Below are 576,716 nucleotides of genomic sequence, written 5' to 3'. Positions count from 1 at the left end.
TCTTTGTTTAACCCTCTTAAAACTTACCTGTAGAACGTATCATTAGCTGTCATTAAAACGGACCAAAATCATAATTTAATTAGTTTTCATAGGACAGATTTTTGAAGGGTCATCTTTCATTCTGGAATACATAATGTTTCTTCCTGTAATTATTTGTTCCTCTAAATTATTCCAATCGTACATTTAATAGCCGGTTTTAGAGGAAATTGTTCACTTGCCATTCGTTTGGATGGTTTGAAGAATTAAATGCCTATATTTGAGTATTTGTCCAGACATTGTCATGTGATCAGAAAACTTTTCATCTAATTTGACATGTTTTTGATTGACATTGTCAGGCAAAAGGCAGCATTGATTCCACTGAGTTTTCTGAAGAAAACATTCACAGCGTTAAGTGTTAAAAACTCAAGACGTTTTGACACTTCTAGAAGGTACAAATTCTCTGGGATAAAACAGGGAAGTTGGTTCCAGAATCAAGTCCAGAGTCATCTGACATTTGTAATTCGAACTGGGAGAGGTAGAGTAATTTATTCTCATAAACAAACTGCCAAGAAGATAGAAAGTCCTGAAAACCTTTCTCAAGCTGCTGTTGTGTGCGTGTTCTCCTGTGGTCCTCCTGGCGGTAAATGCTCCATCATCCCACTACCATCAAACTGTTTCTGTCTGTTGCTCCCTGCTGCAGCCTCTGCCTTCTCATGGGGTTCCATTTGTTTAAGTGGGAAGGGGCTCTATATATGAAATGACTGTCCCTGGAACCCATGGGAGGGGAGAGGCCATTGGCCGTTAGGCAGACTGATTTCCATTTTGAATGCATGCAGTCACTCACAGAGGATTCTCTTCTCATTGATCACAGGCTGCCGGATATATGTTTTTACCAAACATATTTCTGTGGAGAGGAGACGGCTGGAATTCTTTAGAATTATCCAAAAAAGGGCATTAGATAAGAGCAGACTTCTGCAAATTGACCAGTTTGGCAGAAAGAACAAAGCACATGCCAGAACGCTGTACAGCTAGAGATTCACGTGTCATTTTATGTCTGTAGCATGGTACATACTGGCAATACTTAATTGTCTATGGCCTCCTCTGCCACCGGGAGAGAAAAAACAAATGTTCCTATTTGTCTTTCGATGTGGCTTCTGATATTTACATTGACTTGTCTAAAATAACATCAGCCACCCTAGACAATTTTTGCCTAGTCCTCGAGTCTGTTGACTAATTGTTTCAGGTGGCTATTAAGAATGTTATTATCATCTCAAGGAAATGATCCACTGCCAACAAGTATTGCCCTGGCACAGGAGAACTAGAGAGAACATTGGAAAGAGAACATAAAGAAAATATATGTAGAATTTTATTTATTCAAAGAGAAGTAAGACCCCAGTAACTCTTTTCGGAATATGCCTAATAGTCATTTGGAGGTATTTCAATTCAAGACCAGGAGACCTTGATTCTCAGTATAGTAATTATGTACTAGCGTTATAGTTAGGAATACTAGGTAATTACAGTGTTATCAGCAGACTTGGGAGAGGTGATGAGTTAATTACTAAATAAAAGTAATTTACACTAAATTGAAAATGACAGCTGATGCCTTCTTAAAGCACAGCTTGATGGGAAAGAAAACATGTGGATGTGGACACAAGTAGGCAAAGGAGAAATTACAGTAGGTCTGGAAATCATAGAATGTATGCAGAAATGGGAAAAAGGAGGCTGGAGTTCTCCTTTTGCTTAGGCTGGTGAAGAGGGCTCACAGTAAGATGTATTCCTATTTGTGACATAAAGAGAATGATATAGGAAGCAACTATCTCAGACCATCAGTCAAAACATACAAACCAGACAAAGTCACAAAAGAGAAAAACAGAAAGCTAACCAGGAATTTCAGCGCGTAACATAACTTTATTTTAAAAATGACCACGTTACTTTTTTGAAAAGTCTTATACAAATTTTTCAAATATTATTTTAGAAGGATTTCTACTGGACTATTTTTCCTCTCCCTCTGCTTGGCTTCACTTCCTTCCTACTGAGACATCTCTACAACATATCTCACGGGCATCTTACATCAGCATGTTCCCCTTTGTTTCCCAGGTTCAGTAATAGCTCCCCAACCTCCAGTGTTCCCAGGCCATATGCTTGGGTGGGATTCCAGCATTAGAGTATCGTGATGAACAGATTTCACTTGGAAGCAGATGACCAAGGCTCAAATCCCGTTTCCATTCCCTACTAGCTGTAGAACCTTTGAAAGAGTTCTTTAAAATAACAAACATCATTTCCTCACCTATAAAATAGAATAGTTGTCACGTCTGTATCAGCAAGTTGTTATGAGTGTTAAATGGGATCATTTTGAGCTCTTAGAGTAGAGGCTGGAACCACTCTTCATCCTTCATGCCTCCAACTACTCCCCAAAGCCAGTTGATTCTACACTTGAATATCTCCTCATTCCATCCTGTTCTCTCTCTCTTCACCTGCCACCCCTTTATCTCAGATTTCTATCATCTCTTGTCCGGAGTATTTTAATCAATTCCATATGGGTCACTTATCTGGTCCTGCTACCCCCATCAATCCGTACTCCACAAAGCAGCCATGTGAGAGAGAACCCTTCCATGGCTCCCTAGTACCCTCCATGGAAGCATCTGCCTCCTTAGCAAAGGGTACAAAGCCCTTTGTAATAAGACCGCTAGTTCTTCCTCTGGCTTCTCTCCATGCTCCACTCCCCTTGATGACAGCGCTCCAGAAGCAACTCCCAGTCACGCATGTTCACTCTCACCTCTAGCCTTGTTCCCCACCTTGGAACACTCCCTCTCCATGTTAATTCCTCCTACTACATTTGCCTGCATAGCTCTCATTTAAGCCAAGCTTGTGGCCCTCACCATCTAAGCTTCAGCCCCATTGGCCACCCCACGTCTTCAAAGATGCCAGGGTCTTTCCCACATAAGGGCCTTTGAACATGCTCTTCACTCCACCTGGAACACTCATCCATCTCTCCCTTTTTTTTTTTTGTTTGTGGTACGCGGGCCTCTCAGTGCTGTGGCCTCTCCCGCTGCGGAGCACAGGCTCAGCGGCCATGGCTCACGGGCCCAGCCGCTCCGCGGCATGTGGGATCCTCCCGGACCGGGGCACGAACCCGTGTCCCCTGCATCGGCAGGCGGACCCTCAACCACTGCGCCACCAGGGAAGCCCCGATCTCTCCCTTTTTGCCTTATTCATTTCTACTGATTCATTTCACATAGTAAATGCCTTAACTTCTCAGCTCAAATGCCCTTTCCACAGGGAAGCCCTCTCTGATGACCTTAGAAGCCCTTGCCTCTACTAGCATTTATCATGATTAGGGACAATGTGTTTGTGTAATTATTTGATTTAAAAATGTCTTAGATCAGGTTCCCTAGAAGCCCACCCTAAGACAAGCATTCAAGGGCAAGCAGTTGATTTGGGGAGTGATTCCAGGAAGCACCAGGAGGGAAGTAGGGATATGAGACAGGGAAGGGAAGGAGAGAAATGCAGGGCTGGGTCCTGCAGTAGAACTCTGGGAGACCATGTGGGAGCCTCAGAGTTGTCCCACTCAGGGGGCATGAAAGCAGGTGTTAATTTCCTACTCCTGTCCGTCACTGGTTGAGGGCTGCTTCCAAATTGGCTGTTCGGAACAAGTATCCCATTGAGACTAGAAAAACCCCTATGGCGGAGTGTCACACGTGTTCACAGGGAGAAGCCACAGCCACGGGAGCTTGCGGAGATCAGAGGAGGGGCCCGAGGGACAACGGTGGGGATATGACAGCTTCTGCTTCAGTATCTGTCTTCTGCACTGTTCCACTCCTCACCAATTATCTCGAGAGTAGCACCATGCAAGAGAATTATAATGTGACCCATAAATGTATATATAATTTTTACCTTTTTTTACCTTTTTTAAATTTTGAGAATTTTTTTTAACATTGAGAAGCAATGTTTTTTCAAAAAGTAAGAGAAACAGGCAACGTTAATTGTAACTGTATTTTATTTATCCCAATATAACCAAACTATTGTCATTTCAACATGTAGTCAATATAAAAATTGTTAATATTTTATATTTTTTTGTGCTGTCTTCAAAACCAGATGTGTAGCTGTCATTTACAACACATGTCAACTTGGACGCACCAGATTTTTAGTGCCCAATAGCCATTAACTAGCTTAATATCTAGTAAGTAAATATTTGGTTAAAACCATTACTGGAAGTCCACCATTTTTAAAGAGAGATAAAATACATATATATAGCACTGTTGTTTTTTATTTTGGGGTTTTTTTTTGCGGTACACGGGCCTCTCACTGTCATGGCCTCTCCCATTGTGGAGCACAGGCTCCGGACGTGCAGGCTCAGCGGCCATGGCTCACGGGCCCAGCCGCTCCGCGGCATGTGGGATCTTCCCGGACCGGGGCACGAACCCGTGTCCCCTGCATCGACAGGCGGACTCTCAACCACTGCGCCACCAGGGAAGCCCAGCACTGTTGTTTTTATAGTTGCTAGTAAGCTTAGGAGTGGTTGTCAAGTTTTATCATCTATAGCATTATTTTTGAGTTAGGGCCCATGTTTATAAAAAGTTCATTTTGAATTGTGGAAAACCCATACATTGCTTTCACCCTAAAGCTCAAAATACCAAATCAGCGTCTTAAAGTTTTTATTTTCACCACTTAAAATAGCGTGTTTCAACACTGAAGGAGCAACTATTTTAAAGGGGGGAAAGGATAGAAACACGAAAATGGAGGTTTTAACTTCTCATTATAAGTGGACCTTGTGCAGCTTCACATATATGTGTATTGAATTGTCACCTCCGCAAGGGACACTTGCACTCAGCACATGTACATCTTCAATCAGTGATTTCCCAAAGAGCCACGTGGGCAAAGCAAAGTGGATAATCGAAGCACTTAGTCAGATATTTCTCATTTAATTCGGCTGAAATACCCAACGTTTATTGAGATCTACCTGTATGAGATAAAATTTTATGTTTATCTCTGGATTGCCTCAAGCTTTAATTTCACCTTCTGCGGGCAGGTGCCTCTCAGGAAACCACTCCATCCATCTTTCTTTTGTCAACTCCCAAAGGGAAAGTCTTTTGTCTTTCAAATAACCTAATTTATTCCCTCTCCGCCATCTTGAACTTGTAGGTACTCAACAAACATTAATTCATGACAAAGATGCCTAACAGCTTTTGAATTTATTCATGGGATGATTCTTCTTTTAGAGAACATCTTTATGTATTTTCTGTTCTTCGACAAAAAAGCAAAACAGTGTTTTGTCTTGCCAGTTCTGTATTTAACATCTGCAGAGCACAATGTGTGCCTGTTTTAAACAAAATGTGTAGGCACACCAGTTATCTCAATTCAGAAACATAAATGAAAATAGCAAGAAATATAATTTTTGGAAGGAAATTTAACCTGAGGGCTTAAAGTTAGCAAAAAAGTACAATTGTTTTGTTTGCGAGAGAGCAAAAGAAGCCCATTATTGTGCTAAGCTTTATTTTGGTCATAATTTTCCCAGTTATGATGTAGACACCAGGTTATGTTTTACTACCTGAAAACCAATGTAATTTATAACCACGAACACCAGCATAAGTTGATTTCTAACCCTAGTTGCACCATGAATTCATTGGAATACTTATAGAAAGTTGCTTAATTCCCCTTTGCTGGTTTCCTATTCTTTAAAAAAAAAAAACAAAACACATCAATATGTTTCTTTTTTTTTTTTTTTTTTTTTTTTTTTTTTTTTTTTTTTTTTTGCTGTACGCGGGCCTCTCACTGCTGCGGCCTCTCCCGTTGCGGAGCACAGGCTCTGGACGCGCAGGCTCAGCGACCATGGCTCACGGGCCCAGCCGCTCCGCGGCATGTGGGATCCTCCCGGACCGGGGCACGAACCCGCGTCCCCTGCATCGGCAGGCGGACTCCCAACCACTGCGCCACCAGGGAAGCCCCCAATATGTTTCTTATTATTGTCGTTCCTTAATGGTTATTGATTGTGTTTTGTATCTCTGTGAGGCGTTGCAACTTCCCCAGGGAAGACTGAGCTAATGAATAGTGTTTGTAAAGTACTTGGAAATCCTTGGATTAAAAACTAACCATATCAGAGTAAAAGTATTTGTTCTAATATGCCATATGGGAGAACTATATGTTATCTATTAAGAGGGGATGTGTGATATTGAAAATAGTTCTCTGGTGCATTGCCTTGTACTATTTTTATCCCAAGATATGCCACTGGCAAGTTTTGGTGTGCTGGGGTCATACCTTCCTCGTGGAAATGCTGTAAAGTTCAGTCCTGTGGCAGATACTTGCTGAGTTTCTTATTGTGTACTTGACACTCTACTTACCAACCTACAAAATATATGGAAGAGACAGTTGCATGCTACAGTCTCATGTGTTTCCTTTCCTTGAACTTGCATCACATTTAGGTCTCCCTTAACAGATACATATGCTTTAAAAATAACAGGTTTAATCAGCGGATCAGCGGTCCCCAGCCTTTTTGGCACCAGGGACCGGTTTCGTGGAAGACAATTTTTCCATGGACGGTGGGCCGGGGAGGATGGTTCATGCGGTAACGTGAGTGATGAGGAGCAATGGAGGGTGGCAGATGAAACCTCACTCGCTCGCCTGCCACTCACCTCCTGCTGTGCGGCCCAGTACCTAACAGGCTACAGACCGGTACTGGTCTGCGGTCCGCGGGTTGGGGACCCCTGGGTTTAATTATTTCCTCTTCTCCCTAAACACACAAATAGGCTGTTTTGGGACATTCTAGGAAAGAGGTAGGACCAGATGATGGTCTTCTCTGTCCTAAAATTGAAGACCAGCCGTGAGTCTTACACAGCCTCTGTGAATGGGGTGTTTTTGTAATACTATTTGAGTCTATTTTGAGTGAACTGCTACTAGCGACCAGGAGAGCACTGCTCAGCATCTCCCCAAATGGGCTCTGTGTGCCCCACTCCATTCCCAGGGGGTTCTAAGTCATCAATCTGCATAACTGCATTGTACCAAGTTCCACACATAACCTCCACTGGCCTGGGGAAGGGATTCCTCCTGTAAGGTAACTGCTCCAGTAAGAAGACAAAATGGTGACAAGTGTATTGTAACTAGAGCCTGGGCTCTGTGTCTAGGCTACCTTTCTTAAAAACTTCTGCCCCACGTGATGTAGGAACTTCATATTTCATAAGTAACCTGAGGAACATGGAACAGGAAGTAATTTTCTCCTTTTTCCCTGATTAATTTGTGAAGTAACCACGCAAGGCCAGGTAAAGGATGAGCATGTTCCATTAATACACAAATATTTATTGAACAGCGTATGTTCAGTCTAGGTTCTTAGGAGACAGCCGACAACGAAGCAAAGATCCCTGCCTTGGTGGAGCTTACACTCAATTAGGGGCAGATATGTGTAAACGATGAACATAACACCTATGTAAATTAAATACTAGAAGGTGATGGATGATTGAAAAAGACAAAAATAAAAAGCAGATCAGGGTGGGAATGGAGTGTGTGGGGATGGGGAAATGTTGCAATTTTAAGTGACATGTTGAGCACACTTTGAAAGGGGAATGTTTGAGCAAAGACTTGAAGAACGTGGGGGAAAAGCAGTCTAGGCAGAGGGGGTGGGACGGGCAGTACAAAGACCTGGGGAGAAGACACCCTCATGTGCCGGAGGAACAGCACAGAGCCCGGTGTGGCTGGAGCGAGTGAGTGGGGAGGAGATTAGAAAGAAGTCAGGGCAGGAAAACGGCAGGTTCTCCAGCACACAGGCCTTGCTGCCTTTGAGCGTTTTGGAACATGTGAGCAGAGGAATGGTGTGATCTGACTTAAGCATTTTAAAGCAAGCCATCTGGCTCCTAGGTTGAGAACAAGGGCCATTGCCCCAATCCAGGAGAGGGGGGATGGAGGCTGGACCAGGGCGGTGGTAAAAACAGATGAACTCTTAACTACTGCTGCTTCCTACATGGTACCACATTTGATTTTTAGGAGCCATTATTTGTGATCAAAGAGATGTGACTTTTTTTAATTAATTTATTTTTATTTTTGGCTGCATTTGGGTCTTTGTTGCTGCACACAGGCTTCTCTAGTCGTGGCGAGCAGGGGCTACTCTTCATTGCGGTGCACGGGCTTGTCATTGTGGTGGCTTCTCTTGTTGCAGAGCACAGGCTCTAGACACGCACACTTCAGTAGTTGTGACACGTGGGCTCAGTAGTTGTGGCTCGCGGGCCCTAGAGTGCAGGCTCAACAGTTGTGGCGCACGGGCTTAGTTGCTCTGCGGCATGTGGGATCTTCCTGGACCAGGGCTCGAACCCGTGTCCCCTGCATTGGCAGGTGGATGCTCAACCACTGCGCCGCCAGAGAAGCCCGAAATGTGACATTTTTTAACTGTCCACAATTTAATGAGGTTCAACCAGAGGCTCAGGTAAACACCATACCTTTTCTACATTGAGAGCTGAAACATGGTTTGAATGACAACAAAATTATTACTAGGGGAGAATGAAGTTTCCTTCTTAATCCCTTGACAAGTGTTTATGGAGCCCCTATGGGATTGTAGGCACTGTACTGGTTGCTGAGGACACCTTAGGAAAAAGAAGAGCATCTTTCTCAGCGGAAGACTTACAATTTAGCTCTCAAGGGTCAGAAGAGGTCACAAGGCAAGAAAGACCTCAGGCTTTGGCACAGTCTGGACCCGAGTTAAAGTCTCAGCTCTGCCACTAATTGTGGGACTTCAGGGAAGTTATCTGACCTCCCATAACCTTGAAATCTTCATCTGTAAAAATGTAGATAAAAGTCTAAGTAGGACTGTGGAGGGATTCACAGTAATGGGTCGGAGGTGCGTAAATGCCTGGTGCCTAGGAGGCAGCAGCTACCACTCCTGTCAGATGGTGACTGCCCAGCTGTACACCTCTTTCATCTGCACCGGAACAGCCGCATGCACGAGGCTTTTCATTAAAGTAGTGAGGCAGCCGATTCGGGAACTTACTTTTCTAAGCTCAATCTATTAAGATAGATCAGTTGGCTGATGACACCTCCAGAACAAAATGTTTAAATGTTTGGAACTAGCATCTCCTGCCCCCCACTTCTTTCACTCTTTGCTTTCTTTCTTCCTGAAACCACTAAGCAGGGCTGAGCAAGGTAGGTATTCACATTGAAGTGGTGGTGGTGAGGTGGTGAACCCGCCCCCGCCCCCCCCATCCCCACCCCGTGCGGAGTGCAGGCCAGGTCAGGAGGGCATCTCGGTCTCAGATTGAAGGACGCTAAAGAAACAGGACGACAAAAGGCAGTGTGTGATCCTAGATTGCCGTGAAAGGTATTCTTAGAAAATTGGCAAAACTTGACTGTGGTCTGTGGCTTCTATGGTAGGAATGTCATCACTGCTAATCTCCTGATCTTGGTGGTTGCATTGTGGTCATGAAGAAGAATGTCTTTGTAGAAATACAGACTAAAGTATTCAGGGCTGATGGGGGTAATAAGGGGGTGATTATGTCCCCAACTTCCTCTTACGTGGTTCAGGGCAAAAAAGAAAGTTTCTCGTACTGTTCTTGTAACTTTCCATTGTTTAAAATTGGTTCAGAATAAAAGTATCTTTAGTATTAAAAAACAAATTTAGAGTTGTAGCTTTGCACCCATCTGGCTTAAGTGTCAGAAGAGCTAGTTTCTCAATGTTCTTGGTGTTCTACATTAATTTGTATGAGATTATAGTTTAATTCTTCAGCCATTATATTAAGTATCATTTTCCCATGCTTTTACTGACCCATAATTTAACCAGCTTACCCAGCTAACAAATACTAGTTGCATTTCCAGGGAGACACTAGTGGGCACTGGTGTCAGCTGACTGGGTTGAAACCCTGCTGACATCACTGTGGGATCTCAGGGAAATGATTTAACATCTCTGTGTCTCAGTTTCCCCATCCACGAAATGTGGATAATAATAATGCCTACCTCATTGGGTTGTTATGAGAATTAAATTTGATAATGTATTCAGAGCGCTTAGACACTGAGCAGAACACAGCCAATATCCAATACATGTTAGCTGGCATTAACTATCAATAATATTATCCTGCTGCCCACATAACTCTGTTAAATAAAACGTAAACATTGATGGCAGTGCATACTCATTGAGAGCACTCCTTATATAAGCTAAATTTATTTTTTGAGGGTGTGTCTTCTAGAGAGGTTTGGAATGTGTAAGATGAGAATGTAGCCGGGTGGCAAAATACAAAATTTAAGACTGAATTCCTTATAAATGAAAAAGCGCTGAGTTGAAAAAAATAACTGAGTCTTCCTGGACTAAGAAAAATTAATATGCCATTTGTATTAATCAGCTATTGTCACAATCATACTGTGTAACAAGTCACCCCATAGTGCAGTGCCTTAACTAAAAGATTTACTCTCATGCTCACAAATTTGCAGGTTGACCGTGGTTCCACTGATGTAGGCTGGGCTCAGCTGGGCAGTTCTAATTCAAGCTGTGAGCTCTCTGGGCTTGCCTCCAGACTGTAACTTGGGCCAAGGCTGCTTCTGCTCATGTTTAATCCAGCAGCTGCAGAGGTATCTTCTTGTCATGGCCAATGTCAGAAGCACAGACACCAAGTCCAATTATGCAACACATTCAAGCTCTTTGCTCCTATCATGTCCGCTAACATTTCATTAGCCATATCGCTTGGTCAAGTCCAACAACAATGGAAGGACACTGAGATAAATAATCCATTACAGGGAACTGAAGAATTGGAATCCAATCTGCAAAGCACTGTATTTGAATTGCCTGCACCCTGTCCAGGTCCAGAAATCTTGGGCCTTTATAAGAAAAGGTAATAGTATACCAGCAGGCAGTACCCATCCGCTTGTTTCCCCAGTAGCAAGGATGGATTTGTTCTGATTTACCTCCCCTTGCTCTTCCCATCCCCACGCACAGTTCAAAAATGGAACTGCAGACATCAGGGTAGCAATTTGTAGCCACAACATTGAAATTTTGCCCTTATAAAGCTCGTCCGTATAAAATTAAACATGAACTACACAATTAAACGAATTCACTTTTTTATCTGATGCGGGGGGTCCTTCTGCTCACTGCTTACAAAATCAGTACTCACCAATGGTAGAAAGGAAAGGTACCTTTCGTCAGAATGCCAGCAATCTGGGGATATGGTGGACTCAGCGTCCCCCAAAAGCCACCTCCAAAGATTCCGCTCAGCCATGACAGTTTTAAAGGCAAGGAGGGGAGTGGTCTCAGTTAATCATTGAGATAGGGCGTCAGAGTGGCCACCATTCCCCACTGCATGCAGGCTCGTGGATTTCTTATTATCTTCCCCTACACGTTATCATGTTCACACAGTTTGGTCACAGAGTCTGTTCACGAGATTCTGAAGGGGAAGCTAGGGAAGAGATCTAGTCATCTGTTAATTACTTATTCTTCGTTCCTACTTCTTTGATCTACCAGAAGAACTGACAAATTATTGTGCGATTAAAAGATTTGAAAGGTGTTCTTGGGCCGGAGATGAGTAGAGCACGGGGGTGCCTTGTTTAAAATTAGTTACGGTATAGCTTTGGTAAAGTGACAAGAAAAGGGGCTTCCTGCTGAGGGCAGTTTCCTGCAAAGAACTGCTTACAAATCCCCACTTTTCAGACATCATTCCATTTCTATGGGATTAGGGGTGAAGGTCTGTCTTCTGTAACTTTTTCATACTGACATAGGCAACGTATTCTCAGACTGGAAGATGTCAACATGGGCCTGTAGCATCTCTTTGCTGACAATTTTAGTTGCCTGCTTACATGTATGGGCAGAACAAGCTACAGTTATTTTGACACCCACAAAGATATAGATTATTATGTGCAATAATGTTAATCCCATTCTCTTGAGGCCAGTCCTTAGAATTGTGGTAGCCATAGACACAAGTTGGAGCAGCTTATGTCATGGCTAGCATCTGTCTGGTCATCATGCAGTTAACTTTTTTTTCCTCTGGTGGCGGTTATGGTATCTGTTAAACAACTCAGGAATGAACATCAGACACTGAGTCTGTGACTCTATTTTCCTAATCATTAACTGCTTGGTTTTATACTTGGGGAAGGGCGGAGGGGAGGGGAACCTGCAGGGTTCTACTCGTTTCCAACTTCACAGCAGGAGTCTCTTATTTTTATTTCTATAAAATTCCTGAAATATCCTTGAATATAGTATGTGCTCCATAAGTATGGATTGAAAGAATAGAGGGCATGGTTTTAATACTAGAGAAGCAAAAATGATTCAACCATTAGAATTCACACAGGTCGCTGTGCTTTTTGGCGTGGGAAAGTAGTATTATGTGACATTCAATGCGAATGATATGGAAATTTATTATCGGAAGTAAATATGGGATCCTATAGGTATATCAACTAAGAGAATTTAGTTTCTGTGTGACATGTTTTAAGCTCACAAAATAGCCTGTCATTTCCCTATGCTTCTTCATGTTTATTGTAAGCCTTTTAAATCCCTTCTAAAAACCACAAGTTTACATTCCCCACTCTACTTAACTTTTTATTGTTTTTATGCTTTCTGTGAAGATAGCTAGACAGACAGGGCTGATAAAAGGAAAGCTTGTTCTTATCAAATACGGGTAAATGTGTAATGGGATTTTTTTCTTTCCTACCAGAGGAAGCCCACTGTTTCACTAAGAACTCACCCAATTGAGGTATTTTAAATGGATGCAATGTTAGAAGCCAGCCAAACTGTCCTTCTAAAAGTGACGTGAATGCTAACCTAATTGCCCGAGAATGTTATCAACTGGCCTTTGAAAGCCAGACTTCTACGCTGATTCCCCCTGCTGGCCTTGAGGTTGCACTGTCTTTGGAAATTGATGAAAGCAATATACCTGAGCCTTTTCATTTGAGGGCAAGTTACTCAAATGCCAAATACAGCATTCTTCTAGAAGGCATTTACTCCGTGATAAACATGCCAAGTGTTTCTTGAATTTGCTTCCCAAGGGCAGAAATCCTGCAACTAGACCACCCCACAGCCAAGACTCAAAGTCGAAAACAGAACATGCCGGACTGCGGTAGGGAGTGGGACCACGGGCACAGGGATTAAGGGTAAAACCCAGTAGCAGTAGGTTAGATAAAGAGCCAGACTGCTTTTTACTATTATAAAGTTGGACTTGGGGGTCTGACCATGAATTTCCTTTTCATGAATTTAGAACTGGTGGAAACAATTCTTTACCTTCCTAGGACTCAATTGTTTCTCTTTCCCTTCTTACCTTCCTCTCTTCATAAGATTTTTACCTCCCACTCCATAGGAGATGTAGTCACCAGACCAATTTTAAAAGCAGCCTGTCACTGCAGACTTCAAGCCTATTGTGGAATCTGTGTTAAAAGGTCTGTCTGAGACTTCCCTGGGGGTCCATTGGTTAAGACTCCATGCTTCCAAAAAAAACGATTCCACGCTTTCAATGCAGGGGATGCAGGTTCGATCCCTGGTGGGGGAACTAAGACCCCACGTGCTGCATGGCGTGGCTAAAAAAGAAGGGGGGTGGGGGGTGGTGTCTGTTGGGGGAGATGGGAAAACTGGTAGATCTCTCCTGCTTGAGTCTGAGTCCATTTGGTGGGAGAAAGGGGGAAACACTGACTTACGTTTCTGACACATGCTCCGGCACCAGCTTGGCCTTGTTAGGGCAGCAAGAGCGGCAGTGATGGCTATTTCCTTCCCACAGCAAAAGCCAGTGCCAGTGCCTCCGCGGAGAACCAGAACAGAGAAAGTATCAGAAATATCCTTGGAAATGTGTCACGCAGAACCTTGGGTTTACAGAGTTACAGAGCCATCCCAGGTTATACTGTGTCCCGCGTGACACATGGCACAGTGCTGGCCAGAGGGAATTATATACATACTGATATATTTATTCATTGATAACATCCCTTCCGCATGTCAGTGTCACTCTTATTTATCTATTTATTTATTTATCTTTGTCATTCTATTATAACATTTTTCTTTCAGGTCAATTCCAAATTTTTTTCCATTTGCAACTCTCCTCAGAAGCTTGTTTTTCAGAGCTGCTTGGTGAACTGTTTCCCCATTGCTTCTGAGGCTCTTGTTTCAGCTCCACTTGTTGAGTCCTCCTCTGGGGAGGATTCCCCATCCTCTTGCCTCTGGATTAAGAGTTGACAGTTGTAGCAGATGGTGGGTCAAAGCAGTCAAGTAAAACAAGTTTAAGTGATCTGAGCCTGGCTGTGGGCAGGAATTTTAAAAGGGCTCAGCTGGGTGATTGTTCTGCTCCTTGTGGCCTTGGCTGATGTCATCACTTGGGGGCATTCGGCTGGCAGCAGGGCTGGGTTGGAAGGTGGGAAGAGGCTTCACGCATATGTCTGGCCCCTCTGTGCTGCTCCATGTACCCCTCTCCACCTGGGAGGCTAATCTGAGTGTCTTCACAGCAGGGTGGCTGGATTCCCAGAGGGAGAAAGTGGAACCTGCTATAGTCCTCTGAGGCCTTGGCTTGGGGGGGCCCAGACATCACTTACACATTTCACTGGTCTAAACAAGTCACAGAACCGGCTCGAATTTAAGGAGACAAGAAATAGATTCCACTTCTTGAGAGACAAGGATCTGTGGCCATCTTTAACCCATAGTAATATGTGCTGATAACATCTGCTTCTCTGTTTTCTGTACTTTAACGACGTCTCTTACGTTTTATCATTTAAAAAGATTTTTCCAAACACAGAGACTTGGAAACCCTCCCAGCAATGAATTATAAAATGATGTCTTTATTTGCCTTTGAAGAGTTAATTTTTTTCTACACATAAATCCACAGACAGATATATATTATATATTTTAAGCCAAAGGGAAGTTTTTAGCTAGTTTCTAATATATAGCCACCATTATACCTGTCCAGTTATTAATTTTTCAAGGAGTTATGTACTACGGCATAAACTTGACCAGCATAATCTGTTCAACACAGAATATTTCAGAGCATAGATATGTTAGACTGTCATATGTAAAATGTAAGCAAATGCCTAAAAAATTAAGTGAAAATAGGGGTTCTTTTGCAACATACAACAAACAGGAAAATAAAGGGCATAGGAACGTAATCAACCAAGTTTCCTTACACAGTGCATATTGCTTGAGTCAAGGAAAAAAAGCAGATTGGAATTAAAATTTGTATTGCATTTTGGGAAATGTTGTGCAAGGAGAGGGATGTTACTGGAACTGCTGAGTGAATTTTGTTTACTGCAGTTCAACTTTCCACCAAGCAGATCCTGTGAGAAGGGACAAGGCTAAGTACACCTATTTATGTAGGTAATTTTTCTGTTTCACGCCTCTGATTCATCTCTCTGCCTCGCTTTATGGGGAGTCATGCTACACTGGTTACAATTAATTTCAGTACTGCATATTAGCCATAAAGAGATATTTCATAAACTGACTTGATGTATATTTTTTTTTTCCTCTGCGCTTTTCTTGAAAGATGAGAACGGTCCACAGGAAAAGCCAAGTGCCAAAGAAATGGAAGGGCAGGGCCAAGAAGCAGGTGAGCTCAGATTTCTTTTGAGGCGTCCCCTAGGCCTCATTCCCAGAGGTGAACATGGCTTTACTTAGTGCCCTTTTCTGAAAATATTTATACCGTTTCACCAGGTTAATATCAATATTCGTTCAGGTCTCCCTCGGGAAGCCACCAACCCTGTTAACTACAAGTGTCAGGCCCACCAATCAGAAGGGTACCCTCCCTCTCAGGTCTCGATCACCAGCCCCACTTTTCTCCCGTGTGATCGCAGTTTGCTCAGTGATGCTCTACGCGGGATGGGCAGAGGTTGGAAGGACAATGTCAGAGCTGGGCTGACTGAGGGCAGGTCAAACTCAGCAGATTTCGTTTGGAGGAAAAAATGAAATGAAAAACATTCACAGGGGGACTTCCCTGGTGGTCCGGTGGTTGGGACTCTGTGCTCCCAATGCAGGGGGCATGGGTTCCATCCCTGGTCGGGGAACTAAGATCCCGCATGCCACAGGGAGCAAACAAACAAACAAACAGAATTAATTTTTAAAAATTCACAGGAAATATATCAGAGGCTTTCCTTCCACAACGAATGGAGTATCCTTTACTGTTTTACATTAAATTTTGAAGAGCCACGCTTCTGGTCATTTCTCTGTATGTTGTAGATGATGGTGTGAGGAGTGACAGAGGCTTACTACCCCACACCCAGAGCTCAATGAGATCCAAAGCCTTCCTGACATCAACTCTGTTCACTGAAAAACAGATGAGCCAATGGAATGCTTAGAGATCTTCTGTAGATTATAAATTGAACTTTTTAAAATAAAATGGCACTTAAGACTCAAAAGAGATTGTCATCTCCTTAGGTTTATCTTTTCTTCCTCCCCACTTTTGTCCTCAGGCATGCTCTCCTTTAAAAGAATGATTCACAGGGATTCCCTGGTGGCGCAGTGGTCGAGAGTCCGCCTGCTGATGCAGGGGACACGGGTTCGTGCCCCGGTCCGGGAAGATCCCACATGCCGTGGAGCAGCTAGGCCCGTGAGCCGTGGCCTCTGAGCCTGTGCGTCCGGAGCCTGTGCTCCGCAACAGGAGAGGCCACAACAGTGAGAGGCCTGCGTACCGAAAAAAAAAAAAAAGAATGATTCACACAATTTTGCAGTTATCAACATAACCACCAAAATAAAAATTTCCTTCTTCTTTCTATTTTCCAAGTCATTCTTCTGGTTCTAATGAGCCCAACGGATGGGGCATCTTTGAAATAGTGGGCTCTGCTCATGTGCCAGCCGCATCCTAAACCGTATGCTGGGCTCTTAGAAATAAACCAGGTAGTGTGATAAGTTTTTCACTGCAAAGTTCCTGCATTAACCTTGGAACTTTTGCTAGAGAACTGAAAGCTTTTACTATTAACCTGGAAGATGGAACTGAAGAAGGCCAATCAGAGAAGGCACTGAAGCAAGGCAGCAAGGACCTCGTGTACCTGCCACTGGGTCAGTTGGCTCCCTTTGCTAAAGTGTAGTCCTTGCAATGGAATGAATTTCTAATACAGAAAACTGTTGTCATCTGCATCACCATCGCCCCCAGCTCCCGGCCACCACACCGTTATGCTCCGTGGAAGATGAGTCTTCTGTGAAAAGCTGTCACTGTTTTTACTGTTTGGGGCTGATGGGTATTAATCAACTAGCTGCTGACAGCTGAGGCCATTCTCTGAACATTGTGGTTTTACAGGTTTTATTCATTCACTGCTCTGTCCCAAACTGTCTTTATCGACATAGATTTCTGCCACCCCTGTTCTCACACACACACACACACACACACGTATACACATACACAGGCACACACATACAGGCATGCACACACACCTGCCTGCTTTTTATTTATTCATCTCTTTTCCCCTAATCAGTTGAGAACAGTTGCCTGTTAAGAGAGAGTGGTAGAATACAAGCTCTCTTCTCCACCTCTTGGATGGACAGCATCGCCGCCACAATATGGGTGCCTCTCATGGTAGAGAAGATTCCTAAATGCACCCCTGAGGGGCTCTTCTTGCTTTTTCTAAGTGGCCGGCACAGAGTCCAATGGCAGGATTCGTCTATGCTCTTGGCCAGCGTCAGCATACGTTGTTGTGTCTGCTCTGCGTCCCGAATCCAAGATCAGAGAAGTCAGAGATGCAGTTCTGGTCATTCAAGTCCTTCTGACCTACTGTTATTCTTCCAAAATAAAAGTAACTTCCTTTCATTCGATAGAATGTCCAGCTTCAATTCTAGCTACATGACTCTGCAGGCCTCTTCCATATCACGCAAAAAGCACAATCTCAAACCAGCATAATCCAGCAGTTCTGACTGCTGTCATGATCAAATCAAAGTGGTAGGTCCTAGTCCTCAAACAGCCATTTAACCAATACCTATCCGGGCTTTGCTGTGACCCAGGCACTGTTCTGGACACCGAAATAGGGCAGCAAGCAATAAAGACTTCTTTGCTTCCTTGAAACTTATATTCTGGTGGCAGTGATCCAAAAATAAACAATTTAAAAAAAAGTATGATAGTGACAAATGCATTGTGGAGAAATGAGGTAATGTAGAAGGAATCCTGAGAAGGCGCTGTCCATTGGCTGGACTCGGGGAGGACTCCCTGAGGGAGCAGTAATTAAAGTGAAATCTCAATGATGAAATGGCGGGAGAGCATTTCAGATGGAGGGTCCAGATAATGCAAATGATTTCAGGCCGATTTTAACAGGTTGGAGAAGGAAGTTCAGAGTGGCTGGAGCGTGATGGATGAGGGAGAACATGGTGCGAGGTTTGGGAAGACATCATAGGGCCAGGTTATGTCTGACTGCATAAGATTTGATTTTGTTAGAACTACAAGGAGAAGCCAATGGAAGGTTGTTAGTAGTAGAGGGACCTAATCTGTTTTAACAAGCTCACTCTGCCTGTGAGTGAAAACGCGTCAAAAGAACAAAAGTGAGACCAATTGAAAGGCTATAGCAGGAAAGCAGTGATGGAGGTTTCTGGAAATGGAGACAAAATGGCCTGATGTGTTTTGTTCTAGAGGTAGAAGTAACAAGATGTGCTGATGGATTGGATCTAGGGCGTAGGGAAAAGAAGAATCCAGGCTACATCCTAGGTTTTTAGCATCAGTAACTACATGGATGATGGTGCCACTTACCGATGTATGAAAGACTGGCCACAGGGCAGTTTTTATTAATAGAGTTAATAGTTCAGTTTTGGCCATGGTAAATTCAAGAGGACTCTTGGCCATGTGGGATGTCAAGAAGCCAGTTAGGTATCTGAGTCTGGATTTCTAGGGAGAGATGTGGACCAGAGATACAGGCTTGGGAGTCACTGTCAGAGAAATGATGACTTAAAACCATGTGACTGGGTGAGATTCACTAGAGAGAACATGTAAATAAGGAGAACAGTGAGGCCTGGGACACCATGGCCTCTAGACATGTGGCACCAGGGGAGAAGGAACAGCCACAGCAAGAAAGTGTTTCAGAAAGAACAGAGTAGACTCTGAAATGCTCCTGAGGCGTCCAGGAAGATAAGAAAGGAGAAATGACCATTGGATTTGGCAAAGTGAGGTCATTGACACCTTTGATAAGAGACTACTTCGAGGAGGATCGACGAAGCCAGTTGGAGTGCTTCATGGAGAGACCGTGAGATGAGGAAGTCCAGAGCAATAACATGGACTTCTCTTCTAGGGAGTTCTGCCGTGAAGGGAAGCAGAGAAATGGGGTGATGTGACATCAAGGCAAGGTTGCAAGTCTGTAGTTTGTTCTTTTGATGTTAATAGGAGTTCGTCATCTAACAGAAGGAAGTGATTCGTCTCCAGTTATCTCCCTACCAAAAATCTTACTCTCTGTTCTGATAGAGGCGTGACCTAAAAGTAACAGTCATATACCTTATGGACGAAGGATATACTAGAAGATATCCGATTAGCCTTTAAATGTGTGTTAGTCACCATGCGTGTATCAGTTATCTTTAGTTCCATAACCTTGTTACTGCATGAAAAAAATGTATATATTCCTTTTCCATTTGTCAAGTATTAACCATTCCAAATGATTTTGATAACCTTCCTGTCTTAAATATACTATTTTAGTGTTAGTAAGTTAGTTATTATCCTGGAGCCCAAATGCTAGTGGAGTCACTGGGGTGCTGATAATATTAAGAAGAAAGTCCAGCTCTGACGAGGTTAGTTGCTGCTGTGAGGCCCAGGCACGGACCTCCAAGTTCCTTAGTCGCCACTCTGTGCTTGGCTGACATGAAATCACCAAACGGCTTTTGGTGCTTTCCTACAAATGACCCCTTCTCCTGGACCTCTTCTCTGACAGCCATCAGATGTGCTCCCTACAGCTTGACAGCCTGGCGTAATGGAATAGAAGTGCTGTGCTAAGAAAAACCAAACTTTAAAAACACACACATAAAAGCACTTTGTAGAAACTTGCAAGGATATACTTTCCTTCACAGTCTTTTACTAAGAAAAATACTGTACCATTCTTCTAGAGGTAGGGGAGAAACAAAATGCCAAAGTATAATACTACCAAACAAACAGTCTTCTTCACCAAAAAGATAGTTTGTAGTTCATCAGGCTCTGTCTTAACTGAAGGGGTTTTGTTCCATTAATTGTAGAAGAGAGTTACAAACCCAAGCCCCTTCAAAGACCATTCAGTGTATTAGAGCATGAAACAGGCTCCTGCTTTCTTCGGTAGAGTAGGAGGTGAGGTGGGAAGGGAAGCTCCAACCTGACCGTATTTGGCTCTGAGACAGTGTTTCTCTTTCTGCCTTATAGATGGTGCCAGCGCTGCCACCGTGCCCAGCGCTTCTTCAGAAGAGGCAGCTGAAGTCTGTAAAGATGAAGGTATGAGGCCACTTACTACATCTAAAAATCACAGACTCTTAGAAAACCGTTTGGGTTTTATTTGTATGGGAAAATGAAGCAGTGTGCAAATCTATCCAATTCTCTTTAAGCACCTCTATTTCCAACACAGATATCCAACCCCCTCTGTTTTATTCTATACCTACCATTTTCAGAATTTATATCTCCATTTACATTTGTTCCTCTGTAAAGTAACTGTTCATGAAACAATAGAATGATTGGAGAAATTACGTTTAAAGATGTTTATTTGAAACACCAGAATTAGACTGTTTACAGCTACTTGTCAGGAACGGCTTCATCTGAGAACCGTCTACCAGAGAACTCCATTATCTAGACAGAATAAGAAAGAAATGTTTGAAAGGCATCCTTGAAAATAAATCTTTGGCAAGAACATCATTCCTCACTCTATGGACAGTTACTATGAGAAAATGTTGCTGACCCAAGTATCTTTAGAAGAATAAAAAAGTAAAAGAAAAATTTATGTAGGTTCTAGGAGAAAATGTGAGGGAGAAATAGTGGGGACATTCATGTGCAGATAATAGAGTTTTAAAGATATATATTATCTAAAGGAAAATGCAATCATCATTTATTTTCTTTCCCTCCTGATTAACTGTCCACACACACACACACACACACACACACACACACACACACACAAAAGTAACATTATTTTATATCTGTCATTGATAACTACTAAAAACCCTTCTGGAATGGTAGACGAGATTGTTAATTTGTACAAATGGACATCTGGTAAACCATGTGATACACTTGGAACTTTTAGATAAACACGCTGAATGCATTTCTTCAGTTGGGAGTGATATGAAAATATATCCATACTTAAGACTGATATTAGCTACTCCTGGAATCAATGTTTAGAAAATCAAAGTGGTTTTAAAAATAATAGTCAACTGTTCGCATCATTCATTTCATTTCATGTTGCCTGTAAACAGTTTTTCTAAGTGAGGTGTCCTGTGTAGGGAGGGTAGTTGCTGAGATTGTGAACTCTGGGACCAGATGGTTGAGGCTTAAATCCTGTCTCTACCACTGGAAATGTATGTAATTTTTGACAAGGAATTCAAGTACTTAACAAGGAATTAACAAGTAATGACAAGTAACTAACTCCTTTGTGCTTCACTTTTCTCCTCTGTAGAATGGGAATAGAAACTGTATTTGCCTCACAGAATACAATAATACACATCCATTGCTCAAACTGTTTACCTGGTACCTATGCAGACTGGGCTCCCCAGGAAACAGACTGTGATGGAGATTAGGGAGCTGACATTTATTAGGGGGAGCTCTTGGAATCAACACCTGTGAAAGGAAAGGGAAGAATGCAGAACTGGGTAAAGGGAGAAACTGAACTACAAGGCATTCTCAACAGAAGCCACAGATGGTCTGAAGCTGACATGACCATTCTGAGATGTCCAGTTGGGATGAGAGAGTCTGGCTATTAGAACCTCCCATTTGATAAGTCATCTGTCATTGGCTGCCTTGGGAAGGGGTGTGGCCTCGGATGAAGCAACTCTCTTCTGCTGGGGTGATCCTGGAAGCTTGAGAGGGATGAGGGATGCCTGCAACTGGGAGAGTGAGCTCTTCCTTCCTGAAGGAGGATGCGGGTGGCCCAACACAGCATCCACCATACTGTTGCTTTTGGTGGTCTTTCTCTAGTTCATTGTCACTTTTTTACTGAATCCCTTGGCACCTCGCTTCATACTCCTCAGATATGTGTTCTGACATCCCTGGTTTTAAAATTCTTTGGAATATCTAAAAATGTAAACCATGTTAGATCACCTAGGTTCTCATAATTAACTCTAGGTCATCTTAGAGAGAGAAATAAACCTGAGTGAAAAGGCAAAGAGTGGTGTTTATCCTAAGCAAATAAATTCGGACATCACAATCATTTAGGCTGTGATACAAATTTTTCAGTGTCCTGAAGTGGAATGGCAGAGTTTAGGAAACAGAAGAAATAATCTAATTTAAGTGCTTCAAACTGAGATTTTTCCTGCAGAGTTGTTTGGTTTGGAGATATCACACCCTTATAGAAACACACTGTGGTGTTTCTTCATGCTTTTAGGATCTCACACCATTAATTGCTCCTGCCAGGATCAATTTCTCGGAACACTTTTAGTTGTTTTGTTTTGTTTTTTTACATGAAACTTTTAATGGTGGTAACTCCAACGAGTTCTGTCACGTATCACAAATGCAATTTCCTAATAAGACTAAATGTGAAGTTTTTACCAAAATAAATTATTAATATCCATTAACCTCTGGATCTAAGGAAAAGAATCTTGAAATCCACATTAACAAGTGATCCAGTTTCCATTAAAAATAGAATATACAGGTTACGATTTTTGCCTTTTCCTTCTGAAACAGCATGTACAGAAGACCACTATTTTAACGGATTATCACTACAACGCTTAGGCCAAGCATCTATTGCTTACAGAACTGCAAGTGTGGAGATAGATACATAGCTTGATTGATAGATACATAGCTTAGAATGAAAAATAAGTGAATTTGCCATCGAGAGCCTCCGAGATTGAGGTCATGACGAGGTTAAAAGGCATTCATATATGTTGAGAATTCATTTCAAACATTCACCATTATAAGTTTCATGCAGAAATATATCTCCTTGGTGACAGCTGGGCTATTTATGAGCTCTGCAGCTATAAGGCTGCTTATAAAAATGCTTATTACACTCTCCAGTTTAAGTGCAGAATATTTTTGCTGACCAAAGTTCTTCAAGGGGCCCTTGCTCTCTTGTCTTTGTTTCCAGGCTTTGCTCCTGACCCAGCATCTTCTTCTTAAGTCTTGGAATCACGAATATTATGGACTGGCCTTTTTTTAGTATTCTTTCCAATATAATTCCCAAAGATTTTGAGCCCCATTATTTATTTTCAGCTTTGCTTGTTGGTTGGCTGGCTTTATATTTGTTATAATTTTGGCTCCCACAGGAAACTGGTGTCCTCTAGGGTACAAGGACTAAAAACAAAAGAAAAAATGAGCTGGCTAATGTCACTTGGTTTGGGAGATAAGATTTTTAAAAAATTAAAACAGATATGTGAAAGTTGAAGAATTTCAAGAGGAAGTGTCTTTGGGGGTGTCTCCTTAGGCCAGCGATTTTGTTCAAATGTTCTAGACATATTCCCCACTGGGTACCAAGAATGGATGTTTATTGCCCATTTACCCCACATAACAGCTAACAGTGCAAGCTGCTAACAGAAGGAGGTACAGCTGATTGGCTTATGGATCAAGAGCTAGATTGTGAGCTCCCGACGGAGGACACCTGTTCCCAATGACTCATCACAGCCTTCGGGTGGGCAGGAGTTGAGTTGGGTGGAGGAGATGTGAGAAGGAGGAATGCCGATGAATAATTCATCCACACAAGGGGTGCATGCCAGGGATGCAGCAGCCAGGACTGAATAGAAATGAACTCCAAGGTAAAGAAACCTGAGAAAATATCTGTTGGTTGATAGGAGCTCTGAGGTCCTTTATAAAATAGGGCATACACTTATCTATTGAGAGATTTCTTTCTCTACTGGTAAAAATATTCCAATTATTGATTTAATGGTAGTTTACACTTTAAATCCTTAAAAACAAACCCAGGAGTACAAATGTGAAGGCTATTTACGTTAACAAATATAGAGGCAATCAGATGGAGAGGCTATAAACCCAGGAGTAAAATTTGTATTAGGAATATCAAGTATTTTGGTTGAAACTGCTGCAGAGTTATTATTATTTTTTATTATCATCATCATCATTATTTAAGATATAGTCAGTCTGCTTAATTCAAGGAAAACTCTCTGTTCTGTTATCTCAACACTCTTAACAGCTCATCCTCACTCACACCCAAGACCAAGGCACCTTACTGGGGGGGCGGGGAGGGGGGAAGTGCTGTTTAAACACATCCTGATTCTGCTGCCTTATTATTTAATCAGTGCCTAATTTGTATTTAAAGGGCAACTAGACCAAATCATATGCTCATTAATATTAACAGAATCAACTAATGCTCAGGGCATGCACACTTGAGCTAGTATTCCTTTGGAGCTCGGCCTAAGTCATGGCATTGCTGTCTGCTGTTTACAAAGTGGGATGTCACTTGGCAAAGGACACATTAACCCTTAATCTAGTTTCAGGCCTCCTACAGGTCAAAATTTCTGTAGGATAGGGAGAAAGCTCCAGCAAGAGTCAGCCTTGCCAAAGAGGACAGCAAAGAAAGGATGGGGTTATATATGAGGTATCGGATTCAGGAACGTGCAAGAGATGAGCATAAATGCTCCCAACCACGGGTAGCTGTAGGCCTGGGCCAGTGGTGTCGACTCCAGAAGATTCTGTTCTATTCCTTGTCTAAATCGTTGGAGAGAAACAAAACATTGGGCCACCTATGAAATTCCCCTCAGGCTTCCCTAATAGGATTCTTTTTAGTCCTTTCCCTATTCTAGAAATCCATTATCACCCTATAAGCATCCTCCCCGCTACCCACCACCGTGGGACAGAGCTGTCCCCTGTCCTAGATCTTCATCGATGCAGTGTCTGGATACACCGTGACACCCAGGGCTATCACTCTTGGATGGTAAGAGTCTGAAAGGTGGAATGAGAGCCGCTGCCCTCTGGTAGTTCAGTGAAGGGGAAAGAACTAAGATATATGGAGTGTGTGCTCTACTCAGTGCTTTACATTTCTGTACAATCTATTTTTCATTTCACAAAAAGGTAACCTGAGAGTCAGGAAGGAGAGAGAGAAAGGTGTCCGCGGTGGGTGGGGAGAGGAGAACTGTTTTATCAGTGTTGATTCCCGTGGCTAATACTTGCATGATCTTACATAATCCTCAGAAACGATAGTATTTTATTCTATTTTAAAATAACATTTATTTTTCTACTTGTAAGATAATGCATATTTATTGTAAAGTATTTTTAAATGCAGAAAAGTATAAAATGTAAAAGCATATAATGATTTTCCCTTTAAGGTTTAAACTGTAAAAAAAAAAAAACCCAAGAAGTCCTATTTTTTCAGTTAGCAATATACCATGAATATTTTCCCAAGTCTTTAAAAATTTCTCAAAGGCATGCTTTTTATTGGAGGCATAATATTTCACCATATGGTTGTCCCACAATTTACATAACCAGTGTCCTAATGTTAGATTTAGTTATTTACAGTTTTTCTCTCTATTATAAATAATAGAGAAATGCAGTATATATATTTTAGGTAAATCTGGGTGTGTATCTATGATCAGTTCCTCAGGATGAGATCTTGATTTTTCGTTGATTTACTAGGGAAAATATTGAGATATTTTTTATTGCTTACATTTATTATTTTAGAAGTAATGTGTGTTTATTAAATGAAAAAATAAGCAAAAGAAGAAATGAAAAATATCACTCATAATCTCAACCCCCAGAAATAAGCATACGTAGTATGCTGGTATATAAACTTCCAGACGTTTTCTAAGCTACCACACATATATATATGAAGGTTTTTTAGGGTATTCTGCAGTGTATACTAGTTTGAAATTGTCTTTTGAATGTAGCAATAGATTGGGAAATTTTTTCCATGTCTTTTGATAGTCTAATGTTATTTAATTGTATATTCCGATAAGCAAAAGACCAAAATTTACTTACCCAATTTCCATTTTGAGTCGTTTCTTTGGTTTCAGTTTTAAATTCTATACTGGCCAGGAACACGCTTTTAACTTTGTAGATGTTCATGATCATTCCTGTAAGAAAACCCAAATAAATTAAAAAATGCATACAAATCTTTTTTTTTCTACAATGAATAGAGTTTATTCCCTTTTTTGATTCTTTAAATAATATATGTTCACTGTAGGAAATTCAAATAATTAAAGGGCATATAAGGAATAGAATAAAAACACATGTGCATTCACAGCTCCCTGAGATAACTACCATCTGCATTTTGGGGACCATTCCTTCATGCATCACTTTCTGAATATACACACCCACGTAAAATTGTATATAAATCCATCATATGATTTTAATGTAATTTCCCTTTTATCTTGTTTGTTCCCTTTTATTTTAGTGTAATTTCCCTTTTATCTTGTTTGTTCCCTTTTATTTTAATGTAATTTCCCTTTTATCTTGTTTGTTTACTTCCCACCTTCCAGTTATTCAGAGAGTAAAACACACTGATTAAGAATCTGGTCTCTGATTTTAACTTCCGGAGTCCAGATTCCAGCTCTCCTCTGACCTGTGTGACCTTGGGCAAATTACTTAGTCTCTGTGCACCTCAGTTTCCTCATATGTGAAATGGGGATGATAATAACACCTCCATCACAGGATACTGAACATTAAAACAAGTCAATCCCCTTAAACATGTCAAGGAGTATCTGATACACAGTAAGAGGCACAAAATTTTTAGCCATTGTTAAATGTATGTGTTTATTTTATAAAAACTGTATCATATTCTATGCACTTGTTGTTAACAGACAGAAAAACTTTGTGGCAATCCCTCCAAGTCATTTGTGTAGATCTAATTTATCCATTTTAAAGCTCAAGTGATATTCCATAGCTTGGATGCACTATAATTTATTCAACCATTATACTGTGATGAGCAAGCACTTTCTTCCCACTTTATTGCCGTACAAACAATGCTGCAATAGATGTCTTTTTCCCATATATCTTTACAAGCAGTGCTTTTTTTTGCATGGGAAAGATTCCAAAAGTGTGAGTTCTTTGAGGAGTGTGTGTTTTTAACAGATACTGCCAAACTGCTTTCCCAAAAGACTATAACAATTCGTATTTCCATCAGCAATCATTATTTTTATTTCTAATTTTTTACAGTTCAATGAGTATAAAGTAATAATATCTCATTACTTTTGAAAGCTCAGTATTATTATCCCAATTTTGCAGGTAATTGAGGCTCAGAAAGTTTGAGAAACTTGTCCAGTTATCCAAAAGGTAGAACCGGAATTTGGAAACAAAGTCTGCCTGAACTATGCTTTTTCCATCCTACCATACTGCTTCCCGTCATGCTCTTCCCATCATACTGCTCCCAACCATGCTCTTTCCATCCCACCAAATCATGCTTCTGGAGCAAGGGATATTCCTTGCCTGAGGGGGCTAGGACACAGTGAGAGGGCAGCATGGGAGAGCTGAGACCCAAGAGAAGCCAGCAGGGCAGTAAGACTGAGGCAACAGAACAGACCAGCCTACTTGGTCCACATTATAGCCTTGACTCTAACCCATAGTGAAAGTCTTACAAAGAAATGACTACACAGAAACCTCCAACTATATAACGCACCAGATATAAAGCCCAAACCCCTTTCTGTATGGTCTGGTTCCATACTTCCTCATACCCCACGTGTACCCTACTCTGTAGCCCAACTCACATGTTTGTCATCTCCCAAATACCACTGGCCTACAGTGTTCGGCCATCATTCTGCCACATCTGTTTATTCAAGATTCACTTCCAATATCTTACCTTTACATCAGTCTTTTACTTCATTTTTCCCTTCCTCTCTTCCTCCTCCCCTCCCTCCCTTTCTCCCTCCCCTCCTTCTATCAAATTAACTGAACCAACATTTCAAGTACAGGAATTACACTAGATAATGTGGGGTGGTTGGTGGGGGCATGCACATTTTCATCTTTCTTGATTTCTCCCCTCCTTATTACATTTCATCCCATACAATAGTGAACTGTCCTTTCTACTGTTTCTTATAAATTTGTTTTAAAATTATCATATGCCTTGTATCAATATTATATACATGACATATCCAACTCACTAGAATGTAAATATCTTGAAATCAGATACCAAATCTCATTCATTTTCATGTTTCAAGACCAACACAGTGACTTGTGCATAGTAAGTCCTCAGTATTGGATATAGAACCCATCATAAATAATGGGCCACTTATAATTCTCCTAATGTCGTGGCCACTGTCCCAAAATATTTATTACTATTTTTAAGGCTCATATTAGATGAAGTTCCGCTTTCAGAATTCTCCTATTTCAGAAGTGAATTTTCCCCAAAATGTTATGCTGTAAAAACACAAATGTAAATTTGAGCCAGAGACTTCCCTATTTGTTCACTTTCAGATTTGGATATTCTTACACTATAAGAGAACAAAATAAACTTCTTCTAAATGATGGATGTATATAGATTATTTCCAGTGGCTGAGGCTAGTTATTTACGCTTAATTTATGGTAAGACTTTTTGGATAAGCTTTTCAAATGCTTTGATTAAATATGTTTAAAATCGGATTAAATAGGTGGAAGTAGACAAAAATCATTTATCTACCTTTTAGTATTAAAATTATATTTATCTCCCATTTAGTATCGTTTAAAAATACATATATTTTAATAAACATATAGTTTAACATATAGCAATTGTAAGGCAAGTAGCAGTTGCTGTCCAATCACGTTTTCACATACATATTTTTTTCCTTACAAATTAAGTGTGACTGTAATTACATATTTGTAGCAGTCAATTCAGTTATATGATCTCTTGGGTGTATTTCTAAAGATCTGGTGAGTGAGGCTTGGAAAGAAAATCATCCCAGACTAGGTTATGGAAATCAACTGAGTGGAATAGTAACCCTTGTCCAGCACACAGTAGGATCGAACCGTTGGTCCTAATGGGTCTGAATTAAGACAAGGAGTCCTGTAATCTATTTTCAGATTCACTGGCCTAGTTTTTAAGTTCTTTGGGACAAGTCATGTCGCCTTTATGAGCCTCAGTTTATTCTGGATTCACATCACCACTGTGTGGCCAACTTTTTTAGGTTGTGCCTCGGTTTTCTCCTTTGTAAAGTGGGGATAATAATGATATTTATATCACAGGGTCGTGAAAAGTGAAAGTGCTTGTAACAGCTGCTCAAACATAGTAAACTTTCAGCAGGTGTTGACGACATTATTTTTTTACAATTATTGTTGTTAAATATATGTGTTGGCTTTAGAATTTTAACTACTCCAAACAGGACTCCTGTGTCTCATTGAATCGTCACCAAATCTATTGACATGTATAAAGTTAAAGAAGCTCGATCACAGGTGATATTCAAAACATTTAGCAACAGCTGTGGCCCAGTGGCTGCCCGTCAAGGTACATCATGCTCTGGTACATCATACTGGCAGAGACCAGCTGAATAGTGAAAACAACTGGAGTAAATGATACAGACAAGCAGGAGTACTTCAGAACTCGCTGTCTGGCCCCCATTCACCAAGGGTTTGATAGCTGCGTAGCCTGGCTTGAATACCATACATAGACTTTCCTTTTGTTCCTTCTATAGCTCCTTCTACCTGCTTTGCATTTTATTCTCTTATAGAAAAGACCTAGAATGGAAGGTCCATATATCCATATTTTAGGATGCTTTTGTCAGCGTGGCCTAAAAAGAGTAATCATACATCTTTAAAGCAAGCGCACTTTTGAGGGTGATGAGGGTGCTATTAATACTTATACCAGGGCAAGCAATCACACTGGGACCAGGGATAACAAGATGGGTACTCACCCCACCAAAAATACACGAAGTCTTTTCAGTCTACAAATCAAAATCATAATATCACTCACACATATTCAAGAATGTTTGTTGAACTTTGACTCCTAAAAATGTACTATTCTTAGAGTATAATTTTTTTCTATCTTGTTAATTAGTATAAAAAATAATGTTTGGAATAACTCTTTAAGATAGTCTCATAAAAGGTGTATTCCTAGCCAATCTGGATAAATCCAGAGCATCTGCTAAGAGCAGTCTAATTTTCTTTGATTTTTATTTGTTATTTAAGTATAGTTGATTTACAATGTTGTATTAATTTCTGCTGTACAGCAAAGTGATTCAGTTATACATATACATACATTCCTTTTTATATTCTTCTCTATTATGGTTTATCACAGGATATTGAATATAGTTCCCTGTGCTATATAGTAGGACCTTGTTGTGTATCCGTTCTCTATATACTAGTTTGCATCTGCTCTTGGCAACTGCAAGTCTGTTCTCTGTGTCTGTGAGTCTGTTTCTGTTCTGTAGATAAGTTCATTTGTGTCATATTTTAGATTCCACATATTAAATGATATCATATGGTATTTGCCTTTCTCTGACTTACTTCACTTAATATGATAATCTCTAAGTCTATCCATGTTGCTATAAATGGCATTATTTCATTATTATGGCTGAGTAGTATTCCATTGTGTGTGTATATATATATACCACATCTTCTTTATCTATTCATCTGTTGATGGACATTTAGGTTGTTTCCATGTCTTAGTTATTGTGAATAGTGCTGCTATGAACATAGGGGTGCATGTATCTTTTTAAATTACAGTTTTGTCTGGATATATGTCAGGAGTGGGATTGCTGGATTTGAGTGTTTAGTTTTAGTGTTTTGAGGAACTTCCATACTGTTTTCCATAGTGGCTGCACCAGCTTACATTCCCACCAACAGTGTAAGAGGGTTCCGTTTTCTCCACACCCTCTCCAGCATTTGTGGTTGTAGACTTTCTAATGATGGCTGTTCTGACTGATGTGAGGTGGTACTTTATTGTAGTTTTGATTAAACCAGCCTAATTTCCTATGAAATGACTTTCAGATTAACCCAGTGATTCTCAGACTTTAATGTGCATTGAAATCAAATATACATTAATATTTGAGTTAAGGGCTTCCCTGGTGGCGCAGTGGTTGAGAGTCTGCCTGCCTTTGCAGGGGACACAGGTTTGTGCCCTGGTCCAGGAAGATCCCACATGCCACGGAGCGGCTGGGCCCGTGAGTCATGGCCGCTGAGCTTGTGCGTCCGGAATCTGTGCTCCGCGATGGGAGAGGCCACAACAGTGAGAGGCCCGCGTACCACAAAAAAAAAAAAAAAAATTTTGAGTTAAGAGCTGAATACTCTAAAGGCATTTTAAAAGATTTCCAGTATTATTTTTGAAGATATGTACTTTTGCCACTGCTTAAGATCTGACTTCTCTGAAAAACAGACCATGACAGTGGTTCATGTAGGATGGCACAAGGTCATATTTGGACTGGGCAGAGACACTGGAGAAAGGCAGTGTAAAAGAATTCACTTCAGATCCATAACATGGTGGGGCTCTTGCTCAGATATTCCCATGTTTAAAGTTGTATAGCATCCATTAGGATGTTAATAAGTGTAAATGAATGATAAAAGAATTCAGCAGTCAAAACATTTTAGAAACTACAGGTTTAGACAGGTAGTTTCCACATTGCAGGACTTTTCAGAGCCTTCAACATGCTGACATGCATTAAGAAGTTCAGGGGAGATTGAAGCATGTGGCATTTCCGATTTTAATTGACCAAATCTTATTTTTAAAAATTGATTTGTTTGTCTTTTTTTTCATATATAAAACATTTTTTTTTTTTTTTTTTTTTATAAATTTATTTATTTATTTTTGGCTGTGTTGGGTCTTCGTTTCTGTGCTAGGGCTTTCTCTAGTTGTGGCGAGCGGGGGCCACTCTTCATCGCGGTGCACGGGCCTCTCACTGTCGCGGCCTCTCTTGTTGCGGAGTACAGGCTCCAGACGCGCAGGCTCAGTAGTCGTGGCTCACGGGCCTAGTTGCTCCACGGCATGTGGGATCTTCCCAGACCAGGGCTCGAACCCATGTCCCCTGCATTGGCAGGCAGATTCTCAACCACTGCGCCACCAGGGAAGCCCTAAAACATTTTTAATCCAACAAATTATAGTTTGGGAAACAATCTCACATCCTATCCAGAAGAATTTAAAAATATAGTTTAAAGTTCTGTTTTCGATAAATCATAATCACTGTTATAATAAAAATAAGCAATAGTAAAATAACTTTTAAAAAATGGAGACTGAGTTTCTTAAATCCATTGTGGCACAGTGTTTTTGAGGGAATATTCTCCCAAGTTTCAGAAAATGATGTAGCCTCTCAGTTTTTGACACTAGGTTTCCATGAGCAAAAATGTGTATCCTGCCTCATTCTTAATGATGTTTGTTGTCATCTGTTCTTCCCACCACTGTTCCCAGGGTGGGTATATTTATTGTGAGAGACAGAGAATGTTTCAGAACTGCAGCATTCCTTAACAAAAAGAAAAGAATGATTGGCTAGCTAGTGGCAAAGACAAACATTTTTTTAATCAAGTACAAAGACAAGGTTTCCTAACAAACACTGATAGCATTTAATGGAAAGTTTTCTATTTCGTTTAGAAATTAGCCTTCTTTCTCAGGCCAAAAGGACAGTAACCCTCACATATACACGTGTGCGTACACAAAACAACACACACACTTACATTTGGAATCTAAAAAAAGGGTATAAATGAACTTATCTACAAAACAGAAATAGAGTTACAGATGTAGAAAACAAACTTATGGTTACCAGGGTGTAAGGGGGGAGGGATAAACTGGAAGACTGGGGTTTTAGACACTGTTTTAGACCCAACATGAATCTGCAAGACAAGATTTCTCCCAGCTTGATCTTTGAGTTATGATGTTTTTGTGATACTGGGAGACTCATAAAGATCTAAGTCATTCAAAAGACATGTTTTTCAAAAGCCATTAAACTGTTACAGTTTACCTAAACCATCCATAAATGCTGTCTGTGCCAACCACGTTCTGAAGCAGAGTCATTACTAAATATTCACTCAGTAACTCTATCCTAACCATGTAATGAGACAAACATTTCTGTTGACCGTTAAGACCTTGAGACTACTCCAAGCACCAGGCACTGAACTTCTCTGAATCTTTCTTTTCAGTTATAGGAAAATAAGCAACCATCTTTTCTCATCGTACAGTTTTCTGCTTTCTGCTTGTCGGAGCTTCCTTCCAACTGGAAGTCCTGGTGTAGACTCATCCAGAGAACTTGGATCTGCAGCTACATATTTATTACCTAACACGGGTTTGCCAGGATCAGCAGGAGGAGCTCAGGTTACCCTTCCACACATACGCCCTCCTCTTCCTGACAACCTTCTTTGTCCAAGGTCAAAGCCCCTCCCAAACTCTTCCCACGTGCTTCCCCCAAGGTTGAGCTAACAGAGCACATCAGATTCTGCTCCCACTTCACTCCCAGAAAGAGTGTCTCCTGAGTTTACGAGCATCAGTTCTTCCATCTCCACTCATCCTTTCTCCTCCTCCTACTTAACTGTTCTCCTCTCTGAACCATGCTTCTTACCCAACAGTCTGCCTTTTTCATCAAGTATAAAGAAACCAGGAACTCACTATGCTTCATATGGTGACCATATGCCCTGAAATTTTTTTATTGAAGTATAGTTGTGTACAATGTTGTGTTAGTTTCAGGTGTACAGCAAAGTGAATCTGTTATACATATACATATATCCATTCTTTTATAGATCCTTTTCCCACATAGGCCATTACAGAGTACTGAGTAGAGTTCCCTGTGCTATACAGTATGGCTTTATTAGTTATCTATTTTTTATATAGTACTGTGTTTATGTCAATCCCAATCTTCCAGTTTATCCCTCCCCCCATTACACCCTGGTAACCATACGTTTGTTTTCTACATCTGTAACTCTGTTGCTGTTTTGCAGATAAGTTCATTTATACCCTCTTTTTAGATTCCAAATGTAAGTGATGTCGTACGGTATTTGTCTTTTTCTGTCTGACTTACTTCATTCAGTATGACAATCTCTAGGTCCATCCATGTTGCTGCAAATGGCATTATTTTGTTCTTTTTTATGGCTGAGTAGTATTCCATTGTATCTATGTACCACATCTTCTTTATCCATCCCTCTGTTGAGGGACACTTAGGTTGCTTCCATGTCCTGGCTATTGTAAATAATGCTGCAGTGAACATTGGGGTGCATTGCCCTGAATTTTTAAGTACAATTCTGACTGCAAAGATTCTTTCTTCTTATCAGATCACATAATATGATTTCTGGAAGGAAAAAAAATAAAAGAGAAAAATACCTTCCTCCTGGGCATGGACTATCACCTCCTGGGAACCTAGGTTTGAGTGCTGTTGTCACAAGTATTTTACTAGTTTTTCAGGAGGAAAAAGAAATGGAGGTGAGATTAAAAAATAAATATCTAAAAATATCTTTGCTGTCATGTTATGTCATCTTTGCTCATTTCTTCCTTTGAAAATCCTTTCAGTGGTCATGAAGAAATTGTGTCCAAAGAGCTTTGTGCACTGATCCTAATTGGTTGGGTTTTAATAATAATGACAATCGAAAAGGTTTTATAGTACCCAAGTACCATCTCACTTAATTCTTTCAATGACTATTTGAGATGGAATATGAATTAGGGAATGCTAGCTGCTGTAACAAAAATGTCAAATTGACCCAAGAGAAATTTATTTTCTCATTTATATAAAATCCACAGTGAGAGGTCATGTTCCCTACAGTCTTTCAGGGACTCAAGGTGATGGAGGCATGTGAATTTCAGCTGTGGTCCCTAAGGCTGCCTTGAGTCTTGACAGCAGATAGGAAGAAGAGAGAGAAAGGGTTGCACAGAAGGTTTTTACGACCAGGCCTAAAAGTGACACACACCACTTCTGCCCACTTTCCATTAGCCAGAACTCAGTTGCATGGTACCACCTGACTGCAAGAGAGGTCTCCTTAGTCCTGCAAGTTACTCCTTCTTGTGACTAGGATAAAGGAAGCAGATTTGTTGAATAGCAATCCTGTATTTTCCAAAGAGGGGTGGCATTATTATTATCACTATTTTTTCCCTGTTTTTACAAATGAAGCGACCAAGATTCAGGTTGGATAACTTGCCTTGGACTACACAAGTATTGAGGGCTAAAGAATAGACTTGAGCTTGAGACTTTTTGAAAAAACAAAAATCACCCATTTCTGTGTTTTTCTCCTCCTTATGCCATGAATCTTCTCTGTATTAAGAAACACACACTATTAAGTCTTTATGGGATGTCAGCTAATGCCATGAAAATGAGTGGTAAATACTTGATCTTTTCACACTTCTCTTTTGAAGGACAAGTCTATGTTTCAAGTTGCCTGCTGTTTTTTAAAATCAATAATGACTAGAACTAAATGATAATATGTTCAGATTTTTGCCTGCTGTGTTTTATAGCAGACTCTATAATTTTAAAATGTTTTAATTCTTCATATCATTCCTTATTTCAGATTCATATTTGAAGTGGTTCCCTCAAAAATGACATGAACAGCAGGGTCTCTACATAAGCTAATAAATGGGAATGTGTCACAATAGGGGCTCAAACAGAGCTCTGATTCACGAATCTGCTTACAGGTTTCCCTAGTGGCAGATATCTTATTATATTTGGTCTAGAGTTTCACACACTCATGTGTTATATAGATAGCTGGTTTTAATGAGTCCAAGGTCAAGGGTTTATATTTGGACCCTATATGAATCGGCTAACCTTATATAGGTCAAAGTTCATGGTCATATTAATATATCATACTTGAATGTGATCTCATTCTGTAAGTCAAGTAAAAGGTCCTAAGGCCGACTGACATTCCCAAGCAAAGCAAAATGAGCATATTCAGCCCACTGCTTCTTGAATTCCTCTAATACTTTAATCTTTCCCTCAAAGTAAAATGAAAACATGTAACTACAACATGTAAGACGTACCATCACAGACTGTACCTGCCCCTCCATTCTTATCTCACAGAACCCTCTTTCCCCTCACTATGCCTCCATCTCATCATAGCCTTTTCTGGCCATCTTTTTAGGTAGGGCCTCTCCTCCACTAAACGTCCATCCCAGCCCCCTGTTCATTTCTCCATAACACTTACAACTATCTGTAACCATGTAAACCTCGCTTTTCTTTTGCATACTTACCTTTTGCCCATCCCTCCACTATAACTTAATTTTCATTGGGGGAAGGATAGCATATGTGTTGTCCATCATTTTATCTTCTGGTGATTCGTACAAAGTCTGGCCTTCAGAAAATACCAATTAAAATGTATTTTGATTTAAAAATCTAAAAGCACCAATTAAAATGGTGTTAAGGCCATCAACAAATATTGACTGGATTTTAACTCTTTGTAAGACCTTCTGCAAGAGGAAGAAGAAAATATTGCTGTTGACCTTCAAGGAATTTACAGTCGAGATGGAAAAATGAGATATCCAGGCATGTGTTACATAGCTAAAATCAGCAACAACAATACTAATTGCAGCTAATATTTATTTAATCCTTATTATACATTAGATTCTGTTCTAAAAATTTTACATGTTTTCATTCATTCCACTCTCATCTATGAGACAAATGTAGTTATCACCCCAGTTTACAGACAAGGAAAGTGAAGCACAGAGCAATAAGGACATGGTCAGAGGCCACTTAACTAGGATGTGACACAGCTAACAAACCAGGCAGAGTGACAAGTACAAAGGAAAGATTTCACAGGAACATGTCAAAGGAGCTTGGGGGCAAGGAGCATCTCTGGCATGGGGTTATCTGTGAAGTGTGGGTAGAGAATAGGAGATTTGAGCTGGGATCTGAAAGATGCACAGATGTCGTAGATGGAAAGAAGCTATTCTAGTTGGGTAGAAGAGTAACCATGAAAGGTTGGAAGTAGGACATCAAAAAACCTATTTTTGGTTCGATGAACAGACTCACTTGGCCCCAATGATGGATCCATTCATCTACTTATTAATTAGTTACTAAGGTATAGCCCTGATGATAAAGAACTCTGAATGCCAAGATAAGAAATTTGGGTCAAATCAACATAAAGCAGAAATTTTCAAACGTTGGATATTGTTTGGGTATAAATAGTTTTTTAGTGCGGTAGTTGTTACAAATTTATCATTCTCTTTCTTCCTCTAATTCCTTCTCAGAGCATCCTCTCTGATTATACCTAATTAGACTCTTCTTTTTCCCGGCCATGCCTATTAGCATTTGTAGATGCTTCTCTATATGCCAAATTAGATTTTCTAGTTTCTGATGGACCATCCTTTGGCAAGCTGCAGTTTCCCACCTTCACAACTTTGGCCTTCAAATAAACATGTCTTTAATTATTTGTGTAAGTCAGGCTAATACAAAATTCTCTAGAACAGCACTGTCTGATAGAAATAAATGAGAGCCACATATGTAACTTTAAATTTTCTAATAGCCACATTAAGGAAGAGAAGGGTGAAAACAGTTTTAATAATATATTTAACCAGTACATCCAAAATATAATTTCAACATATAGTCAATAGTAAAATATTGATGAAGTATTGTATACTCTTTTTTAGAAACTTATCAGTATAGTTCTTTACTACAAACAGAACTGATATTCTGCTACTCACCCTAGTACCACTGCAGGAATGTTTAAAATACTGAAATACTTACATGGTGTTTGGCAAACAGTGACTTAACTCCCCTCCTTGCAAGTAACTCCCACCACCCCGGCACACCAGGGGTCTCCATGACCTTGCCCCAGGGCTGTAGGCATGTCCATCCTGATCAGAGACACCAATGCCAATTGTTAAGGGAATCTGGGGTGATATTCAAAACCCTTATCACTACTTTATCCATCCTATCCAAACACTGACTACTTGATATGGTTTAAGAATCAATGACAATTAACCCCAGAGAATTGGGATAGGGAAAGGGAACCTTGCATTTAGGGAAGATTCCATTTCCAAATCCATTTTGAGACTTTGTTCTGATGGGCAACAAGGGTACCAACTTGAATAGCTCACATTCAGAAGTCAAATAAATCATCCAAACAGCAGAAAGGCATATGTCAGTGTTAAGGACAGAATGTTTGTGTCCCCTCAAACACAAACAAATTTCATATGTTAATGCTGCTAGCTGATGTGATGGTGTTTGGAGATGGACTCTTTGGGAGGTCATTGGGGTTATATTAGGTCATGAGGGTGGGTCCCTTCATGATGGGATTAGCGGCCTTATTAAGAAAAGGAAGAGAGAAAGATCTCAAACTCTGTCTCTCTGCATACACACTGAGAAAAGGCCATGTGAAGACACAGCAAGAAGGCTTCTTTCTGCAAGCCAGGAGGAGGGTCCCACCAGAAACCGAATCAGACAATACCGTAATCCTGGACTGCTCACCTCCAGAGCTTTGAGAAAATAAATTTCTGTTGTTGAAGTCATTTAGTCTATGGTATTTTGTTATGGCAGCCCTAGCAGACTAATATAGTCAGTCATTGCATGAGGAAAATCTATTATAATGATTTCTAGAACTCATACTTAAACCTAGTCTAAAATATTTCAGTAGTAGATTAAGATAAAATCTTCCTGGAAATAGAAAATACCATTTTTACATTAATCCATAGTATATTTACCAAGGTTCTCATAAAACATCTTACAGTATTTTGTTTTAACACATTTTTCTCAGTTTATGAGTCAAAACATTGCCTTCATCATACAAATGCCTCTATACACCCCATTTCCTATAATACCAGATGTTGCCTGATTTTTCTTCCCACCAGGGTCAGTTATAAAAATGAAATTTACTGAACTTGTTTTGTTCTTCAAGACCAGGCTGTTCCCCTCTTTAACTTTTTCTAAGTTTCTTGGTCCAGTATCTTTCTTTTTTTTTTTTATTAAACATCTTTATTGGAGTATAATTTGCTTTACAACGGTGTGTTAGTTTCTGCTTTATAACACAGTGAATCAGTTACACATATACATATGTACCCATATGTCTTCCCTCTTGCATCTCCCTCCCTCCCACCCTCCCTATCCCACCCCTCTAGGTGGTCACAAAGCACTGAATGCTATGCGGCTGCTTCCCACTAGCTAGCTATTTTATGTTTGGTAGTGTATATATGTCCATGCCACTCTCTCAGTTTGTCCCAGCTTACCCTTCCCCCTCCCCGTATCCTCAGGTCCGTCCTCTAGTAGGTCTGTGTCTTTATTCCTGTCTTGCCCCTAGGTTCTTCATGACCTTTTTTTTATTTTATTTTTTTAGCTTCCAAATATATGTGTCAGTATATGGTATTTGTTTTTCTCTTTCTGACTTACTTCACTCTGTATGACAGACTCTATGTCCATCCACCTCACTACAAATAACTCAATTTCGTTTCTTTTTATGGCTGAGTAATATTCCATCGTATATATGTGCCACATCTTCTTTATCCATTCATCTGGTGATGGACACTTAGGTTGCTTCCATGTCCTGGCTATTGTAAATAGAGCTGCGATGAACATTTCGGTACATGACTCTTTTTGAATTATGGTTTTCTCAGGGTATATACCCAGTAGTGGGATTGCTGGGTCGTATGGTAGTTCTATTTGTAGTTTTTTAAAGGACCTCCATACCGTTCTCCATAGTGGCTGTATCAATTTACATTCCCATCAACAGTGCAAGAGGGTTCCCTTTTGTCCACACCCTCTCCAGCATTTATTGTTTCTAGATTTTTTGATCATGGCCATTCTGACTGGTGTGAGATGATATCTCATTGTAGTTTTGATTTGCATTTCTCTAAGGATTAATGATGTTGAGCATTCTTTCATGTGTTTTGATTTGCATTTCTCTAAGGATTAATGATATTGACCATTCTTTCATGTGTTTGTTGGCAATCTCTATATATTCTTTGGAGAAATGTCTATTTAGGTCTTCTGCCCATTTTTGGATTGGGTTGTTTGTTTTTTTGATATTGAGCTGAATGAGCTGCTTGTAAACCTTGGAGATTAATCCTTTGTCAGTTGCTTCATTTGCAAGTATTTTCTCCCATTCTGAGGGTTGTCTTTTCGTGTTGTTTATGGTTTCTTTGCTGTGCAAAAGCTTTTAGGTTTCATTACATCCCATTTGTTTATTTTTGTTTTTATTTCCATTTCTCTAAGAGGTGGGTCAAAAAGGATCTTGCTGTGATATATGTCATAGAGTGTTCTGCCTATGTTTTCCTCTAAGACTTTGATAGTGTCTGGCCTTACATTTAGGTCTTTAATCCATTCTGAGTCCATTTTTGTGTATGGTGTTAGGGAGTGTTCTAATTTCATTCCTTTACATGTAGCTGTCCAGCCTTCCCAGCACCACCCATTGAAGAGGCTGTCTTTTCTCCGCTGTATATTCTTGCCTCCTTTACCAAAGATAAGGTGTTGGTCCAGTATCTTTCAATCTGTATACAAGGCTCATGAGGATGCTATACATTGGAAATGACTAGAAAGGTGAATGTTTTAAAAAATAAATCTAAAAGAGTACCATACTTCTTAATAAAGCACTTTTGAAATGTTTAAAGTATATACACACCAAAATTAGAAAATGAACTCGCAATGTCCAGAATGTGAGTCAGACTCTTACCTTGGTCGGTCAGGAAGTCAGAGAGTGAGGAAAACATTTCATGAGCCTCAAGAACTGGGTCATTTGAGAGGCAATAGCCTCTCCACCAATTCTTCTAGAAACTCAACAGTCATGCACTAGGGAGCATCCCAGACTTTACCTTCTTCTCCTCTTTCTGCTCTCCTAATGTTGCCAAGTAACTCTTAATGCTTCTTCTACCCCATCCATGGCTTCTGTTTCCTCCCTTCTCCTTGAGTGAATCTCTGCCTTTAAGCCACTCTGTGCTTTGAAACTTTCTTTGTATGTTTTACTACCAAACACTCCAAGTCAAAGGAGCTGGTGGATTCCTTTCATCATCGTTCTAATATGAGTTCTCTCCTGGTAGGTGGAGGTCTCATGACAGGTTACCTTAAATTAATGTCTATTGGCCACCCTACAGGTGACTGATCTGTCACCTCACCAGTCACCTATGGTCCAGCGCTCAGGATTAGATGGTACAAAACACGGCAACCTCTTTTACCAACTTTCCCTAGTTAGGTGGCAGACACTTGCCTCAACATACCCTAATGAAAGACGTCATGGCATAAGAGAGCTGTAAATCGGGAGAATAGGGGGAACATTCACATTTTTGCTACTAAGTCATGAAAAAACAGGTTACTGACTGTCTTGGCTGTCTTAATTTGGGTTCTCCAAAAGCAAATTCTGAGACAAGGATGTGGGTACAAATGGTTTATTTGGGAGGTGGTCCCAGGAAGCATAGGTGAGGCTTGGGGAAGTACAGCAGGGTTGGGAGGACAGCCAATAGGGGGTACGTTAATGAACAGCTTACTGTTGGGGGAAACTGGGGCTCCATTCCTCTGAGAGCTGTATAGTGAACAGAATCGTCTCCCTGAGGGGTGGGCAAACTGGACTCTTACCTCCTGCATCCTTTGGGTGTCTGGAGTTGGGCATTAACTCCTGGGTGCTTCTGGCCCACCTGGGTCAAGCATGCCCTCAGTCAGTGTCTCAGAAAGCAGCTCATCTCCTGGAACCATTTGCTGCAATCTCAGGGGTAGTTCAATGAGATAAGGGATGGGGGCATGCCTGGCTGCTGTAAGGCTTAGCTGACCTGGGTTGTTTCTATTCCAGCTACTCTAAGAGATCAATCCTCTCTAAATGTTAGAGTTGAGTATGGGCTGAGAAGAAGTAAGAGAAAGAAGAGTGGAGTGAATCCAGCCTTGGGACACCCAATACAACAAAAGCATAGGGTTGTTTAGAATGGCTGAAGTTTGGATTCAGTTTGAATGTCCAATAATGGATGCAATAGTAAAATAACTTGAGGTAGATCCACATACTGAATCATTCTTCAGCCATCCAAATTATAGAATTATATTCAGTAGCATGTGGGAAAGTTGAAGAAAAAAAAAAAAACAGAAAAAAGTGAACACATCCATTTTCATTTGAATGGGTTTTTGGATCTTTCTGGATGTGAGGAACAAAGAGATGCTAAGGAGAAGTCATCTAGGTCTTTGAAACTCACGTAAAATAAGTAACTCCCACAAAGGGTCCAGGTGCTTATCTTAGTCTCCAAACATGTCCCTTTCCATCACTTTGGAAAAGAGACTTAAGTTGTATTCTGACAGGGTGGGTTACGACTGGGTCCTTGAGGACTGTAGGAATCCCTGGATCTTAGCCAGTATGTCCAAGCACCTGGCTGAAAACAGCCTGAGCCCAGAAGTTGAAGCAGCTATGAATCTGGAGATAGATTCTGCCTATTGCCTCAACTTCTCAATGAAATAAAATAATTGAGAAGTAGCGGCCAGCTGTTTGGCTCTGACCCTGCTCCAAGTAAGGGTCAAAAAAATCCTTCCTCCCTTCTCCTAAGGGGACAGTCCTCTCAGTAGTAGTTATCAGATCAAATTAAACCAAAGTGTAAATAAAATACTTGTCTTCTCCCTGATTTATAGATGAACATTTTAATAGAATTTCAAGTCGGTTTGTATTTAGAACCATAGCTACTTTTCATGCCTATGGCCTGGTCAGATTTTTTTCTAATGATTTCAAGAGAGCCTGCGGTGCAAGGCTCAGCAAGGGGGAGGGAGGCGAGAACAGAAAGGCATCAGAGAATGGAGGTCAAGGAGAGCAGGTCACAGACAACCCAACAAGAGCAGATTTGCCTTTGTTTACATCGCCAAAGGGGAAAAATTAACTTGATGGAAGGGGTAATTAAGCATTTCTTTTTCCATCATGGTCCAGCCCGGCTTCATACCCAACTGTTGCGTTTTGCATTGTGATGATTCTTCGTGGAGTTGCAGAGTTAAAGGCGGCCAGTGTGTCACTGATGTCACACAGCAACACTTCCCCCACTATTAACCTTTATTTTATAAATAGACAGTAAAAATCTCAGTGCAAGAACTGTCCAACACATGTAGGCAGATTTACAGAGAAGTGCTGTCGGGAAGGAAGAGATCATTTGAACAAGTCAGCAGATTAGAGTTATAAAGTGTATAAAAGGGATTATCTGCCTTGACACCCTCAGGTCCTAGATGCTGAAACTGCGAGCATGTAAAGTGAATGGATTTTCCTAGTTATGAAGCTTGTCGGTGTAAACCTAGAATCACACCTCCAACCTAGTGCCCATCCACTCATGATTGATTCTCTTGTTTGCTTATATTTTCAAAAACAACCTGCAGAAGAATACCACCTCCAGTGTTGGAATAAGCTGGTTTACCCAGGTATACTGTTCAGAATTTGGAATATGTTTTCTTATAGAAACAGTTAGTATACGTGATGGTAATTCTCGCAGGCATGTCTCAAAGACACTTAGCACACAGATTCCACAGCTCTGGGAATGATTCTCTGCCTTTTAATGGGGGTTAATGAGAGCATAGTGGAGGCAAATGACCAACCATAGTTCCATTCCCACTGCTCAGGGCCATGCCCTGTCCTGTGGACCCAGTTCCTTTTCAGGTAAACATAGTTCAGCCTGTGTATCCAGCATCACGGGGACCAAGCACAGTTCTGAGCTTTGCCATCTGTATCCTCTGGGAATGTATTGCAGGATATATTTTTCCTTTATGTATGGGGGCATCACTGCAAAGCTTCAAGGAGACCCTAATCGGCTGTAGAGACTCTAGTTTATAGTGAATTATCACACTGTTCGGCTGGAAGAAAAATTACTTTATTCTAATTGCTTCACACATTAAACCAGCTAAATGAACAGACCAGGATAAATGTTTTGCTTGGTTTAACTGTTTTATAAGAATCAAAGGCAATCCAGGTGATTGTGTTTCTGTGCAACTTTTGCATCAAGCTAAGGTGCTCACATGTGGACGTTGACACGTTACAGAGCAAGAATATTTTACACGTAGGCATTCACACATGGCATTTATTTCGTCCAGACCCATTAGAACTTTTACACCCAAATGACCTCTTGCCGCTACTCTGAATAATAGTCAGGGGCTACGTCTCTTATTAGATAGATTTTGTTCACCTCCTGGCTTGAAAATGTCCTCAAAGACAGTTAATCGGACTTCCCTGGTGAAGCGGTGGTTAAGAATCCACCTGCCAATGCAGGGGACATGGGTTCGAGTCCTGGTCCAGGAAGATTCCACTTGCCACGGAGCAACTATGCCCGTGCGCCACAACTACTGAGCCTGCGCTCTAGAGCCCGCGAGCCACAACTACCAAAGCCCGTGCACCTAGAGCCCATGCTCCGCAACAAGAGACGCCACCGCAATGAGAAGCACGCGTGCTGCAACTAGAGGAAGCCCGCACACAGCAACGAAGACCCAATGCAGCCAAAAATAAATAAATAAATTTATTTTTAAAATGGCAGTGTCACTGGCATTAGAGTATACGTTTCTGTAGTTATTTTTAACCTTGTTGGGGTCACGGATCCCTACAAGAATATGACAGAAGCTATCTCCTGCCAGAAAAATGAACATATGAAGATAAGCACACATTTGCATATCATTTCAAAAAGGTTTGTGGATACCTAGAGTATATTTAGTGGTGGTGCTCTAGGGTTAAGAACTTTTGTTCTAAGGGAACATTTTAAAAAGAGCATTTATTTTGATTTATAGTCTAGATATGTTTATTAAAAATTCAATAGTATCATCATTTATCATCACAGCTTAAATCTATACATGTACTATCCTGGGTAGACATGTGTAATTGACCTCATTAAAAATGACCTACTGTTTAGAATTTCTGTCTGTAGAACTTTGGCTTGGCTATTTGATTTAATATTTGCATGTGAAAAAATTCTCTAATAGGACATTGACCTTAAGGATTTTGAAAGTCAGGATCTACGTATAAATTTAATTCAAATTCTCTGCTACTAAAAGAACATTGACAGAATCCCAGAATTAGGTGATAACTCTTTCACACTTTTTGAACATTATCAAATGATAATTTTTAGAATTAAATAAAATGTGAATCCAAGGTGATTCAAGAATTTAGTATATAAAGCTATAGTTTTCATGGTAGTTTATGGAACTTACACAGAAAAAATACCCTCTTTTAATGACAATACATACTGGATATATTTTCTCTCTTTCTCATTATGAATAATGACTTTATATACATATATAGTGCAGCTTTCATCCTCTCCCAAGCAGAAAATCTCCAATCATTTCATACCCACGACTAAGTGTAATGTGATGGGATCCATGGTTTAAAACATTCAGGATCAAAACCAGTCCTGCTAAAGTTCATGAGACTGGAAATTCACATAGCCCTTTTAATAGAGACACTATAGTGGAAACAATCTTCTATAGCCACCTGGTTATTTGTGCATGCTATCATGAGCTTATACTGTTTATCTTGCTTTATTGCTGTACATACAATAGGTGTGTACACTTCTGGAGAAGAGGCTCACATACAAGACAAAGTGAACTTGTGGCTTTGGTGATGGGTCATACTGATGGGAAATCCTTGTCATCACATAAAGGCATATTTCTGTACACACATAATATACTGAAACATCATATTTCTTGGATGCATAGTCTTTTATATATTTTATTTCCAAAGCCAGGACACATTCTTAGAATTTATAGTGTGTTATAGTTCATTTGGTCTCATTTTTTAAATTCTACACAAAATAATAGTGCAAATAACAATTGATGGTATCTTGGATTCAGTGAAATACATTGTATATTTTAGAGCACAAAAGATCAGAAGGTACCTTAGCAATGTTACAACAACTCCTCAAGGAAATTGAAATTAAAGGGTCATTTAACTTGCCAAAGACACAGATGTTGGTGACAAACAGGTATAGACTAATGATTAATTTTTTAAGTACTTTCACCCATCTTACATGACTCATTGGACCATAAACTTGTAAACTCAGTGTAAATCACTTTTCAAAAGACATTTCTTAAGTCATATTTGGTACATGAAACATAATGTTTATGTAAGTTAGAAAATATAATGAATTATTATTAAGTGTAAATGAACAAATTTTAACTACATACAAAATCTTGGATAATCTTGAAAGAAATGAGTGTTGTACAAGGCTACATATCAAATGGTACCATTTTCTATAAACAAGTAGAACTAAAATACTTTCAAAATTAAAATTTAGCCTGGTTCATATAGTACCTTCTTTCAGTCATTGTTCATTTTCAGTGTTCATGTGGAAAAAAGTATTCAAATGATATTTTTTAATCCACATGTTAGATTTAAAATTAAAAAGGCGTATTTTAATGGGAGCTGATTTAAAACAATTTGACGTGAGTGAGTTAACAGTTTGGGAAATGTGTGCTCAAGTTTTGCTTCCAAATTTGGACTTTGAAACTTATTGTCAGTCTCAGAAAGAAATAAGAAACAGTGCAGGTAATTAAACAGTTGCCTTGGGGGAATTATTTGCAGTCAATTAAAACCATACACTTTGGGTGTATACTTGCTTCACTGGTTATTAAATTTGAATCTTATGTTAACTACCCAGTTTTCTCACTTGTCCATCAAACGTTGCTTGTGGCAAGTTGGAGAAACAGACTTTCTCATAATATTCTAAAACATATTGTTTAAAGCTATCTCCTAGTTTGGGGAGGGAGAGAGAAAAATGGCTAAGGGAAACAAAGCAAGAATGATTGATTTTAGATTCCATCTGATTCAGCTGTTAGGGAGTTAAAACACAACGGAGGAATATGAACTCAGTAGAGAACCCATTTGTATTAGACCACGTGCTGGTCTACCATCCCCAGCTCTCTCTGTGGCCACAAGATTAGCTCATGACTTTTAGATATCTTTGGATTACCACCCTTTTACTGCATGAAAAATATCCACTAGATTGTAACCCCTATGAGAGCAGAGATTTGTTTTTTCGTTTACTATTGACTCCCCAGTGTCAAGAACTGTGCCTGGCGTAGAGTTGGCCCTTCGTAAATATTTGTGGAATGAAAGATCTATTTTCTGTCTTTCTGCTGACCTACTCACATGCTCTTTCCGATGGATTTTGAAGAGCCTCCCTAGAGGTCTCCAACATCCAACAGGGGGCCCTTTGTAGCTTTGCAAGAGTCCATAAGTCACTGGAATCCTTTTAGCTACATATTTCCTGTAAAATACATCATACGATAAAAAAAAAAAAAAAGATGAACTTATGCTGATCCCACATTTAAATGTGCTACACAAGAGAAAGGGTGAAGTTGCACAAAACAGAAGGTTTGTGTTCTCCCTTTGCTATCTTTCTACTGGTATAGCTCCTGAGGAAGATGAACTTAATTACCACTGGATTTCAAAGCTCTACATCTGCCTTTTTCAAGGACTCAAGGCTCCCATATATGCACAAAAACAGTAATGGAAGCATTAAGAACATTAAAATTATATTCCTTTAATCTTCTCTATTTTGCCGTCCTTTCATATCCTTTTGCACAATTCTCCTAAGATTTTCACTGATGCATAAAGTCTGCTTATATTTTCTTCCTTGTTGTGAAAAAGATGTTCTAGCCGAATCTTTACCGTTTTTACCTTGTGAACTTTGTGCAGACATCTTATGCAGTACTTTAAGAAAAGCTTATTTATTGATGAAGATATTTAAGTATTTTAATGGCATTTTAAAAAAATAATAGATTTTTTTCCCCAAACATAGATCTATTCTTTTAGTGCTGGAGGCTGCTGTATTTCCTGGCTAAAAATGCTGACTAGGGATTTTGCTTGTTTGTGATGTCAGATTCTGCAAAGGATGACAATATTACAGAAGAAAATGAAGTAACAGATCATTCTGTATGTGGCCAAGATCATCCCAATGGTAAGTTGTGAGATTCTTTTCCAGTTGTTTTTTGTTTTTTTTTCTGCTTTGGAATATTGCGTTTTCTAAAACCCAGGTTTTACTTTTTCTGGAAAAATGGAATCTGGAATCTTGAACAACTCAGGAATTAGGGGCACCAGCCCTCCACACAGTCAAAAATCGGTGAACAACTTTATAGTCAGACCTCCGTATCTGTGGTTCCACATCCACGGATTCAACCAACCACAGACTATGTAGTACTATGTAGTACATATTTGTTGAAAAAACTTTATCTATAAGTGAACTGCACAGTTCAAACCCATGTTGTTCAAGAGTCAAGCGGGGCTTCCCTGGTGGCGCAGTGGTTGAGAGTCCGCCTGCCGATGCGGGGGACGTGGGTTCGTGCCCCGGTCCGGGAGGATCCAATGTGCCGCGGAGCGGCTGGGCCCGTGGACCATGGCCGCTGGGCCTGCGCGTCCGGAGCCTGTGCTCCGCAACAGGGAGAGGCTGCAGCGGTGGGGGGCCCGCGTACCGCAAAAAAGAAAAAAAAAAAAAAAAGGGAGACAACTGTATTTTACTAGAGCTAAATACCAGCTGATTGGTAGCTGCCGCTGCCACATTTAGAAGGGACGTTTGCTCTCCACAATCCTCATTACTCATTAATTTTGTACCTGGCTGGCTTCATTTATTTTTTTTACCTGACTGAACTCTGTAGGCATTGGATTTGCAACTACTGGAAGGAAGATATGATACCAATGAGAATAAACGTGAAACATGGAGACAGTGTATACAGGAGATTAAATCTACATCTCCTTGGAATACCAAGAAGAGATAATCGAACAAATAGAAATGAAGCAGTCTTTAGAAAAATAACAGAAAAAAATGTTTTCCAATGCAGACCAGTTCCTCTACCCAAAACACAAGAGTACATGTTGTATTTATAGGCAAAGATAATGAAAACAAATGAGAACAAAAACCTACAAATCCTCATGGAATTTCTGAAGATTGATAATAAAGGAGGGCTTTTAAAGCATCTAAGAAATTCAAAATCAGGTTATAAGCAAAATCACCAAAATCAGATTAGCCTTTGCCTTCTTCTTCCACAGCTCTAAATCCTCAAAAAAAAAAAAAAAAGAAAAATGGAGTAACATTTCCAGGGCTCTAAAGGACACCGTGTCTATATTTAGTGAAGTTATTATTCATGCATGAAGTCAAGAGTAATATTTTCTCAGGAATAGAAAGATTAAGAAAATATGCCACCCAAGTGTCCTTTCTGAAGAAACTAACAAAAGCCCTGTGCAGAAACAATAAATACAGAAAAGGAAACATTCAAGACTGAGAAGGGCACAGTTGGAAAGGACTACGTGATAAGAGACTCATTTAATTGTATGAAAACGTTGAAATAATTGTTTCAAAATTAGTATCAAAAGAGCTTACTTAAATGGTTGCTTTTACCTTTGAAAATTATAGTATATTATTTTAAATGAGAAAGAAAAAGAAGGAGACACTTTCACTTTCAGCAATGAGAATCTAAATAATTTAGACCATTACTCCCACTAGACAACCTGGACCAAAATATATATATATATATATATATATATATACACATATGTATGTAATGAATATATATGAAAACTGACATACAGAGACAGAATTTGAAACTGTTTTACCTTAGGGCATTTGCTGATTCTGCAAAAAGCATCTTAAGTCCCACTGCTCAAATGGGCAAAGGGCCCTGGTAAACCCCTGTTTCGGGTTGAAACCCCTAAGATGTATACCTTAGCAGGAAGAATGAAACAGCAGTAGATCAGCCTCTTGCGAGACTGCCGCTCAGCTTCGAATCGTCTCAATCCCCAAATTATATTAAGATCAACCTAGATTACCAGTCCCTCTAGGTACCTGAGAAAAACAAATGTAAATTACATACCAGATGGGGAAAAAAAAGTTTCTAAGTTTCAAACCATTTACATAAACAATTTGTTAAATATAATGTCCAGCTCACACAGACAAAAAATAGCGAGGAAAAAAAAAAAGAAAGGAGGTAACATGAAAAACAAACAGTTAAGGGTGGCAAGCCCACTTGGGCTGAAAATAGTAGTGTTACAAATTATAAAACACCAAGACTATAAGGGGGATAAAGACAAGAGTGAAAATCTTAGCTGAGAACTCAAAACAGAAAAAAAGCAAAAAAGAAAAAGTCTAGAAGTAAAAGATGCCACACTGAAATGAAGTAAAAGATGCCACACTGAAATAAAGAATTCAGTGAGCGGGTTTATGGTTTATTAGACACAGATGAAAGAGAATTTGTGAACTAGAAGTTAGGTCAGAAGAACATATCCAAAATAAAACCAGGAGAGAAGCATAGAATGGCAAACTAAAGAAAGGGAAAAGATATGGAGGATAAAATGACAAAGTCTATTACACATGTAATTGGAATCCCAGACGGAAAGGGGAGAGGGGATTGGGCAATACTTGAAGAAATTCTGGTAAGAAGGGATATTAAGCCACATGTTCCAAAAGTCCTTTGAACGCCAAGGAAAATAAATCTACAACCAGGCCTATATAGTAAAGTTCCTGAAAGCCAAAGATAAACAGCACATCCAAAAGCAATTATCAAACAACTGGACTGATATCTAACTTTGCAAAAGATAGGACGGAAATAAAAAGACAGTACAACAGAATAGCTGCCGACCACGGATTCTAAACACAGAGAAAATGTATGTTTCAAGAATAAAGGTTAGGGCTTCCCTGGTGGCGCAGTGGTTGGGAGTCCGCCTGCCGATGCAGGGGACACGGGTTCGTGCCCTGTTCCGGGAGGATCCCACATGCCGTGGAGTGGCTGGGCCCGTGAGCCATGGTCGCTGAGCCTGTGTGTCCGGAGCCTGCGCTCCGCCACGGGAGGGGAGAGGCCACAACAGTGAGAGGCCCACATACCGCAAAAAAAAAAAAAAAAAAAAAAAAAAAAAAAAAAAGAATAAAGGTTAATTAAGAACATTTTGGACCAAACAAAGCAAACTTCACCACCAAAAAATTCTGGTGTTCTTCAGGTGGGACATTGATCCCAGAAAGAAGATCAAAGATGAAGGAAAGAATTAAAAGGAAGGTAAATAGTAATTGTTGGATAAATGTAAATGAGTATTGATGGTACAAGTTAATAATGATGATTGTAATAATAATGTACTGTGGGAGTTAAGAGATGCTTAGAATTAAAATAGGGAACTCTGCTCAATATGATGTAACAAACTAAATGGGAAAAGAATTTGAAAAAGACTAGATACAGGTATATGTATAACTGAATGACTTTGCTGTACACCTAAAACTAACACAACATTGTTAATCAACTATACTACAATATAAACTAAAAAGTTTAAAACATAAATAAAAATCTCTGTAAAAAAATTAATAAAATGAAATACACCATAATAATGCTGTTTATTGGGATGAGTTAAAGTATGCTAATGATTTTCCATTGTCATGGAGAATAAAAGCACCAATTCGTATTAAAAGTTGGTAAGTCTCAGTGATGCCTGAGAGTCAGGAAGTGAGGTGAGGCCTGTGGTTGTCCCTGCTGACTGTCTGGAGAGACTTTCCAGGCCACAGTGCACAGCCCAGCAGACTCCCTGAGTTGAGGACACAGAGCTGAGAGTCCTGGAAGGCCAAGCATCTAGTGTTTCCAGGGCAGAGTCCTGGAGAGGAGAGAGCTCCACACAAGGGACGCTCTAGAGACCTACAGAGGGAATCCCTCAAGTCTTTAGCTGAGTATTGATCTGCGCATGCATAACAGGCTGTGTAAAGAACGTTAAAGGACTTGAGGGAATGATACCTGGAGCTTGCATGGGGCTGAGAGGAGTGCCCGTTCCCACCAGGCAGACTGGAAAACCTAAAAACTCAAGAGGGCTCAGAAAGGATTTACCTCAATAGTGGAGCAAAACTAGCAATTCACTAAATGCTGCTCTTGTCCTCTGCAAGCCAGCTTATAAACAAGACTTAAAAGGATCAAACTGTTTCTGAATAGTTTAACTGATCCTAGAATGAAACTCAAGAACATTTATAGAAATAGAAACATACCTCACATCCAACAGAGTAATCAACAAAATTACCGGACATGAAAAGAAGCATTGGAAGACAAATCATGCAGCTCTTGTGTTCCTGCATGTTTTATGAGCAGAGGCCCTTACTGCCTTTGTTTTGGCCAGTCTTTTCAAGGGTGTTTGTACAAGCACACCTTGGAGATATTGTGGGTTCTGTTCCAGACCACTGAAATAAAGCAAATATTGCAATAGAGCAAGTCACATGAATTTTTTGGTTTCCCAGTGCGTATAAAAGTTATGTTTACAATATACTGTGGTCTATTAAGTGTGCAATAGCATTATGTCTAAAAAAACAATACACACACCTAAATTTTAAAAAGATCTTATTGCTAGAAAATGCTAACTATCATCTGAATCTCCAGGGAGTGGTGATCTTTGTGCTGGTGGAGGGTCTTGCCTGTATGTTGATGGCTGCTGACTGACCAGGGTGGTGGTTGCTGAAGTTTGGGGCGGCTGTGGCAGTTTCTTAAAATAAGACAACAACGACGTTTTCCACATCATTGACTCTTCCTTCCATGAACGATTTCTCTGTAGCATACAATGCTGTTTGATAGCGTTTTACCCACAGTAGAACTTCTTTCAACATTGGAGTCGATCCTCTCAAACCCTGCCACTGCTTTCTTAACTAAGTTTATGTAATGTTCTAAACCCTTTGCTGTCATTTCAACAATCTTCACAGCATTCACCAGAATTAGATTCCGTCTCAAGAAACCACTTTCGAGCTTCCCTGGTGGCGCAGTGGTTGAGAGTCCGCCTCCTGATGCAGGGGACACGGGTTCGTGCCCCGGTCCGGGGGGATCCCACATGCCGCAGAGCGGCTGGGCCTGTAAGCCATGGCCGCTGAGCCTGCGCGTCTGGAGCCTGTGCTCCGCAACGGGAGAGGCCACAACAGTGAGAGGCCTGTGTACTGCAAAAAAAAAAAAGAAACCACTTTCTTTGCTTTTCCATAATAAGTAACTCCTCATCTGTGAAGGTTTGATCCTGAAATTGTTGCAATTCAATCACATCTTCAGCCTCCACTTCTAATTCTAGTTCCCTCGCTGTTTCTACCACATCTGCAGTTACTTCCTCCACTGAAGTCTTGAACCCCTCAAAGTCATCCATGAGGGTTAGAATCAACTTCTTCCAAATTCCTGTTAATGTTCACATTTTGACCACTTCCCATGAATCGTGAATGTCCCTAATGACTTCTCAAATGGTGAATCCTTTCCAGAAGGTTTTCAATTTATTTTGCCCAGATCCAACAGAGAACTAGCTATCTATGGCAGCTATAGCCTTATGAAATGTATTTCTTAAATAATGGGATTTGAAAGCTAAAATTGCTCCTTGACCCATGGGCTGCAGAATGGATATTTTGTTAGCAGGCATGAAAACAACATTAATCTCATTGCACATCTCCCTCAGAGCTCTTGGGTGACCAAATTCATTGTCAATGAGCAGTAATATTTTGAAAGGAATCTTTTTTTCTGAGCAGTAGGTCTCAACAGTGGGCTTGAAATATTCAGTAAAGCATGTTTAAATAGATGTGCTGTCATCCAGGCTTTGTTGTTCCATTTATAGAGCACAGGAAGAGTAGATCGAACATAATTCTGAAGGGTCCTAGGATTTGGGGGATGGCAAATGAGCATTGGCTTCAACTTAAAGTCACCATCTGCATTAGCCCCTAACAAGAGAGTCAGGCTGACCTTTGAAGCTTTGAAGCCAGGCATTGACTTCTCCTATCTAGCTATAAAAGTCCTAAATGGCATCTTCTTCCAATAGAAGGCTGTTTCTTCTGCATTGAAAAGCTGTTGTTTAGTGTAGCCACCTTCATTAATAATCTTAGCTAGATCTTCTGGGTAACTTACTGCAGCTTCTACATTAGCACTTGCTGCTTCACCTTGTACTTTTATGTTATGGAGGTGAATTTTTTTTTCTTAAACCTCATGAACCAACCTCCGCTAGCTTCAAACTTTTCTTCTGCAGCTTCCTCACCTCTCTCAGCCTTCATAGAATTGAAGAGAGTTAGGGCCTTGCCCTGGATTAGGCTTTGACATAAGGGAATGTCGTGGCTGGTTTGATCTTGTATCCAGACCACTAAAACTTTCTCCATATCAGCAACAAGGCTGTTCCACTTTCTTATTATTCATGTGTTTACTGGGGAATCACTTTTAATTTCCTTCAAGAACATTTCCTTTGCCTTCCTAACTTAGCTAACTGCTTAGAGCGAGAGGCCTAGCTTTCAGCCTGTCTTAGCTTTTGACACGCCTTCCTCACTAAGCTTAATCATTTCTAGTTTCTGATTTAAAGTGAGAGACGTGTGACTCTTCCTTTTACTTGAACACTCAGAGTCTGTTGTAGGGTTATTAATTGGCCTACTTGACAAGACACAGGAAAGTATGACCTATAGGAGAAGAGATATCAGTTAATAGAAATCAATCCAGAAGTGGCACAGATGGGGTAATAATATGAAAGGGCATGTTAAAAATTATTAATTGTGTTCCACATCTTCAAGAAGCTAAAAGAAGGATCACCATGTTCATTAGAAACATGGAAGATATAAAAAGACCCAAATTGAATTTCTAAAGATTCAATTCACTCTGTTGAGTGTCTGAGATGAAAATTATACTTGACAGGAATAATGGCATATTAGGCAGTGCAGAAGAAAAGATTAGTGAATTTGAAGATATAGCTATAGAAACTATCCAAATTCAAACACAGGGAGAATAAATGACTGAAGGAAATGAAAAGAGCATCAGTGAGCCATGGAACAACTTCAAGAGTGATTCCAAATACGATAATCATGAACTGGAATCTCTCAAGGAAGGCATGGGAAAGGGAGACAGAAAAAAAATATTTGAAGTAATAGTTGCTGAAATTTTTCAGAAACGTTATGAAAACTATGAACTCACATATGTAAGAAGTTCTATGACCCCAAAGCACAAGAAACATAAAGAAAATTATACTTAAGCAAATCACAATCAACTTGCTCAACACCAGTGATAAACAGAAAAATCTCAAAAACAATCAGATGAAAAAGACAAGTTACATACAGAGAAACAAATATAAGGATGAAGCAGACGTCTCATCAGAAATTACAAACTACAATTACAGGCAAAAACACGGATGAATCTCACAAGCTTTATATTAAACTAAAGAATGTACAAAAGCATGTATATTGTACAAGTTCATCTATGTCAACTTTGAAAAGCAGGAAAAATAACTAATATTTAGAAAGATGTGCTTAATCAGTGAAATGGTAAAGAGAATGTAGGTAGTGATTACTATGACAGTCAGGGTGTTGATTGAACTTGGGTGACTGGGGTGGAGATACTGATTGAGCTGTGAGCTGGGCTTCTGGGCTGGATGGTTATCATAAGAATGTATAGTTTTTCTACCTGCTTTTGGTTATTTAATTGAGCTCTGCATATCATTTGTGTACTTTCCTGTATGCATGTCATATTTTGATACAAGAGTTAAAAGAGGAAGAAAGAAAGGGAGGAAATAAGGAAGGAAATAAGGGAGAGAGTAAAGAAAGGAAATTTCAGTAGCAGAGGTTGTAAAACAAAGACTCTAGTGGGGAGCAGGGAGGGTTGCAGCCAATGCTGACTTCAATAAAGATAATAAAAAACTAAAAATCCTGCTGTGCTACGGGTTCTGACAATATAAGTTAGGTTTAAGAATAACTTTGAGGGACTTCCCTGGTGGCACAGTGGTTAAGAATCTGCCTGCCAACGCAGGAGACACTGGTTCAAGCCCTGGTCCGGGAAGATCCCACATACCGCGGAGCAACTAAGCCCGTGCGCCACAACTAGTGAGCCTGTGCTCTAGAGCCCACAAGCCACAACTACTGAAGCCCACGTGCCACAACCGCTGAAGCCCACACACGTAGAGCCCATGCTCCACAACAGGAAAAGCCACCGCAATTAGAACCTGGCGCACCGCAATGAAGATTAGCCCCTGCTCGCCGCAACTAGAGAAAGCCCGTGTGCGGCCATGAAGACCCAATGCAGCCAAAAATTTAAAAATAAATAAATGAATTAATTTCAATAAAATAGTAAAGCTTTAAAAATGCAAAGTTAGAAAAAAAAGTATATTTGGGAAATGAGCATCAAAAGAAAACATGGAAAACTACGTTAGAATCTCTCCAGTTAGAATTCTAGCAAAAAATCTCAAGTGAGAAAGAGTTGGTCATTTTATATCAATAAAAATTTAAATCTCCGATTAAATATAACAATGATGGGTTTTTATGTGTCAGATGATATAGAAAGATACAATATGAATAAAATCCAATTGGGAAGGAGATGGGGAATTCACAGATATGATATTATCAATGACAGAATCAATATACTAAAAATGACATGGAATCCTTGAAAAATGTGATTAACAGTGTAGTCCTACTGGAGGGATGGACAGGCTGATCAATGAAACAGAACAAAGAATTTGGAAATAGACCCCAGCAGATCTGAGATTTCAGTACATATTCAGGCTGACATTTTAAAGACAGATGACTCCGTAAATGTCATTAAGACAACTATTTGGCCATTTGGAAAAATAAACTGAATCCCAGTCTCATTCCTTATGCCAATTTAAATTCCAAAAGGAGCAAAGATGAAATGTAAAACTGAAACTATAAAAATACTAGACTAAAAGAACCAAAGGTATATTTTTTTATTTTGAAATAAGGACTGCTCTTTGAAATGTGAATATATACAGACACATGATTGTATGCTTATGTATTATAAAATCCATGCACATACATATATATCTGTACTATGTGTGTTCATATGTCCATATATGTCATAAAAGAGGAAAGTGGCTAAATCTGAATATATAAATTTTGACATGATAAATAAAGGTTGTAATCAAATTCTAAAGAAAAACTGTTAGGAAAAGTATTCTCAGCCTAAATGACAAAGAAGTAATTTTCTTATTACAAAAATAAAGACTTCATAAATCAATAAGAAAAAAAAATAACCCAAGAGGAAAATGGGCAAAGGGCTCACAATTCACAAAAGAACAAATACAGTCATTATAAACATGAAGAGATGACCTATCTCTTCATTTCTTGAAGAGACGCAAATAAAACATGATTTCAGTGTCTTCTCCTTTTGAATATCAGATGTTTAATAAGTAGGATTGAAAATACACAGAATTGGTATGAAGAGGGTTTCCAAACATGCTCACACACCATCGGTGGGTGATTAAAGGGCATAACCTCCTCATTAGCAATTTTGACAAAATGTAATAAAAGGGTAAAATGTTTACACTTTGATCCAAAAATTATGCTTTAAGAATTTATCTTAAAGTAACATCTACCAAAAGTAGAGAGGTATGTATTCACAAAAATGTTCATTGCAGTACTGTGTTCGTCGGCAAAAATTTTTTAAAAAAGGGAACATCCAAAAATATGCCCATAACATGGAATATAATGCATCTTATAAGATTTCTGAAGAAATTGTAATGACAGTGTAAGCTGCTTATAAAAATGTAAACTAGAAAAGCAAGAATCAAAGTGTAAATTCATTTCAATGCCAGGATACATTTATATATTTCTGTATATTGTGTATGTATGTGCGTATATAAGTGTGTGTGTATAGTTACATATTTTTTATATTCAGACATACACAAAGGCACACACTTATATACAGATAAATATATTTGTATACATATATATACACGCGTGCATATGTACATACACACGTACAAAAGAACGATAGCAGTTTACAGTATTAAGTGGCAATCCCTTAGTTGTAAAATTATTCATAATTCTCAATATTTGTAAGTATTTTTAAGTTTCTATAAGAAAACTGACTTTCTTTTGTAACTACAAAAAAGAATAATTGTAGAAATAATTTACATTAGGAAAGTAAATTTTATTGGCCCTAGGAGAACACTAAGGATAGCTTAGAAGATAATCAAATTCACACTAACCTAGGTTTAACTTTACTCTTAATCTGGGGTATTTTTAGACAAGCAGAATTTTGAATAATAGCAATCAAGTTGCAAGCTTAACAAAAGGACATAATTTCTATTATCTTTAAGAGAAGCACCAAAGAAACAAAGTCTTTGTTCTTAAGAAGATCTGAGCATCTAATAACCTATACACAACAAAACTATATTGTTGTTGCTGTTGTTCAAAACCAGTCCGTTTATGAAGTGAGTTTAAGTTTATCCTCCTCTAGAAATGTTTAATTCCAGACTGATGTTCCCAGACCGATTTTTATGCAAATTAATTAAAGCATTAGCTTGAGCCAAACTTAATTACCAGGCCTCCAAGAAACAATCATGTGATCTACTTCTAAAGAAAAGTGAAAGGATTTTTGGATTATCTATTCTAATGGTCCCCTCCCATTAGTATGGATGATTGAGTTCACTGTATAAAAAATATACATATAAACTGTGGGATCCTTTATGCTCTTTTGTTTCTTCTGCCAGGCGGGATTAGGGCAAAGGACAGTGGGTGGAATTCAACCAGACTGAATGTAGAGAGGCAAACATAAAGCGTGCCCCCATGGGGTCAATAAAGCAGGATGGAATGTGGTATTTCTGAGAGGCTGAAGAGAAAGGCAGATGGACTGAGTCATCATTAACACACAACAGGCCTGGGTGCGGGGCCCGGTGCTCACACATACCTCCTCCATACAATATGCCAAATCCTGGCGTGGCTCAGGCTTGAGCACGTATGAGCATTCTTGGATTTCAAAGCTGAGAACCTCATTGCTTTCCCTATTTTTCACTAACTTAATTTCAGGAAAATGAGGAAAAAAATATGCATTTTCGTTTCAAGAGAAGATTGCCAAAATATGTAGAGCACACAGGTAAAAACAGGTGAAGAGTGAAAAGGGCGGGGGGAGGAATATTCCAGAAGAGCTTTGCAGTGGCCTCTTATCCTCAAAGTGAAGTGCCAGACCTTACTGGGAGGCGAGAAAATCCCTAGTATTCATCAAAGCCTTAGGCTACCACCCCATGTGGTCCCACCCAATCTGCGGTGCCCCAGGCCCTGGTGAATTGCGATCTTCCTATTCCTGATGGAATTCCTCTGAGAATGTATGGAATGGAGCACTGAGACTGGAGACACGATGCAGTAAAGTGGCTGCTTCTACTCTCCGAATGCCCTGGTCTTCCCCGTCACTGTACAAAGCCAGATCACAGATAATGACTGGGAGGCGGTGCGATGGTCAGTTCCTCATCAACAGTGATAGAGAATGAGGCTCACTCAGAACAGTGAAGGTTCCCTCCATGTCATCCTCCCAGTAAACAAATGTCAGGGATGAGTAGAAACTTTACCAGGAGACATATCCTTATATAATGCCAAAGAATGAGGGAATCTAAGATAGTATCTAGTTTCTTGGCCTTTTTTTCTAAAGATAATAAAATTGAAGCCCAAAGAGGTTGTGATTTGCCTAAAACATTCAATTCTTCTTCCAAGGTTCTTTGCAATAAATATAGTATATGAAGCGTCTAGTAGCCTCAGTGCTTTGTTGCCAAAGGTACGATAGGAAGCAAGTTACAGACCCTAATTACTATTTAGAGACATTGATGAATACTATAACAGAGGGCCATTTAAAGGGACATTTTGGGATCACTCCTTATTAGTAGGTGCTAGGAAGAGGAATGTATAAAACAGTATTTATCTTCACAGTGCTCATACCCTGATAAGGGAAACAAACACAGATACAGCTACATTACAGTGTGATGAGGAGAATAATGAATAGGCGAATAGGCAAAGGGACTCAATATGCAAAGATGTGATCACTCTACATGGTACCCAGAGGTGAAAAGGATGGAAATGGGTTTTGGGGGGAAAATTTTGCATGGCTTTCTGCTCCATATAAAGACTTTTGTGACAAGTAGTATCACAACATAGTGTAAAGAATAAAGGGCACAAATGGAATTCTCATACATTTCTGGTGGCACTATAAAATGGAACAGACTCTTCAGAACACTGTTTTTTCAGGAACTAGTAAAGCTGAACATGTGTGTTGCCTGTTACTTAACAGTCTCACTCCCGTGTTTATACCCAAGTGATATGAGTACATATGTCCATCAAAAGACATGTACAAGAATGTTTTTAGCAGTGGTATTCATTTAGCCCCAAACTGAAACATATTCCTACAATGGAAGAATATACGTCAGTGAGAGAATGGACAATTGATGCATGCGGTGACTGGGATTAATCTTACAGAAAACAAGTATAAATAGTACGATACAAAAGAGCACACACTGTATATTCTGTTTATATGGGCTGGGTACATACGCTTGTCTCACAGGAGCCAGTGCAGGTCACATGGTCACAGGCAGGGAATGAGGACCCTCTTACAGAAGTAGAGACAACTTGGAACAATGATACATCTCCCCCAGGGACAGACCCAGACAAAGAGCCCAAACACGTCTGCTTCACCTTCGCACCTGTAACCTCTGGCTCTGGAATTTTTTTTTTTTTAATTCAACAGTTAAATATCCTTAGCATAAAATCTTTCATTAAAATGGTGCAAAGTGGACAGATTTCAATTTCTTCTCTTAGCACTTAAATGTTCTAGACACCACAGGGGAGAGGAGAAGAACCCAGGGGGTGCAAAAGTAAAACTATTCCTAGATAATCAGCCTTGGAGTAATCAACAGCTAGCTGAATTCTCTCCTGACTTTTGCTATATTTAGTAGGTGTTTTATGAGAATGGCTGAGCTGTTAGGTGACCCCCATCCCTGTGTGCTCACATTACTAAAGTTTTATTATGCTCTCTTGATAGAAGAATGAAAGTACAAGCAGTGTTTTAATTTTCTAGGAATCCTCAAGATGAGAAATATCTATATAATAAAGGGAAATTGGATGCAACCCCTGCAACCCAGAAATTATTTAAAATTTCAAAACAGCCAGGTTGTATCCATTGATGTTCAGTGTATTTATAAGCTAAATATTAATTCTACTAGTCAGTTCAAAGAAAAGTTTTTTGCCTACATTATCTGGATATTTCTCATAAAATAATTGATATAATTTTGATGGTTTGCAAAATGACATCTTCACCCTCCACTTTGGTTCAAAACTGTTGTCTACCTCTCCAGGCGTGATCAAAGCCTGGTTTCTGAAATGTTTGCCTTTTTAAACCAGGAATAAAGCTATGGTCATGTATATCACATTTATTTTTCAATCACTGTTCTTAACAGGACAAAAGAATGATTCAATGAAGAATGAAATAAAAATTGAGGCAGAGTCCCAGAGCTCATATATGGAAACAGAAGGTATTGAAACCAGAATATATTGTTATCTGAGAATGACGTGAAACTGTGGATCATGACTTCTATATATACTGGTGTGTATGAGTGGGGTGCGCGTATGCTTTCAGCAGTGATCACTAGACAGTGGCGGTAGTGTTCTGCTTGGTATGCCCGTTGAAACTTGGAGGGGAAAAAAGAACTTGGTACTTTAGTCACTGTTTTCTCAATGATTCCAACTAAAACATCCCTGAGTATCCTTCTGTCTCGTTCTATTTAGAGCTTTCATTGAACCAAGAAGATATCACGATCTTGGAGCAGCAAGAAGTGATTCCACTAACAGATGAGCAAGAAGGAAAAGAAGGTGAAAAAGGTAGGACTGCTCTTAAATTAACCCATCAAGTATAGAGAATTTCTTTCGATTCCTGCCTAGAATTCAACCATCAGGGTTATCCTCATGAAACTGCAGTCTGTCAAGGGGCAAAATGAACATTTCTTTAACTCTAAACCTACTTTTGAAAGTAGAATAAAATCCAGAAGTAGCAAAAGAAGATACTTGTAACAGTTTTTCATCCTTTCAAAGAATATGAAGATGTTTTTATTATTCATTTAGATTCGATTTTTAAAAATCACAGTTTTGAGAAAGCCTCTAAGAAATAGAAATTATGGACTAGACGGATAAAAGTCCTAGAAAATCTGAAATGGCTTTAAAACAAATAGATTAACCATTTTGTATTGATTTCATTCTGTCGTCCTTCATATGGTAGTGACGAAGGAAGCAATATTGTGTAAGATAAGCACATTATATGAACCTTCTAAATTATGTTTGTCCACTAATATTAGGGTACAATTATATTGAATACTGTTTAAAAAAATAAGTGAGCATTATAATGATTTCAGAGGACATAAGAAGAATGAACACTTGGTAAATTTTAAAGCAGCCTTTGGGGCAAGAAGTCAATATATTAAAGGTAAACATTTTTAAAAGTCTTTAAAAAATTATCAAAGAAATTTATTATTTATTAAAGAACTTAAAGAATTTCATTTTCCAATATAAAGCAATCTCTTAAAAGGAGGTAAAATGTGAAATAAAAAAGGAAATAATTTATCTCTTCTGCTGTATCATAAATCATACTGGTCTTAAATAAAAATGTGTTTGCAAAGTAGTTATAGAGTAATAACTTGACAGGCCTTGTTCACAGAACACAGTGATCAATTTTGTTTTCAAATGAAAACACAGACATGATCTCAATTGTAAAATCAGGTCAATAGTAAGTACAGCTTCCAAATTATGAACTCTTTTTGGCAGCTGCGTTGATACAGTTTAATTACTAAGTCATGTTAGTGATTTTGACATCCTGTTTTAATTTCCACTGCATTTAGAGCACAATATTCTTCTATATCTATGCCTCTGATGACCTTTCTCTAATTGTAAATCCTAGTTCAGCTTCATGACACCATGTTCCTGGCAAGTCAAGTAAATGGTATATTTGGAGAATTTTATGTCTGACGATGATAATAGAAAATTGATACAACCCTTACTTGAAATACAGATACATGGCCCTGCTCCTTTGTTACTGAACACCAGTTCATATTCCCCTCTCACAGTGAAGCCAAACAAACTGAAACATCAGAGTTTTGAGCAGAGAAAGGTTTATCAAGGGCCTTGAATGGGTGGCTCTTGTTCAAAACATTCCAAACTCCCTGAAGGGTTTCAGCAAAGCATTTTTAAAGGCCAGAGAGGGAGGGGCGTCCAAGGGTCTGTGATCAGCTGCTGTACAATTCTCTGATTGGTTGATGGTGAGGTAACAGGGCAGTGTGTCGCAGGAGTTAACATTATCAGTCCTTAGGCTCCAGAAGGTCTGGGGGCTACACGCTCATGATCAGCAAGTAGTTAATTTCTTCCCTTTGGTGGTGGTTTTTAGCATCTGAAAAAGTAAGGAAATATGCATGAGATAGGCTTATCTGGGTACTTCAGAGTTGAGCTACAGAGGAGGATATGGGGAGGGGTCTGTTCCAGGAAGTCCCCTTAGGGTCTTGCTTGGTTATACATTCAGTTGTACTTGTAAAATATAACATAGAGAATATTGCATCTGCCTGCTTAATTTCTCTATAGCAGAAATTATTTACTTTGTACGTTGTGCCTCAGGACATGCAAATGAGGAACATCAGACAACTGGTACATTGTCCTCTTTTTAACTTGACCTACAAGGGAAAAAGCTCGTGTTCAGCACACGTTGACTTGTCATCCTTCTCCCAGTGGCTTCTCCAGCATGTAGGACTCCTCTAGTTACTGAAGAGTTCAATTCTCCCTCGTAGGGATGCCAATCCTCTTCTGCAAATGGAGAAATGGCGTGTGGGAAAGAAGTAAGATCAAATTCCGCTACTTGTAGCAACTTTTTAAAAAATTAATTAATTTATTTATCTGTTTTATTGGCTGCGTTGGGTCTTCATTGCTGCGTGCAGGCCCTCTCTAGCTGCAGCCAGCGAGGGCTACTCTTCGTTGCGGTGCGCTGGCTTCCCATTGCGGTGGCTTCTCCCGCTGCGGGGCACGGGCTCCAGGCGCGTGGGCTTCAGTAGTTGTGGCTCGTGGGCTCCAGAGCACAGGCCCAGCAGCTGAGGTACACAAGCTCAGTTGCTCCGTGGTATGTGGGCTCCTCCCGGACCGGGGCTTGAGCCCGTGTGCCCCGCACTAGCAGGAGGACTCCTAACCACTGCACCACCAGGGAAGCCTCTTGCTTGTAGCAACTTCGAAGTTGAATTTCTTTGTTTAAAATTTGACTTTTCACTGTCAGAGAGTAATAATGCTTATGGGCTTGAATTAACTGAGTTTTCCCTTCTATACCAGAGATAATTAACTTGGCCCTGCCTTGAATATTTCTGTTTAAATTTGACATAACTTAAAATTAACCACCTTTATCATCTTATTCATTGCTTTAAAGTAAGAGTTAAAAGCTATTCTCTTACATAGAAAGTAACCAAAGAAAAAGGGAGCAATGGAGATTTGGGGTGCACTGCAGCAGCCCTGCCCCCCACTGACAAGCTGGATGACCTGGGGCAGATTATTTAATCTTTCAATGCCTCAGTCTCCTCATCTGTAAGAGGGTGATGACAGATATGCTTGTGATGAAACTTTAATGAGTAAAGTGATGTAAAGCAATTCCAACCATACCTGACACATAGAAAGCACACCTTAAGTGTTTAGTACTTATCATGATTGGATAAATTGATGACAAAATCAAAAGGATCCACATTTGGAGTTCCCCCAAGTCCATTCCTAACTATTTTGAAGCCATAAAAATTTCATATAGTCTACATTATCCTTCAGCAGCAAATTGTTCTGCCCATTTTATTTTCAGTACCATCTCCTGCAGCCTGTTTCAACATGTATATTTAACACAGAAGGATAGAGCAATTAATGAAAGGTGAGGTGGGAGACATTTCTGTATATTGAGAAAATTTTTTTTTTTTTTTTGGTTAAGATCTCAGTCTTCTGTTTGAGAAATGCTGATTCAACCATAATTTTTATTTTTAAAAGAAGATGCCATTGATTTATTGGTAGATCCACAGAATAAAAGTAGTCATTGAATGTTCTTTTCTTTTGTTTCCTATAGTTACTGAAGAGTTTTGTTTGAAAATATTTTGAGAACATAGCTCCAGGGTTTGTGTATATTCACAGTGTCTCTTAATGGAAAGTTGCATACACGCGTTAAGAGCTACTCTTATCTGCAAAAAAAAACCAAAAACAAATGAGTACTCTGTTAAATTTGTAGGGATATTCTTTACAGCCTTAGAAATATTGGTTCTCTTTTGAGAATCTTTCTAAGGAGACAGAAAGTGGTTCCTTTCAAAAAGTTCCAGACCAGGAAAAATGTATAACCTTTTTGTCTCGTTTCACAGCATTCTATATAAGATTAGAAAATGTAGATAATCTTTAGGATATGTCTTCGATGGCTCCCAGGTGTATGGGCACAGATGTTGTAACATTAAGTTTGGAAGTTAGCTCTACCAAAATATGGGTTTTGAAGAGAAGAGAAAATATTCAGCAGAAGTTCATGCTGATAAAATTACACAATAGCACGATGGACATTTCCCTAGGAGACGTGAAATACAGAAATTTCAACAGGCATAAAGTGCACATAGGGCAGCTTTTCTCATATAGCCACATTGCCTCTTCCTAAATGAGTCCGGTTTTATGCTTTCCCAGCAGGATCTGCAGCACATAGGAAACCCAGTAAAATAACATCATTTAGGTTAGTAACCAAATAGGAAAGTAATCTTATAGGTGATCTCCTCTAAAAAGATCTCATGTTTTAGCATAAAATATGACTTTAGCCAGCATTAAAATGTTTTTTCTGAAGATTTCTATTTCTAGTGGAATTTAGAAATAGTTCATATAAAATCTTAACTAGATCAACATTGTATCATTATTATATCACATAATTTTAACTTACGTTTCTTAGAAATATATTGGACTTCCCAAGTGTTATACGGAATGCATGCATTCCAATTATTTTTCTTGGATCCAGCAATAAGTATAATATGGAATAAAAATCCTTTATCTTGGGCTGATCAAAATGTTGATGGAGATTTAAAGTATATTATGGTATAAGGTCTTCTTGGAAACAGATGGGCATTGACAGGCATGCAAGTAGGAAGTGAAGTGTAAATCGGCAACAAGTATAAATTATCACGTCCTTTGGCTCATGTTTTGGCCTCTGACGAGCAGGACCATGAGACTAAGTGTGCAGAGAACCATGGCTTCTTGCTCTGGCTATGTGGTTTCTGGCAATTCTTTACCTTTTATAAAGCCCAGTTTCTGGGGTAGTAAAATGAGGAGCATGAACTCAATAATGCAGGGATGAGATTGTCCAATTTTATAAACTTTCTTGGAAGGCCAGCTCTGAAGAACCACATTCTTGATGAAACAAGGGATGATGAGATGGGAGCCAGTGGTCGTCAATACACTGAGAAAGCTGAAACTGTAGGTTTTACTCAGTTTTATTCATTGTATCCTATTGATAAAAATGCAGAGGGACTCTAGACCAGACAAAAAGATCAGCCAGACTAATCTCTTTTATTTCAGGACTTAACCAATAGTTGGACAGCTGATGATTCCCGGAAGATACTTTAAATGGGATAAACGTGCCCTTTAGCTCAATTAGGTTGACCCACAGACTCTGCTCAGAACCAGGCTAGATTTACATCACCCATCTTTTTTAGTCCACATGAGAAACTTCTTTTCTTGTAGTTCCTCTGGTCACTGTTTCATCTTTCAATGAACACAGAGTGAACCACTTTCTCTTCTGCTCCTACTAATCAAATCCCTTAGGGTTTTATTTTGTCTTCAAGACACCACTACACAGCCCTTGGTGTTTTCCATTATTGATGGGATTCTTACATCACTGACACAGCCCTTTCCCCTCTACTTGAAAATCAGCCTCCACACCAGCAATGCAGCAACAGCACAAACACACATTCAGGCTTTCGTGCTCCTCGTCTGTGTGCTTTGCTATGGAGAATCACGATTCAGGCACATTTTTGATTCATGCAAAATATTATATGAACTTTCATCTTGATTAATTAACTTACTGGAACTTTATATATTCTGAAATCTTGTATATCATATATTGTATGTGATATAATAATGATACAATGTTGATCTAGTTAAGATTTTATATGAACTATTTCTAAATTCCACTAGAAATAGAAATCTTCAGAGAAAACATTTTAATGCTGGCTAAAGTCATATTTTATGCTAAAACATGAGATCTTTTTAGAGGAGATCACCTATAAGATTACTTTCCTATTTGGTTGTTAACCTAAATGATGTTATTTTACTGGATTTCATATGTGTTTATCTTATCTTGTATCTTATCTTTTCAAATGAAGTCAACTTTAGTAATTCTGCATAATTCACATTGGCAGCACTATAATTTAGGTGTTTTAGGGCAGCTTCATTTTCCAATGATTTCTTCTGTTATCAGTCTTTTTTCCTAATCATATTTTATAGCTGGAATTTGTCAGCCAAAATTTTATTTTAGAATATAAGATAAATTAATAATGCTGGTGCCTGTTCAGCTTTTGTGAATATTTTTGTGTTTAATGAAATTCCTTGTATTTGTTAAATACACTGAATATAAAAACTATGAAGTTTTAAGCTAAATTATTTGTCTTCTGCATATCTCTGTGTATGCAATATATACATATAAAACCAGTTCATTCAAATTCCACTGTATAAGAAGTAAAGATAGAATGTTTCATTCACATTTAACATTTTTTAAAATTTATTTTTAAAGTATGAATTTTCTTCAGGTTTCTCCCTCAAATAAAAGTGTAACTGACCTATAATTTTAAAGTTAAAAAACAGAAAAGTAAAAAGCATATTCACTGCAACAATAACTTTCATTCCCATAATGCAATATTGTGTAAATTTAGATTAAACGTGTGTAAACCTCATATGTGGCTTCTCAAGAAAAAGTATACTTGGCCTCTTGAATGTGGCCAAGTCCCCAGCAGGCTATCATCATCTTGTTTTTTAAGATTTAGAAAAACTTTCCCTGAACCTCCATTTTACATGTCAGGGAGGAAGTACCACAAACCCAAGTAATATGTGTAGGCTCAAGTGGACATTAGGATCAAAATTTGTAATCCTTCGTCTATCCCTGTCTGGGGAATTTTGAGAGACCATCTCTACTAATTCTCTAGCATCCAGCTTTCTTTCTGGATCCCCCTTTTCTTTTCTTTTTTTATTTTTAATTTTGTATCAAGCCTAGGTTGTCTGGTTTTCCCCCAAGACCTATAACCTTGTGGCTTATCAAAGTAATTTCCAAAGATAAAACAGATCTCTTCCTTAAGTGGAGTTCTATCTCTAGGTGTTGAACTTTTTATTTCTCTCTGCTACATTAGAGTTCTGCAACTCTTTGTGCATGAAGTACCTTAATTCTTTTTTTTTTCTCTAAACAACGTTTTATTGAAGTATAGTTGATGTACAATGTTGTATAAGTTTCAGGTATACAGCTAAGTGATACAGATATATATGTATGTACTCTTTTTCAGATTCTTTTCCATTATAGGTTATTATAAGATATTGAATATAGTTCCCTGAACTATACAGTAGGACCTTGTTTTTTATTTTATATATAGTGGTGTGTATGTGTTAATACAAAACTCCTAATTTATCCCTCCCTCCCCTTTTCTCTTCCGTAAGCGTAAATTTGTTTTCTGTGTCTGTGAGTCTCTTTCTCTTTTGTAAATAAGTTCGTTTGTATCATTTTTTTAGATTCCACATATTAGTGATATCATTTGATATTTGTCTTTATCTGACTTACTTCACTTAGTAGGTCCATCCATGTTGCTGTAAATGGCATTATTTTATTCTTTTTTATGGCTGAGTAGTATTCCATTGTGCGTGTGTGTGTGTGTGTGTGTGTGTGTGTGTGTGTATAACAAATCTTCTTTATCCATTCATCTGTCAATGGATATTGGGGTTGTTTCCATGTCTTGGCTGTTGTAAATAGTGCTGCTATGAATGTGGGTGCATGTATCTTTTCATATTAGAGTTTTCGTCTTTTACAGATATATGCCCAGGAGTGGGATTGCTGGATCATATGGTAACTCTATTTTTAGTTTTTGAAGGAACCTCTACTATTCTCCATAGTGGCTGCATCAATTTACATTCCCACCAACAGTGTAGGAGTGTTCCCTTTTCTCCACACCCTCTCCAGCGTTTATTATCTGTAGACTTTTTGATGTTGGCCTGTCTGACAGGTGTGAGGTAATACCTCATTGTAGCTTTGATTTGCATTTCTCTAATAATTAGTGATGCTGAGCATCTTTTCATGTGCCTTTTGGCCATCTGTATGTCTTCTCTGGAGAAATGTCTATTTAGGTCTTCTGCCCATTTTTTGATTGGGTTGTTTGTTTGTTTTCTGTTGAGATGTATGAGCTATTTGCATATTTTGGAAATAAGTCCCTTACCAGTCGCATCATTTGCAAATATTTTCTCCCAGTCTGTACGTTGTCTTTTTGTTATGTTTATGGTTTCCTTTGCTGTGCAAAAGCTTTTAATTAGGTCCTTTTTGTTTATTTTTGTTTTTATTTCCATTACTCTAGGAGATGGATCCAAAAAAATATTGCTGTGATTTATGTCAAAGAGTGCTCTACCTATGTTTTCCTCTAGGAGTTTTATAACATCCAGTCTTACATTTAGGTCTTTAATCCATTTTGGGTTTATTTTCCTACATGGTATTAGAGAATGTTCTAATTTCATTCTTTTACATGTAGCTGTACAGTTTTCCCAACACCACTTATTGAAGAGACCATCTTTTACCCATTGTATATTCTTGCCTCCCTTGTCATAGATTAATTGACTGTAAGTTTATGGGTTTATTTCTAGGCTTTCTATCCTGTTCCATTGATCTATGTGTCTGTTTTTGTGCCATTATCATACTGTTTTGATGACTGTAGCTTTGTAGTATAGTCTGAAGTCAGGGAGCCTGATTCCTCCAGTTCCATTTTCTTTCTCAAGGTTGCTTTAGCTATTCAGGGTCTTTTGTGTTTCCATACAAATTTTTAAAATTTTTGTTCTGGTTCTGTGAAAAATGCCATTGGTATTTTGATACGGATTGCATTAAATCTGTAGATTGCCCTGGATAGTATGGTCATTTAAACAATATTGATTCTTCCAGTCCAAGAACTGGAAGTACCTTAATTCTTATCACAACTAATGAAAAGAGTAGTTTTTATTTGCATCTAAACATTATTTTACATATACTATCCTTAAATAGTCCAGAAAATTAGCCTCCTCGAAAAACAGTGAGTATAATTGTTAATGTTTGGTGACACATTCATTATATCTGCCCTCTTCTCCAAGATATTAAATAATGCTAAACTGTAATTTTCAGAAAGATGAAATCATGACTCATGATCTTCCATAAATACGTGTAAAAGATTTTATTTAAATCATTAATTAATAAGGGGACCAGTAAGTTGTAAAACTGGTTCAAAAAAGAATAATATATGTACGTATATCCAAATGTATATGTATATCTCCATAATACACATACAATCAGGAATACCAAATATATCCATACATGTGACACATACACCCACGATTCAAGAATACTGACATTTGAAAGACTGGTTAATATCATATAGGACAGTAAAATGTATTCTTTCTTCTCCACCAAACAGAATACATTTACATTGCTATGAAGAAGTCTCATTTTCATTATTATAAGTTTTCTACAAGGTAACTTCTACCCCTACAGATTTGTAAAACAGTATAGTTGTAGAAAGTCAAAGGAGTAACACCGTTATGGATTCAGATCATCTTCAATTCTCTGCCCTGTGAACACCAGATGCCTTTTCCTTCCAAGACTCTCAGCTCAGTCTCCTCCACTCAGGGAGTCTGCTGGGTTGTGCACTGTGGCCTGGAAAGTCTCTCCAGTCAGTGGGGACAACCACAAGACTCACCTCACTTCCTGACTCTCAGACATCACTGAGACTTACCAAATTTTAGTATGAATTGGTACTTTTATTCTCCATGACAATGGAAAAATATTAGCATACTTAAATTTAATTTGCCTCATCCCAATAAATGCCACTATTGCAATATATTTTAATTCTAAGTATATCTTAACTCCCATAATACATTATTCTTATTATAATCACAATTGATTTGTACCATCACTATTCATTTAGACTTATCCAATAATTACCATTTACCTCACTTATAATTCCTTCCTTCATTTTTGACCATCTGGGATCAATATCCTTCCACCTGAAGAACACAAAAAGGCCACTAGGTAACAGAACTAATAAATGCAGGTCTAATCTATAAATTGACTGGGGTGGATAGTTAGGGATTGTAATAATATGGATGTGTAAATATGTTCATTTACACATTTTGTTGTGAAGACCAAAATATTGTCAACCCAAATTTTAACACAGTACCTTAATGTCAGATATTATTTGGAGTATCTGCTTTCAAATACCACAGAAGTTCATCATCTACCTACATAAAGCATTTTTTAAAATAGCCACAAAATATTATGTCATATATATTGGATAAAATATTTACTGTACCTGGGTTTAGACTTAACCACTTCACTCAACTCATCAGATGAAGGAACTTCCAGACCCTATTGACTGTACAAAAGGTACATCCATTCTGATTTGAATTTCAAATATAAAGTGCTACTTTTCTTTCTGCTTTAGAAAGAAACTCAATTTCTTTTCATTACTCTTTATACATCGGGTGCCTTCATTTCAGCACAGTATGTAAAGAACAGGTGGTGTAAGGAGTACTTTGAATGTTAATTATTTTTTTCATTTATTTCACTGTGAGGATTAACCTTTCAATGTGTTTTTATAATCAAGATAGAAACAGGGAGCTTGCTGCTTGAAGGTTTCACTACATTCATTTTATGGCATCTGCTGCAATGATTTTACAAAAGAAAAAGGAGGTAGGCATTTTAACAATAGCAAGGGGTTTGGGTTGATTGTATGTGATCGCTTTATTTCATTATGAATCTTCAAAAGAGATGTCGAGGTGAATCAGTCATGTTTCTAACCAATAAATATCACTCATAGTTAGAGCTTACATTTTTGACATAGAAGCACGTCTGTTCACTTTTCAGAAATGTCATAATTTATTAGTCTCGGATTTTATTTGAAACTAATAGAAAAAAACTACAGAGAAATAGGAATGAAAGAGAAAAAACTGGATATTTCTTCTTAAACACATATTTCAAAGGAGAATGTTTACTTCCATGTATCGTATTTAGCTTATTTCTCAAATACACACAAAGTTTAGTTCACCCATCCTTCATTTTTCTTATAATATTGAGCATAATTCATAAAATAATATTTAGGATCAAGAGGTGTACAGTTCATAATATATTAAGACATGTAATTTCAACGGAAAGGAACACTTTTCAAAATTAACATAGTCATTTCATACTATTACATTACTCATTTTTCCCATTAACAAAATATATATTATAGACAACCTTAAGCAATCAGAAAGCAAAACTTGCACAAAATGTAGAAATTATATATAATTAATGGATAATAATAGACAAGATAAATACAGATATAATGTGTGTGTGTTTGTGTGTGTGTATAAGCGAGAGAGAGAGAGAGCCAGCAAGCACCTGAGATGTGAAGGTGCTAAGTTGCTGGCATTGAGGATGGAATAAGGAGGCCATGTGAGACAAGGAATACAGGCAGCCTCTAAAAACTGGAATATGTAAGGAAATGGATTCTTCCCAGATCCTCCAGAAGGAAGGTAATTCTGCTGACACCTTGATTTTAGCCCCATAAGACCCATTTCAGACTTCCGACCTCTAGAATTATAATAAATTTGTGTTATGTTAAGACACAGGCTATGGTAATTTGTTGCAACAGGAATAGGGAACTAATAAGTTAACCCTCAACATGGTTTCTCCAAACCATGTTGAAAATTTTAGGCTTTTCTTAAATAGATCCCCAGAGAAAGGAGAGACTCCAATATCTTCCCATGCTCGAGTTGGGAATTACCATAAAGTTGTCCCTCCTTCTATAATCTATGCTGCATTAGGCAGCATTTTTATTATCATGACCCATCCCTTTTTTTTAACTTTTAGAATTTTATTTATTTTTTTATACAGCACGTTCTTATTAGTTCTCTATTTTATACAAATTAGTATATACATGTCAATCCCAATCTCCCATTTCATCACGCCACCACCACCACCCCCTGCCACTTTCCCTGCTTTGTGTCCATACGTTTGTTCTCTATATCTGTGTCTCTATTTCTGCCCTGCAAACTGGTTCATCTGTATCATTTTTCTAGGGACCCATCCCTTTTTAATGTCAGTCTCTGTTGGTTGCACAACTGGAATTTAATTCTGGTAAATCTAATTACTGCATCCACAGTAAGTACCAGTAGAATAGTTATGGATCTCTAGGAGATTAAAAGAAAAGGAATTAAAGGCAGTAAGAAAATGAAGAAAGGAAGGAGAGGAAAGGAAGGAAGGAACGAGAGAAAAAGAAGTAAAAGAGATAGGAAGAAAGGAGGGAGAGAAGGAAAAAGGGTAGAAGGAAGAGAAAAGGCTGGTTTCTATTTTCTGGCCTGGGAAAAATAATAATTAAAGTAGATATCCAACCAATACTTTTTGGAAATGGAGGAGGAGATATAAAATTCATGTCCAACAAATGTTCCAACTGAGCTCTCCCTGACTAATATCACAAAATGTGAATAGAGAAATTCTTGACCCTAATCCTTGTTCAGCTGTTATTCTAGCACAATGGCTTTCAAACTTAGGTGTATATAATAATTAAAGTGTTTGTTAAAACACGGATTTCTGGACCCTACCCCCAGAGATTTGGATACAAGTAGGTCTTGGTGGGCTTGTGACCTGCACTTCCATCAAGCTCCTAGGTAATGGTGATGCTGCTGGTCTGTGGACCACATTTTGAATGACACCACCACTGTAGTATTTTGCATCCAAATTTAGACAATTCTTTTTGAAAAATCCCTTAGGCCTTTGCCTCTGCCTTATTTTTGTTGGAGGGTGGGATGTTTAAACATGGCAAAGATGATGGATGGATGGATGGATAGACAGACAGACAGGTGATACAGAACATACTCCTCAGTAGATCCGAATCACCTGGATGCCTTGTTAAAGGGTAGATTGCTGGACCCTATACCTCAAGTTCAGATTCAGTAGGTCTGTGGCGATGGGCAAGCAGGAGATTGCATTTTTAACAAGTTCCCAGATGACGTTGAGGCTGCTGGTCCAGGTACCATATTTTGAGAACCACTGGCAAAGCCCTTGTTCATTATCCACACTGGCTGTCTCACATCAGGCACTGAGAGAGGAAAGGGTCTCTTAGCATCATCCTGGACTCCCAGACCTGCAGCTGGGAGGCTGGACAGATGGAGACTTCTTCCCAACTCAGACCCCTGTTTGTCTGAGATCAGCTGCCTGTAAGCCGCTCTTCCCACCTGTGCCCTCCTTGTGGTCACCGATACAGTGCATCTTTCCCCCAGGGTGGGTCTAGGAGGCCATGTGGAAGAGGGAGCACAGAGACTGCATGCCCAGGTTAGGAAGGTGAGGGAGAGGACTCTGTCCATTGGGAAGCAGACCCGGGACACACCAAGAGCATCCAGAGAATACATTTGAATTGTGCATCTGAAAAATGTGTTCCTGGTTTTGATGAAAAGGGAATAATGAAGAAAATAAAAACATTTCGCCATTAGTTTAGTAGTTTTACCCACCTTCAGATACGGAATCAAGACAAAGAAACACGAAAGAAAATGGCATTCCATCTGTAAAGTTTGGGGAAAAAAATAGGACTGGGGGCAGAAACTGCTGCTCAACTTATAGGAGTTACTGTACACAAAGCAAAAATAAACTTTGATTTAGCGGTCCCCTTTCTGATTTGTCAGTTTGTCTTCCATAATCTAACATTTTCTCAGCTGAATTTGAGCGGATTCGTTGCTTTTTAAAAAATAAAAGGAGAAACTGAACAGGGCTTTTAGAGGAATGCACATAAGCTGTTTGCCATATTGAATCAACACCTGGGGCACTGATTTGGAAACTCAGTGCAGGCTGCTCACCTGGATTGCCAAGCATAACAGAACAACTGTCTGGCTGGCAGCATCGGAGAGAGCGCGCTTTGCCAGGGCTGCATCTTTGAGGACCACAGATAACCTGGAGAGAAGTCCAGAGGTTGGGCTGAAACCTACTTCCCATTTAGGAGCATCTCTTTTCTCTCCTTTCCACAAAGTACCTGTGATTTCTAATTAGAAACCCTTTGCTAAACCAAGCTGACCTAATTCCCCTTTCTCCCTCAAAAAATGCATCCCTTTTTTTGGTGTTGCTGTTTGGCTTTGTTTATTCGCTAAGCACTGCCTAGTTGCTTAGTCCTCTAAGCCTGTTTGGCCTTCCTTCCCCAACATTCCAAGCAGTAATAGCCTCATTGACCCAGTAATTAAAGAAATCCTGTACCTTTCCACTCTGGCTAGCTGCCCTCTTTCTTTTCGTCTATTGTTCTTTTAGCAACACCACCAGCAGATGGTTAGAGATTTTTTTCACCCTTTCAATAGCTTTATATTTTTCCCATCTCATCAGGCATATCTCAGCCAAATGTAATTAGCTTAAGGCTTTTGAGTCCTCATGGGAGATCAGTTAAAGACCTGAGCAATTTCTATAAGGAGCTTGAAAAGGAATCCTGGAAGGGGAGGCATAACCACAGGAGAGCCGTTATTCTTTAGAAGCAAAGACCTCTCCCCTCTTCCCCATCTCTCCTTCTTTTGGCATGTTAAGTTTCCAGAATATTCATGAGGCCTCCAGGACTTTGGAGCTCTGTTGGGACCATTATTGGGTGGGTGGTATATCTTAGCTGTCTTCCTCGAGGTCAGTGTTTTGTTCCTTTTAATGGATTTCAATCAAGGAGCGCTTTGGGGTAGCCCTTAAGTTACTCCTAAATGGCAAACAGTTTGTTTGCTAAATCTCTTAGCCTTTTCATTCAGTTTTTTATCCTGTGGTTGTTGGAAACTGGCTGGTAAGCCTTTGTAGTTCTGAGCATTTGATATGAAGGCTAAACTAATTAACCGCAATCCAGATTTGCACCCTGCCTTTGAGTGATACTGAACCCCCTTTATTTCTGAATGGCCACATGTACCACTGCAGTTGATCCCACAGCCCAAGCTCTTTCCCCCCCATACTTGGGAGAAAGCAAGTTTTGGGGACCAAATTAAATTCAGTTTTTACTTAAATGGAGTGAAGTAGCACTTAAGCTAAGCGTGTGAAGCACAGAATTTTCGTGGGCTGCTAGGAGAGGGGCATGGGCTCCTCCTTGAATTGTGTGATGTGTATTTTCCCCAAGCACTCAAGTGGGAGTCTCCAAGCCTCAGGTGTCGGGTGGTAGGGTGATTAACTGTGGTCTCATGACAGTTTCTCATTACCAAGATTTGGGTAAAAGGGAGTTATTCTTTGTAAATCCATTGCCATCTTTTTCACATAAAAAGAACTAATGCCAACATTTGATTAGAATGACTTTGTTTTTTAGTCTCAGTTGGACTAATTAGCTTTTTTTTTTTTTTTTTTTTTTTTTTTAGTGATGCATAGCTACGGACATGTGCCTATAAGGAAGATTTTATGTGTATGCCCCATCTGTAGAGGGCATGACAATCACGACTTAGGGGAAAATTCCTTTGAAAACATGGGAAGTGTGTTCTGAGCAGTGTTATACCATTGAGTAGGCTTACAAGGCAGACCCCAAACACTTATAAATGGACTTACTGTTGTCTCCAAAATAGGACATAACATTTAAAGTAAAAATGGACTTACAAAAAGGATGTAAGCGGGGGAGAGGTTTTCTGAAGGTAGACAAATAGGAACTTGGTCTTTTACAGAAGCTTTTCATAAATGTTAGTTTTGCATAGAAGAATGAAAATTACAGTAAAGCTGCACTGTCATTGCCTAGAATACAGTACGCCCAAGAAACTAGACTATCCCAGCCAGGGGCACAGTTCCGGTTCATGAAACTGATTGTACGGGTGAAAAATGAGTAAGAAAAAGAGAAAAGGAAAGGAAATTGCTGGCAAGACCTTCATTTTATAACAAGATACAGAGAGATACAAGGATGATCAGCAAACTTGACGTGCAGAAAATATGCAGAAGTGCTCTTCTGTAGCATCTTATACAACAGCGTGGCCATTAGCCAGAGTGCTGGGGGCGGGATAACTTTGGTCCATTCCATTTTCCAAATAGCTGATGCTTAATCAGAAAACTTTGAAGCCAGCCATTCTATTTTAGAAATTTCCAAAATGATGATATTCATTTTCCTCCATTTTGAAGTTATAGAAATTAAGGGTGTGCAGAGTTAGTGCCCCTGGGGGTCACGCACGCAGTTGGGGGTGCCAGGACCGATGTTTGTTGTCTAAGTTGTGGCCCAGCCTTCTCTCCACCTCACCTTTCCTCTATGAGCTGCTGTTGGGGAGGAGGAAATTCCCCCTCTAACCCTCTTGAGTTCTTGTGGCTGGACTAATAATAAAATTGACACAAGACACAGTAACAGGAAAAAAGAGACAAATCCTAATCTATGTGCTTGGAGATCTCATAGAAAGTACCTAAGACGTGGCCAAAACAGGCAGCTTTTATGTATATATGTGTGTGTGTATATATATATATATATATATATATATATTTATAAATTTATTTCTTTATTTATGTTTGGCTGCATTGGGTCTTCATTGGTGCGTGCGGGCTTTCTCTAGTTGTGGCGAGCGGGGGCTACTCTTTGTTGTGGTGCGCGGACTTCTCATTGCGATGGCTTCTCTGTTGCGGAGCACGGGCTCTAGGCACACAGGCTTCAGTAGTTATGGCTCGCGGGTTCTAGAACGCAGGCTCAGTAGCTGTGGCACACGGGCTTAGTTGCTCTGCGGCACGTGGGATCTTCCCAGACCAGGTATTGAACCCATGTCCCCTGCATTGGCAGGTGGATTCTTAACCACTGTGCTGCTGGGGAAGTCCCAGCTTTTATATTTTTTTAGACAAAGAAACAATACATTTGAGAGGAATTGACAGGACAAAGAAATTTAGGTTTGGGCGCTTAATTAGTAAGGAATTTAAGCAAAGTTTGGCCTTGAGGTAATAAATTAAAGAAGTAATTTATACAGGCTTCTCTGCCCGAAGTTCCCTATCTCTGGCAATAAGGGTGTCCTTCTACCTCCACATGCAGGGAATATACCTTTCATATGAGAGATTTATTTCCTGCTATCAGGGAGACAGAGAGGAGGGTCAAAGTGGCCCTCTTGGGGCTTCCCTGGTGGCGCAGTTGTTGAGAGTCTGCTTGCCGATGAAGGGGACACGGGTTCGTGCCCCTGTGCGGGAAGATCCCACATGCCGCGGAGCGGCTGGGCCCGTGAGCCATGGCCACTGAGCCTGCGCGTCCGGAGCCTGTGCTCCGCAACGGAAGAGGCCACAACAGTGAGAGGCCCGCGTACCGCAAAAAAAAAAAAAAAAAAAAAAAGTGGCCCTCTTGGACTGGCCATTTCTTAGTAAATTTAAATCAAAATAATCAATATGTCATTGAGGCATATTTGAGGGTGGCCTCTCCTGGGCCCCAACACCGCTCTACGGGGTTGTGGCTGATAGAGAATCATATTCCAGGGCGTGTCTGCTGCATTTCAACTTAACTCCTTTCTGAAACGGTAAAATAATCCTACTGTCAATCTCGCAGTTGGAATTGATCCTGGAGGTCACCCAGTTTAACCTCCTTTCCAGCAGACACTGTAGCCTCTGCTGCAGGACGCACCTGATGGGCTGCTCACGCCCTTTCATAGCAGTTCTTCCATCCCCAGGTGACTCTGAGTGTTCAGAAATGAATTTGATTTCCTCTTTGATTTCTTCATTGATCTCTTGGTTATTTAGTAGTGTATTGTTTAGCCTCCATGTGTTTGTATTTTTTACAGATTTTTTCCTGTAATTGATATCTAGTCTCATAGCGTTGTGGTCGAAAAAGATACTTGATATGGTTTCAATTTTCTTAAATTTACCAGGGCTTCATTTGTGACCCAAGATATGATCTATCCTGGAGAATGTTCCATGAGCCCTTGAGAACAAAGTTTATTCTGTTGTTTTGGGATGGAATGTCCTATAAATATCAATTAAGTCCATCTTGTTTAATGTATCATTTAAAGCTTGTGTTTCCTTATTTATTTTCATTTTGGATGATCTGTCCATTGGTGAAAGTGGGGATTTAAAGTCCCCTACTATGATTGTGTTACTGTCGATTTCTCCTTTTATGGCTATTAGCATTTGCCTTGTGTATTTAGGTGCTCCTATGTTGGGTGCACAAATATTTACAATTGTTATATCTTCTTCTTGGACTGATCCCTTGATCATTATGTAGTGTCCTTCTTTGTCTCCTGTAATAGTCTTTATTTTAAAGTCTATTTTGTCTGATATGAGTATTGCTACTCCAGCTTTCTTTTGATTTCCATTTGCATGGAATATCTTTTTCCATCCCCTCACTTTCAGTCTGTATGTGTCCCTAGTTCTGAAGTGGGTCTCTTGTAGACAGCATATATATGGGTCTTGTTCTTGTATCCATTCAGCCAGTCTATATCTTTTGGTTAGAGTGAGGTGGATGGACCTAGAGACTGTCATACAGAGTTAAGTAAGTCGGAAACAGAAAATCAAATGCCGTATGCTAACACATATATATGGAATCTAAAAAAAAAGAAAATGGTTCTGAAGAACCTCGGGGCAGGACAGGAATGAAGATGCAGATGTAGAGAATGGACTTGAGGACAGAGAGGGAGGAAGGATAAGCTGGTACAAAGTGAGAGAGTGGCATGGACATACATACACTACCAAATGTAAAATAGATAGCTAGTGGGAAGCAGCCGCATAGCACAGGGAGATCAGCTCGGTGCTTTGTGACCACCTAGAGGGGTGGGATAGGGAGGGTGGGAGGGAGACGCAAGAGGGAGGAGATGTGGGGATATATGTATACGTATAGCTGATTCACTTTGTTATACAGCAGAAACTAACACAGCATTGTAAAGCAATTATACTCCAATAAAGATGTTAGAAAGAAAGAAAAGGAAGGAAGGAAGGAAGGGGAAGGGAAGAGAAGAGAAGAGAAAAGAAAAGAAAAGAAAAAGAAAAGAAAGAAATGAACTTGGCTTTCCTGCGGCTTCTGTTCATTCCTCCCAGTTCTGCCCTGCACAGGGAACTAAAGTGAGTCTGGCCCATATGGCAAGAACCCCTTGAGTATTTGAAGGCATTTTGCAGACCGACCTCCTGTGTCTTTTGTTAGTCACTTAATTCATTCCATATTTATTCCAGATACCTCTTGTCTTACAAGTTCTTCAAACCCTTCGTCATCTTGGCTGTTGTCCCTCTAAGCAAGCTAGATTTTCCAACTTCTCTCTCAAAACATGGGTATAGGATTGCACACAGTGATCCCGACCTTCATTTGTCAAATCAAAAGCTAGAGATTTATTTTTAAAAGAAATTCCTTCAAGCCCTGGCAACTCTGCTATGAATATCTCCCTGGGTGATGAAATATCCCAGCCTGATTCTGCAGCCTGACTCTCTGTGCTTATAGGCAGGCTCTTCTCTGATGAGCCAGGAACAAGTTATCTATCCTAGACTTGGTTTCCCCATCTGCAAATGGAGCTAACAATAGCACCTACCTCAGAGGATAGTTTATAAGGATCATATGATTTCATATGTGTAAAGTTCTAGCAATAGTGCCAGGCACATAGTAAACTCTTAATAGTCTTAATATTATTATTGCTATCATTGTTCTGAACAGAAGCCCATACTCCAAGCCAAGGAGAATCCTCACATTTTTGTGATGAACAGTGAGAAATCTGAGAACTACAGGAATGCGGGATCAAATGTTACCATCCTCCTTATAATGACGTGGCTAATCTACTCCCTTGGTTGCTACAAGCATGATGTGGGACCACAAGGGCGCCCTGAGAGACGTGCAGCTACTTTCATCCTCCAAATGTACCCCAGCTAGAAGTCCAGTAGTTTTCCTGTAGCTGCTGACACCTTTGTTAGTAAGAGACCTAATGAAAGGGATGCAGCCGATCTAGAAATACACCCTGCAGCCCTTGGCTTCTGGCAGATGTGCTGTGTCATGAGAATACATCCGTCACAGCTGCTTCTGTCCCCAAGCAGAAATGAAGGGGCCATGCAAACAACTCCAAAAACTGGTAAAAATGGGCCAGCAAACTTAAGGAATAAAACATTCATGAAGGGAGATCTCTGTGCTCCCAGTGACATTATTTTTACTCAGCCACCAAAGAATAAACTCTGCAGCTTATATAACACAACTGTAGAGTCATGGTGGATGTTTGTATAGAAACATGGCAAAGTGGGGAAACAGGAGCATGGAAACCACGATCCCTCAGCTTGTAGCTTTAAAGTTTTAGAATGTATCTTGAATTCCACTTCCTTATTCATGTTCCTTTTTCGGGGGGTTTATATTTACCAGAACTTCTTCCAGCTGTTGCCATTGGAATTAGACATATTATCAAGCAGGAGACAGAAACATCCCCCACCTCACTCTGTTGTTCCCTCCAGCGCCCATCCTGTAAAGCCACATTCTCAGGAGTACTGAATTGAGGACAAACAGAAATGTGGACTCTGGCAAGTCAGTAACTGTAAGGAATTGCCGAGAGACACAGTGGTAACTTTTTTTTTTTTTTTTTTTTTTTTTTTTGCGGTACACGGGCCTCTCACTGCCGTGGCCTCTCCCGCTGCGGAGCACAGGCTCAGGACGCGCAGGCTCAGCGGCCATGGCTCACGGGCCCAGCCGCTCCGTGGCATGTGGGATCTTCCCGGACCGGGGCACGGACCCGCGTCCCCTGCATCGGCAGGCGGACTCCCAACCACTGCACCACCAGGGAAGCCCCCACAGTGGTAACTTTTTAATCCTTCCAGGTCATTCCTGATGGGTTCGATCTTAGACTATAATGGCAGAAGTCCAATTTTTCCCTCTGCTGTACTTGATTTTAAGTTGCCAGGGTTGAGGTCCTTGCTTAATATAAGCTACATTCTCATCTGTGTCTTTCTTAAGATTATTAATGATTAGGAAAGTCTCACCTTAGAAAAAGACAAGAGAGAGAGAGAGAAAGAGAACCAGATGAGCTTGTGATGTAGGTCCTGGTGCATTTGGGTCACCTAGGCAACACCACACAGCCTAACTGCAGAGAGCTGACCTTCACAGTTCCTTCTCTGAAGGGCTCCCACAGGACCAGCATCTCGTGACATTTGTGCTGGCTACAGAGTCCCACCGGCACTCACCTCTTATCTCAGCATATGCCAGTGATCACAGCCACCAAGACCAGGGGACAGAATATAAAAGAATCGTCCTTTGTCTTCTTACCATTTTATCTTATTTTCCCTTGAGAATTTATATTTTGTACCAACCATATTGTAACGATACAAGCAGTTCTACAAAATGGGAAAATATAGCACTATGATATCACGACCTTATTATATCAAACTGTTTTGGGCTTTAGTCTCTTTAAAGTGTGTATTCGGCTACCAGAAGGTTTCTGAAAGCTCTTGTGGGCAGCTCATCCGCATGTCCCCCAGGCGTGCTGCTCCTGGGTTATGGTCCTTGGGGTTTTTAAGAGCTTAGAGTATGAGAATCGTGTCAGGAGACTTAGCACCCCCTCCATCTTTCATAGGGATAGACCAGCAGCCCCTGGCCGTCACTCTTCCTCAATCACATTTTGGCCCCTGGGAATCCAGATTCCTCATGATTTAGATTCTGGTAAGTTAGTAACTGGAATAAAGACTGGGACTGTACCCTCTTAACACACAGCTGTATAGGCTCTTATCAAAACCAAGACCTTTTTCTCTAATTGTCAGTCTCTCTTTTCAAAACTAAGCCAGTCCTTTTCAAATGGCAGAAAGGCACTTCAAACATTCCCCGAGCTTCCCCAAACAAAATGAACCCATTAGGCTTGGCACTTTGAGTATCTTACCCTAAATGGGAAACAGGATGAGTTGGGTGGACGCGGGCTGGGGCTGTGTTGAGGGAGCAGAGATGTTTGGTGTCACTGAAAGTGCCATGAACTGGGACTCTGAAAGAAGTGTGTCTGAATCCGGATTCTGGCAGTCTGCTCCCTCTTGAGCAGGGAGGGTTGTGAGACCCAACACTGAGGATGTGACACCCGCTTATTGAAGGTCTGTCAGAATTTACCGACAGGATGAAATGGTACCCGCTGTGTATGATCAGAGTTTGCAAGGCCAAAACAATAACCACTGGCCTAGAATGAACCAGTTAGCCATACCATTTGGCAGAAACTGGCTTCTGCCTGACATTCTCTGATGTAGATACGAGGTCCTAATTGTCCAGAGTTGAACCATAAGTTGAAATACCAGCAGATTCCAGTGGTTCTGAGTGGTGCCAGTTGTTCCGAGGAGCAGACTATGAGTCTAGGTCTTCCTGGGAGCAGATGCTAAAATAAGATTTATTAAGGGAATTGCCTGTGTGAGAGCAAAGGAGGGGGGGGGGACTGCTGAAGGTGGGGAGAGCCCTGAGACCACATGTAAGGGTGACCCCCGAGAGAAGGACATACGGAAGGAAGGTTGGGGGGTGTGCAGTGGAAGAAAGTTTTGTCAAAGCATCTGGGATTCCCTGAGGCAAATTCAGCCAAGAATGACTTGCCTTAGCTCCCCTGGGTCATTGGCTGGGAACACAAGCCTGCAGGAAGCATGGCCTCAGGACAAATGCAATGATGGATTCCAGAGCCCAACAACTGGGGCCCCAGTCCATGGTCGGTTATTGCACTCCCTGTAACTTCAGGTTTGCAAGGTACATTCCCCTGGCTGCCACGTGGATTCCTAAAAACTCAGGACTAAATAAACTACCCAAAAAATTAGTTAAGCACACAATGTACGTGTACAGTTAATTCACAAAAACAAGCCCATTTGTCTCCTCAATTGATTATAAAATGTATGAAACAAGATTTCAGCATCCAAAATGACTGAAATGTCTTTCAAAACAATTGCCTTGGCCAGCGGTATGCTGTTATGGAGCGCTCTGAAGTCAACCCTAATTGTAGTCACGTGGGCAAGTTTACTCAATACTCACGGTCCCTACCCCACTCTGTATGACTGTGGCAAGAAAAGCAAGACCCAGGCTTTGCAGAGAATTCCTCCCTGAGACACCCCAGGGCAGCCCCACATACCAAACTTACCCCGCGTGGACGCGAAGGACCAAAGGTCAGAAGAGTCCTGGAGCAGCCCCTCACTTGACACCCTTCTTTTTCCCTCACTTTCCTCACACTCCACATAGAATGTGGGGAGCTTCTGTTCCCTCTTCTCTGACCCCAAGTTCCCAAAGGAGTTCTCAGCTTTGCTCAGGGCAGTTTCTCCTCTGTGTGTTCTGTCCCTCTGACATGGGGCTAGAAATGTTTGTGGGAACAGCAGCCCAATTCACCGCCCCTATAGTTATGAAGCACTTTGCTTACATTCCAGTGTTTTGATGCCAATGATCCCTCCCCTTTGGACACAAGAACATCAGAATTACTGGATTCTCTATGTTATTGTCTTGGTACCTCCTTCTGGAACATGCTCTCAGCAGCCCATGCTCTTAGTAGCCAAGTGACCTTTGACCATCAGAGATCTGGAGAGCATATTCATGTTCTCAGGTCACCAGAGGTCATGCTTAGAGTGTGCGAGAGAACTAGTGGTGCCTATGGAAATGCTCTCGGGAGCAAAACATGCCAGATACTTTGTATCACCTGCATGCTTTATCATCTTTGCACCTTTGGAGCATGTCATGCATGCCTGGTTGTATCAAAAGCGTAATAGTATCCACAGACTAGGAAATGAAAAGGGAGTATAAAAACTTTACTTCCAGATCATAACTGATACATTTTGAATTGAATGCAGTTATCTGTGCATGACCTTTTTTTAACGCCCGACCATATTTCTAACATAATTTAAATTTTAGCATTATGGGTTTTCCGCTGTATTGTCAAGTTGAGTTAAATGGGGAACAATAATGTTATTAATGGTTTTCACATGGACAGCGGTATAGTAAAATTCATCCCTGGTCATTCCTCTGCTCTGAAGACTATATTCATGGCTATTATATGCTTAAACTCCAGTTGTTCTAAGAAACATACATTTTACCATGAACATTAAACTGAGCTTGCTGGCTTCTGTGTTCTCTGCCTTTGGTGATGGTAGATGTCAATAATCTCAGATCATTGGTAGATGGTGTGCTTACTGGGTCAGTGATGATGTATTTTGAAAACTAATGTTGTCCTAAATATTGCAACATTGAACAGAGGCTGAGGGCTTCAAACTCTCATTTTCAGTGTGGTTTAAAACCAAACAGGATATCAAGATTTCAGGATGAACATATGTGTTCACTTCCATCCATCCGAAATACCCAATTGGGATAACAGTATAGAAACATAAATTTGTAGTGAGCTCCAACAGTAAAGAAATCAGGAGATAGACAATGGATTCCAGCAAATTTGTGAATATTGAAAAGCAAGTGGAAATCTGTGGAAGATGAAGCAGAGTCTAGAATAGACTGAGAGGCCAGGGCAGGAGGAACTAGGTCTTCCATTTTGGACCCACAGAGCTCAGGGTTGGTGGTCAGCAGTAGAATGACCATACAGTTTATTTTCTAAACTAGGACACTTCCGGAAGTAAAAGATGGGGCTACCAGTAATTTCACTCTGTAGGACAAGAGGTATAACCTGAGACTATGCTGGGAAACTAGGACATCTGGTCAGAAGGCAATATGGAGGTCAAGTCTAAGAAGAGGAGGTGCATAGAGCGGGTTAACTGAAGTTCTCTGTGGAACAGCCAAAGCAGTCAGCCTCCCCACCATGGCACCTAAGGAAGCAGGGAGCTCAATTCTAAAGAACTCAAGCAAATAAAATGAGGAGTGCTGGTCATGTGGATGCTACCATCTAAGATTAATGCCCCCTCATTCTGGCATTTAATGGGCCTGACGTCTATCTCCTTGTCATTTTACCCTAAGGTAAAACCTGTCCATCAACATGTACCACTCACTCACATGGAACCCCCAACCCCATGAGAAATCCTCCTTATGGGAGCAGTGGGCAGGGAGACAGACCCATGCCCTATCAGAGGAAACCTGTATCACCCTGGTTTCTCATTCCTGAATGTGAATGGCAACCTCGAATTGCAAATACAATAGGAAATCCAGCATTGTGGATGGGCAAAAGTAAGAGGCAAACTGAAACACAGAGGTAAGAGAAACAGATAATTCAGTGTAGTCGTTTTAAAAACAGCTATTTCAAGAAACAAAAAATCATAAAAATATAATTTGTAATCTCTTGGGGGCAAAAGCTCATCTTCAGAATAAGAGAATGTAATTTGAAAAGCAATGATTAGAAAGTAAAAAGTGTTTAAAATGTAAAATGAAATTGCCAAAATTAAACATAAAATCAATACCTAAGTTGAAAGATAAAGTTGAGCAAAAACTGGAAAATATGAGAGAAATGTAAAAGTCTAATTATCAATTAGAAAAAAGATTGAAAAAATTGAAAAAAAAATTCCCAGAGCTGAAATGTGCATGAAGGAGTCCAGTAAGTATTAAACGTATGAATGACAAAGGATATGCACTCTATATGCATCATCATGAAATTTCAGGTTAGAGAAACAGCGATTAAACAGGCCGCAGAAATCAGTCTCACACAAGATATTTTTTATCAGCAACTCTGAAGGTTAGAAGTCAGCAGAACATAGTCTTCAAAGTTCTGGGGAAAAAGATGATTTTGAACTTGAATATCCTTCTCTATTTAGGGTATAGCGAGAATAAATATATTTTAAGATACACAGAGCCTCAGCATTTTTACCTCTAAAACACTTTTTCTCAGGAAATTACTTGAGGAAGCACACCAACAAAATGAGTGAGAAAACCAAAATAGGAGAAAACAGGGGACCCAGTAAACACTATATTCAACCCAGAAGAGAAACAAAATACTGTCCAAAAAAATTGGCTATAATATGATGCAAACCAAAATTTGGTACCATTTTAATCAGTTTGACTTTGATGCCATGAACATTCCCTATTGAGTGACCCTAGTGCCATAACATTGATTCTGCAGAGAAGATCCACAACTACAGTACTCTTCTTGATCTACCTGGAAACAATATATGTATCATTTTGTAAGATGGCCAACAATTTACACTTACTGATTCAGAAATGCAAATAATAGCTAAATAATCTATTTGTAGATTGTATGATACTGGTAGATACATTAATCCTTAAAACTCTATCCCATTGTGTAACAAAGAAAGGAAATTAATTTTTTAATTTATTTTATTGAAGTATAGTTGATTTACAATGTTGTGTTAATTTCTGTTGCACAGCAAAGTGATTCAGTTATACATATATATACATTCTTTTTCATATTCTTTTCCATTATGGTTTATCTAAGGATACTGAATATAGTTCCCTGTGCTATACAGTAGGACCTGTGCTATACAGTAGGACCTTTATCCATTCTCCATATAATAGTTTGCATCTGCTAATCCCAAACCCCCAATCCATCCCTTCCCCACCCCCCACCCCCACTTGGCAAGCACAAGTCTGTTCTCTATGTCTGTGAGTCTGTTTTTGTTTCGTAGATAAGTTCATTTGTGTCATATTTTAGATTCCACATATAAGTGATACCATATGGTGTTCATATGGTATTCTTTCTCTTTCTGTCTTACTTCACTTAGTCTGATAATCTCCAGGTCCATCCATGTTGCTGAAAATGGCATTATTTCATTCTTTTTTATGGCTGAGGAGTATTCCATTGTATATATGTACCACATCTCCTTTATCCATTCATCTGTTGATGGACATTTAGGTTGTTTCCATGCCTTGGCTATTTTGAATAGTGCTGCTGTGAACATAGGAGTGCATGTATCTTTTTTTTTTTTATAAATTTATTTATTTTATTTATTTATTTTTGGCTGCGTTGGGTCTTTGTTGCTGCACACGGGCTTTCTCTAGTTGTGGCGAGTGAGGGCTACTCTTTGTTGCAGTGCACAGGCTTCTCATTGCATTGGCTTCTCTTGTTGTAGAGCACAGGCTCTAGGCATGTGGGCTCCAGCAGTTGTGGCACATTGGCTTCAGTAGTTGTGGCTCACGGGCTCTAGAGCACAGGTTCAGTAGTTGTGGTACACAGGCTTAGTTGCTCCGTGGCATGTGGGACCTTCCTGGACCAGGGCTTGAACCCATGTCCCATGAATTGGCAGGCGGATTCTTAACCACTGCACCATCAGGGAAGACCCACATATATCTTTTTGAATTATAGTTTTGTCCAGATATATGCCCAGAAGTGGAATTGCTGGATCATATGGCAACTCTATTTTTAGTGTTTATTTTTGGTTTTTTTTTTTTTTAGTTTTTTGAGGAACCTCCATACTGTTTTCCATAGTGGCTACACCAATTTACATTCCCACCAACAATGTAGGAGGGTCCCCTTTTCTCTGTACCCTCTCCAGCATCTGTTATTTGTAGACTTTTTTTTTTTTTTAATGTGGACCTTTTTTTTAAAAGTCTTTATTGAATTTGTTACCATATTGCTTCTGTTTTACCTTCTGGATTCTTGGCCATGAGGCATGTGGGATCTTAGATCCCCGACCAGGAATCGAACCCTCCCCACCCTGCACTGGAAAGTGAAGTCTTAACCACTGGACCACCAGGGAAGTCCCTGTAGACTTTTTAATGATGGCCATTCTGACTGGTGTGAGGTGATACCTCATTGTAGTTTTGTTTTGCATATCTCTAATAATTAGTGATGTTGAACATCTTTTCATGTGCCTGTCAGTCATCTGTATGTCTCCTTTGCAGAAATGCCTATTTAGGTCTTCTGCCCATTTTTCCATTGGGTAGTTTGTTTTTTTGTTATTGAGTTGTATGAACTGTTTGTATATTTTGGAAATTAAGCCCTTGTCGGTTGCATCATTTGCAAATATTTTCTCCCAGTCCGTAGGTTGTCTTTTTGTTTTGTGTATGGTTTCCTTTGCTGTACAAAATCTTGTAAGCTCAATTAGGTCCCATTTGTTTATTTTTTCTTTTATTTCTATTGCTTTGAGAGACTGACCTAAGAAAACATTGGTATGACTTAGGTCAGAGAATGTTTTGCCTATGTTCTCTTCTAGGAGTTTTAAGGTGTCATGTCTTATTTTTAAGTCTTTAAGCCATTTTGAGTTCATTTTTGTGTATGGTGTGAGCTTGTGTTCTAACGTCATTGATTTACATGCAGCTGTCCAACTTTCCCAACACCACTTGCTGAAGAGACTATCTTTTTTCCCATTGCATAGTCTTGCCTCCTTTGTTGAAGATTAATTGACCGTAGGTGTGTGGGTTTATTTCTGGGCTCTGTTTCATTGATCCATATGTCTGTTTTTGTGCCATTACCACACTGTTTTGATTACTGTAGCTTTGTAGTATTGTCTGAAGTCTGGGAGGGTTATGCCTCTTGCTTTGTTCCTTTTCCTCAGGATTACTTTGGCGATTCTGGGTCTTTTATGGTTCCATATAAATTTTAGGATTATTCGTTCTAGGTCTGTGAAAAATGTCATGCTAATTTGATAAAGATTGCATTAAATCTGTAGATTGCTTTGAGTAGTATGGCCACTTTAACAATATTAATCTTTCCAATCCAAGGGCATGGGATATCTTTCCATTTCTTTGAATCATCTTCAATTTCTAAAGGAAATTAAATTTGATCCAACCATTTAAAGTATCTTTGGGAATTGATCCCTTTCATGTATATTCTCAGTCTTTCATGTTCTCTCCCCTTTCATTGCCCCTTGGCTTCTTGGCAATGCCCCAGTGCACCCTACTGCCATCTAACACCAAAATCTGTGGTCTCTTCTCTCTAATATAATCAAGGCTTGGTGATTCTCTGATGACATCACCCCTGGACCTCAGTTGGCCCTTCAGTGTGACTCCTAGTCTTTTCCCACCCCTGGTGGTTCATCTTGCACTTGTCAGCGATAGGATCAAGGCTTCACATCTCACAACTCCCAGGGGCACAGTTGACATCAATGCCCCTTGTAAATGTACCAAAATGTGCCACATTACTCATCTTCACATGGTGGTCCTGCTCAGGGTGGCTTGCTCCCCACTATGGTGGCTGTCCACGTAAACTCACAGCATCATCAGCTACATCCTAGATACCCTACCCGTAGGGCATGCGGGGACTTATGGTTACAAGGCATGAAGAGATTCTGGAGAGCTAAACCTAATCACATTGAGGCACCATCTTTTCTCAGCTTATGCAGAAGGGTGGCAGGGGAGACCTCCCTAGGACAGATATTCTAAATCCCAAATGAGAAGTGGAGCAAAAGCCCCTCATCAGTTTTCCCCTTTCCCCTCAACCTACCTGCATGCCTCCTCTCTCTGAGTCTTTGGCCTTTCACCCATATTTGAAAGGGAGTGTCATAAGGGGTAGACTTCCCTTTACTTTCCTTTCTGACCAGTACTTCCTCTCAACTTTAATTGTAAATGAGAATTACCTTGGTGGCGGGAGCTTTCAAAACTCCCAATTCCCAGGCCATACTCCAGACCAATTATATGAGATGCTGTTGGGATGGCAACCAGGCATCAGTATTTTTTAAAGCTCTGTACGCGATTCCAGTGTGTCACCAAGGTTGAGAAACCCTGCTCTACATTCTGCCTCCTTCCAGGGGTGTGACTGGCCTTCCCACTTTCCAGTGGCCAAAATGGTCATTGGCTGCTAGAAAATGTGATGTGTAGGGAAGAGGAATGAAGCGTAATCAGAATAATATTTTCAATATATTATTTGCTTGCAGCCTTTCTCATAAAAATGTTACTTCTTGGTTTTAACATTTGTAATCAATTATTTTGGTTTATTATGGTTATAGAACAGAATATAAGTGTTATTCTTTCTTTTTTTTTTTTTTTTTTTTTTTTTGCGGTACGCGGGCCTCTCACTGTTGTGGCCTCTCCCGCTGCACAGGCCCAGCGGCCATGGCTCACGGGCCCAGCCGCTCCGCGGCATGTGGGATCTTCCCAGACCGGGGCACGAACCCGTGTCCCCTGCATCGGCAGGCGGACTCTCAACCGCTGCACCACCAGGGAAGCCCATAAGTGTTATTCTTGACAAAGTAAGAGAAAATATATGGCAGAGGTGGGAAGTGTAAAGAGAGTAAGGGAAACTAGAGGGAAGGGTTGTACATTTTAGGTGCATTAGTTAAAGATTCAAAACTAGCCAGTAGAAAAGCTAGAAAATTATTTTAGCCATCAAAATCCGGCAAGAGAGAGTGTGCCATAAGTGACATATCACCACTGGTCATTGTAAGAGTCGATAGCTATCACCTAATAAGGATAGATACAAATAGCAGCTTAATTCCATGTTATTAGAAGGTAAGAAGGTGACCACCCAGCGTAAAGGCTGTCTCTTAGGGGTGGGTCTGGAATAGAGAAGAGTTTAGTATTTCTGGAGTTTTACCTTGTACATACATCAAACAAAAATGACAGATTAAAAATAAATTAATAGGGCTTCCCTGGTGGCGCAGTGGTTGAGAGTCCGCCTGCCGATGCAGGGAACACGGGTTCGTGCCCCGGTACGGGAAGATCCCACGTGCCGCGGAGTGGCTGGGCCCGTGAGCCATGGCCGCTGAGCCTGTGCGTCCGGAGCCTGTGCTCCGCAACGGGCGAAGCCACAGCGGTGAGAGGCCTGTGTACCGCAAAAAAAAAAAAAAAAAAAAAAAAATAAATTAATAAATGAAATTGGGATTCCATACTGTGGTGTGTATCAAGGGATGGTTTGGGAATATATCCCCAGTCAAGGCCATTTTGTCGATGGTAGCCACAGCCCACCACCTGCATAGATGGAATGCTAGCGCCCCAGTCCTTGCTCACAGCAGTGCTATATGCCTGGGTGGTGGTGTGCTGATTCTCCGTGGCCAAGCCTTTTGAAGTTAGTTCAAAAGAACCACAGAGTTGTGACATTTATAGTCTTTTACATTTTATATACTCCCTAGAGAGATTTAGAGGAAGTGACATTTACAGAGAATCTGCAGAGCAACATTCCAATTTACCCCCTTGTGGATTCTCCTGACCATAACTATTGATATAAGTGACGGGCATTTTATTAGGACCAGAGGTTTTAGCAGATGGTTCTGGCCTATGTGTCACTTGGCTTTAGGTGCTGTTAGATGTTTGAGAAATATCTGTTGAGATAGACCACAGGTAAATAGAGCACTGAATTAAATAGAGCAGCTGTGAGGTCTCATCTGAGCTGTACCTGCCGCCAGCGGGTTCTGCATCCTCAAATGTGTCACTTAACTTCTGGAACGTCTGCAGAATGAGGGCCCCCGACTCAAGTTCTCAGTTCCCTTCCCACCTAATTCTTTGCACAACAAGGGTTTCTTCTAGAATAGGAAGTGTCAGTGTTTGTCTCTGGGCTGTCTTGGATTTTTCTCTACCACCTCTGTTGACCTTTAAAATATGAGCCTGCCTGTTATGAAGGACAGCAACTTGCTTAGTCTTCAAATAGAGAGGATTCAAATTCCAGCTCCATCACTTTTTTTGTATATGTTTATTTATTTATTCGTTTATTTTTGTCTGCGTTGGGTCTTCATTGCTGCACGTGGGCTTTCTCTAGTTGTGGCGAACAGGCTACTCTTAGTTGTGGTGCGCAGCTTCTCATTGCAGTGGCTTCTCTTGTTGCGGAGCACAGGCTCTAGGCTCACAGGCTTCAGTAGTTGTGGCACGCGGGCTTCAGTAGTTGTGGCACGTGGGCTCTAGAGCTCAAGCTTAGTAGTTGTGGTGCACGGGCTTAGTTGCTCCATGGTATGTGGGATCTTCCTGGACCAGGGCTCAAACCCGTGTCCTCTGCGTTGGCAGGTGGATTCTTAACCACTGCACCACCGGGGAAGTCCCTCCATCACTTTTTGGCTGGATGACCCTGAGCAAGTTTCTTAACTTCTTTAAGCCCCAGTTCCTCACCTATAATATGGAAATCAGATGTTTACTACTATTAGAATTTGATGTATATACTTTCTAGTCCAAAAAGATTCTCAGTAAATGCCAGCTTGTTATGCTGAAGAAGAAGATAGCACTAAAAGCCTAATGCATGCTCCCTAGATTGCAAGACGGGTTGCCATAAACTCACAAAGGGAAGGCCAGCATGAGTTTGCAAATAACTAGGTCAGATTTTCCCATTTTCCTCATTTGCAAAGCAGCAGCCTTCTATTCTTACACAGAGTCTGTGTGCTGGGGGAAAACCTGATAACCGTCTGGGTTCAATAGAAGACAAGAAAGATAAAAGGATAGCAGATTAGATACCCTCGGGCCATGTCCCTTTCCCATCCCTGGCTATTTTCCTTTTTTGGGGGGAGCGGGGCGGAGATACACATGTTAACATGATGTGATGTACAGAAGTTCAGGATGCTGAGAGAATATACAAAAGTTACAGTTATAGCTTTTTTTCCTTACTTGAAGTATAGTTGATTTACAGTGTTGGGTCAGTTTCAGGTATACAACAAAGTGATTCAGTTTTTTATATATAAATATATATTTTTTTCAGACTCTTTTTCATTATAGGTTATTACAAGATATTGAATATAGTTCCCTGTGCTATACAGTAGGTCCTTCTTGTTTTTCTGTTTTACATATAGTAGTGTGTATCTGTTAATCCCAAACTCCTAATTTATCCTTCCCCTGACCTCCTTTCCCCTTTGGTAACTGTAAGTTTGTTTTCTCTGACTCTGAGTCTATTTCTGTTTTGTAAATAAGTTCATTTGTATCATTTTTTCAGATTCCACATATAAGTGATATATGATATTTGTCTGATTTACTTCACTTAGTATAATCTCTAGGTCCATCCATGTTGCTACAAATGGCATTATTTCATTCTTTAGTATTTCATTGTATATGTACATCTTTTTTTTTAACGTCTTTATTGGAGTATAATTGCTTTACATTGTTGTGTTAGTTTCTGCTGTATAACAAAGTGAATCAGCTATACGTATACTTATATCCCTATATCTTCCCTCTTGCATCTCCCTCCCACCCCTCTAGGTGGTCACAAAGCACCGAGCTGATCTCCCTGTGCTATGCGGCTGCTTCCCACTAGCTATCTATTTTACATTTGGTAGTGTGTATATGTCAGTGCCACTCTCTCACTTCATCCCAGCTTACCCTTCCCACTCCCCGTGTCCTTAAGTTCATTCTCTACGTCTGTGTCTTTATTCCTGTCCTGCCCCTAAGTTCTTCAGAACCTTTTTTTTTTTTTAAGATTCCATATATGTGTGTTAGCATACGGTATTTGTTTTTCTCTTTCTGACTTACTTCACTCTGTATGACAGATTCTAGGTCCATCCACCTCACTACAAATAATTCAATTTCATTTCTTTTTATGGCTGAGTAATATTCCATTGTATATATGTGCCACATCTTCTATATACATTCATCTGCCCATGGACATTTAGGTTGCTTCCATGTCTTGGCTATTGTAAACAATGCTATGAACATTGGGGTGCATGCATGTTTTCAAATTATAGTTTTCTCCAGATCTGTGCCCACGAGTGGGATTGCTGGATCATATCATAACTATATTTTTAGTTTTTGAAGGAACCTCCATACTGTCTCCATAGTGGCTGCACCAATTTACATTCCCACCAACAATGTAGGAGGGTTCCCTTGTCTCCACACCCTCTCCAACATTTATTGTTTGTAGACTTTTTGATGATGGCCATTCTGACCTGTGTGAGGTGATACCTCATTGTAGTTTTGACTTGCATTTTTGACTTGCATATTATAATTATATAATAATTAGCAGTGTTGAGCATCTTTTCACGTACCTGTTGGTCATCTGTATGACTTCTTTGGAGAAATGTCTACTTAGGTCTTCTGCCCATTTTTTGATCCTGACCATTTTCACTAGCCTAAACATCTGCTGTAGTGTTCAATACACTTGACCTTCTTATGGGGACGGGTCTCCCTTTGGCCAGGTAAGGATCCCGCCTTTACCTCCCAAGGTAACAGTGGTCACCACTTAGAGTTCCTTGACTTGGGCATCTTCTGTCTTTGTTGGGGTTAGAACACTCTAATAATCCATTAAACTGAGTCCTATATTCTCATCTTTGGGCTATGGAAAGGTGAAGGACAGGCAGAAAAAGCAAGAAAGGAGGACTGTATCCAAATGGCATTGATTTATTTGCTGCTAGGCCTCACTTACTCTTCACAGTTTCCTGATTTTTAGTATGGAAACAATAGTTCTTCAGTCCTTCAAAGGGGATTTCTTTTTTAACTTATATGTTTTGGGGCCTTGAAAACTAAGAAGGAAGAACCTGTTTGTGTTTAGACAACTGGTTCTTTGTTTTCATTCAACTATTTTGTCACAAAGTTTCTTACTGGTGATTTAACCACTGAAATTAAGCAGACAATGTGGATCCAACTGAAATACCACGTATTGAGTATACACCAAGTGGAAACGCTAGGGAAGTCTTCTAGAAGTAAAGTTCTGAGTAGTTTAATATCAATGATGCCCACACAGGATTTTACTATTTTCGTCATCTCTGTAAAAAATAAAACAGTGGTGACCTGGGGAATTGGAAGAGGCTCCACATCCAATTGCTTATTACTGAACTAATTGATCTTAACTGAACTATCCCAGTCTTAGTTCATGTTATAGCTCTGACATCTGCTTTAAGCAAAAAGAACTATCTGTTGAATGAGCTCATTTAGAGAACTTTCCTACATGGAAAATAAATGTTGAATGTTCATCTTTCCATACAAATTTCATAATTAGTTTTTCTTATTCTACTCTGAGTACTTATATTGGGAGCAAGCTCAATTTAGGTTCATTCTTCACAGTGAGTCTTTATTACGACAGTAGCCTCTCTTATGAATCCTCCATAGCATTTAAAATTTTCCTTTATAGACATTTCTTGTTTTGAGTTTATTTTAAAATATATTTTATTGTTATTGTTCCTATCATATAGTTAGTTTTTTTAAAATTTAGTCTTACAATTGAATCTGAGTACCGGAACTTTTTGGGGTTACTTATTGCTATTTCTTTTGTTTCTAAGAATTGTATGTATCTTTTGTCCATATTTCTAACAGAATATTCATCTTTTTTTTCTTACTGATTTATAAGAGTCCTTTACATATTATGGCTATTGAGTTTTCATCTTTAGTTTAGACGTGTCAGGGAACTTAGAGGTTATCCTGTTCTACCCATTTGTTGACATTTCCCTTGAACTCTAGATTTAGCTAATAAACCTCTCCACTGGATTTGTCATTGGCCACTCCAACTTAAACTTTTCAAAACTGAGTTTTCAGTCTCTGCTTCCCCAGCTGCAGTTTTTACGGACTACCTCATCTGAGCATGGTTAGATATAAAATGGTGAAGTTATCTTTGACTCTCCTGTTTACATCAAGCTCCTAATCCAATTCATCGCCAAATCCTATCACTCTGTTTTCAAAATATACCCAGATATGGTCACATCTCCCGTCTCCCCATTTCCTCCCCAGTCAAAACTACACCTCACCTCAATTATCACCATAACTATTTGATTCCCTGTCTTCATCTTTGGCGCCTTATAGTTATTGTCTCCTTGGAGTGATCCTTTTACAAAATATGAATCTAATGTCCCACTTCTCCTCAAGATCCTCCAGTGACTCCCAGTATAACCCAGCATCCGTATAGTGACCCACGTGATCCTGATCCACTGCCACCACCTCCCTACCCCACCCCCAAGAGTTTTTTCTCTGCTGTCATTTTCTCTTCATTCACTCATGTCTTTTTTTTTCTTCACACATTATAACCATGCTCTTGCCTCAGGGCCTTTGCATTTACTTCTTCTTTACCTGAAATGTCCCCACACACTCAGATATAAGCATCATGACTGCAAGGACTTTTTCTACTTTGCAGCTGCTGATTCCTCAGCACCCAGAACAGTGTCTGATACTCAGCTGGTGCATAATAAATGATTATTGAATAATTGATGAACCATACTCACTAGCAATCATTTTTTGGTGGTTGTAAAGAATATTTTGAGGTATCAGGTGGCCCTTGCAGAAGTGGTTGAATTCCTAGAAATAAGATAATGCTGCTTAGGTACTGAATCCTTGAATTAGAAGAAAATGCAAACTCTTTGCCCCTGTCAGTCTCCCCAACAGCATCTCCTTCCTTTCTTTCCCTCTCATTACGTCCAGGCACACTAGCCTTCTCTCTGCTCCTTGAACACGCCAAGTATATCTGAGCCTTTGGGTCATTTTACTGGATGTGCTCTTTGGGGGGAAACATCTGTTCCTGCATCTTTGGGTGAATCCTCACTCAGGTGTCATTTTGAAATTCCCCCCTTGGTGAGACCTTCCCCAATCACGCAAACTAATGAACTCCCCTCTGCTGCATCTCTGTCACACCAAAATCTTTCGTTTTCCTCAAAATAAAAGAGAGCAAAGACCTTACCTATTTGCAGCACTATGTCACCAGAGGTTCCCATCACGTGACACATGTGGGCACTCACAAAATATTTAGAGAATGAATAAATGTCATTAGTCTAGTTGCTCAAGATCGTAAGATGTGTGCCTCCAAGACAGCACTGGCCACATGGTGCTGAAATGATATATCTGTGAGTCTGTCTCCCAGAGAGTCTGTGAGATCCTCCAGGACAGGTCCAATGTTTAATTTATAGTCACTTCCCCACCATTTCCCACAGCTCCTAGCACCTAGTGGTACTCCATACATGTTTGCCAAACCAACATGAAGCTGCAGAAAGGCAATACAGCCTCTTCGTCAAGTTCATTTCACTAGAAGGATAGAGAATATGAATCAGAGATGGTAAAATATTAAAAAGTGAATATTATAAGATGGCCAGGGGAGGCCACACCACGTGAGGAAGAGTACACAGAAGAGTTAAGAGGTGGAAAAATTAAATGCCTGGAATTAGCTCTTACGGGGAGAAGAAATACAACAGTGAGATCATCGGTTTAGGTGCTCATTTCAGAGCAATGCCAAGGCTTCCGGTAGTATCAATTTACATGGTCTTTTTTCTTGGCGAAAAACATTGTTATTGATGTGCTGCATTTAGTGGTTCCTGTGAGTAAGTCATCGTTTTGATTACCCAAGTGCACTCCTTGGGTAATCAAGTTCTAAACTTTCCCCATTCTTTTTTCTTTTCCTTTTTTTCCTCCAAATCCTTTCTTCTTACAGATGGTCCCATCTTCCACTTTGCTGAGAAAGTCACGGAAAGTTTGAAGGGGAAGTTCCCCAACCTTCTGTGTTCTCCACCAAAAATATCTTGGATCCAACACACACCCCCTTCTCATTCTCTTCTGTCTCAACATAATAGCTCCTTTTCTTCTTTCCAAAAATTAACCTCACCATTGCATCTGGATCCCTTTCCCTTTAATTTTGTCAAACAACACCTTGTCTCTTCAATTATTTCCAATTTCCTAGCATCATGCATACCTTTCTTTCCACTACTTCCTTTCCTTTGGACTTCAAACATACACAGGTCTTCCCTGTCTTAGAAAACCAGTGGTTGTTATTGTTGCCTCCATCACCCTCTTGTGCCGCCATATTTTCCTTCCTGACTAGGGGTCTTATACATGTGACACACCGTCTCCATTCTTTCACAATATAGTCCCTCTGTTATCACAGAGTTCTACTCATGCTTCCGGTCTCTCGTGTTTCAGCTTTGTTAAAATTGTACTCTCCTGCTACAAGCGTGAATACCAGCAGTGGCTTTCTACATTTCACACTCGTGACCTCCTCCCAGTGTTGGTTCTGCCTGGTTGTTATGCAGTGTTCATCCCATGAATTGCCCTTGAATTTGAAGCATGAGGCGTGCACGCCTACTTTTCCTCTGACTCCCTCTCTGAATTATTTTATTTCCTAATTGTGGATAACATCCCAAGGCCTTCTACTCTTTTTTATTTAAAAAAGTTTTCCTTGGAGAGTTTGTCCACTTTTATTGTTTCAATAAAACAGTAAATCAATTTCCAAGATTACTGAGCACATTCTAAGGGCCAGACAATATTTGGCCATCATTCATCAAATACTGGAATGATTCATAGAAATGGGATACTGGACTACTTGGATGACCCATTGAGTCAAACATAAATATGATTTTACAGGGGTGCAAAGAGATCCAAAATTTCTTTGCAGGGCGGCAAAAGAGCCAAAATTTGAGAAAAGTTTAAAAAGAATAAGCTTTCTTAGAAAAATAGGTTACAAAATAGTATGACACACGTATACACACATATTTTATATGCATATATTTTAAAAATTATAAGAGGAAAGTAAAGGGACATAAGGATAGGCAACTAGGCAGGATTTCATCTGAGTAGCCATGCTGGTGGAAGTGATGTCTCAACTGAGTAGGTAGCTACCTTGGGGAGGGGGCGGATGAATGTTACAGGGAAGGAGTAGCACGTGCAAAGGACTGTGGGAGGAGACAATATGGCGCACGCCTCCATCCATTCACATTCACTGGGCACTCGAGTGTCTACTGACACATCATCAAGATGACTACTAATTATTTCTTCAACACCTTATTGCACGTGAAGCTTCAGATCCTGTGAGGATATTAAGAAGATCTCCTGGCTGTCTTAAGAGCCCATGATCTAGTGGAGGAGAAGCCAAATGAGCAATCGAAGTATGTCCACTGTGAAAGGGAAGAGCAAGGGCTGAGTCCAACAAGGAGGGGAAGGGAAGCTGAGCCTCAGAACCACACTTGCACTGCATCCAGTTCTGATAGAAATGATCTCTCTGCCAGATGGACATGGGACCGGCAGCCACACGCACTATGACTTTGTCTTATATGTCCTTTCTACCAGTGCCTACGGATTCATCCCAGTAGGCTAATTGCCAAAACAGACAACTTCAAAATCTCCATAACTTCACATGAGAAAACTGTATTTCTTACCTTCCCTCACACTCCAAAGCAGTTCTGAGGAGGGACAGGACTGCCCCACACATTCAGGAAGCCAGGACACTTCCCTCTTGTACATCTTGGAGCTCTGCATCACTTAGGGCCTCAGGATGCAAAATGCGATTCCTGGCCCTGCAGCGTCAGCATCACCTGGTAACTTGTTAAAAGTGCAAATTCAGAACCTACTGAATCAGAGGTTCTGGCTCTAGGACCCAGAAATACATATTTAACAAGCTGTTCTCAAGTTTGAGGACTACCAAGGCGTGGCAGATGAGGGCAGGGAGCATGCAGGTCACACACGAGGGTGTTTAAGTTCCAGTCCCAGAAGTAGCACATCCTGCTTCTGCCCACAGTCCACTAGCTGTGACTCAGTCCTGAGGCCCTTTGAGAAGCTGGGACATATAGTCCAGCTCTGTGCCCAGGAAGGAAAGTTCTCCCGTCCTAAATGTTCTTCCTACTTCTAGGCTCTCCCTTAAATTCATTCTCCCCTCAGCAGTCAGTCGGATTAATATTCCTGAAAGCTGAATCAATTATCTCACCCCTTGTCTAAAAACCTCCACGGGTCTCACAGTCTTTTGAATGACACTTCTTAGCCCTCCAAGGACTGGTCCCCATTGCCTCTCTGGCCTCATGGTTTGCCATCCTCCCTTGAACTCTAGACCCCAGCCATCCTGAATAACAACCGCTGGTCCTTTACCGGCCACCTGCCCTCTTCTCTGGGCCTTTGCACTTGCTGCCCTTCCCATCCTCCTTTCCTCCTGGCCGCCCCCATTCATCCTTCAGGGCTCAGCTGGGCTGTGACTCTGTCCAGAAACATCTCCCTGAAGCCACTCCCTGTCCCTCCCTCAAGACTGGGTTAGATGCCCTCTCCTAACCCAGAATAATTCTTACTGCCTTGAATTTCAATCACGTTAAGTCACTGGAGAGCAGAGACTGTACGTTAACACGGTGTTGGTTTCTCGTTGCCCGTCAAGAGCCTGGCCCATAGTAGGTGCTCAAAGAATGTCTGCTAAGTAATTAATTCAGAGAGACTTAGTAGATGCTCAGTGGGTGCTTGTAGATGAGAATGTTGATTGGTTGTATCGTACTGTGGCCAGAACCTGTTATTCAGTTCAGTATGCTCAGTCTTTCTCAGATAAGCACTGCACCTGAACTGCAGCCAGGACCTTCCCATCACCAGAGAATCAACGTGAAGCCCCGCTCTGGTCACTGTCAGCCCATCCTTCTTACTGACAACAGTCTGCGTACCTTCATCCATGTGAATTTACATACGTAATTTACATAATAAATAGGAAAATATTCTATGACATAAATCACAGCAAGATCCTTTCTGACCCACCTCCTAGAGTAATGGAAATAAAAACAAAAATAAACAAATGGGACCTAATGAAACTTCAAAGCTTTTGCACAGCAAAGGAAACCATAAACAAGACCGAAAGACAACCCTCAGAATGGGAGAAAACATTTGCAAATGAAGCAACTGACAAAGGACTAATCTCCAAAATTTACAAGCAGCTCATGCAGCTCAATAACCAAAAAACAAACAACCCCATCCAAAAATGGGCAGAAGACCTAAATAGACATTTCTCCAAAGAAGATATACAGAATGCCAACAAGCACATGAAAGAATGCTCAACATCATTAATCATTAGAGAAATGCAAATCAAAACTACAATGAGGTATCATCTCACACCAGTCAGAATGGCCATCATCAAAAAATCTAGAAACAATAAATGCTGGAGAGGGTGTGGAGAAAAGGGGACACTCTTGCACTGCTGGTGGGAATGTGAATTGGTTCAGCCACTATGGAGAACAGTATGGAGGTTCCTTAAAAAGCTACAAATAGAATTACCATATGACCCAGCAATCCCACTACTGGGCATATACCCTGAGAAAACCAAAATTCAAAAAGAGTCATGCACCAAAATGTTCATTGCAGCTCTATTTACAATAGCCCGGAGATGGAAACAACCTAAGCGCCCATCATCGGATGAATGGATAAAGAAGATGTGGCACATATACACAATGGAATATTACTCAGCCTTAAAAAGAAATGAAATTGAGCTATTTGTAATGAGATGGATAGACCTAGAGGCTGTCATACAGAGTGAAGTAAGTCAGAAAGAAAAAGACAAATACCGTATGCTAACACATATATATGGAATTTAAGGGGGAAAAATGTCATGAAGAACCTAGGGGTAAGACAGGAATAAAGACGCAGACCTACTGGAGAACGGACTTAAGGATATGGGGAGGGGGAAGGGTGAGTTTTGACAGGGCGAGAGAGAGTCATGGACATATACACACTAACAAACGTAGTAAGGTAGATAGCTGGGGGGAAGCAGCCGCAAGGCACAGGGATATTAGCTCGGTGCTTTGTGACAGCCTGGAAGGGTGGGATGGGGAGAGTGGGAGGGAGGGAGACGCAAGAGGGAAGACATATGGGAACATATGTATATGTATAGCTGATTCACTTTGTTGTAAAGCAGAAACTAACACACCATTGTAAAGCAATTATACCCCAATAAAGATGTTTGAAAAAAAAATAAATTAAATAAATAGGAAAATAGGGAAGCTCATTTTTTGAAGTGTAATCAAATTACACTGTTTAGAAAACAGAGAAAATAAAGCTGACTGGTGCTGGTGGGACAGCAGAGATCTCTCGGCAGCTGAATTATTGGATGAATCAGTCCCCTGTTCTTGTCAATGCTTCGCCATGACTCATTCTGATGCACTCATTTTTGATTGAAAATGATAAAGTCAGAAGACATGCTCTTTTTAAAATTTTTTTTGAAGTATAGTGGATTTACAATGTTGTGTTAATTTCTGCTGTACAGAGTTATTCAGTTATACATGTACATACATTCTTTTTTATATTCTTTTCTATTATGGTTTATCATGGGATACTGAATATTGTTCCCTGTGCTATACTAGGACCTTGTTGTTTATCCATTCTCTATATACCAGTTTGCATCTGCTAATCCCAAACTCCCAGTCCATCCCTCCCGCACACCCCCTTCCCCTTGGCAACCAGAAATCTGGTCTCTATGTTTGTGAGTCTATTTCTGTTTTGTAGATAAGTTCATTTGTGGCATATTTTATATTCCACATGTAAGTGATATCATATGGTATTTGTCTTTCTCTTTCTGGCTTACTTCACTTAGTGTGGTAATCCCTAGGTCCATCCATGTTGCTGCAAATGGCATTATTTCATTCTTCTTATGGCTGAGTAGTAGTCCATTGTATTTATGTACCACATCTTCTTTCTCCATTCTTCTGTCAGGACATTTATGTTGTTTCCATGCCTTAGCTATGGTGAATAGTGCTGCTATGAACATAGGGGTGCATGTATCTTTTTGAATTATAGTTTTGTCTGGATATATGCCCAGGAGTAGGATTGCTGTATCATATGGCAACTCTTTTTTTAGTTTGTTGAGGAACCTCCGTACCATTTTCCCCAGTGGCTGTACCAATTTACATTCCCGCCAACAGTGCAAGAGTGTTCCCTCTTCTCCGCACCCTCTCCAGCATTTATTATTTATAGATTTTTAAATGATGGCCATTCTGACCTGTGTGAGGTGGTACCTCACTGTGGTTTTGATTTGCATTTCTCTAATAATTAGCAGCGTTGAGCATCTTTTCATGCGCCTGTTGGCCATCTGTATGAGACACCATTCTCTTAAAAACATACAGTAACACCCTTCACAGGAACGGGAAAATAAGCCATAGCAGCGTCCGTGAACAGCAATTGCTTCTGCTCCGAGTCCTCTCCTTGCCAATGCTCCCAATTATTTTTTTTGAAATGAAACCAGACACATGTCTATTCTATAGTCAGTTTGGAAAATATTGAACTGACGACAAACTGAAATGAGAAAGTAGAGTGAGAACCAAATTCATCCTCCAATTTGCCCAGTATTGCTTGGAATGCTCTCTGGCTGTGACTCTCAGGGCAGGAAGCAGGGGTTTTTTTGCTCTTTCTGTCTTCTGCACAGGGTTTATGGCCTGTTCAGGGCACACAGCCAGTGACTAGTACTTACTTGAGAGTCCCAGTGGAACTCTCTCCCCCTCTCAGTGCCACCTGGCAGAATCCCTGGGTGAGGGGCAAGGTTTCCGAGGTGTGCAGGGAGCTCTGGGCAGTAGAAAATTCTGCTCACTCAGCATAAGAAGCAGGAACAGGTTTCTTTAAAGCAGTGGGTAGGAGCTCCTCCCCACAGGACTTTGCCCCATCGGTTATTTCCATCTCTGTCTCTACTAACTGTCTGCTTACTCCATAAGCATGACTACTGCTCCCATCCCCCAAAGCACACCCAAAGACCAGCTGTGTCAGCTGCATCCTTCATGAAGTAGACACCTAGATGGAGTTAGGAGCAAAAGTTTATTGAGGAAGAAGGCATGAGAAAGTCAAAGAGACAAAGCAGAGTTGTGCAGGGGGAACAGAGGGGAAGAGGCATCACTTGCCCGGAGTCACTCAGCTAGGAAGTGGCAGAGCCGGGACTGAAACCCCACAAATTTGGCTCCAGAATCCAAGGCATGTAACCACTGTGCATATACTGCCTGTGTCTTCTCCTGCTCTGATAGATGGTACATTTTATTATCACTCAAATTAGAGCTTACATAATAATTTACTATGAGCCAAACACCCCACTAAGTGCTTTATAATATGCGTTACCTGTTTGTGAGGTAAGCGTTACTTTCTGTGTTTTACATATTTATTAGAAACCTGAGTCACAGTGAGGTTAAATAACATGCTCAGAATCATTCAGCAAATAAGTAGCAGAATCAGAATTCACACATGAAATTCATGCTTTCAACCCTGATGCCATGGTCCTTTACGCTGCCATTGCCTTTGAGTTAGAATAGAGTTTCATTCATCTTTGTAATCAAATAACCTAGCAAATTATAGGTATTGAATAAAAATTTGCTAAATGAATGAATAATGTGCTTTTCCAGAATTTCTGTCTGGAATTGTAGAATGTGGTCATTTTTTTAAAGGGTACATTATCAAGACAATGCTATTCCCAGTGCTCGTTTTCACTTTTTTAAAACATTAGCTATAGCTTTTATGCTGTGAATAAAATTTCTAGTAGTCAATGCATTAAACACACACACTAGAGGAAGTTCAGGAACCTTAAAGATGCTATTTTAGTGAAAAGTAGTCAAAAAGCAGATGATTCTCAAACTTCTGTGCACACAGAAGTCATCAAGGAAGCTTATTAAAATGTAGATTACCAGGCCCCACCAACCACAGATTGTTATTCAATGTATTTGATAAGAAGCCTAGAATCTGCATTTTGTAGTCATCTCCAGGTGAGTCCAGAGCAGATGGTCCATGGACAAACTCAAGTGGACCACTGGGGCTACTACCATCAGCTAATCAACCTCCATGTCACGTATGAGAAATCCTAAAAAACATAACAGTAAAATTACAGCTGGAATAAAACTGCTTGATATCCATTATTTCCTATAATGATTTTTTAGAACTATGTGATGAGGCCTGAGACCCATACCATGACCCATATAGGTGCCAACTTAGTTTAATTGGATCAGGGTGGACAGAACACTTTACAACTATTTAAAACTTTATACTGATTCTGGGGAGAAAAGCTAATGACTCATTTTTGTAATTTCAATGTGTTTATGTCATCCCAGCAGGGTTTTATTTTTCCATCAATTGTATGTCCTTGAAATTAAGATCCCTTCAATTATAAGAATTACTCTTCTATTCAGTCTCACCGAGAAAGAAAAAGTCCCCAGATGGAGAACTCAATATAGGGCAAAAAGAGCTACACCCTCCGATGAGGGTAAAGGAGAAATAGGGCACAGTGCTTTAGTCTATGCTCCTCCAAGAGCAGATCCTAAGTCACACCTTTCACGCAGGTGGCTTATTTGGGAAATGCCCCCAGGAAGCACTAGGGGAAATGAGGGAAGGGAAGGGAAGGGAAGGGAAGGGAAGGGAAGGGAACCAGTGAAGTATGGGTCATGAGCCAGTTACACTGTGAGCAAATGGACCCAGTCCCTCTGAAGATCAATTTGAAGACCAATGTAGAACACACCTCAGAATCAAGGGAAGCTGAGTGTTAGTCAATGACTCCCTTCCCTGGTTGGTTGAGGGCTGCCCTGGGGGGGCGTTAGATCCCCAGCATTTTTTTAGTGAAGAGCAATTAATAAGCAAATGTTCTCAGACTTTCGTTGGCAAAGGACGGCTGGGCTGTTCTGTCCCGAGGTGAACAAGCTACCCTGGCACTGCCATTGGAGAAGCAGAGAGATGCAGGCATTCAAGGGGACAAACTGTCGGAGGACACGGGGCTACTGTCTGGTGCAGCTGTAGGGGACTCAGAGGTGGCCCAGGGGTGGTGGCCCAGGCACCAACTATAGCTGCTCCAAAAAGCTAGGAGGCTTGGGTGTCTGACCTTTGGCATTTGATGGAAGAAGGGTTAAAAAACATGTCTTTCTTAAAAAGTTGAATCACATGCTGATGTTAATTATACAGGTTTGTGCCCTGAATTCATATCCCAGTGCGGTCCATGGAAATCTCAGCAGGATATTAAACTAATATGGGGTTGGTAACGCTGTCCAGTGACTAACAAGCAGATGCAAATCCTGTCTGAACCTGGCTTTAATCCAGGTTGATAGCAATTGTAGAGCCATTGATTATTCGATTCATCTCAACTTCTCTGATGTTAAAACATGGGGAAAAAATGTATCTTTGAAACAGGGAAACACAGTAGTAACAATTTAGCCACAAAACAGATACTGTCACTTTCCTGCCTAATAAAACCTTAAGGAGCACTCCTTTTCTGTCCACACACACACACACACACACACACACACACACACACCCCACCAGCACCAGCACAGCACCACCTCCACATCTCTAATAGATGTCTCTTTATAATGGAGGACACTTACTGGTATATAAGAACCTGTCTTCTTTCTTCCTCCAAGGTTCACAGCCACACATATAATCAATATTCTATTGAAGGCAGCCAAACAGCAACCAATTAAATGCAACAGAGCAGAAAGCTGAAATTTGAGGGCGGACTTTGGAAATACTCTTACCATTTGCCCAAAGGAAGCCATGGGGCAGGGGAAATGTTACTACCTCTAGCTGCGTTATTTTGAACTTTCAAAAAAATTATGTTACAAGCAAAAATGTCTGTATAGTTCTGTAAAAAGAAAGAAATCAAACTCCGTTGGTATCTCCCCTTTTAAAAAGCCAGGTCTTCAGGCTTTTATTTGATAATCTCACATAGACGGGTCTACACTTTTTTCTTTCTTTTTTTTTAAGAAAAGCATTGTGTCCTGAGATCAATAAATCAAAATTGGATGGCTCTCTCCTCAAAGGTGAATTGTATCTTGCTGAAGAGGTGATGTGACAGGATCTCTAGTTTGGTAAAATACATGAACAAAAAAAGGATTAAGATTTCTTTACCTGAAAGGAAAAGTCTGGATGTTATTTTTTCTATTATGGGAGAGTTTCCTGAGTTATCTCCTAGAACAAGAGATTAAGAGTCAAGAGATAAAGCAGGTGCAAGGCCCATTATTTAGTGCTGTCAGAGCCCATTCTCTTGCTGGAGGCGCTGTTTCCACACAGAGAATGAAAGCAGCTTGACAGCTGCAGGAGTATGACAGTCTGAGAAAAGAGGCAGAAAGGCAGCCACACAGAGGGCTAGGGAATCCCTCGGTTGTCAAAATTCTGAAACAAGCAAGAGATTCATGACTGTGGGAGAGACCAGGGTGCCTACAGAGACATCAGTCAAGACAAAAGCAAAATTCAGCCATCAGAAGTCAATCAATCTATGAAGCCAACGGGAGAGTTAAGATGCTCAGCACCCAGGGGCAAGCAGGAAGAGTACTGAGCGACCCAGTCATGTCAGCTCCAAGAGGCTGGTCCTGCGGCACAAACCTGAAGAGCCCTGAAGCCCAGAGGGTGACATCATCGCAGACCCAACCTCTGTTGACGGATCACCCACTTTACAGCTGAGCTCTCAGATCCTCTGGTGCTCAAGCAAGCCGTGAAAACGTACGCTGCCTCATAGTTAGACTCTTTCCCATGGACTCCAAACCAAGCCATCGTACACTTCTAACCGCATGGTAGGAGGTTCAGAGTGACATTAACCTGGTTTTCCAGATTAAAGAGGCCATGGCATGTACCCATCTTCAAAAGGAGAATGAGACCCCCAAGCTTTGACTCTAAAATATCTGGCAGGGGAGTATGGTCTGTGCTACAGGGCCCTGCAGGTCCTGTAGAGGCGAGACCTTGGCATATCACCGTTCCCACTGAGCCTGCTGCGGCTGACCACAGAAGTCCCTGGTGATCGACGGGACTCACTCTCTTCATTGTGAATAGGTCTGTATTCCTCTCCCTCCCCCAAGCCATCCTAAGGAGGTGGAAGACATTCTTCAAGTCCATTGCTTTCAAATCGATTAGAGTTGACCAAGCAGACCTGTGAAAGAAGATTCTAGGCCATTCGCAAATTCCAGTCCCATTTCACCTGCCTCTGTAGGGCTCTCTCACCACTGTCACTAGATTGATGAAGTGGAAATAGCCCAGGAGTGAATTTGGAAGAATTTTCAGCCCCGACTTCATCACTAGATGGCCTGAGGCAGCCATGCCACTTCTCTGGGGCCCAGCGTCACACCTGTGAAGGGTTTTGTTGGACTGGAATATGATCAAAGATCTTTTTTTATTTCTTGGGCAAAGCAGTCTGGTTCAGACAGCAAAAGACAAGATAGACCTATTATCTAAGAGGGGAATAAAGCCCCTAGGTAGAGGGGGCTGGCAAACATAACAGCAATTTCTTGCAGGTAACTTAGAATTCTCTTTGGTAAAAGGCATCTGACTGAGTTTAATAGCAATTTTAGTTACATGTTTAATGAATGTGGCCTAGACAGTCTTTTCTGTGTGTCTGTGTGTGTATGTGTGTGTGTGTGTGTGTGTGTGTGTGTGTGTGTAAGTGTTTGCTCTGGTAGTGATAAACTCTCAGAAGGCATAAAAATGATTAAATACAAAGAAGTTCAAAGATTAAGTAAGATCCAGGCATCTGTGAAATGGGCTTTCTGAAGAAAAGCTAAATATAAAATGGCTCTAGTTTAATGCCAGGTGTGTCTGAAAACTTCTCCTAGTAGGAAAAAAATCTATCATTTTTCTTTGAAGCTGAGAGAATTGGTATTGAGAGTCTAAGACTAGAAATGGGATTTCCTTAACAGAACTGATGCACTTACTTCCAGATCAGGGTCCACTGATAGTTTGCCTTTCGGTGTTTCTGTAAATCTACTAGTTATTTATTCTGCTATTTATTTAATCTACTAGTTATACAGCTTTCTTCCTGGGTATTGATTTCTAGTACTTTGGTCATCACAAAGATGACCCACTAGATTTTATTAAATGTTCTGAATAAACTGTGCTATTTAGGAAAATATACAATGAAGGCAAAATCTAGTGGAAATAATTAAGGAATCTATAATTAAGAATGTATAGGACTAAATTATCCTTTGACTAAAGAGCTGTGTATATAATCACGCAGGATTTCAACCCAAGCAGTCAGAGGCACTTTCTTTCAGGAGACTTAAGTGTGTGATGAAGTTTCTAAGATTCCAGCATGGGTTATTTCCAGCAGCAAGTTTCCTTCCTTATGAAAGATACCACATAAAGAATCATTTGAAAGCCCAAAGCTACCCCACTGTGGCTCCTTACATAGTTAAAACCCTATTAGAGTAAAAGAATCAAGAGATTCCCGTGGAAAAAAAATACCTATCTCTGTGCTCACTAAGGCCCTGCGGTGTAGACTTATCTGGTCGCTGTAGAGAAATAAGAGCCACAAAGAGGGTGTGATGGTTATGGGGGGGGGGGTGGCATTTGAGAGACACCCAGTTTGTATTGTTCCTGCTGGAAAGACCCTGATCTGAGACCAGCCCTGGCAGCCCCCAGCTGAGAAGGGCCTACTTGTAGCCTTCATTCCTGCCAGGCCCTGAAGGGTGTGGGGACTGCATTATGAGGCTGAATGAGAGTTAGATGCTTAATTGGGGCCTGGAAAAGGTAAAGAAAAGCCAGACGCGTAGAATGTGATCGGAATCCAGCTCAGTTAAGCCAAGTGTGGCAACACCAGGGAAGCCTTCAGTGGTTGTGATCTTACATAAAGGAGCTGGAACTGCCTTTTAGAGTTCCATGGGGGCAGCACAACCAGCAAGGAGTGATGAGGAGTAAAACGGGTCAGGCCTAAGGTGGTCCAGTTGAAGATGTAAGAAACTGAGTCCTCCAGATCTTTTACACACAGGAGATATTTCTACCTATCCCAATGCTTGGCAAGGATGCAAAACATTTGAAACTGACTCCTCTAACCAGCTCCAACTTAAATGTCATTTCCTTGTTCTCCAAGATTTTTCTTCACCAGCCCTCAAAAAAGGTGACTCACGCTCCACTGGGCCTCCAGAGTTCCTAGTTCATACCATAACACGTGGCTTGTGGGTGGTCCATGTTCTCAATCTCAACCCCACCCCCACCCCCATCTCAGCTAGCTTGTGAAGTCCATGAAGACATCAGTCTGCCTCATCCATTTTTATCTCAGCACGTAGTAGACACTGAAGTATCTGGTGGATATGTTTTGGGGGTTTTCTTCCCAAATACTGGGTCTCTATAGACTGGCTATTCTGCCAATAACTAGTGATGAATTTCCAAACCATTCTCAAAGTGGCTGTATGCACGCACATCATCTGGTTAAACATAAAAGGAAAAGGTATATGTATATGTCTGGATTTCATGCCCACCTTTGGCTACCGCCACTGCCTTTTATCTACTAAAGACAGCTTCTGATTTTGATTAGGGTAGAAATTCCCAATTAATACATGAAGAGGTGTGTTGCCATGGAAGGGGTGTCTTGCAGAAACATGCAGATTTTCCGCCAGTATGATCCTGTCACCTTAGTCATTCATTTTTTTAAAATTAATTTTTATTGGAGTATAGTTGATTTACAATGCTGTGTTAGATTCTGAGGTATAGCAAAGTGACTCAGCTATACGTATACATATATCCACTCTTTTTTAGATTCTTTTCCCATATAGGTCATTACACAGCACTGTGTAGAGTTCCGTGTGCTAAATAGTAGGTTCTTGTTAGTTAGCTATTTTATAAATAGTAGTGTGTATATGTCAATCACAGTCTCCCAGTTTATCCCTCCCACCACCCTTTCCCCCTTGGTAACCATAAGTTTGTTTTCTACATCTGTGACTCTATTTCTGTTTTGTAAATAAGTTAATTTGTACCATTTTTTAAGATTCCACATATAAGTGATATCATATGATATTTGTCTTTCTCTGTCTGACTTACTTCACTTCATATAACAGTCTCTAGGTCCATCCATGTCACTGCAAGTGGCATTATTTCATTCTTTTTTATGGCTGAGCAATATTCCACTGTATATACATACCACTTCTTTATCCATTCATCCTTTGATGGACATTTAGGTTGCTTCCATGTCTCAGCTATTGTAAATTGTGCTGCAGTGAACACTGGGGTGCATGTATCTTTTCGAATTACGGTTTTCTCCAGATATATGCCCAGGAGTGTGATTGCTGGATCATACGGTAGCTCTATTTTTAGTTTTTAAGGAACCTCCATATTGTTCTCAATAGTGGCTACACCAATTTACATTCCCACCAACAGTGTAGGAGGGTTCCCTTTTCTCCACACCCTCCCCAGCATTTGTTGTTTGTGGATTTTTTGATGATGGCCATTCTGACCAGTGTGAGGTGATAACTTCATTGTAGTTTTGATTTGCGTATCTCTAATAATTAGTGATGTTGAGCATCTTTTCATGTGCTTTTTGGCCATCTGCGTATCTTCTTTGGAGAAACGTCTATTTAGGTCTTCTGCCCTTTTTTTTTTTTTTTTTTTTGTGGTACGTGGGCCTCTCACTGCTGTGGCCTCTCCCGTTGCGGAGCACAGGCTCCGGACGCGCAGGCTCAGCGGCTATGGCTCACGGGCCCAGCCGCTCCGCGGCATGTGGGATCCTCCCGGACCGGGGCACGAACCCCTGTCCCCTGCATCGGCAGGTGAACTCTCAACCACTGCGCCACCAGGGAAGCCCCTTCTGCCCATTTTTTGATTGGGTTGTTTGTTTTTTTGATACTGAGCTGCATGAGCTGTTTGTTTACTTTGGAGATTAATCCCTTGTCGGTTGCTTCATTTGCAAATATTTTCTCCCATTCTGTGGGTTGTCTTTTCGTTTTGTTTATGGTTTCCTTTGCTGTGCAAAAGCTTTTAAGTTTCATTAGGTCCCATTTGTTTATTGTTGCTTTTATTTTCATTACTCTAGGAGGTGGATCGTAAAAAGATCTTGCTGCAATTTACACCAGAGGGCGTTTTGCCTATGTTTTCCTATAAGAGTTTTATAGTATCTGGTCTTACATTTAGGTCTTTACTCCATTTTGAGTTTATTTTTGTGTATGGTGTTAGAGAATGTTCTAATTTCATTCTTTTACATGTAGCTGTCCAGTTTTCCCAGCACCACTTATTGAAGAGACTGTCTTTTCTCCACTGTATATTCTTGCCTCCTTTGTCATAGATTACATGACCGTGGTGCATGGGTTTATCTCTGGACTTTCTGTCCTGTTCCATTGATCTATATCTGTTTTTGTGCCAGTACCATACTGTTTTGATTACTGTAGCTTTGTAATATAGTTTGAAGTCAGGGACCCTGATTCCTCCAGCTCTGTTTTTCTTTCTCAAGATTGCTTTGGCTATTCAAGGTCTTTTGTATTTCCTTACAAACTGTAAAGTTTTTTCTTCTAATTCTATGAAAAATGCTATTGGTAATTTGATGGGGATTGCATTGAATCTGTAGATTACTTTGGATAGTATTGTCATTTTGGCAATATTGATCTTCCAATCCAAGAGCATGGTATATCTCTCCATCTGTTTGTGTCATCTTTGATTTCTTTCATCAGTATCTTATAGTTTTCTGAGTACAGGTCTTTTGCCTCCTTAGGTAGGTTTATTCCTAGGTATTTTATCCTTTTGACGTGATAGTAGATGGGATTGTTTCCTTAATTTCTCCGTCTGATCTTCCACTGTCAGTGTATAGTAATGCAAGAGATTTCTGTGTATTAATTTTGTATCCTGCAACTTTACCAAATTCATTGATGAGCTCTAGTAGTTTTCTGGTAGCATCTTTAGGATTTTCTATGTATAGTATCATGTCATATGCAAACAATGACAATTCTACTTCTTCTTTTCCAATTTGGATTCATTTTATTTCATTTTCTTCTCTGATTGCTGTGGCTAGGACTTCCAAAACTATGTTGAAAAACTTCCAAAACTAAGTGGCAAGGTGGACATCCTTGTCTTGTTCCTGATTTTAGAGGAAATGCTTTCAGTTTTTCACCATTGAGAATAGTCATTCCTTTTCGACCTTGGAGAGGGAGCCAAGGGCATGTGTCTATAAGTGATGACCACTGGTAGAATGGTCAAGGAACAGCTTTAGGATTCAGGTTCTTTGGGAGAAAATAGGTTAGATGAGGGGCAGATGGCTTACAATTGTACTTTCGTCCCGAAGAAATAGGAGCTAATTGTAAATCAAGTATACCCATCTGCTCAGGCTGCCATAAAAAAAATACCATAGACTGGGTGGCTTAAACAACAGAAGTTTATTTTCTCACAGCTCTGGAGGCTGAGAAGTCCAAATCAAGGTGCTGGCTGATTTGGTTTATGGCAGGAGCTCTCTTCCTGGCCTATAGGTGGCCCCCTTTTCACTGTGTCCTCATATGGCAGAGGGAGAGAGAGAGAGAGCTCTCTTCTTATAAAGCCACAGTCCTATCAGATTAGGGCCTCACTATTCTGACCTCATTTAATTTTAATTACCTCCATGAAGGCCCTATTTCCAAATACAGTCACATTGCCACTTGGGGCTTCAACATATGAATCTTATGGCGGGGAAGGGGGGGGTCACAAATATTCAGTTCATAACCTCAAGTCTGATCAGAACTATCCTTTGATAAATATTCCTAAAACCAGCTGTTGACAAAGGCCAAGTATGTGAGGCACCAGGAGGGAATACCCCATCCCACAAATCAAAGGAGTCTGCACATCTGGTCTTGGGTTTAAGCTGGTGATGTGAAATCACATTTCAAATCTCACTCACCCAAACATAATATGAAAGCAGATAAGTAAAACAAGCAAACGAACAACACAAATAAAAACGGTAATTAAAAGAACGAGCTGGGCTTTCCTGGTGGCGCAGTGGTTGAGAGTCCGCCTGCCGATGCAGGGGATGCGGGTTCGTGCCCCGGCCCGGGGGGGTCCCACATGCTGCGGAGCGGCTGGGCCCGTGAGCCATGGCCACTGAGCCTGCGCGTCCGGAGCCTGTGCTCCGCAACGGGAGAGGCCACAACAGTGAGAGGCCCGCGTACCGCAAAAAAAAAAAAAAAAAGAACGAGCTGGTAGCCATGGCAAAAGGAAGGCGTGAGCCTGGTGTCACCCCCAACCTACTCCCTAGCTCTACCAGGCTCTGAAATAATCCTGAATAGGGTCTTACTAGCTACCATTTACTTTCCCAACTGGGAGAGGAGCAGCCCAGGGAAATTTCCACAAGCGCATGAAGCCAGCCATGAACACCTTTATTCTGCCTTACCCCAAAGAGACAGGAAAACAAGCTGTGATTCTCCATTTCAATATCTCTTGCTGGGAGGAAAATGGAAAAGGAAAGGCAGACCAATAACAAATTCCTGGATCTAATTACCTCTAGGGAAAAAAAAAACAATAGGAATGTCACCAAATAGAGGGCAAAAGGGAAAATAAATAAGGCAAGATCTTGGGGGTGAGCAGGAAGCAGAGGAGGAGGTGCTGGAAAGTCCCAGATGAAGCCCCCTTGAAAGAGGAGCCCCCTTCATTCCCTGAGGAGTCTATGTAGGGTTTGCATAGGGCTTATCACCTTCTGCTTTGGAGGCTGAGAGAGAAAACAGCAAAGAGAATAGTGAAGCCCAAGCTGACTTTTTTTGCTCTTAGAGCAAAAACGAGTTGCAGGGCTCACGTTGAATTGAAAAAAACTATCCAACCCCAAGGTAGCCCCCACTGTGACAGGCCTGGGCTGGGCATGCGACACACTTGCTGAGGAATGCAGCACAATGAATGTGGTTGATGCTGTGACCAGTTTACCCCTCCCAAAGGAAACGCTTCCACAGACAATGTGCGAAAGGAGTAGCTTGCTAGTGTATGTGTCACGTGCTCACCCTGTAGTAATGACCTTATTGACTTTTATGTAGTCTCCATAAGTTAAGAAAATTAACCCTCTCTCTGTCAAACACGTTGCAGATATCTTCTCCTGGATTGCCTTCTTTTGATTTTCTTTAAGATACATTAAATAAATTTTAGTATGCTTTCTTCTAAAATCTTTAGATATTGTTTTTTAAGTGACCTATATGGGAAAAGAATCTAAAAGAGGGTGAATATACGTTGCTGTGTGGTAGAAACCAACACAACATTTTTAAATCAACTATACTCCAATAAAATTTTTTTAAAACTCAAAAAAAATTCAATAAGAAAAAAATGAGCGATCAAATAGAAAAATTGGTAAAATATTAAAACAAATGACAGAAGAGAGGAAGGGAGGGAGGGAGGAAGGGAGGAAAGATATTAGGAAGAAGTTAGGAAGGAAGGAAGGAGGAATCTCAACACCCTGCATGTTAAGAGGTAATAATAAAAGAAAAATACACTGTAGAACAGTATTAGTGCTTTCTCCTCTGAGATTTATTAATCCAGCTAAGCCAGTCTTCTACTCCATTCAATTCTTTTCATTAAGGTTTATACGTAGCACGGACTCAATATATATGCTGGCTGTCTGGATGAATGAATGAATAATACCAAAGAGGAGGAAAAATGTGATAAATTCTTGAATGATACAGAGAAGTGATTCAGCTAAGTTTTTATGCTTAACTATCCTTGATTAAGAGACATCAAGAAGTAGATATTAAATTTGTTTCTCTAGGCCAAAAAATATTAATCAAGCGTTTATTATAGTCAATCATGACCTCTTTGATCCTCAAATGTTGCGAGGGAGATATCATTACCTCCATGTATGAGTGACAAAACTGAGACTCTGAATGTGAACGAGACCTATCCAAGATCGCACAAATAGAGATGCCAGAGCTTGGATTTGAAACCAGCTCTGCCCAACTCCAGAGAGCTACACTCCATCCCCTTTCACTAATGTTGAGCTTCCCACAAAGGTGGCCAGAAATGGACAGTCCTGAGGTTCAGTATCTGTCATGAGTAACAGAAAAGGGAGTTACAAAAAGCAAAACAAAAGCGTATTCAAAGGAGGGAAGGAATTTGTAGAGGCTGGACTTGTGGTTTGTTGTGTGTCATTTGTTGTAGAAAAGGCGGGTAGTAATCTTTGTTAAATGCTGTCTGGTTTATTTTGCCGCCCTTCACTTTGGATGAATCTTCCTAGGAGTAGTGTTTATCCTTTGCACCCTTACATATTATCACAAAACACCTGGATGTGAAACCTGGTTGCTACTGAAGCAGCTATGTAAATGGATAAGCCCATGCCATTACCAAAGATTGGAATTGGAAGTTAAATATATGTGACAAACGCCTTAAACTCTGACCAGGTTTCTTCCATTTTAGTACCATTGTGAAGGCAACAGAGTTTAGCCTGTTAAGGGACGTCTCATCTGTATACATCAACTTGGCATTTCTCAACATTTCATACAGATACCATTTGTTGCCCTGAAACCACAGTCCTTCTCGGATGGGGCTCCAACCCAGCCAAAAGTCAGACTGGAACTTGAACCCAGGATCCCTGACTAGGAGGGGACTCAAACGCATTGTCTTTTCATGGAAACCGCTCACCTGGTGTCAGGACTTACTGAAGCTCATGTTCCCTAGTCTCGAAGCAGAATGAGTGTATTAGCATAGGACACTTGTGAGAGATGTAAGCGGGCAGGCAAGGGAGTGCAGCCCTGAGAACAAAGAGGGCTACATCTTTATAATCAGAGGGAAGGTGGGGGAAGGCCACCTTCTCCCTCATTTTGGGGGAGATGTCAAGGTTTACATCATTAGTTCCTCCTTTGACCCTATGTGGTCTGACCGGGACTGTCATTGAGCTATTTTAATCATATGTATATTAGCAAAAGGGTGATGACATATACTAAAATATGGTAATTCATCTCAGGTTTCAGTATAATGTCCCCTTTCACCTAGTTTCTTTCCCCTTTCACTTATATTCCTGTCTTGACTACATGCAGAAATGCAACTCTTCAAGGACCATTTACTCCCTGACTTCATGTAACAAGATTCAGACCCCATATCTATTGTCTTGTATTTTTAACTATCAGGATTTGTGGCTTGAGTGTGCCTTGCACTTGAATGTGCTTGGTCTTCCTTCAAGGTAGTGTAGATTGTCGCTAGGTTACTAGATTCTTTTCTTGAGTGGTCATTAGCTTACAATAGTCTCCCGAACTCCCTTAAAATTCCCTCTGTCTTTAAACCCCTAGTGGGATTCTTCAACTAACTATTTAAGTATCCTACTCTATCCCTATCAGTTCTGTAGATGATTTTAGGTGATATCAAAATTAACATATTTATTATTTATTCACACGTATTTATTATCATGTGTGAAAAAATTAGGCACAAATTAAGCTCACGGTTTTATAGCTATGATTGCTATGGGACAAAATTAAGAAGCAATGTTAGGCCTGAGTCAATTAAAAACATTATTAAGCATTAGTTGTCACCACAGTAATGCTGCATAACAAACCATCTTCAATTTCAGAGGCTTGGAACAACAATCATCCATTCTTTTGTTCAGAGAGGATCAACCACATCTAGTCTGGGCCAGGAAGGATGTCAGGCTGTGAGTTGAGTTCAGGTCTTATCCTCCTTAGATCAGCTGTTCCCTAAAGCGTGCTCTTCTTGGGGCAAAAGGCAGGAGCACAAGAGGGCAAACCCCAACTGTACAAATGCATTTCAAACCTCTGTTTGACTCACTTTTGCTAATATTCCATTAGCCAAAGCAAACTCCGTGACCAAGCCCAATGTCAGGGAACAGTGACGTCAACTCCTGTAGGGGTGGAAGACAGGAAGTGAGCCTTTTGAAACAATTACCTAATCCATTACATTAATAATAGAGTCGGAACATAGATATGGCAAAAGTCAAGATGGTTCAAGAATGCTTGCTTTGGTTCAACACCACTTTAATTCAATACAATTGAATCCAGACAGGCCCTGCTTTCTATAGCTGTCATGATACCTATGCAACTACACATTCTGAGAAATAATTATTTGTAATTCTATTTGTTGCATGGAGTTTGTCAACACAAGATCTCAAAAGAAAAACTTGGAGAATCTTCTAACTTCTCTCCATGTTTATGTATTTTAAAATCTGGTTAATTGTATTCTATATGCATTTCAGTATCTTTTCTTTGTGACGAGACTTGCTTCATTTTATTATTTTTTATGTAATGCAACTAACCTACAAAAGGTTATCATAATCAAGGCTTTGAAGAGAACAGGTGAGGTTGGTAATTGAAAATGAAAATGGTACTGTCTGTCCCAGACTCGTTCTATTTCAGCATCTTTTATCTCCTGCTAGGAGCCCTGAAATGTACCTCATTTGTGTTCCAAGCAGCAGCAATCAAAATGAGGGAAGGACAGGCAAACTGAAATAAATAGGCTGTAGAGGCAATTTTTGTTTTGATCAGATTCTATTGTCTGTGTGAAATGGCATCATTTCTCTGGGGCACTCAGATGCATTGCCCAGCAGGGGAGAAACCGTTAGGATGATAACAGTTCCACACACATCAGAGTAATAAGTATCTGTCGTTCTTCTCTCCCTCTTTCCAAATACACCACACACACACACACACACACTTGCACATGCATACACATATACACATGCATATTCACATAAGCACGCCATTCCACACATACACAGTCATATATTCATACCACATGCGCATGTATCATGCACACTCATGATATTAAATGAACAATGTCTACCAGACATACCGTTAGGGTCTTCAAAAGCGGATCTAAGAGACCTCTGCTCAAGAACATGGCAATATATAGAGCTACAACTGTGATTTCTCTTTTCATCTCTGTCATGGATCTCAAAACCTGCCATTACATCTCATGCTAATCTGTGCCAATATGGTGGCATAACCTGAGATTTCTCAAACAATGTACTATATTTTAAAATAATGAGGTTGAAAAGACAAAACATAAGGCAAACAACTTAAATATTTACTGTCTGATTTGCCTTTTGGGTTTTGCTTTCTTCAACTTCTTTTTTCCTCTCTCGCCCAGCTCTTAAAAGTGTTTTGTATGCTCCTTCATTTTCATTGAGTATTATTATATTGACTAGCATCCTGTCTATTAGCTAGAAAGTTCTCTGAGATGTCAGAGAGGTATCTCCATAGTAATATCACCAGGGTTATTACCATTGAGAGTAATGACTTTGAAAGAGGTTTCCTGGAAGAATCAGCTACAGGTACCCTAGATCCCATCACAAACAATGACGCCAAGGAGAAAGTCAAAGAAGTAATGATTAAATCGTGTTAGGTCAATTAACTTTCCTTCCACAGTAATCATCTTATGAAATATAACAATTATGTTGTATTTTAATAAGTTCTGATGGTGTCCAAGGAGTTAGAACATTTTATAGTTATTTTTATAGTGAAAAGGCCGAGGCTTTTAAATACTATGAGATTTGGTAAAAGTCATTGAAGAAATTAAGTGACCAGCCAGGATATTCTCTTTTATGACATGTCTGTGTCTTGCCCATTTTCTGTTGGGTTCCTTGTCTTTTCTATGTTATATTGTTTTCTTTATGTATTAGTACAAGAGTCCTTTGTAAGTGAGATACATATTATATATATGTGTGTTTGTGTGTATATATACATATATATATATATATATGTACCCACACATAAATGGCGAATATCTTCTACTCTGGTTTACTTTGCACTCTCGTAATGGTGTGTTTTGATAAAATAATGATGCTAATTTAAATGTTTCCCATATTATTAGTCTTTTGCCTAATGGTCAGTGCTTTGTAACTGTGTAAGAAATTTTTGCCTCACGATATAAAGGTCTTTTTCCATGTTACCTTTCAAATTTAGTTCTATAATCTACCTGGAATTTATATTTTCATATAGTAAAAATCCTTCAGTGTAGGTCTACTGTTCTTCCCCCTGAACAAATTCTATTTTTCCCTGAAAATTTTTTATTTCAAATTGGAAGTTTGAAAGAAGATTTTGCTAGGTATGAAATTTTACGTTAGTGATATTCTCTTTAAGTGCTTTGAAGATATCATTATATTGTCTCTGGATTCCATGATTTTTATTGAGATGTCATCTATAATTCCTATTGTTGCTATTTTGAAGTTAATGGGTCTTTACTCCTAAATATATATTTTTTCTTTAACCTTGATTTTCTGCAAGTTTACACTGATTGGCCTGAATAAGATTTGCTTTGCATTAATTTTGCTTGGGTATCATATACTCTTAAAGCAGTGGCTTGATATTTTCCATTCAGTTTGGGAAATTATCAGCCATTATCTTTTAAAATATTGCTTTTGCCCCATTACACATAGGATACACCCTATCTCATATGTCTGCTAATTCTTTTCATCTGTATTTTATTCTTTATATTTTATAACTTAGCTTTCAGTTTGTAAATTCCTTCTTCAGCTGTGTCTAATTGCCACCAAATCCACCTATTGAATTCTAAAATTCGTTATATAATTTTCAGTTCTAGAATTTACATCTGACTTTTTTTATTTAGCGTCTAGTCCAGTTAACTTCTTTGCCATGAGAATTCTCCCTCTTGTCACCCAATTCTTAAACACATTAACCATATTTTAAAGTTGTATCTACAAATAGATCTCTAACATGTCTCTATATATTGTCTTATTGTCTTGGTTTTCAGTGATCCATTCTTGTTCCTCAGGAATGACCGGTAATTTTTTATTGAATGCTAGACACTATGTGTGAAAAATTGTAGAGATAACTTGAGCCTCTGGGTGGCCTTATCTTCTTCCAGAGAGGATTTATTTTTGTTTCTGAAAGGCTGGTAGGATTGAGTAGAGCACTGAAATCGAATCACAGATTAAATTGACTAAAAGTAGGCCTTCAATTTTTTTTAAGAACTGGTCTATTTCAAGTTCATTGACCCCCAAGTATAACCCACAGAAAACTCAAGGTACTTATCAGTGCACCTCTTCTTTGGTGAGCCCTGACCTATAAGTTTTTCCTCTCTCCCCCCAAATCTCATTAAAAAACATCTGAAGGCTCTGTTAAACTTCTTTGTATGTGGAATGTCAGGTTCACCATTTTTCACCTCCTCCAGCTTCTGCTGCATTAATGGCTCTCTAGTGCCTTAATTTCCTCAAATAATCTGTTCAATGTTTCTAGCTGTTCTTGGTGGGAGTGTTATTCTACAGTATGATAGTCTACTTTAGGCAGAAATCCCTTTCTCTAGTTGTGGTGTGCAGGCTTCTCATTGCACTGGCTTCTCTTGTTGTGGAGCAAGGGCTCTAGGCGTGCGGGCTTCAGTAGTGGCTTGCGGACTCTAGAGCGCAGGCTCAGTAGTTGTGGCACACGGGCTTAGTTGCTCCGTGGCATGTGGGATCTCCCTGGACCAGGGCTTGAACCTGTGTCCCCTGCATTAGCAGGCAGCTTCTTAAACACTGCACCCCCAGAGAAGCCCTCTCAGTGTAATTTTAACTTGCATTTTTTTTCGTTAGTAGCAAAGTGAATCACATTTTCACACAACTACAGGCCATTCTTATTTTTTAATTAACTTCCTGTTAGATTTCTTGCTCAATTTTCTATCCAACTGTCAATCTTGTTTATGTTTAGAAGTACTTTATATATCAAAGATATTAACCCTTTGTCTATGATAAAAGGTATAAGTAATTTTCCTCAACTGGTAATATTTCTTTTTTTAAACATTTCTTATGGTAGCTTTTCCACCCGTAAGTTTGTGTTTATATAAAGTCAAATAGTTCCATTTTTTCTAACTACTTCTGTTTTGAGGCATACTAGCAAAGACTTCCTGCTCCCAAGCTTAGAAAACTCCATCAGTAGTTTCTTCTGTAATTGTGTCTGTAAGGAACGTGTTGATGAGCAATTGGAAAATGGTCTATTTTCTAGAATTGACAGAGTGACAAAAGATATGACATGGTTAAGTCCAGCTGGAAGTTTCAAGTTTTGTTTTCGTTTTCCCATCCTCATCCTCAGGAACTAGTGAAAAGAACTCATGGGCACAGTCACTTTCATGTTGTCCTTGTAGGACTTGGGTATCCACGAGTCATGTTTCCTTATGTTATCCCCTTCCTGACTTTTCTCATCCACTCTCATGTCATCAACAATATAACATTATTCTACATGGACATCTCCCAAATTCCCACATGTCTAATTCTCAGTTTTCTTCCTCAGCATTAGATGCAAAACTTGTTTGGCATCTCCACTTAAATGACCCTCTTCACCTCCCTTCACTTTGTTTGTTTTATATATTCTCAAGTACTGACCTTCCATCCACCCAGGCTCAAAGATTAGTCACCTTACTTCTTGATTCTCAGCTTCAGTAAATCATTACCAAGAGTACAAGTTAAAGGTATCTTTCTTTGAAGAGATTATACACTGGATCTTTCCTAGCCTTGCTTCATCCTAACAGAAAGGTCAAATTGAACCTACTCTGGACTCAATAGGTATTCATGTAATGAAACTGAATTTAATCTTTTGTTTAAGTTATGGACTCGTCTAGTACTTTCTATTTGTATTTTCAAATGCCCTGGCTCTTCAAGCTGTGAAAACATAATAGATATTTAACTAAGAAGAGATTATTGTCCTTTTGACTACCTGTAAATTTTCTCACAATAAGAAATATGGATGTTAACTAGATTATAGTGATCATTTTTTCTATATGTACAAATATCGGATCAAGAAAAACAAACAAACAGTCTCCTTACAATTACATTTAGGCATGTTATATAGCTTCAGCCACAGCAAGTGATGACAAGCCTTATGAAACTGTAATGGAGAACAATTACAACAGAAATTAACTGAAGATGGGATTCTGAACGATCCAAAATGGCAGCGTCTGAGGTCTTCTAGGGGAGCAACTGAGCCATTCATTTGTGTTTAAACTTCACTGCCAGGAGAATGAATCTTTCAGCTTTCAGGCATGCCTGAGGCAAAATAGGTTTTCTTTTTTCATTCTCTTCAAAGTTTAAGCTACATAAACTCACAAATTTCCCCAAATTCAAATTGTGGGTTGTTCTGATTAAACCAAGTTTTGCCGCTTTCATGCTACCAGCTTTCTAATTTGAGACATTGTGCATGTATGTATGTGATTATCTCCCAAATTAGAGAGAATTTAGAATATGACAGCACTAAAGTATTCAAGCAACTCAAGCTCCTTTAAGCTTTTCTGCAAAAGAAGTTCAATCCCAGGAGTATTTTTAAACTTAAGAGGGCAATGGAGGGTGACAGAACAATTGGCAGTCAGGCTGTTCTAATTCTCTATTAATCAAGGACTATCTTCTTTTTCAGCTCAAGGCGAGGACACACCTAGAGTTCCTGTGAAAAGTGAAGGCTCTGGTGACACAGAAAATTCTACAAGTCCTGATGGTAAGTTTCTGAGCTATTTGAGTCACACAAACTACAAATCTGGCACATTTTCTCTGTGTAATCTAGGATTAAGGGAGCTGTCTATTCTATGAGTCAACATATTCAGTTTGAACAAGGTAAAGTTCGAAAACCATTTTCTACTGGGAACTAACAAAATTGGCAGCCTTTTGAAAAAAACAGCATGTACCGCAGTTTAATCTTACTTCCCAATACCAAGGAAACAGTGGGTAATTCCAAGGCTAAACTGAAGTCTAGCTGGTGAACCTTATGGAAACACTCAGCAAACACTCAGCATTCAGAGGAGCCCTGGCTTGAGTTTGGGCTAAGGTCATTCTTGGACCTTCATCACTTCACCTCACTGTATCACACATCAGATGGCTTGGCCAAAAACACAGTGAGTGAGTCTTTAGAAGTACTTTATAAATAAATTTACAAAAACCTTTTTTTAGTCACATCTTACTTTGAAGGCATCTAGAAATTGTGAGCCTCGGGAATATTATAGCCTCGCCCCTGCACAATAATACTGGAAACCTTTGAAATATCATCATTTAGAAAAACAACTATTTGAGCACACATGATTTCTAAATATTTAATTCCACTTGCCCACAGAGCTCAAGAGAACCAGAATTATTGTTCAGTGATCAACTGTTTATATATATATTGTTGTTTGGGTTATTTTAGCCAGGAAAACAAAGCCAGTTACTTAGAGTTGATAATGACCTTGGGAAAATTTCAGCCACTGGTAGAAGTTACTTGGTGGTTTTAAATGGTTTCCTATACCATGCCTTCCACCCTGCTACAAGGCTTGCCCTCACCTAATTGCCTCCCTTAATTATAAGCCCTTCTGTACCAACTGATTTTTTTAATTAAGTATTTTTTTAATTTTTTAAAAAAATTTATACAATTTTTTAAAGGTCCCTTTCCATTTACAGTTACTACAAAATATTGGCTATATTCCCCATGTTCTACAATACATCTTTAAGCCTATCATACAACCAAAAAAACTGATTTTTTTTTTTAACCCCTGGGCATGCTTTATCTAGGGGAATAATATTGTCAAACCCCGGATTCATTCCATTAAAAGCCACCCCATGTTGGTGATGCTCAGTTGAATGAAACCTTCCCCAGCCTTGTTGTGACACTATAGGCACGATTCTAAACTAGTTCTCTGCTAAGCATGTTCCAAAGAATACGAGGTCCATGCAATGCTCAATGAATAAAAGGGAGATAAATGTGGGAAATCTTGGAGATTTGCCATGCACATTACAGGCTCTCAGCTGTAAAGAAACTTCGTAACATCATTTAACAAACAAACATTGCTTTTCCCAAACTTATTTGATCATGAAATGCTTTTCATACTAACAAACACTTATTGGGTTTTGGAACTAGGGACCCTTGGGTTGGAGGAAGGAACAGAAAAGGAACACTCACCCATGTTTTTGTAGACCAGGATAGAAAGTGCATACGTTATTCTTTTTTTAGAGGTACACTTCCTGTAACTGGCCAGTTTATACCTGGGGTAAAGAATGGGCTCACACATCATTAGAAACCAAGGCTAGTTTGCAGGAGGAACAAAGAGACCTCCTTGAGAGAGAGTTGGGTGGGCTGCCATCCAATGTCATCCCCTCTTTCAAGTCTCTTTGGAATGTGAGATCCAGCACCTGCCACTGTTTTTCTTGAACATGAAAACTTGATTAAAGTAAAAGAGATTTCGGGCTTTCCTGGTGGCGCAGTGGTTGAGAGTCTGCCTGCTGATGCAGGGGACACGGGTCCGTGCCCCAGTCCGGGAAAATCCCACATGCCGCGGAGCGGCTGGGCCCGTGAGCCATGGCCGCTGAGCCTGCGCGTCTGGAGCCTGTGCTCCGCAACGGGAGAGGCCACAACAGTGAGAGGCCCGCGTACCGCAAAAAAAAAAAAAAAAAAAAAAAAAAGTAAAATAGATTTGGATTGTTGCTTTTGTTCCAACAAATGAAGACTATCCAAATGAGAACAAACAGAGGTTACTTATTCAGAGCTACCAAAGCATGGGTGTCACGATGCCATTATCGCTTGTGTTTGGCCAGCTCAAAGGCAGCGGGGGAAGTGGGGAACTTCTAACAAGAGGGAAGACTTCAGGCATCCTTGATCGGAGGTTGCTGGTAAGGGGAAGCCGAACTTGGGCTAACTAGAAGTGGCTGATTGGTTTGGGAACATATTTGGCTTTCCCTGGCTGGTCCTGTGTTGGGAGCATGGAGTGAAATACAGGAAAGCTGGCAGTCACTGACCAAGTCCTGAGCATTCTGAGCTACTTGCTACAAAGGTTTGAAGTCAGAATTCTATTGTTATGTTTGGCCTAGCCATTGTTCATCTGTATAAGTCTTGCAGTTTATAATATGGGCTTTGATGCTTTAAAAATACCAATCTAATTAAACCTCCTGACCCTTGAAAATTTCCAGTGTCTGCTATGCCTGCTCTGGGCTCCTTCTGGACAATGGTATTAATTAATTATGTGTGCTATTTGTATGCAAATGCTTACATAGAACACACGGTAGAGTAAAAGCACACGTCTTATCATTGCTGTGCGATCTGGTTAGATGTTTTGCTTTTCTATTTCATGGTGTCCACTGCCAGTGCACCCACTGGCAAGTTTACAGTGTCAGTTTTAAATTTCAAAATTGAAGACCTGGGGCTTCCCTGGTGGCGCAGTGGTTGGGAGTCCGCCTGCCGATGCAGGGGACACGGGTTCGTGCCCCGGTCCGGGAGGATCCCACATGCCGCGGAGCGGCTGGGCCCGTGAGCCATGGCCGCTGAGCCTGCGCGTCCGGAGCCTGTGCTCCGCAGCAGGAGAGGCCACAGCAGTGAGAGGCCCGCGTACTGCAAAAAAAAAAAAAAAATTGAAGACCTGGCAAACCAAGCAGGCCTACTGGCATTGCTGTTTTAGAGGGAGCTGCTTACCTCTCTGCACGTCGATGATCTGGTTTGCTTTGTTTCCTCTTTATTTTCATAGACATCTATTAAGGCCTTTGAATTTACCTAAGGATGGTAATAAATACACACAAAATATCAACCCAAAAATCTGGTATGAAATGACAACTCAGCTCCTACAGTTTAGTAAAGAAGCAACTCTGCCCTCCCCATTCCCCCACCAGTAAAAATCTATAATAGAGTGGCCCCCAAATCTTGAATGAATGAAAACAAACTGAAAGAAGTATAAGATAGGAAATCAGGAATGTAACAATTCACAGGCCATTTTAATATGTTCAAGAGATTTCTTTAACCTTTTTGTTTTCCTTTCTGGTTCCAGTTGAAATGAATAATCAGGCTGACAGTGTAAATGACCCAACAGAGAGTCAGCAAGAAGATTAATAGGTAAGTTGCCTCTGTTACAAGATTTTCAATTGATTAAATGGGCCAGCCACAGAAACTGTTTGTAAGAGGCATGTTGGATTCCCCTCAGTTATATCCAGTCCCATGGATAGAACTTTTAAACGTTTAAAAATTTAGCTTCAGACTAAACTTTTAAAATATTTATACCAAATAACATATTGTAAGAAACTTACCATCTTTAAAGGAAAAAGATAAGCTACAGCATATCCAGATTATGCAATACCCTGGTTTTCTGAGCTTTGATGACAAGAAAAAAAATTTTCCACGCATCTCACCTCCTGGCTTCCTGGAGTGATCAAATTATTTCAGCAACCCCAAGCTGATTCTGAAGCATTGCTTTTCCAGAAGTTACCTGCTGAGTTGTTTAGTATATCTGTTTTTAAGCCTAACACTAAACTTTGCCCTGGAGAATGTGAAAGGCATTTGAGTGTATTTGGGCTGATTGATAGAAGCCTGCCTTATGTCCCGTCCTCTCACACCACTACCTGTGGACCTGCACCTCTACACAAAGGTTTGTTGAGTTGAATGAGCCTCACGGAATTCCACGGGAACATAAATGGGGCCAGATGATGATTACGAGTTTTTCTAGACCAACATTCTAAATCACTCAGCCAAGACTGAAGTATATCTAGAATAATGAGTGGTCTGTAACACTTTTTTGTATCTTGAGGACTGGAGAGAAGGATTAAAGAAAAGAAGCCAGCCTAGCTATTCTGATTCCTAGCTTAAAATACTAAGCTGTGAAAAAAAAAAAAACTATGGGATAAATGAATTGTGCATCATCCAGGGCAAGACACAAATATGTTGATACGGTTGCCTCTGTCGACTGAAAAAAAAAGCACAACCTAAAAGTTGAGAATTATGTTTTATTTGGTGGACCTTCTGAGGACTTCAAGCCTAGGATAGCTCTGCAGGACTGCTCTGACGAGGTAAGGGGGGGAAGCAGGAACTATAGGAGTTTTACAACAAAGACCAGGTAGTCGGAACATGAAAAGATTACTGTTAATTAAAGAAAACCAGATATCTCAAGTTACTGAATTTAGCCCTTTTCTACTTATGGGAAGATGCAAGAATCTGGGCTCCTTGGGATCATTCCTTTGATATGCAGCTTAGCTACCTGGGGACAGTATCCTGTTCTTTCCCATCCTGAGTCCCCTCAGGGTGCACCATTATGGGTGGCTGCAGTGGCTGACGACTTACCATGGAGCGACAGAATATGACAGGCAACATTTTTCATTCACAGTGCTTCCCCATGGTCATAAATTGGACCAACCAGCATTTGGAAGCAAAAAAGAACAAATTATTATGATTAGTATAGCTAGTAGTAATCTGGTTGCAATAAACAATCAAGTCCACAGGATAGCTAGCTGGAGAAGCCAAATACTAGAAGGATCAGGTAAAGAGAAAAACATAAATGTTTCATCTTTGTCTACAAAGGTATACTTTATCAACATGTAGGTCATAGCAGAAGAGAAAATATTTTTTTCTGGAAAAAAAAACTTAGAAGTATATTTCAGAAAGTGATAAAATTATAAATTATATTTATCAGTTAATTAATTCCTGATGAGGTCCTGAGCCAAGATGGTGGAGTAGAAGGACGTGCTCTCACTCCCTCTTGCGAGAACACCAGAATCACAACTAGCTGCTTGACAATCATTGACAGGAAGACACTGGAACTCACCAAAAAAGATACCCCACATCCAAAGAAAAAGGAGAAGCCACAATGAAACGGTGGGAGAGGCGCAATCACAGTAAAATCAAATCCCATAACTGCTGGGTGGGTGACTCACAGACTGGAGAACACTTATACCAGAAGTCCACCCACTGGAGTGAAGGTTCTGAGCCCTGTGTCAGGCTTCCCAACCTGGGGGTCCGGCAACAGGAGGAGGAGTTCCTAGAGAATCAGACTTTGAAGGCTAGCGGGATTTGATTGCAGGACTTTGACAGAACTGGGGGAAACAGAGACTCCACTCTTGGAGGGCACACACAAAGTAGTGTGTGCATCAGGACCCAGTGGAAGGAGCAGTGACCCCATAGGAGATTGAACCAGACCTATCTGCTAGTGTTGGAGGGTCTCCTGCAGAGGCAGGGGGTGGCTGTGGCTCACTGTGGGGAAAAGACACTGGCAGCAGAAGTTCTGGGAAGTACTCCTTGGTGTGAGCCCTCCCAGAGTCTGTCATTAGCCCCACCAAAGAGCCCAGGTAGGTTCAAGTGTTATGTTGCCTCAGGCCAAACAATCAACAGGGAGGGAACCCAGTCCCACCCATCAGCAGTCAAGCAGAATAAAGTTTTACTGAGCTCTGCCCACCAGAGAAACAGTCAGCTCTACCCACTACCAGTCCCTCCCATCAGGGAACTTGCACAAGCCTCTTAGCCTCATCCACCAGGGGGCAGAGAGCAGAAGCAAGAAGAACTACAATCCTGCAGCATGTGGAACAAAAACCACATTTACAGAAAGATAGACAAGATGAAAAGGCAGAGGGCTATATACCAGATGAAGGAACAAGATAGAACCCCAGAGAAACAATGAAGTGGAGATAGGCAACCTTCCAGTAAAAGAATTCAGAATTCAGAATAATGATAGTGAAGATGATTCAGGACCTCAGAAAAACAATGGAGGCAAAGATGGAGATGCAAGAAATGTTTAACAAAGACCTAGAAGAATTAAAGGACAAACAAACATAGATAAACAATACAATAACTGAAATAAAAACTACACTAGAAGGAATCAATAGCAGAATAACTGAGGCAGAAGAATGGATAAGTGACCTGGAAGACAGAATGGTGGAATTCACTGCTGTGGAACAGAATAAAGAAGAAAAGAATGAAAAGAAATGAGACAGCCTAAGAGACCTCTGGGGCAACATTAAACGCAACAACATTCGCATTATAGGGGTCCCAGAAGGAGAAGAGAGAGAGAAAGGAACCGAGAAAATATTTGCAAAAAAGATTATATTCGAAAACTTCCCTAACATGGGAAAGGAAATAGCCATGAGAGTCCCATACAGGATAAACCCAAGAAGAAACATGCCGAGACACATAGTAATCAAATGGGCAAAAATTAAAGACAAAGAAAAATTATTGAAAGCAGCAAGGGAAAAATGACAAATAACATACAAGGGAACTCCCATAAGGTTAACAGCTGATTTCTCAGCAGAAACTCTACAAGCCAGAAGGGAGTGGCACGATACATTTAAAGTGATGAAAGGGTAGAACCTACAAGCAAGATTACTCTACCCAGCAAGGATCTCATTCAGATTCGACGGAGAAAGCAAAAGCTTTACAGACAAGCAAAAGCTAAGAGAATTCAGCACCACCAAACCAGCTCTACAACAAATGCTAAAGGATCTTTCCTGAGTGGGAAACACAAGAGAAGAAAAGGACCTACAAAAACAAACCCAAAACAATTAAGAAAATGTTAATAGGAACATACATGTTGATAATTACCTTAAACGTGAATGGATTAAATGCTCCAACCAAAAGACACAGGCTTGCTGAATGGATATAAAAACAAGACCCATATATATGCTGCCTACAAGAGACCCACTTCAGACCTAGGGATACATACAGACTGAAAGTGAGGGGATGGAAAAAGATATTCCATGCCAATGGAAATCAAAAGAAAACTGGAGTAGCAATACTCATATCAGATAAAATAGACTTTAAAATAAAGAATGTTACAAGAGACAAGGAAGGACACTACATAATGATGAGATCAATCCACGAAGAAGATATAACAATTATAAATATATATGCACCCAACATAGGAGCACCTCAATACATAAGGCAACTGCTAACAGCTATAAAAGAGGAAATCAGCAGTAACACAATAAGAGTGGGGGACTTTAACACCTCACTTACACCTATGGACAGATCATCCAAAATGAAAATAAATAAGGAAACAGAAGCTTTAAATGACACAATAGACCAGATAGACGACCAGATAGATTCAATTGATATTTATAGGACATTCCATCCAAAAACAGCAGATTACACTTTCTTCTCAAGTGTGCATGGAACATTCTCCAGGATAGATCACATCTTGGGTCACAAATCAAGCCTCAGTATATTTAAGAAAATTGAAATCATATCAAGCATCTTTTCTGGCCACAACACTATGAGATTAGAAATGAATTGCAGGGGAAAAAAACGTAAAAAACACAAACAAATGGAGGCTGAACAATACGTTACTAAATAACCAAGAGATCACTAAAAAAAAGAGGAAAAAGAGGAAATAAAAAAATACAGAGACAAATGACAATGAAAACATGACAATCCAAAACCTATGGGATGCAGCAAAAGCAGTTCTAAGAGGGAAGTTTATAGCTATACAAGCCTACCTCAAGAAACAGGAAAAATCTCAAACAATCTAACCTTACACCTAAAGGAACTAGAAAAAGAACAAACAAAACCCAAAGTTAGCAGAAGGAAAAAAAGCATAAAGATCAGAGCAGAAATAAATGAAATAGAAACAATAGCAAAGATCAATAAAACTAAAAGCTGGTTCTTTGAGAAGATAAACAAAATTGATAAACCATTATCCAGACTCATCAAGAAAAAGAGGGAGAGAAATCAATAAAATTAGAAATGAAAAACTAGAAGTTACTGCAGAAATACAAAGAATCCTGAGAGACTACTACAAGCAACTCTATGCCAATAAAATGGACAACCTGGAAGAAATGGACAAATTCTTAGAAAGGTATAACCTTCCAAGACTGAACCAGCAAGAAACAGAAAATATGAACAGACCAATCACAAGTAATGAAATTGAAACTGGGATTAAAAAGCTTCCAAGAAACAGAAGTCCAGGACCAGATGGCTTCACAGATGAATTCTATCAAACATTTAGAGAAGAGCTAACACCCATCCTTCTTAAACTCTTCCGAAAAATCGCAGAGGAAGGAACACTCCCAAACTCATTCTATGAGGCCACCATCACCCTGATACCAAAACCAGACAAAGATACTTCAAAAAAAGAAAATTACAGACCAATATCACTGATGAATATAGGTGCAAAAATCCTCAATAAAATACTAGCAAACAGAATCCAGCAACACACTGAAAGGATCATACACCATGATCAAGTGGGATTTATCCCAGGGACGCAAGGATTCTTCAATATACACAAATCAATCAATGTGATACACCATATTAACAAATTGAAGAATAAAAACCATATGATCATCTCAATAGATGCAGAGAAAGCTTTTGACAAAACTCAACACTGATTTATGATACAAACTCTCCAGAAAGTGGGCATAGAGGGTACCTACCTCAACATAATAAAGGCCATATACGACAAACCTACAGCAAACATCATTCTCAATTGTGAAAAACTGAAAGCATTTCCTCTAAGATCAGGAACAAGACAAGGATGTCCACTCTCACCACTACTATTCAACATAGTTTTGGAAGTCGTAGCCACGCCAAGCAGAGAAGAAAAAGAAATACAAATTGGAAAAGAAGAAGTAAAACTGTCACTGTTTGCAGATGACATGAGACTATACATAGAGAATCCTAAAGATGCCACAGAAAACTACTAGAGCTAATCAATGAATTTGGTAAAGTTGCAGGATACAAAATTAATGCACAGAAATCTCTTGCATTCCTATACACTAATAATGAAGAATCTGAAAAAGAAATTAAGGAAACACTCCCATTTACCATTGCAACAAAAACAGTAAAATACCTAGGAATAAACCTACCTAGGGAGACAAAAGACCTGTATGCAAAAAACTCTAAGACACTGCTGAAAGAAATTAAAGATGATACCAACAGATGGAGAGATATACCATGTTCTTGGATTGGAAGAATCAATATTGTGAAAATGACTATACTACCCAAAGCAATCTACAGATTCAGTGCAATCCCTATCAAATTACCAATGGCATTTTTTACGGAACTAGAACAAAAAATCTTAAAATTTGTATGGAGACACAAAAGACCCCAAATAGCCAAAGCAGTCTGGAGGGAAAATAACAGAGCTGGAGGAATCAGACTCCTTGACTTCAGACTATACTACAGTAATCAAGACAATATGGTACTGGCACAAAAACAGAAACATAGATCAATGGGACGAGATAGAAAGCCAGAGATAAACCCATGTACCTGTGGTCAACTCATCTATGACAAAGGAGGCAAGGATATACAGTGGAGAAAAGACAATCTCTTGAATAAGTGGTGCTGGGAAAACTGGACAGCTACATGTAAAAGAATGAAATTAGAACACTCCCTAACACCATACACAAAAATAAACTCAAAATGGATTAGAGATCTAAATGTAAGACCAGACACTATAAAATTCTTAGAGGAAAACACAGGAAGAACACTCTTTGACATAAATCACAGCAAGGTCTTTTTTGACCCACCTCCTAGAGTAATGGAAATAAAAACAAAAATAAACAAATGGGACCTAATGAAACTTCAAAGCTTTTGCACAGCAAAGGAAACCATAAACAAGACGAAAAGGCAACCCTCAGAATGGGAGAAAATATTTGCAAACGAAACAGCAGACAAAGGATTAATCTCCAAAATATATAAACAGCTCATGCAGCTCAATATGAAAAAAACAACCCAATCCAAAAATGGGCAGAAGACCTAAATAGACATTTCTCCAAAGGAGACATACAGATGGCCAAGAAGCACATGAAAAGCTGCTCAACATCGCTAATTATTAGAGAAATGCAAATCAGAACTACAGTGAGGTTATCACCTAACACCAGTTAGAATGGGCATCATCAGAAAATCTACAAACAACAAATGCTGGTGAGGGTGTGGAGGAAAGGGAACACTCTTGCACTGTTGGTGGGAATGTAAATTGATACAACCACTATGGAGAACAGTATGGAGGTTCCTTAAAAAACTAAAAATAGAATTACCATATGATCCAGCAATCCCACTTACTAGGCATATACCCAGAGAAAACTATAATTCAAAAAGACACATGCACCCCAATGTTCACTGCAGCACTATTTACAATAGCCAGGTCATGGAAGCAACCTAAGTGCCTATTGACAGATGAACAGATAAAGAAGATGTGGTATATATATACAATGGAATATTACTCAGCCATAAGAAGGAATGAAATTGGGTCATTTGTTGAGACGTGGATGGACCTAGAGACTGTCATACAGAGTGAAGTAAGTTAGAAAGAGAAAAACAAATATCATATATTAACGCATATATGTGGAACCTAGAAAAATGGTACAGATGAGCCAGTTTGCAGGGCAGAAATTGAGACACAGATGTAGAGAACAAATGTATGGACACCAAAGGGGGAAAGCTGCAGGGGGATGGGGGTGGGGGTGTGACAAATTGTGCAATTGGGATTGACATGTATACACTGATGTGTATGAAATTGATGACTAATAAGAACCTGCTGTATAAAAAAAAAAAGAACAAAAACACCCAAGAGAATTTTGAAGAGGAAGAAGATGTGGTAGTGATAAGGTGTGGAGACTTCTTTATGCAGTAACAAGACTTTTAAAATAAAACTAGTGTAATGTTGTCATGGGAGTGGGCAAGTACTGTATGTCAGTGTAACGGTTCAGAGTGCTCAAGAAATGACCCACATATAATGAGAACTTGGTGTTATTATAAGTTGGCATTATATTGATCAATCAATATATTGTAGTAGATAATTTTGTATGAAAAAAATCAACTTAATTCTATATCTAGGACTCTTCTTGGAGTTTCAGAGTCATACTCAATGTATCCCAAACTGAACTGATTGTAACTTGTCGAACTATTCCTTTTGTATTCTGTGTATCTCTAGCAAAGAAATTTGAGAGATAGTAAGATTAATTCCTGATGAGCTGGATGAAGTCTTCAGCTTTTCCATTAGAGTTCTGTAATTTCTTACGCAGTTCAGCAGTATGATCTAAAAGTTATCAGAAACTTATATTTGTTAAAAATCCTTCGTATGAATTTTCTTGCAGTTCATTTTATAAAATTATCAGAGTAAAACAACGATTGTCTATAAACAAGACTTAAAATGACATGGTTAAAGATATGATTACAATGCAATTGATAAGAAACTTGGATATTTCTGTGACATATAACAACATTTTTAAGATAATAACTAGAATTATGACTGATAACATTATACCAGGGCATATCAGATTTTTAGGAATTTCATATACGTTTTGGGATATCTATACTAATGACATTTATCCATAAAATATAACCTAAGGTTCATCTCTAATTACTTGACAATGTTTCTCAAGTAATTTAACTTACCATAGGCCCAATCAGTTTGATATTCTTCTCTGAGATTCCTTAGGGGCCCTCTGAAGCATTTTAAAGTTAGCTGGAGGTCAAAAGTTTTAAAACACTTGGTCAAATAGGATCACAGCTTGTTCACTTAACCAAAGTGACAAAAGATTTCAAAAGTAAATACAGGTCACTTAAAGGCACAGAAGCTCACACAATCTGCTACCAAAGCAGCACTTCAAGAAAACTTTGTTTTCTTAACAGAGAGAGAAAGTGAAACTCCAGTCTTGTACCAGCTTACTTTTGACAAGAAAATCCATCCATCTACTTAATTAAATTCAGCCAATCCTGACCATGAACAAAACTCTATTCTCAGGGTTCCTTTTCTACCCCTTTCTGTATGCATATTATTTTGCCCCTTAATTTTCCCCACATCTAGAAACAACCAGCTCTAGGACAAAATTACTTTCTTTTCCCTTAACAAAATGCAATTCCATTTTTCATACCTTCTTTTGCTCACAACACACATCTTACTTTCCTACTGAAATGGTTCCTTTATTATTTCTATTAGCTTTAATTACATGCTTAGAATCCTCAACTCTTAAAAACCTTAATTTCTAGTGAAAACTAAGAAGTAAGCAATTATGAACTGTCTTCTACATTAGCACTCTATATGGCAAACATAAATACCAATAATAATTTCTAAAAACATGTGCTTTCTTATAAAAATATCCCAGTGTGGCACCAAACATCTATTAATACTTCTAAACACCTTTAGTTACTCTCTAAGGGGAAGCCAAGGTTCAGTCATTTTTTCAGTATCTTATTTTATTTGGGAATGACCTAGCTATTCAACAAACTCTCATCATTTAACTTAATTTAGCACAATTCTAAAGTTTCAAGTTACCAGATATTTGGAGAGATTATTTTCAAGTAGACATTCCTAAAACATAATTATTTCTAAAGAGTTCACCCAAAAACTCTTATTTAATCTACTTATAAGAATTTCATCATACCAAGTTAATTTTTTGTTGTTGTTGACAAACTCTGTAACAGAAATAACATGTATTGACCTTCAGTAAACCTAGGTACAATAAACCAGCAAGCTTAAGCTAGCTTTAATACCACATGTTAATTTAATATTGAATACTTTCTAGATCATGTGAACCTGAAATTCATTCTGGGTAGTTTCTTTCATATTTAGAAATATTTAGTTTGTAAGCACTTACTTTTAAGTCAATTAAATAGAGCTCTTTTATAAGTTTACTTTTGATATTTTCCAGAGGTAGACACATCTCATACATATAACATGTACACAGACATATAACCAGACAAAACTGGAGATGTCATAGCCTCACTTTAAAAACTTAGTTATGAATTAAATAATACAATATAAGCTTACTACTTTATAAAGAACAACTGGAATAAATTAAAGTTGCTTGTTCAGATGACTAAGATTTTACTATTTATGGAAAAGGCTTTCAGATTTGTATTTATTCTTTTTCTTTTTTTTTTTTTTTTGTGGTACGCGGGCCTTTCACCGCTGTGGCCTCTCCCATTGCAGAGCACAGGCTCCGGATGCACAGGCTCAGCGGCCATGGCTCACGGGCCCAGCCGCTCCGCGGCATGTGGGATCCTCCCAGACCGGGGCACAAACCCGTGTCCCCTGCATCGGCAGGCGGACTCTCAACCACTGCGCCACCAGGGAAGCCCTGTATTTATTCTTGATAAACCCTTAAGGAGGCTATGAATTAGATTTTGGCTGAGAGAGCCTTCCCAGCAGTTTTGAAACTGAGCAGGACTCAAGGGGCCCTCCTGGGTACAAATCCTTTCCATGTCCCCCATTTCTTGTTTGTAGGAAATAAGCTTCATTCAGCCTCCCTTGACCCTTCCCTTTGTTATAAAGGGCAGATTCAAACAGCTGCTCATCGGGGAAGTGAGGCAATGCAGAAACAAAGGAGGAGCAGTCAAGAAACAATAGTGCAGAGATTAAAGCAGGATCCTGGTTCCTCCTTCAAGGGATATACATAACAATACCTTTGAGTTTCTTCTGCAGGAACTAAGGCCCCCACCCAGGTGGAGGATGGTAATTTCAGGCTGAGCACAAGATTCCTGGAGCACTGCCCTGTTACCTCACCACCAACCAATTGGAAGAAAGTCACACACCCTGTAGCCCTCACCCCACATTTTGCCTATTAAAAACTTCTCCCCAAAAACCATGGGGGAGTTCAGAGTTTTGGGGCATGAGCCACCCATTTTCCTTGCTTGGCCCTACAATAAACCTCTCTGCTCCAAACTCTGACGTTTTTGTTTGTTTGGCCTCACTGTGTGCCAGGTTCACAAACTTGCATTCAGTAACAGTTGGAGTTTAAAAGGGCCACTTTTGCCCTTTTTTTGGCTTTGGTTTCCGGTTCTACTTGGTTGAGCCGATTAGGTTCAGTCTCAGGTCATTGTGGGCTGTTTTTACATTTCTGATTTGTAGAGATTTAATGCAAGGCAAACACAGTTGCTTTTAATTCCCCAAAGAACTGGTCACCTAAATGATATTAAAAAGTTGATTTGCCCAGCTATATTTTATTTAATTTGCTTTTCAGTGAGAATATTGCCAATTGAACTGAAATTTAAGAGTTCTGTATTCTAGGACTTTAGGGTTTAATTTATCATGCCTTTAAAAACTTGCATAAGACCTTCAACAAGGCCCTCTTTCTGAGTGCGCAAGTTAAAACCCAGAGCAAAATCACTGATTTTATTATTATTAGCCCTTGAATATTAGTTCTCAGTTTTTACTTTATAAAGTTCAGGTAGCCTTATTGGTTTCCGTTAGTATGTTTAATTAATATTTCCTGAGAGGCAGATCTATATGCCCTGTCTTATAATACCAAGCAGGGGAAGCATTCCCCAGTGAAACATGTCTAATCCCACAATATAATTAAGCAAAGGTTCACAAGCTGGTTTTTCTTGTTTGTTTTAAACTAACCATTAGATATATTTCCCACCCTTTAATTTCCTTCTTTTTTAATAAGTACCAATAAAACGGCTGTTTATAATGAGAGCATTCTAAAAATTTACCAATTCAGAAGTCCAATTTAAAGGAACCATCATCTGGCCATTAATGAGATATATCTTAATAGTGACTCAAACCAATAAGATACAAGAGGCTTCCCCAGAAGAGGTGCAAAAGATGCCACCTAAACAAGATCCAGAAAGTTTACTCTTCAAAATAGTTTAAGAAAGTAAAGGCCTTCGTTGTACAAGCTAACGCACCAAAGGTTTAGATGGCAAAAAGCCCCTGAGAGTTCGCACAGCCAGAAATAAAAACACTGCTCAGGACCACAGTCTATTCAATTGGATCACACACACACACACACACACACACACACACACACACACACACACACACACACACACACACATGCCTAAAGAAGAACAGGTAGAACATTTACATTTCAAAGACACAGGAAGAGAAATGCAAGTTACCGCTAGAAGGGCTTCTGTTTCTTTAAGGTCAGAATTCTGAAAAGATGTGTTTTTTTTATCAAGCAGGCTTAACTGAATATGCGATAAAAGAGCCCCATTCTTAGTCTTATCAGAGCACGATATTCCCAGGTAAATCAGTCAGTTTTGTAGATATATATAAACGTGGCTAGGGTATTAGTTGGAGGTTCGCAGTCTGTTGTTCCTTTTGCTTTCTGTTTTGAAAGCTTTATTCCCCATTCAGAGGTTGGTTTGTCAAAATAAAATCACTAGCGATGATCGTGTGGTGGGCAATGTGCCGCTTGTGAGCTTAACTCCTCTAGGTTTTGCCCCAGAGCTGTTTCAGCTTCTCTTACACGTCTTAGGTTTTCCCTCTAGTGGGATAAGACCACCACAGTGCTCAGACTGTGGAATGGCCAGTTCTTATTCGTGTCCCCGGCAGAGCAAGCTTTAGCTAAGATGAGTGGGTTTCCCAATGCGCATGGCTACACAGCATGAGGTCATTATCTTTTGTATCCTGTATCCTGTTCTTTCGCATCCTGAGCCTCCTCAGGGCTCACCATCAGGGTGGCAGTGTAGGCAGGCACCATTTTTCATTCACACCTCCCTTCATCTTCCCTGCATCTTCTCAGTAGGCCTCTGCACTCTCCCAGAAGGCCATGTTGCACCAGCATCATGGCAGACACATTGCTCAAGCTCCAGCATTGTGGACGACTGAAGTTTGAGAACATGTGAAAGCAGGGAGCTGTCTTCCTATCACCATTTTAAACATCATTTAAAGCTAAATATAATAGCATTTGTGCAATACATGTATAGCATAGGACGGCTAAAAAATATAAACTTATACAAACATGGTCTTATAAAACATTTTTTAACCTTGTTTATGTATTTAAGATTATCCTGTTAAGTTGCAGAAATGATACAGCAGAGAAGTTTACATTAAGAAGTAATGAAGTGAGATTAACCCTGAACAATTTACATGCAAGTTCTTCAGTATTGCCTTACCTTTTGCCCTTTTGCTGCCAACAGACTATAGACTTATCTAGATTTTTTCCTTACAGACACTATTATTTTTCTGTGTGATCAATATCTAGATGCAGCACCAAAATAAATGTTTTCCTTGGTCAATGTCAAAATATTTTCCTTGACTATAAACATGAATCTATCTACATACCTTTACCCAAATGAATAAGTTGTCAAAACTTAAAGTTCAAAATTAGTTTAACTTTATTGCAAAACCATGTATCATGGCTCCTCCCTTACCTCTTTGCTGCAGTCCCTTAACTCCAGGAAGGCGAAGTGACTTGCACTGGGTCACTTAGCTGATCAATGGAAGTTCAAATACTTCCAGGACAAAATTCTTTGATGATACCGTACTGCTCCCTAAACAATAGTGCATTTCTGAACACAGCTGTCATAACGAACAGTATGACCTAAGGAATGTCATCAGTTCCCAGAGAAATATTTACACAGCTGGGTTTGTAGACATTATTGGTATTTCAACAGGAAGAAAGAACCTTTCGATCTGTGCATCATACCTCCAGGGAAATTAAAGAAATACCATGAAATGGAAATAGAATTAGAGTTCAAAGACATAAGACAAGAATGTTTAGTGTTGTGTAATTTATAATTGTAAAAAATCAGGGCTATCATAAATGACAACAGGAGAACAGTTCAATGAATCAATAGAACACTGTGCAAATTGAAAAATAATTTAACAAGTATTTGAGGGCATGTAAAGATGGTTATCGAATCTGAACTTTTGATTCTAGAGGAACATGGCTGGCCAAGTGTGGCTTCCAGGTTGGGCTTTAGGAGGCCTTGTAACTTCCATTTTTGTACTCTTGGAATCCATCCACCCTGTAAGGAGTTCAAGCTGTGCTATAGAATGAGGAAGGCCACATGGAGAGAGATTCTGGGAAGTGAGAGGGCATTTTGGATGTTCCGGCCCCAGTGGATGACACCTGGAGCAGATGAACTGCCAGGCTGAGCCCAAGCCAGATTACAGAATCATTAGAAACGATAAATCATGAGTTTTGGGGCCACTATGTTTTGGAGTGGCTTGTTTTGTAGCAATAGGTGACTGAAAAGGTGGGGGAAAAAAATGCAGAACCCCTCTCAATACAAATGCTTAGAAATGAGAGATAAACTATAACAAAAATATTTTTAAATATATAGCTCAGCTGACATGAAAGCTAAGGTGTCAGAAGTGAAGAGGAATTTGAACACCAAAGCAATAATCTAGTGAGCTGAAGATCCAGCAGCCCCAAGGGCTGCAGTTTGGTTGTTGGTGCAGAGATAGGCACCTGGGACCTTGGGTCACTCAAGGTAAGGAGCTGAAATTGATAACTCTACATAAGTAAGTCATAACCCAGCTCAAGAAATTAACAAGGAGACTTGAGCCTGCCCAGGGTGCTGCATGAGGAAAGAAAAAGGCTCCCATACTAAGTAGAAAACATATATGCACCATGCGTCTGAAACACAAACTTACGCCATCCAAAGTCATACGTTAATATACAAACTGAAAAATTAATTTAATATTAGATTATAGACCAGTGTTATCCCTGGGAGAGTTAGCAAATGGAAATGTAAAACTATCCCTTGGAATTCCTACAGAAGAATTAAATTTCTGAAGGTGAGTTTACAATTTTAAGACTTACAAAACACAAAAGGAAATGATCCATCATGAGTGAGAGTTGGCGGATAAAATTACAGGATGATTAGCATGATGAGAACTTGAGAGTAGAACGTTTTGAAGATTTTATAAAGTATATACATTTAAATGACAGCAAAAGATAAAAAGTAGATATAAAACTGTAAGAAAAAAGCAAACTATGAAAAATTAACAATTTAGAGGAAGCAAGTAAATATATAGTAATATAAATGACACATGAGGAGACATAAGGGATAGAAGGAGAATAACCAAGACATTTTGTATTCAACAAGAGCTCTAAAAGGAGCTGGTTGATAGTATTTGAAAGATACTGGCAAGGATTTATCAGAATTGATGAAAGTAATAGGGGCTTCCCTGGTGGCGCAGTGGTTGAGAGTCTGCCTGCCAGTGTAGGGGATGTGGGTTCGAGCCCTGGTCTGGGAGGATCCCACATGCCACGGAGCAACTGGGCCCGTGAGCCACAACTACTGAGCCTGCGTGTCTGGAGCCTGTGCTCCACAACACGAGAGGCCGTGATAGTAAGGGGCCCACGCACCGCGATGAAGAGTGGCCCCCGCTCGCCCCAACTAGAGAAGGCCCTCGCGCAGAAACGAAGACACAGCGCAGCCAGGAATGAATAAATAAATAAATAAAATAAAGGAGTTCCTTTAAAAAGAATTGATGAAAGTAATACATTTTAAGTTAAAAAAAGAATAATAAGTTACAAGAAGGACATATTTAAAATAAATTCACACTTATGCACTACAGAACACAAATGAGAAAAAAATTAAAACAATTAGAGGGAAAGGAGAGTTAACCATAAATAAATAGGTATTGCACAGACAACAAGCTTCCCAAGATCAAGAATTTAGGTCAGAAGATAATGGAATAATTCTGAGTCTTCAAAACATGGATTAAAATAATTGTCAACATAGGGTTCTTCACTAGTTTCACTATCATTTAAGAAAATGAGGGGCTTTCCTGGTGGCGCAGTGCTTGAGACTCTGCCTGCCAATGCAGGGGACACAGGTTGGAGCCCTGGTCTGGGAAGATCCCACATGCCGCGGAGCAACTAGGCCCGTGAGCCACAACTACTGAGCCTGCACGTCTCGAGCCTGTGCTCCACAACAAGAGAGGCTGCAACAGTGAGAGGCCCGTGCACCACGATGAAGAGTGGCCCCCCGCTCGCCGCAACTAGAGAAAGCCCTCACACGGAAACAAAGACCCAACACAGCCAAAAAAATTTAATTAATTAATTATTAAAAAAGAAAATGATATCCCATTTTCAGGAAAAAAAACCTTGCTACTCACATACGTTTTCTCTAAAAGCTACTAAAGGAGGCACAACAGTAAGAAGAGAATTGAGCCCAGAGGAACGAGTAGCGTGCAGGAAACAACTGCAAGCCAAGAAAAATGGTAAACACAAAGGAACGCCAAAATATATATTGATTATAAATTTATAACAATAATAATTGACGAATGGTTAAAAACAGAGTAAGACAAGTTACTATTTACGTACATTTTATAATACACAAGGTGACACTACATACTTCCCACTGTGTCTGTATTTGTAAATACATATGTGTGTAAAAGTGTAAAAACATGCATGTTGTTGATTCACACTAATGTCAGGATTCAGTAATCTCTGGGAAGGAAGAGAAACAGTTTTAATTTATCTGTAAATACTTTAATTTACCCATAATGTTTTATTAAAGTAAAATAAAGATCACAAGGAAATTTGAAAAATATTAACACATATTAAATCTGGATAGTGAACATATGCTAGATATGTCTTAAGGTTGTCTGTAATGTTCTTCCTGTTTACAATCTTAATTGTTAATATTAAAATGTATGATTGTGTATATGCATATGAAAGATATGGAAAAATAATATAAGGAAATGCTCCATAATATTAACTACAGAAGAGGCATTATGCAGGATCCTTGCTTGTCTACTTTGGGATATTTTAAATATTATCTACAATGAGCATGATCTCGCTTTTCTATACACACACACACACGCCTCAAAGGATTTTTTTTTTAAGATTCATAGGACACTAGAATAGAAAGTTAGCTCAGAGATCACCTCTCCAGTTCTTCCTTGAAGAGATGTAATTTATGGTGATAGAAATCAGATGAGTTGTACGGTTAATAATTAAAAAGGGACCTTTCTGGGCCAATGGGAATGATGTGGGTTAAATGCATTTTTCAAAACAGTTTGAAGTATACTTAAGATCTATAAATTTCCCTATAGGTTCTTTTAAGGCAGGGTATCTTCTTAGAGTTCTTTCACAAGTGGAGAACACGGCAGATGCCTACTTAATAAGATCTCAAAGTGGTGGGATGACAATCAATGACTTTTGCAAATCAGCGTCATGTAAATTATTATTGTTTCTATGATGAGCCCTGGAAACTGGAGCGCATGAAAGGGCTGAGAAGGGAGGACACATTGGTTCAAGATTAGGTTTCTCAAAGAATACCTTGAAGGGTTGAGTTAATCACCCCCATCAGCCAAGCAAGTTGTCAATGTCCCGTACATTTATTAGCAGTGATTTATCCCGTGCCTGCAATTACAGCTCAGATATCTAAAGCTTTTGGATAGTCAAAGAAGATCTTTCTAGGCACATTTGAGGGGTGAGAAGCATTTAAATGGCTGTATGAAAAAGATTTTCCTTGCTCAACCTATGAAGATATCTTATCTTTAATCTAACAAATGGTTTCTCCTTATCTTCGGCAGGGGCACAAGATGAAGCAAAGGAACAAAGAAATGGAAGTAAATGACAGTCCTCAGCATTGCAGGCCTCCCGGCCCCTGGGGGGGGGGTGGAAAAAGACACCTGTGTGCCCTGTGGGGGAGGGTGGGGGGAAGCGAGTCCCACGGAAGGATGGGGAATCCTTTGCTCTAATTTCTCCAGCCGCATTTTGTTCTGTTTACCGGCAGAAAGAGAAAGAAAAAAAGGAAAAAAAAAAAGTTTTATTTGGTGGGGGGACCCACGTGAATGCATCTTTCAGGCACTATTCCTGTCATTTCTGTCTTTTCTCTCACGACTCTGCCCCAGGGTCCCAGTGGCACGTGTGACATACATGTGTATCCTGGCTCCTGTCTGCTTTCTCAGTTATTTCACAAAGCTGGTTGGTACAGTGGTTTCTTCCAAGAAAGAGAAGGAAGGAAGGTGACTGTTTGGTAAGCTGCAGGCTGCATTTCAGGAACCATCAAGCCCTGTATTAGAATCCATGGATGAAGGAGGCAGGATAGAAAATGGGCAAAACCATCAGAAATCACTTGGAAAAAGGTCAGGACGATGAGTTAAAAATGGTGTTTTATTCCGGGATTCCCAAGGTACAGTGTTGTTCCATGTGGTTGTCAGGAGGATTGTGGAAGTCGAGTTTAATCCGGAGCAGAGCGTGGAGGCATCACAAGGAAGGTGGGCCCTGGCTGCTGTCGGGTCTTCCTTGGTAGCAGGACGGCAGGTGAGTTCTTCTCTGACACCGACTTTCAGCAGAGCTCACCTGGTTCAGGAGGTCTTTACTGGGTGCTTCACATGGAGCCCCCCTGGGAGATGTAACTCCTTGTGACACAATTGTATGGGGTGGCACTTCTCTAGGCATTTTAGTTAAGAGATGGGGGGCTGCTGCATTTAGGATCCAAGCATCCGCCTATGAATATGAAAAGTTCCACTTGAAATCTCTCTTTATATATATGCTTCTCATAAAAGAACATCTTGTCTTCACCCAGGGACTGATGACCCACAGAGCAGATTCTCGTTTGAAGTTAGAGGCGATTAGAGGTCTTGCTTGTAGTTCTGGCTTCCTGGTTTGCTTTTACATGCTGTGTTTTTGTTCATGCTGAGTCCAAGACTAATTTGATGGCTAGTCCCCTCTCCCAGCGCACACTGAAGGAGAGTAGCAGCACTAATAAGCCAAGATGTCAGTGGTACAGTGGGCGTGAGGGGTGAAGGGCCCAGGAGGAAGTTAGAAGTTGTCACAAATGTCTATCCTAGGGCCAACGTGGACAGAAACCTCAGGACGCAAGACACCTGCTTCCCACAGCCTCCCCGGCTCTAAGACCAATCTGTTTCTGTGGCAACTCGCACTATTTCTTCCATATCTTCTTAAATCCACCTTCCTTATAAGGGCTTTAGAACTATAAGTAAGTTAGCTGCATATTTTTTCTTTGTAGAGGGAGAAAAGCAATGGCGAGCGTTTCTACAATAAAAGGGTGTTCTGCTTTCTAAATATTCCATGGAGTTCTTCAGTTTTGCTCTTTCCTCTAAAGAAAATTCACCTCATCTTCCTATGAATTTTGTTTTGGCCTTTCTGAATTTGTTGCCTCCCTGGATGGCTTCTTTTGTCTATTGGAATAAGTTGCCTCTCTGGATGGCTTCTTTGGTCTATTGGAATAATTAACAAGTTGTATTTCCACCTGTGTAATGTTTTAACACCCTCAGTTTTTTAAGCTGCTCGTCAACCTAGCAGCAACAATATTTAAGTGACCTCATGATTTCAGAACATGCTAATTTCCCCTTCTGCCATTATTCCACGGTTTGATACAGAAACTGTTATGTCCTCTACTGCCATTAGACATCCCTTTGTAGAAAAACAAGGAAAAGCCTCGTTTTCAATAATCCAGGAAATGATGCCATGGGAATACTGACAGTTTCTAGATTTCATGTCATCTTTTTTTTTTTTTTTTTTGCGGTACGCGGGCCTCTCACTGTCGTGGCCTCTCCCGTTGCGGAGCACAGGCTCCGGACGCGCAGGCTCAGTGGCCATGGCTCACGGGCCCAGCCGCTCCGCGGCATATGGGATGCTCCCGGACCGAGGCATGAACCCGTGTCCCCTGCATCGGCAGGCGGACTCTCAACCACTGCGCCACCAGGGAAGCCCTCATGTCATCTTTATAACTTAACTGAAAGTCGCCATCATTCTTGTGAAGTACTTGACAAGCACAATCTTCTGGGAGCACATTTTCCTATGACTCCTAAGCATTAGTGCTCCTCGTGCTGAATAATAAGTTGAAAAGTACAGGAGGAGGCAGGAAGGATGGAGATTTTCTTTAATGGACAAAGATGAAAGAGACCTAATGTCTCTGGTAGGAACAGTAGGGATCAGAATTACTTCAGTCCTGGTGTTGCCTTTGACGTCAATGATAGCCATTCATTCATTTTCCATGTGGGTGGGGTAGGAACGAGAGGAGGGAGGGCTCTGCCTGTAAACTATAGAAAAAGAAAGTCAGCTCTGTATCCAGGAAACTGAGTGAGGAGTAAGTATGATCAGTCCCACTCTCGAACTTGTTTACACTTGACTTCAGATTGTGTTTTCATTTTTGCCTCATTATGATTTGGGGTTGCTATTTTGGCAGTAAGATTTTATGCTTTAGGACAAATAATGAAGTGAATTTCCATTTCAATAGTAAAATATTAAAAATGTAGCTCTTGGCCGGATCGAAGACACCCACAACACAGGAAACCATTATTTCACTGGTGCTGTCATTGCACAGACTGTACAATGGAAAGTTTGAAAGGCTGGTTGAATCCTCCAGAACATGAATTCTGTATGTCCGTTTCCAACCACAATCCAGCCAGGCTAGGTGGTACGAGGGTTTACAGGAGGGAGAGTGGGACCAAGGTAGGCTCTCCACATAATAGATCTAATTAAAAAGGTACTTGTTTTAGGACAAAGGATGTGTCCTCTAGCTGGTAACTCTTCAGACGATGGACAAGCCTTCTTTCGTAAAAGCTTGGCGGTGTCCAAAACACGGTCTGCGATACTGGGTCACCTATGAGTCATGGCAGCTGATTGTACATCTTTCTATGAAACACTGAAAAGCCTCTTTGTGAATTAATACAATTCTGCTTGATGCAGTTGATTTGAAACGACATTTCTCTGTAGGTGGTGCATGTCGGCTTTGCTTTGACAAATAACAAAGTTAGCAGAATATGTTCAATATATTTTCTGGGGGAATAGGGTTTTTAATCATATGATTCATTAAGGATTTGCCTTACCCTGACATTTGTGATATAAAGGAAAATCAGAAAAAAAGTAATTTTCTTGATCAAGATATGTTTTTACTTAATGCAAATAAATGTAGTCTGTTGCTTGCAAGGGAAAAAAATGTCTTCTGAGATCTGGTATAAACTGCTAATAGAATAATATGTGCCTCTTTTGTTAAACCAGCATTTAAATACTGGACTGCTTCTAAATATGTTTCTTTTCATGTGTGCCGTACACTAAAAGACTTAAACAACTGTTGCCTTCATACTATATTTGTTAGAGCAGAATACGAATAAAATTTGTTTGAGAAGATAAGGTGGAATTATCTGTATTTTGTGAAGTTTGTTCCTTAGCCATGAGCAGTTAATGACTCAAAAGTGTTCATTTAACAGTAGACATCTCGTTGCAAATACGTGTATTTAAAATTGCCCCTGCAAGTCAACTGTAACTTACCAAGAGTCTTCCCCTGCTAAGACTGGCCAGTGTTGTGGCCATGTTTTCAAAACTAAACTACACAGTAGTTTGAACAGACACAAATCCCAATGTGAAATTTTTCTCTGAATACTAGATAGCTAATTACCCTAGCAACAGCCTCTGAGGTGCAAGATGTAAATTGTTGAGATGAAGCCCATGGTTCCATGAACACTGGCCCATCCTCTGGAACCCATCATCCATAACTGGAATTCTTTTTGAGCATCTTTTATGAGCATAGTCACCATGCTGGCTATGTGAGCAGCGCAGACACAACCGTCCTCAGCCTACTGTTGACAGAATTATGGTTGAGTTACAAAATTGTTAGGAGTTTGGCAATGGATCCACAAAAACCGCTATGGGAAAAACTCAATGTTCTTTTGAAAATGGAAATCTGTATTCCATCAAATTTAATTCCCTCCATCTCCTACAGAAGAAGTGCTATCGGGTGTATTGTTCTAAAAGGCAAGAAAGAAAGTCAATCCCTTTATCCAACAAAGCCAGGAACTTAATAGTTAAAGGGGAATAAGGTTTTTTAAACTGCTGTACCAAAGGAACGTTTTTTCCAATAATAAACAAGTTTGATGAGAAAAAAACTGTACGCAGGACAGTCTTATCTCACAGTGGGCAACCTCAACACAAATGCTTCAAGGTGACAGTAAAGATAATTTGACATGATTCTAGTATGGCCAATTTCAACTTTTAAATCTACATTCAATTTTTCATCTCTTTGCCTGTCACTCTTATGTTTCTCTCCCAAACACTTCTGCCCCTTTGCCTTTAAAAGATGTCACTGAACACTGCCTAGCTGGTGGTTCTCAGGACTAAAAGGGATAATGATACTCATTTATATTTCCAGAACTCTGGCCCAGTGTGGGGCTTTGAGAAACAAAGTACCTCCATTTCTTGAAGATGGAAATACTAAAACATTCCTGAACTCTCTCACAAATTTAAACATGAATAAAGTTCCAAGATATTCTTTGCCATTTGGAAATGCACTTGGTAACGTATTAGCACTGGACTCTGTTATTCAACACTGTAGGCAAATAGCCCTTTCTCCAGCTCAAGTCTCTACCAAATGAATCAACTATCCTTACGATTAGGTAGGAAATATGAAATCCTTTCTACTGAAGTTGATTTAAATTTTGCCCCTAAAGTAAAGACCCATGAGGATAAGAAAAAACTTCTATAAAATTTAGAGAAATGGCGATTTGACACGTGCACACAAAATACTGACACTCGGTGTAAATCTTTTTAAGTTATTGTTTCTCTGATAAGAACTAGAGTGAATCTGTGACTAAAGCAGAAAGGAGATGTAGCTCTCTTTCTTGGTTAAGATGCACAGAAGGATATAGATTTAGAGGGGGATAATTATACCAACAGACACTTCCTTCCCTTGAGGGAGGAGAACGCTTCTTTGCCCCACTGAAATTGGACTTTATTGCTTTGGCCAATGATGTGTGGGCAGAAATGGCATATGTCACTTCAGGCAGAAGCTTGAAGACTCGTGCTCCCTTTTTTCCCTCTACCATAATGCCCAGCTACTTCCCAGATAGGTTGCTCTGTCAGTCTAGAACCTGGAGTGAAGATGTGGAGTTGAGTTTCAGGCAAGCCCCACTGAGAAGGTGACATCAGTGAGAAGTAAACCTGTGTTTTGAGATCTGAGCACCATATGTTACACTAGTATAACCTAACCTATTCTAACTGATATGTATGCCATCAAAGTATTTAAATAAAAAGTCCAAGAATTGACATGATCTGCCTCTCCAGCCTCATGTTGTGTGACTTTCAAATTGGCTCATAAAAGTACCAACACAATGACCTTCTGTCCATTCCTAGAACAGGCCAAATTCAAGGTCATCCTTGAGATCTCAACCGTAATGTCACATCCCAGAGATGCCTTCCCCAACTACCCTATTTCAAAGGAAATCCCCCTTTCCAACATCCTTGCCTGCCTAATGCCATATTTGCTACATCAGAACACGTAGAATTCTTTGTAATTGTTTATTTACAGGGCAGAGAGAAACATTCACATGTTTCAACTCAGAAGGGCAACATAATGTAATCCCCCCACCCCACCCAGTAACTGAGCTTGCCTTATTTCCAAGCTTCTAACCAACTGGTTAGAGGCAATCATGGGAAAAGAATATAATCTGCCAATTAAAGGTATCTCAGTCTTTTCCAGTTTAAAATGCTAATTTTAGCATTTTAAAAGATAGCCTCTTCAATAAGGGGTGCTGGGAAAACTGGACAGCTACATGTAGAAGAATGAAATTAGAACACTACCTAACACCATACACAAAAATAAACTCAAATTGGATTAAAGACTTAAATGTAAGACCAGACACTATAAAACTCTTAGAGGAAAACATAGGAAAAATACTCTTTGACATAAACCACAGCAAGGTCTTTTTTGACCCACCTCCTAGAGTAATGGAAATAAAAACAAAAATAAACAAATAGGACTTAATTAAACTTAAAAGCTTTTGCACAAAGGAAACCATAAACAAGACAAAAAGACAACCCTCAGAATGGGAGAAAATATTTGCAAACAAAACAACAGAGGATTAATCTCCAAATTATACAAACAGCTCATGGAGCCCAATATCAAAAAAACAAACGATCCAATTAAAAAATGGGTGGAAGACCTAAATAGACATTTCACCAAGGAAGACATACAGATGGCCAAGAGGCACATGAAAAGTTGCTCAATATCACTAATTATTAGAGAAATGCAAATCAAAACTACAGTGAGGTTACTGTACAGAAGAGGTAATTGTTGCAGAGTTAGCTATCATTAAATCACCTGAGTCACATCACTAGGAAGTGGAGGAGGCAGGATTCATACCCAAGTAGTCACTCTCAGGAGGATGTATACTCAATCACTACACCATGATGCTTTCTGTTAATATCTCAGTTTGTTTCTCTGCAAAATGGGTGTAATAAAATCCCTTCCTGTTTTAAAAAGATTAAATGACTCGGTAACTGTATTTAGAAAAACGCCTGGCACATAGTAGACTTTATAAATGTTTGTTAAATAAAATAAATGAAATAAAACCTGCCCAATTGCAGAGCTGGTAATTGGTGGAGCAGAATTCTCACCTACTTAGTGTAAATCCAGATCCCTCACTCTCCACCACTACAACATTCTACTTCCTGATATTGCTTCTCATTAAAGCTGCCTTGCACAGATATGTGACATTATAAATGATATCTGTGGATTCCTAGTACACAGAAAGAAGTTAATAAATATCAGCATTTATTATTGATCATCCCAGCATATCATATTTGACTTGAGAGAGGCACAGTTTTGATTACCTACAATAATAATATTAATTGACCCTTTACTGTGCACCAGGGACTCTAGTAAGACTCTTCACATGTATTAACTCATTTAATTCTCAGTAACTACACTAAAAAAGGACTATCATAATAAACTAAAGAAGGCATAGAGAATTTAATGAACTTGCCCAAGTTGCCAACGTTTGTGAGTAGGAGAAAAGAATATGCATACAGACTTATTGGCTACAAATTCTGTATCCCCTTCATTGTACCACTATTTCATGCTTGTGGAATTTATTCAGACAACACAATTTGGTAGAAAAACTACAAACCATGAATTTTAGATTTGGTTCTGCTATTAAATAACTTAGTAATTTTAAACATTGACAGCCTTTTTTCATCACTCTCATCTGTAAAATTTAAATTGTTGAACTAGAAAATAAAAAAAAATACAATGAGGTATCACCTCACGCCAGTCAGAATGGCCATTATCAAAAAATCTAGAAGCAATTAATGCTAGAAGGGGTGTGGTGAAAAGGGAACCCTCCTGCACTGTTGGTGGGAATGTAAATTGATACAACCACTATGGAAAACAGTATGGAGGTTCCTTAAAAAACTAAAAACAGAATTACCATATGACCCAGCAATCCCACTACTGGGTCTATACCCCGAGAAAACCATAATTCAAAAAGAGACATGTACCACAATGTTCATTGCAGCACTATTTGCAATAGCCAGGACATGGAAGCAACCTAAATGTCCATTGACAGATGAATGGATAAAGAAGATGTGGCACATATATACAATAGAATATTACTCAGCCATAAAAAGGAACGAAATTGAGTTATTTGTAGTGAGGTGAATGGACCTAGAGTCTGTCATACAGAGTGAAGTTAAGTCAGAGAAAAACAAATACCATATGCAAAGGCATATATATGGAATCTAAAAAAAAAAAATGGTACTGATGAACCTAGTTGCAGGGCAGGAATAAAGAGGCAGTCATAGAAAATGGACTTGAGGTGGAAGGGGGAAGCTGGGGCGAAGTGAGAGTAGCATCGACATATACACAATACTGAATATAAAATAGTTGGCTGGTGGGAAGCAGGAGCATAGCACAGGGAGATCAGCTTGGTGCTTTATGATGACCTAGAGGGGTGGGAGAGGGTGGATGGGAGGGAGGATGGGAGGGAGGCTCAATAGGGAGGGGATATGGGGACATGTGCATGCATATGACTGATTCGCTTTGTTGTGCAACAGAAGCTAACACAGTATTGTGATGCAATTACACTCCAAGATCTATTAAAAATAAAAAGTAAAAAAATAAAATACTAATTTGGGGATGAAGATTTATTCAGATTCAAGTTTTAAACTCTTGCTGAAGCAATTTCTTGACACTCAAATGACTGTGCCCCACCCCTGTAGATAAAGGCCTTTCTTCTAATCACTAGGCAATAAAACTAGCAATGAACAAATAAATTTTAACCATGTTAAAACAATAGTTACTATAATATTTAAAAAGCAATTTCCTGATTTTTAAGACTCGCTCAAAACTGACAAGATTGTGGAGTAGAAGGACATGAGCTCACCTCTTCTAACCAAAATCACAACTAACTGCTAAACAACCATCAACCAAAAAAATGCTGGAATCTACAAAAAAAGATACCCTATATCCAAAGACAAAGAAGAAGTCACAGGGAGATGGAAGGAGGGGCACAATCAAAATAAATTCAAATCACATACACACCTGGGGGGGGCGGGCGACCCACAAACTGGAAAATAATTGTAACACAGAAGTTCTCCCACAGGAATAAAAGTTCTGAGCCCCATGCCAGGGTCCCCAGCCTAGGGGTCTTGCAACAGGAGGAGGAGCTCCCAGAGAATCTGGCTTTGAAGGCCAGCAGGGTTTGATTACAGGAATTCCACAGGACTGGGTGAAAGAGAAACTCCACTCTTGAAGGGTGCATACAGGGTCTCATGCACACGAGGACCCAGGGAAAAAAGCAGTGACCTCACAAGAGCCTGGGCCAGACCTACCTGCTAGTATTGGAGAATCTCCTGCAGAGGTGAGGGGAGTGGCTGTGGCTCACTGCAAGGACAAAGATACTGGCAGTAGCAGCTCTGGTGAGCACTCATTGGTGAGAGACCTCCTGGAGGTTGCCATTTCCCCCCCAAGACCTAGCCTGACCCAACAGCCTGTAGGCTCCAGTGCTGGGATGCCTCAGGCCAAATAACCAACAAGGCAGGAACACAGCCCCACCCATCAGCAGACAGGCTGCTTAAAGTCTTCCTGAGGACACAGCTGCCTGATAAGCACACACCCTGAAATGGCCTTGCCCACCAGAGGGACAAGACCCAGCTCCACCCACCACTGGGCAGGAACCAGTCCGTCCCACCAGGAAGCCTGCACAAGCCTCTTATACAGCCTATTCCACCAGGGGGCAGACAGCAGAAGCAAGAACTACAACACTGTAGCCTGAAGAACAGAAACCACAATCACAGAAATTTAGACAAAATGAGACAGCAGAGGAATATGTCACAGATGAAGGAAAAAGATAAAACCCCAGAAGAACAACTAAGTGAAGTGGAGATAGACAATCTACCTGAAAAAGAATTTAGAGTAATGATAGTAAAGATAATACAAGATCTCAGAAATAGACTGGCAGTACAGATCAAGTAGACACAAGAAAGTTTTAACAAAGACTTAGAAGAACTAAAGAATAAACAGAGATGAACGATGCAATAACTGAAATGAAAAATACACTAGAAGGAATCAATAGCAAAATAACTGAGGCAGAAGAACAGATAAGTGAACTGGAAGGTAGAATGGTAGAAATCACTGCCATGCAACAAATTAAAGAAAAAAGAATGAAAAGAAATGAGGACAGTCTAAGAGAGCTCTAGGACAACATTAAACACACCCACATTCTCATTACATGGGTCCCAGAAGGATAAGAGAGAGAGAAAGAACCTGAGAAAGTATTTGAAGAGATAATAGCTGAAAAATTCCCTAACATGGGAAGGGAAATAGTCACCAAGTCCAGGAAGCACAGAGAATCCCAGGCAAAGTAAACCCAAGGAGGAACGCACCAAGACACACAGTAAGCAAATTGACAAAAATGAAAGACAAAGAAAAAATATTAAAAGCAACAAGGTAAAAGCAACAAATAACACACGAGGGAATTCCTATAAGGTTATCAGTTATCAGCTGACTTCTCAGCAGAAATTCTGCATACCAGAAGGGAGTCACATGATATATTTAAAGTGATGAAAGGGAAGAACCTACAGCCAAGAATACTCTACCCAGCAAGGCTCTCATTCAGATGTGACAGAGAAATCAAAAGCTTTACAGACAAGCCAAAGCTAAGAGAATTTAGCACCACCAGGCCAGCTTTGCAACAAATGCTAAAGGAACTTCTCTAGGCAGAAAAGAAAAGGCCACAACTAGAAATAAGAAAATTACGAATGTAAAAGCTCACCTGTAAAGGCAAACATACAGTAAAGGTAAGAAATCATCTTCACACAAATATGACATCAAAACCAGCAACTGGGAGAAGAAGAGAGCACAAATGCAGGATATTGGAAATGCATTTGAAATTAAAAGACCAGAAACTTTAAACAATCTTGTTTATATATAGACTGCTATATCAAAACCTCATGGTAACCACAAACCGAAAATCTACAATAGATACACACACAAAAAAGAAAAAGGAGTCCAAATACAACACTAAAGTTAGTAACCAAATCACAAGACAGGAGAACAAAAGAGGAAGGGCAGGAAAAAACCTACAAAAACAAATCCAAAACAGTTAACAAAATGACAATAAGAACATACATATCGATAATTTTCATAAATGTAAATGCATTAAATCCTCCAATTAAAAGACGTAGACTGGCTGAATAGAAACAAAGACAAGACCCATATATAGGCTGTCTACAAGAGGCCCATTTCAGATCTAGGGACACATACAGACTAAAAGGTGAAGGGATGGAAAAAGTTATTCCGTGCAAATGGAAATCAGAGGAAAGCTGGAGTACCAATACTCATATCAGACAAAGTAGACTTTAAAATAAAGACTGTTACAAGAGACAAAGAAGGACACCACATAATGATCAAGGGATCAATTCAAGAAAAGATATAACAATTATAAATATATATGCACCCAACATGGGAGCACCTCAATATATAAGGTAAATACTAACAACCATAAAAGGAGAAATTGACAGAAACACAGTAACAGTGGGAGACTTCAACACCCCACTTTCATCAATAGACAGATCATCCAGACAGAAAATCAGGAAACATAGGCCTTAAATGACACATTAGATCAGATGGACTTAATTAATATTCATAGATCATTCCATCCAAAAGCAACAGAATACACATTCTTCTCAACCGCACGTGGAACATTCTTCAGGATCAATCACATGCAGGGCCACAAAGCAAGCCTTGGCAAACTTAAAAAATTGAAATCATATCAAGCACCTTTTCTGATCACAGTGGTATGAGATTAGAAATCAACAATAAGAAAAAAGACTAAAAAACACAAACACGTGGAGGCTAAACAATATGCTACTAAACAACCAATGGATCACTGAAGAAATCAAAGAGGAAATCAAAAAATACTTAGAGACAAATTAAAATGAAAGCACGATGATCCAAGAACTATGGGACACAGCAAAAGCATTTCTAAGAGGGAAGTTTATAGCAATACAATCTTACCTTAGGAAACAAGAAAAATCTCAAAAAAATCTAACCTTATACCTAAAGCAACTAAGGAAAGAAGAACAAACAAAACCCAAAGTTAGTAGAAGCAAAGAAATCATAAATATCAGAGCAGAAATAAATGAAATAGAGATGAAGAAACAATAGCAAAAATCAATGAAACCAAAAGCTGGTTGTTTGAAAAGATAAACAAAATTGATGAGCCTTTAGCCAGACTCATTGAGAAAAAAAAAGGGAGAGCTCAAATCCATAAAATTAGAAATGAAAAAGAAGTTACAACAGACACCACAGAAATACAAAGGATCATAAGAGACTACTACGAGGAACTATATGCCAATAAAATGGACAACCTAGAAGAAATGGACAAATTCTTAGAAAGGTACAATCTCCAAAGACTGAGCCAGGAAGAAATAGAAAATATGAACAGACCAATCACAAGTAATGAAATTGAAACTGTAATTTAAAAATTGCCTCAAAACAGGACCAGATGGGCTTCCCTGGTGGCGCAGTGGTTGAGAGTCTGCCTGCCAATTCAGGGGACACGGGTTCATGCCCCGGTCCAGGAAGATCCCACATGCTGCGGAGAGGCTGGGCCCATGAGACATGGCCGCTGAGCCTGCGCGTCCAGAGCCTGTGCTCCGCAACGGGAGAGGCCACAACAGTGAGAGGCCCGCGAACTGCTAAAAAACAAAAAAAACAACAACAACAAAAAAACGATCAGATGGCTTCCCAAGTGAATTCTATAAAACATTTAGACACTTAGAGAAGAGTTAACACCAATCCTTCTCAAACCATTCCAAAAAATTGCAGAGGAAGGAACACTCCCAAACTCATTCTATGAGGCCACCATCACCCTGATATCAAAACCAGACAAAGATACCACAAAACAAGAAAATTACAGGCCAATATCACTGATGAACATAGATGCAAAAATCCTCAACAAAATACTAGCAAACTGAATCCAACAATATATTAAAAGGATCATACACCATGATCAAGATGGAATTCATCTCAGGGATGCAAGGATTTTTCAATATCTGCAAATCAATTAGTGTGATGCACCACATCAACAAACTGAAGAATTAAAAACCGTATGATAATCTTAACAGACACAGAAAAAGCTTTTGACAAAATTCAACACCCATTTGTGATAAAAACTCTCCACAAAGTGGGCACAGAGGAAACATACCTCCACAGAATAAAGGCCAAATATGACAAACCTACAGCTAACATCATACTTAATGGTGAAAAGCTGAAAGCGTTTCCTCTAATATCAGGAACAAGACAAAAATGCCCACTCTTGCCACTTTTTATTCAACATAGTTTTGGAAGTCCTAACCACTGCAACCAGAGAAGAAAAATAAATAAAGGGAATCCAAATTGGAAAAGAAGAAATAAAACTGTCACTATTTGCAGATGACATGATACTATACATTGAAAATCCTAGGGATGTTACCAGAAAACTACTAGAGCTCATCAATGAATTCAGTAAAGTTGCAGGATACAATATTAATAAACAGAAATCTGTTGCATAGTTCTATAAACTAACAACAAAAGATCAGAAAGAGAAATTAAAGAAACAATCCCATTTACCATCTCATCCAAAAGAGTAAAATACCGAGGAATAAACCTACCTAAGGAGACAAAAGACCTGTACTCCAAAAACTATAAGACGTTGATGAAAGAAATAGAAGATGACACTAACAAATGGAAAAATATGCCATGTTCTTGGATTGGAAGAGTAAATATTGTCAAAATGACTATACTACCCAGGGCAATCTACAGATTCAATGCAATCCCTATCAAATTGCCAATGGCATTTTTCACAGAATTAGAACAAAGAAATATTAAAATTTGTATGGAGATAAAAAGGAACCTAAGTAGCCAAAGCGATTTTGAAAAAGGAAAATGGAGCTGAAGCAATCAGGGTCCCTGACTTCAGACTATACTACAAAGCCACAGTCATCAAAACAGTATGGTACTGGCACAAAAACAGAAATATAGATCAATGGAACAGAAAAGCCCAGACCTAACCCATGCACCTATGGTCAATTAGTCTATAACAAAGGAGGCAAGACTATACAATGGAGAAAAGACAGTCTCTTCAATAAATGGTGCTGGGAAAACTGGACAGCTACATGTAAATGAATGAAATTAGAACATTCTCTAACACCACACACAAAAATAAACTCAAAATGGATTAAAGACCTAAATGTAAGGCTGGATACTATAAAACTCTTAGAGGAAAACATAGGCAGAACATTCTTTGACATAAATCACAGCAAGATCTTTTTCAATCCATCTCCTAGAGTAACGGAAATAAAAACAAAGATAAACAAATGGGACCTAATTAAACTCAAAAGCTTTTGCACAACAAAGGAAACAATAAACAACACGAAAAGACAACCCACAGAATGGGAGAAATATTTGCAAATGATGCAACCGACAAGGGATTCATCTCCAAAATTTACAAACATCTTCTGTGGCTCAATATCAAAAACAAAAACAAAAAACAAACAAACAACCCAATCAAAAAATGGGCAGAAGACCTAAATAGACATTTCTCCAAAGAAAACAGATGGCCAATGGGCACATGAAAAGATGCTCAACATCACTAATTATTAGAGAAATGCAAAGCAAAACTACAATGAGATATTGCCTCACACCAGTCAGAGAGGCCATCATCAAAAAGTCTACCAACAATAAATGCTGGAGAGGGTGTGAAGAAAAGAGAACTCTCCTACACTGTTGGTGGGAATATAAATTGGTACAGCCACTATAGAGAACAGTATGGAGGTTTAAGAAACTAAAACTAGAGCTACCATATGATCCAGTAATCCCACTCCTGGGAATACACCCAGAGAAAAACATGGTTCAAAATAATACATGCACCCCAATGTTCATTGCAGCACTATTTACAATAGCCAAGACATGGAAGCAACCTAAGTGTCCATTGACAGATGAATGGATAAAGAAGATGTGGTATATATATAAACATGGAATATTCTCAGCCATAAAAAAGAATGAAATAATGCCATTTGCAGCAACATGGAGGGACCTAGAGATTATGATACTAAGTGAAGTCAGAAAGAAAAAAACAGATATTATATGATATCACATATATGCAGAATCTAAAAAAAACAATACAAATGAACTTATTTACAAAACAGAAACAGACTCACAGACTTAGAGAACGAACTTATGGTTATGGGGGGAAGGGTAGGGGGGAGTAATAGATTGGGAGACTGATTTTTAAAATAGATAACCAACAAGGACCTACTGAATAGCCCAGGGAACTCTGCTCAATACTCTGTAATAACCTAAATGGGAAAGAATCTGTAAAAGAATAGATACATGTATATGTATAACTGAATCACTTTGCTGTACACCTGAAACTAACACAACCTTGTTAATCAACTATACTCCAATATAAAATAAAAAAAAATTTTAAAGACTTGCTAAAATAATTCAAATAAAAAAATAAAATGCAATTTCCTAAATAAAGACTTTGTCAAGGAGGATATCAAGAATAAAATAATGGACTATTTAGATGGACTAAACTAACGATGGACTATTTAGAAAATAACAAAAAGAACACTACCTATAAAAATGTAGGATAAAGCTAAATCTGTACTTAGAGGAAAATTCAGTCTTAAATGCTCTAATTTTTTTAAATGGAAAAAAAAGAGAGAAAACACTACAAAAGCATTCATATTTAGATTTCAGAGAAAAAAAATATCCAAAGAAAATGAGGATATATATACACATATATATATACACACATATATAAAACAGAAAATTTTTAAACAATAAAATGTTAAAATAAATCTATTGGTTCTTTGAAGATCCATTTAAATAGATGGATCTTCAGAAAGTATTGTGAATAACTTCAAAAGGATAGCAATATAGAAAATGTAAGTATAGTTAAATTAAATTTTATGCATAAACAATATAACCAACAAGTCAAAGATAATGGATATTTTTCAAGGTAAAAATGCAACATGAAGCAGAAAACCCACATAAAACAAATTCATAGCAGATATGAGAAAAGATATCAAAAAGCCCCCAAGCTAAGTATCTATGTGTGTATCTAATTCTGTGTGTCTACCCACCAAAATAATATGTACAAACTGTCAAAAGCCTAGGAATGATCCCAGGTAATATTCTCAATATGCTTTAATTTCATAGTTTTTTCATAGTAGAATCAAATGGTATATGCTTTGTATACACTGTAATTTCACTTGGTTGTGTCACAAGCACATTCTTTTCAATCAAGGATTTTCCAAAGTCATTTAAAAACATTTCATCTTTTCACTTAAGTTTATATGATCACTTCTCTATTCTATGACACTTAGGTTACTTGATGGTTTTTCCTATTTTAAATGCAACTACACTGAATACTTTTCATCACAAATTTTTGTCTTCATCAGGGTATATTTCCAGAAGAGGACTGCCAGGGTTCAGAAACGCTCGATACTTATCACCAAATTACTTTGCAAAGCTGTACTGCTAGCAATTAGAAAACGAGAATTTCCATTTTGTAGAACCCTCAGTGACCTTGAGGGTGGTACAAACACTGTCACTAAAAAATGTCAGTGTGAAAACTGGTTTGTCATTATTATTTTAACTAACACTTCTTCACTTACTAATAAGGTTGGACCGATTCCTGTCAGCTATTTGTATTTCCTGATGGAGAATTCATCTGTTCATGTTACTTGGTTATCTGTCAATTGGGATTTTGATTTTAATAGATATTTGTGAACTGTTTACCTATTGAGAGTATTATCCTTTGTCATGTTTCCTCCATATAACTTTTTACTTGTGCTTTGTTTTATAATTTGATCGTGACATTTTCTGACATTCAGACTTCTTATGATGCAGTCAAATCTCTTTTGATGAGATTTTTTGATGCAGTCAAATCTTGATGCAGTCAAATCTCTCTTTCCCTTCGTACTGGCTTTCATCACTTTTGTAGTTGACATTTATTACTTTTGCCTCCTGAGCATCCATTCCTGTTTCTTTGGGTGATGAAGCATTTCAGCTTGGTAGAAAACTCCTTTTATGCATTTTCTGAAGTTGACCTTCCAACCCTACTCTCTAGAAGGGACGGACATAGATCCGACTGGTCAATCATAGGACTTTATATCCCTGTCCTCCGTGATTGGTTTAGAGAGGCCATGTGACCCAAACTGGACCAATCAGTGTCTTCCCTAAGACCATACGTGGTAACTGGGAGAGAGAAATTCACGAGTCACAGAGAACATGTAAACCTGGAGATTTGGGTAGCTTTTCTCCTGGCTCAGTTATGTGAGCCAATAAATGCCCTTTTTAAGCAATTTTAAGTTAGGTTTCTGGGTCTTGTAGCTGAATGGCTCTCTGATTCTCCCAGATTGAAGAATAAAATTCTTAAGATGTCCTGAGTGTCTCATATGATGTCACATGCACCCCACCCCATTACTTCTGCAAACATCTCCTCCTACTGTCCCCCATGGGCTTCACTATTCCAGGCACACTGACCCCCTCAAGTATACCAGCCATGTTCCTCACCTAAAGCTCTAGCCTAGTCCTTCTAGAATTTTCTTCCTCTGGATATACATATGGCTACTTTGCTCACCTCCCTGGAATCTTTTCAAAGCTTCCCCAGTGATGCTTATCATGATCCCCTCTCAAATGCTATAAAGAGCTCTGGCCCTCCTCACAGGCTCTATTTTCCCCCCTTTCCCATGACATGTACCACTTTCTAATAAACCATATAATCTACTTATTTATTAAACAAAGAACTACTGAAAAGCTCCTCTGGCTCCATGAGGAAAAGACAGGAAAAGATGCTCAACGAGAGCAGGGATTTTTTTTGTTCACTGAAGAACCCCAAGCACCAAAGCAGTACTTGGCACATAATAGGTGCTCATTAAATATTTGTTGAACAAATGAAGGAATTATGCTCAATACTTTGTTCTGGGAAAACCTTGGCAAATTCCCTGTTATGAGACTGGTGACCACCTGACTGGGTTATTTTTTTCTTTTCTTTTTTTTCCTTTGGGGAAAAATATAGAGAATAGTTGAAATTAAACTGTCGCTCTTAAGCAAGTTAATGGCTCTGCATCCTGTCACAGAAGACAGGTATCAGAACAATGGGAGAGCTAAAAGTGTTTGAAAATTATTGTGAGAACTCTCTTTGGTTCAGAAAGTATGCCCACTCCCTATTTAATGCAAAAATGAGGAGAAAGAAGAAATGGGTCTGTTCATTCATCCTGCCTCAAACAAAGCAAGGATTGTGTTTTGATGTTACCATGGTCCATCTTTTTATCCAAGGGTGGGTGATGGCAGGGGCCACAGTAGGTGAGACTGGCTAGACTACTCTGAGAAAACAGCACTATCTCAATGGTTGAACACAATGAAGGTTGACTTCTCACTTGTAAGCTGGGCAGCTCTCCTACAGGCAGTGACAGGGGCCCCTTGCTTCTTCCACCCTGTGGTGCTGTCACCTTCAGCATGTTTTCTCCAAGGTCACCATGGAACAAGAAGAGGGAATGGAAATTGTGATAAGCCAAGCGCAGGAGAGCTTGCACAACTGCTGCCCATGTTTCATTGGCCACAAATCAGTCACCTGGCCCCACTCTAACTCCTGGAAAAATGTCGGTTGGCTAAGTACCCAGCAGGAAAATGAAACGTGTTTGACGATTACCTAGCTTTGCTTCTGTTGCTATGTTCCTCCTTTGAAACATAGCCACGTGCTGCCCTCTGCTTCCACTCCCCAAGAGCAAACAAGCCACACTGGCTTAGGGAGAGCGTGAGGTCTGGACATTTTAGATGATCAAAGCAATCCCACGTTGGGACGAGGACTTAACCATGTGGTGGGGAAACACCAGAATGTTGTTCTGCACTGTCTTGGTTAGAAACGTAAGGATGTAATAGAATAAGGCTTTGACTGACCTCTATCACTTGTTCAAATCAAAAGAAGACCCAGTCCAGGGGAAATGTGTATGTCTGATTTTTCTAGGTCTGAAAATGCACAGCTTTTGAAATGCAAACATCTTTCCCTGCCTAGAGATAGGGAATTGTTCCAAATGTTAACCTATATTTTCTCTTTTTTTTTTTTAGATATCTGTTTTTACATCTACATCTTTAACGTGCCTTGAATTTATTTTGGTATTTGTTAGTTGGTAGGAAGTAACTTAACTAACTTTAAAAATATCCCTAGCACCAATTATTAAATAATACATCTGGATCCCATTGTCTTGAGTTTATTTCTTTAAAACACACTTATTTTATGTTTATACAAAAACCTATTTTCTAGGCTACATCCTCCTTTGGTTTCTCTAGTGCCACTCTGTTACTCTTAATGTAGTTTACAATAGGTGCTGATGTCTATTAAGGCAAATTCAATGCCTCCACTGTCTTCATTTTCAAATGTTCTCGGCTATTCCTCATTGTTTAGTGTTTCATATAAACCTCTAAATAGCTTTGTCACATTTCCCTCCTATAGATGGTCCCGCTTTTTCAGTTCCCCTCTCTCTCAACATCCCCAGAAAAATGGATGAGCCAGCCAGGTTAGTCATCCCACGCTTAGTTCAGACAGTAAGGGGAGAGGGCATCTGTTATAAATGCAGCTTCCTGAAATGTTCCAGAGAAGAAGACTCCTGTCCATTGCTGACCTCCTGACAAGGCTGGGCTGTGCTCTGAATAACAATCAGTTTCCAAATATTCTGCTCCGAAGCCTTTTCCTGCCTGCCTTGACATTCAGTCCCCTCCATCTCATCTGAGTCATTGGGTTTCTGCATAGTGAGTTGGGAGGCAAGAGCTAGGTAAATATCACCGTGTCTTGAGTAATCATCACTCATTTTGCAAACAAGTGCTTAAGGGCTCAACCGAGCTGGTGCACAGGACTCTACAGAGTTCAAAGACACAGGAATACAGCATTCGGTTAGCAAATGCTTCTGCTGCCACTGTCTGGGTCTGAGTTCTTCCTGAAATAAACTGAAATGCAATTTCCCAGCTTTTGGTTTCCTCTCACTTGACGCCGGGTGTTGGCATTATCCAGACCAACCAAAGCTCATTAGCAGCCTACCCTGCCAGACATCACAATAGCATCAGAGCTGCTGGGTCCTCTTTAAAGGATCCAGGCCAGCTGCGGGGTAGGGGAGCGGGGGGGTGGGGTGGGGGGGGTGGGGGGGGTGGGGGGGGTGGGGGGTGGGGGGTGGGGGGGTGGGGGGGGTGGGGGGTGGGGGGTGGGGGGGTGGGGGGGTGGGGGTGGGATTTTTTTTTCTTTTTTTTTTCAAACAGAAAGTATGATAAATATAGCTAATGTCAACGTTATTCATTGTTCAGATCACTTTGTATACGTTCACTCATTTAATCTTGACAACAATGAGATGGACACTTATTATCCCCACTTCATAGATAAGCCATCTGAGGCACCAAGAGACTATCTTTTGCACAGAGCTGATGAGCCAGTAAGCAGTAGGGTTTTGATGTGAACACAGGAAGTCTGGAGCCAGAGATTACTCTTCTAACCACTGTGCTAGGAATTCTGAAACTTGAGTGGGCATCAGAATCACCCGGAGGCTTAACAAATCGTGGATTCCTGGACCCCGACCTCAGAGTTTCTCATTCAATAAGGTCAGGAGTAGAAAGGCAGATTTTGCACTTGTATCACCTCCCAGGTACTGCTGCCCCAGGAACCACGTTTTGAGAACCACCATCCTGCACGACACAGAAGTGATTGGCAGCTGTGTTCCTGGGAAGGCGAGGAAGATTAAACAGACCTGGAGGGTGATTAAGCTATGCAGCTAATTCTCAGTTTCTAAAGTCAGATTATCTGTGTTCTTTCAGTTCCTAAAGCAACCCCAAAGCCGGCATTGCCTGCAAGGTGCCACCTTCTTCCTATTTATGTTAATTATAGGCAGCTATCGAAATACTGGAGATAATTAAGAGCACTGGCTGGAGCATCAAAACACCTAGTTTTAAATCTCAGTCCTGTTGTTTACATGCTGACAACCTTTCTAAGCTTCAGTTGTCATATCTAAAAAATAACAATTATTTACCACTTAGGATTTTAGTAAAGGTAAATTTTGCACACACACACACACACACACACACACTGCCTGGCATACAGAAATAATGGTGGTTATGTATTTTATAAAAAGAGGGTATCTGGTTTCCTTCCTTCCTCTGAGACACCAGCAGAGAAATCTAACTGAGACGCCACTGCAGTAAGATCTTCCAGGGTCACATCAGGTACCCAGACTTTCTTTACAGCTTCTAACTGTGATAAGGATAAAAAAAAGAAAGTGTGTGTATTTGACAATCTGCTCCCCACTCCTGCTGGAGGCAATTATTGGCTGACTCATCTCAGGGGCCACCTTTCCTTGTGCAAAAGAGACAGGTGAACTGGAAAAATGGAAGTTGCCAGAAAGGGAGGCCCGATCTGCACAAGGGGAATCTGGGCAGCTCGTCAAATAAAAGAGAGATGTTAAAATAAATGCACTCAGTGTTATAAATGGAATCTCCTCTCTGTCAAGTTATTTTTTTAAGTTCTTTATCCACTAATTCATTCATTTACTCAACAAATACGTATTGAGCCCCTGCTACATATCGGCCACTTCTCGAGGTTCTGGAGAAACAGGGGTGAACAAAACAGGCAAAGATCCTCTCCATGGGGAACAGGGGAGGGAGATGTGAAGACCATGGGGGCAAAGTGGGCAGGATCAGAGAGTAAAGACCTGAAAGAAATGACGATGCCAGCCGTGTGCGCATCTGAAGGAAGAGCATCTACCTGGTAGAGGGTACAGTAAAGGCAAAAGCCGGGAGAACTGCCATTGTGAGCGAGTGGAAGAGGGCGAGGGAAGAGATGGAGTTGGGCGGAAGGCCAGGGAGGAAGATGGGTTGACATTCGCAGGATTTTAAGCAAAGGAGGGACATGATGCAACTTTGAAAGTGGATCTATGTCAACACAGCATGAGGGAGTTGGGCTGATACCAAGTGAAGCCTTTGATTTGGGACCTGCATATAAAGAAGAAAAAGAGAAAAGAGAATAAAGATCAGAGGTCCAGGAGAAAGGTCTGGGTAGAGACCAAACTGAAGACAGATCCAGGTCCTGTTGGCCTTTATTCTCTTCTCCAGTCCTTACCCCCATGGTTTTCTCATGATCCCAAGGGGCGATTCACTGAGTGTAATGATCTTGTCAATCTTAGTTGTACATTAGAATCATCCAAGGAGATTTTCAACATGCCTTGCTCAAAACCAAATTAAGGGACGCTCTTCCAAATAACTGGCCAGTATGCTTCCAAGGTGTTAGGGTCAAGACTAAGATGGAGGAACTATCCCAGATTATAGAACTATAGGACACTAAGCTTTTTTTTTTTTTTTTTTTTGCGGTATGCGGGCCTCTCACTGTTGTGGCCTCTCCCATTGCGGAGCACAGGCTCCGGACGCGCAGGCTTAGCGGCCATAGCTCACAGACCCAGCCGCTCCGCAGCATGTGGGATATTCCCGGACCGGGGCATGAACCCGAGTCCCCTGCAACAGCAGGCGGACTCTCAACCGCTGTGCCACCAGGGAAGCCCTGCATCTTTTATGAATGTCTAAATTATTTCAAAATAAAATGTGAAAAAATTACCCAGGCCATTGCCCAGGCCACACCCCAGACCAATACATCAACATCTTGGGGACTGGGGACTGGCTACAGTCAATTTTAAAAGCTCCCTAGATGACTCTAAAGTGCAACCTGGTTTGAGAATCACACCTTGGATTTTAAAAGCCTTTAGGGGGCTTTGCCTTAAAGTTTTCTTCTGTCCAAAGGGCACAAAAAGGCCCCTTCCTTCTGAGGTTGTGTCAGCTCCTCCCAGAGCATCTGTTTGCCACCTTAGACTCAAAGGACCCTCTTCGGGGTAGAATCAGAGATAAGGCTGGAATAAGGGGGATGTAATCATGCAGTCACAAGAGAAGCACCTTTGAGACTGAAACGAAACTGAGCAGGACCCTGCAGGGCCTTCCCGGGGACAGACCCTGCCATGTCCCCTGCCTCTTGTTTGCAGAAAAGTTTTAGCCTTCTAGGCTTTCCCCCAAGTTCCAAAGAGCAAATTCAATCAGAGAAGAGAGAAAATGCAGAAACTATGGAAGACGGTTAAGCAAAATAAAATAATAATAGTTGAGCCATAAAACAAAGTCAAGGACATTTAGCTCCTCCTCAAGGGCTATAGATAATACCCTGAGCCATATCCTTGAGTTGTTTTGCAGATACTAAACTCACCCTCCCCACACAACCAGGTGGAAGAAGTTAACTGCAGGCTGACCACCAGCATGTAGACCCCAAACTGGAAGGGACCAGAAGGCTGCTGATGGAGGTTCCCGAAACGCCACCCTGTGACCTCACCATCAACCAATCAGAGAATTGAGCACAAGCTGATCACACACCCTGTGACCCTCTCTGAAAGCCATTGGGAAGTTCGGATCTTTGAGCATCAGCTGCCCATACTCCTTGCTTGGTTTCTTGCAATAAAGGCTGTATTTTCCCTCACCACAACCCAGTGTCAATAGATTGGCTTTGCTGTGGATCCAAGTTCAGTTCAGTAACAGAAAGATGTTTCTCTAGAAGAATTTGTGTCTTCCTCCTGGAAGAGATCCACACTAAGAAAGGCAATTATAGTTCCAAAAACCCTCGCTGTCCCTTGGGGAAAGAAAGGAGATCAGGTGGCATCTCAAGGTAATCTCCAACTTCAGACAAGTAGTTACCTCCACTCTCAGATTTGGGGATGTTCCTTTTTCGAACAATTTATTTTATTGCTACACAGAAGGACGAGCCTTTCCTATGGAAACTGGCAAACACTAAATACCAACCTCTGCCAGCAAACGCAGCTATAAGAAAATGAGGCTTAATCTGCTTAGATTAATAAGGAGGCACCAAAAGACTGCCAGTGGGCTGGAGGCTGCAAGAGGGAAAATGAAAGACACTGATTAGGAATGTGCCCAGAAAAGCAAAGGGAAAAATCAGAAGGTTGAGCAACATAAAAAGACCTCTAGATTCGGATTCAGTTTTAGAAGCAGCCTCAGAAACAAGGCTCTTGGTTATTTGCATATAAATATGCTGGGGGCAGGGGAACCACGGTACTCAGCTGTGCATCCTAAGTTTCTTATCAAAATCTGTTCCCAAAGCAGCTGCAGAAATCAGCTGCAAACTCCAGCTCTAAAAATGAAAGTCATGTGGCCAAACGGGGGTGGAGGCAAAGGAAGGAGGGAGGCAAGGGCACCAAATGATGCTTCAATTAACCCACGGAGGCCTGCAGCCCATATGCACCACCTGGGAGCCTTTAGACATGGCAATGCCCATGCTGCGCCCTAGAGCAACTAAACCAGACTCGCTGGGGATGGGGCCCAGGTTCAGTGTGTTTGGTATTTTCCAGGTGATCTGAATAGAGGACTTGATTGAGTACCAGGTTGGGGCAGGGCGGGGGTGGGGGAGGCGGGGGATGGGGCGGGGGGGCTGCTCTGCAAACCTTTTCCATAAAGGTAGATTTGGGGCTCTGTGACCCAGGTGGTCTCTGCCCCTACTACTCAGCTCTGCCGTTGAGGCCTGAATGCGGCCATAGTCCGGAGGTAAATCAGCGCGTGTGGCTTTGATAAATGAAATAAATGAACTTGATTTACAACAGTAGTTTGCAGTCCCTGTTCTAGACCTTTGTTAGTCAAAGTATGATCCTTGGGTCAGGGGATTCGGCATCCATGGGAGCTTGTTACAAATGCCAAATCTGCGACCCCACCCCAGAAGCCCCTCTCAACAGAGTTTGTTTTTAACAAGGTCCCCAAATGACCGGAGCACATTGAAGTTGGAGAAGCAGGCATGAGGTGACTGTGCTGAGGGGTGACCAGTCGTGGGAACGCAGATGGCTAGCCTGAGTCTTGGAGCACCAACTCTTTTGTCCATAAAACTGTCCTTGGCGTTGAGGGTTATTCAGGCATTCCAGGGGCATTTTGCCGTATATAGGGACTTTGAAAGGCACCAGATGCTGCAGGAATGTGAATTGTGGGTTGGTGGCAGCAAGCCCTAGCCTCAGGCCAACAAGGCAACTGTCCCCTCTGCAGGTGCTCGCCTTTCCAGCTTCAGTCATGACACGGTGGGAAGGGCTGGCCACGCAGGCCCTCACTTCAGAGGCCAAAACACAGTAACCCCAGTGTCTGCCGGCCTCGTCCCTTGCAACAGCACAACTGCAGAGCCTGGGGGCCATGACCCTGAGTGTGAAGAAGTGTGACTTGGACTAGGCTGGCAAGGCTGAATGCCATCAATCTGACTCATAACCCAAACATGTGGCTTTTTTGCTTTTATATCTCCCTGCCCCGTGCAGGGAGGGGGCCTGTTCCCTGCTGCATCCCCGGCACCCGGCACAGCATCAGAGCTCGCAAATCTTTGATGAGCCAAGGACCACAGACGCTGAGACACTCAACTGAGTGGCATCCATCTTTAGGCCATGAGGACATAATTGACAATTGACCTTCATATATCAGCCTGCCGAAGGGCTATGGGTTTTTTTTTTTTCCCCAAAAGAGCCATCTCCGTGTCCCTTGCACGTAGAGGATCCTGACAAAGGACAACAGAAGCTAGTTTTTAATCTGTTGCCAGAAGCAGAAGGCCTAAGGGCCCGTGTCCCAGTCTGTAGAGTTAATGGAGCTCCCAAAGGGGCTTCGAGCTCGTCCTGTTTCCCGCAAGTCCGGCGGTGCTGTGACGCAGGAAAGTAATGAACTGAGCAGCCCTCTCTCTCCAAGTACCCATCTGCCAGTCAGCTGGGCCTAGCCTGTTGTCGGAGGATGTATGCCATGTCCTAGAAAAATGCTCTCTCTGAAAGCCCTGCCAGGGATTAGCATGAGAGGAAGCGAGCACACACCACCCCAGAAAGCCTTGCGCCTGCCCCCGAGGCATCTCCATGGACTGCAGTTCTGACACATTGTGTGTAAGAGGCTTGGAAAGAGGCGTGATGAGGAATTCACGCGGTACTTGGGAACTGGGATGAGGCCCTGGGCGTCAGAGCCAGAGAGCCAGCGTGGTACAGAGAGAGAGATTTCTTTTTTTTTTTTTTTTTTTCGGTACGCGGGACTCTCACTGCTGCGGCCTCTTCCGCTGCGGAGCACAGGCTCCGGACGCGCAGGCTCAGCGGCCATGGCTCATGGGCCCAGCCGCCCCGCGGCATGTGGGATCCTCCCAGACCGGGGCACGAACCCGTATTCCCTGCATCGGCAGGCGGACTCCCAACCACTGCGCCACCAGGGAAGCCCGAGAGAGAGATTTCTTAAATCTACAGTGCACGTGCATCTCCTGGGCATCTTATTAGACGACAGGCCCTGAGGCTGGGCTGGGATTCTGCAGTTCCAGCTGGTGATGCGGCTGCTGCCCTACAGATCACCTTTGCAGGAGCCTGCACAGCAGAGAGGAAGGAGTACCAGATTCACAGCCAGTGCACCTGCGCTACTCTTCTCCTCGGGCTTCCCCCCAAAAGCAGTGCATGTGGCAGATCTATGCTCCAAAGAAGGCCAAATAGCTCCTCCCATCTGCCAGCTCTTCTTATTGTGTGACTTCAACTCTCCTCCCATTGAGGGGCGGGGCCTGCATTCATTCCCCTTAGCGTGGGCTGGCCTTGCGACCTCCAAGGAAGTGAGGCTGTGACTTCTGAGGTTACGTCATGAAAGGCGGTAATTTCCTCTGGTTCTTTTGGGGTGTTCCATCTTGGAAACCAGCCACCCTACTGGGGAGAAGACCAAGCATCCACAGAGAGCCCCAGGTGAAGAGGAATTGAGCACCAACAGCCCCAGCTGAGCTCCCAGCTGACGGCCCACAGCAACTCGCCAGCCACAGAAGCGAGCTGTACTTTAAAAACACCCCAGATCAACCCTCCTACACTGTTGGTGGGAATGTAAATTGGTGCGGCCACTATGGAGAACAGTACGGAGGTTCCTTTAAAAACTAAAGATAGAGCTACCATATGATCCAGCAATCCCCCTCCTGGGCATAAATCTGGAGAAAACCATAATTCAAAAAGATACACGTACCCCGGTGTTCATAGCAGAACTATTTACAATAGCCAGGACATGGAAGCAACCTAAATGGCCAGCGACAGAGGAATGGATAAAGGAGATGTGAGATAGACTGATAGATATACACACACACACATACATACACACACATATACATACAATGGAATATTATTCAGCCATAAAAAAGACTGAAATAATGCCATTTGCAGCAACATGGATGGACCTAGAGATTATCATACTAAGTGAAGTAGGCCAAAGACAAATATAGATCACTAATATACGGAACCTTAAAAAAATGATACAAATGAACTTATTTACAGAACAGAAAGAGACTCACAGACTTAGAAAACAAACTTATGGTTACCAAAGGGGAAAGGTCGGGGGGGGGGGATAAATTAGGAGTTTGGGATTAACATACACACACTAGTATATATAAAATAGATCATCAACAAGCACCTACTGTATAGCACAGGGAACTCTACTCAATATTCGGTAATAACCTAAATGGGAAAAGGACCTGAAAGAGAATACATAGATGTATATGTATAACTGAATCACTTTGCTGTATACCTGAAATTAACACAACACTGTAAATCAACTATACTCCAACATAAAAAAAAATTTTTTTTTTAATAAATAAATCCTAGTTCCATCTAGGAAGTGGTTCCTCTCCTTCCAGTCAGGTTGCCCCATCTGAAAATACGTGGAGTAGAAATAAACTGTCCCCACTGAGCCCTGCCCACGTGGCAGACTCATGCGCAAAATAAATAACCATTGTCCCTTTAAGCCTGAAGGCTTGGGTGTATTTTTCAGGCAACAATAGTATTCGGAACATGGCTTTAACTACTCCCCAGGTCTTCTTTTCACTCTGTACACCCTCTCTGCACAAGCTGATCACTCCCATTATTTAAATTACCATCTGTTTGGACTCTCCCCTTCTGACCTATAAAGCTGTAAGTCTAATTGCCTACCATATATCCCCAATATATACAAATCTTTATCTCCTCCTCTAGCTCCGTCTCCACGCCAGCCTTAAATACCTTTCTCCTTGTTTATCTGGTGCCACCATAAATTTGGTCAATTGAGCCAACATCCCCTGACCCCAATACTAACATCAAGTAGGTGATGCCATCAACCTAATTTCCTCGACATCTCAGGTTTACGACCTTCCTCTGCATTCTCATGGGCTCCCACTACCCAGTTTACGTCCTCAGTGTCTCTACCAAGAGTTGTTCCAATTGCTTCTATGTGCATCTGTTGTTTCTGAGGCCCACCCCCATCACTATCAAGTTGATCTTACCCCTTCGATTGCTTTGAGAATAAAGTCTAAGAATAGCATGGAATGCCCCTCATGCCCTAGTCCCAGCTGACTGATCAAACCTTGCATCCTATATTAACTACCTTGTTCTGAGTTTATATATTCTCACAATCTCAAACTTCATGGGGTCCCCCAAATGCACCCTGCCCTTTCATCTCAGTGTATCTTTACACATGCTCTCTCTGGCTAAAATTGTTTCTTTCACCCCCTTCTTCCCATCCTCTCTGTCCTTCTGATCCCAACTCAGACATCACCTCCTCCAGGAAGCCCTTTCCGAACCAGGTTTCTCTCTCTTGCTACTGCTGTACATGGTTCTATTGTTGAACTTCTCACATTTTACTGCAATCTTCTATTTACATGACTGCCTTGCTTGTAGACTAGTGTTTCTTTTTTTTTTTTTGGCAGTGGCATATTTTACATATTAATAGAGTGGCTTAAATAAGATAGTTGTAGAAGCTGAAAAACAGGAAAGAAAAAACTGAATCTATGTGATATCTCGAAAACACATTTTTCTGTTTTACCATAGGTACCATTTTTTTTTCAAGGTAACAGTGGTGTTTTTTTTTTTCTTTTTTGGCTGCATTGGGTCTTCGCTGCACGAGCTTTCTCTACTTGCGGCGGGGGGGCTACTCTTCGTTGTGGTGGGCGAGCCTCTCATTGCAGTGGCTTCTCGTTGCGGAGCTTGGGCTCCAGGCGTGTGGGCTTCAGTAGTTGTGGCACGCGGGCTCTGGAGCACAGGCTCAGTAGTTGTGGGGCACAGGCTCAGTCTCTCCGTGGCATATAGGGTCTTCCCGGACCAGGGCTTGAACCCGTGTCCCCTGCATTGGCAGGCGGATTCCTAACTACTGCACCACCAGGGAAGCCCGTGTTTTTTTTTTAATTGCACACGTCTATAAACCTAATAAATAGGATTTTTCTTTTTCTTTTTTATGGTACGCGGGCCTCTCACTGTTGTGGCCTCTCCCGTTGCGGAGCACAGGCTCCGGACGCTCAGGCTCAGCGGCCATGGCTCACAAGCCCAGCCGCTCCACGGCTTGTGGGATCTTCCCAGACCGGGACACGAACCCGTATCCCCTGCATCGGCAGGCAGACTCTCAACCACTGCGCCACCAGGGAAGTCCTCTATTTTTTTGAATACAGCATGTTCTTATTAGTCATCCATTTTATACACATCAATGTATACATGTCAATCCCAATCTCCCAATTCATCACACCACCATCCCCACACCCCTGCCACTTTCCCCCCTTGGTGTCCATATGTTTGTTCTCTACGTCTGTTAGACTAGGTGTTCTTAATGTATGTTAATCCAGACCAACAACACCAGCAACACCTGGGAAGTTTTTTAGAAATGCATATTCTCAGGCCCTACCCCAGATATACTGAATCAGACATTCTGGTGTTGGGCCCAGCAATACATGTTTTAACAAGTCCTCCAGGGGAGTCTGATGCACACTGGGCTTTCAGAACCATTGTTCTGCACCAATTGGACAAACATTAGAATCACCTGGAAAGTTTTCAAACACCCCAAGCCAATTAAATCCAAGTCTCTGGGCATGGGACACAGGTAGCAGTACTTTTAAAGCTTCCCAGGGAATTCCAACGTGCAAACAGGGTTGAAAAACACTAACCTGGATTCTTTCTATTCAGAGTGTAGTTGCCAGATCGGCAGCATGGGCATCATCTGAGAACTTGTTAGACACACAGCATTTCAAGTTACTTCCCGGACACACTGAATCAAAAGCTTCACTTTAACAAGACGCCCAGGTGATTTAGGAGGGCGGCCAAGATGGCGGAGCACAAAGACCCTAAGCTCACCTCCTCTCACGAGCACACAAAAATCACAGCTATCTGCAGACAACCATCGATGAAAATGACGGGAACCTACCAGATGAGATCTTCTACATTTAAAGACATAAAGAAGGAACCACAATGAGATGGGTCAGAGGGACGGATTTGCGATGTCACCAAATTTCATACCCCCAGGACGGCGACCAACAAACGGGAGAATAATTATATTGCAGAGGTCCTCCCACAGGAGTGAGAGTGTTGAGCCCCACGTCAGGCTCCCCAGCCGGTAGTCCAGCACTGGGAAGATGAGCCCCCAGAGCATTTGGCTTTGAAGGCCATTGAGGCTTAATTGAAGGAGCCCCACAGGACTGGGGGAAATAGAGACTTCACTTTTAAAAGGCGCACACAAAATCCCATGCACACTGGGACCCAGGGCAGAAGCAGTAATTGGAGAGGAGCCTGGGCCAGACCTACCTGCTGGTCTTGGAGAGTCTCCGGGAGAGCAGAGTGGGTGGCGGATGGGGGCGCACAGCTGTGGCTCACCCTGGGGACGTGAACGCTGGTGGCAGGTACATCGAGGAACATTCAGCCACAGGAACACTGCTGCTGGAAGCTAATACCTTGGCTCATTTGCACTGAGATCTGGCACCACCCAACAGCCCGCAGGCAACAGGGCTGGGACGCCTCAAGCCAAACAACGAACTGAGCAGGGACACAACCCACCCTTCTGCAGACAGGCTGCCGAGAGACTAAAGAGCCCCCACCTGCCTCTGGACACGCCCCTAGACGTGGCCCAGCCCACGCGAGGGCCAGGACCCAGCTCCGCCCACCAGTGGGCAGGCACCGACCCCGCCCGCCAGGAAGCCTGCACAAGCCTCTAGTCTAGCCTCACCCACCAGGAGGCAGACATCAGAAACAAGAAAACTAATCCTGCAACGCAAGCCAGACCCTGCCCTGGGACCGGCTGGGCCCTGGCTCTGCCCACTAGCAGGAAAACGCAAACTTCAGGACACCCCAGACCCTATACCCAACTGTATCAGGAACTGGCTCCCTGCCAGCCCAACAACAGTGATCTGAAACGAGCTCTGGGATCCCTGGGCCCTGAAGCCAGACTTCAGGAACCAGCTCTGCCTGCCAGTAGTCCGACACTAACCCCAGGACGGACCTGGCTTCACCTGCCAGTGGGTGGCCAACACCCTGGAGTCTTCAGTGCCCTGACTCCACCCACCAGTGAGCCAGCACTAGCCCCGGGGCCCCCTAGGATCCCGCAACCAGCCACCTCGTGACCAGGCCCCACGAAACAGCAGCAGCTAGCGGCATCCACACAGGGCAGGGCCTGGCAACCAACTGGACTAGAGGCTGACCAAGCCCACCAGACTGCCCACGTAGTCAGCCCACCACAACAGAAGGACCCCTGAAGCCCTCTTAGGGGGGGACCCCTAGAGCATATAGCTTGGGTGACAAGAGGGGAGTGCACTGCAGGGATGCATGGGACACCTCCTACAGGGGGCCGCTTCTCCAAGGTCGAGAAACGGATCTAACCTACCACATACATAAAAATACAAACAGCAACTTAGGCAAAATGAGGTGGCAGAGGAACATGTTCTAGACAAAGGAGCAAAAGATAAAACCCCAGAAGAAGGGCTAAGTGAAGTGGAGATAGGCCATCTACCTGAGAAAGGGTGATTTGAATGCACACTGAAGTTTGAGGAGCACCATGTCATACATCTCTGTATCCCAGCTCCCAGCAAAGAGCTAGGAACATAAGAGCCACTTGATCGATTCTAAAAGGAAATATTAATAAAAATGTCGATTCTACTTCTCATGGTTTTGGAGAATAAAATGGGAATTTATAGTAAAGTGCTTTGTAAACAGCTTTATAAACATGAGGTACCAATATTAACTGATACATAGAGAGTTCATTAGGCCATTCATTCCAAAGTGTTTAATAAGCGCCTGCTATCTGCCAAGTATAGCTTTAGGCACAAAAGATTATAGTGAACAGGAAAGACCCAGCCTCCAAAGTCTACTGGGAAACACAGATATTAAACACACAATTACATACATGATGAATTAATAATACAATTGTGACGGATGCTGCAAAAATGGAGTACACAGTATTGCGAGTACACTTCTCTTCGATGTGTGGGTTTTGCCTCGAGTTCCCTCTGAGGAATATACCAGGGAAAACCAGTGATTAGAGTCAAGGGGCCTAGAAGGATGTGGATACAAGACTTTGACTTAGGAGGGGAAATTGGAGGCAGGTGGTCCAAAGGTACAAACTTCTAGTTAGAAGATAAGCCATAAGTACTAGGGATGTAAGGTACAACGTAATGACTATACTTCACACTGACGTATGATACACAGTAAAGTTAAGAGAGTAGATCCTAAGAGTTCTCATTACAAGGTGAAATTTTTTTCTTCTTTCTTTTCATTGTACCTATATGAGAAGATGGATGTCAACTGAACCTATCGTGGTCAACGTACATCAATATTTGTACATCAAACCACCGTGCTGTACGCCTTACACTTCAACAGTGATGTATGGCCATTACTTCTCAATAAAACTAGAAAAAGAAGACTGACTTAGTTTGGGTTCCCCTCAAAGCAGAGCCTGAGCTGAGGAGTTGGGTGCAGAGAGCTTAGGTGTAAGGAGATCCCGTGAAACACAAATGAGGGAAAGGGGCAAAGGGGAGCCAATAAAGGGAATATCCGTGAGGAGCTGGGGCTCAATCTCACTGGGGACCCTCTGGGAAATGGTGTGGGACATACCTCAGAATCACCTCAGGAATCTGAAGTGTCTATCCAGTTCCCCAGTGCTTGACGGCTCCCAGGAGGCACTTACTCTCCCACACTCCCAGGTTATTCCTTTGAGCAGCTGAGCTACGTCACTGGAACAGTGGTTCTCAGACCACCAGCAGCAGCAGGATTACCTGGGAACTTGTTAGAAGTGCAAATTCTCAGGTCGCATCTGAAACCTAGTAAATCAGAGTATCTGAGGGTGGAGCCCAGCAATGTTTCCACAGCCTTCCGGGGGATTCTGATGCCCACTGGAGGTTGAGAACCACTCTGTTGAAGAAAGGCCCCCCGGGCAGAAAAGAAGAGAGACCAGGACCTGAGATGGGAAGCTGAGACCGCCCTGAGGAGTGTCTGCTGCCACTTCAGGTGAATTCAGCTGGGCTGTGAGGCTCTGGCGTGGATATCAACAGCGTCTACCACAGGCTACCTGATTTTCCCTCATATAATCTGGGTTTTTATTCATGTAGCCACGGAAATTTAGGAAACCACTCCACTCTGTCGGGCACAGTAGTCAGGGCTCAGGCCACAATGAGAACGAGACAGACATGCCCCAGCCCTTGTGAAGTCTGTAGACTCATGGGGAGGAGAGTTGTATGCGATCTGGTCTGAAAGGTAGGACAGATTCCCTGAAGCTTTCCGACGTTAATGTTCATCCAAATCACCTCAGCATTGTGTGAAACCGTAGAGGTGGTTAAGCAGGATTGGGGTGGTGGTCCAGGGACCACATTTTGAGGAGAAAGGCCCTGAAGGATGCTGACGCTGAGACCTGAAGGATGCTTACTTAATAGGTGGCCAGGTTAAAAATAGGTAGGGTGTCTGTTCTGGTTTGCCTGGGTCTGAGGGGTTTCCTGGGATGTGGGACTTTAACTGGCCAAACTGGGCCGGTTGGCCACCTAGTAAGAAGCAGGGGGAGGGGAGGGTGGAAGGTGGGGGGAGAGTAGGCCAAGGGTTTATGAAGCCCTTGAGGTAAGAACATGCTATGTGACAGAAAAGGAAGAAGCCAGTGAGACTGGAAAGGTGCAGGGAAGAGTCTGACGAGTGTCTCGTAAGCTTGGGTAAAGCAAACTTTGGTGTATACTCACATTTCTGAGCAATCTACTTGCAGCTGAGACTTCTGCTCCATCTCCAGCTGGATCCTTCACAGGGGGCCTCAATGAGGTAGCCCCTCCCTACCACAGGGGGCTCTTGTTTGAGTACTTGAAACGTGGCTAGGGCAACTGAGGAACTTTTCAATGTATTTGTCTTCATTGTAAATTTAAATAGCCACATGTGGCCTGTGGCTACCATATTGGACAGTGTAGGTACAGAGAATGGATTGATTGGAGACAGGCAAAAGTGGATACTGGGATACCGGTAGAATAACTCCTTCAGGAGAGAAATGATGTTGGCTTAGATGAGGTGGTGGCAGCAGGAAATGGAGCAAAATATTATGCCTGGCTCAGAAAATATAAAGATATAAGGGGTGAGAAAATGAAGTTGAGGATAATTCCTAGGTATCTGCTTTAAACAACTGGATATACAGCAGGGCCATGTACTGTGGAGAATCAGGTTTGGGGATAGTGTGAGGAAAAGGTAGTGAGTTTGAAGTGTCTGTGAAACATTCAACGGAGATAACAGAGTGGGAAGCTGCATGTGCTGGTGGGGGTCTCAAAAGAGAGGTAAGGTGGTGTTTGTTCTACTCAAAATGGGCATCCCCTGACTCCAACCTGCTGGTTCAAACTGGAATTCCATCTTCAAACAGCCCTACTCTGTGGTTGGTGTGGTGTGTGGGGGGGGGGGGGGCACATGACACAGGTGGGCCATATTTTGGTAACTATGGTGATTGGCCCACGGGTGGGCATCCAACTCAAGCACAAGTTCTCAGAGCTCTTCCTGAACTTTTAAACTTGGGACCAGAAAGACAGATGCTTAGTGATTCCCAGGCTAGCTCTTGGCAGCCATGTTTCTACCATTTGGAAAAGCTAATGTGGGGTAAGTAAGAGGGCACACAGAGAGAAGCAGAGGCAAAAGAAAGAGAAAGAAAGACAGATGTGGAGGCCCTTTTGCATGGTCTAAGAACTACAACATAACTGTAACCTACTCTTGACTCTTAGTTAATTAATCAACCCAATTTATGGGCATTTCCTTCTCATGAGGCACCACAATAGGCTTTGAGGGAGTCCTAAAAAGGCATAGACCTTTGCCTAAAAGAACTCACTGTCTAGTTTGGGGGACAAAAACTGTGATAAAAGCTTAATAGCAGAAAAATTGGATGGTGCTACAACAGAGGGCAGACCTGAAGACATAATGTGGTTTTTACACTACTTTTTACTTCATTTTCCACACCCAGTAAGTTGTCAAAACCTATCAACTCTAGGGGAAAACATCTGTTAAATCCATTTCTTTCATAAAGCTTGTAAAAGTCTGTAAATAGCTTCAACTGAATGCTATCACAGTGAAAAATAAAACCAAACATTTTTAAACACCCACATTATCAAATAAGATTAATAGAAAATGCCATTAAGTAAACAAAGAAATAAGCCTAGGACAAGGATTGCTAGTAAATTAGGTCTTTCCTACTTAGATTAATCTCTTTCAACTCAAGGCCTTTAAATTTCATGGTAATTAATGAAAAGCTTAGTTTGCTTTTTTTTTTTTTTTTTTTGCGGTACGCGGGCCTCTCACAGCTGTGGCCTCTCCCGTTGCGGAGCACAGGTTCTGGACGCGCAGGCTCAGTGCCCATGACCCACGGGCCCAGCCGCTCCGCGGCATGTGGGACCCTCCCGGACCGGGGCACGAACCCGCGTCCCCCGCATCGGCAGGCGGACTCTCAACCACTGCGCCACCAGGGAAGCCCTGCATTAACATTTTTATAGAAATAAGTCCCCAGGTTAAAAGCCTCTGGTGGCTCCCATCACATTTAAGGGGGAAAAAAAAATCAGATTCTTTGTCACGGCCTTTAACTCACTCCATCATTTTTTCTTGCCCTTTTGCTACCTCATTTCCTACCACCTTCCCACTCTTACCCTCACTCTCTCTACTCCACCTACACCGGCCATATTTATGTTTCTAGAATGACCTTTTCGCTCACTGGAATATTGTTTCCCCAGATATCTTCTGGTCTTGGCTTAAAACAACTTCCCTCCCAACCCATCTCTCTCTGTGAAATAACCCTGATTTATTTTCCCTCTGAGTATCTGACCTATTTATGTACGTGTTCATAGTTTATTTTCTGCCTCGATTACTAGAATATAATCCCCATGAGGGCTGAGATCTTGGCTCTTTCACCACTATATTCTCAAGAGTCCAGAGTAGTGCCTTGCTCACGGTAGACTCTCCAACCAATAGGGAAACAGCATGAGGCAAAAGGTTTTTACCTTCAGGTGTCTCTCATATTTTACGTGGGAAGAGTTAACTTCCCAGAAGACTTCAGTCTTGCCTTATTGGCTCAAACTGGATCACATGTTTACTTCTGGACCAATCACCAGCAAAGAAAAGTGGGGTTGTCATGATAGGATTCGACCAATCCTAACTCATTCTTGGGGAGGGGGCCGGTCTTCCTGGAAATCGAGGGATTGCCACTCACTACCTGAAAACAAAATTGGAATTCTATTAGCAGGGGAAAAGGGGATACGGCTAACGTATAGGTAAACACCAGTGTCAGTTATCATGCCTGGTGTCCTGATATGACTTCAGGTTGAAGTCCTATCACTTGGAGACCATGAAGAATGCTTTTGCATGTTGCATAGGACCACACCTATTGCTTTGCATTCTTTAATTCAGCCACTCATTTGTTGATTCATTCTCACAAACACCTTTGAGCACCTATTATATCAGACTGTATAAAAATCTAGGGATACAAAGAATCAGACAGTTCTTATTTTAGGAGATATCACAGTCTATTGAATAGATGAGCAGTTATACAATCAGTTATGATACCGTATGTTAAGTGCTTTAGTAGCAGGAAGTGGAAATTGCATTTAGACGTGGGAAGAGTTACTAAATCTCCAAATAGGGGGGATTCAGCAAACATGTGTTGAATGAATAATGGGTGATTAAATGACCAAACAAAAGAAATAAATGAATACACATACATTAAGAAAGCTTAAACTAGCACTTCGTGTTAATGTCTATATTCTACAGGGGGAATGAATCATAGAGATATATGCCCAGATCCATGTCAATGGCACTTTTATTTTTTCTTTAAACCTTGGTAAAGATAAAAGGGAGAGTCTGATAGGAGAGCTAGAGCACTGCTTGACTAATTAAATTCAAGCTTTTGTTACCTCAGGTGACCTAACTGGAAAAGAGTCCTCAAAGAAAAGAACCTGCTCTGTGTAGCATGTATTTTCTTTTTAAAGCAATGTTTTCTTAAACTTTGAATGGATGTAGCAATATCTCCCCAACAACAATTTTCTAGGAGGTGATATTTATACTAACTAATTATGCAAGACCCTTGTAGCAAAATGCCATAACAGTACTGATTCACCCACACTTCTCACACTTCATCAACATAATACCCCATATTAATAAAGGACAAAAATCACATTATGACCTCATCAGATGCATAAAAAGCATTTGACAAAATCCAACATCCCTTCATGATAAAAACTCTCAAGAAACTGGGAGTAGAAGGGAATTTTCTCAACCTGATAAAGGGCATCTACAAAAAACCCACACCTATAATCATACTTAATGGTGTTATGTTAGAAAATGACATTACAGTAAAAAGACTAAATACTTTCTCCTTAAGAAAAAGACAAGGATCTCCACTTCTGCCCCTTCTTTTCAACATTGTATTAGAATATCTAGCCAGGGAAATTGGGCAAAAAACTTATATAAAAGGCATCCAGATTGAAAAGGAAAAAGTAAAACTTTCTCTGTGTGCAGATGACATGATCTTATATATAGCAAATCTTAAGAAATCTATAAAACTATTAGAACTAATAAATGAGTTTAGCAAAGTTACAGGATGTAAGAACCATATACAAAAATCAATTGTGTTTCTATATAGTAACAGTAAACAAACTGAAATGATATTAAGAAAACAATGCTATTTACAATAACATCAAAAATAATAAAATACCTAGGAATAAGTTTAACAAAAGAAGTACGAGACTTATACTCTGAAAACTACAAAACATTCTTTAAAAAATGAAAGACCCAAATAAGCAGAAGGACATCCCATGTAAGATAATATGTAAAGCTGGCAATATACCCCAAATTGATCTGCAAATTCAACTCAACCCCCATTAAAATCTCAGTTGGCTTCTTTGAAGAAATTGATAAGCTGTTTCTAAAATTCCTATTGAAATGAGAGAATAGCCAAAACAATCTTGCAGAAGAAGAACAAAGTTGGAGTACTCACACTTTTTTATTTCAAAAGTTACTACAAAGCTACAATAGTCAGAACAGTGTAGTACTGGCATAAGGACAGGCTTACAGGTGAATGGAATAGAGTTGAGAGTTTAGAAATAAACCCATAAATCTATAGTCAACTGGTTTTCAACAAGGGTGCCAAGACCATTCAATGGAGAAAAGGAGGAAGAATAGTCTTTTCAACAAATAGTACTGAGAATTATATGTTCATATGCAAAGAACAAAAAAAAAAACAAAAACAGACAAACAAAAAACTGAACCCCTACCTCATATCACATTGAAAAATCAACTCAAAATGTATCAGAGGTCACTGTAAGAATTAAAACTATAAAAGTCTTAGAAGAAAACATAGGTGTAAATTTCATGACCTTGGGTTAGGCAATATTTTCTCCGATATGAACCTCAAAGCACAAACAGCAAAAGAACAAGTAGATAAACTGGATTTTATAAAAATTAAAATATTTGCACTTCAGAGGACACCATGAAAAAAATGAAAGGACAACCCACAAAATGGGGGAAACTATTTTCAAACCGTATATCTGATAACAAATTGTATCCAGAATACATAAGCAGACTCGTAACTCAATGATAAAAGACAAATTACTCAAATAAAAAATGCACAGAAGATTTGAATAGACATCTCCCAAGAAAATATACAACAGGGCTATAAGTACATGAAAAGATGCTCAACGTCACTAACATTAAGAAAATGCAAAAGGCAGACTCAAAAGGCCACATATCACATGATTTCACTTATATGAAGTGTCCAGGATAGGCAAATTTATAGAAACAGAAAGTAGATTCCTAGTTGCTTGGGGTGTGGGTGAGGGGTTGTTGGAGGGAGATAGGAATAACTTGTAATTGGTACAGTTTTTCTTTCTGGAGCGATGAATACGTTCTGGAATTAGATAGTGGTGATGTCGGCGCAATACGCTAAAAAATCACTAAATTGTAGTCTTTCAATAAGTGAACTGTGTGGTATTTAAGTTATATTTCAATAATGCTTGTTGGGGGGTGGTTGGGTGTTTTTTGTTTGTTTTATTTTTTTTATTATTATTATTTTTTTGTGGTATGCGGGCCTCTCACTGTTGTGGCCTCTCCCGTTGCGGAGCACAGGCTCTGGGTGTGCAGGCTCAGCGGCCATGGCTCACGGGCCCAGCCACTCCGCGGCATGTGGGATCTTCCCGGACCAGGGCACGAACTCGTGTCCCCTGCATCAACAGGCAGACTCTCAACCACTGCACCACCAGGGAAGCCCTGTTTGTTTGTTTTATGAAAGACAGACAAGCCTGTTTCTTCCATGGAGAGCTTACTGACTAAAACAAGTTAAAAGCCATACAGATGAAATCAATCGTATGAGGCAGTCACCATGGTTTGGATGTTAGGGACTTTTGGTTTCACAGCTAAAAGCCACCATTTGAGAAAAGCCCAACCAGTGGAGTGTTTGTTGCAATTTTCAGTAGCAAGAATTGATTTGGACTTGTACGTGCAAACTTCAGCCCCAACTCAGAAATCCTGTCTCTTTCCATTTTTATACCCAAATTCTTGATTTTTATTCAGCCTGAAATACTGCACTCTTCACCAGGGTGTCTCAGCCTTGCAGCCTCCCCACCGGCACACACACCAGGGCTGCCCTGTCTGCTGTCCTTGACCTCCTCCCCGTTCCTTATCTGCCACCCTCCCTGCCCAGCCTGTCCTGGGTCCCAGCCAGCTCCCTGCCTGGCCCACCTGCCTCTCTAGGGAAAGCCACCTTCTAGTTCTTCCAAGTTCTGTCTCTAAAACCCACAGTCACCTGTTTAGCTTCCTTCCTGCACAGTAATTATACTGTATTCATAGCCTGATTTGACATTTCCATAGAAAAATGCAATTATAGCAACCCGAAAGGCGGAAATAACCTGCCGATGATATTTGAGGGGGAAAAAAAATCATTTTTGAGATGTGCTTCAGTTAAAGCTCTCAGAACAGTGTTCCCAAATGCTGTTGGGTGCTTATTTCCTTCACCTAAACATTAAACCTTGTGCAATTTTGAGCATTAAGTTTTCAAAACTCTTTTTAGGAGAACTCACACTGATCCACTTAGAACCTTACAAAGAAGAGTGTTTCATTGGAGGTAAAAGATGAGAAGACGCCTATGAAAGCTCTTATAAACTCATTCATGCGAAAAAACACGAAGTGCTCATTAGTAGACTATGATTTACATTTTCCACATTTTAAATTAGTAACAGAGGGAACAGAGTGTCCTGTTGATTCATTTCCATTTGCCATCCCCTGCTGGCTAGAAACTTTTCAGAATTTCAATAATGATCTTCTACTATACCTACCTACCAACAGATACTATTTTTTGAGTATTTAATAAGTGTCAGCATTGTGCTAAGTGCTTAATACACATTTTCAAGTCATACGGGCCTGGGTTCAAATTGTGATTTCACAACCTGCACAAAGTATGACTTTGATCTTGAAGCCCAGGTTCTTCATCATTTCTAAACAACAAAATGCTCTATGAATTTGAAATATTATTATAACTGCTTTACCATGAGGCTTTCGCATCTGCTTTGCTTGACAGATGTGAAATCTTCCTGTGTTTACAGGAGACCGTTAGACAACAGGGTGTTATCCTTAAAGGTTTTACGTGAACTTGAGGATCTGAGTCCTTGGGTGCCAGACTGGGGCCCCAGAATCTTCAACAGACTAGATGCACCAATGCTATTTCCCCTAGAAGCCCTTCCAAACATTCTTCTTCCTCACCAGGACTTTTGTTTTTCTCTAGCCAATCATCACTTTGGATGCAGCTCAGTCCAAGGACAGCTTTAATTAATGAGCCAGGTTTCTGGCGTTGATAAGAATTGCTAGGTGACGGTCGAGTGTGGAGGGCACTTTTCATTAAATACACTAAATATGGTTGCAATTTAAAATGATATTGTCTATCTCTTGCTGAGCTGCCATTTTATTACAAGAGAAGTGATGGCCTTCCAAATTCAGAAGCAACAGTAAAAAGTCTACATGGGGAGGGATGTTTACTTGTATCCCAACTGTTAAAATTAAACAATGCCTCTGCTTGTTTACCAAGGTAAAACCAAGTGACATCCCGGTGGGTGCTCTGCTAAAGGACCCCTCTAAACCTCCGTGTCCCTGACGCTCATTCTGGGACTCCTGATCTGTCCTCATGACAACTGGGTATCAGACATTTTGGGTGATGCTCCACAATCTATAAAAACCTAAAATAGAATCATAACAGCATTAAAAAATTTCTTTACGATTATTTCTATTTCCATGTATTTATGTTTATTATGTTTATTATTTGAATTATTTATTTATATTATTTTCACAGCATTTTTAGTGTTACATAGAGCTTTTGTTGTTTTACAAAGGTTAATATTTTAGAGCTTTTATAGGTTTTTTGTTTTTTTTCTCGCCTATCAACATCTCACACCAGAGTGGTACGTTTGTCATAATCTACATTACACATCATCACCACCCAGAGTCTATAGTTTACATCAGGGCTCACTGTTGATGTTGTACATTCTACGGGCTATGGACAAATGTATAAGGACACATACCTACCATTATAAAATCATACAGCATAGTTTCTCTGACCTAAGAATCCTTTGTCCTCTGTTCATTTATCCCTCCCACCTCCACCCCGTCAGCTCCTGGCAACCACACTGATCTTTTTACTGTCACCATAGTTTTGCCGCTTCAAGAACGTCATACAGTTGGAATCATACAGTATGTAGCCTTTTAGATTGGTTTCTTTCTCTTAGTAATATGCATTTAAGGTTCCTCTGTGTCTTTTTATGGCTTGAAAGCTCATTTCTTTTTAGTGCTGAATAATAAACTGTGGACGGACCACAGTTTACTTATACATTCACCGACTGAAGGACACCTTTGGTTGCTTCCAAGTTTTGGCAATTATGAATAAAGCTGCTATAAACATCTGTGTGGAGGTTTTTGTGTGGACATACATTTACAGCCCCTTTGGGTAAATACCAAGGAGCACAACTGCTGTATTGTGTGGTAAGAATGTGTTTAGTTTTGTGAGAAATTTCCAAATTATCTTCCAAAGTGGCTGTGTCATTTTGCATTCCCACCAGCAATGAATGAGAGCTCCTGTCATCCCAAATCCTCACCAGCATTTAGTGTTATCACTGTTCTGGATGTGGCCTTTCTAACAGGCATGTAGTGATATCTCACTGTTACCTTAATTTGCAATTCCTTAATGATATACGATGTGGAGCATCTTTTTGTGTGTGTGTGTGTGGTACGCGGGCCTCTCACTGTTGTGGCCTCTCCCGTTGCAGAGCAACAGGCTCCGGACGCGCAGGCTTAGTGTCCATGGCTCATGGGCCCAGCCGCTCTGTGGCACGTGGGATCTTCCCGGACCGGGGCACGAACCCGTGTCCCCTGCAACGGCAGGCGGACTCTCAACCACTGCGCCACCAGGGAAGCCCAGCATCTTTTCATATACTTCTTTATCATCTATATATCTTCTTTGGAAGAAGCATATTCTTTTCTATTTCTATTTATTTAATTACAATATTTGACAAGTGATTTATTTACACATATTTAAATATTTACATCTTAAAATCCCAATGAGTGAAACCGTAGGCACCAAATGAGTGAATTGCTGGAGAGATTATCATATCTTTTAACAGAAGGACCACCAGTCCATAAACATGGGAACCAAACTTCAACATTAGCACTAAATACTGGCACTCCTGAGTCAGTTATAAGATACTGAATTTAAAAAGCAATCGACAGAAAGAAAGCAGAATTGTGATTGTGACAAGACACTCATCGTTACAGCAAAAATACTTAGGGTTTGCTCCCCCCAGACTTGCCACAATATGCAACCAAAGAAACTCAGCACACCAGCATGAAATCACAGCATGCCTCGGGCATGTGGAGGAGAAAGGCAGTTATGATGGGGGCTTTTGACCAGGTGGTCTCAGTGCTGAAGGTCAACGTTTTGGTCCAGTCCTAAGCCAAAGGATGGCTTAGTGAGAGCAGGTCTTGTATATAAGAGGATGCAGCTATCCCTGCCAGGTCTGACTTGAAGGAAAAACCTTGTTTTCCCCTTCTGGCCCAGCCAGAGGCATATAGCATTCCTACTCCTATTTGTTAAAAGCAGAAGTTTTCAAAGGAGTAGTGCAACCACCAACTCCATCACCAGCTACAGGTTGTGTTCACCAGCTACAGGTGAGGGAGGTCCTAACCTTCGTGATCCTTCAGCTTTTTTTTTTTTTTTTTTTTTTTTGTGGTACGCGGGCCTCTCACTGTTGTGGCCTCTCCCATTACGGAGCACAGGCTCCGGACGCGCAGGCTCAGCGGCCATGGCTCATGGGCCCAGCCACTCCGTGGCATGTGGGACCTTCCTGGAACCTGATCCTTCATCTTTGAATGACCTACTCAAGGCTCAAAGTCCCAACAGGAGCACCCAGTTGGCTGGATGGCCCTAAGCCCCATGCTCAGCGCTGGCTGCTAAGATGATGAGAGAGCCAATATCACCCACATTATTTTTCTTTCTTAGTGAAAAATGGCCTCTGCCTCTTGTTGATGGGAGGTTCCCCCCAAATTAAGAAATAGGCTCAGAGCAGGGCAGACTACAAATGACAAACATATTGACCCTACCTTCCTTTCCTTCCTTGAAAAATGCCAGTTCTATCCCCTTTTCAGGATCTTTGCTCTTGGAATCCCCTCTGCCAGCTGCTCTTCCCATTTTAATGTGGGTGGTTTCTTCCCATGCTTCAGGTTGCAGCTCCTCTGACCACGTCGAACACTCATTCTCCCTGAAGTCACTGTGAAGGACTTCTCCCTTTCTTTCCTAACTCTCACCACACTGTGAGGATTATCCTGAACACCATGCTTCCCTGTGTATCGTGTCCTGTTTGCTCTACTAGGATGTCAGCCATGAGAACAGAGATGCTGGCTGTCCACTGCTCGGTCCTTTCCGCAATTGTAGACCCACCATGACCACAACTGAATAAATGTTTGGGAAGTGCAAATAGACTTAAGGGTCTCCAAATTCTACCCTAATATTCTTTTGCCCCCGTTTAGTACACATATATCTGCTTCCATTTTTCAGCACCTCCATTCCAGTTTAACAGCCTGACTTAACATCTGGCTCCAGCCACCAGCTGGATATTCCAGCTGTTTTCTTGGTCTTCTCCATCCATCATTCTTTTTGCGTGATTCCCCACTCCAGCCACCAGCCCTGAGACACCAGCCCCAACTCTTTGAAGCACTTCTCCTGTCCATTTTCATCTCAGTTTTGAGAGATGGGGCCGTGGGGGGGGCGCGTGGAGGTGAGGAGGGAGGCAAGAGGGTCATTTGGACATAAGATGTGATACTGAGGAGGGGGAAAATTTCCCCTCTACCCCCCTGACTTCTGGTGGCTGGTTTAACAACGAAATTGACACAAGATGATGAACAGGAGAAAAAGAAACCAATTTGATTCCTGTACACGGAGGTCTCAGAGAAATGGGACCTAAGAGGTGGCCAAAGCACTCAGCTTTTATACTTTTTAGACAAAGAAACAGTAAATTTGTGAAGGATTGACAGGACAAAGAAACTGTGGGCTTTGAGTGCTTAATTAGTGAACAATCTAAACAGAGTTTGGGCTTGGGGTAGTCAATTAAAGAAGAATTCTCTGCCCAAATTCCCTGTCTCCAGATGCCTGAGGGCACCTTTGACAAAGAGGAGGGACAGAGTGTCTGTCTTGCATCAGTCATTTCTTAAGTAACTTTAACTCAGAATAATCAACATGCCATTGAGGCACATTTTGGGGTGGCGTGCCCTGGGCCCCAACAGAGACTAGCTTCGAGAAAAGGACAAATTTGTGAGTAGGACAATTTAGTTGATTCACTAGGGGATGGAGATATAGAAGAGCATTGGACATTGCATGGGGATTGGAGCAGGGCCCTCCAAGAAGAATAGGAGGAGAACCGTAAATGGGGGATCAAGAGATTCTGGAAATTACTCTTGCCTCCTGGAGTTTGATCCCAGGGCAGATAGGTGGGACTTGGAATTCAAAATACAATGCAGTAACTATCTTTAAACTTCTGTTTACCTAACACCAGCATTGTGCTAGGCCCGTGAGCCACAACTACTGAGGCTGCGAGCTTGTGCTCCGCAACAGGAGAGGCTGCGATAGTGAGAGGCACACACACCTGTGCTGGCCACCGCAGGGGTCTGAACATAAAGACAACAGCTCCCTCCTCCAGAGTCCACTCAAGACTCCTGATTACAGCATCTCCCGCGGCACTCAGGGCAAGCAGTTCTGTGCGTTGTGCACCAAGGTGTTCCATATATTTGGGCTAAAGCTAATGTAACGGGAAAAAAGCAACACAACATGACATGCCCTTTCTTGCCTGTGGCTGAAATAATAGCTCAGATTCACTGAGCCCTTAAAGAGCATTGATCTAAACGCTTTTCATGCATCATTTCATCGAATTCTCATAAACCATTTGAAGTTATTGTTATTAACAGCGTTTACAGATGAGGAGACTAAACTTTGGGCATGTTCCAAAGGTCGCACAGCTGGCAAGGGGTGAAGCGGGGGTAGTTCCTCTTCAGTGCCCTCGTGTCCAATACCTGCCCGTCTTTCTCCACCTCCCTTTCCCTTTTTATCAAAATCGTGCTGATTCTTCGAGGCTCTGCTCATAAAAGACTGCCCTTCTATACCAACTCCCTTCTACCCCAGTTTAGCCTATCGCTAATGCTGCTTTTTATAATTAGTTAGTTCATTGAGTAGTTAGTTATATGCAGGAGCCATGCAATCATGGGTTCAAGTCCAACTCCATCCCTTACAAACTATGTGGCCGTTACTTACAAGGTGTCCTGGGAAAACACACCAACATGCAATACCCCAGAAGATGCACATCTCCCCATGATACCTAGATCTGTTTTCTAACTTTCCACGTGCTGCCATGGTCAGGAGTGTCTCCAAATGAGTGAACATGGAGAAAATTGGTGGGGGGACTGGAAAAGCCAGGTTTGCCCTTGACCCCCTGCCTTGGAAGTTATACAACCTCACTTAGTGAGCAGACACTTCACACAAGCTGGCTGGAAATACATTTTAAGCCAAACCCCTTGTTATACGTACTTGGATGAAAAGAAAGCTTTAATTACAAGATTTAAAGCCAATTTTTAAAAATATCAAGCCATATGCTAACCTGCAGGAAAAGCAATTTGGCATAGAGAGAAGCAGAATGAACACAGGAAATAAGGAAGGAATCAGATCATTGTGAATGGGATGCAAGGCACACGTTTATAAAAGAAAGATGAGCAGCACGTGTAAACAGTCCCAGCCTGGGGGGAATGGTCTTCACACTTATCTTCTCTCAAAACCAAGACCAAGTTTGCTAGTTTGTGTTTTCTTTCCTACTAGCTCTGAAGTCTTAAAAGAATTGGGCCGCCGGGCTTCCCTGGTGGCGCAGTGGTTGAAAATCTGCCTGCTAATGCAGGGGACACGGGTTCGAGCCCTGGTCCGAGAGGATCCCACATGCCGCGGAACAACTAGGCCCGTGAGCCACAACTACTGAGCCTGCGCGTCTGGAGCTTGTGCCCCGCAACAAGAGAGGCCGCGGTAATGAGAGGCCCGCGCACCGCGATGAAGAGTGACCCCTGCTTGCCACAACTAGAGAAAGCCCTCACACAGAAACGAAGACCCAACACAGCCAAAATAAATAAATAAATTACTAAAACTCCTACCCCCAACATCTAAAAAAAAAAAGCACTGGATATTTATAAAAAAAAAAAAAAGAAGAATTGGGCCGTATTCTTGTGTTGCAACAACTTTCCTATCTATCCCAACTGAAGGAGAAGAGGATCGTGTTTCCGGCTTATATGGAATTTATGCATTTCAAAACCCGTGCTTATGTTCTGCTCCTGTTCTTTAGCTTTATTTTTTTAAGCTAATTCTTTTTGGCAGGAATCCAGGCTGAGCTGTATTCTTGACTTCACTCCTTTATACCTTCTGCCCAAAATGCAAGGTCAAGAGGCAGCCTTTAAAGACGCCATCCCACACAGTCTATTTTGGGGCTCTCTTCCCTGATGATATATAGTTTCAGCCAACACAAGTTGGAGATATTCACCTGGTACCCTTGATAAGGTGGCAAATGTCACAAGAACTGAGAAACTGTCTCTTCTATGTGATCCCAAGATCTCCAGCTATTCTTTATCTCCCAGAAGAGTGCCAAGAACCAGCTTCTTCAAATGCAAATAAGAACTTCCGTTGGTCAGTCTGGAAAGATGAGTTTTTGTAAACACTCCGACCTCACTGCCAAGGACAAAACAAAGAAGGAAGAACTTCAGCTGGGATTATTGAGGGATTTAGGCTATAGGCTGGGCAAAGCTTCAGTGAGTAAATTCCATTTGCCAGCTGAAGACTGAACCAAAGCAAAGGTCAGACCAGGGTCTCTGGCAGAAAGAGAGAATGGTACCCACCAAATTCAGTTGAGACAAAGTCAGTGTTGGTTGCCAAGAGCCTTCTGGTTGGTAGCCAAAGTCAAGAGTATCAGTGACAAAGGGGCTGAAGGAGAAAACACGGGGAGCAGAGGGTGGGCGGGTGGGAGGAGACACTCCACCTCGCCCTCCACAGAGCCCCCATACTTTTCTGACACTTCCTCCATCACTTTTCACCTTCCCTCCACACCCATCACTCCTAGAAACACCAATTCAAGATGAGAACATTTTGATATTCCCAAGGGAAAATCTTAGGGAGGAAAACAGATCAAAACCACAACCCTACAATGTACCAGCTAAAGAGATGTCCATGAAGATGGACACAACACAATTCTGGTATTAATTATTTAGTAAAATCTATTAGGCCACTGCTGCTTTTGTGAGAATACATCTTCCAGGGAGATTCAAAGGTGTAATGAGATATGGACCCAGAGAATATATTGATACAAACAGCACCGTGGACAGCCAACCTCAGGGTGCGCACCGCTAAGGCGATTAAGAGAGTTACTCTCACTAAAGGCAGCTCGCAAAGTAGAAATAGAAGCCCCCTGCTTCTCCCGCGGGCAGACACCTCCTTCCAAGGCTCCTCTTTCTCCCTTTTCCTCTTTCCCTCCCTCCCTCCCTCTCTCCTGCTTCCAGGCTCATAATACCAAGAGGTAACAGAACAGATTCTTGAAATAAATCACACAGGTGAATTGCCCATCGGGGCAGCCACCCAAATCAGAGGGCTTGATTTTCTAACTCAAAGTTAAATCACCTCGCACATCCCTTAAGGTTGAAGTCGCTATAGAGACAGAATGTTGCTGAAGTTGAGCCTGACAGTGTCAGAGGGTCAGACTCATTGCTTTATCCTCTGAGCCCCTGCGAGAGAAGGCAGGCAGCTGGAAGAAACTGGCAGGATGATCTCACCGAGCGATGTAATAAAAGCTGAAGGGGCAGGGTTGCTTTATAAGCCTTTTGATTAAATTCAGTGGTGCTAAACGGACTGAGGCACTTTCATAGGCAAAGCCATTTATGAGTAAGAACTGCCTTTCCTGAATTTGGTTCCTAAAAACCCAAAATCCCCGTCTTGGACTAAGCCTCTATATTAAAGCAGACTCACATCACATCTATTGTGGCATTTGATCCTCGTGAGATCCTGTCCTTTTTCTCTGTCTTGCACCAGCAAGTGGTTCTTCCACACCAAGAAATTGCAGGAGGGTGAAGGGGAAAACAGCCCAAGTTATCAGTGGGATCGTCTACAGTGATAGAACTTCTGAGTCAATGTTCAGTTCCCTGCTACGAGTTACCAGTGAGACCCAGTCTGTTTTTAAACAGTTTTTAGATCAATTTTATTTTGTTATGGTCTTTATTTTCAACCATCAGTAATGGTTGCAATGGAAGAGACTACTTGTACAGTTGATTTCATTTGGTTACTTGCAGTGGTTTTGAAGTCATCGTTCTCCTTTTGTTCACACTGGAATCGTATAGAGAGATTTAAAAAAAACTGATGCTTGGCTCTCACTTCTAGAGATTTTGATTTAATTGGTCTGGGGTATGTCTTGGGCATGGGGAGTTTTTAAATCTCTCCAGGTGGTTCTAATGCACAGCGAAGGTGAAAATCCCCTGGTGTAAAGCAATAGCAATGGTTCTCGAATTCAGCACGCCTCAGACTCATCTATAGCAGGCTTGATAGAGCACAGACTGCAGGGCTGCACCCCCAGGGCTTCTGATGCAAAGGGGCAGGTGAGGCCTCAGTTCTAACTAGTTCCTCGGCAATATTGATGCTCTGACCTGATTACCATCCTTTGTGAACCACTGGCTTAAAGCATTAGTACAAACACTTTTCCCATCACATTGATCTGGCTCCGAGGAGATGCCCCAGGAAGCGACCATCCAATAGTGACAATGTCCACTGGAAAGAGAATCTTTCTGTTGCTTAGAACCCATGGAAGTTCCTGGGTTCTGAGCCTCGTTCTTATACAATCCAAGAGAATAGACGAGACTTTGGCAACGAGTATCTAGTAGAGTGGAACTAGGTATAGCGTCTGCTGTAGTTTCTGGCCTTGCTTCTCTCATTTAAGTGTCCTGCTAACTCCTGGAAGGCACCTGAATAAGTGTACCTGTTCTCCAAGCTCATGGGGAAGCCTGACTCTGGCTCAAGCAAGACCCAGGCGGAAAGCCCCTCTAGACTCTGCAACCTGGTAGTTTGAGCAAACGAGAGAGAGACAGAGACAGAGACAGAGACAGAGACAGAGACAGAGACAGGGACAGAGACAGAGACAGAGACAGAGAGAGAGAGAGAGAGAGAGAGTGTGTGTGTGTGTATGAAAGTACAGTGTCTTTGGGGCCCAAGAAGAGGACAATTCTAGAACCTGTCAAGACTGGCAAAAACATCACCAAGTAAAGAGTGTCCCCTGGGCTGCCCAGATCCACCCGTGTAGTAGAAGAGGCAGGATGAGCCACGGTCCCCACTGATCACATTAGAGATGCTCTGAGCAGCAGCACCTGGAAGCAGGTCTGATGCTTTAAGTTCCCGAGGACTAAACCCTAGGAGATTTACAACTCCTAGGGAAACTGGGGCTGGCAGAGGCCCAGTGAGGAATTCCTATATTCCTGTATATTCCTTGCTACTTCGGGCATGCCAGGGCTTCAAACAATTAATTTGTACAATCAGAAGGATGTGATTTTTAACTTGCCTTTTTCTCAAGCTGAGGAAGGTAGCCCTGCCAGCTGCATGTACATGAGACAAGAGCAAGTCTTTCGTTAACATTCTTCCTCCTGAATGATCACAAAACACGAGCAAACCATACCTGTGAAATCTCATTGACCAACTTAGAACAGCAAGGTAGCTGATTTAGTTGATGCAAATCCTGTCGTACATTTAGAATAAGGAAGAAAAGACTCAGAGAGGTCACACGGTTAACTTAGTGCTGGAGCTAGAGCAGAAGTTCCTGGTTCCCACTCCATGTTGAGGGGTAGAGAGGGTTGAGGGGAGGGATCTCAAGGGGCTGCCTTGGAGGCCAGAGCCAGGTGGATGTACAAAGCCCTTCCCCCAATCTAGCCTAAGAATTCTCTTTAGGTCTGTCTATACCCCACGCTTCTAAGATTTTATTTCAAAGATTTCTGATGGAACAACCCAAACCCCATACCTTGCAAACTGCATGTCACCTCTCCAGAGCTCATCCTCTGAAGATGGGGCTCATATTCTGAAGTTGGTATTAAAGTAGCTCCTCCAAGATGGTGTCTCACAGGCCCCATTTCATTTGAAAAATCTGGTGAATCAAACTTCAGTGTGTATCAGATTCCCCTGCAGGGCTTGTTAAAACACAGGCTGTGAGGTCTCATCTCCCGGGTTTCTGATTCAGTAGGTCTGGGGTAGAGCCTGGGAAGGTGCATTTCTAACAAGTTCCTAGGTGATGCTGTTACTGCTGTGGGTCTGAGGACCACTCTCTGAGAACTGCTACAATAAGACAGTGGTTCTCAGTATCAGAATCACCTGAGAGTCTTAACTATAAATACCAGGATCACCCAGACCAATTAAATCAGCCTCTCTGCAGGTGAAGCCTGAATATTCATGTTTTTGAAGTTGTTGCCAGGAGCAGTTAAGGTTGAGAACCTCTGCAATAAAGGAAACCCTATGTTAAAGGACAAGGTATCCAAGCTCTAGGTTAGGAGGTCTCAAAATGTGGTCCTGAATCAGCAGTATCAGCATCGCCATCAGCGTCACCTGGCAACTTGTTAGCACGACACATGCTTAGACCCTGTCCCAGACCTACAGAATCAGAAACCCTGGGGGGTGGGGGGCCCAGAGATCTGTTTTAACAAACTCTCCAGGGAAATCTGGGGTTCGCTCAAGTTTGAGAACTACTACTCTAAGCCCTTGGCTTCCCCCTAGATGACCCCCTGGAAGCTGGACTCGAGAGCAGTAACTGAGGCAGGGTCCACAGCCAGCCGCAGACATCACTGCTCAGATAGTAGCTGGGCTGGTGGAGGCACAAGGAAGGAGACCATTTATCAGGCTGTCAGTGAGGTGCCCTGGCATGCTGTTAACATCCTTTCAGGGACATCTGGCTTCTAAGCTCAGTGAGATGAGTTCTGCAAGTGACTTTGCAATGGGTCTCACCCTTGAATGCACAGATGCAGGCCCAGCTTTAGGCAGAACTGGGAGGTAGCTAAAACCAAGCTTGGATCTTCCCTTTTTGCATTCCTGCCCCCTTCTCCCACGTTTCATCCACTACCCCCAATTCTCCGATGAGGTTGTTGTCATGGCCTTCATTGCTATTAAGTGACAGCTCAAAGTGACTAATTACTCTTGAAAGTGTCACAGCCTTCCAAGGGTGTACTCATTTCAACAGGGACAACTGCGATGGGCAAAGCTTAACAGAGCAGAATGTGTCTTCAAGGGTGGAATATTGGGAACTTGACTCCTAGTAGGGAAATAGATTGTATTATTCAGATGTTTACCTCTAGAGGTCATTATCTCTGCCCGCTCTTGTTCTCCGTATCCTAAGTATAAGCAATATGGTATACTAGTGGAGGCTACTTTGCACCTCGAATCTGGGCTGGCCTTGTGACTTGCTTTAGCTAATGGGACGTTAGGAAACCATGATGCAGAGACTTGAATAGCCCTTGAGCATTGGGACTTGCTTTCTTGCTGAGACAACTGTGTAAATGAGCCCAAGATGGTGGCTTGAGAACGAGAGGCCGTGTGGAGCGGAACCAATGCACCCCAGCTGTGAGTGAGGCCGTCCTAGATCATCCAACCAGCCAATTTGCCAAATGACCGCAGAGGAGCAAAGCCCAGCAGAAATGAGCCAAGCTGGTCCAGATAGAAGAATCACCCACCTGACCCCCGAATGGTGAACTAAATAAATTTTTGTTCAGAACCACTAATATTTCGGTTGTTTTTTTTTGTGGTACGCGGGCCTCTCACTGCTGTGGCCTCTCCTGTTGCGGAGCACAGGCTCCGGACGTGCAGGCTCAGCGGCCATGGCTCACGGGCCCAGCCGCTCCGCGGCATGTGGGATCTTCCCGGACTGGGGCACGAACCCGTGTCCCCTGCATTGGCAGGCGGACTCACAACCACTGTGCCACCAGGGAAGCCCTGGGTTGTTTTTTATGCAGCAAAAAACCTCACTGATACTCCTGATTACACTAAAGACTGTCTTCATCACATCTAAAGATTACCTGGAAAGAGAAATCACCTCAGAAGTGTTTCCTCTTCTGCAATGCCTTCCCTGACCATCTCTCCCCACATACCCTCAATTGCTAAGTTGCTAACCCCTCGTATGTTTTCCTACAGAATCAGTATTTATGTCTGCATAATACTTGCCACTATAATTTCTACTTATGCTTCTCTGCCTGCCCTTGACCCTTGATCTTAGGGGCAGAAACCTTGTCCCAATTGTCTTTGTCTTTCAAGCCCCTAACTCATTTCTTTGTGTTATGCTGAGCCGAACAAAATGAGATACTTGATTAAGAGGGAGTGGGGAGTGAGGTAGAGAAATCTGCCAGGGATGGTTTGCTTTACTCACAGGCTGGAGCCTAGACTCTTCCCCTTGGACAATCCATACCTACCAAGCTCACAAGATCCAAAAGAACTAATGTTTATCTGGCCCAAGACCCATCAGAACATGGAAGTCTTTGTCGTGTGAGCCAGGGAATATCCACCCCCTTCACTTCATAAGAGTTTATAGGTAAAAAAAAGTTTTATTCAAATATTCCAAAGACATCTAGTTTGCATTATTTTCCTCATGTTACCATCCATAATGGGACAGGAAGAGGCCCATAACGATAGCACAAATCCAAGCCAACTAATTCGACTCCTTTATCCAAACACCTGTTTCCCTCAGTCACAGGAAAATCTGGACATAACTAATGATAAAAAAAAAAAAAAAAGCTTGTTTATCCAACCGCCATCAGGACCCAGCATTATGCTCTGAGCTCTACACGCATCACTTACAACTCTTGAAGAAGTTATTATGATATGCATTTAACAGATGAGGGCTCAGAGATGAAAAGATTGATGCCCAGGTAGAGGACCCAGATTTTCCTGATTCTGAAATGATATTCTTAAAATTATGGTGATGCTGAAATGCATGCTATAAATGCTGTATAGCTGTCATTTGGTATCTTGTTTCCCTCACCCACCCATGTTGCTGACTTGCTTTGCAAAGGAGAAATCATCTCTGGAGTGTTGCTTTGCCAAAGGTCACTCAGCAAGGGATGGTGAGAGTCCCTGGCCAGGCATGCCTGCATCATTGTTTGGCCCGTTACGAAGATGGGCTGCCTGAAATGGCTTCAGCAAAGCTGCCACGTGAGTACATCATTAGCATAAAGGGTCGATGGGCAGTGGCAGGCAGTCAGACAGGGGCGGCAAGGAGGAAGATTAAAATAATTACAGCTCTAAGTGATCAGCTCTGCTCAAGAGGAGATTAAAAGGGAAAAGGCATACTGAAGAAGGCACTCGACATCCGCCCTGGGCCAGATTCCATCTGCCGCTGTAGCCAGACCTCCTCCCCGCCCTCCTGGCCCTCGCTCAGTCCAGCAGCCCACGACGCAGAGCCCGCGCCACAGCCCTGATGAAAGTCATTCTTTGTGGAAGGCATCAGGTCGTGCTCCCATGAAGAACTGCTTTCACAAACAGCAGGGAGGAAGCAGCTCCGAGCAGTAGATGGTGGCCTCCTGTTGGCAACCCCCCAGCACTGGGTTGCCAACAGCATGTGGAGAATGGGGAAGCAGATGCCAAGAGCCAGGCCGGCCCGGGGCAGGAGACAGGAGCGACAAAGACAAGCCTGTGCCTTGTCATCCAATAACCTCACACCCGCAGACACAGCCTGGGCTCCAAGAGCACCAGCCCTGCTTTCAGCTGAGCACACTTCCTGAATCAGCTTTTGGTTTCTTGTCATGTGGGAGCAGGGCCAGGGAGCAGTTTTGGCTTGTCCCTGGCACTCTTCCGGAGGATCTGGAGAAGAAGGGCAGCAGCAGGGACTGAGGCCAGGGAGGAAACGAGAAGGCACCTTAGCAGTGGCCCCGGCACTTGCCAAGTGCATCTGTTTCCATGGGGCCTGAGTAAGATCAAGAGCAGGAGATGGAAACAGGGGACATGAAGAAACCTCCAGGGTGCCTTTCCCATGCGCACGGTAGGCAATCACACCTAGAGGAAGGAGAGCTGGATGGAATCCTCATACCTTATGTTTGGGCTCACTTCTGACTTGTGACGTGATGCAAAGGAGGACAAGCATCACCAGAGACCAGAGACCTCAAGGTTCACCTTCTATTATAGGAGCTGCAGCAGGAATCTGTGCACGGTCCAAAAGAGGGAATGGTGGGTCAGGAGGTCAGGGCAGGGTGGTCATTCACCCACCGTGAGGACTGTGAAAACCGAGGAAAACCAAATCACTCGGTCTCCTCACTGCCAAGGTCAAGCCAGTGCTCCTCAAACTGAAATGTTCACACCAACCCCTTGGATTTGAAAGTGTGGATGATGATGCAGACGGCCTGGGGTGGGGCCTGAGCTTCTGTATTTCAGCAAGCTCTCAGGTGATGCTGACACTGCTGGTCCATGGATCACAGTTTGAGTAGCAAAACTCCAAGCTATTTTAGAAACAGAAAACCTTGTGGGATGGAAGCCCTTTTTTTTTTGATGTGATGTGATGAAGATTCTGCTGGCTTTGAAGATGGAATGGGGCTATGAGCCAAGGAATGTGGGCAGCATCTGAAACCTGGAAAAGCAAAGCCCTCTTACTAATGCTAATGTGGGATCGGAGATCACGGCTAGACGTAAGGCTACAGTGGCCTTCATGGCTTTTTCTCCCTTCTCCCCCAACAGCTGAGCTGAGGATAGCTGCACCTTTAGAGCAGAGGCATTCTGACTTGTCTAGGGCCACAGAAGGAAAAAATGCAAACCACAGAGCTGAGAACTGGCTGGGTCTACCAGAAGCTGACCTTGTGATCAGCTATAGCCATTAGGATAGGATAGGATAGGCTGCAGTAACAAACAATCCACAAGTCTCAGTGGCTTCAGAAATAAATGTTGCTTTCTTACTCACATAAAACCTGCTGTGGATATGAGTGACTCTCCAGGTACCTTCAGGCACCCCCCCCCACACACACATCAACCTGAGCTCCCGTGGTCTCCATGACAAGGGGGAATGGGCTGGAGAGTCAAGCACTGGCCATGAAATGCTCTCATCTCAAGTGACACAGGTCACTTCTGCCCACATTTCATCGGCCAAAGCAAGTCACATAGGGAAGAGCAGATGAGGAAGAGGAAAGAAGGACGACTGAACTCATTTCCTTCTGGTGGGGAGTGAAGGAGCAACCTTCACTTGCAACCTCCACAACAGTTTGTTTTGAGGATGAATCATGGTTTTACAAGAGGCACTTTTTATAAACGGATGTTATATTTTTACATTTTGCATATTCTAACACGATAGTCTCCTTTTGGGTGACTTAGGAGAGCTTTCATATTGGGGATTTTTCATATGATTTTATGCTCTAATCAGAGGCGTCCAGGCCAGGAAGCCAGGAGACCTGATTCTTGGTTCCAGCTCATCCTCTTCTCATTCTATGATGTTAGATGATTGATTCATCTTTTTTTTTTTCCTGTAAAACTGTACTATATTGAAACCAGGGTTGCTATAAAGATGCATTGACATAACAGATGGGACGTTAAAAATGCAAATGTGCCAGGCTTTTGTTACATGCATAAGTCTGTCACAAGACATCTCTTTGGTCGTTCTCTCACCCTTTCTGTGAGAACACCAGACTGTCCTCAATTATTTTAAAAATAATTCTGGGTTTCCCAGGGATTATCTCCCAGATCTCCTATAGTATCTCCCAAATCTCCTATAGTCTTCAGGCTTCAGCCCTACCATCTTTTTCCTCTCTCCTTCCAGCTCAGGGGTGGAGTAAGAGATGGGTTGCAGCTCACAGGCTGAATGCAACAGGCTGTGCTCATAACCCTGTCACAGCTGAAACTTTGATAACTGATTTTAGGTCCTTTAAAAATGCCCAGGGTTAAAAACGACATGGCAAAATGTCAAAACGTCATGTTTTCATGCCTTAACCTGATAAAGGATATTTCATAGCAAAATGAAACCATACCCAAAAGCCATCCAACATCATCCTTGATGGTAAAATGATAAATGATTTCCCTTTGAGATGGGAACTCCTCAGAATAAATCTAATAAAAGATGTCCACCCATAAAAGTATGAAATTTTACTGAGAGAAATTAAAGAATACACAAACAGATGGGCTTGTAAGATGATACTGTATAGATGTAAATTCTAAGTTTGAGAAATTAAAGAATACCCAAATAGATGGGTTTATAAGACAATATTGTACAGATGTAAATTCTAAGTTTATGTCTAGATTTAATGCAATACCAAACAACATCCCAACTGTCTGTTTGTGTCAAAATTTATAAGCTGATTTTAAAACTATTAATATAAACAAATGCAAAGAGCCAAAAACCCAGAACAGTCTTGAACAAAAAGAATAAAGTTGGATGATTTACTTTCCCAGACATAAAAACTTACTATGAGCCTACAGTAAATAAGTACACAAGAACAGATAATACAGCAATGGAGTGTAACAGAGGTGGGGCGCTAACTCATGCATAGATGGACACTTGATTCATGACAAAATTTGCAGAACAGAGCAGGGGAAAAAGAATGGATTTTCCATTAAATGGGCTGGATAAACTGAATATCCACATGGAAGAAAATGAGGCCTTTAAAGAAGTATTAAGGAAACAGTGAAAAATGATGTACAAAAATCAATTCATCAATTGCACAGACTGTAAATCTAAATGAGAAAAGTAAAGTAATAAAGCTGTTCAAAAACCCATAAAAGAATATCTTCCTCAACTTAGAGTAAGCCAAGATTGTTTTAAGAGTGTACAAAAAACACTAATCATAAGGAAGAAATTGTTAAATTGACTATATTAAAATTAGGAACTTTGTTCATCAAAAGACACCATTAAGAAAATGAATTGACAAGTCACAGAGTGGGAGAAGATATTTTCAACACACTCAACTGATAAGGGGTTCACACTCAAGCTATGTAAAGAGCTCCTACAAATCACTAAGTAAAAGACAGATAACGCAATAGAAAAATGGAAAAAATATTTGAGTAGTCACTTAAGGAGGATATTCACACAACTAGTAAATACACGAAGAAGTAAATACCATATTCAATCTCATTAATCAGCAAGAGATGGCAAACTAAAACCACTAAAAGATACCACTACACGCACTCTAGAATGGTTAAAAATTTAAAGACGGATAATACCAAGAATTCAGAAGAATATAGAGAAACCAAAATTGGTAAGAGTGCAAATTGGTACCCTCACTTTGGCAAACTGATTAAAAGTATTCATAAAGTTGAACATATATTTACCCCATGATCCAGTAATTCCACATGGGAAAAAAAAAAGAAAACATGAGCAAGAATGCTCACAGCAGTACTATTTGTAATAGCATAACTGGTAACAGCCCAAATGTCTATAAACAGTGAAATGGATAAGTAACTGATATATTCATGGAATAAAATATCATATAGCAATAAAAATGAATGATCTACATAATAATATGCATGAATCTCACAAATATACTGTGTACTGGAAAAAAGCCAACCACAAGAAAAGTACATATCACATGATATGTAATAAAACAGATCATCATGTTATAATTCTGGATAATAGTTACCTTCAGGGAGAAAGGAGAAGAGAAAGTAACAGGATGGGGTATGAGGGGGCTTCTGCAGTGCTGACCACGTTCCTGGTCTTGGCCTGGGTGTTGGATATGCAAGTGTCATCACTTTGTAATAATTAATTGAGCCAAACATTTACCATTTGTACACTTTCCTGGAAGTATACTTCAATGAAACATTTATTATTAAACATTTAAAATAAATTTTTAAATGTTATGTTCCCTACTGGACATAAGAGTCAGGGAGAATCAATAATCTGTGACCAACATCTTCGAGGAATTTTTTCTAATGAAGGGAGGCCAAGATGTACAAAGTAATTGGGAGAATAAAATTATTTTTTTCAAAAACAGAAAATATTTTCAAGCTTTTGTGACAAATATTATTTGTACAAAGACAATAATTATCCACTGAAAGAAGGTTCCCCGGGCCAAAGAACGGAGTTTGTTATTCTCCAACAAAGAAGATTTAGAGCAGTAAGTGAGTCTCTGGATATTTTTACTTTGGAAAGGTTTATGTGAAGATTCCTCTGGCCTTGAAAAGAGTCAAACAAATGGGATAAGGAATTTGAATTCCCTAGAAGTACATAATTAATTGCTAGATCTCCTGTCTTGTAATTCAGTGTTTCTTAAAAGCATCCTTTTAAGAAACACGGATGATGGATGGATGTCCAGCCATCATCCAGCACACAACTCCTGACATTTATTTGTATTGACTAACTTAAAGAACATCACCAGGCTGTGACCAGGGTCCAATTCCTATAGAGGAACTGAGCAGGGTCAAGGGGAGAAGCCCTTTGTTCTCCTGTCAGTGTTGGTGTGTCTATGAGTGTGGAGGAAGCAACATGCACACAAGTATGAATCCTGCATTCTCAGTTCCTTGAGTCTCACAGAACATCCTGTGAGGAAACAGGATCAGGGATGATAAATCTGGCAGTCCCGTTCTTCTCATTACCAGCAAGTTCCCTCCGTCTATAATCTTAATAGATGGAGGTCACAAATAGGAGCCTCTTGATACTGTTTTGAGACTAATAATGCCTACAACACTTGGAGTGCCATTCCTCTACAGCACTCCACGTGCTCCCCACTTGTTGCTTTCATGAGCGTTCACAGCACTTAGCGCTTCAGGTGTCTCAGACACCAACAAGTAAGCACTTCAGAGAAACCACCTTAGGGCAAAAATGATCAGTATTGTTGAATACACAGTTGTCAAATGTTGTCCCACCAGCAACAAAAATGTGCTTTCAAACACTCAACAAAATGAGTTCAACAGCAGACTTCAGTCTAATTGTGTCAGTAAGAAGCCAACCAAAATAGTGCTCTAGAGAGGAAAGCCATCACGCTCCATTTCCACCATGACTGCCTCTCTTAGGGACCTTGTATTTCCTCCCATGAACTCTGCAGTAGCCTCCTAGTTCACCCCCAACACCAGAGCTACCCGATAGAACTTTCTGTGATGTTGGCAATGCTCTATGTCTGCACCACCCAATATGGCAGCCATGAGGACTGGAGACAAGATGGTGGAGTAGAAAGCCCTTGAGCTCACCTCCTCTCACGAACACACCAAAATCACAATCAACTGCTGAACAACCATCCAAAAAAAAGACTGGAACCTACCAAAAAAAGATATCCTACATCCAAAGATATAAAGAAACCACAATATGGCAGCCATGAGCCCCACATGACCAGGGAGCGCTAGAAATGTGGTTCATGTGGCTGAGAAAGTTTTTAAATGTAACTTAATTTTTAAATAGATACAAATGTTCATGACCGCCATATTGAACAGTACAGCAGTAGCTCCTCCACAGCACTCCTAGTCGATGTCCCCAGCAAGATGGCCCATGGTAGTGACACAAGTGACAAAATGCATGAAAGGTGGGGAGTGAGGGTTGCAAAAAAAATCCCAGAGAAATGTGGCCTGGTACTCACAGACCTCCTTTTTTTCCTTCAAGAAACTTTGAAATTTGGATTATTTTTATAATGTTTAGTCTCTGCCATGAAAAAAAATTTATTAAAAACAAAATATCTTGGAATCAAACCAACCCTTCCTGCTGGTCCCATCCAGCCCAAGCAAGGGTCACCAAATTGCAATTTCTGTACTAGTTAACTTCCTAGGAGTAGATATAACTTTGTTCCAACTCTGCTTCAAAAATCATTCTCCGTCACCTATAAATAAAGCCCAAACTGCCAACCTGGCACTTGAGGACTTCCCCGTCGTGGCCTCAACCTTTCCTCCCAGCCTCCCCTGCACCTGGCCATCTATATGCGCTGGATTGATCTGGTGCTTAGTTCTGCACTTCATCCTCTGGAATGGTTCTCCATGTCCCCCACCCCTTAAATAAAACTCATCTCTTCTCCTAGGTTGCTTACAGTCTACCTTGCCATGGAGCCAGGAGTCAGCCCGCTTGCCAGGGAAACCATCCTTGTACAGCTCTGCTGTGAGGGCTTTGCCTGGCCTGAAGCAGCTACTTCATGAATGTCTGTCAAAGTCAGATGGATTGAACAGGGATTCCTTCTCACAATATTTTTCTGAGACCTTGGTGTGTTCTAGAATAAACAGGCAATTCAAGTAAAGACAATGAAGCTAACTTAAGCAGGAGCAACCCGCTTGAGTTCTTGGTCACATAATAGCACAGTCCTTGGATTTTCACAGCTCAGAGCAGTCAGGGGCCCAGAAGAAAAGAAATCACACCCTAACCAAAAAAACATAAAGCGATTCAGTTGATACGTAACCACCGCAGAAAAGGAATATAACAATGGTAGTTCTTTTTTTAAATATTATTTAAAATTTTATTTATTTTTAATGTTATTTGTTTATTTTTGTTTTATTTTTTTAATTTTTAAATGTTATTTATTTATTTATAAATTTTATTTATTTTTTATTTATTTATTTTTTTGGCTGTGTTGGGTCTTCATTGCTCTCCACAGGCTTTCTCTAGTTGCAGCGAGCGGGAGCTACTCTTCATTGCGGTACACAGGCTTATCATTGCGGTGGCTTCTCTTGTTGAGGAGCACTGGCTCTAGGCATGCAGGCTTCAGTAGTTGTGGCATGCGGGTTCAGAAGTTGTGGCTTGCAGGCTCTAGAACGCAGGCTCAGTATTTGTGGCACACGGGCTTAGCTGCTCCGCAGCACGTGGGATCTTCCTGGACCAGGGCTCAAATCTGTGTCGCCTGCCTTGGCAGGTGGATTCTTAACCATCGTACCACCAGGGAAGTCTGGTAGTTGTTTTTCTAGAGTAAAGGAATAAAGAATAATTCGAGAGGGAGTTTTATTCTTCCTGCTTCTTAAACACTTTTCATTAAAATGTTATTTCTAGTTAAAAAGCAAGCTTGAGGGCTTCGCTGGTGGCACAGTGGTTAAGAATCCACCAGCCAATACAGGGGACACGTGTTGGAGCCCTGGTCCAGGAAGATCCCACGTACTGCAGAGCAACTAAGCCCGTACACCACAACTACTGAGCCTGCGCTCTAGAGCCCGCGAGCCACAACTACTGAGCCCACGTGCCACAACTACTGAAGCCCGTGCGTCTACAGCCTGTGCTCCGCAACAAGAGAAGCCACTGCAATGAGAAGCCCACACACCACAACGAAGAGTAGCCCCCACTCACAGCAACTAGAGAAAGCCCGTGGGCAGCAACGAAGACCCTATGCAGCCAAAAGTGAATAAATAAAATAAATAAATGTATTTTAAAGAAAAAGCAAGCATGATTATGGAAGAAAAATAACTGGAAAAGAAAATGGTGGAAAAAGGAAAAGACAATCACTCATAATCTCATTATCCCCCAAATAACAATATGACAATAATGCACACATTAGGCTTTTCTACAGCTTTTTTTTTTTTGCTTTCTGCCAGTATTTGATATTTTGTTTTAAAATCATCATTACAATAGGAAAATTTTTCTTATTATACAAATAAATTTTGCTTTTTATAATATTCCCTCAAGTGAATATACTATGAACCATTCCTCTTTTGTTGGCCATTTAAATTATTTGCAAATTGCATTCCTAGAAATAAAATTTGAGGAATATCATCATGCATACAACTTTTCCCATATTTAGAACTATTGACTTTGAAAATATTTTTAAAAATAGAATGCCTGAGGCAAAGAGTTTGAATATTTTAATGGTTCTTAAACATAGTGCTAAATTCACCACCTTCATGTTGAGATGTCAGATGTGGAAAACAAATTTAGGGAGAGGAGGGGACAGAGCTGCTAGCCAGCACTCTCTTCTTCAGGTTTCTTCATGACCTGCCTGCAGGGCAAGCCCATCGCATTGTCCAGTGGAAGCGTATTCTCAGGGCTCAGGCCAGTAGAGGTGTGACCCATGAACTAGCAGACCTTCCTTTGCCAATCGCTTCTGACTTACTAAAAAATATAATAATCTTGCCCCTATGACCAAGCCAGAATTTGGCCTCTGGCTATGGTTTCAAATAGATTCACAAAGTTCAAAACACAAAATCCACATATGTGAGGCTTGTTCTGTCTTCTTTAGTGGGAGGCATAGGAATTAACACTAGACCAAGCCTTTGGGATGGAGGGGTGGAGCACACATGAGGACATTGTGGGAGCTGGGAGGATGCAGCCGTCGCCCCTGCCTCCATCTTCTGGTTTGTTCATCCTCTTCCTCTTTTCATCTGATTTAGGAGGACAACAAACAGAAGTGACCTGGAGGACCTACTTTTGTATATTAACAGTCTCTTCAATAATCCTGAGAAAACAGGAAACCATTCTTCTTTCAAACTGGGAACCCAGGATTCTTTTGAATCCATATTTATTCTCATCTTTCTATTAAAAAATGAGGGAGCCAGGCTCTTGGGGTTAAGCTTTTGTCCAGATGACTGTGACTATTTTTTTCTTTGCTGTTTTCTAATTTTGTAAGCTCTGACCAAACTTTTCTAATTTTGTATGCTATGACCAAACTGTTCTTGACCAACTGAGAGAAAAATTTGAGGAAGGCAGGGCAGCAGCCTTGTTACCTTGCCCTCGAGTCCTCACGTGCCTTCCGAGTATTTGGCAATATGGCCTTTCAGTCCTGGTGGCTCAGAACCACGATCACCATTACTCCAATCCCTAAAAAGCCACTTTTGCTCTAAACTACTTTTTATGTGTGTGTTCTCAGACACCAACAAGAGATCTGTAAAGTGTTAAGGGAATTATTAAGCAAGAGAGGATACACTCCTCACCCTGACAGCTATACCACACTGGATCCAAGCAAAGCTTTCGAGTTGTTCTCACCTGGTAGCCAGAGCTTGTTTTGAAAAGTCTTGAGTCTGATGTGTCCATACCCATTCTCCCCTGGTACGTTTGCAAGGAGTTAGAACAGATGTTCATCCAACATTAATAAAGAGAACGAAGCTCCCCACAACCCACCCGCCCCCACCTCTGAAAAGAAGGCAGCCTCTAAAACATGAAAGAAAAGAAAACATTTTGCTCTTGACATTCGTTTGGAAAACCTTCAGGAAGCATAGACCTGGGGAAAGCACCTTAGAAGTTTGATAAATCAGAAGTGGAGTCGTCTGAAATGAAAATCAGGAATCCTAGCTTGTCTCTTTGAGACCAGCTCTGTCTTGGAGGACAGGACCTCCTGCGGTCCACACGGGCAGCAACGTGCTTCTGGCCACTTTCTGGCCACTATCTCCTCAATTCCTCTGAACACACCCCTGCTATTCCAGCCAGAGTCCACACTGTTCCTTTCCCACCTCCTGCTTAAATGGCCTTCTTCGGAGCTGGTTTGTGCCTAACACCTCCCTCACCTTGGAGGCTCAGCCGACGTCCCACGATTAGAGGAGCCCTGTTCATCTTCTCCTGCTCTGGACTTCTCTCCAACCACACAGTTCTTTTCCTCCCAGGATTTCCCCTGTGGCCACTCCCCCTCAGTTTCCCAGCTAGGCTGGAAGAACCCCCAGGACAAGAACCAGATCTTAATTTAACTATATTTTTACCTTCTGAAAACCTAGCAAAAAGTGGAGTTCATAAGAAGCGCTCAGTAAATGTTCCTACAGGGGGGAGATGAAAACACCAAGAGGCAGAGAGGTTAAAAAGTCCCCCTGAGCGCTGGAGTTAATAAATGACAGAACCAGTATTCAAATTCATACTCTCCAGCTCACAAGCCATTGGATTCTTTTCCCATATAAAGCAGATTTATTTTCAAAGTTCTCAAAATGGAATGAATTATCACAGTTAGTATAAGCAGTTTGATTAAATAACAATACCAATAGTTGTCCTTCATGGAACACTTGCTATAGACCCACACTAAGCAAAATTCTTAGGGCCATCGCTTCCATACCTTTTTCCACCCCAGCTTTACTGAGGTATAATTGACAATTAAAGATTGCATATATTTAAGACGTACAATGTGATTTTTGGATACACAGATATGTTGTGAAATGTTTACTGCAATCAAGGTAATTAACATATCCATCACCTCACATAGTTTTTTTTTTTTTTAGTGAGAACAATTAAGATCTACTCTCGGGCTTCCCCGGTGGCGTAGTGGTTGAGAGTCCGCCTGCCGATGCAGGGGACACGGGTTCGTGCCCCAGTCCGGGAGAATCCCACATGCCGCAGAGCGGCTGGGCCCGTGAGCCATGGCCGCTGAGCCTGCGCGTCCGGAGCCTGTGCTCCGCAGTGGGAGAGGCCGCAACGGTGAGAGGCCCGCGTACCACAAAAACAAACAAACAAACAAACAAAAAAGATCTACTCTCTTAGCAAATTTCAAGTATACAATACAGTATTGTTAGCTATAGTCACCATACACTACTTTAGATCCCCAGAACTTATTCATCCTCCATATATGAAGCTTTGTACATTTTGACCAACATCTCCCCATTTCCCCCATTCCCCACCCCCTGGTAACCATCATTCTACTCTCTGCTTCTAAGAGTTTGACTTTTTTAGATTCCACATATAAGTGAGATCATGCAGGATTTGTCTTTCTCTGACTTATGTTAGAGCAAAATATCCTCCCATTTCATCCATGCTGTCACATGGATGAAAAAAATCCTTCTTCTTTAAGGCTGAATAATATTTCGTTGTATATATGTATGTCATATATGTCATTTTCTATATCACTCATCAATAAACACTTTGGTTGTTTCCATGTCTTGGCTATTGTGAATAAAGCTGCAATGAACGTGGGAGTGCAGGTACTTCTTCAAGACACTGATTCTACTTCCTTTGGCTATATACCCAGAAGTAGAATTGCTGGATCACATGGTAGTTCTATGCTTAACTTTTTGAGGGACCACATACTGGTCTCCATAGTGTCTGAACAAATTTACCTTCCCACCAACAGTGCAAAAGGGTTCCCTTTTCTCTACAACCTCGTCGGCACCTGTTATCTTTTGTCTTTGTGATAGTAGCCATTCTAACAGGTATGAGGTGATACCTCATCACGGCTTTGATTTGCATTTCCCTGATTATTAATGATATTGAGCACTTTTTCACATACCTGTTGCCCATTTGTCTTAAGAACCACAAATCTCACCTGCTCCAGGCATGACGAGCTTAGCCTTCAGTTACACATGGGAGTTCCCCAGGTTACGAAAAGGTTAATGTTCCCAAGAGTTTTGAATTCCTTTTGGGCTTAGCTGTAGTCCACTTTATTATACCTCTTTTACAGACTATATAAAAACGAGTCGAAACTTTTAGATGACAATCAAGCTAAGGACAGAAACAAGATTAGAAGAAAGCACGGTAGATAATAAATGCTTAATTGAGTGAATGAACGAATGAACAATGAGTCAATGATGAAAGGATGCCTTAAGAGGAAGGAAATTACACTTCTCAGTTTTCCTGTGAGGGCAGTGTGAATGCATCTTCCACGCCCACTGAGAGCAGAATTGAGGAAAATAGACATTTGGGTTAACAACACAGAGGAACATCTTATTTCAGAAAAGGGACGGCCAGTAACATTCTCCACGAACATCTGAATTTTCTCTGCTCACCAGACTCAGACCAGTGCACATTATAAAGATAAGATGCGGGGCTTCCCTGGTGGTGCAGTGGTTGGGAATCCACCTGATCCTCCAGGACCAGGTTCGAGTCCTGGTCCGGGAGGATCCCACATGCGCGGAGCCGCTAAGCCCACGCACCGCAACTGCTGAGCCTGCGCTCTGGAGCCCGCAAGCCACAACTACTGAGCCCACGTGCCGCAGCTTCTGAGGCCCACGTGCCTGGAGCCCATGCTCCACAACAAGAGAAGCCACTGCAATAAGAAGCCCACACACCACAACGGAGAGTAGCCCCCCACTCACCGCAACTAGAGAAAGCCCACGCGCAGCAACAAAGACCCAACGCAGCCAAAAATAAAAATAAATTAATTTTTTTTTAAAAAAGGTAAGATGCTCTTGACTTAGTTTTACCTGGAGGAAGGAACTGGACCTTATAACCACTGGAAGTATTTCTAGGTCTGCTTGGCTTAGTGTAAGAGGCAGTAGAACATAGTGTAAGGGCCATGAGCTCCCTGGGTTAGAATCTCAACCAGTTGTGTGTATCTGAGTGAGTTATTTAACATCCCTGGGCAGCTGGTGGGGAATAAGAACAGTACCTGCTATGTTGTAATGACTGGAGACAAGGCTCATAAAGTGCTGGATTCTTAGCACCTCTCCAACAGCTGGGGGAGGTGGTTGTTAGTACTGCTTGTTAACACTGAAAAGATAAAACGTCATTGCTCCTCAGCCTCTTGCCAAGCCTGGGCAAGACAGAGTTGACTGGACTTGACACATGCAAAGGTTTCCCCTCTCCTGTGGGACTTGTGCTGGTCCCAATGGTCAGAAAATGGACCAGAGCATATAAGAGCTCAGGCTGCCTGCCCACCCCTGAGTGCCCCTGGGAATGACCCAATCTCAGCGCATTCTCCACTTCCTTTCAGACTCACCGCCCTTTCAGCTGCTGCAAGATCACCTTTTAGAGGGTAAATTCAGTCTCATGTAACTAATCTTAAAATCTCTTCCCCAGTCCTGGGAGGTGATAAAGGACAGAGCCCAACTTTCTAGGCTGAAAATAAAAAATCAAGTTGAACTCATTTACTGAATTGAGCTCATTTACTCTAAATAGCCTCTGTATAACAACCAAACCACCTCTAATTAAGTCTAAAATGACCATCTCCTATGAGCTGTTCTTTACTGACTACACTTGGCTCAGTACTAATCAATCATTATATCTAGGATTTCTGCTGCAAGCTGCAACCGATGAGCGAGGTTTCATAATGCTTCAAGGGATGTGTGTGGGTGCAGACTGTAGGCTGGAAGGTTGACTAAGCCCAGGCAGAGGTTTCTACCAGAGGTCTTTGATGCATTCCTCTGTGTCCCAGTGAGGCCCAGGTTGCTGGGTCAGCACCTGGAGATCAGCTCCAGGTATAAGGACTCCTTGTGTTCCCGGACCCAAGGGTTTTCTCCAAAGACTCAAAGATTCTGTGCATAGAATTTCTACAGCTACATAGTAAGCCACTCAAAACTTCATGGCTGAACACAGCAACTATTTACTCATGATGCTGTAGGTTGGCAATTTGGGCTGGGCTCAGCTAGCTGGTTCTTCTGCTTGTCTCAGCTGGGCTCACCCATGAAAGTAACATCAGCTGCCAGGCCAGCTGGGAGTTGGTTGATTTAGGATGACCTCTGCTGAGACAGTTCATCTCTTCATGTGTCTCTCATTCTCCAGCAGGCTTGTCCAGGCTTGTTCACATGGCTGCTCAACAAGGCTCCAAGAGCCACAGGAGGGAGCAAGTACTAACACATGAGCTCTTTCCAAGTCTCGGTTTACATCATGTTTGCTTTTGTTCCGTTAGCCAAAGCAAGTCACATGGACAAATCCAGACTCAGGGTGGGCATGAACCCACCTGAGGGCATGACCCACAGGCATGTGGACAAGGAGGCATGAGCAAATCAGGGTCAATTACTGCAACAACCAATCACAGTAGATGACCCTGATTCTCTAGCACAGTTTAAATCTACCCATAGTCTCTCATTTCTGCGAATGTTGGGGAGAAAATGACTTGAGTTCCTGACTGCCTTCCATTTTCAAAATACTATCTCTTGATCACCTACCATGTACCAAGCATGACTGGAATCATTTTACATGTGTTACACAATCCACACAGTAGTCCTATAGGGCAGGTATGATTGTGTCCACTTCACAGACAAGGGAAGTGAGGCTCAGACAGTGAAGCAATGAGCCCAAGGTTGTCTCTGTTCCATAAACGGCAGAGCTGAGATTTGAACCCAATTTCACTTAAGGCTAAACTTCAGGCTCTTAACTATCAACCATCCCTTCCTATAAGCCCCTAAATATTTATTAAAATGATTTGGCAGCTCCCTTTTTAATGATGAGGCATTGGATAATTAGCAAAAGAGGATGGTGATTACTATGCATACATGGCCACAAGCAGATGTGTCTGCTTCCAGAATGTTCTTCCTCAAAGGCAAAGGAAGCCCAGGAGTGACGACAATAAAAAGGCCCAGCTCTGCCCTCAGGCCTCTTCTGAAATGAGGCAGGTAAGCACTGCGGAGGGAGCCAAGGAGGCTAGGTCCTCTGGTAGCATTCAGGGCTGCCGTGGGCCTGCCGGAGGGTATGTCGGGTGCTCCAAAAACAGAAAAGAGAATCATTCTCTCACTTTCCAAGATGTCAAAGCCAGCCTCACGTTTCCTTAAAGTTTCACAGAGAGCTTCGGATAACTGACCATGATTGGCAAAGAGCTTAGAAGGGAAAGGTGCCCTGAGACCCCCTTGGGGGTCTCCGAAGAGAACCCTAAAAACGAGAACCTCAGACTAAACTGCCAGGTTCCATCTGCAGAAAGGAAGCCACTGTCACATCAGTGCCTCCCTCTAAAGTGAGCCCTTGGTGTTTACTTTCTCCTCCCTGCCCGTCCCAGCCCTGTGCTAGCAGAGGCCTGCAGAATCACAAGCCATCCATTCAAGAGTCTGCAAAACAGACTGGCTGGCTCTGCAGGAAACGAGCAGGGTCTGCCAGCGGAGCAGGTTTGCTGCCCTAATTCACTGCTCCGCAAGGAGACTGATTAGCGCATTGCAGCATGTAATGGAGTCTGACTTACAGCATCTTATTAGACTTTTATTATAGCCCTGGAAGGAAGGCCAAGAAGGGACAACCACCTTGGTTTTGCAGATGAAGATGGCACTAAACTCACTGGGCAATCTGCCCAAGATAACACAATGATTGTGTGGCTCGGAGAAGAACCACACCCAGGTCTTTGGGCATTATGGTTTATTTTGCTTTCAATTTTCTCTTGTGCTTGGCCTTCCTTGGACACACTGGGTTCTTGAATCATTTGAGGAAATGAGTGTTTCTAAGCATGGCCTCATCTGCCTCCCTACTTCAGTTCCAACAGCTGCAAATAAGACCCCAGAGACAATTCCTGCCTTGGCTTATGGGGCTGACATGGGATATACTGGATGTATGAGAATCAACACAACAGCAATTACTTGTTTCTGTTTTCAGAGTAGTTTCAATACTTTAGGATCCCCCTCAAAGACTAACTCACTGAGCAAACTGGCCTGAAGAAGAGAGTCAGTAAGAGGTGTTTAGGGTCTCATTGACTGATTCCCAAGGCTCTAAGGTCCTGTGGCTTGAAGCCCTCCAGTTGTCTCCCTGTGCACCAAGGACAACCACCATGTTCATCATCTGGTCTACAAGATCTGTCACCATCTTTCTTGCTGTTTTGTTCATTTTCCCTACATCCTCAGCTTTGACCAACTGACTCCCCCAAGGTCTCTCCAATTCCCCTTTAAATGAGATGGACTTCCCTTTTTAGAATGTACTATATCCTCCTCTTAGGGAAATCCTGTCCACCTGCACAGGACAGCTCAGAACCCACCTCCTCCTTCTGGCCTTCCCACACCAGTCAATGGCAATTCTATCGGTCTTGTGATTCAGGCAAACACCCTGCAATCATCCTGGATTCTTTTCTCTCACACCCCATATTCAGTCCATCAGCAAACCCTGGTGGCTCTCCCTGGGGGGTCTGCCGTATTCACCACCCCCCTGCACTGTGGCTGGTCCAAGCATGAAGCCTCCTCAGGGTTGATTATTTGGCATGATCACATACTTTGTGGTCACTATTTTTACTACTTTGGGTCCTCTTTGAGGACAGAGACCAATATCTCTGTATAATAACCCTACTGTCTCACGTCTGTACCAATTTACAGTCCACAAGCAATTTTATTCTCACATATGGGCCCCCACCATTTCACAGGTGAGGAAAGTGGCTCAGAGACATTACCTGCTATAGTCAAATGCACAGATCCCCCAGGTGACAGGGCAGGCCTTTGGGTTCCAAGTCCATTGCCTTGTACCCTGGAGCCAGCACTCATTAAATGGTCGCTGAAAGTGTGTCTTTACCTTTTCTAAACAAGAGTAGGGAAATATGGGAGACTCCATAATGTGAGAAGACTTGAGCCCTGCTTCTATTTAGGTATATGTTTTCAAAGTGTTCACCAGGGCAATTTATTAATTTAATTAACACGGTGACCAGTCAAGATACTAACCAGAGTTTTGTTTGCCTTTTTATAGACTCCTCAAAAGGAACTGAAGAATTGTTTTCACCCAGGACTATTCATAATAGCCCCAAACTGAAAACAATGCAAATTTTCATCAACAGGAGAACAGATAAATAAATGATAGTACAGTCACACAGTGGAAACCTACAAAGAAATAATAATAAATATAAATGAAATACTGCTACATACAACAGCATGGATGAATCATACACACGATGTTGAGTGAAAAAAAAGAGAGAGACACAAAGGAATACATACAGTATGATTCCATTGACACCAAGTCCAAGAACAGGAAAAACAAATATTGATGACAGATGTCAAAATAGTGGTTACCTCTGGATGGATGGGGAGGGTTACTCTCAATTATGAAAGGATACAAGGGAGCTCTGTGAGGTGCTGGGAATATCCCATAACAAGATTCAGCAGGCTAAGGCCATGAGCCAAATCTGACCCTCTGCCTGATTGGGTCAATAATGTTTTCTTGGGACATAGCCAAGCCCACTTATTTACATATGGACCTGGCTGCTTGTGCCCTGCAAGGGCAGCGTTGAGTATTGCAAACAACAACTACTTTGCCTGCAAAGTCTAAATTATTACTGCTTGGCCCTCTACAGAAGAAGCCTGCTGACTTCAGTTGCATACCATGATCTGAGTAGTGGTTACATGCATGTTCATGTATGAAAAATGTCATCAAGCTATATACTGTCAATGACTACTCTAAACACGAAAGAAGAAGGAAAGGAAGGGCAGGAAGGAGGGAGAAGGGAAACTTTAAAAATACAGAAATACGTCCTGGATGAAGTCACTTGTAAAGGTCACGCCATGCCTCACAATGATGGATGGGAAGAGATACAACCGTGTTGTGAGCGAGAGCTGTGTCTCGAGCTGCCAGGAAGGGGGAGTCATGTAATTTTCCAAATGGACTCATTCAAGCAAGGCATCGCGACCTTTTGTGGGGTCACAGACACTCTTGTGGTGCAACCTGAACTTGAATCCTTGCCCTCCTACCTTTTTCAATGTGCAACTTTAAACAAGTAACTTACTATCTCCAGCCCTCGATTTCTTCATCTGTAAAATGAATATAATAATAATCCCTACCCCAGTGGGCTATTACGAGAATTAAAGGGCATCAAGGTGTGTTAAGTGCTTAGAACAGTAGCTGGAAAAAAATCTCAGTACTATTGATTAGCGAATATCATAGAAACTATGAAGGCTCTCGCCAGAAAAATAAGCTCACTCACATGTGTAGACTTTGACACAGAATAACTGGGGGGTCAGGACTGTCCTGTAAGCCCACAGTGGCCCTAGTTCTTGCTGTTAAGGCATCACAAAGGCATGGCATGCCCTGGACTGACTCCAAAGCCCTGAGGATGCTCAGGGCTGGCATAGACAGCCCCGCTCTCATCGCAGATGACAATCAACAGCCCTGAGGGGGCCTCTGCCCACCTGGTGGCAAACCGATATCTAATTGTACCAGCTTCCACGCTAACTTGCCAGGTGATGGGATCCAGGGAGAACTGCAGGGAAAGCAGTGAGTGGCACCTGCAGTGGGACAAAGCCTGTCCTCCACCTGGAGCCGTGCCTGAGTGTATGGAGATGCAGACAGTGGAGCCTGTGGCAGCAAGGCTAAGACAGAGCAGCTGGGATAACGGCTCATCAAATTCATTCATCTCCACCACGTTCGGGGACCATCACTCATTTGCTGCTGTCCAAACAGCTGTCCAACTGCAGGGAGCACGTAGAGGAAGCTTTGTGATTTGTCTGTGAAGGACAAGAGGGTCTCTTATCTTCTGTTTCTCCAGCAGGAAGACAATCTAGATTCCTTAGCGTTTTCTAACACCTTCTTCATATGTGAGCAGTAAGAATCAGACCCCCTTACTATCTCAGAACCTTTATTTCTAAGTAGGGATTACCTTACTGGGTCTATCTGGGTTTGGGGGCTCTCGTAAGAGTCATTGACATCTGATGGATCTGCTTCCAAATCCACTCAAGTTGTCAGAATTTCCTGGCAGCCACACAACAAGGCTGTTGGCCAAAGGCCACCCTCAGCTCCTAGAGGCCTCCTGCAGTTCCTTGTCTCGTGGCCCTTTCCATAGGCTGTGTCACACCACATGGAAACTTGCTCCTTCAAAACCAGCAAAGGAGAAAAGAGCAAGTCTATTAGCAAGGCAGAGTCAATATAATGCAACATCATGGGAGGGACATTCCATCACTTTGCTGTATTCCACTGGTTAGAAGTCAGTTTCTACCCATGTTCAAAGGGAGGTGATTATACAAAGGTGTGGCTCCTAAGAGGCAGGAATCACAGAGCCACCTGAAAGTCTGCTCAATCCCAGAGAACAAAAAGAGAAGTGCCAATCTGAGGATATAGAGGGATCAAGAGGAAGTGATCAGATGTTAGGGATATTGAGAACCAGAAGAAGAAAAAAATCAATGCATACTGGTATTACTGAACTTCACCTTGAAGCATAGACTAGGAAAAATATATATATGCATAGAGCTCTTAGAGTTTGCATTGCAATCTCATATGTCATTTAATATTCCTGCACATCTTGCAGTGGAACTTCACTGGACAGGAGAAAAAGCTTAGATTCTGAGAGGTTAAGTAACTTTCCCAGGGTCACCAGCGGATAGATGGCTAAGCCAGAATTGTTCTGCAGGATTTCTAATCCCAAAGTTGAAAATGTGGAGGAGCTGAGAGTGACATCAGCAAGAAAGATGGAATAAGGACCTTCGAAAATCCTCTCTTTAGGAAAAGCAGTAAGAACACCGGCAAAAAATAAAAATAAACTTTTAAGAACTCTGAAAATTAATCAAAGTCTTGGAACAATGTAGAGAGTCTTTATTCAATAAATATGTTTGAATCTTGGTAAGAACAGAGAGCTTTACGGTGTTTTAACTTGTTCTATACCCATCTCCTCTACCCAGCTCCACGGTAGCCTTGAAAACTAACAGCCACAATTACAGGGAAAGCCAGCAACCTAGAGTCCACTGCAGAGCAATACTCCTCAGACTGATCTACAAAATCTAGGTAATCACTGTCAAAATCCCAACTGACTTTTCTGCAAAAATGAACAAAATGATCCTAAAATTCTCATGGAAATGCAAAGCAGCCAGAATAACTAAAACAATCTTGAAAAAGAACAAAGTTGAAGGACCCACACTTCCCAATTTCAAAACTTACTGTAAAGCTACAGGAATCAAGACTATGTGGTTCTAGCATAAGGATAGACATATAGGTGGAATAGAAGTGAGATTCCAAAAATAATTCCTGATATTTATGATCGATTTTCAACAAGGATGCCAAGACAATTCAATGGGAAAAGAACAGTCTTTTCAACAAATAGTACTGAGACAAGGGAATATCCACATGCAAAAGAATGAAGTTGGATCTCTACCTCACAACATATAAAGATATTAATGCAAAATGGATCAAAGACCTTAGAGTAAGAGGTAAATCTCTTAAGAAGAAACCTTAAGCGTAGATCTTGTGACTTTGGTTTAGGCAATGGTTTCTTAGATATAACCAAAAAAAGCACATACAACAAAAGAAAAAAGATAAATTGAACTTCACCCAAATTAAAAACTTTTGTGCTAGGATACTGTCAAGAAAGTAGAAAGATAACCTACAGAATGGGAGAAAATATTTGTAAATCATATGTCTGAGAAGGGACTTGTATTCATAATATATGACAAACTCAGAACTCAATTATATAAAAACAAAGAACCCAATTTTTTTAAGGGGCAAAGGATTTGAGTAGGCATATAAGCAAGTGGCCAATAAGTACGTGAAATGATGCTCAACATCAGACATTAGGGAAATGCAAATCAAAACCGCAATGAGATACAACTTTGTACCCTCTAGGATAGCTATGATAATATATTTTTTTTAAAAACTAGATAATAACAAGTTATGGAAAGAATGTGGGGAAACTGGAACCCTCACACACTGCTGTGTTAGACTGTCTGGCAGTTCCTCAAATGGTTAAAGATAAAGTTACCATAAAACCCAACAATTCTACTCTTAGATATATACTCAAGAGAACTGAAAATATATGTCCACACAAAAACTTTTATACAAATGTTTGCAGGAGCATAATAGATAATAGCCCAAAAGTAGAAACAAACTAAATATCCATCAGTTGATGAGTGGATGAATAAAACTTGGGATCTTCAGACAATGGAATATTGTTGAGCCATATAAATGAATGAAGTACTGATACATTCTACAACACGGATGAACCTTGAAAACATTATGCTAAGTGAAAAAAGCCAGACCCAAAAGGCTACATGTTGTATCACTCCATTTATATAAAATGCCCAAGATAGGTGAATCCATAGACATAAAATTAATTAGTAGTTGCCATGGGCTGAGGGAAGGGAAGAATGGAAAGTGACTGCTAATGAGTGCAAGGTTTCCTTTGGGGATGATGAAAGTGTTCTGGAATCAGGTAGTGATGAAGGTTGCACAACTTTGGTTTTGTACTGAAAACTACCATACTGAGCAGTTTTTAAAGGCTGAATTTTATCGTGTGTAAATTAGATCTCTGGGACTTCCCTGGCGGTCCAGTGGTTAGGGCTCCACACTTCCACTGCAGAGGCCAAAGGTTCGATCCCTGGTTGGGGAACTAAGGTCCCGCAGGCCACACGACACAGCCATAAATAAAATAAGATTAAAAAATGAATTATGTCTCAGTTAAAAAAAAAGATTGTTGAACTAATGAATGGGAAAGAAACCTGAAGTGTGAGAAATACACAATCATACAAATCCACGTGCTCACTATTAATCTTAGGATCTTTTGTGAGATTACTAATTAAATATTTGCCTGGATAGCCTGTAAGCATACAAAACCCTATCCACAAATGCTTAGAGCATCTTAAACAGTATGTCTGAATGAGATGGGAGGAAAGACATCTCTAATTTTGAAAAGCTACTCGAGAATCACATACATTTCTACTCTAATTTGAAAAGATACATGTACCCCAATGTTCACAGAAGCACTATTTACAATAGCCAAGACATGGAAGCAACCTAAACGTCCACTGACGGATGAATGGATCAAGCAGATGTGGTACATATACACAATGGAATATTACTCAGCCGTAAAAAAAAGAATGAAACAATGCCACTTGCAGCAACATGGATTGATCTAGAGATTATCATACTAAATGAAGTCAAACAGAGAAAGACAGATATGTGATATCAGTTACATGTGGAATCTGAAATATGATACAAATGAACTTATTACAAAACAGAAACAGACTCATAGACATAGAAAACAAACTTATGGTTGCCAAGGGGGAAAGAGGGGTGAGGATAAATTAGGAATTTGGGATTAACAGATACACGCCACTATATATAAAATAGATAAACAACGAGGACCTACTGTATAGCATAGGAAACTACATTCAGTATCTTGTAATAACCTATAATGGAAAAGACTCTGAAAAAGAATATATATATTTAGTGGTATATATATATATATATATATATATATATATATATATATATATATATATATATCAATAACTGAATCACGTTTCTGTATACCTGAAACACTGTAAATCAGCTATACTTCAGTTAAAAAAAGAATCCCATACATTTCTGGTTGGAGTATAAAATGGTACAATCACTGTTTTGCAGATTCCTATAAAATTCAACAATTTCATTCTTAAATATTTACTGAAGGGCCATGAAGGGATGTGGCCACAGAAAGACTCGTACAAGAATGTTCATAAAAGCCTTAGAAAAACAACTCCAATCTGGAAGTAATCCAAATATCCATCAACAGGAGAACAGATAAAGACACTGTGGTACAGTCATGCGATGGAACACCATTCAGCAACAAAAAATGAATGTCTCTCACAATGATAAAATTGAATTTCATCAACATTACTTTCCGCAAAAGAAGCCAGACCCAAGATAGGCTACACTGTAGGGGAACAAGCTAAATTAATTTACTGCGAGAGCAGTCAGAAAGCGCCGGTCTCCAGGGGAGAAGAGAATTGACTGGAAAGAAGCATAAGGGTAATGGTCTAGAGGGACAAAGAGGTTCTTTATCTTACTTTGGCTGGTGGTAATGTGACTGGATACAATAAACCCAGCTCATCAACTGAATACTTATGATTTAATGCATTTTATTAAATGTAATTTATATCTCAAAACAAAAATGTTACATGAATTATACATTATATATCATTATATACGGTTAAAATTTTTTTGACTGTATTCTGATGTGCAGTCACATTTAGGGAACCCTGATTTCCTCTAACAGCTCAGTTTTCCCTTAAGTTTCAGCAATAGCCTGCATAGCAATTTCTATTCACCAACATTTCTTGGTCCTTCCAAGGCTATAGTGATGGGCTCTCAACAGAATCAGCCTCGACTGCCTAAGGAAGCACTGTTTTGAAGGGTAAGCTGGGATACAGTGAGAGAGTAGAACTGACACATATATACCACCAAATGTAAAATGGATAGCTAGTGGGAAGCAGCCGCATAGCACAGGGAGATCAGCTGGGTGCTTTGTGACCACCTAGAGGGGTGGGATAGGGAGGGTGGGAGGGAGATGCAAGAGGGAGGGGATATGGGGATATAAGTATACATACAGCTGATTCACTTCTTTATACAGCAGAAACACTCCATTGTAAAGTGATTATACTCCAATAAAGATGTTTTTTAAAAAAGAATTAAGCTGTACATTAATTTATTTTATGATTACCAATCCAGCTTTCTTCTGAGCCTTTCATTTCAATCATCTGTCTCCTCAGGCCAGAGCCTGGCTAAATTCTGTGCCTATGCTATTTCTCTAAAATTCCTCGTGCAGACGGAATATAGTTGCAAGACGTGATTGATGTTTTAGGGCGTACACTGTCACAGTCTGTTTTCTGACTATTGGAGGTGCACTTGGAGTGGAACATGAGGTTTATGTTTACAAGCTTGGCAAAAGAGATCTTCAAAGTGTCTCAGCTAAAGCTGCCGGTCATAGTTATTTTATGGGGAAGTTGGCGGTACTGTCTGTGTACAGAAAATTCCACCTACATCAGAAAGTCCTACATCTCCTGCAAGAGACACCTTTGCCAGCAGAGGCTCGCAGACAACCTCCCAGCCCTCAGAGCTACCCTGGTAGGGGGAAAGATCAAATAAGCACTGGAGATAAAACACATCCCAGAGAGCACGTGGACTCTGCACCCAGAGAATCTAAAACCAGCTCCAGGGCTCAACGTGACACCTTTGACCAAAGAACACTGAACAGCTGGAGTGCAGGACCCCTAAGTCTATAGAAGAAGATTCAACAGTCCCTCGAAATGTGAACACGGCACTTGCTAACCCCTGAAGCCATCGACCAGGCATACTCACTCTTAGTTTTCCCTATGTTAAAAAAATAAAAATGAAAATGAAAACAGGATTGAGTATGAGCCCTTGGTACTACAATACAACAGCCTGTGAGTGATGTCCTTGAATACAGTTTGGAAGGATGGTGGTCAACTCATTATATTTTCTAATAAAAATATTAATAACTTTATTGAGGGCATGCTACATGGCAGGTATTGTTCCGAGAGCTTTAAATAAAGGAAATCATTTATTTCCTCCAAACAACCCTATGAATTCAGTATCGACATCATCGACATTCTGGAGTTAAGAAAACTAAGGCCGGCTGTGGAAGTTAGTGATTCCCAAGGTCAGGCAGCTAGTGAGGATCTGAGCTGCGTTTTGAGTGGTGTCGGTCTAACACATTTGGCTGCAATTTGAAATGACCTGAGAAGCTTTAAAAAATTCCGATGCGGGCTTCCCTGGTGGCACAGTGGTTGGGAGTCCGACTGCTGATGCAGGGGACACAGGTTCGTGCGCCGGTCCGGGAGCATCCCACATGCCGCGGAGCGGCTGGGCCCGTGAGCCATGGCCGCTGAGCCTGCGCGTCCGGAGCCCGTGCTCCGCAACGGGAGAGGCCACAACAGTGAGAGGCCCGCGTACAGCCAAAAAAAAAAAAAAAAAAAAATTCCGAAGCACGGGAACGACTGCCAGAAATTCTGATTTAGCTGGTCGAGGGGGCAGCCTGGGCATCTTCATTTTTGAAATCTCGCCATGCAATTCTAATGAACCAGGGTCATGAACCACTGGTCTGGAGACCGCACAGTTTGTGGCTCTAGTCTGCTCCCTTCTCTGAATCATTGACTCAAATTCTTCTACAGCGTGTCTTCCTAACCCAGGATTTGCAGACACCCAGGCTACAAACGCTTCCAAAATTGGGTATTTGGGCATGTACAATTTTCTCAGTAAGATCATTTCATCAGATTCTCTGTAATAACCTTGACTCAAAAACCGGTAAAGAACCATTCCAAAGGAAAGTAAAAATCACAATGTATTGTAGCAGATGCCTCAGTAAATATTTAATTTGTTTGGGTTTTAAAAAAATTTATCTACTTTAGTAGCAGAGGAGCCAGAAAATCACTTAGTTTTCAGGAGAAAAATCACAGTAGAAACACAAAAATGTCCTTTTCCCTGAAGAAGGCAGTAGAAGCGGGGTAACAATGTGGTCTAGGAAAAGGGGTAAAATGAGAGTTTAGTGTACTTGAGGGAGGAGAAGTCGTCATTACTGAGAAGGTCGTGGTGGGTTGACAACCAATCCACCTGCTGGCTTCCTAGGGTCCTCGTTATATTTAGAAGTGATAATCTCAGACTTTAAAACCAAAAAAGAGCATGTGTGGTGCAGCTGGCCCTGATAGGGTAGGTGTCCCCACCCAGGTCCCCTGCAGCTTGAACCAGCATTGTCCCCCAGGCTGAAAAATTCTAAAAAGAGAAATAGTGCCGACCTGGTGTAATGGGGTGTTATCAAAGGATACCAACAGGCAGGATACAGAGACAGAGACCAGGAAACACCTCAGGTCTTTTGGAGGGTCCATAAGGAAAATAAAATAGTTTTATTTGCCGATAACTGCCAACTGCCACTTTGCTGGCTGCCTGTCGATCAGCCTCTTACCCAAGGAAAGAGAAACAAAGAGGATGATGAGTTTTCCCGTGAATTTTCTTATTTGTAAGAGAATAAGAATCAAGAGCATCCTTTCAGCATAAGATAAATCCAAAATCAAATATCTTCTCTGCCATTGACAAGTGATGTTGCTTTGAAAGAGATTCTTAGACTCTCTGATTTCTCATCTGGTAAATGGGGATAATAATGTTATTTGCTTCCTAAGGTGTTAGGAACACAAATGAGGCATGCATCTGAGTGTTGACAGTATCCAGCACACAGCAAGCACAGGCTGGCTGTCATTATGGAAAGGTGTCTGATGAGGAACACAGTTGGTACTCAGTAAATGTTGGCTTCCTTTACTTCTTTTCTTTCTTCCCTTCCCTTCCTGCAGTGGATTAAAATGGCTGCAATCTCTTTGCAGCTCTTCCCACTAAATGATGGAGCCTATTCCCTCACAACTTGACTCTAGGCTTGCCTTTGACTTGCTTTGATGTCACGCAACTTCTGAGTTTAAGCCTCCAGTGGTCTTTCGGCATCTGTTCCTGCCAGTTGGATGCTGCTGTCATGTGAAGAAAGCTGAGATGGGCTGCTGGAGATGTGTGACCAGCTGCAAGCCAGAACCAGCATGCCCAACGTGTTAGGGAGAGCAGCCTACACTGTCCAGCCCCAGATGCGCCTCCAGACGACTGAAGCCACACAGTGACCTCAGCCAAGACCAGCGGAAGAACCACCTGAATGTGCCTAGTCTAGATGGCTGACACGCAGAACCAGGAACAAATATAGTATTTGTTGTTTCAAGCCACTAAAATTTGGGGGTGGTTATTTACACAGCCATAGATAACTGATACATTGTCCTCATTTCTTGTTCAATACCAATGAGTCTCCAGATAATTCAAATTCATTAGAAATAGTTGAAAGCTAAGGGTTAAAGGACGATGGGAGAAGCCAGAATTTTCTAACAGCATTTTCTGACTCAAATGCTTTCTTTCTTTTTTTTTTTTTTTTTTTTTCTGTACGCGGGCCTCTCACTGTTGTGGCCTCTCCCGTTGCGGAGCACAGGCTCCGGACGTGCAGGCTCAGCGGCCATGGCTCACAGGCCCAGCCGCTCCGCGGCATGTGGGCTCTTCCCGGACCGGGTCACGAACCCACGTCCCCTGCATCGCCAGGCGGACTCTCAACCACTGCACCACCAGGGAAGCCCTCAAATGCTTCCTGTCGGTTGCAATAGGGCTGCTTCCTCTGCAACAATAGATGGATGTGTTTGCTTGGTTGTCTTAAGGAAGCTCAGTAACTTCCATCAATATCTCTGCAATTGCCTATTAGCCCAGTTGAAAAACAAAATGCAGAATTGAATGGAAAAAAATCAATCTAACTGCACTATATAGACATAACCTACAGATAACAGCAGCAGTTTAAAGAATAAATACCAAAGTATCTCTTAGCATCATAGAAAATGTATACTGTGCAATTTTTGTGTTAACCAATTAAAAACTCAAGCCCACTTAAGTCTATATCACTCAGCTGCCTGATCAGGAATAAACAGTCTCATTTATCAAGGACTTTGTATCAGGTGCTACTTAAATGTTTCATATATGACTAGTCATCCTAACTAACGGGAAGATGGACTACTGTTTTGTCCACTTCGCAGATTAGAAATGCCTCATTTAACGTACTTCCCAAGCTCTCACAATTAATCACTGGCTTAAGTAGAATACAAACTATCAGACTCTTTAATGAGAGCTTTTGACCTTCTCTAAATGCTTTGACCTTAAGGTTCGGAATTGAGGTTTTGAAGTTACCAAACAATAAATAATAATAATAAAAAAAAGATATTCAGCCTATACCCTCCATAGAAGGGCTTGGAAACATACTCAATGGCAACCCTTCTATCTCTATCTTTCTGTTAAATATCCAAGCCTAGAGACATCACTATACAAACTTCACTATAGGACAGGTTGCTGGTAAGGTCTCTGCCTCTAACGCTCCTGACCTGCTGGGATGTGAAGAAAGATTTTCTCACAAAAGAGTCAGCAAGCTCCCGGGAGATCCATTCTCCAAAATGAGTCCCAAATCTACCCAGCTGATGTCCCTGGCAACTCTGAGTAGATGATTTTCCTGGTTCTTTAAGGATTTCAGGGCCTCACTTCCAGAAAAAGTATTTCTTGATCTTGACTGAACATTAGAATGACCTGGGGATTCAACTGACCCATTTTTTTTTTTTTTTTGACAATTCCTAATGAACCTGTTCAACTCTCCACTCCTGGTAATGTCCTAGGTCATGGTCAGGCTAAGGCTTGGTTGCCCACTATAGAGAACCCACACTTGGTATAATAAGCTCTATCCTTGGAGGTGAGGGGAAAATATGGCAGAAAACATGGCTCTTCTTAGAGAAATGCTGTGTCTGGGGAAAGATGCACGTTTTCCTTAGGAGTAACTAAGGACTTACCCGGCAGCATGCTGTGCGAGACTAAGGAAGATCCATCTCCCTACACCTTGGCCTGCAGCCATATACAACACGTGCCTGGTCTGAAGAACTAGAAAGGCCGTATTCTGTTAAGGGACCTGGAATTCATGACTCCCACTAAGAAGTGATGGCCATTCTTCAGACTATATGCAGAAAATTCTGTCGGCATCTGGCTCTAAGTTGATCTCCTGGCGTGGATCCTCAACCTACAGGAACACTTTGCTCTAGACCAAACACATGTTCTACATTTAGCCAGTCCCTAGACCAGAAAAGTAAAGCCTCACAGTTGTACAAGCACCCATACAACTGGGAAAGTCTCCAAATACCTCATACATCTTTATTCATCATACTAGACACCTCAGCTCTAGTTAAGGGACACCAACCTCAGTCAAGACTCACTGCCCTACAGTCACTGTCCTTGTTCAAGACTCTCCATCCGGTGTCCTAACGTATCTAATGCCTGAGATTTTGGATGGTACATGGTATTTCACGGGCATTTGCGAAATCATAAACCAGAGTGTTTTCTGTCTGTCACCCTGTCACACAGTGCCCACAACAGACTATACACTCCATAAGTATTTATGGAAATAAACGCTATTGAATGACCACACCACTGGCCTCTCCACAAGCCACAATTATGCTGCCATCAACAAGGTCCTGAACACAGGCACGGCAATAGCCCCAGAGGCTTGGTAGAAGCAGCTGCCTATCAGGCTCAGTCCTCTGCAGATTCCTAGATGAAATTATCTCAGACCGTGAGCCCCTAATTCATATTATAATTTCACACAACTTTTTATTTTTCAAAGTCCAACACCAACCCCACCTCCCACTCTTTACAGAGAAACAGAGAGAATAAATCACACCTTAGAATGTCCCTCCACGAGTATTACCACTCGCCACAGAATAGCCATGCCACTCCCTTGAGACAACCACTTACCAGCTTATACTTTTGGTCCTCCCAATACGGATCAGTCACTTTGTGTAGATTTTCCCAGTCTATGAGTTTCCGTCTTCTACACTTTAAAAAGGTATTCAGAGATGCAAAGGACATTTCCCAAGACTACCCTGCTGATCTGCAGCAGGATCCAATCTAGAAATAAGGTCTTCTGGCTCCTGGGCCAGTGATCCTTTTGCCGACACCATAATTAATGATCACTTGGAGAGTGATAAAATTTAAGATATTTAAGGGGGCAAAAAGCCACACATCAGGTGGATTCAGTTGTTACTTCCCCTCTATTCTAGAAGAATATTAGTAACTATTAGCTCTCCTAACTAGCAAGAAAGTGAACCATCTCATAATTGTGTCTCTCGTATAAAGGAGAAAAGAACGCCAATTCAACATCTAGCTTGAATACAGGAGAATAAACAAGTCCAATATAGAAGTGATCCATTTCATCAAGGAGATTCGCCATGGACCTTTTTCCTCCTATTTCACTGGCAAATTAAAAGAGCTAATATTTATTGAGTGCCTACGATGTGCCTGTTTTAGATATATGTACTCATTTTACCCAATGAGTTATCCAAAATAACCAATGGAGTGAATGCTATCATTACCTCCATCTTGTATAGGAGGAAACTGAGGCATGCCATAGATTGCTCAACTAACTTAATAAAAGCCATGCTGCAAATCAGTAGTAAAAATTCGATTCAAACTCAGGATATCTGGGTCCAGGGTGGTGTCCTATGCTGACACTGCCTCATCATGTTATAGGCAATATTAAAGTCAACACAGATGAGTTTGTGGAAACGGGATATATTGTTTCCCCTGCATGCATCACGTTCTGGCAACATAGTGAAATATGAGATTTCCAAAGTCTCATAGCCTTAAGACATGAATCAGAGTGGCTTCCATCTGACAGAGCAGATTGCACTGTCATCCAGAAATATAGTCTATAACAGGTTTCCTGGAGGACAGGATAGAAACCACAGATGCCCCCATTCTCTTCCCGCTGCCCACTTGGGATAAATTCAGCTGGTGCCATCTTGTCCTGAGAACTTTTCCAGCTTGGACGTGGACTGGGTGCCCACTCACAGAATCAGTCCTAGACACTACCAGGCACACACAGGCCTTCCCATTATTCATTCCTTGTCACTTTTTTGTTTGTTTGTTTTGGTTTTTTGTTTTTGCGGTACGCAGGCCTCCCACCGCTGTGGCCTCTCCCGTTGTGGAGCACAGGCTCCGGACGCGCAGGCTCAGTGGCCATGGCTCACGGGCCCAGCCGCTCCGCGGCACGTGGGATCCTCCCAGACCGGGGCACGAACCCGCGTCCCCTGCATCGGCAGGCGGACTCTCAACCACTGCGCCACCAGGGAAGCCCCATTCCTTGTCACTTTTAAGCTTCACAGCTAAAGCCATTGTTAGTTCTTTTATTGGTTAAATATATTGGTGACAAAGCCAAGAGGAAAAAGGCATCTTTCTGAAGGGCAATCCTATAGAATAAACTGGGGATTACCTTGAGAAATCATGGTTTAAACATAGTGTCATAGATCGAAAAAGTGGTCACAATCTTGCAATTCCTCCAATCAAGAGGTGGAGGCTATTTCTCCACCCCTTTAACCTTGGTTGCCCATGTGACGTTTTAGAAAATGTGATCAGCAAATCTGCATTAGCATTGCATTAGCAAATTTGATACAAAATGAAGATTAAAGAGTGTAAATTGAGGCTTGTCTTCTCTGGTTGAAACCTTGAGACCATCATGTAAAGGAGCCCTAGCTAGCCTGATGAAAATGAAGAATCACACAGAGGAAAACCTAGCCACCCCAGCCAAGAGCCACCAAACCATCAGACGTGTGAGTGATGCCAACTTACATCAATCAGCTGTCAGAAGACCCACCAGCTGACCACAGATGCATGATGGCATCCAGCAGAGACCAGAGCAGCTGGCCCATCCAAAAGAACCTCCTGGCCAACCCACAGAATTAGGAACTAAGTATTGAATAAAATGGTTGATATTTTAAGCCACTAAGTTTTGGGGTGGTTTGTTACGTAGCAAAAGCTGATACACATGGCAAAACCATGGGAAGCTAGTTTGAAAAACAAAAGTAAACAGTTCAAATCACATCCTTAAAAAGGACAAGCAAGAAAGGAGACGGTAGTGAATTTTGTTTCTTTACACCTGGAGCTAAAGTACAGGTAATACATTTTCCGAGGAAGAATGGTAAGACATTTTAGAAAACAGAGGTTTGTTTAAAAGAACAAATGGTCTTTACTGGAATAAACAGAGAAATACCCTACATCCATCTTGCAGATTGTCAAAAGGTCACCTAAAACATTCTAGTCAACATTACACAGCAAATGTGACCCACTGGACCTAGTCCATATAAAGTATAGAACAATCCTTTTCTTCTTAATCATTGAAAGCTTGCATATTCTGTTTCATTGTTTCCACTGTCAAAAAGATTCCACTTTAATGCATACAGTCCCTCCACAAATACATACCAACACATATTGTGTGTCAAAGGGCAGTGCTTGATGCTAAAACAAAACCAGTCATGGTTCCTACCCTAATGGAGCTTAGGTTTCGAAGGGGAAATGGGAGATAGACAGATAGATAGATAGATAGATAGATAGATAGATAGATAGATAGATGTGACAAGTGCCATACAGGTGATTGTGTCAATCCAAAATTAGGGAATTTGACTCCATCAGGGAGGTTGCAGAAGCCTTCCCTTGAAAAAAAATGCTTGAGGTGGTATCTCAAGGATGCCTGGCATTAAGCACACAGTTTGAGGAGTAAACACTTATTTGGGCAGAAGGATCCACAGATGCAAGGGTCCTACATTGTGAGAGAGGAAGTGAGTAAGAACAAAGGACTGAAAAAAGACCAGGATGCCTGTGTCAGTGAGGGATGAAGACCACAGCTCAACAGAAGCTCAGAGAGTAGTATTGACCTTCAATGTAGGTAAGAGAGGCCCAGACTTTAGAAGGACCCACCTTTAGAAGATTGGATTAGTCCAGCCCTATTTTTCTCCATGAGGCAAGGAGCTTCTGGGGCTGAAAAGATGTTGCCTTCCCAGATTTCATGCTCCTCTGTTTCTAGACCATTCTTCTGGTACAGGATGTACAGAATTCCTTCTCCAAAGAAACCCTCACCTTGCATCCAAGGCCTGAGTGACCTCTTTCTTGGTTCCATACTTCTTAGGGTGGATCATGTTATTGGGAAGGTACCTCTAGTCCTGAAAAATGGCCACAGGACCAGTGGGTGCGACTGTGGACAGATGTTGGATGGGTGGGTGGGGTGTCTATTTGGGCTCAAGACTACTTTGGTATATTACAGTATGGGACTACAAAGAGTCCAGGAATTCCAGGCCAAAGAACACAAAACCTTGCAGGTCAGTGCCTCTTAAGCATTAATGTACTTGTGAATTACCTGGGGAATCCTGTGAAAATGTAGGCACTGATTCTGCATTTCTAACAGGAGTAGGGACCACACTTTATGTAGCAAGGTTGCAGAACATGTTAAGAAGTTTTGGTTTTGTTTCTGTTTCGTGGTCTGTTTTTTTAATCCAAAGAGCCATTCTTTGGCTCATTTTAGTTCTTGAGGGATTTCACGCAACAGATATTCATTCTGAAAAGAGGACAATGGCTGGGATGTGAAGAACGAATTAAAGGGCAGAGAAATGCGCTGACTACATTGGGCAGGAGAGAGAGTAACACACTTAGAGATATTGAGAAGATTTGCAAGACTCGTTGAATTGGATAAGAGAGGGAGGAAGCAATGTGGGAGGGGAAAGACAAAGTTCAAAAAAGTGAATGAGTAAATAAATGGATTAATGAATTGCCCGTCATTCTCTTAACAAGAGTTTCAAAACAGCAGGACTTAGGATCGTCTTAGTTGTGTGTGATTTCAGAAAACCGAGAGGCATTTTTCTGTCCCCTTGTAAATAGCTGGAAGCCGTCTTCACCAAAATTATCTTTAACCTTCCTGGTTTTTTATTTTGTTTTGTTTTTTGCCCAGAGAATTCAAATAATGGAAGTGATAGCAGGTATAACCATCTTCAGTCATCTGCATTCCTTTTGCATTGAGTAAGGTCCTGTGAGCAGTTTGTTCCTTTAACTAAGTGGTTATAAATGGCATATGCTCTTCTCTAAGTGATTTCTCCATTGCCCAAGTGACTGAACATAGAACACTTCTCACTCTACCCTTTCTTGGAGCGATACTCTGGACCCTGAGAGCCCAAGCATCCTTTGGGGAGATGCTCTCTCCCTGGGGGCTGCCCTCTCAAGAGACGCTTGCTTGCATCCAGGTTGGGCTCTTGGGAATGTTTCCTAACCTCAGAGGAGCTTCACTTTCTTTGGCACATGGGAACAGGATTCAGGGTCCTCCTGGGTTAATCACTCAGCTGTACAACCTGCAGAAGCACGCGGCCCCAGCAGAGCCAGTGCCTCGAGGGAACTGGTTATCTCCAGCAGCACATGGCACCCTGGGATATGACTCCGACAATGGTTTTACCGCTCTGCTAATCCCAGTCCCACCTTCCCTTTCTCCAACTCTCTGCTATGACTCACAGAAGGCATAAGAGGTATACTTGGAGGAACTTCCAGCCTAAATGCAGGGACAGTGTCTTAGCTTTCTCATAAATACCCAAGGAAAAATTTAAATTCAATTCTCAGTGCTCTCAGCCTCACGCATCACTTATTTCCCATTCTCATCCTGTAATGGTCCCTCCCAAAGATGGCTGGCTTGATTTGCATACATTCCAAGAATATATTTATCTTTATTTATTGCCCTCTCCCTGTCCTACTTGCTGCTTTAGAACTCTGTATCAAATATTTATGTGTGTTTACTTCCTGGCTTTAATCCACTTCATCATTGCCTTCCATGGAGCTTTACACTTCATGAAATCCACTGCCTTCCCTCAATGCCCACAAATACCCCCAGCTTCCTCCCTCACAGTCACCACGTGAAGCTGTCAGACTCCTGTTTCATTCATGGGGGTCCTGGTTTCTCCCTCACTCTATAGTATCGTCAGAAGAAGGCAGCTGGGAGATGTGCCCCATCCTTAGTATTTCCTTTGCCTGGTCATGATGACTCCTGGGCAAGGCCAGGTTCCTGGTTGCTCACGGCTTCTCAAACATTGTGGAGCCTATGGGGCTGGGGCACCAAGAATGACACAGGCCTGGCAGTGTAGTAAGGAGTGCTGAGGCTTGTGGCAAGCTGGAGAGCACAGACCCCACTGAAGGAGACGGCCTCTGCTCAGGCCCAGTGAACAACGGCATGTGAGAAGTTATCCCCATATTCCGCAGTTTTTCCAGCAGAAACTGGAGATCCAATTGTAATTTGAAATTTTCAAATTTTTATCTTCTGGCTCAATTAAATAAAAAGAACGAAACAGCACATCTTCAGGCCTGCAGTGTATGCCCTCTGTTCTGTAGTTCCCTTGACTTAAAGCACCCCATAAACCCCTTCCCGCTCACAGGTATTTGGTAATACGTTGTATCAGCTCACCTGGCACTTTTGACTCACAATGCCTTGGACATCAAAAAGAAACTTAGTTAAAAGAGCTCAAAATGTTAGCCTACATCTCCCCGTGTGTCTTCTATCAGATTGTAAGCTGAATATATAACTGGGCAACTTGAGGTTTCTCTTTGCTTGCCAATGCATCTAAGAACAATAAAATCTGCCTTTAGAAGCTTGGAGAATAACATTAGCCTTTATTCTAGATTTCCTTAAAGGGGTGGCATTACCAAGGGCATGGAATTCCTCTCAAAACTAATCTTTAGGTAGCTTTTTTTTTTTTTTCTGCCCAGAGTCCCATGCAGCAGCTGCCCAGCATCTCCCCATCTCTCCTGCTGCCTCTATATAAACCCCGAACAGTCATTTCCCCATTTTAGTACCCCTGTGCTCAGCATGTGACTCTCCCACTTGGGGAAGAATGCATTGCTTTTTTCCCCCTCAATCAAATCAGCCCTCCTGAGCTGGAATTGTGGCAAGAAAAAAACCATACACCTAGAACGTAAGAGTCATCCTCAGTATTTGGATATTCTGATATTCTGCCGCACAAGCAAATGATCTCTGAAGAGTTTGTCACCATCATGCAACCATCACTCCCAATCCCCAGAGCACTCGCCATGATCACTCACAGCTCACAGGGAATCTTTATGGTCTTGAGCTAATTCTCCTTAAAGCTTATTTGCTTAATGATTAGTCATCTAATGATCAAGTTATCTAATATTTAATTCTGCTCTGAATCCTTTTCAGTATCTATCCTTTTGTGAAATCTATTTGGCTTTTTAATCATTTTTAAACAAACTTGCCTACAGGCGCTTCTGAATTATTCTTGTATTTTAAATACCAAATTTGCACTATTCTATAAATGTGCCCTCTGGGTGTCTTTTGCTATTTTGTATGCAATTTAATATTTTAAGGATATTTTAGCCAACTGTCTAATGAACTTATTTGTGTACTTAATCGATACTTTATAATTAATGTCAGACAGTTTGATGAAAGATACCAAAGAAGACACAAGTAAATAGAAAGGTGTTCTGTGTTCATGGATTGAAAGAATCAATATTGTTAAAATGTCAGTACTACCAAAAGCCATCCATAGATTCAATGCAATCCCTATCAAAATTCTACAGGCATTTTTTTACAGAAGTAGAAAAAGCAATTTAAAAATTCATATGGAACCACAAAAGACTCCAAATAGCCAAAGAAATCCTGAACAAGAACAGGGCAGGAGGTATCACACTATCTGGTTTCAATCTATACCATAAAGATATAGTCATCAAAACAGTATGTACTGGCATAAAAACAGACAAACAGACCAATGGAACAGAATCAAGAGCCCAGAAATAAATACAGGCATATACAGTCAACTAATATTTGACAAGGGAGCCAAGAATATTCAGTAGAGAACAGACAGTCTTTACAATAAATGGTACTAGGATAATTGGATATTCACATGTAAAAGAATGAAACTGGACCATATCTTACACCACTCTCAAAAATTAACTCAAAATGGATTAAAGACAAATGTAAGACTTGAAACCATAGAACTCCTAGAAGAAAACATAGGAATAAAGCTCCTTGACTTGGGTCTTGGTAATGATTTTTTGGGGGTTTGACACCAAGTACAAGTAACAAAATAAAAAATAAACAAGTGAGACTACATCAAACTAAAAAACTCTGCACAGCAAAAGAAATCATTAACAAAGTGAAAAGACAACCAATGGAATGTGAAAAAATATTTGCAAATCATGTATCTGATAAAGGGTTAATATTCAAAATATGTAAAGAGCCCATGCAACTCAATAGCAAAAAACAACTCAATTTAAAAATGGGCAAATCACCTGAATAAACATTTCTCCAAAGAAGATATACAAAAGGCCAACAGGGACATGAAAAGATGCTCAACATCACTAGTCATTTAGGGAAGTGCAAATTAAAACCACAATCACATATAACCTCATGCTTGTTAGAATGGCCAACATCAAAAAGATAAGAGATAACAAATGCTGACATGAATATGGAGAAAAGGGACCCCTGTGCACTGTTGGCAGGATTGTAAATTGGTACAGCCACTGTGGAAAATCTTGTGGAGGATCTTATGGAGGATAAGTATGGAGGATCTTCAAAAAATTAAAATAGAACTACCATATGATCCAGGAATTCCACTTCTGGGAATACATCTAAAGGAAATAAAAACAGTAACTTGCAAAGATGTCCAAACTATGTTCATAGCGGCCTTATTTACAATAGCCAAGATGTAGAAACAACCTAAGTGTCCACTGATAGATGCATGGACAAAGAAGTTGTGTATATATATTCAGTGGAATATTATCCAGCCATAAAAAGAGGAAACCCTACCATTTGCAGCAACATGGATGGAACTTGAGGGCATTTTGCTAACTGAAATAAGTCAAACAGAGAAAAACAAACGCTGTATGATCTTCTAGAGAGACGTTGGCCCTGTAATCTGCATCACCCAAAACTCTTCCTGGGAAACGTTATATGTGTTCTGGGGAGCCTAGCACTAACTACCCAAAGAAGCCAGTTTCCCTGCCCCAGGATATAAAATCTCCCCATACAGCATGGATTTGATACCCATCTCAATAAGTTAGTAGCTGTTGGCTTTGGCAAAGTACCTAACCTCTAGCAATCTCTAGTCTAGAGTCTCCTTCATCTTTAAATCAAACGAATCATAACTACCCTCACAAAGTTCTTGTAAAAATTGAAAAAAAACATACCCATAAAGTTCCAGACACATGGGAGGCATCCATTGCGGGAGGAAGAGGAACGAGGAGGGAGGTATCATTATTTTCTACAGAAAAGAGCATCTGAAACAGAACTGGCAGAAGGACACTGTCTAAGAATTAGGGAAAACTGTTCATATCCAATGGGTCTATAACCTTATGAAAAAAACATTCTTTGACATCTTTTCTGAAAACAGCCAAAAAAGACTATGAAAGCAATCTGTAAAATGTTATTTCCAGCTGAACAAAAATTGTGAAAAAAAAAATCAACCTTTAGTCCTGTCCATTGTGGCAGTGTAACTCTTTGCTCCATAGCTAATGACCTTGGAAATATTTCTGGCCGTGGTCTTGTCCGGGAAACCCTCTGAATTACCGAGTCCAGGTTGTGAGTGTTTGCGCTTTGCTGGCTCCTTCAGCCCACCTCCTCTCTAACCCCCTCACTCAACTCTCGTATTTCCATCTGCACCTGCCTTAGGCAACCCCTCTTTATTAAAAGATTAACAGGTGATAAAAGAAGGTATGAAAGGCCAGAAACACCTATGAGGCTTTTGCCCTACTGGGATGGAACTTGAAAGTAAAAATAGAAAATACTGACGGCAAAACATTTGACTCGTGTACTCTGTTTTCAGGGCTCTGTAGAAAACCTGTCTCATATTCCAAAAGGAAAATATGTCAGGTGCCTTTCTGAGCTGCCTTTAGATGCACCAGTGCCATCTGGTCCCCTAAAAGCTTTAGAAACGGAATGTCCAAAGTGTGGGGTTCCTTCTCCCCGCTCCAAGCCACCTCTAAAGCTGGATCGTTCTCATTTTCCCTTTAACCAAGGAAGTTCACTGTCGTTCAACTTGTTCCCATTCTTCACTCTCAAGTTCAGCTTCTTACAGCATAAAATTGCCATCAGTCATTAGATGTGACCCATGACTGCTAAGTTTATCACAACATCCAGTCGAATTTCCATAAAATCACACTGCTTGCATGAGCCAGAAGCAACCAAGAGTCCTCAATAGCCACAATGCCTCAGGCAAGACGCCCGCTGGGAGTGGAAACGTCCTCCTTGCAGTGCGCTGGCGCAGGCAGCCACTGTTGCTCTCAGTTCACAGCCATGGCAGCAGGTGGGGGAGAATCCAGCCAGCCAGAGACTTAAGAGCCCTGTGCTACCTGCCAGCCCTGTCGCTTACTAGCCGTTTGGCCTTGCACAAGCCACTCCCCATCCGACTTCCTCTTCCCCAGAGCCAGGGCTTGAGGATGACAATTCCTAGGCCCTTTCCAGCGTCACAGGGCCTCTCAGTCTGCCCAACCACCCAAGCTCCCCAGGCTCCAGAAAGCCAGCTCTGCGCACACATGTGCGGAAACAATAGCGGAACCCAAAACATTTTGTGGTCCTTTTGAAATTAATGCAGATGTTTTCCATCTTTCCAAGCTTCTCCTTCCTCCTGATTGCTTTCCTTATTACAAAAGAAGCATGTGCTTATTGTAAAAATATTCACGCACACTGAGAAGCAGAAGAGAAGAGAAATCGCCCACAACGTCAGATTCGTACAGTCTGTGACGCATAGGTAGAGGTTCAACATGCTATCTGCAGCATTTTTCTATTTAATAATACATTGACACATTTCTCCTTAGCTTTTTATATCATTTGAAAACATAATTTTAATGGCTACAATTGCTGTCTTATAAGATTGTGCCATGAATCAATTTGCCAGTTTATATAGTTTTTCTTTTGTTGATGTTTGTTTGTGCCGTCCTGTCCTCTCTTCTTTGAATATGCCTAGTTGCTCTAAAGGATATTAATATGTATATGAAGCGCTCAGTTTTCTTTAAAGCCTGTAAATTGTTTGAAACTCCTCCAGTTGAGAGGTAGAATATAATTCCACTTCTCTTTAATCCGGATTGGATGTATGACTCATTTGTCACTAAGAGAACAACAAGGCAGAAATGATGCTGTGTGACTACTGAGGCTGGATCAGAAGAGGCCATTCAGCTCCCACTGATTGTCTTAAAAGACTTGCTCTTAGACTGTTTGCTCTCAATATACATTTTCTGGGAACCCAGCTGCCATGCTGTGAGGAAGCCCACGCCACACGGAGAGGCCATGTGTAGGTGTGCTGGTCGACAGCCTGTCCTTCACCCGAACATCAGACATGCAAGTAAGGAAATCGATGTGGAAGCTAGCCAACCCCCAGCCCCGAGATGTTCAAGTCACCCCCAGCCAGTCAGGTCTCCCCAGCTGAGTCCTCAGTCATCACGGAGCAGGGAAGAGTCCTCTACTTTGCCGTGCTCAAATTCCTGGCCCACAGAATCTGTGAGTAAATAAGAGTTGTTGATTTACACCACCAAGTTCAGGCGGCTTGAGCCAGCAATAGTTTTCAGAGTGCCATAGACTAAAACCCATATGATTAAGAGGCACGATGGAAAACACATTCTAAAAGACAGAGTTAGAATAGGAAAGTGGCTAAATGAATTTATTAACCTTCAGGGGAAATAAAAAGACTACAATTCTTTGAGTCTCCTATATAAATTTGTCAGCTGCGTTCTGTTTTATGTTCGAAACAGCCAATCATGAATACTTAAAATATAACTGAAGTTCTTAGAAAAAAAAGCAGCTTACAATGAAAACAATTACAATGAGTTTAGATACAAAATAATTTCAGCATCTTGGTTTGGAAGGGGGATCATGGCTTACTCTGAAAGGGGCAATACTGAAAAACTGTTCAGGGCAAAAGTTTTGGAATCAGATTCACCTGGGTTTAAATTATAGCCCTACTGTCACCTTACCAATCCTCTCATCTCTAAGACAGAAAGAAGATCTCACTCCCACGCTTGCTGTGAGGATTAACAGATGTAATGGACATCATATAGTCGGCACAGTGCCTGGCAGAGTTGTGCATGGTCAACAGTCACCGTTATTACTGGTGTTCCTGTTACTGCAACTATTAGAGTTATTCAAGCCTAGCAGAGGAGGAAGGATGATTGTTTTGGTTGGAGACAGAGAAAACACAACAAAGAATATATTACTGCATTTTATGATTCTGGTCATTGCAGTAGGGAGAGAGTTTATGGAGTAGAGGAGGAGAGATCGTGGGACGGTTGGATGGAAAAAGGGAAAGGAAGGATGCTCAGACCATGTGGGATCCTAGGGTAGAGCCCTAAGAGATTTACATTCAAGTCAGAAATGTACCAGAGGACTTGAGTATATTCCCTTTCTTTACTGCATTGGTGAGGCTTAAAACTCATGTGCTCAACCACTCATCCGGTTAGAAGATGCTTGTTAAGTATCCTTATATGCTGGGATCCCTGGAAGGCAGTGAAGACACAGAAAAATTAATAATAAACAGAACCCAGTCTTCTTTAAACCCTCCTCATTCATGGACAAGTTCTGTAGCTAACATGTACTGTGATGTAAGATTATAACAGTTACAAAGTGCCCTGGAGGAAAAAAGAAAGAGAGAAACAAAAAAAAACCTATAAAAGTTCTAACAGTCTCTGACACTTTACAAAGCCCTATTCACATTTACCATCTCAATGAGTCTTCCAAACAACCCTGAAAATAGATGATATTATCATTATTATTACATTCACTTTATAGGTGAGAAAACCAAGACAAAGAGGCTAAGGAAAGTATCCAAGGTCACAGGGCAAGTAAGTGACAGAGCTGGACCTCTGCCTCCTCCACCTGTGCTGGGTTGGCATGTGTGTTACATCTACCAGCCACCCAGCTTTGTGGCACTGAGGCAAAGACACTAAGCTCTAACCAAAGGCTACCTGTGCTTTGAAGCCTCTCTTGTAGTCAGTTTGGGCCTCGTGACTAGGATTTTGTGCTACAGCAACACGAGTACTCCTGGGCTAAGGCAGTTAAGTGCCAGTGTCCCTCTTCCATGGCTCTCTTCCTCTTGGGAAGGTGCCATGGAGACCATGTGTTGAAATGGAGCCTCTAGGGCAAGGAGCCTGGACACCTGCGTGTCTGCTTTGAGGAGAGCCTCTGCTAGTCCATCAGTCCATCAGACTAGTCCATCACTACTCCTTGCTGTGTGAAGCCTCTGAGATTTCAGGGCTTGTTACCCAGCAGAGTCTCTCCTACCTGGCGAATACCAAACCCTATTATTCTGCACCCAGCGTCATGCAGGGTACTGAGTATAACTGGAATTGGAAGACAGTCTCTGCCTTTAAGGAACTGACAAAGTGATCGAGCTATATGCAAAGGACAGGGTTTTCTGAACAGATGGCCAGGCTGAGCCAGCAACTTAAGACCTGTAAATACCATTGACAGGCCTTGTCATCACATTTTGCAAGAGTTGTTACGTAGGCGCTGTTAGGTGGTGGCTGCCATTTTTAAGATGTTGTTGCAGGGTGAGTTGGAAGGTCAGCACTGAATCTGGACTCTTAGAATCAACCCAAGTTGCCTGACTCTCCTCCTGGAGCTCCCGTATCTATCTTTGCTCATTTGCTTCATTTCAGGTATGTGATGGTGGCATCTCTCTCAGCACCTTTTGTCCAGACACCTTTGTCAAGGCCACCATTTCTCTACATTTCCCTGTTTCATACTTGCCTCGTGTCTTGGAGCCAAAGTTTGCCCATGATGTCTGGTTTCAATCATGCTGTAACCCCTCTCTGAGCAGCCAGTATAAGCACCATGGTCCACACCCTGTTGGCTAAATAGCTGGTCACCTCAGTCGGGAGAAACGGTCTGCCACCTCAGCCAGTGCCTTGTATATCACCTTTAACAAACCACTCGGTCTGCTCACCTGAAAGTGAGGAAGTCAGACAGGATGGGCACCAAGGTGTCTCCCATTGAAAAAAATAATTTTCATGGTCACATAACTAGTCAGTGCCAGAGAAGGGATTAGAACCCCACGCTGGGCCCATTGCCCTATTCCATCTGACACACAGTAGGGCTCAATGATTACTTTTCATTTGATACGTGGAAATTTCTTAGGATGGCCACCCAAAAGCTCAGGACAATCCTTATTACTTCTATAAATAGTGTTTTGAAATACTGATTACTGGTTGACAAGGCATATCGTCATGGCCTTGCATTTTGTCAACCCTGTCTCTTGCCGTTTTCTCTCTACTCCGTAGAATAAAGGAGAGTTGGCTCCATCATTCAGTCACTTAACATTTATTGAGTATCAATACTCTTCCAATGCTGTGCTAGAGCTGGAGATACCAAAATAAAACGTGAGCCCTGCTTGAAGGGCCAAAGCCTTTTTTCAGAATATAGGCCCATGTTCAGGGGCATCAAGAAAGTAATAATATTGGGTCCCTACTTCAGAGTCACTCACATAGGGGTCTTGGAGTGTAGCCTTGAAGCATAAGTAAGAATTCACCAACTCTCTTTTACCCAATTTACTGTTTAAGGGCAAACTCTCAGGTCTTCTAAGGAGAACAAACAAACAGCATATTTACTTTCCTTTTTCAACAGCCTGATTTTTTCACTTGACTTTTGAGATCCTTGTTGCATCACAGACTCAATAGCATCTATTTAGAATCCCCAAAGCTAAGAATTCAACTTTTATCTTACTCTGAGTAGTTTTGTATCTTCCTTTCTCTGGGACAATCAAGCCCAGCTTCTCTAGTTCTAGAAATGCAAGCCCGGTAGGGAAAATGATTTCTAAAAAGAATAATTGCACAGGACAATATGTCAAAATATTACCCCTGTGACAGAGAATAGTCCCAAATATCCACGAGGTAGCAACGTGGTCTTTTACTGAGTCAGGGAATCCAGTTCCACGTGCTCTGGAACTGCCGCAAGGCCAAAAATTTGCATCCTACTTATGGCGGGCGTGTTAGGCAGGGAAAAGTCCCTTCATGAGAGAGGCAAGGCCAGGACTCCAACATGTCACCAAGATGTCACCAGTGACTTTGTGCTTCTCTCCTCCTCATGTAAGCACTAATCCTCACTAAGGGTCTGAAGAACCATTCACATTTTCAGTAATTTATTGACTTCTCTCACCCCCCTGACCCTCTCACCTACAGCACCAAACACTCCTCTGCGATAGTGGATGCTGTAGTGATTCCTCCACTCTTAATTCCTTTATCAGAGGGAACTTCTCCATTTTTACTCACTATTGCACCCTCAGGTTTAGGAGAACAGTGACTGGAACTCAAAAAACTATTTTTCAAGTGGATTGCAAATAGAAGGATTTATAAAATCTTTAAGGAAAATCTAGAGTTCGCCCTCCTCATGGGCCTGCCCCTGGATTCTATCCTTGGGGAAATACTCGAAAGCAAAAATGCAAATATGTTTTTTGAGAGGATTAAGAGATGAAGCTAAAACCCATCAAACCCAAGTCATTATAGCAAATACCTAAGACAGTCTAGACCCTAAATGAACCCCAAAGAGTCGAGGAGCATATGGGATCTCAAGCATATGGTTCTGGAGATGGGAACAAGGACCCTCACTCAAGACAAAGGGAAGAGGGATGGGGGTTGGGGCAAAGAGGAGAAGTAAGTTGGAAACAAGTGCTGGAGAGTCAACATGGGGAAAGTCAGGAAGGTTGTTAAATCCCAGGGTAGGAGTCCAGAGTTGTGCACCAAAGTCTGGACATGAATCCACGAGTCAGAATCTGGGAGATGAGATCACTCCAAAGAAGATTGAGTTGTGTGAGAGTGGGTGGGTCTACGAGAGGAAGAAGAGAGCTATCAAGAGCATTACCAGTGGTGACACCCTTACACCAAGACAACAGGGGCTGCTGCCCTGGGAGCTATGCTTTAGAGCTGCATGGTCCAAGAAAGCTACAAATGCAAACCATGCAGATCATGAAGTTTCCTGTAACCACATTTTTTTAAAAGGGCAAAAGAAACAACTGTAATACATTTAATGAGATACGTTACATTCTTTTTTTCCTTGTACTACGTCTTCGAAATCCAATACGCACTTTCTCATCAACTTGTTCAGCAGATCTCCATTTGGACTAGCCACATTGCAAGCGCTCAAAACCACATGTGGTTAGCGGCTACCATACTGGATAGTACAGCCGTAGGAGGATCCACTCTGCTCCTCTTCTGGCTACAACCCTCATCATGGGGGCAAGGAATCTGTGAGGCCAAGGGGACCTACGTGCCTAGATCCCCACACCTCCTTCTAGACTATTCACCAGATATCTGAGATTTTCAACTTCCCTACCCAAAGGGTCCACAGTCCACTTCCAGGATTTGCACGGATCCTTTCTCTGGATCCATCACAGGGGTCCAGAAGGGGCCACCCTTCTGAGGGTGAACTATGCTGCTTCTCTGTGCACTCCTAGACTTGAGGAGGTCCAAAGAGATGCCTGCTTGTGGGAGAGATAGAAACAGAGCATGGACAAGTGGATTGAGATTCCTCTGCAGGACAGAGCTGGGGCCAGGAAGAGAAGACGGACAGGTCAGGTACTGGCCCAGGGAACCCGGGCATCCCTCTCCACACCACCACATGCCAGGAGAGAACTCTGAGGTGTCTAAGAATTCTACACTTGAGCTATAATTGACAAGGTAGGAAAATAGAACATATTTTATTATTTAAGAGTTTGGCAGCCTAATTTATAACTTTAAATATTCAGCCATAGTACGTAAGTCTCCATTTTTACTCCTGTCCTTGACCCTACAAATGCTGGACGCAAACCTGATCCTCAGTTTTTATGATTGACTGTAATATCTGTTATTTAGTTATTTAATTTCTTATTTGTCTTTAGGGAAAGTGTGAGGACATTGGCCCATCTTAAAACATCAGGGGTACAATGAACTCTGCGTAATGCAAGAGAAAAAACAAATTATTTGGCATATGGGTTCAAGGCTCAATTTTATTGAAGGAGATGAAGTTATATTCCTTCCACTGTGGAAATTACCCCAATTCTAATTAGCATAATTAATCACAGCTTTGTTTCCACAGAGCACTTTATTCAAAATTTCTTTTTTGTAGAAAATATTATGTGCCTTTGTTTTCTTCTGAAACACTTGTTATTTATTTTGGGAAATCACAGATCCTTTAAAGCAGGGGTCCCCGACCCCCAGGCCATGGACCACTACCGGTTCGTGGCCTGTTAGGAACCGGGCCGCACAGAAGGAGGTGAGTGGTGGGGGAGCGAGCGAAGCTTCCTCTGTATTTATAGCTGCTCCCCATCGCTCACATTACCACCTGAGCTCTGCCTCCTGTCAGCATTATGGTGAGTTGTATAATTATTTCCTTACATATTACAATGTAATAATAGAAATAAAGTGCACCCTAAACGTAATGCACTTGGATCATCCTGAAACCATCCCTGCCCTACCCCCCTTCCGTGGAAAAATTGTCTTCCGTGAAACTGGTTCCTGGCGCCAAAAAGGTTGGGGACCGCTGCTTTTAGTATACTGAAAGCCAAGAGTCCTCTCCCCAGGAAAAAATACAACATATGCACAATGGGTAATACAAAGTCAAGGAGTTCATGGATTTGAGGTTAAAACCTGAGTCTGACTGGGCTACATGAGGGAAGGCACTGAGTCCATTCTGTCCCATCTGAAATACAGTAAGCGCCCAAGTCAGAGAGGATGAATAAGCGGGATGTTTTAGGTTATCTATTGCTGTTTAACAAACCATCCCCAAACTTGGTGGCTTGAAAGAACAGTGGCCATTTATTGGTCAGGATCCTACTGTTCAGGCAAGGCACAGTAGGGATGGCTCTGCTCCATGTGCTATAGGCTGGGGCAGCTTGATTGGAGAACAGAGGAGCCAAGATGGCTTTGCTCACATTCTGGTACCTTGGCTAGAACCCCTGGGGGCTGGCTGGACTTCTCTCTGTCTCTCTTTCACTCTCCCTATAGTCTCACTGCCTGCAGGGCATCTCTCCACATGAACCCTCCAGCAGGATCGTCTAACTTCTTTCATGGTGGTCCAAGCCTTCAAGAGGGAGTTTCTAAGAAAGTCTGCAATATGTAACAACATGGATGAATCTTGAGGACATTATACTAAGTGAAATAAGCTAGTCACAGAAAAACAAATACTGCAGATTTCGCTTATATAAGGTATCTAAAAAAGTTAAATTCACATAATTAAAGAGTAGAATGGTGGTTGCCCGGGGCTGGTGGCAGGGGATAAAGTTTCAGTTACGCAAGATGAATAAGCTCTAGAGATCTGTTACTCAATATAGTACCTAGAGTCAATGAGAGCACACTGTACACATAAAATTTTATTAAGTTGTTAGATCTCATGTTAGGTGTTCATACCACAATAAAATAAAACTTAAAAAGAAAAAGAAAAGGAGGGAGTTTGTGCTGGTGTCATGCTTGTTAACATCCCACTGGCCAAGACAAGACCAAGTCCAGAGTCAGTGTGAGAAGGGATTGCACAAGAGTAGGAATACCGGGATACATGGTTTACCGGGGGGGCACCAGGTAAGCAGTCTACAACACAGCCTTCTCGAAAAAAAAAGGGTAATTATTGAAAGAGCAAATAATCCCTTAACAATATACTTCTTGACAATGGTGGGGTGTCTATTTAAAATTCCTCCCATTAGACCAAAAGCCTCTTTCTCAGGGCATCTGATTAGATCACATCTTCTGGTTAGGCACTACCCAAGAACCCATGCCTTTCTTCCTAGATACATATCATAGCTTGTAATGATGTATTAGTATGAACATCTGATTTCCTATTACCCAAACTAAATTATGTGCTCTTTGAGGGCAGGGAACATGACTACTTTGCTTACCACTGTATTCCAGTTCTGGGCACAAGATCAGGCACATGGTAGACTTTCATAAATATTTGAGGAAGGAAGGAAGAAAAAGAAAGAAAAGGATAAAGGAAGAATGAGGGGAAGGAAAAGGAAATTCCGTACAGTATAAGTTACAGGAATTCAAGATACGATTTGATTAACAGTAACATTCATTGGATAGTAGTATGTGCCAGCTATGAGGCTAACGTCTCATTTCATCTACAACAACCCTAAGAGAGAGTTAATATTACTCCCTCCATCTCATGGATGCGGAGACTGACGTTTACAGTAGTTATGTGATTTGCTCAAGAGTGAAGAGCTGGCATTTGACCTCAGAGCCCACGTTCTTAATCACTCTTAACCGTGGTATCACCTCTAAGGACAAACTAATGTTTAGAAGCAAAGGAGACTATGTAACAATGCAAACTAACCTGAGCGTCCTCGCAAGGACATTCTGAAAAAGGATGAAGGCAAACTGGAAAGAAAATGAAAGAAATGCTTGTGGCTTTGGGGGGGCGAGATGGGGCGGGGGGGGTGGCGGGGGAAAAGGTTTCAAAAGAATGGTGGAGACTAAGCAGGAAAATGGGCTGCAAAGTGAAAGCATCAGGAAGATGATGAGGCAGCAAAGACCGACAGGGAAGGACTCTTGAGTGGGTGGACCCACATTTTCATTAGAAAGGGGGTGATGCAGACACCTCCCAGGAGGTGGGAAGGAGGATTAGCTAGTTAGAGTATTCAGATTGGCTTAGCAAAAGGCAGCTCCCAAGATGAGTTGTAATTTCAAAGAATTATGGACAAAAAGTGTGCAAAATAGAAAATTTTACAGCAGATACAAATTTTTATTAATCACAAAACTGTCATATGAGACTTCTGGTTTTCTGCTACAAATAGAGATAAAATACATAAGTCTTTCTCTACGGAAAAGTTTAAAAGGTCTATAACCCACACCCATCAGAACAGCTAAAATGAAAAAGAGATGAGGAAAACCAAGCATTAGTGAGGACATAGAAACAATGGAAGACTCATACCCTGTTGGCAGGAGTGTGATCCAGTGCACCCACTGGGGAAGCCTGTCAGCATCTATAGAAACTGAACACACATGCATATTCTATGACCCAACAATGTTGCTCTTGAGTATCTATCTAACAGAAATGCATCCATGTATTCATCCAAAGATGTACTAGAATGCTCACAGCAGCACCATCCAGAATGGACTCCAACTAGCAGCCACTCAACTGCCCATCACCAGTAGAACAGATGAATCAATCATGGTCCTTCACACACTGGAATACTACACAGTAATGAGCATGAACAATGCACAATTACGTACAAAACTATGGACAAACCTCACAAACATGAACATTTAAAGTTAAAAAAAAGGCAAAGTACACTGTAGGAAGTCAAGATAGTGATTACTCTTGTGGGGAGAGTGAGTTGTACATGAGGGAGACTTCTTGGGCCATATGTACACTTCTCTGTATGGATATTCTACTTCCATAAAAATTTTCAAAGGCATTGTAGCCATATTCAAAAACAAGATAAACATATCAAGAACCCCAGACTAAAGGGAGACACAAAGAAATAAGAAGAGTAAATGGAGTGGGCAGGAAAAAGTCAACAGAAGTCATGTAGCATCTCTTAGTCACAACCTGTTAGGGAACATGGGGGGATCGCTCTGGAGGTTCCAGGAGGAATACTTAGGGTGGAGATCTTGGGAGAGTTCACATCCCTCTCTTGCGATGTCCTTGCTTTAACAGAGAGTACCTTTCTGTTTTTCAACTCTAAGAAACAGAAAGATACTCTCATCTTTCTTTCCCTAGCTCCATGCACTGTGCCTTACACATGGTGGGTTCAGCGTAAACATATGGTGAATGAGAGATGAATACACAGAACTAAGCATCTCTTTTCTAAAGGTTGTGTTTTCGGTTGATTCCTCTAGCAGCAGTCCCTGACACAAGGAATGTATGAGGTTGTGAAGGTGATGCCCCCAGGAAGCACCTATAGCAGAGCAGGGAAGTGAGACAGAGAAGGGAAGGAGTCGATACAATGTGAGTTAATGGATAGATTCCCACTCTGGGCAACTGGGGCTCAATCCCACTGGGGAGCTCACAGTATGAAACAGAGTGGTCCCACCCAAGGTGGAAGCTGGGGTATTGATCCTCTAGCTTGCATTTGTCCTTGGTAAAACTGTGCCCAGAGGGTTAACTCCCTGGCATGTCTTGAGAGTCACGAGTGCTTCATTTAGGATATCTTGGAATGAGGGATGCTAAAGGGAAGAGGGAATGGCACCAAAAGCATTACTACAGAGGGCCATGAAAAACATTCACTGGGAACATATTGTTTTCCTCCAGTGATGGACATGGGCCATGACTGAGGACCAGAAAGATAGAACTGAGGTTCAAGAGCTAAAAGTAGAAATCATAAAAATCTTAGTAGGAAACAACTTCAGAACGCTCTTCCCTGGTCACTCTTTGATGTTTAAATCCTTCCTCATGCTATCCACTCAATGAACACGCATGAAGTAACTTACCTGAGAAGAGCTAAGAAAAACAGCAGCTGAATTCCAAATGTTCCATGTCCTTCCTTGCATCTGTCCACCCCACACTTTTAAATAGTTCACTCTGAGAACAGACATGGCCTATTTGGTCCCTATTCTCATGCAGCGTACAACAAAAACTACTACAGTTTTCAACGATGAGGCATTGTGCAAATTGGCTGTCTTCTGGTTTTGTTCCAGGATCAGTTAAAGCTTGAAAGAAGGCAAGATTCATTTTGAAATCTCCAGAAAAGTCATTCAAATGCCAAATTTTAAGATCGGTGTTTAGAAGGTCTAAGCCTCAGCTACTTTGGAAGCAGAGACATTCCCACCCTGCTCCCACCCAACTTCATCAATCTCATTAGAGTTCTCCCCACCCGTGACTGTTAATACTAATTCCATAATGCAGTAAAGCACTGATGTAAAATTTAACAGTTTCTCAGTTAATCATCAAAATTAGCCTATCATGGTAAAGAAGGGATCTTCCACTGTTTCAGTGCCATGTAATTTCAGATAATAAGTGAGATGATGAAAGAGGATTTTTAACATGTTATAACCCCATAACTGCTTGCATAGAAGTTTTGAAGTGCCAGACAGGGAGAAAAAAACTTTTTAATAAACAGTTCCAAGCAAAGTCCATTTGGACACAATTTCCAGAGGGGAAGGCATCAAGAGATTGAAGATCTGGCGAGGAAAGTTTATTTAGAGATGCTCTTTCATAACCACTCCTTGGAAAATAAACCAAAGTCCGTGAACGACCTTTTGGTTTGTGATACGGTGAGAACTTAAAGCTACCAAAGCTAAGACCAAGTCTGTATGTTGAAAAGATTTATGACTGGTTATGAATCTTAAAAAAATTACATTACAAGGGATATCCGAACAGTGAGAGTTACTATCAGCTTCTTAAGGGGGCTGATCATACCTAAGTAACAACAAGTATTATTGTTCATTAATCTTCGATGGTGTCCATCCCAGTAGGGGGTACATAATAGGTTCTCAATAAACTATTGATTAAAATAAATATTTTCAGGTGTTTTGCACGGAGCCACATTTTTAAAACTTTACCTGGAAATAATTTTCAAACTTATAAACTTTTCAAAATGAGTTTCATCTTTTAGAAAATTGAAGTAGTCTGGTAAACCTGGGAGACTGTAGTGACAGCTGTAAAATCCAGAAGCACATTTGTAAAGGTGCTGGTAAGAGCTGCTTTCTCGTCCTGGAGCAGGAGCACCTAGTGATGGAAAGGAAATGGTTCCGAATATGTGACTTGCCCTGACAGCTTACTTCTGTTTCTCTGTCATCACGCCGCATCTCGTGGGAAACTGTAAATGATCGCATTTCAACGGTAAGCAGCATCCCCCTTCTCTCATTTTTCTTTTGTACTTAGCTTTTGCACTAGTTGAGTGTCATTTCCTTAGTATCTGTAACCCCAGGGTTTCTAGGAGCTTCATAGACATTAAATGAGTTCCACACAAAAAGATTTGAAAAATACATGAGATAATGATGTGTACAAGGTGGTTTGATCTGGGTGACCCTCCCAGCATCCTTCCTCCTCCTGGGAGTAGAAAGCAAAGCTATTCTGTTCAACGGTTTTGTTTCATTTGGTTTGGTTTGCTTGTTGGTTTTCTCTTACGCCAGCATTCTCCCAGACTTCTGAATTTCCTTGTCTCTTAAACAGATCAGAGCTACTGAGTGAACAGCTTAGATTCCTTTGGTTTTAGACAACTTTTTCATCTTTGCCCCTGGCGGTCATGTTCGTTGCTTGGGTTTTACTTTGCTTTGTGACTGACTTGTTGTAGCTGGATACTGATGGAAGCAGGTAGTGGGAGAAGGGAAGGACTCACATGATAACACTGTGTCAATTCTATTAAAGCCAAGGAAACATGGGCCCAAATATAGATCTTGGGTCAAGTCAGAGATTTTGTCTTTGGCCATCTGTGGCTGAGGTACTTCTAAAGATAGCCACAATGATATCTCACACCCTCTGCTTTTCTTATAACTATGACACCCCTCCCATTGAGATGTGGTGTCTATCCCCTCTCCCCCTGAGTTGGGGCTTGTGACTATGGCAGAAGTAATGTTATGTGACTTCTGAGCATAGGTTATAAAAGGACAGTGTTCTCCTGGGACACCGGCTTGGAGTCCTAAGCTGCCCTGTAAGCAGCCTGACTGTTCTGAGGCAGCCATGCTGTGAGGAAGCCCAACATAGGTCATGCAGAGACCATGTGAGAAGCTCTGAGACCACACAATGGGAGAGAGACATCTGACAGCCACCAGCTATGTCAGTTCTGTTGTTCCTGCTGTAGCCACCTTCCACCTGCAACCTCTGGACACTTGAGCCACAACCACCCAGGCCAGGCCCTTCCTGAATTCCTGACTCTCAGAAACTATGATGATAAAGCGATTGTTGTTGTTTCAAGTCACTAAATTTCTATACCCAGCAACAGATATCTGGAACACCACCCATATCTTTAAAAGTTTGACAATTCTAAATTGAGGAGGAAATAGTAATTAGATGAGACCCCATTAATATTATATTATTTTCTTAGTGATAATTAGTGCAATACTTTTTTGAAAAGCTGCATATGGTTCATCAACCATGTGATTTTAATTCTTCTCAACTAACTTATTTCCAAAGCTTTGAGTAACAAGACCATTTTAGGAAAATAAACCTAATACATCTAAATCAGGTAAACCCAACAAGCCAAGCTATGATCTTGGTGTGTAGGGAGGAAATTACTTTAATTCAACCTATCAGACATCCACAAACATGGTAACATGTTATATAATTGGTTTTCAAACAGGAATTATCCCCAGTTTTGATAGTCTGATCTTACAAAATGCTAATTCAGTAGGGACTTGGTTTTCTTGGGTCAGATACACTTGACTGGCCTTGATCTGTACTGTGCAAGGTGAAAGAACTGAGCTGACATGTGTACTGAATGATGATTCAATGTCAAAGGGGGCCTTAGCGATGTCATTGATAAAAACATATGTCTTGAATGGAGAGGAGCTAACTTTTTGGAAGCCAAGTCCTTCAGCACATGGATTTTCAATGATTCAGGAACTTCTTGGCTTAAAGTGTACCCCATTCAGGTAAGTTGCCACATGCTTTGAGAATAAAGGAGTATATCAGTTAGCTTCGGCTGTGTAACAAAACACCCCAAATTTTAATGGCCTAAAACAACCATTTTATTCATTTTATGAATGATTCTATGGGTCATTTGGGCAATTCTTCTGGTCCAGGTTGGCTCAGTTTACCTCTGTTGGAGTAAACAGAGGTAAACTGCTGGACTCTCTTGTGTGACTATGGTCATTTGGCAGGTTGACCAGAGGCTGGGTAATCTAGAATGGCCTCACTCACATGCTTGGCAGTTAAGAGGCTGTCAGGCAACTGGGGGTACTTTGGTTCTCCTCATGGCCTCTCATCCTCTGAAAGGCTAGCTTAGGTCAGGTAACATTAAGGGTCTCAAGATTCCAGATGCAGCAAGAGAGAGCAAACCCCAAAGTACAAGTACCCTTCAAGCCTCTGTTAACATCCCACTTATCAAAACAAATCATGTGTCTAAGCCCAGATGCAAGGTGTGGAGTAGAGACTCTACTCCTGATAAAGAGAACGGCAAAGTCACATTGCAAAGAGGTGTCCATTCAGGGAAGGGAGGAATTTGGGGCCATTTTTGCAATCTGCCATCGGGAGCTGCTCATGACCTTACTCTAAACCTACAGCAAAAACTTCTGAGAACCGCAGCTTTCATTCATTCACCAGTTGCTGCCAAGAAAGCACAAGAAGCAGCAAACAATCCCACCACCCTGGAAATCTCTCCAACAGCTTGTCATATCCCCAAAAGGGGCCAGAATATTCAGTTCTGGACAGTTAGCTCTGAGACACAGAGCATAATATTTTTTTAAACACATAATGATCCTGATTCAATATAACAGCTATGAAAAGATCATAAAAGAAGAAGTTAGGGTAAGTCCCATCAGAAATAAGATTAGAGATGATATTTTAGCTCTGCAGATTTCACTGGGCCCCAGGAACAGAAACACAGAAAAAAAAAGGTTAGTTAACTTTCTCCCTCCTAATGAACATTATGAGGACAAATATTCTGTTCACATGGACCCTTTTGGCAGCATGGTTAATTTGTTAAGCCCAACTGGACACATAAAGAGAGCCCTTTATCTTCATTAAACCCGATGAGAAAGAATGGCAAACTGCAGCATCATTAATCTGGCCTGATGGGTTCTATCAAAAGACCTGGAAAGCTCTTGAAAACCCAGATGACTTTAGGGTTGTCTGGGTTAGGGCTTGTTCATCTCCTCTAACAAACATTGGCTGCTTTTAACTCTATCCATAGACACAGGCAAGCCATAATCAGCTTCCAAGGGCATACAGCAGAGAAAGGCACCGGTGCACAAGCACACATGAGCGCGTACGCAACCCCCCACATGCACAGATCAACCAGCATGATAACTGGGATGGAGGTATAAGAGAGAGAAGGAAGACCTCTGTTGGTGTGATAACTAACAGTATGATAGAGATAGTATGACCTCTGTTCTCTCTCTGGCCATATTGACTGGATGTGAGCCCATAGGAGGAGCCATCAAAGACAGTGGTTAAGAGCATGGATTTCTGGGGCTTCCCTGGTGGCACAGTGGTTGAGAGTCCGCCTGCCGATGCAGGGGATGCAGGTTCGTGTCCCAGTCTGGGAAGATCCCATATGCTGTGGAGCGGCTGGGCCCGTGAGCCATGGCCGCTGAGCCTGCGCGTCCGGAGCCTGTGCTCCGCAATGGGAGAGGCCACAACGGTGAGAGGCCTGCGTACCGCAAAAAAAAAAAAAAAAAAAAAAAAAAAAAGAGCATGGACTTCTGAACAGACTGCCTGGATTTGAATTCTGACTCTCCCATGTTCTAGCTGGGTTCCTTAACCTCGCTGTGCCTCAGTGTCCTCACCTGCTAAAACGAAACAACAATAAAACTCATGAGGTAACTGGGAAGGTTAAAAAGTTACTATTACTTCCTTAAAAAATTAAAAATAGAACGACCATATGATCCAGCAATCCCACTCCTGGGCATATCTCTGGAGAAAACCATAATCTGAAAGGATACATGTAGCCTGATGTTCACTACAGCACTATTCACAACAGCCAAGACATGGAAGCAACCTAAATGTCCGTCAACAGAGGAATGGATAAAGAAGATGTGGTACATATATACAGTGGAATATTACTCAGCCATAAAAAAGAATGAAATAATACCATTTGCAGCAACATGGATGGACCTAGAGATTATCATACTAAGTGAAGTAAGACAGAGAAAGACAAACATATGATATCACTCATATGTGGAATCTAATTTTTAAAAAAGAGATAAAAATGAACTAATTCACAAAACAGAAACAGACTTACAGATATTGAAAACAAACTTATGGTTACCAGAGGGGAAATGATGGGGGGAGGGATAAATCAGGAGCTTGGGATGAACACACACACTACCATATATAACATAGAAAACTAGCAAGGACCTACTGTATAGCACGGGGAACTCTACTAAATATTCTGTGATATCCTATATAAGAAAAGAATCTATGAATGAATATATGTATATGTATAACTGAATCACTATGCTGTACACCTGAAACTAATAACATTGTAAATCAACTTCCAATAAAAGTAAAATTGAAAAAGGAGTTACAATAGTGCCTGCCCCGTAGTAAGCACTACGTGTTATTGAAGAAGTCTGACTACCAGGGCCAGCATGAAACTGCTAAGGACTGGCTTTGTAACACTCTCAGATGCTTTGGAGACCAAGTGACAAAGTGTGGCTGAAATCTGGAGACGCAGTTCTCTTCCTGTCTCAATGATGAATCTTTACCAGCTTTGGAATGTACTGGGAAGTTCAGGCGCTATCAAGCCAGAAGATATTTGCATTATTCATTTTCATTTAACTTATTTTAACTTTATCTGGATGAGTAAATTATCCACTTAGCCTACACAATCCTTTTCTTTTTCAATGGCAATATTACCAAGGGCAATCCCGATATTATGCAGCTATTACGTGCTTCCTTATGGAATGGAAATAGAAACCTCAGAGTCAATTGTGTCTTCTGAAGCCTAGCAATTCTATAAGGTAAAGGGTTGACAAAACTTGGTCTATTAGTACAACTGAGTTAGCAAGCACAAAAGAGAATGTAAGAGCTCAGTGTATTGGCTTGTTTAGGCAGGAAAGATGCTGAATGGCTCACAGAACTGAAAGGAAGACCTCCATGACTCAGGATCTCCAGGATAACAACTGGGGTCCCAATCCTACAAGCACCTCTTTCTCTGCCATCTGTCATCTCTGCTGTCTCTTTCCTTTTTGTATGTCACCCTTGTTGTCTCCTGCTAAAGACATGGGACCTTCCCCATGAGGCTGAGAAAGTGACCAACCAGTAAACCACACGCTAAGACAGACATTTTTTCTTCCAGCGTCAGTGTATTAGTTCCAGGGAAAGACTCTGATTGGCTCTGCTTGAGTCACATGACCTCACCTTGGAATTACTATTGCCAGGGGATGATACTCTGTACTGACCCCCCGGGGGTTGCATATTTACTACTTGGCTCAGGGATCAGGATCTGTTGCATCTACTGAGTACATTTCTTTATGTAAACATATGTATGTGGGCTTCCCTGCAGGGAACATGGGTTCCAGCCCTGGTCCAGGAAGATCCCACATGCCGCGGAGCAACTAAGCTCATGTGCCACAACTACTGAGCCTGTGCTCTACAGCCCACGAGCCACAACTACTGAAGCTTGCACACCTAGAGCCTGTGCTCCCCAACGAGAGAAGCCACCGCAATGAGAAGCCTGTGCACCGCAAAGAAAAGTAGTCCCTGCTTGTCACAACTAGAGAGAAGCCCGTGTGTAGCAATGAAGACCCAACGCAGCCAAAAATAAAATAAAATTTTAAAAAAATAAAATAAAATAAACATATATATGTATGCACATGCTTGGCCATGAAAATAAACAGTAACTCAAAGCCCTTATTTGCATACATTCTAATGTATTCTGTTGTCCATAGGAATCTTGATTGGGAAAACAGCTGGCTATCTTAGCTGTAAGAGCAGACCAGTATACCTGTCTGGCAAGGACTAGAGAACATTTACAGACATGCCAGGTGCTAGCTGGAATTCACAAGGAAAGGAATTACGTGGTGTTCAAATCTTCTATTTTAGTACCTCGAATCTTGGAGGGTCCCTTGTCCTTTGGAAAGATGACACTGGGTGCATATTCTGGATCAGAACATGCTTCATGTCATTCCCACTGGGTACAGAGCACTTCTCTTGGAAGACTAAAATCAAGACTAATGAGCTGCTTTTGTGCCGGGCTGGGCCATGCCATTCAAATCCAACCCTTTTATTTGGTTCTAAAAACTTTTCCAGTGGCCCTTGTGGGATCAATGACCACCCTCAGTTTTTAGAGTTTCTTAGTGCCATTTCAGCAGCCCCGAATCTTTTCAGCCTGTTTCAATCTTCTTACAGAGCTTGACAAACGGCTGTAGGCAGAATAAAATTTAAATATGAGATTTGATCTCTCGCTGTAGAAATCTGCAACAAAATTTCTATCAGATACCAACATGAGCCTTCAGACTGCTGGACTAATTGTTTCCTAGTTAACATCTCCACCCCAAAAGCAATCACTTCTGCCCATCCGTCTCCAGGGACTGAGGAGAACTTTCCAGCAGCTTGGGCACATCCCCTCATGATCAGGTGGTCTGTAGATCATTTGCCTCGGTGCATTTTACAGTTGCCCAATCAACCAGCATGATAAAAGTTTGAATTAGGTAATGCTCCTTTTTATGATCAGAAATGAATTATCTCATGGGACCAGCAGATACACAAATGCAGTGCGCCTTGCCCCTAAGTGGAAGGCTTTTTTTCAGTCAGTAATTATCTCATGGGGCCAGCAATACACAAATGCAGTGTGCCTTTCCCCTAAGTGGAAGGCTTTTTTTCAGTCAGTAATTATCTCCTGGGGCCAGCAATACACAAATGCAGTGTGCCTTTCCCCTAAGTGGAAGGCTTTTTTTCAGTCAGTAATTATCTCATGGGGCCAGCAGATACACAAATGCAGTGTGCCTTTCCCCTAAGTGGAAGGCTCTTTTTCAATCAGTAATTACCTCATGGGACCAGCAGATACACAAATGCAGTGCGCCTTTCCCCTAAGTGGAAGGCTTTTTTTCAATCAGTAATTATCTCATGGGACCAACAGACACACAAATGCAGTGCGCCTTTCCCCTAAGTGGAAGGCTCTTTTTCAATCAGTTTCCAACTGATGCGGAAGACAAAAGCAAAATAACCACATTCCAAGATTGCTCAGTATCAATACTGTAGCTTTCTTTTTCTGGATTTATTGCTGCTCGTCATTCAATAATAAACAATATGATAATTTCCATAGCAACCATGGCATACCATTAAGTCAACATTAAACTCCAAACTTTCAGTGTTTCTTCTGATCCCAGAATGGGAGGCTTTCTGCAGGGCATGGTGAAATGTTCATCCTGGAGTACAGTTCCATTTTTGTTCCCAGTAGACTCTGAAATGCTGGTAAAATAGTGCATTATGCTAATAAACATATGTAACACCAGCATCCATGTTCACCATAAAAGAGAATATCATACTTTGCTATCTGGGTGGTGGCATATCCCAGTGACTTTGAAAGCTCATATTTGTTTTTAATTTTTAATAAATTTATTTATTTTATTTATTTATTTATGGCTGCGTTGGGTCTTTGTTGCGGCACGTGGGCTTTTTCTATTTGCGGCGAGCGCGGGCTACTCTTCGTAGCCGTGCGTGGGCTTCTCATTGGGGTGGCTTCTCTTGTTGCAGAGCACGGGCTCTAGGTGCACGGGCTTCAGTAATTGTGGCACACAGGCTCAGCAGTTGTGACTCACAGGCTCTAGAGCACAGCTCAGTAGTTGTGGTGCCTGGGCTTAGTTGCTCCGAGGCATGTGGGATCTTCCCAGACCAGGGCTCGACCCCATGTCCCTTGCCCTGGCAGGCAGATTCCTAACCACTGCGCCACCAGGGAAGTCCCTGTTTTTAACTTTTAAACAAAATTCATCACATAATGAGTAAATGCATACTGCAAACGAGGGATGCTCCTCTAATTTTCTCTCTCTTGGCAATCCACGGCCTTGCACCAGGACCCTTGGATATCCAGCCCGTGTGTTCCTCGGGGGTGAAGCCTGAGTGCATCTATCCCGATGCCACCTGAGACCAACAAGGTGGAAGAAAGTAGCTCAGGGCCCCCTTCTTGGGGCACTCCAAGTCCTGGATGCTGTGTTTCAAGGGGGCACTTTCTGGAGTAGCGCCCTGCCCGCCTCACCCCCCCTCACCCCCACCCACATCCTCCCATTCGTAGGCACAGCCAGGAGGATGGCAGGGCGGAGAAAGGGGATGGAGTGTTGCCATCTCCTTCCCAGTCTCGACATTTCTGAGGACAATCCTCCCTCAGGGGACCAAGCGTCCTGGTCCCGAGCCAGCGCTGAGAGGACAAATCTTAAATGGATGCCTTTGCCAACAAAGAGCTTTCCATCCATCGGGGGCAGGAAGCCACTTTCCTCCCTGAGGACGACCATTAGAAACAGATCCAAAGTCACAGGCGTTCAGGTTCACAGACTGTCTCAGACCAAAGCACACTGCGAACCCACTTGAGCTCCAGGCATTGCTGTCAAGGTGCTTTCAAGAACACTGCAGGTTTTGGAAGCCAAAAGACTGAACCCTGTGCTGTTCTGTAAACATCAGAAACTGCTTACCTGATGTAGGCCTTTTCCAGGCTAATCTATGAAAATAGAAAAAGGTTTCTGAAGAAATATTCAAGAAATCAAAATGACTCAGACTAAGCTGAGAAAATTGCCTGCAAGGACTCACGACACCTTTGAATCCAGGTTGCTGTTCTTTATGGCAAAGGGAGTCTAACTGGTTTGCCAGCTCCATCAACAACCCAGATAAGGAAATGTGCTTGCTCTGCAGCAGATGCATTTAGTTTGAACAGAGAGAAAACTTACTGGTAGGAAAGGTTGTTAGGAACTGCAGTGGATTACGAAGAGCCCCTCAAAGGCATGCTTTCTGCAAATTCACTGAGCACCCACTACATGCACATCTCTGTACAGAGGGAATTTATTCACCAATAAAGCTCAGATTCCTGCCCAAGTGGCGCTTACATTCCAGCTCCGTGGGATCTAAGGGGGACCAAACCAATGAGGCTCAGTGTGACTGAGAGATGCCAGGCCCCTGAGCCCGGTGTAGGACGGTCCTGTGAGGGTTCAGTGGATACAGCCAGGTACAGTGATGAAGAGGACAGGGCTTACCTCTAAGAGAACCAGGGTGTGAAGAAGGCATGTGTATGGACTAAGAGTGAATGAGTGTGTCTGGAAATGACGTTTTGAGTTTCAACAAGGGCAGAACAGGAAGAAGCTTGCAGCCACACTAAAAAAAAATGGACTGCATCCTGGAGAGAAAAGCATTCACGGTGAGGTGGAAGAGGGCTGACCTGATGAGATGGGTAAAGGATGCTTGGAGAACGGCAGGGCTCAGAGCAAGAGACCAATGAGGCCACTTTAGCAATGACACAGGTGAGAAATGATGGGACCCTGAGTGAAGGGCTGAAAGGATAGGATTCAGTTGCCATTTGGGTGGAATCTGTGAGAAGCAGTGGCCAAACCTTGTGACTGGAAGTCAGGTGGCGCCATGAGCCCAGGTGGGGGGGAAGGCAGGAAAGAACACACGTGCTGCCCAGAGCTCAGTATTACTTGGACGCGTGACCAGACAGGGCCCCAGCACAAGTCTGCACCAGGAGAGGCAACTCAGGCAGACACTTGCTGGGTCTGCTGTGTGTCCTGGGTATGGCCCCAGGTCAGGAGGCTCAAGGCATATGAGGACCACAGAGGTGGGTAAATGAGATGCCACGGCCTCAGAAGGGAGTCGTGCAAGCCTCGCTCGGGTTGACCGTGGGAGAATCAGTTCTGGGGTTCAGCCTCATTACTCTTCAGAATCCTTTAGAAATGTGCTCTCCAAACCCCTCACCTCCAGTGACTCTGAGTTCTGACTTTCCCTGGATGTCTGACAATTGATTCAAACCCAGGTCCTCTGAGAGCTTGAAGGGGGACTTACCTGAGTAGGGGAAGCTTATCCACATCCTTTCTAATCCACCCTGCCAGTGATTGGACTAAGCCCTCTTGACACCCAAGCTCCCAGAACAGATCCCCGGTTTGGGTAACCCAAGTTCTCCAGCGCCCCCCCAACTCTGTCCTGAAGGTAGCATGATTTATGGCCTGGACTCCCCACTCTGTGGTCCCCCCGGAAGAGTAGCAGTGGCTACACTAGACTGAGCTCCTCTCCAGCTGGCACCAGCAGACTGGCCACTGTTGACTTCACGGCTGCTTGTGCTGTGGAAGCGGGTCTCTACCAGTGTCTCCAAGCCTGGCCGAGAGGCAGCTGCATTCACGCACTCCCTGGCTTGGCTCCAGGACACTGTGGTTTTGCTTCCTTGCTTTGTGATGTCGGAGGGGTAGGGACAGTCCCAGGCAGGTCAGCAATTCTATTACCCACAATCGGAAAACCTCCTATTCTTCACGGATCCCTAACAGGGACCTGTGGGGTGTCACTGTGGTCCACTCACACACATCCACTCAACATGAGACAGTCCAAGGCATCATTTCCCTCGAGATGCTCAATGCACTTTCACAATAACCAGGACCTGCTCCCCCTGGAAACACCGTGTGATCTCAATCAACAGCAGACACCAAAAGATAAAATGGACAATGCAAGCATGAGGCACCCTGGAGCCCTTTTATCCCTGCACAAACGGGCGACTAGAGTCACGGGGTGTGGGTACACCAGCACAGGGGTCGGCAAACGCCTTCTATAAAGGGGCACATAGTAAACTTATTAGACTTTCATGGACCAGATCTCTGTTGAGACTGTTCCACTCGGCCACTGACAACACAGAAGCCACTGGATGTGTTTCCTGTAAATCTTTATCAATAGAAGCAGGCAGTGGACCACATGTGGCCTGCAGGCAGCAGCGGGCCAGGCAGTTATTTGATGTGGTGCAGAGAGAGAGCAGGAGGAAAGAGGACAAAGCCACAAAATAGCAAAGTTTAAAGGATAAAGAGTGTAGAAGCCAGATTACAATGGGTTAAAGAGTCGTGGTTACATATGTGTGTGCGTGTATACACACGTATAGACATGTATAAAATATGTGTATATGTATACATGTATGTATAGACGTGTATATGTATACACATATATTTCTGTGTACGTGTGTATATACACAACATAGACATGTATAAAGTATGTGTATATGTACACATGCATAGAAGTGTATATGTATACACACACACATATTTCTAGGTGTGTGTATGTGTGTGCATTACACATACACATTTGAGGATTCTTGTCTCTGGCAGCTTAGAAGATTGCATATACTGAATTAAGTGCCCTCTCGAAAAAGCAATTCGGGATAAAATAATGCATCTCTGACCTGGATTGGGAGGAAGGAGTCCTCAGAAGAACCCAGAAACAGAGTGAAAGGAGGAGCCCTGTATGTTTGCAGCAAACCAGGAAAAACATTGAGCTTTTCCTGGGTCAGCTGCCTGGGCTCCAGAGAAAGGCCCAGAGTCTCACCCAAGGGACGTGGGGAACCTGATAGGCGCTCCCACGGTGTGTACCACACCCCCGTCATCTTAGGCGTTCCACTGCTGGAAGGACCCACAGGGGTCAGTTCACACTCACAGAATAGCTGACAAAGGACTCAGCACGGGGGCAGCAGCAGAAATATGTACGTGGAAAGGGATCAGGAGACCACAGGCCACAGCGTCTATGTCCTCCCATAGCTGGGCCTCATTGAAAAGCCTTATCTCTAGCAAGCACTGGTGTGTGTGTGTGTGTGTGTGCGTGCGCATGTGTGCACACCTGTGGAGGGGGTGGAGGAGTGGGTGGGTAAAGCACCTTGGTACAAGGAAGCCAGTTCAAGCTGGGCACCTCTTATAGACACATTCTAGCTACACGTTCTAGCAACCTTAACCACGGAAACCCAACCCCACTCCCTGGCCTCCACCAAAACCAGGAACAAATCATAAATCCAAATATTCTTACTAATCAACACTGACAGGCTGCTACCTTCTGCTCTGAGACAACTCACTGCTCCACGATTCCAGATCACTGTTTATCATTAACGAACAGATGTCGACGCCTTGGCCCAAAGTCAGTAGCTCAGGAGATACACATGTGCCAATTCCGGCCAGAGGAGGTGACCCCATGATATGCACCACGCCCAGCTGGGACGCTTCAGTGTCAGGAACACCTCTGTGGGCCAAGAAACCCCCAGAGATCATTTGACTTAAAGTGGCAGCACCCCAGGTAACAGGCAGGGACACACAAATCCTCTGTGGAGAAGCTCTGCTTTAACCGGGCCTCAAAGAACTCACAGATCAAGTTCCAGGGAAAGTGGGCAGTTCACAGACAAGGTGTGTAAGCAGGAACAGAGATGTAGGTTAGGTTTAGTATATCCAGACCAGCCTGAGGAGTTTAACCAAAGAGACTGATATTCTATGAACAAATCGCCCTTGACCTCTAGCCAAGGACATTGGAGTCAGGGAGTTTCTGTAAAACCAAACTGAACCTTCATGTTATAGCACTGGGACAGTAAACACACTAAGTAAATAAAATATTGGGATGTTGGATCTTAACACAGCTATGATAACATCAGAAAGAATCTTGCAAACATCGTCTCTCTTGCTGTCAGATAAGTTGACAGATGTTTCCTACAGGAAAATTATCCTTAAATATTCACCGAAGGATTGATGGGAATCCTCAAATGATGTGATAAGGAAACAGCTTTTCTAGTGCTGATTTCTCCCCTCTTTAACCCTAATGTCTCCCCCAACAGATACAAAAGAAGACTGTCTATAGTTTTAGAAGCCAGAAAACAAGGAAGTGACAAGCAAGGTAAGAAGAAAGAAGGGGAAGAAGGGAAGAGAATGGATAAAATACCATCGTGATGCTTTGAAAAGCACTAAAAGGTGGCAAGATGGATTCTGGGCCTCAAGTGAAAAAGTGATACCATTCATGAGGTCCTTGAGAACTTCCAGATGACCTGGCATCACAGAGAAAGCGAAGAGATGAGGGTTCACGGCCACGTCCATTCCTCAGGCGAGGAGCTTGCCTCTGAAGACGCCATCAGCCTGGCGCCCAGCAACGAGAGCTCCATAAAGGCCTTTTCTCCTGCCAGCCCAGCCCTCCTCATATCTGGGTGTTTATCCTTTTGTGCCCTCATCCTCAGCTGCTCCTGACCTCCCTCTTCTGCTCTTTCAAAGAGCCAGCACTCCATGGAACAAGGCTGTGACTCAGGTTGGGGTTGCATATTTGATCAAGACCTATGTAAATTCCACTCACCAAGAGTGAATATTTTCCTTTGCTTTGAAAATACAGTTCACCTCTGTCTCTATTTGTATTTCTATAAGCAGCAAAGCCTTCATTTACTGTTTTCAATCACCCTTTTATATTCAACCTCTCTCATTTTAAATTCCTTCTTGAAAAAGTAATGTCTCCCCCAACAGATACAGACCTTTACCAAAAAAAAAAAAAAAAAAAATCACAACACACTTCTTTTCTACCTTGTGTCCATATGTGAGGTGTTTTCAAGAGCATCCTTAAGCCAAACGCTTTCCATTTATCTTTGACAATTGTCTTGACTACAGCTTTGAATCACATTTTGCCTGCAGATGGTAGCCTTTTGAACTTAAAATCTTATTTTAAGTATTTAAGTAGTTTTTTAAAACATATACTAGTGTGTAACAACACAGGAGTCATTTTCACTTTATCACATTAAGGCAAAAAATATAAATTTCCTTTTTTTCCTTCTTCTGAGAAGCCTTGTTACTAGATTGTCCAAAAGGACAGTAAGAACTACGTGGGGATCTTGTTAAAATACAATTCTGATTCAGTAGGTCTGGCGTAGGGCTAAGGTTCTGCATTTCTAACCAGTTCCCAGGAGAGGCTGAAGACCACGTTTGAAGAAGCAAAAGGACCAGAGCAGTGGTTCTCACCTTGGCTCTACATGCAAATCCCTTGAGAAGCTCTAAAAGCAGGGTTGCCTGAGTCCCATCCCACAGATGCCAATGGAATTGGCCTGAAGGGTGGCCTGGCCTCGGAAGTAAGTGAAAGCACCTGGGTGATTGATGTCAAAGTACAGCTCAGGTGGTTCACAGTGGTCTAAGCCCAGATCCAGCTGACGGGCATCCCTCATCCTCAACTGTGCGTGTAGAGTCTATGGCTTTGACGTCTCTTCCTCCACGAAGACTTTATATCTAGATCACTATGGAAGTAGAGCCTGTTCTCAATACCATCCATGTGCTTAAAATTAAACCTGACTCCCATGAGGTGAATGACTCCCATGAGGGGAATGATCCCTTCCCCACTTACATTGAGGACCTGCGAATTTGGGTAGGTAGCTCCCGTGGACACGATCTGAGTGGTCCAACGTGAGAGGTCTTGGGGTCCTGTATCTTTGATCTCATGTAAGCATCACATACAAAAACTCTGGGAGGAAGAATCAGTCTTCTGCATTCTCCAGCTAGGAAGACTGAGGCCAAAGGAAGTGAATTATTTGGATAATTAGGGGCTCACCTAAGGTTGTGTTTCCCAAGAAGTAGTATTCTATCTCCATCTGTAGAACAACTTAAGCACACTAAATGCTTTGGCAAAGACTTAAGGTAAGGAACTTAAGTTCCTGAGGACTTCAGAATCAGCTTGTAATTCTCAACGAGGCCCAGGCTAAGATGGGCACTCTGGGTTGTGCCCCTGCCTGGCTCAACAACCCACCAGGCTGTCCTCACACTTGCAGAGACCCCACCTGTGTAGATAGATACCGTGTGACTATCAAGGTTCCGACATAGGTTGAAAGAAAGACAAATACAAGAAATGCACTGTGAAAAGCAGATGTGGCTGAGGACACAGGTAGAGAAGGGATGCAAGATGCAGAGCATTCCTTGGGCAAATTTAAAAGGCCTCTAGGCATCTGGAATTGGTGATAGCTTCACTGAGTCACTTTCGGAAACCTGTCTCGAGTCTAGAGTTATAACTCGTCACTTTACTACCTATTGGCAACTGGACCCTAGGTTCTGGTGAATTTTTCTAATATAGTTGAACTTCTATATGAAAGATCATCATTGCCTCCATTTATTTTTATCTCCTCCCTATGACGTCTAAGGAATAATTCACAAGTGCCATTGTATAATGAGATGACTTTGAGGACACCAGATGAACACTCTAGTGGTCAGATTCTGCTGGGTCAGAAAGGTCCAGTGGTTCCATTCACGGCAAGGTTCCTACTGCAAACATCTCTATTCTGCCATATTGATGTGTTGGTAAAACAAACCAGTGGGGCTTCCCTGGTGGCGCAGTTGTTGAGAGTCCGCCTGCTGATGCAGGGGACACGGGTTCGTGCCCTGGTCTGGGAGGATCCCACATGCCGCGGAGCAGCTGGGCCCATGAGCCATGGCCGCTGAGCCTGCACGTACAGAGCCTGTGTTCCGCAATGGGAGAGGCCACAACAGTGAGAGGCCCGCGTAACGCAAAAAAAAAAAAAAAAAAAAAAACAGTGAAAAAGGATTGTTTCAATGGAGAGTTCAAATCCGGGGCTTACTGTGAAAGCCAAGTGTAACCAATCATCACCAGCACGTGAATGCAGATGGGGATCATAATGATGGGGTGACTGTCAACTTGCGTTCAGACTTCAGCAAATCTATTCCATGTATTTCTGAGACTCCCGGCTGGGGGGTGTTCTGGTATGTGCTCAAAAGTCTCAAAAGGCACTGCTGCTGTCCTGCCAGGTCCCACTCCCCTCTGACATTGAGCCACTAAATACTGCTTGTCGGCAATCTTGCCCAGAGGGCACCAAGTTAACTGCACCTTAGCAAGGTCCCCAAGTAGGGATGCTTGTGCCCCAGTGTGTTCCAGTCTCTGAATCTAGAACCCAGGTATCCGTGGGTCTCTCTGAAACAAACCAAATTTGAGTCCCAGCCACCATGTCTATTCACAACGTCTACTCCCCTACCACATCATCCAAGAGTCTTCCTACAGCCCTTTTTTGATAGTGAGTTTCCTTCCGGAAGACTCCAAGCAAATAAATGTCAGCTGGGCTGTCCCACTGGTCCACGAGTCATGCCCAAACCTTCTGGACACAAGCAGTGGTCACAACTGACGCTAAGAAAAGATCATAAAAGCAGAAAGGTGTTTGGCCACAGATCCAAAGAGATAAATACAATTTTTGCTTTGGGCTCCTTTTCAAAGCCAACATGTTTAAGGTGACAAATGGTAGGTCGTTTGCTGTATCTGATATTTGAAATGAAGCCCCACATTTCCAGAACAATAGGAATCTACCATGTGGTCTAGTTAGAGATGTTACTGGGATCAGAAAAAACTTACCAAATGGGAAAACCCAAATCAAATGATTATTCAGGTAAACAAATTGAAAATGAAGGCGTTTCCAGGTGCTTTTGACAAGGGGCAAATGGGCTCCTAAATCAAACTCTCCATAAATAAATTAGCAAAATGCATTATGTAACACTAACATTAATGACACACACCACACTGCCAAGGTTCTTAACCAAATATTTTCAATCTAGGCGCTTATATAGTGAAAGGCTTGGTTCTTACAGACAGCTCATAACACAAAGCAAGTCTCTCCAATGATGTTCCTGCCATCACGAAATGTTTTTCTTCTGATCTGTCTCCAGGCCTGACATCTTTGCAAATTAAACTGGATTACATTACCCACGATGGCTGAAATTCAATTATCCAAATAACTAACCAGCCAGCTCCATGACTAAACGATTCACCTGCTGCCTGAACTTTTGGGGTTTGACAGCATTGTGGGTTCATTTTGGCTCTGAAAAGTAGAAGTAGACCTGGATTTCTCTTGGAAAAGAACCTAGGAATTGTGTTTCCTTCCAACATTACTTTAGGGATCATGGTCAGATTCTCTCCATAAAAGATAAAACAATTCACACATTTTCAGACGCAAGGGCTGAGGGTTCTCACTCCTTGGATGCTCTGATCGGCTTTTATGCCCACTTATCACAGTTTCCAATTTTACAAAATCTCAAACACCAGAATAGACATCTTTATCTTTGTGCATATCTTTAGGTCAAAAGGAAGGCACATTTTCATTTATGAAAATTCTGTCATAAATACTGCCATATTGCCTTTCCATAAGATGCTTTATATTCTCTAACGGTTTATCACACTCATCAACGCTTCATCATATACATCTTTTAATTTTTGCTGTTATGACAGGTCAAAACAACTCATTGTTTGTACTTACATTCCTGTGGTTACTTGACATTGTACAACTTTTCAGGTTTATTGCCCCCTTTTACAAACCTGGTATAGGGAGTTAGAACAGTCTTTTAAGATGTAAACAAAAATATATCATAAGATTAAAAACTGCCAAAATATTTGTTGGTAGAAAATTTTTAACTAACAGATGGAGATTTGAGAGTCAGATTTCCAGCTAATACTGAATAAAAGGTAAAAGACATCAGAGAAATATAACTTCAAGGTTATATTTGAGTAAGACTAGAAATAGAGAAGAGGGTCTCAGACTGGGAGGCAACTGTGCAAAGAAGAATGTTTAAAGATGAGGAGAGACTTGCGTTTTGATTACCGTATTTCTTTTCTGTTGCTGACGTAACAGAGTACCACAAACTCACAGCACAAATGGATGGCCTTACAGCTCTGTAGGTCAGAAGTCTAGCAGGAGGGGCTCTCACTAAGGCTGAAATCCGGGTGTCAGCAGGTGCATTTCTTTCTGGAGTCTCTGCTTTCTGTAGAAGAATCTGTTTTCTGTCCATTTGGGTCGTTGGCAGAATGCAATTCCCTGAAGTTGTAGGACCAAGGTCCCTGTTTTCTTGCTGGTTGTAACTGAGGGCTGTTCCCATCTCCTAGGGGCAGCCATGTTCCTTGACTCAGGCCTCGCCTTACATCCTCAGATGGTGAGATTGAGCCCGTTTAGGTAATCCAGGCTCATCTCTCTATTTGAAAGTCAGCTGACTGGCCGCCTTAATTCTATTTGCAACCTGAATTCACTGTTGCCAAGTGATGTAACACATCCACAGGTTGTAAGGATTAGGATATCTTTATGGTCAGGCTGGGGGCGGGGGAGAGAAGCATGGTCCTGCCTACCACAATTAGCTTACTGGAATGCTCACGGAAGCCCCAGAGAATGATATACTCTGTGTCCTTCTGGCTTTTGTCCTTAATTACTAAGTCAAAAACAAAAACAAAAAAACTCTGACCTTCCTTAAAGCTTATTTGAGGAAGCCCTCGATTCAGACAGCTGCCACCTGGAGACTACATCTTTTTCCTTTTCCCTTTCTCTAGATGCCCTCCCCTAACTTCCAGGCACTGGACACCATTCTGACTTTCCCTGTGGCTTTCCAGCATGCTAGAGCCAAGTCCGGCTTTAAGAGAATGTAGGGGACATAGACCTTCCCTCAATCCATGGCATCCTTCATCACCTGGTACCCCAGCAGCCCTGCCTCCACTGCCAGGTCTGCCTAGATCTCTTGTGAAAATAGCTTCTCCTGCTTCTTATGAGTCTCAGGAGGAGCTGGATGACATATAAAGATCCCTTTATGTCCTCTCCTCTCTCCTTTGGTGAGGGAAAAATTCAGGCAAATTGACACCTGGTAGCCCACAGCTCATAAGATATATACATAGGGATCTGATTCTCTCATGTATGTACATACCTATACATATGTATGTGTGTGTAAATGTGTGTATATATGTGTGTGTATGCATATGCACATACGAGAGATAGATACACACACATGATGATACAAATAATCCACTTTTCTCCCAAGGAGTTCAAAAACTATTTTTATTCTATTGTTTATTCTGAATGGGTCTTTGTAGGCTACATAGAAAACAATAAATAGTTTCACTGGCCAGACTGCAATACTTAGACCTGAGAATAAGTCTTTTTCTCAAGCTCAACAGGACAACTACAGCCATCATCCCTGGCACAGGGCAGTCCTGACCAGAAACTGACTGTCATTATGCTTTATTCAAAGAGCTTATGCTCTCAGGAGACAACCTACACTGCAGTAAGTCTTAGGTCTGCAGGTGAATGGTGTGGGGTGTGCAGGCTACTGGGAAAGTATAGATGAGGAGATGCACGATTACTGTGGGCCTCCATCAAGCACGAACACCAGCTGCGGAAGCCCCCAAGGCAAGCCTCGTTGGCTTCCCTGAAAAGCTTCCACGGTCTACTTTGGAATCTGTATGTTGAGAAGGCCAAAAAGAACCCACAGGCCACAAGATCAGTTGTATGTAGGAAACTTCCCCCCAGAAGCTACCTAGGTTAAGTCTGGCCTTGCTGAGACCAACATGGCGGAAGTCCCCGGGGATCTCCAACAGAGGCCTCAAATGGAATCGTCATGAAGACCAATTATGACCTTAGAAGCGTCTTACTCGGGAGGTAAATTTGTCCTATCATAAGAACATTAGAAGACCCAGAACATTTTGGCCCAGGCCCATCCTTTAATAGCCCATCCTAGACTCTAAAAGTTGGGAGGTACTTTCACGCACATCTGTCTCAACCCTCCTATATGGGATGTGACCCTGGAAGAACCCAGCGCTTACCTTCAAACACTTAAACACTGCTATAGGACAAAGTGACAAAGGACCAAGCTGGCATGCCCGCTCTGTGTTCATGACTGGTGTGATCTCAGGTGAGACACTTCACTTCTCTGGCCTTGAGGTTCCTCATCTATAAAAATGGATATAAGGAATACACCAGAGGGTTGCTGTGAAATTGAACGAGGCAATCATGGAGAAACCAATAGCATCATCATTTTTTTATCCTTTCTTTGTGGTCTTAGGACCAACAGTTCTTCCCTCTCTACTCTCTGGACCCATTGCCCACAATCATCTTGGAAGAAACCAAAGACACTGAGGTTCTGAGTCTGCAGTCCTAAGTCTTGATCTTAGAACATAACCATCACACCCTCGAGACCCAGAATAAAATAACGCTGGTGTCCCACCACAGTCTTCTGGCCTTGCAATAAGACTCATAGCCTGGTCCACAGAGCAGAGGCAGGAAAGATCAAAGCCCCAGGTCCCAGCCCTGAACACAGTGAAAAACAAGCTATCTTGAAAGGATCAGCTTGTTCGATTGTGTGTGCTTCGAGCATGTTAAACAGGAAGCAAACAGCAACAACGGAAACAAGACTCAGGGCAACAAAATTGCAGACATTAAATTTTCATGATTTCAGAGCTTAGTACATGTGTGTTCATCACTATGGCACTTTTTATGTCAGTGAATTTATAATGAACATAGCTGTTGAAAATCAGCGCTATTCATGGCAATAGCTTAAGTGCATAATGCTGGCATTTTAGAAATTGTCATCAAAACCATTTCACTATAAAAACGAATGAAACCTTTAATAAGGAAAGAAACCAAAATGCCCTGACACCATTTTCAATAGGCTAAGAAGGTTCACGGCTTTCAGCTAACGCTTTCATACCATGGCACCTTGGTGAGGTCAGTCGGGCCATTTATTTTCAGAAAGAAACTCGATAGAGAAAGTTTAGTGATTTGTTTAATTCACAGGTAGTGAAGTCTAGTTAGTTTCTAACTTGTATCCCCCATCCAGAGTCATTTCCACAATACTTCAATCTCCAACCCACCATCCCTCTCTCTCTCTTTCTCTCTCTCTCTCTCTCTCTCTCTCTCTCACACACACACACACACACACACACACACACACACACACACACACAGATGAAGAGGCACTCCTCAAGGGGCCAACTTGAATTTTTGATTTTTCACTGCCTCTTTTCTACCCCAGGAGCATCACTCTGACTTGCCAACTATTGGCTCTGCAGTTTGAAGACCCTCTTTTCCGGTTGGATTCTCCCATACAGCAGATCCTGAGACGAGGTTTGAGTGTGAGGGGTTTACTGGGGGAAGGGTGACCTCAGGGAGCACTGGAAGGGAGCAGGCAGTTAGAGAGAGATGGAAGCAGCTGATAGAGGGTGCTTTGATGAGCAGGTTACCACTGCGGACAACGGGGGCTCCATCCCATGGTTGACCTCTGGGAGACTGTATGGAACACATCTCACGGAATCCCAGGGGCGAGAGAGCTGAAACTCCTCTGCACTTCTGTCTGCTCCCCACACAAACCAAGCACACCCCTGCAGCCAGCAAAAGCCCCCCAGGCACTTTCAGGTGCCAGGAGTGGGATGCCATCTGCATGGCACACAGGGGTGGTGAGTGGCAAGCGAATATGGGCAGGGCGCTGACAATGTCTGCTTCATGCTATATAGAAACCTCCCCAATTCCAGACTCTTCCAAGGGGCCTTTCTACCACTTGTCTTCTCCCTCCAAGGCGGCCATTCAGAAATGGACCCTGAAGGCTCTCTCTAGAGGATCCTACCTGTGACCTGCCTTTGTGCACAGTCCTGACCAACGCTGGCAAATAAAACCAGAGGAGCCAATGCAGACAGACACCCAATGAGAGGCAGCACATGCAGCGCTTAAGAGCCTGGATGCTGTCGCCACACAGCCTGGGATTGGAGTCCAGACCTCCTACTTCCCACTCCAAAGTTATTTCAACACAACCCCATCTGCCAGATTTCTAAAAGCACCCCCCAAAAAAGCAGCACCAAATATGTGTCATATTAATATTAGACTTGTACAAACATGACCGCAAACCCAGTGGGAGAGACATGGAGCTCGAAGAGCTGAGAAGTGCAGCAAGAAAAGGCCATTGCTTTCTTCTGGAGCCTGCAGCCACTCTGGGAGGGAGCTGGAAAGGATGAACTCCAGCTTGGCAAACGCACAGCGACGGTGGAGACTCACGGCATCACTGTGATTCCACCGCCCACCAGCCAGGGAAGGGGGACCCGTGTGGACCTGACTGGGCATAAGCAAGGTTCAGAAGATTACAATTCAAAAACAATTTAATCATTAAAAAAAAAAAAGAAGCAGACCGTGAAGGGGGAAGAAATGGTGGAGGGTGCGTGGGAGAGAGAATTCTAGTGTATGTATGTCTATGAAAAAGACGATGAGAGAAAAGCACAGAAACAGAGAGAGAACTAAGTGGGGAGGAGAGTGAATGAGAGAAAACATGAAAGCGGGGAGGAGGGAAATAATTCGTGCCAGACAAAAGAAAATAACTCTGGTCGATTCACTTGTAAAATTACCTCTTGGAAGAATAGTTCGTAAGGCAGGAGGGGGAAGAATCAAATAGGCAGCCCTTGGGAGAGGCAGCTGTCCAGATGCAGGCATCAGGAGGAAACGGGTCATCTCTTCAGGTGTCTGTACCCGATACTCACCATTTTCTGTCAATAACCCCACTGAAGACTAAATTCCCAGGAAAAGAGTCTGGCCTATTTTTGATGACATGACCCACCTTTGGTTGAGGGTCTGTGGGAGAGGTCTTGATTGACAGTCTCAGATCACGGAGAATGAGGGACAGGTTGTCTCCATGACAGCGCTGAAACAGAGATCAAGAGATGCCAGGAACCCGAGCATCAAATGTCCACCACCAACAGGGAAGCCCAAAGAGAGGAGAAGAGTTAGGGAAGGAGCAGCTAGAAACCTGGGAAAGACGGGGAAACAGGAAGAGGAAGAGATGAATGAAGAGGGGGAAAAAAAGGTATGAATGTAAGAACCTGATACAGAGGAGAGAAGCTAGATAAAAAAGGAAGAAGTCGGACTTCCCTGGTGGCGCAGTGGTTGAGAGTCCGCCTGCCGATGCAGGGGACATGGCTTCGTGCCCTGGTCAGGGAAGATCCCACATGCCACGGAGCGGCTGGGCCCGTGAGCCATGGCCGCTGAGCCTGCGTGTCCAGAGCCTGTGCTCCGCAACGGGAGAGGCCACAACAGTGAGAGGCCCTAGTACCGAAAAAAAAAAAAAAAAAAAAAGTCCAGCTTCTACATATATAAGAAGTAGGAACCAAACAAGGGGAAGGGAGAGAAGGGAAAGTGACACAAGGATGGAGATGATGGCAAGGAGTCATGTGGGAGAGAGTTAACGTCTGTGACGACGTTAACTACAGGCAAACTACTTCCTATGCCGTGAAGTGGATGGCAAGTAGGAGGGGTCCCCGACCACCCCGAGAGAGTGAGAGTTGACATCCACTCCACTCGGTGTGGACCTCCACTCAGTGATGTAGCCATGATCAGCGTTGTTCCAGTTTCCCTACTCTTGCACAACAAACCACCCCAAAACTCAGTAGCTTGAAATCACTCATTATCTCTCAGGGTTCTTTAGCTTGACTGCACTCAGATGACCAGTTTCCATGTGGTGTGTCTCACGCAGTTTATCAGATGTCAGCTGGGGCTGTACCATCTGAAGATTCACCTGGGCTGGAATGTTCAAACTGATGCGTTCACGATACCGGCAGTGGACACTGTGGCACAGGTGAGGCTGTGAACTGAAATACCTCCATGGGGCTTCGGCATTTCACAGCATGGCAGCTGGTTCTAAGAGGGAATCTCCCAGGAGTGAGCATTTCAAAAGGTAGAAAGAGGAAGCTGTCAGTCAAGCTAAGCTAAGCCTGAAGCTGGTCCAGCATCACCTCTTTCCTGGCCAAAGTGGACACAGTGGAATTTCAGGGATGCTCGAGTTCCATGCTCTGTGGGGCTCAAACATGCTGTGCGTCCCCTGGCCCTGCCTGTTGAACTCTTCACACTTTCCTTGTTTCTAATATGGCTGGAATTCTTGTTTCTCTAATTCCCATATGTATTCTTTCAATAGATCCATTACTTGAAGCTTATGGAGTTCTTTAAAGAACCCCAAAATATCTTACTGGCAAATATAATTATTAAAAAATAATAATGGCCACCATTAAAGAGTGTTTACTACATACCAAGCCTTCACTGTCTCATAAATTCTCACGCCAATTTGAAAGAATTTACAGGTGAATAAACTGTTTGGAGAGAAGGTTCAATACCAGGGTGGATCAATTATTCAAAGTCAAGTCAAAACGGCTGAACTGGATTCAAAACTAGGTCTACTGCATTCTAAATCCCAAACCAGTCTGATTCTCCAGCATTGTTTTATAGTGGATGAGGTCTTTTCTATCGTAATAGGTACCATCTTTCCCACCCATGGGAGCAAGACAAGGAGTTAGGAAGAGAATCCTACACCTTTATGAGCATCACAGCTTTACTCTTGGTTCTGAGTTGGAAGCCATGGGCTGATCCTTGGTGGATTCCTGGAGGCCACCACTCAAGAGAGTTTCCCTCCCATAAACGCCTTGTCTGAGAGAGTACTAAGAGGACTGCTGTGCAGACAGACCCTGAGGAAGGAGAGCTGTGGACTCTTAAAGGAAAGCACACAAGAGACTGGAAAGAAAAGTCATCCCGTCACTTGCTCTGTTAGGCCATATGGATAAAGAGAACCCACCCCACGGCAAAGTTCCTCTCTCTCATAGGCAATCTAAATATGTTTACCTAATTGCGCTGCTTTTTTGCTCACATACATATATATTTTACAACTGTGCCATCTGTGTTATCATAGTTATGGTCGTGCCAGCGTTTCCATAAAACTGATAGTAAATCTTTGTTTTCTGACTTTCAGAAAGAGCCTATAAAAAGTGGGTCTGGGCTGAAACTCATTCCCAACAGGTTCCAGCCAAGACACTAATAGATTTGTTGGCAAATTAAGCAAATATCAATTTACTTGGCAGGTTAAAAATATGACAGAAGTTTACTATTTCCAGAGGCAAATATGCATTCACAAAGGAGAAGAAAAAATGAAATCCCAATATAAACAAGATGATGGACTTTAATTGTAATGTCTGTAGGCCATTCCTTTGATTCATTTAAAACCTTAAGAAGTCAGGTTAGTACTGTAAAATCTACAGAGGTTTCCTGATTGCATTTGCAGGAGATCTTTTGATAGAAAGCAGCAGAAATGGGCCACGGCCACCTTAGGCAAGAAGGAAATTCACCAAAGAGCTTTGCAAGATCCCACAGGATTGCAAGGAGGAAGGGGAGGGGTGCTGAGGAAGCAGGGCTGAAATGGAAGAAGATCTAAGCTGTCTTAGTAGCATGAACTGCTTGGCAGCACCACGTCCAGAATGAAGGCCCTCTAGCCCTGTCATCCTTCTCCATATCCTTTCGGTCTAGATTCAAAATGCCAGCAAAGGGTGTGGTGAGCCAAGCCTGTGGCTTCTCCTTATTTCTACTGTATCTACTCCTTGGGGCTGCACAGTGGTGGGCGAAGCATTCAGCAGCATCATTTATAACTTCCAAGAAAGAGAGAGAAAGGGGGGGGGGGAGGAGGAAGAAGAAGAAGAAGGAAAAGGACTGGGAGATGGAGGGGGAGGAGGAGGGGAGGGGGAAGGGGGAGGGGAAGAAGGAAGAAGAGAAAGAAAGAGAAGGAAAGAAGGAAGGAAGGAAGGAGAGGAAGGGAGGGGAGGGGGAGGGAGGGGAGGGGAGGGGAGGGGAGGGGGAGGGAGGAGAGGGGAGGGGAGGGGAGGGGGAGGGGAGGGGAGGGGAGGGGAGGGGAGGGGGAGGGAGGAGAGGGGAGGGGAGGGGAGGGGAGGGGAGGGGAGGGGGAGGGAAGAGAGGGGAGGGGAGGGGAGGGGAGGGGAGGGGAGGGGAGGGGAGGGGAGGGGAGGGGAGGGGAGGGGAGGGGAGGGGGAGGGGAGGGGAGGAAGGAGAGGGGGAAGGAAGAAGAAATACAGAAAGAAAAACAGAGAGAGAGCCACATGGGTGTCAAACACTATGGAACTGGCTCGATAGATTATGCTACAAATACACAATGGAATATTATACAATCATTTAAAGTTATAGGAAAAAATATTTAATGACTTGGAAAGTTGTGCTCAATAGAGTTTTTTTTGTTTTTGTCTTTTTTTATTTTGCGGTACGCAGGCCTCTCACTGTCGTGGCCTCTCCCGTTGCGGAGCACAGGCTCCCGACGTGCAGACTCAGCGGCCATGGCTCACGGGCCCAGCCACTCCGTGGCATGTGGGATCTTCCCGGACCGGGGCACAAACCCGTGTCCCCTGCATCAGCAGGCGGACCCCCAACCACTGAACCACCAGGGAAGTCCTGTGCTCAACAGAGTTTTAAGTGAAAAAAAAAATAGGTTACCAAACAGTATGTGCAATATAATCCCGTTTTAGAAAGGAAGGATAAATACATAAATAAACACATGAATAAATACATGAATAAACACATAAATAAATACATAGATAAACACATTAATAAATACATAAATAAATACATGAATAAATACATAAATAAACATGAATAAATACATAAACACATAAATAAACACATGAATAAATACATAAACACATGAATAAATACATAGATAAACACATGAATAAATACATAAATAAACACATGAATAAATACATAGATAAACACATGAATAAATACATAGATAAACACATGAATAAATACATAAATAAATACATAAATAAACACATGAATAAACACATAAATAAACACATGAATAAACACATAAATAAATATGTAAATAAACACATGAATAAACACATGAATAAACACATAAACACATAGATAAATACATAGATAAATACATGAATAAACACATGAATAAATACATGGATAAACACATGAATAAACACATGAATAAACACATGAATAAACACATGAATAAACACATAGATAAACACATGAATAAACACATGAATAAATACATGAATAAATACATAAATAAACACATGAATAAATACATAAATAAACACATGAATAAATACATGAATAAATACATAGATAAACACATGAATAAATACATAGATAAACACATGAATAAATACATAGATAAACACATGAATAAACACATAGATAAACACATGAATAAATACATAAATAAACACATGAATAAATACATAAATAAACACATGAATAAATACATAAATAAACACATGAATAAAAACATGAATAAACACATGAATAAATACATAAATAAACACATGAATAAACACATAAACACATGAATAAATACATAGATAAACACATGAATAAATACATAAATAAACACATGAATAAATACATAAATAAACACATGAATAAATACATAAATAAACACATGAATAAACACATAGATAAACACATGAATAAATACATAAATAGGTGAAGGTAAAATCCTGGATTCTTTCCTATGAAATGTCAGTTTCTTTATAGGGATGAAAGGAACGTTGGATCTACTGACAGACCTGAACTGAAATACCAGCCCCACGCTTAGCAGTCACATCACCTCAGAAAAGTTATCGATTTCAGTGGTTCTCAAAGTAGAGTCCAGGCTCCCCTGAGGGATCCCTCTCAGGGCTACACAAAGTCAAAACGATTTTCATAATAATACTACAATGTGCTTTGTCTTTTTCACTCTCTTTCTCTCAAGAGCGTGCAGTGGAGCTTTCCAGAGACTACGTAACCAGAGATGTTATCACGCTGATGGCTACTGGAATGTGTGCCTGTGTATTCTTGTATCTTAAATTTTTCTCTTTTAATGTCTAATGAGATAAGTATTGATATAAATAACCCACATAAGCCAAAGCTCTTTGAGATCTTCAGTAAGTTTTAAGAGTGTTTGAGAATCGCTGACCTAATCTCTTTGCACCTCTACTTCCAGTGTATCACTGGGCTGTTGTGGAGATTAAATCAGATGAAGTACATGACACTGGGGGCCACACACCAGAATCTACCCCTCCCTGCTCAAATGCAGGCATCTTCCCAGCTTGCACTCAACTTTACCCTTTATGGGAATGAGTTTGATGCCTGCTTGGAAACACCCATTGCCCCCTCTCCTTAACGCCAGGCCCTTGACAGTCTCCCAGGCCTTCCCCGTAGATCCAATTTCCTGCCTCAACCTCCCATCCCTGGCTTCTCTGTGTATCATCTCTATAGATCTGAGGTTCCCTGTGCTTTATCAGGTGTATGTGCTAGACATTATAAGACCACACCTCTGTGGGATGGAGGTAGGGTCTTTCTTAAAACAACTGGTCAACCACTCCAGGAAGGGGAGAGTTCCAAGACCACACCCAGAGATTAGAGGGCACCCCTCCGTAGTGTCTCTCTGGGTCTCGCTCTTGGGCCAGGGTTGGGAGGAGTGTAGGTAGGCTTGTGGTACCTCCTAGAAGGAAAGATAGACCCTGGCACCTGGAGAGACCAGGTGTCTGACAGAAAGGACTCCCACGTTGGCAGGTTTCATACCTATTAATCCCTAAATCTCCTGTATTAACTTCTCAGGGGCTCACCGGTTCTTCAGAAAAATAAAAACCCCACATTTCCCCATCCTGCCATGTCTGAGAGCCTGGCAGACCCATTTCCTCTATAAGAGATGGACTCCGGCATTCTGTGTCTGATGAAATAGAGCAGGAAAACTTTGGTGGTAGGAAAACCCTCCAAGGAGAGCGGGGACAGAGAAGAAGTCTGGGTTGAACAGATATTTCAGGATTGAAATATCAGGATTGATCAGATGTGGGGAGTGAGGAAAGGGCGCAACTGAGGATAACTCCAAGGATTGTGCCTTGGAATACTGATGGAAGAGCCTCCATTCACTGAGACAGACAGTAATGGGCAAAGAGTTGGATTAGGAGGGAAGGAGCGTAGCTGGAAATTCTGCTCTAAAGCTCAGGCAAGAGGTTGGCCATAAGGTCACAAAATGGCAGCTGAATCCCCCAGGGATGGGGCTATGCCCGGGAGACATTTCTGAAGCAAGCACAGCAGAGCTTGCAGCTGAAACAAGCTGGCAGAAAAGCAGAAATCTGTTCTGGAAGATTCTCCAGAGTCCCTGCCACTGATTTTTATAGCCACCTCCCTTTCCTGACCACTTCTGGTGCCTGATTTCCCCCTCGGCCCTCAGATCTGCTTTTGTAACTCCCAAACCCTGGCTCTCTGCTTCTGCTCCCCCAAATCATCCCTCTTTTCAGACTCTGTACTCCTGAGTCCACCGGGAAGGCTTCACACATTCGCAAATACCCCACGGCTAGGCCTGCCACTCAGTTCAGCACGCGCGCTTACTTTCCGCACAGCAGCCCAGGAAATCTTTTATTCTTGCTCTGCTGAGTCCCTTTATTAGACGCTGAGGGAGGGGTGAGGTCACAAAGGAAGAACAGAACATGTAGAGCAGGAAGAGAGAAGGATCCCAGGAGAATGAGAACAATAAAGTAGCCACTTGAAAACTTGAAAAGCTCTTTTTTTCTTCCACACTGTGTATTTTCAACTCCTGTTTTCAAGGGAATTATTTTAAATGGCTGATTTGGAGAACTAGTGTTACTTGGGTATATGTGGATTAGAGCCAGACCTCTCACCCTCAAAGTGATTCAATTCATTGTAGCAAATGTTATTCCATTGAAAAGTCATATATAAGAATAGAAACAACAACAAAAATATCTGCAATCTGCACAGTGGCTCGTGGGTTTGTAACAATTGTTTATACAAACAATCTCTCTTGTTAGAGAAATGCAAATCAAAACTACAGTGGGGTACCACCTCACACTGGTCACAATAACCATCATTAAAAAGTCTACAAATAACAAATGCTGGAGAGGGTGTGGAGAAAAGGGAACCCCCCCTACACTGTTGGTGGGAATGTAAATTGGTACAGCCACTGCGGAAAACGGTATGGAGGGTCTTCAAAAAACTAAATATAGGGCTCCCCTGGTGGCGCAGTGGTTGAGAGTTCGCCTGCCGATGCAGGGGACGTGGGTTCGCGCCCCGGTCCGGGAAGATCCCACATGCCGCGGGGTGGCTGGGCCCGTGAGCCATGGCTGCTGAGCCTGCATGTCTGGAGGCCGTGCTCCGCAACGGGAGAGGCCACAACAGTGAGAGGCCCGCGTACCACAGAAAAAAGAAAAAAAAACCTAAATAAAGAGTTGCCATATCACTCAGCAATCCCACTTCTGGACATATACCCTGAGAAAACTATAATTCAAAAAGATATATGCACCCCAATGTTCACAGCAGCACTATTCACAATAGGCAAGACATGGAAACAACCTAAATGTCCATCGACAGATGAATGGATAAAGAAGATGTGGTACATGTATACAATGGAATATTACTCAGCCATAAAAAAAGAATGAAATAATCCCATCTGCAGCAACATGGTTGGACCTAGAGATTATCAGACTAAGTGAAGTAAGTCAGAAAGAGAAAGACAAATGCCATATGATAGGACTTATATGTGTAATCTGAAATATGACACAAATGAACTTGTCTACAAAACAGAAGCAGACTCACAGACATAAAGAACAGACTTGTTATTGCCAAGGGGAAGGGAGGTGGGGGAGGAATGGATTGAGAGTTTGGGATTAGCAGATGCAAACTATTATATACAGACTGGATAAGTAACAAGGTCCTACCATATAGCACAGGGAACTATATTCAATATCCTGTAATAAACCACAATGGAAAAGAAAAGAAATAAGTAAATAATCTCATATCTTAAGAATATAGGCAGTCCCTTGTAATTTACTACTGACTGAAATTTGTTGTTTACTAAATATTTTGCAGTAAGATGAGAAACGACACTAGCTGGAGCTAAAAGTTTGTTTAGTTTGTATCATTTGCAAGCCTTTGCTTAGCGATGGGTAAACTGAAGATCTATGGCAGCCAAGTTTCTTCCTAGGTGGTATTACAGTGTCAGAGGTGTGGTTCATCTGTCGATTCTAACCTCAGTGACACTTAGTAAATTCCCCCAAATGCTACTTGTCAACTACTTGAAATGGATGAAGGAAGTTATACTAGTCCGGATAGGCTAGGTTATGCTGCAGTGACAAACAAACCCCAGATCTCACTGTTTTGAACAGAAGTGATTTCTTTATGATGCATGTTCATTACTCGTAAATAGAGGGGTTTGTTCCACATCTTCACTGAGAGGCCTAGGCTGGTCACAGCAGCAAGAGAGAGTGCAAATAAAGAATCATTCACTCTTAATCCTAGAAGTGAAATATTTCATTCTTCTCACATTGTTTAAACCCACAAGTCACATGAGTTGGTCTAAATTCAATGGAGAATCGAAAATAGAAAATCAAGTATTTATGAGCAATTATAATATTCATCAGAACGGGAATAAAGACATCTTCATTTTTAAACTCCATGCTCATTAGCAAGATATTTTGCATGACAACAAAACAAAGAAAGTAATAACATATAAACCCAGAACACATGTTGAAAATTTGGGTTATACAATGTTAGGAACAAAATATTTGGGGAAAAAGTCATATAATTCATATGTTACAATGAGATTCAAGCACTTCAGGTGACTTGCCCAAGATCACACAGCTAGTTTGCAGTGGCCTTCTCACTTCTGGTCTAATAGTCTTTGAAGTGGGAGCTCTGCAAAGATAGAATTTAAAAACCACAACAGTAATAAAGGCACAGCTTGCAAGCCAATTCTTTTATGTTAAAAAATATAGATTACTTCTTCATTCTGTTGGTAAGGGACTAATTGTCACTTATGATGATGGGGATAAAGTCAAATCACCACTCAGAGACCCCCGTTCTCTGCTGTAAGCTTGGGCAATTTAGACAGATTAGCAGTTGTTTGTTACGTTCTCCAAGAGCTTATCCCTCAGTAAAGCCTCAGGGTAAAACCCTGAATACTTTCTTAGATAGCTAAGCTATTTTACCAGGCAAATTAATGATGATATCTTTTCTTTCCTCTGCTGAAAATATTCAAGCATCTCTTGAACAATGGTTATATCACATATGTGAGTAATTGGCTGTAGAAGTTCCAGTGTCTATTTAAAGAAGGAAAATAAAAACAATAACATAAAACTATTCATAATAACACCAATAAACACAGTAGCATATAACGTATTTCTTTAAGTTTCCTACAGGACTGAAATGCAAAGCCATAATAATATATAGAAAAATAACTTGAAGTTTGGAGTACATACGCAAACGTTTATTAACAGGAGACCAAACTAATGTACAACTGGGCATGAGAACGAAGTTATAAACACATGCATAATTTCTTAATGTCACTTGCTTAACCCGAAACTGCTTATATCATGTACATAAGCCCCTAATGAAGACACAGCAAGGAGCTAGGCAGAGTATAATGGATTAACTTTGGGATTGCTTAGTAGCCATTGGCCACGAGGGATATATACAAGACAGTGCCTATCCTAAGAGTGGGTATTTTCTGGAAATGGTCTCCTTTATGCCTGTTCTCCTGAAAGTCCCATTATTAACTACATACCTTGGCCACCAATAAGTGGATTAGTGGTGCCTTTCAAAGTAGATTAGTGTTCCCTATGTATTTAATTAAAGTGGGCTTCATTCCATCATCCTTAAGAGCAAAATTATGCAGACAGAAATTCCTTATGTGCAGACATTGACAACAAATATGTCTCCTGCTTGGGTCCTTAAACTGATTCAGTTGGCCACAGAGTTCAGAATTTCTGGAATAACATACAAATTGAGTGTTTTTTCTCCTGAGAGCAGAAGGGCCAGCTCTTCCATGAAGGGGAAGGAAGTGGGAAGGGTCATGTCCCTGATATAATGTGGATCTCATGCTTTCTAATAAGGTCCCACTTGCAAGTCATTTGTTAGATGGTAAAAATATTAATGTCTTCCTTAAGTTAATAAACTTGCAAAGAGAGATGTCAAATCAGGACGTCTCTCCGGCTCGTGAACAGACTTGGGTCATTAAGCATGTTCTCATCAGACAGCCCCATCTCAGGACTTGTTAGTGCCATAAACATCAAAAGAAATGATTTCATAGATGGGCTGACAGGGCTCTAGTCTGCAGCTGGGTTGCCTTTTTATGTAGCTTATCTCACAATAGCAAATGTTTCGGCCTTGAGCCGTTTTATGTCCCAAAATGCACTTACTGCCTGATTTTTTTTCATAAGGACTTAAGCAAATGACCACAAGATTCCTACCCCAGTGGTTTGCAACTAGAATCCATTAGAATCACCTCAGAAACATTTAAAAAATTGCAATGCCTGGGCCTCGCTCTCAGAAATTCTAATTTAACTAGTCTGGAGTGGGGCCCAGGTATAGTATTTTTTTAAAGCACCCTAGGTAATTCTACAGTCAAGGCGGAGAACTGTTCTCTCCAATTATCTCTCTGTCTGGGCCTTGCAAAAATGAGCCTCTGAGGGTTCCAAGAAGATAAAATTTTTCTTCCTCGCCTTTTTGTATTAATTCCCCTAAAGAATATTTTTGCTTAGACTAAAGAGAATAACCAGCTCTTGCATCTGACTTTGCCTCTGTCTCTTGGCTTTCAAGATGGTGATGGACAATGTGTGAAAAAAGGGAGCAGAGAGCCAGAGCCGTTGGGAGGAGTCCAGCTCACCTCATTCCTGTGGCTCTTTGAGCTGTACACACACGTCAGGAGAATGACAGGTATACACTACTGTGTATAAAACAGATAACTAATGAGAACAGACCGTATAACACAAGGAACTCTACTCAGTGCTCTGTGCTGACCTAAATGGGAAGGAAATCCAAGGAAGAGGGGATATATGTATACATGTGGCTGATTCACTTTGCCGTACAGCAGAAACTAACACAACGCTGTAAAGCAACTATACTCCAATAAAAAATTAAAATTAACTAATTAAATTATAAAAAAAGATAATGACAGTGGAAGAGGAAGGCAAGAATGCAGGATCTTCCATCCTAATGGGCACCAGAGGAGACCATAAGTGGTCTGGGGGCTGGTGGGGGCTCATGGGAGGGGAAAATCCAACAATAAAGAGTGACCATATGTTGGTAGGAATGTAAATTGGTACAGCCACTATGGAGAACAGTATGGAAGTTCCTTAAAATACTAAAAATAGAGCAATCCCACTCCTGGGCATATGTCTGGAGAAAACCATCATTTGGAAAGATATATTCACCCCAGTGTTCATTGCAGCACTATTTACAATAGCAAAGACATGGAAGCAACCTAAATGTCCATTGACAGAGGAATGGATAAAGAAGATGTGGTACATTCCATGTGGTAACATGGAATATTACTCAGCCATTAAAAAGAATGAAATAACGCCATTTGCAGCAACATGGATGAACCTGGAGATTATCATACTAAGTGAAGTAAGTCAGACAGAGAAAGACAATTACCATATGATATCGCTTCTATGCAGAATCTTTAAAAATGATATAAATGAACTTATTTACAAAACAGAAACAGACTCACAGACATAGAAACAAACTTATGGATATCAGAGGGGAAGGATGGGAGGGAGGGATAAATCAGGAGATTGGAATTGACATATACACACCGCTATACCTAAAATAGATAACCAACAAGGACCTACTGTGTAGCACAGGGAACTCTGCTCAATACTCTGCAATAACCTAAATGGGAAAAGAATTTGAAAAAGAACAGATACATGTCTATGTATAACTAAATCAATGTGCTGTGCACGTGAAAGTAACACAACATTGTTACTCAACTATACTCCAATATAAAATTAAAATAAATAAATAAAATAAAACAAAGGAATAAAAAACCAGAGTGACCACATGGAATATCTATGGCTGTGGACATCGGTGACCACACCCACTGCGTGGACCAAGTGATGACAAACCCTCCCAAGAGCTGTCCCTAACTTGCTTCTCTGATTATAACTGAGTCAGCAAAGCCCAGGGGACTTCCTTTCTCACCCAGCTCCCTAGGCCTATGTGCTAAGACACCATTTTTCAGAGTCTATCTTTATCATTTGCTTCGATCTCACACATACACAAAATCTTTACCCTAAAGATTGGATTGGGTTTTACAGGTGCCTCCTTAGTCATCCTCAGAAATGATGCAGTGATGATGCCTTATCTGCGTGAAAGCCTGAAGAGAACACAAATGAGACTCAGCTGGACCCACTGATGACCGCCAGTACCGCATTTACTTCTGATTCAAAGTTTACCGGAAATAGCCAAACACAGCCAAGCAGTGTCCCCTCACAAAGATCTAAGACTATCAACAGTTCCCTCCTGAGTCAGGGCTGCTCCCACGCAGATTTACACTGGCGGGGGGGAAAGGGGGGGTTGATTGTGGTGGTGCAGCCCCGCATCTTGTACGTTGCTTGAACAAAGGTGCCACTTCAGTTACGGAATACCTCCTTTTTACACCTATACCTTTACACCTATGCCTTCCTATACCTCACCTAGGATGGCACCTGACATAACATAGAGACCATGCAAATGAGAGTCAACATGAATCATTGATCAGACCAAGTGCCAAATTTACCTGTGATTCAGTGTACAAGCAAGAGCAAGACACAGCAATTAGCAAATAAATGACATAGGTTACGGGACATTTTCCACTGAGATGTGTCCCATACACCCATAAATTTCAGGCTTATTTACAATAGGCAACTAGCACAGACTGGGTTTATCCTGCTAAAAATGGCTCATAGACAATGATTCTCCCTTATCTTTTTGCTGGTGAATACCATTTGTGTATTTTCCAGGAAATCTGCTTACCTGTGAGTTTGCAAAGGAATTTTTGTCCGGTTCATCCTTCCTTTCCCAAATGCCCCAAGTAAAGGCCAAAAATAGGCAGCAGGTTTTCCTTTTTAGCACTCATACATTTTAAAAAATTGCTTCCTTACCATTGCCACGTTGACTCCCCAAGAAACTCCTGGAACCGGCGGGGCAAGATTCTTCCCTGAGTAGACAGGGGAAATTCAAACCCAGAAAAATTGAGTGAGACACCCAGAACCTTAAAGCAAGTTGGGAATGAAGCAACTTGAGAAATTCAGCCCTTGCTCCTTAATATTCTGTCTTACACGTTTCCTTCTTGGATCCTGATTCTTCGTCAAGAACAATACATGAGGGACTTCCTTGGTGGCACAGTGTTTAAGAATCTGCCAGCCAATGCAGGGGACACAGGTTCAAGCCTTGGTCCGGGAAGATCCCACATGCCACGGAGCAACTAAGCCCGCGAGCCACAACTACTGAGCCCACGTGCCACAACTACTGAAGCCTGCGTGCCTAGAGCCCGTGCTCTGCAGCAAGAGAAGCCACTGCGATGAGAAGCCCGTGCACCGCAAGGAAAGGGTAGCCCCTGCTCGCCGCAACTAGAGAAAGCCCACGCACAGCAGTGAAGATCCGATGCAGCCAAAAAAAAAAATAATAATAACAATAATAAAAAATAAAAGAAAGCAGATCTCTACAGATCAAAAAAAAAAAGAATACATGAGTCACACCTGGAACTCATATATATATAAAGGCAGAAGAAATTTCTGTTTTAAACAACGACCATTGGATAATGTTCTATGTGTTGCAGCAGCTACTGAGAGCCACAAATCTGAGAACTCTGAGCTGTGTGGGTGGTAGAGGCACTGACAGATGTCTTCCTAGCCACTGCTTCCAGGGAGAAGGGAGCAGCCCCAAGGTAGCAATACTAATGATTTGCTCTCTTATGCACACAGAATGTTCCATCATTTAAGGATATGCAGCATGTTCTTGCCATATTCATCTTTGAATCTTGGGTGCCTGGCCAAATGGGCTCTACACATAGTAGGTGTACAGATGTTTTTGTCGGACTAAATCATCTATATTTGGAAACTCACAATATGCTTTCAAAACAGGCAGCTCAGAAATAATTATCTTTACTTTGCAAATGAGGAAAATAATACTTAAGGAAATTAAATGGCATGTTCAAGTTTACAGTCGGTAAGTATCCAAATTGGGGCTTATCCCCGGATCTCAGCGAACTCAGAGAAGATTCTCCCCTCTCCCGGCTTACGTGAATTCTACGGGAATGCCTTCTTGTCTCTTTTCACAACCAAGGTCAGCCCTGGTACTCAATAATCTCCTCAATGATTACATAACATCTGTCCCCTAATAAACTCTGGTTTGATTCTTGTTATTCAAAATGCAGACACTGAAAACCTTCTCAACCCTTGTAGTCAACGGGGTTGCAGCATGAGGAATGAAAACTGGGTACTTAGTGCAAAGGTCCGTGGCATCAAATACCTATGTGCTTGAACAAGTCCCTTAGCCTAATAAGCCTCCGTTTCCTTAACTATAAAAGAAAGCAGTTAGAAGAGTCTGTCACCCTACCCACTTTGAGTTCCAGAAGTCGCAGATAACTCTCCTTTGGCTATTTCATTCCTGCATTGTGCACCTATTACCCACCTGTTTAGGTGGGTCTTAAGGAACTGGAAATATATTTTCTTTTACTTTCTATCCTCATGGTGAGACAGTATAATTTCACTCCGTGGAAGATCCCCCAAGTGAGATGCTTGACCATCATCTTCCACCACTTTCTGGATTCATCCAGAGTGGAGCAACGAACCTCATCTTGACTCAGGGTGTGACTAACCTGGTACTGAGTCACTCCTGTGCCTTTTAGTTATGTTTCCTTCACCCCAGAAATTGCGGGGGACCGGAAGACACGTTTAACACAACTTTCCCTTCAGGATAAGCCAGAGCAACCTGGAGCTCCCACTGACTAACAAAAACCCTTTTAAAGTTCACTGAAGAGATAAAACAAATATCAAAGCATCACAAAAAGAAAGAGGAAAAAAGAGGGAGAGGAATGAGAAATGGGGCAGAAGAAAAGGGAAAGCAAGAAAAAAGGAAGAAGGAAAAGAAAGAGAAATGAATTGAGTTCAAGAAGTCCTCAGGCTTCCCTGGTGGTGCAGGGGTTGAGAGTCTGCCTGCCGATGCAGGGGACACGAGTTTGTGCCCCGGTCCGGGAAGATCCCACATGCCGTGGAGTGGCTGGGCCCATGAGCCATGGCCGCTGAGCCTGCGCGTCCGGAGCCTGCGCTCCGCAATGGGAGAGGCCACAACAGTGAGAGGCCCGCGTACCGCAAAAAAAAAAAAAAAAAAAAAGTGCTCACCCCACGCTGGGCATGTTATTCACATTGCTGGCTTGGATTTTCACCACAATCCTGTGAAATGGCCTCGTTCACACTTGGTGATGGAGGATGATGAGGCTCAGGGTGGCTGTGGGCTTACCTCACTGCAGGGCCAGTCAGACAGCAGCTGTCCATCAAGTGGGCCAGAGGGAGTTGAGGCATGGGTGAGGACAGGAGAATATAGGGGACCAGAGTGGGCTTGCTGCACCGAGAAGGAAATGATGGCAGGCTCTCAGCAGCTAAACCAAATGTGTCCAGAGTCAGCCATGGACGGCCAGTGATCGACTTCAGGTAGGAAAAGCTTGGGATCCAGGGGACTGCACTCCCAGTGTGGGCTTGGGCCACTTTAGGTTGCATTTTTCAGCAGCAGGACCCAGATCAATTTTGTCAAGGCCCGTTTTACTTCTGTCCCTGTTCCTGGCAGTCCAGCAGAGTCAGCATTTCCAAGTCCTGCAAGGAGTCCATCATGGACCTGAACAGACGCTCAGTAAGTGATGGGGGCAATGTAAACACAACTATTGTTTTTGAGGACCTATAAGTACTGGGTCCAGCATGTGGGATAAGAAATCCAGAGCCTTTTAGAGATTCTACCCTGGCCCACTTAGCTCAATCCTTAGGAGCGGGGAGTGGTTCTCCCCTAAGACCACAGCTTACATTGACTGCCTCTCACAGCTACTGGGAAAGGAGGTTAGGATGGATGACAAGACCTTGACCAGACACGCTGCAGTCAACGCCCAACTCCTTCCTCCTTAGCCAAGAGCACTGGAGTCTGGGACACGCCCTCTAGTGGTTTAATTTTTCAAAAAATGCGTACGACTCAACTCAGCAATACGTAATTACAAGAACGCTTTGCTTATAGCTACAAGAGGCACTTTTGGATCATTCAAGTGACAAAAACAAGCAAAAGCCTGCATGAGAAATCCTACAGGGCTCACACAATTGTGACTTTATCTGGAAATTCTAGTCACACAAGAATCTGGGAGGTCACCCCCCCCGACATTCAGCCACGAGAGTGATTATCTACCTAGAGGTATCATTAATTCCAGATACATACACGTGAGCATCTATTTTTATCAGTTTACTTATAATCATCGGCAAGTCAGGGTAGAGGAGAGAGACCTACGAGTGTCCTTTGGGGTAATTTCCATGTCCCGTGCATAACTGGTGCTCAGAGCACCAGTCCTAATACTCTGATCTCTCTTTGGTGGTCTCTGTCTTTTGTCCTAGTTCTGGGTCCAGTGTGAAGCCTCATTATTCTATGTGGTACATCTGATTGCTGTGACACTCCTTCACCTCCCTCCCACTATTCAATTCTACGTCCACACGCTTTGTCACATGACTCTGGAAAGCCTCCCACTGTGCTAGACAGAGTACATTCCCCCACCCGCTTGGTGTTGGGTTTGGCCTGATGATCACTTTGGCCAACGTCACCCCAGCAGAGGCTTTGCATGTGTTGCCCGGTTGGGCCTGGGACCACCGTGAACAGAGGATGCCCACGGGGCCTCCACCTCTAGAGTCTGGGCCCCAGAATGAAGACACACAAGCAGACTTGAACCCAACCCACAGCTAGAAGCAGAGCCAGCCATCTGACCGGAAGTCACACAAGCAAGAAAATAAATCTCTGTTGTTGTAACTGACTGAAGTTTGGATGTTTTGTGGGGGGGCAGTATTACTGCAGTCCTAGTGATTCATGCACATTTCCAGGAGACACACCTTGAATCTGAACCTTGTGAGACCTCTGATCAAGATTACAACCAAAAGCCATTGTTACCTAGAAGACAAGGCCAGTTGGACACACGAAGAAAATGAATCTGACTCAAACCAGCAGCCAAGCATTTCCTGCCTGAACGTCAAGTATTTGTCTGTGAGTCTGAAGGTGACAGAGCCCCACCAGAACATAAAAATTCGTAGACATGGGTTCCGCATTTTGTGCTGTCATCGTTGAGCAAGTTGCAGAAAGCACGGGTCCTGAGAGAGAGCGGTGCTTTATGTAACACATATCTTCCCTTGATCCCGTCCTGATTAGAGGCGCAAGACAAGAACTGTTTAGCGAGCAGGCAGCTTGCTAGAATTCAAGTGCACACTGATACACGTTGACACGCCAGCTATATTTTCTGCAGTCTCCTGCCTTTTCCCTCTTGCTTAGCATAAGCAAAAGCTATTTGTAATTAAGCTATTGAAACACACGGACCATTATCAAATACTTAGTTACTATTTGCCAAACTTTGCAAGCACTATTTCATTCAAAAGTCACAGCAGTTCTTAAAAAAAAAAAGAAAAGTCAGCAATTCTATAAATCAGGGACAATTGAATTCCCATTTTGCAAATGAGGATGTGAGGCTTAGATGGGTTAAGTAACTTGTCTGAAGGTACACATCGAATTCACGAGCCAGAATTTCAATCCAGGTTTTTCCGAATCCAAAGCCATCCCTGTCTCTAGCATCTGCCCATCTTTTGGCCGTCACTCTTCTCCCCTCTCCAATGCTGGGTAATTTATTGGACACCTAAGGCCAGTGCTTGAGTTCTATCAGGTGCCCAAAGTTTATCTACCTTTGGGTCCAATCAGTTCCTTTGCAGGCAGATAACAATGACAGGATCATGACAGTGGTGGCCTGACTCTAGCTTTCAAAGGAAATAAACACAAACCAATCATGCCCCACGATGATGTAGCCCACGTGCCAGTACCATGTTGGCACAGGAAATAATTTGGGCATAGAAGAAGCTACACATCTACCTACAAGGATGGTGTCTTTTGGGGTAATTCTACTTGGGTAAGCCCATTGACTCTTGGGGTCAAATTTTAGCAAAAACTAAATGAAATGCACCTACTAAGAAATCCTGACAAGTCCATTGCATTCTTCCCATCAGTTGCTGCTGAAGGTGTCTTGAATTTGACCAACTCTTGATCCCAAGGGCAAGAAGCACACCTAAAAGGGAACCAAAGAATGGCAATGACCATGAGCTTTCCTCCCAATTTTCCATACACAAAGCCTTCCCCTTTGGAAGTCGGTTCTGCAAGTGATGTAAAGAACACGGACTCTGGAGTCAGATAGGACTGGTTGTAAATCCCAGCTCAGCCATTTACCTGAATGACCCTGGGCAAGCGAATGACTTCATCTCACTGTAAGCTTCAGTTTTCTATCCTCCAAATCGGGGATAATGTCTTAAGTTAGGTTCCCCAAAAGCGTATCCCAGGATGAGGATGTGTAGGATTAAGGAAGTGCACCCAGGAGAAACTGGAAATTGAGTAGGGGGAGCAGAAGAGAAGAATAGAGGAAGCCAAGCAGGAGAGTAATTTCAGGCCAAAGTCCTGCAGAGGGTAGCTTCAGCCTAATCCAGGAGGCGCACCCTGGGCTGTAAATGATGCCTCGGTGTTAGCTCCACCCAGAGGTGCTTTCATATCTCTGCACCCATCAGCCTCTGGTTAAGGGCGGTGGGAAGGAGGGTGGATGTAAATTCTGGGGCACTTTCATCTCTGCAAAGCAAGCTTCACCAGCGCAAGAGAAATCCTATGAAAAAACAGCCTCATGTGCTCAGCATTGGAAGCAAGAGCGCACCCAAGCCTGGGGTGCACAAAATACAAAACGGGTGAAAAGCCAGCAAACAGACTTATGGTTACCAAAGGGGAAAAGAGGGGGGGGGGATAAACTAGGAGTTTGGGGTTAACAGATACACAGTATTATATAAAAAAATAGATAACCAACAAGGACCTACTCTATGGCACAGGGAACTATACACAGTATTATGTAATACACAGTATTATGTAATAATCTATAAGGGAAAAGAATCTGAAAAAGAATATATATATATATATACACATATATAGATGTATAACTGAATCACTGTGCTGTACACCTGAAACTTACACGATATTGTAAGTCATCTATATTTCAATTTTTTTTTTTTTTTATTTAGTTATTTATTTATTTATTTATTTTGGCTGCGCTGGGTCTTAGCTACGGCACATGGGATCTTTTTTAGTTGCGGCATGCGGACTTCTTAGCTGTGGCATGCATGAGGGATCTACCTGATCAGGAATCAAACCTGGGCCCCCTGCCCTGGGAACGAGGAGCTTTACCCGCTGCACCACCAGGGAAGTCCTTTTTGGCTCCTACTTTTTTTTTGTTGTTGTTTTCTTTGCGGTACACGGGCCTCTCACTGTTGTGGCCTCTCCCGTTGCGGAGCACAGGCTCCGGACGCGCAGGCTCAGCGGCCATGGCTCACGGGACCAGCCGCTCCGCGGCATGTGGGATCCTCCCGGACCGGGGCACGAACCCGCGTCCCCTGCATCGGCAGGCGGACTCTCAACCACTGCGCCACCAGGGAAGCCCCTATATTTCAATTTTTAAAAAAGGGTGAAAAGGGACCCAAGGTGATCTGGGTGCAGCATCATTTTTCACCACAAATAATAATACGTCTTTCTGGATCATTATATACATATATATGTATCTCTTGACTTGACACATAGAAGATATTTGATAAATAATATGTTAGTGTTGTTATTATTATTAATGTAATTTTGCCCTGAATTTTGCCCATAACATCTTCCCCAAAATGGCCTCACCAGGTTCACAGCCGGAGGTCCCGTTTACTCTCCGTTGTGAAGCCCACGTGCTCCACCTGCCAGCCAGGTTGATGCCTAAATGCTGACCTCACGTCATCGGCTTTCTCTAGTTGGCACTATGTTTGTCACCCAGTCTTTCGGGGATTCTCTCCATCCTTTGGGACCTCCTCTCCTCGGGGTGGAAGGACCCCACTTCCTGTCAGTGTGTGTGAGGGGGCAGGTGGCCCAGGCCTCAGGTTTGAGTGCTGTGTTCTCTCTCTCTCAGCTGTGCCCTTGGGCCTCCAGCAGGACTTGCCAGCCCCCAAATCCTCCTCTCTCATTAAATAAATCCTTGGCCTTTTTAACTTTTGCCTATTCATCTTCCCCCGTTAAGGGCTAGGGATTTCTTAGAATCACCCACAGTCCACAAAAGGGCTTCTTTTCCCTCTATTCCTAAGATCCTGCCCTCAAGAGTCCTAGGGAAGCCCTCTCTCCTTAGGGGGCCTAGGACACCCAGGAACAATGCCGCCTGGGCTTTATTTAATTAATCTTCCTTAACAACCAGCCTCTTCCATGTGCCAGCCAGGCGAGCTCCTTTGCAAAGGAGCCTCCCCTCCGCGACTAATCCTCTAGGTTAAAAGATCGTGCTTGGCTCCAAAGCCAGCCCTCCCATTCATCAGCTCACAAGAGCTGCATCTTCTCAAGGGGCCAGACAGCCCCCTTGGCCACGCTAGTCCGGGCCTTGTTTTCTGGGCTGCCATCACGACTGAAATTAATCTAAGCGGGGCCCCTTTTACAAGAGCCGCAGCAAATATCCAATTCAATTTGCTTTCACCCAAGATTTCCCAGGAGTCAGGCCGAATGAGATAATCGATGACGATTAAAGGGCTTGGCCCGCCTGGCTGAGCCACAGTGTTAAAAAGGGGGACGGTTTCTGCTTCGGTGCTCACCCAAGTCAGGTGTTAATTCGGGCAGGTCCATTGCTTCTCTCAGCGGCTCTCAGCCGCTGCAATAACCATGCTGGGGAGGGAGAGGCGACCGGTCCTTCTACCCAAGAAAAGAGAATTCATTTTTGCTTCTCCTCCCACCCCTGAACAACAACAACAGAAGTGTATAGAGCATCTGGAGCAGAGTAAGGAGACTGTTGGAACCAACGATGCCAAAGAGATTTCATTTAGACGGGTTAAACCTTCCTCCTCTCAGCAAGGGACTAGTCAATGCCTTTGCTACTAATCCAAACAAAAGAGAGTGTTAAATTACTTGTTGCTACCACTTTAACCTGGAGAGGACTGTTTTCTGCTTGGCTGATTGCTCCAAAAGATCATGACACCCCAGGGCAGGAAAGTAGGGGCAGATGGCTCAAGGGGGCCAAAGAGAGCTTCCAGATCCCCCATGCCCTCCCTGTGGCTCCTCTTTCTTGCCTCTGCTAGTGTTGTACCAGCTCACTGTGGGTGGGGGACTCCCCTGGGCTCTGAACACTTTATAGAGGCTGTGGCCCAATGTGGGGATGAGATTGTGTATTAGCTACCCATTGCTGTGTAACAAATTACCCCAAACATAAGAGCTGGAAACCATACACACGTACAATCGCCCAGTTCCCGTGGGTCAGGAATCCAGAAGCATCTTGGCTGTGTGGTCCTGCCTTGGGGTCTCTCATGAGTCTGCACCCTGGGTATCAGCCAGGGCTGTGTTATCGCAAGGGTTGGCCTGGGGGGCTCAGGCCCTGAGCTCACACACTCATGTGACCTCAGCTTCTAGGCTCACCCATGGAGGCCTTTGCATGGGGCTGCCTCACAAGCCAGCCGCTGGGTCCTCCCACAGTTTGTGATCCGAGAGAGTGAAAAATCACCCATGATGGAAGCCACAGCCTTTTTATAACCTACCCTCAGAAGTGACTACATTGCTTGCCATACTCTATTTGTTAGAAGCGAGCCAGTAAGGCCGGCTCCCACTCAAGCGAGGGGGATTACAGAAGGGCACGAATACCAGGAGGAGGAAAAATGAAAATGGAAGGGTGTTGTCTTGTTAGGCACTGAGCCCACACATGTCTGAAGCAAACTCTAGTGGGGGTTTCATTTCCATGGGGGCAGGGTTATCTCTGACACCAGGGAAGAGGGAAGGGGTGTGTGCGTGACACAGAACTGGTCCAGATGCTCAAGGTCAGAATCAGAGCTGGAAGCAGGGCCTGCCTTCCCCAAACTTCACCGAGGGCAATGCGCTAAGGATGTGCTACCTGGGTCCAGTGTCCAGCAGCCGTGGTCAGAGCATACCCAGGATGGCAGGCAGGAACCACGTAGAAGTCAAAAGGTAAAGGAGGAGACACAGAGGACCTGGGCTAAGGAGGTCTGGTTGGTGATCTCCTCTCCTGTGCAAGACGGTGACAGCCATGGCCCAATGTTCACACCTCCCAGTGTCACACCTCCTCCCACACTGACTCTGGGCTTGCCCGTGGGGCTCGCTTTGGCCAAGTCAACGGGATGTAAGCACTTGATAAGGGCTAAACATTGGGGCTTACCCTCTGGGATGTTGCCCTGAGCCCATCAAGCCAGGAAGACTCCTCCTGTGAAGAAGCTGGGATCAAAGACCACATAGCAGGAAGTTCTAGCTATCCTAGGCAGTCATCCCAGCTGGGCCCGGCCCCAGCCAACATGCCCCTCCAGCTGGATGCAGTCTCGTGGGTGATCGCAGACAAACTGGCAGAGGACAGGTCCAGGCCACTGACAGAATTGTGAGAAGTTGTAAATTACTGTTTGAGGCCACTAAGTGTAGGAGTGATTTGTTACACAGAAATAGTTATCCGATATACTCTTATTACCACCAGAACTGTCCAGCCTACCAGGGCAGACAACGGTGGAATTGAGAACAATCTTATGATCCCAGAGGTCCCCAAGGCAAAAAGTAGCACCTGCCCAATGCCTTCTCTCTCCCCGCCCCCACACCTCTCTCTCTCTCTCTCTCTCTCTCCTCTCTCTCTCAGTTATGTCACAGATGTAGTTAACAAACGTCAAATATCTGGCTGTCCTTTTCTTCCCCAGAGGGCTTCTGGACTTAGCCAAGACAGCTGAACCCCACCATAGACAATTCTTTGACTTAAAGGAGATTATCCTAAGGAATGACAAACCAAGGACCCTTTCCACGCCTAGGCTTCCTGAGAGTCCAGGAAACAGGGCACCAACACATCCCATCCTGCAATTCCCATAGACGGTGCTCAGTACAGTGGCCACCGGGCCACAGGGTCACCTGCCCAGGTTGCTCTCAAGGGAAATTGTTTTTCATTTACCAGCAGGTGAGCAGACTGGATCACCTGGGTGACTTGAATGTCCTGGGATGCCACATCCTTCTGTCTGTTGAGAAGGACGTGCTGTCTGGGCAACACGGTTATCACAAATAACTTCTCTGTATTTCCTTGGGACCAAGACTGACCCCTCAGCAGTACACAGAGCGAAAACCTACTAGGACGTGAGGGGCAGCTCTGCCACCCTGCTCCACCATCTGGTAAGATTCCACACACTTGTAAAGATCCAGCCCCAGCATGGCCTGCTCTGGGGAAACATCACTTGCTTTGATCCCTCTAGCCCACGTGGTAGAACAAGAACCCCATGGGCTGTATCGTGACCACATCACACCACGGTTGGCTGTGCCTCCAAGCCAAGGACTCGGGGCCACTTTAAGAGAAAGGATTTTGCTGAGATCATCTTGATACACTTCGTAGGCCCCTGGCCAATGGTACAGTTTAGCGAAAGCTGACAATTTCATTCATTCAGCAAGTATGTATCAAATTCTTACTTTGTGCCAGCTACTTGCTCTGAGGTCACAGCCGGGACAAGACACACAAACTCCTACCTTTAGGTTGCTGCATTCCACTCAGAGGAGACAAACAAACAGAAATAAGTAAAATATAGAGTATATGAGAAGGCAATAGATGCTGTGCAGAAACATAACAGGAAAAGGGCACAAAGAGTAGCAGTTTTAATAGAAGCTGATATTTGAGCACAGACTTGAAGGCAGAGAGGGATTTAGCCAAGTGGACCTGAGGGAGGAATGCTCTAGACACAGGAAACAGCCAGTGCAAAGGCCCCAAGGCCGGGGCATGCCTGGTTCATTTGAGGAACTGCAAGGAGGCCAGACTGGCTGTAGCCATGTGAACGAGGGAGCTCCTTTCAGAAGATGAGATTGAACAAATAGTGGGGCGGGTGCCGTTTGTATAGGGCTTTGCAGGGCAGAGTACGGATTTCGGATTTTTCTCTGAGTGAGATGGGAAACTAGGGGATTTTGAGCAGAGGAGTGACAGGGCCAACTTAGGCTTTAAAGGGGTTGATTTGACTATTCAATTCAGTGAACGAAGGACTGTGGGAAGGTAGGAGTGGAAGCAGTTAGAAGGCAATAATAACCCAGGTAAGAAAGAATTGGGGCTTGGAACAGGTGGTGAGAAGTGGCTAGACTCTGGTCGGCATTTTCTAACAGATTCCACATGATGTGTGAAAGAAGGCAAAGACGTAAGGAGTCACGAGTAACTCCAAGATCTGGAGTCTGAGCACCTGGGAGGGAGGACTTGCCTTGGCTGAGGTTGGGGGCGTACGGAGGGGGTCGGGTGTGTGGATGGATCGGGGGTCCTGCTGGACATGTTGACTGTGGGATTTCTGTTAGTGGAGATATTGGGGAAGCCAGGGGACATTCTAGGCTAGAATCCACGGGGGAGGTGTGGGCTAGCGACATCAATTTGAAGGAATTAATAAACTTGCTTGCCTTATTTTACTCTTCTGATTTTAGTCTCCTCCACAGTAAATTGGGGTGAGAGAGAGGATATTAGTGAGATATTAAACTAGATGATCTACAATCCTTCCCGGTGTTAACATCAGTCATTTATCTCAAAGACAACTGAGCAGCCCACACCGTCCACCTCACTGGCATCCTGCCTTGGCTTGGTCTCTCTACTTCTGATTCTGTTTTTCAGGTTACTGGAAAACTTCAGTCTCCCAAACAGAGAGCCCAGTGCAGCAGGAGAGCCAGGATATGGCCATAGGTGAGCAGCCCAGCTCTCAGGGACCCCAGGCTTCCGGATAAAGAGAGGCACAGCCAGGAAAAGGAGGCACAATCATCCCATCACCCACGGGACAGCAGTGGCTGCAAAGGGCAGGCATGCAGCTGCCTACGGGGCAGAGGCACAGATGCCTTGATTTTTCCAAGACTGAACAGGAGGCACTTTGCAGAACTGCCTTGGAAGTAGGGTGAATATATGTCCTGCTTTTCCCAGGACAGCCTGGATCGGGGTCTTTTATTCCAGCATAATTATTAAAAGCATCCCCTTTTACTCGCAAAATTACCCCAACTTGAATAGTAAAACACATGATCACCCGTCTTATAGCCTTTGGACATGGGTTTCCCCCAAAAGCCCCAGCATCATCTTTCCCCGATGACTGTGAACTTTCTAACTTTTGAGCATTTAGGAATTCATTCAAACTCTGTGGGCCAATCCTGGAAACATAGCCGAAGCACTAAACTATCGTCTCCTTGCTGCCCCCAGTGGAGAGGGATGGCAAAGTACCCAGGCAGCAATCTGCATAGGACCCTCCACTTAGGAATCACAGGGGTCACAGAAAACATCAAGGCGCTCGGACCTGCCTTCTTTGGGTCTGAGCCTCCTAAAGGTCCTGAGGCTGACAGTGTGGATGCTCAAGTCATCCATGCAGCAGGGGGATAAAACCACACTCCCTGGTTCTATATCCACCCACATAATTATCAATAACCTCCTCTTTCCACGCATGCAACAAATACTTATCAGATGCTTCCTATGTACAAAGCATAATGGGGGACACAGAAGCAATTCATACATTAACCTTACCCTCGGGTCGAGCCCAGAACATAAACACGTACAGAAATCACGCAAACCTGACATAGCAAGCGAAAACGACAAAAAAGGTCCAGCTGATTGGAAGCCAATCTGATGATATAAAATCCTCCCGGCCCTCAACCAACAGTCTGTGCATTCTGTTCACTCTGCAAACATTTGTTAAAGTGCCACTTACGGAGGCCAGCCACTTGACATACTTTATCTCATTTAATCTTTACAGCCCACACTCTGAGGTCGATATTATCGTTTCAGCTTTGGAGACGGGGAGCCTGGGCCTCCGAGAAACTGAATGACTTGCTGAAGGTCACATGGCTGCAGAGCAGGAGCTGGAACCGAGGTCTGTGTGTGTGCTCTTTCCGGATGGCACCTCCACAGCAGGCACTGCTGAATCCTTCTGCCCCGACTCTGCTAAATGTGACAGTCATTTCCCTGGAACACACAGCTGAGCCCTTGGGCAAGGACCCCATCCACTTCCTCACTGGCTGAAGGCCACACTGGGAGTAGGATGAGGAGAGGGAGGCACTGGTCCCAGGTGCAAGATTTAAGGGGGCCTGGGCTTCCCTGGTGGCGCAGTGGTTGAGAGTCCGCCTGCCAATGCAGGGGACACAGGTTCGAGCCCTGGTCCGGGAAGATCCCACATGCCGCGGAGCAACTAAGCCCCTGTGCCAGAACTACTGAGCCTGCGCTCTAGAGCCCTCGAGCCACAACTACTGAGCCCACGTGCCACAACTACTGAAGACTGCATGCCTAGAGCCCACGATCCACAGCAAGAGAAGCCACCGCAATGAGAAGCCCACGCACCGCAACGAAGAGTAGCCCCCTCTCGCCACAACTAAAGAAAGCCCATGCGCAGCAACGAAGACCCAACGCAGCCAAAAATAAAATAAGTAAATTGAAAACAAAAAAAAAGATTTAAGGGGGCACCTAAAACTTCAATAATCAAGAGAAATAATATTTCAGTGCAATATTTTTTAAAAATATACTTAGCAAACTACAGTGCTTGGGCCGGCTGCCTAATTTTATAAACAAGATTTTATTACACTTTACATGTCAAGACAGGTTACATCCACTGGCCGTACCTGCCTGGTTTTACTTGTGGAAAAGAGACTTTCCTTGCCTTTCTAGCCTGGAGGACAGAGCGCTTGTCTGTAAATAAAGGCCACGTGGGCTGGGTCCTGGACAATCACAAAGAGTGACAGCAGGAAGCAGACTGCTCTCTAATTCCTCCTCGGAGCCAGAGTGACCCTGATGTGATTTTCAGACATGCGTAGGAAACAAGCAGCTGGTGCTTGGAGAGCCAGGGGGGATGGCTCCAGTCCCGGCTCCCTGGAGGAATGAACTTGGCCATGTGGTTTGCACATAGAGGGACCCGGTGCCACATCTCCGTGCCATAAATGTGATGGGAGCTGTGATTATTTTTAACACACATACTCTGCAGTTGCCTGGGCTCCACCATACACAGGCAGAGACTCCAGCGCCAGTGTTGAGCAATTGTTAATGGAAAAAAAAGATGCTGGGGCCCCTAACAGCCATTTTAAACTATGGACATTATTGCTCCATTTTGAGCTGCAGCCAGGGACTCGTAAGAGGAAGACATAATGCTTGTTTGTGAAACTTTTATAGCTAATTGACATTTTTTCAGTGCTCCCCCGGCAGCTGTAGTTACTCCTGACTGGAAGGGCCATGGAAAACATAAAGTTATTCACTGTCTCCAGATGGGGCCATATTTCTGATATACCACTGGAAAAAAAAGAATAAATAAAAAGCTGTCAAAATAAACACACTCGGAAGTGATAAGAGGAGCTAAAATGATTGGCAAAAGCAGTTCTCTTTGTTCAAAAATAATGCATATTGTATTCATACTAATTGATGATGTTTGACTCTCTGGGACTGTCAGATTTCCTCCCTTCTTGGGAATAGTTTCCTCCCTTCTATATCTGCTCTTGGCTTTACAAACAAAGGGGAACACGGAATTAAATTTCTCTTTTCTCAGTCTAACGTGCCTCTTTCTACTTACAGGTTCCCAGACTCTGTCCTTGGTGCTAGCAGAAGAAGTCAAGCATCGAATTCTGGCTGCTCTAAGTCAAGTTCAGGAGACAAAAACAATTAAGACTCAAGCAGAGAAATCAAACCAGTGCTGGGAATTCCACTTTGATCTCTAGACATATTCATGTACAGATTATCCAGGAAGATTGGGAACTAGGATAGCACGAGATACACCAACAGAAGTGAGGAATCACTTGGCAAAAACGCCAGTTTGGGTTCGTAGAAACTAATGAGTGTCTGCATGGACCCATCTACCCTAGGCTTCAATCTAATTTTCTTGACTCAAAAAAGTCACTGATTCATGTAGAATGAATTCATCTGAGAACATTATTTTCAAGATAGAACAATACGCCCGATGGAGACTACCGTATACATCCAAATTTGCTGGTTGTATGGATGACTATATCACATCTTGCTGAGACGGAGCTCTCCTAGCCCATACATTTCCTGATTCAGAACATGTATCATGACAAGTATAAAATCATAAAATGCAATTGAACGGCTATATTTAATATCCAGTGTCCACGTACCAAAAACGTATGTACTTTAGGCATAGGGGAGACTGCAAGACTGCTCAAAACCTATGTTCACTTACCTTGCACACAATTCAGATGAACTCAGAGACCAGATTTCTAAATCAAAGTGGCAATTAAAGAGAAGAAGAGGGATTGCTAGAAGCAATTAAAGTTGACAGCAGAGAGAAATACCAAAGAGTAACAGCCTGGCAACAATGGGAAAGATTTTTAATTCAATGTAGAACTCAATGAGCCCTAGACACTAAGTCTACCTGACACAGAAGCAGGAGCCCGGGGTAGCCCTGTGGGCCTCAGGGTCAAATGCCTGCCTGTATCATAAGGAATGTCCCAGAGCCATTCAGGAAAAAGTCATGTTCTGGAGCCCCCGTCAAGAAGCAAGAAAGGATACATCTTAGAAAATTTCTAATTCAAAATGTTCATTAGGGTTGTTATTATTATTAATCGAGGGCAGCTAAAAGGCAAACCTCTGTATCAAGAAGGACTCTTTTGGCCTCCAATAAAAGAAACCCACCAAATTAACTTAAGCAAACAGCGAATGCATTCACTCCCCAAGTGAAATTCACAGTTGACCTGGGTTCAGAACCAGTTGGATTCAAGTGGTCAAATGATGTCATCAAAAGTTCTCCAACTTTTCATCCCACTTTCCTCTGAAATTTTCTCCCGTCCATCAGTTAGCATTCCAGGACAAAGGGAGCTTCTTTGTCTCAGTGGTTGAAGCGTGAATCCTGGGGAGGGTTCTTACTGGTCCAGCTTGAGTCCTGGCCATCCCTCAACCAATCACTGTGGCCACAGCAACACAGTGCTCTGATTGGCCAGGAGTCAGTCACACACCCACACTCTGGGCTGGGGAGGAAGCACCTGCTCAGAGGAGGGGTCTCCCCACAGCCAGAGGAAATCTGGAGGTTGGAGGAAATCTGGAGGTAAGGATGCTGTGCTCATAAAAACAAATGATGGGGCTTCCCTGGTGGCACAGTAGTTGAGAATCCACCTGCCAATGCGGGGACACGGGTTCGAGCCCTGGTCCGGGAAGATCCCACATGCCGCAGAGCAACTAAGCCCGTGTGCCAGAACTACTGAGCCTGTGCTCTAGAGCCTGTGAGCCACAACTACTGAGCCTGCGTGCTGCAACGACTGAAGCCCACATGCCTAGGGCCCATGCTCCGCAACAAGAGAAGCCACTGCAATGAGAAGCACGCGCACTGCAACGAAGAATAGCCCCCGCTCGCTGCAACTAGAGAGAAGCCCGTGCGCAGCAACGAAGACCCAATGCAGCCAAAAATAAATAAAATAAAAATTTTTTTAAATGATGTTCATTGCACCATCAGCTATCGTAAAAGCACGGTTTTCTAGAATGACTCAATGTCTGAGAGTTTTTGAGTCCTAGGTTCCCTAGGAAAGAGACTGAGATAGTGAATTAGGTGCAGGTAGATTTTTGCAGAGGGCTCTTGGGACAGCATCACAGAAGGAGCGAGGGAAGCTGGGTGGGCAGAGGGAGGCATCAGGATGTCATGAAGTTGCAACAGCAGCCTCAGCCCATCCCACAAAGAGCTCTGAGCTCAGACAGCCCTTCCAAGTTACCCTAAACCCTGAACCATGGAAAGGGCCAGTCCTCTGTATTACTCCTCCTGCACTGACCAGTCAGTGGATGGGCACTGCCACGGGGAAGTGTCCTAGTCTTGGCGGACGGGGCTCCCTTCAGGCAAGTGCAATTCTGGGGGTGGGACTCAGCTGAGAGTCATCACTGGGCAATGTTCCCAGCATCTAGGGAGATGATGAAGGGGAGGTCCGGCTGGAGGGCCAGCTTGAAGCTGGAACCAGTGTAGTGAAGCAGTCAGAGTAACTCTCGTGAATGTGAGGCTATGGGCTTCAGAGTCTATCTCCCTGGTACAGTCACCAGCATGGCCTGAACACACCGGTCTCAGGAAAAGAGGAAGACAGCACCTGCAGACAACGGGGGCTGAGCTGCAGTCAATCCCGGGGAAAGGAAAGACACTGCCGTTTACTGAGCACCTGCTGTGTGCTGGTTCTGTGCTGGTTTCCTTCTATTACACATGGGATTCTACTCAGATGACGAGAATGAAGAGTCTCTGAAATTAATACTCTACAGTTTGAAAAAAAAAAAGCTGTGAGAAACTTAAATGCTGGTTCTTGGAGCCTCATATGAAGAAAATTCTTTCCAAATGATTCCAGAAACGATACTAATAGCAAAAGAAACAGGAACACAAGGCTTATACTAAGTCAGTTCAAGGACAAGAAAAAGAGGAGTTATTCAGAAGTAAGTCCCAGGGGTGAGCAAAGTGCGTTTCTGAAAGCGTGTCAGGGGAAATCCATTCCCAAGAAGAGAGAGGAAATTTAGGGAAGTCTTAAAAAGTGTAATCACGTAATTAGTCTACTTTTTGAAGCCTTCTTTTTAAAGGAGAAAAAGAAGAAAATTCGTTATAAAGAAGAGTGAGGGCTTCCCTGGTGGCGCAGTGGTTGAGAGTCTGCCTGCCGATGCAGGGGACATGGGTTCGTGCCCCGGTCTGGGAAGATCCCACATGCCGCGGAGCGGCTGGGCCCGTGAGCCATGGCCACTGCGCCTGCGCGTCCGGAGCCTGTGCTCCGCAACGGGAGAGGCCACAACAGTGAGAGGCCCGTGTAGCGCAAAAAAAAAAAAAAAAAAAGTCGTAAAAAAAAAAAGAAGGGTGAGATGGTCTAAAACAAAGAACAATGAGATATATATTGTAGGAAGTGGCCAATTATGTAAATTTCTAAGAGAGAATGATGTGAGAAATAAAGTCCCCTCATTTGCCCTTTACTGTTTACCTTTTTTTTTTTTACAGGAGTTAGGAACCTGGAGTTTGTAACTGAACTGAAGAATGCCCTGAAATCGAATATAAAAGTGTGTGTGTGTGTGTGTGTGTGTGTGTGTGTGTCCCCACGAGAGTACATCCTTCTGAGGAGAGGTTCCATCGATTTCAGCAGATCTTTAAAAGAAACTGTAGTTCCCTATATGTTTAAGAACCAATGTCCCAGCCCAAATGGCGACCCTAGTGAGTAAATTGTTGTGACAGGAAAAGGTTCAGGAAATAATTTCCTTTTTGAGTAGATTTCTCATTTTTGTGGTTCAAAATTAGAAGTATATAAACAGTATTCAGCGAAAAGTTTCCCCCCTTCCCCTGTCACATCCATGTAATTTTCTGCCACACAGCAAAAAATGCTACCAGTTTTTGCGCAGCTTCCCAAATGATGTAGTCTCTGTATATCTGTGTGCATGTGTACATCATATAACAGGACCTACAACTGCAGACTCAGATTCATCACATTTGTAAGCATGCGGTAGTCGTAGGCACAGCCCCTGACACGGTCAAGTGTTCCCATGCTACGGCCACCAACGGAGGGTGCCACTGTCTTGTCAGAAGATCAGCCTCTGAATTGTTAATTTTTTAATTTAAAACAGTATGTTTTACACAGATGAAGCCATTAAAGCTGTATGAAGCAAAACGAAAACAAGCCTAGGCATAGCTTGTTAGGGCAGAAGTGACATATGTGGTAATTATGTCAGGGTTCCCACAGGAGAAGGAACAAATAGAGACATGACCTTGGCTTTGCTCACTGCTCTCTGAGGCAGGTAAAGCTCAGGAACCCCTGAGCATGGATGCTGACCAGGTGGGCCTGGTGGGGAGAGGCCAGCAGAAAGTGGGAAGAGACCAGCAGATATTTCGAAACACACACTGTGTCCAGAAGTGTGTTGGATTTCCAGCATGTGTTATCATATTTAACCACCAAAACAAACCTGGGAGGGCCTCTCCCCACTTCATAGGCAAGGAAGTAAATGTACCTGGCGTGGATGGCTCTAGAAAATATGGATGCAAAGCAGACCCACCATCCCTTCCCAAAATCCCTTCAAATTCAGAATTGGCTAAATTCAGTGTTTCAGAGTTGGAAAAGATAACATAATGCAGTGACACTAGATTATGTGACACCCCATCAGTCTGAGGTCAAACTCCATCGTCATCTTAACAGGAATACTTCTGCAGCAAAACACAGGAATATTCTCACTAAGAGGGATCAATGAAAATTATAAATACCATAGCCTCATGTCATTTCTAGTCAAGTTTTGCTGCCTAGTGAGACGCATCAATCTTGGGAGAAACAAAAAGAAACAAAGTCTTTGATTTCAGGGAGTTCTTGGGTTTGGAATCATAAATTAGAAATTATAGACCTTATTCATTTTCTTTCCGGTGTCATTTCCTACCTTCCTTCTTTCTTTTATTCCTCCCTCTCTCTCCTCCTTCCCTCCATCCTTGGTCCATCCAGAAGAATGTGTTCTGTAAAATAACAATAGGTCTTATTTCTATCATCAATTACCTCCCTTCCTTTCCCAAGCAAATTGCCAAATAAAAAGATTTCATGATCAAATGATTTGGGAAAAATTGGTGGTAAAAATGTTTCTTTACTGAAGTGACTAAAGGAAACCTTGAAATAAGAAAATGCCTTGTAAATTTCCAAAAAAAAGGGCCCTATGGTGTGTATCTATTCACAGACAATCACTTGTCTGGTAGGTTTTAGACAGTGCCCCTCTCTTAGATGGTCCGTGGTGTGAGTCCTCTACACACTTAGACCTTCCTTATCAATTTATCTCTAGCACTTCAGGCTTATCTCATGTATTAACTTGGGGAAAATTAGCTGACTTCAAGGATCCCTGTTGTAATGCTGAAAACTAATCCTCATGCTTGTCCACAAAGATCTCAGATTTTAGGGATATTTTAGCGCTAATATTATAAATGTCTTAATATATAATAAAGTAGAACTACTTTATTACGGTAAAAACGGATTTGGTCTACTTGTTTTTTACATTTTAGGCATCACAAATGGCAACGATTTTTAAAAATGGTATGTCCCATTTCCATAAGCAACTTATCACCAGACTTAGGGGAGATGAAATATTCTAAAATGGATTCTAGTTGAAAGGACAGATCCACTCAATGCTTTATGAGCAGTGTGTTTAAATCAACAATACTGGAGCTTATTATCAGTTGGGGGGGTCCCTTTCTTTGGAACAGCATTTTATGTGAGGAACACACACACACACACACACACACACACACACTCACACACACAGTCTAGGGAAACTTCATGAACATAGCCAAAATAAATTATCAAGGAGTGAAAAAACCAGAATGCATTCTTGCTTTGCTTTTTTAAATTTAGAAATGGCTATAAAAAATGAAATATATAGCTCACCATAAAAATTCTGAAAATAGAAAAAAGGGTAAGGAAGAAAATAATTCTCTGCTAATTCTACCATTGTGTGTGTGTGTATATATAATATATTGTCTATTTACATATAAATGTATATACTTTTGTAACAATATAGTTTCTTGTATTGTTATTTATTAATACTAATATGATAGGATGACTATTATATAACAAACTAATGTTAATATTATACTAATAATTATATATTTTAATAATGGATTATGATCATAATATTAGCTACCATCAATAGCTCCTACTATGAGCTAAACGTACACACACCATTAATAAGCTGTTTACTTAATTACCTTCACTTAATTCTTATAAATCTCAGGCAGGTGCTATGATGAATCTCCATTTTCCAGATGAGAAACCTGAGAGCTCAGAAAGGTACAGTGCCTTTCCCAAGGTCACACAGCAGGTTGATGGTGAGGACTACTATTCAAACTCAGGCTGGCTCTGGAGCCTGCATGTTCCATCCATGAACTATTAACACTTTCCTGTAACCTGCTTTTTCCACTTAATGGATCACATTTATATTTCTATGTCAATAAATATAGACTGCATTCTAATTTTTAACAGAAATGCATCTCATTTTACTGTACTAGAGGCATGTTAATGTATTAAGCTGTTTATAGGCATCTTTTCAGTTTTGTCCCAGTATTTTTGTTGTTACAAGACTGCAGTAAGTGCTCTTGTACATTTTTGTGCATTTACCTGATTATTTTTGTAGAATTCTGAACACATATGTCAGGTGTCTATCACTATCCTAAAACGTAATACCTTGTAACAGCAACAATTTACTCTGTCTCAGCATCGTGTGGGCTGGCTGGGCTCAGTGGGGCGGCTCTCCTACTTCTTGAGGTATTGGCTGGGATCATTCATACAGCTGAAGTATCTGTTCCTTCATGTTTTCAGAAACCTCTTGAAACTTTCGTCAGTCTGAAGTGTCTCTCATGATACTGCAGTGATGACATAATTTTAATTTTTAATTTCCAGTAAAGTTGAACATCCGTTGGTATGTTCATGGGTCACAAACTTCGTTTATTGGTTTTAAATTGTGTTAATATCCATTGCCATTGTAAAATCAAAGTGTTTTAAAAAGCCATTAAAAATAGATTGTGTGCCCCTTTTATTAATTTGAAAGAGTTCTTTACTCTTATTTATATTATTAATAATATAAGCTCTTATATTATTCATTGTCACATAGGTCGCAAACTTTTTTTTCCAGTTTTTGTTCTATGGTGTTTCTGATGCAAACACCATTTGCATCCTTTCATACTAGCATCCCTGCCATGTTCAGACCCAGCTAGCCTAGATTCTCCTGGGCATCCCATCTCTTCAGGCACATCCTCGGGGCAAGTTCCTGGCTGACCATCCACCCTGTGGAGTATCTAAGATAGCTAGTTTTGGAGGCCTGTTCAGAGGAATATGCCAGGTGACAGGGCACACCCTGGGCTGCGTTTCTGGAGTCAAAAGTTCTCACCACTCTTGTTGGGTACTTTTATAGTTCAGACTGGATCTTGGAAAAGAAATAGCAAGCTTAGGTCATCTCAGAAATGTTATCACAGGGCTTCCCTGGTGGCGCAGTGGTTGAGAGTCCGCCTGCTGATGCAGAGGACATGGGTTCGTGCCCCGGTCCGGGAGGATCCCACATGCCGCAGAGCGGCTGGGCCCGTGAGCCGTGGCCGCTGAGCCTGCGCGTCCGGAGCCTGTGCTCCGCAACAGGAGAGGCCACAACAGTGAGAGGCCCGCGTACCGCAAAAAAAAAAAAAAAAAAAAGAAATGTTATCACAGCAAACCAAGGTTTCTCATCATCCAGTGGGGAACCAAGGTTTCTCATCATCCAGTGGGGAACCAAGGTTTCTCATTATCCAGTGGAGAACCAATTTAAGCTTGTTCCTGAATCCGTGGAATGACACCACTACTGTTTCCGCCCACACTTATAAAGTTGTACCTGGAACCAGCAGCTTCCCCGCCGCGGCATCGGAGCCCAGCCCCGGGCACCTCAGAACGTCATGTGATGGCCTGCAGAGAAGTCGGGCCTCTGAGCACGTTTCCAGGTTTGGAGCAGATGGAACTGTGGCTGGACGAGCCTGGAAGTTCTAAACTGAGAGTCAGGCCTCTTTGATGGTGTTGTGATGCTGAGGCTACAGTCCCCAATTATTCAATCAAATGCTCACCCAGGTGTTGCTCTGAAAGTATTTTGCGGATGTAATGAAAACCCCTAATCAGTTGAGTTTAAGTAAGGGAGGTTGTCTTGGATAATCTGGGTGGACCTGACTGAATCCTTTGCAAGGAAGGCCTTAGAAGTAGAGCTCAGATTTCGGAGTGAGGAAAGAGAGAGAGGAAATTCCATCTCTGGACAGCAGCTTCTGGCCATGCCTATAGGGGTCCTCCCTTCATTAACGCTGCCCTGTGGACCTCAGACCTGCTCAGACAGCCCATGAGTGCACGAACATCCTCTCTGTGAGATGAACAGAGTTCACTGAAACAACCCCGATGGCCAGGAAGCCTCAGCTTGCTCCTGTAGCGGGGACTCCGTGGGTCTGGGCTGTAAATTCTGCCCCTGGATGGAGCAGTGGAGGGAAAGAGGAGAAAGGGGAGAAGTGGTGTGAGGAAGCAGGCTTCAGGGGCTGGGCCAGACCTGAGCCTGCTGAGGGCTGAAGGGAAAGAGGAGGAAGGACCCATGGACCCAGGTCCTGTTTGATAGTGGGTCACACGTGCGGGATGAACTGGGTCCGTGGGAAGACTGCACTAAGGCCCCCAGTGCATATCTGCCCTCACCCCACACCTGCTTCATTCTTTGTAAAACTAGGCCAACTGTGCCCGAGATCCCACGCAAACCTCTGGCTGAGACTCCCTTCCCCAGGCCTCTGCCAAACCACGCCCTCCTCTCCCTCCGAAACCTGATTTCATGCTCCAGTGTGCCATGATGGTCCCCCAGGTTGGGGCCACCTGGCTGCCGTTTGCCATCTCCAGACTTCCTGGAAACCCAACTGTCTCCCTTCTTCCGTGTCCCACAGACACATGCGGGCATCTGTCGCATCTGGGATGTCTGAGGGCCTCTGGTTATGAACCTCCCCTTTGCTCTCTGCTCGGGCCTTTTACTAGAACAAGAAATAACAGCACCTCTTGGAGCCTGGAAGCAGCTCTCCACCCGTGGGGTTCGGGGTAGCACCTGCAGTCTGTTAATGCTGGAGCAAAGGCCGATCAACTGCGAACTTGGCTTTTCCTTTCCTCCCAAATACAGGAGGCCCAGGGATTTAGGCCAGAACAGTTTTAGAAGGGAGCGGTCTTTCTCACCAGCTTTATCTGGGAATCACATCTGATGCCCGTCCACCAAATCGTGTTGGTCCCCCTCTGGGGATGCCCAGTCTCTCTTTCCATCCCCACAGAGGCTGCCCAGCTAAGGTCCCTGTCCCCCACTGTCCCCCTACTTTTCTCGCTTCTTCCATGTCGCACACCCCCCAACCCCGTCCATTTCCAGAAGTAGCCTGAGGGATCTTTTTAGAAAGTTCGTCATCACTACCCCAGCCCCCAGCCCCCAAACACATACTGATTCAATTTAATCCCATTGAACACGCCAGGCACTGACCGAGGGAACCAGCAGTGAACTGAGAATGTAGTATTGTCCCCCCTGAACTCAGCACGTAGGAGGGAGTCAGAGACATGAAGCTGCCGACAGCTGTTCAGTGTCCTGTTTTCCCATGGAGTTGGGCATGAAGTCTGACCCCTCATGGGGGGCTTGTCTAACTTGGCCCCAGGAGCCTCAGCATTCAGCCCCTCCCCATGTAGCCACGGCAGGCAGGCCCCTGCTGGCCCCTAACACACCAGGATCACCCTCATCGGCCACTCCTGCACCCCGTGATGCCCCTGGGGAGCCCCTCTGTCACTTTCCTGGTGAATTCCTTCTCCTGTTTCCAGGTAAACTCTGATATCGGCCTCGGGGAGTCTTCCTGAAGAATTGTGAGGCTGGGAAGAAAGCCATCTGGATCCCTTTTCCTCTAAGAATCACACTGAGCTCATCTCGACCGATGGTCTTTTAGCCACGAGACGGTGGAAACACTTTAGACACTCGTAGGGGCTGGGGCTGGGGAGGGAGAGGAAGGAGGGAGGTGTGGGGAAGGCAGGGCACTCTGGAGCTGGTGTGGGTGGTGAGCCAGCATCCCCATCACTGACTCCACTTCTATTGAGCACCTGCTGTATGCTGGACACGCCATGGAATGGTCCCTGCCGTCTGCATGCCAATGGGCTAGTGGAAGGAGACAGACTTACAGACAAACCACACCACGTCCCCATCCCTGTCAGACCCTGGCCCTAAACTCACCAACTGGACTTGGAGGTTGCAGTTGCAGTTGCACTTTTGTTTTTCTCCCACAGGACTTTGTTAGTTGTCTCTGATACAAAGGAAGCAGAAACAGACATGGTGTGTAATAAAGTCAACACACTTCACTGACTGAACTACTGAATATGTATAAGGCATCACTTCTATGTGGTAAAATTCAGTCTTTACCTTGCACAGCTTTATGACTTTTGACAAACACATACAATTGTGAGACCACGCCCACAATCGTCCCCTCAACCCGAAACATCCCCCCAGCTGCCCCTCTGTGGCCGACCTCGCCCCCATCTCACCTGAGCCCCTGGCAACCTCACATCTGCTTGCTTTCTCTGTAATTTTGCCTTTCTGAGATGTCATAGAAATGGAATCTTATAGTAATTATATTAAACATTCATTATTAATATAACTGCTTGCCTCAGTTCTACACTTGTTCCTCCCCTCCCCTTTTTTTTCTGCCGCATTTTCTTGGATCACTTCTGTATCAAACAATGATATAACATCATCTTTAGAGAGACTACAAAGACGGGCTTTCCTTAGTGTCACAACTTGTTACTGGAAATGCCACCCCTGGCGGGCAGTGCTTCTTGCCTAAAGCACCAGCTCTTTGATCTCCCTACACCAGCCCCCCAGGGCCTTGGCCTTGGCGGTGCTGGTCCAGCTCAGCTGGGTTCTTCTCCTCCCCGCTCCCACCTCCCTACAGCTGCTGTGGGTGACACTGCCTGTAGGACCACCAGGTATGAGGGGCGATGCCTAAGCGGGGACAGAGACCACCCGCCCCACCCCCATCCCATGAAAGGCTGGGCTGCTTCTTCCTCCCAGGAGAACCCAGGCACCTTGGAAGGAGCCTGTACATGTAAGAGGCTTAAGCCTAAGCATCTTCAAAGTAAGTCTGTCCCCGCCTTTGAATTTCCCTTAGGATAGCAGATGCAAAGATGGCACATCAGGCCCTTTAGTCCTTGGAGCAGGAAGAGAAGGAAAAAGGACACAAGGTAAATTAGGAGATTCTGAACCAGGGACTTTCGTTATAAAAGGATGGTGGAAGAGAAAGACGGACCTAAGTGCCTGAACACATTTTCTGAATTACCTGCATTTTGCCGTTTCCTCTTTGCAAAGTGGATGATGGCTAGTTACAGAGATTGCTTAAAATATGTTTTATCTATTCAGACTTCCTCACTTTTAATTGAGTTCCCTTGCATTTGTAGGGATGGTTTGGGCTTGTCTCCACTGATAAGCTTGTGACAGCCTATTTCTCAAATGGCGGAGACTGTTACAACTCACACTTCTGGCACCTTCGCAAGAGGACGCTTTCCTTGTGTGATCAGATGTGTTCTCCACCACTTGTCAAACCCCACACTGATAAGCTGATTGTCTGTCACTGATACCAAGGAATTTAACGAAAATAAATTAAATTCTTTGAGCTTCCTGGACAGCCTTCATTTTGAGAGGAAGACAACCACCAGCCCACCAGTGTGGGCTGGCTGGAAGGCTGAGATAGGAAAGCAAGCAAGTATTAAATGTTCATTTCACTGCTTGAGGATCTTATCGTGGCCCTGAAATAAGTCTGAGTCCCAGAGCCAGAAGGCTTTTGGGCCAATCACAAGTTACTTCTTGTGATCCCGGAATCCTGAGCCAGGGCTTTTTCAGAACTCCTTTCCTACATGACTCCCCTGCTATCCAACGTCACCCACTTCCCTTTGATCTCCCTCTTGGACCTCCTGGCACAGGTGAGCAGAAAAGCTCCAGTGGGAAGACAGCTCTTAGATTTCCCTGGCTTAGCAGATACAGCCTCTGCCTTAGAGAAGTAGTCATTAGGTCTATCACACACTGGGAAAAACAAAACCAAGACTCCACCTCCCACGTCTTTGCTCACGGGATGTTAAATCTCTTTAGGAAATAGCTATTCCCAAGTCCTGAAGTTCAGAACAGCCAGGAAAACAGGCACTTCAGGTCTCTGAAAGTCAATGTCACGGCCAGGTACTGGGAATGTTATGGTTGATCTCGCCTCTCAAGGGGATAAACACAGAGATGTAACTTCTCAGGTGAGTAGCATTTCAGATCACTGGGGCAGAAGGGATGAAGCTGCCCACCTTGAATGGAGAGTCCACGGGGAATAGAGGAGATTCCAACACAGATTAGTAAGGGCACTATTGCCAACTCTTTTTGGCCCAGGAATGGGTGTCCTAGAATTTTTTGACTCCTTGCCTTTTTAAAACAGTCTTTGAATAATTCTTTCCATTTCAAGAAAACTAGCTTATAGCTAAGTCCGGATGAGGCAGGAGATACTTGTGGTGTTATTTCCCACGTGATGAGTTTTGCACTGAGCAGGTACACAGCTGTGGCTGCTTCGAGAGAGGAGTGTCCAGTCTCTTGACCTCCAATAAAGGTTTGGAACAAATTTTACCTTTGCAGGTGAGCTCCTGGAGGGCAGAGGCCATGGAGATCAGCTCCCAGCAAGTGGCAGAGACAGCAACCCAGGGATGGGTTATGTGGGAGTCTGGGGGGGAAGGTTTCTAGATTGTTCTCCCAGAACCAACTGGTAGCCGACGAATGTTAGGTCCAGGCTTCAAATGGAGCAAGAACTCAGTGTACCAGTTAGCGAGCAGTCACCTCCGGCTCCAAGCCCACGGGAGTTTGGACACCCAGCCGGACTTCCGACGGTCTGGGGAGATCACGCGTCTCAACGGCAAGGGCCTCTGAAATCTCAGAGCCCCAAACACTCCAGAGGTCAAAGTTCCAATCGCAGGACAGCCAGCCTCTCGATGGCACAGGACAGGAGAGGACCCCTGGGCCCAGATCTTGCCCCTTGGTTGTTAACACTTCGTCAGGAAGTTTGTTTCTCCCTCTTACACGCGGCTTTGAAGGCTGGCCTAGTTGCCCCGTGCTCTTATCTTCCTCCCCCAGGAATATCCTTCCGAAAACAGTGGAAGCTGATGGGAAGCACGACCCCATTTGCAGAATCCTGGCCCGCAGCTCTCAGGTGCCCCAAACCTGACGGCTGTCTCCCTGTGACATATTCCCTTCACGCTGCGGCTCCTTCCTCCCTCTGGGGCCACCTCTTTGCTCACACATCACCTGCTCAGGGAAACCTTGGAGCCCCCCAGGTAAGACTGTTTCTCTAGTACATCCTCCCCTGGCATCCCCTGCTCTACCTTTTAACATTTATCTCAATTTGCGGTCACGTAACTGCAACTATTGGTCTGGCTCTGGGTGGCATGACAGCCCCTGAGGGCAGGCCCTTGGCCACGCGGCTCGCCCCTGTGCAGGGGACCTGGCGGGAACAGAGGAGGTGAAGCAGAAGAATTTGTGCTAACAACTAGCCAGTGGAGCGTGGGGCACTGATGGGCAGGCCAGGCCCCTGAGGACCAGGAATGAGGGGGGCAGAGCCAGCTTTGAGCACGCTCTGTGCCTCTCTCTCAGCCAGGTCCTCGACACAGCAAGTGGCCAGTGGGGTCACGAGAAGTGCCAGAGTTTGGGCTGACCCTCCCTCCGTCCTCCCACTGCAGGAAGAGAATGGAGAGGTGGCCATGACATGAATTTATACCAGTGGCTTCAAGCAGGGCAAGTGCCATCCATACCTCATGGACTGTCCCAGGCTCACCTCCCTCTTGCCTGTCCCCCACCTCCCAGCCCCAAAGGGTACAGAGCAGCAGAGGGGCTGGCACCCAGAGATGGCTCACCCTGTGTGCTAATGAGGTGGGGACAGACAGTGTGGCCTGTGGAACTGGTTTTCTGATCAGTGGCACACATGGTAGCACATCCCACAAGAGCGAGCCCAGGGACCACTGACTCTTCAGAGAAGCCCTCTGCTCCAGACCGTGAGGGGAGCGTGGCAGCTGCCTCTGTATCTGAAGGCATGGGAAATCCCTTATGACTGTAAACTTGACCTTCTCCATCCACTTACAGAGAATAAATAACCAGTATCCTAATATTACTCGGCAAGAGAAGGCCTGCACCCTCTGTGAACTGACTTTTCTTATTACATTCATTGAAATCAAGGCTCAAAACACCACAGGAGAAAAACATCATGTATGACAGCAAGTCACCGCCTCCTTGTCCATGGCTTCTCATTTGGAGGAGAAAAGCTAAGAGAGTTTGGCATCAACCAAAGTGCAAATATTCAAAAAGTTCTTAATCACCACAAATTTGTATTCTTATTCACTGTGATTCTTTTCTCTGAAGATGGTCCGTGATGCTTTGAAAATGCAGGTCCCTCCTTCCCTCCCTCCCTCCTTCCTGCCTGGCAAAGAAGTGAAGAAGGAGCCACCCTTGGGCTGTTCTTTAGTGAGCAGCTCTCAGGCACAACTTGAAGGGCTACTGGAAAGATACAGCAACTTCCGCCAAATATTAACTGTGCGTAAGGATTCCTGACACTTGGAGGAAAGTAACTCTGCTTTCGAGCAGTGAGGCTACTTAACAATATTTTTCATTTTTTTTTTTTTCCAGATTTAAATTCTGGAGAACGGTTTCTCTTTCTGGTGACCTGACCTTATGGTACCCAAGAGCTTTGTGATGCTAACCCAACATGGGGCTTTCTACTGACGCATCTTCCTCCACGCGTTTCAAATTTTGTACCAGTGCACCTCCCCATCTTCAACGCTTAAAGAGAGATGCCTTGTGTATCTCTTTTGCAAACACATCCACTTGTCTCTCTCTGAACGGGGAAGAGTCTGCCTTTCCAGCAATGGAGAAGGAGCAAAACCAAACTGATGAATCTCAAATTCCCACAGAAGAGTCAGTTTTGGGAGAGATAACCCTTAGGAAAAAAGCCTCATGGTTTTCAAATACAGGGGTACCAAATGAGTACAGTTAAGGAAAGGACATTTTGAATTTAGTCATTCAGCAAGAGATACACAGAAGGGAGACACTCCTAGAAAGGCACGGGGTAGCCTTAGGTGCCAGAGCTCTAGCTGTCTGTAATTCCACAGTGAAAAGCGTGTGCGAATGCTATTTGCAGGGAACAAGGGTGAAGTCACAACCCTGAACCCCTTCAGGTCAGTCAACTGCCTTCCTGTCCCTCCCACCACTTTACATGTAACTGGTTCTACTGGATTCCCAAATAAAGAAGCCTTCTGAAGGTATCAGCCTGGCCAATTCCAACATGACCCTGCTAACTCCCGGGCACCATCCCGGGATCAATTTGAAATATGATGCTGTAGAAATTTACAGTAAGGAACTGGTAGATTTGTTTCAACTTGGAAATAACTCTGTATGTGCAAAATTTTAAATGTGAGCCTCACAGGATCATTTTCTACCTACTATATTAGCATCAGAAAAAGCACTCAAAACCAAAGGTGAAAGTCAATACTCAGGTCCTCTTCTTGCCTGTGCAAAGAGCCCTGTCATCAAAGGAGGGCTATACAGGCTCAATTTGTCAAGAATGATTCACCTTAGATGGTCTTCCTTTAATTAGTTTTTCCAAGACATAAATGACCTATCATGATTATGTAAATAAAATGGAAGCATTTGATTTTGCCATGGAGTTATTTTACCTAAATCTCCTTACTCCTTTCCAGGAACAAAGTCCAAACTGAACCAGTACTGCAGTGTGTGTGTAGGATATGAGAGGACAGGGTCTCCTGGGGCAGAAACGTTCAACTCTGGACTCATGAAACCTCCAGGCACCGTTCTAAGCATTTGTAAAAGACAGTGAATGTAAAAACCTCTTTCCAACACAACCCTTTGGAAGCGAGAGGTCACTGAATATTCTCTCTTGCATCAGGCTTGAATCGTTACCTGCGTTTTCTCTGAGGGGATGCGGCTTGCCTGTGGTGGGTGCAGAATGAGTAACAACCAGCCACATTACGATACCACACCGCTCTCCGTCTCCAAGAACAAGCTGGAGGAAAGAGTGGGGCAGGCGTGGGACTACGTGCTGGGGGATGTGTCCAGCGGGGGGAAATCCCATCTGTAAAAGTTGAACCCAGAACACCAATGTGGCTCAGCTCTGAGGCTGGGGACTGCATGCCCGCAGCAGCTACACTTTGAGTTCACGGATGCTCTAGGCCGTGAAAGCTTCTGGTTGCTTCTGTTCAGACTTGTGAAAGTTGCTGCCCTGAGCTCTGAGTGGGTAGCTGGGGGCCAGATTGAGCAGAACTAGCTCTTTCTGCAAACAAATATAAAAAGAAGCGCCCTGGGGCCTGGATACCCTGTTCATGAATCTTCAGAGCATCTCTACATTGTGGGCCAGGAATCTTCTAGATGTCCATCATTAAGGAGCCAGCGTGACTTGGTTACCCCCTACTCACATGCCTCGGTTAATTATCGGGCTGAATTCGAATCTTTCTGGTTCAGAAACAGCAAGGTCTGGGTGGGAGCCAGGCTGAAAGGCACACTACTACTTGTGAGCCACACAAGTTTGGTGCACATATTTCAGTGTGTAAGCAAGGCCCAGGAGGATATGCTAAAGCTTCCTAAACAAAGAATTCTGTTGAAGCTCCTTAGATTTCTCCAGCTGACTACAAAAGCATGTATAAATTGATGGCACCTCACTCTGAACTGCCTTTAGTGGTCAGCTTGGCATTCCTTTGTTATCTGATGCACTTGAAAGTTATAAGATACATACTTGCTAATTTTCTTTTACTCCTTTGAATTCGTCCAAATTAATGCAGCTTCAGTTTTGTCATCCTGCCTCTGTCATCTGTCTTCTCTTCATCCCAGAAAGGGATCCCATTCCTTGTTTAGAGGAGATTTTTCATTGGCTTGCCAACACTCCCTCAAGTTTTACTCAGATTTAGGTGCTGTTTGAGTCCGATCAGAAGTTTTCAGTTCGCATCCACACACTGGTGACAGTCCCTCTGCCTGTCACTCTGGGCTGGATCGGAACCGAGAGGTCCCCTTGTGCAACAGTATCATTCTCAGATGGGGACTGAGGTTCAGAGAGGTGAAATGATGCCCGTGTGTTACAGCCGGATTTACCGGCTGTACTTGAACCCCCAACTCAATACTACGTACTTGAACCCCCAACTCAATACTAAGTACCTCAGATGAGGATTGGAATCAAAGAATCTTCTGATTCCTGCGCTTCCTACAAACACTCAGATATTTGTTCTTGCCAAGTTATTCTTGTGCCCTGTGTGATTCTAGTGAAAACACCTGCCAGGAGCCTGGCCTCGGATACGGGTCCAAAAGGGCAGGAGACAGATTATCTGCTCAGTTGAAGAAAACCATTTCGTTTACTCAGCAAACGAGGGACAATCTTCAGTGCTTTGACTCCTTTTAGATAAATGACCTGTGGTTAATTATCTCCCAGCTTTTATCCTTTAATCTCTAGGTTTAAATTCTCTAGTAGTAATTACCCCTAACCTCTCCCTGTAATCACAACTGCACTCAAAAGCAAGTCTTCCTGCAGCAATTTAAAAAAAAAAACAAAAAAAAACCCTCATTTTTTTTCACGCTAAACTATGATATCTAATTAGTACAATAATAATTTTCCCCCTTATCGGGATAATTGCAACTTTAAATATATTTTTCAGACTGGAGAGCTCGGTTGTGAAGGCATATTCTCGAAGGTTGAATGCAAGTATGTTTTCTTACCCATTCATTTGTGACTTCAATCATAGCTGTAAGGGCATCTTCTACTACAGGAATGCTAAATTATACATTATGTATGTTTCCAAGAACGTTAGATAAATTTTTAAACAGACCAGTAAGAACGATCATGTCACAAACTCAAACTGAGCTACAGGGTAGATTCCGTAACTTCATTTAATATTGATAGCAGCTCAATTTAAGTCTTGAAAAAACAAATACCTTTAATAAATCTGGAGTGAATGATTACATATTTTGATATAACTATCATACAGGAGTGTGTACATATATAAATCTGTAGGCAGAATTATATACATTTCAATATATACCACATATATATTTTTTCTTCTCACATTTTTCTCTTTAGTAAAACAAAGCAGTTTTACTGTACATAGATGTGTGATGCTACATTAAGTCCTGAGTGATTTAAGGGATCGTTAATAAACTACAGTAAATTCTAGTCTTTCAGCTAAAGATCCAGTAGATTCAGTAACAAAAATGTGAACAAAATGTTTAAAAATATGCATTCAGCGAGGCGCTCCTTTTGTGCTTAGCGGAGAAAGCTTGAGAGTGCACGGCCGCCATTTGGGAAAAACTTCTTGAATATTCAAGATTTAACAAATATCCTATTTGAATGGATTTATAGAAGTTGATGTCACCTACATCCAATGCGTCAAGCATGGAAGACTCCAGTCGTGACTGGACCGAAAATCCCTTTTTCAGAATATGAAATTCTGTGTAAACATCAGTGCTTAGGGATTATGTAAAAAGTTCAGACTCAAATGGGGAAAAAGCAAAATACAATGAAATAACTTAAAATGCTTTTCTTGGGAGCCAGCCACATGGAAGGAATATAAAAAAATAAGAGTGTATTTTGGTGAAAGAGGAAACCAGATGAAAGTCATTAGGGAGGTGTAGTCAGCCACCCACCTCGGGAAGCCCCAGGCTGGCTCGGCCCCGGGGGGCCCAGGGTGATGGAGCCATGGGACGGATTCTGCACACAACAGGGAGAAGGCCACATGCACCCGCGAGGGGCAGGGACAGCCGCCGTCAAGGTCACCGTCAGCCAGCCTGGCCCCCCAGCCCCACGCTCCGCTCAGGCACTAGGAGGAAGCGGTGAGGGGTCCAGGCCCCCGGTTGGGGGGCCGCTCGGATGAGAAGGCACTGCGTGGCGTGGCCCCATCACCGGCCCTACCCCGTCCCGTGGCTGCTGTAGTCGAAGACGCCCTTCTTGAAGAACGGCGAGAACTCGCAGACGGTGTGTTTGGACAGTGTCAGCCCCACCTTGTCGATGTGCAGCGGGGACGTCGCTGACTGGAGCATCACGCTGAAAAAGTCCCTGAGGTACCTCTGGGGAAGAGACAAGAGGCAAAAACACGGTCAAGACACTGTGGGGCGGGGGGAGGGCGAAGGAACGTCCCGTGGAGCGTGGAGGAGCTGCCACTGTCGTTAGAAACAGCGCAGGGACCCTCCACCGCCACCTTTGCCCCATCAGACCCACCTGGGGAGCAGCCATGGTGCCCGGCGAGCAGGTGACGCTTCCTGGCTCCTAGGACACGGCTTGGACCTGTCTGCACACAACGCCCAGAGGCATGCTGGGCAGGGGCGGCTGGGCTTGGGGTCTGCGTTCCAGCAACAGTGTTGCTAGTTAATAAAGTCATCCCCCCCCCCCAAAATCACTCATTAAAAGGCAACTAAGAGGAGAACAAAAAGGCTATTGGTCTGCACGATGCTAAACGAGCATTTTTAAAGGGCACAGGCTTTCTCTGCTTTGGATCCTTCTCGTAAACCAAAGAAAAAGCAATACTGGGGACGAGAGGGTCCGTAGCAAGCACTGATATTTGCAGACCCCTTTACAAATCCTGTGATCACCAGTAAAAGGAAGCTGTTGCTAAGATTAATTGTTCTGAACCCCGTGTTCGCCCCTCCCCCCTGCACACGTCTGTCACAGCATCGGCCGCCTCTTCCGGCATCAAACATGCAAAGCACGTCTGAGACCAGGACCCAAGATGCTGGGGCTGAAATCAGACATGGGTGCCAGCAGGATGTGTTAAAGGAAAAGAGGACACAGAAATAGTTCACGTATTTCAGGTCAGGCAAGCGTTTTCTATAACAGAAAATACGGATGGGAGCAGTTTTAGGCCTGAATCTTTACTACTGTCTCAGTTGGTTTAAAAAGTATAAATCCTGTCACAAATTAAACATAGAAATTAGGGACTCTGAGTAACAAAAAAACTTGTCTGTGAAACGTGGCCTAGAACAGTGGTCCCCAAGCCAGGGTGATCTGCCCCATAGACATTTCTGATTGCCACAGTGGGGGCGGTGTACCTAGCGGGTGGAGGCCGGGGATGCAGCTAACATCCTACAATGCCCAGTACAGCCTCTGTGCAGAGAATTATTTGGTTCCAAATGTCACTAGTGCCACAGATGAGAAACCTTGGCCTAGGGGAAGTCGAATTCAGCTACCTGAACGAACTGCCAACCTCAAATTTACCTCTGAGAGAAGACGTTCTGCTTAAGGAAAATGTTAGCTACTTTCTTAAAAACAGTAACAAGGATTACTAATGATTAACACTTGTATAGCAATTTACAGATTCTAAAAATCTTCAAACTTCTAATTTTTTATGCTTTATGGATGTATAACTGATGCCCAATAACTGCATATCCTTCAAATGTACTCATCAACTGAGGGGTGCTGACACACGTAGATGCCTGTGAAACCTTCACCAAAGCAAGGTGACAAACATTTGTACCACACCCAAAAGATTCCTAAGTCACCTAATTTTACCTTATCTTCATAAGATAAAATACCTTCATATTCTTCATAAGTTATCTTCATACTCTGCCTAGAATTACCTCTTTTTATTATTATTATTTTATTACTGTAACACCCATTATCCGGGGAGCAAGGCTAGTAACCAAGAGAGAAGACTTGAAAACAAGGGTTTTTAACTCAGACTCTTTTTCCTTTGTTCAATATTCCTGACTTCCTGGTCTCACGGTAATTGCTCAAGAAGGGCTCTTGAAAGAGAGATCAGGTAGAGGTAAGAAGGTGCCAAAACCAATTGCTAGAAGATGAAGACCTCGCTCCAGTACTTATTTGCATCAGAGAAGCAAAAGGGAACCGGCCTTGACTTTTCTGTGGGGGAGGAAAGCTGAGAACATTGACCTGGAAGGACCCGAGGTCCAGCAAACACAGTTACTAGGAAATATCGACCACACCCGACCAGCCAACGCTCACGATGAAATGCATGTGTAGAGCTAACTGTGCAAGATGGAGAGAGAGATGATCTGGCACAAGGACGGGGAGCGAGCTCACCGCTGTGTGTGAGCTACGCCCCTTTGTGGTGAGAAGCGGGAGCACAATCGTCATCGCAGCAGCTCCTGTGCAGCCCTGTCCCCTCGGCCGCGCTCAAGTGCAGACTGAAGCGCGAGACAAGCTTGCCTTCCAGATGAATTCTAACCGGATGGAAGGTGTTTAAATCCGGCAACAGATGTTGTACCAACATCTGTCATCATTAGTTCATGAAGCAGGGGCCCTTTGAAGGGCCAGTAAAGCCTGAAGGGATAATGAAAAGAGAAGTGAAAATAAAAACTAGAAAAAAAAGGCAAAAAGAACAATATTGGGGACCCCCTTCCCTGCCCGGGCAGCACCATAAAGAGAGAGCAGGGAAGTAGCTGCAGGTGATGGCTTTTCTCAAAATGAACGCATCAGTACACCTCGATGAAAGCACCAGATAGAAGGATCTGATCCAACTGATCTTAAGCAGTACGGAAGAGCTTTTCCTTGCAAGACAAATCTCCACTCCGCAGAACAGGGCAGCCTTGGCTCCCTTTACCTAGACCGCTTCCTTGCTCAAAGAAATGCTACGATTAGGAAGTGATCTTTGCGGTTACCTCGGGAGGCTCTCAAGTGTATGGGGTGAGTCGTCTGTGTCCAGAGCCACAGGCTTGAGGTGGGCTGAGCAAATCCTTTCCCGTGAATGACAAACCCAAAGGGTTAGGGGTGGAGCTGGGGACACCAGATGGAACTAAATTTCCAGAAGGTTCCTGAGGTCACAGACAGCATCTCACGCTTCTCTGTAATTCCCCGTCATCCCGGGCACACTGCCGAGCTGGGGAAAAGTGCTTACAAGCAACCTTGATGACTGATTTTGATGAGTTAATTTTTTAAAAATTGAAGTGTACAAAGAGAAAACAGCAACCATCATGAATGTACAGCCTAATGACTTTTCAAAAAGTGAACACGCTGGCGTGCTCAGCATTGGAATGAAAATATCACAACATTTTTGGAGCCCAGGCAGCCCTCTGCACACTCTTTCCCTTCAGGGTAACTGCCATCTTGGCTTCTGGAACCATCGATTAGTTCTGCCAGGTTTTGAACTTCATATTGATGGGATCCCACAGGGTGCACTCTTCTGTATCTGGTTTCCACTGCTTAACGCCATGTTTGAGAGATTCGTGCACCTGGCCGGGTGAGCTGTGGTCTGCTCGTTTCAACTGCTGCGTAACAGTCCGCGTGCCCATGCCCACCCACTGACTGGAGCCGAGGGGTGTGCAGGGGTGATGAGTTCGATTCTTTTGTCTGCACTTCTTCAGTAATGAAATCTACTTCCATATAACGGTGTCGAGTGAGTCGAGTTTATTGCTAGTCCTCCAATAAAGAAGTTTCCCCTTAGGGCTTCAGGCCTCGGTCCAAGACCAGCCATTGTACTAGAAGGCTGCTATTGCGTGCAGTCAATATACATTATAAATATATGTAAAATACATACAATACACACATTTATATTAGTAATTTTTGCTGCCTGTGCCCCCAATGTTTTCCACAGCACCTGCGGCTGAAGGGAGAAAATCAAAGTGCTTCCTGTCAAAGCTCTCCTTCTACTGTTGATCCACAGACACCCCCCGCCCTCCCCGGTGTGTGAAAACAAGTCCACAAGCCGAGCTGCCTCCCCAGGGCAGTTCACGTTATAGGCCAGTATTACAAAAAGTCAAGGACATCGGGAATTTCAGTGGCTTATCAGGGTCAGAAGTGCGAAGCAGGAGAAGGATCTGTGAAATCCAATATCCAATTTGTTTCTTTCACACAGGCATCTTCTCCATTAAAATCAGAAAGAAAAGCAGGCAAATTTAAATCTCTGTAGCCATTAGGGACCACACAAGGCAGGCAACCCTTGCCCACCCTGGTGGTGGTGGGGTCACACCTGAGTCTCTGCTCTGAGAAATACCCTGGGTCAGGGCCGCTGAGAAGGTTCGGCAACATTCCAGCCCTGCCTCAGATACTTGGAGGAAGAAAGTCAGAGGAAACCCAATCTTCTTTCAGGAAGGTTGCGCACTGGGAAGTGGCAGAGCAAGAGGGGGTCTGGAGATGTCTCAGTGAGCAATTGAGGGAAAGGGAGGGACCAGGAAATGGAGCACAAAGACATGCAAGGGGCCGGCTGTTAGAGGGTGAGAGAGGGTGGGATGGGATACGGGGCGAGGGTGGGGGGGGAAGATGAAGGGAGAGAAGGAAAACAGCACGACTATGCTGGAGACGGAGGCCCGTGAGTCGTTTTCCAAGTTGGCAAAAAAGGTTTAAGAATAACAGATATATTAGACATCTATCTAGGCTTTTTACTTTTAGCCTCTTGGACCAGCAGTATAAAATATACGGTCTTCGGGCTTCCCTGGTGGCACAGTGGTTGAGCGTCCGCCTGCCGATGCAGGGGACACGGGTTCGTGCCCTGGTCCGGGAAGATCCCACATGCCGCGGAGCGGCTGGGCCCGTGAGCCGTGGCCGCTGGGCCTGTGCATCCGGAGCCTGTGCTCCGCGGCGGGAGAGGCCACAACAGTGAGAGGCCCGCGTACCGCAAAAAAAAATAAAATAAAATATAAGGTCTTTTCTTATCAATGCTTTCAGAAAATCAAGTGTAGGTGGCTAATCTTTAAGGCATACTTCAGTACTGACGCTGAATACCTTGACTTCATAAACTCTCCTTCTTCTACAGGCTGTGGGCATGTTTTATTGTTCTTTTTAAAGGCAATCTACACAGGGGCAGTGAGCGGGGTGGGGGGAGGCAGAAGTCACTGGGAGAGATGGGCCCCCATGGGTCTGTTCCACACACAATGTGAAACTGGCACGTGCTTTGTAAAATCCCCTCAGAACAAAAATTAAATCCTGCAGGGGACCGTGAGCTTTCAAAGGGGAGGCCAAGAGAGACCAGCGGAAGGATGAGGGGTGCAATGATTGCCAGAGACACCCCCCCACCAGGCTCCTGACGCCTTCTTTCCAAGGCAGTTGTTCATTTCCTTTAACTCTTACCTGTAACACCCCTCCGAGTATCTCCTTGGGTCTGTCCCCCACATGCACACACCAAGCTGACCAGCTCCTTCCTCGCTCCTCTCACGGAGAGGCCACTCATCAAAGGCTTGCAATGTTCTAGGCACGCTGAGAGCTTTTAATGGTCTACCTCATTTAATTACCACAACAACTCTATGAGGTAGAGACTATTATCATCTCCATCTTCTCGATGCAAAAACTGAGGTCTGGGAGGCTTAAGTGATGTCCCAGAGGTCACAGAGCATGGAAGTGGGAGAGTCAGGACTCACACCCACATCTCCCAACTCCAGAGGCTGGTCTCAGTCACCAGACTGCCGTCCACAGCATCCACCAGCCCCCTTTTCTCTGGCTGACCCCCGTCTCCTGGCACTGCGCTCACTGGGCCAGGCTGATAGCGCTGGGCATCTCAGCTGCTTGGGCCAGATGCTGCCTTTCCCGGCCTGACGGCGCTCTCATGGGGACAGGGACACGGGGTTGTCTAGAGTGAATGTTCCACACAAGCCTGGGGCAGAGACCTCTTTCCTGTGAGGCGCCTACTCTTCGACACGGAGTCCTACGCAGCTCTGCGCATGCTACCATATCTTCCTTACAGTGCTTTGCTGGGCACTGGCCATTTTTCGACTGCCCTTCCTCCGTTTCCCTTCCCAAACAGCATTCAGATTCCCTTCTGAAAAATACCCTCCCCTTCTTCAGGGACTGGTTATCTGCCTGACTTGCGGAAGAGGACTGGTGATTTTTTTCCCACTCACAGTCTGGGATGGGTACCTCATACCCAAACTGCTAATCAAGATACCACTTGGGGCCTGCTGGGACCAAAGGGTCCTCTGGGGCAAGCCTCTTCCAGACTGCAGAACTGGCGCCATAGTGAGCAACTAGAGTCTACCTAAGAAATCCAGGGCAGACGCAGAAGAGCTTCTGATCTGCCCACTCTGTCTGTGGTCTTCGTAAGGAAGTGGTATTACAAAGTCATTTTCTACTGTTTGCCATAAAGTTAACTGACAGTCCCCTGGGGTGTTGGCAGGTACCCATCAGGAATCAGAGGAAGCCTTCCATCTACACCACATCCAACTCCTGGGGGGCCAGTCTGTTGTGGGATTAAGGCATCTGCCCAGGGCACTTCTCTTAGGAAGAGGTCAATCCTAAGAGGTTTTCAGATGGGTCAGTGCATCCCAGAGGTCCATTCCCACCCAAGCAGTCAGCTGGAAGCCTCCTGCCCCAAACCCAGATACACACAGGGGCCAATTTTTAAAATTCCAACACCATTTCAAAACACAACCACCAAACATTATTAATCTTTGAACCAAAACACAGACTAATATGGTCTGTTGGCTGTGTTAATGAGTTCTGAAAGGCAAAACACACTCCCTACAGCAACACAGGGCAAGTCAGCAGAATTTAGTCAATTATTTTAGAGCTTTAGCCTGGCACTTCAATCGACACACTGCATTAAGGGGAAAAAATGAAAAATATAATGTGCTGCTACATGCTACTTCACTTTAGACATTCTTGACGATTCACGTGTGACCTGCTATATGAAAGAAAGGAAAAGTACTTGAGTTTCTGGAATAACCTGGGTAAAAGCTGGCCTTCCGGTAGCCTCTGCTGGGTTTTTCCTTTCAACTTGGGAACTTCTGGATAAAATGCTAGTCTGCTCATAGGGATGACCACGTGCTCTACAGCCCGTCCAGGCAAAAACCTGGGAGCTCAGCAGGGCGTTAAACAGTGTGGCCGCTCCCATCTTGCAGCCATTCCCTTTCAAGTCTGGGATCTGGAAGGAAAGGAACGTTTGAGATCAGGGAAAGGAGGGAAGGTGTGTGGTACCCACGCTCAGCGAAGGATGTGAACAGGGAGAAAGGCCAGCGTGTGGAGGGCTCAGCCTGGGGAAAAGTAGGGCTCAAAGGAGATTATGACGGGCCTTGAACCTGGCTGTGGGTCTGCCGGTACTGATACAAAGTACCTTTCCTGGCTCAGGAGCTCCTATGACCCCTGAGACACACTGGGGAAAAGGAAGACAGGTGTGTGGATCCTCTGTTTACAGATGAGAAGACTGAGATCTCAAGGGACTTAGCCAAGTTCGACGACTGTAAGAAAGAGGCTGACAAAACGACTGGCTCTTCAAATTGGGAGAAAGTCCTCGAAATTCTTGAGGAAAATCCTTTAAGCCTGCAACGTAAGGTGTGAATGTAAATGTAAACGCAGCCCCTCTCTCTGGGGCTGTTCACACCCCTATCATGTAGGCTCGCAGAATCTACCTTGAATTTCAATCAACCACCACGTGCGCGCGCGCGCGCGTGTGTGTGTGTGTGTGTGTGTGTGTGTGTGTGTGTGTGTGTGTATAAGAGATGGGAATGAGAATAGGGCCTCAGAAGCATTTGAAAGACCTTAGCTTTTTATCTTTTGGCTTCCTTCTATTTTAATTAGCAGGGGGATAAAGTCATGACCATTTTATGTTATTAGAAAGTTTCCGTTTTAATAGGGCTCACGGCTGTAACTGTAACCTACTGTAACACCAGCAATATTTCACCCCAGCCATGTCATCCTAATGATTTTCCGGACATCTCATTGTTGTGGAGCTCTCTTCATTTTACAGAATTTTAACATCAATCCATAATTTAATTTAAAGCTACTGAAATTATTAAAATTGAAACGTTCTTTAAAAATGTAATAGGGCTTGAGCCACCTTTCCACTGTGACATATTAACAGGGAAGACAGTCCAATGGCATTCCTCATTTCCAGAAGTCATTAGCCATGGTGGCAGCTTAAAGACAACTCTCATTCCAATAAGACTTAGAGGTTTCATTTACCTTGCAGTACTTGGAGGCTTCATCATTGACTGGTGGGCTCTGAAGATGGATCCGGCCTGTATGGAGGCACACTGGGATATTTCTAGACCCCAGAGAGGTCTGGTCACCACTGGCCAAGTGTTATGAATTGACCCAGGCAGGTCGATACTATTCACCCCGTTGAGTCTTCCCAGTTCTAAGCTCCCATACCTTCTAGTCTGAACACTTCTCTCTGAATATTTAGGAATCCTAAAATTTGTCTCCACTGGACCAGCTGGTGGAGATGCTGGGTTCCTTTCCCAACACGCCCCCAAATGTCCTCACACTCTGATAAACTTGGGACAGTTTGATTCAGGCAGATCACTCATCCTCTGCACGGTTACTGCACACCTGCTCCCCATGAAGCAGTGTGTGGGTATTGGATGTCCAGCGCTGAATATGACAGGCTCGGAGCCTGCCCTTCCAGGGTGCCTGGGCTGCCCGTACCACAGGCAGCAGTGGTTCAGAGTCATTCTTACTGGTGCTGTGCTTCCATCGTCTAAACCCTGCTTGTCCTTTAAGGGCTCAATCACGGATTATTCTCTGTTGACGCCTCTCTTCAGACCCCATTCATGAATCCAACAAATATTTACTGAGAGCTTTCCTCCTGTCAGCACTGCCGTGGATTCAGTAACGGACGAGCCTCATTTCCGTCCTGAGTAACGCGAAGGCCTTTCAGGGAGGTGGGCAGGAAAAGCAGGAATTAAAACGTGGCTCCAAGAAAACAGGAATGAGATGCTTTTGGAGCACTAGGAAAGGCAGCCAGCCTCGTCCTGGGAATTGGTGACATTTATGCCGAGACCTGAGGGGTGGGAAAGAATCAAGCAGGGGAAGATGCTGAGGGAAGCCTGTTCCCGGCAGAGGACAGAGCGTGTACAAAGCCTCGTGGTGGCGCAGCAGAGCTTGGGGCACGGCCGGTGGTCCAGCAGCATTGGACTGTGCACTGTTCAGCGTGGGGGATACGCTTCTGGAAGGCTCTGCCCCTGGATCAGCTCTCAACCAGGTCTCAGACCGGGGGTCCAGCACTGTGCTCCGGCAGCCTCTCTTCTCTCTGATCCATGGAGTCCTGCCAGGCCTTCTGGGTGGAGCCTGTGGCTTGTTTTAACCAAGAGAATGCACTGGAGGTAATGCCGAGGGTGAAGAGGTCACCTTGCAGGTGCCAGTACCCCAGCTGAGCCCAGTCCTTAGTGGAGCTGTAATCTGAATGCAGCCATACAAGTGGCCAGACCTGACAGAGACCCTTGGAAAAGATGAACCACCCGGCGGCTGGTTCCACCACCCTGCCCACGTTCCGGAACCACAGCATCATAAGCAATCGAGCGGTAGTTTCTTTAAGGCACTAAGTTTGGGGGTAGTTTATTACTCGGTGATAGATTACCAAGATACACGTATTTGGGAACAAGGTAAGAGATGAGGGAATAAATGATATTAGTCAAAGCAGAAGAAAGTTTCTTTGGTTTCTGATTTATGCTTCATGCCAACCTCTTCCGACCTTTTCTGTATTTCTAATAATAATTCTGTCTTTGTGGCATTTCTTTTCTGTCCTAGGTTTTACAGTAAATACTTGGAATAAGTAATCATTTGAAATATGGCATTTATTTCCTGATATTATATAGAATTCTGAGTGTTCCCACTTAAAATTCATCAGGGTGAAAACGCTAGTCTGTGATTACAGAATCTGAACTATTCATTACAGCTATTCAGAGACTCTTCTTTATGAGTTTAATGACATAAGCATATTATATTGAATTATTATGGTACTGCATCAATTGGACTCATAAATTTAATATACTCAGTCTGGTTCACATAGTCTAATAAAATCCAGCAAGCTTTAAAATTTTTATAAGGGATGTGCATTTCAAGTCCATGTAATATTCAATCTTTACAGGTTGACGTTCTTGCTTGGGGTATTAAGCGGCTTCAACGATCCTGATGACCCAGCCTGGCCAACCAGCAAGGTCAGGGTAAAACCCCACAAAAGAACAGGCCACATCAGAAAGGCCAAGGTCTGCGTGGACTAAGAAGCTGGTTAAGCTTTCCTCCAGAGCACAAGTCACGAGCAGTCCCATCTTTTCGTCTCACAAAGGAGGAGAGAGGAGTTCAGTGTATGGTGTACCTGTGAGCTGGAAGTGACACCACTTGTCAGCTGTGAGGGGGTAGGAGGCAAAGAGCTTCCAGACTGGCTCACAGACCCCGCTGTCGACTTTGTTCGGTTAAAGCAAAATACGGGAGAATGCTGGGAGGAACCCAGTCCCCAGGGCTCACTCTGGTTCTTTGATTTTTGCTTACTGGATCTTTGTAAGAGATCGGTAACCGGCTAAACACAGATGCAGAGCAACTCAACACCCTCAGCACGGAGGGGAGGTTGGAAGTGAGCCCTGGAGACACACCTCGGCCGTTGAGACCACGTGGCTGCTGCGGTCCAACTCTGCTATGCAAGCCAGCTCCTTGGGCACTCAGTCATTCTGCAGCCACCACGCTGGGTGTGGGGACCTTACAGCACAGGGAAAGAAAGTCCCCGAATGCCTCTGCACCTCTGCTTCCTCGTCGGACTATCTTTTTTTTTTTTTTTTTTGCGGTACGCAGGCCTCTCACTGTTGTGGCTTCTCCCGTTGTGGAGCACAGGCTCCGGACGCGCAGGCTCAGCGGCCATGGCTCACGGGCCCAGCCTCTCCGCGGCATGCGGGATCCTCCCGGACCGGGGCACGAACCCGTGCCCCCTGCATCGGCAGGCGGACTCTCAACCACTGCGCCACCGGGGAAGCCCCAGGACTATCTTTTAAGGATCAGAATATTAAATGAGCTGCTGTCTGTCAAGTGCTTCGAGCAGGGCCCAATTCACAGTGAGTATTTATTAAGTCACTGACACTATTATCTACACAGCTTTGTCCTCTGGTAGTTCATGGGCGAATATGTTAATTTTCTCCTCTTTCGGATGTTTAGAAACACATGGGCTTAAAGCATGAGGTATTTGACTTTAATGTTTTCCCCTTCAAAGGAAAGTAGAGGACAGCAAGAATCTGGAATGTTTTTTTCCAAAGTCACCTCATAGCAGATACTGGCAGACCCTTTATTTCAAGGGTTACTTTAAAGGAAGGAAGATTTAACATGTTTTTCAAAATGGAGAATCATATTAAAAATAAAAAATCTAACTATAAGCAGGTAAGTTAACTATCCTCTGAAAGATCATTTTTTAAGTAAATGCTTTGCTGGGAATTTTACATTTCAATTTTATAATTTAACATAAAAAATGACCTAATTTATCCCATAAATGGTTGGAAATAGCAATGATGTTTATTTACTTATGTGTAAGAATTTACTTTTTTTAAAATAATAAAGGTGTTCAAATAGCCCCTTGGAAACCTCTTGTCTACGGGTTATAGAGAGAATTCAGCTTAAGCCTTGACAAGGCTAAACTTCTGTCTGATTATATTATTCACTGCTTTTTACTGAAAGCACAAAGCAAACCTGCAACACAAGTTCCTTAGCACCAATTTCAAAAATTAATCCTTTAAATATAGGAACATAAGAGGAAACTATTTCTAAGAGATTATTCCCATTTCCATTGAAAATGTTATTAAATAAATGGTGAATTTTAGTTCTAGTGTAGTTTCAAATCCACTAGTCTTCTTTAAAAAAACAAAAAGCATGACTCACCATTCATAAGTCAGGATTCAGAGATTGAAGATACTCTGAAAATATGTGAAACCAAAAAGCTACAAATCATAGATAAAAATCCATACATTTCCCTTGTTGTAGATTCCAAGTATAAAAGACCTTCACCAGGAATAGATTCTATGTAAAAAAAAAAAATCACTTTCCCTGCTCATCCACAAGAAGCAACTCCTTAGCCTTTAAGTTTTATCATGAGATTGCATCAATTCAGTCACATGAAAGATCATTTTAAGATACATTTTGGATACTGAAATTCTGTAAAGTGCCATCTGGGGGGAAAACAAAAACAGAAACAAACCAAAAACCCTATTCTTTTCTTTGTTTCTAAGTTCATGATTCCTCCCAGCACTGTATAAACCTTCAAAGAGGTTCCTGACATTTGGAGAGAAAAGGACAGCTCCCAGTGACCAACATGACTGACAGACGTTCAAATGAGAATCTCGCTGTGTGTGGCACCTCCTGGCTACAATGCACTTAAAGAACCAGGTCCTAAAACACTTGAGAATCAAGAAGCGGTTGCACAAGAATTACTGGCATCCCAAAGTCTCCCTTCTACTGGAACCCAGGAGCTGGATGCAGTGCGATGCTTCGGGAACCCGGAATGACGATCTCGTCCCTTTCCACCGGCCATGCCTGTGGGTGAGCAGAACGATCCTTCCCTTTCGAGTCTGAACTAAGGTCATCTGTGTATCGATGGCAAGTGCGCCTTGGCTGGCCTTGAACTGGGCCATCACTGAGTAACACTGAGACCCTGAATTCAGGGTAAGAGGGTAAGCTCCAGAGACTCTGGGGGGGGAAGACCCACTGCCCCTTTTTTGTTCTCTGGACCAGAGGTTCCTGATGATCCCTGTGGGACTATCTGCCTGGCAGGTTATCCTCCTGCCTCGGGAGTTACTCCTCGGGGTCCACCCGGCCCTACGCCCCGGGGAGAGCTGCGGTCGCGCCCCAGGTGTGAAGAGGACCGTGGCCCCGAGTGGTGGGCCTGTGACCCTGCCCCACAGAGAGGATTAGCTGGGGATTTGGATTATCTGCACCAATGATCCCCTTCACAGGGGACAATGGCTGAGGCTGCACTAGGTCAGGGAAGGTGGAGGATGGGAGAAAAGCCAGATCAAAACTTCTCTAAATGTAACACCTCTGACTTTCAAAAAGGATAGATCTGTATTTTATATAGGGAAATGAAAATAAATTCCTTTACCAAACAGATATTATCTACAGAATTAAGCATCTAAGTTAAAAAATATAGACATTGAATCCGTGTACTTCCTGAAAGTCAGTCTCCATTAGATGACTGACACTAAGATGGCCATTAGGTAATTAGATCTTGACAAAGGCATGAGTTTTCTTTCCTTAGGACCTTAGCTTGTAGCAAAATGTCATGGGTTTACGGTATCTTCTTCCTCTCAAACAAGGGATATTTACTTATTTACTATAGAGAACGACATCCAACACATCAACTTATAATTCAAAGCCAAACTTCGGAAACGTTTAAAACTGTCCTGGACAGCTCTTAAAATCTGAGAAGCTGCTGCAGAAGAGAAGTGAGGGATGCTGCCAACCAGGAGGATGATGACATGTGTTCTTCTGGACACTCATGTCTGGCTGTGTGAGACGCCAAATGAACCCCAAGAGTTTGTAAGCAACAGTCTTTCAGTCGTCCAAACCTGTAACATCCATGACTGTTTTCAACCGCAGGGCTGGGCAGTAAAAGTTTAAAAGTACCGACAAAATGTGGGTGGAAAGATCTTACGGATCAAAAAGAAATCTCACCAGCGAGGGGATCCTGCAGAAAGCGATGGGGCCATTTAATCGAAGAATCGGTGGGCTAACGTGACATCTGCAGACTCTGCCACAAGAAAACTGCCTTTCCAAGTAAGGAAGGTCAGTTCATAGGGACCGTGCTATTACCTGAATTATTATAGCCAGATTCTTGCAAATGAGAAACTTCAAATAAATGCAATTTTTGTGAACTGGAAGATAGCACTATAAATGGGAAAGGAAAGGGGAATCGCAACAACATGTACCGAGAAGAATAAATACCCCAGACTGTGGAGATGGTGAGAGCAGACAGGGCCCCTCGCTACCCACAGCACTCACTGCAGAGCCTCAAGTACGAGCCTTATGACCCACCAGCTTCCGCTGCCAGCTGGTTAAAAAAAATCCATTGAGAAAAAGGCGATGGCTTCATTTACTGACATTTTCATCTTTGATTAGCAATTTTGTTTTCTTCTTGATTTCAATAACGGTTTCTTAATTTTACTTATAAATGAGACAGGTGATCTCAATTAGAAAACAGACTAAAGAAAGTTTTGGTTTTTTCCTGCTTGCCTGGAATGACTATTATATATGTAAATGTAAACACATTGCAGTGAACTGCTGGGAATAAAAATAAAGCTATCTAAAAATGGATGGGAGTTTTACAAGGGCAAACAATAAAGATAAAAAGTCATATGGAATTGGAACAAACTGATGTTCTTCTCCATTTGTTCCCCCCAAATATTGTCTCTAAGGGCTGCAACAACGCTGCTTCATTACCACTATGAAACGTATGTGGAGTGTATAGAAGAGAAAAGGGAAAATATTTTTCAAGGGAAAAAAATAGCTGGCGGAATTTAAAAATAAAGATGCAGTTTACGAAGGCAACGAAGGAGGGTGTGGAGGTTGGCTGGCACAGGCCACGATGAGCACCTTTCATCTAAGAAAAGCACGACTTACCTAGAAGACAAAACTGAACGAATGGAGTGAAGGGAACTGAAGCATCTTCAGGAAAGCCTAACGCCAACTGGGAGGGGCTTCATAGGAGAGAAAAGATAATTCCCCAATGCTGATATAAACAGTGAGCAGAAAACTTGGTGGCGACAGGACAGAGACAGCAGTTCTCAAACAAAAGCGCAGGAAGAATTCTGATCGTGCCTTTTGGGCTGCTGCAGCAAAGAAAATGTATGAAGAGGAGCCACGCTGACCTCATTGGAAATAAACAAAATTGACTATTTCCGGAAGCAAAAATTTAGGCCTTCAGCTTTATAGCAACACTAGAAGATACAAAAGTAACCAGCGGAACATTAAAGCAAGGGAAGGCAGGGTGAGGTGGGACATATAGCACAATGGTTCTCAAACCATCTGCAGGGAAGGACTAGGTAAGGAGGGCGAAATGGAAAGCAGAGGAGAGGAAAATGAGAGGGGGGACCAGGCCAGGAGGCTTAGCACAGGCAAATGGGATTCCAGAAAGAAACGGAAAAACCTTAAAAGAGGAAATGATCACAAAAATCTCCCAGAGGGCTTCCCTGGTGGCGCAGTGGTTGAGAGTCCGCCTGCCGATGCAGGGGACACGGGTTCGTGCCCCGGTGTGGGAGGATCCCACATGCCGCGGAGCGGCTGGGCCCGTGAGCCATGGCCACTGAGCCTGCGCGTCCGGAGCCTGTTGCTCCACAACGGGAGAGGCCACAACAGTGAGAGGCCCGCGTACCGCAAAAAAAAAAAAAAAAAAAAAAAAAAAATCTCCCAGAGATGAAGGATGTGAGAGAGTCCACGCAGATAGAAGCCTACAGAAGGAAGGGCGATCACCAAGCAGAAGAACCGTGGGCTCTCTGAACGCTGGGGACGGAGGGAGGGAGGGACGGAGGGAGAGAGACAGAATCACGTCGCATCCAAAGGATTAGGAATCGAAATGGCTCTGAACCGCCTGACAGCAGCAGTGGAATCAGAAAACAAAGAAGCAGCCCCTCTGAACTACAGAACGAAATGGTTTCCAATTAATATATTCTATCTAGCCAGGGGGAGGGTGAAGAAAGACCTCAACAGACGTGTCTCTAGAAATGTACCTCCTACACGCCCATTCTTATTTAGGAAACTACTAGGGATGTGCTCCATCAAAACGAGGGAGTAAGTCAAGAAAGAGGAAAACACGGAGCACAGGAAGCAGGGGAAACACCTGGAGAGACATCAAAGGAGGATGGAGAAGGGAGGTCCAGTTGGTGTGACCCAGGCTTACTCCAGCACATCCATAACTGATTTAAAACAAAGTTTCAAAAACTATATACACACACACAAAAGAGCAATGGGTTCTCTCTCTCTTACACACATACACACACACAGCAAAATGGTCAGGAAGGATATACACCCAACCCATAAGAGCAGTTTGAGATCCTCTGAGAGCAGAGACTGGGGTCACTTATTTGGGGGTGATCTTGGACACAGAAGCAAAGGGGTGGGAAAGCAAGAGAGAGAGAAAAGCCAACGCAGGGGGGTGCTGGCGAGCAGGTCACCACTGTGCACGACTGGGCCAGTCCTGCTGGGGACTCTGAGAAACATGGAGACTGTGCTTCGCATGGTCCCTGGAAAGGAGGGGAGGCCGGCAGGTTCACCCAGAGACTTGCAACCCTCCCTGTGCTCCCTCCAGAGCCTCACCTCCCTCCAGCCCCGGACTGGCGTTGGCTTTGGAGGAGGCCGAGAGGGAAGAGCTGAGAGACCCCAGGGGATGCCACCGGCACCGGCTGGAACTGCCAGGCCGCGGCCAGTGTCACAGGGGGTCACGGGCCAGGGAACAGCACACGGCATGTATCAGCTGTGGGACGGGCCTGGGGCTGGCGGTGATGGAGGGGACCCTGGCCGTTGGCTGTAAGGAGGGGGCCCAGTTCAGCGGCCCAGGCTACCCACGCTGGGAGCCAGGGATGCGCAGTCGGTCTCTGCTCTCGGCTCAGCTGCTTCTCCTCCCAAGCGCTCTCACTGTGTCTTTAGCGTATGGCTTTCCGATGAGGACTTTCTGATTACGCAGCAAGCTTACTCATTATTTTCCTAAGGCTCAACAGGCATTTTTAAAGGACTTTAAATACAAGTTTTATTGCAACCTTAGGCGATAACTCAGGCGAATGTGGCTCACGCACTGGGCCGAAGTGAGTCTATCATCAAATGACTGCCCAGCACTCAGAAGACAGAGAGGCGCCCGTGAGCTCCCCACCCCACCACGGTCTCAGCTGACACCCACCAAGCGGGACTGCGGCATCTCGGCAGGAGAAGCCGGGACGGCTGCCAGGGCAGAGCCCCGGGCCTGGGCTGCTCTGCAGTCACTTCCAGGAGCTCCTGTGCTTTCTGTTTTTAAAAGAGTGGACTCTTACTTTATTCTCTTACATAACGCTATCTATAGAATTATATCTATACACAATATTGAATTATATCAAAAACTGACATCTCTACACTTATTACTTATACAGTTATAACCTATGTTTATATTCACCTATATAACTATACTTATAACTGCCTATAATTATATCCACATAATATAATCTATAGTTAAATCTATATCTTGTCAGATCATGCTTTACCCTATTTGTACTTAATAATTTATCACTGCACGTCTCCTCCTCACGTGACGACTAACGCAATTGTGATGCATCTACAACAACACAATCAGGGGCCCTAGAGGACAATCTGGTTCCCAGGAAGGGACCAGAACCTCACGGGGACACCCCTTTATCTACACCCAGGGCAATGTGTGCACTGGGGGAAAAGCAAAAGCAGCTTCTGGCAGCAACGAGCAAGTCTAACTGAACAAACACGAACACTGCTAGAAATTACTGGTATAAACATGACACTATGGTACACGACTCAAAAGAGCCACTAATTCCAAAACAATTGTAGTAACTTGGCGCCCCCGGAAGGAGGCAGGTGTTCCTTCCACCATCCACCACGGCTATTCCTTCCCTCCACTTTTAGCTGTGTTTCCATCTGACACTCCCCCTGGGGCCCAGGAGCTAATTAAGTGCTTCGGTTTAGAAGACCCTTCCTCCCCACGCCTGCCGTGCTGCGGCATGACTGTGAGTTGGCAGGGGCGGCGGCAGAGGGAGAAGAGATGAAACAGCATCTTGTGATGCAGGGTAAACAGTGAGGCCGGCAGGAACTTGGGGCTCACACCTGTGTCCGAGCAAGGCGGGCCAAGCTACCTCCAGGTACGGGCGACGGAGGAGGGAGCCCAGGCCGCCTGCCCCATGCATCCACGCCACTCGTGATGCCTGCTTCTGTTAAAGAGGCAGGGAGACATTTAATACAAGAAAACAAATAGCGATGCCTCGCTGTATCTAGGAGGAGAGCAGGAACAATCCTCCAGCTGTGGTTTAACTCGGCAATATTCAAGCTTCGTTTCATTTTGCCTTTAAAAGTAACCCCAGGAAATGAGAAATGTTCTGTACTGAACTCCACAGCGGAGCACGCCCAGCTCTTAAGCTTGCCGTATTGAGCTGCGACGCGTTCCTTTCATCTGACGCTATTTCCATAAGGAGGAAAGAGCTGGAGAATCTCTTGTATTTGTCAAGCCCCCAAACACCTTGTAGGCGGGTGCCAGGAAGATGACAGATGTTACTGATTTAATGGGGACTGCACATGAGGTGGGACGGATATTAGAATATCAAAAGCCTCAAAAATGGAAAAATTACCACTGCAGCTGTATCTGGGGTGAATGGAAATGGCTTCTGTCGTGGTTAGTTTTACGTGTCGACTGGGCTGGGCCACGAGGTGCCCAGATATTTGGTCAAACGTCATTCCGGTGTGTCTGTAAGGCTGTTTCTGGAGGAGATGAACATTTGAGTCAACAGACCGAGTGGCGCACATTGTCCTCCCTCACGTCGGTGGGCCTCATCCACTCGGCTGAGCCAAAGGGCAGATGCTCTCCGAGTAAAAGGAACCCCTGCCTGACCGCGCTGAGCTGGCACAGCAGTCCTTCCTGTCTTTGGGCTTAAATGGAAACGTCAACTTGCAGAATGCAACTCACATCACCGGCTCTCCTGGTTCTCAGGCTTTTGGGCTCGGACTGGAGCCACGCCATTGCTCTCCCTGATCTCCGCCTGCCGACTACACATCTTGGGACTTCTCAGCCTCCGTAACTGCATGAGCCAACTCCTTATAACAAATCTCGTCCCACGTACACATCCTGGGTTCTGCTCCTCTGGAGAATACTGACTAATACAGCTTGCAAACCCTAAGTTAGTGAAGTGGTAAAAAAAAAAAAAAAAGCACTATTTCAGTACCATGAGTTGCGTGTAGAAATGCAGAATTCACAGATGTATTTAATACTAAATCTCACCGTCTTGTTAAGATTAATGCTGAGGGTCTTGGGCATACATGCTCATTTCATCACTGCCCTCAGCTCTCATTCAACTGAGTGGCCAGTCATGCTGACTCTAGCTCCGGTGTATCTCTCTAATCCTTCCACTTTCCTCCACCCCAACTGCCACCGCATCCTCCTTCAGGCCGCCGTCACGTCTTATCTGGAGACAGTAATAGCCTGGCCATTGCTCTTCCTGCCTCCGCCTCCCTGCTCCTGCCATTCTCTCCACAGTAGTGAAATCTCATCCCTCTACTCCTCTGCTTAAAGCACTCCATGGGCCCCTCCCTGTCCTGTGGTTCAGGTCCAAAGTCACGAAGACGGCTTTAGGGTCTGGCTTTTCCTTCCCTGTCTACGCCCACACCAGTCTCATCTTTCCCCAGCAGATTCCTGGATCCCACCCTAGTCTTGTTGAATCCGAATATACTAGAACAAGGTCTGAGAATTTGTATTTTTCAAAAAGCCCCTCGAGATAATTTCAAAGATCGGCCAGACAGGCTTGGGAACCACTGTTTTGGGAGTCACGTCCTCTGATAACCATAGAGGTGGTACATGACTATCTGCGTAGTTCCATGGTGAGTCGTCTCTGCTCCAACAGGACCATGAGCTCCTTGAAGACAGGAAGCATCTGAGTGACACATGCAGGACAGGCTCAGTCTGGCACGGGAAGTGGTCCTGAGCGTGGCCAGAGTCACTGGATTCCTTTAATATAGACAGCAAAGACCATCAGAGGGAGACCACGAGATGCTACATGCTTCCTCTGAGATGTGAGGGGACAACAGCACTGCCGCTACTGTGTTCTTGCCCCAGAAAATCAGGATTAGAGGCTCATGGTGAACAGCAGCATGGGATGCAATTAGCAAAACCTCAAATGTGAGAATTCACTGGATAAATGACATGGTTTCATCAACAAACAGATGATGAGAAAAAAAGAGGGAAGGGAAACCTATAGATTATAAGACACTTTAGAGACACATCAACCAATACTATGTGTGGATATAAAGTAGGTCTTGATTCAAGTACATCTATTAAAAAGAAATGAGAAAATTGGTGTGGCCTGAACACTGACCAGGTATTTGTTTATATAAGAGATTAGTTAACTTCTGGCGTGTGTGTGTATGTGATGACAATGGCACTGTGGTTATGTTTAAAAAAAAAATCCAACAATAGTGACCATATGTTGGTGGGAATGTAAACTGGTACAGCCACTATGGAGAACAGTATGGAGGTTCCTTAAAAAACTAAAAATAGAGCTACCATATGACCTAGCAACCCCAATCCTGGGCATATATCTGGAGAAAACCATAATTCGAAAGGATGCATGCACCCCAATGTTCACTGCAGCACTATTTACAATAGCCAGGACATGGAAGCAACCTAAATGTCCATCAGCAGAGGAATGGATAAAGAAGGTATGGTACATATATACAATGGAATATTACTCAGCCATAAAAAGGAATGAAATAATGCCATTTGCAGTGACATGGATGGACCTAGAGACTGTCATACAGAGTGAAGTAAGTCAGAAAGAGAAAGACAGACATTATATAATATCGCTTACATGCGGAATCTAGAAAAATGGTACAGATGAACTTGCAAAGCAGAAATAGAGTCACAGGTGTAGAAAACAAACTTACAGTTACCAAGGGGGGAAAGCGGGGTGGTAGGATGAATTGGGAGATTGAGATTGACATATACACGACTATATATAAAACAGACAACTAACGAGAACCTACGTATAGCACAGGGAACTCTACTCGATGCTCTGTGGTGACCTAAATGGGAAGGAAATCTGAAAAAGAGTGGATATATGTGTATGTATAACTGGTTCATTTTGCTGTACAACAGTAACTAACACAACATTATAAAGCAAATATACGCCCAAAAAAATTAATTAAAAAAAATAAAAAATAGTCTTGCTTTTGAAGAGATATATCCTAAAATATTTATGGATAAAATACGATATCTGGCATTTGTTTTAAGATAATCCTGTGAATGTGTGTGTGTGTGTGTGTGTGTGTGTCTAGTGACTAGAGGTAAAAATGAAACAAAACTGGTCACATGCTAACAGTGATGAAGCTGGGTGATGTGAGAGGGTACACTGGGTTTATTACATTATTCTTTCTGGTTTTGTAATATACACTGTCATAAAAAATAAAGTTTAAAAAATGTATAAGTCATTAATTTCTATATCATGATATCTCAAAGTTCCTTTCATGCACTGAAAGCTGGAGATGGTTGTATAACCCTTTGCAGAGCAGAAATTTGCTAATATAATAAGATTGCGTTCTTTGATTCTAAGAATTCTTTGAAACACCTGCTGTTAACAAACCTGACACTCTTAAGTAAAGGCAATTTCTCTTTTGAGCCAGAATGGGTTGTAAAGGATTGCCAAAGAAGATCCCTCTGCACAAAGGAGAACTGGGGCCATGTTCTGAAATGAAGGTGTTCTTCTCTTTTCCATGGAAATTCTAACCTTATTTTGATGCGAAAATAATATACTCAAGTCCTTCAGCTTCTTCACACTAACTCGACAGAAGATCATCTCAACTATTCTGTCTGACAGAACGAAGGGGAATTTGGCTTTAGTACAGTAGAAAGTGGTAGAAAGTACGGAGAGAAAGGGGTGGAGGAAGAGGCAACCCATACTGAGATTTCCTAAGTGACCCTTGAAGAAAAAAATCTTTACAAATCATACCGACGGTGTAACTTAAACTTAGCAACAGGTCACTTAGAATATCCTAAGTGATACTACAAGACACATGGACATGAAGGTCCGCTGAACCAAGCAGCTGTGTGAAAAAGTCTTTGTAGTAATACACGAAAAGAATCTTTACAACTGTTTGTCAATTACATCAGTATTCCACCTGGCCTCTCACCTATTTTATGGTTATGTGTGATCACAAGAGATTTCCTTCCTGGTTTCCATGTTCAAATGTTTTAATTTACAAAGGTGGTCTGCTGGGTGGGCACCTCATTAATTTGCATACTCTGAAAATCACTGATTCATAAAGACAGACATCTACCTTGAGTTTGGAAAGAACAAGTGAATAAAAATGGTGCTTGGTAAAGATAGATAAAATAGTGACTTTCAAATTTCAGAGTAATGAGTGAGTCACTCTTAATGAAATATACATTATTACATGCTCAGCAGTGGAGAAAATATGCATGAAATATATAATTTGCTTTGATGATGATTACCTTCCTTTTAATAATATTTAAACCTCATACTCTTAAGAAAAATGTATACTAGCGCCAAATCGACTCACCCACCCATCCATCCATCCATCCATCCATCTTCCCTCCTTTGTTTAGCAAAGCAATTAAGGGACAATAGAAAAATAAGAGGATGGAGGGAGGACAGAAGTGAAAGAAAAATGAAGATAGAAAAGGAAGAAATGAAGGAGATTATAAATGCATGCTGACTGCATTTATAAAAAATTTATAGGATTCTTAGATAAACTTTTTCAAGAGCAGTTACAGGCTGACAGAAAAATGGAGAGGAAGGTAGAGAGATTTCTCATATCCACCCTTATCCTCACATACACACAGTCACTATTAAATTCCCACACCAGAACGTTCCATTTGTTATAATCAGTAACCTACACAGACATCATTATCACCCAAAGTCCGCAGTTCACATTAGGGTTCACTCTTGTTCATTCTGTGGGCTTTGACAAATGTGTAATGACATGTACCCACCATGACAATATCATATACAGCAGTTTCATTGCCCTAAAAATCCTCTGTGCTCCACCTACTCATTCCTCCCCACCACTAAGCCCTGATCCTTTTATTGTGTCCACAGTTTTGGCTTTTCCGGAATGTCACACAGTTGGAATCATACAGTATGTAGTCTTTTCAGATTGGCTTTCTTCACTGAGTTTTATGTATTTAAGTTTCCTCCATTTCTTTTCATGTCTTGATAGCTCATTTCTTTTTAATGTTGAGTACTATTTCACTGTCTGGATGTACCACAGTTTATTTATCTAGTCACCTACTGAAGGACATCTTGATTGCTTCCAAGTTTTAGCAATTATGGATAAAGCTGCTATAAACATTCATGTGTAGGTTTTTGTGTGAACATATGTTTTCAACTCACTCGAGTAAATAGCAAGGAGTACAACTGCCAAATTGTATGGTAAGAGTGTGTTCAGTTTTATAAGAAACTTCCAAACTGTCTTCAAAAGTGGCTGTATCATTATGCATTCCCACCACCAATGAAGGAGAGTCCCCATTGCGTCACATCCTCACTGGCACCTGACGTCCATGGTGTTCTGGATTTGGGCCGTTCTAACAGGTGTACAGAGATATCTCATTGTTATTTTAATCCGCAATTCCCAATTGACGTATGATGTTGATTAACATCCTCTTATATGGTTATTTGCCATGGGTATATTTTCTTTGGGGAAATGTCTGTTCAGGTCTTCTATTTTTTTTCATTGGGTTTTTCATTTTCTTACTGTTGAGTTTTAAAAGTTCAAAGTACGTTTTGGATAAGAGTCCTTTATCAGATGTGTCTTTTGCAGGTATTTTTTTCCCAGGATGAGGCTGGTATTCTCATTCCTTTGGCATTGTCTTTTGTACAGCAGAAATTTTCAATTTTAATAAAGTCCAGCTTATCAACTATTTCTTTCATGCATGGATCATGGATTTCTTGTTGTATCTAAAAAGTAATCACCATACCCAAGGTCATCTGTGTTTTCTCCCATGTCACCTTCTAGGAGTTTTAGAGTTCTGCATTTTACATTTAGATCTATGATCCATTTTCTGTTACTTTTTTGTGAAGGGTATGAGGTCTATGTCACGAATCTTTTGTTTTGCATGTGGATGTCCAGTTGTTCCTGAATCATTTGTTGAAAAGACTATTTCTGTTCCACTGTATGCCTTTGCTCCTCTCCCTAAGATCAGTTGACTATACTTACGTGGGTCTATTTCTGTGCTCCCTATTCTGTTCCATTAATATATTGGTATATTCTGTTGCCCATAACATACTGTCTAGATTACTGTAGTTTTATGGTTAAGTCTTTTGGGGTTTTTTTAAAATTTTTATTTATTTTTTTATACAGCAGGTACTTATTAGTCATCAATTTTATACACATCAGTGTATACATGTCAATCCCAATCGTCCAATTCAGCACGCCACCATCCCCACCCCCACGCGGCTTTCAGCCCCTTGGTGTCCATACGTTTGTTCTCTACATCTGTGTCTCAATTTCTGCCCTGCAAACCAGTTCATCTGTACCATTTTTCTAGGTTCCACATGTATGCGTTAACACATGATATTTGTTTTTCTCTTTCTGACTTACTTCACTCTGTATGACAGTCTCTAGATCCATCCACATCTCTCCAAATGACACAATTTTGTTCCTTTCTATGGCTGAGTAATATTCCATTGTATACATGTACCACATCTTTATCCATTCGTTTGTTGATGGGCATGCAGGTTGCTTCCATGACCTGGCTATTGTAAATACTGCTGCAGTGAACATTGGGGTGCGTGTGTCTTTTTGAATTGTGGTTTTCTCTGGGTATATGCCCAGTACTGGGATTGCTGGATCATATGGTAATTCAAGTTTTAGTTTCTAAGGAACCTCCATAATGTTCTCCACAGCAGCTGTATCAATTTACATTCCCACCAACAGTGTGAGAGGGTTCCGTTTTCTCCACACCCTCTCCAGCATTCGTTGTTTGTAGATATTCTGATGATGGCCATTCTAGGTGGTGTGAAGTGATACCTCACTGAAGTTTTGATTTGCATTTCTCTAATAATTAGTGATGTTGAGCAGCTTTTCATGTGCTTCTTGGCCATCTGTATGTCTCCTTTGGAGAAATGTCTATTTAGGTCTTCTGCCCATTTTTGGATTGGGTTGTTTGCTTTCTTAATATTGAGCTGCATGAGCTGTTTATATATTTTGGAGATTAATCCTTTGTCCGTTGATTCATTTGCAAATATTTTCTCCCATTCTGAGGGTTGTCTTTTCATCCTGTTTATGGTTTCCTTTGCTGTGCAAAAGCTTTGAAGTTTCATTACGTCACATTTGTTTTTTTATTTCCATTACTCTAGGAGATGGATCAAAAAAGATCTTGCTGTGATGTATGTCAAGGAGTGTTCTTCCTATGTTTTCCTCTAAGAGTTTTATAGTGTCCAGTCTTACATTTAACTCTAATCCACTTTGAGTTTATGTTTGTGTATGGTTTTAGGGAGTGTTCTAATTTCATTCTTTTACATGTAGCTGTCCAGTTTTCCCAGCACCACTTACTCAAGAGACTGTCTTTTCTCCATTGTATATCCTTGCCTCCTTTGTCATAGATTAGTTGACCACAGGTGTGTGGGTTTATCTCTGGGCTTTCTATCTTGTTCCATTGATCTATGTTTCTGTTTTTGTGTCAGTACCATATTGTTGTGATTACTGTAGCTTTATAGTATAGTCGGAAGTCAGGGAGTCTGATTCCTCCAGCTCCGTTTTTTCCCCTCAAGGCTGCTTTGGCTATTCACAGTGTTTTGTGTCTCCAAACAAATTTTAAGGTTTTTTGTTCTAGTTCTGTAAAAAATGCCATATGTAATTTGATAGGGATTGCATTGAATCTATAGATTGCTTTGGGTAGTAGAGTCATTTTCACAATATTGATTCTTCCAGTCAAGGACATGGTATATCTCTCCATCTGCTGGTATCGTCTTTAATTTCTTCCATCAGTGTCTTATTGTTTTCTGCATACAGGTCTTCTGTCTCCCTACATAGGTTTATTCCTAGGTATTTTATTCTTTTTGTTGCAGTGGTACATGGTAGTGTTTCCTTAATCTCTCTTTCACATTTTTCATCATTAGTGTATAGAAATGCAAGAGATTTCTCTACATTAATTTTGTATCCTGCAACTTTACCAAATTCATTGATTAGCTCTCATAGTTTTCTGGTGGCATCTTAGAATTCTCTATGTATAGTGTCATGTCATCTGCAAACAGTGACAGTTTTACTTCTTCTTTTCCAATTTGTATTCCTTTTATTTCTTTTCCTTCTCTGATTGCCATGGCTACGACTTCCAAAACTATGTTGAAAAATAGTGGCAAGAGTGGACATCCTTGTCCTGTTCCTGATCTTAGAGGAAATGCTTTCAGTTTTTCACTGTTGAGAATGATGTTTGCTGTGGGTTTGTTGTATATGGCCTTTATTATGTTGAGGTAGGTTCCCTCTGTGCCCACTTTCTGGAGAGTTTTTATCATAAATGGGTGTTGAATTTTGTCAAAAGCTTTTTCTGCATCTATTGAGATGATCCTATGGTTTTTATTCTTCAATATCTTAATATGGTGTATCACACTGATTGATTTACATACATTGAAGAATCCTCGCATCCCTGGGATAAATCCCACTCGACCATAGTTTTGATCCTTTTAATGTGTTGTTGGAATCTGTTTGCTAGTATTTTGTTGAGGACTTTTGCATCTGTATTCATTAGTGACATTGGTCTGTAATTCCTTTTTTTGTAGTATCTTTGTCTGGTTTTGGTATCAGGGTGATGGTGGGCTCACAGAATGAGTCTGGGAGTGTTCCTTCCTCTGCAATTTTTTGGAAGAGTTTCAGAAGGATGGGTGTAAGCTCTTCTCTAAATGTTTGATAGAATGCACCTGTGAAGCCATCTGGTCCTGGACTTTTGTTTGTTGGAAGATTTTTAATCACAGTTTCAATTTCACTACTTGTGATTTGTCTATTCATATTTTCTATTTCTTGCTGGTTCAGTCTTGGAAGGTTATACCTTTCTAAGAGTTTGCCCATTTCTTCCAGTCTCTCCATTTTATTGGCATAGAGTTGCTTGTAGTAGTCTCTTAGGATGCTTTGTATTTCTGCGGTGTCTGTTGTAACTTCTCCTTTTTCATTTCTAATTTTATTGATTTGAGTCCTCTCCCTCTTTTTCTTGGTGAGTCTGGCTAATGGTTTATCAATTTTGTTTATCTTCTCAAAGAACCAGCTTTTAGTTTTACTGATCTTTGCTATTGTTTTCTTTGTTTCTATTTCATTTATTTCTGCTCTGATCTTTATGATTTCTTTCCTTCTGCTAACTTTGGGTTTTGTTTGTTCTTCTTTCTCTAGTTCGTTTAGGTGTAAGGTTAGATTGTTTATTTGAGATTTTTCTTGTTTCTTGAGGTAGGCTTCTATAGCTATAAATTTCCCTCTTAGAACTGCTTTTGCTGCATCCCATAGGTTTTAGATCATCCTGTTTTCATTGTCATTTGTCTCTAGGTATTTTTTTGATTTCCTCTTTGATTTCTTCAGTGATCTCTTGGTTATTTAGTAACGTATTATTTAGCCTCCATGTGTTTGTGGTTTTTACGATTTTTTCCCTGTAATTCATTTCTAATCTCATAGCGTTGTGGTCGGAAAAGATGCTTGACATGATTTCAATTTTCTTAAATTTACTGCGGCTTGATTTGTGACCCAAGATGTGATCTATCCTGGAGAATGTTCCACTTGGACTTGAGAACGAAGTGTAATCTGCTGTCTCTGGATGGAATGTCCTATGAATAACAAATCTATCTGGTCTATTGTGTCATTTAAAGCTTCTGTTTCCTTATTTATTTTCATTTGGATGATGTGTCCATTGGTGTAAGTGAGGTGTTAAAGTCCCCCACTATTACTGTGTCACTGTCAATTCCCTCTTTTATAGCTGTTAGCATTTGCCTTATGTATTGAGTTGCTCCTATGTTGGGTGCAAATATATTTATAATTGTTATATCTTCTTCTTGGATTGACCCCTTGATCATTATGTAGTGTCCTTCCTTGTCTCTTGTAACATTCCTTATTTAAAAGTCTAGTTTATCTGATATGAGCATTGTTACTCCAGCTTCCTTTTGATTTCCATTGGCATGGAATATCTTTTTCCATCCCCTCACTTTCAGTCTGTATGTTTTCCTAGGTCTGAAGTGGGTCTCTTGTAGACAGCATATAGATGGGTCTTGTTTTTGTATCCATTCAGCAAGCCTGTGTCTTTTGGTTGGAGAATTTAATCCATTCACGTTTAAAGTAATTATCGATTTGTATGTTCCTGTGACCATTTTCTTAATTGTTTTGGGTTTGTTTTTGTAGGTCCTTTTCTTCTCTTGTGTTTCCCACTTAGAGAAGTTCCTTTACCATTTGTTGTAGAGCTGGTTAGGTGGTGCTGAATTCTCTTAGCTTTTGCTTGTCTGTAAAGCTTTAGATTTCTCCATCGAATCTGAATGAGATCCTTGCCGGGTAATCTTGGTTGTAGGTTCTTCCCTTTCATCACTTTAAGTATATCATGCCACTCCCTTCTGGCCTGTAGAGTTTCTGCTAAGAAATCAGCTGTTAACCTTATGGGAGTTCCCCTGTATGTTATTTGCCATTTTTCCCTAGCTGCTTTCAATAATTTTTCTTTGTCTTTAATTTTTGTCAGTTTGATTACTATGTGTCTCAGCGTGTTTCTCCTATGTGTCTCAGTGGGTTTATCCTGCATGGGAAGCTCTGCGCTTCCTGGACTTGGATGGCTATTTCCTTTCCCATGTTAGGGAAGTTTTTGACTATAATCTCTTCAAATATTTTCTCTGGTCCTTTCTCTCTCTCTTCTCCTTCTGGCACCCCTATAATGCGAATGTTGGTGCGTTTAATGTCCCAGATGTCTCCTAGGCTGTCTTCATTTCTTTTCATTCTTTTTTCTTTATTCTTTTCTGCAGCAGTGAATTCCACCATTCTGTCTTTCAGGTCACTTCTCCGTTCCTCTGCCTCAGTTATTCTGATATTGATTCCTTCTAGTGTAGTTTTCAGTTCAGTTACTGTATTGTTCATCTCTATTTGTTTGTTCTTTAATTCTTCTAGGTCTATGTTAAACATTTCTTGCATCTTCTCCATCTTTGCCTCCATTCTTTTTCCGAGGTCCTGGATCATCTTCACTATCGTTAATCTGAATTCTTTTTCTGGAAGGTTGCCTATCTCCACTTCATTTAGTTGTTTTTCTGGTGTTTTATCTTGTTCCTTCATCTGGTACATAGCCCTCTGCCTTTTCATCTTGTCTATCTTTCTGTGAATGTGGTTTTTGTTCCACAGGCTGCAGGACTGTTCTTCTTTCTTCTGCTGTCTGCCCTCTGGTGGATGAGGCTAAGAGGCTTGTGCAGGTTCCCTGATGGGAGGGACTGGTGGTGGGTAGAGCTGACTTGCTCTGGTGGGCAGATCTCAGTAGAACTCTAATCCACTTGACTGCTGATGGGTGGAGCTGTGTTCCCTCCCTGTTGGATGTTTGGCCTGAGACAACCCAACACTGGAGCCTACCTGGGCTCTTTGGTGGGGTTAATGGCAGACTCTGGGAGGGCTCACGCCAAGGAGTACTTCACAGAACTTCTTCTGCCAGTGTCCTTGTCCCTATGATGAGCCACAGCCACCCCCCACCTCTACAGGAGACCGTCCAACACTAGCTGTAGGTCTGGTTCAGTCTCCCCTGGGGTCACTGCTCCTTCCCCTGGGTCCCGATGCACACACTACTTTGTGTGTGCCCTCCAAGAGTGGAGTCTCTGTTTCCCCCAGTCCTGTCGAAGTCCTGCAATCAAATCCCACTAGCCTTCAAAGTCTGATTCTCTAGGAATTCCTCCTCCTGTTGCTGGACCCCCAGGTTGGGAAGCTGACATGGGGCCGAGAACCTTCACTCCACTGGGTGGACTTCTGTGGTATAAGGGTTCTCCAGTCTGTGAGTCACCCACCCAACAGTTATGGGATTTGATTTTACTGTGATTGCGCCCTTCCTACCGTCTCATTGTGGCTTCTCCTTTTTCTTTGGATGTGGGGTATCTTTTTTTGTGAGTTCCAGTGTCTTCCTGTCGATGACTGTCCAGCAGCTAGTTGTGATTCTGGTGTTCTCCCAAGAGGGAGTGAGAGCACGTCCTTCTACTCCGCCATCTTGGTTCCTAATCCTATGGTTAAATCTTGAAGCTGGGTACTGTCAGTCCACCCACTTTGTTTTTCGCCTTCAGTATGGCACTGGCTATTCTGGGTCTTTTGCCTCTCCATATAGGCTTTAGAATCAGTTTGTCCATGTCCACAAATATCTTGCTGGGGGACTGCACTGAATCTATAGACCAAGTTGCAAGACCTGATATCTTGACAATACTGAAACTTCCTATCGATAAACATGAACTACGTCTACATTAGTTTAGTTTTTTGATTTCTTTCATCAGTTTTTATAGTTTTCTTCATATAGATCTTAAACATATTTTATTAAATGTTTACCTAAGTATCTAATTTGGGGAGTGCTAATGTACATTCTATTGTGTTTTAAATTTCGATCCCCCTTTTTCATTGCTGGTATATAGGAAAGTGATTGCTATGATATATTAACCTTGTATCCTGCAATCTTGCCATAATTGTTTTCAGTTCCAGGAGACTTCCTTTCAATTTTTTTAGATTTTCTACAGAGACAATCATGTCACCTGTGAATAAGAGTTTTATTTCCTCCTTCTCAATCAGAATAACTTTTTTTTTTTTTTCGGTACGCGGGCCTCTCACTGTCGTGGCCTCTCCCGTGGAGCACAGGCTCTGGACACGCAGGCTCAGAGGCCATGGCTCATGGTCCCAGCCGCTCCACGGCATGTGGGATCTTCCCGGACCGGGGCACGAACCCGTGTCCCCTGCACCGGCAGGCGGACTCTCAACCACTGCGCCACCAGGGAAGCCCAGAATAACCTTTTATTTCCTTTTCTTATCTTAGTGCATTAATTAGAACTTTAATTTTAAAAGTATGCTGTAAGTCACCACACAGCGATTGGAATGTAGCAATTTTTAAAAGAAGAATGATCATTTCTAGTGTTTGCTATGTACCCAGCGCCTATCCAAGTATTTTACATGTATTATCTCATTTAACCTTCACAACAACTCTCTGAAGTGGGTACTATTATTATCCCCATTTTAAGGATGAGAAAAACTGATCCACAGAGAGGTTAAGAAACCTGTTTAAGGTTACCCAGTCAGTAAGTAGCAGAGCAAGGATCCACAACTAGGTCTGCTGGACTGTATAATGTATGTTTTTAACCATTATCCTGTATCAATTTGGGATGTATTACGGGCTAGGGCCTATGTCTTGTACAGGTGTTTCTTAAACACCACTCTCATTTGATCCGCTCAGCAACTCTGAAAGTTAGCTCTTCTTATCCCTGTTTCCCATTGAGAATGATGAAGCTCAGAATGGGTAAGTAACCAGCCCAGTGGCCTACTGCAAAGTGGCATTTAAACCCATTTATGCATATGCTCTGGCTTTGAAAATGTTTTTTGTCAGAACAAATATGTGATATTTGCTATTCAGTGCAGCTTTAACTGATCATTCAACAAACACTTACTGAGGGCCTGTTAAGGGCCAGGAACTGTTCTAGGCACTGAGGAGACAGAATTGAATAGGCAGCTGGAAACCCTGTCCTCACAGAACTTACCTTCTAGTAAAATATAAAGCACTGAAAAACAAAACAAACGGACAAACAAAAACATCCCCCCAACCACCGCAAAGTGCTTGACCAAGAAGCCACAGAGGCATCTGGTGGGGAGTGAAGGGGCAGGGCTCTCCGAGGAGAGGACGTCTGAGCTGAGGGAGGTGCTCCAGCCTCGGAGATGCTTCTGCTGACTTAATCCCAAGTCAGTAACGACATGAAGACCCTGACTGCCTGCTTAGAGCTTTAGATTGGGAGCCCAGTGATGGGGAAGAGTTTTCCCACTTGCAGTGAGTTTTGAGTCCCTGAGTTGTTAGCCATCAGCCCACAAAGGATGCCACGTGGGGAAGGGGAAAAACGGCAGAGTAAAACTGACAGTATGGCAGGCGCTTCCCTTGTCCCTCCAGCCTCCATCTGGGTTTGGAAGTCGATCCTCTCCTTGTAAACATGTGTTTCAATTTTGGTTTCTTCTCAATTAAACCAAAGACTCTGCAAGGAAACCAAAGTGGGATTTTCCCTCCAGATGGGGACTCACTCTTCTGATGTGACCATAAAGTGCCAACTTACACTGATATGGAAGGACTTCTGTTGTGTAAAATGACTTCTTGATGGGCACTTTGCCTCTGGAGTTCATTCTTTCTCAGACTTCCTCCTTCCCCTTACGGCACCGCTTACCTACAGTATACACACTTCATCATGTAATTCTAACAATTCCATGGAGCAGATATGATTTCTGCCATTTAACAAGTAAGGAACTGAAGTTTAGGGAGGGAACTAAGGTCACAGGACACTGGAGTAGTCTCACAGAGCTGGGTTGCAAGTGCAGGTCTGACTCTAGAACCTTCTGCATTATTCCAATACCACATGGAGTTTCCCATCTCCTTCCTGAATCTTCATCCCAGATCACAGCAATTTTAGCCCCTCTGACTTCACGAAGCACCGTGATGAAACAGCCCCCAAAGTCCAGCTCAGTCTCCTCCCACACAGCGACAGCCACGTAACCCCCTTCAGAAATGCTCTGTGATCAACAAATCACAGAAAACAGTCACTGCTAATACAAATGACCATATAACCAGAAAAAGTAAAATACATAAAAACATAAATGAGGAGGGAAACAGTTCTTTCTGTGAGGTATTTTTCACTCTCGGCCTACTTTGGTAATGGTTCCGCCATTATCCGTTCTGTAAGATTAGCAGAGAGTAGATGGAAAGAATGTTCAATTAAGCACAGAATTGCCAGATACCTTTCAGGTAGCCGAATGAGTGAGAAAATGCAAGGATTTTCACCTCCTGAAATTTATTGTGAAACTGAAAGGATTCAACCTATACAATGTCTAAACCAAAATGATTCTATTGTTGGAAATCAAAGGTTTGAAAGTAACATAAAACTGAAGTATCAACAGAAGCAGACACTGCTGTTAGTCAGAAAATCTGGGCTGTGCAGGGAAGTGGCAGCCGGTGCTGGGCAGGGGGACGTAGCACTACGGCAGCCGCCATAACACCCACGTTGTAAGGCATGGGAACCACCAAGACTTTTATTTTGAAAACAACTCCTCATTTAGTTCACGTTAGAAAAGAGGACACCTGTGAGCTCTGGGCATCTCTCTATAGTAAGAAAAAGTGATGAGACGCAGCTGAGGGCCGGCCTGGTGCTCACAGTTAAGCTCGGTATTCTCCTGTCAAGGGCAGACAGCTCCAAAGGACACCAAGACCAGGTGAGGCTACTCTGTGACCACGAGCAAGACAGAAAGAAAAACAAAACCCAAAAAACACTCCACAATCATGTCTGAACACAGAAACATGAATACTGTACAAACCATGAAAATGATCAAATACCCCCCTCCTCTGGCTAACAGGATGACTGCTGTGTTTCTTATCAATCATAGTTTTAACCTCACTCTGTTCTTCTTGCCTTCCAGATAAGAACTGTTAAGACACCCAATCAGAGAAATAGCCCAACATCCAATCCAGAGCAAAGTCCGCTTGCTTGCACTCTGCCCTGAATCACCTAACCCAGGGCCAAGTCCTATCATAAGGTCTCGGTAACACCTTGCTGAGATGCCCCCTGCCTCCCATGGTATCTGTTCTTTCTTAGGGCAGGGAATTAATAAATCTAACACACTGTTAAAAAAGTAGGTGTATGTCTGGGGGTCACTGGCCGAAACGCACTGACATTTGTCAAGCAGAGGCTTGGGGTACATCAGGCGTGCTGGGGACGCCACAGTGGGCAGCCTCACTGTCAGCGACTCGGGAGACATGCAAAGAGAGCCGACCGGCTGTGAACAACAGCTATGTAAACGCAGAGGAACGGTGCTCATTTCATAATGATCCTAGGCCTCGCATCTTTCTCACACTGGACAGTAGCTTGACTGTGATTCAATCATCAGAAAGCATTTCTACACTTCAGATGACAATTTTACAGGATGAAAGGGTGGTGTTACACCATGAGATTCCTGGTATCTTCCAGGTATCACCATAAGAACAGTCACATAATCTTAGTCTCTTTGTCCTCAGAAATTCATTTTGCAAGTAGATGTAACAAACTGAGGTGCTCACATTGCTACACTTCATGACTGCAGGTGGGGGGCGTTCTTTGGTCCTCCCCTGGCTCTTAAAGCAGATCTGAAACGTGCTGGAAGGCGCCATCACTGTGGCCAACTGTCCTCATCACCACCACCACTTTCATTCACCACGGTACCACCTAACATTTCGGAGTGCTTCCCTCTGTACCAGAGGCCGTGTGATGTCCATGATCTCATTTAACCCTCAGGTCAACTCCTGGAAGATGGTGGTATTATTTGTCTTCATTTGTCAGTGATAAAGGACACTGACAGTGACATTAACTCCAAAGGAGCAAACCCAGGATTCGAGACCAGGATGAAGCGCCCCAGGCCCATGCTCTAAGCTTCCACACTATTTTTATCCATCTTAATAATGCTCTAGCCAGTGATGTGAAAATGGGGAAGAAGTGGTCTTGGGCTGCTGCCTGCTCTAGTACGTTCAAGAAAACGTCCGAGAAACTTCTCAGGTTCTTACACCTAAAGGTGGTGGTTTTATTCTTGAAAGCTTTACTGTTTTATTAGAGGATTTCACTTGTTTTCATTAATTACAGTTACTCCTTGAAATGACAGACTACTGAGATGATTAGCACAAATGTTTCCAAGTAGATGATAACATTCTCTGAAATTAGTGACCCAAAATGCACCTCTCATCAATCAACAAAAACAAAATAAAAAACTCATCTATTTGGGGCTAATATTGGCAGATTTTCTGAGAATTCAGTGAATAATAGAGTACATGTGAAGCACATGTGAAATATCATGGGCGATGAAGATTCAATTACGTTGATTCTGTTGCCTTCAAGTAACTGAAGAGTATAATAGGGGAGATCTGAGACATAAACATATCTTTTGATACAAGCAAGAAAGTACCAAGAATCTTAAAAGAAGTGGAGGTGAAGTCTCATGGACATTCCAGAACAAAGTGTGCAGAAGACCCAGCTCTGTCTCCAGCTCAGAGTGTGGTGAGGATTAAGAGAAGGAGGCTGCCCTGAAAGACACTCTAGTATAGACTGAGGCTTTGCCCCTCACTGGCTACATGACCTTCTTTATCCTCCCCAAGACTTAACTTTCTCACCTGTAAAATGGAAATAATAATAGAAGTCACCTCAAAAGCTGGCTGGAGGAGTAAATGGCATGATATATCAAGCCTTTCACTCATGCCTGGCACTCAGTAGACACCCAGTAAATGTGAGACGTAGTACTATGTGAAAGCCTACGGAATTGCCAATATTCCACCATTTTTGACCTATGACAGTGACAGGTTCAACCTGATGGTAATGGTATCTGGCTTCAAGTGCAGTAACAAGCGCCCTTCTGCTCCACGTAACTCATCAGACAGAGACTGATGTGATCATTTCCTGTTACCTCCACAGCCTTTTCTGTTGGGCTGTCGTCCGCGTTACAAGAAGGGCTTGGAGGAGCTGAGTACCATGTCACACGCGGGAGAGCCGCTATCAGAACCCTCTGGCTGCCCGATAGCAGGGTCTGCCCACGATGTGCACATTTACACTGAACGGTTCCAGCGGGGCCGGGATGGCAGCAACAGGGGGTTCCGCCCACGTCAGAAACCTCCAGAGACTCTGGCTCTTGTGGAGCAAAAGTGCTTGGCGGCATTTGGGCATGAGATGCAAAGCAGTAACAGGCCAGATTCTGGAAAACCTGGCTCTGGGTTATAAGCTACAGCGGTCCTGGTAACTCTTTGTGGGTGGAGCCTATACACGTTTATCAATAAGAGTGAGTTCTGGAGGCCAAATGTACACTTCGCCACTGAGCATCACCACGTCCTGACCCTTTTCCTGGTGCTACACACCCCAACCCCACACGGCTACCACCACACACACCACTAATATTCCTCTCTCCGCGGTGATAAATCTAATCTCTAGAACATCTCGTGACAGGCAGAAATTTCTGTTGTTACCCATCATTTTTAGAATAATTATTTTAACATTTTTATAAATAGGATTTAACCTTATATAAGTTAGAAAGTAGGTATCTAGATCTTTCATGTGAAAACATTTGACACTTTTTGTTGATAAACTCAAACACAAGGTCCAAATCTTGCAGCTATTTTAATAGCAAGGAAGATCGAAACGCAACTGGATGCTTGCTTAGAACATTGCTCTATGCAGCTCAGTTGGCATGAGGAGGTTTGTAAAGCTGTGTTTCTGAATTTTAAAAACCAGCAGATAATTCCTTTGGCGCAAACACTATGTATATCGGTGTGTGCCAGTACAAGTGTGTCCTACTGAAATCCACCTTTTTCTGTACATGCCTATGTATTTAACTATACCTCCAGGTAGAGTTTCATACAGCAATGTAAACATATGCTCTTTGAGGGCAAGAAGTGTCTCATTCACCTTGATATTCTATATAACACCTAGCACTGTCCCCAGCATGTATCAGGAATTAAATAAATGTATATTGAATTGAATAGGAAGTTCAGGGACAATAAATGTTAATTTTCACATGAAAATGCACTAAATCAGTGACTCTTGGTGTTAGATTGAAAATAAAAATCATAATAGTTGCAGGAAATCAACTCAAGAATCTCAGGTTAACTTTCCAGTAAACTGAAGCTGAATTACACTCTCCTTGACAAGAACATAATATTCTAAGATTTAACAGTCAACATGAGATGAAATCCACTTAATTTAAAATGTAAGCCCCTATATTACCACAAGGTGTGGAGAATCCATTCCTTATGGGTTAATGCCACAGGTAAACCACAGTCACGGGCAATGGGAGGGATGCTTGTATCCACAGAGATGTTGACATAAAACTCTGTTTGTCAACAGCTGATGGTTCGGTAGGGCTAAGTGATTAAGCAGGAGATCCTGCAAAAACAAACATGGGTCCCACCTGAAAGTACCAAGAATGAAAAGGTGCCCTGGGCTTTGCTCTGACCCTGGAGGCTGGAGTGGAAAGACAAGAGTCCCCAAGAGCAGGGCTCACAAACGCACAGCACACAAACGCCCAATCTGTGGGGCATGGCTGGCACCATGTGCATTTAATTAGGGCCCTGAGTAAGTAGGGATGACAACAGCTACTTCCTGTTAGTTTACAAACTTGTTTTTATACACTGTCGTTCTGCACGTTTCCATTAAAGACAAGTCTGGATTACTGACACAGGTAAGGGTTCTGGAAAGAAAACCATCACTAGTTCTGCTGTGAGTTTTAAATTGTTTGTATGATACAATTAAACATTTAAGAGAACTTGGTCAAGCAGGCTCACCATGATAACCTTTCCCTTGAGTTTAAGCTCTTCAGTTGGGTATCAGGGTCATACCACCTCATAGGCTGATTTTTAGAGCCCTGCAACGACCCATCCAAACCTCAGTCGTAATAGTTCCAGCACCCTTTCAAAGGTGTAATTCTATAGTTTAACTCACAGGCCTGTAAGCATGGCCACACCCTGAAACTCTTCTTTCCTCAGATCACTTCTATACTGAGGATCTCAAGTCTCTAAAATGCCCCTCGTGGACCACAATCTCCTAGTCTTCAATTTCTCCACGGTCCCCACTCCTCCCTTTTGCTCTCACTGCAACCTCCAGCCTCTGGAGGTTTCCCTAAGGCTTGGTTCACTGGTATTCACTGGACTCCATGGGCAGCCATTTCAAACTGGCTGTCTCCAGGAATGAGAAAAATACCGCCGTTTTATGGAGACTTTCACAATTCAGAAAGGGCCTGTCTCAGGCCTCCTCTTATTTGATTTCATTTGCAATACGTCTTCTTTTTCTTCCTCTTAAAAGAGTAGCAGAGGGGACTTTGCGAGGCCCCAGGAAGCTTGCTGACTGGAGTGAGCTATTTGTAATTTTATCCTGCCTGCCTCAGTGGCTCACAGCGGCAAGAGGGTAGCCCATGCCCGAGGGTTACCTGCGACCATGCCTCAGCACAGTCTGCCTCGGTAGCATCAGATGCCAACCAGATAAGCAGCTCTAGCCTGCAAAGCAATACAAGCTCTACGGAGCAGTCAACAGTGCATGCCAGCAGGGAGGCAGTCAGAAAAACAACAGTTGTGTTGAACCAAAGCTCTCCACGGAGCTGGCTCAGAAGACGAAGTTAAAATAAGTCCAACAAAACCTAACCATGACTAAAATGGGTATGTGTCTTTTTGCTTCCAGCCACCTTGAAAAAGTAACAACGATGCAATACTACAAATCTTCAGTTAATTAATTCAAGTTTTTGGCAGCAAGCTTCTTACCCCCAGCCTGCATTGTGTACCATCTGTCTATGTGAATATTCAGTTCTCACCCACAACCTGCTTCCTAACCCTTGGTATAAATGTATCTCCTCAAAACCCAGGAAAACGCTCTGTTGGGGGTGGGGGGAAGGACTTATATTTTAAATAAACTGATCTCATTACTTTACAACCTGCTCCTGCCACCTCCTGAGTTAATGAAGCAGCATCTCCCCCATCCGTGAACAAGAGTTAAGTGTTTAAGAGGAAGAATTCTCACTGGTCAATCAGATGGCAAATTTTCTGCACACAGAGAAAGAAAAGCTTAATTCTGTTACCTCTAACTGATTTCGCCTCTCAGCAATCACACGTTCATCCTTGTTTCCAAATAGTTTCTTTGGAGGGAATTCAAGAGTCGCGAGCTGAAATACATATTTTATAAGAGAGGCATTAATATCACACCTGTGATCTTTGGGCTATTATTAATCCATTATTTGGAATCTCTATCATGGTGGGCGGGGGGAGAAGAGAAAGAGGTTGGAAGTTTAAAGATGGTAGGGCGTGCCTTGCTTAGCCACCAACCGCGTGACCTTGAACAGACCAGGCAAGGCTCCACAAGGGTCACCCGAGAGGCAGGATGATGGGGCCTCAGAGGAAGGACAGACTCGAGCCTCAGTGTTTTGTCCCAGACGACATAGTAGACGCTTTGCCAGGCGGTGTTTCACATGTTTTATTTTTTAAAACACAAGTTTGTTCTTCTTTTAGTCCCCTTCTAATACTAGAATTCAATTATATTTGTGTTGACATGAGAATTTGAAAACTCAACAAGCATACTACCTGAACATTTTGTAAAAAAGTTCTGTAAACTTTCCATATTGCCTTTCCTCAGCTACTACTGCAAATGCACATGGCCCATGTGAAAAGAAGGCTTCTCTTTCAATCTTTTCTCCTTGTCTCCTAGAGAAGAAAGGTTTAGAATTTGCTGGAGCCAGGTCTTGGAATTTCATAGGTATTTTCCTTAAGCTTCTTTTCTTGGAAGTATAAAAGTCATAACGAAAAGGTAAGTTTTCTTATAGACTCCAAGGCAAGAAAGAGCTCTATAATCTGGCGGAAACCTGACCAGCTCGTGTGGATTTGGTTGAATGAACGCTGAGTGGCAATAATCGCTGGTGTTGATGAAATTCACTATTTCCTTCCTTCCTCGCCCTGTCAGGCTCAGACACACTGAGAGGTCAACAAAGCATTATCAAGAAAAAAAAAAAAGAACATTTCTCCCACAATATAGGTCACAATGTGCCACAAAATTCCTATTTTATACATATGCAAACCTTGGCTGATTTATATTGCCACGGTGGGAATCAAAAATTAAGAACTAACATCTGTATGTACAGGACTTAGAAAACTTAGTACTAAAGGAGAATATACATACAGCAAAATGCACATATCCTAAGTGAACAATTGGTGAATTTTCAACATCTCAACACACTGTAACCACCACCCAGATCAAAAGAGAACACCCCCGGCCGCCCAGGAACCCCTGGCACTCCCCTCCTGTCCTGTAAAAGGCTGGCGCTGGCCTGACTTCTAACAGCATGGTTTAGTTTTTCCCATTTTTCAGCTTCAACATATGGCACGAACCCTTTTGTGTCCACCGTCATCGCTCTACCTCATGTGTGCGAGGTCCACCCATGTTGCCATGTGTAGCAACAGTTTGCTCATTCCTGTGGCCGAACAGCATCCCACCATGTGAACATTCCACCGCTGGTCTGTTCAGTCTCTGGTTATCGGGCTTTTGGCTAGTTTCCACTTTCTGGCCCTTAGGCATTGTGCTGTTATGAACATTTTCCTATAGGTTTTCCATACGTTTCCTATGAACATATGTAGGGATTCCTGCTGGTCATAATCTGAAGGGTGAAAATGCTAGGTCATATGGAATGCTAAGCGTTCAGCTGTACCTGGAGTTATCAAATGGTTTCCCAAAGCAGTTTTACCACCAACACTCCCACCAGCAGTGACTGAGAGACGCAGTGGCTTCAGATCCTCACCAGCGCCTGGTGCTGTGGTCTTTTTCATCTTGGCAATGCTGCTGGGTATGCCGTGATTTCTACTGTGGTTCAGATTTGCATTCTCCTAATGAGCCATGATGTCGAGCATCTTTTCACATGCTCATTGACCATCTGGTTACTCATTTGCGGGAAGTGTCTGTTCAACTCTTTGGGCCATTTTTTATTGGGATATGCCTTTTTCTTATTAAGAGTCACTCTTCCTTTTCCCTCTCTTCGAGGTGTCTTTGATGACTTTAGAGCCCTTTTACAAAGTTAGTAGAAGTCAGAGGTTTGCTCCTTTCAAACTCAAGTGCTCTTTCTACCCCAAACCTTGGAGTGGGTGGGGTGTCGGACCTCCTTCTCCTTCTCTCACCAATGTTCCAATCTGGTTGCTTACAGGCAACTTTAAAATCTGTTCAAGGTAAAGTGAAAGGCCATGGGCACCGAAGTAAGACAGACCTAGTTTGAATCTTGACCACTAACTAGCTAACTACTTTGTTTCTCTGAGCCTGAGTATTCTCTGCTGAAAAAAAAAAAACACACAGGCAATGGTAGTAAATATCACCGGTTATCTGTGAAGATTTAGTGAAGCAATGCCGAATGGGCCTTAGCTACTCTTACTATTTACTAGAGATCTGGTAATTACTAAGAAAGCAGCATGCCACATCCCTGGTTCCCTGTCCCCATCCCTGGAATGGTGATGTGGCTTCAAGGAGCAAAGGGGCTTCTGGAACCCTGACTTCACTGGCACAAACACACTTCCCATATGCTGCAGGTTAGAGAAGACAGGTACCCAGAACGTGTCTTTTGGGCTTCGTCCAGCCTCGATTTCATCTTGTACAAATGTGTTCCCCCACCAAATGCAGTGATGCTGAAGGCTTGGCAAGCATGCTTTCACAGTTGGTTGTTTTGTCATTTTCTTATGTGGCTGATGAGGTGATGTGGTTTCTGTCGGGGGAAATTTACAGCCAGACTTGCATGCTCGCTCAGAACTGGTGCACTGAAAGGACCCTCTGGCAGCTGAACTAGGTGGGAAGCAAGCATTTAAATTTCCTTGTAGTCAATGGTAGTATATACTCCACCCTGGGATGGAGGCTAGTATCTTGTGCTACGACGATCCATCCTGTGAAATAACTGTGTATAAATTATCTATAATACAGATTTTAGGAAGAAAAGGGCAACCTTAAATGGCACTGAGGCACATAATCATAGGACTATAATATTCAACAATCTAACTTCAGAGATAAAGAAACACAGGGTCAGAGGTCAGTGACTTAGAATGGTTCCAAGTCATGGGGTGGCTGAGTCAAGACGGGGAACCAGGACTGACTCTAGGTTTTCATAACAAGGCTGTAAAGTGTGTCCACAGAGTATGGAAGACCCTTCTGAAGTCCTTGAGAACCTAGGACCCAAATAAAAGACAGTAACCCCTCCCAGTGTGTATTAACCAGGAAAATGATGGACAGCTGCTGGCAGTAGTCAACAGGCCCACCAGGAGCTGTCAACAAACCTCACTGAGGACCTGCACCAACAAGGGAACAGGAAAGTGACAGGGGTCAGTGACCACAGTGGGGAAAACAGGAACGGGATGGTCTGGAGGCAGGGTCCTGGGAAGTCTGTCCTGGGATTATTAGCTCCTGTCAACTGACTCCTCACAAAATAAAACATAAGAAGGATGGAGGTGAAGTGTTGGAGGGAGGGAGAGAAGGAACGGGAACAGAAGTTCCCACGTGATTCATGATAAATGCACGCAACGGGGTCCACGTCCTTTTGATGGGGCTGGCACATGAACAAATTGAAGGAGAAAGGTAAGGGCGTGAGGCAAGGTATTGCCTCCATTAAAATAATTATATTTACATCAGAAACAGCTTTCCAACCTCTTCCCTCTGACAGAATGGAAACTACCTCCATTTCTCCTTTTCAGAGAATCTTGACAGTGCTGTTCAGGCTTTGCTATCTGTAAGCTCTTAGGTTGAATGAGATGAAATTGCCAGTTTGGAAGTTAAAAATGGTTGAATAGCAGCAATTCCATAAGGTTAAACTCCTTATAAAACTTCTGACATTTTAATTTAAACATCTTTATTGGAGTATAACTGCTTTACAATGGTGTGTTAGTTTCTGCTGTATAACAAAGTGAATCAGCTATACATATACATATATCCCCATATCCCCTCCCTCTTGCGTCTCCCTCCCACCCTCCCTATCCCACCCCTCTAGGTGGTCACAAAGCACAGAGCTGATCTCCCTGTGCTATGCAGCTGCTTCCCACTAGCTATCTGTTTTACATTTGGTAGTGTATATATGTCCATGTCACTCTCTCACTTCGTCCCAGCTTACCCTTCCCCCTCCCGAGTCCTCAAGTCCATTCTCTACGTCTGCATCTTTATTCCTGTCCTGCCCCTAGGTTCTTCAGAACCATTTTTTTTTAGATTCAATATATATGTCTTAGCATATGGTATTTATTTTTCTTTCTGACTTACTTCACTCTGTATGACAGTCTCCAAGTCCATCCACCTCACTACAAATAACTCAATTTCGTTTCTTTTTATGGCTGAGTAATATTCCATTGTATATATGTGCCGTATCTTCTTTATCCATTCATCTGTCGATGGACACTTAGGTTGCTTCCATGTCCTGGCTATTGTAAACAGAGCTGCAATGAACATTGTGGTACATGACTCTTTTGGAATTATGGTTATATATGGGGTATATGCCCAGTAGTGGGATTGCTGGGTCATATGGTAGTTCTATTTTTAGTTTTTTAAGGAACCTCCATACTGTTCTCCATAGTGGCTGTATCAATTTACATTCCCACCAACAGGGCAAGAGGGTTCCCTTTTCTCCACACCCTCTCCAGCATTTATTGTTTGTAGATTTTTTAATGATGGCCATTCTGACCGTGTGAGGTGATACCTCATTGTAGTTTTGATTTGCATTTCTCTAATGATTAGTGATGTTGAGCATCCTTTCATGTGTTTGTTGGCAATCTGTATATCTTCTTTGGAGAAATGTCTATTTAGGTCTTCTGCCCATTTTAAAAATATGGAATGCTTCACTAATTTGCATGTCATCCTTGTACAGGGGCCACGCTAATCTTCTCTGTATTGTTCTAATTTTAGTATATGTGCTGCTGAAGTGAGCACAAAACTTCTGACATTTTTAAACGACCACTAGGCTGAAGATACATTCCCAGCTGCTTTTACCTGCCAAGGGTAAATATTCTCAGTTGAGGGATTGTTGATTGGCTACATCTAAACCAATATTCTTTCAAAAGAATGTTCAAGCACTCAAAAATAAAACAGAACTAGAAATATCTTATATTTTAAAAATGCAACACTAAAATAGCCAAGGAGTTGGGGAAACAGTAACAGTACAGGTGGCACGGAAGCCATTTAGGGGCCAATAGTTGTTGACACAGAAGGGATTAGGTTGCTACTCTCAACAACAGCCTGTCTTTTGAAAAGAAAAAAAAAAAAAGACCATCATAGTCTTTACTTGGATTAAAGAGTGCAGGAACTGCTGCTTCATTCTTACTATAAAATCCTTATAATCCTTTATACCTTTACTATTATATAAATCCTTAGAAGGGTTTAGAAATCTGGGGTAGAAGAGAGGCCTGAACTTTTTCTCTCCCCAGGTAAAAAGTGACCACCTTATTTATTTTGAAACAGAACAGCAAAAGCAATCCTCTGGAGGGTTCATTTCCGGATTGTGAATTATTTAAAGTGTCCACATGTTTATTAAAATGTACAATTTACTAAGATAGAAAGAGCCACTGGTCAGGACAAATAATGTGCCTGGAGAGCCAAAAAAGGGAAAAGATCTCTTCTATTTTGCAGAAAGCGCTGCTGTCTGAAAAGTAGTATTTCCAACAAATTAAGAATACAAGAGAGGCTCAGAGAGGGGGTGACTGTCCCTGACTTTTCCTCTCATGTCCTACATACACTGACATCTATTGTTTATTTGTTTGTTTGCTTGGCTTCTTAAGTTAAACAGCAAATTGAAAATAAAATCAATGATATAATTTGTACATTTACATTTCTTCTCAAGTTCTTTTTAGTTAATTTTTTTTTCATTTTTATCGCTTCATTTTTGAATCTAGCAGATGGTCGAGATCTGATTTCCATGAGAAATGCTGTCAGGAACAGTAGAAGGCATCCGTGGGTGGAGGAGAGATTCCTCTTTGATTTCCTTTGAAACCTCTGACAAAGGAAATACAGTGTCCTACATTTCTAAAACTTAAAGTTCCTGAAGTTCCATATTCCTCACAACTACTCAATTCTAGAGGAATTCAGATAAATATTTCTGATTTATATAAAAATGATCAAGATACTTGGGACTCAGTAATGAGGAAAAAATCATTTTCTTTCTTTTAATAAGATTTCATTTTCTGTCAGAACCAGCTTGCTAGTTTCTACCAGAAAAGTATGTTGGGATTTTTTATCGGGATTGTACTGAATATACAGGTCATTTTGGCAAGAAGTGACATCATAAAGTCTCAAGTACACCATTCCATGAAAAAGTAAAAAGATTTCATTTTCATAAAGAGCAAAACCCATCATTTCCCCCTTATAACTTTCACGGATAAAGTCTCATGTTAAAAAAATATGATTGCCACGGAAATAATCTTTCTACAAACCGTAACACCTGATGGAACAGCTCGGGTTAAAGACGGTGGAGTAAAGCCTTTATTTGCATCCCTTCACACCTTCAAAAGCACCAAGAACGACACGAGATGAAAAGCAGAGTTCCCTGTCAATCCCTGAAACTAACACAACATTGTAAATCAACTATACTCCAATAAAAATTAAAAAAAAAAAAAAAGTAAAGACTCTGACTCCAAAGTAGGAAACCACTGCAGCCCACACGCAGGCCAGCAGCCGCTGGGAGCCCAGCTTCCCTGTCATCCTCTCCAGGCCACAGGCCACAAGCTGTCCACCAGGGTCGGCATCCAAGCCCCCAGGTATTGCATGACGCTGATGTTAAAGACTAAAGCTGGGGACAAGCAGAAGGTGGGGGGAACCCACAGCAAAGAGGCGGGCAGTAGGGGCCTGTGCGGGGAGAACCCAGAGCTGCTCAAGGTGTTGGCAGAGAAAACAGGCCAGAGGCAGGCACCTGGCTTTACTGCCACAGACAGTGACTCACTGCCCCCGTGAACACCAGAAAATAAGATGTGCCTCGATGCGAAGGGAAAAACTGGTGGAAAAAAATTCAGAAAAATTCCAGGCAAAGGTTTAGGCGTGTGGTAGCTTGCTGCCTCCCCCTCCCCAGGGTCTGTCTCTTCCTTGTCCCCATGATTCACTGGTGTTTTCCCCTAAAATTAGTCCATTTCACTTAAAGATGAGAAATAATTAGAAGGAACTGAAACTGAACTATGAATAAAAAGGGTAGGTGAGGAGATACTGAATAAAAGAGAAGCAAAAGGCAGATAAAGAAGAGGTACAAGAAGGACTGACCAAAGACAAGAAGAACTCAGGGAAGAAATTATCCACAGTCTTAAGGAACCACAAACACCCATAAAAAAGAACCGAAAGCAGGAAGCGATACACAGGTTGAAAGAAGAGACTGCAGTGGGGGGGAAAGGGCAGAAAACTGAGCCAGCTCGTGGAGAAATGGCTGATTCCAGGACTGGGATGGGGACCACGTAAGATGAGCCCAAAGCATCTTGTAGTGCCAGAGATCAAGGAAGTGCTCAGAACCAAAAGCATATTGGGGCTTCCCTGGTAGTGCAGTGGTTAAGAATCCGCCTGCCAACGCAGGGGACACAGGTTCGAGCCCCGGTCCAGGAAGATCCCACATGCCGTGGAGCAGCTAAGCCCGTGTGCCACAACTACTGAAGCCCGTGCGCCTATGGCCTGTGCTCTGCAACAAGAGAAGCCACCGCAATGAGAAGCCGCTTACTGCAACAAAGAGTAGTCCCCTGCTCACGGCAACTAGAGAAAGCCCGTGCACAGCAACGAAGACCCAACGCGGCCAAAAATAAATAAATAAAATAAATTAAAAAAATTTTTTTTAATTAAAAAAAGAGATGGAAGATGTATTTAAAACCAAAAGCACAATGATGGGAGTGTGTCACAGGGACACAGGTGCCGATACAAAGAGCTGCTGCATACAGGCTAAGTTGGAAAAACGTGAAAAACAAAATTTTTAAAAATGTATTGGCTTAAAACCCAAAATACGATGAAATAAACAAGTAAATAAATAAATGGGGAAGAAGAAACAAACCACCCATTCAGAAGAATTCCAAGTAACTAATGTAGATACCTCACCCTCTAGGAAGTGGGGGCATCTCTCTCCACCCCTAAAACGTGGGCTCTGCAGAATGTGTGCTGTGCAGTGCCTTCCTTCCCAAGAGAACAGTATAGAAAGGGGGGAACCAAGGAACCTCACAGGGGAGAAACCTCAGCCAGGAGATCAAGGTCAATCTCAACAGTGATAAGTCACACTGATGGTGTGTGTGTCCTTCATATGATGTGATGATAATGACACTTTACCTCCGCGGTTTTTCTCCGCCAAACCCAAATGTCCAATCATGAGAAAAACAGGCATATCCCAGTTGGGAACATTCTCTCAAATACCTGACCATCATTCCTCACAATATCAAGGTCATTAAATATAAGGAAAGTCTGAGAAACTTTCACAGCGAAAGGGAGCCTAAGGAAACATGGTGACTGACTGTAATGTGGTATCCTGGATGGGATACGGGAACAGAAAAAGGACATTAGGTAAAAATTAAGGAACTCGCAAAAGTACAGACTTTCGTTAATAATAATAATAACGTATCAGTGTTGGTTCACTAGTGGTGACAAATGCCCTATACTCTTACATGTGAACTGTTAACAGGGAAAGTGGGTATGGGATATATGAAAACTCTGTATTACCTTCACATTATTTTTCTGTAAAACTAAAACTATTCAAATAGGATTTCTGGTTTCTGATCTGATACGTAAGGAGCTTAGAAGTTGTGACGTCTGTCCTCACAAGAAAAAAAAACCTGAGAAAACTGAAAATGAAGAGCTCTTCCCGGATCCATCAGACAATTAAGGCCACAGGGCAAACTACTGTCCCCCATCCGGAGAGACGGACAGGCAGAAACAGAGAAGCACTGCTTAGCTGGTGCTGAAGCTCACAACTGCAGCCAGTTTTTGTAGGAACACTTTAAACTGCAATCGACGAACTGCTGGAGGCTCAGTGTAGCCTAGTATGAGCGTTAAAAAAACTCCAGAGGAGCTGCGTTTTCCATAACTTTTGTGACCTTTACCTCCAGAAGTCCCACCAGATTCTCACTGTGAAGAAGAATCCCTTTGGTTCTGCAGAAGGTGCTGGGGGCGGGGATGGTGGGGTGGTAACCTTCTGAAATACACCCAGAGTGCACTGCCCTCAAGGGAAACTGTTTTCCCAGAATCTAACCACTTTGGGTTTTACCAAAGCCCAGCTGTTTGGGGGTGGGGAGTGGAATGCCCCCTGCAGGTTTCGCTAAGAGACTGAGACCTAATCACAGGCCTACAGACCCTCCAACACACACATCCCACCACCACGCCAACAGGGCTCCTGCAAGACAACGGGACTGCAGCTAAAGGTAAGCGCGAGCCTCAGGCTCTATTTAAGAAGCTTCTGGGAAAACCCAAAGACAATAGCGGAAACACAAACAAGGGCACTTGAGGACATTTTTGCCGCTGACACCACAGCCAGGGCAATTGTAGCCTATACGGTAGCCAGATAAATATGAAACTGCACACTAAAGGCCTATCTACCTCAGCTCCATTCACATGACACACCATCTTTCAACAAAAATTACAATGCCTGCTAAAAGGCAAAAAACAGTCTGAGACTATTCTAAAATGAAAAAAGCTGATTGAAAAAAGGAAATCCAGTGCCTCCACACCCTGCACCCCTGCCCCCTCCTCCCCCACTGTCTACATGCTCAAAAAAAAAAAAAAATGAGCAAGAAGAACTCAAGAAAGAGACGAGAGAAACAAAAACAGTAGAAGAAAAACAGTAGTAGAAAGTCCCAGTAGAGGAAACAAAAGTAGCATGAAGACAATAAAAACACAGGTTAGCCTATGGCATATAGAGCAGAGAAAATAACAAGGCAAAATGAAAAATGCTAAGGGAAATAAAACGTGACCCAAGAGGTTTATAAGTAAGAGAAATGTCTTTAAAGTATGCAGTCCACAGGCAGACGTTCTCAAGCGCATAAGAACTCAGGTAAAACACATCAAGGTGAACCTTTCAAAAATGTACAGGATGACCAAAAATATCCAACCAAGAGACAGCACGATACAAGGATCTGAGGAATGAAGAAACCACTGTAAATACCACCTCTACTTAAACCCACAACTAAGACAGAATTATGCATAATTTATGTATAAAAAAGGAAACTACACATAATTTATGTATAAAAGAATGTGATATATCGTGACTTTATAAAATATAATTTTTAAAATTGGGTAGGTGGGAGTAAATAAAATGTGATAATCTTATCTTTGTTATGGGTCAATTGATTATTTTTTTAATTTAATTTTTTTATACAGGTTCTTATTATCTATTTTATACATATTAGTGTATAAAATATACATATTTTATTATACACTAATATTATACACTAATTTATACATAATAGTGTATAAAATACTATACACTAATATACATACATATTAGTGTCAACCCCCATCTCCAGATTCAACCCACCACCACCCCACCCCCGACTTTGACCGTTTGGTTAATAAGTCTGTTCTCTACATCTTTGTTTCTATTTCTGCCTTGCAAACCGGTTCATCTGCACCATTTTTCTAGATTCCACATATATGTGTTAATATACGATATTTGTTTTTCTCTTTCTGACTTACTTCACTCTGTATGACAGTCTCTAGGTCCATCCATGTCTCTACAAATGACCCAGTTTGGTTCCTCTTTACGGCTGAGTAATATTCCATTGTATATATGTACCACATCTTCTTTAATCATTCATCTGTCGACAGGCATTTAGGTTGCTTCCATGACCTGGCTATTGTAAATAGTGCTACAATGAACACAGGGGTGCATGTGTCTTTTTGAATTATGGCTTTCTCTGGTATATGCCCAGTACTGGGACTGGTGGGTCATAAGGTAATTCTACGTTTAGTTTTCTAAGGAACCTCCATACTGTTCTCCATAGTGGCTGTATCAATTTACATTCCCACCAACAGTGTAAGAGGGTTCCCTTTTCTCCACATCCTCTCCAGCATTTGTTGTTTGTGGATTTTCTGATGATTCCCATTCTAACTGGTGTGAGGTGATACCTCATTGTAGTTTTGATTTGCTTTTCTCTAATCATTAGTGATGCTGAGCAGCTTTTCATGTGCCTCGTGGCCATCGGTATGTCTTCTTTAGAGAAACGTCTATTTAAGTCTTCTACCCATTTTTGGATTGCGGCGTTCGTTTCTTTAATATTGAGCTTCATGAGCTGTTTATATATTTTGGAGATTAATCCTTCATCCGTTGATTTGTTTGCAAATATTTTCTCCCATTCTGAGGATTGTCTTTTCATCTTGTTCATAGTCTCCTTTGCTGCGAAAAAGCTTCTAAGTTTCATTAAGTCCCATTTGTTTGTTTTGTTTTGTTTTTATTTCCAATACTCTAGGAAGTGAGTCAAAAAAGATCCTGCTGTGACTTATGTCAAAGTGTGTTCTTCCTATGTTTTCCTCTAAGAGTTTTATGGTGTCCGGTCTTACATTTAGGTCTTTAATATATTTTGCGATTATTTTTGTGTATGGTGTTAGGGAGTGTTCTAATTTCATTCTTTTACATGTAGCACTCCAGCTTTCCCAGCACCATTTATTGAAAAGACTGTCTTTTCTCCATTGTATATCCTTGCCTCCTTTGTCATAGATTAGTTGACCACAGGTACATGGGTTTATCTCTGGGCTTTCTCTCCTGTTCCACTGACCTATATTTCTGTTTTTGCGCCAGTACCACACTGGCTTGATTACTGTGGCTTTGCAGTATAGCCTGAAGTCAGGGAGTCTGATTCCTCCAGCTCCGTCTTTTTTCCCTCAAGATTGCTTGGGCTATTCAGGGTCTTTCTTTTGTGCCTCCATACATGTTTTAAAATGTTTTGTTCTAGTTCTGTAAAAAATACCATTGGTAATCTGATAGGGATTGCACTGAATCTGTAGATTACTTGGAGTAGTACAGTTATTTTCACAATATTGATTCTTTCAATCCAAGAACATGGTATCTCTCCATCTGTTTGTGTCATCTTTGATTTCTTTCATCAGTGTCTTATAGTTTTCTGAGTACAGGTCTTTTACCTCCTTAGGTAGGTTTATTCCGAGGTATTTTATTCTTTTTGTTGCAGTGGTGAATGGGATTGTTTCCTTAATTTCTCTTTCTGACTTTTCATTGTTAGTGTATAGGAATGCAAGAGATTTCTGTGCAGTAATTTTGTATTCTGCAACTTTACCAAATTCATTGATTAGTTCTAGTTTTCTGGTGGCATCTTTAGGGTTCTCTATGTATACCATCATGTCAACTGCAAACAGTGACAGTTTTACTTCTTTTCCATTTTGTATTCCTTTTCTTTTTCTTCTCTAATTGCCATGGCTAGGACTTCCAAAACTATGTTGAATAAGAGTGGCAAGAGTGGACATCCTTGTCTTGTTCCTGATCTTAGAGGAAATGCTTTCAGTCTTTCACCATTGAAAATGTTTGCTGTAGCTTTGCCATATGTGGCCTTTATTATGTTGAGGTAGGTTCCCTCTATGCCCACTTTCCAGAGAGTTTTTATCATAAATGGGTGTTGAATTTTGTCAAAAGCTTTTTCTGCATCTATTAAAATGATCATATGTTGTTGTTGTTTTTTTTTTTTTTGAGGTATGCGGGCCTCACACTGTTGTTGTCTCTCTCGTTGCGGAGCACAGGCTCTGGACATGCAGGCTCAGCGGCCATGGCTCACGGGCCTAGCCACTCCACGGCATGTGGGATGTTCCCAGACTGGGCCACGAACCAATGTCCCCGGCATCAGAGGTGGACTTTCAACCACTGCGCCACCAGGGAAGCCCGATCATAAGGTTTTTATTCTTTAATTTGTTAATATGGTGTATCACACTGATTGATTTCAGTACATTGAAGAATCCTTGCATTTCTGGGATAAATCCGACTTGATCATGGTGTATGATCCATTTAATGTACTGTTGGATTGTTTGCTAGTATTTTGTTGAGGATTTTTGCATCTATATTCAGCAGTGACATTGGTCTGTAATTCCTTTTTTTGTAGTATCTTTGTCTGGTTTTGCTATCAGGGTGATGGTGGCCTCATAGAATGAGTCTGGGAGTGTTCCTTCCTCTGCAATATTTTGGAAGAGTTTGAGAAGGATGGGTGTTAGCTCTTCTCTGTTTGATAGAATGCACCTGTGAAGCCATCTGGTCCTGGACTTTTGTTTGTTGGAAGATTTTTAAGCACAGTTTCAATTTCACTACTTGTGACTGGTCTGTTCATATTTTCTATTCCTTGCTGGTTCAGTCTTGGAAGGTCATACCTTTCTAAGAATTTGTCCATTTCTTCCAGGTTGTCCATTTTATTGGCATAGAGTTGCTTGTAGTAGTCTCTTAGGATACTTTGTATTTCTGCAGTGTCTGTTGTAACTTCTTTTTCACTTCTAATTTTATTGATTTGAGTCCTCTCCCTCTTTTTCTTGATAAGTCTGGCTAATTGTTTATGAATTTTGCTTATCTTCTCAAAGAACCAGCTTTTAGTTTTACTGATCTTTGCTACTGTTTTCTTTGTTTCTATTTCATTTATTTCTGCTCTGATCTTTATGACTTCTTTCCTTCTGCTAACTTTGGGTTTTGTTTGTTCTTCTTTCTCCAGTTCCTTTAGGTGTAGGGTTAGATTGTTTATTTGAGATTTTTCTTGTTTCTTGAGGTAGGCTTGTATAGCTATAAACTTCCCTCTTAGAACTGCTTTTGCTGCATCCCATAGGTTTTGGATCCTCGTGTTTTCATTGTCATTTGTCTCTAGGTATTTTTTGATTTCCTCTTTGATTTCTTCAGTGATCTCTTGGTTATTTAGTAACGTATTGTTTAGTCTCCATGTGTTCCTTTTTTTTTCTCTGTAATTCATTTCTAATCTCATAGCGTTGAGTCAGAAAAGATGCTTGATATGATTTCAAATTTCTTAAATTTACTGAGGCTTGATTTGTGACCCAAGACGTGATCTATCCTGGAAAATGTCCCCTGCGCACTTGAGAAGAAAGTGTAATCTGCTGTTTTTGGATGGAATGTCCTATAAATAGCAATTAAATCTATCTCATCTATTGCATCATTTAAAGCTTCTGTTTCCTTATTTATTTTCATTTTGAATGATGTGTCCATTGGTGTAAGTGAGGTGTTAAAGTCCCCCACTATTACTGTGTCACTGTTGATTTCCTCTTTTACAGCTGTTAGCATTTGCCTTATGTACTGAGGTGCTCCTATGTTGGGTGCATATATATTTATAATTGTTATATCTTCTTGGACTGATCCCTTGATCATTATGTAGTGTCCCTCCTTGTCTCTTGTAACATTATTTTAAACTATATTTTATCTGATATGAGTATTGCTACTCCAGCTTACTTTTTATTTCCTTTTGCATGGAATATCTTTTTCCATCCCCTCACTCTCAGTCTGTATGTTTTCCTAGGTCTGAAGTGGGTCTCTTGTAGACAGCATATAGATGGGTCTTGTTTTTGTATCCATTCAGCAAGCCTGTGTCTTTTGGTTGGAGTATTTAATCCATTCACATTTAAGGTGATTATCAATATGTATGTTCCTATGACCATTTTCTTAATTGTTTTGGGTTTGTTTTTGTAGGTCCTTTTCTTCTCTTGTGTTTCCCACTTAGAGAAGTTCCTTTAGCATTTATAGTAGAGCTGGTTTGGTGGTGCTGAATTCTCTTAGCTTTTGCTTGTCTGTAAAGCTTTAGATTTCTCCATCAAATCTGAATGAGATCCTTGCTGGGTAATCTCTTGGTTGTCAGTTTTTCCCCCTCATCACTTTAAATATATCATGCCACTCCATTCTGTCTTGTAGCATTTCTGCTGAGAAATCAGCTGTTAATCTTATGGGAGTTCCCTTTTCCCTTGTTGCTTTTAATAATTTTTCTTTGTCTTTAATTTTTGTCAGTTTGATTACTATGTGTCTCAGCGTGTTTCTCCTTGAGTTTATCCTGCCTGGGAAGCTCTGCGCTTCCTGGACTTGGGTGGCTATTTCCTTTCCCATGTTAGGGAAGTTTTCAACTATAATCTCTTCAAATATTTTCTTGGGTCCTCTTTCTCTCTCTTCCAGGACCCCTATAATGTGAATGTTGGTGTGTTTAATGTTGTCCCAGAGGTCTCTTAGGATGTCTTCAATTCTTTTCACTCTTTTTTCTTTATTCTGTTCCACGACAGTGAATTCCACCACTCTGTCTTCCAGGTCACTTATCCATTCTTCTGCTTCAGTTTTTCTGCTATTGATTCCTTCTAGTGTATTTTTCATTTCAGTTATTTTGTTGTTCACCTCTGTTTGCTTGTTCTTTAATTCTTCCAGGTGTTTGTTCTTGAATTCTTCTAGGTCTTTGTTAAACATTTCTTGAATCCTCTCGATCTTTGCCTCCATTCTTTTTCCGAGGTCCTGGATCATCTTCACTATCATTTTTCTGAATTCTTTTTCTGTAAGGTTGCCTATCTCCACTTCATTTAGTTGTTTTTCTGGGGTTTCATCCTGTTCCTTCATCTGGTACATAGTCTTCTGCCTTTTCGTTTTGTCTATCTTTCTGTGAATGTGGTTTTCGTTCCACAGGCTGCAGAATTGTAATTCTTCTTGCTTCTGCTGTCTGCCCTCTGGTGGATAAGGCTATCTAAAAGGCTTGTGCAAGCTTCCTGCTGGTAGGGCCTGGTGGTGAGCCGAGCTTAGTAAAACTTTAATCCACTTGTCTGCTGATGGATGGGGTTGAGTCTCCTCCCTGTTGGTTTGCTGACCTGAGGCGACTCAGCACTGGACGCTACAGGCTCTTTGGTGGGGCTAATTTCGGACTCCGGGAGGGCTCATGCCAAGGAGTACTTCCCGGAATTTCTGCTGCCAGTGTACTTGTCCCAGCAGTGAGCCACAGCCACCCCCCACCTCTGCAAATCCCACTAGCCTTCAACGTCTGGTTCTCTGGGAATTCCTCCTCCTGTTGCCAGACATCCCCCCAGGTTGGGAAGCCTAATGTGGGGCTCAGGACCTTTACTCCAGTGGGTGGATTTCTGTGGTATAATTGTTCTCCAGTTTGTGAGTCACCCACCCAGCAGTTATGGAATTTGATTTCGTCGTGATTTCGCCCCTCCTATCATCTCATTGCAGCTTCTCCTTTGTCATTGGATGTGGGGTATCTTTTTTGGTGAGTTCCAATGTCTTCCTGTCGATGGTTTTTTAGCAGTTAGCTGTGATTCCGGTGCTCTCACAAGAGGCAATGAGTGCACGTCCTTCTACTCCGCCATCTTGAACCTGCCCATCTCAACTGATCATTTATAAGAGCGAAACAACACTGATAATTTATAAAATGGAAACACACCACATGAAAAGTAGCAACTACTGTTTTAATGGTTTTTATAATCTTTGTTCTTAATGTCACATATATTTTAGAGGCTGTGGTGGAGAAAAATTTAATTTGAATTTCATCAATTTCTTCAGTTTTACTTGATTTTCTTTCACTTCCATTAAATTCAAGTAAAATTAAATTTAATGTCTGTAATTAAAAATAGCATATCTAGTTTGAATCCAATGTTATAATAAAGTTATTTCATTCTTTCTTCCTGTTCTTGTTTGTCTCATTTTAATTTCTTTGTATCACTCTACATATCCATCCTGTTATCTGTGCCTATTTATTTAAGTACTTAAAGTAATGTTCATTAAATGGTAATTTAATTATATTTAGAGAATGATTTTGAATAATCTGTTGCTTCTTATATTATGTGGAACTTGTATAAATGAGCATGCATCATTTTTATAGAAACAATAAAAAGTGATTTTTTTTTTACATATTTAATGGAACAGTTAAATTAACACCATATGGCTTTTTCTTTTAATAACCTGGGATTTGGGGCAATCAGATTTCAAGTCTCAGTTCAGCAAAGAGGTGGTTGTATAATATCTCTAGTTCTTAGTTTCATCGTCTGTTAAAAATGAAGGAGTTGAACTGAGATATTTCCATTTTCAGCTCTGAAATTCTATATCTCAGGTACTGATGATTAAAATCTCTCTATGTTGAGTTACAAGTAGCACTTTAGATACCATGGAGATATTTTACCTATTAACTTGGCTATATTGCTTTTGAGGAGTGTACCTTTCTTCCCGTAAAATCTTCACAGCATTCTTATTTGAAGTAAGGGAAACGTGTACAGGGAAAATAGAGCCCAATATAATAATGAAATGTTACTTTTCAAAGGTTGTAGAATAGAAAAAGGGCAGAAACAAACGGGAATGCAGTATTCATGAGAAAACCCATAAAACTGTACCACTTCCTGCTATAACCATTATCCTTACAGCAGGAGTGGGAAATGATGCAAAGACAATTGAGCTCTTATGGGAAAACTGTACATTAAAGTTAAAAATGATGACTGAGGTCAAATATACTGGATATTTGTAAGAGACATGATAGGCCTAGAGAACACTGGAAGAAAACTGAACAACAGCCCTATGGCTTACTTTGTGTAATTATGAAATTTGATTATGCTGAGTAAAACATAGGAAACAAATGAGAATTAAAATAGCACATTTCTTTGGCCTAAGAGAAATAATGACAAGCTTATTCTGCAATTCAATAAAGAAAACATATTCTAAAGACAAAAGGACTTAAACAGAAGCCATTAAAAAAATGAAATCAGTGATTTTGAGGCTCACTGATTTCCAATGAAATTTGTCTTGCCCTTCTTTGCTGCTTGTGGAGTCTAAAAATCCAAGTGATCAACTTTATTTTGCATGTTTGAGAAACAAGCCCATAACTTTCAGGCAGAACAATAGCTCTATATGAAGAATTATCAATGGAGTAAGAAAAGACAGTGGCTCCTTATAGAACTAGCTAGCCAGTTTATGGAATTATTTGTGAATCTCAGTTTTGGGAAAATAAAAGCATTGAGTATCCATTTATTCATCAAGTTGGCTAGCTATATGTATATGTATAGATATTAGAAATACAGTCAGCATTCTCTGTTGCTTTGTAATATTTCTTAATGATCTTAATGACCTCAGAGTGAAATTTTCATCTACAAGCTGGCTTTTCCCTTTCTGATTCCCAGTGAACTGACACAGCTTGATTTCTTCTAAGAGTCACCACGCTCAAATCCTGACTTCAATGTTTATTACGTTAGAATAAGATAGGTCGGCCAGTCTGCTGCCATCAAGGAGACAAATTAAATGTAATGGAAAAGTTTGCTTTTATTAAAGGTCTTTTTCTCTTAGCCAAGTTCACTTTTTAGGTTAGCCAGGTGGTCTTGACGGCAACAGACAGCATAGGTTTTGATATATGGCATCGTTGTTCCTTTGTATATAAATAATGGCAGCCCTAATATAGAAAAGAAATTGAAGTGAGCAATAAAAAGTCTTGCCTATCTTTTATGATTTTACAACAATTAAGCAGCTAACACTGGATTATAAATCACTGAAGGGAAACTGAGAACAACTGAGAACAACAACAGTAATAAAGTATGGAATCTTTACTAATGAAAGGAAAATATCTGACTTTTGTTACCACCTAATAAAAGTGCACTTTATCGTCATTCCTCATTCACTAGGCATTTTCTTTACTCCTGTAATATTTGGCTACCTAACCAGTATCCAGTTTTTAAAGATTAGAGAGAAAAATTCTATACGGCAAATCTATATGGTCAAATCAGCTTTAACCTGTCTTCTTCCAGTAGACGTACCTACCTGACAACAGCCAGCATTTGAAACACCCACGCTCTACAGGTTTGTGGTTGTAAATTTCAGCCACTCCAGCTTTTGAGGAATACAAATAATGAAAACTCATCAAAGGGCTGCCATAACTCTCCCAGCTGACTAGATGGAAGCATTTCTGACTACTCAAAATTAATAGTAGCTCCCAAGGCCTTATAAGAACAGCTGTCACTGAGAAATATACTCACAAACAAATAAGTAATTCTCCCAGTTTGATTTGTTAGAGGCATGAAGCGGCAACTCTTCAGGGCAACCTAGATGGGTTATCAAAGGAGCAATGAGCTCCCGTAGACCTTTGATATGGTAATGTGAGTGTACCATGCACTATTTATGAGCACGTGCTATGTGCCTCGCCCAGAGCCTGGTACATTCTAGACTCTCGTTAAGGATCTGCTCAATGAACAAGGCAGAATCCTTTGCTGGTGGTAATTATAATTAGGACATTCCACCAACAGAAGCTGCTGTCCTGTCATCACTGAAGTGCTAAAACTTGGCGAGATCCTAGGTACAAAACCACATTTGGAAATGTATCAATACTTAGGACTGCCCTGACTTTGTTATATTTGGTATAAAATACAAAATAAAATAAAATCCCACTCCTCCCAAAGCCAGTACCAATTTTATTTAGGTATGAGCCAATGAAGACAGATTTGAGAACTTTAATAGATGTCCCAACAATTTTTCAAAGTGAGAAACATTTCAGATCTGTGAGAATTTCATATTGCATTTTTACGAATAATTATGCAGTTGAATTAAATCAAATGCTTGTATTTTCCGTCCGTTACTGTGATGCTGAATTGTCCCTTTCAGGGACTGAGACGTGACAGGAACCTGTCATTGCCATGACATTCAATAGAAGGAACCCCATTTCTAGTTTTCATCCATGGGGTCTCGCTATGTAACAGATTTTTCTAGGGAAGAGATTTTCTTCTTTCTGGGCTCATCTGGAGAACTCTGAAAACTCCCCCTTCTTGAGTAAACATGGTCATGGAGACTCAGGAGAAAGAAGAAGGACTAGGGGTCAGGAGACATGAACCTTGCCTGGGCCCCAAGTCTTGATGTGACTTTGAACAAAACTCTCCTTGGGGATCTGATTCCTCATTTCTAAAATGAAAAACTGGACTACCCAATCTTTAAGGCCCCTTGGATACTTGATTGTCTCATAACGTGCAAGTGGTTCCAGCCCACTGTTACAGAAGTTTCCCAGCTGGTTGGAGAGGAAAGCCTGGTACAAGTCTATGTTTCACAGTCTTTGGTGATCAAAGAGGCAATCAACATGTTTTCATTGTCTAGGTTTAAATGTGCCTGTCATTAATTTTGACAAGATTATTTGTCACTGGAAATCACCTTTTAGATTTGGTGATCTATAACAATGACTGTAATAATGAAAAATCAATAACGCTCCCAAGGTGGATGCGAAAGAAATGACAGGCAGCATCTTAACCAACGGTCCAGAGAGCATCATTTGGGGAATATTTTTTTCCCTAACTACACACACTCTCAGATCCCATGTCAGACTTCCTGAATTAGAATTTCCTAGTTTGGGTCCTGGATCCACATGTCTCAGAAAAGCTTCCCAGCTAATTGGTGCCTTTTGCTCCCCAACCCACCTCTGAAAGAAGTGACTTAAATACTGATTATCTATCAGGTGGAGAGAATCATATGATACAAGCCATACAGTGAGGTAAGTGGGCCTCTGATAACGTACCAGGTCAGGAAGCCGGCAGCATTCTATGTTTGCCTACATAGCTGTGTGCTATTTAAAAATTCAAGGAGGCTGAGCGCTTGGCGCGGCTGAATTTATCTAAGGTTTACTGAATGCTCCCTGTGGCTGTGGTTGGTAGCATTATAATTTGGGTGGTGGGTAGATTTGCAATTTTTATATTAAATTTGGAATGCTGGTTATAAAACTGTTTAGAATGCATTTCAGTGATGGATGGTAAATGGCTGTCTAAGACAAATACAAGGCCAATAGCCAGTTTCTTTTCTTTCCCTTTCTTGGTGCTACTTTGGGAAAATTACTTGGGAAATAAAGAAGGTTAAAAATGGTTCTATCAGTACAAACTGAAAGTTCATATACAAACTACATAAGCTCTTGCCCTAATCGTTTTCTTCTCTCCCAATGGTATTTACTGGGCACCCAGACACTGCCAGATGTGAGACTGAACAGTTGCTCTAACACAGCAATCTTTCATGTTTTACTCGAAGCCTCTGAAAATATTTTTCTCCCTTAGCTCCGTAACAGGGAGAAAGGAGCCCCCCTGGGGATATGGCTGATGGAGGCTGATCCTGTCTGACACTTAGGGACTCTGAAGACTCACTGTGATAGCTCAGTTATGATGCAGACAGGCAACACACCTGTCCCAGTAACTTAGGCTCTCACCACACATGGGCAGTCAAGTTCCCTTAGCATTTATTTAGATTGTACATTTTAATACATAAAATATCCCATTTTCACGGTTCATCCTCCTGCCTCTGGGCAGAAGCACAAACCTGCTTCAGAATCACTATTAGCTAAGATTATAGAAGGGCCCTCAACAATCGACTCCAATGCGTAACTGCTTCCACTGTGAGATGATTCTCCGGAGCCCATTAGGCTCCAGCCCTCAGGAGGGAAGTCTCCTTGTTAACTGTACTAAAAAAAAGTCCTCTACAAATCAGACAGGGGTTAGCATCTCTGGACCTCCTAGAAGGAGAAGCTCTCTCAGTGACCCTCTGATTTTCCAGCCCCATATCCTACCACTTCATGAAATACATTCAGAGCCCACCAGACCACTCATCCAAAAGGGGAGAAGGGGATAGGACACTAGGTCTTCACTATTCATTCATTCTAATGGTTGAAAGGGGATGTGGTTTTAAAAGAGTCCTTTCTCTTCAGCTTCTTGATGAGCTATGTTTTTGTCCTGACGGACTTTCAGACTATGACCTGGATCCACAGGTAAACTTCATGGACACTAGACATCAATAGTAACTCTGCCTCATCCGTAGAGAAAAGAGAAGACGACACTTACTGGGGCTCTGTTTCTGGGCACATAACTTGATCGATGTTTAAAAGGATTATACTGATTTTAATAGAGTGGGAAATGCATAGTTTTCATACAGATAAAGATCACTGCGGCAATGGTTAGCATGACCAAATTTCAAAGGCATGCTCTCCGGCAGATGCTGTACAATACTTTGTGGCTACTTTCAATAACGTATTTCATCTGAGGCCCTCACAATCTTTTGCAAACTAGCTGTGGCATGATCATTTTACAGATGGGGAGTCTGAAAACACAGGGTTTAATCTGACGAAGATTCCACACAAGGTCAGCGAACGGGCACAGAGAAGGAAAGCCAGGAGGAGCTGTTATCTTGCACAACACATGTCAGCGTATAAAGAGGACAAACTAATTCAAAACAGAAGGCGAAGCTATTTAGAATCCAGAAAAAAAACGCTAAGCTGAAAGAACATAAATAAATAAAAATAAAACAATTTTAAAAAACCTTGAATAATGCAGCACCTCTAGGGAGAGCTCAACCCACTCACACAGTGAATCTGGAAATAGAACGAGCACAACGCTTACGTATGAGCCCAGTCACCGCGGGCAATCTGTTCTGCTTCCAGTATTATTCAGGACAGATCATTTAGTTTTCTTTTTTTATTCTGAAATTTGTCACCATACAAAATAGAATGCATTAAATTTTTCTTTGATTTCTGCTTTTTCCCTATCTTCAATCCCCACACCCCAGAGTTTCAGAGAATCCACTGACTTCTCATCCTTTCAATTTGTAAGTTCACTCTGCCTGTAATAACCCCTAGGTTCCTTCTATTTTATTCACAGACATATGTTATACCTACTAATCAACAACCCTGCCTGCTTTAATTGGTTCACCACCCGAGTGAATATAAAGTATCCCTTGGAGGCCCTTCAGCTGACATCATTCTCCTTAAGGAGACATTATAGTAAATAAATAAGCAAATGAATGTGAGTCAACAGGGAGATGAAAAGACTTAGACGAATGATGGTTAAGGAATTCTTAAAACCCTCTCACTAATGGGGGTGAAGGCCCTCAGCGCTCTCAGCCCACCCAGTTTCTGTGTGTTCTTTCCTAATCTTGGTTTTTTGTAAATTAAGTCTTTAACAACAGTTGAGCAATTACGAAATTTCTTCATGGAGCAAGTCTGCACTTGGAGACATGTTGATATCTTCCAGAATGTCCATAGCGAAGTACTCACAGCAGCAAAACTCTGGAAACTACTCGTATGTCCATCAAGAGGATTCTGGGAACCTGATCAAGTGCTATGCCAACTTGGTACCACTGCTCATGGGAAAATGATAAATTGCTTGATAAACCGATAAATTGTTTGCGGACCAGGGAAACGAGAGCTATTTGGTAGGAAGCCATACCGTAAGGCTTCTCTGAGTGAGGTGACTCCTGTAACTCAGCATGTCCCTCACGGGGACTCTGGACGTTCTGCCCAGGGAGTTGTGCCCAGAGAAAGTGCCTCTCCTGTTGCATAGGATTCTATGGCAGAGTGGTTCTCAAATCTTCCCCACGTGGGGCTCCTCTCCTAGCACCTAAGCTATTACCTGCGAGAGGTGGCACAAAGAGAACAGCATCTGGACAGCTGTGTGGACTGCAGTGGACGCTGTTGCCAGACCCCCTCCGTGCCTCGGCCCTGCCGGGAAGCAGTGATCTCTGTCTTACATCGTTCCTGGGTCAGCCGGTGCCAAGCGTGGCCTATGGGAGTCCTGTGAGTCTGAATGTTTAGTTGGACCCAAGAAGACCTCCTGAGGGCATTGCAAATGGTTACTTCTGAGGATCAGATTAAGAGAAACTTTCACATTCTATGTATATATCTTTGAGTAATTTCAGTCTTTAACCATAAACATGTAACTTATTATCTGGAGAAAAAAAGACTACTGAAAGAAAAAAAAACCTCCATAAAAGGAACTGTCACATCAAATTCCTTTAGAGGTCTATGCCCAGGAAAACATGGCTAAGATTCCACAATGAAATGGGAATGAGTAGGATGTAACTTTAGACAAAGTTCCAAAAGATTAAAAGCTATAACCAAATCTACAGTTTTGAGGTGAATAAACATTCTCTATCTTGGTAAGTATATCACAAATTCTGGATATCCTGAATTCAAGTGTGTTTTTTCAATATTTTTTCAGCTTGATTAAGAATTTGGAACCTTGTATGACTAGATAAATTTAATACGTGTCATTTAAAAATTGATCACCAACCATTTTGTTATGCAATTAAGACAGCAAGAGTAGTTTTCTATTTTCTAATTCCATAGAAATAATGAGTCCAATGTGGTGAAGGGATGAGGTAAATAAAACTTGTTCCCACTTGGCTATGAAACAGCCATTCCCTGAGAGGAAACTTTCAGCATTCTTCCATATGAACCCTTTGGCTTTCTTTCCTGAAGAAATACTGTCTTTAACAAGTCCAATAATTTCCAGGATGTTGTCAGGCCAAACTGCTACCCCATTTGGAGGTAGCTAATTACTTCAAGAAGACTGACATTATATACAATTGTATGAACAGTTATAAGATGAATCATAATTGATGAATACCTGTACACAGATTATTGATCTCAAGTCCCAACAAACACCCGGCAAGTAAGACGATGTGAAGTGAGGCTGCACAAAAGAAATGTCAACTTAACGAAAAAAATAAACCTGATATTTATCTTGATATTTAAGCTTCATCTTAAAAATGTTAAATGGACGATGCTGCCCTCTCACTGAAATAAGATTTATCACCATCTAGAATGACATGCTACTGTGTGCTTAGAGATAATGTTTCTCCCCGGTTCTGTTTCGATAATATTGTTTGGTTAGAAATAGGAAATAGAGATGAACTGCCTGGGCTTCTGCTCACGGGTTGTGTCACAAGAGGCGAGTCTCTCGTTCCCACCACAGAGACCATGAATGTCAAAGGCACAGCACAGCCGGGCAGGAAGCGCTCAGTGAATTGGGAGGAGTTCGTCAGAGCTGTGGCCAAGGAAAAGCTCTGTGGCACCCAGGCAGCCCTGCAGGGTTTGTAATTAGCTCAGCTTCCCCGTCTCCAGGCGGTGCTTGTTTTAGGATCTCACCACATGGTTTCAACCACTATTCACAACCTCTCCTCTCTTTCAAATACATGCACACGTCTGTAGTTTCCCTTTCGTAACGGTTTTTTGCCCTTATAAGAAAGAAACTGTAAGTCACGAAGCTGGACTCAGTGTGGAAAAGCAACATCCCATCTTCGTTACCATTTAGATCACGAGTCTGTCTTCAGGAAAGGGGTTTCTGGGAGAAGTCCTCTATGAACAGAATGGAAATTCCAGCTGGGTTTCAACGTCCAGACCTTCTCGAATATCATTCAGTGGTTTCCCACAGCACTCAGACTCCGGTTCACGGTGCCACGTGGTCAGGCCCCTGCCCTCCTCTTTACCACACAGGCCACTCTCCCTGGGTCTTCTCATTCTGGAAACATGCTGAGCTTGGTCCCATCCCAGGGCCTTTGCAGTTGCTGCTCCCTCACCTTCAGCTGTGCTCACCTCCAGATCTTCACACCTCTCTTCTTCCCAGTATTCAGATCTCAGCTCAATCTCACCCCAAGATCACCCTTTCTACCTGCGCATCTAAAGCAGCCCACTGCCCAGCTCTCAGGCCACACTATCACATTGCCTTGTATTTTCTCCAAGGCACCTAACATTACCTAAAATCCTCTTATTTACTGGGCTTTGTTTGTCTGTTTATTGCTCATTTTCTCTGCTCCATGAGAGGAGGGATGTCGTTGTCTTGCTCACAATTGTATGCAGTGTGGGGCTGCTCAATACAGATTTATGACCAAATGAAGGAGGAAACCAGCTCAATTTTCTTCATTTGAAGGCTAGTTAATTTTTTCAGCATGTATGTAACACAGCCTTTTCCCCCTTAAAAATAATTTTACATGTGTGATAATCTCTGTTCATTAATTTTGTCTGGTAGCAGACAACCACTTCAGTTCACAGTTTCACGTCATTATTAAACTCAGGTTAAGTTTTCTTCTATTATATCTTTAAAGACTGCTTCTGTCTGCTCCAAAGTTTTCTTTAAAAACACTGATTAGACCTGTCTATTATTGCTTAGCAAATTTAAATATCTCTCATCTCATATTTCAACTAAAATGCCATTTTGTCAGAGAGCCCAACCCTGAAACGTCCTTATACTAAAGTGTCCAACACCTTCTGCCCATCACATTTTATTGATATTTTTCCTATAATGCATATACCTCACTTAAAATGGTAACTGCAACTTAGCAAGCATACTTTTTAACTGTTAGTTATTATTATATTTTCCTGGTTTATTGTCAGTCTGTCCTGATATAAATTTAAGATATATAAGAGAAGACACTTTTGTTCTTCTTGTCCACTACTGTACTACTAGAGTTTAGAAAAATGTGCCTATGTAGAATGGCACTGAACTAATGGCACTGAAAGAACTGATATGAAATAAATCATGGAATGAATTTATACATACATACATATGTAGATATATAAATCCTGGTAAAGTTTGTATCCTTTTTTTCAAGTAAATTGTTTTTTTCCAACTACACTGTGGGAATTTAGCAAGTTAATATGAAAATCTGTACATTATTAAAGTACTGATGTAGTAACTTATAATCAAGCAGTTAATGAGCTGCAAAGCTCACTTTAAAAACCAGTTGCTCTATACATTTAATATGTATACAATTACTTCTTGTTATTGTCAAAACTAACTTGGGACATGAAGAGTAAACTGCAGAAACAAACTTAATAAATTGACTTTGATGTAGTTGCTTCCGGAACTGAAGCCTCTTGGGAACACTGAGCTAAAATTCATACCTGAACCTTCTTCAATTTTTAATCGAATACTATTATGATAACTTAACAACAGAATTTCAAAGATAGCTCAATTTTTCCTGGACTCTAGATTCTTTTACACATCAAGGAACCACTTTATCTACCCAAAGGTATTTCTCTTTATATTGTGTATCAGACAAGGGAGCTTAGAAGCCATGGAGATGTTAAGGAAACATTATGTAATTAACATGAAACAAGTCAGGGACACATGTCTGACTAAATTAATTTTTAGAATATCATAAGACACTATAAAAATGCACTGAAAAGCCATACTTAGGGAAAGCAGGCTAAACAGACAATGACTATTGACTGATTTGTAGTCAGTTCAAATCAAAATGCCCAAAGAGCTGTGCCTATACAAGGTTTCCTTTAGTTGAAGCAAAAATAAACAAACAAAAAAATAATAAAGAATACATTCACTTGGAAGATACACATTAATTTTAGGAATACCTTTCTTTGCTTAAAAGTATTTTAAAAACCAGTCTTCGTCCAAAAATTAAAAATAAGATTACTAATGTATCAATACACTCTGGTTATCTTATCAGATGAAATGCCTCCTTGCTTCTAGATAATTCTGTATTTACTGTCTACCTCCCCTCCATGTGTGAGGGCAAATTAACTTTTATGACTTTACTCCTCATTATGTGGAAGTCTAGGCATTAATGCAATCTTTTTTAAGAGAAAAAAGGGCAAATCTATACTGAAAAATTTATTACTATTTTATTTTAATAGGTCTCACTCATGGCTAAGAAGTTGTAAATTAATTAAAATATTTACTTAAAATACACTGTAAAATTTATGAAAAAGATAGAATTCATTTACTGTTGCTTTACTATCACTCAAAATTTTGTGTTCAAAAAATGTCTGAATTGTGTAGAATACAAATGGAACAGAGGACAAAAATTAAAAACCTATCTTTGAAAGACGAGTAATTGAAATAAAACTTGGTGACACTTACAAGCTAATACCTAAAGAGAAGGGGGGGATTGATAATGCAATCAACTCATTTACTTTATAAAACAAATGTTCTTAATTGGAGATAATTATTTCGTAACTCACCTCTGCATACTTCAACTTCAATGTTTTATGCATTTCTCGGAAACGACTGTAACGCCTGAATACGGTCCACGTCTCATCCAGGACAGTGATCTATTAACCAGGAAAAGCAAAATAAATCAGCATTAGTTGGAGGAAAAATTGGTTTCCTCTTATTTGTTTAAAATAATTTGTTTAATGTATACTGATGTGTATAAAACTGATGACTAATAAGAACCTGCTGTATAAAAGAATAAAACAGAATTCAAAAATTCAAAGAAACCCCAATAAAACAATCATATAATTGTTCTTAAAAATTTTTTTTTAATTGTTAATTAAAACAATTAAAAAATGCATCTTAAAAAAATAATTTGCTTCAAATTAAACAAATTGTTTAATTTGTTTAAAATAATTCAAAAATTTGTTTGTTTAAATTTGTTTCAAATGACTTAAAAATTAACGAAAAGTGATTAGCATGTAAATTTCTCCAGAAGGGAAAATATTAATCTAGCGGCACAAATAAGACTTACAAATAATAACTGTACTCTGCTTAAGCATTGCATCTCTGCTTCCCAAATACGATTACGAGCAGCATGTGACTCTGTAAAGTGAAGGACACAGAGTTTCATGGCTTATCAGAAGTGTCCCTCCACTCTCCACGTGGGGTGCAGAAAGGACATCCCACAGCGTGACCTTTGTTACAGTGATGTGCCTACATGAAATGTTTACACTTTTATATAAAATGTCAGTGTTGGTTTCCAGATGCCACCGCAACGGACAAGAGAGAAGCAGCAGCAGAGAAGAAAAAGAAGGATGAGGAGAAGGAAGAGGGAGGACAAAGGAGAAGGAGGAGGACAAAGGAAAAACAAAAAAATCTGTCTGCATCTCAGTGATGATTAGTATCAAAACCCACACTGTATTTTGCTTTGTTTCGGAGGAAGAATTATCAGTCCAGCCTCTAACCAGTAGTGGAACTTACTGTTCCTATTGGATGGCAGGTGGACACTGGTGCCCATCAGTCACATACCAAGGTCACGGTGACCAGGAGAGGCTGGGAGACACCACCAGCCTCCACGGTCACACCTGAGGCACAGGCTCCTGATCAAGTTCCCATCTCATTCCCACTCTTCTTCCTCCAAGCTCCAGACCCACGTCCCTAACTGGGAGATGTCTTTCTTTAGATGCCACACACCAACTTCAAGGTCAGCCTGTGTGAAACAAATCCACCCGTTCTCTCCAATCTCAACTCTACTTCATCTCAGTGCATGTCACCACCATCCACCAAGCCACACCAGACAGACGCTGGTCCCCAGGTCCCCCCAATATGCCACAGTCAGACAAGCACCAGCTCCTGCACCTCTCACCTCCTAGGCCTTCCTTAGCGCTCTACCCTTCCATCCTTCACTGCCACTGCCATCTCACTCTGGGCCACCAGGTCTCACGCGGCCTCGGCCAGACCTCTCCCAGTGTCTCCATCCAGTTGCCCCTCCAATCCCTTCTCTGCACAATTGACAGGGGAGCTTTTTAAAAACTTAAATCTGATCGTTCTACATCCCCCCTTAAGTCCCCTAGAAGCTTCACGCTGCTCCTAGAAGAAGACCCAGATTTTATATTTGTACCCGACTGCGTGCAGCAGCCTCTCCTCCAGCCTCTCCTCCCGCAGGTGTCTCACTCCCTGGAAGCGCACACTCCTTCCCACGCTGGGCCTCTGCAGCGGCCGCGCCCCTGTACTGGAAACCTTACCCCGCACATCAGAGAAACGCCCTTCTCAGGCTGGTGATTCAGCTTTTGGTTCTCCTGCATGTACACCCCAGGGGTGAGCAGGAAAGTCAGGGATCAGTAAACCACAGAGATCAGTAGGGGGAGGACACCCAGGCAGGGAGCCTCGGGAGGAAGAGGGAGTCCTGAGTCTCAGCCATCCGCAGGTTCACTCACTTCCCCGCGTGGCAAATTAGATGATTTGGGGTTATCCAAGGATGTATAATATTAAAACTTTCATTGTTCTGGCTCTATGTTCATCATTTACAATAGTGTTTTAATTGTGGCAGGTTTCTTCTTGTGAGTTTCTTTTAAAAAGATATTTCTGTAAGGAAAAAAAAGTACGTATGTTTACAAAAAATCATTTAGTAAAAATAGTACCAATGTCGCCAAAGCTTGGGAAACACTGCTCCTGGCAGCTCAGCTGGGGGTTTTCTCCCCAGCTCTCTCCTCCTCAACAGACCCCATTGAGCACAATTAGCAAGGGGGTGAGGGCTTCCTTAGGGCAAGAGCACAGCAACATGCCACCTTGGCTGGACGCAAACCAGGTGTCAAGGAGAGAGCTGGACACGAGCGGGCGTGATGCTGCCTGCTTGCCAAGAAAGCCCAGGAATTAATAGAACCATACCCGTGACCCGGGAGTAGTAAGATGCAGGATGCTCGCAGGGAAACCATCCTGTCCTGGGACTCTGGAATCCAGAGAAAGTCACAGAAGAAGCCTAGGTCTCCCTCCTCCCTCAGACTCTAGTGCTCCCTGGATCTCTGACTGCTTCCACTGTTCCTCTTGAACCCACAGTCAGTCAAGTGCAAAATCCCCCCCATCCTCAGCCTCTTCTGGGAATTTCCCGTTCATCTTCACTCTGAGAGCTGGCCCTCCCCGAGGGACCCCTTCCCCTGTAGCCATCTCAAGTAGGGACTGTGTTCTCCCCACACTCTTCATCCTCTTGTGCTGGGAGGTTGGTAGACGCTTTTTTACTTCCATCCAACTTTCACACCACTGCACCTCTGCCCTTCCTAAAACCGCACCTACGTGAAGCCCACACCTTCGGATCCTACCTGTACCCATCCTCCTCGCAGGCAATTCGCCTTAGTCATATCCCCGACTCCTTGAACGTCTTAGGTTTTGCTCACTGTCATCTGCTCCAACGCTGTGGAACTCCTGCCATGAATCTCGGAAATTTCATCAACCAACAGACGATCCCTCCAACACCCCGACCTCCTGTTCCTTGACCTTTGCCCTGGTTCCTCCCTCACCCAACTTGGAAACCATGGGCAATCACTACAATCTTTCCCTTGCATTCAACCTCAAATCTCTTTGTTCTGCTCTTGAAACTCCCTTGACTAAGCTAAACCACGATCTTGGTTAAATCCAGCTGTCTGCTTACTCCCGCCCTGTACCTGCAGGATGGGGATGAAGGAAAACATGCCACCAAATGGCTGCCTAGTCCTATTTTAAAGTCACAGTCACCACTTTGAGGTCAGCCTGGAGGTCTCCAAACAGTCATACCACATTTCCCCATTCCATCCATTCTCCTGTTCTCTTAGATAAGAGTTTTCTAAACAGTTTATTCCATCTTTCTCCTCACTCTCAGATGATAACCTGGGTTCCTATTTCACTGAGAAAGTGGAAGCAATCAATAGAACACTCCCACAACCACCCTCAGCCCACCGTGGCCTCCATCGGCCTTGTATCTCCTCTTCCCTCCTGCTACCGGGCGTGGGATGTACACCACTGCTCCTGGTTAAGGCCAACCCCTCTTCCTAAATGCTGGATTCTGGACTCCACGCCCTCCTGCCTTCTGAAGGAAACTGCAATCAGCAATTTTCTCTTCTCTCTCCTGCACCAACACATCCCCAGTCTCTACTAGATTATTCCAGCAGCATCTAAACTAGCTAGGATTTCTCTCACCTTAAACTCCCACCTTGGCCTCCCTTTCCCTTCCAACTGCCACTCCATTTCTGTCCTTCCTATTATAACAAACTCCTCGCAAGAGTTTATTCTTTTTTTTTTCTTTCTTTCTTTTTTTGCGGTACGCGGGCCTCTCACTTGTTGTGGCCTCTCCCGTTGCAGAGCACAGGCTCCGGACGCGCAGGCTCAGCGGCCATGGCTCACGGGCCCAGCCGCTAAGCGGCATGTGGGATCTTCCCGGAGCGGGGCACGAACCCGCGTCCCCTGCATCGGCAGGCGGACTCTCAACCACTGCGCCACCAGGGAAGCCCCGCAAGAGTTTATTCTTGATGTCATCAATTTCCTTCTTCCCAGGTTCCCTTCAATCCAGCCTCAGTTACTCACATTCCACTCAAACTACTCTCATCTACTCTTACCAAGGTCATCAACGACTGCCACAGGTTACTTCATGCTAAACCACTGGTTCATTCTTGGCCCTGATCTGACTTGACCTATGGCAGGATTTGATGGAGCCGACAGCTCCTCCTTGAAACATCTTTTTCATCTGGCTTCCAGGCTGCTGCCTCTCTTACCTTAGTTTTCTTTGCTGGGATTTCTCTTCATCTCCCTGACCTCTAAACATCAAAGTGTCCCAGGGCTTAGTCCTTGAATGTGTTTTATTTTCTACCTGAGCTCACTCCCTTGGTGATCTCATCCCATCTCATAGCTTAAACTTATACCAATGATTCCCGGGATGCTCATCTCTCTCCCTGGAACCCAGACTCGTACATCCTGCTGCCTACTTGATATGTCTGCCTACCTGGGTGTCTAACTGCATCTCAAACTTAACATGGCTAAATTTACTAAAATTAATCTCATCCAGACTTGCTCCCCCATCTCAGTAATGACAATGCCATTCTTCTATTTCTTCAATCCAGAAACTGTGGCATCATCTTTGATGTTCCTCCTTCTCTCACGCCTCACATCCAATCAGTCAGCAAATCCTTTCCACCACACTCCAAAAATAATGAGAATCTGACACTTTGCACCATCACCACCATTAGCATCTTGGTCTAAGCCACCGTCACCTCTTGCCTGGACTACATTTAACAGCCTCCTACCTGGTCCCCTTGCTTCTGCTTCTGTCTCCCTCCCCTCAACATTCCCCTCATTCCTTTCTCAACACAGCAGCCAAAGTGATCTTGTTAAAAACTGTCAGATGAGGCCATTTCTTTGCTGAATGGGACATCTCCCAAGGCGTCCCATCTCGCTCAGGGTACAAGTTCAAGTTCTTGCGCTGATCTACAAGGATCTCTACAATTTGTCCCCTCCCTGGCCTCATCTCCCACCACGTTTTCCCTTGCTCACTCTGCCTTCCTCGCTTATCTAGAACCCATCAAACGTACTACACACTAAGTGTGGCCTCAGGAACTTTGTCCGTGACCTTTCCTCTTTCTGGAATCCTCTTTCCACGTGACTAGCTCCCTCACTTCCTTCAAGTCTTTGCTCAAAAGCCAGTTTCTCAGTGATGCCTTCTCTGGATATACCATCTCAAATTGCACCCCCTTACTCCCCATCTCCACACTACTTATTTCTCTTTTCTTATCTTTCTACTAAGCACTTCTTACTACCTAACATGGTACAGTCACACCTCCGAGATATCGTGGGTTGGGTTCCAGACCACCACAGTACAGCGGATTGCAATGAAGTGAGTCACACGAACTTTCTGGTTTCCCAGTATCTATAAAAGTTATGTTTGCACTTTACTGTAGTCTATTAAGTGTGCAATAGCATGTCTAAGAAAACAATGTACATATCTTAAGTGAAAAAACACTCTAACGCTAAAAAATGCTAACCATCATCTTGACAATGCAGGGTTGCATTACAAACCTTCAATTTGTAAAACTATGCAATATTTGAGAAGCGCCATAAAACAACGTAATCTGTATATATTTACGTGTATGTCTTGTTTCCGTCTCTCTTCCCTACCAGAATAAGCTCCAGGAGGATTAGGATTTTTAGCTGGTTTTCACTACACCTTAGAAGAGTACTTGACACACCACGGGCATCCTGAGGAAGAGCTGGAGGATGGAGCCCCCAGATGGGCTTGTCTTACGGGTACTCAGGCTTGGCAACAGTGGACCAGCGAGGCCATTGTTCATCTCTCTGGTAGATGAGATAGCCTCCAGCAAAATCAGGATATGGATGTGGATAACTGGACACCAGCTCGCGAGGCTTTGGCCGGCAGCGTCTTCCTCTTTTTTTTCTTTTTTTGGCCACACCACATGGCACATGGGATCTTAGTTCCCTGACTAGGCATCGAACCCACACCCCCTGTATTGGAAGCACAGAGTCTTAACCGCTGGACCACCAGGAAAGTCCTGCTTCTTCTTCTTTGTTGCTTTCACAGCTCATTAATGTCAGACCATATTTTGAAATCTCTAATTAATTCAACAGCTACTTCACACTTACTTCATAATTTGGGTTTCACTCCCCTTTCCCACGGTGGCCCCAGAATAATGCCTTTATAAGGCATGGCAACTTCCCTGACAACTTGCACATACCAAGTCTCCGGAGGACAGGCGCGGCTGAGTGATTTCCCGGGGAAGCAGAATCAGGGCATTTGGGCACAAAATGATAAGCCAGCAAGAGGAAGATAAAGTCCCTGAGAGAGCCCCCAAAAGCATCCAGTGCACTTGCTTCTGCTTCTCAATATCAGCCCCCAGTGCTCACAACGGGATGCAGGATGCAGGGGGACAGCGGGGGTGGAGCTGGAAGGAGACAGAGGAAGATGGCCTGACGGGGAGAGAGCTATCCAAAGCTGTGTGTTCCTGTGAATTGGGCTCAACGAGGTCTGTAAGGGGATCAGAGGGATCTCCGTCTTCACCACGTTACACTGGTGTCTCCAAGAGTCCCACATTAATGAAGAGGGTGGGGACTCTCTGGAACCATTAACACTGTATATAATTTCCCCAAAATACTGAACAAAGAAGATCATTATGGGTACATTTAGGGCAATGGTTCATGTTGTTGCCTCGTGTCTTGATATTTTAATAAACTCACATTAATAAACCCACATACAGATCTCAGCAGCTTCTGCCTTCAATTTCTCCATAACCTAAACCAGCGGTTCTCAAAGTGGGACGCCTGACCAGCAGCAACAGTTTCACTTGGGAACTTGTTAGAAATGCAAGTTCTGAGGTCTCACCCACACTTCATCTGGAACTCTGGAGTGGAGCCCAGAAATCTGTGTTTTAACAAAATCTTCAGGGGCTTCCGACGCAGGGTGAAGTTTGAGCAGCCTTGCTGTAAAGCTCTGCGTGTTGCTGCCCCCAAATCAGATGTGCTGGCTTGTGGAGAACAGGGTGCATTCTCAGTATAACTGCAACACAAGCTTAGAGCGAGGCAGAGAGAAATCTCCAAATCCTTTACCCTTTCACAAGCTTCCTGCTTTCTACTCGCCTCCATGCACTCCCCTGTCAAGGTCAAAGCCCTTAGCGTGGCATTCAGGACCTATTCCTGGCTAACCCAACACTACCTTTTCTAACCCCTGCTCCCAGTGGATTAAAAATCTCACACTTCAGACAACTGGTCAACACAGGAATGGGGCACGTTTCTCGGTCTCTGGAAGGGTCTTCTGAATGGCCTCCTCAGTATCCACCCATCCCGTGGCCTCCTGCTCAGCCTCCAGGGCACGTGTCCAACCACAGTCCCTCCCTTGGCAGCACCCCTGCTTCCACTCCTTTCTCCCTGGAAGAATCATTCCCTCCTCCGTGACTTCCCGGCATGCAGCTCACACTCTGCTCAGAGCACACATCACGGGACATTAATTATAGAATTAAATTTGTACTAGTTAGTTTATATAACCGATATTAATTATATAAACATCTCTCTAACCTACAAGATTGTAAGCCTTCTAAGGGAGTGGGCCTTTGGCAGTAGCTGGGGTGGTGGTGGGAGGCCTCTCATTGAAGGAATAAACGTTTATTGAGCTACTAGTATGTGTCGGCACCATATCAGGTGCTGGTAGTTTTCCGAGAGATGTACTTAAGGTTAGTTTGCTTTTCAGAGAAGGTAAGGCTCCACGATCTTGGCTGCACTAACTCTGTTCTGGTGATATCTTTTCAGGTTCATCTGAATCAAAGATTACTTTCATTAGTCACATAATGGCATCTTTTTTTTTGCTTTCTCTGCACTGAGAACAGGGTGCATTCTCGATATATTTGTAACCCAAGTTTATTGTGAGGCACAGAGAGATTTCCAAATTCTTTACCCATGAAGTTTTCACCTGAATCCAGGTTAAATACAAGGATCACAAAGGCTCAGGTTCCCGCTTTTTATATAAAACACTTTAAGTCTCCCCTTGCCTATCAACACGTAAACAAGCTGAGCACAACGACGATGAGTGAAGACCAGCACGAGCACCACAGAAATGGTGCCCAAGGCAACCACGTGGCCACCTCCCCACAGGAAAACAGTCAGATCCCTTCTCTGTAACAGAGACAACCGCACTTTGACAGCTGGGGAGACAGCGCACGTGACGTTTGGGAAAACTACACAGGAAGTGGAAATAGACACTAAAGTCCTATTTTGCCCCAAATTAAAACTGGGCATAGGATGAGGTGCTGATGCAGAGAGGAGGCACAGAAGGTCAGTACACCCAACACATCAGGTCAAAACGCTCAACTGTTCTCTTCCACGCTGAAACCGCAGGGCATCATTGCTCTGCAGCTTTGAGGACCAAATTCATTACTTCTCGCTCACTGAACGAGTCTGCTGATACAAATCCATCTCTTCTGGACCATAAAATGATCAAGTGCAACTTAAAACACCATAAACGTGTCCACAAGATGAACTGCATTCACTATGAACAATTCTCAATGGAGTGCTTTCCACAAATTTATGTTATATACATATTTTGCCGGTTTAAGGACTGTCGATTTTAAGACCTGTCATCAGTATGTATTTGCTTGTGTATATCTATCTGTGTAAGAAGGAGAGAATCAACAGTTTCTCACCCAAAGAAAAATACTCTAACTGGCCCCAGGTAAGTGAGCAGTTACTCGTAGAGGTCTCCTCGACAACATTTATTTTTAAACAACATTTGGAAGAGCTACACCAAGTATATACAAATGAGATTCCCTGTATTTAGTAATAGCTTGAAGGAAATGGTCTAATACCACCCTAATATATACTAAAACAAGTTTTGCCAGATTTCTGCAAAATAGTCTTGTGCAGTAACATAACTATGAACATGCTGGAGGAAATATGAATATATAACAAATATTTCAATCTGTATAAACAGCAAGCATTAATACATTAGATTTCATTAATATCTCTTCAGACACGTGTTGCAAATAGAGCTACCCAGGAGGTGGGAGGAGAGGCCAGCACCCCATTAATCACAGCTCACCACCCAGTACCCCTCGCTCTGGTCCACCTCTAGGACGGCCCAGTCTTTCTGAGGACAGACGGCCCAGTGCTCTCAGATTTCTGAAGGGGATGCCCACACCAAGTGTGCCGCAACCGATGTCTGTCTCCAGCGTGATGCTCTAACCTCTCTCCGTCTCCCAGCCCCTCTTTTCTTCTGATCACTCACCGAGGGCTCTGGCTGGATTCCAGGTCACTCTTCCTGCCTCAAACTCCCTAGCTCCCTAGACCTTCTGGTGGAACCCCGTCGGAATAACCCCCTTCTGTCCTGTGAGCTACCCGGAACTGCTGCAGACCGCCCTCATTACCCCTCCCCAGGAAGGCAGGACGCACTGACACTAAATGTACGCTATTTTAACTCTGTAGGGTCACTCCTACATGGAAATCCTTCTAAATTACATTTTCTGTGACGAGTATTTCCGAACGCTCTAGATTTTCAATCCTCACGGACAACGCTGTTTTACTGAGATGTTAAGGTCGCCCACACCCAACTCCGGAGCAGCCTCTCAGCCCATCCCAGAACGATGCTGCTACCGCACTCTTCCCCCCTCCCTTCAAGACCGCTTCAGCTTCACTTCGTCGCCATCCTCTGCTTCTACCAGAAAGGAGCTCCTCCCCAGGGCTGGCCTCAAGTGGTACTACTTCCTGTTACCAAAGCATCATCTGTACCCGTCTACCTGCGGGCCTGTCCTGGTGTCCTGCTGCCTAGAATGCCCCCTCTCACTCCCCCCAAAACCTGAAGTCTTCCCGGGTGCCCAACATGACCCCCTTCGCTCCGCACTGTTCTATTTTCTGCGTGTTTCTCTCCCCCACTTCACTGACCCCAGAGTATGTGAACAGCTTATGCATCTCTTCTGTTCCTCAATATCTTGATACTTCTAGTATGGTCTTTAAAAAAATGTTACAGGTACCAAATAAATACTTGTTAAGTAATAAGTGACTGAATAACAAAGATAGCGGAGCCCAGGGCCTCTTCAGTAAACTCTCCCCTGCTATTTTCTCATTCCCGTTCTGGCCTGAAACGTGGGCAGCAGAATGGTTTGCATGTCAGGTCTTTTCTGATTTACCTGTAAATGTTTAAAGTTTTTGGACAATAGGCGCTAGAGGAGACAGGGAGAGGGTAAAGAATTGTAAAACAAAGAAAATGTCATTTACCAGATTCCTTTGGAAGAGAGGAGTCTTGATTTAGTGATAAACAATTTGGGGGTAAGAATGAGTGCGGGTAGGTGTGTGGAAAAAACTCCTGAAAAAAAACACATCAAGAAACAAGTGGTGGTCTCTGAACTGCCTTTACAGGGTGGGTCCTATTAACTGAAGAATTTTTTGTTTCTGAATGTCATGGTCCTCTGCGTACGCAGGTAGGCGTGGGGATACAGGCCAAGGAAGGGGGCTGGAGCTGACACCCTACCACTACCCTTAGCAGGGGGGCAGCAGCTGGAGTTCCCAGGGGACATCTAGGAAGCGGCGGGGGGGGGGGGACGACACTGGTGCTTTGGGGAGAACATAATTGTCTAAGGGGGTATTTTCAGTTATTTGCTCTGAGATGTACAATGTATTTCCTTCTCTGGTTCCCTAGGAAACTACAGCAAAGTTTTCTTTCTGGGGAACCCAAAGGAGTGCTGAGCTCTGTGGCCAAGTGGACACACAGGAAAAGACACTGTGTCAGCAACCATCCAGGGTACTGGGGGCGAGGGGACAGCTGCCATTTGAACTGTGTCCTCCAACCATGTCACGAGCTCCTGAGCCAAGCTTGCAACCCCTCCACTGTACTGGGCTCTGTGAACTTGAACTAGAGCTCCACCAACTACAGAAATCCCGTCTCCATGGCACCTGCGGGAAGAAGATGGACCCTGGCAGGAGGAGATGCAGGGAGAGGGGAGTCTAAGGTCCAACCCTAGATCCGTCCCCACCTGCTGGTAATGTGGAAGCGTGGCTATGGGGTTCACAAAGCCAAGCAGGTATAAGATTATTCAGCCTTATTATCTAGGAAATGCCCCAGACATCCTCTGTGTAGATGCATCACCAACAAGGTGCCTTGGAGTCTCTGGCTCCTGAACCTGGTCTGAATCCAGTGCACCACGTAGACAGGAGCCTGGCGGCTGACTGCTGGTTATGGCACCCTCCGCATAACAGGAAGTGATGCAAAATCAAACGGGGCTTTCTAGCTGGCCCAAATCTCAGCCTTCTGCAATAACTAGAGAGAATGGCTTCTTTATGCTTCAATCTCAGTACCTTCAAAATAGGGATAATACCGTTTATTTTAGTATACTTAGTTTTATATGGTAATTTGAAGGTAAACTTGAAAGAATGTACCAAGACCCGAATATTCTGGTAAGATGGATGCCTCTCAAATCTAAGATCATTACTAAGGAATACCTCTTCCTCCCCCTAACACCTCGGTAAAACAGGAGAGGAACTGGGGTATTATTCTACCTTAAAATTGTGAGAACTTGGGAGAATGACAGCCTAAGCAACCTTCCTGCAAATTACTCAGATACCCAGAGGCAAAGCACGGAATGCAAACTCTCTACCAGTCATCGTTGGAGAATGCAATCATGTAAAGCTCTGGATTAAGACAGCCCTGGATCCTGACTTTAGCCCAGTCACTACTTAGCTGTGTGACTGTGGCTAAATTATGCAACTCCTCCAGCCTCAGTTTCTTCATCTGTAAAATGAGCTCATGATACCTAATCGATAGCCGTACTAAAAAACGTGAAGCAACGAGCAGAGTGCTGGGGTACTCAGTACCTGGTAACTCCTGCACCGCGATCACGTTCCTAAAAAAGGCCTTTTATTACACATATTGAAAGGCCAGGGTACCTGTGGGCAGCAACTGCAGAAAGGGGAGTTCGAACCATTTTGTGATTTCTTTTAAAACAAATTTTACTCTAGGAAGAGATGTAAAACTCCCAGAATTCTGAAATGAAGGAAAGGAAATATTAATATATTCTTATAGCGGAAAAACAAACTTGAAATGGAAATCCAAGGTGAGATCACAAGGTGATGACTGCTTTTCTTCTGTGCTTGTGACTCAATCTCATTTCCTCTTCACCATTTCTCATGTCTGCAGCATTACCTCTGTGAAGATAAACAACTGCCCAAGCAACAGCAATATAAAAGATGAGTTGTTTTGTGTTAAAATAGGGGAAGTGAAAGTTGTTTTTTCTTATTTTTTTAGTGAAAGACAACATTCTCAAAGAGATGGGAAGAGTGCTTAAAGAAAAAATAAAACCTTAGGATAAAATATGATTCTTTTAAGGTTATTTCTTCCACTTGATATTTATGTTTGAAAATAGTCCACAAACTGAGTATTTGAATCTAGATGGACCACAGCTCACGCAAGCCTCCATTTGTCTCAGCTCTGCTAATGCACACGCGGGAGAACATCCATCAGTTACTAATAAGCAGAGATTCAGACGCCAACACACAAATCCTTCTGAACATTTATATGCTATCAAGTTGGGAATGTTTCTGAAAGATGTATGTGTGTGCATAGTTTATCTAATAGACTGAAATGGCTCTTATTTCTGTCCTGCCAAATAAAAAGACATTTCCCTGACTATAAATGTGATTTCTTCAGCTCCCAAACTGCACATGTTCTGGGCATTCCCTCCTTATGCTTCCTGGCAGGTCTATCCACCATCAAATTCTCCAGGTTTGTCAAAATGTTAATAGCGCCAATTTATATGAAGTGCCCGTGACTTGGCCAGAATTCAAGATCAAAGGTAAAGCACACACAAAAATAACAGCAACACTTGAAAACAAGTGAGGATTTGGAAATGGCCACTTTTTCTAGGGCAACACTAGGGCCTCAACTTCCAAAAGGTGCAGAAAGTAGTGATATTTAGAAGGTACAGTAAGATGAGTACGCAAGGGAACCGGGATGGCTCAGAGGACTTAGATTCCATGGACATCTGGTACCTGGATCTACTTAGTAGCTGCGTGGCCCTGGGCAAGTCACTCATAATTTCCTCGTTCATTAACTGTAAATAGTATCCCCATTTTGGTACATCTTCTACACTTGCGGAAGGGTCTGGCAAAGTGCCTGGGACGAAGAAGGTGCCTGATAGATGTCAGTGTAAAACATTTTACGCAACTTGGGGAATCTGGATTTCCACGTCAGATTTCCCAAGTCTGAAGTGTTGACAACTCACTCGAAAAGTTTTAAAGTCTGTTCAGGCCAAATAAAGCACATGATCCACCACCAGTGTGCTCCTGCCGCTGGGAGTTAATGCTGTTCCACGGTTTGTCGGCCCTGGTCCCCGGGTCCCTGCACGTGGTCCTTCAGATGTAAAAGCAAGATTCCAACTTGAACCTCGGCAGCCCTGAGGTTCTACCACTATCCCATCTCACCTTCAGGGTCTCTTCTTTCGAGGGAGGACCCGGCAGATGGGAGAGCGCTCAGGGCTAAACCTCTCCCGGGCTCTGGGACGCGATGGATGGAAATTAGGAGGCAGGACTCACAGACATAAAAACTCAAAAAGAAAACGCCTACCACTGCACGGGCTGCTCAGGGATTACCCGCAGGGTCTACAGGTCTGCGCTGGGCGTGTTCCCTGAGGTTAGACTTTTCCGCTGTCATTCATTCTCCTGTTTCCTCTGCCTCTCCTTCTCCTCCTCAGGCCACTGACCAGGACTTAGAGAACATGAGCAGGCACGCGGGGACAGGAGGAGACTGTCACTGCGGTGCCTTCAGCAAGGGCCCGATGAGAACGCTAGCACGGGCTGCTTGGTTTTTGGGCATCGTGTATTCCAAGTAGAGCGTGGAGTCTCGCATCCCTTTGGTCTGCGAGTGGACATAAGGCTGAGCTCCTGCAGCCACGTGACAGAAGGTGGGGACCTGTCCTCTCCTGAACAATACGAGGTGCCAGCAGCCTCCTTACAGGAGACGACACTACCACATGGGCTTCCAGGAGCAGCGGCTGAAGAGTGCCCGGGGGCCCAGATGAGGAAGGGAGGGCGAATCAGTGATGAACCTGCCGACAGAGATGGAGCACGAGGGGCCCCCGAGGGGCTGATTACAAAGGACACCCAGCCACATAACCCCTGAAGCTCCAAACATGCTCTGCCCCGTGACAACACCTGTGGCCAGCCTTGTGTGGGTCACATCACAGTCATCTGTACGGGGGCCCATTCCCAGCCCGGCCCGTGTAAGGGCTGGGGCCTCACGGCTGCACAGGCTGACGAGGGCCCATGGAGCTGACACCTATGGGAAAGACCGGCAATAAACACGACAACGACCAAGAGAAGAAAATGGGACTGTGGCTGTGACGGGAGCAAACCGGGTAACGGGGTGGAGGGGGCACTGGTGTACATGTCAACACTCGCCAAAGGAGACAGGAAGACAATCTCCTGTGAAGATTACTTCCGGTTTTAGAGGGATGAAAACTCTCAGGAAACAAAATGTTAAAAAAAAAATTACCAGCGTTAGATTATTTCTTTATATTATCATTTTAACATGTAAGTTAAAAGGTAGCAGATTTAAAACTATGCTGGAGACATCAGCTTATTTCTATGACATCAGAGTATGACAGCCTCTGTCAGCCATAAGCACAGATTTTGTGTCACGCTGAAATGCAATTTAAAAAAAAATTAAATTCTACCCAGTCTGGTCCTAGCTAATTGAGGATGGCAAGTATAACGCAGGGTAATTGATTTCACGTATCATTCGCTGAAAAGCAGTGGGAGCAGGAGTTTGAGGATGACTGTTGTGGTCCAGGTGGAGTTATTACTTGTGACGCCTATAGCTCCGTGCAAGCATGGACTGTGCAGGTATGTTCTGCTGACCAGCAGGCCACGTTCAACCACATTCAGCACAGAATGTGCTCTTCTCCAACAGGAGCCAGCCTGCACACCTTCAGCTCTTCTGTCTGTCTCTGACATCAGCTGGCGGGATGCACCTCTCTCAACATAAATGCGTACACAGTTCCAGAAGGTTGTGCTACTGGGAGACACTGGCAGGCATAACTGCAAGGGTAACAACAGGAACAGATACCCTGACCCAGGGGTTCTCACATGAGTCCTTCAGGGTCAATAAAGGGGGAGGTGACACTGAGATGATAGCTTTCTGTATTGTCAAAAGCAAACATCAAAACAGATACCAACCCACAAACTATGATGTATCCACACAGTGGATGCTATTTAGCAATAAAAAGAAACAAGTTACTGTTACACTTAACTACATGGTTGAATCTCCAAAAGGCATGTGGAGTGGAAGCAGCCAGACCCAGGACAGTAAATGCCACCTGGTCCCATCCCCACCGCACGCCAGAACAGATCCACGTAATCTGTAGTTACAGAGAGCAGATCAGTGCTGGAGAAACTTTCTGGGATGACTGAAAAGTTCATAAATCTTGATTGGGGTGCTGGTTACAGGGGCAAACACGTATGTCAAAACTCATCAGACTGTACTTAAAATGTGTGTATGTCACTGGATGTAAACTATGTCTCAATGAAGTCGATTTAAAAAATTAAATATGACCCAAACCCAAAAACCTTACACTTATCCATTCTCACAGTTAGTTCACAAAAGAAAGTTGTTTTTAATCCCCCAAATAGAGAAGATATAAAAGACAGTCTGTTTGAATTAAAAACTCCATTTTTCTCATTTTAAAGCCCAGTGATGGAAACCTCCTCAGGACTCATCGGGGATCAGAAGACAAGCCTTTGGGAACCACTCTTCTCTCCCTCTCTCCCCCCAGACCCCCTCCCTGCAGCCTACCTCGAGCATCCCTTTAACAAGGATCATGACTGCTTCATCTGGCAATGAACAGACGGGACTGGAGGACTGGAGCTACCAGGTTGGGGATTAAAATGAAATTGGACAGGAAGAAGGAATGATCTAAATAACTAATCAATTCTATCTAAAGCAGGGTGGGTAGGGAAGGGCAGGAGGCAGAGGGAACACGAAGGGTGAGGGAAAAGCTGAGAGACAGCGCTCTGGGGCTGCCACCCCTCCACAAGCCAGCGTCCTCCTGGGGATCTGTCACCTCAGTCACTGGGGACTTGCACCCAACAGGACCTGCGTGTGCCCGAGTCAGCTCAGCCCCTTAAATGAACCAGACACAAAATATCTATATACCTTATCATCATATTTTCCTTCAAAGAAGATCTGAGACTAACAGAACAGACTTTTCTAAAAATAATACTTTTTACCTTCCTCTTCTTAAAGCCATTGGCTCACCAAGAGAATTCAGTAGCAGCCCAAGTATGACCCTAAGTGTGACTACTTGCTCTAGAAAACATTGCCTGTGCATGAAATAAAGTGATGGAAGGAAAAGGCTGGCATAGTTCATTTATAAACTCAGAACACTAAAAGGAAATAAACAACCAAAAAGCGAAGAAGAAGACAAAACAAAACCCCAAATCCTCATAAGGACACAGTAGCACATTGAACGTCATTAAGGGGATTCCAAGGGTAAAATCTCACTCATTCCCGACACCTTATGCAGCACTTAGGATGTGGCCGGCACGGTCCCAAGCACTTCACATACAAAAGCTCCTACAGTCCTCAAACCAACCCAGCCTGTGGCTTGCCTCGGCCCCATTTCACAGGTGAGGCACAGTGAGGTTACCTGGAGGAGTAACACTCCCCCGGCACTTTTCAGACAGCTACGCTTCTGCTGGAGCTTGGCTACTTTTGTCTATTTTGTTAAGGGCGGGACAGTATATTCCCAGGGTTTCTGTTTCTAGTACTGGGCCCTGATGCTTCTGTTGACGGGGTGCCCCACCCGCCACGGGAATGTGAGACCATCAGCCCTCCTCCCTGTAAATGCACAGGGCGGCCCTTCCTACTCAGAGAAGCGGGAATTCTCCAGGCAAATGCTGACAGTCGATTCCTGGTGCTAATGATGGCAACACCTGGGATGAGAACAGAAGGAAGCAGAGCAATGACATGCTCTCAGACAGGGTTTCGATCAGTTCAGAGAGGGCCAGCCTAGATTCTGAAAGGTGCCAGACAGTTCCCATATGTGGTTTCTCTAACTTGCCTTTACGGTTGCACCTTCACAATTTTAGCCAGACCTGCGTACGGCCAGGTCTACAATTTGCTTGCAACTTTTATTTAAATCAACTCAGTTAAAAAAAATTAAGTATCTTCTTTATTCATGACTTAAGTTCTATGCATGAAATCGATTTAATAGTCATACTTTATTAATACATTTATCTATGGAAATAAAATAAATCTATGTACCAACTAAAATCACTGCATGTCCTCCAGTGCTGTGAGTTCTATGTTTTGAAGAATTCAAATTCTGAACTGGTGAAAGCCAGTCTTTATCCTCTAATTTAAAAGTACGGAAATAATACAAACACGCCTTAGGAAACTGTCTCTCAATATGTATAAATGGAACTCTCCACACACACAGTTTCAAATGGCTGACGAAAGAACCTGGGCAGGAATCAGGCATTAGGTCAGGAGTAGAAGCAATGGATCACAGACATGGTGCAACATTTTAATAAGAAATCGCAGAATCTGGCCAAATTCAACCACCAACACTAGCACACAGGAATCGTGTCTTCTCAACAGAAACCTCAAAGAGATAAATTCATGTGCACGTTTTGTTAAAAAAAAACGGGGGGGGGGGCTCAGTAGGCAGAAATAAGAATCTAAAACCTTGATTAATCAGGAAAGTTATTTGCATTGCTTCTCCAGGAAGACTGAAAAGGAGCGCCTGTGCCTAAGGGGAGGGATCCCCCCCCCCCAGCCCAGGGGCTCCTCTGAGGTGCAGCCAGGAAGTGGGGAAGCAGCGGGGGCGCGGGGTGGAGGGGGGGCTGGCTTAGGATCCCTCCGCCCTCCCTCCCCCCACAGCAAGCAGCTCCACGCTTATCTGCTTCTACAGTGTTCTTCCTCCTACAAGACTCCCTGACCAAATTGTTCAGCGAAAAAGAAATCTGGAAACCACTGGTGAGGCCCAATTTCCTCACCTTACCAATGAGGGAACTGAAGCTCAGAGCAGGTAAAGACTTTGGGTCATTCAGCAAAGTAGAATCCGAGTCTGAAGAACTCAACATCCAGTTTCTGGCGTTTATCTGACCAAAAGCACCTCTAGGAATGCGCCCCCCCCCCCCCCCCGGCAGACAGATACTGGGGACCGTAGTGAACACCATACAACACCCTCGCCTACCCTCGAAAATGAAGAAGTGTGATTAACCATCAATTCCTCGGGGAGGGGATGGCGGCCAGCAGTATTTAATGAAGTGTTATGAGGCAATGGAAGTCAATTAGAAATAAGATGAAGGGGAAGTATTTGGGGAAGTATGAGGTAAGGAAACAGGCACATCTCTTCCTGAAAAGCTGTATAAATCAAATAATGTGTAAACAGATTAGGAAAGCTTCCTAATTACGAACAACAGAAACAAAAACAATGAAAATAGCAGTAGAAATAACAGCAACAGCTATAATGTATCCTTTATTATCTACCAAACACTGGAGTCAGCACTTTATATGCACTTAATATCCCTGTGACATAAATATTATTGTTCCCACTTTTATAGATTAAAAAACTGAGCCTAAGCCCATGCTAGGGTGACCAACTGTCCTGGTTTGCCTGGCACCAAACAGGTTCCCGGGTTGTGGAACTGTCAGTGCCGAAAGCAGGAAAATCCTGGGCAATTTGGGGTGGCTGGTGACCTTACCTGTGGGGCTGGTAGGTGACAGTAACTTCCATGTCAGCCGGACTCCCCAGCCACCACTACCTTCTATGGGATAAATTCCCTCCATGTGCTCCAGCCTAGACTTTCACATACTGGTTTAAAGAAGGGCATGACCAGTATCGTACAAAACAACACGTTCATATGTAGCTTTAGCTCCATTTAGAGAAAAGATAGCACTGCAGAGCCTCGAGCCTCCATCCCCCAGAAGAGTAAAGAAGGGACACTTACCTTGACCTCAAACTCGAAGTGCTCATCCTTCCCTTGGCCGCAGAGAACATAGCGTGGAATACTAATTTTGATGGGGTCCTTCAGGTTGTCTGGATTTGCTCCCGAAGAGCGAGACACCATCCGCTATCAAAGGCACATCAGATGGGAGAACAAAGAGAGAGACCAAGATCACTGCACTGCAAATACCCCGCCCGGCCAGGCGGAGGAAACGCGTTTCAAGCAAAGAAAAGAGCATCAGACCAGTAGAGTTTACTTAGAAAAATGATGGTTTCCTTTGAAAGAGAAACGCTAAGTCTCTCTCATGACAAAAGACCATTTCTTTAGGGATACCATTCTAAAAAGGTAGGGCGAAAGCACTTCCAAATGTTGTTTGGCTTTGATGTTCCTTCCAATTTATAAGAACAGTGAAAAAAAGGACAGATTACATATCCTGACTCTAAAAAAAAAAGTCTGGTATAAATCGGATTCTTTTCTGAAAAGTCTTGATCACTGAACAACTTCTTTTTTCTTCACAGACTACCAGACTGCTGTACGTAAAGCTCTAAAGCTGGAGATTTTATTCAAATGCACTTCATTTTTAACTTCTAGGCATTTCTATAAGGCAGTGTAGTGGGGAAAGCTCTTTAAACCACAATTAAAATGAATCCCCAGTGTTTCCTTTAGACTCCATCTGATTAATAATCAACTGGGCTCTGACAAATGTCTACGGTCTGGATGGTGGGAAGACGGAGGGGCTTGAGGAATAGGCATTAAAAAAAATTAGAAAGGAATTCTCCTGAGTGTGAATGGAAGGAAATCTCTGAACAGTCCTTATCATTAACACTAACGGAGGGCTTTACGAAACATAAGAAGATGTGTTTTTGAAGCAGTAACAGTAATAAAATAATTAAAATCTATTAAAACTCTAAAAATATTTATAGTTAGCATCATAATTATAGTTAGCGTTTATTGAATACATACTATTACCCAGAACTGTGCTGAACAGTTTATGTGCGTTGTTTTGTTTAATCCTCATGACCCTCCCCAGGAGGCAGGAAGCATTATGAACCCAATTTATCAGATGAAGAGTCCCAGGACTCAGAGCCTAGGTAAATTTTAAGAGTTTAGGTAACTTAGAGGTAAGTGGTAGAGTCAGGATTCGAACTCAGGCTAACCGAGAGAGCCCACATGCATCACCACTATAGTGCTAGCGTGACATTTATTTATCAATTTATTTTTAAAAAATTTTTATGGGGGTATAATTGACTTACAATGTTGTGTCAGTTTCAGGTGTAGAGCAAAGTGAATCAGTTATACACATACATATATATCCACTCTTTTATTTTTAATTAGATTTGATTTACAGTATTGTGTTAGTTTCAGGTGTAGAGCAAAGTGATTCAGTTATAAATATTTTTCATACTCTTTTCCATTGTAGGTTATTACAAGATATTGAATATAGTTCCCTGTGTATGCAGTAAATCCTTATTGTTTATCTATTTTATATATAGTGGTATATATCTGATAATCCCAAACTCCCAATTTATCCCCCCGCCCATTTTCCCCTTTGGTAACCGTAAGTTTGCTTTCTCTGTCTATGAGTCTGTTTCTGTCTTGTATATAGATTCATCTGTACTATTTTTTAGATTCCACATATAAGTGATAGCATATTTGTCTTTCTCTGCCTGACTTACCTCACCCAGTACCTTTCAGGAAATTTTAAAGTAAGTCCATCCACCTGAGATAAACTGAGCTAACAAACACCTCAAAATATACAGAATTTAAGAAGATGGAAAACCCATGGTTATACAACTAAACTCACTGATTTGACCAAAAAGACAACAGGGGCAACAAGCTCCCTTTCCCTCAGGCAGAAAGGGGTCCTGGACCCTTGGATCCTCGGCCAGGGGTAGCATGGATGGTCCAGGTTTGCTGTGCATGGGAAAGCTCAGGTCTCTGGATGACATGGAGGCACGTGACTTGCCTCAGGTAGCTGCTTTCATCGAGCTGACAGTGTAAACATATTGGCACGATATGAAGTTACCAAAGCCTTTTAGAGTATCTTACTTTTTCACTGCGTGGCTGGTTACCCCAAACAAGAACCATTCCTTTTATTGCAGTGGTGCACCTGTTTAGCTGTCCTTGGTGTCAAAAACCATAGCGGAAATCCCTAAAAAGAGAGTTTCTCGATACGTGTATTGCCAAAGACCTTTCAATCCACTAACAGTATTATTTCCAAATTATTATGAATGTAGACATCTCCCGAAACATGGGATATGTTTATCTATTTGAAGGTGAAAAGGCAGAGAAATAATCTAGTGCTTTTATTTATTTTCAACAAACATATTTAATGTTAAGAAATGTCTCTGACCTCAAAGCCCATGGTTTGGCCATGCAGTCCTTGCTCTGCTGCCTTAGCTCTGAAACCTTCTATGTCGTGCTTGTAACTGTATTTTTCAAGTGGGAACATAACCTCTCTTCCACATGTGACACAATCACCTGGGAACTCCACTGCTACAGTGCGAGCGCGTGCACGCGTGCGCGTGTGTGTGTGGAGTTGGGAGTGGAGAGCTGTGGTGTCCGGAAGCGCAAAGGAGCTTAGAACAACCTCAGCAGAAGGGCTGCCGCTGTCAGGCTTTTAAGCAAGAACCGGTAACACTAGTTTAGAAGACCCACTCCCGGATCCTCCCTACCGGTTAGAACAACAGGCCCTGCGGCAGCTGACTGGGTGAGGAGCTCTCTCTGCACAGCTGCGGGCTCCCCGCTAAGGGGCAAGAAGGGGGAAAAGGAGGCAGGAAGAAGAGCAATTAAATTGTTCCCCTTCAGGCTCGGTCGACACACAGTGTGATAAACCAGAGCAGTGCTGTTAGTGCCGCTGGGCTAGAACAAAGCCCTAGGGGTCTGGTGCTCCTAAATGGAGAGGCAGCAACCCCAGCTAGGGGACGGGAAAGCCTCGTGGAGAAGGGGCTCTGCAGCCGGGTACACAAGGATGAATAGGAGTTTTCCAGGAGGAAGAGAAGGCTCATTCTGGCAGAAGAAAGGGTGCCCTCGCTATAAACCTTTAGCTCACTGAGGAAAGTAAAGAAATACCTGGGCCGATGTTTGGCACAGAGTAGGTGCAGAGAGGAGGCGGGGATGGGGAGAGAGGGAGGGAAAAAACTGTTCCCCTCCAATCGATTAGGAACAGTGTGTTACCACATGTGTTTATCGGTTCTCAACAAGGTGCAGAGGACAATACCAACATGTTTAACACACTTGGTGGATTCTCCACCACTGTCTGCTTCCCTGAAGCAATTGCAGAAGAGGGACTTGGATTCCACATGGCCGTCACCTGGAGGAGACTCAGAATTCAATCCGAGCTTTCGGAGCTGGTCTCTGACGGATAGTCACCCACCCTCTCTGAACCTCCATTTTGTCGTCAGTGGAAATGGGCACGATGTTTCCCAAATCTCCTCTATGTGGCAGGAACCCAACTGTGACCAAGGCCATGTCCCGCCCTGTGGGACAAGTAAACTACAGCAGGATGAGAAAGTTATGATGGGGGTCACTGAGTGAAAAACATATATACAGATATTGCTATCCAAATACTGTGAACTTCCCTGAGGAAGAACTACAGTCAAAACCGCCCAGGTACACTGTTAACCAAGCAGTGGAGACTTAACTTTCTAAACACCTTTCCCTATAGGCGCCCTTAGGATATACAATCAAACATCGATGTCTTTTACTGAGCGCCAGCTATGGACCATACACAGGGCCAGGTCCTGGGAATACAAAGTAACTTTGACAAAGTATCTGTAACTTCTAAGACCTTTAGTTTTTCTCAACTGCATTAAGTTTTAAACAAAGACAAGGTTTCTCTACTCTAGATGGATTATACACTAACGTTAGCAAACGCTACCTTAGCCTTCTTTCTTCATATGTCAACTTTCAAAGGGGGTTAAGACTGTAACTGATGGTCTGGTTATTACACAGGCACTTTAAGACTAGAAAGTTCTCTAAGAATGCATAATTGTGAAATCAATTGCTAATGAAAAGAAAGTTGTTTGACGCATAGGCTTATAAATCCCTTACAGAAAAAAATCACTGCCTTTGATAATTTAACTGGGTATATGAATTACGTAGAGCCCAGTTACCTAGGAGAAACTGGATCTTATTATGTAGCTCGCCTAAATCTCGGACGGCCCTTTACATCCCAGCACATGCACGTGTACCTCAAGAAACGGTTCTGGGTGGTACACAAGAGCCACTGCTCCATTCAGGACCAGACAGGGAAGAATAACTGAACCCATTGCTGAGAAGAGGATATTTCTCTTCATTATTTTGCACATTGGGGATTAGAAATATTGTCAGAGTTCCCACTAACATCTGGGACCACAGTTTACTTCAATTTCACTGATTTCACAGTTAACTAAATATTAACAGGTGTAGAGAAATGAACACCTGCAGAAATGAATAACTGAAGAAAAAGCCAGGGACCTGAAGACATTTGAGCAAAAGTATAGAGAAAAATTAAGAGTATGTGCTTCCACCAAATCACTGCTGCAACGTAATTTTTAGACACTATGTTCTGAAGTCAATTTGATGAGAAATGTCGAATTCTCAGGATATACTGTGAAAGGTTCCTGACGTTCTCCTAAACTATGTTTATGTTGGGCAGGAAGGAAAACTAACATAAATGTCTCCTAAATTTATTTTTTATTTGAAAGGAGCTATATTTTGAATATCTTGAGATTTACAGTGGACAAGCAAATGTGTGCTGTATCATATATCCCATTATTTATGAGAGTTTTTAAATTTCCATGGAATTATTTATTTTGGAATCAGTCACAGTTTCTCTACATGTAGCGAAAAAGATTCTTAAACTTGGAAGGGGAAGCTGGTGACACATCATGCTAGGAGGTAAAGAAACATGAAAGGCTGTATGTCTGGAAGCACGTCTCGCAGGAGGTCTGGATAAATATGTAGGACAGGTCAAGGAATTTCAAATGCACCACAGAGTGGCTCTATTTAGAAATAAAAAGTCAAGGAAAAGTACATAATTAGTAACTTGGATTACATTCCTGTACATAAGAAATATCTTTTAGGGACTTCCCTGGAGGTCCAGTGGTTAAGAGTTCGCCTTCCAGTGCAGGGTGTGTGGGCTCGATCCCTGGTTGCAGAGCTAAGATCCCACATGCCTCGCAGCCAGAAAAACAGAAACATAAAACAGAAGCAATACTGTAACAGAGTCAACAAAGACTTTTAAAATGGTCCTCTTTAAAAAAAAAAAAAAATCTTTTAAAATAAGATAGAGAAATATTTTTCTGATAGCTTTTAACAAAACAATGTCCTGTGTCAACAAATTCACTATTTTTCCAGTGGTGTGGAAATATTATAGTCCAGTCCTCAGCCTAAAGAAGCAGACAGAACACTGGCTACGTTTTGAATATTCAGATTAGAATCTTCTCTTCCTACTCAGGCTGTCTCCTTCAAAAGGAGCAAATTAAGAAAATTAATAGGAAGCAGCATTAACATCCACTAGGATCACTGTCGGCACTGCAGAGGGCACAAAGTGAACCGATTCCAAAGGGAATCATCAACATTCTCCCCTAAATGCTCTAATTACATACCAGATGGCTGAATTCAGTATATGCTTTAACCATGACAAGGTCAGGGCTCAGGACGGCCGTCTGATCTCTTAGCCAAATATCCAAGCTTTGCTTCTAAAATACAGGCAAACCTGGGTTTTTATCAGATTTAGCAAAAACTAGTAATTCCCCTTTCTCTGTTCCCAGCATAGCACATATTTCTAATCCCTCTTTTTTCAACCACACATGCCACAGTAATAGTTCTAATTAGAGCTATTTGCATCAAGCACCTACTATGACCCAGCAGTTTGAAAATGGGGGTCTGGGGCAGAGAGGGTGAGGACCCATCACCTTCTCAAATATGAGCCATGTCACAGGAAATGGGGCATAAAGGTAACCTGTGTGAGCAGATGTACATTACAAATGTGGCAAAAAGCCAAGACATCCAGAAGGCAAAGCCTGCCTGTGCTGTGAAGGGACGGGGGCTAGTCCCACACCAACTTTGAAGGCTTAGTACCTACAACTGACCTGGATTTGCTAAGACACATGGCACATCTACCTGCTCCAGGTCAGGGTCAGGACTTAACAACAGCCCGACATGTAGAACCACCATGAACTGCATCTCATTTTAAAGTGAGTTTAAAAGATGTACGTCAGGAAACAGAAATGTGGATTTTCAAATAAAGGAGTATTTCTTTCCTATTGATATGTATCTGTATCTATATGTTATCAAGGATAAATTACCCAGAAAATGACAAACTGTGTTGGATATAAATGCTTGTGGAATATCCCGAGTTTACTGGCCTTCCAGTAAATTCGAATCTGTGATTCTCACTAAAAGTAGATTATTTCATCCATGTAGATTTGAGTTGATTGATCAACATTGTTTCAAGGCTTGGAAATACTGAATGATCTGATGAATGTTTCAGCCTGAAGCTATTAAAAATGTTCCCATCTTTCTCTAGACCAAAAAGAACTTTAATGGTCATTGTCTCTGGATAACCCATCGTTAGATGGATGATTTAAAAAGAGACTAAATAACAGGTCTAGTACGAATGTGGCAGTAGCTGTCATGTGGCTCTCATTACCAAACATGAGTCTAGGCAGTTGAGGACCTGAGGAGGGAAAACTAGCTGATCTCCCTCCTGTTTCTACAATGTCTTTAATGACCCAAGAAAAATACCACTCATCATCACTCACTGATTTCTGCTGAGCCCTAGTTTTGGTTCAAACTGCACTGATTTCTCAGGTCCAGGCAAAACTGAAGTGGGGGTAGGGGATTGGGGGAGATTCTCTTTACCAGGTTTCTGTAGAGCATATTGTTTAATCTTCCAACTAAAGGAGCAACTTCGAGCACACAAGGTTATCTGTGCTGTACTGCCACAATGATTATACCCAGGCTTTTCTTCTGTAAGAGCTAAAATGTAGAGAGCAAAAAGGAGACATAAGGCGTACGAAGACACGATGGAATTGCAAAGAAACTTGTAAGGCAATTCTTGAAAAACAAAACTCATAAAAAGAGAAATAATATTTAATGTCTACAAATTCCAAGAAAAAAGTTACAAGTCAGAAAAAAATCAATAGCTCTTCCAATCAATTATTCATTCCTACGAAAAAAACAACAAAAAAATGTATTCAGGCAATGTCAAGAATAACCATGACCAGAAGGTGACCCTGGCATTGTGGAAAGAACATACATTCTGGAGTAAGGTCTGGGTTTGAGTTCCAATTCCCAATCAGTGATCCTTTCAAGATACAAAATGGAAACCGACAACAATTCGCCCATCCTGGGAGGATCACTGTGGGGCTCCAAAGAAACAATACGTAGGAAAGAACTCTGCACACTGTAAACCACAATATAAAGGGTGGTCAGGGCTGTTACAGCTGTAGTCCACTGCATCTTCAGCAACAGAAGGTTTTAACAAGATGGCAGAAGGAGAAAATGTGAGTAGTGATTTATAATAGAATCTCTTTCCTTCTCACCAACGGTATTCTGTTCCATTCCTTATAAAGGAGGTTTTTTAAAAATTACAAGGATGCATCCTTAAAAAGAGATTGGACGGTGGTGGTTTGGAATCTGTGTTTTGTAAGAACCTGCAGGGGGACCGAAGAGTGTTGGAGGTAAAGAAGAAAACCCCGTTGGGGCTTCCCTGGTGGCGCAGTGGTTGAGAGTCCGCCTGCCAATGCAGGGGACGCAGGTTCGTGCCCCGGTCCGGGAAGATCCCACATGCCGCGGGGTGGCTGGGCCCGTGAGCCATGGCCGCTGAGCCTGCGCGTCCGGAGCCTGTGCTCCGCAACGGGAGAGGCCACAACAGTGAGAGGCCCGTGTACCGCAAAAAAAAAAAAAAAAAAAGAAGAAAACCCCGAGGAGGTGAGAGAGAACGCACTGTGTTCTTGGAAGGGCTGTGATATAACACAGTTGTGAAACAGACTTGTTCTACTCTGTGACTGAGGGCGCCACAGGCGGACGGACTGCAGATGGAGGTCACACTAAGGAAGATTATGGAAACGACGGTCTAACAACGAGAGCAGATCCCAATGGATACACTGCTTCAGAGGCAGGTGATGAGCAGCCTGTGGAGGTGTCAAGCAAAGACTGAACTGGAAAATAAGTTCAACTAGTAACTAGGACTCTACTTCCATAAGGGAGAGGTCCTACAGGTTTTATCTGAATTTATCTTCACTAGAACCTTGGGAACCCTGACCCAATGCATCTGGGTGTGGTCCCAATTCTCTCTCCCTTGTAGCCGTAGGACGAGGAGCAGATATTCTTGCCATGGCTTCGTGGTGAATGGAGTGTGCGCTGCCTTTTGCCCCTTGACTTTGGACTTGCATGTGTCACTTGCGTTGGCCGAGGGGATGTTAGCAGACATGACGCACGGTTGCCTTTTCGTGCTTCTGTCATCGACATGATACGGCCACTGCCCCTTCCACGTAGATCCAAAATGAGGCAGGTGGTGCAGACCAAACTAGCTGACCTGCAGATGACCTTAGCCTAAAGCAGAGCTGCCTCGATTTACTTGCAAACCATTAGTGAGAAATAAAAGTTTTTTTTTGGTATGTCACTAAAATTTTGAGGGTTGCTTGCTATTTGGCAACAGCTGACTGATATGACATCACAAAAGATACGTTAAGGAAGGAAGCAGTATCAACTAAAGTGAATAGTGGAAGCTGTGTAACTAAATTAACAAGACGACCTCATTAGAAACTGGTCTGTCCAACAAGACCATCTGAGAAGCATTAATAAAAGTGCTCTAATCTATTTATCATTCAAAACTGTAATTCATCACTCATCTAAAGAATGTAAATAAAAATTACTGTAATTACTACCACTGGAAGGCGTAAGTATTCTCTCCAAAGGATGCACACACATTTTTTTAAGTAATGATAACAGGGAGACAAACTGTTTTGAAATGTTTTTCAACAAAGACGAAATAAATTCACCCTGCCAACCACAAGTCTGCACAACAGGCAGCTGTGAGCAAAATGGATTTTAATCAAATTCAGATGAAATCACTGTTTCAAAAGGCCTCAAAGAGGTATTGTCTAGAACGCATTAACAAGCTCCGCCATGTGAACGCTTACGCCTATACTACGACAGTGCAAGATGCCACATAATAAAGTGTGTATGAACCTGTTTCTTTCTGATACAGGAACTCGTTACAACTGAGAAGACGGTACTTCAGGCTGGACGCTGAGGCTGCCACCCCTGCTCTGCCGCAGCAGTGTCCCGGCTCAGAACCCCAGAGAGGGAGCCCGTGAGCCAGAGAGGCCCTAGGACTGAAGCCACGGAGGACAAGGGCACGCACACCACTCCACTGGCTTCTCCAGGCATCACGACCACCTTAATACTCACTTCATGGTGGCAAATCAAATTCTCGTATCAGGACCGTATTTGATCTCAAGGTAAAAAGTATGCTTAGGTGAAAAGAAGTGACACGTGAAATCTGAACTGCCCAGAGGCGGCTGCTTCTGTTTTGTAGTGAGAGCAGAATGCAGCCCTCATCTCGGGCCACTTGGACCATAAAGCAGACTGAACAAGTCATAACCGATAATATGATCTGTATGCAATGCCCACTTTCGCTGCGTGCTCCATCTACGGACAATATTAAAGAACATCATCGATAACACAGTAGGATTCTGCTTCTTTACCTGTGAGGACGAGCAGGTCTGTCTACTACGTACCACTCTGTTAAAATTCTGGACTGCTTATGTACTGTTTCCTTTCCAACCAAGGCATCCCTCTGCTGACATCTTAAACTCCACTCTCTCTACTCTTCATGATCATTCATTCCGTTCTTATCAAGAACACACGAGAAAATACTCAATTTAAATTAGGGGATAAGATATTAGAAGACTATTGTGGTTCATTTTGGAAATTTTTTCTGTGGTAGAAGATCCACCAGCCAAGCATGTGACAAGCTAACTAATTGTAATAATGTCCTTACCACAGACTCAAAAGCCTCCATGTGTAAGGCAATAGGGTGCGTGTGTGTGTGTGTGTGTCTGTGTGTATCGGGGGTGGAGGGTGTTGCTGAAGAGGTAAAAACAGGCTCCACGTGAAAAGGTAAAAACATTTGAATTCTACCGCCTCAAAAAGACAAAAAGCTCCGCTTGGCCACCGCAAACCAGGCTGTGGCCAGCAGTGTGGACCCTGATGCACTCTCCCGGGTCCTGCCTCTCTCCCCGCTCACTTCCCCAGAACCTGGGGAGAGGAAAACCAAGGCTGGAAACTTGGAGCAAGTTCAGTAGCTTGTTGTCGGCGCTGATGGGGAACAGAGGGAAGACCTGCATTTCCTGACCCAAGGGAGACGGACAGTCCCTGGAAGGGTCAGCCCTGGCACTGGCCCTGTCACGGACGAGGAACGGAAGTGAGGGGAGCTACGTTATACTGCATGTTATGTAAATATCTGACCAGAACACAAAGTGGCCCCTGCAGGCCAGGCTAAAATGAAGGCCTTAGCGGAACGGCTGCAGCGCAGCTGCCGTGACCCTGGCTGAAGTGAAGGACAGGGCCAGGGGGAGGTGGCCCCCTTCCTCCTGAGACTCTGGAAGCTAGCAGGACATTCATACCTGAGAAACAGGAGAAGGTGCGCAGAGCAACCCAGGGTCAGATGCAGTAAAACACCAGTACAAAACGTGTAACCCGACTCCACGCAGGAATGTGAACAGCTGCGCAGGCAAAGGAAGGGGTCAACCAGAGAAGGGAGAGATTTCTGAAGAGCCCAGCTTCAAGCCTCTTTCCAGGAGGAGGGCAGCCGGCTCCCGGGTGGTACCGGTGGGGAGAGGAGCCCGACCTGAGGCCGACACGGCCATGAGTTGCTCTCAGAAGCGAGGCCAGCGGGCTCCCGTGGTCGGAGGTGAAAGCGGGTGAGCCAGCTGAGAGGCAGGCGGGAGGGCCGCCAGGGAAACGCTGGATGCCATCGACGTGGTCTCTATCTGATAAGATAGCGCACGGCAGCCTGGGAAGTTACACCGGGGCTAAGAGTCTCTCTAGGGGAGGACCACCAAAGCTCAGAGGAAGGCCTGGCACACTGGGGGCATGTGGCCCAGGGGAAGGGCAGTCAAAGCTAAGCCAACGAGGGAGGAGCTGATGTCACAGGCTGGAAAGGAACAGTCCAGAGTCTGAAGGGAGGAGGGAAAAGGCAATGCCCTGAAGAAGGCCCCACAGGGTGGGGCGCTGCCTACATCCTACGTGTTACAGGGAGGAGAGGGTGCTGTAAACCCCCAGGTCCCCCAGGGAAGCCTGATGCGTCACTAACGTGCTCTGCGGCAGAGCTGTCCTAACCTTGGCCCACGGAGGACGTCGAGAGGGTCACTGCCAGACCAGACAGACACCTTTTCAGGCAGCACAAATCCGCCTGCCAGTGTCCAGCAGAAATAGACTCCAAGGCACATAAGCACAGGTCGACATGAGCACAATGTGAAATGCTTCCAGCGCCTCACAAATAATGAGGACCCGATTTACAAGGCTGACGTTCAAGAAAGTGAAGCAAGGTGGTGATAAAGACATTTCATCAGTGCTCTACTATCACCTATTTTTAGTTCAGTGGCGATATTTAAAATATTTACATTTTCAATTTATAGAGGCCTGCATTTTTCCAGTTTCAAATCAGTTAGCTACACTAAGATAGACATAGCCCTGGATGACTTTCATCATCTTTATTTTATGAAAGATCTCAAAAAATACGTGGAGTATTTTCACAGGTCTCCTCCCTAGAGCCTTGTCAAGTGTGCGATTAGCCACAGAGCCTCATCCTGAGAGGTGAGGGTCGGTTTCCAGACCTCAGGGGCCACATTGCGGCCGCCCCCCGGACACAAGGTGCCGGTGCACAGCTGAACATTCTGGGCTTCCTGAGGGTGCTGGGCGGCACTGCTTCCTGAATCTGATGGGTGTGAGTTTCGGGAAGAAGACGAGTTCGATGGTGGATGCTGTTTTCATCTCTGGGACAAGACGACACCTGAACTCACTTAAAGCTCGGCACCTGACCACGTCAAACCGAGTCCCTGGAGGCAGCGAGCTCGGAGAGCCGCTCTGAGGATAGAACACGCGGTCTTCCCTCACCGGGGCAACGTGGGTGTTGAGAAGGACCAGCGGCTAGCAGTGGCCTGGGCCAGAGCCACCCTCGACTCTGACCGTCGTGTACAGCAAGAGCTGAACCTCCACCAGAGACGGGGTGTCCACGTCCAGGTTTCCGTGAAGGAAATAAATCAGGTCGACCAGGGTATTCTGGAACCTGGATGACAACTGAACTCCGTTCACCAAAACTAAATCAGGGATTTCCGCCTTCCAATCAAGGGAAAGCTGGACCAGATCTTGCTGGAACAAAGGATGGCTGGCGCAGGCGGCGGCATCGGCCTCGGACGTCAGGACACACAGGAGGTCCCAGCACATCTACTGACAGAGGTGTCTGCTGTAGGTAAGCACGGTGAGCAGGAGACACTCTGCAGAGCCCAGGAGTGAAACGCTCTGCCCACCAAAGCCGATCTGAACCTCCTGTAGCCCAGAGAGGGGCAGAGCGCGGAGCAGGCCCACGGAGGCTGGGGGATTCAGAACCAGTGCACACAGGGCTGAGCGGAGCAGCAGCTCACACGCGGGCCAGGGGGCAGGCTCCGTGCAGCTGGCGACAGCGAGCCAGTACACACGCTGGGCCTCACTCGTGTCGCCCGAAGTCTTGGTAGGGAACCGGCCACCAGCTCGAGGAAGCCTTTCAAAGGGCACTCTGGAAGCTTCAGCATTTGGTCTGGGAATCGCGCGAGCGTCTGCTTAAGCACAGAGCCCGTTCTGACACCTTCCACCTCCAGGCAGAAGACGGAGCCTGGCGAGGAGCCTGGAAAGTCAGCAGCTGTGGCTCTGTAGGGCACCAGGCTCCCTGCCCGCCCGACGGCCCCTGACCCTTCCCTGCTGCTGCCAACCTAAGCTTCTTCGGGAAAAGAATGAGCTTCTGGTGACACCCCGGGTGCCTCCAAGAGCGTGTCCAGGGGTAAGAGCTTCAGAAACGGCAGCCTTGCGATGAATGCTGCTGCACGGGAGGCGAGCCCCCACGGTCCCACAGGTTCCCTGTGTGCCCGCCCGCAGCAGGTGGCTACTGGTGTCTCTGTAAAGATCTGAGACCCACTGGTAAAAAGATCCCAACCCGCTGCTTCCCTCTGGCTTGACACTCACGGGTGACCCCAGAGAGCTCACTGCCTTGGCCACCACCTCCTCCCTGGCTTCCTGCTCCTGGCAGAGCTCGGAGGCCGGAGCCCTCGGGGGCGATGCTGTGGCCTGAGACACTTTCAGAGAGAACGAGGCAGAGGAGCTGGCTCTGCCTGGTCTGCTCACTCCCGCTGTCCACGGACACTTCCTGGGATGCGCACTGCAGCCAAGTCCAGCTGGACATGACCCCCGGGCTGTGTTCACCTTCAGGGGTCGTCGGTTCACTGAAATTTTCTGACTCACCCTGAAAATGTCCCTCACCGCTCGTGCTGCTTTCGCTAAGAAAAGAGATTTTAGTTAGATCGACGTGTTCTGGTTGAGAGCCGCCCCTGTTACAATAGCTGCTGTGCGACGGCTCGGGCTCCGAGGGCTGAGACCCCCACTGGCGGGCCCCTCTGCCTGGCGCTGAGGAGGGGGCAGAGGGACCTGAGATGCTTCGGGTCGCGGGCCGGATCCAGTGGTGGTTCTGGTCTACCTTCCTCCTCTCCTCTCGGCCGGGGGCGTCAGTGACTTCTTTGGACAGCAACGGGGCAAGACAGCTCTTCTGTCAAAAATAGGTGAAATGGGGCTGTGGCACCTTTTGCGATTCTTTTCCACATGAAGATTCTTGCGGGCATTGGTTTCATCGTGTGGATTAATGCAGAGGCTCAATCGAAAGCCTAAGCCATTCGTGTTGACTGATTCATGATTTCAGAATAGAGGACCTGATTCACACACAAAGCATCGATTTCCGTATTTCATATAAGTCGCCGGCTATTTTGATCAAAATACGTTGTAGGGATTGATCCACAGTATCCATTTTTTGGTCTAGTATTTTATTTACTCTAAAATAGACCCTAAGACCTTTGATGCAATTTTCTAATGGGCAAGTAAGAGTAATCGGGGCAGACAATGCAAATCAGAAACTGACAAGTATTCCAACTTCATGCATGTTTCTCTGGCCTCTTGGTTTGTTTCACTGGAATCCTTCATTATAACTGCCCCCCTGAGATGGTCATAATGATATCTACAAACCAGCACCATGAAAGGTTCACTGCCAGCCTGCAACAGACCAGGCAAGTGGACACAAAGAAATGAAAGGCAATGTCCTTCTCTTCACAAGGTCACCTGCTGAGGAAAGGGAAGTCCACAGGAAGACAGTGTCATTCCTGGATGGTTGGGATGGAGGGCAAGGTGGTGGCCAGTCTCCCATGGGACACCCACCCCTCCCCTGCTCTCTCTGTTCAGTGATGTAAGATTTCCACCACCTTGTAGTTTTGCTTCTTTGCTTTTTAATTTAGGAGTGTATGTAAGGACAAGTCCCTCAGCGGAGGAAAATACAGATAAAGCCTTACAAATCGTATGCCCAAACAAACCTTGGTTTGACAACCCACCAGAGAAATAAGCTACCCAACCAAGAGTATTTCCTCTGCACCGTTGCCAATGCAGTCGATAAAACACGCAGGGTTTCTAAAACCTCAAGAAGTACCCAGTTTCATTTCCAAACCCCCTAACTGATTCTGATTATATAATTCAATCTTTTAAATGCAGACCAAGGGAAAGGATACTGCTACGAATGAAAAACTGGGCAAAGGGCCTCCACCACAGCTACACGCCATTCAAACAAAGCCAAAGTAGTTTGCAAAAAGAAAAAAAACAACACCAAAAAACCTAACAATAAATAAATCAAGCAGTTTGCAACCAGCGGGATTCTATTTAATTTTAAGTCATATAATAGCTTGCCTTGCTTATTAGCCATTAATCTCACTGGGACCTTGAAATTCTAATTATGCAACTAAACATTAAGAAAATTTAATCACACAAGCATGCTGTAATTTAAGGCAACCCTATCAACCTGAAAAGTCATTACCTACCTCATATTTTAGCTTACGTTGAATGGTGCCATTGTGAAGTTTCTCATTATCCTGAAAAGAAAATAAAAGCCCTCTATATTAAATTATAGCATGTTCATAAAGAGGGGAAAAAATGATTTGATTACAATATTTATGAGAACAAAATTCTAAGGAAACATACTTGTCATTCCACGATGACAACTCTTCTTGAGAATTTATATTCCCAAGATAAACGGGCCTCTATCGATACATCTGCCTGTAAGGGAACTGAACCATTTATTCCTAATCTTAAAATTCAAAGAACAATTTTAAAGGCAAATTTCCTCAGGACACTTCTTAATTTGCAGGGTAGAAATGAAATGACTTTATTTTGATAAAAATCAGCTTGTCACAAGTATGTATTTTCTCAAAGGCAAAATTATATTTCTACTTGGGATAATTTATCGAGTGAATTTAAATACTTATGGAAATTGATTATATTTTTGGAGAAAACAGAAAGGTGTTATGTGTAGAATTTTTATAAATCAAACAAGGTAAATAAAGCACTTCAGGAAACTTCATATTCACTTAAGAATTTCCCCCAGAAGTTCAAAATTTTTAAATAAAGTTATTCTTGAATTAACACGATTTATAAACTGTTAAGTTCCACCTGAGCAATATTTAATATTTCTACAACATTTTGCATCTCAATTTTCTGAGAAACAGTACATAAAAGACCCCCCCACCCCCCACCCCACCCCCTGCTCCTTACTGAAAGGTCATCTTGAAGACGAATAACCAGATCACCTGCTCCTTCACTCACCTTCACGGTCTCGGCAGGTGCACCGTTGCCATCGCCAACCACACGGTGCAGATCCTGAAGGCGCCTCTGGACTTCTTCTTCAATGTAAGCACTGATCCTGGAAGCAAAAGAGATGGGGGTCCATGACCGCTTGTAACCACACAGGGCATTCTGAGATCTTTTCGTTACCATGCCCTTTGCGGCTGGGAACCTTCTCGTTCTAAATGCCAAATGTAATCACAACTCAGGATCTGGACCATTTGTCAACTTTCGAAGAAATCTAATGCCATGTGTTTACTATCTGGGTTTTCCCCAAACAAGAGAGGCCTGGACGAATAACCGAATCTTGGGAACAGAAGGGAGACTCAGTGATCCCATCCAAATCCCTCCCTATGTCCTGAGCGGAACCTCTGCTGCTGGGCAGGGGAGAGTCGCAGACTCGGGTTCCAGATGACTCTGCGGTCTCAGAAGGCATCACTACCCAACACTTCATTCACCGAGCCTCCGTTTCCTCACACAGAAAACGATGATTCTTATTTCTCACAAAACACAAAGTCATTTCAGAGGACTAAAAGGAAAAACAAAAAGTAGATGCACTCTCCACAGACCTTCACTATTGGATGGAACAACGTCTCACATCATTCCTGCTCTGTCTTGTCTCTGCACCCGGCCATGAGACACCACATTTTAAAGGTCTCTAGACCTTCCAAAATGCCTGGTGAAGGGTCAAGATGGCTGAAGCCAGAAAGAGCTGTCAACCGAATGCCTGGTACCCCATACGATACAGGGAAAACAGCTGGTACCCAATACGATACAGGGGAAACTGTGTGAAGTACAGCCATCCACCCAGAGGAACCCGGGAAAGAGAGAATTTGGGTTCCATCAAAATCTTTCTAGTGGCTCAGGCCGCCCAAAGGCAAGGCTTTCTCAGTTCTAGGCTCCCTGCCCCAGTTCTACAGACAATGAATTAGACGGATTATTTTAAATGAAGTGTTTTGCATGTTTACATCTTAGCACACTAAAAAATAAAAAATCTGGTTGCGTCTTTCTAAGCCCATGCAAAATCCTACACACATTTCTGTACTACTGACCATGGCTAAATGACTTTCTGATATGCTGGGTAAAGAGATTAATATTACAGGTAAAACAGCCCCAAAGAATGGAGCTAGGGTAATAAAATGCAGTATTTACCTTTCAGTATTTCAGTAAAGAAAATCATATGCAACTGAATCTGAACCAAGGCCACTTAGAAACAAATCTCCCAGGACCTTAAATTTTAAATGAGCACCACAGAAGATGCAGACCTAGATTTAAAGGACCATCGAGGCTCATGCCACTCTGAGTACATTTTGATATCTGAATACCTAACTCCTACTAGCCAGGGCTCAGGACTGTCCAATTTGAAATGTCCCCATGACGTAGATGGAGTTGAGAAAAATAGTCAATTTTCTTATAGGCAAAGAATGATTAGGTTGATTTATCTGAGGGCTCTAAGCCACAGGGCAATTCATGATGCCACCCAAGTTGAAAATCATTTTCCTACAGTAACATCAGATTTGTACTTATGCTATTCGTGATCATTCTGAATATACTGGTACCGTCTTTGTGACAGACTTCATCTATTTGTAATCTATGGCTTCTATAAATTATTTGTCAGCACAAGGTCCTTCTTGGTACAATTCAATTAACTCTACTTTGTTCCTCTCAACCTAGCCTTGTATCACTTCTTTGTGGAGGAACTGGTTTCCCTGAACCTTTTAATTCTACCTTCTCACACAAACTCCTTGCACCAGTATTCCTTAGATTTGGCTGGTCAGGTCTCAGGTCTTGGGCCCTTTAAATGACATCTCACCCCACCACGGGCCAGGCAGCAGCTGATCAGGACAAGGCGTGTCGTGGGGACAAGTACTGCTTATCACCTTTGATAGAGCCCTCCATATGCAAACTGGCCAATATAAGGTACTGTGAGTCATTAAATCACATCAGAAATAGGCATGCCATCAGTCTAATGTCCAGTACCTGGCATCCATCAGGGGGACCAGGTAAGACTTTTCAGCACTAGATGGCAAGCTGGAAGAAGCAGGTGTTCCCTCCAAGGTCCCACGATGCCCTTTTTGAACACCATCGACCTCACAGATCTTCTGCTTCAACTGCTGGATTTCATGTTCTAACCTACAGAGATGGAAGTTATGTGAATTCACTCATTAACAGTATCTCCTGAGAATCTTCCCTAGAAACCATGGGAGATCCAGACCAAAACTGTGCAAAGAGCTTTACCTTCCAGTAGAAAAGGTACCACATACCTGTAAGACAAGGTATAAGGTGATAATAGGCCACGAGAGCGGTGCAGGACAAGTGCTACAGGCACCCAAAAGTTGGAGAGAGTTCTACCATCAAGGGCAAAGATATTCCCACTGTGCTCAGCAAATCCTCAGAGCTAGATGTGCAGGATTCTGAGTCCCAAACCCAGCTTCAACAAAACAGTTGGTTGTAGCCTACATATCAGATCCCAATAAGTATTTCTATTTGACAAAAGAGATCTCTGCTTTAAAGAATTCTTTAAAACTGCCAATCTAGGAGAACCTTCATGGTCAAGGCAGTTCTAAGTTGAGTCTTCACGGGCCAGTGGGAATTTGGCATTTGGAAATGACAGTGGGTGGTTTTCCAGGTGCAGAAACAAAGGGACTAAGCCACAAAAACCAGGAATCCGCTTTGGCTAAGGCAGTGGGTGTGGAAAACAGAAACAGGCGAGAGAGACCTAGGAAAGCAGGCTGAGTATCTAGAGAAATAATATAAACCATGAGCTGTGGAACCAAACATTTATTTCCAACGACAGATGATACGTCTAATGTAAGGTCGACTGTGTGTATGGCTGGTCTCCCACTGGCCCAGGCACGACTGAATCCAAGGCCATCAGGCTAGAGGGCCAAACTTGCCAGTAAATTTGGCCCACAGAACCATCTAGGGGCTGCAGCCCACTCACTGTTAATGACAGCTGGGTCTCAATTTCTTCATGTATCAAATGAGAGAGTCAACTAGTCTCTCCAAATTCCTTTAGGTCCAAAATTCAGAGAGTCTGGTTTCAAATGCTGACACGCCACAACACTGCCAGCTCTCTGGTGTCGCCAGCAGTGATTTGACTGCTCTATTCCGAACGTGAAATCCAAGGTCTTGGCTCTCGGAAATGTGATTATGGGATCACCAGGGTAGGAGCTCCTGGGTCCGCGGGAGACAATGCCCAGCTGAACTCAGCCTTTCATCTGTCTACTGATTACTGAGCACCAGACTGCAGAGCACGCGGTATTCTTGAAGGAGGAAGGACTGAGCACAGAGAAGTGATGTCAGGGGCCAGGTGGTGGGCAAAGAACCAGGGAACAAGGTTAACACAGAATCTCAAAGATGGTAAGGAAAATGAGCCAATGCAAGTAGGTGGTGGCCAATGTTTGTAATTAAGATGATGCCTACGGAGTTGTTCAAAGACATCCTTCAGGGCTGGGCAATGGGAAGGACTCCACACAGCAAAGAGGCGCCAGTGGGACCCTGAAGGCTGAGCAGGATTTCTATACATGGCGAGGGACAGCAGGGCCTTGCATGGAAAGGGTCGCAGCACACGAGAAGAACTGGTCTGCCCAACAGTGGCTCTGTCGTCAGCAGACAGGATGACAAAGTGGGCACAAGCTGGATTCGAGATGCAACTCTACCACTTTCTAACTGCCTGACACTTGTCCCATCAACCATCAAGGAGAAAGAAGAAAGAAAATGATTAAATCTCACTCACAAAGCAAGCTGACAGGGAAAGCCAAGTGCACCGTTGGTCCAATCTGGCTCCACGTGAATTTGATATTTGGCACTTATCAAATTCAGGGTGCACAGCGGGCCCTGGCTCAGCCATGAGAACCCAGAGAGATAGTAAGACACAACACCAGTACCCCCAGAAAGCTGCAGGACCATCAAAGCCAGAGCAAAGCGCTCAAAATTTGCTGGCCTGAATTAGGGCTTTGCAAAGTCTACTCCATCAAAACACAGGAAGCTAAAAACCTCCTTTGCGTGGCTTCTGGAGAAAAGCTGACATCGGGAAATCATTACAGTGTATCCACTATAATCGAGTATTAATACTAAATGGCCAGGGAGCGAAGCCGGTTGACAAAAGCCAGGACATCAGGCTCCAAGCCCCTGCTGCATTCTCACTGCACAGAGCAGGATACAAATAGAGAGCGTGCCCTCCACTGCTATAAATTTCCTAGGGCTGGAGCTTTGTCCAGCAATATCATTTACATAAGGTACCTACAATCATTTTCTTAAACCACAGACCTATTTCTCTGAAGTCACAGCATTATGGTTTTCGATTGTCACCTGTCACTGTTTTGCCTGGGGGGATTACTGGAGAGCTTGGTAAACAGAATCCAGTTTAAGCAGATTGTTTGAAAGGAGGCTGTCCTGACCTTTTCAGGCAAGATGGTGGACAGGGGCTCAGGCAACACCTCCCAGTAGGTCTGCCAATGTCAAGCTGGGCTCCTAGAGGCCAGCACTCCGGGCTTCTGCTGCAGCCCCTCGGGAGGTGCTGTGAGGAGAGGGCTCCTGGGGAGGGGGCAGCATTCCAGGCCCCCGTAACCTGGGCTTCAGTTAAGATCTCAACAGACCAAAGGGTCTGGAACTAAAGAAAATACACAGGCCCATGCCCTCCTCATGAGGGTAAGGACACTGCGGCCCCAAGATGGAAGAGCCTGCCCAAGGCCAGCAGGGCAGGAAGGGGTTGGGAAGGGCACAAAGCCCCCTTGCAGGACACCAAATCCGATGACGTCTGCACAATAGGCGGCCGCCAGTCTCTCTGAGTCTTGGCATCGCGTCTGCAGGGTTAGCAGAAAAAGCATCCCCCAGTTCATGTATTTATTTGTCTTGAGATCCTACCTCTGGGAAGCAAGGTGACAGGCACCAGGTAGAGGAAGAGAAATATTCTTCCTTTATCATGAAAACAGCGCTACTCCCTAGTTCACAACATCGAAAATAATATCAGAGAATCATGACCTAACATGCCTGGATAGACCACCATGTTTGGAACATCTAGAGAGCTTTGCTTGTTTAGTTTTTAATACAGAATCCTGAGGTGTCCCTCTGGATTCTCAAACACTGAGAATCAGCAGGGGTGGGGGGAGGGGTGTTTTTAAGTTCGCTGCCAGGTGTGGAAATCAGTGTTTATGGAACCTGTGAACAAGTGCTGGTCAAGGTCCCAGAGAAGACATGGGGTGGGGGGGAGAGGGAGGAAGGGGAGGGAAAGGGCGGCAGAGGGAAAAGGAGTCAACGAAAGGGAATGGGGTTTGGGGAGAGCAGCGAAGGAGGGAGGGGGAATCCGGCTGGAAGCTTTCTCAGTCTTCCCTGTTTATCAAATATTAAACACACAGTCAGAGGTCAGTGAGGTAACAGACATGGGCTTAGTTTGTGTGTTTTTTCCAACTTTAGGCCAGTGACTCTAAACCAAGGATCCTAAGGAAAAAGAAAAGAAGGCTAAGAATTTGCCAGTGAATCAGAAAACATAAAGGCTACAGAATTACTTTTTCAAAAAACAGTGAGAGACACAGCACCAGGGCTAGAAGCCGCACCATCACAGCCCGAGGGTTAATGCCATGGGGCACGGAGGGTGTGGCAGGCGTCCCCTCGGGCTCGGCTCACCTCTCCCGGTCCTTCTCCAGGGCTTCCTGCTCGGCCCCCAGGCCGGCCCGGAGCCCGGACCGCTCGCTGCCGCCGGCGGTCAAGGTGGCCGGCTTCGGCCTCCGCTCCTCGGCCCCCAGGCCCCGGGCGTAGCGCCGCTGCAGGGCAGAGTGCCTCCGCTCCAGCCGGGCCACCGCCCGCTCCAGCGCCTCCCTCTGCTGCTGCTCCCGGGATTCCAGGATCTCCTTTTCCTTCCGCCTCACCTTCTCCTCCTGACGGGCCACGTTGGCCGTGAACTCGAAGGTGGCCTGGAGCTTCTGCAGCTGGCTGGCGCTGGCCTGGTACTGCGCGAGCTGCTCTTCTTTTTCTTCCATCTCTTTCTCCACTTGGTAGAGAGTGTTGTCCAGGCCGAGAGGACCTCGGTCGAGGATCTCGCAGGCTCTCTGTTTCTCTTCCAACAGCCTCGGCAAATGATGCTGCAGGAGATACTGGAGCTGGCTCTCCTTACACTGCAGCCTCCCCTCCGCCGGCTTGATCTGCTCCGCATCTCCAGCCGCGTGGGGGACATCTGCGGCACCACCGTCCTTCTTGAACAACAACCTCGATTCTTCCTTGCTGCCAGATTTTAAGCGCTCCAGAATTTCACGTTCTTCCTCCACCTCCTTTTTCAGGAGCTCCTTCTGCTGAACGAGCTCCTTCTCCAGGGTGGTCAGCGCAGCCAGCTGCCTTCGCTTGAACGCTAAGAAACGCAGCTGCGCCCGTTCGAGCTCCCGACCGTCGCCGTCCCCCTCGGCACAGGCCTCCTTGGCCCGCAGGAGACATGCGCGGATGCCCTCGAGGTCCTGCCGCTCCTTCTCCGCGCGCTGCGCCTCCCCGAGCCGCGGCAGCCGGACCAGCTCCCACTTCTCCCGGAGCTGCTCCTCTAGGAGCGCCACGCGCAGGACCTGCTCCTCCTCCTGCCCCTCCAGCCGCCTCCTCTCCTGCTCCAGCCTGACACACTGCTCCTCTTTTTCCCTTTTGAGTTGCTCCAGCTCCTGAAATATCTGAACCTTCTCGGCCTTCTCGTGGCTGTTGAGTTCTTGCAGCCGCTGGAGCTCTTCCCGGACGCGGAGAAAGCGCTCCTCTTCCTGTTTCTTCTTCTGCAGCTCAGTCTCCTGCTGCTCCCTCAGCCTTTCCTCCTCGAACCGCTCCTTTTCGGCCAGCAGGTCCTTGAGCTTGCTCTCCAGGTGGAAGCTGCGGCGCTTGAGGCTCTCCTCCTGCTTGCGGATCTGCAGCTGCACGATCTCCGTCTCCTTGCGCTGCGTCTCCACCTCCTGCTGCATCCGCTCCAGCGCAGCCTTGTCGGACTTTTGCTTTTCCTCCATCTCTTCTATGAGTTTTCTGAAATGCAAATCGTTGACTGGTCGTTATTTGAGCGCTAGGTTCAAATGCTGCTCTAACTTCTCCCTAAACTGATACCTCCTAGAAATGGACATACACCACACACCCTTCACTAAATTAAAAAAAAAAAAAGAGAACAGCACTTTCCTTTTAATATCCAGCAGCATGCTGTTTAATTTTTTTACTCTGTAACTGTCCAACATATCATTTGCCTAATCTCTGGAAGTAGCTTCTGCTATCATTTCTCTGCAGAACCTATAAGCATAATGTGTTATGCATGATATAATTTTTAAAGCCCCCTGAGCTCAAAGAGAAAGAGGCATGCCCAATTTAAATTTAAATGTGAATAATTTTTTTCAGCCCAAAGGCTAAAACTCAATGGAAATTCGGCTACAAAATGACATTAAATAAAAATGCTTATGCTGTCCTCAACTCATCAGGGTCAAATATCAAAGTCAAGATAATCGACACTTCATTGTTCCAGCTCAAATAACTACACGCTATTTAATCACTAGTTTAGGACAAATGGTAATCACCAAATGATCCAAAATATTAGTTTATTAATGCATAACATTGAAAATAACGTCAATCTCCATTAGAATACTTAAATGCTTGATTCTGGTGGTTACATGTCATGTTGTGTCTTAGAGAGCAAAGGGTCCCCACTGGGTGCTAAGTCAATGTTTCGAGGTCAGGGTGGCCTCCAAAGCAAGAATACAGGGCATGTCAGAGTACGGATGCACGGCCCCCATCTCCTGACCCACCAAAGACCTATCGTACATGATGCTGTGAGCTCAACTAATTCATCTGTAATATGCAGACTCCACACTCTAGAAAATAAATACCCAGGGTGTAGATTTTCTGCGGCCTTACTTTCTATTCTAATATCTATCCTTGGTCCATTTCTTGGCTTGTTAAATAGGACAGGAAAAAAAAGAAAACTACTTAGTTTTATCAAAGAATTACATTCAGAACATATAAAAAACGCTCTCCAAATCAATTAAACACACACACACACACACCAAAAGGAAAGGGAGCTGAGAACATGCAGAGGCAGATTAGAAAAGGAAATACAAATGGCTGATCAACATAAGGAAAGATGTTTAAAAAGTGAGGAGGCATAAGAAGGGGAAGTGTCATTCTTTCGGCTTTTTTAAAACTCAGGATATTATTAAGGAAGAAATACTTTTTAGTTAAATTTAAACAAGTCTACATTTGATGTATTTCACTTAAAGAATGTATTAAATTTGCCTACTGACTCTACTCCCCCGTCTCACAAGTATTTGAAGATGAACTATTTTAAAAATTCCAACGTGAAGTAAAACTAACCAGCTAAAGAGAAAGGAGCTACAGTCATCAGACGTGTAAATGATGGACACAGAGCCAGAGGGAGATGACACAGACACAGGTGATCTCAGCCTAGGACATCAACACAGGCACCTACCCACTCTGTGGTGTTATGACTCCTACCACGTGGCTTACCTTTTACTTTCTAATTTCTCAAGTTCTTCACGCTGTTGCCGCTCAAATTCAAGTCTAATAAATCAAATGAAAATGAGTCACTTTTCTGAAAGAGCTTTTTTCACTCTCTTATTCTCTATATGTAGTTACATATTACAAAGAACACTGGTTTGTCAGGTACGCTTTTTAATCATTATGGGTTAGCAAGTTTAAAATGTATTCTTTGCTCTATGACTATGATTATAAATTAGACATACTTTGGGAGTGCTTGAATTCAGGCTGAAAAGAACATATTTTACTTGAAGGAAAGCAAACAAAACACCACTGTACGGGACAAGCAGAGTTAAAGGAGACTTCTAAACGAGAAGCATGCCTACCCCATGCAGCCTAGCCACTGATTAGTACAGAAAAATGGAAAATCTCTACCTTAGACAGATGGGTCCTTTTATAGGGAAAAGACTGCCAGGGAGATGAGAGAGAGAGAGAGAGAGAGCACAGACATCAATTAAGAAAAGAATTAACTGTGGGAACATCAGGAGAAAAACAGTAAGGTACTTAAAAGCCAGTAGCCATGCACAAATTGCAACGTCTTCTTATACAGATCACATTTTCCAATCATTTCTTGAAGCAAATTCTCCAAAGAGTTAGCTATTATGTTTTACACACTTCCCATGATAACGAGAGCACTAATAATAACTAAGTACCAACCGTAATTGCCCACAGAAGTCAAATTCTTGTTTTTACTACTTTATAAATGGTTATACTGCATGGAGGTTTCTCGAGATCCTCCTGCAGTTAGTGGTTATATGACACTGGAGCTACGGGGGCTACGGAGATTCTGAACAGACTGACCATAGTGCTAGCAAACTAAAGGGGGCTAGGTCACTGGGAATTTTAAAACAACTCGCTAAAATATTGATAACAAGTTGACTTTTTCTCAAATACTCGACTGAATTACTTCGAGGTTTCACTATACCTTTCAAACAGCATGAACTGTAATTCTTAAACGTTTTCCTGTTGTGGTGGAGAGCAAGTACCGCTAAGAAGCTGAACTATGGAAAAATTCATCAGCCAACTGTTCTCCTTGGATAAGACAATCCAGGTTGGCAACAGTTACCTTTACAATGAGCTAACAAATTTTCAGATAGATCTGTTACCAATTTAATTTGGGCTAAAATTGAGACTAAGATGTCTGGGGGGTTTTGCAAGCAGAACTGAGGGCAGTGCTGAGTGATTTACACGTTTGCTTATTACTCTGCCTTCCCAGCAAATCCTGAAGATACCACATAGTACCCGATCCATTTAACAGATGAGAAACCCAGAGCTGAGAGGTCTGAAAGAACTTGTCCAAGGTCATGATGGTAAGATGTGGTGGAACCAGGGCTTGAACCCACGATAGCCTGCTTCCCAAACATCCTCAATGCGTTCATTTTATGAGCAGTGCTCCAGTTTGTGATATATAATAAGAATATTAAATCCTTCATTGAAACTTATCGTTTAGGATTATATTTATCTTTCTATCAAATGAAAATGATCTGTGGATTATAGGCACCGCCATCCATGAGAAATCAATCACATAAATATAGTATATGAAAGGTATTTGCCACTTCCGGAGCCCAATCCATATGCCATCACGCTAAGCCGATACAGGGTTTCATTTAAGTTCATATATGATCATTCTCTTTTATATAACGATAAACAGAACCTTGGGAATGCTTCCTAGTACATATTTTTAGACTTCGGTACAGTTTAGTCTTTCTAGAGATAATTACAGTCAAAAAAATAAAATAAAATAAAATCACCGGATAAAACACTTTCAAAACCTGAGGATTTTCCTAATAGAACTGTCTTTATTCTTGATTTACGCTTTCTGTGAACATCAGCTCAATGTGACCATCAGCAGACAATGTCGCTCTGCTCTGACAGTGTCGCAAGGGCACAGTCATAAGGCAAATGCTGCTCTGAGAAGTTCGAATGAAAACCTATCACCAGACAGTTTACAACGTGCAGGTGCTTGGCCTGGCACTGAGCATGCAATACCCTCACTTCTCCTAACCGTAGCAGGTCTCATCCCCATTTTATAAAACAGGAAACTGAGGCTTAGATGAGGTAAGTAGCAGAGGGAGGGCTTGGATCAGTTTGGTATTAAAATCTGTGCTGCTAACCACTGCAACTGTTTCTAATGAGTTGTGTGGTCTCGGAAAGTCATGAAATGTGAGTTTTAACAGCTTCATCTCCAGTGTGACACTCTGGGCACCTACGTATTTTACTGAGCACAGTGCCAGGCGCTGTGCAAGGCACAGGGGATACAGAGGTCCGGACGGGAGATATGTCCCTGCCTCCATGGGGCTCCCAGTCTGTAAGTGACAGCGGAATAAACATGAGAGGCACACCCAGTGTGTCACAAGCCAGGATGAGGAAGGACAAAGGGTTATAACACACCGAGCGGGTGCTGGTCTCAGAATTTGGTAGGACCTAGAATCAAGGCAAGCCTCCCAAGGGAACTTCCACCTAGGCTGTGCCATTCTTCCTCGTGCATGAGGCAGCAGCTCAATAAAGCCAGGTCTTGGCTTCCTGTGAGGGAAGGGGCAAGATGTGAGCTCAACACGGTGGGGGGCCTTGAAAGTTATATTGAAGACTCTGCACCTGACCCCAAAGACGGTGGCAGAAAAGTGTCTTGGAACAGGGTTGTTAGAGAGCCCACAGAGAACACATGAGAGGAGAAGCCATGAAACAGATCAGGAGGCCTGTGTCGTCACGGAAACAAGAGATGATGGAGGCAGGACCCAGGATCACTGGGATAAGGAAATGCCAGTATCTTCTGATACGCAGGGGTTCAGTTGAGAGAACCTGCTAATGGGCTGGGTTTTGTTGGAGGTTGTGATGGGAAAGAAAGAGTCAAAGATGACCCTCAGGTTTCTGGCCGGGTCACACATTGGGGGGGAAAGCCGAGCTTCACGGCCAAGAGGCTGTGCTAAAAGGTCAACTGGTCCGAATACAAATGCTAGTGGTTGTGAGGCTAAGCATGAGTTATTTAATCTTGGATGATTAATTTTTACAGACTTTGAAGAAAATAACAAGCCCTCCCTCAAAGAAGACAAACATCCATCTCATCAAACAAGTCCGTACATACAAAGTATCTGTATCAACATCCACGAAAGAGTCATTCTACACCTGGGTCTGAGGACTCGCATTTGACTCTCACAATGGTCCTGTGAGGTAGGTGCCACCTTTCTCCCATTTTACACACGAGCAATGGCCACGACTCCAGTAAATGGCAGAATCAATCGACTCCAGAGCCCACAATTTATCCCTATGCTGCCTTCAAGAAAGTAAGCTCGATTTTACACATGTTGAATCTAATGATTCCAGGGTCAACCAAATTGAGACGTCCAGCAGGCAGGGGATACCAACGAAGATCTAGCACTTGGGCCGTCATCAAGGATGGACATACAGACTTGGAATTCACCAGCATCTAGATAGGAATTACCCAGGACATAGGTATGGAATGTGAATAAAGCAGCTTAGTGCAGAGTCTGGAAGACCACACACTGCAGTAACTGGCAGAGAAGGACGGGCCCTTAAATGAGGCTGGAGATGAGCAGTAAAAGACAGAGAGAGAGGATCCCCTTGATAAATAATGATTCCCATTTCCTCAAAATTAAGAGTTTAAAAAGAAAAAGAGGGCTTCCCTGGTGGCACAGTGGTTGAGAGTCCGCCTGCCGATGCAGGGGACACGGGTTCATGCTCCGGTCCGGGAGGATCCCACATGCCGCGGAGCGGCTGGGCTCGTGAGCCATGGCCGCTGAGCCTGCGCGTCCGGAGCCTGTGCTCCGCAACGCGAGAGGCCACAGCAGTGAGAGGCCCACGTACAGCCAAAAAAAAAGAGAAGTACACGGCACTCAAGAGATCATGCAGTCAACTTGGCACACACCCCCGTAGCCCACCCAGGCACCCCTGCTCCTGTCCTCCCACTACTTTACAGGCCAGGAGACTGAGGCCTGGGGGTCGGGGGCGGTGTGTGGATCAGGGAGAGGCCCAAGGTGACCTCCTCTTTAGAGAAGTTAAGGGTAAAGTTCACATCTTCTTACAGGAGTAAGAAGATTCCTACTTCAACTCTGGAATTCCATCTCACCTCCTTAACCAAACCACGGCAACGTGTACCCCAGAAACAGCCTCCCAGAGTTGAATATGACTCACTGTTCCCAGATGGACCTCTCCCCTGTGGACAGACCAGAACAGTGTGCCACAGGGAATGTTCCTGCCACTTCATTCAGCCATGCCTGCCACATGTCCAACAAACCGTTAATAAGCACCTACTATGTGCAAGGCAGTGTGTTAGACATACAGAATAGACAAACTGTCTTCAGGTCTTAAGGGTGAATTGTAAGTGAAATATGTGTGCATATGGATCACACAGAATGTGTGGAGCCCAAGGAGAAAGTTCCATTTTTTCCGTGCCAGGGTAGAGGGAGAGCACTTATAGCTGCACGCATGGGAGGCGGCCTCGCTGTCTGTCTGAGCTGGGCCTTGCTTGACAGATGGACAGAACAATGGCCACAGTGTGGGGAGTGGGAAAATCGAGTGGAACAAACATAGGAGAAGGAAAGTGAAAGAAACAAGCAAGGCACTGAGCATGAGGAACAGGAGCTAGTGGCTCACGCGTCATCAATTCATTTGATCAACAAGCCATTCACGTGCCCGGCACTGTCCCAGGCCCTGAGACTCAGCAAAAGGAGCCAAGCCCCTGCCGTCATAAACCTTCCATTCTAGTGGGGGGAGAAGGACAGCTAACCAACAGTGAAAATGTTCTGTGATACGTGCTGTGAAATAGCCTGAAGCCAGGAGGGAGGGTGGAGAGAGGGCTGAGCGAGGGCGTGACCACGAGGATGCAGCTGGTGCCAACACGCGAGGGAAGCCAGGCCAATGACCAGGGACAACGTGTGGCACGCGGGGAGCACAGCAAGACTGGAATGGCGAGAGCAGGTGCAACCAGGGGACAGTGATGGGATGAGAGCAATTGTGGCCCAAGAAGGGGCCCAGACCACCCGGGACCCTACAGGTCACAGAGGATAGGCAGAGCCCTGTCCACTAGGGCTCCTGGAGGACAGAGACCCAGCTGAGCTGTGTATCCTGAGGGCCTTCTGCAAGGCACATAGTAGGTGTTCAACTAATGAGCACTCCGGGTAGAGCTTTGAAGTCAGTGGCACGAGGCTGAGAGCCAGACCCCAATTACACAGTCACAGAACACCTGGGTGAGGAGGCAATGACGTCAGCCAGGGCAGAGTTCTCTGTGCCCTAAGAAATAATAACCGGCGGTGCTTCCAGCCTTCTCAAGATGAAAGTAATTAACTGCAGCAAAGGTAGAAAATACAGGGGAGTAAAATACAGTCAAGTCCCTCACCACGGTCACGGCATCTTGGTAAACAGCCTTCGGCCTCCCAGCCGAACACACATGCACACGGATGAAAGCCGACAACAGAGTTTATTGTGTAGCCTTTTCCTCTTAATACACACCTTGGACAAATCCCCAAATCATTAACTATCATTCCACAACACAGTTTTATATCATGCCATTTCAGAATACAGATGCACCATGCTTTATGGGAGCAATCTCACATGGCTGGAAATGTACATGGTAGATGATCCTGATGAAACGGTTTGGTGGGATCTACATGGGGTAGCCCAAGAGGAGGTTCGTTTAGGAAAAGAGAAGCTGTGCATATTTGTGGGCAGAGAAGGGGGGTTGAAGACGTGAAAAAGACTTGAAATGCACCACAGCTCCTCTGCCCTGGCAAGATATTCCTGAAGTGAAGAGCTCTCCGGGTCTACTTGGCACACCTGTACTCCTTTGATACCACGTGCTTAGGGACACGATGCTCACACGCTCAACCAGGCAGGGCTTGAAACATAAGCCTCACATCCACTAAGGGAGGTCTCGGCAGCCCCTATGTACCTCCCTGGGGCTGGCCGCCCTCCCCCAGCCCTCCCCTGCCACCGCCTCTTCTAGGTCTCAAGCCTCCCTTCCTGATTTCTCTCTGACGTCTCTCTCTCTGTTCCTCCCCTTGTTGTTTTAATGTAAGCAGCGGATATCGTCAAATAAAGAATTCTGGGGCGTGTGGATTTAGCTGACAAATAATAAAGTGGGAAAGATTTATATAAGCTGATTAATTGCAATGTAATCAATTTATGTGGGCAAAAAGAAGAAATAGTTCCAAGAGACCTCAATGATGAAGCGAGAGTTACATGATGGGGCTTCCCTGGTGGCGAAGTGGTTGAGAGTCCGCCTGCCGATGCAGGGGACACGGGTTCGTGCCCCGGTCCGGGAAGATCCCACATGCCGCGGAGCGGCTGGGCCCGTGAGCCATGGCCGCTGCGCCTGTGCGTCCAGAGCCTGTGCTCTGCAACGGGAGAGGCCACAACAGTGAGAGGCCCGCGTACCGCAAAAAAAAAAACAAAACAAAAAACAGAGTTACATGATGATATAAACGTGGGATGAAGAAGAGTGTTGGATGGCCTGGGGACAAGTTCCCAGGAAAACAGTAAAAGAAAAAGCAGAACACAGAGCTGTGTATCGAGTGAGAGCTCGATGTTGTTTTTCTAAAATACTTTTTAGAATGCATGATTATAGTACCTGATGTACAATTAAACATATATAGTATAAAATATAAGTAAATATTACAAATATAAACCAATCATTATTTCTTGGTGGAAGGATGTGAATGCTTGTGATTACTTTATTCATTTCTGAATGTTTTACTTTTTTGCAATAAGCATCTCAATGTATAATGAGACAAACTACCTGTTTCAAACATTTTTCTCAATCTACTGTGATCATAGCAACCGTTTTACTTCCTTTTTGCTTCTACAAATCTCTAGTTGATTTCCATTCATCTCCAGCAATGATGATGATTAACCTCAGTAGATCATAAAATTTGGGGCTGCTTATGGTGGCTAAATATCTGAGGTCACTGATGTGGGACATGGCTGTTCAAGGTTAGGATTACGGTCTGGGATAAAAGAAGGGGGTGGAGGGTCCTCATTATGGCACAATTCACACACACACACACAGACACACACACACACACACATTCAATCAACAATTGCTTCCCAAACACCTACTTAGAAGCAGGGGTACATTATTAAGAAAATCAAACCTTTTCACTAAATATACCAAAAATGTTCCATTAAATACCCAGACCAAGAGTGGGCAAATAGTTGCACCCAAACCCACAATTTAAGCAACCATTTAAAGTGCTACCACAGAGACAGGATGCTATGTATAAAGATCCAAGGAGATGAAATCTGGACTGGGGTTGGTAGGGCCTCCCTGAGGAAATGACGCTGAAACTGACATCTTAGAGGGGATGTGGGATTTAGCCATGTGACGAGCAGGCGGACACACGGACGAGCAGTCCAGGAGGAGGAAACAGCACGTTTCCAGCAAAGGCCTGGAAGCAGGAACAGGTATGTATGTACATCAGGAACCCTTGACTGAATCAGCAACAAGCTCTAATCAAATGAGTCAACAAATTACAAAGAGCTCACGACAGGTAATCAAGTTAATACAAGATGTTACTTCAGAGGAAAATCATGCTGACATGTAGGACGAAGAGGAATCTGCTACCTACCACCCTTGCCCATAACTGCTATCCATCATTGCACTGGGCAAAGGCTCACTTCCTCAGCTGACCCATACAATTCAGCTTTGGATCATGCAGTTATACAATGAAGGAAGCAGAAACGCTGCCCCTGAGCAGACAACGCAAATCTAAAGGAACAGAATGAAGACAGATTGCACTTGGAATCCTATAGCTCATCGTTCTGCTCCTTTTTTTTTTTTTTTTTTATTTATTTATTTTTGGGTGCGTTGGGTCTTCATTGCCGTGCGTGGACTTTCTCTAGTTGTGGCGAGCAGGGGCTATTCTTCATTGTGGTGCGTGGGTTTCTCACTGCAGTGGCTTCTCTTGTTGTGGAGCACGGGGTCTAGTCGCATGGGCTTCAGTAGTTGTGACACACGGTCTCAGTAGTTGTGGCTCACGGGCTCAGTTGCTCCGCGGCATGTGGGATCTTCCTGGAGCAGACCTCAAACCTCTGTCCCCTGCATTGGCAGGTGGATTTTTAACTACTGTGTCACGAGGGAAGCCCCCATTCTGCTACTCTGAAAACAGGAAACAAAGGAGCTCATCATTTAAAGTGGCTCACAGTGGAGTTATATTCAAGGACAAGAAAGAAAAAGCTAAGTCAGTACAGACAGACTTCACTTTACTGCACTTTGCAGATAGTGCTTTTTTTTTTTTTAACAAATTGAAGGTTTGTGGCAACCCTACATCGAGCAAGTCAACCAGCGCCATTTTCCCAGCAGCATTTGCTCACTTCATGTCTCTGTGTCACATTTTATTTATTTAATTTTTTTTAATCTCTTTATTGGAGTATAATTGCTTTACAATGTTGTGCTAGTTTCTGCTTTATAACAAAGTGAATCAGCCATATGTATACATATATCCCCATATCCTCTCCCTCTTGCATCTCCCTCCCACCCTCCCTATCCCACGCCTCTAGGTGGACACAAAGCACCGAGCTGATCTCCCTGTGCTATGCAGGTGCTTCCCACGAGCTATCTATTTTACATTTGGTAGTGTATATATGTCCATGCTACTCTCTCACTTCATCCCAGCTTACCCTTCCCCCTCCCCGTGTCCTCAAGTCCATTCTCTACTTCTGCATCTTTATTTTTGTCCTGCCCTTAGGTTATCAGAACCATTTTTCTTTTTTTTTTTTAGATTCCACATATATGTGTTAACATACGGTATTTGTTTTTCTCTGACTTACTTCACTCTGTATGACAGACTCTAGGTCCATCCACCTCACCACAAATAACTCAGTTTTGTTCCTTTTTATGGCTGAGTAATATTCCATTGCATATATGTGCCACATCTTCTTTATCCATTCATCCGTCGATGGACACTTAGGTTGCTTCCGTTTCCTGGCTATTGTAAATAGTGTTGCAATGAACATTTTGATACATGACTCTTTGAATTATGGTTTTCTCAGGGTGTGTGCCGAGTAGTGGGGATTGCTGGGTCGTATGGTAGTTCTATTTTTAGTTTTTTGAGAAACCTCCATACTGTTCTCCATAGTGGCTGTATCAATTTACATTCCCACCAACAGTGCAAGAGGGTTCCCTTTTCTCCACACCCCCTCAAGCATTTATTGTTTGTAGATTTTTTGATGATGGCCATTCTGTCTGTGTCACATTTTAGTACTTCTCACTATCCTGAAAACTTTTCATTCTTATCATATTTGCTACAGTGATCTGTGATCAGTTATCTTTGATGTTACTATTGCAAAAACATTGTGACTCTCTGAAGGCTCAGATGATGGATAGCATTTCTAAAGTGTTTTTAAATTAAGGTATGTACATTTTTTTAGACATAATCCTACTGCATGCTTAACATACAGTATAAACATAGTTTTTAAATGCACTGGGAAACCAAACACTGCGCATGGCTCTCTCTCTGTGTATCTGCTCTACCACAGTGGTCTGGAATCGGCTCGCCACACCCCTGGGGCCTGGCTGAAACTGACGCTGTTCTCTGTTAATGGACGAAGAAGCTCACGTCTTTCAGCTGCGTCCACCGCAAGTTCCCCAAGACTGTGCATCTTCACAGGCTATTTAAGGCTCTACAGCAGCCGCCAAGGGAGTAAATGGCCCATGAAAAAGCGACACCACTGAGACCAAAGACTGGTGAGGAAGTCAGTCTTGCGGCAAAGCAAACTTTTTTTTTTTTTTTTTTTTTTTATGCGCTACGCGGGCCTCTCACTGCCGTGGCCTCTCCCGTCGCGGAGGACAGGCTCCGGACGCGCAGGCTCAGCGGCCACGGCTCACGGGCCCAGCCGCTCCGCGGCACGTGGGATCCTCCCAGACCGGGGCACGAACCCGTGTCCCCTGCATCGGCAGGCGGACTCTCAACCACTGCGCCACCAGGGAAGCCCCAAAGCAAACTTTTGAAAGATGTTAAGGCCAATAAAACAAACCAGCAGAGACAAACACAGTAAATAACCATCAGCTAAAACACAGCCAAATCACCAGCAACAGAAATATTGCCAACCACTACACATATAAAACTTTCACACTCCAGGTCAGCAAGAATAAAAAAGGATAAAACAATGTATAAAGCTCCAGAAAGTGAGAGAGAAGAGAGAAAAGTGGGGCTAGCAGGGCACTGTATCCACAGGCAATGCAATCTTTCCTCCCAGGACCCGTAGTGAGGACATGACCTCACCTGACGGTGCGGGTCTTACCAAGAGTATCTCCAGCTATGACCAGGCTCTGTTTCTGAAGCCCCTTTTACATTGGTATGAATTAAGGGGAAGAACTGAATTCACTTAGTTCACATGTATTACAATGGCTATTAAGTTCCAGGTGCTATGCTGGGAACTGAGTGAACAGATTAGATCCTGTGCCTGTTTCCTGGAAGCTGACAGAAATCTAGAGGGAAGCTAAGCTCAGTACAGCAAAGGACGCACCTGGTTACTGACGTTTTCTTACTCTCTCCCCAGTGTGATGTATTTATCCTTCCAGTTGAAGGAAGGGAGAGAGGGAGGGAAGGAGGGAAGAAATAGGGAGGGAGAGCCTAAGGAAGAAATAGGGAAGGGGTTGGAGAGAGGAAGGAAAATGAAACTACTTTTTTTTCCTACAACTGTTGTCAGCTGGTAAGAAGTCCTCACCAGTAACGTATCTTGGTGCTTTTGGCTTTCTGCATCGCAATCCCGGAACTCTTCCTGCGGAATATAGCTCCTTCCGGCTTCACATTCCAAAACCCCAACCCTACTCTAAACCTGAAGGAGCAGGAAGGCTGGAGCAAACTGCACACAGCACGGAGCTCTGCACAGGACAAGTGAGGTGCCTGATGAATCCCGGGTGATGGTCAGGATGCCCAGGACAGGCTTCCAGAGACAGCCACTGTTAGCAGGATTGCCTGGACTCCAGCTGCTGTGAATATAGCTTAGAGCTGCATCCAGGAGGGTGTGTTCATATCAACACAGTCTATGAGTCAAGAGGATCCTTTTCCAGTTTGCAAGGAAAGGGAAACTCTCATGTGGTATTGGTGGGAGATAAATAGTGGTGATACGTACAACCATCCTATAGAACAGTTTGTGAACATCTATCAAGAGCCTTAAAACTATCAATATATACACCCTCTGGCCTGGTAATCCCATTCTATTTTTTCTCACCTGAGGAAGTAATACTCACGGATAAGCACAAAGATTTAGCTACAAATGTGTTCACCCCAACTGCTTGCCATAGTTCAAAGCTAGACAACAAAACACCTGCCAACAGAAGATAAGTAAGGTATGGCATATCCATACAATGGAATCTCACATGGATGTTAAAATGATGTAGGTTAATACATATGAAGGGGAAAGATATATAAGTGCATAAAACAAGCCCAGTGTGAACCCATCCTGGTAAAAGAACACATATAAATGTATATAAGTATAAATGTATATATGTAAATGTATGTACATATACATGCGCACACACAGAGAGAAAGACAGAGATGGCTGGATGGTGGGACAGAGTTATAGACTAGAATATACAGCAACATGTTCACTGTCGTAGTTTCTTCTTTTTTGCTTGTTTGTGATTTCTAAATTTTCCGTAATGATTAACACACGAAAATTAAAAGTTAGGTTAAAAGTAACCATCACTCATCTGTCCTTATCCCCTGATTGTCGATGATTTCAGACAGTCTTCAGAGTCAGGGGCCTTGCACTGAGCCCTGAGTTGGCCCTGACGCCCATCAACCCCATCAGCGCTACATTCCATAAAGCTCCTTGGACGGCTTGCCAAAGAGAGATTTGATTTTTGACTTTAGATATTTTTGGCCCAACCGCATTTGAAACCCAGGCATTTCTCCTCTTCGGAATTTCTTCAAATGCAGTATATCCATTTCAACAGGCTCGCCGCTGGTTAGTGCTTAAAGGAGGACAATGCACAAACGAAATTTTCTCCCTTTATTTTTAAGACTGAAATGAACTTGGAATGTATATAATTTTGCTCAGAGCACTTTCAAAAAGCTGTGAAAGCTCCTGCTTTCTGCCAAGTTAGCTGCCTGTTTGCAGCCTCAGAGCAAGACAGAGGATGCCTGAGGAGTGGGCTTGGATGTTTCCCCTGCAGTAAAACAGTTTCCTGGCAAAGACCCTGGCTGGGCGCTTCTCAAAGCGGAGCTGACTCCCAAAGGAAGTCACCAGGCTGATTTGCCTCCTCCAAAAATTCTCTGGCACTAAGTACCACGCATGTGTGCCTACAAATCCTGGTTTCCAGAAAGCCTATGATGTGGACCGGCAGTGAGTTCCTAAACTACCTTAGAAACGATACATCCAACATGACGTGCCCAGTTGGGCTGATAAAATGTTCCTGGGTAGCAAAGACTTCACTTTTTAAAAGTCCAAATCTTACTATGATTCAGAGCATAGGCTTTTTGGGAGAATTACTAGGTTGCCTGTTGAAACTGACTGCTCTGAAGATAAGTTGGATCTTACTGGATACAGTAATTTGCAAACCCGATGTAATTCTTTCAGAGAGCTTTGTTCTAAGAGGAACTGAGTACTAAGTAGCATAAATTTTAAATCTGCTGCAAAAAACATACTCAGGTCTATAGGATACCAAGGAAACCAAGAGATGTGAATGTGCAACAGTCAAGAAAGCCACAAAACATGCGTGAAGTACATCTGTGTGCGTGAGAGCCTCACAAAGGCCCAGGGCTTCCCTGGTGGCGCAGTGGTTGAGAGTCCGCCTGCCGATGCAGGGGACACGGGTTCGGGCCCCGGTCCGGGAAGATCCCACATGCCGCGGAGCGGCTGGGCCCGTGAGCCACGGCCGCTGAGCCTGCGCGTCCGGAGCCTGTGCTCTGCAACAGGAGAGGCCACAACAGTGAGAGGCCCGCGTACTGCAAAAAAAAAAAATAAGGCCCAGCTAGTCTGGAGATGCTAAACAGCACACAAGGACCCATCTGAAGCACGAGGCATGTAGACACCTATGAGCAAACACATCTCCCGCGCTGAGAGCATGTCGGCTGCAAACCTACATCTTGGTGAACATCTGTGAAGTGCCCACTGCGTTGAGATGCTGGAGATTCAAAGAGGAGCAGGGCACGGCCCCGCCCTCAGGAAGCCTAATGGGAAGGCAGGCACCAGCATCAACTAAAGGAATCGGGGAAAAGCTATGATGATAAAGGTGTGCACCAAACGCCTGCCAGAGGACGAAGCGGAAGCACTTCGCTCTAACTGGAGACGCACAGAGTGCTTCTGAGGAGACAGTTCCTACACTCACCTTGAAAGATGAAGAGAAGGGAAGAGGAGTGGGTTTTATGGACAGTCTCATAGATGGATTTGGCCTGGAGAGAGGTGTGAAACACGTTCTGTCCACTTAAACCGAAGCCTGAAGTTCAAGGTGGAAAGTGGCAGAAGATAGCGGTGGGAGACAAATGGGTGCTTATGTTGGGGCCTGGAGGGCATCCCAGAGGCACTGAGGGCCGGGCCACTTGCTGGGAAGAGGAGGGGCTCCTGCAAGAAGAAGGGGTCACCACGAAGGGCTAAGGGGGTGCGGTGAGCCCCACCCTTCGGCTCAAGGCCGGACACGTTCCAGGGGCAGGTCCACGAGTCCCCCCTGTGTCGCCTCGTAGAGGAAACCAGGAAGAGTCTCCCGTGTCGCCGCGTAGAGGAAACCAGGAATCACGTGCATGGGTCACGAGAGCCCTGATGAATGCAGAACACCGGCTGCTCCTCGCGGATGGACCATGTCGGCCACTTAAAGAGGAAAATCCCTCTTGCTCGTGCCCCCACGAAGATGGGCAGCAACATTCTCAGAGTGAACTTGCTCGAGGTGTGGGTGGGGACAGGAAGACGGAAAGAGCTGGGAAGACGGAGTCCCTGGGTGAAGCCAATTCGGGGAGAAAAATTATTTTCTCCAGGGATACCGTGGGCCGTGACTTCTATTAAGTAACTGGAAAGCTGGCTGGTGCTTAAGAGACAGGAGCAGCTGACACTAAAGAAGAGTCCCGGCCTCTTAACAAAGACGTCTTCATGAGGGTTGTTTTTTAAAAAAAAAAAAAAAAAAAATTTATTTGTTTATTTTTGACTGCGTTGGGTCTTCGTTGCTGTGTGCGGGCTTCTCGTTGCGGTGGCTTCTCTTGTTGCAGAACACAAGCTCTAGAGCGCAGGCTCAGTAGTGTGGTGCACGGGCTTAGTTGCTCCACGGCACGTGGGATCTTCTCGGACCAGGGCTCGAACCCATGTCCCCTGCATTGGCAGGTGGATTCTTAACCGCTGCACCACCAAAGAAATCCCTTCACGAGGGTTTAATAAAAGAGAAACAGGGGCTTCCCTGGTGGCGCAGTGGTTTAGTGGCCGATGCAGGGGACACGGGTTCGCGCTCCGGTCCGGGAGGATCCCACATGCCGCAGAGCGTCTGGGCCCGTGAGCCATGGCCGCTGAGCCTGCGCGTCCGGAGCCTGTGCTCCGCAGCGGGAGAGGCCACGACAGTAAGAGGCCCCCGTACCGCAAAAAAAAAAAAAAAGAGAGAGAAACAAAGAAGAGAGAAGGCTTGGGGCAGGGGACGGGGCGGTGCTGGGGGGCAGCTAACATTTATTAAGCCAGTACTTAGTGTCAGGGAATCATTAAGAAGGCCAAAAGCCAGTTCGCCTCAGAGGGAGAAAGGTTTAAAAGCAGGAGAACACTGATCCCAAACTGGTCCTAAGAGAGGTAAATATGGGGTAAGGGACCCCAAACTCTGCACTGTCACCACCTGCTGAAGCCTGTGAGACCCATCACCGAATAGGTGGACACAGACCCCCTACGGTGAGGAGCGGGGGTGCCGCGGCCAGGGGCCTGGGTGGAGCTGCACAGCTGCCCTCACTCAGATTCAACCCAGAGGAGTCCAAGCGTCACAAGCAACGACAAGGCTCCCGGCTCCCTGCTTTCCGCCAGGCTTCCCCACAGTCTTCCCTGTACACTAGATCACGCTCCAAGGGAACTGAGCCCCAGCACAGGCTGGCCAAACAAGGGCCCTCACCCAGCAGCTGAGTGGATGCGGAACGAGCAGGAGGGCTTGTCAACGGGGGCCCCGCGTTCACCCTGCGCCTGCGACAGGCTGCAGAGGCCCCCACGCTCCCCACGGGGCGCCCAGCGGCCGACCCTGTGCTCCTGTGCAGTCACTCCCAGGAGGAAGTTCGCAGCCCGGGGTCCAGGTTCTCAAGGCTGTGCTCGGCATTCTCCCTGACTCTCAACAAGCTGGCCCTGGCCCTCCTCCCGTATCTGTATTTCAGCTGGAGAGCATGCGACACCGAACCAATTACTTAAGCCAGAACATGGATGTTACCAGCTTTTCCTTCTTTCCCTCCCACATCCATTCGGGCCTCGTCACTTCCTTCCTGCCCTGGGCGCCTGTGCAACCCACCGCTGCCTCTAGCTTCCTCCCACTGCTGCCTCAGTTCTGGCCTCACCTCCAGGTCCCTCTCACAGCTCCCTCCGCGCCCTCACTGTTCCCTCTCAGGGCAAATGTGATCACATCTCTCCTTGGCTAGAAACACCTCCTGAAGCCCTACCCCAAGGACTGGGCTTTGAGATACAGGCGAACGAGCTGGTTGAACTGAACTTGGCAGGGCTCGGGGGAGGTCATCAGGAAATGGATCCTTGTCAGATTGACACTCATCAGGTATTTACTAAACTTACTGGGAGAGCTGAATTTCAGATCTTCCATCTTTCTATATTTCCAAACACTACTTTCCAGATTGGAAATTCTTAAGAAAATGGAAAGAAAACAAAGAGTGAAGAAAAACCACAATGAGGTACCACGTCACACCCATGAGGGCGGCCACCATCAAAAACAAAACAAAACAAAAGAAAAAACTAACAAGAAAAAAACCAGAAAATAACACGTACTGGTGAGGATGTGGAGGAACTGGAACCCTTGGGCGCTGTTAGTAGGGATGTAACAGGGCTGCACCTAAGACAGAAAACAGCGTGGCAGTTTCTCAAAAAAATTAAAAACGTAATTAGCATATGATCCAACAATCCCACTTCCGGGTATATACCCAAAGGAACTGAAAGCAGGGGCTCAAAACAGATATTTGTGCACCCGTGTTCAGAGCAGCATTATTCACAACTGCCAAAAGCTGGAAGCAGCCCATGTGTTCATCGACAGATGAATGGATACATAAGATGTGATATATACACACAATGGAATGTTATGCAACTTTAAAAAGGAAGAAACTCTGATACTTGCTACAACATGGATGAACTCTGAAGGCATTATGCTAAGTGAAAAAAGCTAGTCACAGGCTTCCCTGGTGGCGCAGTGGTTGAGAGTCCGCCTGCCGATGCAGGGGACATGGGTTCGTGCCCCGGACCAGAAAGATCCCACATGCCGCGGAGCGACTAGGCCCGTGAGCCATGGCCCCTAAGCCTGTGCGTCCGGAGCCTGTGCTCCGCAACGGGAGAGGCCACAACAGCGAGAGGCCCGCGGATCACAAACAAAAAAAGAAAAAAAAAAAAAAGCCAGTCACAAAAAGATAAATAATGTATGAATCTACTTATATGAGGTACCCAGAGCAGTCAAATTCAGAGACAGAAAATAGGATGGCGGTTGCCAGGGGTGAGGGGGAGGAGGGTTGGGATGTTACTGCTTAATGGGTACAGAGTTTCAGTTTTATAGGAAAAAAGTCCTGGAGGTTAGCTGCAACGATGTGAACGCACTTAACACTACTGTACGCCTAAAAATGGTTAAGATGGGAAATTTCATGTTAAGTGTATCTTAGCACAATTTAAAAAAATGAGTGAAGAAATGAGTTAGCAAATGCTTATGAGTATAGAGAAAATAATTCTCTGTTGTATTTTGGGCCATACATTTTATTCATAATCATAAATTCTAAACACACTAACCAGAACTTATAAAAAAGTTACATGTACACAGGTGCTGTGACTGTGCCAGCAGAACCTGAGCTGCCATCTCTCCTGCTCCATCCTCCCAAACCCCAAAGTGCATTTCCTCAAAGAATAGACATCTGTTTATCAAAGCAAACTGCTCACGCCCAGGCCTGGCTTTCAGGGCGCCCCCCAGTCAGGCCCCAACCTGCGGAATCCTCTTATCTCTTCCTAAGCTCAGCGTGACTGTGGCCAGCACTCACCTTGTTTGCTCATAAAATGTTCCTTCCCAGAACATCTCTCCAGGGGAAAACCTCTTCCTGCAAACATCTCAGGGCCCAGCACAGAATCCAGTTTTTTTGTGTGAATCTTGAACAGAATTCTCAAGTAGAACAGAAGGGAGTGATTTGGGGTTCCCACCTGGCGGGCATCCAGGGCTGAATCTCTGGTTAGTGTTCTATCCGCTTTGTTCTCCAAGATAAGGCATCTTTATAGACTTCTAACATCTTTATATCCTCAACTACGGAGAAGAAAGTGCTAGACCAGGGACTTAGAAGGGTTACTACTTAAGGCTCCTCACAGCCCTGCTATACCCTCCACACCACCCTCCCCTTGCCATGGGCCCCAGCTATTTACTACAGGCTGTGCACTGCTACGGCAGTGAGAGTACACAGAAGAGGGGGAGAACTGGGGAGGATGTTACAAAGGGGACAATGCCTGGTCTCCATAAGCGTTGAGGACAAGTGGGTTCCCGTTATTTAGGCTTATGGCACAGATCCCATGATGCTGGCTGGAGGTGATCTCAACATCAAGAAAGGTTCTTTCTGAAAGTCTCTGGTTTTCTACATCACCCAACACATTACAAGACATGGACACTGGAAGAGAATCCCTTCCAAGCATGTCAATTTGCACCATTCCCTTCCCATTGGCCCTCCCAGGTCACAGGCTACTAATCCTGAATCATATAACTTCCATGACTTCACGCTAAGTGGGTTCACACCCATGTGTCCATCTTCTTAGGCAGAGAGAACATGGCAGCTGACACTTATGGTCTCCCCTCGCTCTCAATAAATGTGCGTCGTCCTATCGAAGCATCTCAGCCCTAAGTTTCCATCTTGAGAAACTAACACACTCTGTGTGCAGGCGGCTTATTAGATTTAAGTAACAACTATTTGGCTAGTGTCCAAGCAGTGAACATACTTCTTTCAACATTCTTCCCATTTATCGCATGGCGCTTAATTTAGGCCAAGGATAGTTACACCTGTAACATCAGAAAAGGTAAAAACAGCCCAGCTTGGCTTTAATCCCGCTTTGTTTTGCCGCGTTGCTGGAGCACAGAACTTTACAAGGTGTCTGCTTCCCACAAATCAGAGGCAGCAACTTCTCCCCAGTTATGTTTTAATTCATGGGTAATCATTCTCTAGAGCAGGTGGCAAGTTGGGGGCGGGGCCTGGCGTCGGGGGAATGAAGGGATGATGAAGTATTAAGGCGTTTGAACTTGTACAGATGAGCACTGCAAGGGTGGCAGACACGAAATGTGCCTGCTAACTGAAGCCAGATGAACAGGATGCAGCACGGCAGCATCCAGCCCGTCCAGCACCATCTCTTCAGCCGACCGGAGAGTGTTTCTCATGGAATTCTCTGACAACCTTGGCCTAAGTCTTCACTTCGTCACGAGGCCCTCTTCCCACCTTTTGCCTGAGGATCCCGAACATGAACTCGAGGTTATTCAACCAACTGCAGTGCCATTTGGAAACTGACTCGTGCACAGAAACACATTCCTTTGCATAATGTGTCATTTCCCACCATTTAGAACACCCATGCCCAGAGCAACTAGTGAAAATCCTTTTCCCCCCAAAGGGTACACGTGTCTTACTAAAATTTCATTCTTAATCTGTCTGCTAAACATTCGTCAAGCATCTTATGTGAATGACACTCTAGAATACAGAAATTAGTAAGATAAGCCCCCGACCTCGAAAAACTTCCAACCTAATAGGAAAGATACACTGACTGAACCCTCACCCCACCGCCAGCCCAGGTTGCTCATCCCTGCCTCCCGCACCTCAGGAGCAGGTGCATCACCTGCCCAACTGTTTAAACCCGGAGCCTGGGAACCGCCCTTCATTCCACGATGCTCCATCACTATGGTGACCACCCAGACCCAAGCCACTGGTGCCTCCCACCGGGACTAAGGAAGTAGCTTCCTAAATGGTCTCTCACTTCTATGCTACCTTCTCCAGATGACACACACCCTAATATTTGTAGTAAATTTATCTTCACGTTCCTCTACTGCTTAAAGACCTCAAATGGTTAGAAAACTCCTTCCAGGGTCCTCCAAGGCCCCACGTCAGCTGCCCCCCGCCGCCAGCCCTCCCTCCCCTCGTCCTGTGCTGTGATTATAACTAAGTTAAAGGATGTCCATACACAGCGAGGGCTGGAAAGGAACGCGGAAAATGACTTCGGCTGATGTGATAAGGAGGCCTGACTGCAGAAGTTTTATTTTCTTTAACTGACTTCTTTTTTTAATTAATGACTTTAATGGGGTCGACACGACAAACACCACAACAGTGACAACCCCAGGGGAGGCAACGCCGCAGTCCACTCACCCTGGGTTGTACAGCATGACGGCAGAGAGGTTCTCGCAGGACTTGGACAGGTCAGTCATGGACAAGCTGAGGGAGGACAGAAGGCCACTCTAAGAGCAGACACAGGGCAGAGCGGTTACCTCGGCAGCAAGGGAAGGCCGCGCTCTGTGCTCCCCACGCTCCACTGGGGAGAGGCAACGAGGGGCTCACGCCCCCCATCAGCCTGCACACAACTGGTCTCTCTGAGGATGCACGTCAGGGGTCAGGCCAGGGATCCGTCTGGAGCCCAAGCCCCATGCTAAGGCCAGCAGGGCCGCAGTGCGCTCAGGCGGGAACTGCACAGCCCTGTGGATCTCCTTGACCTGGCTGCTGCGTTCAAGTGGAGGGAAGGGGTCACGGCATCTGTGTCAACCCTGTCCCCTGGCAGAAGCAGTACTCACACTTGCTGAATGACAAAGAGGGAGAGGGGGAGGTGGAGGGAGACCAAAAGAGCAACAGCCTAACTTGTTTGGCTTCCATGGAAAGTTTCCTAATATTTGTAGTAAATTTATCTTCACATTCCTCTACTGCTTAAAGACCTCAAATGGTTAGAAAACAGTCAAACTCCTTCCAGGGGCCTCCAAGGCCCCACGTCAGCTGCCCCGCGCCGCCAGCCCTCCCTCCCCTCATCCTGTGTCGTGATTTTAACTAAGTTAAAACCTGTTTCCTTCCCTCTCTTCCCTGCAACTCTGTCCTGAAAAGGGCCCTCCAGGGCGACTCTGGGCTGGAACAGACAATAGGCTTCACAGGCTGGAACTGGCAGCCTTGGAGGAGGCTGGGGTTTGCGACTTTCTCGTTATTCTGCATTTAAGGCACTGGCAACTCTGGGCAGCCCCAGCAAAAGCAGGCTGAGATGCGGGGCTGCAGCCCTGGCTCCCCGCTTGCTGGCCACGGGACAGGCCAGCCTCAGTTTCTCATCTCGATCATCCGTGATGTGGGTGTAATAACAGCCTCTGTGCACATAAACTGGTACATGTGGAGGTTCTGCACAGCGCCTGGCTCACAGAAAACTCAGCTGTGACTTAATTCCCTTCCTCGGTCTACGGTCAACACGGTGTCCTAGACAGGTTTCTCTCCCTTCCATTTCTTCCTGTCTCTTTCTGGTCCTCTGCCCACCTCCCTCATCCAGCACTTCAAGTGCCCTCTAGTCATCCCCATCCAAGCTGAAGCCTCTTCCAATCGTCCTAAGTTCACCCCCTCTCTGCTTCACAGCCTCATCAAAAATCCAATTTACTGTGAATGAAAATAAAAAGTGAGCCAACTTTTGGATGAAAGTGATTCTGTTATGGGGTTAACTCTTAAAACAGATGCTCTTGAGTGGAAGGTACTCTCCACTTCATGTGAAATGATGCCCACCTCCTTTCAGGGGATGCAGCGCTCAACAGGAGGGTCGAGACGCAGTGTCTCTCCTCCTGCTCTGGATCTCACTTGCTAGCCTATTTCACCAGGGAGCCATCCGCTGGGGAACAAACCCTCTAGAATCAATCCAGGCTATGGGCTGGTTCGTGCTCCAGAAACTTAAACTGCTGGAACCAGAGTGGAGACCCCCTCTTCCCCGACCCCAGCCCCTCCCAGAGCGGAGTGAGCTACAGGAGATTCCACACTGCTCACCTTCCTCTTTTCCCTGAGCCTGGCGGCCTCCTTCGGATGGTTAAAGCGAAACATATTGGTTCTTCCCAGGAGTATCACGGCACCTAAGAACACACAGAAACAGCAATGAGTTTACACTGAGCCACCTGGTTAGCTGGTGACATTCTAACATGGAATCCTGCAGCTGAGATGTGATTTCCAGTGTACTACACAACAACAGAGTAAGGGGAGGCTTTCGTCGCAAAAATCTGCCTACATAAGCCAATTCTAAATCTTCAAATGCTTTTATTTTTAGAGCCGAGTGTCACAATACTCACGTTACCCAGGGCAAAGTGAGGGATCTAAGCATTACAATATCGTAAGAGATTAAAAACTCAGTATACAGATAATTAGACTTCTGACTGTTGAAAAGAAAAACAGAAATCAGGTAACCAAAGAGATGTGAGAATATCAAGCAAAGCATATGGTCACCAATTTAGGAAATGTTTATTAATGCCGATAGAAGTAGAAACCTCAAAGGACAGTGCATTCAAATGAAAACACGGTGAAACTGTCAGAGCAGTAGGTTTTTAGTAATAGGTCACTGTTACTAAAAACTCCCTCAGAATTCGACAGGAAAGAAAATGCGCATATGCAGTGACTATTTCCACGTAAAAACACGGCTTCTTGTGAAAATCCTGTTTAGACGGCTACACTGGACACACAAGAACAGCTCCTTTGGACTGACTAGGGTCCTGCTTGTTCAGAAAATGATTGTACAAGGGGCAGAAGAATTCAGTGTAAATGCCCAAGGGTAACAAACTCATTAGGTGGGGAGGTAAATTTCAGCTTGATTAAGCAAACAGATGCGTTCTAAGACAGGAGCTGTCCCAAACTGGCATGGATGTCACAGAAGGCAGTGAGCTCCCTGTCACTGGAGGCATTTAAGAGACTCACTATCTTTTCTGGTCCCATTCACACCTGAGAGTCAACCAAGTCTCAAAACAAACCACCCCCCACCCCCAAACCCCATGTTCAATCTTTGTCCTGAAAAAGAATGCAACTTATTTGTGAAGATAAGACATTCATCTAGAAGTCAACCATGACGGATCAAAGTGACGAGTGCAGGGTGCAGGAGGTGGCACCAAGGACCTAAGCTGGGTCTCACAGGACAAGACAGATGCTCCATGTGAGGGTGACAAGGGGAGGGGCTGAGCCTGAGACAGGAGATGGACCTCCTGGGCTTGGAGAAAGGAGAGAGTCAAGTCCAGCCAAGATGCAGGGGACGTGAAACAGCAGCAGGAACCCATATTGGACAGATGAGGGAGAGAGAGACCGTGAAGAACTAGCAGCCAGGACAAAGAATCTGCAACAAAGGTCAGAGAAAAAATTCAGCTCATGGATGTGTTTTGTGTGTCCCGCACAGATGTAAAAAACAAAATCCTTCACTGTCAACGGTTAAAAATCTGTAGTTTTCACATAAAAGTCTGAGTTTCTGGCTTCCCTTCAAAAATTAGAAGATGTGGTATCAGTAGATCTGTGCTGTCACTGGGCTACTGTTGGCTGCCTCCTCCGGACAGGGCACGTGACCTCTAGTTGGGTACCAGCTCCACCTGGACCCTGCAGGTAATAGCAATACCCCACATGGCCACTCTGGAGCTTCAGACCCGCACATCCACCTGCCCATGTGACATACTGTCACAGATTCTCAAAGGAGCTTCAAATTCAATACGGTTAGAACCTAACGGGTTTAGATCGTAACCACAGCGAGCAACCGAAGGGTCTGGTGGCTGTCGTTTTTTTAGCAGAAATGGAGCCAACATGAGAAGCAGCACACGTTTTTGGGAGACTCAGAAGGGCAGCAGCGGATATTATCCACCTACAGTCTGCTTATCCCCCTCATAAAAAACTGCATTCATGTATTTCCCAATTATGGAAAGGCACCATTACCACAATGAAGAAAGGTGCTTCCCACATGCCTTTTATGACTAGGACTCAAAACTGTGTGCCATACAAAAGTCAAAAGTTAAGTAGCCATGTCCAGGATATATGTGTATTTAATGCTCTTAAAATGACATTAGAGATTAACAAGGCAATCTCATTTGAGGTGTTAATTATACCTAATCCAATTCTTTTTTTTTTTTTCTGTTAATAAAATGCCCAGGCACACAAGTTGAAAATTGCTAAAATATGTTAATGGAAAAATAGGATAGTACTTCAGAGACATACTTCATATCACATTAAATCACTGAAAAAAATCTTGCCACCCATGTATTGGCATGAAATACACATAAAAATCCCTTAGAGGAGTTATGAAAGAAAACAAAACTACCCATGACCATTCCTTCTTTCCGTCCAAATAATGTGTATAAAGCACGTGGCACATAAAAGGGGCTCTGTTAAGGCTGGTGCCTTCTCTTTCCTCTATCGTATTCCTTTATGGACAAACCTACTGGCTTAAAAGATGTGCTTCATTTTTTCTTTTTTACATGCTGCTGCTGTGTGTCCATTCACTCAACAGATACTGAATGAACACTTACCGCGCTATGATAAGAACTGGGGGTGGGGATGCAGAGGTGAACGAGTGGGACACACACCTTGTCCTTATGGAACTTGTAAACAAGCAGGAGGAAGAGGTCACTAACCAAACAAATAAACGCAAAGCTGCAACTGAAGGAGAGATACCCTGCCCCCGGCTCACGAGCATGCGAGAAGGGGGCTGGCTGCAGGGGAGGTTAGGGAACGATGCCGTGAAGTAGGTGGTGCTTAAGACAAGCTCTTGCGGCGGGGGCGGGGGGGGGGGTGCATATCCAACAGACTGTGACAGGAAAAAGTGATAATGATGATGAGTGATGGGAGACACGGCAGAGGAAACCGGGGGAGCGCTGCACAAGGTGAAGCTGGAGAGAGAGGGGAGGACGGAGCATGTAGAGTTGCTCGGGATACAGTAAAGCATCTCGTATTTCACGTAGGGGCAACAGCAAGACCCTGAAGGGCTTTGCGCCAACAGCAGCATCACACAAACAGACGTGAGTTTCAGGAAGATCATTTTTTCTACTGTTTGAAGAATGTACCAGAGGGCGAGAGGAAATGTAGATAAACAAGGTAAGAGATTACTGCAGTGGTCTAGGTCAAACATGATGGCGGCTCAGAACTGGAAGGGAGGAGTAAGAGGTCAATAAACAGATCCAGAAGATACTTGGGAGATAAGCTCACCGGGACTCATGATGGGCCAGATAGGGGGACCGGGGAGGTGAAGAAGATGCTCCTGGGCTTTGCTGTAACTAGTTGGATGGGGACCTGTTCACACTGATTGAGAACACTGGAAAAGGACCAAAATCAGGTTGGGGGAGAAATCGTGAGTTTGGTTTTACACATAATGGATTTGAGATGCCTTTTGAAGATAGAAATATGGAGCTGAAGCTCCAGAAGAAACGCCTAGGAGATCTCTCAATCCATCTGTCCATCTACCAACCTACCCACTTTCCTACCGACTTTACTCTCTATTATATATATATATATATATATATATATATATATATATATATATGCATAGTTTTTGATAATTTGGTGCTCTGTGATGAGAAGATATGGTGCTGAAATAAAGCATATTTTGTTTAAGATGTTCTCCTGATGTTGGCAAGTATACTTTTGAAAGAACGCCTGGTTTTTATCAAGTATATTCTGTTAAATGATCAAAATGAAGAAATCTAGAAAGTTGGGGGATTAAGAATTGCTTATTAACCCTGATGGTAATTTAAAAAAATTTATAGATGAACTATATACCTCAAAATATAGAGACAGACATACATACATATGTATGTGTACATATCTACCTAAGATCCACGTGTATATACACACACATCTCTACAGATATCAGGTAGAGATGTATACATATATATGTGCATATACATGTGTGTGTGAGAGAATGTGGTATCTCTCTATATACATCTGAGAGTCATCTCTAATAAAGGAAGCCACAGGTGTGGGAAAGAGGAGAGGACAGAGAGGTGGGAGAAAAGATGGCCCACCCAACACTGGGCACCTTGAGGAGCTTGGCTTTTAATGGCTCAAGGAGAGGAAGATGAACCTGCAAAGGAAACAGAGAAGGACCCTCAGAGGGGGAGAAGGAAAACCTCAGAAGCCCAGGGAAAGTGCAGTTGAGGTGTCCTGAGTGTGGACAACTCATTCAAGAAGTTTGTGTACTCTGCTGTACACCTGATACTAACACAATACTGTGAGCCAACTACACTTCAATAAAAAACAGAAGAAGAAAAAGAAGTCTGTTTATGAAGAGAAAGACAGAGTTGGTAGTAGCTGGAGCCGGGAGTTGACAGACCCTGTGGGATATTTTGTGGTATTTTTGTTTAAAGGGGACTTGTGAGTATATTTAAAAAGCAAAAGGCTGAAGGGGAAAAGGCAATGAATGAATGAATGAGAGTAAGTGATGGTACAAGGCCCTCGGAAGAGACCCAGCTCATGTGTTCTGCCTGACGGGGTAAGCCCTCCAGGGCTCAGCTCCCTCACCAAGTCTTCAATGCTTCCTTCCAGATCTTAAATTCTCCTTAACTATGAGCGACTCCCTGATCTGAGGTTAATGTGATTAATCACAGCACATGGACTTTCTGTGATGCACTTAATTTGTCATTTTTAGAGTATATCTAAACCTCCTTGAAATATATGATGGCATCTTTGAGAGCACTTGAGAGCCTGTTAAATACTTGAGGACAGACAAATTCCAGACGATCTTAGAAGGGGATGGAGGGGAAACGATATTATAAAAAGGTAGACAAAGACACTTGGTAACAACAAAAAAAAGCTTCACTTAAGTCTCTGTGAATGAAACCACTGATATTCTATTTTAATATTTCAGGCACACTGAAAAAAAATTAAACATGTAAAGATTTCCAGTGATTTCTAAGGAGTGTAGGGATAATAATCATTAATATCACTATTAATTACGGTCCTCAAATTTTGTGTAAGATTTTCTAATTCTGCTACTGCACGAATAAAAATCAACTGTTTTAGGGCTTCCCTGGTGGCGCAGTGGTTGAGAGTCCGCCTGCCGATGCAGGGGATGTGGGTTCGTGCCCCGGTCGGGAAGATCCCACATGCCGCGGAGCGGCTGGGCCCGTGAGCCATGGCCGCTGAGCCTGCGCGCCCGGAGCCTGTGCTCCGCAACGGGAGAGGCCACAACAGTGAGAGGCCTGCGTACCGCAAAACAAAAAACAGAAACAAAACCAAAAATCAACTGTTTTAAATTAAATGTTGCCATATGAATATTTCTGAGGTGATGATGTTCGAATTATTTCGTTCTGAGTTACCATTAATATGAACATATAAAACAACTGTATTCCCAAAAGGGTATGGTGCAACGTAACATGAGCTTACAGGCCAAAAACCAGGAGGCCTTTAGAAATTCTGCTTCAGGGCTCCACATTCTGAATTTAATCATACATTAGAAAGGCCCTCCTCTACGCCCCACCACACACACACACACACACACACACACACACACAGACAGGATATATAACGCATTGCTAAACCATGTTCAGTGAAAGAGAGGTTTTCATTTTAGATACAACAGTCAGAAAAGCAAAGCTCTGTCCAGAAAAATTTTCTGGAATGGTATCGCATGAGAAGTTGGGTGAGGCAGAATGGGTGAAGCTCTTATTTCGTTTCCTAGTTCAAACTAAAAGAAACTTGCTTTGTGTATGATAATTTCAAGTCGTATAAAAGGCCTTAAAAATATTTATACTAAAATAAGTTATGATGATGGCACCATTTGGGGGCCCTGATAGAGTCTAATTTCCAGTAACATACGCCAATACTTAAGAACAGATTATGTAATATGTTCTAGGGCCTTGGACCCTTGTGACATTGGCTTTTAAGACACTTGAAATGTAGTAATTTTTCTCTATCTCAAAATGGCTTTGGGCAGTGAGATGGGGATTTAGTATCTGACACGGTGCTTGTGGTGGGTATGAAAATCTCACACGAATACTAACGGATTCAAACAGGTCACATGGCTTGGGGCTGACAGTGGGCTCAGGTGAGTGGCAGGCACTCGGTATCAAGGGTAGCAGGTATAAAGCATGCCATCAGATCGCCTGTTAATATTTGTGAAGGATGTAAGTGCACGTGACACCTTCCCAAAAAGCCACCTAGGCCCTGTCCTCTCCTTTTCAATGTTTATAATTCAAATGCGGACTTGCAATATCCTGCTTCAGATAAACCACTTAAACCCTTGTTTACTTCTGGCAAAGTAAAAATTGCCAAATTAGATTCTGGGACGCCAGAGAAGAAAGAAAATTGATTTTCAATCTTTGTTATTGAGATTTCCAGCCACATAATCAACAAGAATCATTTGCCCAACTGTGTGCGTGGGCTAAGTGTGGAGCTCTATAAAATTTCAAGATGCTCCAGTCCCATCCCCCCAAAGAAATTTTTAGATGTGGGTGTGGGTGTGGGTGTGGGCTGAGCTCAATTTTTTCTTCTTAAAGCCTCAGGGGAGATACAAGACGAGTATATAGAGCAGCTCTCATCCTTCCGAAAGACGATGGATTGAGTACAAGAGAAAATTACAGGATGATTCCAGACAGCAGACAATGAAATGTTAAATTTTAAGGTACTGAATAGAAGGCATTACACTAACTGGTCAAACTATTAGCACAGTCATCCCTCATGGGGGATGGTTCCAGGATGCCCACAGGAAGACCAAAATCAAGGGATGCTCAAGTCCCTTATATAAAATGGCCTAGTATTTGCATATAACCTACACAATCCTCCTTACTTATAATACCTAATATAACATAAATGCTATATAAATAGCTGCAAATACAAGGTAAATGCTAGAGCACGGAAAATTCAAGTTTTGCTTTTTGGAACTCTCTGGACATTTTTCCCTGAATATTTTCAACCTGCAGTTGGTTGAATTCACTGGGATGCGGAGCCACACATACGGAGGGCCGACTGTAACTCTCTTTCCGTTGGTACCTAGTAGCTCATATCCTTTGTTACTAACAATACTACTCATTCCGTTAGTAACAATCTCAACTATTCAGCCTTGCCTCCCACAGGCTGTCCACATCCCATCCTTCCCTCCAAAATGCCTCCCTTGCTCCCCTCTCCCTAAGCACCAAGAGTCTCCTACCTTCATCAACTCCTTCTCTTTACGGACCACCCCCAAGCCTCCCCAGGCTATAAAAACACTGTGCTGTCCTTCACCTCTGCAACCACATAACTAATCTGCTGAAGGGTGAGCACATCCCACAGAAAATCCATGCCACCAGTCTGGGATCTGGGAGCCGGACAAACCTGCCAAGATTCAGCAGCCCAGGCTACTTGGTCTCCTGCTACTCCTGCCCCCCACCTCACCCACTTTCCAACCTTTAGATAATTCTGTATCTAAGTCACTTTTTTCCATGGACCATTATGACAAATACATTCATTCATTTTGGAACTCGGCTTTGGGTAAATCTCTCCTTTCTCATCAGTCTAAAGCCACGCTGGGGGAGAAGTTTTGGTTCTGCCCGAGATGGGACAGCATCGTCCACCTGCCTCTCCCTCTGAATGCAGCTACACCTGATAGCCTGGACAGAACACATGCAGCAGCTACTTGAGGGGTCTGAAAACAAACAGAAGCAGGTGGATTGAAAGAGACCAGGACCTAAAGCACCACTGACCAATGATGAATTTACCATTGTTTTCCTCCAGTGTCCCCGGCTTCATCTAGGAAGAAACCCAAAAGTTGACATTAGTGTAAAAGAGAGAACTCCAGGAGAAGCTTCTAGTTTTGGTTCCAGGAGGAGGGAGAGGGTCCCCTAGCAGCAACAGTGGCGGCAGCAGGGGGCCCACAGATGCCTAAATCTGGGAGGCAGGGGAAAAGCTCTCTCCAATCCCAGGAGCTGTGGACCCAGGAGGGTGGGGCAGACGCCAGTTGTTTCATTGTTCTCCCCTCTGTCCTCTCACTGCTCGGCCCAGACATGGGCACAAGCACAGGAAGAACATGAAAGAGTAGTATAAATAAAGCTATATATATTTATATACTTTATAAATAAAGTATAAAGACGTCTAGCTGGAGGGCAGAAAAGGAAAGACCCAAGGAACCAGAAAGTACTTGAGAGATGGTGTAGAGGGAGAAGTTCAGGAAGGCAACCTCATGGAATTGTGTATGAATTCCTGGGCCACCCCCAACGGTGCACACATGGAGCTGACCCCCAGCAGCACACGGAGACTTTCAGAGTTAAACTAAGAGCCAGAACACTTCTCAGCTCCCAGGCTGGCCGGTGGATGGCACACACATAGGACAGACTGGAATAGCACCACAAAGGCTTGGAAAACTGAACGGGCCTTGGAACTGGAATCACGACCCACAGACTGATTCTCACTTATGGTCTAAATCCAACCAGGTCAACTGCCTGCTAAAACAAAGAGGCAAAAATCAACATTTCCCATGGAACTGAAACAAGACCCTGAGTCTTACAATATAATACAAAAATGTCCAAAATGCAATTCAATATTACTCAGCATATAAAGAACTGGAAAAAAAATCTCAACTTGCATAGCAAAACACAAACCACAGATGTTAATGCTGAGATCACAGAGATATTGTACTTATTTGATAAAGACTTTGAATCAGCTATTATAAAATTGTTCAAACAATTTATCCTATAGGATGCCCTGAAAAATGTGTGTGAGGGGGTAGGGTAGGGTCAGGGGAGAATGCCTAGATGAAAAAGGATAAGCAAAAAATGTTAATAATTATTGAAATTGGGTGATGGGTACATGGAGGTTAATTATAATATTCTGTATTTTGTATATGTTTGAAATTTTCCATAATAAAAAACTTTTAGTTTTCTATGTCAGATGACTTTGAAATAAAAATGATGGGCCCTAAAAAAAACAAAAAAGAGGTCAAACATGGGTGAACACTCTTGAAAAATAAGACGTTTCAACAAAGAAATAAAGTATACAAAAAAGAATCAAATATTACAACTGAAAAACACAGTAATCACAAATTTAAAAACTCATTGGATGGGCTCAATAGCAGAATGGAGATGACAGAGAAAAGAAAACAACAGTGAACATGAAGCCAGATCAGCTGAAATGATCTCATCTGAAAAGCGAAGAGGAAAAAAGTTTATAGAAAGATAAAAAATAAGTAATTAGAGCCTCAGGGATCTGTGGGACAATACTAAAATATTAAACATTCATGTAACCAGAGTCCCAGAAAGAGAGGAGAAAGAGTATAGTGCAGAAAAACAATTTTTAAACAAATAATGGCTGAGAACTTCTCAAATCTGGAGAAAGATAGAAACATACAGATTCAAGAAGCCCGTTAAACACCAAACAGGTAAACTCCAAGATATCCACACGAAGACACACTGTAAAGTCACCCTATGGGGATGTCGAGCTAAAAATGAAAGCTAAAAAGGAGTGAGAGATCATGAAAAATAGATGTAATGATTCAAACAGGAGATGAAAGGGGTTTAAATAAACTGACAAATGGTTGTCTCCTGCGCCAAAGTCTGGGGCAAGAATTTGTGGTTAGCCTAGGTCCTCATACTGACATGTTCTGATACAGGTGCATCAGAATCACCTGCAGGATTTATTTTATTAAAAAAACCCAAAAACTAGATTGCTGGGCCCACCCCCAGATTTTCTGATTTGGCGGGTCAAGGATGCAGCTTGGCAATTTGTTTTGTTTTTTTTTTTTTTTTTTTGCGGTACACAGGCCTCTCACTGTTGTGGCCTCTCCCATTGTGGAGCACAGGCTCCGGACGCACAGGCTCAGTGGCCATGGCACACGGGCCTAGCCGCTCCACGGCATGTGGGATCTTCCCGGACTGGGCACGGACCCGTGTCCCCTGCATCGGCAGGCAGACTCTCAACCACTGCGCCACCAGGGAAGCCCAATTTGCATTTTTGAAAGGCCCCCAGGTAATGCTGACGTTGCTGACCTGAGGACACACTAAGAACCACTGGCCTTGGGTACAGTCTTTAAGAACAGTTAGGGCTCTGACACTCCACAGTCTCTGCTGAATGAATCATCCATGTGCAAGTGACAGGTGTCAGCTTTGCAGGTCTCAAATTTGAGGAAGAAATCTAATGAGTGCTTAAGGGCAAGGGCAGGTAAGTTAACTGGGAAGTTAGACACCGCTATCTGCTGGCTTTTTGTAAAATGTGAAAGAGCTCTTCTGTTCACTAGACATCTTGGCTAAACTGCTGGAAAATCTATTTCTGTTTCTAGTTCCACTAAAATTCTTTTTTTAATTTGTCACTGAACAACTCATAGCAGCCCTTCAGCAGATGAAAATTTTATCAAAGGCTCCTCAGCTCCACTCCCTAGACAATCACCTGTTCCCTCTAAGTGCTTGAATAGATGCAAATATATTTTGGCACTAAAGCATGACACATTCAAATGCACCTAAGTGTAAATTCCCCAGATGGAGTTTCTGCAGCACTTCTAACAGGAGAGATGAGCGTTCAATGGCTCTGACAAACCAGCAAGACCAAAGGAGTCCACTGATTTTGAATTTCCTTAAAAAATTAATTACATTTAGCAACTATCAGCTTTAAAATAACATATTAGAGTAAAAAGAAAAATTAATAACTAAAATAAGGGAGAATAGTTCATAGCAATTATAGGGCAAAGGTTGAAATACAGTTTTCATGATAACTCATTTGATTTTTTTATATTTCATATTAAATATATGAAAAAAAGAAAAATCTAGGGTCTGAGACTCTGCCGAAAACAGCTCAAGGCCTACAGACTAGACACCACAGTCAATGCATACTTTCTTCTCGGGCAAAGGCCTCTTCTTTCTATGGAATCATTCTACGGCATCATGGGAGTGAGGGAAACTATGCTTCAGAGAACACACCCACTGAAAAACAAGGTTAGATGTAATGCTGCAAATCCTATGAACTGTTCCTGGAAGAACCCAAAAAAGAGGAGAAAAGCTTCAGGTGCCAGGCTTTAGACGACTTACATTACAGATGTCAGCACATTTATTTCTCACAGTATTAGCACATGATTTTCTTTTTAGTGACTTTACCAGATGAAAACATCCCTGTAATTTAAGGCAGAGGAAGTACTAGTTATGATGCAATCTGAAAGAAATTAAAGCTGTTAACTGATACAGGTAAAAAATCTCCCCTGCAATGGTGACAATCTTCTAAACACATATAAATCTCCTATTAGTTGACATTCACAAGTGATATACAAGTGACTTTTATAAGTGGTAATTACTACACGTACTTTTTAATGGCACAGCCTAACTAACACATTTCCAAATGAACGCTAATTTACTAACGAAAAGAGACATTTAAATACCAAGTAGCAGCAATATACTGGAGAAAGGCAGTGAAAAGAAAGGAAACTGCTGGTGAGCCAGGAATCCAGTCAAATATGGAGTTAACATGGTTAGGTCATGTTATATTATAATATCTACACTCTCTGTTCTTGATACCTATACTTAAAAATGGTTTCACAGGGGCTTCCCTGGTGGCACAGTGGTTGAGAGTCCGCCTGCCGAGGCAGGGGACACGGGTTCGTGCCCCGGTCCGGGAAGATCCCACATGCCGCGGAGTGGCTGGGCCCGTGAGCCATGGCTGCTAAGCCTGTGCGTCCGGAGCCTGTGCTCCGCAACGGGAGAGGCCACAACAGTGAGAGGCCCACATAACGCCAAAAAAAAAAAAAAAAAAAAGGTTTCACAGGTAAAAGCCAAGGCACCTTTTGGAGTATGAACATGCTGCTGTTTTTTATCTTGTTTCCCTATTATTATTATGTTTTAATAAAGCGCATATACTTTTTTTGGTTTAGTATTTTTTTTTCTTTAAAAAATAAAATCTTACAGATACAGTTCAACATCTTCCTGTTTCCCTGCCTGATCAAGCCCTTCCCCACTTCTTCTCCAAAGGTTAACACTATTCTAAAGTAGGCATGTGTCCGTATGATCCAGCAATCCCACTCCTGGGCATATACCCAGACAAAACCATAATTCAAAAAGATACATGCGCCCCAATGTTCATAGCAGCACTATTTACAGTAACCAAGACATGGAAACAACCTAAATGTCCATCGACAGATGAATGGATAAAGACGTTGTGGTATGTATATACAATGGAATACTACTCAGCCATAAAAAGGAATGAAATAATGCCATTTGCAGCTACATGGATGGACCCAGAGAAAGAGAAAGACAAATACCATATGATATCACTTAATATGTGGAATCTAAAATATGACACAAATGAACATATCTACAAAACAGAAGAAGACTCACAGAGATAGAGAACAGACTTGTGGTTACCAAAGGGGAGGGAGGATGGGAAAGGGAAGGACTGGGGAGGATGGGATCAGCAGATGCAAACTATTATACATAGGACGGATAAACAACAAGGTCCAACTGTATAGCAAAGGGAACTATATTCAATATCCTGTGATAAACCATAATGGAAAAGAATGTGAAAAAGAAAATATACATGTATAACTGAGTTACTTTGTTGTACAGCAAAAATTAAATACAACATTATAAATCAACTATACTTCAATAAAATTTTTTTAAAGTAGGTATGTATAAGTCCCATTCACATCTTTTTAATTTTGCTACATATTTTCGTAACCACAAACAATATATCATATTGTTCTGTGTTTAAAAAAAACTTGCTCCACTTCTCATTTTAGTAATAATCAAAAATCAAGACAATTTAAGTGGAGAATTCTAAGCCTTAATTTTTGAAGAACTGTACACGTTCTTCCCTTGACAGGATCTTCCAGTCTTAAAGTGTGTAGATTTAAAAAAAAAAAAGTTACCATCTTGCTTCTCTCACGTAACGCCTTGGAACACAGAGTCAGGCTTACATTTCACTGCCCTATGACCTGCTATGACATTTATAAAAGAAGTGCACTGTGTTTTAATGCTATAGCATTTTTCTGCCAATTTCACTGACAGTGACACTGAGAAAGCTGTTGAACAGCACAGAAGAATTCCAGGGGAACTCGAGTCCATCCAGTCTGAAAGCCATGGCACCAGGGTAATGAAACAATTAAGAGAGCCCTGCAGGGAAAGATAATTCTGACAATTAACCTTGAGCGGCAATTAGGACTACCAGTTTCTTAGGACAAATCATATCTTTAATAGGAAGATCAAAACTTCAGTTCCAGCCATCACTAACTTGAATAGGAATATTTTTCAAATGGACTTTAAAAGTTTAAGATAAAAAACCACTTAATAAAAATACCACACAGGAGATACATTTAACATTATTTATCTACCATGCCTCAATCCACAAGAGAATTAGAGACAATGATCGCTACATAAGCAGATGGCAATGGAATGATAAGCAATTTCTCTGAACTAAATAAATAAGCTAATAATTTTTGAGGGGTGATGGAAGGATAACCCCAACATTAAATATTAAATTCTAGGAGGTTCCCATGTTAAACAATACATGCTCTAAAAGTTCCTTTTGGGCTTCCCTGGTGGCGCAGTGGTTGAGAGTCCGCCTGCCGATGCAGGGGACACGGGTTCGTGCCCCGGTCCGAGAGGATCCCGCATGCCGTGGAGCGGCTGGGCCCATGAGCCATGGCCGCTGAGCCTGCGCGTCTGGAGCCTGTGCTCCTCAACGGGAGAGGCCACAGCACTGAGAGGCCCGCTTAACGCAAAAAAATAAAAATAAAAATAAAAGTTCCTTTTTCAGAATTTAGTTTGGACTCATTTTCTCACAAGAACATTACACATAACAGCTTCCAGGCGAATCCACAAGAGACTAACCCATAACATGGCAGGAGCAATGGTCACTGGAAACCACTTGACAGCCTTCTCGGCATCCAGTGGCCAGGACTGCGGGTGGTGTAAGTTCCAGAAGCTCCAGAGAAACACGGCTGGAGCAGGGAATGCACAGGGAGGAAACAGTCTGATGGCCGGACAAAAGAGCCAGGTAGCTCCAGCAGCTGATACTGACATTTGTGGGCTATTTGTGATTCAAGCACTGTTTATGCTAAAGAATGTCCCCCAATTAACCCCAACTGTAACTTCCTCTCTAACTTCCTGTGAGTGATTCCACAAACACACCAGGCTGCTTTGGGGTATTTGGAAGAACAACGCACAAGACTCAGAAGTCCTGGATTCCAGACACTGAATTCTTTGGGCATCACTTTCCCATACAGTTTTAAATCAACATCCTCAAAGGTCCTTTGTGCTCAAAATAATCAAAACAGATTATTACAGAATATATATATTTAAAAAAGGGTTTTTTCCTTTCCATTTTTGAACAGTTAATGTAATAACTATGCTCAGAATTTTGTATACATGAATAAACACAGTTCAACAAGCACATAAATTAAAAGTCTTCAAAGTTTTATTGGAGGAAATAGACGAAAATTCAAATATGAGAAGAGGCATACTGAATAAACATAAGTTCCAAGATGGAAATATGTTTTTTAATGTGAACACATCAAATGATATTAGAATCTAACTTCTCAAAGAATATTTTAGCACAACAAAATAATTCTAAAATTTCTTTGAAAAAAATTAATAGGCATGAAAAGCAAAAAAAACCACTCAGAGAAGAACAAAAATTAAAGCATATTATAACACAACAAGCATTAAAACTGTGTGATATAGGCACAAAAGTAGAAATACAGAGTACTAGAACAAACTAGAAAGCCAAGAAACAAATACAGTACTTTGTCTGACTTTTTTATTTTTTTGGTAAAGTAAGTTTCTTCAAAAGGGAGGTGATGGGAAGGTTATGATAATGGTATACCAATGTGGGAGAAAATTAATTAAATCTATACTTTATATACCAGTGAACCCCAGATGTATTAAATATTTCAAAATGAATTCGAGTTCTACTCATGCATTAATGATGATATTGAAAACCAGTACAAGCCACTTATAAAATCCTGTAGCAATAAACAGTCATCATCACAAGGTCACCTCCCTCTGACCTCACTGAGGGAGATGCAGCCAGTACAGAGATCTCTGCTAGACAAGGAGACACAACTCTCAACTCTCATCATGACCCCTGCAACACCCCTGCTGCCTGAAGAAACAGCAGCAGGCCCCCGACCTGAGGTGCTGAAAGGACAGACAGGTGGTCTGGCTGTGGTCCAGATCCAATTACATAATCCACTTGTGGGGTCATCTGTCAACTGTCTACCCTCCAATTACACCTGTTGTTCACACAAAGGCCTGTGTGTTCCCAGGCAGGGACCACCACCACTGAAGAGCCTTACGTAGTGACCTCTTGTCTGTCAATCAATTATGGTGACTTTCTGGGCTCAGGGCAGAGACAGCGTCTCATCATGATCAATACTGCTGCCTGGAAACAATCAGATTCTCCATCCCTTATTACCAGGACCATTGTCCTGCTTACAAAAATGCAGGTATGTTGCTTTGGTAATGATCACTGGGTGCTCACTGTGTCCTTTTTAGGGCTGGTTACCTGCTACTGCTGACCTCTGACCCTTCTGGCCAGCTCCAGGACACCAGATGTCTCCCAAGCTCAACTAACCTTGAAGCTGAAAAATACTAAGAGTGAAAAACGGATGGAGAGATCAATGCATGGATGGATGGGTGGATGGTTTGGAGATGGTACATGGGTGGGTGCTCCATCAGTTGCCTGTAGAACGTCTCTGATGGACGCTATGCGCCTCCTATGAAAGCATGATCACCCTGGTCCATGCTACTGTCCTTCATTTCTGAGGTAACTCCTTGCAACTGATTTCTGGTATGACTTCACTAACACCAGTAAACTACACGCTTTCCAGTCCCCATCTGTCCAATCCTACGTCACAACAGATACAACGTTACAGTATGTAAGCATGAAAAACTGTAATTATGAAAACTATGTATAATATACCAAAAAGGGCTTAAGAGATAATGTCAACTTCTTTCTTTCCTTCCTTCTTGCACAGCTCAGTACAAAAGCCATTAGACAAGGCTGGGCAAAGTAAGCATCAGGGTAGGGGTGGCAGGAAGTTTGGGCATGCGGTGAGGAAGGTGTCTGCGCTAGGAAAAGGGTGAAGGCAGATGTGGCCCAGCACAGGGCGCCACAGCCTGAGCAGGAAGAGGAGGGCCCCAGAACGAGGAGGGGGCAGAAGTGACAGGACAGTGGCTACATAACGGGAGTCAAGTTCATCATTGTCAGAAAAGGGGCTACAAATAAGAAAAGGGAGAAAATTACAGAGAACTCTATGGTACTGGAATTAGAGGTATTGATGTGAACTCCTGGTTAGCAATATAGACACTGAAATACAGACATTTTAATATACTAATATAAACAGATGCAGAACTATAGTTGTAAATGTTGTATACACACCCAAACATTTTCGCTAACACCTTTGACTGACGGGATCTGTGAGCGGCAACACTTCAATAGCAATAAGCACACCTAGTGCCCAGATGCTGGTTTCTAAATCCCATTCACTAAAAGGAAGTACGGCTCCTTGGGGAACTGGCGGACTCGAGAAAAGTAAAAGACGAGCCTGGAATACCTTGCTCTGTCACAAAGTAAGGAATTAATCACACACAATAGGGACAAACCAAAAGAACACAAAAACCCATTGGCCAAATCTGAGACAATCTGGGCATCAAAATAAGCAATCATAGAAATGGACCAAAAGCTATAAAATAGCAAGACATGTGGCCCTGTTGATTTAGATAAATAAATGAATACACGGCAAGAAAAGAAAGCTCTTTCTTACAGTTAAAAAGCCAACTGAGACTTCCCTGGTGGTCCAGTGGTTGAGAATCCGCCTGCCGATGCAGGGGATGCGGGTTTGATCCCTGCTCGGGGAACTAAGATCGCACATGCCGCGGGGAAACTAAGCCCGCACGCTCTGGAGCCAGCACACCACAACTAGAGAGAAGTCCGCGCTCTGCAACTAAGATCCAGTGGGCCGCAACTAAGACCCGATGCAGCCTAATAAATAAATAAATGAATATTTTTAAAAATAAATACAAAGCCAACTAATAGGTGTAGAAGGAAGAAACTCACCATGTGGCAGCCATTGGAATAATAATTAAGTAAGACCTCCCTCCCCGCAAAAAAACACCCAGTGGATTCTAAAACCAGCGGGTGAAAGTATGGTAAAGAATAGGATATTCATGATCTTGAAGTACCTTCCCAACAGCCTTATTAATAAGAAAGGGTGAAAAGATTAACTTGACAGTGAAAAAACCTAGCACACTGCTTCTTGATGAAATGATCAAAGTGAGCATTCTCAGTAAAGGGACAAAGAGAAACCATGTAATGAAACATGAGAAAAATGCAGCATCATTTCTCTGACATTCATGTCAAAAAATGACATTATTCTAATCACGAGGAAGCATCAGATGAATTCTATGTTTCCTAGAAGAATGTAGAAGGACATGCCACAGCATACCTGACCTGCAGTTTTCAAAACTGCCAAAGTCATAAAAGGCAAGGAAAGACCAAGGGACATTTCCAGACTGAAGGGGACTAGGGAGACGCGGTAAGCAAATACAACACGATGCTGGACTGAATAATGGACACTGTTGGGACACACGGACAAACCTGAAGAGGGTCTGAAACCACGTGGTAGGAATGCATCTATTACTTTCTTAATTTGGATGTGCTGGAGCACCATGCTAGCAATTGACTCTCAAATATCCTGAAATGAAAAAGTTCTTGAAGGGCAGACAGCAGAAACCAGAAGAACTACAATCCTGCAGCCTGTGGAACAAAAACCACTTTCACAGAAAGACAGACAGGATGAAAAGACAGAGGACTGTGTACCAGATGAAGGAACAAAATAAAACCCCAGAAAAACAACTAAGTAAGTGGAGATAGGCAAACTCCCAGAAAAAGAATTCAGAATAATGAGAGTGAAGATGATCCAGGACCTCGGGAAAAAAATGGAGGCAAGAAATGTTTAACAAAGACATAGAAGAATTGCAGAACAAATACCTAGAAGAATTAAAGAACAAACAAACAGAGATGAACAATACAATAACTGAAATGAAAAATACACTAGAAGGGATCAATAGCAGAATAACTGAGGCAGAAGAACAGATAAATGACCTGAAAGAGGGAATGGTGGAATTCACTGCTGCAGAACAGAATAAAGAAAAAAGAATGAAAAGAAATGAAGACAGCCTAAGAGACCTCTGAGACAAGCTTAAACGCAACAACATTCGCATTATAGGGGTACCAGAAGGAGAAGAGAGAGAGAAAGGACCTGAGAAAATATTTGAAGAGATTATAGTCGAAAACTTCCTTAACTTGGGAAAGGAAATAGCCACCCAAGTCCAAGAAACGCAGACAGTCCCAGGCAGGTTAAACCCAAGGAGAAACAGGCCAAGACACAGTCGTCAAATTGACAAAAATTAAAGACAAAGTACTGAAAGCAACAAAGGAAAAATGACAAATCACATACAAGGGAACTCCCATAAGGTTAACAGCTGATTTCTCAGCAGAAACCCTACAAGCAAGAAGGGAGTGGCACGATATATTTAAAGTGAGGAAAGGAAAGAACCTACAACCAAGATTACTCTACCTGGCAAGGATCTCATTCAAATTCCATGGAGAAATCAAAAGCTTTACAGACAAGCAAAAGCTAAGAGAATTCAGCACCACCAAACCAGCTCTACAACAAATGCTAAAGGAACTGCCCTAAGTGGGAAACACAAGAGAAGAAAAGGACCTACAAAAACGAACCCAAAACAATTAAGAAAATGGTAATATGAACATACATATCGATAATGACCTTAAATGTGAATGGATTAAATGTTCCCACCAAAGACACAAGCTCACTGAATGGATACAAAAACAAGACCCATATATACACTGTCTACAAGAGACCCACTTCAGACCTGGGGACACATAAAGACTGAAAGTGAGGGGATGGAAAAAGATATTCCATGCAAATGGAAATCAAAAGAAAGCTGGAGTATCAATCCTCGTATAAGACAAAATAGACTTTAAAATAAAGAACATTACAAGAGACAAGGAAGGACACTACATAATGATCAAGGGATCATTCCAAGAAGAAGATATAACAATTATAAATATATGCACTCAACAAAGGAGCACCTCAATACATAAGGCAACTGCTAACAGCTATAAAAGAGGAAATCGACAGTAACACAGTAATAGTGGGGGACTTTAACACCTCACTTACACCAATGGACACATCATCCAGACAGAAAATTAACACGGAAACACTAGCTTTAAATGACACAACAGACTAGACAGATTTAATTGATACCTATACGACATTCCATTCAAAAACAGATTACACTTCCTTCCCAAATGCACACGAAACATTCTCCAAGATAGATCACAGCTTCGGTCACAAATCAAGCCTTGGTAAATTTAAGAAAACTGAAATCACATGAACCATCTTTTCTGACCACAACACTATGAGATTAGAAATCAATTACAGGGAAAAAAAACGTAAAAAATGCAAACACATGGAGGCTAAACAATACGTTACTAAATAACCAAGAGATCACTGAAGAAGTCAAAGAGGAAAACAAAAAATACCTAGAGACAAAGGACAATGAAAACACGACGATCCAACACCTATGAGACACATGAGAAACAGTTTTTGTTTTTTTTGCGGTACACTGGCGTCTCACTGTTGTGGCCTCTCCTGTTGCGGAGCACAGGCTCCAGACGCACAGGCTCAGTGGCCATGGCTCACATGCCTAGCCGTTCCGTGGCCTGCGGGATCTTCCTGGACCGGGGCACGAACTCGTGTCCCCTGCATCGGCAGGTGGACTCTCAACCACTGCGCCACCAGGGAAGCCCGAGAAACAGTTTTAAGAGGGAACTGTATAGCAATACAATCCTACCTCAAGAAACAAGAAAAATCTCAAATAAACAACTAACTTTACACCTAAAGGCACTAGAGAAGAACAAACAAAACCCAAAATTAGTAGAAGGAAACAAATCATAAAGATCAGGGCAGAAATAAATGAAACAGAAACAAAGAAAACAACAGCAAAATCAGTAAAACTAAAAGCTGGTTCTTTGAGAAGATAAACAAAATTGATAAACCATTAGCCAGACTCATCAAGAAAAAGAGGGAGAGGACTCAAATTAATAAAAGTAGAAATAAGAAAGGAGAAGTTACAACGGACACTGAAGAAATACAAAGCATCATAAGAGACTACTACAAGCAACTCTATTTCAATAAAGTGGACAAACTGGAAGAAATGGACAAATTCTTAGGAAGGTACAACCTTCCAAGACGGAACCAGGAAGAAATAGATAATATGAACAGACCAATCACAAGTAATGAAATTGAAACTGTGATTAAAAATCTTCCAACAAACAAAAGTCAAGGACCAGATGGCTTCACAGGTGCATTCTATCAAACAATTAGGGAAGAGCTAACACCCATCCTTCTCAAACTCTTCCAAAAAATTGCAGAGGAAGGAACACTCCCAAACATATTCTACAAGGCAGGCCAACATCAACCTGATACCAAAACCAGACAAAGATACTACAAAAAAACAAAATAACAGACCAATATAACTGATGAATACAGATGCAAAAATCCTGAACAAAATACTAGCAAACAGAATCCAACAACACATTAAAAGGATCATACACCATGATCAAGTGGTATTTATCCCAGCAATGCAAGGATTCTTCAATATATGCAAATCAATCAGTGAGATACACCATATTAACTAATTGAAGAATAAGAGACATATGATCATCTCAATAGATACAGGAAAGCTTTTGACAAAATTTGACACCCATTTATGATAAAAACTCTCCAAAAAGTGGGTGCAGAAGGAAACTACCTCAACATAATAAAGGCCATATATGACAAACCCACAGCAAACATCATTCTCAGTGGTGAAAAACTGAAAGCATTTCCTCTAAGATCAGGAACAAGACAGGGATGTTCAACTCTCGCCACTCTTATTCAACACAGTTTTGGAAGTCCTAGCCACGGCAATCAGAGAAGTAAAAGAAATAAAAGCAAAACATATTAGAAAGGAAGAAGTAAGACTGTCACTGTTTGCAGATGACATGATATTATACATAGAGTATCCTAAAGATATCATCAGAAAACTACTAGAGCTAATCAATGAATTTGGTAAAGTTGCAGGATACAAAATGCACAGAAATCTCTTGTATTCCTATACACTAACAACGAAAGATAAGAAAGAGAAATTAGGGAAAAATCCCATTCACCACTGCAACAAAAAGAATAAAATACCTAGGAATAAACCTACCTAAGGAGGTAAAAGACCTGTACTCAGAAAACTATAAGACACTGATGAAAGAAACCAAAGATGACACAAACAGATGGAGAAATACACCATGTTCTTGGATTGGAAGAATACTGTGAAAATGACTATACTACCCAAAGCAATCTACAGATTCCATGCAATCTCTATCAAATTACCAATGGCATTTTTTATGGAACCACAACAAAAAGTCTTAAAATTGTATGGAGACACAAAAGACCCCGAATAGCCAAAGTAACTTTGAGGGAAAAAAACGGAGCTGGAGGAATCAGACTCCCTGACTTGAGACTATACTACAAAGCTACAGTAATCAAGACAATATGGTACTGACACAAAAACAGAAATATAGATCAATGGAACAGGAGGGAAAGCCCGGAGATAAGCCCACACACATATGGTGAACTAATCTATGACAAGGGAGACAAGGATATACAATGGAGAAAAGACAGCCTCTTCAATAAGTGGTGCCGGGAAAACTGGACAGCTACATGTAAAAGAATGAAATTGGGCTTCCCTGGTGGCGCAGTGGTTGAGAGTCCGCCTGCTGATGCAGGGGATGCGGGTTCGTGCCCCGGTCCGGGAGGATCCCACGTGCCGTGGAGCGGCTGGGCCCTTGAGCCATGGCTCCTGAGCCTGAGCATCCGGAGCCTGTGCTCCGCTACGGGAGAGGCCACAACAGTGAGAGGCCCGCGTACCGAAAAAAAAAAAAAAAAAAAAAAAAAAAAGAAGCCAACTGCCAATGCAGGGGTCAACAGTTTGAGCCCTGGTCCAGGAAGATCCCACAAGCCACAGAGCAACTAAGACCATGCACCACAACTACTGAGCCTGCGATCTAGAGCCCGCCAGCCACAACTACTGAAGCCCGTGCACCTAGAGCCCGTGCTCCGTAACAAGAGAAGCCACCGCAATAAGAAGCCCGCACATTGCAACGAAGAGTAGCCCCCGCTCGCCGCAACTAGAGAGAAGCCCGCGCACAGCAACAAAGATCCAATGCAGCCAAAAATAAAAAATAATTAATTAATTTAAAAAAGGAAAAAGAAGAAGTTCTCCAGCAAAAGAGAAAACAGCCTAATGAAGCAAACAGTCTTCATCCTTCTTACACCTAAAGTGTAATTAATTCTAAGATGCACATGTTCCCCCATTACCTAACCAACCTGTTTTCTAGAAACAACACATACAAAGAACTCAGAACCAAAAGCCAATACCTTGATTGAGGTGCGTGGCCTCCATGATCTGAACACCGTTCACAGAGCACTGGGATCCACTCAGGGGAATCAGTGTCACCGTCCCCCCGACATTTTCAAAGATGCAATGCTCACTCTCCAAGTCGAGGCCATGAAGAACTAAGATGGGAAAACAGAGGAAGAAAAGAGTTCCTTTGGTATCTAGTGCAGTGATTCCCAACCTTCATTTATTTTCTCATATTCTTTCTTTTCCATACAAAACTGTGAGGTGAACATTTATGTTTAGTGAGAAAACTGAAACTTCAGGAGTTCCTGGCATCAACTGACAGACCCATCCCCTGAGTGCTACTCGGTGGGTCTGGACATCCCCTGTATAAGGGAGTAAGTTCTGGCACGTTCATTTATTTCATCTTCGGGGAGAAAACAGTTGAGTAACTTGTCTTAACTGAATACCACTGAGTCACTCCTGCTTCAGTCTAAATAACTTTCCTCCTCCAGTTACCCAAAGGTCACAGTAAAATGGAAGAGACAAAAAGGGCCCCATGGTTCAAGGATTTCCTGTGACCTCCACACTTACCGACACTGCGTTCCAGGAGCACATACCAAAGCTAAAAGGTGACCACGGCAGGGCATGGATCTTGGGAGGCCCGAGGAAGTCTCCAGAAGTCCTGAGATGACCCAGCCACAGCCTGTGCCGATTCTGAGAGAACCTGACCTCCACAGATCTCTCAGAGCATGTGGCTGCTCAGGGCTACCGACCCCCATCCGACCACCCTGAGCTGCTCGTGTGTGATGAGTGGCCAGGCACGGACACATGAATGCCTGTCACACAGACCTACATGATTTCAGGCCCAGTTCCTGGCCAGCTTCTTGGAAGCAGAAGCCAAACGGCTCCCACTACTCTCCACAGAACTGCACTACTGGACTTTGCTGTTCACAGGAAACGTGTTCTTAGCCCTTACCGCATTTATAACAAACCCAAAGGTCACATGTATTGATAGTTTAATGGTGAGAGGAAGAGGCCTGACACCTAGTTTCACCCAAAATCAGCTGAATCCAAGGACTTCCAGGAATTGGTTTCCGGCTCTCCCAGATTCACTATAAATAGTAAATACACATAGGAAATGGGAGCTTTGGCTTGATTAATAGCTTACACTTGGCATGAAAGCAAGCTCATCGCCAGCAATTCTAAAACCAGCTGAGAAGATATCATTCTTCCCCTGCCAATCCCCACCTTGCCACACACCCACGCACACATGCACATGCAGTCTACCGCCGCCACATGCATTCCCTAAGTTATGCTACAATATAAAGCCTGGCAAGACCTCACCTGGGTACCTCACAAAGACTTTGGGGAAAGCCAGAAGTCTGTGTGTGTGGATGCTGTGTACGTGTGTGTCCTACTTTCTGTCCTCATCCTTGCACAGGTAAGTGTCGACTGGGAAGGATTTCCCATCAAAAGGTCTTATATCTTTTATCTGTACCTGTTAGCATATTTCCACTGTGACAAGAGTAAAGTGATTTAACTAACAGCACACTTGAAAGGCGTGACTGAGGATAGAAGGCATGCAGGGTGGGGGAAAGGATTCACAGTCCCATTTTATTCACTAACTGTTCTGTGTTAGTCATTTGAGCTGAGTTCAAAATTACAGAAATACACATACTGATCAATATTGTATTTGAAACGTTTTCTTTTTTATAATTACTTCAATGTCAGTCATTCCAAAGAAATTTATTAAATGATTTTTAAAAAGTCATTGGAGGACTTCCCTGGTGGTGCAGTTGTTAAGACTCCACCTGCCAATGCAGGGGACACGGGTAAGAGCCCTGGTCCGGGAAGATCCCACATGTCACAGAGCAACTAAGCCCGTGCACCACAATTACTGAGGCTGCGCTCTAGAGCCCGCAAGCCACAACTACTGAGCCCGCGCACCACAACAAACAGTAGCCCCCGCTCGCCACAACTAGAGGAAGCCTGCACACAGCAACGAAGGCCCAACACAGCCAAAAAAAAAAAAAAATCATTGCGAAGAGGAAATGGATAAAGATCCTCACCAATATCCTGTTCTGTTGAAGCATCTTCTCTACCAACATATGTCTGACCTTCCTAGGGAGAAAAGTCAAGCAAAATTTATTAATAAGAACATGAGGAATGATCTGTTTCTTCCTCTTCCATTGAAGCCCAAGCAAACTGGTGACGGGTGGGCGAGCTCTGTCCCGGGCAGGCCACAGCCTCAGTGCGACTGGAGTTCACTGAGGCTCTGTAACAACAGCCCGTGTGTCCGAAAAAGGCCAGGACTCCCGAGGCTCAGGGCTCGACAAGGGTTGGGCTCCTGTTTTGCCATCAATAACCTGCCTGTGACAGCAATCTCACTGACGTTCCCAATCCCTTCTGACAAGTCTCTCCTCTAGTGGCCAGGGGTTTCTTTGTACCTAAAGATATGGCTTAGGATATATCTAAAGGAATTCAAAACAAGCATTCAAACAGATACTTGTGTGCTGATGTGTATAGCAGCATTATTCATAATAGCCAAAAAGTGGAAACAACCCAAATATTCATCCACGGACAAATACAGTGTGGTACATACACTGGAATATTATCCAACCATAAAAAGGAATGAAGTACTGATACATGTTACAACATGGCTAAACATTATGCTAAGTAAAATAAACCAGACACAAAAAGAAAAATAAATAAATATATATATATATATGGTTTAGGGGAGCCCTCAAAGCACAAGCGTAACACCATTCTCATTTGAAGTCATGGATCAGACAGAAGACACTAAGGTCAAGGTTACAGAGGCCACCACTGATACTGATGTGGAAATTCTGCTCTCTTGACAGGGATACCCTGCTCGGGACCAGGCCCAACGGCGTAGGCAAGAGACAAAACTTTATAATTAACACAAGGGACCAGGAAACTGTATATACAACAAATCCCAGTTCGGGAGCTGGTAACTTTTCTTCCTCAGGCTGTCTGCCTTTTCGTTCCTTACCTCCCTCTTGCTGAGTCTACAAATTAGAGGGCAAAGTGAACGGATCTTCATTTAGCTTTAGGACTACATAAAACAGAAATTTCTAATACCACCGAATCCCAGTGAACTTCTGAGAATCCTCAAAGGACTCAAGGATTTGTTGTCTATTCTTCAGGGTCGTAGCTGCGCTCGTGGACACGGAGTATCGCACTAAACCTTGCCAGTGTCCACAGGGAAAGCGGCAACCAAGATGAGAATGTTCCAGGAAAGCAGGTTCTACCTTCAAATGATATAAGATGATGCCAGTGCTCAGAAGGTCGTCATCAATGCCAATTAAATGGGGCAGCTCGGAATCCAGAACGACCCCAATTCCTTCTTTCCTCAGGGCCAGGGTTTGTTCCTGAAATTACGAGGGAAAGAAAAGGAAAAGGTTACCTTGAGGAAAGAAAACTTCGTATTAGGTTCTCTTTAGAGTGCGAAAATGAACAATGTTTTATTTCTCACCAAGAAAACTGCAAGAAAAATGGATTGTAAGCTTCGTGTTGAAATCGTGGCATATGGTGGGCAAAGTGAGCTTGGAACATACAAAAAGCTCATAAAATGAAATAAATGTATTGCCTGATACAGATTCGTATATATACATATATATGTGTATATATGAATACACACATGCACACACACATATATATGAAGCTAAGCTCAAACCCTGCCTTCTTTAGGAAAGGTTCTAGGACCACTAGACCAGAAAGCAATCTTTCTCCCTCTTCAGAACCTTTATTTCACTTAATACCTAGAAGTCTCCTGACTTGTTGGTTCTTCTTTCCAGTTACTAGGGTCAAACTGCACATGGACCTGAAAGCAACCCTTTCCTGTGCATTCACTACTGTGCACCAGAGGTAACTGACCCGCTGTGCCCTGCATCACCTTCTATCCACTGATCATTCCCACCCACACACAGATCTGCTACAGAGCTCCCATCAACCACCACCACCACCACCTCCCTTGGCCCTGCATCTCCCTCCAGCTGCCACCAATTTCTCTGTGCCCCTTTAGAGAAAACCACCTCCAAAGAGTTCCCTACTTGTGGTCCTCTAGTTTCCCCCCTCCGGCTCTCTCTTGAACCCACTTCCATGGAGTCTTTCAACCCAGGGACTCTAGCGTCTACAGTCACTCCCTTGATGATCTCATCCTGACTCCTGACTTGACCTGCAATCTACACAGTTGTCCCTGGGTATCCATGGGGGATTGGTTCCAGGACCCCTGAGGATACCAAAATCCAAGGATGCTCAAGTCCCTTATATAAAAGGACATAATTTGCATATATCCTACGCACAACCTCCCCTATATTTTCAATCATCTCTAGATTACTTATAATACCTAATACAACATAAATGCTATGTAAATAGTTGCAAACATAGTGAAAATGCTATGTAAATATTTGCTGGAGCATGGCAAATTCAAGTTTTGCTTTTAAGAACTATCTGAAATTTCTTTTCTCATAATATTTGTGACCGGGGGTCGGTTGAATCTGTGGATGTGGAACCCGCGGATACGGAGGGCTTGACTGTATGCTGACAACTCTCAAATCTCCAGGCAGACCTCTCCCTTAAAACTCCATCCTCGTGTATAGAAACCTGCCTACCTCGGTATACCTGTGGGGCTACCAGCAGGCGGCTCAAACTTAACACCCTGAAAGACCAGCCCTGATGCCCCCTTGCCTCCCAAACCTGCACACTAGCCCTTCTCGGTAAACACCAATCTTCCTTACAGTTGCCTGGACCAAAAATCAGGCTGTCCTTTGCTCCTTTCTCTAAACCCTAAGGCACTCGGTGTTGACTCCACCTTCAAAATATGCCCCCAATCTGACGACAAACCACTGCACCACATTGCTGCCTGGCCCCAAGTATCATCACCCTCACTGGGATGGCCTCAGTAATCCTGGCCACACCCACTCGTGCCTGAGCCAGAGCCCACGCTCTCCCCGGCAGCCAGACGGACGGCAGGGCAGGCCACTCCTTTTCTCGGGTCAATTACATGGCCTCCTCTTCTCTGAGTAAAACCCAAAGTCTCTGCAAGGGTCTACAAAGCTCCCCTTGCTGACCTCCTGCCACTTGCCCCCCCACTCACTCCTCTCCTGGAACCCCGGCTCCTTGCTGTTCCTCAAACTTGCCAGCTGGCCCTCACCTCAGGGCTTTGGTCGTTGCTGTTTCCTCTGTTCCTGTCTACTCCTTCTCTTCCCCTAGAGTGGAGCTTCCCAACCTTGGCAGCACTGACATTTTGGAGCAGATGATTCTCCATTGTGGGGGGGGGGGGGGGCTGCCCTCGGCACTGGAGGATATCTAGAGCATCCCTGGCCTCTACCCACCAGATGCCAGTAACACACATCCCTCCTCTGAGGTTGTGACAACCAAAGATGCCTCCAGACACCGACAAGTGTCCCCTGGGGAACAAAGTGTGGCCCAGTTGAGAAGAACTGCCTTCAATTCACACATAACTCGGCCTCATTTCCTCTGCTCAGAAGCCACCCTCCCCATCACCCCATACAAGAGAGCAGCCACCAACCTCTCTTGTCCTGATCTGTTTCTCTCTTGGCAATTATCACTCTATGACATGTTATATACAAGTTTATCACTTGTCTCCTGACTAGAATGTAACCCAGTGCCTTATTTCGTGCCTGGCACAGAGGAGCTCCTCAATTAATATCTGTCAAGTGAATGAATGAGTGGGTAGATACTCCGAGTTCAGAGAGATGCAGGAAGAAAGGTCAAGGGCAACCTCACAAGACAGAGACTGAGAGGCCCTTCACCATCAGGCCCATCTGCCCTAAGGCAAAAAACCCCTCAAAAACCAGGTTTTGAGGCAAATCCCAGGTGGAAAACAGACAAACCCCAGAAGAGTGAAGGTGAAAACTCCAGCCTTGAGGTTGGGCTGTGCTGAGTGGAGACTGGGGCCCATCCCAGAGCAGGACACTGTGCTCTGTGACCACAGGCTGATGGAAGCAGCAGAGGAGACAGCCCCGTGCTGCCAACGGGAGCTCAGGGTCAGGGAGGCTCCGAGCGAGCCTCTTCCTCACCCACTCCTGCGACGGGGCACACTGAGCACAGCACAGCTCTGGACTCCAAAGCCCAGAGCTGCCCGAAACAAAAGTGGAACTCTTCACATTCCTGGATCAAATCAATGGATTCTGTATCATTTAAATGTTAAAACAGTCTACATTCTCTAGCTGAAGAATTCAGAACCTCACAACCTTGCAGACAAGGGGCCCCTGGGAGGTTCTGGGAAAGGGCTGGGGGAGAGAGAGAAGTCCCCAGCCTTCACCTCTGCAGACACTGGGGCCTCCACCGCACACACGCGGAGCTGGAGTCGGGCCAGAGGGCAATGGAGCGGAGTAAGGAAAAAAGATGGTTTAAAAAATAAATAAATAAAAATCACCACTTGAGGGGAAGCAATTTAATTTAACAACCATTAAATAGATATGCAGAGAAAATGACCAATGCATAACTTAAATTCAAGAAAAGGAAATGAAGCGTAGCACTGTTCTTCAATTACTTCTCTTATCAGACGGGCTTCCTCTCCCGGGCCCAGAACCTCAGGCTTGAAGGCCGGAGACTTCGTTCCTCCTGATATGCCGCACCAAGGCCCTTGCAAATCCTGGCTAAAATGAGCCCTCTAAATAAACCAACCCCGACTCCTGCCTCTCCGATATCGGTAGAATTCGTGCTTTTCCTCTTGCCCACAGAGCTCAAACAGAAGCGGAAAGTCTGTGATTTTTCTTTTTAAAGATATATATTACACTGGAGAATTTAATCATACAGCCCCGTCTCATGAAACAAGGCCTGCTAGCTCTGAACTGCGACAGCACTGCACACACGGTAGGTGGCTCCTGGCCATGGACTGCTCCAGGCTTCCAGATCCATGTGAAAAGGAGAGGGACTGTTTCTCCTAAGTCCAGAGACATATGTATTTTCTTCTGCATAAAAGTGGACAATAAACCAAAAGGGGGCGGGGGGGGGGGAGGCAGTATTTTAAACTCTAATAGCTCCCACTCAAACTAGAGAAACTGTTTTGGACTACATCCCAGTTTAGTTTGATATTCTTTTTTTTTTTTTTAACCCATTGAAAAGCACTTTTTCTTCCTTCCTTAAAATAAATCTCATAAACTTAGAAAATCATTTGAAATTCATAACTTCAGAGCCATTAGGTCAAAAGCATTACTTGTCTCCACCCATCCCTAACACACACACACAAACGACACACACACACACACACACACACACACACACACACACACACTTCCATACACACAATGGGTAAAATCTGAATTAAGAAAAAGTCTCTCAGGATTGGGAATGGGGGCATATGAATTTATGATTAATGCTGCCCTAAAGCTCTATGACATTCAAGCTGCATTCACTATATGATATTATAAAAGTGTCACCTCATAAAACTAAAAACGGGAGTTTAAATCATTGTTCGAGTGAAAAAGTAATTTCAGACAAAAATGTCTATCACTTATAAAATATTTATTGAGTGGCACCTACTGTTATACGTAAATGATGAAATACCTCTTTGATAAGATGGAATACTTAACAGAACAGAGCTGGGGATCCCTTTCCCAACTCCAGGCACACGGGGTCCCAAAAAAAGAAAGTGGTCAAATATGTAGAGCTGCACGTATTTTGTATTCAAACAAAGCTTCTGGCAACCAATACTTGTATAAAAAGGAAACTACCGCCTGACAAAAAGTATAAAAAGACAGTATCCACTCAAACATTATGTTCATCACATTTCCAAAAATACGTTCAATAAGTTTTTTTCAACCCCTAAATCTAAAACCTGTGTCAAGGGCTGAGATGGTGGCAGCAAATCCTCTGGCACATGCCAGTGTTCAGGTGAGTGGCAGGCAGGACTGCCCAGATCAAAGGGAGAAACCACAAGGGCCTGGCCCGTTGGGCGTGTCCCATATAACCCCCATACCCCTTCATTAGACTCAGCAGGAATCCTCCCTCTTTTCATCACAATATCACATCCTTAAAATCCAGCACTGGGGACTTCCCTGGTGGTACAGTGGTTAAGAATCCGCCTGCCAGTGCAGGGGACACGGGTTCGAGCCCTGGTCCGGGAAGATCCCACGTGCTGTGGAGCAACTAAGCCCGTGCACCACAACTACTGAGCCTGCGCTCTAGAGCCTGGAAGCCACAACTACTGAGCCCGCACGCCACAACTACTGAAGCCCACGTGACTAGAGCCCATGCTCTGCAACATGAGAAGCCACCGCAATGAGAAGCCCGGGCACCGCAACAAAGAGTAGCCCCCGCTCGCGGCAACTACAGAGAAGCCTGCGTGCAGCAGTGAAGACCCAACGCAGCCCAAAATAATTAATTAATTTAAAAAACAAACGAACAAACATCCAGCACTGTGTCTGTCAAAATGCAACAACCTTCCTGAATAAACAGGTGAAAATCAAGACAAAAACTTGTCAATAAGAAGCCTATGTTTCCCTTTCAAGAAGCCTTCCTGAGAGCCAGATCTTGCTTGGGAAATACTGGGAAAATTTTGGCGACGTGTCTGCCCTACCTGAACTAAGGGTTCTCAAAGGGCAGAAACTGTGCTTCCTCACACGGAGTACGTGGCGGGGATATGGCTCCACCAGGCACAGAGCAGTCACTCAAGAAGTGCTGATTATTAGGCACTGTAAGTTGTAAGTGATTCTAAGTTGTCAGAATTTTTCTGGTAGAAACTCAGTCTACGAAGAATCATGTGCTTCCCTAACTAGGAGAGTTGTACGGAGTTGCCTCACAGCAGAAAGAGCACTTAACTTCTGCAAACCCGAGGCCGACGGCACTGATCAGAAGAGGAGGGGTCACCACAGCCAGGGCTTAGAGCACCTGCCCAGTGCGGGTATGAGGAGGAGGGAGGGGGTCAGGCAGACAGGAGGACTTTGATAAAAAATGAAATTATTCTTCCTCTAGCATAAATGCTTTTAATTTTAAAAAAAATTGTATGTGACTTCATTTGAATTTAACAGAAGGAGAAAAGCAACTGAAGTATTTGTTGAATTTCAACCAAATGTTTCTTCACTACAACAGACACTTCCTAAAATATGCTTCTAAGTTAAGACATTACAAAACACATTTAGAGGTTGACAGCACTGTGTCTGCATTTTTTCCTATGTGTTTTGGTTTTAAGTACCATTCCCCAAGCTTATAGATGTCTGAGAATATCCACCTTCTGCCCTTGCACCTGAACGACACCGAAGCTGTGTCACTCTGGGTCGTGTTCATACCTCCTCTCTCACTCAGAATGTTGAGGAGGTAGTTGGCTCCACTCTCTTCAGAAATTAAATGCTGCACTAAGGAACTATGAAGCCAGTCTGACTTTTGGTCTATGGCAGATAATTTGGTTTTCTGCCTGGATGTCTGAAGATTTTTTCCTTTACCTTTGAAATTCAATAGCTTAATTAGGATAGGTATTGGTGTTAAACATTCTGTTCTCTGAATTTTCCCTTAACACTATACATTCTTCTAATCTGCAGACTCAGTTCTTTTGTTTGTTTCTTTTTCATTTCCTGAAAGTTACCTTGTTTTATATTCCATTTTCGGTTTCATATGTTGACTGTCTACTTCAGGGATGCCAATTATCCTTATACTACATTGTCTTTCCATCTTTTAACTTCTGATTGCTTTAATGTCATGATCACTTTGCTTGTGTTCACTGAGACTATCAAGCCTTTAATTTTTAGTAATTTGATTTCCGTGGCATCTATTCTTTCCTTTGGTATTTCTAATTTTATTTATTGGTCCTGCAATGGTTGGTGTTTGGGACCTCAGTCTTTCTGTAGATCTGCAATCTCTCTTTTTTCATCTCATTCTCCTTTAATCATCTTGCTGTGTTTACTGAATTCACACTTTTCATTAACTTGTTCCACAGAATGAAACAACTGTAAGGACTTCCCTTCTATGCCTTGAGGTATGTTTTCATCGAGCTCTGGGTGTTTTCTCTTTTACATGCTATATCCCCTTTTTTTCTTTCTCTTTGCCTATCCATCCATCCGTCTATCCATCCATCCATCACACCTATGTTTATATAACCGCCTTACCTTTTTTCTTCATCTGTGTGTGCACAGGTGTTACCTGTCTGGAAATTCTGCTGCTCTAACACAGGATGGTCAACTCCTTGACTCTTTTCCTACTGTTGCCCCATCTGTGATCTTTCTAGTTTGAAGACTGAGTGGGTCTGTGTTCTATCCACCGTTCTCTAGCCAGATTGAGTGAGGGCCAGGAGGTCTCAACTGAGGCACGGTAAAGGCTCTGTTCGAATTCCTGGGCCCTGGCCTCTCTTAACAAAGGTGATTAAATATCCTCCACCGGGCGCCTTCCTCCTGCCTGCGAGGAGAGCCCACTGCAGTGGGAACACTGGCTCTCAGGTTCCCTGGTCTCAGAGACTCAGCTCTGCTTTCCACTTCATCCCAGTTGCCGCCATTTCTATGATTCCTCCATAAGAAGAGGAAAATCACCATGTTCCTCCCCAGATCTGAGGGTGTGGGGAGGGCTTCTAGAGTCCTCACTGACTCAGCTCCTGAGGTGCAGGCCTAGGAACTCCACCCCGGCCTCCGCTCCTCAACGGCCAGCACACGGCCCTCTTCATTGGCTTCCTGTTAGTGAGTTTGTGGAGGTGTTTCTGCTGTTATCTCTTCATTTCTTTGAAATGTGTGATGTCATCTCCAACGCCTATTCTCCACAGTCAAGAACAGGTATTCAGCTGGCTACAAAAAGGAAGAAGACAAGGGTGCTCCAGGTGTCGGGGGAGGGGTCTCTTGAGCAAAGGTCCGGTGGCAGAAAACACGGGCACATACACAAGTGACCATTGGACATTCAGTTAACCGATAAACTTGGTCTGGAAAAGCCAGGCCAATGGTCATTATTTGATTCAGAAACTGGGAAGGCACTGAGAATTTTGAAAACAGGAACTGGCTGATACTCAGAAGATGAAGCTGGCAAGGATGCTCGGGATGACTAGGAAGAGAGGGAAAAGGGAGGCGGAATTGGGATGGAAGGAATAGCCTGGTGGACGCTATGCAACAAATAGTTTAGACTGATGAACCTTAAGTAAAGACACCCTTCTCAACTGTTTTACATACTCCTCTTAATGAGAAATAAGGAAACAGGGGGAGTTTGCAAGAAGGTTTATATTGCTAGGAAAACGAAGTCCTGACGGTTCCCAGTAACACTTTCCAGACAGCTCACCAAGCGGATATTGTTGACATTAAAAATCGCTCACCGGGCTTCCCTGGTGGCGCAGTGGTTGAGAGCCCGCCTGCCGATGCAGGGGACACGGGTTCGTGCCCCGGTCCGGGAGGATCCCACATGCCGCGGAGCGGCTGGGCCCGTGAGCCATGGCCGCTGGGCCTGCGCGTCCGGAGCCTGTGCTCTGCGACGGGAGAGGCCACATCCGTGAGAGGCCCACGTACCGCAAAAAAAAAAAAAAAAAAAAAATCGCTCACCAATTTGACTAGCAAGCGTTGTCAAGTAATTTGCATGTTTCTTTCATAATATACAAATGGTAAATAGTCATTGTCAACACAAACCAATTAGTTCTGAAACCCTGAAAGTACACACACTGGCATTCACCCAGAAGCTACAGTTTCTCGTACATTCTCGTGCACAAAGAAAGAATCCTGTCCGTCTAACAGAGGAAGGAAACAGCCACCAAGATTACCAGAGTCGATGAAGCTGTGCTTCAACCACCATCCCACCTTCCTCCACCCTTTGTTCATGTAACCTGAACCAGCGGTGATGAGAAGGAATAAGGATCTCCCCTTCACTTTCCTCCAGGAAACAACTTTTTATTCTTGCTATGCTCCCAGACAGCATGGTGAGGTGAAGAAAAACAACATTTGCTGGCTAGAAGCATGTTCCATGTCCCTGCAAGGCTGACTGGTAACACGTAAGCCTTCGTGTGAGAGCTCTATTAATGCTCTTGGAATGGTAAAAGATTTTCTTAAACTACAGACACAGGGAAGGGAAAGAACAGCCTGTGAGAGTTCAGGACTGGAAATCTACCTACACTGAAAAGGTCTGGCAGGTACCACAGACCCAGAGAGACCAGGGAGGACCAGGAGTCAACCTTCATCAGAATGAGGATTAAGGAAGGAGATGGTTCTGGTGAGAAGGCAGAATTAGCAATCCACAGGTTGAAAAAAGAAAGGAAGGATCAAGTGGGTCAGCCTAGAAGTCACCCTGTTCTTCTCCTTGCCTCTAACCCCACAGCCAACCATCAGCGGGTCTACCCGCATGGCAGCAAAATCATCCAGGACCTTCCGTCTCCACCGCCACTGCCACCACCACCTCCTGCCTGGTCTCTGACATCCACCTGTCCTTCTGCTTCCTCTCTTGCCAGCCTACAGTCTGTTCTCCATGCAACAGCCAGAGCCTTCTTTCCAGAATGTCAAGAGGTCACACAGAAAACTCTACAATATTCTCATGCATTTGGAATAAAGTGGCACTGGCAGCTCACTTCATCTGGCCCCTACCCACCTCTCCAACCTCACCCCCTCTACTCTCCACACGACTCCCAACGCTCCAGCCACAGCGGCTTCCTCATTCCCACTGCAGGGCCTTTGCACACGCTGCCCCCGCTTCCCCGGGAAAGTCTCCCCTAAATCTTGTGGCTGGGCCCTTCTTGTCAGTCAGCTCTTACCACACATGGTGCCTGCTCTCTAAAGATCAAAGACACCAGTAAGGTAGACAAGGTCCTTGCTCACGTAAAGCTCACCTCCTAGAGAGGAAGCACACCCCTCCTCCCGGCTCCCCCCTCCCAGGGCATTCCATCACTCCACCTGGTTTGCTGTTTTCAGAGCACTCCAGTCTATCAAAATTATGTATTAGTGTATTGTCTGTCTGCTCCTCCAGAAAGCAAATAGTGGGTCCAGGACAACACATCAAGCCCAGGGAATGAGAGAGCAGGCTGGGGTCAGTGAAAGGCAAACTACCGCTCTGACTCCAGGGCTGAGACTGTCTCTCACCAGTCCTATTTATACGTTCCCTGCCTGGCAAAAGCAGCTCCTGAACCTCAAAAGAATGCTTAAAATGGCCAGAATAAGTCAGAAGCTTATAAGGGAATGTTGTTTACATATGAATGGATTCCAAAAGATAATCATCATAAATAATTTAACAAGTGTCCACAACATCTGTACCTAGCTAGCATCAGGAAGTTGATATCAGATTGGCACCTATTACATCATAAAAACTGAAGTAGGAATGCAAAAGCCTTGCTTTTTACAAGACTTTCAAACAATCCACATTACAGTACCTGCGGTCAAAAGAGACACACTTAGAACAGACGGAGAACAGTCCCGGGCTCACCGGGGCAGAAACAGGAAGGGAAGAACCTGACTACCTCCTCACCTCCCCGGTACCAGCAAGCCGACATTTCCTGGCATTGTTGGAAGTCAGCCCCTAAACAGTAAACAGAATTAATATTGTCCCTTTAATGAACAGAAGCTCTTGGGGCAGTTCAATTTCCACTACACCTCCCACTGCAGAAACAACATTATTTAACGCTAAACAGCTAACTGCTGGCAGGCAGTTCAGAGAGATGCTATGTATATCTTTCTGATGAAACAGTCCTCAGCTGGCTGAGCAAATCACCCAGATGTCGGTATTTAAATTACGCAAAATGCAAAATACCAATTAAAGAAATTACGTGTGAAAATATGCAAGAGCAAATTTCCTCATATTAATATTTAACTAGACTTTTTAAGTGGAGCAGGGTCTTGTGAACACAAGTACCTTGGTATATTTGACCTAAACGGAAGCCCAAAATACTCAGGAGGGTTCACCAGAAGGTTCTACAAGGGCATTTTTATACAGTACAAACTTGAACCCAAGGTAAGAAAGCAGAGTGAAAGGACCACTTTAAGTGGTATGCTGTAACCCAGAAAGCTTCAATCTGACATTGGCCTTAAACTTCGGTCTTGTAAAGCTGGCTTGCTCGTTTCTTACCCACAGAAATACGTCATACTTGTCTCCGCCTCCAGCCTTTGCTCAAGGGATAATGACTTCTTGGGACAGCTTTCTAGTTCTTTCCCCTCCTGAATCTTACCCATCCTTCCCCTCCCCGGGGAAACACGTAGAGCCACGGGGGACCCTTCCTCTCGATGACCACAGTTACCTGGCCCAATCACCTGCATCTCAGTCAAAAATGACTAGTGCCTTTATATCCATACACTGCTTGTTTCAACTGCTAAACCGGTAGGTCACTCAAGGAGTTTCTAAAACACCATGCCTGAGCCCTGCACTGGTCCTTTAAATAAGCATCCCATTTAAAGATGGACCTGGGTATGGGTATTTTTTTACACTCCCAGGTATTTCACATCCATAATTTTCTGTATCCCCCAAAGGACTGGCACCTCTACTCTGCTGGGTGCACTCTGAGGATGCCCAACGGGTAAGTGCTACAGTTTATCCTCCAGCCAGCTTCTTCTGCAACTCATTCAGCTCACACTTACGAGCATCTGCTACTACTTGCCAGGTAAACTTAAAACTGTCTGCTAGATTACATAGAAAATGACTTCAGTTTCTGTTTAAAATGTTCACGAAGGGTATATAGACATTTGAGTGTGTGTGTGTGTGTGTGTGTGTGTGTGTGTGTGTGTGTTAGCTTGGGCTGCCACAACAAAATACTAGAGACTATATGGGACAGATAACAGAAATTAATTTTCCACAGTTCTAGGAGCTGGGAAGTCCAAGATCAAGATGTCGGCAAGGTAAGATTTATTCTGAGGCCTCTTCTCTTGGCCTGTAGGAGACCACCATCTCACTGTGTGCTTACGTGGCCTTTCCTGGGTGTGTGCACACAATGGGGGAGAGAGAATGATAAGGCTACAGGCCTTTTGGATTAGGATCCTATCCTTATAACTTCATTTAACCTTACCATAATTTCCTCCTAAATGCTCTATCTCTAAATACAGTCACACTGAGGATCAGGGTTTCAACATATGAATTTTGGAGGAAAACAGTGGAGTCCACAGCAGGGCGTGTGTGTGTCTAATATATACATCATACACTTATAAATAGAGAATATATCAGAAATGCAATAATTATATATGAGAAAGAGAGAAAAGATAAACAGAAGATACTGAGCCTAACAGAGACATCACAAATTAGAAACAGATTATTAACTCTGGGTAGTTTTTTTCTTTATATTTTTTCACTTCCCAAATTTTCTATAACAAACACACTTGTAAGTAAAATAACACAGGTAATAGAGATTTTTAAAATAAAATAAAGGAACATACTTCCATATGAAATTTTTAAAACATTTCACTTAATTTATTCCAATTTATTTTATTTAAAATATATTTTACACAATCTCAAGTAATCTCCAAGGCTGAGTTTTATTGTATGTTATATAACATTCTGAAGATGGAATTCTAAAATGATGAAACAAAAATGCATCAGCCAAAACTGAAAGCCCAGAAACCATTTCTCCAAAAGCCTTCAATATGGAAAATCTGCCCACAGCTAACATCATATTCAATAGTGAAAAGCTAATAGCTTTTCCTCTAAGACCAGGAACAAGACAAGAAAAAAGAAATAAAAGGCATCCAAATTGGAAAGAAAGAAGTAAAACTGTCTCTATCTGCAAATGACATGATATTATATATAGAAAACCCTAAAAACTCCACTGAAAATGTGTTATAGCTAGTAAATAAACTCAGTAAAGTTTCAGGACACAAAATCAATATATAAAAATAAGTTGCATTTCTATACCCTAAAAACAAACTATCAGAAAGAGAAAGTAAGAAAACCATGCAATTTACCTTGCATCAAAAAGGACAAATTAACTAAGAATAAATTTAACCAAGGAGGTGAAAGACCTGTACACTGAAAACTATTGATGAAAGAACTGAAGATATAAATAAACAAAAAGATATCCCATGCTTGTGGAATGGAAGAATATTATTGAAATTAAAAGGTCCATTCCAACCAAAGCAATCTTCAGAGGCAATGCAATTCCTATCAAAATTCCAATGGCATTTTTCATAGAAATAGAAAAAACAATCCTAAAATTTGTATGGAACCACAGAAGACCAAATAGCCAAAGCAATCTTGAGAAAGAAGAACAAAGCTAAAAAAGGCATTATGTTTCCTGATATCAAACTATATCACAAAGCTATAGCAATCAAAACAGTAAGTATTGGCGTAAAAACACACACTTAGATCAGTGGAACAGAAGAGAGAGCCCTGAAGTAAACCCACACACATATGGTTAATTAATTTATGACAAAGGCACCAAGAATATGAAATGGGGAAAAGACAGTCTCTTCAATAAATGGTGTTGGGAAAACTGGACAGTCACATGCAGAAAAATAAAACTAGATTTGTACTTTACATCATACACAAAAATAAGTTCTAAAGACCTAAAACCATAAAACTCCTAGAAGAAAGCACAGAGGATAAACTCCTTAACATCAGTCCTGGCATGATTTTTTGGATATGACAACCAAAAGCAAAGGCAACAAAAGCGAAAGCTCAAGATTTCACCACGTTACTCAGAACAGCATGTAACTTAAAATTTATGAACTGTTTATATCTGGAATTTTCACTTTAATATTTTCAGACTGAGGTTGACTGCAGGTACTGAACCTGTAGAAAGCGAAATCGCAGATAAGGCAGGACTACTCTACATGAAAAGGTGTTCAGCATCAGTAATCATCAGGGAAATGCAAATCAAAACCTCAATCAGATCACCTCAAACTTGTCAGAATGGCTATTATCAAAAATAAACAAGAAAAAATAAAATAAAACAAGTGCTGGTGAAGATGTGAAGAAAAGGGAACCCTTGTGCACTGTTCATGGGAATGTAAATCGGTGCAGCCACTACGGAAAACAGTACAGAGGTTCCTCAAAAAATTAAAAATAGAACTACCATATGATCCAACAATTCCACTCTTGGGTATTTATCTGAAGGAAATGAAAACAGGGTCTTAAAAAACATCTGAAGCCCATATTCACTGCAGTATTATTTATAATAGCCAAGATATGGAAACAACCTAAATGACCATCAGCAGATGAAGGGATAAAGAAAATGTGATAGACAGATAGACACATAGACAGACAGACAGATAGATGCACACACACACACACACACACACACACACAATGGACTACTATTGGCCATAAAAAGAAGGAAATTTTGCCATCAGCGACAACACGTATGGACTTTGAGGGCAGTATGCTAAGTGAAATAAGTCAGAAAGAGAAAGACAAATACTACATGATGTCACTTATAAGTGAAATCTAAACAAACCCAAGTAACAGATGCAGAGATCAGACTGGTGGTTGCCAGAGGTGGGGGTGGGGGTGAGGTGAAATGCGTGATGGTGGTCAAAGGGTGAGAGTGTGCAGTTATAAAATAAATATGTTGCAGGAATGTAATGTGCAGCCTGGTGACTAAAGTTAACAATACTGTGTCACGTAATGGGAAGCTGCTAACAGAGTAAACCCTAAAAGCTCTCATCACAGGAAGAATGTGTACCTACGTGAGGCGATGGATGATAGCTAAACTTACTGTGCTGTGCACTTTGCAATAATACATATATCAAAATCATTAACTGTACACCTAAAACTAATACAGTGTTTCTGAATCAACTGTATCTCAATAAAACTGGGGGGAAAACAAGCAAACAAAAACCAAACAAACTAAAAGAAGGAAAATCTGCAGGTGTCCAGAAGCCAAAGGAACTTTCAGCCTCCAGAAAGTAGGCATAGAGGGGACTTACTTTAACATAATAAAGGCCATATATGACAAACCCAGACCCAACATCGTTCTCAACGGTGAAAAACTGAAACCATTTTCACTAAGATCAGGAACGTGACAAGGCTGCCCACTCTCACCACTCTTATTCAACATAGTTTTGGAAGTTTTAGCCACAGCAATCAGAGAAGAAAAAGAAATAAAAGGAATCCAAATCAGAAAAGAAGAAGTAAAACTGTCACTGTTTGCAGATGACATACTATACATAGAGAATCATAAAGATGCTACCAGAAAACTAGTAGAGCTAATCAATGAATTTGGTAGAGTAGCAAGATATAAAATTAATGCACAGAAATCTCTTGCACTCCTATACAATAATGATGAAAAATCTGAAAGAGAAATTAAGGAAACACTCCCATTTACCACTGCAACAAAAAGAATAAAATACCTAAGAATAAACCTACCTAAGGAGATAAAAGACCTGTATGCAGAAAACTGTAAGACACTGATGAAAGAAATTAAACATGATAAAAACAGATGCAGAGATATACCATGTTCTTGGACTGGAAGAATCAACATTTTGAAAATGACTATACTACCCAAAGCAATCTACAGATTCAATGCAATCCCTATCAAACTACCAGTGGCATTTTTCACAGAACTAGAACAAAAAATTTCACAATTTGTATGGAAACACAAAAGACCCCAAATAGCCAAAGCAATCTTGAGAAAGAAAAATGGAGTTGGAGGTATCAGGCTCCCTGACCTCAGACTATACTACAAAGCTACGGTAATCAAGACAGTATGGTACTGGCACAAAAACAGAAATATAGATCAATGGAACAGGATAGAAAGCCCAGAGATAAACCCACGCATACATGGTCACCTTATCTTTGATAAAGGAGGCAAGAATATACAGTTGAGAAAAGACAGCCTCTTCAGTAAGTGGTGCTGGGAAAATTGGACAGCTACGTGTAAAAGAATGAAATTAGAACACTCCCTAACACCATACACAAAAATAAACTCAAAATGGATTAAAGACCTAAATGTAAGGCCAGATACTATCAAACTCTTAGAGGAAAACATAGGCAGAACACTCTATGACATAAATCACAGCAAGACCCTTTTTGACCCACCTCCTAGAGAAATGGAAATAGAAATAAACAAATGGGACCTAATGAAACTTCAAACCTTTTGCACAGCAAAGGAAACCATAAACAAGAGGAAAAGACAACCCTCAGAATGGGAGAAAATATTTGTAAACGAAGCAACTGACAAAGGATTAATCTCCAAAACATACAAGCAGCTTATGCAGCTCAATATCAAAAAAAACCAAACAACCCAATCCCAAAATGGGCAGAAGACCTAAACAGACATTTCTCCAAAGAAGATAAACAGATTGTCAACAAACACATGAAAGGATGCTCAACATCACTAATCTCTGGAGAAATGCAAATCAAAACTACAATGAGGCATCACCTCACACCAGTCAGAATGGCCATCATCAAAAAATCTACAAACAGTAAATGCTGGAGAGGGTGGGGAGAAAAGGCAGCCCTCTTGCACTGCTGGTGGGAATGTAAATTGATACAGCCACTATGGAGAACAGTATGGAGGTTCATTAAAAAACTAAAAATAGAACTACCATATGACCCAGCAACCCCACTACTGGGCATATACCCTGAGAAAACCATAATTCAAAAAGTGTCATGTACCACAATGTACACTGCAGCACTACTTACAATAGCCAGGGCATGGAAGCAACCTAAGTGTCCATCGACAGATGAATGGGTAAAGAAGCTGTGGCACATATATACAATGGAATATTACTCAGCCATAAAAAGAAACAAAATTGATTTATTTGTAGTGAGGTGGATGGACCTAGAGTCTGTCATACAGAGTGAAGTAAGTCAGAAAGAGAAAAACAAATACCACATGCTAACACATATATATGGAATCTAAAAAAAAGGTTCTGAAGAACCTAGGGGCAGGACAGGAATAAAGATGCAGACGTAGAGAATGGACTTGAGGACAAGGGGAGGGCGAAGGGTAAGCTGGGACGAAGTGAGAGAGTGGCATGGACATATATACACTACCAAATGTAAAACAGATAGCTAGTGGGAAGCAGCTGCATAGCACAGGGAGATCAGCTCGGTCCTTTGTGACCACCTAGTGGGGTGAGATACGGAGGGTGGGAGGGACACACAAGAGGGAGGGGATATGGGGATATATGTGTAGGTATAGCTGATTCACTTTGCTATACAGCAGAAACTAACCAACACTGTAAAGCAATTATACTCAAATAAAGATGTTATTTAAAAAGAAAAGTTTAGGAGAAACCATAAAGGTAATTCCAATGTCGTTTTAATGAGAACAGTGTTGAACGCTAGCCGATTCCAACCTCAACAGCCCTGTGGTCTTATCAAAACCCCGGATCGGTGTTAGATTTTACTTTAATTAATCTAAGGAACCAGTTGTCTGGCATCAGCAGACATTTTTTAAATGTCATGGCAGCCCTCAGGACTGTGACGGTGCCAGGTGGCAGCTCTCCTGTACCATCTTGAGTCCATTAACGCTGGCCCATGGGATCATTCTACATCTGCAGCCTCATATGCCATAATGACGCCATCAATTCATGCTTTATTAACCCAAGTAAAATACAGAAGGGTAAAGCAACGGAAATCTACAACAATTATAACAATCTCTCAAAATACACTGTACCCTTAATTTAATTCAAAAAACACAGAGAGACAGAGAGAGGGAGAGAGAGAGAGAATATGGCTATCAGCCTCTGGTGAGCTAAAAAGTCCATGGATTCTAAATGCTGTACAAGGAAAATGTTGACCTAACTCCCAGAGATCATACTCCTTAAATCCTAGGTATTGTATCAGTTTAGGCTTAAGACATCAGTAGGCACGCTAGGTAGAATGGTGGATTCCTGAAGACTTCACAGGCAGGGCAGCAACTGCTCCCAAATAAAACTTGCAGGCGAACTTGAGAAAATATTAGGAGTCCAAAAAAAAAAAAAAAATCACCCCTACACTGGATTAAATCCACCCACATTCACCAACTCTGTTCTCACGTTATCTATTAAGAACAAGAACCTGGACTTTTTAAACTTGGTTTTCAGAGTTGCGGCACTCCAGCACGGGGCAGACACTCAAACACAAAATAAATCCTCCCTTGGAAACTAAGCAGCACTTTAAATCCTTCAAATCATGGACTGCACTTGAAAATGGGAAAAGAAAAAAGCATTTAATGCATCTCTTTAGGGGCTTATCTGATTTACATTAGATGTGGGCCACTTGGAACATCTTTTCATTTTTTCTTCCTCTTGTTCTAAAAGATTTACTATGACCTAAAAATTCTACTCTTCAATTAGACAGTAGAAGAAAGTTGCAGATAAGTAATAAATCACAGAGAATCATTCTGATGTGAATATATTCAATGTTTTTGATCACCTTCTTGAATTAAGATCAGAGACCTGCCCCCAACTCACTAATCATGGCAAGAGGGGTGAAGGGATCCTAGAGGGTAACCTGCAATTTCACTAGAGAAAGAAAAGGTGTGCTGAAACCTACAATGGAAAAGTCCATTAAACATGTCCACCCCGGGCTTCCCTGGTGGCGCAGTGGTTAAGAATCCGCCTGCCAATGCAGGGGACTCGGGTTCGAGCCCTGGTCCGCAGAGCCCTGGTCCGCAGAGCAACTAAGCCCGTGTGCCACAACTACTGAGCCTGCGCTCTAGAGCCTGCGTGCCACAACTACTGAAGCCTGTGCGCCTAGAGCCAGTGCTCCGCAACAAGAGAAGCCACCGCTATGAGAAGCCCGCGCACCACGACGAAGAGTAGCCCCGCTCGCTGCAACCAGAGAAAGCCAGTGAGCAGCAACGAAGACCCAACGCGGCCAAAAATAAATAAATAAATTAAAAAAAAAAAAAAAATGTCCACCCCAAGTTCAAAGCTCTAACAAAGAGATCTGGCTTCTGATGCAACTGCTAAAGCCAGGGGCTTCCACTCTCACTTACGTCCATTGTAAAATGCAAATGAAAACACAGAAAGAAATGCAAACTAACAAACACTTTGGAATTCAGAAACATTGGCGGTAATGGGTCACATCCTGAGATATAAACTTCTGTCGGTAAACTACGCACAGGTAAATTGTCTGTGAAAAAACAGCAAGGTCAGACAGAAAGATTGCCTCTCCATTCCCCCACGGCCAATCCCTGGCAGGAGGAACCTCCTTTCTGAAGTAGCCTAGACTATTTCACCATCCCAAGCCAACCATCCCCGTCGCTAGCTCTCCTTCTGCATCAGTTGTACCCACAGCCAGGATGGAAGGAAGAGCCACTGCACACTGTGTCTTGGCACATGATGGAGGTGACAGGAGAGACAGAGGGAGCCAGAGCTTCCCATGCAGTGTCATGCTGCGTTTCTGCCAAGGTGAAACACGCAGATGTTTCCATTTATTCTGAACAAATCTTCCTTTAAGCCATCCCATAAAACACAATGGGAATATGCCATCCCTCTTCAGAAAGGCAAGCTCAGCTAGGACAAACAACTGAAAGATCAAAGAATCTAGCCAAGGGCAGTCCACTCAGACCAGTCCTTCAGCTCGCGTCTGGCAAAGAATTCTAACAAGGAAGAAGGCAGGCAGTGTTGGGAGCCAAAGAAAATCCCCAACCAGGTAAAAGCAACAACAAACAACAAACTCAAGTAACCGCAAACATAAGCAGGAACAATATCACAACGTAAACCAACACAGACCAGCATCACAGACAACAAACAAGCAACAGGAGTCACAAAGAGAGCCAACACCAGGGACCCTCCCTGCAAAATGTAAAGAATGAAGAGATGAAAACAGTGTAGGGAGAGATGACAAAGACAGAGGGGGAAAATGGAAAATTTGCGTTAAAATGGGTATTCCAAAGGAAGAGAAGAGAACAGATGAGACAGGAGCTACAGAGTCAATGGAAACAAGCTGAAAGGAGGCCAGCATCTACGAGCAAAAAAGTTCCTCTGAGTAAGAAGGCAAAGGAAGGAGAATTGTGTTAAAATTTTTAATGAAAGGGCTTCCCTGGTGGCGCAGTGGTTAAGAGTCCGCCTGCCAATGCAGGGAACACAGGTTTGAGCCCTGGTCCGGGAAGATCCCGCATGTTGCGGAGCAACTAAGCCCGTGCGCCACAACTACTGAGCCTGTGCTCTAGAGCTCGCGAGCCACAACGACTGCAGCTACTGAACTGCGTGCCTAGACCCCGTGCTCCACAACAAGAGAAGCAACCTCAGTGAGAAGCCCACGCACCGCAAGGATAGCCCCCACTCGCTGCAACTAGAGATAGCCCACGCGCAGCAACAAAGACCCAATGCAGCCAAAAATAAAATAAATAAATTTTTTAAAAATTTAATGAAAGAAACTTTCTAGTCCTACAGGTATCAAAATAAAAGGGGAGAATATTTACAAAGGAAACAAGCATTAAGCTGATAATAGGAATTCCCCGTGGCAATAATGAACTCCAGAACGTAAGAAAGTGGCATTCACAGCTTCTCAAGGGGAAAAGATCAAGAGCAAAAGAATTCTACACCCACATGGTTTTTCCATTTGCAGAAGTAGCAAAAGCACCGAAAGACAGTCTGCAAACTCACTCCGAGATGATAAGTCAGAGATGATCTAAACAAAAAACTTAAGACTGGACGTGGGCAAGGGCAATTATGGGCTAGAACGAGCAGCAACAAGCACGGAAACCGTTTCAAAATCAAGACTGTTCTTATCGATTGTTGGAAGTAAGGTTATAAAACTGGATGCGTATGTCACAATAGAGAGGTAAATTAAATAGAATTATTAATAATGGAACATAACATCTCTCATTCCATCAACAGTAGTAAGATGGATGGCACATGGGCAAGATAATACCAGAAAAGTAGATGCTAGAACTGACCTGAGTTCACACAATCTGGGTCAACAAACATTCAATGAGCAGCACCTCTGTGCGCAAGGCCCTACAGCGCACGAGGGTGAACCAGAAACATAGTCTTCAGTGAGGGTAACTATGAGGCTGAACTGTAGAAATACTAGAAGAAAGTTTAAATAATTAAGGGCAAAAGAAAAGCAGGAAAATTTCTACCTTTCAGAAAAGCAAGTTTTATAACGGATATACTGTGGAAGGCTGGGCCACGGTACAGGAAGGGCAGACAGAACTTTTTTAAAATTCTAAATGCAATCCAGCCTACTTCCAAATTAATCGATGATAAAGTTCACTTGTGTTTGAATTTTAACCTCTTCCTATTTTACAAATCTTTGCTGATTTAAACCACAAAGAAAATATCAATAACTATGGAGCCAGGAGAGACACTAATACCTACACACACACACCTTAGTGTTGGTGCTTATACAACGTGGGGCCAGCACCACAATGGAAATGACATTACAAATAAGCCCCAGCTCTACCGCTGAACATTTGCACACAGAGCTCAAAGATCCATCAGCTGTCCTCCAGCTAAAATACCTCAACACTAGGTGACTGGCTTCATGTTGGCAAAGTTCTACTGCAGAAGCTTCCCCGGCATGAGGCAAAGGACAAGAGAATCAAAGAGGATTTGGGGACTGTGACCACATGTACAAACACACCTGCAAGACAGGCCCTTCCCTCTGCTCAAGTGCCCCACGTGGCACATGCTTCATGATTGGCACTATCACTCCCATCTGACTGTCTCAGAATGATGTGGTATCTCTCTCCTTGGGCTGTAAGGTCTTTAACAACAAGGGCAGGATCTCACTGGGGTTTGTAACCCCAGCACTGAACACTGCTTGATATATGGTACATCCTCAACGGATGATGTGGGGCTGAGCTGAGATTTAAGTGAGAAGAGACACATGACATTCGGAAACAGACAGCATTTCAGGTCCATTTTTGGCTTGACAGGAGTTCAATTCTGAAGAGACTTGAACGTGCCACTCTCCGGAGAGAGAGAAACAGGAAAATGGCGTGAGTAGGTTGCAGCTTTCTGTTTTCCACCAAAGAACACCGCAGTTTGTTTTCAGTAATGTGAGGATGCAAACAGTGTGCAGGGCAGTCTGGATGGTGACTGTGCCATCTTCTGCATCCCTGCATCTTCTCAGGCAGCTTTGGGTCAGTCAAAAAGAATCTCGATATCCATGTTTCTTCCACATTACACAGAAAATAAACCTGTCAGCAAATATTCTGCAAGCTGCCTTCCAAGCTCACACAGAAAGAAAAACACAAATGAGAAAGACTGAAATAGAGCAAGTCAATTAGCATATCATGCAGCTCACGTCTTTAGGGAAAACATTTCTATAATTGTAACTTCCTTATTTGGCCTTCTGATGGGAGACATTTATAGCAGCAAATGCAAGATGCTGCTAGACTTGAGAGACATAAAAATACATTTCCTGGAATAATGAGGAACAGGAAGAACAACGCAGCTCCTCTCACCACTTGGAAAGTTTATGAAGCATATACAACTGCACTTCTCTTGGTGTTTAAATTTTCACTGACGGTGATTCTTGATAAATCATAAATGACCCCGACTCGCTCTCCAAAGTAACTTGAAGACTTCTTTCTTCACTCAGTATGCCATTGGCATTAAACTGAAATAATTACCACCATGTCAAAAAAAGAATCATGATTTCTCAAAATATTTTAGTCAAGTTCATTTAAATCCCTACCTTGCGAACTTGGCAAACAGAAGTAAAAATAGGGAGTAATCATTAAACAAACTTTGTCTCACGTTCACACTATCCAGCGCTCCAGTTCTGGTGAAGACTACACACCCACTGCACACGAAACATCACCATAGATACCTGCAGAAAAGGCTAAGAACCAACATGTTTTTATTCAGACCTTGGTTTCATTTTGCTTTAAAGTTCAGTAGCTTAAAAATAAGCTCATGTTTACCTATTTTAAAAGGAATACGTGTAGGGGCTTCCCTGGTGGCGCAGTGGTTGGGGGTCCGACTGCCGATGCGGGGGACGCGGGTTCATGCCCCAGTCTGGGAGGGTCCCGCGGGCCATGGCCGCTGAGCCTGCGCGTCCGGAGCCTGTGCTCCGCGACGGGAGAGGCCACAGCAGTGAGAGGCCCACGTACCGCAAAAAAAAAAAAGGAATACGTGGGATTTATCTGGGCTCTGGGAGGAGTATGGGAACTGCCCACAAATGAATCCTCCCGCTTCCCCTAAAAACCATGAATAGCGAGTAGAAGAACAAACAAAGCCTCTTACGATGCCTACTTCAAATAATGCGAGGATGTCGGGGTGCCAGCAGAACTGAGGCACCGAAGTGACATCTGTGTGCAGGGGACAGGATGCAACAGGGAGGGACGGGGGAGGGCGGGGGTGAGGGACATGGTAAGAAGCAGACCCAGAAAAACAACAGAACAATGATTCCTGGGCTTCCCTAGTGGTGCAGTGGTTGAGAATCCGCCCGCCAATGCAGGGGACACGGGTTCGAGCCCTGGACCGGGAAGATCCCACATGCCGCGGAGCAGCTAAGCCCGTGCGCCACAACTACCGAGCCTGCACTCTAGAGCCTACGAGCCACAACTACTGAGCCCATGTGCCACAACTACTGAAGCCTGGGTGCCTAGAGCCCTTGCTCTGCAACAAGAGAAGCCACTGCAATGAGAAGCCCTCGCACCGCAACAAAGAGTAGCCCCCGCTCACCGCAGCTAGAGGAAACCCACGTGCAGCAACGAAGACCCAATGCAGCCAAAAATAAATAAATAAAATAAATAAATTTTTAAAAAAAAACAATGCTTACCACCAGAAAGAGAGGGGCTCCCCATTACCTGGAACTGCTCTGGGCAGATCTGAGAAACAGCAGGGCAGAGCAGGCAGCACCAGTGGAGGCAGAGAGAAAAGGCGTAGAAAGTGACAGAAGAGCCAAGAGTCGGTGCCTCGTGGCAAAGAAACCGCCCTTCTAGTAGCAGCAGCAGAAGATATGTTTTGCTGTAAAACCGGAAGGCCGCTCTAAGCCCCCAGTCTCACAGGACCCTGATGCTAGTAAATAATTCAGGAAAACACAGATAATTCCAATAGGAACAGAAAAGCAAGTAAAACTACCATATCCACTGTAGTAAAAAAATTATTTCTCAGCAGAAAAAAATTCACCAGGAAATCCAGCTGCAAGGCTAGAAAGTCACCAGAAAACATTCCAAGAATTCAAAGAAATGACTAGACAATCGTAGGAAGGGAGAAGAAAATGTATGGAACTCAGGAAGGATGGAAAAGAAAAAATAATTAAGAAATTAAGACAATTATTTGGCCCTTAAATAAAACATTCTCTTAATGTCACTCATGAGAGAAATGCAAATCAACACTACCATGATCTATTTCCAATCTATCAGACTGGCAAGATTTTACTTTGACAACACACTCTGTTGAGAGGCTGTAGGGAAAGCAAAATGGTACAACCCCGAAGGAAAAGAATTTAGCGATACCTGCCCCAATTACAGATTAATTTACCCTTGACTCAAGAATCTCACTTCTAGAATTCTATCCTATGAATTCAAGGGAAAGAGAGATGATTTTCTCACACAGCATTCACACACACACAAATGACTCAGTTATTCCTTACAATATTGTTTATACCCCAAACGACTGAAGAAAAAAATGCTCAGCAAAAAAGAACTCTTGTGGGGCTTCCCTGGTGGCGCAGTGGTTAAGAATCCACCTGCCAACGCAGGGGACACGGGTTCGAGCCCTGGTCCGGGAAGATCCCACGTGCCACAGAGCAACTAAGCCCACGTACCGCAACTACTGAGTTGCACTTTAGAGCCCACGAGCTACAACTACTGAGCCCACGTGCCACAACTACTGAAGCCTGCGCACTTAGAGCCCCTGCTCCACAACAAGAGAAGCCACCGCAATGAGAAGCCCTCACACCGCAACGAAGAGTAGCCCCCGCTCGCCGCAACTAGAGAAAGCCCGCGTGCAGCAACAAAGACCCAATGCAGCCAAAAATAAATTCATTAAAAAAAAAAAAGAACACTTGGGACCAATCCACAGTGATACAGTATATCCATCCGCACAATGATGGACCGTGCAGTTATAATAAAACAAATGAGGAAAATCTCTGAAGGAGAACTAGGATATATCGCTAAATGAATAAAAAACAAGATATAGAACAATGTATATATTTTCTTATTTTTTTGTAGCAAGTGTGGAGAATAAAAATATATATTCATATTTGCTTTCCAAAAGCATAAAGCATATTCATATATTATTTTTCAAAAGGAAAACTTGAAAGGTAAACAAATAACTAATAAAAATAATTACCTATGGGAAAAGCAAGACAAGGGGCAGTAGACTAAACTAAGGAGTGAGGACGGGCTACAAACTCCTGCGAGGAAGTCCTGTATATTCTCTCTTCTAGGGCAGGACAAATTCTGACCTTAAATACATCTGCTAATACACACAGGGGACATGCCTGGCGAGGTGATTCAGTGTCCGTGAGTTCAAACAAAACCCTTCCTCAGCACAGTCCCCACCTTCCCTGATGCCAAGAGAACTGTGCCCACGGGGTCTCACAGAGACGCAAGGACAAGTCCTTAACAAATTCTCATATTAAACACAGCAACCTGCTTTCTAGGGCATTTCTTACAATGTCCTTCAATACAGGTTAATGGGGTGTGGCCAAAAATCAGTTCAATTGAAGCAGTTCTACTGGGAGCTAATATGATCCAGTCCAGACATATAATTCTGAAGGTCTGACCTGATCTAGGAAAGATTTCTAAGGATCTAGAATCCAACTGACCACGTTTCACTCAGATAAACACACGGCAGGTTCGCATTTCCTATGGGAGGCCCAATTTGAAATACAGGCTCTCCGATGCCTAAATCCTCAAATTCAAACCAACCTTAACGTCTTTGCAGTAGATTGCTTTTCTCTCTTCAAAACACAAATGCAAACAGAAAAGGCCTTCCCTGATCCTGCTAAAAACAGTCTGGCTTTTTTTCTTCTTCCAGTTAAAAGCGTGCACACGTGCACACATACACACACGCGCACACACAAATCCTTTATTCCAAAACATACATACCTTGTGCGCTCTTTAAACAATACGGTCTTGATGGAAGGTGGGGCCCCCTGAGCCCCAGATGGTAATCCCCAAAAAAGAAAAAGATAGGTGCTAAAAGAGATCATTAATATCCTAATAGCTAAAATGTAAATAACCTGCCCAAACTACACAACTAGTAACTAGAGCACCTAGGATTGGACCTTAAGTAACCTGACTTCAGAGACCACGACATTCAACTCTACATTGTACTACTTTCAACAGCACACCCTCCTCCAGAACCGTGGATGCTGTCCCACAGCTGGCTTGGGGAAGAATATAAAGATGAGACCTAACTCATTTACCACATAGTGAGCTATGACTGCTGCGGAGAAGCCAAGGCTCAGCCAGCCGAGGGAGCTGACCACACAGCCAACCACACAGCTCTTGGCTTCAGGGGGACAAAAAGCCTCAAGGGAAGAACAGATCTATGACCCCTGAAGATTCCAACCACATATCAAATAAGACAGAGACACATAAATGAGGATATCCTCCTCCTCGCCCTATTCCTGAACGGCTCTCATTTACAAGCCAGTCCAAGCACGACAAATAAAAGGGGTCCCGAGTTAGAATCCCAGAAACTCCTGACTCCTGCCGACAACACTGATAAACAACCCTTTACTTTGGTACAGGTTCTGGATGACCTTTGGTCAAATTACACTTTAGAGCTAGGCCTGCAAGAAGTGTTTCCTTTTTGGTGAGTGTGTGTGTGTGTATACACACACACACACTCATACATGCACACACTAGCAAACTGTGCCAGTAACCTAATTATTTCTAAATCTGTGTGCACTGTTGCCAAATGACAATTACACATATTCTGAAAGGACAGAAAACACAAAATGCTGAAAAATTTCTGTGGGCAATATCTCAGCCCAGAATTCACATTCACTGCTGTTTACCCAATAATGAAAACTCAATGGCTGCCTTTGTTCAAATGAAGTTACAGACTTATGACTTCATTTCTGCTCCATGAGACGTCAAAAAAGGGGGAAGGGGGGGTGAGTACTGAATGCCCCCTGCCTTCCGAAACCTTCACCTGCTTCATCCATGAAAAGCCTGCCTGTGGTTTGTAATCCAATATTAAACAGCTAAACAGGCCGTGTGTGAATGCTGCCTAAGCTAGAAAACAGAAAGCACTATGAACGACACCTTGAAAGGTCTTTGCCTCGTACAATCTTGAAGCTTCTAGCTCAAGGTGTTATAAAGAGTAAAGCCTCACCCAGATAGGGACTGACCCCTGACCCGGACAAGGACCTGAAACAGGGCATCACGATAATCAAAGGAAGCTTCGCTGCTCAGCCATGCCTGCATCACTGGTCCAAGATCACAGTAAAAAGGATGGATGTGAAATCCTTTTATTCTTTTGAAAAGAAAAAAACCAACCCGTACTACCCAAGTAAAGCGCCACCCAGAGGATGGTCCAGAACCAGTGCTTGGTGGGGTGGGAATGGGGGTGGTAATAGTTTTCTTTGGGCTTCATGAGGCCCTTCTACTGTTTTTTTTTTTTTTTTTTTTTATCTGCAAATCACAATTTTACTTCATGCTTCACAATCACCGTATCTTTTATTTTATTTGCTTATTGCCTTATGGTGCTGACTAGACCTCCAATGCAATTTGAAGTCGTTAGAACAGACATCCTTTCCTCATTTCTGGTCTCAAGAGGAAAGCTTGATTTCAGCATTAAATATCATGTGTGCTGCAGGTTGTTTTTTTTATACTTCTTGAATTTTATTTTATTTTTTTATACAGCAGGTTCTTATCAGCCATATACACATCAGTGTATACATGTCAATCTCAATCGCCCAATTCAGCACACCACCACCCCGTCCCCTGGCCGCTTTCCCCCCTTGGTGTCCATACGTTTGTTCTCTACATCTGTGCCTCAACTTCTGCCCTGCAAACCGGTTCATCTATATCATTTTTCTAGGTTCCACATATATGCGTTAATATACAAAATTTGTTTTTCTCTTTCTGACTTACTTCACTCTGTGTGACAGTCTCTAGACCCATCCACATCTCAACAAATGACCCAATTTCGTCCCTTTTTATGGCTGAGTAATATTCCATTGCATACATGTACCACATTTTCTTTACCCATTCATCTGTGGATGGGCATTTAGGTTGCTTCCATGACCTGGCTGTTGTAAATAGTGCTGCAATGAACACTGGGGTGCATGTGTCTTTTAGAATTATGGTTTTCTGTGGGTATATGCCCAGTAGTGGGATTGCTGGATCATATGGTAATTCTATTTTTAGTTTTTTAAGGAACCTCCATACTGCTCTCCATAGTGGCTGTATCAATTTACATTCCCACCAACAGGGCAAGAGGGTTCCCTTTTCTCCACACCATTTCCAGCATTTGTTGTTTGTAGATATTCGGATGATGCCCATTCTAACTGGTGTGAGGTGATACCTCTCGTAGTTTTGATTTGCATTTCTCTCATAATCAGTGATGTTGTGCAGCTTTTCATGTGCTTCTTGGGCATCTGTATGTCTTCTTTGGAGAAATGTCTATTTAGATCTTCTGCCCATTTTTGGATTGGGTTGTTTGTTTTTTTTAATATTGAGATGCATGAGCTGTTTATATATTTTGGAGATTAATCCTTTGTTCATTGATTCACTTGCAAATATTTTCTCCCATTCTGAGGGTTGTCTTTTCGTCTTCTTTATGGTTTCCTTTGATGTGCAAAAGCTTTGAAGTTTCATTAGATCCCATTTGTTTATTTTTGTTTTTATTGCCATTTCTCTAGGAGGTGGATCAAAAAAGATCTTGCTGAGATTTATGTCAATGAGTGTTCTTCCTATGTTTTCCTCTAAGAGTTTTATAGTGTCCAGTCTTACATTTAACTCTCTAATCCATTTTGAGTTTATTTTTGTGTATGGTGTTAGGGAATATTCTAATTTCATTCTTCTACATGTAGCTGTCCAGTTTTCCCAGCACCACTTATTGAAGAGGCTGTCTTTTCTCCATTGTATATCCTTGCCTCCTTTGTCATAGATTAGTTGACTATAAGTGAGTGGGTTTATCTCTGGGCTTCCTTTCTTCTTCCATTCATCTATGTTTCTGTTTTTGTGTAAGTACCATATTGTCTTGATCACTGTAGCTTTGTAATATAGTCTGAAGTTAGGGAGTCTGATTCCCCCAGCTCCGTTTTTTTCCCTCAAGACTGCTTTTGCTATTCGGGGTCTTCTGTGTCTCTGTACAAATTTTAAGATTTTTTGTTCTAGTTCCGTAAAAAATGCCATTGGTAATTTGATAGGGATTACATTGAATCTGTAGATTGCTTTGGGTAGTATAGTCATTTTCACAATATTGCTCCTTCCAATCCAAGAAAATGGTATATCTCTCCAACTGTTGGTAACATCTTTAATTTCTTTCATCATTCTCTTACAGTTTTCTGTATACAGGTCTTTTGTCTCCTTAGGTAGGTTTATTCCTAGGTATTTTATTCTTTTTTTGCAATGGTAAATGGGAGTGTTTCCTTAATTTCTCTTTCAGATTTTTCATCATTAGTGTATAGAATGCTAGAGATTTCTGTGCATTAATTTTGTATCCTGCAACTTTACCAAATTCATTGATTAGCTCTAGCAGTTTTCTGGAGGCATCTTTAGGATTCTCTATGTATAGTATCAAGTCATCTGCAGTGACAGTTTTACTTCTTCTTTTCCGATTTGGATTTCTTTTATTTCTTTTTCTTCTCTGCTTGCCATGGCTAGGACTTCCAAAACTATATGGCATAATAGTGGTGAGAGTGGACATACTTGTCTTGCTCCTGATCTTAGAGGAAATGCTTTCAGTTTTTCACCATTGAGAATGATGTTTGCTCTGGGTTTCTCGTATGTGGCCTTTATTATGTTGAGGTAGGTTCCCTCTGTGCCCACTTCAGGAGAGTTTGTATCAAAAATCGGTGTTGAATTTCGTCAAAAGCTTTTTCTGCATCTATTGAGATGATCATATGGTTTTATTCTTCAATTTGTTAATATGGCGTATCACATTGATTGATTTGCGTATATTGAAGAATCCTTGCATCCCTGGGATAAATCCCACTTGATAGTGGTGTATGATCCTTTTAATGTGTTGTTGGATTCTGTTTGCTAGTATTTTGTTGAGGATTTTTGCATCTATATTCATCAGTGATATTGGTCTGTAATTTTCTTTTTTTGTAGTATCTTTGTCTGGTTTTGGTATCAGGGTAATTGTTGCCTCATAGAATGCGTTTGCGAGTGTGCCTTCCTCTGCAATTTTTGGAAGAGTTTGAGAAGGATGGGTGTTAGCTCTTCTCTAAGTGAAGCCATCTGGTCCTGGACTTTTGTTTGAAGATTTTTAATCACAGTTTCAATTTCATTACTTGTGATTTGTCTGTTCATATTTTTTCTTTCTTCCTGGTTCATTCTTGGAAGGTTATACCTTTCTAAGAATTTGTCCATTTCTTCCAGGTTGTCCATTTTATTGGCATAGAGTTGCTTGTAGTAGTCTCTTAGGAATGCTTTGTACTCCTGTGGTGTCAGTTGTAACTTCTCCTTTTTCATTTCTAATTTTATTGATTTGAGTCCTCTCCCTCTTTTTCTTGATGAGTCTGGCTAATGGTTTATCAATTTTCTTTATCTTCTCAAAGAACCAGCTTTTAGTTTTATTGATCTTTGCTATCATTTTCTTTGTTTCTATTTCATTTATTTCTGCCCTGATCTTTATGATTTCTTTCATTCTGCTAACTTGGGTTTTGTTTGTTCTTCTTTCTCTAGTTCCTTTAGGTGTAAGGTTAGATTGTTTATCTGAGATTTTTCTTGTTTCTTGAGGTAGGCTTGTATAGCTATAAACTTACCTCTTAGAACTGCTTTTGCTGCATCCCATAGGTTTTGGATCGTCGTGTTTTCATTGTCATTTGTCTGTATGTAATTTCTGATTTCCTCTTTGATTTCTTCAGTGATCTCTTGGTTATTTAGTAACATATTGTTTAGCCTCCATGTGTTTGTGTTTTTTACGTTTTTTTCCCTGTAATTCATTTCTAATCTCATAGTGTTGTGGTTGGATAAGATGCTTGATATGATTTCAATTTTCTTAAATTTACTGAGGCTTGATTTGTGACCCAAGATGTGATCTCTCCTGGAGAATGTTCTGTGTGTACTTGAGAAGAAAGTGTAATCTGCTGTTTTTGGATGGAATATCCTATAAATATCAATTAAATCTATCTAGTCTATTGTGTCATTTAAAGCTTGTGCTCCATATTAATTTTCTGTCTGGATGATCTATCCATTGGTGTAAGTGAGGTGTTAAAGTCCCCCACTGTCAGTGTGTTACTGTCGATTTCCTCTTTTATAGCTGTTAGCATTTGCCTCATGTATTGAGGTGCTCCTTTGTTGAGTGCATATATATTTATAATTGTTATATCTTCTTCTTGGAATGATCCCTTGATCATTATGTAGTGTCCTTCCTTGTCTCTTGTAACGTTCTTTATTTTAAAGTCTATTTTTTCTGATACGAGTACTGCTACTCCAGCTTTCTTCTGATTTCCATTAGCATGGAATATCTTTTTCCATCCCCACACTTTCGGTCTGTATGTGACCCCAGGTCTGAAGTGGGTCTCTTGTAGACAGTGTATATATGGGTCTTGTTTTTGTATCCATTCAGCCAGCCTGTGTCTTTTGGGTGGAGCATTTAATCCATTCTCAATTATGGTAATTATTGACACGTATGTTCCTATGATCATTTTCATAATTGTTTTGAGTTTGTTTTTCTAGGCTCTTTTCTTCCCTTGTGTTTCCCACTTAGAGAAGGTCCTTTAGCATTTGTTGTAGAGCTGGCTTGGCAGTGGTGAATTCTCTTAGCTTTGGCTTGTCTGTAAAGCTTTTGATTTCTCCATCGAATCTGAATGAGATCCTTGCCGGGTAGAGTACTCTTGGTTGTAGGTTCTTCCCTTTCATCACTTTAAGTATATTATGCCACTCCCTTCTGGCTTGTAGAGTTTTTGCTGAGAAATCAGCTGTTAACCTTATGGGAGTTTCCTTGTATGTTAACTGTCGTTTTTCCCTTGCTGTTTTCAATAATTTTTATTTGTCTTTAATTTTTGCCAATTTGATTACTATGTGTCTTGGCGTGTTTCTTCTTGGGTTTATCCTGTATGGGACTCTCTGCGCTTCCTGGACTTGGGTGGCTACTTTCTTTCCCATGTTAGGGAAGTTTTCGACTATAATCTCTTCAAATATTTTCTCTGGTCCTTTCTCTCTCTCTTCTCCTTCTGGTACCCCTATACTGCAAATGTTGTTGTGTTTAATGTTGTCCCAGAGGTCTCTTAGGCTGTCTTCATTTCTTTTCATTTTTCTTTATTCTTTTCCGCAGCAGTGAATTTCACCATTCTATCTTCCAGGTCACTTATCCGTTCTTCTGCCTCAGTTATTCTGCTATTGATTCCTTCTAGTGTAGTTTTCATTTCAGTTATTGTATTGTTCATCTCTGTTTGTTTGTTCTTTAATTCTTCTAGGTCTTCGTTACACATTTCTTGCATCTTCTCGATATTTGCCTCCATTCTTTTTCTGAGGTCCTGGATCTTCATTATCATTTTTCTGAATTCTTTTTCTGGAAGGTTGCCTATCTCCACTTCATTTGGTTGTTTTTCTGGGGTTTTACCTTTACCATCTGGTACATAGCCCTCTGCCTTTTCATCTTGCTTATCTTTCTGTGAATGTGGTTTCTGTTCCATAGGCTGCAGGACTGTAGTTCTTCTTGCTTCTGCTGTCTGCCCTCCGTTGGATGAGGCTATCTAGGTGGCTTATGCAAGTTTTCTCTGCTGCAGGTTTTTAATAGATACTCCTTTCCTGCAGATTAAGCAGTTTCCTTCATATTTCATTGTCTTCTGGCTTCTATTGTTCCTGTTGAAAAGTCAGTTGTTGGTCTCAGTGTTGCTCCTTTGAATGTCATGTGTTTTTTCTTTTCTCTGGGTTGTTTTTTAACATCTTTATTGGAGTATAATTGCTTTACAATGTTGTGTTAGTTTCTGCTTTATAACACAGTGAATCAGTTATACATATAGATATATCCCCATATCTCTTCCCTCTTGCGTCTCCCTCCCTCCCACCCTCCCTGTCCCACCCCTCTAGGTGGTCACAAAGCACCGAGCTGATCTCCCTGTGCTATGCGGTTGCTTCCCACTAGCTATCTATTTTACATTTGGTAGTGTATATATGTTCATGCCACTCTCCCACTTTGTCCCAGCTTACCTTTCCCACTCCCCATATCCTCAGGTCCATGCTCTAGTAGGTGTGCGTCTTTAGTCCCTTCTCACCCCTAGGTTCTTCATGACCATTTTTTTGTTTGTTTTTTAGATTCCATATATATGTGTTAGCATATGGTATTTGTTTTTCTCTTTCTGACTTACTTCACTCTGTATGACAGACTCTAGGTCCATCCACCTCACTACAAATAACTCAATTTCGTTTCTTTTTATAGGCCCTTCTACTTTAATCCATCAAGAAACCCATTAAAGATTCTGCCATAACCCAGATCAAAAACATGTAATTTTGCTGTGAGCCACTTTCCTGCCCAAATGCAGCTTCTGTGAGGACCATCCACGGAGGCATTGATGGCTTCTGAAGATGAATATCAATTAAAGAAAATGACAGAAGCAGCATAAACAATGGCCCAAATGAGCAAATCTGTCAAAGAAACAAAGCTGACAGAAAATATGATTGCTCAATACAAGAGAAAACGTTAAATTAGGAATACCTCACCTTCTCACAGTTCTCACTTTTCCTATCAATTATGTGCTTTTACCACCTAGGCAATTGCTCACCCAAAGGTGGACATGAAAATAAAAGCAATTATTAAGAAATCAAATTCTATTAGAAGAGTCAAAACAGGAAGCCACTGCTGTAATTCATGTTCTAACAGTATTTCTAATATCAATTTTTGATTAACAGTCTGATGTGTATGGGTAAAAAACATATGCTGTATTTTTTTCCAGAAAACTCTGTCTTTATGAATAAATCCGGCTTAATATTCTAAAAATGATATGCAACTGTTTGAAACATCAGGCTTAACAAAATGTCGAGTTCTAGCCATGATTAGATTCAGAAAACAGCTTACATTAGGTGGAATGAAAAGCAAAGGAAGGAAGGCAGGTTTAGAGGGAGGAAGGGAGAAAAGAGGAAAAGGAGAAAGGGAGGAAATCCACGTACAAATGTGTACACACACACACACACACACACACATGCTCCACACCCCAATAACTGCTCTTCAGGAAAGATTAATTAGATGCTGGAAAGTGTTTGAATTCTTTGGAAGAAAGGCACAATATAAATGGAAGGTATTCGTTTTCTTACTACTCTAAAAGGCATTTTCGTTCACTTCCGGATGAAACATAACTAATATCCAGTCGGCTTTCTTTTAACAATGAAAATAAATCAAATCGGAAGTCTTTTTAAAACTCCTATTAAGGAAACACCAATTCCCCATTCACCAACTCTAATGCTTATATGATTAGCATTTCTTTAACAAGTGCCTGGAGTCATGATTTGTTGCCAAACTAAATTACTATAAATTTAATTACAGGCATAGAGGTATTGCTGACTTTTGAAAATTACGCCCTCATCACCAAGACTATCGTGCACAAACATTTATTGACTACCTATCCTGAGTAATACAGAGAAGCATGGAATGTAGTGCCTGACGGCAAGAAGCTTGCAATTGTAGGGAGATGACACAGACATTGTAAAAATTAATGAACAGAAACCTCAGTTAAAATAAGAATCTGGAGTCCAGAAGGGGGAGCTCTCATGCCCTACAAGGAAAGCAGAGGCCAACAGAAAGAAAAAAGACTTCCTCTTCAAGAGTCAGCCAATGACTGTCATAACCCAGCCAATCAAAAGCCACTACACTAACCCCTCTTTAAAAGAGTTCTCTCCTTGCCGTGCAGGAACTTGCAGGAAGCTTGCTGTGGTGACAACCCCAAACTGCAATTCTTTGTTGACCCCAAATAAACTCATCTTTGCTGGAGTAATAACTGGCAGCCTATTTGTTTTAGGTCAAGAACTAAAATATAAAAACTATCCACTAACATCATATTTAACCAACTCTGTGGCTGGGGGTGGGCATCAGGTGTTCTCTGAAGAATTTTCCTGACAGTCCATGCCTTCTGTCAAGAAGTTCTAAACCATTTTCTAAAATGGAACTACATTCAAGGGAAGTTTCCTAAAGGGAACAGCACATTTTGCTGGCTCTTGAGTACACTGGCATCCAGTACACTGGGACTCTCTGAGTCATCATTATAACCTCAGGTGACTCAACTGTAACAGAACTTAGTCTGTGCCTTCAGTCGCAGCATCTGAAGGCAGTGCGGAGGCTGCTTTCATCCTAAACCAACGAGCCATCAGAGTGCTTAGATTTGTTGAAATTATTCTGTCTCTTTTAAAATCAGCAGGTTGTCATTTATCCCTGCTATCTGGGCCTGGCTCCGCACAGCTCCTATCCCACTTCTCATTTGCTTTTTGGCTAATCTCCTGTGGGCTGGGAAACACAATAATCCTCCTTAATGTCTGCACTGAAGGGTCTCTCATTTGAATGTAAGTTTCTAACACATTTCAAACCCTTTCCTGCCTTTCTTTCATTTTTGACCTGTGCTCAAAGGCCCCACTCTGTTTCAGTGCTCAGCTACCTCCTGGGTAGCTGTCAGATTCATCTCTCACCTCTCCACTCCCAAACGCCTAGTTTAAAAGAATAGTAAGTATAAAAATGGAGAAAACAAGGACCAGCACTGGACCGGGTGGGGGGCGGTGGGGGGGGGAGGCAGTATCTATACAATGGACATTTCAAATGGTTTTTGCTATCAATCCAGACAGAATGAGACAGAAGTGGCCAATACTCACATATCTCATGGTCATACGCTATTAAGATAAATAGAAAATGCCACAAAGAAGTACAAATAAAAATTAAATGCAGGTTGGCTTCAAGTAGCAAAAATGGTCTAAGATTTCTCAACTCCAGGATTTGGAAGAAAACAGCACACCTTTAAGCTTTAATAAAAACATCATGAGTCCTACAGACAATCCAGCTATCATTTACATGCAAAAGCCATGAACATGCCAGGGATGGTACCTCTATTCATCCAAGAGATAAATCAAAATGGAGAGGAAAGAGGTAACCAGTGGCCAAATGCACTGATGGGGAGCAATAAAGATCAGAAAAAGCAATAAGTTTAATCTAAATATAGCCTAGATACAGAGAGAAAGATAGAAAGAAGTAGACCTTGAAAAGATAGCGTAATGATAAATCAATAAACTGAAATTAAAATCCCAACTCATGGAAATTTTAAAAACAAACATTCTCCTAAATATCTATTGCGACAATGAAGAAAATAAAACTGTAATTTAAAAAAAAACTATACAAAAATATAAAATTACGTATCAGGGCTTCCCTGGTGGCGCAGTGGTTGAGAGTCCGCCTGCCGATGCAGGGAACATGGGTTCGTGCCCCGGTCTGGGAAGATCCCACATGCCGCAGAGTGGCTGGGCCCATGAGCCATGGCCACTGAGCCTGCGCGTCCGGAGCCTGTGCTCCGCAACGGGAGAGGCCACAACAGTGAGAGGCCCGTGTACCGCAAAAAAAAAAAAAAAAAAATTACGTATCAAAACGCAGAGGATGCTGCCAAAGTTATACTCAAAGGAAAACATACAGCCTTATATGATTTCATATTTCTACAAGGGTGTAAAATAAACAAAAATGTTTAAATATCAAAGAAAGAGAATAAGGAAATAAGACATAAGCAGAAATTGATACTTTGAAAACAAAAGATAAACACAAGACTTGAAGGTACACACAGAAGAATAAAAGACAAACCTTTAATACATCTAACAAGAGGAAAAATATAAATATACAAAATTAACAATGAGAAAGATACAGAATCTGCATCCTTTGAGTAGTTTTCCAACCTTTTTTCTTCTTTAACTCACTTAGAATAAAGAACCCAAAACTTAGGAAACCCATTGGTTCCTCTTTCTGTGGAAAAAGAAATCAAAAAGTCAGAAAGAAACAAAATCATGTCACCTCTGCTTAAAATAAACAGCTCCATTTTATCCATAACTATACCTGAAAAGATTAAACACACATAACAAAGTATATTGATCACAAAAAATCCAATCTTTTTTATACATAAATAAAATCCCAAGGATATCAATGATTGAAAACCACCACCCAACTCAATCACCCAATTGAACAATGACTGACAACAGAGCTCTTCCTGAAAATTACAGATCTCAATGGAATACTGACCAGTAATTCCCAATTTACCCTTATAAAGACCAAGTTTTAATGACCTAATAAGTTACTAACTAGTAACTCTTAAGTATGAAAACAAAACCCCACAGAATTGTGTACCATGTGCTCAGAAGAATTGAGAAGACATGGATTTTTTAGTAAGTTTCTGGCCTACGAGCACAAAGGGGGTATCTGAGAAGTACTGTCTAAAAGCATAAGTCTCAAACTGGAAGTTTTCTAAGAATGGAAACTTCCAGAAGATATTGAGCATGGATAGATCTAAGGGGATCCACCTCCAGGTCTCTGATTTCCACATGTGCATTTTTCCAACATGGATCTGCCTGAGAAGGTGCCTGCAAGGCACCCCAGTTCCCCTCTTCTCTCCCACCTCCTTATCACAACTGCTCTTCTTTCATTTTACACCAGCAAGACATACCTGTTACCCATCCGGACTTCTCTACAGTGCACTCAAGGTGCCAAACAAAGAGAAAATTTTCAATATTTGGTTTAAACCCAAGCCTCCGCCATCAAGCCATATTATAGGACTTCTTGCCTTTCTCTTCTGGCACAGATTTCTGTTAAGGGCAAATGTGGTAACAGAGTCTGGGTACTGAGGCCCGTGTTGGGATGCTCTGTATTCAGATATATCAGAGTGTCTTGACAACAAAGCAAACAGACGGATAGGACGTGTTGAAGACAGTCTCCCGATTTCAAGTTGGCAAAGGCACTGTCCCCAGTTCCCCCCTCTTAACTATCATCTTAGAATTGGGAAATGAAAATGATGGAGATGCCAGAGAAAAAGATATTAACATTAACTGAAGAATGAAGTTAGATGTTTTTAAACTAAAAGCCTCTATTTTCTAACTGAAATTACAATAATTCTACAGCTCCATGGTTTTCACCACACACACACACACACACACACACACACACACACACACACTACATAGAGACAAAAATACATTTAAAGCCTATAATATAAAAATGCATTCTCAGCCTTTCCAGAGTATATGGAATTTTAAAAGCTGCCTTTTAAAGTGAAAAAGCAACAGGCATGATTGACAGCTGTCTGATAAGTTGGGGTAAAGCCATTTTGGTAAACTTTCCAGAAACTGAGAAAGTGGATGGTTCCAATGACTGGGTGACAAAACCTTTGTGGAAGTCAGGTGGGCTCCAATTCTTAACTTTCAACAAAACTGGAAGGAGGAGCAAGTCTCAGCTCGTCAGCACACGGAGTGTTAATGATCATTGGTTAAGAGATCAGCACGTGACCTTCTGCTCATCTCCTAAAACCATCCTGAAGAAATAAAGGACCCGGCTGAAGTAGCTCTCCTTCCACTCCCATCAACTCATCTATGTGGAAAGCAAGGGTAAATCTGTGCTCCCCCCCCACGTCAATGTCCCCGTGAACAGCCTGAGGGGAAAGTCCCATACATTTTGTTAAATGACACATCTCTAATAGCACTTTTAATGTTTAATAATCAGTTATCAAAATGTACACTTCTGCTGCTTTGAAAAAGTATGTACCACAAATAATTATGATGGTACTCACTCTGGAAGAAATTTCCTTAATAATCACAGCCTCATGGTTATAGGAAATTTTTTAATTACATTTAAATTTATTTGCATGGTTTTATTATAAGGGATTATGATAAGACGATCAAAGAAAAACACTTCCAAGCACAAAAATATATTAAACTAGGAAAAACTTCTGTAGGGTAAACTGGATATACAATCTCAAGGAAAAAAGAAAACGATGTAAAATTCCCAACAGTGAAAAAAGAGAGACATTTAATTTATTTTTACATTGATGACGGTGGATATTGAATCCCTCTGGTTTTACATTTCACTGGATTCATTTGAAAGAGTGATTTTATTTTAAAATGTCAATATTTGATCTCCACCAAAAATTCTATCTTGTGCAGATGTTAAATATATAACAAAACATAGATACCAACTTACAAATGTTCAAGGAACGCAGAGTTGTGCAGAATTCCTTGAGCAGGTGTGCAAGTGCAGAGTGAGAGGGCCCCTGCCCTCTGGCTCCCAGCATGGCTGCAGCTTGGGACAGGCGTGCACTCCAGGCTCAGATCATTCCTCTCTGGCACCCTGGTCCCTGCTGGCAAGTTCTTCAAATAAACTGGACTCTGAATTCCTTTGTTTACTCTTTCATACTGGTTTCCCAGCTGCCTACCGCAATGGCAAACAATAGTCACGCAAAAAGTGTTGATTTTCAAAATGAAATAAAATGACATTTGCCAAAGGTTTGAGAGCAAGTCCTTGCTCTCTGAGAACCTGATCCAGCCGAACATTTATCAGACACAAGGGAGCAGATGGGCTGAACTTTGGACCATATGAAGAGAGGCCGGGAGGTGAGTTCCTAACCACCATGAATTCTAGGAGTGACCTTTGAGAAACCATCATGCAGGTTTCCATCCATTTAAAACTAAATGTGGAGGAAACCAGGACTCTTGCCCTGCTGCAAAAGTGGCCTCAAGAAAATGAATACATACCTGGAGAAGCATTTCCAGTTCCTAGAAGAAAGAAATGCTGAACACTGGGACAAGACAGGATTTTAAGTAATTATTCACTCTAGTGTATTCTCTGCCTCGAGATAAAACCGGAACAAACTGATTCCATGCAGAGCTGGGAACTGCACTGGTATTTAACCGTAATGAATGGGAAGTCAAGAGGTTCTTTAACAGAAAGGATTCTTTGCACTGCACAGCCTCTCCCACCGTGGGAGGTGGTCAGACAATCCCAGCCCATCACACAGCCCCTGCCCTCCACCTGTGAAGACTTCCACACACCTCTGAAGTGCTGTGGGCGGCTATGTCAGTGGGCCCCTGCATTATTTATTTTAAATCATTTTCATATGTGTTAATTTAAAACAAACGTGGCCTCGTATCCACACATACACATTCCTATACAGAAGCACGCATGCGTATGCAGTCTCTATGTGAATTATTTTAACTAATTCAACAAAAAAAGATGAAAGGAAAAAATCACTACTAAGCCTTCCAGTAAGAATCCAACACACACATTTTTTTCTGTGCAGAACATTTATTTAACCCCATCACATATTAAGGTCTACATAGCCAAGGCTGAGCAAAATGGATCTCTCTTTTCTCTCACTTAAAAAAATTCTAAATTGGATTCTTAGTGACCAGACAGTGAAATCACTCCTCCCGTACTTCTCTCTTTTTCTCTTGAACTTAAGAAATGTGTAAGAAAATCAGAATGATGGAAGCTCTGTGGCAGTGGAGACCGGATCTGTCTTGCTCCACACCCCCAGGGTCCAGCACCCTGCCCAGAGCACACTACGGGCAGCATGAGTGCTCGTTAAACACACGATAAAACAGTGACCCAAATACGAAGCAGGAGGTCTCACTACCACACATCTCGGGCATGCAGGGCTGGTAGGTAATACAGCAGTTTTAAGTGAAGTTTGTTTGGCTTATTTATACTGATATAAATTATGCTTTCCAACTTTACTGAGATACTACTGACATCTAACATATGTAAGTTTAAGGTGTACAACGTGACGATCTGATACCCATACATATTACAAAACGATTACCACAGTAAGGTTAGTTAACACCTCTATCCCCTCAGAGTCACCTTCTTGGATGTGTATGGTGACGACATTCAAGATCTATTACTCTCTTAACAACCTGCAAGTATATGACACAGTACTAACTATAGTCACCATGCTGTACATTAGATCCCAGAACTGATTCGTCTTATAACTGGAAGTTTGCACCCTTTGACGAGCATCTCCCTATTTCCCTCACCCCCCAGCCCCTGGCAACCATCCTTCTACTCTCAATTTCTATGAGTTCAGCTTTTTTAGATTCCACATGTGAGATACTACAGTATTTGTCTTTCTCAGTCTCACTTACTTCACTTAGCATAATGCCCTCAAGGTCCATCGCCTTGTGCAAAAGACAGGATTTCCTTCCTTTTAATGGCTGAATAATATTCTATTATATAGATATATATCTCACAGCTTCTTTATCCATTCATCCATAAATGGACACTTAGGTTATTTCCGTGTCTTGGCTATTGTAAATAATGCTGCAGTGAACATGGGGATGCAGATATCTCTTCCAGACAGTGATTTTATTTCCTTCAGATATATACCCAGAAATGGAATTGCTGAATCATGTGGTAGTTCTATTTTTAATTTTTTGAGGAACCTCCATACTGTGTTCCATAGTGGATGCGCCAATTTACATTCCCGTCAACAGTGCAAAAGGGTTCCTTTTTCTCCACATTCTCACCAACGCTTGTTACCTCATCTTTTAAATAAGAGTCATTCTGACAGGTGTGAGATGATATCTCACTGTGGTTTTGATTTGCATTTCCCTAATGATTAGTGATGCTGTGCATCTTTTCATGTATCTGTTGGCCATCTGTAAGTCTTTTTTGGAAAAATGTCTATTCAGGTCCTCTGTCCATTTTTTAATCAGATTGTTTGTTTTTAACAGTATTAACCTATTATCAGATAGCTGGTTTGCAATTATTTTCTCCCATTCTGTAGGCCGCCTTTTCATTCTGTTGTTTCCTTTGCCATGTAGAAGCTTTCTAGTTTAATATAGTCCCACTTGTTTATTTTTGCTTTTATTGCTTGCACTTTTGATATCAGTGTCATTTCCAAAAGATCATTGCCAAGACCAAGGTCAAGAAGCCCTTTCCCTATGTTTTCCTATAATAATATTACAGTGTTGGGTCTTACATTTAAGTCTTTTAATTTCAAGCTAATTTTTGTAAGTGGTGAAAGATGGCATCTAATTTCATTCTTTTATGTCCAGTTTCTCAGCACCATTTTTCTTGAAGAGGCTACTCTTTCCCCATTCAATATTCTTGGATCCCTCATCAAATATTAGTTGATCGAATATGCATGGGCTTATTTCTGAGCTCTTAATTCTGTTCCACTGGTCTATATGCCTGTTTATATGCCAGTACCATACTATTTTGATTACTATAGCTTTGTAACAAAAATATAAATTATTACAATAGGCAAAACATGACTAAACACAGATGAGGGCTTGAATGAGAATCCCATTCTGGTATTAATTTCAAAGAAAAAAAGAGCTACCTTCTGGTTTCTAGTCCACTATGTAGGTAGTTTAAAAGTCACACTGTCCTAACAATAAGTAAAAGGCTACGGGAAAAAAACCCTGAAAACCAACAACTCTTCTTAGATGTCAGAGAAGTGAGGTCACAGGGCAAACTGCTGCCCCCAATTTGGAGAGCTAGTCAGATATAGGTGATCACAACTTACCGGAACAGAAACCCAAGAGAAGGTTGCCAGGGTAGGAAAACCTATGACAAATTGGTGGAGGCTCAGAGTGGGCAGGTCTGATGCTTAAAAACTCCAGGGAGCCCCAGCCCTGGGGGGGGGAGGGGGGGAGTCCCCAAACCTCTGTGAGATCTTCTCCAGGAGCTCCCCCAGATTCTCACAGAGAATATCAGAGAAAAATTCCCTCGTGCTTCCAGAAGAAGGTGGGGAATGTAGCCATTTTTAAATATGCCAGAGCCCTTTGTTTTTTTTTTTTTTTTTTTGATGATTAACTTTATTTTTTTAACATCTTTATTGGAGTATAATTGCTTTACAATGGTGTGTTACTTTCTGCTGTATAACAAAGTGAATCAGCTATACGTATACATATGTTCCCACATCTCCTCCCTCTTGCATCTCCCTCCCACCCTCCCTATCCCACCCCTCTAGGTGGTCACAAAGCACTGAGCTGATCTCCCTGTGCTATGCGGCTGCTTCCCACTAGCTATCTATTTTACATTTGGTAGTGTATATATGTCCATGCCACTCTCTCACTTTGTCCCAACTTACCCTTCCCCCTCCCCGCGTCCTCAAGTCCATTCTCTACATCTGTATCTTTATCTTAACAAGACCTGCCCTCAGGAGAAACCATTTTACCAGAGCCTCACTTAGCTGGGGGAAGATAAATACCCAACTCCAGCCCCCTCCAGCCACCCTGTCCCACCTAAGGGGACACAGGGACGACTGAGGAGCACCGTGAAGTTCACAGTCCAGGGGCACAGGCCCCCGGAAGATAAGACCTAATCACAGGACTACAGAACGCTCCCCCTCCCCAAACCTCACCAATACATTACACAGGCCTATTTATTAAAGTTCTCCTCACAGCCCCTCTTGCCCACCTTCCAACTAAAAATTACAAGGCATGCAAAAAAACAAAAGCTGAAAAACCTTCAGAACCAGAGTCACACACGGCAGGGAAGCTGGAATTACCAAACTAAGACTCTTTAAAAACTATGATTAATAAGCTAAGGGCTTTATTTGAAGCAACATGGATGGACCTAGAGATTATCATACCAAGTGAAGTAAGTCAGAAAGAGACAAATACCATATGATATCACTTACATGTGGAATCTAAAATATGACACAAATGAACTTACCTATGAAACAGAAACAGACTCACAGACATAGAGAACAGACTTGTGGTTGCCAAAGGGGAGGGAGGGTAGCGGGGAGGGATGGATTGGGAGGTTGGGATTAGCAGATGCAAACTAGTATACATAGGATGGATAAACAACAAGGTTGTTGTTTATAGGTGTGTTGAATATAGGGAACTATATTCAACATCCTGTAATAAACCATAATGAAAAGAATATGAAAAAGAAAATATATATCTACAACGGAATCACTTTGCTGTAGAGCAGAAATTAACATCATAAATCAACTATACTTCAATAAAATAAATTTTAAAAAAATAAGCTAAGGGCTTCAACAAAGAAAGTAGACAGCGTGCAGGAATGTTTCACAAAAATTAAACCAAAATGGACCACAGATCTAAAAGTAAAACACAGAACTATAAAACTCCTAGAAGACAAAATGGGAAAAACCCTAGATGACGTTCTGGCATGGTGATAACTTTTTAGATACAACACCAAAGGCAAAATCAATGAAAGAAATCATCGCCAAGCTGGGCTTCATTAAAATGAAAAACTTCTGCTCTAGGAAAGACAATGTCTAGAGGATCAGCCATTACTGCGAAAAACTATCTGCACTCTTGGTGTCGTACATTCTATGGCCTTTGACGTGTGTCTCATCGTAGAATAGCTTCACTGTCCTAAAAACCTTCCGTGTTCTGCATGTTCATCCTTCCTTCCCCCCAACTTAACCTCTGACAACCACTGATCTTTTCACTGTGTCCATAGTTTTACCTTTTCCAGAGGCCATATAGTTGGAATCTTGTAGTATGTAGTCTTCAGAGTGGCTTCTTTCACTTAGTAATATGCATACGGTTCCTAAAATATTCACTATCTGGTTCTTTACAGGAAATTCGCCAACCTCTCTCATAGACACTGTGCAAAGCAGTTGTGCAGATTACCTCTATACATGTTTTACTCCAGTGAGGTAAAAATGATTATTATCCCCATTTAAGGAGGAAGCTGAGGCTTATCAAGATTAAGGAACTGGCCAAAGTCCCAAGTGGCCAAGCCAGGGTTCAACCCCAAACTCACTGGCTCAGAGCAGATGCTCTAAACCACCGAGCTCTACTGAGTGGGAGCTGGGAGGATAACGTAACCCTAATGTTACATAAGCACTGGTACAAAGGTAAAGGGCCAAAGCCAATCTCTGGAACCGAGGGACTCCCGCACACTCTGGGGAAACATTTCCTGAATCCCATCATATGACGGGTACTGCAGTATCACCAACATTCCCATGATAATGTCACACCATTTGCTCTTGACACTCTGGATGGAGCGAGAATCCCTCAGCCGACTGGCCACCAGTCCACTGACTCGGCCGCTGCTGACCTATTCTATGTGCCGTCACTGTGCTGATCCCCTCTCTAAGGACTGGCTAAGTCAGCATCTTGGCACCTCGTTCCCTGAGCTAAACAGACTTTGGAGGGCCAACCTTAGAACCTAACCGCAACCGAATATCAATACTCGATGGACAGAGACGAGTCCAGGCTCTGAGAAACTACACATCACTCATTTTTCAGAATGCAACTATCTTCTAAGACAACAGGGTTTTAGCAGAAAACTTTTCACCATTTTAAGAGCAAAAGGCAACCTAAAAAGAATAAAAAAGCGCTTTTGTTCTAAGGAATCCATTGAGGCTACAGGTTTTTGCAAATTCTGGACACAAAACTGAAAAAGGACACCTGGCTTAGAGCCAAACAGCCATCCTCAGAACACAGTGAGTCTGAAGTGAGCAGCCCCTCCTTAGAGCCACAGACACAAGGCTCTCCCAAACTGCTATAAACAAGCCTGTTTAATTTTGTTTAATCCAGTATCGCCCACACTTATTTGAACAAGGGTTTTTCCCTCTCTCAAGGAACCGCATCAACACTGGAGCAGTCTATCAACAAACAGCTCCTGAGCGTCTGCTTTGTGTCCAGAACTCAACTAAGGACTAGAACCAGAAGCCAGGGAGGACCCTTGTTAAATACATAACTGCAAATAATTAACCCAACATCAGTGTCCTGTAAGGGACATACACGGGGACCAGGGAAAACACATCAGGAAGTACTGCTCGGGTGGAAGGCGCGCTGGATAAACAGATTATTATCTTCTGACCTAAACTCGGACACTGACTCCCTGTGTTCAGGTGCCAGACGCTCCCAACCACGGTACAGAAAGGTTGGAGAAGACTGGCTCTAAGGCCCCATCCGTTTTGAATATTCTATGCCATTCATTCAATGTGAAATGAGAGAAATGGATAAGAGATTTCAATATACTACTTAGACACTTCAAAAGACACAGTGATGGTTCAGATAATGAAACTAAACTGGAAAAATGTCTTCAGAATATATGTTCAGAATTGAAATGAGCTCTGAGTATTTTTCCTGAAGCAATAAAGAAGCCGTGAGAGCTTTAAAGGGGGAAATTCAGGCCACCATGATCTGACACATGTTCTTTCTCCAGCCTTGGCACCCCCATACCCCCAACCCCCTTGCTCCAAGCCTACTCAGTTTCCCTGAAAGCCCCGATTCCCCAGGGTAATGGCTTCCTCTGAGCTCCAGCCACCAGAAAGCCTTTATCACCCCAACCCAGGACTCCCAACGGCAACTCAGGTCTACGCTGGCTACAAGGTCAACTCCTCTCTGAACCCTTTCTGGCATCCTCACTACCATCTTCCAGAAGGCTTGACCTGTTGACCACGCCCTCCTTCGTGTCTCCACCAATCCTAAGACTGATTTCTGGCCGGCCTGGTCACTTATTAGCTGTGTGATGAGCTCCATATCGACTCCAGTCCCCATTTGCTGTCATAGGACAACAAGCATTCACATGGCAGAACTGTTACAAGATTCCAATGAATTGCTTCCTCGTTCCCCGAGCTAAACAGACTTCGGAGGGCCAACCTTAGAACCTAACCACAACCCAATATCAATATTCAATGGACAGAGATGAATCCAGGTTCTGAGAGACTACACATCACTCATTTTTCAGAACGCAACTATCTTCTAAGACAACAGGGTTTTAGCAGGAAACTTTTCACCATTTTAATAGCAAAAGACCAAAAAGCAATCTAAAAAGAATAAAAAAGCGCTTTTGTTCTAAGGAATCCATTTAGGCTACAGGTTTTCACAAATTCTGGACACAAAACTGAAAAAGGACATTTGACTTAGAGCCAAACAGCCATCCTCAGAACACAGTGCTTCGAACAGTGGCCGGCACGTAGCAAGTGCCTTCAGTGAAAACCACCTTCTGCTTTCCCTTTCTTCCTCCTGAACAAAATCCCACTTTTGTTAGGGACAGCAGGGGTACCAGCTGAGGAAACCATTCCCAGCCTTCCTTGCAGCCAGAAGGGGCCATGCAGCACAGCTCCACGATGAGATATAAGCCAAAGCTGTTGAGCGGGGCTGGAAACAGGGATGAACTCTGCTAACATATGCCCCATTGCCCTTCCCAGGCCTCTTGACTAAATCTCACACGCGATTACGTGGTTGCAGAAACTGTCTTGAAACCATTGAGAGAAAGACCAAGGGAATTACACAGACCTCAGCTCTGGGCGAACCACTGAACCCTTGCCACCAGCAGCCCAGCTGTGTAGTTCTCGTCCAACGAGGGGAGAAAGGACAACCCTTAACTGGCTTAAGGCACCTTTTCTCTGCACTCCGGGTGCTGTTACCTGCAGCCAAAAGCATCCCTGATACAGTTAACTCTTATTAACCGAGAACCTACGACAATTGATTTCATTATTCGTTTCAAGTTTGGTTTCCCCACCAGATGGAAAGTATCTTATTCATGTTCACACAATCTCTCTCACCAAGCAAGTGCTCACAAATGTCCAACGAATGGACAAAGTGACAACAAGGCCATCAGAGTCTGTTCCTAGTTCTTTTCTAAGAGAAAAAAAGATTTTTCTTCTTCCCTCCCTAGCTAAACTGGAGATCCTTTAGATTATTTAGCATTTATAAAAGTGCCCACAGAGTGTCTGAAACTAAAGTTCTTTATTTAACAAGCCCTAAGAACATTATTTGCCAAGCACTGCTTTCGATGCCTTCACAAAAACCTCATTTAATCCTCTTAACAACCCGATGAGACAGGTACTGTTATCTCCCTTTCCCAGACGAGGAAGCTGAAGCACTGCGAGGCTGAGGAAGTTGCCCAAGGTCACACAGCCAGCAACTGGCCGGGCTGGCACTGGATTCCACGCAGTCGGGTTCCAGAGTTCAAGTCCTTAACTGTTATTCTCTGCTGTCTCTCAGCCACTAAGGACGGCAATGCCTCCTTCTCCGTTTCTACAAAAATAAGGAATGAGCTGGGAGAAAATTCATTCTGATTATCTGTCAAGGTTCTTGGGTCCACAAACCAGCAGAAACCAAGGAAGAGAAAGCTGTGTCCACTATACCAAGGGTCAAGGTTACTTTCCTAGAGTAAATATGATCAAATGTACAACTGATGATAAAAAGAGAAGCAAGGAGTTGTAGATTTTCATTTTCTTAAGAATTTCTAGAGCTGAAAATCAGGAAAACTCGAGGTAAAAGAAGAAAAGTCTTTTAAGGGGCAAATATAAGCAAACAAATAAATAAATACAAATAAGTGACAATACTTTCTAATGCAAGCTAATCAAAATGACCACCTAACACCCAGATTAAGAAAAATCTTTTACCTGTAAGATATTACCCAGGTATTTGAGGCAACTTTGGAAAAAAGTATTTTAAAAACTGAGAAAAGAGGACTTCCCTGGTGGCTCAGTGGTTAGGAATCCGCCTGCCAATGCAGGGGACACGGGTTCGAGCCCTGATCTGGGAAGATCCCACATGCCGCGGAGCAACTAAGCCCGTGAGCCACAACTACTGAGCCTGCGCTCTAGAGCCCACAAGCCACAACTACTGAGCTCACGTGCCACAACTACTGAAGCCCGCACGCTTAGGGCCCATGCTTTGCAGCAAGAGAAGCCACCATAATGAGAAGCCCACGCACCGCAACGAAGAGTAGCCCCAGCTCACCGCAACCAGAGAAAGCCCCTGCAAGCAACGAAGACCTAATGCAGCCAAAAATAAAAAAATAAAATCAATTAAATTTTTTTTTTTTTTAATGAGAAAAGAACCTCCAAAAACGTGAGGGGAGGGCTTCCCTGGTGGCGCAGTGGTTGGGAGTCCACCTGCCGATGCAGGGGACATGGGTTCGTGCCCCGGTCCGGGAAGATCCCACATGCCACGGAGCGGCTGGGCCCGTGAGCCACGGCCACTGAGCCTGTGCGTCCAGAGCCTGTGCTCCACAACGGGAGAGGCCACAACAGTGAGAGGCCCACGTACCTCAAAAAAAAACAATTAAAAAAAAAAAAAAAAAAAAAACGTGAGGGGACATATTTACATCTTTCAACATCAATTCTCAAGGTGGCTTCAAGAAGACGTTTCTTCTACTGAATTCTTCACCATTTACTTCTCACAGATTCAGCATCCAGAAATCAGTACCCAGGCCCCAGTACACTTAAAAATACCTGCCAAGTCCTTTCAGACGAATTCACTACCAAGGACCCTGGAATTAAAAGACGGGAGGAGGGCTGGTTCTTCCATCTCCAGTGACATCTAGTGCTGAGAAACTGAAGTGCATCCTGGAGCACAATATTCCTTCCAATTATCACATTAACCGCATACTATAAAATCAGAATATGCATAAATCAAAAACATATGGTTTTTTCCACAACTGGAATCGCCAGTTGTCAACTGTCTTGTAACTCCAAATTTAAAATATCTCATAAGGTTAACCCATTGAGAAGATACAACTGTTTGAGGGGAAGAAATCCCTCTGTTCTCCAATTTTTTTGTTTTAAATGCAAATGTAGCTTTATTTACCAATATTAGACTAGTATGTAAGGAGATTCTGCAGACATTAAAAGACTCCTTTATAAATTTAACCAAAAAGAACTCTGGCTTAATATAACAATAAATACAAACCATTTATTCAAAACCAACTTCAAAAATCTCTGAAGGAAAATAATTTAAATACAGATGAAACCCATTATAGGATGGTTTGCTGATTTAAATATGCCATGGGCTAAATCTTGTCTCCAGATTTTACATATTAAAATTATATTCTAAAAGATGCGGGCCAGCCACATTCTCTTTATCAAAGTAAAGCACCATTCTGGAATTAAGATCTAGGCATTTGGAAACCATTTTATAAGATGAGTAAGATATAATTAAAGAGCACTGGATTAGGAGGAAAAAACAGGATCGAGCCCTGGTTCTACCTCTAGAACTTAAAGACCAACTCAATTCCTCTTGGCTTCAATTTCCTCATTTAAGAAAAGAAGTTTTTCTTCTGTAGGATGAGGGAAGAGTTTCACCTAAATTCCTTCCTGAGCCCCTTGTTCTAACATTCTGTGTTCTGTGAACAAGATGACCTTTAAGATCTCTTTGAGTGTTTTTTAAAATTAAACCACACAGAATGACACAGCACTTTGAGGAACTCAGTACTAAGACTCAACAAAGGAGATTTGTCATTGAAATCAGTGTGGAGTATACAAAGGTCTCTAGGATGTTTAGATGATGGCCCCTGAACTTGATCAAAGACATTAAACCACATTCACTAGGACCTTGTACTTTCTAAACCATAAGGATTGCCTGAAGCCTTTTAAGATTTTTCAGAAATCACGCAATTTAAGTGGGCTTTTGTCACTGAACCCGGATATTCACATTCTGACCAAGTGAATTTTTGCTACCAGAATAAGTTTAGGTTTTTTGGGTTTTTAAAATTTTCTCCCCCTTCACCTCCTTTATAGCTCTGAAACACCAAGAGGCAGGAGGGCCTTGGATTTCCACTGGCTCTGCTTTGAAACATCATGGCTTTCTGTTGCATACGGGAGGAGGGGGACTCGGAGGGCCCAGTCGGCGGGGAAACTTTGGTTAAGTCCCTGGTTCTTGCTGCATAGATGAGGCTGGGGTGCGAGGAGACATCTTCGGGCTCTGTGAGGTCCCTGGCTGGCCAGACGCGAGCCCCGGACAGTGCGCTACATCATTCCACCCCAGGAGGTGTCTGTTCCCTCTGGCTTTTTTTCCTGTGGGGATGCTGACAGGGTGGGGCAGGGTGGGGGAAGGGAGGCAAGGAGCGCAGTGTAGGGTCACAGCAGGTAAAGCAAGATCTAGGCCTGGGACCGTGGGCAGAGAGCGCCGCTTCTCTCCGCAGGGAGTTTGGTGTGGGGGAAGGGGGGGGGTGGAGATTTCGGGACCCGGGTCCCCTTGACAGAAGACTGGGGGAGGGAGGCCATGCAGCCCAAGGCAACAGTTAACCCAACGCAGCAGGAGATGTTCCTTCTCTACCCTGCCGGGGAACCCCTTCCTCCCAGCTGCGAGGACAAGGTTTTTGGAAGCACTGCCACCTGTTCAGGTATGCGCACCACCCGGGTGTGGACAGACTCCGGAATCTGCTTGCAGTGGAACAGGGGAAGGCAGCTGCCGACCTGGGTTAACTGCATAGATGGGGACAGCTCCGAACTCCCTCCTCCTGTCCCCGCAAGTGGATGAACCTAGGATTCCAGAAATCCCCGGAGGGTCCAACCAAAGCGAAAGGGAAAGGGGGTAATAAAGCTAGGATTGTCTTTCCCGACCCCCACCCCCCTTTACCCCCTCCCCGCCGGGGTGCCCCCTGCAGGCCACGTCCTCGGCACATCTTCAGCACCTGTTGCAGACGGAGGCGCACTTTGGTGGCGGTTTCCCAGGGCACCACCCTGGCGCGGAAGGAGCTGGCCTCGGCCTTCTGCGCCTCCTGGATAACGTGGGGCATGGGGTAGCCGTGGCGCAGGAAGGCCACGTGGCCTCCTGCCAACAGCCCCATGGGGCAGAAGTCGTTGGCACCGTCGCCCACGTAGAAAAGGCACTCGAAGTGCATGCCGTCGTGGGCCGGCTCGCACAGGTAGTCGCTGAGCACCCTGTGCTTGCACATGTCGGCGGGGCAGTGAGCGCAGCTGTGCGCGTGGAGCAGCCCCCGAGCATCGGGCCCCGACGGGCTGCTGAAGATGTGGCAGAACAGGCCGTGGTGGCTGGCGGCACGCAGCGCCCTCTCCACGCCAAAAGTGCTGGCGTCTGAGATGAGAATGACCTCAAAGCTGGCACCTTGCCTGGCCACAAACTACAGCAGCTCGCCCATGCCGGGCGACAAGGGGATGGCCTCGTAGATGGCACGCAGGTCCCGCGGCCGCACGCCCTGCTCGCCAAGGTACTGGAAGACGCGCTGCATGTACTAGTTGTAGAAGCCCTTGCGGTAGGTGGCACGCAGGCCCTCAGGCAGCCGCTGGCCCAGCGCAGCTCGCACGATGGAGTTGTCGCTGTTTTAGTCCATGATTGTCTCATCAAAGTCAAAGGTCAGGAGGAAGCGCGTGGCATGCCCTGCGCAGCCATCCTGCTGTCCCTAGACAGGCATCGGAGCCCAGCAACTGGAAAACACCCGCTCATTGTCAGTAGATCACCCTGGGCACCACCTGTAGGGGCTGTTGACCTCCAGCCATCGTCCAGAGCTCCTCTGCTAGCTTTGTCCTGAGTGCTCAAATCCTTCTGTGGTCACCAAAAAGAGTCCCTCAGAGGAAAGGGGGACAGGACCTCTGAGCTTCTCCTGCAGGGTGGGGAGCGGCAGCTGCCGAGGTCCATCCCCGCTGAGTCTGGAGTGTAAAGAGTGCGCAGAGGGGCTAGCTGAGGTATTTGGTCGCAGGATGGAGCAAGGGGTGCTTACAGAAATCGGAGGGGACACCGTGTCTTATCCACCCCCAGATTTCTGGGCTCCAGCTCTCACGAGTCCCTCCAGTCCTGAGGGGCCCTGAATGATGTGCATCTGGGCGGTTCCCTCCACTTCCCCATCCCCCAGTCGAGGTCTTTGTTTAGTTTACAGGGAATGTTTATCGAAAAGGCTTTCTAAGATAAGAAAGGAGATCTAAGAAATTTAAAATCTGTCTGGAGTTTCCTACTACAATTATGGTTATTACTCTCTAACTTTGCAGAAAGGATGCTGACCTAGCTAAAAGTAACAGCTGTCATAGAAGAGCTGAAAAGAGACCTCAGGGGTGAGGAGACCAGGAGAAGGAGTAGTCAAACTCCACAAAGACAGGAAATGAGGGGAGTTGAACCCTAAAGACCCACCAGGTTTGGGTCTATTTCTGATCACTGCACTGGTATCCCCCAAGTATCTCAGGAGGGACCCCCCCCACCCCGCCCCACAGCATTTGTGATGAGCTGGTGTCTGAGTGAGTGACAGCTCTCCAGGATGAGTGTGACGGCTCTCCAGGACAAGTGAGTGATGGCTCTCCAGGACGAGTGAGTGACGGCTCTCCAGGAAGAGTGAGTGACAGCTCTCCAGGATAGGGTTGTGGGGAGGAAGTCTACGCACAGACAACGTGAGGGGAGCTGGAGAAGGCTGGAGCAGCGCCCAGTGACAGAGGAGAGGAAACACGGGACAACTCACTTGATGACAATGTCCAAGGAGAAGTCATTTGGGAAAGAGGCTAATTAAAAATAATGGTAATAAGGTTTGTTTTTTGTACCATCAGGAAATTCAAAACAGAACCACGATGTGACACCACTGCACACCCAACAAAAATGGCAAAAAAAAAAAAGGACAGAAAACAGCAAATGTTGGGGAGGAGATGGAACCCTCACACGTGGCAGGTGGGAATGCGAATGGTACAACGACTTTGGAAAACTATTTTCAGTACCTACTAAAGAGGAGTGGACACACGCTCTATTGACCCAGTAATTCTTCTAGGCATACACCCATCAGAAACATGTACATTCGCTCACAGTACATATAGGAAGGTTCACAGAAGCACTATTTCTAACAGCCCAAACCAGGAAACAACCCAAATTCAAAGAGTAGGATGAATAAACTGTGATACAGCCACATTATATAATACTATGCAACAATGAAAATAAACACAACTTTGCAAAAAACACAGACGGATCTCACAAACACAGTGCAGAACAAATGAAGCCAGTCACCTAAAAAATACGTTCTGTATGGTTCCATATGTATAAAGTTTGAAAGCAGGATAAACCAAGCTATGCTTTTAGAGTCAAGCCAGACATCTTCCTTGGAGGGAGGAATGACGAGAAGGGGGCACAGCGGGGACACCCAGGGGCTGATAACGTTCTGTTTCTTCCCCCAGACATGGGGCATATGGGTGCATTCAGTTTATGAAAATCCATCAAGCAGGACAAACGATGTGTGTAACGTGCCATACGTATGTGATACATAAATGCCCGAACTGAGAACAGCTCTCAGGGCACGTTCACAAAGGAAGAGTGGTCCAAAACAAAAGAAGTCCTGCAGCAAGGGACCAAAAGGAAGCCATCTGGGACCCAAGCCCAAGACAGGGGACCCACAGGGATAATCCATGCAGCCTCCTGAGAAAGAACCCACAACCTTCTCAAACAGAAGGAAATCTGAGAGCTCACCTCACCAGCCCACCTGGTCATGACTGAAAAAACTGAGACAGAGAGAGAGAGAGAATAATTCGGTCAAAGTCACACAACTAGTTAGGGATAAATCCAAGTGTAAAAGCCGCGTCACCTCAGTTAAGACAACTTAACTAATTATAAAATAGTCAAGATATTTCAAAAGAATGAATTGTGCAACCACTCAGAATGGGTAAGAACTCAAGAAAGGACACAGCTTTTATCCATTTCATTCAAACGAGATAAGCAGTGAAAGGTGACAGGTGCACAGGACATCCACAGACAGGAGAAGGGGAACCTCAAAAAAAGGGGAGGAGAAGGCAATCTTGGAGAAACTGGGAACATGGCACACTGACTGTGGATGAAATACAGCGAAACCAGAACTGCACCTCCTTTCCTCGTATGTAGCACTCAAAAAAATAACACTTTGCACATCTGGACCACTTTTCCTCGCCAAAGAGCACAGTTCAGATCTCTGTTTTATAAACAACCATCATTGCAGTAGAGGGCAACAGAATAACTGTATAAAAGCCAGTCGCATATGAAGTAAAATATTACCTACAAAGGTAGACAGGAACACACAGCCGGTTGGATACAGTTCAAAAAAAAAAAAAAAAAGAACCTGAAATATGCTCAGAGAAATCATTAATATAAGAACAAAGCTAATAACACATCAGGGAAAAAAAAATTATACCCAGGGAAATAACCATGACTCTTGGCTTAAGAAAAAGGCTAGAAACGAGCCAAGGCAGAAGAAACGACTACGCACAACCTTGGTGGAAATAAAACACATCAGAGTCGTGATTAAAGAAAGAGCGCTACAAAATGCAGAAGGAAACCTGAGCGCTTACTTTAGAGAAAGCGAATCATGTCTTGACATTTATAGAGATAACAGAGCAGACGGTGCTTCAACAGTGGCCACCAGCCACGCTGGTTTTTAAAACACCGATGAACAACCAAATTCACGGCAAATTCAGGCTCACTTTTTCAGACAACTTTTTTCCATCAATCTTTAACACATGAAAAAGCCAAAAAGACAACGGTCAGAGAAAGACAAAAAAAAAAAGCCAATGAATTAGAACATGAAAAAAAAGTGAGGTCAGTTTGGAACAATTAAGAACTAGACAGCATAGTGGGGACACAAGCAAACTTTGAGACAGGGTTCAAATTCTGACCTCACCCATTCCTTCCCTAACTGAGTGCCCTCTGGGCCTCAGTTTCCTTGTCTATAAAGTGAAAATATATATATTCCCCCTGCATAAGGCTGGTGAGCAGAATGACACTTAAAACTGTGCGTGTGTGTGGCTATCTAACACTTGAGAGGTGGCTAACAACTCGTTCGTTTAAATTTTAAACTGCATTCAATTAAGTGACTGGAAAACTTTTACACATGTTTGGAACATACACTGCAGTGAGAATCTACTTTGCAACCGTAAATTTAACAAAATCAAAATACAGATCAATTGTATCCGAAGCAAATTTAGCACTGAATTGAGAGGCACTGTAAATGTAAACGTCACGCCACGTCAAAGATTTTAAAAAAGTATGTTCCTCGCTAATAATTTTTATATTGATTATCTGTCAAAATCGTAAATTTTTCATATAATGGGTTAAATAAAATGTACTGTTAAAATTAATTTCGGGCTTCCCTGGTGGCGCAGTGGTTGAGAGTCCGCCTGCCGATGCAGGGGACACGGGTTCGTGCCCCGGTCCAGGAAGATCCCACATGCCGTGGAGCGGCTGGGCCCGTGAGCCATGGCCACTGAGCCGTCGCGTCCGGAGCCTGTGGTCCGCAACGGGAGAGGCCACGACAGTGAGAGGCCCGCGTACCACCAAAAAAAAAAAAAAAAAAAAAAAATTAATTTCAACTGTTTCTTTTTAAATGTGGCTATTAGAAAATGTGAATTCCCATATGTGGCTTGCACTATATTTCTATTAAACAGTGCTGGCTTAGAACAATGCCTGGCACACAGGAAGAGTGCATTTAATATTACCCACTATTAGCCCTATCAATATTATCAATATTAATTATTAAATGCAAGGCAGTTTGAGGGGGTCCAAAAACAATTTAAACATGTCTCTACCTCAGAGTCTGGCAAAGGAAAACCAGACATACTACAACAGATTTACAGAAAACAAACCATTAAATACCTAGCTGTGAGAAAAGAGGACTAGCAGGGAAAAAAACCCGCAAAGAATGTATTCAGCTCACTGAAGACCTTCAAAATTGTCATTCTAAAAATCTACAGAAATCAGAATTTGTGTTACCTACCCAGTTAGACCAGATCCAGATGACAACAGAAAAAACAAACATTACGTGAGGTACCCACACAGACTAAAGGCAAACATCTGCTGTTTGTGGATTGGGGGCAGGAGGAGGGTGGGCGGGGAGAAAGGTGCTTCTGCTGAGTCCAGACCTGATCCACTGGGGCAGGGGGCCCAGTGAATGCACACATCCAACAAAACATGTTCCAGTATGTTCCTAGAAGCGCTATTCATAATAACCAAAAGATTGGAGATACGAACCCAAATGGAGCTAACCAGCAGGAGAATGGATAAAAAGAACATGGTATAGTCCCATAATAAAGAGGAAACTACTGCTAAACACGGCAAGGATGAATCTTAAAGACAACAGGCTGCACAGAAGAAGCCAGAAACGAACATAGGACATACTGCAGGAACTCAGGAAGGCGAAACTCGTCTACGTAACAGTTGTCAGAACATCTCTGGGAGAGGAGGACAGGAAGTAACTGACTAGGGAGGGACAAGAGGGAACCTCTGGGGAGTAGGAAATATTCTGTATCTCAGCCTGGGTGTGGGTTACAGGGGTGCACACACAGATGACAACTCATGAGCTGGACACTTCAGACGTGTGCTCTTTTACAAGTTCACCAAGTTGCACACTTCAAACGTGCACACTTTGTGTATGCTGAGCCTCAATTTAAAAAAATAAACGCAAATAGCTTTTTAAAAGGTCCTGTGAACAAACCACCCTATTTAACAACAAATAATCTGTTCAGCTGAAATTTATGTTCAAATAGCATCCCCCAGTGTCTCCATATGAGTGTGCAATTTGGGGACTACAAAGCCCTGCAAGAACTCACGTGTGCCATTTTTTCCTGGGAGCCCTCACCCATGCGATACACGTGTCGAGATGTGCTTCAGGGGATAATCTTCCACACGCCTAGGCCTGTGGGTCGCAACTCCTGTGAGGCTCAGGGCACTTGTTTAGAAATAGAGATTTGGGGGTACCATCCCCAACATCTCTCCTTCCACGACACTGCAGAGCCCAGAAGATGGTCTTTTAAAAAGGCCCGCAAGGTATTCTGAGTGGAAACCACTTCCGTATGGAAAATCAACTTGCATGACGTGCAGAATAACTGGTATTTAGGTTGCTTTGGATGAGAAACTGGACTTAGCAACTGAAAGATCATAGCAAGTTCTGTTGCTTCATTTCAGTCCCCCAATCTGCTGGAAATGCCAGTGTAATTTTTACTTTAATAGCAAGGACAAGAAAGGCTTAAATATAATTCATTAGTATAGAGTAGACTGGATCTAGAAGAAAATGAGCATCTTTGGTGATATCTGTGTTGTTAGATTCTTTCAAGGAGAAATCACAGCTGTTTGGAAACCACTCCTCTTACACACAGATGACTTGCTCAGGAAGGCTGTTTTTATCTGGTAAAGCTGGCGCTACAAAGTATTACATAAGACAGTAGAAATCTATGACCATCCCCCCCCTTGCAAGTATCAGAACATCCTGATAATAAATATTCACATGCAACCTAGCTCCATATTTGCTTTTCAGTTGCTGCCCATTGCTAATGGTCCTGTCTTACAGATACATACTTCTTAAAACCACCACTTTTGCTAAGAGACTTGGAGCTCTACTGCCTGGAGTTAAGAGAAACGATGATCATCCTTCAATGACGCAAAGGCAAAATCAACCCGGATGCTAAGGAACAGTAATCTCCTAAAACCTGCTGTTGTGCTACAAATGGAGGGCAGTGCCAACTCGCCACTCATAGCAACTGTTGCTAGGTAGACTGGGCTGGGAAGCATCAGGCTAAAGGGGTCAACGGGAAATTAAGCCAAATTCAAAGCCACATACGAAAAGCTGAAGAAGAGAACAGACGCTCATTCAGAGCTCATTTTAAATCACATAATCAACCTGAAAAAGGGAAGAGAAATGTGTTTAAATATGTGGAATTCATTGTGTGCCATCCTTCAATTCTAACACCAGAGAAGAGCGATTTCTCCTGTATGGAATGTTCCCACCATGGTACAGATACTCAGGGGCCCTTTCACATAGTCTTCCACTTGGATACAGGACTTCGGAGTCATAAAGGAAGTGTTTGAAAATATTTTCTCCTAAGAAATAAAAGAACACTTCAACTAAGTTGCATCTTCTGTTTGCCTTTAATATATTCCACATTACAGTAAGTGACCAGGTTCTACGTCCAGCAGAAAACGCGGATGATGTCACCAAGATTCGCCTGCCCCCAGCCCACCCCACGGTGCACAGCAGCTGCAGTGAATGGGCCTGACCTCAGTCCAGCTCAAAGGTGGTTGTCTCAAGCAATCAGCATAATCTATTCTCTTATCAAGGTGATTAGTGGAGATAACCCAGGCCTAAGCCAGTCAGCACCAGGCCCCAGGGATTGGTTCACAAATGCATCAACCAATAAGTGCAAAGCTCAGAACTTTGCTGGAGACTCTGAAACCCAGACTCTGAAACTAGATGGTGTGATGGGTAAATATAAAGCTATAATTGCTGCTCTCACTTGGCCATTCTGAGAGCCTGAAGATGAAGTCATTACACCAAAAAGGCAAAACCAAGAACAGTCCCAGAGAACCAGAGCCAGTGCCCTGGTCAAACCATGCCTAATTTCTACCCTACCGCCTGACCACTCCTCTTCTACCATTTAAGCCAGTTTGGAATTGGGTTTTCTGTTATTCAAAATTAACAAACATAAAATACCACATGATAAAATGTCTTATGAGTAATGCCCTGCTGTAGCTGCATAAAACTATACTTTTAAAAGTTTGCATATACACAAGTTCTGGCTTTTCTGACCAATTGAGAAGACATATATTACTGTCAATCCAGTTTCACATGTAAGAGGATGGATTTGGAGAAAATGAAACAAGTAAGAAAAATGGTCAATTGTATGTTAAATCTAAAAAAACCTGAGCTCACAGATACAGAGAACAGATTGGTGGTTTGGTGGTTGCCAGAGGGGACAGTGTATGAAATGAAATGGGTGAATGTGGTCAAAAGGTACAGACTTCCAGTTACAAAATAAAGTCCTGAGGATGCACTACACAGTACGGTGACTATAGTTAATAATACTTATTGCATTATTTGAACGTTGCTACGACAGTAGACCTTAAAAGTTCTCATCACAGGAAAAAAAATGTAATTATGCTAAAGAATGTTAACCAGACTTATTGTGGTGATCACGTCACAAAATATACAAGTAGTGAACCGTTATGCTGTACACCTGAAACTAATATAATGTTAGGTGTCAATAACATCTCAATAAGAAAGAAAAAGGAAAAACGGGCTAACATTACTATAATGCTTACAACACGGACTACGGACACTGTTCTCACCTCATAGGACAGGTACCATTACCATCTGCATCTTACAGTGAGGTTCTGAGACACAGAAAGGGACCGAATATGCACAGACGTACTGTGCATGTCGTGTCGGTCAGAATACACACAGACACAAGTCATCAGACCAGGCGGGCAAAGGACGAGCGCCTCGCTCCCAGCTCTCTCTACCTCCACCCACTCCTCTCCGAACTCACGACTCTCAGGACTGCTCCAAGGTGAGTTAAGTATGTTCCTGGGGGACGTGAACAATAAACTGATTGCACCATGAAATGGTCGCTTTTTAAGCTTTCTTGACAACGAAACCAAGTTCCTACAGTCTAGCACCCGCAGTGAGTTCAGGTGCACATAAAGCATACTTCCATATGACCAGGCAATCTTCTTCTCCCTGGCCGTGGCAACAAATATGCAGTAGGAGCCTGTCAGCGTATACAACTCACAAGATCAGAAGGAAAATCCCATATGAATTCAAAATAATTTATCGCACGGTTCCAACGTTTAACGGGGCGCATTTGACTTATTTCTGAGCCTTACTGCTCCAGAAACGCTATTCAAAAGTAAGAACCAACCTATACTTGCAATACCTTTATTTATGAGCAGCTCGTTCAAGACGAAAACTGCCATGGAAAATAAGGTAGGCTTGGCGTTATTAACAGCATCAGAGCTGGTTCTGGGAACAGCTCGCTTAGCCTCTGAGCCGGCCACGTTCTCCATCGACCTCCAGTGCCGTAGTGCCGACAGTCATCTCCCCTATTAATTATCAAACCCCAGTTTCAGAGAACAACGAATGTTATTATTTCGACTTTCATCTTAAAAAACAGCTGCAAGAGCAGAACTTTACAGAGAGGAAGAAAACACAGAGTCTGATGGAAATTAACTGCCACAGTCTAACTTTAATGAGAGGTCAACAAATTAACAACTGCATACTATATCAAGTACGATAACATCTTCTTCCTAGTGCTTCAGATCAAGAACCAGCCAATGAGACAGTATGTGTGAATGCATGACAAACAGACAAAGGGCTTTGCACATGGGGGTACTGACGGTGACTTCTGTTCAGACAGACACGGAGTCATTCACATTAGTCCGAGCATTAAAGAAAGCAGGGAGACAAAAAATTTCTCATAAAGCTAGAAACAGTATGCGTGACTGTCTTAGGTCAGAATTTTGAACCATCAAATGCCCAAATGGTTGCTAATAAGGAAGGTGCCCCATGGCTGGGTCACTAAGGAGGAGACATCTCCTCCTTAATCCAAAATCTGAGCAAATCAATGTCCATAAATAGAATTCTATCCTCGAGCTACCCGCAGGTTCAATTCTTGTACCAAGAAGAGGTTAAGATTAACTGATTCTAAAGGAGACACAGGCCACAAAAAGTGTCACCTCTCTATCACTTTGTCTGTAAGTTACCTAGAAACCAGAGTACCCAGTACCCTGGGCAGCAGGAGCCCAGAGGCCCACAGACCTGACCGGCTGAGCAGCCGCCCCAGGTATCAGTGCTGCTTCCAAATCCATCACACACTCCCCAACACACGTCCCCTCCACAAAATGGAAAACTGCAGACAGCAGGAAAAACTTGTTTTATAGGATGCCATAATCTTCCAGAGACAAAAGTTCAGCTGATTGATTCTACCATAAAACAGAAATAAGTTGGTTTCAAGTATGCCTCTCCATGAAATTCGAGCTCAGAAGATCTGACACCAGGAAAGGATTCCAATTTCATTTTACTCTATTTCTTATTAGTCAAAACATTCTGAAAAAGTAAAAAAAAAATTTCTTCCATCAATGTGTGACCCACTCCTGCCAGGGGCCTGTAGTAACCTGCCTCTTCTGCTCCCCAGAGAAGGGACGGTAAAACACCGGCACAATTTAAGAAGAAATCACTTGCATTAGGATCCCATCATCCCATAGATTCAAATACGCGCCATCCTCCAAATTCAACTCAGTATTGTTTACCGTAAGAAAAACAACCCATTTAATTAATGTCTGGGGAAAAAAACCCAACACTTTAATTCAACTTCTACTTGCAGAAATCACTCACTTTTCCAGGACCAGCCTCTCCAGTGACAGCCTCTGCCTATGGGCAGCCTGCTTCCTCACCCCAGGCCCCCGCTCCATGCCAAACCACAGTCGGATACCCCGTGCAGAGCCATGAAAACACAAAAGCAAGTCAAGCACTAGAGTAATCAAAGGATGTGTTTTCAGTAAGGAAGAGACCCTATTCATTAAAAACTGAGCAGAATAACCAATGCTGGGGGATTCAACAGAGCACGGTCTCGGGGCTCCAAGCACCACACGGCAGCCAGGCTCTAGACAGACCCTGCACAGAACCGCGGTCCCTTCTGCGTCACCACCTGTCAGACGCCGGAGAGCTGCCCCCTGAGGTCCACACACGCTGTGATTTATCCTGCAGTGCAGAGTTCAAGGAGTTATTTGGAAGTCAGGTAACATATCTCTGAGGGTTTCATTTTAATCATTTAGAAAACGCTAGAACAGAGAAACCAAAACATGTCCAGAGTGGACAAACGAAAAAGGTGCATACAGGGTGGGGTGGGATGAGAGAAAGTGAGAGTGAGAGGACAAAGAATCAGGGGACTCCTCATGACTTGAAACAATTCATCAGCAATAAGACATACGGGATCCATAAAAATCAGGCCAAAAGGGACATTAAGGGGGATTAAGTAGCCACTTTATAAACCACTTCAAACACTGAGCAGTCAGTGCCACACTGAAGCCGTGGGAAAGGAGAGCCGACACAAAGGCTTCGGGAATGCACGGACCCCAGGCCTAGCAGAAGCCGGATTTATCACAACATTAAGTTCCAAGACCCCAAAGTTATCACAGCTTAAGACAAATTCAGCAGGATGAAAAACACACTGGGGTAGCAGTCTAAGACACTAGAAAGACAGACCAAAAAGAAGAGTACCGTTAACACAGGTTCTGAGCAGCTGGCAGTGCCAGGCAGGAGATGGGGTGCAGACTCCGGTATCAGACAGAAATACCAGGCATTTACATCCCGGGGGCTTTAAGACAGGGGACTGGTTACTTGGCTAAAGGAAGAGCCGGGAAGCCAGCGGGGATGGTGAGGCCACCCGCAAATTGATAAGGAAACCAGCATCACCCCTAGTAGGAGGGACAGGGGAGAAGGTGTTTCTGGAAGCCAGGGCTGCATCACCAGGCAGCACCACACCAGGGATGGGCCGTGTGGATTCTGCAGGAAAACGGTGCAGACAAGGTCTGGTTTCTCCCTCCAACCCTCACACAGTGAGTCCCACTCAGGAAAGGGCAGTCCACCCCGTCAGCTCTCCACCAGACAGGGCAGAGAAGAAGGGGAAAAACGGAAATGAGGGAAAAGGAGCCCAAGACGGCCCCACCTTTCCTTCCTCAGCTTTTCAGGTCCTGCACTCAAACCATAAGGTGCAGACCCATCACCTGGGCATCTTATTAAAATACAGATTCTGACTTAGGAAGTCTGCAGTGGGGCCTGAGAACTTGCACTTCCAACCAGCTCACAGGTGATGCTGACGCTGCTGGTGCAGGAACCACACACTGAGCAGCAAAGGTCTAACTGACCCAAATGAAAGACTGGTCTATAATCAAAAGGAATGCAGCCACATTCCTTCCAAGAATGAAAAATACACAGTCATGTACAAGCCTTTCAAATAGGAGTGAGACAAACAGGACGGAATGTACAGGCAGGAGCATCACCAGGGCAAGACCGCTGCCTGCCCAACACCCCGTGTTACTTTTCCCACTGTCTCATCAGGTTTGCGCGGTTCAAGGTTGTTATGGGCTGAAACGTGTCCCCCTAAAGTTCACATGTTGAAGCCCTAAGCCCCAGGATCTCAGGATGTGACTACATTTGGAGATACAGCCTTTAAAGAGGTAATTATGTTAAAAAGAAGCCATTAGGCTGAGCCCTAATCCAATCTGACCAATGTCCTTATAAGAAGAGGAGATTAGGACACAGAGGGCGACCAGGGCTACAGGCACACAGAGAAAAGGCCACGTGAGGGGCCGAGAGAGCAGGCAGCATCCTCCACTAGCCAAGGAGAGAGGGAGGCTTCAGGACAAAGCAACCCTACCGACACCTTGATCTTTGACTTCTAGCCTCCAGGACTGTGAGCAAATAAATGTCTGCTGTTTAAGCCACCCAGTCTGTGAAGTTTTGTTTTGACAGCACTAGCAAACTAATATAAAGGTTTTGGGTTTTTTTCTTGTTACTACTTTAATCCAGTAAATTTTCACCGTATGCCTGCTCTGTGAGAAGCGGAGTTCTAGGAGCTGGTTCACAGAATGATCAAGAGACAGTCCCTGCCCAGATTCTGCTCCTGTTTAGAGGGAGAAACTAAGACCACCAAATTCCGATTATGATGAATGCGGTGACAAAGGCAGAACGAAATGCCTTTACAAAAGCCAGAGGAAAACAAAATCATTCTATCTGGTAAGTGGGAGAGAAGAGTGACCAGAGAGAGCTTCATGGTGGAATCCCACAGGCGTAGAGAGGGGAGCATCTCAAATGATGGAGCAACACAGGCAAAGGCCAAGAGACCCCCAGAAACCCAACACCCAGTGCGCACAGGGACCAGCGAGACACCTGGCTGGGAGGGGCGGGGGCCCGGGAGCGCAGGGCAGACAGAGCTGTGATGGGACACGTAGAGCCAAGAAGGAGCTCAGTGCCCCTGGGGGCCAGGCAAGGGAGTCTGAACTTTAATTTATAGAAAAGGAGATTAATGAAAATGAGGAAGGTAGATTAAGGGGCAAGAGACTGCATACACAGCGTAGACTGTAGAGGATAATAGAGCCCACATTACCTACCTGCCTAAGAAACATCTCCTCAAGATCAACACACTTTCCACTGTCATTAGCTACTTACATCGTAACCCCGAGCAATTCATCACCTCTTGTGACCTGGGTATAACGAATAGGTTGCCATCCGCCCGACTTCCAAGCTGGGGACAAGGATGTGTGACACCGTGGCTAAGTGTCACAACCCACCAGTGACTCAGAAAGAGACCTGAAGCCTGAGACGGAGCCGGCAGATCAAAGCCCGAGGCACGTGCGTTATCACCACGGTGCCACCAGCCCGGCTGCAAACAGCCGGCACCTCTTTTTTTTTTTTTTGCGGTACGCGGGCCTCTCACCGTTGTGGCCTCTCCTGTTGCAGAGCACAGGCTCCGGACGTGCAGACTCAGAGGCCATGGCTCACGGGCCTAGCCGCTCCACAGCATGTGGGATATTCCCAGACCAGGGCACAAACCTGTGTCCCCTGCATCGGCAGGCGGACTCTCAACCACTGCGCCACCAGGGAAGCCCCCAGATGGCACCTCTCGTCCGAGCGCCTTTCACCCCTTCTTCACCCCACTCAACACACCTAGGCCTTCACTCATCCCCAGCAAGGAAAGCCACAGACCAGATCACAAACAAGGGAACAAAGTCACTCCTTGGTTTCTGAGCCTCTAACAGCTCAGGCAAGAAAAAGCAACAAGGCAGGCTCTCACTGTGCCAACAGGCACCGAAGTATCCCTGTATCTCCCTTCTGTCCCCTGGGCGGTCTCACTCTCAGTCTTCCCCCCAGAGGTCTCTCCTTGGATGTTCAGGATTTGGGGCTTGGGAGGGATGATATAGTTGCAGAGTAAATGACCAAGCCCTGATGATGAAGATAATCTTGGGAATTTACCACTTCACTGAGCCTGTCTCTACAACATGGGCAAATGCAGTAGAGGAGCAAGTTCCCAGAATTTAAAGATCTGTATTTTAACAGGGGCCTGTGTCGATTAAACCACTGATCTCAAAGCAGGATTATACACTTACACCCTTGCCGCGGCCCTTTCACGGGTGAAATACACTTCTTCCCCCGTGACTTTCTGTTCAGCCAAGTGACTTGCTTTGGCCATGATACAAGCAGAAGCTTGAAATGTGCTTGCAAGACCAGGCCCACCTGCTTCTACCTGGGCCGTGACCATAAGTCACATTCTGGACAACCACCCAGTCCAAGAGAATGAGAGACAGACCTGGAAGCCGCCCATAGCCGGGATCCAAGCCCAGCCAGACCAGACCAGCCGACCCCCAGCCAACGTGCATGTGAGCGAGGGAAAATAAATGTTGTCCGAAGCCGCTGGGTTGGAGTGGGTTCTATGCAGCATTACTGGAACAAGAGCTGATGAAGGAGAAGTCAGACAGCAAAAATACGGGAATCACACAAACCACACAGATACAAACTCATCGAAAAACCATCCCTTTCCCCATCGATTTCCAAAGAATGTTTTCAAAAACATTTGAGTAGCTCTCTTCTTCCCCTCAGGCCTCAGGCACTGTCTTCCAATAGGAGATGAAGACAGCTCTTAAAATACCAAATGTGAGCAGAAAACAAGTCCAGATTTAAAACACAGATCCCAGCAGAGAAATCTACAAAGGGCTTGCCAGCTCAAACGAAGGGAAAAATCTGAAATATCATTAGCCTTTCCCATAACCTTTAACACCTAGCACATAACACCTCTCTATTCTCATCTCAGACGTTATACAAAATAAAAATAGTAAGATTTATGAAAAACGGAATTGGAATTGAAGGAGGATTTCGTTTCCAGGCCCGGAATAACATTATGAGCAAAAGTTCAGGGGTTCACCATGGTGACTCAGTGTGGATAGCTCTGCAAGGCTGTTGTAAAACCCTTACACCACGGTGACAAGGCGAGACCAGGCAGATGGGCTGCAATCTGCATTCACTGCGGCATTGCCTTCTGTGCTAAAAGGCACTATATACTAATGGCTTTTCAAACAGCTAGATACTAGATTTCTCCTTTCCTTACGTGCAGCGGATTTCAGTCCTCCCTTTCTGGCAAATTTGCTGAGGAAAGTATACGTGGTGCCTTGAACGGTCCAACGGCTGGGCTACGTTAAGTCTGGGGCTGCAGCACTACTTCTCCAAGTTGATGCAACATAAACGATGAAAACAGTCACATCTTTGCTGGTGCTTATTCCCCACCTGACTCTTCAGAAATGCAACTGAAGTCTTTGCTCAGTTTCCTGCACGAAAACCTCTCAAAAAAACAAACGCTGAGAAAGTACCTCAAAATAACACAACATTATCATCATCAGGAGGAAAGAAAAGCTTGGACGCAGAAGCCTCACTTACTGCAGGGCTTCCTGCAACTGGAAAGAATACCTCCAGGACCAATCATGACCCATGGCCACCGAGGACTGCAGGTCAACCCCACTCATGAGAAGTAAGCTTTGTAGCCCCCAGAGCAGGCCAGCTTGCCTAAATGGTACAAGGAAACTTTACATAATATAATGCTGACCCCAGTCTCAGAGAGAGTAACTCAATGGCTACTCCAGGTCTTCAAAAGTTTCCCCTGTGAAACGGTCACCAGGTGCCCCCTCTTCACGTGAACGGCGTCCAAGTCAGGCTTCTGCCAAGGCACATAGCTAAACCTCATCTATCCAGCCTCGCCAATATTCAAGGGAGATTCCGTCCTTTGGGAAAGTTTTACCTCAACAGACCTCAAAAGCAAACCCAGGATTCACCAATCACCTCTGAATCGTCTTCTCTCATGTGTAAGGACAGACAGACGCTATCAAAGCATAAAATTCCAGTCTGAACCTCAAACCTAACGTGGCTGACCCTCCACGGATGACACGAGTTTCCTACCACCTCAGCAAAAAATGGGACCGCAAAGAAACGTGTATTTTGAAGCACAGAGTATGAAACTCGGAGGCCATTACTGACATCTTTTCACCATGAATCTTGCCAAGAATGCAGACCATCACTGCCTAGCCTTTGAGACATACAGAAAAAAATTCCAATAGGAAATTACTAGTTGAGAAATTTCTGAAGTCTAGCCATGCTATGCACACATATTCCACAATACTGCCATGAGAAGTATTTTTTTTATTTAACATATTGCTTTTATATTGGGTTTAATAAAAGCAGAAAGGCAAAGTGGGTGCCCTTGAATATTAAATGGAATTTAATATGTGCTGACTCAAAGACGGAAAAACTCCACAAGTGAGAGCAAATACCTTAAGTATCAGCATTACCCCTAAACACACAGCTTTTAATGACTAATAGCTCACTTTCCCATTTCTTCAAAATCAAACCAGAGTCCCAACCTCCCAAAAGTCACTAATCAATTCCACTGATCTTACCTTAAAGCAAAGCACACAATCGCCATTTTGAGGGAGAAAGAAAAGAAGTTTTACCTACTTAAGCCAGCACAGTAAGATCATGACACTTTTTTATAGTCCTTACTTTCAAAATATTTTGGGTTTCATTCCACTTATTTGTCCATTCCTTGGTCAATTCTTGAACCTAAAAGAAAAAACATACATATCCGATTGCTCCACAAAAAAAATTACTTGGATTTTCTTCTAGAAAGTTTCCAAACTCTTATAGATTATGGAAGAATGTACAATACTTTTTTATAATTAGGTAGCAATGCCTCAAAGAACCATCACCAAATATAAATCAAACAAGCTGATCTTACCCTACAACCTACATCATGGCAAAGGAAAGAATAGGAAAAAATGTGTCAAGTTGCCTAGAGTTTTACAGCAGTCTTTTTCAAGGTGTACTTCAATAAAAGCTGCTTCCTTGGATGTTAACCAAAATTACAAGTTCAAAGATGACAACGCCCTATTACATGGGTTAATTTTTCCTGATTATACTTTAGGTCCTAAGAAATAGTGATTTACTTTACTTTCCAATTAGATGTGATGATTAAATCACCTTGGAAACTGCAGTTTTCTTTTAGGAGATAATCTGCTTTTGTAGCTAATTAATAGGGTTTATAAATCTCAGTCTATCTTTAAAAAAAAAAAAAGGCGGCTCTTTAATTGACTCTTAGTAAAAGCAAAAACTTTTTGATAAAAATCAGCTTCTTTCCAGTCTGCGGTAACTTAGGGGAGAAAATATGCCCCATTGTCGAACACAGCACAGTTGGAAACTGCTTCTCAAAGTTAATGAAAATATTCTGCTAGTTCCATACAACTTTTTAAATGACCTTAGTGAGTGATTCATTAAGAAGTAAAGTGATACCTGATTGAGAGGTAGGGGAAAAAATGGAAAATTCTGTAAAATGAATACACTTAGGGCTAAAAGAAAGTGACGTCTGAGGGGCATAGAGGGGGACACACCCTCCCAAGGCCTTTTCCCTCCTGTCCTTCATCATTCCTGCCTCCTACCCATCCAACAGCAGATACCATCCCAGTTCAACTGACTGGTCTTCCCACCAGTAAGTTACCCGAGTTAAACAGGTCAAAGTGAAGGCACAGAATACACTGGATTATACTCTCACTGCTAAGAGGACGATACTTCCCACAGGCCATTAAGTAATATAAATGGAAAGGGCGTGGGTCAGCAACCTCCATGAAAGACCACAGTTCGTTACTGACACGAAATAGAGGAACTGGAGTGATGGTTTATCCAGAGCAAAACCAGAACACCTCTCACCCACCTGAATTCATTCAATGGGCATTCATTTTACCCCTCAGTTTACCTCAAACAACTACAGGAGCTCTACGTTACCACTGTTTTCAATAAAATATCTTAACTAGTTACTAATGTCAAACCTATCATGTTCTTGGAACAAACAAAAGAAACAGAACTGAGCCTCTCTAACTCTGATTTTTGCTCATTTGTACTGGTTACCTTCCTTTCATCACTTGAGTGATGCCAGCCCCACAGCCTCTAAAGTAAGAAAAGTCACCGGGCTTTTTGTTTTGGAAAAGCTTTCAGAGAGGGAATATTCTTACGCCTTCTCTCCCTACAGAAGGGGAAAAGACTGGGGTGATGAATTTACTAATTTACTTATTTATAATAATCAGTTAACAGATACTCTTTGGCACTTTATCTGAGAAACACAAAGCATTTAACAATAAACGCTTCAGCATTTCAACAGATAAATTCTCCCTGAAGAAACGCAAGCCAGTTAATCCTTTTCCAATTCAATCAAATAATCTAGCTTTCAACAAATCGTTAAGTATGCCTCGGGTTTCTTTCACTACTGAACTTAAACCAAATAATCTTCATTTATAAAATTAATTTAAAACTGCAAAGTCTGATACCACCTCTAACAACATGACCAGTTGATAAGATTTATAGCCAAGCAGATGGCAAACAATTTTAAAAGGTCGGCAAAGACTAGATGAAAATTTAGAAAATGTTATGAACAAGAGGGGCAGTCATTTCTGTCCCAGCAGGTATAATGCATTCAAATTAAAATGTTTATTGGTTTCTTTTAACTTGCTAGGTATTTCTGAAAACCATTAGTAAGAAACAATTTAAGACTATACAGACATTTCAAAGCCCTCAAAATGAGAATCTGAAGTACTAAATACAAAATGTCAAGAGAAAAATAGGGATTAAGAAACTAATGTTTTCACTAATGCTATTATCAGCAAATTAATCAGCATAATTATCCAGGGAAGTGTCAACAAGTTCCTAACTATAACCCAATTTATATCTTCAATATTGTGTATTCTTGAAAGAGCTTTACCAACAGAATCCAATTTTCTTTCTCAATCTGTTTTAACCATTCAGCACAGTGAACAAAATTCACTCCAAAAATGTTATTAATGCCGTTTCTCCTTTTACAGAGGGTTATATTTTTTAAACAAAAATAGTATAGAAGTAGATCAGCCATGAAACGAGTTTTCAGAAAGCACCAGCACACGAACTGGCTTCAGCCCAGAACACCCACCCCCGCCTCAAATCCCACCTCGCTTAAGATCAACTAAGCATCTACTCGGAGTATTCAGTGATTCCCCAAGTGCTGCACTTCCCTCTGGAAAGTAAAAGGATGACAAAAAGCTCCACGCTGGTCGTGGTAAGGCTACGGGGACCACCACTGTGAACACAGCCTCCCTCTTCCGAAGGCCGGGGCTGCCTCACTGCCATGTGGGAGAGCCCACATGTGAATCTCAGTTGCTGTTAACCATCGTGTGCCAGAAAAATCCCATTTATTAAGTCACAGAGAACATGAAATGCACAGGTAGTCAACTGCTGTGCTTCTTTAAAAATGGGGTGAGGGCGGGCGGAGTGTTAAGTGGCATATAGAAACAAAATGAGTCTCAAACAGCAAGTACTAAAAAGTATGCACTTAAAATACTGAAAGCTATAATTTTTCTGAAAAACATAACAAGTCAAGGTATCACTTACTCTGGCTTCATTCTGCTGAAGTTTCTCCTCCATGCTTAAGGCTGTGGGAGAGTCCAAGAGGGCAATCTACAACGTAAACCAAAAAAGACAGCAGCAATCAGTGAACGGCAGTAATCTAGAGGAAGGACCCAGCCGTGATACTGTAAATTATCAGAATTGCCAAATAAACTATCAAACAGAGGTATGAAGTATTGTCCCACAGCCCCCCCAAAAGTGTCAATCGTCACTAAATCTTTAACCCATGGGTTTCATTTCTCATAATATTCAAAACCATGGCACCCTTGTAAAACTACATTTGCAACACAAATCAGCAAAGAGAAGGAAAAAGAAAAACATGTAACATACTGACATTTTATCAAAATCAAACACAATCTAAATCCCTAGATCCTGAAGGATTCGTCTGTTTTGAATGTATACAAAGTACACATTCAAAAAGAAAGCATGTCTTGCTCAACCACAGGCTTCTGAGATTCATCCACACTGACACGTGCAAATGAAAACTCCTTTATCATCACCGCTGGATCACATCCTGCGTACAGTATGACTATACCACAACCTGTGTGTCCATTTCCCTATCTGTGCTGCGAAGGTATAAAGACTGACGTGAGAATGATGAACATCAAATTCAGGTTTGCCCTGGGGGGACAACGCAGGCAGAGACGGGAGAGGCAAACACAACCAGGCGGGGCGCACGGGGGCTCCAACTGCATTTGTAACTCTTAACCTGAGAGGCAGGGACACGGGGCTCCCAACAATGTCACAAGAAAAAAAGGAAGGGGGTCTCCCTCCCTCCCCACCCCATAGGCAACCTCTCTTGGCCAATTTGCTATGTAAATGTGCAGTTATTCTGGGCATATGTGAGCATGTTTGTGTTGTTTTTCTAAACATCAACAGCATGAACACTATTCTGAATATTGCCTTTTTCACTTCACAAACTATCTTGGGGAAAATTCAGTACGAGTAAGTCCACTGCACTCTTTCTAACAATTCCAATTCCACTGTAGAATACTCCATTGTGTGGCTATGCTACAATTTATGTCCGTACTTTCCTTTTAATGGACATGCAGTTTTTTCTCATCTTCTGCTTTACCAGCGAAGCTACAGTGACCATCTTACACCAGTTGCCTACAGTATGTGTGGCTGTGTATCAAGAGAGCAAAATCCTAGAAGGGCATGTGTGAGTCATCTATATGTATGATTTATTTTTTAATTGCCAAGGTGTCCTTCGCAGAGGCTGTCACGTTTTTTTCATCATTATTTACTTTTCAATTTCTATTCAAACAAATATAACCCATGAGGTGGTCATCTTAAGCTCAGTTAAACATTCAGACTCACAAGACACGGTAGGCCATGCTTGGCATCTGTCTGCTGGGCAGAAAGCAGAGCTGCGGCAGGAAGGGCAGGGTCCCAGCCGAGCCCAGGAGCTACTGCCTTTGACCCTCCTGAGGGGTCCAGATTCAAACGGGCACGTGGTACCCACCTTGGCTGAGAAGCCCAGGCCCCACAGGAGGTAGCGTCTCTTGTAACAACACCAGAGACACAACCTCCAGGACCCACCAGGGACAAACCCAGTAACAAGAGTCATCACCCACGGGGAAACCCCGAGCTGCGGTTTCTCACAGGGGTTTACATACAGTTCATCCTCATGCAGCTGCAATTCACCTGTTAGGGGTCACTGTTATCATTAGGGATGCTGTCTGGTGATGAAGCTGGCATCCCACTTTTACCTGGTTTACAGAGAAGGAGGCCAGCTAGTTAACCCTTAGTAAAGGACAGTCATCCTGAGTGAAGGAAAAGAGCTGCGTTAACTCATCACCACAACGCATCCCTGCCCCTCTGCACCTCGAGGGTCATCTTGTACACAGATGGTACTCAGTAAATGTTTTCCACTGAAGAAGTACCGGTGGCAGGTGTTATTATGACTGCATCGCTTATTAGATGGTTGACAATTTTCAAAACAATTAGTAACCCCTTTATAACATGGCTAATTGTACAGACACCGCTGTTAGGGCTTTTCGTCTATAATCAGAGCCGAAACATTCTGACCATTATCATCAACTCGGGAGACAATCACTGACTAAATGTACGCATACAGACTACTATTTTGGGGCACATGCAAAGAAAGACCTACCTAAGTCCTTTTAAAAGACATCTTTAGTAACACTAAACCATTTCCAATTAAATTATTCCTTGCAAGGTGTCTGTTTAGAAGACAAATGTTCAGGATTAAATAATACTCAGATTAAGTTCCTGTGTTGAACCAAGAGGAAAACTGCATCAGAACTTCAGCAACATCAACGCCACCAACAGGCAGCCACCTCATGTCTCCCACCTGTGCCCACACACTGGGCGATCAAGTGTTTTATCTCTTCCCAGCTGATGGGCGGAAAGAACATCTCCTTGAGGTTATAATGTCCACGCAGTAAAAGACAGAGCTTGATGACGTTCTCCGTATCTACGTGCATGTATATACTCATTGCTTCAGATCTGCACTGACCGTGTTGCAAATGACAGAAAGCACATGTTCACATGTTTAGAAGCCATTTCGAACTCTCTTTTCTATGAACTATGCTCTTATTCTTTGTTCATTTTTCTGTAAGGTTGTGATCTTTCTTTTTTTTTTTAAACAGAAGCTCCTTTCATAATAAGGAAAGTAGTCTTTTGTTGCAGGAGTCGGCAATCTTTTCTCCTGGTTTGTACTGGTTAGAGCAAATTTCCATGATGTCATGTAAATGTGCTATGTCCTCCCTTATTTTTGTCCCGGTGAGCACTCACTGAATGAGACAGAGAAGTTAACGCTCCCCGTGGCGAGTGTGTGGTCTCTGTCTCCTGCCATTTCCTACAATCGTGCTGGGGTTTTTTTCTTTTATGAAAGCTGCCTTCCTATTTGATTTTAATTATGAACTGCACTCTCTGTCATGATAAAGTGCTTTTTCTAAGGCTCACATCATGCTGTTACTGCACTGCTCTCTTTCCCCTTGAATTACCTGGTAGGCCTCTGCCCATTCTCACACACACCATATCACCTGGTTTTACCGTGACCCTCTCTGAGATGTATCTATCTTCAAAGTTTACACGTAACGACACTTCTATTATCCTGCTCTTATTTATAGTTTATCTGCGACTCCATCTACACAATGAGAAATCCATCATCCTTCCACCTCCTCTTACTCACTGTGGTCTTTGTTTCCTGGACTGTTCTTGCTTATTTCATTTCTATATTGTTTAATTTTCTTGTTATCTTCAGGTACATTCAAGAGGGAAGAGTTAACATTTTCTCTCTGCCAAATTCAAAGCAGCAGTCTGCTTTGAAATACAACAAAAGAGGACGTGTGAAAAGACAAGATATCCAAATGCTCGACTTTATGAATCATCTGAAGAGTGCAAACTAGTCATTCTGTGATACCATGAAGCTCCAACAGAGTGGCTACGATGAAAAATAGACAATACCAAGTACTGGCAAGGACCTGCAGCAACGAGAACCGGCATCTTCACATACTAATATAAGTTGGTATAACAACTTTTAAACATGATTTGGCAGTATCTACTAAAACCGAACATAATGTACCCCTTCTGACATACCAACTCCACTCTGAGGTATAAGCCTAACAGAAATGCATCTGGACATTCTTGAAAAGACAGGCAGAAGAAAAGTCCAAAGCAGCAGTAATAGCCCCAAAAAGCCCATCAAAAATAGAACAGATGAGTTGGGACATACTTGTATGATGGAATACAATACAGCAATGATCATAAATGGATCTACAGCTCCATGTACCAACGTGGATGAATCACACAAACGGTCTCAGACGTAACTTGTTCACTATTATTCACTGCACGGCACACTCCCACCGGCCGATGCAAGGCCCTTCAATTTGTCATTGTTCTCACTTTCCCTTTTCTTCCCCCACCCCATCCTGCAACCCTGCTGCCTGTACCCTGTCACCTCCCCAGCCCTCATCATGGGCCAGCACCCTAGTACATCTGCAACCCTTGGGTTTCCTATGCCTATGTGTTTTTTTTTTTGGTTTTTTGGGTTTTTTTAAATACACCAAAAATATTTTTATTCAAAATTTTTTGTACTCAGCAGATCAATTTTTTTTATATTCAACAGAAACAGAGATGGCAAATTCTATGAGGCCTCATATTCAACTAAATTCCAACTCATTAAAATTGGTTTTCTTTTACTTTAAAAAAAATTATCATACAGTAAAATTGACTTTTTGGTATACGATGCAATGAATTTTAACACAGGTCTAGATTCACGCAGCCACCACTACAATCAGAACACAAAACAATTCTCCCAGTCCAGAAACCTCCCTCCGTGCTCTTTTTGCTGTCACAACCTCTTCCCACCCCTAACTTCTGAAAACTCCTGATCCGTCCGCTATCCCTAAGCTTTATGAGAACGTCACATAAATGGATCTTTTGACACTGGCTTCTTTTTCTCAGCATAATGCCTTTGAGATTCATCCAAGTTACTGGTGTATCAAGAGCAGTTCTTTCATTTTTATCGCTGACTTATTCCATGGTATGGATATACCACATTCACCGCTGGAGGGCCATGTGGATTGTTTCCAGTGTGTGAACTGAAAATTTCACTTTTCTACTGTAAACACCCAAGAGAGGGACTGATGGGTCATATGGTGAGTGGATATTTACTTGGTAAGCAACTACCAAACTGTTCTCCAGAGCGGCTGCGCCATTTCGCACTCCCGGCAGCAACGTATATTTGCTCTCCAGCCCCATCAGCACTTTGACAAGTGGGAGTGCTTTTTTAATTTTAGCCATTCTCATAGGTGTGTAATGCTGTTTCATTGTGGTTTTAATTTGCATTTCCTTAATGACTAGCAGTGATGAACATCTTTTTTTGCATTGCTTTCTTTTTTTGAATTTTATTCTTTTATACAGCAGGTTCTTACTAGTTATCCATTTTATACATATTAGTGTATGTATGTCAATCCCGATCTCCCAATTCATCACAGCACCACCACGACCCCCCTGCCGCTTTCCCCGCTTGCTGTCCATACGTTTGTTCTCTACATCTGTGCCTCAATTTCTGCCCTGCAAACTGGTTCATCTGCACCATTTTTCTAGGTTCCACATGTATGTGTTAATATACGATATTTGTTTTTCTCTTTCTGACTTACTTCACTCTGTGTGACAGTCTCTAGATCCATCCACATCTCTACAAATGAAGCAATTTCGTTCCATTTTATGGCTGAGTAATATTCCATTGTATATATGTACCACATCTTATTTATCCATTCATCTGTCGATGGGCATTTAGGTTACTTCCATGAACTGGCTATTGTAAATAGTGCTGCAATGAACACTGGGGTGCATGTTTCTTTTGGAATTATGGTTTTCCCTGGGTATATGCCCAGTAGTGAGATTGCTGGGTCATATGGTAATTCTATTTTTAGTTTTTTAAGGAAACTCCACACTGTTCTCCATAGTGGCTGTATCAATTTACATTCCCACCAACAGTGCAAGAGTTCCCTTTTCTCCACACCCTCTCCAGCATTTGTTGTTTGTAGATTTTCCGATGCTGCCCATTCTAACTGGTGTGAGGTGATACCTTACTGTAGTTTTGATTTGCATTTCTCTCCTAATCAGTGATGTTGAGCAGCTTTTCATGTGCTTCTTGGCCATCTGTATGTCTTCTTTGGAAAAATGTCTGTTTAGGTCTTCTGCCCAATTATGGATTGGGTTGTTTGTTTTTTTAATTTGAGCTGCATGAGCTGTTTATATATTTTGAAGATTAATCCTTTGTCCGTTGATTCCTTTGCAAATATTTTCTCCCATTCTGAGGGTTGTCTTTTCATCCTGTTTGTAGTTTCCTTTGCTTTGCAAAAGCTTTGAAGTTTCATTAGGTCCCATTTGTTTATTTTTGTTTTTATTTCCATTTCTCTAGAAGGTGGATCAAAAAAGACCTTGCTGGACTTCCCTGGTGGCGCAGTGGTTGAGAGTCTGCCTGCCGAAGCAGGGGACACGGGTTTGTGCCCCGGTCGGGGAAGATCCCACATGCCATGGAGTGGCTGAGCCTATGAGCCATGGCCGCTGAGCCTGCGCATCTGGAGCTCTGCAACGGGAAAGGCCACAACAGTGAGAGGCCCGCGTACCGCAAAAAAAAAAAGAAAAGAAAAGAAAAAGATCTTGCTGTGATTTATGTCAGAGTGTTCTTCCTACGTTTACCTCTAAGAGTTTTATACTGTCTGGTCTTACATTTAGGTCTTTAATCCATTTTGAGTTTATTTTCGTGTATGGTGTTAGGGAATGTTCTAATTTCATTCTTTTACATGTAGCTATCCAGTTTTCCCAGTGCCACTTACTCAAGAGACTGTCTTTTCTCCATTGTATATCCTTGCCTCCTTTGTCATAGATTAGTTGACCACAGGTGTGTGGGTTTATCTCTGGGCTTTCTATACTGTTCCACTGATTTATATCTGTTTTTGTGCCAGTACCATATTGTCTTCATTACTGTAGCTTTGTAGTATAGTCTGAAGTTAGGGAGTCTGATTCCTCCACCTCCATTTTTTTTCCCTCAAGACTGCTTTGGCTATTTGGGGTCTTTTGTGTCTCCATACAAATTTTAAGATTCTTTGTTCTAGTTCTGTAAAAAATGCCATTGGTAATTTGGTAGGGACTGCATTGAATCTATAGATTGCTTTGGGTAATATTGTCACTTTCACAATATTGATTCTTCCAATCCAAGAACATAGTATATGTCTCCATCTGTTGGTATCACCTTTAATTTCTTTCGTCAGTGTCTTATACTTTTCTGCATACAGGTCATTTGTCTCCCTAGGTAGGTTTTCTCCGAGGTACTTTATTCTTTTTGTTGCAGTGGTAAATGGGAGTGTTTCCTAATTTCTCTTTCAGATTTTTCATCATTAGTGTATAGGAATGCAACAGATTTCTGTGCATTAATTTTGTATCCTGCAACTTTACCTAATTCATTGATTAGCTCTAGTTTTCTGGTGGCATCTTTAGGATTCTCTATGTATAGTATCATGTCATCTGCCAACAGTGACAGTTTTACCTCTTCTTTTCCAATTTGTATTCCTTTTATTTCTTTTTCTTCTCTGATTGCCATGGCTAGGACTTCCAAAACTATGTGGAATAATAGTGGTGAGAGTGGACATCCTTGTCTTGTTCCTGATCTTAGAGGAAATACTTTCAGTTTTTCACCATTGAGAATGAGGCCTGCTGTGGGTTTGTCATATACGACCTTTATTATGTTGAGATAGGTTCCCTCTATGCCCATTTTCTGGAGAGTTTTTATCATAAATGGGTGTTAAATTTTGTCAAAGCTTTTTCTGCATCTATTGAGATGATCATATGGTTTTCATTCTTCAATTTGTTAATATGGTGTATCACATTGAGTGATTTGCATATATTGAAGAATCCCTGCATCCCTGGGATAAATCCCACTTGATCATGATGTATGATCCTTTTAATGTGTTGTTGGAATCTGCTAGTATTTTGTTGAGGATTTTTGCATCTATATTCATCAGTGATATTGGTCTGTAATTTTCTTTTTTTGTAGTGTCTTTGTCTGGTTTTGGTATCAGGGTGATGGTGGCCTCATAGAATAAGTTTGGGAGTGTTCCTTCCTCTGCAATTTTTTGGAAGAGTTTGAGAAGGATGGTGTTAGCTCTTCTCTAAACGTTTGACAGAATTCACCTGTGAAGCCATCTGGTCCTGGACTTTTGTTTGTTGGAAGATTCTTAATCACAGTTTCAATTTTATTACTTGTGATTGGTCTGTTCATATTTTCTATTTCTTCCTGGTTCAGTCTTGGAAGGTTATACCTTTCTAAGAATTTGTCCATTTCTTCCAGGTTGTCCATTTTATTGGTATAGAGTTGCTTGTAGTAGTCTCTTGGGATGCTTTGTATTTCTACGGTGTCTGTTGTAACTTCTCCTTTTTCATTTCTAATTTTATTGATTTGAGTCTTCTCCAGGAGGGCTCACGCCGAGGAGTACTTCCCAGAATTCCTGCTGCCCGTGTCCTTGTCCTCACCATGAGACACAGCCACACCCCATCTCTGCAGGAGACCCTCCAACACTAGCAGGTAAGTCTGGTTTAGTCTCCTATGGGGTCACTGCTCCTTCCCCTGGGTCCCGATGCACATACTACTTTGTGTGTGCCCTCCAAGAGTGGAGTCTCTGTTTCCCCCAGTCCTATTGAAGTCCTGCAATCAAATCCCAGTTACCTTCAAAGTCTGATTCTCTAGAAATTCCTCCTCCCGTTGCCGGACCCCCAGGTTGGGAAGCCTGACGTGGGGCTCAGAACCTTCACTCCAGTGGGTGGACTTCTGTGGTATAAGTGTTCTCCAGTCTGTGAGTCACCCACCCAGCAGTTATGGGATTTGATTTTATTGTGGTTGTGCCCCTCCTACCGTCTCATTGTGGCTTCTCCTTTGTCTTTGGATGTGGGGTATCTTTTTTGGTGAGTTCCAGTGTCTTCCTGTCGATGACTGTTCAGCAGTTAGTTGTGATTCCGGTGCTCTGGCAAGAGGGAGTGAGCGCACGTCCTCTACTCTGTCATCTTGAACCAATCTCCCTGCCTATGTTTTTAAATTCCATAAATTTGACCTTATGTAAAAGTGAGAGCAAGAGTATATACGACATGATTACATTTATATAAAGAACAAAAATAGGCAAAACTGAAAACCAACCTCTGCCTTAAGAAGTCAGGACAGAGGTTACCCTTGAGGGGAAGGGCAGGCAGCACTGGGAAAGGAACATGAAGAGGAGTTTCTAGGGCGCTGGTAACGTGCTGTTTCTTGATGGAATGCAGGTTAGATGGGTAAATGCAGCTTGTGAAAATTCACTGATACGTATACTTATAATACGTATAATTCTTCAATGAAGAGTTCACATGTATGTATATATACATATATGTGTGAATATAAACCACTACATATATATCTGTATGTCTGTAATCTATGTAGTAGGAGAAGCAAATACGTGTCAGAATCTTCTGCCGTACTTAAATTGTGCTTTGAAACTCTGATACACATGGCATTCTGCATAAGCAAATAAAATTATTAAAAGTAGGAGCTTTTATTTTCCTGTACTTAAACAAATAACCCCGAAACAGAACTCTGATATGAGTAGCATTTTCAGTGAATCATGGCAGCATCTGCAATAGGATATTGTGGGAATAGACCAATGTCACTAGAAAAATTTACACTTAAGGACACCTGCTGGACTTTCCTGGTGGCACAGTGGTTAAGAATCCACCTGCCAATGCAGAGGACACGAGTTCGAGCCCTGGTCCGGGAAGATCCCACATGCCGCGGTGCAACTAAGCCCATGCTCCATAACTACTGAGCCTGCGCTCTAGAGCCCACATGCCTAGAAGCCCGTGCTCTGCAGTAAGAGAAGCCACCGCAATAAGAAGCCCACGCACCGCAACGAAGAGTAGCCCCCACTCACCACAACTAGAGGAAGCCCATGCGCAGCAACAAAGACCCAACGCAGCCAATAAATAAATAAATAAATAAGAAACTTGTGAATGTTACCTTTATTAAAAAAAACAGAACACTTGCTTATCTTATTGAGCATCACAAATTTAATTAATTTTGGATAAGCCTGTATTGTCTCACAACAATTTTTAGCTTCACAGTGTGATAAATTATTTTAAATTGGACTCTTGTTTTTATTGTAATGTATTAAATTTATCAAAGAATTTTATCTTCAGTTTATCCTAAAACAGACAACTATCTTTTCCATCCTCACTCCCAAAACTACAGTAACAAAAATAATCCTTTAATGACTGTGGTGGTCTTTGGCTATGAAAGAAACAAGACAACAAAAGATCACAAAGTATAAGGCAACTGGCATATACAACACCTCTGAAGACATTCCTCAGACAGAATGTGTAAAAGTTTTAATAAAGTTTTTCTGTCCATGTGATAAAGCTCCTTTCGAGGATTTCCTCAGTTTAATTTTAAAAGGCTGATCTTTCTTTTTTCATAACTTATTAACATAGTAAGTACAAGAAATTAAACCAAGAATTTTCCAAGTACTTCCCTTCACATGTAGTAGTTTAGATGATCCTTACATATTTACTTCAGATAAATGTTGTTAAAACATTGAAAAAAGATCCCAATAATAAGGGGTATAAATAAAAATGACTACTGTGGCTCGTGCCGTAAGTGATTCAAGCCTGACAACATCACGTGCAGCTGGACTCTGTGCTAACGGTTTCTTTTCACACACGGGAAAGCTCCACATCAAAAAGTACAATGTATGTGGAGATATCTTTAGGTGCAGAGCAAGTCCTGGCCCACTGCAGTCCACAAGCTTACGGGACAGCACTGTTGGGTGTGTTCCACGACTCAGGAAAGTCCGCAAGGTTCTCGGCCTGTCGATATTCTCACAGGTCAAACCACTCACGGGATGTCAAGGACTTCGAGGGCCATATTTTCCTGAAGGGAAAGCTGCTCTGGAGAGAGCAGTGTGCATTTAAAGAAAAGTTTTGGGTTTTTTTAATGATACACTTCAGACATCCATTCATGGGTTAGGAAAATAGGAAGAACTGTATCTTTATTTCTAACTCCAATTTAACCTAAATTTTCTTTTTTTTTTTTTTTTTTTTGCCACACCATGCAACTTATGGGATCTTAATTCCGCAACCAGGACTGAACCAGGGCCGCAACAGTGAAAGCACCGAATCCTGACCACTGGACCGCCAGGGAACTCCCTAACTCAAACGTTTTAAAAAGTGCTCCTTGGAATCTAGAAAAACGGTACAAATGAACTTATTTGCAAAGCAGAAACAGAGACAGAGATGTAGAGAACAAATGTGTGGATACCAAATGGGGGAGGATGGGATGAATTGGGAGATTGGGACTGACACATATACACTACTATGTATAAAACGGATAACTAACGAGAACCTGCTGTACAGCACAGGGAACTCTCAATGCTCTTTGGTGACCTAAAAGGGAAGGAAATCTAAAAAAGAGGGGATACATGTATACATATAACTGATTGACTCTACTGTACAGCAGACACTAACACAACACTGTAAAGCAACTATACTCCAATAAAAATTAAAATTAAGGGACTTCCTTGGTGGTGCAGTGGTTAAGAATCCGCCTGCCGACGCAGGGGACAGGGTTCAAGCCCTGGTCCGGGAAGATCCCACATGCCGCGGAGCAACTAAGCCCGTGTGCCACAACTACTGAGCCTGCGCTCTAGAGCCTGCGAGCCACAACTACTGAGCCCACGTGCCACAACTACTGAAGCCCGTGTGCCTAGAGCCCATGCTCCACAACAAGACAAGCCACCGCGATGAGAAGCCCACGCACTGCAACGAACAGTAGCTCCCTCTCGCCACAACTAGAGAAAGCCCATGTGCAGCAACGAAGACCCAACACAGCTGAAAATAAATAAATTTGTTTGTTTGTTTGTTTTAATTAAAATTTTATAAAAAAAGAATAGGGCTTCCCTGGTGGCGTGGTAGTTGAGAGTCCGCCTGCCGATGCGGGGGACACGGGTTCGTGCCCCGGTCCGGGAAGATCCCACATGCTGCGGAGTGGCTAGGCCTGTGAGCCATGGCCGCTGGGCCTGCGTGTCCAGAGCCTGTGCTCCACAACGGGAGAGGCCACAACAGTGAGAGGCCCGCGTACCGCAAAAAAAAAGAAAGAAAAAGAATAAAGTTTGAACAGGAGAAAAATAAATAAATAGAATTAAAAAATAAATAAATGAAAAGTGCTCCTTGATTCTCTCTCACTACAGTATCCAAACCTAACAGCACGGACCACACTATGAGCACAGAATGCAGCTTAGTACGTGCACCATGCAGATTATAAGGAAGTTTTCTGTGAAAAACACAAAAGGACAAGGCTCCTTCACAAAAACCCCAAGAGATCCTGAAGTGAGGCAGTTTCAACAATCAAACAAAGACCCAGGGAAATCGCCTGAGCCAGGCCACAGGGATGTCACACGTGTCCCTGCATCACCATAACCACTTCTATAACGGGCGATACAAAACAGAGATTCAGGAAGGTGCTCAAACGAGTCTTTCATTCTGTTAAAATACATTTTCAAGTCATAAAATGCTTGGGTAGAATCTTAAACATTACTCAAGCCCCTCGATTTCCTTCCACTAATGGAGATTATGCTGCTAATCCTATTGCATGCTAAATGTCCATCCGTAATTGATAACTATTAGATAGTTAATCATTTTGGGTTTAGTGGATAAAATCTTACACCCGGAGCACATAATGAATGCAAAGGCCAACGGGAGCGTGCTGTAAAGGAAAGGCCGGCAAACTCATTCAAAGCTTTACTTAGCACTTATTTACTCAAATCAATACAACCACGGAGATAAGTGCCTCGTTAAGATCTAGAAATTGGTGCCATTACTCAAAGAAAATTACCCATAAGTCTCAGAAAAAGCCAACCTGATTCCCTTGAGCAAGCAGCATTTTCAGCCTGGCTATTTCAGCTCGCAGCTCACGGATGAGCTTGACGTTGGCGTCCTCATTAATGGTAGGCTTGTTGATGATGTTTTTGGCTCTATTTGCATAGCGAAGAGTACTTAGGGTTTCTCCGTAATTGACATCAGCAGGTGAAATGGCTGTGAAGAATGAATTCAAAAAGTAATTTATCCGGCGCTCCGTTTCATTTAACACAAAGTTGGTTTGTAATTTAAAAGTCTGATTAACCCCAGGTCATTGGATAGACTAAATATTCATTGCCACAGTCATGAATATTAAAAATTAGCGAGGACTCATAGGAAAAGTGCTCACTATACGAAATTAAATGCCATTTCGCTCTTTTTAAGTTTAGAATCAGCCATCTAACCAAATCTCCTCTGCAGCTTAGGGAGTTTTCTCCGTTGAAAATATAAGAAGAGGATTTCAAAACTATGTACGCTTCCAATGTAAAGTAGAAATTTAAATCCTTTTAAAAGTTCTGGCAAAACCTACCACCTGTAAAACTCCAGAGCATTGTAATTTTTGAAAAGAGTCAGTAGATCAGCTAATTCTTTTCTGCCTAAAGCTCTGGTTAATCAATCACACCCCAATGCCAACAAACTTCAGGGCTTAAGTGACTACACAACCACGTCTAGGGTGCATACCCCCAGGTAGAGCCCTTGCCTCCACAGGGACTCCATGGCATGCGTGTAGGGAGACACAGGGACATGGAAAGGACATGGGGGCGTGGTTAGGAGGAAAAGCATTTCTGAGTTCTCCTCAACAGTTACCTCCCCTTTGCACATTTTTTTCCTCTTTTCTGCTTCTTCCTGTTAATTAGTGAAAAGATAGACATATATCACTGTTATTATTTGCTAGATTTACTGGGCTTTTTCCTCTCGATTCTTAATTTTAAATTCCATATTTTCTGCTTTGAAACAGAAAAAAAAAGTGGAATTATTTTTACTCTATGTCCCTACAATGATTTTCTCCCACGAGTTAGCAGCGTTAGAAGTTTCTGTCCTGTTCTTTCAGCAAAGCTAAGAATCATTCCCCATGGACGTCGGCTTGCATAACCAAGAACATGGCAAGTTAATGTAACTAGGAAGAGGGAAAAAGAGTCAATAATACAATACTGTAGACTGGATCGCAGAAGGTGCTTTTCTTTAGAACAGAAAACCTTTTTTTTAATACAAAGGTGCTATTTCCTAATGAGACATTTTAAACTTCAGTAGTTACAGTTAATTCACATGAAACATTGTAGGCTGAAGAAAAAGAATTTAAAATCCTTACTGGCAATCATGATAGTTTTAGAGTTTCCTCCAAGGCTATCTTTTAACAACCAAGTCAAAACAGAATCCCTGTAAGGCACAAAAACTTGCTTCTTCTTTACAAGAGGGTTTGCTGCATCCTGAGATAAATCAGCTGTAGGAGAAAAACAAAAGGGGGGGGGAGTTAAAGGCAATCATTAAAGATTTTTTTCTCTAATTCGGCTTCAAAAAACCTTGAGGTTATTACTCCGGTTTGTGACACAAACATTAAACCCAAGTGCTCCGCACTGCTATGACACCACCAAGAACGAGAAGAAGCAGCAGACAAGTATGAACCCACCTAAGGCAGAAATGACATTTCCCAGAGTCACGAGGGATTTGTTGATGTTCCCCCCTTCCTTCAGCCGGACCCCGGTGGCACCAGTGGCATCTGCCCGCTCACTTCCGGCGAGATCGACTAAGTGGATCTTACTCACGGTTTCACATGGCATTTCAGAATCAAATTTTGCCTGTGGTGAAATATAAAAGCAAAGTGGAAGAGGTATAAAGAGCCCCAGTGTTTATATGTTTATATAACATTTTTTCTATGTTTTATGTGTTTATGACACAAATTCTAATTATTTTCCGCTCCTCACTGTGGTCTCTCAGGGTAGATTTTTTTTTTTAATTTTGTTGTTTCTTTGGCCTTCTTCCTGATGACAAAAATTAAACTGAATACAACAGAAGCCTACCATATGTGATTCCTAAACTTTCTGAAGAACTACGGATTCCATTACCCAAATCACTGTCATTCTCAAAAGGGCTGAGTCTGACCACGGCAGATGAGGAAACTAGGCCCTGAGGGGCATTCCACAAAGAAAAATATAAGTAAACAAATAATTAGTTTTGTTCTCATCCAAATCTGCAACATTACAAGCACAATGGCTTTCCAAAATATGATAAATACAGACAATTATCTGAAAGATCACTCAGCCGTTATTCGATGTTAAAATTCGATTTGTTTCACAATTATAAAATAGTGAAAATCTTAAATTCTGTATTCCTTGATTCTGAATTCTACCGAAATTTTACTTTCCCAAAGACTTTTAACCTACGTTTTACAGTCTGAACCAAAACGCCAAAAAGGAATTACCATATTGTGATCGAAAAGCAAGCCTCTTAGAAACTAGGGACGGCCACATCCTAATCCACATTAACCAGAAAACAGGAGGAAAAAACCCAGTAAACGACAGTAAATCAAAAGAAAAGGTCTAAAGAAAGGTAAATTTGTAGAGAATTTATCAGGAGTTGTTCCGACTGACCCTAGAGACTTTTTTCATCCTCTTTGCTCTCTGAGCCTCCTCATTAATGAAAGGTTAAGTTTTTCTATCTGATGTGTTCAATGGTTAATACAGGCCAGGTCCTCTCCAAACTCCTAACATGTGCGAAGCACTGAGAGGACCCAACACCTTTATGTTCATCCGTTCCACCGGTCTCGGTCTGGGTGTTAACGTATTTGCCCTGAGTCATTTACACATGTTCAAAATGCGCTCCACCTCCAGATCATAATGAATTCCTACATTAACACTTAAAGACGTCCCTTGTCCTTTAGTATCTCTCTAATTATCACAAGCAGCGCTGCGGGTGAGTTCCACAGGGCCATAATGGACCACGATGAGTCACCTTGGCCTCCAGCTGCACTGCCTGGCAACCCTGTTATCTCCCGCAGAGCTGGCAACGATGAAAACTTGGACTTAATTAAGCACAAAGCAAGTTCTTTAATGTCTAGAACACGGCAGAAGCCTGCTAAATATTTCTTACGGGTATACATCAGGTTGATTTCAAATGTAACCGCGGAGAAATCAGCACACAGCACAGGTTCACGTCTAATGAACAAGAAAACGGCAGTCGGCCACCTCTGCTTCTCCTGGCTCACCATGAGTCAGTCCTCAGCTGGTGCCAATCAGCCGGGAAAGCCCTCAGGGACAGAGCCAGCCCCCCCCCCCACCCCCACCCCACAGCTGCCCTCACCTGCGTGAAGTTGATGGTGAAGATGGCATGAGACCTGCTGCTGACATCATTCATCCCTGTGGCAGCGGTGGTCCGATTGATGTTTCCTGCATCCATAAGCTCTTCGACATCACCGTAATTCTGTACTAAATGTTTGGATAAATCTGAAAAAAAAAAAAAAAGGCGGGAGGGTGAAGAAGTCTCCCCAGTATCTAGTAAATGGAAGAAGAAATGTACCTCTATGAGATAGTACACGACTGTACAAATCTGTGGCGGTTTATAATGCAGACTCAGGAGCTGGGCTGTCTGGGGTCAAGTCCAGGCTCTGCGACTGACTAGTGGACTTTCACGGTTGTGAACAAGTCACTTAACCTCACTTAGCGTCGGTCGCCAATCCTGATAACGCATACCTATCGCATATGGTATTTAGGATACCTGTGAGATATCTTCATCAACCTCATTAGCTCTAATCATAGCCAGGGAAATATAAACACTATCTCCATGCAAAACACACATTCTTTTAAATCCCTTTTAAAGAAACTTTCCATTCATTTGTTGGGAAACATTCATATGGTTCTAAAATCAAAGGCTACAAAAAGTATACTGTGTAAAGGGTCTTCCCCCTCCCCCATCCAATAACCCACCCCCAACTTCCCCTTCTGTCAGGCAACCCAACATTATTAGCTTCTCCAGACCCTCCCAGAAATAACCTATATGTATACAGGCAATTACATATCTATTAAGCCATCTTTTTTTCCCCTTTTATACATAGGAGCATACCATACACATTGTTTCGCATCCTGCTTTTTTCTGTGTAATAATACATTGAAGAATATTCTGTATCAGTTAAAGTGATCCTTCATTCATTCTTTTTTTTTTTTTTTTTTTTTTTTTGAGGTACACGGGCCTCTCACTGTTGTGGCCTCTCCCGTTGCAGAGCACAGGCTCAGCGGTCATGGCTCACGGGCCCAGCCGCTCCGCGGCATGTGGGATCTTCCCGGACCGGGGAACGAACCCGTGTCCCCTGCATCGGCAGGCGGACCCTCAACCACTGCACCACCAGGGAAGCCCCATTCATTCATTTATATGGCTGCACAGCATTCGATTCTATGCATGTACCGTAATCAACAGTCTCCTATTGAGACTATAGAGGTTGTTGAGAGTTTGCTTCCAACACAAGTAACGCTGCTACAAATAATCTTGTATTTCGGTTTTTACGAATATGTGTGAATATTTCTGCAAAATAAATTCTTAAGAGGTGGAATTGCTAGATGAAAGCACATTTGAAATTTTGATGGATATCACAAAACTGTCCTCCACAGAAGGCACTTTACACCCAGCAGTAACAAGGTATAAGACTGTCTCTCAACACTGTCTTACCAGGTTCCTTACATCTGCCGGGACAGTTAACAGATGCTAGCTTGAAGAATTTTTGTTTTGCTTTTCTCTGATTATGAGGCTGAGCCTTCTTTCCTCCATTTAAAAATCATCAGTATTTCCTTTTCTGTGGACAATCTAGTCACATCCTTTGTTCATTTTTCTCCTTGGTTTTGGAGCTGCCTTTATTAAGTTATAGGAGCTCTTTATATATTAGACTTAACAAGTCCTTTGTCTGAAACTTGAATTGAAAATATTCCCTCCACATTGTAAACTGGCTTTTTACTTTGCTTCTGGTGTTTCTGCCAAGTGTAAAGTTGGTTTTCTGTTTTGTTTTGTTTCACCATTTCAAATTTAACGCTTTTATTTCATGGCTTCTGGATTTTAAGTAAAACATTTTTAAAGGCTTCCCTTCTCCAAATTTCTAGGAAAAAAAGTAATCCAGGGTTTCTTGCAGTCATTATGTCACTTTTAACTTTTAAATATTTGATCCATTTGCCATTTACCCTAGTATAAAAACTGAGCTCCAGTACCAAGTTACTTTTTTTTTCTTCCTAGACAGCTTAATAACCCATATTCCCCCAATGTTTGAATAGCAGATTTATTAGAAACTAAATCCCCATTAAGTATCTATACCAGATTCTGGATGTTTCACCCTGCTTGATTATTCTGTCTCCTCACAAACCCAGCTTTGTAATATGTTTTAACATCTGATAAGACAGTTAAAGGGAAAACATGAAGGCACAGTTAGGCTAAAAACTATTAACAATAATAGTTATCCCACGCTCCACAGAACAAATACACAGTTACACGTTTCACTTTGGGCATTAAAAAGCAAAAGTCCAATTGAAAATTTACTAAAATGCAGATGAGGACCTGTTGGTGCACCCGGTATAACCAGGTAAAAAAGACAACGGAAACAGGAACATCTTTAAATCCATGACCAGTTCTCAGCCTTGCCTCCAGCGAGACACACAGGAACGACAATAGCCACAGGAAAGCCGATCTGTGTGCGATTCTTATAGGCCAGCCTTAACTCAGCAGCCGTATACAGAGGAAGTGTGTAGAGCTGACTGTTCTAGTCCAAAGACAGCCTTCAAGCCAGCCTATTTTTTAAATAATTCGCAAGGGCCAGCCCTTCACCCGTCATTCCCTGGGACATTCCTCACAAAGGACCGTGACACAACTAGTGTAGCACAATACAAAGGCCGAGAACACAGCACAGGAACCTGCAAACAATCTTCCCAAAGGCGAGAGGTCTCAGAGTCGCCCTATAATCATGTTACCATTAAGGTCAGCTAAAATGCAAGGCCATTTAAAGAGACAGGCTGTAGGGTTGCTTATCTTGCCTGGGAACTTGGAAAAAACAAATTCCTGGAGTTCTTAAAGCCAGAAGAAATCTACTGGCAAGCCCCACAAAATCACCAAATGCCCAGTGAAGTATAAACGCGTTAAAGGAACATCGTGCAGTGACAGCACATGCAATTTTTACTATAATGATTCCAAAAATAAATTTTTAAAATCTCGCCATTATCCTACATTTTTTCTCTCTGAAACTATTATTTTTACAAAAAGTCCCAAGAAGAATAGGGCTGTGAAAACATTCACTCTTACCCTCAACATAAGGTCCTTCTTTTGGATGCTCACGGACTCTTAAATTGAAGGTTTTGGATGACTTCCGTCTAAGCAGATCTCTCACACGTTCATTATAAATTTCTAAGTAGCTAAAAATTTCAAATAGAGTTGAATTCATTAAGATGATTTCAGACATTAATAACAACAACAGTAACATCAGCAACATACATTTATGGGTGGTAACCATGTGTCAGGTACAGCACTCTACGTGGATCATTTAATCCCTACAATAGCCCAGAGGTAGGTACTACTATTATCTCCATTTTACAGGTTAGGCAATAGAGGCTCAGGGTGATTTAAACAACCTATCCAAGGCCTCACAGCCTCTGCGGGGTCAGGCAGCCAGGAGAACCCTTGATTGCCACGTCTGCCCCCAAACCACTGACGAAACTGCCTCCCCACACAGGTTTAGGTTCAAGGAGGAAAAAACACCTCAACCACCCAGATTTATTTAAATACTAGATTTATAGTGATCCTACCAACATAAAGAATAACACAAATCCTATTCAAATAAAAGAATAAGGCAAGTGGGTATACACTGAAAGGTCGAAAGCTCACTCCATTTGAGGTGAGCATCCTTCGTTAGTTTCCGACCAAGGCGGGTTGCCTCTACCGGCCTCCCAAACTCCAATCCAAATGGTACCCAAGGAAGTCACTGAACACGTATGTGCTTTAAGCTTGCCTTCCAACCGGCACAGCACAGGAGGGGGAGAGGCAGACTCTCCCCTAAGGAATCCAAAGGCTTTATCCACTCCTTGTGCCTTAAATCAAGCTCACACTCAGTTACTCAGGCCATGGGCCCTACCTGACTTCAGTTCGAAAAGATGCCTCGTCCCATCTGGTGGTTTCATTTATCCGACTGAAGAGCCCTTCGCAGATCCGGGGTATTAAGCCAGAATCGCCCTGCAGTGGGAAGGAGGGACGCCTCAGCTGTCACTTGAAATAAAAGCAACCGACGATTGCATCTGCAATTGGCTGGGGTGGACTCAGGCTCCAGGGGCCTGCAGGCCCGGCCCAGGGCCCAGGGCGCAGCACTCATCCCCTGCAGGGCTGCTTCCTACTCTCTGAGATGAGAGGATTGAGTTTTCGAATTTCTACCTGCTGGGACCATGATAATATACAGTTATCAGCTGTTCAGCAACTAAATCGTGGCTTGCAAACATAAGACGACTTATTCTCTAGCTTTCAAATAGTCACGTTTCGGTCGGCGCTGACACGCTGACGAGCTTCAGAACGGTACCAAAGACGAGGTAAAAATGTTCTCGTTAGAAAGCCAGACTTTAGGGCTTCAGTGTTTTCTTCTGAAATCCCTCCCTACTTTCACCCAATCTCCCATCCCCAAAATAAATATATATATATATATCATCACAGGTTTAGGAGAATTTTTTTCCTTGATACCATTAAATCAGTATCAATTCTTATAAAGAAAAATTGGGCCTTTCACCACATTTTTTCTTCTTACTTTAAAAAATAAAATAAAAAAGAATACCCAAATGGTACTCAACTGTAAGGTCAGAGAAAAACAGTTGTAACTTATGAGTGCTTTGCTGAACTTACATAAACTAGCTAAGAGGGAATCAACATGTAAATTTCATTTTTAGAGAAGGCTTTTTTCTCCAAAGGCACGGTAGGAAAGTAGGAAGAGAGAAGTAATGGTAAAAGGAAATGTGAAACTCTTGAAATTGTCTGTTCTTCTCTTATTCTTCCCTACTTCTCAGCATTGAAGATTCACTGCCCAGCGTTTATTTTCTTCTCCTGGAAAGAAAATGCCTGGATTTAAGAAGCCAGGACACATGCACTCAAAGGCTTACATCTGGAAAGACCTGTCCTCCTTTAATGCATTACTTCTTCCACTAACCATCGAGCCTGTAGCATTCAAGGCACCACCGAGCCTGTCAGCAGGAAACCCAGCCATCCTCTGCTAGTCCCCCCACATCTAGAACAGGCTGGCACCTCTCAGACTCCGTGAACAGTTTTCAAAACCACAACATGAGAAAAGTAAAACACACAAGCACTGTCCAGGTCTGGAGAAAACACAGAATGGGATAAGTTCCTACAATCACGTCTAGTTCTTCCTCTGCCATATTTTGGGGCAAGTATAACTTTAAGGTTCCTAATTTATACAGCATAACTACTAGACTCTACATATTTATAACTACGTAGACTCTACATAACCTGTACAATTCTAACGTATTTTATGTATTCACTGGATTTATGTAGTACCTTTCCACCAAAGAGACTCTTTTTTTACATTTTTCTTGGGGAAAAATGTTTTGAATAATTTTAAATAGAACAGAGTTCAATAATTTTATTCAAACTGTTGGGTTGGCAGAAAAGAAGAATAAATTACTTGTAGGCCCAGCATACTTTTTTGATAAGATTATAAAGCCTTTAAAAACAGAAAATGAACTGAGACTCCCATCCATTATTCATGCTTATAAACTTAAAACTATTTCTAATTTAAAATCTCTCAAAGGAAATTTCGTCCAACTTATTACTGAGTTTTACCTTATCGCTAAAGAACGATCAGAACATGAAAAGCAAGTTAGTACAGACCACGTAGATAAGAGATACTTTTATCAGTCCAAAGAGAGATAATGAGAAATTTTCTTCCCACACCGTGTAAACAACGTACAGAATCTCCCATCATAGTGTATGACTTTCCTGATCCAGTCTGCCCGTATGCAAAGACACATGCATTATAACCTTCAAATGCAGACTTCACGACATCTGTGCCAAGCGTTTTGAAAACCTGAAAGAAGAAAAAAAAAAAACAAAAAACCACAAAAGATACAATTACCATGGATTTTAATAAAAACTCCTTCAGTGTTGACAGTATTCTTGAATACTACTTTCATAAGGATTACACCATGCAAATAAATCACTACAGAGCTGTTAACAACAGAATAAGTGTATACCCCAGTTTTTAATCAAATGGAAACTTTTCTGATTTCCTTCATTTGATTTAATCAAGCAGAAAGCAACCCCATCCTTTTTCCCACTTAAGTTAACAAAAAATTCCTGAAATAGAAAAAGGTAAACAAGGCAAAGTGACAGTCATATCTAGAAACAAAGACGATTTTAAAGCGTGATGATTTACCATTTCAGAATTAAATAAACTTATAAAGTGATTCATGCTACCAGACCTTCCAGAAACTAAATATTCAATGTCACAGCAGCCAGAAAGTTACGGCCCAAAAACCATGTCAAATCAATGTCATCATTTTAAGGATACGGCCATTCATCAAAGTCAGTCTCCGGAGGCTCTCACAGAGCTGAGTGATGAGTGGGTGCAGATGAGGCTGGGATGCCAGGCTCTCCCGAGTCAGAATCCAGTGCATTTTCCTGTTTGGACATTTGCCCAGGATGGAGAGGGCAGGAAGACGAGCTGTGTGGGGCCTGGGTTGGCACTTACGGTGGCCTGAGTTCATGTCCACCGCACCACACAACTGCACTAGGATGCTTTGGGGAATGGAAGGGGGGTGAAGGACAAATACTTGACCCACACAATCGATGTAAAAGAAGCAAATCAAGATGCCTGGTCATCCTCCTTACACCCAGCTGGGGCGGGGACCAGCCAAAGCTTTCTAACCCCCTCCTGCCTTCATACTGGCCCCCGCCCCCTCCCTGCAGGGGAGACCAGGACACAAAGGGCATACAGAACACCTCCCTGCTTCAAAAACAAGGCACATCAGCAGCTGAAGAGACACCGGAGAGGGAATACAATCAGGTTCTCAGTCAGAGCCAGGAAAAGGTGTGGGGTCCCCCGCAAAGGCCAGGGCGGGAGCCTCACCAGCCCCTCGGGAGGGTACAGTCTCCGTGAGTGATGCCGGGTGAGCCCAGCTCAAGACACACCATCATCTCCCCATAGGGATCTGGGCCCTCCAGCCAGATACCACCCCGGGACGGGGCTGACAACCACTGGCCATCGTGCTCTCCCCTCCCCACACAGACATCCTTGCTACCAACACAGCTTGTCAGCCAAGGACGCTCCAGGCACCGTCTTCCTGCCATCTTGTTTAGACTTCGTCTCCTCGGTGGCGTCAAAGATGTACAGACTATCCTTCCAACCCAGCCGCTTCCACAGAGGACCCTCTCATTACTCTCCTTCATTCTGAGTTAAGTTTCATCCGTTTCAGCTTTACGAGCTGGTATTTTCTGATCCTTTTTCCACATTCAGATGACTAACTCAACCTTCAACTAGAGCAGCTCACACCGTGTCTGTGATCAGTCCTCGGGGCGAGTAGTGTCCTAGATCCACTGTCCAGGGGGAGAGGTTAGGTCACTGGGCACACAGAGGGCAGCAGAATGGGATCTGCACCCGACCTCCCTGAAGCCAAAGCCTGCGCTTCTACAGGAGTAGACGCCGAGTCCTCTTCCCACGCTCTCGACATCAATCTGGGAGCCCCAACCCTACGTGGAAGGGCCTCCCCCGACAGACCCCCCCCCACACACACACACACCTCTGTGAAGAAGCAGAACCAGGAATCCCAGGGGGACTCTGGGCTCCAGACTAACCATCTGAGGTTCATTTTCACCACTATATATGGAATAGGAGGAAAACTAAATATTTATTTAATTCTTTCTGATTAGACAAAAACCAAAAGGCAGATGTCACTTTTAACCACTTCACAGAGTGCCACTGGAGAGAAAGAAGAGCCTTCCAAAAGCTTCTGGAAGAATAAAGGAAGGCTCTTCTCTCATACTTTTGTCTGGGGCTAAAACAGTCATGGAAAATATCATATTTAAACCAAACCCCAAAGTTTTCAAAATGGAATTCTTCCCCAGGGTTAAAATCCACACCTGCTACCTTACTCCTCATTTAGTCTCTAGAAAGCTAACTCAGCTGGAGTTCCTCCAGACTCAGGGGGCCCCGGAGGGGGCGGGGGGCCTGGCACTGGTGGACGTGACCGCACGACAGGCCTAGAAAATGCAGGTCCAGAGGCGCTGAGACCCAGGCCTGGCTTGGTCCCAGCTGCAAGTCGGTTGCGGACCCAGAGAAGCAGCAGGACGGTGCCCACACCTACGGGGTTCCCAGCAGGGAAAACTGGCTACCCCACTGCAGCTCCCACCAAGGACTGATTTACCATCGTCTACCAAACCGAGGTGGGGAAGGAAGGGCTGCTCGACTGGCTGACGTCCTGCCCTCCTGGCCAGGGTCCCCGAGAGCCATTTCGCTGCTTGTCTGAGAGGCTACAGAGCTGACTTACAGAGCAAAGGGAGGCATCGCAGGGCCTCGCTTGAGGGGAAGTGCCCACAAGAGGGCGCTGTGAAAACAAAAGACTCTCCATCCAGCTGTCAACTGGGAAATTTTAGGTTTCAAGTTTCTCCGGAGTCGAATCAAGGAACAGGCAGTGCGAGATCAAAGCCTCCCTTTGTAGTCTGGAGAACAATTAAGAAAATTAGACCTTACTTAATGGTCTTTAATTGACACGAGTATGGACTTAAATGGCTCACTGACTTTTTTTCTAAATCTAACATTAATTTGGAAGGAAGAAATAGTAACGGTCATCTTATTTGGAATTTGTTTAACACTATGGGAAACTTGACTTGTACTATAGTAATGGGCATGATATATTGTCTCAAGATGCCTCTTCATTTAAACGATTTTTAAAAAGAAGAAAAAGACAAGGGCCGACATCACACTAAGCCTGAGAACTGTCGGCTCAGTTCCCGTGCAGGATCCGGCAGCGTGAAAACTTTAGTCGATACAACACCAGCTATTCAAAGTAGAGATGACGAAGATTACCTTCTCTTTAACAGAGTGTCTAAAATATAGGTGTTTTCCCAAAAATGCCAAACTCACAGAAAAAGAGATCGGATTTGTGGTTACCAGAGGCGGGGGGGGGGGGGAGGGAGACTTGGAAGAAGGCGGTCAAGAGGTACAAACTTACAGTTACAGGAGAAATAAGCACTAGGAATATAATAAACAACAATGGTGAGTACAGTTTACACTGCTGCATGATACACAGGAAAGGTGTTATCAGAGGAGATCCTAAGAGTTCTCATCACAAGGAGGAAGTTTTTTTTCCTTTTCTTTTTATTGTATCTATATGAGAGGATGGTTATTAATTAAACCTATTGCGATAATTGTTTCACAAGATACGTAAAGCGAACCATCATGCTGTACACCTTAGACTTATACAGAGGTGTATGTCAATTATTTCTCAATACAACTGGAAAAGAGGAAAAAAAAAACACTAGGAGTGTTCCTGGATCTCTGCTGGTTTTATTAACACGTGGTTCTGCTAGAAAGCAGTGTTTACTAACATATCTCAAAGGCTTTTTCAGTTCTGAACTGAATGTACGATATAAATAACCTGAGACTGTTCCATGACTTTGGGTTCCAGAGTCAAGGAACCCAAAGCCTCTGAAGCGCAGACACCTGAAGCGGGAAAGTCTCCTCCTCAGCTGAAAACTCTTTTCATTCTCAAACTATTTTTAAACTCTGGGCAGCTATTTTTAACTCCCAAAAGAGCTAAACGTGGGCTTCCCTGGTGGCGCAGTGGTTGAGAGTCCACCTGCCGATGCAGGGGACATGGGTTCGTGCCCCGGTCCGGGAGGATCCCACATGCCACGGAGCAGCTGGGCCCGTGAGCCATGGCCGCTGAGCCTGCGCATCCGGAGCCTGTGCTCCGCAACGGGAGAGGCCACAACAATGAGAGGCCCGTGTACCGCAAAAAAAAAAAAAAAAAAAAGCTAAACGTGTTACTGCTTCCCTGACCTTGACTCTCACTGAACCCAGGATATGTGACCTGTTCCATAAATGAACTACCCACCCGTAGACAAGGCCTCTCAGTCAGCAAACGCCTGCTGAGCATCTCCAGGGAGCCAGGCCCTGCTGTCCACGCCACCACTCCCGTCCCTGGGCTTTCCCTCGGCACAGCCCCTGTCCCCAAAAGGCCTCAAATCCAGGTTAAACAGGGGGAAGATCCAGCGGCTCGCTGGGTAACTTAGGAGGGAAACCTTCATGGCCCTCATTCATCCTCTAATGAAAATGTTCTGAGGACCATGTAATGAACCAGCTTTACCCTTAAACTCCCTCGTACCAGCCACTTCATTTGCATTCCTACCTGAAAGCCAAAATCTGGATTCCACTAGCTGCAACATTCTGTTCCTCACCAGACTCCTAGTTACCAACACTGACTGATCCACTTGCCTCAGGACCAACGTCATCTTCGCTCACTCGCTCATCCATTTATTCATTCAACAGGGCTGCCAATCCTTAAACCCTTAAGACCTTCCAGGGGTATCTCCACCGCCGTATACGTCAGCCCCAGGATCTCAACTCTGCTACTATTCAGTCGATTAGACCTACAGACTTGAGAAGGTTATTTTAGCTGAGTCTCCTCGACAAAGAAAAATAGAGCTAAAGTCGACCTCATTTGGTTCTTTGTGAGGATTAAACGAGGCAGCACCCCTGAGCACCAAGCAGCGTTTCTGATTCCCCTGCAAACTCCAGCAGCATTACTTCACCTTTCCTCTCCCGGCCCCTCTCTCATGCCCAGCACCCCATCTCTCCTCACGGCCCCCATTCCTACTGCTGTCGTCCTTTCTGTGTTTCCCCAGTACTGAATCAACAACTTGCAGATACTATCACTGCAGGCCTCTCCTTGGAACAACTTCTCCACGTTCACAGCCAATCTGAACTCCCAACACTTACATCGCCTCAGAAAGCCAGCCTCCTCCACAAACCATTCCTAAACCAACTACGTTTCTCAAATGCTAAGGATCGTGCAACTCACCTGGGGATCTTGCTAAAAAACGCAGTTTGATTCAGCAGGTCTGGAGTAGTTCCTGAAATTCTGCATTTCTAACACTTTCCCAGGCAACGCTGAGATTCTAATACATGGACACACGAAGTTACAAGAAACTACACCAGGATACCACTTCAAGATGCCATCGTGTGGGTCACAAGCCTGGGTGAGCAGGACAGGAATTCACGTTCATTTTAAGACCTGGAGACCTGAAGCCATGCCTCTTAAGAAGTTGTTAACAAGCCAGGGAGAAGCCCCGCCATGCGGCCATGCTCTCCCCCCTACCCCACACCGTGTTTCACCAGAACCCCGCTCTGCTCCAACACCCTGCTTGCCCCAGCCAGGGAAATACACTAGTCCTTCTGGTCACATGACACACCATCAAGCGACGGTCCCCTGGGAGGATCTTCAGGTCTGTTCTTATCTGCCCATCTCATGTCTGCATTTCAGATCACAAAAGCCTACAGCACAGGTTTCCTGGACAAATTCCAGCTTCATTCTAGGTTCTAGAAAGATTCTGAACAAAACGATCTTGCTTTCTAGAATCTTTCTTTCTAGAACCTACAATGATCCATCCAAGCAGGGGGAATGTGACTTGGGTGTGAAGTGTACCTCCTAAAGCACTGCATCGCAGCAGGACTCAAGGCCAACTGAGTTATGTGCCAGGCTTAGCAGTACACACAGGCAGACATCAGAGTTCCTGCGGATTCAGTTCAGACCACAGCAATAAAGCGAAGCACACAAATGTTTTGGTTCCCTGTGCAAATAAAAGTTATGTTTATAAGATACTGTCGTCTATTAAGTGTGTAGTAGCATTCTGTCTAAAAAATAACATACATACCTTAATTAAAAAATACTTACTTGCTAAAAAATGCTAACCATCATCTGAGCCTTCAACAAGTCATAATCTTTTTGCAATAGTAACACGATAGATCACTGATCGAATACTAATGATAGAGTTTGAAATATTGCGAGAATTACCAAAATGTGACACAGAAACATGAAGTGAACAAATGCTGTTGGGAAAATGGCGCCAACAGACTCGACACAGGATTGCCTCGACCTTCAATTTGCAGAAAAGCGTTAACATCGAGCACAGTAAAATGAAGTATGCCTGTAAATGTCCCCCCCAAAAAAATGCTTTACTTGCAAAGCTCCTTTAAAACAGTCATCACTGCCGAGTTCTGAAACAAAAATGATGACCATCATGCTCCAAAGTGGGAAAAAAACAAAATCAACCTTTTGGGGATGGAATTCATCTCAGGCTTAAGATAAACGGTGCTATGTAATAAGCAAAAAGCTGAGTTAGCAAAGGCTAATTTTACATAAATCATATTCAGAAAAACATTAGCAAGACGTTTTAAAGAATTTTAGGGTAGGCATGTTTTTTCTCAATATGAAAATAAACCAAAACAGAGATTTTGAAAATACCATACCATTTCTTGTGAAACATAATCTGGACTTTGTGTATCAGCAGAATAAAAAGAAAAGTCATAGGTGAAGGTCTTGGTCCGTTCTCTTCCTGAGTCCCCAGTCCCTCCTTCTGGTATCTAGAAAGAGATGATTATGACAATAACAACAATGTTAAGAGGAAAATAATAATAATGTGAAGAGCTCTGTCAGCAAACAAGTAATCTGTCCAAGTCAAGAAAAAAACTTCATAAAAAGTACACAGACGATCACCATTTTCCATTATTTATACCCTGACTCAAATCCATTTAATTCCTCACCTCCTGAATGAATGAATGAATGAATGAACAAGCAAGCAAACCTCAACTCCTCCCAGCAATTCAGGCTCTCTACGACATGCCCCAAGGCTACTTTTCTGGACTTCTTATCATGATTACCTTATATGAACCTGACACTCCAGCCAGACGCTGTGTTTTTCTGACTTCGATGCTTTTTATTGCTGGAGTCTGCACAACTCCACGGGGTGCTGTTCACAGAGGTGACAATGTGAAAGCAGTTGTGTGATCCTGTGGCCCCACTGAAAACTCCAGGCCTGAGGCCTCCTCTTCCACAAAGCTCCCCTTGGGCACTACATCCAGAAGTAATTCTCCCACCTCTGAGAGACGACTCTCCCAGGGCACATCGTTATTATGAGTCTATTGCATATGTTTGCATACATCTTGTCTACCTTGCTATATACCAAAATTGAAGCAAAACCCTGTTTAAAACTCTTCATATGCCACCAAGGCCTCGCACAGCTCCCTGGACATATGCCGAGTAAATGTAATGGGCATCCTATTTTCCAACATAATTCAGATACTATAGTATACATACTATAAAAGAAGGAAATTGTTTAAGGTTCTTATTATTAAAATGTTTAAAAATCCAGGCATCTATTCTGGTTATATCAGACAAGGCAATGTTTTGTAAAACTCAAAAAGCAACAGAGTAATCAAGGAAAACAGATTCCATAACACACAAAGGAAGGAGATTCATCCAAAGCCACGGGTCTCTCCACTCCGTTCCGGTAAATATGATGTCTGAATGACTTTGACCGCAGCACTGTGAGCACACAAAGGTACACGAAGCAGAGGTAACTAACAGCAGAGAAAGAACAAGTGACCGTGAGAAGATGTGGGAGGTCAAAGGAGGGAAAGCCAGGTGCGGGCCAAGCAGAGCCAGAAGGTAGAACTGCAGGCAGCAGAGAAAGAAAGACATTCCACTGGAGAATGCCTCAGGCCAAGGGGCACCAGAGCCTCAGAGGAGGCCTCTCGAAATGCCCAGAGCACGGCCCATGCGAAGATGGGCACATTCCCCAGCTTCTATCACTGGGGATCAAGTTGCACGACTTTGAAACTGGATTTCAAAGCGTCCAGTCCCTTGAGCCACGAATTAACAGAAATCCAACCAGAGGCTGATCTGCACTTGGCCGTGGGGCACCAGGCCTCTGAAACCCAAACCTGTGAGCTAATGACAACTATCGGAGGAGGATGGGGCTGGGTTCATAAGGGACATGATTTCTTTATTATTGATTTTACACACTTATTTTTCCCCTAAGTGAAAAGTATTCAAGGTCCTTAACAAATTCACTAACCAGAGAAAGAAAAACAGGATACTTTAAGTACAAAAAGAACTCACCATCTCAGAAAATTCTGGGATTTTTTTTCAATTTTCTTTTTTCCAGAAAAAAATTTCAGTTTTTTCAATTTTTCATCCTCTGAGTTTTGAATAATAATACCAGCTTCTCTTGCAAAGTTTACAAAATTATTTTCATTAAAAATGAAAACAAATCTAGGGCCAAAGCTTATTTAATAATTCACAATGAGCCAATTGCCAGGCTAAGGATCCACCACAGGATACAGGATAGAAATGCCTGGGTCAGGGCTAAACCCATGAGGTCACCTCCCAGAGCTGCGGCTCAGGCCCGGCTCCCAGGTCAGCGAAACCAGGGACGGGACAGGAGACAAAGCATCAACCCTTTTGCTTTGTGACCAAGCCCAAGCCAAGTGCAAGCTGACGTGGTGAACTGAACGGAGAAAGGAGGGCTGTGGAAACAGCAGATGTGTTGTATTTACCCACAAGCCATCGGACGCGGAAACAAACACACAATCACAGAACTGGAGCCAGCCCAGGCCGCTACTTGCCTTTAAGTTTGTGATTGTTGTTTTGCTTTTCTCCATTTGAATAATGAATTTGGCTTCCAAGTCCTTTTCCCTGCAACACAAATAATTCAGCGTTGGTTAGGAGAGAAAAGACTGTTTTTACAATATTTGTTGTATTTACTTTTTACATATGGCAGTTTGTTTTTAAATGGCACGTGAAGCACAATCTCTGATACACCCCCGTCCTGAAACCTTACGAACGTAAACTTGAGGACGCATAAAACAGATGCCACCATCAAAAACTTAAGACTGAAAATACTGTGTTGGCGAACCCTGGAAGAACTTCTACCTGTGAGTCAAAAGGAGGCTATGTGAAATGACAGAAACCAGGGACATTGTGTGACTCGGAAAAAAGAGAAGCCCTACCCACCCGGTACAGAAGAAAGTCACCATATCCCTCCATCCAGGATGAGAACTAAGAAGAAACAGGAGTAGTGCTCACAACCAGGTGCTGCTTCTAGAAGCAGCCAGGGCCCTGTCCCCTCCCCCCACCTCCTTTCTATACCCATCCAGAAAATGTACTTCCTAGAAGACACCAGAACAGGAAGTTAAGAGAAATCCTAAAAAGTACAGTTCTCTGAAAGAAACGAGACTACACCCACACAATGGAGTGGGATGTCCCTGGCAAAGGAATGAGGAAGGTCTCTATGTACTGCTGTGGACGGAGGCCAGGGTTCGTTAAGTGGGAAATGTGAGGTGGAGAAAAGTATACACGGGATGCTACTTGTATTTAAAGATAAAAAGGATAGTGTATCTATTTTTCGAAAGGTTACCTATGGAGAAAGAAGATGAAGTGGAAGAGACAGGGAGAGAAGCTAGATTTCTAGAAAAACACCTTGATCTATATAGATCATCTTTAGAATGATGAAAATAGGTTACACAAAAATAAAACAAAATTATTTTTATTAAATAACCTAAAACACAAAAGTAAGTTGAAGTAAATGAACCTGTGTGCCGCATGGTGAGAAAAGACCTCATGTGCTAAGTCCTTAGGCAGGGGGAATCTAGCCTAAGGAGAAAAAGAACTACAGAGCAAAGATACTGCGGGTTCAGGAATCATATTTTTGGTGATAAGTGTAGTTATCCTGGGATTTCTGTTTGTGTATTGTGGGATAATACATGAGTAATTATGTTGCTGCCTCTGAGGACCAAGGATTTTGGTTGAAAGGAGATACAAACATTAGATTTGTTAAAAAGAAACTATAGGGGGCCTTCCCTGGTGGCGCAGTGGTTGAGAGTCCGCCGATGCAGAGGACGCGGGTTCGTGCCCCGGTCCGGGGGGATCCCACGTGCCGCGGAGCAGCTGGGCCCGTGAGCCATGGCCGCTGAGCCTGCGCGTCCAGAGCCCGTTCTCCACAATGGAAGAGGCCACAGCGGTGAGAGGCCCGCGTACCGCAAAAAAAAAAAAAGAAAAAAAGAAAAGAAACTATAGGGCCAAAATGAAGTCACTTATGCTAAGCCCCACCAAGATTTAACACCTTACTTAATGTAGTTTCAGCCTCTCCCAGGAGTAAATCTTGAACCAATCAGCCTGGAATTTCCTGGTCTACACTAATATGGTAACTTGCCTGGTAAGACGCCCCTGCTGTCTCCAAGGGAAGCTGACTTTGCCTGAAATAATTCACTTTTTTAACTTCCTTATCACACCCTCCTTCTGCCCGTAAAAGCCTTCTATTTTGCACAGCTCCTGGCAGGGCCTTTCAACTTTCTAGGTGGGATGCTGTCAGATTCATGAATCACTGAATAAAGCCAATTAGATCTTCAAATTCACTCAGCTGAATTTTTCTTTCACAGATTGATGAGGCTAGGTAAAACCTCTGTAGTCCTGAATCTAAGTGGGAAATGCTAACATGAACTTTATCTGAAATTGAAAAAAATAAGTACTCCCTAGCTTTGTCCTCTGAAAAGGCCTAGAATCTTATGGCCAAATTATAGTATCTAAATACCATTTTCCACTAAGGTGAGCCAGGGCTCATGGAGAGAGCCTCAATCCAAATATACAGGCGGACCTTGGACACGCTGCAGGTTGGGTCCAGACCACAGCAATAAAGCGAATATCACAACACAATGAGTCACACGAATTCTGTTGTTTCTCAGAGCGTATCAAAGTTATGTTTAAAATGTTCAATAGCATGATGTCTAAAAAAACAAGGTACGTACCTTCATTTAAAAATACTTTATTGCTAGAAACTGCTAACCATCATCTGAGCCTTCAGCAAGAGGTAATCTTTCTGCTGGTGGAGGGTCTTGCCTCAATGTTGATGGCTGCTGACTGCAGTGGCTACGGCAATTTCTTAATAGAAGACAACGGTGAAGTTGACCTTGCCAATTGATCCTTCCTTTCCTGAACAATTTCTCTGTAGCAGGCAACGCTATTTGATAGTATTTAAACCACAGACTCAAATCGGAGTCAATCCTCTCAAACCCTGCTTTATGAACCAAGCTTATGTAATATTCTAAGTCCTTTGTTGTCATTTCAACAATCTTCATAGCGTCCTCACCAGGAGCAGCTTCCGTCTCAAGGAACCACTTTCTTTGCTCATCCATAAGAAGCAACTCCTCATCCATTAAAGTTTTCTCATGAGATTGCAGCAATTCAGTCACATCTTCAGGCTCCATTTCTAGTTCCCTTGCTATTTCCACCACATCTGCAGTTACTTCCTTCACTGAAGTCTGGAACCCCTCAAAGTCATCCATGAGGGTTGGAATCAACTTCTTCCAAACACTTGCTAACGTTGGTATTTTGACTTCTTCCCATGAATCATGAACGTTCTTAATGGCATCTAGAATGTTGAATCCTTTCCAGCAGGTTTTCAAGTTACGTTGCCCAGATCCATCAGAGGAATCACTAGCTATAGCAACCATAGCCTTATGAAATATATTTCTTAAGGAATAAGACTTGAAAGTCAAAATTACTCCTTGATCCATGGGATGCAGAATGGATACTGTGTTAGCAGGCATGAAAACAACATTAATCTTGCTGTCCATCTCCATCAGAGCTCTTGGGTGACCAGGTGCATAGTCAATGAGCAGTAACATTTTGAAAGGAATCTTTTTTTTTTTGAGACGGTCTCAACAGTGGGCTTAAAATATTTAGTAAACTATGTTGTAAAGAGATGTGCTGTCATCCAGGTTTTGTTGTTCCATTTACAGAGCACAGGCAGAATAGACTGAGCATAATTCTTAAGGGTCCTAAGAATTTTGGAATGGTAAATGAGTATTGGCTTTAAGTTAAAGTCACCAACTGCATTAGCCCCTAATGGCAGTCCTAGGTGGCATCTTCTTCCAACAGAAGGCTGTTGCAGGCACAACACTGA

The 576,716-nt window shown here is 42.8% G+C and overlaps 2 protein-coding genes, 1 non-coding gene and 1 pseudogene across 4 annotated transcripts in view; 1 reads left to right on the top strand and 3 right to left on the bottom strand.

Moving 5' to 3' along the window:
• MACROD2 (mono-ADP ribosylhydrolase 2) overlaps positions 1-126,250 on the top strand; it is a 1,967,591-nt gene extending 1,841,341 nt beyond the window's left edge. The window contains exons 11-17 of the mRNA XM_065893095.1: positions 15,384-15,446; positions 20,187-20,255; positions 47,497-47,574; positions 60,789-60,863; positions 61,117-61,209; positions 122,828-122,905; positions 126,189-126,250. Coding sequence (XP_065749167.1) covers positions 15,384-15,446; positions 20,187-20,255; positions 47,497-47,574; positions 60,789-60,863; positions 61,117-61,209; positions 122,828-122,905; positions 126,189-126,250 — 518 coding nt within the window. The remainder of the gene's footprint in view (positions 1-15,383; positions 15,447-20,186; positions 20,256-47,496; positions 47,575-60,788; positions 60,864-61,116; positions 61,210-122,827; positions 122,906-126,188) is intronic.
• Positions 126,251-316,959: 190,709 nt separating this feature from the next.
• On the bottom strand, positions 316,960-573,444 carry KIF16B (kinesin family member 16B). 2 transcript variants are annotated; one of them, XM_065892000.1, is made up of 25 exons: positions 573,382-573,444; positions 571,225-571,338; positions 564,667-564,783; positions 562,837-562,934; positions 562,011-562,120; positions 559,041-559,183; positions 557,371-557,539; positions 557,053-557,184; positions 555,745-555,920; positions 543,321-543,386; positions 540,414-540,473; positions 472,863-472,982; positions 471,660-471,711; positions 469,626-469,763; positions 447,218-447,300; positions 445,589-445,677; positions 426,075-426,128; positions 423,234-424,592; positions 419,586-419,738; positions 417,588-417,684; positions 416,807-416,857; positions 401,709-401,831; positions 382,775-382,864; positions 355,210-355,293; positions 316,960-317,156 (listed from the first exon to the last, which is right to left on the bottom strand). In XM_065892000.1, exons 1-25 carry the CDS (start codon positions 573,415-573,417, stop codon positions 316,998-317,000), a joined length of 3,873 nt encoding a protein of 1,290 aa, XP_065748072.1. In that variant the 5' UTR covers positions 573,418-573,444; the 3' UTR covers positions 316,960-316,997. The 2 variants fall into 2 exon arrangements, with proteins under 2 accessions (XP_065748072.1, XP_065748073.1); XM_065892001.1 differs by lacking the exon at positions 419,586-419,738 and having other exon boundaries at positions 316,998-317,156.
• Positions 359,953-360,059, bottom strand: LOC136135787 (U6 spliceosomal RNA). The gene has a single exon (XR_010656628.1). It is a non-coding gene; the product is annotated as a U6 spliceosomal RNA (small nuclear RNA).
• Positions 520,269-524,554, bottom strand: LOC136134580 (phosphoethanolamine/phosphocholine phosphatase pseudogene; annotated as a pseudogene).
• Positions 573,445-576,716: the final 3,272 nt, after the last annotated feature.

This window comes from Phocoena phocoena, chromosome 15 (genome assembly GCF_963924675.1).
Source record: "Phocoena phocoena chromosome 15, mPhoPho1.1, whole genome shotgun sequence".
NCBI lineage: Eukaryota > Metazoa > Chordata > Mammalia > Artiodactyla > Phocoenidae > Phocoena > Phocoena phocoena.
The sequence above is the reverse complement of the archived record's forward strand: the minus strand, read 5'-3'. Positions and strand labels throughout refer to the sequence as shown.

Coding starts and splice junctions, on each gene's coding strand:
- KIF16B (XM_065892000.1), bottom strand. CDS start 573,417: ATGGAGAAAAGCAAAACAACAATCACAAACTTAAAG. Junction 555,921..557,052: donor TAAAACTATCATGATTGCCA/GTAAGGATTTTA, acceptor CATTCTTCACAG/CCATTTCACCTGCTGATGTC. Junction 382,865..401,708: donor ACTTCGAGTTTGAGGTCAAG/GTAAGTGTCCCT, acceptor CCTGGTTAATAG/ATCACTGTCCTGGATGAGAC.